A 434217-nucleotide genomic window follows, 5' to 3' on the forward strand; every position below is an offset into this window, starting at 1 on the left:
GCCAGCCAGCCAGCCAGCCAGCCAGCCAGCCAGCCAGCCAGAATGCAAGAAAGGGGGCCGTCAGCGAGTCAGCCAGCCAGTCAGCCTTATTTTTGGTTCTGCCAGAGGGCGTGGCATGCCAGCCTTTTATGTACACACACACACACCCACACACACGTATGTACACATAATCATTAACAGTGTCACATGCGACATAATGAGACAGGGCGCACTGCACAGCGTGCACAGCCCTCAAGGCGGTTCCGGCTGCCAGACAGGAGCATACACATACTCTAACTCCAAAAAATTGTAAATGTCTGAGTTGGAGTCTGTAATGCTGATGCTTGCCACTGCTGCTGTTGCTGCTGCTGCTGCTCTGCCTGCTGCTGCTGCTGTTGCTGTTGCTGCTTCCACATGTTGCAGTCTAAAGTCTCGGGCTGCTGCCGCTTAAGTAGTTTACATTTTATATGCAGCCCATAAAAGGAAAACATTCGCTCCATTAATGGAACATAATTTTTCGTTTTCTGTTCGTCGACGTCGGTCGCTGGGATTTTTGTCAAGTTTATGAAGATTGAAATGGTAAAGCAGCAGCAGCGGCAGCAACGGCAGCAGCGGCAGCTCCCACAGCTGCGGAGGGCTCAGGGCGGCCAGCATCATAAAAGAAGAGTGCATCAAATGGGAATTTAAGTTGTCGCATTTAACAGGCACCAGCAACAACACCAACAACAACAACAACAGCGCGCAGACTACAAATAGATCTATCAAAATTTCTGCTGCAGCTGGGCGCGGGGCAAATAGTTTCTGTTGAGGTTTTCATCATAAAGACTGTTCTTTTCTCTCGCTTTCTCTGTGTCCCTGTCTCTCTCTCTGTCTATCTATCTCACTCTCTGTATTTTTTAAGTCTTGCTGCCACATATGAGCTGCGTTTAGCATTTTGTCATAGTTTGTTTTGTAAACCTTTTATGTCATAGCTCATTAGTTGGCCTGTCGTCTGCTGCTGCCTCATCAGCGTTTATGGCTTCTAGATATTTTCCAAGCAGTTGCAGTCGCTGAAGCACTCGAATGGGTTGCTGACAGTGAGCGGATGTGCTTGCCGAAGCAGAGGAAATCTATTAAGGGCTTACCGACAAAATTTGAGAAATTAAAAACGATTTGAGGGCAGCTTGAATAAAGTGAGAGCTGCGATGTAAATAAGAAGGAAATATATATATATATATTTGTGTTGAGTTAAGTGTCTAACAGATGTAGTAAATATATATATATATGGATAAATATGTAAAAGGAGAATAAATAGATAAATTAATAAAACATAAATATAAAACAAATATATAAATACCAAATAAAACTACCAAATATTTACTTATATATATTTATATATTTTATTTATATTTTCCTACTAACTAAATCATAAAACTAAAAATAAATAAAATATAAATAAACAAGTAAATAAATAAAATAAATAAATTATCAGAATTAAATCTAATTAACAAATAAAAAATTAACATAAAATATATAGATAATGCAAAAATAAGTAAATAAAAATATATAAAACAAAAATACAAAATAGCTCAATAAACAAATAAATAAATAGAAAGAAAAATTCAAAATATATATATTTAAAATTAAAACACATAAATAATAAATAAGACATTCTAATAAATATAAATAAAATATAAATATATATAGAAAAATAAATTCAATAAAATAAAATACAAAAAGAAAAAAAAAATAATACAAAAAAAAAAAAAATAAAATAATATATAAAATTGGTACATAAAACATAAATCTATAGCTCCAATAATAGCTACAAATTCTGATCCTTTTTGAATCCACATCAAACACATTTTCATCTCAGGCGGCAGCTCTATGTAAATTGGCAGCTCTTTAAAAAAAAGACATTAATAAAAAGCTTATCTCTTTTGTAAGCCAATTTGTGAAGCGTATTTTCGGAAAAGCGGATGGGGCCAGGACTAACAAGCCTTAATGAAGAGCTCTTTGCCCATTTGATATACTGTTTGGCTCACACTGCGGACGGCGGCGGCGCTGTCAAAGGAAATTAAAAACGTCCCGAGCCATCGATGATGATGAATTTATGCGAGAATTTAATTATTCAACAATAAACAGAGCGAAAGGATGCACAGGCAGCAGAAAGGGCAAATAACCGCGGCAAACTGAATGCCAATTGGAGGCAAATGGCAATAAATCAACGCACAAACAAAGCCAAGCAGCGAGCAGAAGTGGTCAATGGGGGCGAAGGGGCGTGGGGACTGCCCACAGCATTTCATGAAAATGGAAAATGGAAAGCGGATAAATCGCGAATGGCGTCAAATGAAAAAAATTATTTAATGGCCAGCAGAGGCTAAGCGTTTTCAGCCAGCCCTCGTTGGCCAATTAGCTCAGATGGCAACAGCTCGCAGCTAGCAGCTCAGCTCATGTTGACAAGAATTAACAAATTGGATGGCTGATTAAGGCGCGGACAGCTACATAGATACATATTGATAGCAGAAGATGCTTTTCAAAAGTAATTCAATATGTTTTCCCATTGGCCACAGGCTGTCTGCCAGATCAAACGTGGGAGCAAACTGCTTGCCTGTCTGTTTGTCTGTCTGTTTGTTTGTTTATTTGTTTGATTGGCGCAGAAAGCGCGTGAATGGCTGACTCGGAGTCTGAGGCAGCATCGTTGCAGCTTGATACTCGAAACTCGTTATAAGAAAAGCATTCGCCAGGGTTTTTAATGTTTGAACTTTTTATTACACGCCAGCGGCAGCAGCAGCAGGCAGAAGAACTCTGATTGGCAAAAGGTGGTCCAAAGGCAATCCCAACAGCTAGAGCTGAGGTGGGGGCAGCAAGTGCTTGTCATATGACACCAATAAATCGCTTCAATTGCTCTCTGAGTGACGCCAGTTACCTGGCAGACGCGCCCAGCGTTCAATGTCAGAGACGACGACGACGACGACGACGACGACGACGGCGCCATACGGTAATGAAAAAATGCCAATACCAAAATGAATGTGCGACGACAAACTGAGCAGAGGGCAGCAGAGGGGAGCAGAGCTGAGCTGAGCTGCAGGTGGGGCGCTCAACGAGGTAAGCCCAACTGTGTATGGTGTGTGTGCGCTTCAATGATGCGTAAGTAATCCTTTCAATTTAAGCGACGCCAAAGTCAACGCAAGTGAATAATTGGCAACGATGCTTTGGAAATTACCGTAAAATTAGCTGACAAAAGCGACCGACGCACAAAACGAAATAATGCCAATAGGAACGAAGAGCGAGACCCCACGGCACGGGCCCTGACGAACTGCGATAATTCTCTGCACATTAAAGTGGGAAATTAGAGTGCCAAAGCAAAGGCAAGTGACAAGCGAATTTATTGTTTAATTAAAGTTGATTTATATGGAGTACGGTCGTATGACCAGGGCCAACTATTTTCAGTAGCTATATCTAAGCGAATTTTTAAATAAGGTTATGGTGACAATATAATGATAGCTATTAAAAATCAATTAAAAAAAAGAAAAAACAAGTAAGGTTTCGATAAATAGACGGAATAGCCTTATGAATGATTAAGAAAATGTGTTCAACTATTTCAGGCAATGTGACAAAAACAAAACTTGAAACTTGAGTTAAGACAGCTGCCTGACAAAAGCTGAATGCTACAAGACTCGATTTAAGGTACAGCAATGCCAAGGACTGAAGCTTGTGTTAATATTGATCCTCATTGCTGACGAAATAGAAAACATAATCATATGATTCACTGAAATATAAATGCTCTTAGTTTAGGTCTTCTACCGAATTTAAGGCAGAAGCTGAATGATATGACACTCGATGGTTGGTACACCTATGAAACTTGATCATATATGCTTGCTAAATAGAAGGAATAGCCTATGAATGATTAAGAAACTGTGCTCAACTATTTAAGTGAATTTGACAAAAACAAAACTTGAAGCTTGAGTTAGGACAGCTGCCTGACAAAAGCTGAATGCTACAAGACTCGATATAAGGTACATCAATGCCAAGGACTGAAGCTTGTGTGAATATTGATCCGCATTGCTGACGAAATAGAAAACATAATCATATGATTCACTGAAATATAAATGCTCTTAGTTTAGGTCTTCTATCGAATTTAGGCAGAAGCTAAATGCTCTGAGACTGCATGACAGAAGCTGAATGATATGACACTCGATGGATGGTACACCTATGAAACTTGTGGAAATATTGATCATATATGCTTGCTCAATAGAAGGAATTGCCTATGAATGATTAAGAGAAACTGTGCTCAACTATTTCAGGGAATGTGACAAAAACAAAACTTGAAACTTGAGTTAGGACAGCTTCCTGACAAAAGCTGAATGCTACAAGACTCGATATAAGGTACATCAATGCCAAGGACTGAAGCTTGTGTTAATATTGATCCTCATTGCTGACGAAATAGAAAACATAATCATATGATTCACTGCACTGAAATATAAATGCTCTTAGTTTAAGTCTTCTAGCGAGTTTAAGGCAGAGGCTAAATGCTCTGAGACTGCATGACAAAAGCTGAATGATATGACACTCGATGGTTGGTACACTTATGAAACTTGTGGAAATATTGATCATATATGCTTGCTAAATAGAAGGGATAGCCTTATGAATGATTAAGAAACAGTGGTCAGCCATTTCAGGGAATGTGACAAAATGAAAACTTGAAACTTGAGTTAGGAGAGCTGCATGACAAAAGCTGAATGCTACAAGACTCGATTTAAGGTACATCAATGCCAAGGACTGAAGCTTGTGTTTAATATTGATCCTCATTGCTGACGAAATAGAAAACATAATCATATGATTCACTGAAATATAAATGCTCTTAGTTTAGGTCTTCTATCGAATTTAAGGCAGAAGCTACATGATCTGAGACTGCATGACAGAAGCTGAATGATATGACACTCAATGGATGGTACATCTATGAAACTTGTGGAAATATTGATCATATATGCTTGCTAAATAGAAGGAATACTAATAAGGCTATTCGCCTTATGAATGATTAAGAAACAGTGGTCAGCTATTTCAGGGAATGTGATTAAATGAAAACTTGAAACTTGAGTTAGGACAGCTGCATGACAAAAGCTGAATGCTACAAGACTCGATATAAGGTACATCAATGCCAAGGACTGAAGCTTGTGTAAATATTGATCCTCATTGCTGACGAAATAGAAAACATAATCATATGATTCACTGAAATATAAATGCTCTTAGTTTAAGTCTTCTATCAAATTTAAGGCAGAGGCTAAATGCTCTGAGACTGCATGAAAGAAGCTAAATGCTATAACACTTGATTAAGGTGCATTAATGCCAAAGACTAAAACTTTTTGAAATATTCATCATAATTGCTCGCTACATAAATGCCGTAGCCTTATGAATGTCTGGAAAACTGTAGGCCAACTCTTCGAGTGAATGTGGCAAAAACTAGAGTGACGGCAGCTGCATGACAAAAGCTGAATGCTACGAGACTCGATGGAAGGCTTATTAATCAAATTTGTCGAAATAAACCTAATGTAATTTAAACAATAATTATATTTATTGACATTTAATGGACAGAAACTAAAATACTAAATATTAAATACCTTACAATTTTAAAAAATAGAAATCCTCTTAAATTAGGCAACAACAACTTTTATCAGCAGTGTTTGCCATCCAAAAACATCATTTACATATCATATGTATAATTGAATAAAATACTTGACGCTCTATTAGGAAACTTTTTCAGTATGCAACGAGTTAAAATCTTTAAGTGTCTGCTGTTCAGTTTAGTTCCTGCTGAGTAGGTTTCACAGTCAACTTGCTTACAGCACATGCACAGCAGCAGCAACAACAAAAACAACAAGAACAACAATGGCAACAAGAAGCCACTGCAAATCAGCACAGAAGCAACAGCTGCTGTGCCAGTTCGTGTCCTTGCTCTACGACACAGCTGACAACAGCAGCCAGGCCAACAAGAAGAGCAAAAGAGCAAAAACAAGAAGAAGAAGAAGATGTAGGAGCTGAAACTGAAGCAGAAGAAAGTTTGTCACCTGACGCGTGCACTTAACCAGGAGGCATCAAGCTAAGGCAGCCAGGAGCATTTCGTAGCCGAATTTCAAGAACAACAACAGCTGTCCGAGAGCTCCACACATGCGATTACCCAATGCCATGTGTTGCTCCATGTGCTGCGCATTCAAATGGAAGCTGTGAGGCTTGAGCTGATGCTGAGGCTGAGGCTAAAGCTGGGGCTGCTTCTGCTTGTCCATTCGCATTTAAACAAATGGCGCTTTTTGGCAACAACTCGTTCGGGTTTCATATATCATTACCAGGAGTGAAGCAAGAAAACAACAAGAAAACGAAAAGCAAGTGAGAGAAGGCAAGGCCAACAAAAAAGAAAGCGACCTGATGGGACAGAGGAGCGGAGGGGGGCAGCAGTTGAGGTGGAATTGTTTATGAGACGGCGACCGTTGAGCAGTGCAGGGCGAGCGCCTATGAGCGACGCTTGTATAAATTGGCTCATTATGAAGCTCATCCATAATCTATGAACGACAAGCCAATGGGGCCATAAACTATGCAACCCACATTCACTTCGATTACCGAGCGAGCGCGCCCAAGTGTATGCTATTCCTCTGGATGTGGCTGGCACATGCAATAGGACCCAATTCGGGCAACTGGTTCTGGTTCTCAAAAAGGGAAACACACAGCCATTTTCGACACGTGTTTAACTCGTTTTTCAAAGACTACGCCCTGCTCGAGCTGCGTCCGCTTGGCCATAAAACAATTCACTTTATGTGCACGAATTTAGCCATTTGCCAACATTTGAAGCGTTGGCCAAACTCGCCGGACACTCGGAGCAGAAAGCCAAACCTCAAGGCTTAAAGGTTCTGACAAAGGCACACACCAGCTGTGTGTGTGTACAGCGAACAGCTAAGTAGACATATATACAATGTATATATACATATATAAATAGTATATATACTTTATTTTGGCAGCAAATGAAATCACTTGAATTTATAAATTTTAAGCAGTTCCACTTAAGCAGCGCTGTGTGGGCTCCGGGTGTGAATGATAGTGGCCGTGGATGGAAAGCTGCCAGTCCAGTTGGGGCATTATTTAATAAATTAAATGTGCATTCAATGAATTTTAAGAACCTGCTTCCCAGAAGGCCATCAAAATGGATAAAACCATTTGCTGCTCCTGCTGGAAACTAAGGCAAGCTAACTGAACTAATATATATGAAGACCAATATACAAGAAAATAGTATTGGACTACATTTTAAATCAAAAATTTAGTGATAGATAAATTTTAAAGATAATTTAAAAGAGCCTTAGCCTTAAAGTCTAGCCAAACATTTAAACTAGAAAAGCTTTTAAGTCCGAATTCTTTGGACACTTGATTGATTGCTCTTAGTGTGAGTCTTTGTGAATTGAGCTTTGGCGTTGAATATGTTTATCTTACTCAACTGAGACCCGAAAACTTTTTGGCATGGGCATGCAGCTGCTCATCGGAGTCAAATCTTGTCACATACACACAACTTGACTACATTTCCCGCAACCTCACTCTCAAGCTGATGGATGAGTTGCTCACAGATAATGCCACAATTGAGGTGAAATGCAGAAAGAAAAAAAAAATTGAAAAGTAAAGACCAGCAGAAATTATAAGACTATCAGTAACTAAAAATTATATATAAATATTTAGCTGCTAGCTATTTGCACTTCATGCTTGACATGCCACACGTCAGCAACAACAACCACTGCAGCAACAACCACAGCAACAGCAACAACAACACCAAAGACAATAATAACCACAACAAAAGTCCAGCAATTTGGGTTTAAAATATGTTAATACCATTTGCCATTGTTGTTGTTGTTCTTGTTGTTGCTGTTGTTGTTGCTGTTGTTGTTGTTGTTGGTGCTGTTGTTGGGCGCTCGGCTTGAATGTCTCGTATAGGTAGGGGATTTGCCATCTAAAATACCTCAACAAAATATTTTAACGTTCAGTTTCTGGATTTTGTTGTTAAATACCCTGTGCTTGTCCCAGCAGCAGGTGGGCATGCTGAGTATATAGATTTTGGGGTTGAAATGAAATGTATTGGTCCGTATTCCTACCTGTATTATTTGTTAGCAGAAATTTTAAATTCCAATTAAGTGTACATATAAAATAGTAACATATAAAATGGTGAATATATAAAAAATAGAAATTAATACAGATCTACTTAAATATATATTTTAAAATACTGAAAAATATATGAAATTATTTAAAACTAAAAAAAAATATTTAGAATATTTAAAAATTATTTAGCAAATAAAAGCAAAAAATAATATTTATATAAAAATTAAAAAAATTTAAAATGTAAAGATATACATTAAAAATAAAAAATAAATTAAATACAACTTTAAAAAATTATTTAAATATAAAAAAATAAATAATTTATGAAAAATTACAAATATTTAAATAATATATATTCAAAATAAAAATTAACACATACTTTACTTACTAAATGTATAAAAATTATTGAAAATATATTTAAATATTTAAAAACTTATAAATGTTTCCAAAAAGATTATTATTTTATGCTGCAATTTCATAGGATATCTTGCAGCGTTATAATTGATAAGTTCTCGCAATGCTTTGTTTTCTTTTTTGCGGAAAATAGTTTAGTCCGGTTAGAAAAGCTTGCGTTGTATTTTTGGTCGAGCGCCTGTCAAAGAGCCAAAATTGTTTTTATAAAATAAATCAAATTGCTTATCAAAGAGATGATTTAGTGGCCAGCAGTTTGGGGAAGCTGAAGCTTGAGCTGAAGCTGAAGCTAAAGCTGTAGCTGAAGGAAAAGCAGCTCAGCTCAACTTTAATAATTGCGCAAGTTGTGGCCTCTTATGGCTCATAAGTCAATAATGAAAGCTGAGTGGCTCTGGCAACGCGGCGAGTCGAGTGGGCTGAGTGGGCGGAGTGGGCGGAGAGCAAACAACAAAGTTTTGAGGCAGGTATGCCACTAAAAATGCGTAACCTGAACGCATATTATTATTATCTCTTGTGAGAATTTACGAGATCAAAAATTAAAATGCCCTTAAGCATGAGAGTTAAGAGTGGGCGGACGAGTGAGCAAGAGAGAGCGACAGAGAGAGAGAGAGAGAGAGCGAACGAAAGTAACTGGGGCTAAGAAATTGTTGCAAAATAATTTTATGGCTAGCCAAGGGTTAGGGCCAGGCCAATCTATAACCACATCAGCAGGGAAAGCTCGAGGGGCTGGGCTGGACGGCAATAAGGATAAGCAATAGAAGAGCGTTTCGCCCACATCCTTGCGGCCATTTTCGGACGAAGCGCCACGCTTCAACTACCAAATTGTCCATTTATTATGCGGCAACGCCTTTTTCACTTTTGCCCCGGCCAAGCGAAATGAAGTGCCCCGAAAAGAGTGCCCTCAATCTCCCTGCATAAGTGAGAGAGGGCATTAAGAAAAGCTGTGCTCCACTCAGAGTAGGAGTGGCCTGCACTTAAGGTGCAGCAGCATCGGCTACATTAGCCGCACACTTTGCCACGGAAGTTGCACAATTAGAAGAGCCAGTCAAAGTTTTTGCTTCGTTGGCCTGACCTGCTTTGTATCTCTGCCACCTACCCGTCACCTTCTGCACTCCCTCACCCGCTCGCCCACTCTTTGTCGACTTCAGTCCAAGTTGCATATTAAAAAATAGTTTTGCGCTTGCAATTTTTCAATTTTCTTTCAACAGCTGTCTGCGGAATATCAAGCAAGCGCCTGTCGATATGCATAAAATGCTGTGGGCCTGCCATAAGATTAGATATTAGTTCAGACACCGCCACAGCTTCTGACCCCCCACCCAAAAAAGCGAGCGAAAAAACAAAGCAGAGGTGCAAATCCTTCGGCCAGACGTTGAAAAATTAGAAATGTTTCGCCAGTGCAAACTCTGGATAACAAGCTTGGTTGGCTGCCTTCCTGCTTGGTTGCCTGCTTATTTGGTTGGTTGGCTGGCTGGCTGGCCTGGTTGGTTCAGCTGCTTTGCATTAACTCAGGGTTAAGCAAAGCAATTTTAAGCGTGCGGATTTGCGTTCAACATCTGTTTGCCGACAAATACTTATGTAAGCAGCATTCAAACTGGGTCACTTGGAAGCGCATTAAAATGCATGCATTAACAACCTAAACGAATCAGGTCTGCCAGGTAGAAAGTGCAGAGAAATGGTAAAGAAACGTTAACTAAGAGATCGACTAAATAGGGGAAACGATATCCTGAATACATTTCTGATTCTGGCAGATCGTTGTGGGTTCTTGAATTTGCATCTTTATGTATATTGAATTTTATTTTGCATGACTTACCTGTAGTCTTGCCTTCGCTCTTACTTGCCTAATTCTCCTAATTTCTGCATTTTCTAACAATTATAACTGTAAACGAGCCTTAATCACTATTAACTTTATTCATTATTAAAACAGCATAGCTTACAGCCTGATTTAATTACGATTTTCAATTTCCTGACACTCTATCAAACGCTGCGTAATCTAATAAACCCTCTGATCGTTAAATTTACGCTGCACAGCCAACAAATTGGCCATCAAAGTTTCCGAGAAAGGCCCAAAGCGAGCAGCTGCCAAGGTTCCTGCAATTGAAATACCAAAATTTAAGCAGACAAAGAAAAAACCACCAATCATTTAGCTACCAGGCAAGTGTGTGTGTGGGTATGCCGACGACAGATACCCTGTAGAAAATAGAAAAGAAACTAGAAATTAATATTCCAAATTAAATTAATAATCTAAGAGCTGCTTATTTAGTTTCATTCTAATACCTAAATGAATAAAATAAATTTTAAATATTCATTTTCATTGAATTGCTTATTATAATTTCATCAGGCTCTCTCTGAATACAGGCTATGTCTGCCGTCTCATATGCATATATTCTTATAGCAAACAATAAAAGGGGGCATAGCCGAGCTAAATAATTGAATAAAAAGCTCGACACAAAGTGATGTCGAAGTCTTTGAGAGACTTTATCCCAAGTTTGGGCACAGCTGCTAGACTAGAGAGAAAATGGGGCAAACAGCATCAAAAGCCCGCACAAAATGCCGGAGAGCCAGCAAATAATTTGTACGCAAATTAAAAACAAAAGAAAAGAAAAGAAAAAATGAAACGAAACCCCAATGAAAATTAAATGAAAGAGGCGTACGCCAAAGTGTGATTAAAACTTTTTCGGCAGTTTTCCTCAACATGTGCAAAATACGCGTAATTGGTAATTCTTTTTCATTGTCATCGTGGCTGCTAATCGAGGTGTTGCTTGCCTGCGAGACTTGAAAATCCACGCACAATTGCCATAATGCTATAATAAGCGACATTTCCAGGGGGTTGACACACACACACACACACACACATATACACAGGTAAAGCCTCTGCCCTGGGGGGAGGTTGCACTTGCCACGCTTGCAACGTGGCTCACTTGGCTGTCGCTGCTGGGCTTACAAAGGATTAGCAGCAGCAGCAATTTGAATAGGTGGCACAATTGGGAAATTGTTTCAAGCGATTGCCCAGCCAAATAACAGCAAGTGACACCAACCACCCAAAAAAAAGAAGACAGAGACAATCAGAGTGATAGAGAGTGGGAGAGTGGGAGAGAGAGGGCGACTGTCAGACAGGGTTGATAGCCAGTCTGAGCCCGGTTACGTCGGCTGCTGCCATTCCCATCATGCGTAATTCTATTTGTCATTTTGATTATGACATTGTAATGCTTTAATTGATGCCACAGCGACACGGCCAACATGGCAGGCGCGATGCTGCACTGACTGCGGGCCAAAAAGGCAATCAACCCTCGGCCTGGACTAGACTAGATGACAATGATGCGACAAAATATGCGCTGCTCTCTCCTTTATTTCTGCAGTGTTCCGATTGTGTGTTACGTGTCGCCTCTGACAAATCCTATAAACAGCCCGGGGCAAGGGGGTGCGCTCGAAACTTCAATGAATTTTAAATTGATACTCGACACACAGTGCAGGTCGCCCAAATAGAGCAAGCTGGATTTTTGAGTACGACTGACAGATCGAAATGACTGAAAAAAACGCCCTTTGGCAGTTGACTTGAAATCGAAGCTAGTCAAAAATAAAACACTGAAAGCGCTTCCATTGAAATGCCCCGCACTGTGTGAGATTGCGGGCGTCGGCCATGCAAGCACTTGGACATTGTCACAAACATGAATTTCAAAGTTCAGCGATACGTTTTGCTCGGTGTCTCCATCGCCGTTATTGTAGCTGCCGTTATTATCACGATTGTGGTCGTGGCCACGTCGAAGGGGCGGCAGATAGCGCAACGGCTACTTTGTTGCATGCGAAGCAAGGATACAGCCCAGCCCGACGAGCAGACACGCAACTAAAATTACAAAGGACATGTGCACAAATTTGCAACCAAAAAGCCGAAGGAGCGAGCCGATGCAGACGACTGTCAACGACTGCACAATACTCGCTCATGATGCAAATGTGAATTCAACCAGCTGGCAAGCAATGTATATTTAAGAAATATGTAAAGAAAGAAATCTCAGAGCTGCCTCAAATGGAAATTTTTAATTTATACTTAGAGCTAAAAGTGGACTAACTGGAAAAGTCGAATAAATATTAATAATAATATAATAATATTAAATTAAAAAAAATAATGGAACATTATAATTATTTGATTATTTATTATTATTATTTTTTATTTTTATATTATTATTTTTTATATTAGTACTTTTTTATTTATATTTTTATTTTATTATTATCATTAATTATTAGTTCGTACTGTGTATTATTATTCATTATTATTTATTGCTATTATTATTATTTATTAAAATTATCATCAATTATTATTTCTTACTATTATCCATTACTCTTATCAACAATTATTATTTGTTACTATTTTCCGTCATTATTAGTATGCTGAAAAATAGCTAAATAGAATTAGTAATTAGTTTAATGAAAATCTATTAATGTAAAAGTACATAAAGTTGTCAGTAAAAGAAACAAAAACTTCTCTGTTAAAAAAAAAAAAAATAATAATAATAATAATAAGAAATTAATTTAAAAAGTAATACAAAATATTTTCTTTTAAATCTTTCGCGGCTTTTTTAATTACTTTTTAATTACTGCTAAAAACCTGTGATCAAACATATATTCCATTTAATAAATACGAGCCTACTCTTTCAACTCGCTGAGCGAGTATGATAATTGTAAAACCTACAAGTAAAGAGGCGGCCGGAGCCGCAAGCCAAATTGCGGCAAAGCGAAAGAAAATGTTGCACGCCGTCATCGTCTGCGTCAGCGTCAGCGTCGACGTCGTCGTCGTTCCACCTGAGCGACGCTTCTTGGGGCGATTGCGTGCGCTGCCAGCAGGGCGCGAGTTAGGGGCAGCGACAGCAGCAGCGACGGAGACGGAGACGGAGACGCAATCAGCAGCTGTTGTCGTTTTCTAATGCAACGCACAGTGGGCATGAAATATTGTTGACAGGTGAAAATGCTACAGGCAGGCAAGCAAGCAGCCAGACAGAGTGACAGGCGGACATTCGGATGCGGACACGCGCGAGTTAACGACGCCGAGGCACGATACAGCTACGCCTAAGTCGGGCAGGCTTAGCTCCGTCTTCGCAGGAGCACAGGAGCAGGAGCCGCCTCAGAGTGAGCGAGTGAAACTTGAGTGAATAGCTCCAGCTGATCACACATAAATCGTTCTCTCTCTCACTCTCTCGCTCTCTCTCGCCTGGGCGTGTGAAAAGGTGGTGGCTCGGGCAGGTTCGAGCTGAAGTTGGAGGAGTTGGAGGCAGCAGCACGACTTATGTGGGCTTCACGTGCTGCACTGCCATTTGGGTTGCCTCCCCAGAGGAAAGGACCTGGTAATAAGTGAAAGTGTGCATGTGTGAGAGAGTGAGAGTGTGAGTGTGTGTGTGTGTGTGGGTGTGCTGCTTAAATGGGAGCACAAATGTGCCAAGTGCCTGGGCAAAAGGGTGAGCCGGTCGCCCCAAGTGGGCACGGCTGCAGCCATAGGGATTTAGTGTTAGTTTCCAACCCTCATGAATAACTGATTAGCAGCACAATAAATTAAAATATTTGTCACTTACATGCGAATGAATTGTTGTCTAAGCTATTCCAAAATTACAAACATTTAAATAGAATTCTAAGGATTTTTCCGAGTAATTAAGAACTTTCTAGGGATTTTTGATTCCACTCTTAAGTAGGGGATTTAATTGCAGCTCTGAATAACTGTGTAGTAAAATAAACTTTTATTTTTATAGTAGAAAAAAATGTAATAAAAAATTTACTAACCGAATTTTTTCTCTAATTTATCTCTCATTTGCCTAGAAATATTTTGTAGTGAAATTTTACTTTTGTTTGTCTGTGTTTTCTGTTTAATAAATGCAAGCTTTGCAGATGTCTTAGTTCTATATTATATACAATATTCTGCCTGCATTTCTTTACTTGTAATCAAGTTGCCTTAGGCGCAATTATACCTTGTTTTGAGCCAAGTTTAAAGGCCGATCAGCAGCCTGATAATAGCATTGGCAAAAACTTTTGCTAGTCTCTGGTAGAACTCGCGGCATTGTAATTTGGGCAAAAATGCGTTTTGCCTTTGTGCTTGCCACACAAGCACGTAGCGCAATTCGCAACTTTGGATCTAATGTTGCTGAAAATTGAATTTCTTATTAGAATATTTGTGTATATTTTTTCCTGTTAGACTTTGCCGGCAAATGCAACGGCTAACGCAAGAAATTGGCTGCAAGCAGATGGAATAATCGATGCCCTGTAGAAGGAGTTGAGCTAAGACTGAATTTTACAAATTATATAGGGTATTTACTCCTCCTGCTTGACTTTGACTATCTGCTTCAATTTATAGCAGGAGCTAGATATAAACCTGCTAAAGGGTCTCTCTTTAGTATTCCCCCAACTCTTGCTCGTTCAACTTTACGTACCTCTCCCAACTTTACAGAGTATAAAGACATTATATGCAATTGCAGCAACAACTGCGTAAGGCTGCGTTACGTCGTTACGTGCTTACGTAAAACGACGGCGCCTCGAGACAAATTTGTTGCTGTCCTGTCTACGGCACAGGCAAAGGAGAGAAAAGAACTGCGCCGCGTGCTTTCCATTTATTTATTTGATTATTTTAGTTTGTTGTGTGCGACGCACAAAATTAAATGAAATGTTTATTCAAACGTTTAAATTGCTTTAAAAAAAAAACACACACAAACAAAGAAAGGAAAATGGAGAGTTGGGAGCGTCTAAGGCGCCTTCATAAAAGGGAACAAAATGTGATGCCAAAGAGGCTGCCAAGTTGTCGCCAAGTTTGTTGTTGCCTTTGTCGCTTTGTCTGCTTTGTCTGCTTTATCTCGCACTACTTTTGGCTGACTTTGCCTGGTCTCGCATAGCCTAGCTATCGTTATCGTTTATCGTTAAAGTGAATCATGTCAACCGCATAAAAGGCGGACGGTTGAGGCGTGCGGGGGCGGTACGAACTTCGGGCTACATCTTGGATTACCATAAAGGATTTCCCGTTTGCCCATTTGGCCATCTCTGCATGAAAGCGAGGCGGCGTTCATTTTTCATATATCCTGATCCGGCCCCATGTGAACCCCAAATTTCCAAAATGCCAGCAACAAGGGCAAGGCAACAGCCGCATGCAGAGCTGATTGACTAGCCAATACTCTGTAAATTCTTGCTGAAAGGGGAAGGGAGTTGAAGTAGGTTGTATATATATCGTATATATATTTATATATCTTTAATATAGAGTATATATAGCTTAACATGTCAATAAATAGGGCTTAGCAACATCTGATGGACTAGCTAATACTCTATAAATATTTTGCTGTGGACATTATATTAAAATTAAACTTAACTTTTAGCTCAAAAAGTTTAGTTCAGGAAATGTACTCATTATATACAAGGACGTTTTTATTTAATTTTATGCTTTCTATTAATATAAAATTTAAAATGAAAATCTGACATCAAATGTAGCAGAAAACTTATTTAAAATTTTTAATAAATTTGTTGTAAATTTTTAATTTTTATAAATATGTATATACATATATTATATTCTACAACTACCACTCCTGTTTTTCTTTGATCTACCTTAATTGAGCTATTTTTCAGCTTCTTCTGCTGTTCGTGCTACCCGTGGCTTCAGTGCTTGATGTACAGATGATATAACAACTAAAACGATTTTATAAATGAGCTGCCGCCGCAAGCAGGAAACAAGCAAATCGTTCAAAATGAATCCTTGCCAAAAGGATGCCACCAGCACACACACACACAACACACATCGCACACACACACACTCTGTTGGAGAGAAAATCTCGATGGTCAAAGCCAAAGTGCAATGTCCGTGATGACTTGGCAGCAAAAAGGACTTCAGCTTGAGCCAGGCGACAACATAGCCACTCCCTAAATTTTAGTTTCGCAAGCTAAGTTTTTGTTTCTATATATTGAGTGGCATGCCCCGCAGCGCAATCCCTTTGCCGCCCCCTCTGCGAGCTCCACAATACAGCAGCAATCAATCATGCGGTTTAAATTGGGGTATTTGTTTAAGACGGTAAATTCTCTCTCTGATAAGGATGTGTGTTAAGTTCCAGTTGCCTGTCACTTGACCAGAACCTTCGCCTTTCTTTTTTTAGGTGTTGAAGCATCGTGGCAAAAGTTGAAAGGGCATATTTCCTGATTGTTGAGCATGTCTTGAAAACAGATTTATTCGTGCCGCCAAATGAAGTGAGCTGAAAATATCCATGAAATGTAATTTGCTACTCTGAATTCTGAGATTCCACTCACTCTCAGTCTCTCTCTTTTATTTCAGGGTATTCAAAAGTTGCTCTGGGCAACAACCTGTCAAATTACAATCTAGCTAAGGTTGCCGCTGGTCAATGGCAAAAGTTTGAGTTCAGTTTCAGCTTATGCAGAACTTTGGAATGGTTTGCCGCTTATTGGATGGTTAATAAGGTGGAGGCCACCTTATGGCAGGCTCGTATTAATCATGCGCCTGTCACCTAGCGTAAATATTGTAAAATGAGTGGAAAATGTAGCAAAGGACGCTGCTACTCCTGCTGCTCCTGCTACTCCTGCTGCTACTCCTGCTGCTGCTGTTGTGACATTGTTGTAATAAACTTGCTAGCAAAAGTTTCTCCAGCAGCAGCAAAGTTTATCGCACAGGCAGCTAATGAAGTGGCAAGGGCCAAGGCTCGAGATGTGTGAATTTAAGATGGCGAAGATTGTTGCCTTAGCGATAATTGTCAACTGTACTTTGGACATGACCAGATAGCTGTTGATTGATAGCTCAAGCAGCTTAACAATTTGCCAAATAATTGCATTTCAAAATGCCCCAGCCACAATATGCATGTGTGCGTGTGTGTGTGTGTGTGCAGCTCTCACCTTGGCCAAGTGCAAATATATTACAAAGTGATTTCTAACTCAATATTGGCCAAGCTTAATGCTCGTGTTTGCCTGGTCTTGTGTAATTCCCCACAGTCTAATAACATTAAGGTGTGTGCGAATATTATGAAAATTACCACAAAATTCAGCATCGAACAGGACACGATGCGGTGCTTTACGCCATTAAAGCCACAAGTGTGTGCACACACACAAACACACACACACTATGTGTTTTCTTATTGATCGAATATACAATTCAAGTATATATATGTCTGTGTGTGTGTGAATCTGTGGCATATATGTATTTATGTATTTGAGAATTGTTAGGCTGTTTGTGGACAAGGCATTTGTGCATTTAATGTTCTGTTAAATTGAAAATTTGCATAAAATATTTGTTGTTGTTTATTTATTGGCAGTACATATATAGATAAGCCCACACACACATAGGCCCGCATACACCTGAGTATTTGTGCAACCAGCTGGCAACTAAATATTTGATGCAATTTGCGTTTGTGTGGCAATTTAATGGTTTAGTTATCCATATAAATTTCTATGCAAGAGTCTGCAATAACGGCATTTTCTCCTATAAGTGGAGAGGTCATAATGGAGCTATAAGAATTTGTGTAAGACAACTGCTTCAAAGTTCAAAGTTCAATAATAAGTACAGAATTGAATAATATAATATGCAAAGCGTAAGTAGCGAATAATCTAGGCACAAAGTGAGACTATTTATATCAATTGGGAATTGCTATAGCTTAAGCAAATTATCAACTAAATTAGCTACTTAGAAGCGACTCAATTGAAGATCATAAAACCAACACTGTTCTTAGTGAAACAGTAAAGGCAAAATATACTGGAAAATTAATATCAATATAATTTATTTTAAATTAATTTCTAATTATTTATTACTGTATTTATTTCTTTATTTTATTTCTATAATTTATTTAATGTATTTTATTTATTTAATTTATTTTAATATTTTTATTTATTTTATTTATGTTATCGATTTTATTTGTTTTATTTCTTTTATTTATTTTATACAATTTATTTTATTATTTTTAATTTCTTTGTCCAAGTATTTATCTAGTTATTTTTTATTTACTTGTTTATTTATTAAATTATTTAAAAATTTATTTATTTCTTCATTTATGGATTTCTTTATAATTTTATTTATTTATATTTATATATTTATTTATTTATTGTTTTTTTTTTTTTTTAAATATATTTAAGTTTAATTAATTTATTTATTTTTCTTTTATATACATATATGGATAATTATATACCTAAACTCAACTCTGCTAAAAGCATGTAACACCTCTCTGTCTCTGTGCAGCTGTGAAGCGCTTTCATAAGTTAAATAATGGAAAAACTAATTTCCCAGCAATTGCGCTAATCTCAATTTCAACTTTTATTTTATTTAAATTTGATACTTTGTTTCCAAATGATAAACAGGAAAAAAGAAAAAGAAGGAAAACACAGAGACACACACACCAAGCTCCAGTTCCCAGGCGGAACTTTATGTGTTGCCGCGAAATCTCAAAACAATCAAAGTACGAGAGTGCAACAAAAAAAAAAAAGAACAACAAAATGGGGGCCAACTCAAATAATATGCGAGGGCTGTCGTGGGCGTTGATGTTTGCTCAACGAAAATACATAACAACAACAACAACAACAATAGCAGCAGCAGCAGCAGCGAGTGGAACCCAAAGCCAACTTCAACTTTAGTGCGAAAACTTTTGCCACTTAACTTTTGTGAATGCAGGCGAGCAGGGCAGGGAGCGGGGGAAGCCCGGGGAGCAAGCGAAGCTGCAGATGTTGGGGATCCGTATCCCGTATTCCGTATTCCGTATCCCAATCCCTGGGCCAGTTGGCGTCGGGACTGCCTCAAATGCCAAAGCAATTAAAATTATTGCTGGCAAAAAAGTAATATTTTTCAAGTGCTAAATAAACACACTATAAAAGCCGCGAACGCGAACGGCGAGCCGCCAGCCGACAACCGAAGTCAATATGCTGCTGCTGCTGCTCGCCGCTAGATGGCGCTGCTCACGCACACACACACACACACGCGAACACAGAGACAGAGCGAGAGTGAGAAGACGTTCACAAAAGTTGATTCAATGATGTTCTCAAGAGTTATTTACATATGCAACGCGCACAGAGAAAACTTCAGCGAACGCCAAGGAAAACTCTTCGTACGCTTTCCACCCAGCAAATATTTGGCCTCCGCCTTTTTAGCTATGCCAAATCGCTGGACCGACTTCTTCAGCTACTTGTTGGGCTAGGCGGCTGGGGGAGCGGGTGAAACCCTCTTGAAAAGTTGCTGGCGCCTGATGGGCCGCTTGATTGCCTGCTCGGTTTGTGATATGCGCCAGAGGAGAAGACAAGCAGAAGCAGTTAGAAGATGGACTTCCTATGTGAATGCTGGCTAAGAAGGCAATTATGATAATGCTCATGTTGTTCATGCTGTTGCTACCTGCAAACAAAAGTTGTCCTTGAAGCCCATAAATTTATAATATTAATATGTGGACAAATTTTACTTGTAGTTTGTAATAAATTTATAGTTAGTTTCAGTTTGCGTGCAAACTTTTTTCTATGAATGTTTTATAAATGCATTTTAAATATACATACCAATTTCTTTTTCCACTTAAATTATACCTTTCCTTTATATACATAAAGTATATTTCCATTATTGTATTATATTTTATTTATTTAAAAAATATTATTCAAATTTTTTATTTATTTTTTCATTTTTTTTTTTTTTTTTGTTTTGTTTTGTTTTTTGTTATTTCAAGAATTATTTACAAAAATTTTGATAAATAAAATGTCAATACATTTCACGAATTATATTATATTTTCATCATAAAAAATATATATTTATTTATTTATTAAAAAATAATTAAAATTATTAAGTATTATGTATTAAGTACTTTTTTACTTTTGATCTAGAGCTTTAAATTACTAAAATTACATTACATTAAATTTTTTTTTTTTAATTTTAAAGCAGTTTATAAATTATAATTTATTTATTTATTAGTGTTCCAATTATATTATAGTATTCCATAGCATATCTTCACTATATGTATGTATATATTTTTAAAAACTATTCAATTATTTTTGTAATTTTATTTTTTAAATTTTTATTAGTCATCCTTCATTTTGTCTGTCTCTCCCTCTCTCTCTCTCTCTCTCTCTCTCTCTTCCTATTTTTATGACTCCCTACCACTCAAATCAATCGAAGCCCATCGAAAATCTATTATCTTCAATAAAAAAATCCAAGTAGAGTCGAGAGTAAACATAAATGATTTTCCAATTTATTGCTGCGTTCCCTTATTTGTTTGGCATGGCAACATTTTCGTTAGTTTTATGGGTTTCGCAACAATTGGCTAGAGCGAAAATTTTTGAACCCGAAACAGTTGGCGAACCCTTCATATACAGCGGCTCACTTAACCATATGAACTTCTTGTTTTTATAGCACACCGCAGGCGCTGCGCGCAAAAGTTTCTCGTCAGTTTCTAATAGCCGCTCCATTACTTAATACTAAAGCCTGGCGCTACCCGAGAGCAATGCCGATAAAAGGAAAGACGCAAAAAGTTGCAACATTTGCTGAAAATCTCCGTAGCGCACACACTTTCACCCAAAAGTTGACAGCACTGGAGTGGGAGGGGAGGGAGGGTCGCAGCGAATTGCAGGCGACTTAACCTAAGAAAAGAAAGCAGCAAAGTGTGACAAAGTACATGGCAGGAGGCGGGCCGAGCGGGAGAGGAGTATAAATGTGTAAATGTCTATTCGAGTGTAGAATTTGATTGCACTTGGAAATGTCTTTATGCGCGAGTGTTGGGCCAAAGTCATCGATGATGCTTTGTCGATTGTCTTTTATGGCTTGGAAAATAAACTTTTGCCCCGCTGGCCGTACGCTTCGTTGCACCGTCGAGCTGCAGCAGCGGAGTTAAAGAGATTCGAGCGTAAATTCACCTAAATTATGCGTGTAACTCAAACTTGGCTCCAGCTGGCTTTGTCTCTCCCGCTCACTCTCTCTCTCTTTCGCTCTTTCACACAGTTTTCTGTGTTGTGGAATTTGAAATAATTTGCTGACTCACACACACTCACACACACTCTCACACACCCATGACCCACATTTATATGCTCGAATTGATTTTCTATGCTGGCAATCAGCACAGGACACAATATACAATATATACGCGGCGTATACGCAATGTCCTGCGACCCCAACAACAACAACGACAGAGTTAAAGCTGCTGCCACAGCCCCTGTCAGCTATTTTTATTTGCTGTAAATCTGTAACGAAGGCACGCACTATTTTCGGGCTGCTGCTCGGACTAGCCCGTTCAGTCTTTGTGCCGATTCTGCAACAATCCGCATGGTCCCAGTGCCAGACTTAACCCCAACTCCTGCTGGGGCTTCCTGTTTTTTATAATTTAATGCCTGTTTGAGCAGCGGCGGCGGCATATCCTTTGGCTATGATGTGTGCGTGTGCGTGTGTGTGTGCGTTTGAGTGTTCTCGACACATAAACTACAACATTTAATTGGTTCGCCAGCCTTGGCCCATTACTTGGAAGCTAACGCCTATGCCGGCACGTCTTTGGAATGCATGAGAAATTTGTTTGCATATTTAATGCAATTACCAAAAGGTTCTCCCATCGGAAAAAAAGAGGTTAAACTCCACGCAAACTAAAATTGATTTAGCTGACAGCTCGGCATTAGAGGATCCTGTGTCATGGCACCTGGAAAAAGGATTCCTCATGACATGGGCGCAAAGAGGTAAATTTTATTGATATTCCAGGCGCATAAGCGAACCTAGGCCATATATGTATGTAAGTGTGTGTGTGTTCAGGCATAAATATATATGGATTGAAGTCTCCTCTAACAAGCCAGAGCATTGCTCACTCTCAGTGCTGTAAGTGGCCAGCCAGGCTGAACTATCGTATCGTCCGTCTAACTAACTGCAGCTTGGCTGTAATCATTTCTGAAAGTTTTGCCTGCTTTGCTCTTCTTGCATATATTACCTGCACTCAAAGGCCAATTTCGTTAGCCCAAACGCAAGTTATTTGCTCATTAAAAGGCTGAGGCCAAGCAAGAACAATAATAACAGCAGAAACTACAACAACAACAACGGCAACGTTAACAACTGCCAGCTGAAGTCCCTTTGCGTGTCCTCGACTTCATGGCCGAGTCTTTTGGCCAATTTGGCCCACGGGCGAGGAGTCGTTTGCTCCAGTTGATGCTGCGCTGCCGGCGATATTTCACTTGAGGCGCAGATCGATCCACACTGGCCGGCCTGGGCCGGGCCTTATCATGCGCATCTGTCAGATAAACTTTGCATACGTGCACATACATAACTGGCACAGCAGAAGGCGGTCAGCCACCCCGCCTCCTGCCGCTCGATGGCAACTCACGTTCCGTTTCTGTTGGCCCAACGTGGCTTGCAATTAAATGTTTGCTGTTGCTATTGCTATTGCCATTGCTGTTGCCATTGCCATTGCTGTTGCCATTGCCATTGCTGTTGCCATTGCCGTTGCCGTTGCAGTTGTGTCCGCTTTTGTTGCATGTTGTACATGGCTGGCGTACAACCTGCTACTGAGCAGAGTCCAACTTTCATTGCAGTTGCAGTTGCAGCAACAATCGTGATCTTATCATTTTGCTGCTTTGTTCATGTTCGATTTTGTGAATTTGTTTTACTCGCTGGCTTGCTGGCTTGCTGCTATCTATCCATACGGCGCTCGATATTTGGCCGATACGCTTTAGCCATGACATTTCCCGACCGCATTTGCAAACAGACCGCGTCCAGCTCACAGATCTCACTGCCTCTCTCTATCACTGCATCTCGCTCACTCACACACACACACACTCTCTCTCTCTCTTTGAGTCTCTGTTAATATATTTTCCATTTATATAATTTACAAGTAAAAATCTCTGTGCATTGTTCCGATCGTGATAAGCTTTGACTCTGCGATGAGCCCGTTTTTTCTTTGCATTGTCTTGCATGCGAGGCAAAAAAATAAATAAATAAAAGAATATATATGTATATAAATAAAATGTATTTAATTTATTGTGTCCTGCTGCAGATTTATGGTCAAGCATCTGCGCTTATTGGGCATTAATGTCAACAGCTATAAAGAGACAGGCAGGGAGGGAGAGCAAATGAAATATTCCATTTTCAGCATGTGAAAAGAAAAATATGAAGCTTCTGCCTCTCAGCTAGTATGATATATATTTGATATTTTTATAAGCCATAAACCCAAAACTAACATAATCAACTATTCGATTTCCAGCGCATTTGCATAGCTCTGGCAAATGCTCAATCAAATTAAACCGACTGTGGCAGACGGCTGAAGCCGAAGATGCAATGCAAATGCGAAACACAAATCGAATAAAAATTCTTTGCATACTAAATTCGTTAGCTCTGCTCTGGCCGAGGATGACGACGATGATGATGAGGATGTGCTAAAAACCCCTTCAATAATTAAATATAAAATATAAATATCGAGAAAAAAAAAAAAGAGAAAAAATGTTGCGCTTGGCAAACAAATTCCAATTTAGATTTAGCCAAAACCTAACGAAACGTAACTGTAACTATCTACGAATATGTATATATGTGTGAAGGTTTCTTCTACTTCTTTTTTTTATTATTATTTTTTAAATTGGTTTTGCAATTTGGTTGTAGTACGCTGGAACGTTGTTATTGGTGTCGCCGCAGCACCATCGAGATACTCATACTTGAAGATACACAGCACGCGATATGCAAAAGATACAGCACACGGACACAGACACAGACCCTGAGAGCTCCCAGCAGGGCAGAGCAAATAACGGTAGGTAGATGAAGCCAGGCGAATTGGTAGCTGGCTGCCATCGTCTCATCGCCTCATGGTCTCCCATTACCCGCCGCCCATCTGCCCCAGTCGTCCGTCAGGTCGTAGATGTTAATCGCTGCGGCACTTTGGAGTAAGTGGCATTTTGCAGCGTCCACAACTACAACGACCATCGGCAGCGGCAGCGTCAGCGGCAGCGGCAGCAGCGCTGGCTTGCTGCATTACTCGACTCTTGATATGGCCAACCCACTGCCAGTTCTACTGCCACTGCCACTGCCACTCCCACTCCAACTGTCCCTTAGCCAGTCAAAATGGGCGTGGCCCCTTGTCAGGCTAAGTCCAACGTTCGTGGCAAATGTTTGCGGATTTGAATTTAAATTGAAATAGGATGTTGTATATTCAAATGAATTTTAACTTAAGGGTAAATGGCTGGTCGCATCAACCACCCACCCGCTCACTCACCCACCCGCACACACACTCGCACAGCAGTGCAGCGGTCCAAAATGCGGGCTCAGATTAACATCATCAGTTCTGGCATTGATTGGTCCTAGATAGCACACGAAAGCGCCGCCGGCAGTCACATGTAACCGCAGCCGAAAAAAGAACTGCAAGTGCATGAGAAAGCAAACCGAAGAGCTGATGCTCTTAAAAGAGATGAGAGAGAGAGAGAAAAAGAGAGAGAGAGAGAGAGAAAGTGTGAGACATTGGTACAAATATAATTTATATTTTACAATATATCATCTTTATTTTTAACACATTTTCTGCTGGTATGTAATCAAAAATAATCCATGATTAATAAAATTTAATGTGATATAAAATCAAAAAAATTAATATTGTCATTAAATTAAGTATGAAAATTATTAGACAAAGAAAAAGAATATATTAATGAAGAAAATATTTATTATATTTAATATTTCTTTACTTATTCAGCTGGGCTTAGTATAAAATCTCATGAAAGTTTGTCTGTGAATTTTAAATCTATGTACTATTTTATTTATTCTTAAATAGTAACAGAATATTCATTCAGATTTAGAACAATAATATCATAAGAAAAAATTATATTATATTTAATTATTGATCTGCAATATGTATAATCTAATTAGTTTTTAAAAATTATTAGAATGAAAGCAAAATTATATTTATTACTTTGATCATTATTAAATTCTTCTTCAGAATAAAAATAATAATATAGTTTTTCAATTCATATACATATTTTAAAATTTAATAAATATAGCATAAATCATTTTTCAAATTTATTAATAATACATTTAGACTTAATTTTATAACAATATATGTACATAAATATTTATATATATTAAATTTGATTAATATTTGATTCAATTGAAAGTTCACAAATAATAAAGATTTTCAGCTATGTCATTCAAATTTAACCTACTCATCCCATGCATTTCGCCCAACTCAATTCATATTCCTTATATCAATAAAGTGGAATATTTTATTCAATCGACAATATGCATAAGCATTACCTCTGCAACTCCTCAGCATAGACAGCTTTATTCCAAATATGCTATTCCGTCTTACATCTCTACAGTCTCATTTCATATTCAATATACCCTATGAAATATTAAAGCAAACAGGAGAAAGAACTGAGAGCACAGCTTGTGTTCGGCGTTTGCTCGCTCACGGATAAAAAGAGAGCAAAATATCTAATGGGTTTTGTAATAAGTTTTAGTTTTCATGTTTATATTAGCATGCTAATGGTGGCAATTGCTCCAGGTGCTGGCCCTGTGGCCGAGGCTATTGAAATTGTGTGGCGAATATTTAGCTCAGCCTCAATATTGGCTTTGGTGGACAAGCAGTCATGCAGTCAGGCCAATCATTGCCCGCCCCCTCCAGCCCTTCACTTGTTATCTAGGGTTACCTTCGTGGGAACTACAATAGTAAGTGGAAAGAACTTCAGAACTTTGTTTGTCTGGCCGTGGACGTGTCTATTGACGCCCCCTCCGCTAAATGAAAGAGCTGATAAGCTGCCAAAGCTGGCTACAAATTATATCGGAGAATATGCTGCACCCCCAGCAAACAGGCCATAAACGATAATTAATAGAGAGATAATCTAAGCGCTGGATTGGCTTTGACAAATCTCATGGCATTGCAATCGAAATGAATTATTTTCCCAACCGAGCGACCGGGCCCCTACACCAAATTTCCACGGAAATGCCCCCAACCCCAACTTAACAATGCTGACAGCGACTGAGAAGACAACAACAACAACAACAAGGAGAGCATGTAACCATAAATCTTGTAGTTTTTCCTCCATTTCCCTCGATTTCGAGAACGAGAACTAGAGCTCTTCTAGCCCCGATCCAGGCCCAGGCCAAAGTGACATTTGTTATTGGAGGCAGGCAGCAGACTTCGTCTTCATTTGCAGCCCAGTTTCGTTTTATTAAAAACGTTTAAGCGAACACGAACTGGCTGACAAACCCAAGTTTGGCGCGGGGGACAGATCCAGGCACGATTTTTCGTAACGAAACAGGACACTTTAGAATGCAATCGAACGGAGCCACAAAGAGAGAGAGAGAGAGAGACACAGAGGAGATAGGTAGAGAGAGCAGGCGACAGGCGTGCCACAAGCTACAGGTGGTTAATCACCAATTAAGCGCTACATCATACAAATTTGTAGCCACAAGAAGAGTTCAAATTGAACCCTTTCTTTATTCTTTTTTGTTTTTTGTTTTTTTCTTTATTATGTCATACGATTTGTCACCTGTCGCTGGGCGCCAAATCCGACCCGAGTTCTCATGGCGCGCGGCAAAAATTGAATTGATTAATAAATGTGCCCGAGCTTATGAAGCTCTTTCTGTTCAGATCTTTTTTACATGTTTTCCTTTGTTGTTATGAAAGAACTTTTTCTTTATTCATTGTTTCTCTCTCTCTTTCTCTCTCTCTCTGTATTTTTTGGTTACGTCGAGGCATAAATCTCAACTAATTTTGTGTAATTAGTTTGCATAATCTGTCACGGTTGGTTTTTCTTAATTTTCATTCATTTCATTTCTGGTTTCTTTATTATTCCAGCTTCTTGCATGCCTGATGTGATTATTTTAATAAATGATTTTCGATGGATTCTGAATGGCTGTGGCAGCAACCGCGGCATTTTGTCAAGGTATGATAGAAATTAAGCAGAGTTTGGAAGCTTCTCTGGAAGTTGAGCTATTAATTTACAGCCAGATCAAAGAGTTGCCAAGCGCAGATAAGAATCGAGTCAGGCTTGAGACTTGACTAATGAAACAGCAATTACGGTAGCTCAAAGAAGTTGAGAGGAGGCAGATGAGAGCTGCAAATAAATATAAACTGCTGGCACAGATATATTGACTTAACTTTTCGAAATACATTCTGTCAGAAATAATTTCAAATCATTTTCCATGCAGCTCAAACAATGAATGCCTGTAAGCTAATTTGGTGCTATAATTTAATGATATTTACTGAGGCAACACAGCGAACAGCTCAATCGAAAAACTAAACTCAATTTGACGATGTCAAGCGCTGCCAAACAAAATATCAAATTTATAGAATTTCATGGTCCATTTTCATTTTGGCCAAAAGCCGTGGCAAATCAAAGGCCTCGACATATGGGCAAACATGCCAAATAAACAACGCATAGTTAGGGGAGAGAATGTGCGACTAAAGTATACCCTGCAGGTAGATGAAGATATTTGAATATCGATTGCCTAGCCTTATATAGAGATATATCAATTGGAAATGATTATGATAAATTATTAATCAATTTTACAGGGTATTTTTGCCATTTGACAACTGTCTAAGCACAACTTTGTAAACAGTTGAATATATTTGAATACCAATTGGGCATACATATGTGTATTATATTGAGAAAGATCATAGCAACTCGAATTAATTATTACAATTTTTTTAAATAATTTTACAGGGTATCTTTGCCATTCGACAACTCTCTAAGCACACACACCTTTCATCTAAATTCAAATCGACAACAGCGTTTAATAACTAGTTTAAAAACTCATCAGAACAGTCAAACAATAGCAAATGGGATTGCCACGCCGTCCGATTGATGCATAGAGATAGTGCATATTCGATGGAACCATTCAGCAATGGTCGCTCCGCATCCCCTGCCATTGCCCCTGCCCCTGCCACTGCCCCCTCAGAATGTTGCACTTTGATGACCAAATAACAACGGGACTAACGCAGCATTTTATGTGGCGCTACAAATGCATTCGTCAATCAACTGAACCCCAGCTGCAGCAGCAGGTGAGGCTAGACAGACTATGTGCGCATCCACTCATAATTGAATTTCGTCCCAGTTGGAGTTGCAGTTGGGCAAGTGTTTTGTATTATTGGAAATTCTCTTTGATGTGCACACAAATGCGCTGCGAGAAACTTGCTAAATAATGTGCTCGCATTGGCAATTGACAACGAAAATAATGCGCTCAGCTCAAATTTATAATACTCTTTCTAATCAGAAGGCGAGAAGTGCTGGGCAGCAGGCGTTGATGTTTCTAATTGGAGTCTGTGAAATATTGTGAAGGCGCTGTTAAGTTGAGATGTGTTGCAACTGATGAACTAGAAATGAGCTATATATACAATATATACATACAGTGAGTAGCAAAAGTATTTCACATTATATATCATCAAAATAATTTCTTAATAAATATAAAAAAAATAAATAAATGAAAACAGAAATATATATAATCAAATAAAAAATTAAAAAAAAATAACATAAAAATTAAAAAAATAAATAAAATAATAATAATAATATTAATAATATATAAAAAAAATTAATAATAATAAAAATATAAAAAATAAACATAAGTAATGAATAAATACATTAAAAATAGTTTTAAAATAATTATAAAAATATTTATATATATATATATAAAAAAAAGAAATTATATACATATTTTTATTATACATAATATATATAATACAATAATGTTTTTTTTTTCTAAAAACATATACTGTAGCATTATTATTATTTTTTATTTTATTTTATTATTATTATTTTTTTTTTTTTCAATTTCATCGGCAAATTTATTATAGAATTTAAACATATAATATTTATTGAAATTCAAAAAGCTTTAATGGTAAGTTATAGATTTAATTAAAATAGAATATTATAATTAAATATAATTTAATAATTAAATAAATAAATAAAATAAATATTATTTATGATATATGTATAAATGTATATAAGTACTACAGATTATTTACTGCCGCCACTCAAGCTTCGCAGAACAGGCAATAGATGGGACACGACATGAAGACATCAAAACTCCAATTAGAGCTTCATATTTAGAGATCTCATTAGGTACTTAAGATAGCATGATAGCCATTTCATTTAATGCTCCAGTATGAATAAGGGCATACAGAAATAGCAGAAAATGTTGAAAAACTCGAATTAACCCCATTAGACATTCAATATTAATAAAACTTTGGCCAAACATGTTCCAGTACGCGCATAGCTGGCTTCTAGGTCTGTCTGCCCTGTTGCCCTGCTATTAACAAAATGTATTACCGCATTGCGATACCCTCACGCAGGACATCAAACGTGGCTTTCATGAGGGTGCGGACGGCGTCAAGGAACGGGGGGAGGTGGGCGGAACAGGTTGCAAATGTTTTTGGCTGCTGCCGCTGCTGCTGTTGCTGCTGCTGATAATGCCTCAATGAATACTGTTTAAAATTCATTTCGTTTATCATCAAGTTGGTTATGCCGAAAGGGGTGGGGGTGTGCGGGAGAGGGTGCGGGCGGAGAGGAAGTTTTTCGGGTTTTTCGCTGCCTGATGAGTTTTGCTGGCGATGAAACTTTTTAAATGGAATTTACGCTGCAAAATCGCGTTTTCAACGAAATGAGTTTTAATTGCAAGTTTTCCTAATGCAGGCAACGCACGCAGTTGTCGGCATTGCGTGTATTTCACTTTGTTGTCATCATCAGTTGTTGTTGTTGTTGTAGTTGTTGTAAATTCGTTAAAATTTCTGCACACGTTTCCCCTTAAATAGCACAAAATTATGTTCTTTATGATAATTTGTGTATATTTGCGTGCGTGCGTGTGTATGTGTGTGTCTGGCCCCCCTTTGACGTTAACTCGTTAGCTTTTGCAGTCGAACATGTTCAATGTTGCCAAGCAGCCAGTGTTGCCAAGCAGCCAGTGTTGCCAACCATATAGGCCACATAGAAATACAACAACAATTGGCATTGGCAAGCGGATGTAGGCAGAGCCAGGCCACAATTAATATTAATATGTAGCCAGTGCTCAGCTGCTTGTAAAATGCCGAAAATATTCTGAAAATTCGAATTGGATTGGCGATTGGGATGGAAAGGTGAAAAGCAGAGCAGAGCTCATATTGCATTTAATTTACCTAATAATGGACCTAAGTTTATCCAATTTTAGTTGCACTTTGTTGCAGTACATTTAATAAATTCAGACATTATATAATTGTAGATTTGTAGATGTTCGTAGTTTAATTAAAGTCTTTGTTCAATTAACTATATCGTACTCTGTGTGTGCTCTAAAATGTTGCAAACTCGCATTCGACCTGTGCAGTGTTCTGCATTTGCTCTGTTGCCAAATGAACTTTATTGTGCAACTCAATTAAAAAGTTGTGAAGCTCTCAACATTTTTATATTCTGTTTACTTTTTTTTTTTTTTGGACCGACGAAAATGTTGCCAACAACTGCATCGGACTCTTGGCCAGTGCCAGGCTTCAAAAATATACAAAACATTATCTACCATAATTCGTTGTTGTTGTTGTTGCTGTTGTTGTTTGTTCTCTTTTATACTGGAAATAAACTTCGTGTTCGCCTATCTTTATTTTTGCATTATTATTTTATTTCATGTATTTTATTGCGTATGCAACAACAGCGGCAACAACAACTGCAGCCTGCAGCTGCAGTTGAGTCCTGCTTGAATATTGGCATAAGGGGCTATCCGGCTATCAGAGTCTGCTCTGCTCTGCTCTGGCATGCGGTGCAGTGCGCGTATTTGTTTTTAATTAAAATAAATATTACCGTAACCTACAAAATAATTGAAAAGCAATTTAACATTATTACCAACAAACCGACTGCCCTAGACGTGCATTATCCTTGCGGGCCCGCTGCGAGGGCCGCTTTGCACCTGACGCTTGCAAGACTATTAAGGCTCATATATCGATATGTATGTATGTATATCAATATGTATATAAATATATGTATGTATATTTGAAGCAGCTTAACATGCTTTTAGTAAGCTATTGCCCTATAAATGAAGTGTGAGTATCTTGAATATTGCGTGTTTTATAAATTTTATATTTTGTAAAGAAAATAAAGTAATTTTTCCAATTAATTGGATAAATCCGCTTGTTATTATTATTTGTTTTTTCATTTTTGGTTTTTTTTTTAATACATATAAATATGTAGAATTCTTAAAAATTTATTTAATATATTTTTTTTTTTAATATTTTATTCAAAACCATTTTTTCCCCAACATTTTTCTGATATTTTTAGTGAGCCCTAAAAATTAATTGAAACATATTAAATCAAGAATTTATTTTTATTTACACTTTTATTCTTTTATTTACACTTTTATACATTTTTATGAACAATTTCTTTTATAAATCTTATTTATTTTCCCATTACCTAAACCCAACTAATACAAATTTCCAATTAGACTTTTGTCATCGGCTCGCGTTGCCAACTTCAACTGCAATATTTTTGCATGTTTATTGAAATGGAAATGAATACACAGTTACAGTATTATTCCTATTCGAGAAAAAATACTGCAAATCCAATTAAACTAGTCCAATAAAACTGGAACATATATTTTCAATTAAAATTGAATTTCTTTTGACATTTTAACTTGTTTTCGAGTTTAATTTTGATTGAGAGACAACTTTAATTACATTTCATATACTAATTAATCACATCATATTAAGCGCATAGTAAGGGTATTCCCACTCACTGCCATTGCCAAAGCGCTTTCATTTTTTGTATAGCTTGAAATATTTTTTATACACACACACACACATACACACATACGCATATGCACACTGCGCTTACACTTTTTGGCATAATTATATTTTTAACACTTATATGCATTGCTTTATGGCAAAATATCTCGTGCTCTCGTGCGAAAAATTAAATGAAAAATCTTCTTTAACTGCAACAACAACTTTAATTATTTAATTAAAAATGTTCGCTGTTCTTGTTGTCTGCAGCGCTGCGAAAAATAATTCTTTGTGAAGTGTGTGCTCTATATGTATATGTATGTATGTATTTATGTGTATAAAAAAGTAGCAGAAACTTAAGTAGGGTGCAGCAAATGGTATTATGGGTCAAAAGGTCATGCAGCCAAAGTTCACGCGACTTTAAACAGGAATGTTGGTCAAAGTAATTTTATAAAATATTAAAAAAATATGCACATATAATTATAGGATATATATAATCTATAAATTACTATAAACTGCTAAATTTGCAATACAAATTATCTTACCTGATGAAGAGTTTGCATCCGCTACCTTTTGCCCGCCAAAAGAAAATATAATTTTATGCCTCATAAACTAAAGAATTAAAAACAATTGCGCACAATTGAAAGCTGATATTGATTGCCTTGGGAAAAATCATGCAACATCGCACAAAAGGCAGCAGGAAAATCGTATAAAAATCTGCTCGAACAATCAGATGACCATAATGAGACGAGTTTAGGTAGGCTCACGCCTTGTAGTTAAGTAAACCCTAGGCAAAAACTAACTGTTATTGTTGCTATGTACATGAGTAAATGTGTGTGTGTGTGTGTGCGTGTGTGTGAGGTGCAACCCAATACATCGTAAATAGCATTTGTATGGCCATAGCATAAAAATTCGCATTAAACTCACAAAACAGTTGCAATTGTCGTGGACGTGGCCGTCGCTGTTGTTGGCTGTCTGTCCGTTTGGTATCTCCGCTTACCTTTTAATCTTCTATAACGTTTCCATTAATACGCAGTGGTAGTTACCCTGTTTTTGGCCAGGCCTCACTGCCAATGCCAATGCCAATGCCAATGCCAATGATGAGAAATTAATGTGCGTACACAATTTCACATCTCACAGAGCGAGATACCCAGAGAGACTGGGCTCAGGGCAAGGGCCCGGCCAAAGCCTACTCGGTCCGCTCACAGCACAGCATGAGGCATGAGGCAAGAGGCAAGAGCAAGAGGCAAGAGCGTCACGGTCTCTACGCTCAGCGGGACAGAGTGCTAACCATTGTTGGGAAATTTCATGGCGCTCCGCACGGGGTCCGCAGCATTGCTTGCGAGATCATTGTAAGGTGTAACAAAAAACCCAATAGATAGAAATTTTGTCAAATGGAAATTGTCGTTTGAGCGAACAGTTTATGGGCTGTTGCGGCTCTTGCTGTTGCGGCTGTTGCTGTTGCTATTACGGTTGCCGTTGCTATTGCTGCTGCTGCTGCTGCTGCTGCTGCATGTTGTCAAGCCCATCTACGTAGCTGTTGCGGCTTAGCGTTTCACGCCCCTGAATTTACCTGCAACTAGCTGCGAGATGAGGCTGAAGAAGCAGTTGAAATGTCAAGTAAGTTAACTGCTGATGGAGTCTCTGGGCTAGGGAATTTATCATCTTTAACACGCCATAAACTGAATTGATATTCAATTAAATAGAATGGACTAAGTAATATTTGACTATCTTATAAAGCCTCTAAATATTAATAAAGCAAAATTTTTTATTCAATAAAAATAGAATACAATAAAATATAATAAAATGTAAATGTTGTCTTATTAAATGTTTTATACATTTAAAAATCAAATAAAAAAATATAATAACAAAATAAAGAACAAAAGTTTTACTTCTTGATTAAGAATTATATATTATTTTTAATCAAGAAGTAAAACTTGTTTGTTATTAGAATTTGAAATGAATCAAACATTTATTAAAACTGTATACATAAGCTAAATTAGAATTGATTAATAATATTTAATTGATCAAGGAATGGAATAAATATTAATATAATACTTAAGCAATTTATTTAAATAGAATTGATAATGAAGTACAATTTTAAATATATATTTTATCTACAACTGCGCAGCAAAATAATAAATTTAAAACGGCAATTGTTTAATGCAAAAAAAATATATTAAAAAGTTATTATTAAATTTAAAAAAAAAAATAAAATAGAATATTTAATTAAAATATACATAAATATATTTTTAAAATGTTTTAAATGAAAATATTTTTAAATTTACTTGATTAATGGAAAGTATAAAGTGAAAAATAATAAGTAAAATTAATAAGCCATAATATATGAAAATTAAACTATGTATTTACTAAATATGAAAAAAAAAAAATTATTATGTTTTTTTTTTATTCTTATATTATTATTTATATTTATACATCCAAAACTCTCACATACTTAGAAACTACAATGCATTGCCTGCTCTCAAACAACTCTCACTTACATTCTTTCACTCTCAACTTAGTTGGGCCCAACTCTTGGCTGTAGCTTTCAAATGAAAATAGACTTTAAATACTTTCAGCACCCGTGTCAAGACGCCCCCAAAAACGGTTTCAAAGAAAATCCAAAATTCAAAATTCAAAATCCAAAAACTATATGAAACTTGGCCCAAATCACGGCGCGCTCAACTTAATTGCCCCGAAAAGCTTTTGTGTAACTTCTGAGCGGCCAATAGATAACAACAGCTGATAAATAGCGCGTCAAATCGAACGAGCCCCGCTGGAGAATGGAGGCGCGTTAACCTGCCCCGTAAACGCAATTGTGAAATGCTATAATTTCTGAAGTACCTTTAATGAGCATTTTCAACATGGTCATCATACAATCAGCAACAGCAGCAGCAGCAGCAGCCGCCACAGCCGCCACAGCCGAGCCGTGTTTCATGCAGAGCGTATTACAATGGCTCCAATATTTGGACCATGGCTCGTCATAATTACTGCCCAGAGCATAGTTTTTATTTGGGCCCCATATTCTGACTGGCTTTTCGTTTGCCTGCCTGCCCGACTGTTGGCCTGGTTCAGAACTGGCCCGAAAAGCCAAAGCCTCAAACAATCTGTAGATGGATCGGCTACATATCTGAGCATCAGGCGTTGTTGTCTGCGCATTGGGGAATTAATGATTACGTCCGTATGGACGTAGGGCTATTTGAAGTGCTGTGGCCGGTTTTGCGGCTTGATCCAGTAACCCTTTAATGCAAACACTGGCCAAGCACAAAAATTGAACAGTAACTGAAACTTGCTCAGTAGCTCGTTCACTCGACTGTTCCGACTCGCCGCCGCACTCGACTCACATGAAAGGAAATTGTAATGATCGAAATCAAAATGTTTTCGTTACTTTAGCTCCTAATGAAGCTTGAATAGTGCGAATGACTCTACACAGTTGCTCGCTGACCCGCTGGCTGCTGTCTGTGGCTCTGACTCTGACTCTGGCTCTGGCTGTTGGCTCTTTTGGCTGCCAACTGGTGTTGGCTGTTGGCCGTTGGCCCCTCGGGGGCAACACAATCGCACCACGCGCCTTTTAATCGAAATTTGATGATGAATTCCCAACTCAGCTCAACTTAACTCGATTCAATTCAAAACTCAAGTCTCGAGTCCGTTCATCGTCTCTGACATCGTCTCGCCTCTCCGAATGCTACTTTAAGCACCGCAGCTCGAGCACTTTTATTGTTGGCCATTTGGGGCTTTTGGCCTGCCGCTATTTACCTTTGTTATTTATTTATTGTTATTATAGTACATGCCTCTACTTGTGTTCTGGTTTCTCTATCTCCACTTTTTAATTGTATAAATAGGCTGGGGCTTTTCGGCTATTTGTATCGAGCATTAACCGCCACATGATTTGCTTGAAATTGTCAGAAGATTACCAAAGGGGAGAGGAAAAATAACAGATTTTCTAGCTTGGCTTGGCCTGGCTTTTCTTTTGTTCACATTTAACACAGTTGCATTTGCCGTGACTTTGGCTTAATGTAACCAAAATCGGCTTTAAGTAGAACGAGTTTTGTAACATGCAACAAAAACCTTGTCTAAATTTTAGTTGTGAAAGGCTTGAACAGTATTTTGTTGGAAATTAGGATTCTGTGTAAAAAGCAGATAATCGTTGTCAAATTCAAATAAATAGTAATGAAATAAAAATATAATTTTATAAAATATAAGTAAACAATATAATCTAATAATCTCATAAAATAAAATTAAAAATTTTAATTTCATTTTTTTGAAGAGTGAATAAAATATATACAGATTAAGATACATATTAATTTAATAATTCATATATTATAAATTTTAAATGGAATATGTGGGTCAATTATTGCAAATTAAATCAAAATATATATTAGATTAATAGTTGACTAAATAATATAAATATTCTTTCAAAATAAATTTCTAATATTCATAAATTAAATAAAAACTAAATATTTAAATTTTTAAAATTTAATAATATAATAAAAATAAAAATATTAATATAAAAAAAATATTTTTAAATAATGTAGGACTTCAAGAATTAACTCAAAAAAAATAAATAAAAATAATAATAATATACTTTATTGCCAGACTCTAAACTTTTTACTGTAGCAAAAAAATTTTCGAAGTTTTTCAGCAAAAAAACAGGAACCGAGCTATGCCGAGAATAAACAATGTCAAATATATATAAATTAATGTAAAATAATTAAAACCTTCATATAGACGAATATAAATCAAAGCCAAGCCATTGGCATACACACACACACAAGCACACATTCATAATTCGGTCTTGACAATTTCAACTTTGACGATTTCTACGGCCTTTTTCCATTTCTTGCCAAGACTCGATTTTACTTTCAGCCTCTGCATAAATATTTTTCGTTCCATTTTCTCGCATTTGCAGACTGTGGAACGAGAAAAAAAATTGTACGCACTTTGCAGCTCTTAACTTTCAATTTAATTAAAATTGAGTGAAGTAAAGTAAAATTAATGCACTATTATGCAAAAGGAAACAAGCTACAAAACTTTGACGGCGAGAGCTCTGTGACGTCAAGCGTGGCGCTAGAGTATCTCTAGCCAGATGCCTAGGCTAAAGAGTGAAATGTCAATGTAGCCAAGAGGGCGAGTGAGAGAGAGAGGTAGAGCAAGAGTGAGAGAGAGAGCAGGTGAGTAAGAGTGGAAGTCTATGCCTATAAGTGCGTGCATAATATTCAATTTAATGCGTTGCACTACATAAAAAAAAAAATATATATATATATGTACCTATATATCTCTATATAGTCCCACCCCTTTTCGCTTCCACCTGCTGCCCAGCAAAAGTTGCAAGCTCATCGTTGGAGAAAATAAATGAAATGAATTGTGAGTTTTTTTCAGTTTTCAGTTGTTGCATATATTTTTTACGATATTTGCTTAAATTTGCATAAATTGTTTCACTAACTAATAAATACATAGTCATGGCTTACAAATACGCTTTTCTTGTGTTTCTTTTTTTAACAATCGATTTTCGTTTGAAATAATTTAAATTAAACTTACAAGTGACTCTCAGTGCTTTGTTGATTTCTTTTCAATGTTTTCTTAGTCTAATATTTTGTTTAAGTTAATTTACAAACTAGGCTGCTTACGTGCTAAATAAATACAATTTGCTTTTTTCTGTTTTGCTGTAATGGAAAAATAGTAGTAGAAAGACAGTAAGTAGTCAAAGTGCATAGAGATCGCATTGAGTTTTTTGTTTCGTGCTTATATACAGAATAATAGAGTTTGATCAAGTTTCTTGAATTATGTTCGTTTAACTTATGTCTCAAGCGGCGTTTACACGTGGTCGGCTCGTGAGTATTTTAGGCAAATACTCTACAAAAATAGAAGAGAAAACCTTGTTAATTTTAGACTGTCAAGATAATGCACTATATAATTTATATGTATATAGTTTCAGTTGATCTCGATTGCGACACGTGTAAACGCTGCCCGTTAGTATCTTATGTGCTCTACTACTAAAATTTCTTCAGATTACGCTTAAGTGCTTGTTGCTGTTGTTGTTGTTGTGGTTATGGGAGAGGGGAGCAATCGGGGAGGGCGGTAGGGCGGGTGGAGTTTTGGCATCACAGTTGACAACGGCACGACACGACTAAGCATAGATGCTCAGCTGCCTGCGACGATAGTGCTCCGAGGATCAGTGCGTGAACTGGCGCATGGTGCTCGCATTGCTGCTGTTGTTGTTGTTGTGCGCGGACTTGTGCTGGAAGGAGCGGCGCCCGGTGGTGGCGCACAGCCCGTTGCGCAGCGGCAGCGCTGGCGGCAGCGGCGGCGGCGTCGGCGTCTTGCTGCGGCCCATCTGCTCCAGGGGCAGCGAGTAGTGCGCATTGCTGTAGATGTAATTGGGATCCATCATTTCGCCGCTGGCATCCGCATCGCAGGCGAAGTCGCGGGGCTCGCGCTCGCGCTGCTTGAAGTGCTCGTGGGTGACGCGCAGCGTTTGCGGGGCATGCACCATGGGCACATCCGCGTACGAGTAGCAGGAGTCGCCAACGGTCGCCGTGGCGGCCAGAAACTGCGGCTTCGTATAGTGATTGAGCTTGGATTGCTGTGGGTGCGATTGCTGCTGTTGCGCCTGCGCCTGCTGCTGCTGCAGCTGCTGCTGCGGATCGCGTCCCATCGTGGCCGTCTTCATGTGCAGCACGAAGCTGGCGCTGTCGTCGACGGTGCCCGCCAGGCTCTTGTTGTTGTTCAGCTTCTTCTCGTGCATCAGCGTCGCCGACATCGGCACCTGCAGCTGCTGGAACTTGTGCTGGCCATCGACGGCATTCAGATCGTTGATGGGCATCGGGCACATGCCGTAGTGGTGATGCGGTCCGGCGGTGGCCTGATGCGGTGCCGTGTAGGTGTTGGGGAAGGTGGAGTGGATGCCCAGGGAGCAGGGATGATGCTGCAGCCGCGACATGTAGTCCTCGTCGCAGAAAGTCTTCTGGTACTCGCGCTCCTTGCGGCCCAGCGCCGAGTTGCCCCAGACGCCGCCCTTGAGGTACTCGCGAATCTTGTGCCGGCAGCGATACAGAACCAGCGCCAGGGCGGTGATCGTGGCAGCGGAGCCCACCAGCAGGGCGCCGATCAGCGCCTGCTTGCGCGGATCCGAGTGGGTGCAGCCCATGAGCGTGGGATTCAGATGCTTCAGGGCCTCGCCGCGCAGACGCTCGGGGAACTCGCAGAGCAGCTCAGTCATCTGGTCCTCCTGGCTGGCATTCTTGGCCACCAGTAAGTTGCGCAGCCACATGACGCGGCAGTCGCAGGACAGCGGATTCTCGGACAGATCCAGGGTGGTCAGATCCTTCCACGGGAACAGGCCCTCGGCCAGCGAGGTCAAGGCATTGGCCTTCAGCACAACATGACGCAGATGGGGCAGGCCGCTGAGTGCGCCCTCTTGCACCTCCACGAGCATTTTATTGGACGACAAGTTCAGATACTCCAGGTTTCCATTGGCCGCAAAGGCGCCCGTCATCACGCGCTTCAGCTTGAGGGCTCCATTGATGTCCAGGCGCTTCAGCTGCTTCAGACCCACGAAGGCGCCTTCGCTGATCAGCTCGAAATCGTTTTGGCCCAGCGACAGCTGCTCCAAGCGCACCAGGTGGCTGAGGCCCACCGAGGGAATGCGTGGCAGTCGATTGTCGGAGAGATCCAGGACGCGCAGCTCCTCCAGGCCCAGGAAGCTGTCGTGCGAGATGTTCCGCAGGCTGGCGCCCTTCAGCTCCAGCCGGGTCAGGCCCTTCAGATCCTTGAAAGCGCCCGACTGGATGGTCAGCAGCGAGTTCATGCCGAGGAAGAGCTCAGCCAGGCTGGGCATGGCCTGGAACAGCACGGGATCTGGCACAGTGGTCAGCGCATTGTCATCCAAGTACAAAATGCGCAGCTGCTTCAGACCATCGAATGCCTTGGGGTCGATGAAGCCAATGCGATTCTCGCCCAGATTCAGCTCCTCGATTTTCAGCAGCGGCGAGAAGGTGCCCTGATGCAGCTCCGAGATCAGATTGCCACGCAAATTGAGCACCGTCACGGCGGACAGGCCAATGAAGGTCTTGTTGCTGATCTGGCCGATCTTGTTGTGATTGAGATGCACCTCCTGCAGCTTCTTCTGGTAGGCGAATGTGCGCTGTGGTATGGTCATCAGATGATTCTGCGACAGATCCAGGAACGTCAGCTCCGCGTAGAACTGAATGGACGAGTCGATGGTCTTGATCTTGTTGCTCTTGATCACCAAGCGCTGAATCGAGGGATTCAGTGCAATGGGCAGCACGTCCAGCTGGCCCTCGCCGCACTGCACCACCAGGGTGTTGTCGTCGCACTGGCAGCCGGGCGGGCAGTTGGCCAATGCCATCGTTTGGCTCACACAGATGCTGACCAAGATGCAGCTGCAGATGCAGATCAACTTTTGTAGCTGTTGCATTTTGTTTTTGTTGCTTTTGTTGCTGTTGTTGTTGTTGTTGTTGTTATTGTGGTTAACGCCTTCCGGCGTCGATTTGCTTTTTGCGGTTAATTTCGCCTTCGATGTGTGTATGTGTGTGGGTTTTCCTCAGTGCTATTTTGTTTTAGTTGTCCATAATGCTGCGAGAGAGAAAAGAAATTGCAAAGCAAAAGAAAAGTCGGTTAGCTGAGTTTTCTTGCAATGGAGCTATTTTTATGGGGTTTTCATAGATATCCCATGGCTGGAGAAACATAAATTATGTTGTCTTTTATATATAGATTTTAAATTTAGCTCAATTTGAATTTTTTGAATAAGAAATTTGTCGCTCATTCATATTCAGTTTAAGGGAGTTGTGGAAAATTTTAAATAAAACGTTTCTCTATTTTTATGATACATATTAACTAGTTGATAAGAAAAGTAAATTGTTATTACTTTAATAATTTTTTAATATTTTATATACTTTATTTTATATGTTCATTTGATATATTTTTTCTGTAATACATTTTTTTAATCTTTAAAACATTAATTTGTTATCATACTAATTTTTTTTACAAATGAAATATACTATTATATAGATATGTGTTTATAATTCCAATAAACCAAATAAACATATTTTTTATATTTTTAAGCATTTATATATATTTTGCGTATTTCATTATATAAATATTTTTGTATTTTTTGTATTTTTTTTTTTTTAATATATTTCTTTACAGCTTTTATTATATGTTATATATAAATATTTGTATAAATTTCTCAATATATAAATATTTATATTTTAACAGAAATTTTACGATAACTTTTATTTAGAATTTTTGTATTTCTTTTTTAAATATTTTTATTTCTCTAGCACTTTTTCTAAATTTTTCTTATGCCGCACTCAACTTACCTTTTCGAATTTGTATGGCGCACAGCAACAATTTTCGTTAAAGTCTGCAGTTGTTTTGTTTTTTGTTTGAATATTTGTAAATTATATAAAAACAAAATAATATATATTTGTTGTTTTTGTTTTTGTTGAAATTGTGTTGACCAATTTGTTGTTGAGTTTCACTTGAACTGAACTTAAAATTTCACATGCAGCTAATAAAATGTATTTTATTTAGCCAATTCATAACTTTCGTATATATCGTATTTTATTTTTTGAAAATAAAAATGATGTTTCGTTTTGGTTTTGATGTGTGTGTGTTTCAATTTCGTATTTTATTTGTGTGGGTTTTTTTGAAAATCGTGCGCGATAATCCAGTGGCTCGCTTTGCTGCACGCTTCAAGTTGTTGTCACACGGTTTACGTTCTTTTAAGTCGTGGCAAACTGTTGGCCAGAATGTGAGACACAGTCGGTGCTGGGTGCTAGTGGACAACCGAACACGACGAGGCAACGAACTACACTGATTTAGCTGAGCAGGCAGCGCATTGACGATACCTCGGTCCGAGTGTTTTCCGCTACGGCTACGCCAGCTGCAGGCGAGGCGTAAATAATCCACGACGCAGCCTTGCAACGAGAGCCGCCCGAACGCCAGGCGTAGAGTGAGAGAGGGAGAGTGAACGCGAGAGCGCGAGAGAGTAAGCATACCAAGTGGTGAGTGCTCAGATAAAGCAGCTGCCGAGACGGAGAGACAGAGAGAGCGAGAGAGCGTCAGACCGAGAGCAAAACAGGTTTTCAAGCAAAACTCACTCAAAGCCAATTCACTCACAATTTATCTGAGGCCAGAACTCCGAGAGGCTCGGCCGACTCCGGAGTCCGGACTCTGTTGCAGCTGCAGCACGACGCACAGTTGAGGCCTGGCCGCCCATCAACATCAACACACACGAAATGCTTCGAGTCTTGTGGCCAGAATGATTTGACGTACTTTAGACTTTTACCTTAGCCAAATGAAATATTGCGGCCAAGTCGGGCACTCGGCACTTGGCATAATTAAGCCGAAGAAAATCAACTTGGGCACTGTCAAATGTCAAGTGGACATCAATTGCTCTGGTTTACTCAAATCCAACACTTAAGGCGAAAACGTTGCTCTTGAAACTGATATGGTCGTACCTCACGGATGCGTATCCCATAAAGGACACTCATTACACTCCCGCTGCAGTGGAAATCAACGTCGTCGAGCTGGTAAAGTGTTGCGGCGGTAGAAACCTTTTCTTTCCACACCACACAAATGCAACTCAACACATGCCCCAAAAACCACGCAGCGAATTGTTATTTATAGTGTCATTTGATACTTGGGACATGCTTGTCTATTGCTCTCAGCACAGCATTGCGATGCATTTTTGAGTTATGGCCCCGAGCACAGATAGCTCTGTGTATATACATACATATATAACGAAATATGCAGACTGTTCAACTATTTACAAACACACACACACACACGCACGCACAACAACTGTGACAACAAGAAAATCAACTATAAATGGCCATAACTTTGTGCCAACATGCTGAACGAGTTAGAAGCGCTGGGGGTTTTTCGGGGTTCTGCTGGCATTTGCCGGTTGCATAACTTGCATATTTTTACCATCTCAAAATTCTCGTAAAAGTATGCAAAATACTATTTGCCTATGTCTACACATATGAAAATCTGTACGGCTTATTTTCAGAGACAGAGACAGAGAGTGCGAGAGAGAGGGAGATAGAGTGTGTGCACTCTTGCATATTGACAACTGTTTGTAGTAAATCAACATTTGGCAGGCACTGTAACCCATAATTATTTTCATTTTCCATATACGAATTTAGTTGTTGATTTGCATCTGACATCAATGTCAGCTCTCTGAGTGCAAACAGTCGAAAAAATACAGTGAATCGGCAATAAATGCAATAAATATGCCAAAAAGCAACTAAAAGCTGCAAATAAAACTACAATCTCTTTATGGAATATTATGGAATATTGCGGAATTATTCATGCAATAAAAAACGTAAATCTATGTTCTGTAAATCGGTTGGATTATTTCATCAGACAGCCAAAAAAAAAAACCAAAAAAGGAAAATATTGTACTTATTTAACAAGAACTAAAGTAGTTTCCGTCATTAAAAGGGAGTGAGGGAAGGGAAAGGGTAAATATTGATATAAATGAAATATGTTTTAAAATAAACATATTTGAGTTGTTAACTTGAATAACACAAATATAGCATGAAAAAGTTCTTTCCCAGAGCGAGTTTATGCGGAAGTGAAAGAAAATTAAATGAATTTCAATAATTTAACAGATAAATATAAAATATTCAGAATGAAAACTTTTATATAAAATATGAAAACAAAAATAAATAAACAGAAAAGTTATATATTTTGTAAATATTATAAATATAAAATTTCCATGTTTCTGTTTTATTTATATTTGCTACTCAGAATATATATTTAAAAAAAAAAACAAAAATTTTTTTAAAAATAAATAACAGATTGTAGATGTAAAATGTCAATTAAGATTTAAAATGTGAACATTTTAATTCAGTTTGACAGCTTGAATAGCTACAATATGAGATAATTATTTATAATTATTAGAAAGTTTCTGATTTCCAAATATCGAAAAAGTGTGCCGCAACAGATTGGTAAAAAGGCTTGCAGCAATTATGTTTTGATGGCGACAGCAGGTTGCCTCTCGCCTTTGCCTCATGCCACTTGCCACATGGGCGGCCATAACTAATTATAGAAAAGAAACTTCATATACTAAACCAACTCTTCCAGCTGTACTTGATCTACATCTAGGCCCAGAAATAGTTGCAGCAGGTGTACAGAAAGTTTATGTTCTGCTTCTTTTTTTTCGACTCTCACGTTACACTTAATAGCAGCTGAGGCAACGCCACTCTGAAGGGGCCTCTCAATTTGCGACGATGTGTGAGAATTGCTTGGCAATAAATTTTAACAACATTTGACGGCATTCAGGTGAGCGGGCAACGGCAGAGGTAATCACATCTAAACAATAACTGGAAATATGTTTGTTTACGCTACGCATATGAAAATTGTTTAGTCGAATGCTAAAAAGCACTTAAACAATTAGACAGATTTGGGGAGCGATGTGTAATTAGGTAAAACACTGCAACTACCGTTGCATTCGACAAAGCATAAATGCAAATAATGCATGGCAAAGCCAGCCAAGCCAAGCCAAGCCAAGTCGAGCTGGCTAAAACGGACTAAAAATACAGTCAGCAAACAACAGCGACGCACTTTGGGCAAACAAAAAACAAAAAGCGAAGGGCGAGGTAACTTATGGGAACGCTTAGAGTGACCAGCCATCCAACCGAAACCAGAGTTGAGCAGGGTGAGCTGTGCTAGCAGATGCCCTGCATAAATGAGAAAAATATTTGAAAAGCCAGAAATTGTATTACAGAAGGAAGTCAGGATGAGACGAAAAATAATAGCAAACAGAACAAAATAATAATAAAATAAATAATAGTAATAAATAAAATTAAAATAAATTAAAAAATTATATTTATATTCTTAAAAATAAAAAAATAAAAAATGTTTGTGTAATATATTTAAGAATATAATAATTTCTTTATATATATTATAATTATTTATTTTCAATTTTTAATCATTAATAAATTATTTTTTAACTAAGCATATAAAATATTTTTAAGCTATATAATATATTTTTAAGCCTATATAAGTCCACCTTCACTAACTTTTACATGAATTACTGAGCGCATATAGTACATTTCTACCCAGCAAATATACTCCTCTTCAAGTCTCCTCTATAGGGTATGTAACACAACGCAGCTGGCTGCGCATGCGCTGTGAGCCGTTGCCGTCGCCGTCGCTGTCGCATTTGCTTGTTGTTGCTTTATTAGAGCCGTTGTCTTAACAAGAAACTTGTTAGTTGCAACGGGTTAAGGCTAACAAATGTATATATAAAAAGTATACGAAAAACAACAACAGCAATAGGAAGACATTGTTTGCCCGGCGCGACGTTGTCATTCGTCCGTCAGTCGGTTAACTACTTTGAACATACTTTTCAGCTGCCGACCGCCGATTGCCTATTGCCCGTTGCCGACATTTCCAGGCCCATTTGTCAGCATTTAGGCAAACATCTTTAGACAAGCCCAGTTCGAGTCCAATCCCAGCTAAAGACAGTTCCGGGGCCCGTTTGGACCATGCTAAATGCGACTTCCGCAATCTCAGTGTTCCGTTTCCTTAGCGCGTATTGTCTTCGATCCAATAAAATATCAATTGACTCGCAATTAATCATATTCCAAATGTGCAAAGGCCAGTTAGTGAACAGAATAGTTACCAACGCCTGGGCAACCGGAAAGAAGTCCCATTGTCCCATTGTTCGGGATTGTACTTGCTTTTGATTTTCCTACCTATTTTCGCTTCACACTTTTTTTTTGTCCCGCTCCGATTTAAAGTCGCCTCCTGGTGCTACTCGTTTTTCTCTCTCTCCCTCTCAGGTTCTTTTAGAGAAATCACAATAAATAATGAATCAAAAAATGAGCGTTAAATGCAACGAGACGACCAGAAGGAAGGCTGACAACAACAACAACAGCAACAGCAGAAGCAGCAGCAATAGCAGAAAGCAACGGAAGTGAGACACAATGGATCTCAAAGAACTGGGCACAATGGAGTCTCCGAGACTGCGTACTGCCTACCCCATGGCAAAGGTTAAGTTTAAATCGATGCCATGAAAAGTAAGTAAATGCCCAGACACACACACGCACACACATATATACATATATATATTTATATATATACATACATCACACACATTTCTCAGTTTGATTGTTCAAAGGTAGAGCTAAGCATTTGCTGACTTGTATTATTTCTCTCTGGCTTCTTTTATTTTATTCTTTTTTGTCTGTCCATTCAAGCTCAGTGCTGTTTGCTGTGTTTGGAGCTTTGCTAATGCATCTCTGTGCTGGGAACTAAAAACGTCATCAAGTGTTTGGTATTTAAGAGACTTCAGCAGCTATTAAAGGTAATTCGACTTTCAGACTCTGCGCAATGTAAGCTGCTCATGCCTAAGACCCTGATATCAAAAGCAACCGAAATGTATGGGAATTGGAGTGTCATACTGTAAAGCCAGAGCAAGAGCCGAATGACTTGAATAAGTAGAGCAAGCAGAGTGCATATAAGTATGAGACTAAATTGAAATTCAAAGTCAACCCTAAAACATATTTATTAGAAATTAAGTAACACCTTCTAGCAGGCATTTCTATTTATAGTTTGTAACTAAATCCAACACTTGAGCACCTAAACTCTGGCTTTCCCATGAACTCGGGTCCATCACGGCAACTCTTTTCTCGTGCGAGTCTGTAATCGATACAAGTGAAAACCCAGTTTAATGGAAACTACTTAGCATATTCTAGCCTGGGCGATCTAGATACTTAACTCATCTTTGGCAGCTCGCAGCAAACACTTTCTTTATGGAATTCCGCCCATATCGAATCACACACGTCCTGCCCACACTTTTGATTTCCACGGAACTCTGACTCACAGCTCGAATAGCGAGAGATACAGACTCTTGAGCAGCTTGGCCTACACCTGATGCTTGAACCGATAATTTCAGTGTGAAATGGGAGAGACTCTCTCTCTCTCTTTCTCTCTCTCACTCTCTCTCTATCTCCATCTCCCTTGTAGAAACTTAGATTTCGAAACGATTAGGCCGCACAACATGCGTTTTACCACATGGTAAAACTGGAAATTAAGTTCAAGTCTAGGTTAATTTCCAGTGAAATGGAAAACCCAGGCGCCACTTGAAAATGTTTTCCATCGAAACACATATAATTACCAAATCCAGACCTCCAGGTAGAGGTGGGGTCCCCAGACAGAGAGAGAGAGAGAGGGAGGGAGAGAGGGGGAGACTGACCGAAAGCTGGAGAATGTCTTTGGGGCATATTAACATTGGATTCAATTAATAAATGACGTTAACGTGCTGTCAAAATATGAAATTGTTGATGATGCAGTGCCATGTGAGGCCGGCCAGCCAGCATGAGGCACGGCTACGGAAACAGAAACGAAAACGAAATACTTTGAATGTATCTGTGAGATACATTTACGCATCCACATCCACAGCAACAGCGACAGGGCCAGGGCCAGGGCGAGCACGCATAGTGCAAGACGATATCGTAGACTTCATAAATTATAATTTGCTCGAGCCTGGGTCATAAATAGCCAGCAGCAGCAGTCGCCTCAGCCAGCCTGGACACTTGACTACCGATTATAATCAATCTTAGAGATAGATTTGCCATATACCAGGCCACAGACAGTCAAATGATGGGCCTAAGCCGGAGAGCGATCACGCAACGCAATGCCATCTGACTCTTCTATCTGGCCACGTTAGCTGTGAACACTGGGATGTTACATGTGTCCATGTCCAGAGATTCGCTGCCTGGCTACGCCACGAGCAATGATCCTCGATCGGCATGCAAAAAAGAAGAAGACGAAGAAGAGGAGGAATACTTTATGCAAACATGTGTCTCCGCATTGTCTGTGCCTGTGACGGCGACACGCATTTATCAGCCGGCATTTATCACGACGACGACGACGACGACGATGACGATGACCAAGACCAAGACTGGCATATCAAGTTGCAGTTGCAGTTGCCCACCTCCTGCTGCCTGCTGCCTGCTGCCTGACACATGATTTGTTTTTGCTCTGCTGTTCAGATAACTCAAACGCGATATGCGTATCTCATAGATTATATTTGCCGCATGTCACTTTATTTTTATTTTTGCTTGGCTATTTTTGGCTTGCAGCTAAAGTTGTGCCTGCTCGTCTGGCAGTCCCAATGCTCAATGCATAAACAAATCTTCGGCTTTTCCTGTTTCAGCCAAACACGTTCCGCTAAACCGGCGTCAGTGTTGCTGCCTGGCTCATTGTCCAAACAAATCTCATTGATAGTTGCGCATAAATTATGCGTGCGAAACTGAAATCAGCTAAGCAATTACAACAGAGCGGATATGGGGGGCATTCCAGGAGCAGTCGACGATATCCTATATAAATACGACACACACACACACACATGCACATCTGTTTGAGATTTGCATATCCGCCAAGAGCCATGCAGTTGATCAATTGGCAGTGATCACTGTGAGTGATAGAGAAAGAACTGGAAATTCATTAAGGAGAGATGGCTGAACAAATCTCTAAAGATTAAGTACTGCTGCTTCAGCAAATTGCGTATTTGAATTATTGATGTTTACATTGATATGAGTGGACAGTTAAATTATATAAATAGCTAAGCTCAGCAGTTGAAAAATTTTTTAAAAGACCCGAAACTAAATTGTCTGGGAATAATGTATGATAAATCCAATGTGGCCTAGGCATTCAGATATACTTTGAAAACGTAAATTAAATAATACATATGATTATAGAAATATATAGAATGAACATGTCTTCAAAAAAATTGTTTATCTTACATATTATTGTCAAAGAGGTTTTTTCTATTGATATTACAATAATTATTTATTATTTAATTTTCTTTGACTATACCTACATATATATCTAGACTGTCTGCATCATAAATGAACTTTGTCAAAGATTTTTGAAAATAGCTTGAGAAACAAATATTATATTATTACATAACTATAGTATAGTATAATAATTTAGAGAATTTTTGCCTGCAATAAAATTTTTTCCTACTTTATCATATTTGTCAGCTGTAGTAAATATTAAAAAAAGTTTAAAGACCATAAAGCCTGAATATTTAAATAAATAATTGCAGATCAATAATAATACAATATAATTTAGCATATTCAATATAGAGTCGCTATAAATATTACAGTAAATTTAATGACATTTCATATACAATCTACAATACTTCCACTACTATAATACTCACCTGCGCTTTCCATTTCAAAATGAAATATGAGACTCTGCACTTCTGGCACTTCAATGAAGATCTCGAATTGGACTTAATTGACTTTGATCAAATCAACGACATAGCCCACAGACTTAAGACCTTAAGACAAGTTGATGTTGGCTTTAAGCTGAACTCTGCTGTGCGCCAGATCATAATAGGTGTCAAGTGGCATTAGCTAAGTCAAGCGTAGTTCGCTCTGGCCAACGCGGCTAACCCGTTGCAAAAGAGCGACAGCAATGCAGGGTAGCGTAAAAAGAGGGCTGACTAAAACAGCAAAAGGCAAAAAGCAGCGGCAACGCAAGAGTCAGAGTCAGAGCCGGAGATGGAGATGGAAATACACATCCTCTCGATGGCAGCGATGCGTGTGCAAACAGAGCCCAAAGGCAGGCCGCACACAAAACGTAACTTAAAGATACAGATACAGGTCGAGTGTCTGACTGACTGAGAGTGTGTGTGTGTGTGCGACTAGGCAGGTGTGTTTCTCACGCAGGGCCAACAGCCAAAAGAAGCCAACAGCCAGGCTTCAGTTGCAAAGTGTGGCAACGTGTGGTAATATATTTTTTTTTATTCTCCCTCTCATTTCTGACCGGCGGCTAGCAGCCGCAGCGCCACACATACGCCTGGCTGAGTTCTACACAGCCAAACACACCACCACACACACACGCATGGGCACGGATAGAGATACTTGTGCAGTCTTGGAATTCGCAGCGCAGGCTATGGACATCGGGCAGCAGCTCATTTGGCCAGTGATTCGGAAATGTGTCGGCTCTGGTTTGGCAATATTTCTGTTTGTACTGCCTCCCCTGCCTCCACCTCTACCTCTACCTCTACCTCTACCTCTACCTCTACCTCTACCTCTACCTCTACCTCTACCTCTACCTCTACCTCTACCTCTACCTCTACCTCTACCTCTAGCTCTACCTCCAACCCTATCAACCCGTTTTGATAGCATAAATCAAATGGGAAAATAATTACGGCTGCTGGCGCAAAATTTGCACGTGTATTAATTTCTAGCCACTGCTGCGCACTGCTTTAAATCGTAGCAAAACGCCAGCAACTCGCAATTATAGCTCTTGCCTGATTGTTGAGGCGCGTGTTGGTGTTGGTCTCTCTCTGGCTGCAGCTTTATCATTTAATACGCATCTCCAGCTTTTTCGCACACAATTTGCAAAAGTAGAGGTAGAGGCAACAAAGCAAAAAACAGAGAAGAATACCCAAGATATATTTGAGAAGGTTCGACTTTAATTGTAGCCTACGCTATCAGAGCAGCCGCAACAGGATACAGTGAGGCCTCAAATGCAACTGACTATGATTATGGGCTTTGTAGCCGCATAAAGCATATCTTTGGGTTAATATTTCTTTTATGGTAGGCAGTGCCAGCTCGAAAATTGTTTCTGTTTGTTTGCTTTGCGCAAGACAAACGATATTTTAGTTCAACAAATCCGAGCCTCGGGCCTGGGAAATTGCATTTTCCACTGTTGCAACTTTCAATCAACATAGTAAGATTTTAGCAAATGGACAATCCAAATGCCGCTTTAATCATAGATAAATATCTTTATCAATTAACTTGCCTATGGAGAAACGGGCCGTCATGTGAAATTGAAATCGAATTAATACTCCACTTGGGGCGCGTAATCAATGCGATCCACATTATTACAGCTCATTTGTGCCATAATTAAATAATAATAAATAAATAGCCATGGACAGAGAACGAACGAACGAACGTTCAACAATAAATAAATCATTCGCCAGAGTTTTGTGACTCGCATACAAATTGATTGAGGGAATTTTACGATTATTTGAATACAAATTTCTGGTTGGCCATCAAAACGATATGCGCTAGATGCTCAGATATCAAAATTATTACGATTTATCTAACTGTAGTCTATACGACTGATTTTTCCATGGAAAATCTGTCCCCAGACTCCAGCCACAGTCCCAGTCCCAGTCCCCGTCTCCGTCCCCGTCCCAGTAGGTTGCAGTCGGCCTGTCGCCAATGGACGACAACTTATTTTGATTTTTTATTATAATCAAAACAAAGCAAAGAAACGCTGACAATGCACATAAAAGACTGAAGCAGGAATCAAAAGGTGCAACGCAGTGGGTTTCCTTTCAGATCATTCGGGCAAGTGAATAGTCCGAGGGTTCAGACTACATTTATCTTTCGTTAGAAACTTGGAATCTACGTGTGGCAGCCAATCAATGACCACAATCTTTTGGGTTTGGTTCTTTGTGACCCATAAAACAGAAAGACGAAAGAACTGAAAGAAGAAGCAGCAGAAGAAGACGAAGAAGAAGTCAGTTTATGTGTTTCTATGAAAAATACTTTAGATTTGTGAACATGTCCTGAGATTGTTCTCTAAACGCTGCGACATGAACTAGTTTGAGTCGCATCCTTGCTGCTGTAGGTCCATTTAGTGATTCCATTATAAATTAAACTGTTATCGCAACAACTTAATCGAGCCATAAAGCTGCCTGCCACACAGCAACAGCAGCAGCAGCAGCAGCAGCAACTTGATTCCTTCTTATCTCAATTTCAAATTTGTTAATTGCCGCGCACTTCAAGTACTTAGTGTATCTCGTTTTCTTTTTTTCGGGTCTGCATTTGCTTTATATTTCTTTTGGTGGCTTTTTTAATGCTTGTTCTAAATGACTTTTAAATGCTTTTAAGTGTAATAAAGTCGTTTTCCTGCCATTGCGTAATGAGTTAGTTGAGCGCGTGTGTCTTCGTGCCACATTTGGTAATCTGCGCCTTGGCATCGTTTTATAGTGCGACGGACAGCGAAAGATAGAGAGAGGGGGGGAGAGAGATAGAGAGGGAGAGAGAGACATTTTAATTAATTCACTCGGTTTTTTGGGTGTCGCAGGCTAATTGCCAACAGAGTTGCAAGTTCATCTAGGTGCCTGCCTTGATGACGCCTCTCAGAAGTGATGCTGCTGCTAGGTGAACCGAGTGCCAAAGGGTCATTGTCTGCCCATTTGCCTCGATGAGGCTAGAAATTCATTTTTATTAGCAAATTGCGCTCACAAAACAAATTTAAAATTTGATGTACTCTCTAGAAAATTGCTAAAGGTATAAAAGTTTATAGTTCATAAAGTTTATATGTAAAGTTATGTTCTGTGGAAGATCGACTCTGGAAAAAAAACATTCAAAATAAAAATAATTAGATTTTTTAAAATATTGATATATATTATTGACTTATATTATTGGAATTACGGGAAAACGGATGGTTAAAATGTATATAAATAATTAGAATGAATATGTAAATAAATTGGAAGTGCTTAAAAATCATCATTCCCATTTCTCTATGGATCCCGTGCTTAAATATATATTTAAATTATTACTTTATGGAATTATATTTTTAATTCATTTTATCCAAAATTATATTTGACTTTAATCAAATATATAATAAACTAAACTAAAAAATTTAAGAGGGGAAAATTTGTTTTAATACTCACATAACCTCTAATAGAAACTTTAAACTAGTCAATGAAACTAAAATTATTCAATCAATTAAAATTATTTAAAAAAAAATAAATAAAATAATTATAATAATAATAAAATAATATTACTAAAAAATTTGTATCGTTAAGATATATAATTAAAAAAATAAATAATAATTGTAATATATAAGAAATCATTTAAAATTAAAAAATACTAAATTTTAATTATAATCATAAACAAAAATTTAATATAAAAGTGAAGTGAAGTGATTATCAAAAATATATGTATATTATAAATTAAAAACATTGTGTATTACTTTTGGAAAATATATTATATCCATAAATTATTTTATTTTTCCATAAGTATATCTTTCTGTTTGATTTCACTTGGCATCCTCACAAATCTTGCCTATTTCCAGGTCCTTCCACAGTTGGAAGCTTTGCTTATTGAATGCAGCTAAATAACATGTTAAATGGGCGCAACGAATGCAACAACAACATGCAGTGCCAAATGGGCCATAATAAATCATAGCTTTATGATATTAAAAGTAGATGAGGACGAGTACTAAGGCTACGCACCGGCTGCCAGCGGAAAGGCTGTTGGCAGTTCAAAAGAAATCGACAATCAGAGCAGTCGCAATGCCAAAAGCCAATATTATTATTATTATTATTACACAGAGGACGTGCATACATAGAAATGTATGTATATGTATATATAGGTATAGGTATGCCTGATATGGCAGCTCGGGCGGCGTGCACAAAGCTGCCCAAGGATGAGGGTAAAAATCGAAGATGATGTCGAATACGCGCACTAAATTATGACTAGACAGAGGCGCTGACAATTCAATGCGAGGCGAGCCCATAAGGAAATGCTCGTAATACGTTCGTTTGCCATGAAAATTTATGCCGCATGGCCGTGCAGCGTGGTATGGGGCACATGCAGAGAGACAGACATACATATATACATACATATGTATATGTATATGAAAAGGAAAGGCAAAAGCAAAAGTCCTCAAATCGACAGGCGCATGTGTGTGCAGCGAGTGCATTCATTGGCCGTTTGGTAATCCGTAAAAAATGATGTCATAATAAATTGTAATTTATGAGCGCAATGCACTCCAATCGCAGCCAGTTGTGGGGGCCTTTTGCCTATCCACTGTCTACTGGTAGCTCTCCGTCTACTCTCTGCTGTCTGCCAGCAATCCGGCTAGCGACAAGTTAGGCCGCCTCGCTGACAGATGACGGTTCGTTTCAGTGGAGTCTGATGAAGCCATTATGATGACTTAAGCTCGGACGCTCGGCTACACGATTAATTATATCCGAATGCAGGGCGAGAGAGGGGGAGGGCGAGGTAAAGAGGAAGCGCCGTGCTACTGCATTTGGGCATACATGTTATAAAAATACCTGACGATCTGTCTGTCAGCTAGTCGTAGAAGACATTGTTTCCTGTGCGCCAGTTTGATTCTAAACAAATGTCAAGTTTTATGCTCGAATGGCCTGGGAAATGCCTAGATGGCCAAGGGCTCAAGATCATGGCTCTCTCTCTCCCTCTCTCCCTCTCCATCTCTCTCGCAGTCTTAACACAGCTGACAAATAGATAAAGTGCATTCAAGTTTTATTTCAGAAGTAGTAGCTCGTTCCCCACTTGATGTATCGGCTGTTTGTTTTGATCTGACACTGGGCCATTTAGTATGCAAATGTATGATTATGTTCAACAAAGTGACAGCAAGAAGAAGAACTTCGAATGGAGGCAGACCAAAGGCGGGCATTAATATTCATGCATTAAAGATAAGTACAGTTGAGGCTCTTTTGAACTTGATTTGACTTTTATCTAGCTGCATTTTTACCGTTTTAATTAAAGAGTTTTGTTCTAACTGTTCATACGGTATACTGTCGTCTATAGATATAAACTTATTATAAGAGTTTCTTAAATTCCATTTCAGACCCCGCCCAGCAGGAAATTGCATAATTTCACGCCTTATGCCACATTTAAACGTCTATTGATGGAAATAATTAACATAAATTGGCTTTAATTAAAAATTACAATTTAATTCAATGAGCTTCTAAAACATTTCCACTCCCTCAGCCCTCCCCCCTCACAGCACAAACGGAAGCAAATATAAACAATTCTGAAATATTTCTCGGTAACTGCGCCTGCATTCAAGCAGAACAAACATTTTAATCATTGCATGGCATTGCAGGGCTTGCTTGCAGCCCGAAAGTATCTGTCAGCTACTAGAGACGAGGAACCACGCGAATGCTGCAGCTCATTGGCGCCTGACGGTAGCGACGAAGCGCAACGAGGCTGAGGGGAAATGCGCCGGAAATCAATTTCTCTACCACCCCCCAAATTGGAGTTTTTCAAATAAAGTTGTCAAATACCTATACAAAGGCAGCTTAAGAGAAATTATGAGGTTTTTGAACGAGTGCAGTGGATGTAGAGTGAAGAGTGAGTATTGGTTGTAGGGTACACTGTTAATATATATTTAGTATATATTATATAAGAATTGAATGATCAAAAAGTAAAGTAGAGTATATAGTTTATTATTTTATTTTTTATTTTTTTTTTATTTTTTTTTTTTATTTATTAATTTTATTTTATTTTTTTTTACTTGCTTGACTTGAAATATTTTATATATTTTATTATTTATTATAATTGTTTTTGTCTATTAATATTTTATAATTTATTCATTCGACAGCTTTAAGGAATATTAAATTGATCAAAACATATAAAACTAACTATGTATAGAACTTCTTTATAGTTAGACTATATAAATATCTCAGTAAACATCCCAGTAAGTGGGAATGTCCATTAAGACTCAATCCCGCTTAGTTAAGAATATATAATAAATACACCAAAACATGCTAAAATTCTAGCTATAAATAAGTATTCAATATACTAAGCTACATTTTCTCAATATAAGCTAAGCTTTTATTAGAAATAAATACTTTATCTTTTATATATTTAATAATCATATAAACCTTATGCTACAAATTTATTTTTTAACAGAGGTTAGCTCTGGCTCTTCAGTTGGAATATTTATAGATTAGCTAGTTAAAAACTTATAGAAATAAATACCGATTTTATTGACTTTTCTAGACTATGCCAGTAGCGAGTATTAGTCAGTCAATTATTCACAGCTAAAAAATTATAGTTTCTTGACCTCTCTAACGATTGCTTAATCACTATCGAAAACGTAACGCCTTCACGCCTGCGCAGTGAAGCAAGCCGTCCCCTCTCTGCACCCCCCCAATTGGAGCCTAACAAATTATTTAACAGCTGCTCGTCAACATGGGCAATTCGTTGACGACTTGAGCGACTTTCAAATTGAATTGTTATGCATTTAAAATTAAAGATGAAAAGCTCGTGAAAATTGTACAAAAATGTTGAAAGTGATCAAATTAAATAAAAGTCAATTTATGGTCGAGCAAACAGGCAGAGCGAAGTCTTCATGTTGTTTCAAGTCCTTCCATTTGAGGCCAAAGGACCACCAGGATAATGCGCTCAAAAGGCAGATAAGATGAAGGCACTTAAATTTAGTTGTTCTCTTTGTTGTTTGTTGCGGGGGCAGCAGCATTCCAGCCAATGTATTTGTTATTTTTTTTCTATCTCTCTAGATTTTGTTTCTCCCTCACTCAGTGTTTTTTATTGTTAGCGCGCGCTGCGAACAAAAGCTAAAATTGAAAATTGTTAAAATATACGCCACATTCACACAGCTACTTTCCTTTCTATGTGTGTGGGTGTGTGTGTGTGAGTGTGTCTTATTCTTGGCCTTTTTGCCTGGTTTACTTTCCCTCAACCGTCGGCCTGCCCGCAGGATTTTTCTTCCTTTTTTTTGGCAGCGCAAACAATGTGCAAGACTCCAATAAATAAGCACAGAGAGTCTTGGACATTGGACAGCGGCTAGCAGGTCGGGAAATGCTGCTGTTTGTTTGCTTGAAAATGGTTTTAATTGTTGTTGAATTTGGTGTGTTTTTTTCTCTCTCTCTCTCTCTCTCTCTCTGTATTGTTGTTGTGTGTAGCTCCCATATTGGGTCTCGCACATTGTTGACCAAATATAATAAGATAGCTGAATGGCTGACTGCCTGGATGGCTCGCTGGCTGGCAGCATCATTTGGTGTGTTTGTTTTGGTTTTTGGCTAAAAGTAAATTAAGTGCCAATGTTAATGGCAGTTATGGCCGGCATCTGGATCAGGATCTGGGTAGACAACAAAGCATTTGGCCATTTGGGTGTCTTAATGCTGCAGTAATAATAGCTAAAAGTGTGTATAGAGCCGTAGATAGTAGCACAAGATTTATTAGCTACTTCTGTGTGGCACGGAGGCCTGGGTTGGTGCCACCGATGTACATTTATAGAGAGCTGCAGTGATATTTGTTATTTAAAACACATTACGAGCTATAGCGCATATGGGGAAATTAATTGATTGGCTGATTTGCAATGCAATCATAAACATGGCTGAGCAACCAGCTCAAAAGAACACTGCAAAGCGGCTATAATTGGCCAGGCATCCCCAGACAATTCGATTAAAGTTAAGCTGCGCTACAAGCCAGTCGACTGAGTGGCTTGCGGTTCCCATGTTTCCCAAGCCCAGTCAACCAGCCAGCCAGCCAGCCACAAATAATATAACAATTTAAATAACAAGCATGGAGCAGGCAAACACCAAACGCGTTAGTTAGATAGATTGATCTACATGTACACGACAACAACGTGGCCAAGTGGCTTTGGCTCTGGCTCTGGCCCTGACTCCAGGCTCTAGGCTCCTTGTTGCCAGCTTGCACAGTGTTGTGTACTCTGCGCCCAGTCCATGCCAGACAGACAGAGAGACAGACAGCGCTGCTGGGCTGCCTGGCTGCTGGTTGGGTTAGCAGAAGGCTGCCAAGGCAGGCCAAGAGCATGTCAAAACAAAATAACATCTTTAGCGCGCAAACATGACAAAACATCAGAATTCCAGCAGATTAACGTCAATTTTAATTGCATTCACTTAGCCAAGGCAGACGAGGCTCCGTTGTCTATGAGAGCCTTAGAATAGAGCCACACAGCTCTCGCCAGACAGCAGAAAATATGCATACCTACAAAGGAAAAACAGACAAAAACAACAAAGGTAGCCCAAACCAAAAGGTGGAAAATTCTATGACAATATTTACATACTTTTCACACTCTACACTGAGTTGAAAATGATTTACTATAAAAAATATGCTAATGATGAAATTTTTAAATCAAAAAATTATAGAAGTAAATTAATTATTATAATAAAGAATAAATTTTTGAATATGTTTTAATATCCATATTATTTTTATGCATTTTTTATCGTTTAATAACATGTGAATAATATTAAAATATATATTTTATCATAAAATATATGCCAATTTATATTTTGTCATAGTCTTGTATATTTAACATGTGGAAAAAAGTTTGAATCATCAAAGCATATCATTTCAATTGAAATTGAGTTGTTTCATTTTAAAAATATATAAATAAATTTGTATATATTTAAAGAAAAATAAAATTGAATTAAATACGTAAAAAACAAAAAAATATATATATATATAAAAAATTAAAAAAAAAATTAAAATATATAAAATAAAATAAATAAATGTATATAATCTCATCAATGGGAATATATTATAATTAAGCTATGTAACTATAACAAAAATAAAAATTTTTTAAATAAAAAAATTTTCTTTACGAAAATATCACACTTTAATTTAAATTTGCATCTGTATATTTAGTTTAATGCCTAGAAAAAGTAATACTGAATATTTTAGTTATCTACTGATATCAAGTTGGAAAAAAAATTCATAAAAATATTTATGCAATGAAAAAATTCATCTCAACTTTAATATGCACACAGCTCGCTTTATCGTTGCCAATTGCGCAGGTGTTATTCTAAGCAAGTCAGGCTTAACCACAAAGTGATTATACCTCTTGCTAGTGCATTAAAAATAAAAAGAGATACAAAATCCATACAACAAAAGGGCTTAAAGTCTGTCTGGCACCAAGCTGCTTAGCCAGCAGCAGCAGCAGCAGCAACTGCAGCAACAGCAGCAAGGCAAACAGAGAGTTCCACAAGGTTGTGATTAACATGCGATAAAAAATGAGGCAGGCAGCGTTCTAGCTGGCAACTGGCAACTGGCACCATACCAGGCCAGACAGAGTCCGACTGGACCCGAACATGAAACTGGACGCTGTCTGCCCGCTGTTCACTGTTCACTGTTCACTGTTCACTCTTTGGCTGTTTGGCTGCTGGGTCGGGAGCTTGAGCTGCTTGGTCAGTTGGCTTACGTGTTTGCATTAGCAGAAGTGCAACTGCAAGTGCGGGACCCTCGACTCGACTCGACTCGACTCGACTCGACAGCAGCGCACAAAAGTTAAGTGTCTGGCTGTCACATGCGATTTGCACCTGCCGGATGAGCAATGGGCCAGTCGCGAGCTGCGAGCTGGCCGGGCTCACGGCTCACGGCTCTTTTGCGTGGATTATTTATCATCAGCGCCACATCAGAGCGAGAGCGAGAGGCTAAGTTACGTTTAAGTTAAGCAGACTAACAACAGTGCATGCAAAGGCTCAGATGCACGCTTGCCAGATTCCTTTCGTGGACTATAATCAGGGCCAGGGAATGCGCACAAACATTTGCACAGCCTCAGCCAGAGAGTCAGCCTCAGCCACAGCCTCAAATTTTATGTTCATAAATTTTAATATTTTAATTTTGAGGCAGGCCAATGAACACATAAAACGAGCCATTAACTGACCGGAATGGGCATTCCTAGTGAGACTTTGTAAACATAAAGCCAAATGCAATTTCTTGCTAAACTCTGTTCCAGTTTTAGTTCTTGTTCCTGCACACCATGGAATTGACTGGCTGCTGTTGTTATGGTTGTTGTTGTTGTTGTTGCTGTTGTTGTTGCTGTTTTAGCTGCTGCAACGGGTCTTACATTTCCTGTGAATTCTGTGCTTTGATTTTAGGAAAATTAACAACAGCTCAAACAACCAACCAACCAAGCAACCAGTCGAGTCAACATTACGGCCCAAACGAATCAGCGTCATCATCATCAACAGCAGCAGTAATCCAAACAGCGATAACTTGGGAATTAAATGGGATTTGAAGGAATATTAAATGCGCTGCGTAAGGAAATTTAAGAAATGAAAATAAATAAAACAAGAGTTTTGATAGAAATTAAATTTTATTAATTTATTTTGTATTTTAGTATATTAAAAGTAAATACGAGAGCTTCTACTAAAATATTGAATAGAAACAAGTAAGAAGACTCTAGTCGAGACTGCTCGACTAGGAGATACCCTGAACCCTCTAAGCATATATTCTAATCATTCTGCACTTCTTTTATGCACACATACATACACATGCACTTATAAGCACGCGCTCTGCTAACTGCGCAGTAAGCAGCGACTGCGCTTGGGCTGCGCTGCAGTGTGGGCAATATTATGAGAATTTATTTGTCGAATAATTTCTTTTCTAAACATATGATCTTAATGAAACTTTCAGAGTGTAATCATATGGTAAATATGTGTGTACATTCTAAAGCACAAGTCTCTAGTACTTGAAATGCGTTTTTTACAAATTGGGGGCGAAGGGGGCGTGGTATCCAAAATCTGTAAATTACAAAATCTTTGTATCTATTAACTTTATATACAACACAAATTTGAAGACTCCAGGTCTAAAAATGCTCAAATTAGGCTAAAAAAACAAAATCAATTTTTCGATTATTCTCGATAAAAAAGTTATCGGACGATTTATCGAAAAAATAAAGCAAACTCGTACTGCGTATGGTACACACGAGTATGCATGCCAAATTTCAGCTCTCTAGCTCTTATAACTTCTGAGATCGACGCACTCATACGGACGGACGGACGGACGGACGGACGGACGGACGGACGGACGGACGGACGGACGGACGGACGGACGGACGGACGGACGGACAGACGGACAGGGCTATATCGACTCAGCTCGTCACGCTGATCAAGAATATATATACTTTGTGGGGTCTGCCACGCCTCCTTCTGCCCGTTACATACTTTTTCACAAAACCATTATACCCTGATTTCCCATTTTCAATGGGTTCAGGGTATAAAAATATGCTGAAAGACTGCGCTAAAGAATATATGAAGATTAAATGTGATATAGTTTATATTGAAAATGGGGAAGAAAACTTTAAAGATTATTTTAATTATATAAAAAAAAATCAATGCAATAAAAACTGGCATGAAACAAAAATAGAAAGATATAAAAAAAAATTAAAAATAAAATTAAAATTAAAATATATATTTAAGATATAAAAAAATAAAATAAAAAATAAAATTAAAATTAAAATATTTAAAAAAGTATTAATTTCTGCATAATTGCTCAATTTTTTATAAATCGAAATTCATAACTGAACTACATATATAGTAAAAAAAGAATAAATTAAATTAAAAAAAAAATAATAATAATAATAATAATAATAAATATAGAAATTAACTAGTTTACTAATCATATCTATTCGATTCCCATTAATAATAATAATATACTATTTTCTATTAGAATATACATCATTCTCCAATACGAACAACTTTTGCACTAGTCGTTGCTACCCTTCCATTCGGTTGTTAGGGCATTTGGAGCGGCGTGCAGTCATTCGTATTGCAGCATGGCATGTTGTTTGCTTGGCTGGTTCCATTTGCCCCTCGGCTTCTTCAGCTGCTTGGCTCTGGCTGTGCCCCTGACTTGACAACGAGACCCCAATGATGCCACTGCCATGGTACGCTGGCTTGACTTGGCTCTCTGGCTCTGGCTCTGGCTCTGGCTTTGGCTCTGGCTACGCTTGTTTGGTTTAGCTTGGCCGCAACGGCTAAACAGGTTAAAATGTCGTTCAAAATGTCAAGTCAACACTTTGATGTTGTCCGTGTCGTCCCGTCCGTGTGCGCTGCAGTCGAGCGAGCAGCTAAAAACCGCTGCCAAACGTCGCTCTGCAACTTCAAATTGCAATGCCCAAGAGTTGCTACTGTTGTTGTTGTTGTTGTTGTTGTTGCAGCTGAAGCCACTGTTTGCGTGTGATCTGCGCTTTATTTATGCAACATTCAGCACACGACGAAACATGCAACATTGCCGAAATTGTTAAGTGCAGACGTCGTGCTGTCTATGTAGATGTCCATGTCGATGTCGACGTCAATGTTGGATGCTCGATGTTGGCTGTTGGATGTGGATGTGAATGTGGATGTGAATGGGAGTGTGTGTGGATGTGGATGTGTTGGCACTGTCATTGTCCAAGCGCTGTCGGGTCGGTAATTGCGCAAATGCAACAGTAGCGACACATGTGAAAATGAGGCCGACAATTAGAAAGGGTTGCCGATTGCTGGGAAAACAAGGATTGCAGGAAGTTCTGCAATCTGCTTACAGATGGAAAAGAAAGTATTAAACTAACTAAATGCAATGGAATGAAAAAAGAATATTTTTAGTTTATGAACATCTGAGTAATTGAAATATCTAAAAGAAAATATATTTTAAAAAAATGAAAAATATAATAAAAAAAACTTTGAGCTTTTAAAAATATATTTAAAAAAAAAAAAAATAAATAAATAAAATAAAATAAAATAATAAATATGAAAAATGAAATCAACTAAATAAATACATTTTGTTTGCTAAATTGTTTTATAAAGCAGAGAGTTTTTAGTCCATGTACAAACAATAAAAATATATTTCTGCATAAAATGTTATGCAATTTTTCTACTTAAATTTCAACAGTTACTCTTATAAATAGAAAACTCAATAACTTTTCAGACCGAGTAATAAAATAACAAAAATATATTTTAGTATAAAATTTGTTTACATTATTATGATTATTATTATATTTTCTTTTTTTAAGCTTTCTCATATATTTTTCTCGAAAAATATACAAACGAGTCCTAAATTTAAAAGATCGACTCAACACTGTCCTTACTTGACTATTTGCTAGCTGCACAAACAAATCGAACGCAATGAATGAAGGTTGTTTTTCTCTCTCAGTTGAGGCTAATAGTTTCGGTTCTTGCCCGTGGCAGTCATGTGCTCGGCGCCGACCATGTTGCGTACCGCATATGTGGGGCGCAGAATGATAAAGCTAACAATGAGATCGTCATTGACAACCATCACGGCGCCGGCGTTGTCGAACATGCCGCAATAGTTCGGCGCGGAGAAGATGGTGACCAGTTGGCGGCGTGCGAAGAACTCGTAGCCATCCTCGACAACCTGATGGGCGCGACAGATGACATCGACGCCCATGCGAAAGCAGAAGTTGCGTACCACATCGGCGCCGAAGGTGACGCTGACGCCGCGATCGTTGCCGCCCCAGCCCATCACCTTCTCGTCGGGATCGCTCCACAGCAGATCACAGACCAGACCCTGTTCGGGTATGTCGCAGGGTCGCTTGATGGCCAGTATGTCCTCGAAGCTCTTCAGGCTGGGACTGAGGCCGCCGTGCACGCAAAAGATGCGGCCGCCCACCAATGCAGCCAGCGGCATGCAGTCGTAGGTGTCCACAAAGTAGCGCCAGAGCTTTATCGAATACCGACGCTTGCACTCGTCGTAGAACCCGTAGATGCGATTGATGCTGGCGCACTCGTGGTTGCCGCGCAGCAGCCACATCACGTGTGGATAGCGCACCTTGTAGGCCAGCAGCAGTGTGAACGTCTCAATGGACAGCTTGCCGCGGTCCACGTAATCGCCCAGAAACAGATATCGGGAGGCCGGCGGATAGCCGCCCGAGTGCAAAATCCGCAGTAGATCCACAAACTGGCCGTGCACATCGCCGCAGATCTTCACTGGCGGCCTAATCTCCAAGAGCGATCGTTCCCTCAGAAATATGGGCCGGGCCTCCATGCACACGAAACGTATCTGATTCTCCGTCAGATTAGCGCCCTGTGCAGGGTTATCACAGTTGACAATATCCCTGATTATCCGATTAATATCCAGCGATTGCGCTGTCGGCGGGATATTCTGACTAACTCTCATATTCGTATGCCGGTGCGAGGAAAAGGAGTCATTGGTTCGTTTTGCCATTTTGTAGAACAAATTCAGAATTTAGTTTCGACAAAAAATACATTTACTACTGATTTTATTTAAAACAAAAAACCAATTATATATATGCAAAAATATTATTTGTAATAATTATTTGGGATTAAAAATGAGTATGAAAATATATTTAAATAATATTTTTTTTTTTATTCTAGCAAACAAAAAACTAAACTAATTATGTATATTCAAAATTATTTATTATTTGTAATAATTATTTGGGAATAAAAATTAGTTTAAAAATATATATTTAAATAATATTTTTTATCCTATCTAAAATCTATATAAATTTAAATATTTTTTTATGATAAATATCAAATATATTTACATATTACTTAGCAATACAGTATATTTGTATTTTAAAATAAAAATAAATAAATAAAATAAAAATTGGTCTTAAAAAAATATAGCTATTATGAAAAACATAGATATTTGTTTAAACTATTTATTTATTTATTTTTTTTTTTTTAATGTATATTATAATTTTATGAATTGTTCAAAAAAATATTGTATACAATTATAAAAATGTATATAAATAAATTTTGAAATTGATCTGAATACTAATTTCAATCTATTTTTTTTAACAATTGCCAATATAGTAAATAAATATTTTAAGCTTTAGTAAATTAATGTTAAAGCAATTAATAATTAAATAGTTCAGCTATTTATATACTAGGTACTTATTTATATATTATTATTTATATTATTTAGTCTAGGTATTTAATTTTACCACCCCATTTCGGGTGTCAAATATTAAAACACACCTACTCATATTTTATATAATTTTCAAAGCCCCAATTTGGGCGCCTAATATGCAGACGCGCCTGCTGCCGCCTCTCTAGGCTGTCAAAATGTTGCCCAAAAGGCTAAAGCTGAGGCTGACTCCGAAGCTGAGGCTGAACTAAAGTTGTTGCAATTCTGAGAATATTTTACGCTTGTTGAAGTTGACGACAACGTGGAAGCCACCGCCAACGATGTTGATGTCGATGCTGGCTCCTCGGCAGCAAGCCTGAAGCTTGTTGAGGTGTGAAAGAGAAGGAGAGCGAGAGAGTGAAGAGGAGGAGGGAGAGGCAGCGGTCGCAGTGCTATGGATTCGTGTTTTGTTTTCTTTGCACTTCAGTTGTATCACATCAATGGCCATTGTGTACGTCAACTTTGATGTTTCGGCAAAAGTTGTGAAGTGTGAGGTTTTAGACGTTCTTATTGCACTTTGCCGCAACCAGCTGCTAGCGAGCCGGCGGTCAGAGCTGGCTATCGCTGCTCGGACTCGAAGAGTCCGAAACTACCGACTTGACAGGTGAAGAATGCCAAAAAGAAAAGAAAGAAAAAACGATTCAAGTGGCTCTGTTGCCCGGCTTGGTATGGTCCGACCTGCCGTGTTGGCCACTTCAAAATCAACTCAAGCCTTTTAGACGGAAAGCGCAACCAACAGCAACAACAGCAACAACAACTGATGGCTGGAAAAATCGACACAAGGCAGGAGTCAAAGTCGAGTCGAGTCGAGTCAAGTCGAGTCTGTTGCTTGATTTCGTATTTATTTTGTTTACACGTTTCCTTTGAATTTTCTGTTCTAATTGAGTGAGAAGTGCGATGAGCTTGCAGTTTTCCATCACACATCCAGAGAGCTCCATCATCATCATCATAATCATCATCGCCTTCATCATTATCGGCATTATTATCAACATCATCTGTTGGAACGTTTTTACGCGGTTTTAATTGGATTTTCATACCTGTCCCGCGATGTTTGATTGGTGTTTGTATAATGATCTTGCAATATTCTCCAACCATGCCCATGCCCATGCCCAAGCCCAGCCCCGATCCAGATCCAGATCGCTGTCGAACAGCTGCTCTTGTTATTGTTATTGTTCGACTCGTAGAGCCCGTGAAATTTAACACACATCATCGTGTTCGCTCCTCAAACGTCAAACAGCTCTGCTCTGCTCTCCTCTATCTCTCTCTCTCTCTCTCTGTCTCTCCCTTCTCTCTCTGCGCTCCTTTCTCCATCGCAACACTAAGAAAATAAAAGTTCTTCAGCGCGCGTATTATTGGTTGATTGTACGTGACTTTGTTTATTTAATTTATGTTATTATTGCCTGATTAAGTATGGCCAGGGCCACAAAAAAAAAAAAAAAGGGTTTCTGTTATTTCATTAAAAATTGATTAGTGTTAAGGTACACAAACTTGCTGAGCTAAATAACAATGTAATTACGCAGAGCTCGGGCGTGGACCAACAAAAGAAATTGGAGCTTGAAAGGAGCTGCTGACTGGCTATTACAGGGTATTGTTGTGCCAGCAGCAGGAAATATGAGTGGACAGAAATAAAATGTGTGAAACAGGCAGCAGGAAATGTAATTTGTGAGCATTCTGAAAGTTAGAAACGAATCAATTGATGATTTTATAAAGGTATTGCACATGCTTTCTTGTTTATTATTTATTATTTTAATTTTATTGACTTATTTTTTATTTTCTATAAATTATAAAATTTTATATTAACAAATTGCACTTATATATACAAAGTTATATAATATAAAAATTTAATTATAATTATATATTGTATTATATATATATTATTTATTTAATTTTTATACATTATTTATTCTGTAATATACATATAAGAATCAATCGATATTATTTTTTATTTATATTTATATTTGTTATATATATTCTTATTAAATTATTATTTAATTTTTAATTTTATGTATTATTTATTCATTGTATTATTGTTCATTACTTATTTGTTATACTTATAATCAATTATAATGTGGCTTAGGCTGTGCTAAACAAGAGCAAGCCACAATGATTGCCGTGCTGTGCTCTACTAAATGTACGTCTATGAAGGTGTATATCGTATTTATACTATTTTGGAGAGCTGTCGACACCCGAGCATCCACTCTCATCGAACGAAAGTACGAGCGCCGACTTAACACGATCAAGTCGGCCGATGCGCTCTGAGAATAAATACACACAACGAATGGAGAGTTTTACGGTCCGTATAATATCTCTACCTAGGATTAGCTATAAAAACAAATGCCAATCAAGAGTTCTACATAAATGTTTATATATTTTTTAATCTTTTGTTATTTGTTGTTAATATATAACCAATAATAATATAAATTGTTATATTTTATTTAATCAATATTATATTCTATTAAGACAGGGTATCAAACATAAAATAAATATATTAAAAGCAGAACGTATTGCTGAAATATATATAAATTCCTGAACTGAATTAAGAGTAAAGTCGATCTCTTTTGTTCGACCTTCAAGCGAAATACCTGAAGTATGTGTTTATGTGTGTAAATTCAGATATAAGTTCAAGTAAATGAAGCTCGACTCGCGGCTCCCTTGTTCAGCCCCTGCCAACTAGAGCTCAATTACTTATTTTAAATCAGATTTTGGCTACCAAAAAAAGAACCGCAAAGAAAAAGTTGTAAAACACATTTTACGTCTAATTAACAAGTCAGCAAAAGTTGTGGGATGCCAACAATACAGAAGCACAAATACATACAGACATACACATATAGACAGTAACACATACACATACGAGCAGCTCCTGCTCTTCTGCGCAATCTAATTGCAATAAAAAATAGTTAAACAAAATACACATATACAAAGTAATAAACACGCCCGCCTCTCGGCCATTTTTATGGGCTGGAAAGTAAAGCAAACAGAATGAAAATTCATCATATCTGGAGCATGGAGCACTCCTAATGAGCAGCTCGGCCAAGGAACTGCAGTGCGCTTTTTAATGGGCCCATAAAAATGTGCCAAGTGGGTAGGCAGCGGCGCTGTTTATGATCAAAACAACAACAACAACAACAAAAATAAATGAAGAAGCCAACCGAAAGACGACAGAAAGTAAAAAATGGTAAATTAAATGGCTGCAATAATTAAAACACCTGTTTTAATTAGATAGAAATGCATGTACAAGGTTTTCATTCAGAGAAATAGAGAGAGAGGGGGGGCAAGACGATGGATTTACCATGTGAACTCGAGCAGCGAGCATGCGAAGAAAAATATGTTGAAAGTTCCTTTGGGTGTTAAACTGCAGACACAATTAATGGATTGTCGGCGGCATCAAAGTTCCGGGCAGAACAGCTCTATCATAACTGGATGGCAGTAGTCGACTTCGTCGCTTCTCGCTTCTCGCTGCTTTCTCGCTTCTCTGCTGTCGGCGTGGCAGCTGCAACCTCGCTGAGCTGTTTAGCTGGAAAAGTTGGCAAAGCGTTTAACGATTTACCGCTAGTTGGGCTCATGCTACGTTTTTCCTCGGCATTGTGGGCTGCACCCTTTGACTGCGACCACAAATATGCCAAAACATGATCATCAGCATTTGTCATTTGAATGTCTTGAGAAGCAAGCCCTAATCCTTTGGGCTTGACTCGAACTGTGGCTCGCCGCCTCCTGCTTACCTGTCAAACTCTAACAATGAGCATAGCATTCCAATTCAGGTTTTATATTTTTTCTTTGCTGCTGCTGCTTCTGCTTCTACTTCTACTTCAAATGAAGTGCATTCATCCGGTGGCAATCCTTTTTTTTTCACTTGAATTTCCGTTGACATCCTGCAGACGAATTGTGCTCGTCCTCTGTCTGTTGTTGTCTATATATATAAATATATGTATATAAAGAGCGTCGCTGACATATCCTTTAAGCATGATTAAAAACGTTGAGTAAATGAAAATTGTTTTGTGCTTACGCCTCTTAGCACACCTTGAAAACAACAACAAAGGATCTCCTTTCCATGCAACTGCACTGAACTTGAGCTGGAAATGAAAGAGAAAGAGAGAGAAAGAGAAAGAGAATAGAATAGAATAGAGAAGTCTGTACAAGAGTTGCTGGAACAATAGACAACGGCCTTCCTGTAGGCTCTCTGCCAGCTTCCATATGCACTTAAAATTCTACAGATTTTCCCACTTAGTGATAAAGTTGCCGTTGAATGGCCCGACAGTTGCCTATTGTCTAGGACACCGACTTCCAGTTGGCCCCGCCTACCAAATAAGCCTGGGACGGTGGGCGGCGAACAGGGCAGTGCAGTCAGGTAGGGGCGAGCGCCTTGCGATTTCATGCTTAAATGGAGTCGTTAAATTATTTTCTGAAATTGAGCCGAGTCAAGTCGAGTCGAGCCGCTGCTCTGTGTGCCATGTGTGTGTGGCATTGGCATTGGCATTGGCATTGGCATTGGAGCTCCACTTTACTTAGAAGCCGGCACGTCGAGCTGTAAACGGAAGTACTTACATCCCACTCCCAGGGCACAAAGTCACTCGCAGGCATTAAATTAAAATATCTTGCGTACATTTTCTTGTTTCTGTTTTTTTTTTTTTTTTTTCGTTTTTTTCTCCTCCTGTTCTTTAATTAAAACCGAAATGTTATTGTCTGCATTTGGAATTTGTTGTGCGTGTGGCACGAGGCCCTTAAATGCATTTTGTATGTGATTTCACGGTTTTATAGCAGACACTCTCTGTGCTGGAGCTAATGGCCCACATGAAGTACATGAGAATGGAACTTGACATTGACTACGACTACGAATTCGTGGTGGTCTTTGCTTTGATATTGGAAACTGCTTTGAAGTGCTGTGGCCATAGCAAAATGTAATATTTATTTCATTTTAAATTAACTTTCAGTTATAAAACAATTCACACTTGTAAGATCTGCCCCAATCGAACTTGGAGTAAATAGAAAAATATTAAATAAATATAAATATTAAATTTCACATTTATTTTCTTACTCTCTGCATAAATATCATAATTTTCATTTTACATTTACTTTCATACTCTCTGTCCCAATCGAATCTTTGAAAAAATACTTACTTTAAAATCAATATAAATATTTAAATATCCATTTATTCGCATATTTATTTAAATAAGTTCTGTTGCCTCTTCGCTCGTAGCTCAAGCTCAACTCCCAATCCTTTACACGATACTTCAATTTTCCTTACAACGCTTTCAACTTTAAGCTCCACACACTCACAGGAATAAAAAAAAATGTATGTGGAACAAGGTCAGCTGTTAGCCAGGCGAAAGAGCAGAAGCAGCAGAACGGACCCAAGCCCCAATATGGCCAATATATCACATGACGCCTACAATTTAAGCTGCCAGCAAAAAATGAAATGCAAACAGGGCGAACGAAGAGAAATGACAAACATTTATATAAATAACACCATCGACTCCAATTAAAGCAGCTTTTGTGGATCTCTCGTAGCCCGCTCGGTGGTTGCGCTGCTCCGTTTGCTGGTGTCTGATAAAAACCGCAAAGCGAAATGTTTGTGTGCGTTTCTGTGTGTGAGTGTGTGTGTGCTTGAGTAATAAAAATGCAAAACAAAAACGGCCAAAATATGTATTTTGTGGCCCGCGTGGGCGTGGCAGCTGTAGCGGCCAAAAGACATGCAGAAACCAGAACGAAATCGACGTCGACGTCGAGCAGCAGCAGCAGCAGCAGCAGGAGCAGCGACAACCGAACCACTTCCAACTGTCATTCGCATGGAAAAACGATGACGTACCGATGTACTGGACACCAACAACAGCAGCAACAAGAATAAGTCAGAAAAAATAAGAGAACTGAGCAAGTACAAAGACTTGAAAATACCCTAACACAGCTGCGGAGTAAAGGGAAATGGAAGAGCTTTGGGTATAATTGCTGGAGAATACCATGGGTAATTAAAACAGGAGTCTGAAAAAAGAATTAAGAAAATAGTTTTTTTTGGGGGTGCTATATGTTTAACTATGATTAGCATAATTTTTATAACTTATAATATATTTCATTTTATATATGCAAAGTAAATTAAATAAAATTTTAAAAAATATATATAAAATAAAATATATGTAAATATACAATAAATAAAATTAAAATAAAAAATCATCAAATTAATAAAATTAATTGATAATAATTGATTACTTACCATAAAGAGAACTTTTGGTGGATTTCTTTACAACTCTCAAATATTTTATATTATTAAATCCGATCTTCTTATCCAACTGTTGAATTTCTGTTGTCTGTCAGCCTAGACTCTCCTGACTTAATTCTGCTTAAAATTGAAGCCTCGTATCGCCTCTCTGAGCATTCTATTTAAACTTTAATCAAACCTAACTAAATGCTATGCACAGGAATATATTTTGTATAAAATTCCTCACTCGCATCGCTCAATAATCTTCAGAGTTAATTAAGTAGCTAAGTTACCTCTGTCAGAGTCAGTTAAAAATATTGCAGCAACATTTGGCAGCAAGTGGCGAACGACGAGAACAATAATAATTTATGCATGCGTTGCGGTAAGGCGAAAAGCAAGCGAATGGTAAGAGTGCACTGTGATAGAGAGAGAGAGAGGGGGGGGGGCGGGGCTAAGCGGGCTGAAAAATGGTTTGCGGGGTATAACCGCAAAATGTTCACTTTGCATTTGTTGTTGCTGCCGTTGTTGTTGCTGTTGTTGCTTCTCTTGTTGCTGTTATTGTTGTTGCTGTTTACAGGGTAACGCAGTCGAAGAGCAATATGCAAAAAGTGAATCTGAGCTGCAGCCGGAAAACGGAAATTGTGGCAAATGCAGCCCTCGGCTGAATGGTCCGTTACCCCAGACCGCACCTCCTGCTGCCCCCGCCGCTTTGCTCCAATGCTCCTCATCAGACTGTCCCCAGCTGAAAAACCACATGACTTGCGAGAGCGCTGCACTCAAGGATTTATGCTCTGCCACCGTTTAAGTCAGGCCAATCTGTTGGCTTCGCAGCTTCCTCGGCTGCGAACGCGCACGCGGTTTTTGTCGCGCTTAAACCCATTTCTGGCTTTGGCTTTCAATTTGCAATTGCAATTGGCTACAAAATGTGTGCGAATAACATGCAGAGGGACACACACTTGCGTCTCTGCGTGGAGCTTAGACAAAGTCGCATTGTTTGGCATCGGGGACTCGTTCGACTTTGAGTTACGACTGCACCACCAATGCCACCAGCTGCCGAATCTGCCTTTTAATAAAACCATGCCACAGCGAATGCCACACATAAACTTGATTAATCGCAAGGCGCGCATTTAGTCAGGGCTTTTTGGGATCTTAAAGAGAGTTTATGATGCATAAACAAGTTGAGTTGATTGAGAGAGAAATAAAAAATGAATAATGAAATGTTGAGCATGTTTAGTCATTCGTCAGACAAAGAGCATTTCTCTTTTATTATATATGTTGTATTAGAATTAAAGAGGTAGAATGATATAATCAAAATAAATATATCAAATGTTAGATTAGGTTCAGCCTAACATCGACTGGAACTCTGAGAAGAAAGACAAACTTTTTTCTATCATAAATACCAACATAAATATATATATCAAGAAGATGTGAGTTTAAATAGAAGACTCAAGAGAATAATATATTACTAGTCAAGAAATAAATATATATTTTTTTTAAATAAATAAATGAAAATAATAAAACCCTGTCCTTTACGCCTGAAAGCATATATATCTACATATATATAAATCCTTACATAAAAAACATTTTCATTTAATGCATATATGTGTCTCACTTAATGTATAGCATAAATTAATGCCTGATTCTCACATAATCCGCTATCACTAGCAGCTTATCAGCTACCCCAACAACAGGTCATTGAACAAGGCCCATAAAAACCAAGTGTGTGCCGCCATCATGCCGCTGCTGCAGCTCTGCAACACAATCAAATATCAAATACGAAAAAAGAAATGTAGAAATATCAACCCAAAAAATTACAGAAAAATTGCGCAAATGCGACATATGAATTTAATTGCCTAAATAAGCCTAATCAAGGCGCGGAAAACGGAAATCGGAAAGCGAGGCAAACAAATGTTGACAAAGCCAATGGCAATGCGAAACGAGCCGAACGCTGATTGCGTTTAATAAAAATATAATGCATCCGCACTCGAAAGCCATCAGAAAATCGCCAAAAATCGAAATCGAAACGACAATGAAAACGAAAACGTAAATGAAAACGAAAATGAAATCGAAATGAATGCGAAACGCGCCGGCTGAGCACAATGACAACTTAATTTCTGCCATAGAAAGTGCCCGCAAAGGAGCAGCTAAAATTGACATATTGACAGCCAGACAAAAGGCAGCGGCACACGAGCCATTCTATGGGGTGGATTCAAGGCGAGGACATGGACATGGACATGGACCACGACAACAACCACGACCACGACCCCACCCAACCGAACTAAGCCAAAACCGCAATCGCAGTGCAGTTGTCAGGCTCGGCGTCAAAAATAACAAACATTGCGACAGCAATAAAATATAGCAAAAATAAAAAAAGAAATAATCAAATAGCAACGACGACGTTTTGATGCCCTGTGAAATATATCTTACATATAACAAAATTAAATATTTATTTACACATTTAAAGGAAAAATTTGAAAATTTTTTATTTACCTTTTTAATGTGATATTATTTGCTTGTATTTAAAAACAAGGCAAAAAAATAAATAATAATAAAAAAATAAGAATTCGTAATAAAAAAAAATAATAATAATAATAAAATAAAAATATGAATTTACAGATTAAAAAAAAAATAATAATATAAGCCTATTAAAAAATTTCGTTTTACAATTTTTTTATATTATTTTCGTAATACCAAAAAAAAAAAAAAAAATAAATAAAATAATAAAGCGAAATATTTATATATATAATTTTAAAAATTTAGCTAAAAACTATGTAAGATAAACTTGTCAAATAAATATTTTTTAAAATGAATTGATTGGTGTACGATTTATGCTATTATTAAATTTATTTCAATCAATTTTATTGTTTAGTTTAAATAAAACTTAATTTAATTAAAAGCAAAAATCGTGCACCAATCAATTGGCTGATTAAACCTACTCGGGGATTGAGTTAAAATCTCTACACAGCATTGGCTCATGTAAGTGCTGTGAGACAAAAGAGTTCATCATACTGCAATGTCATAAATGCGAGAGGGTTAAGTCAGTTTACCCAATGAATTTACCCAATTTAGTCAGTCAATAAAATAGTCATACCATATGAGTGTGTAACACAAGCGATATCCAAGTCAAGGTACACAAAGTTAGTGTATAAACATAACATGGTAGCTCTGTATAGGCCAATGCTTAATTGAAGCTGCAATAGCAACACAAAAATCCAATCAAAACGCAATGAAAACCTAGAGCCGAGCCGTGAGACAGCTGTGACTCAACTCGACAACTAACTGCGCCTCACTCTCGCACTCGAAAGGCCTCTCTTTCTGCACACACACACACACACACACACACACACACACGCACGAAGTGACACACTCTGGTTGTGGCCTGGCTGTTGATGTTATTCTGGCAAATAATCACAACAAGGCAAGGCACAACAAGGACCTTGTCAAACGCACGTAAGCGATATAGATATAGATATCGATGTAGAGATACAGATACAGATACAGCTACAGATAGTTGGCTCTATAGATATTGAGATATAGATACAGCCGCAGATAAAGCCTGACTGCAAACAAACACAGGCAGACAGACAGACAGACGGACAGACGGATATGAAGGCTGCATTGCCCAGTGGAGCGTGTATAAGCGCCTTGCAGCCCGCAGTCAACGTAACTCGACCAAATTGCAGTCGCCCTCCCTTGATTTCCTCGAGGCGCCCAAACAAGCAAATCCAATTTGAGCCACAATACACAAATCCTGTTTTTGTTCTGCTCAGACTCCGAATTCGGGAGTCAGAGTCCAGGTCCTTGTGGCTCTGGTCACATTAATAAATCCTTTGCCCAGCAGCATGCTAAACAATAAATATATAGAAAACTTTGCTTTGTTTTGTCTTGGGCAAATAGTTTTCCCTGCCCCAGCCTAATGGTTTTTCGCTCAAGATTAGCCACATTCCAGACACCTCTCCCAGCCTCTCAACAGTCGAGTCTGTCTCTTCAGTCTCGGTCGGTCTGTTTGTTATGATTATGGCTCGACAGAAATATTCAGTGTTAAGGTTGAAGGTGCTTAAGAGTCGCAGCTGCCTTTGTTTGAAATTGTTTTGGGTTTTTGCTTATTGTGGTGCAATAATGAAGTGAGGAGTTGATGAGAGAGGTTGCTGTTCAAGGAGAAACTCTATAAGAGGCCTACAGCATACAGCTGTGAGATTAGAGTGGGGAATACAGTTATATATCAATTGAGATATAGTCTGTCTGACTAAACTAGCTTAGTTTAGACTTGCAGCTTAAAGACGAAAATTAAACTAAAATTTTCAATTAATTGGGGCTACGCAGATAATTGCGCCCATCTGTCCGGCTGCACTTAAGGAAATAGACATAAACTTGTAATGCTCCACATGGCGCATTAAGCTGGCCAAAGCCCTTAAGCTATTAATAAGCACATCTGTAGCCGCAGCCGCAGCCGCAGCCGCTAGGCTGCTCCAGAGCAGACGACTAATTTTATGGCCATCACATCAGGCAAACAGCAAATGCCAGCAAACAACTACCAGGCCAATCAAATACGCACACAGACAGACACCTCCCAGGGCCCATAAAAAACGCCCACATGACAAATAAGACAAAGCACACATAAACCACGCCTCCCCCTTCCGCCGCCCGTCAAATGGCCAAAATCTCATTCCAGCCAACGTCAAATATCAGCGAGAAAATAACAACAAGAACTGAATTTGTTAGCTGTGTTATGTAAATTGCACACGAGAGTGTCGCAGGGCCGGGCCGAACAGGCCCTGGTGAGCCTATATACCCCATACATACGCATACACATGCATGCGTATAAATATATATTATGTAAATAAAAGAAATAATAAGCTACGCCGAGCTAAACAAAATCCGAGCAGCGAAAAAAAACAACAACAAGAAATGAGAGGCAAACCAGGCAAAATTATTTTCATGATGCGTTGATGATGTTTATATTTACGATACGACAAATATGCAGTAGGTTGACAGGAGCGGGGGGCCGGGGCCACTGAAATCATTTTGTAATATAATTTGTGTTGTTGTTGCTGGGGATACACTTTTATGGGCGCCCGGGCATAATCAACATTATCCGAAAACCGCAAACCGCCTACAAAATGCTGAGGAGCAGCGGCCTCCTGCGGCGGCGGCAGAGCTCGGCCGCATTATCATCTCATTGCACAGGACTTAATCCTGCGGCAAGTTATTAAAGCGTAACGCAACGTTCCTTGCCTCATTGCCATTGCCATCGTCGTCATCGTTGTCGCTGGAGTCCTTGGCGTCCGTGGAGTCCTTGGTGTTCTCGTCCTGCTTGTCGTCGCCCCACTGGTTTTATTGTTCGCGCTGCGCTTAACTTGTTTCGCATTGTGTGGAACGTGCCAGGAGGCGCTGCCTTAATACTAAATGATCCAATATCCTGTTTCCTGCATTTGCAGCAGCAGGAGCAGGAGCAGCCTATCTTAAAGGGTCCTTTGTGGCAGCGCCTTAACTCTACTGCTTTCTGTCCATTATTTACCCGCTCTCTGTGCGAACTTCAAGTCGCCTCCTCCTGGCAGCCTGCTGCACAGCTATTTGTCCAGGCAACGATGGAAAACTATGTGAAGCGCGCACACAAAAGAAATGAAAATGATGTTGTATCTGATTCTTTGCACACGGCAACTTAAATAGCAAAATGTAAACTTTTAATTATGCAACTCGTCGTCGTCATCGTCGTCGTCTTCGTTGTCGTCTTCTTTTAATTTCATCTACCAAAGACGCGATGCCCAAAAGTTAAAATACACATAATTAGCAGTAGTTTTTGTCTCCTCCATTTTTTACCGCCCGATTCTGTCATTCATTCTACGCTGCGGCTGTGTGTATCTTTGGGATATGAGGCCCCAGCCCAGCTGACTGCCAGCCTAGCTGACTGAATGCCCAAAAAACTAGGCCATCAACTCCCATAAGTACTCGCTGTTTTAGTTTTAGCGCAAAGCTGTTGACAGGCCGAACAAAGTCCTGGCTAATTAAATGAAAATATTCGTTAGCCCAGCGTACATCAAACGGGCATTGCAATCACTTTGCTAAGCTGTCCAAAAAAAAAGGAGTGAATATTATATATAATTAGCTAATTAATGGCAGTAGCTAAAAAACAAGTTGCACTTAAAATATTTGAATATATCAATGTTTAGCTGTCGAGCTTTTGTAGTAGACTGAAAAAAAAATGTTTAGAAAATTTAATTGAAATAAAATATATACTAATATATTATTTATATTTTATGAATATGTATATAACAAAAAAAATTGATTTAATTTAATTTTTTATATTGTATATATTTTTTAAATATTATTTTATAACATAATTTTAATATTTGTATAGGTTTTTAATATTATAAATCGAAATATTAAATTTTTAAATATTTTGTAAATTAAATAATTTTAAAAGAATATTTTATAAAATATTTTTAAATGTAATTAAAAAAATTTAAATTTAAATAGATAGTAAATGAATAAAATTATACCAAAATTATTATTTATATAAATGAATTTAAAAAATATTTAAAATTTCATAAAGAGGAAATTCAATTACAGAATATAAAGAATTCAATAAATATAATAAATTTATATGCCTTAATATATGTTTAGTTTACATATACTCTAAGCATTCAGACTGCTGATTACACGATTGTAATATAATTGTTAGTATATATACTTATTAGTATATATACTTATTTTCTAATTTCTGATAGAAATTATTCATTATTTATTTTAATTGCTGAATGCTCAAATCAGGCTAAATTCTTCTATATATCTAAGACATTTCTATTATAGATCTTTTTCTGTTTTGGTGTAGTATAATATTATTGCTCTTGTTTGTGCCCAAACAAAAAAGTTAGTCGTAACTACATTGGAGGGAAATAACTTTAAGCATAAATTTAATTTAAGTTCAATTTGAAGTATCATGTTTTCTTTGTCACATTTATGAACGCAATGTTTTCACACAAAGGCCCCAGGCAATTCACTTTAGTGACGCCTTCAAGTAGGCTTTAAAAAAACACAACGCCAACACCAACAACAACAACTACAACAACAGCCACAAAAAGCAACAACAAAAAGTTTTACACTCGTCCAGCCACTTTTAACGCCGTTGCCTTTTGTGTCGATGTTTTTTAGGCAGCAAGTGTGACAAAACTTTGGATTGGGTGAGGGGATTAGCCGCAGGCAAGGCATGCGCATAGCTGTAACATGTCGTAATATTCACAAATAACAACAAGAGAAACAAGTAACACCAAAAACATGCCACAAAACATGGCATTGAAAGTCGCTGCCAAAAAAAAAGAAAGAAAACAAAAAAAAAAACAGAATGAAAAACAAAATTTTTTGCGCCTAGCGCAACATAATCTTGTTAACAATTTGTGTGAGTGCGTATGCTTGTGGATATGACACATGTGACAACCAGAACAACAACAACAACAACAACAGCAACGATAACAAAATGGAAAAGAAAAAGAATTCTTCAAGTCAATGGCAAAACACGCAGCATTTGTTTTGTTCAACATAATCCTGTAGGTGTGACATTTATATATATACATTTCGGCTTTGATCCTTTAAGGATAACTCCCAGCAGCATAAATATACATACGTGGATATGTAACAAGCAAAATGTATAAAAGAAAAGAAATCATTTCCTCATGTTCATGGTTTCTCTCCCCCTCTCTCTTTGTGTGTGTGTGTGTGTGCAACACTTGAGGCATTTGCCACACTCCTCACCCACCTTCGGCCTGGCCAGGCACCTCTTGCACAGCCAACTTAAGTTGTCAAAATCAGCAAGGATTTTCCTTTTGCTTGTCACAGGCCTCATCAGGGTATTTTCCTTTCAGATTCAGGCACTGTGTGCGCTCCTCTTTGCATACTTCCACTTCTATATTTCCACGCTCTTTGCTCCGATTCTTTGCTTCGTAGGTGTTGTGACATTTGACCGCGCGCCCGACATCAAACAAAATTCTTTTGGCAAATTGCCCTGGAGGCGCATCCGGTAAACTCACTTACAAGCCGGACTTATTGTCGAAATTTGAGCATTAGCATAAGATATTACACAAAAGTTAAGTAAAAATAATTTCAAAAGGGAAATAGCTGACTGGAGTTAAATAATATATATCGAATCGAGCTGGTCACGAATTTGATCAAGTTTAATTATTTTTAGCATGTGTCAAGCAATATAGTAGCTTAGCTATTTCATTTACATTTAAAATATTTATTATTTAAAATGTCTGACTTGCTAAAGTGTTTTTATATTTAGAATTTTAGACTAATTTATGAGCTCTCCAGCTGGCAAAGAATGCCGTGCCCATTAGCCATGTCCACTTTTGTAGCATTTGCAATTATTTTTATTTTCAATATACGTGAAATATATTCGAGCACTTGAGCATGGGTTTCCAATACCCAAATGGGGGTTACTTGTTCGTGTCCAGCTGTTTAGAGTGAGGGTCAGTTGTATAATGATTGGGTCGATTTGTCTAACATTTCCTGTATCGATATTGCTTTTTCTTTTATCCTGAATTGACATTATGTAGTTTATAGATTCCAATAATGCCTGAAATATCTTTTAATTTATTAGTAAATAGACGTCTGCATAATAATGCATATAAGGAAATGCTATAATAGATGAGTAAACTGTAATTTAATTATATATTAATAAAAAAAATATATATAATAATAATAATAAAAATAATAATAATAATAATATATATTATTAATTATATTCAGTTTACTTTTTTTTTTATTTTCTTTTTATACCCTGAACCCATTGAAAATGGGAAATCAGGGTATAATGGTTTTGTGAAAAGTATGTAACAGGCAGAAGGAATCATCGCAGACCCCATAAAGTATATATATTCTTGATCAGGACGACGAGCTGAGTCGATATAGCCCTGTCCGTCTGTCCGTCCGTCCGTCCGTCCGTCCGTCCGTCCGTCCGTCCGTCCGTCCGTCCGTCCGTCCGTATGAGCAAAAGGATCTCAGAAGATATAAGAGCTAGAGAGCTGAAATTTGGCAAGCATACTCGTGTATACCATAGGCAGTACAAGTTTGCTTTATTTTTTCGATAACTCATCCGATAACTTTTTTATCGAGAATAATCGAAAAATCGACAATGTTTTTTCAGCTTATTTTGAACACTTTTAGACCTGGAGACTTCAAATTTGCGTTGTATATAAAGTTAATGGATACAAAGATTTTGTAATTTACAGATTTTGGATACCACGCCCCCTTCGCCCCCAATTTGTAAAAAACGCATTTCAAGTACTAGAGACTTGTGCTTTGAAATGTACACACATTTAAGCCATATGATTACGCTCTAAAAGTTTCATTAAGATCGTATGTCTACAAAAGAAATTATTCAACAAATAAATTCTCGTTATATTGCCCACACTGCAGTGCAGCCCAAGCGCAGCCGCTGCTAGCTGCGCAGTTTGCAAAGCGCGTGCTTATACGTGCATGTGTATGTATGTGTGCATAAAAGAAGTCCAGAATGATTAGAATATCAGTTTGGAGGGTTCAGGGTATCTCCTAGTCGAGCAGTCTCGACTGGAGCCTTCTTACTTGTTTTTTTTTTTTTTTTTATAACAATACCTTTGACTTTGATAACAATAGCAAAACTAGCCACAAATACCACAAACTCATCTCCCATTTACCTTGGCTATGAGTCTTAGCTCATCCAAGCGCCATCTGCCACTTCCATTATATATCAAACTCAAGCTCAAATTACAAATCAGAAAAAGCTTTGGGGATTATTTTTAATAGATCTTCACAGAACGACCACAAAATCATTTTTAATTCGCTACAAGCAGCGATTAAATGTGAATGCTCAACACCTTTTTATGCGCGCTGACTTCCAAATTATTTCTGTTTTTTTGTCGAGCAACAGCAACTCTTCTTCTTCGCCGGGGCGGGAGCGAGACTATCAACAAAGGCTAAAAACTACTAAGACCTAAGCTTACTTAATGTGCCCACTTTGAGCGGTGTCAACACCGAGTTGGCTGGCCAGAGCCGGAGCCGGAGCCGGAGCCGGAGCCGGAGCCAGAGTCAGAGCCAGAGCCAGAGCCAGAGGCAGAGCTAGACCCGGGCCCGGGCAAATGTTGCTACTTAGTTGGCTGCCGTGGCTGGGGGCAGACTACCTCGTAATCGGCTTAGAGCAATAAATTGTCCATGGCACGGCCGTGGACGGGCGGCATGGCTCGTCGAGTTGACAAAATGACCAACAAAATGCAGCATTTGCCGGCAAATGGAACCGCTGCAGTAGCCACGCCAGGCCAGCCCCTATTTCGAGCTCTTCCTCTTCCTTTTTTTTACAATTTTTCTTTCAATTCTGTTTTCCTATTTTTTATGTTAGGGGTTTTCAATTTACCGCAATGATTAATCACCGATTGCCCTTGCACAGAACGCGCCCATATTTATTTTTTTTTTGTTTCTAACACATTTCCGGGGTGAGGTTTGCTTTGCCTTTTTTTTAGATATTTGTCATAGTTCATAATTTAGATATTTCTGCCCTCGGCGCAGGCAACAGCAATTTGCCACACGTTGCAAAAAAAAATAAATAAAATAAGAGAAAGGGAATCGAGAAACTATATAAAATGCGAACTGCATATGTTACGGGCAGTTCAAGTGCATTTATTTTGGGGGTTGTGTTTGTTTGTGTTTGTCATGTAGAATTTGTTGTTTTTTGTCGGGGATTTCGTGTTGCTCCTGTTTATTTGCTTAGAGCATGTTATTGCTGGGACTGAGCTCTATTTGATTTGGGGTAGCTGGCGTTAGTCCCAGCTGCGCAACATACTTAAATAAGAGTGCCAGGGTAGGTCAGTTTAGTAGGTGTTGATGTGGTTTTGATTCCGTTGAGGGTGCTAACCAGAAAAAAGAAAAAGGGTTTGCCCAACAGCGGGAGGAATACCGAGGCGAAAATGTATATAATAATGGTATTGGCTGTGTGTGGAGAGAGTTTGATAATAGATTTTTGGTGAAATATAAATTGACTTGGATAAAGCATAAAGCATATAGAAATATTAATAATAGAAGATTAATTGGAATAGAGGCAGAGAATAGTACTTTTTAAAAAGAGCATAGCAAAAACATACTACTTCCTATCGTAAGTTTAGGTAAAAAGAGTAACAGTATATTCTCCTTTCTTCCATTCGAACTTCTTCTTTAAAAAAATAAATTCTAGACTCCAAAGAAACTAAACGACATACATAATGTCAAATAAGAAAGAAAGGAAAAAGGCAATAATCATTCAGGAAATGTTAAGCAAATCGACCCAATTGTTATGCAACTGACCCTCACTCCTAACAGCTGGACACGAACAAGTAACCCCCATTTGGGTATTGGAAACTCATGCTCAAGTGCTCGAATATATTTCACGTATATTGAAAATAAAAATAATTGCAAATGCTACAAAAGTGGATATGGCTAATGGACACGGCATTCGCTGCAAATTGTTGCCAGCCGGAGAGCTCATAAATTTGCAGTGAGTGCAGTTGGGAGTGAAAAACAAAAGCGGAATTGACCGATATCGATAAGGGCTTCCATGCGGGACACATAAAATGTGAGCTGAGCTGACATTTGGAGTACTTTTCTATGCGCAATTGGAAAAGTGCGCAATGAAAAGTGAAAAGTTATGATGAAAGCGCGATTTCGAGGCATGCGCCGTTCGCGCTACAACAACTGCGCAGTGGCAGCTGCCAGCGTTGCGGCGCACCCTAAAGAGGTGGTGGGAGAAAGAGAGGCAGAGGGCGAGGCAGAAAACTACCCCAGAAGATCTACAGTTAACTATCAGGCAGACTGTGGCACAGCATCATTATCCCTTTTAGGCGCAGTCGCTTATCGATCTGCCACTTTATCTGCCACTCGACTTCAGGCTCTGAGCATTTGCGTGCCACATGGCGAGTCCCTTTGGTGGCCCCTTGCCTCATGCATTTGTAATTTATGCCAGTCGAGCTGTGCTCGCATCCATTATGAAAACATCAACACACGTTGTGCAAATCAAGTAATTATCATTAGAGACGTTCTACATAATTATCGGTGGGATATATACATAACATATACATATACGTATATGTTTGCATGAAAATGGGGTGGGGCCTACCTTTTCGGGTGGGTCTTTATGGCTCTGTCAGCATGTTGAAATATTTTGATTTATGGGTAGCTAGGGAAATGCCACTAACAGCCTTTTCTACGCCTATATATGTGGTAGTTAAGCTGTGTGAGAAATTCGAGATTTTAATTTCGAAATAAATTCGATAAGAATAGGAAATGCAGATCTATTAAATTTTGTGAAGCTAAACAAGGCACGCTTCTATGGCAGAGTTGTCAAAAACTATTAGAGGTGAGCTGTTTAGCCTATTAGAAATGTAAATAATAGTTGAGGTCTTTGATAAATTCTTAATAAAGGTCAATGACTTTTTGTCAAGAGTTTTGACTGAGAGATATTTTTACGAAGCAATACTCTTTCTGTTTCCCTTTATTTGCATTTATTTTACTATTTTTTATATATGTATAATTTATATACAAAATATATTTTTTCTCCTTCTGCTTCTCTTTATTTAAATTTATATTATCTATATATTTTGATTTATTTGTAAGTATATAGAAAACTCTTATAATTGTATATATCTAACTTTTCTTTTCTTTTCATATTCATATTTATATATATATTTCTTATTATTATATATATATTTCTTATTATTTATTAAATATTATTTTTATACCCTGAACCCATTTTCAATGGGAAATCAGGGTATAATGGTTTTGTTAAAAGTATGTAACAGGCAGAAGGAGGCGTGGCAGACCCCACAAAGTATATATATTCTTGATCAGGGCGACGAGCTGAGTTGATTTGGCCCTGTCCGTCTGTCTGTCCGTCCGTCCGTCCGTCCGTCCGTCCGTCCGTCCGTCCGTCCGTCCGTATGTATGAACGCGTCGATTTCAGAAGATATAAGAGCTAGAGACTTCAAATTTTTTTTAAAATGTCCGTAATTACAGCGCGCATATCAAGTTTATCATTAAAAATCGATAACTCATCCCGATCTTTTTTTATCGATAAAAAACCTTATCGAAAACCAGTTATAAAATTATATCTTCTACACCCTTATTGCTAGAGTCTCCAAATTTTTAATGTATGCTTATATGCAATTTATACAATTTCGGTTTTTGTTAAAATTTACCCCCCACCCTTAAATTCACCCCCTCACCCTCACTTTTGTAAAAAGCGTATTTCAAATACTAGAGACTTGGGCTTTGGAATATACACACATATTCACCATATGATTACGCTCTAAAAGTTTCATTAAGATCGTATGTCTACAAAAGAAATTATTTAACAAATAAATTCTCATAATATTGCCCACACTGCAGCGCAGCCCAAGCGCAGTCGCTGCTTACTGCGCAGTTAGCAGAGCGCAGGCTTATGCGTGCGTGTGGATGCATGTGTATGTATGTGTGCATAAAAGAAGTGCAGAATGATTAGAATATCAGCTTGTAGGGTTCAGGGTATCTCCTAGTCGAGCAGTCTCGACTGGAGCTTTCTTACTTGTTATTTATATATTTATTTATATTATTTTTCTATTTTTTATATCAATATAATGTTATTTCATATATTTATTTATTTATATTTATATAAAAACTCTTTTAATTTTATACAAACTTCAATAGCATTGTAGAATCTTCTCTCTCCAATTTCAACAAATAACAAACCAATATAAGCAACTGATATACCCTTTTCACACCATGAGCAAGCATAAGCAGCAACTCTCTGTCTACTCTCGAGTTTTCAGAGAAAACTTTGCTCAATATTTTCTCAATGACTTTTCACAGTTCGGCAATCCAATATAAGACTGCTCAGAGTAAGCCTCAGACTCTTGCCCCTTCTCACACACGTCATAAACTTTATATATGCCATATAAATTGGGAAAAGAAAAAAACCGATTTGCAAAATGTTTTACATTCAAATTTCGCACACTGTACAGAATCTACAGCAACCTTGAACAGAGTTGCTCAATGAATCATTTGCAGCAGATAAATTTAAAGTGCAGAGATTCCAGGGAACTCCACGGGCTGCTTTTCAATGGCTAACAACTCTATTTAGTTTCACAATGCATTAAGATATCAGCTGCCATAACTTTCAAGGATCTGCAGCTTGACCTTGGCGAATGTCATTAAATAACCTGAATTCCAAATTCCGAGCTATCAGCACACGCCCAGCGTTCGCCTCGTCCGTTGGCAAGGTCGACGCATGCGCGACGCGTGTTAAGAGCAGCGGACAAGTCAAGCGGCGCAGGGCAACGACGCGACGCAGGATGTTTTCTTCGATGATGTTGGTGCAACAAGGCTGCAATTAGGCCTTGACTCGCATTGAGGCAATTTGTGGCAAGGACACATGGCCTGTTGTTTGGTCTTCGTCTAACCCATTTTTGGGCTAATTATGCGCTGGCACTGTTTATCCTTGGGTCACTGCTGGCAGTCGCGTGTAGTCGTGTGTGTCCTGGCAGTGGCCATTGTTCGGCATTAATTGCACTTTTACAGCTGAGTGCGTGTCCTTGCGCAGCTACTTGCTCAGCTGGGATAAGTCAAATTAATGCTCGACTGGACCAGGGCACCAAGGACATGCCAATTGGTGTGAAAAGTGACAATGTGTGTTCCCCTATATGAGTGTGTGTGTGTGTGAGTGTGTGTGCACATACACGCTTCCAGGAAGGTCCTTTATCGACTTGCAAAAAAGAAGCAGAAGAAAAATAACACAAGGACTGTTGCCTGCTGCGCGTTTATATTAGATAAAAATTTAATTTTGTTTTTGTTTTTTTTTCTTTTTGTCGTTTCTTTGTTTATTTTATTCTTCTTTGACTGGGGATTTATGTGCGTCCTTGGTGTGAACTGCCAATAAAGAAAAATCGTGCCTTGGATACCCTTGGCTGTTGTAAAAATGCAATTATGATTGTATTATGGTCGCCTTTGTGTTCAGTTTAAACATTTTGCCCTTTGTTTACGTTTACCCTACAGCCCGCATGCCAACAGAACTCACAGCTCATGGCTCACAGCTCCCAGCCATGTCCTTATCCACAAACATGCTCAGCTGCAGTTGTCAATCGCGTTTGGCCATCACTGGATGCTGGTCGATGGCTAATAAATTACCCATGTATGTACTTCTATGTGTGGCACAATATGTTTTCTAAATTTCTCTAAAGTCATCATCTTCGAGTCGATGCTTGTAGCTCTTGAGTCAGCCGAGAGCCAGGTGAAATTTCGACTATATATGTGTATGTGTGTGGCATTGGATTATGACATGCGAATGCTATTATCAGATATTGCAAATGTATATGTTATATTATTATTATATGCCAAATATTTTGTAGTAGTAGTATTGGTATAGTATATTAATAAACCAAATTTAGAATATAGTAACAGGCTGCAGTATTCGATAGGTTAGGATAGATTTTTGAGTCCACTTAAGGATTAGCTGAATGATTATGTTATATGAGTATATAGTGTACTAAATATCAACTTTGTATATTAAATAATTTTCTTATGAATTTCACTGTATTAAATATCTACAAAATGTATATACTATATTATGTCTTATGAATTTATATCTCTCTCTGAATTTCTCGCTCTCGCTCTTGCTCTCTCTCTCTCTCTCTCTCTCTCTCTCTCTCTCTCCTTCTATATTTCTACTTATCAATATCTCTGAACCAACTGTTCTTCGAGGTGCAGACTCGATTAACTTAAGAGTATTTAGTATAGAGGTATATCCATATTTAATTCCAATATATTATATAGTTCATTACTATATAGGTTACACATATACCATGATTTGAGCTAAAGAGTTTATCATATTGCAATATTACTTTCACTTAGCTCAAGAGCCATTGATATTGATCTAGATATAAATAAAATATATAGATATTCTAGTATATTATACGCCATATATACTATATAGTATAAGAGTATATTAAAGCATGAGTTACATAAAAAATGTGCTCTTATCAGCTTATCAGCTTTTAGTATTTACTATCCTAAATCTAGACTCAAACTTCAGCAGTGTTTGGCTTCATATTATACTAATGCATATGATTACATAATACATCGAATCAGTCTATTTATATAACTTTTACTATGCCTCAGCAATGGCTCACAGAATATTTAGATCCATCAACTTACAATCTCTACTCATGTCTTATCGAAGAATTTGACCACCTGCGTGTTGCACACCATTTTAGGATTAGAATACAAATGCATTGCACAGCAGCTTCTGCATGAAGTGTATTTAAATTCCAATCGATTATCCCCCAGCTTGTATGCATCAAGAACCGTTCCATTAGGGCCCCAACTGCTTAAGCCTAACTAGGGTCATGGCAAGTCCCACTACGCATCACCTGTTGGGCTACCGTCTTAAAGCTTCGTCTAATACCCTCATAATTTATATTTAATGATGCACTTTTCCTGCCTTTAATTGACATTTAAATTGTCTGCGCACAGGTCAAATGATATGATAAGTCTGATTGACGTGCCCAAATGCATGTCAGATGCTGCCTCTGCTTAGTTCTGAGTGCGGAGTTTATTTTTTATTAATTGATGATTGCCAGTCGTCTAGACGAATGATGACAACATTTGCTGCAGGTCAAGAAATAAAACAGAAACAAAACAACAACAAAACGAAAAAAGTGCCCAAACTGAAGAAAAACTCCTGCTAAACCTGGAATGCTTTTAATTTGTGCGCTCAGCCGTTGAAATCATAAATCAAAATGTGAGCCGAGTGTGGCCAAGGCAAGTGCCGTCGAGTGTCTGCTGCTGCTCTGGCTCCTCCTGCTCAGATAATCAGCATTTTGTATCAGACGGATCGCGCGGCTAATCGAACATATCACTGAGAGCTCGAATCGAATCGAGTCGCGTCGAGTCGAGCTGCATAAATTACACAAATTGCATTTCCATGTCTAGAGCTCTGATGGATCATCGCCCGCGTCGTCGTCGAGGCAGTCGTTCTCAATGCTCAACTGCTCAACTGCTCAACTGCTCGATGCTCGATGCTGAATGCTCATCAGCATAATCGTTAAAATAACAGCGCAATGCACTTCGATTTTGTTGACGACGGCGAGCGGCTACCGTTGCTGATGACGGTACCCCCAGGCCAGGACCCGGGCCCAGGCACAACTTTGTTGGCGGTGTCAGTCGTCTATGGCCCGCAGCAGCCCCAAAGTGAAAACCAGTAAGCATATTTCGAGCGCATGTCAATGACTGCTCCATACTCGTTCAGTGCACGCCAAGTGAACTGAACTGAAGGGAATATTTAAGGGGTTTTCTATCAAGTTAATGTTAATATATAGAATTCCAATTAGACATTGACATTAGAATTTAGTATGGAAAGACATTAGGAATGTTACTGAAGAAAGCTATATATTCAAAGAAGATGCTGTAGAAAAGGCTCTGCAGAGAATGTTCTATATAGAAGGTTCTCTGTATAGAGTAGGCTCCATTTGTTGAGCAGACTTTAGAGGAGGTCATAAAGAAAGTCCTGTAAAGAGGGCTCAATATGTAGAGGAAGACAATTTAAATGCTCTGCAGAGAATGCTCTATATAGAAGGTTCTAGGTATACTTTATAAATATTCTATACTCTTGGTATAGGTAATATATTATAATAAAAAATTCTAGGTATACAGCCTTTAAAGATTATTTGCTCTTGGTATAGATAATATTATATAAATAATAAATAAATAAATATAAATTTAAATGTAAAAGTCCAGAAATCATATGGGAGACAAAACGTTCATATGATTGTTGCCAGAAGTTCATCTTTAATCTTTATTAAATCTCACCTTATACGAAAATATTTATTATTTTGAGTTTTCTTCAAACCATATATACTCTATTCACATTTCCCGAGCGAGCATAAAAACGAAACGTAATGGCACTGGGCGCCTCCGTTTGGGCCAATGCGTTGGCCGTTGTTTATTGTGTCGGTAAATTCGGAGGCATGTTTAAACAGCGAAATGAACTTGTGGATAAACACCATTATGGTTATTTGGCATCCACTTTGGTTGCCACTACGCGTATTTGTTTGCCCACCAGCTGCACTGGGCCGCACAAACATTTTGATTCCATTCGCCCAGCCCAGCCCAGTCCAGCCACTGGGACATCTTTCCACTAGATCTCTGTGTATGTGTGTGTGTGTGTGTGTGTCTGTGGGCGTCTTTGTTTGAGCTTGATTTAGTTATTTAATGCAAAATTGACATGCGTACTCGCATGTTGCCTGCCAAGCTGTGACTGCGCCTCTCAAGTGCAGCCACAGCCAAAGTCTGAAGCACTTGTCGCACTTTCGAGCTCTGCTGTTGCTCTTGAGGCCCTTTTGTAAATTCGTTTCAAGTCTTGCCTTGGCAATCGGCAAGTGGCTCTCGCCTGCTGTTGTGGCTTTTACAGCAGTGAAATGCATTGCGCAATATCATTTGAAAAGCCAATGCTCTGGAGTAGTTGCTCTGACTCCTCTATATAAGCAGAGCTTATGTACATTTCCATGGCCAAACATGTATGCGGCAATTAATCAAAGCACAACTTAAAGTAATTGCAAGCACTTCCGACCTTTGCGCTAACTACGATTGATTTTTGCCAGTCGAAGATTTAGTTCCCACACTCGCATCCTTGCACAGGAGCAGCAGCAGCAGCAGCAGCAGCAGCAGGAGCAGGAGCAGCAGTGCAGCACCAGCTGCTGCGCGTTAGTCTGTGAAAAGTTTGCCAACAAGCAAATACCAATGGCATAAAAAGGATGACGTTAGTGGACATGATTGAACGACTAAGAGATACCCAGTCTTTTTTGTGAACTTCTGTTCAATCTAATTCCAACTTTTCTATGCTTAGGTTTATGCTTTAAATTATTGAATAATATAATTTTAAAAGAGCCAATCTATAAGTGGAATTCTTATGATCTTTATATATTAGTCCCTAGTTAAATTCAAAATTATTTTTTTTTTTTAAGTATTAGCCTCTTAGCAAAAAAATTAAATTATTTGCTAACTAACTTTTTGTCATATATATTTATTTATCAAAAAATTATTTTTGAATTTATCAAGAGGTTAATATATAGTTCATAGGATATATAAACGTTAAGTTATATATGTTCTGCTCTAGTATAAAATGTTCCAACAAATGCTTGAAAAATAATTGCGAAATCAAATTTAGTGATTTATATTAGTAATATACTTTCTCATATCTCTGATGTTCCTGAAATAAAAAATTATACTCCTTAACGTGTTACACACCATCTCATATACCTATATACCCACTCGAAACTTTTTCAATTCACACAAAAAAAAAAAAAGACTGGACAAACAAAAAGAGAAAAGCAAGCGAGCCAAAGCAAAAAGGGTGCGACGCTGCAGTAAACTTCCGGCTGACCAAAAATGCAACAGGACCTGGGTCCATGAAGCTGGACCATCCTCTGCGACTGCAGGACATGCAGTTTTTTTTTCCTCTGCCTCTGCCGCTGCCGCTGCTGTTGTTTCGTTTGTTTATTGCCACGCCATGGCAATGCCATACAATGTCCTTCCGGTCATTTATTAACGTCAATGAAATGGCCCCAGCTATGAGACGCTCTGATTTCTCTACTATTTCCCTTTTCTCTCTTTTTTTTTTTTTTTTTGAGAGAGTTTTTAGTACTGACCATGTTTGCTGTGGGTTGACGCTCGAGTTAGCAACGATTTGTCGCCGAGTCAACACGAATTTCACTCACAGCGCTTCGAACGTTTCGAGTGATAAAACAAAACAAAAATGCCAACATATACTATATTTTAGAGGAAGTCAAAAAATACCGCTAGATCTACTGTATGGGGGCCATAAAGTGTTGTCAAAACTGTGTTTGCTTTAGAGACAAAAGTGAAGCAAATCGTGCAATGGGTGAGGGGTGAGAACTGTGAATTTATAGAGTATTATATTTTGGGGTGTCAGGATCTAAAAATAAATGGCAGATGGACTGGATATATGAATATGGAATATATAAAGGGATTTAGGTATGTAAAGATTCTTGTTTATATAGGAATTACTATAGGTATATATATTAGATATTATATATTATATATAAATTGATTTTTATTCAAGTTTAACACTTTTTCAATTGATCGATTTTACTTTGCTTTAGCTTTGCTTTGTAGATTTTACTATGTCAGCTGATTGAAGAACTTCATTTTCCTTTAAAATCCTGCAACTATTCGTCTCTAAAGTCTCTAATGAATTCGTAATAAGAAGTATTTAAGATCCTCGTTACTATTTATTGGAATTTTTTACAGATTCGCTTATAGTAAATTGGTAATGATTCGAATTGACTTTCAGCTTCAACTTGTGCTTCTTAGTAACTTATTTTTAATATATTCTCCACGTTTCAACTATATATCAACACAGCTTCTGTCTGGCAGGGTTCTTTTGCTATGGCATACAAGGCTTACAAATTCTATCCTTTCATATTTTCACAGCTAAAAACTTTCTATTTTATTGCCCAATTTTCTCACAAATTCTCTTCTAGAATTGCTTCCCGCATCATTAGTTAAGCTTAACACGATTCGAGCTACAATTCCACTTGTTTCCTGGCCACTTCCTTACAGATGTCCTCAGCACTTCCTGCTCGCTCTACACAAAAGTCTTCCGCAAGACATTAGATACACCTATTAGGCAACTGTGGGCTACCTGTGGCTGCAAAGGTGGCAACATCTAGCCGAGAATCTGCCACAAATGCATTCTCAATGGCCAGCCGTAGCAATTGCAATCTCATGACAATGCACTCGTCCATTGTGAGCCAATTTCATGACAATTTCTCAACAGCCGATCGACAGGAGCCGTTGGCTATGGGAAATTCCCCATGGAACAACTAAGAAAACAAGCAAAGTCACAGTGTACATTTGTTTCATATTTACTTAGAGCCAAAGAAATGCCGAAACAGCTGCGCAATTGGATTTGTAGCTGCCTCGAATGCTGCCCCGACTTCTGCTGCTGCTGATGCTGCTGCTGCTGCTGCTGCTGCTGCTGCTGCTGCTGCTGCTGCTGCTGCTGCTGCTGTCAGCCATCAATGTCATGCATACAATTGTGAATGACACATAAATATTGGCACAAAGGCCAAGACGAAACATGGCAAGGATTACAAATACACACACACACACACAAATAGCCGTCTGAGTTTCCTTTATTGGCCTGGCCAATCTTGCGGCATTTCCGTTTCCTTGTTTTGTTGGCCATTGTGCAATATTTGTCTTCGAGTGAGTGACACTTTTAGCCCGGCCGAGAGGAGTCCAGGCAGCACAGCGACGCAGAGGACAAAGCCAAAAACGCCCAGCTAATCCTCATGTTTACGGGGCTATTTACAGCATGCCCCTGACAATTTTAACAATAACCAAAAATTGACAACGAATACGTATTCGTTTACGTATGCCCAAAATGCCATTAGAACGTCTTTCCCTTCTCCTCCACTGTTTGCTTATCTTTTGGCGAGCACCAAAGAAAAACTACTTTGCCAAATTGCTTTAGAATAAAATTTAATTGAGGATTACGACAACACGACGCGCTAACACTCGGTAGAGGTGCAACTGTCTGCATGTATGTGAATGCGTGTGTTTGTGTGTGTGTGCCTGTGTCACATATAATGCCTGTTATCCAGCCTTAAGGCTACTTAGGGGCCTGTCTCACATATTACACATATTACATTAGTCGCTGCTCTGCCCTGGTCTCGCCTGCTAGAATAGCTACAGCTCCTACTCGCTCTCGCTCTCCCTCTCTCTCTCTCTCTCTTTCTCACTCATACACACAGGCTGTGTGGCTTGCTTTGCTGCCTGTACTACCAGCTGCCTTTATAACATGTGTAATCATCGTACGTGTCGGCAATTGACAATTATTATTATGTAGTTTGTTGCCATTAGCAGGAAGTGCTGCCCATTTTACCAGCAGCTGCTGAAATGCCAACTGCAATGCCGAGCTTACCAACTGGCTGGAGTCTGGCTATAATATAATTGAAAATTTCTTAGTTTATTCGTTATAGACGCTGAACGTTGAACAAGATTATAAATTTACATATAAATAACTTGGCTTCACAGAAATTTCATATCCTAATGGAAATTGTTTCCTAGTTGTAATCGTGCTTCATGCAATTTTAAAGTTATTTTTGCTTAGCTTACATACCATATAATAAGTCAAAATATTATTATTATTTATTCTTATTTTTTATTTATTTATTTTTATTTTTATTTTTATTTATTTATTTGTTTTTTTTTATTATTATTTTTTTTTTTTTTAGTAGTAATGCAGATATAATTTTATAAAATATAAATTTACAATTTTAACATATTGTGTTAATATAATTTTTTTGTAACATATATAATATTTTAAAAATATATAAAATAATAATACTAGTAATATTATACTAAATATATATTTTAAAAGCCTATAAAATAATAATAATATTATATTATATATCATATATATAATATACAAAATTTAATATTGTCAAGCAATAAATATAGAAAAATAAAGAAAAGAAAATTAGACTTTATAAAAGTTCTACTACGAAATTTTATACAAAACAATAAACTTTTTATTATAATATATAATATTTCAACTTGCTAATAAACTTTATCCTAAGCTCTTTACAGGACAAAAAGTACTTGAAGCCCATCAAGAAATCAAATAACAAATTTAAAGCAATTTTTCTCAGTTTACGCCAAGCTGAACTAGAAAAAGAATAAAACATACGTATATTTACAAGTAGAAGTGCCGTTAGCAATGCCAGCAATATACGTTTCAAATAGTTAATCACAGTACTTGAGCAGGCGAAACAAAGTCAAATTATATTTAAATGCCATGAAATGCTATTTGATTTCTTTTCGTAAAGGCCATAATTACAAACAATTGTCAGTTCAGTTCGGTTGGGTTACGGTGCGGTTAGTTGTGTGTACTTCTCACCGGCGATTAGAACGGCCCCCAAAAAGAGCTGCGTGCTGGCAAATTATAGGTTGGGCCAATCGAATAGCATTTGAAATGCTCTGGCATTCGAAGGCATCCAAATTCAAATGACATTTGTCACGCGAGGCTTTCGTTTTCAAATGCAGACGCCTATTAAATTTGATTTCTTATTGAACTTCTTCAGAATTATTTGCCTGCCGCTTAATTATAGCTGGGCGCTTTTCAGAAAGGTTCCGACAACGGTTCGTTGATTTTAATAACTTTCGACAGGGACGCAAAAAAATAACGAGCAAGAGGAGGAAAATAAAGTGAAGCAATGAAAAGAAACGAAAAGTTGGCGATTTCCATTTTTTTTTTTAACTTTTTTCGCGCTGCGTTGAGTTTTATGCGCTCAAGGTAAAGTTTCTTTAGCGGTCTTAGCTCATTAATCACACGGCACAAAGGCCCAGCTCGAAGTGCGGACGGAGTGACAGTCTTAGAATCCGCCAAATATAACGGGCCCTGCATTCAAGTCTAACAAATCAACGTGCAATTTGCTCATTGAACTATGATCGCTTCCCAAAAATTAAAGTCGAAAAGTCTTTGCTTGGGCCCCGAAACTTGATGACATAAAACTTCTGCTGCCTTGCAGACGCTGTTCACGAAAAAACTTTGCGTGATTTATAACGCATGCGAAAGACTCCAAAATCTGACAGAGGGAGAGAGAGATGAAGACTATGAGAGAGAGAGAGAGGGAGGGGAGCGGGTATTTGGCTACTGGGGTAATGGAAACACGTATTCAATAAACTTTTTGCCGAGACATATTCATATTTTATGCATAAATTCACGCAAATGGCATTAAAAATGCGCGTCAAAAGCTGCAATTGAAATATGAAGTGAGTTTGCGAAAGCTTTTAGTGTTGTGCAATTCCCAAATTTGTGTTGGCAAACTAGCTGTATATATCAAATATATAACTGTCAAAGTCACCAGCCAAGCCGGAAGTGTGTGTGTGTGTGAGCAAAAGTATAAGAAAGTTTTTGCATACTCAAAATTTGGTATTGATGAGTATGAGCCAGTGTTGTGCAGCGCTGCATTATGCATAAGTATCTTAGTATTAGAGAGAGGGTGTTTAAAAAAGCTGTGCATTGAGGCAGCTGATAGAATACAATAATAGAATGCGAGCTGTTGCTTCTGCTTTAGTGTTGTGAAATGAAAGAATGAGAGTAAAGTAACAGTGTTGGTAAGTTTAGCAGTTAGTCAGTTGCTAAAGAAACTTTATATATGGACGGACTTAGACAACTCGATATGTATAAATATAAAGTAACTGATCATATGTCAAGTCTTCTTCCAAGTTTCATTCCTTTATCTTCTATATATAGAAATTGATAAACTGAAGAGAACTGTCTATAGCATATCATAGTAGTAGTAGTGTTCAGAAATCTGTCAAAACGGGTCTATAGATCTACATATATAGCCGATCATCACAGTGCTAAATCCTCGCTGATCAAGTTCTTGCCCTGGCGCTCGCACGCCTCTCGCACGACTCCAAGAAACCGAAGACCCTTTCCCTTTGTTTCCTTTTGTTTCTTGAAAAAATCAGTTTCCACCTGCATCCTTTCAAGCGAAGCATTGCTCGAACGACCCGCAACTGTATCTCTTGCGGCCCGCCCCTACCTTCGCTCATATGCAGGTATAAAACGCGTGCCCGTGTGCCGGAGGTATGTAGCTGCTCGTACGATTAGCATTTGAAATCATTAGCTGGGCTCGGACTCTGTAGACTGGTTCTGGTGGTTATGGGCTGCAAGGTGCATTCTGGAACCGCATTCGTGGTCGACCAACATCATCATCGCATCATCATCATCATCATTTTATCTGGCAATGTGCATCTTTCTCTGCTCGTTGTTGTTGTTGTTGGTGTTTTAGCCTGGCCTGTTTTGCTTTTGAAAGCCATCGGCGTCAAATTTGTAAATGCACCTGGATTTTGTTCGTTTGTTCTGTATCTTTGTCTGTCTTTCTTCTGTCGGACAAGGCAGGCCGATATTTGTTTTCTTTCTTTTTTTTTATTTTTTTTTTTTTGTTGCTGTTATATATGGGCATTACTCTACGTCTTGTTGGGTTATCCTTTGACATTGGGAGACGTGCAGCCGTTCGGGTATCATCATCCATCAAAAATGATTGCCGAAAGATGTTTCATGTGATTTGAAATTCAAATACGAGTATTCAATTAGTTTAATTGCAGTTATTCTTGTGCGCTCGGCAGGTGCAACTATATGTGTTTCTCCTTTTTTTTTTTTTTTTTTGCAAAGAGAGTAATAGATTTTAGGCATTTGCTAGCCGTTGCGTGTGGGCGTTAACGCTTCGTGCTGTTTGCTATAATTGAGTGAAATTTTAGAAGAAATTCTTTGCGATGGAATCTTTGTTTTGTTATATTTTCTGTTTCGCTTTCAGCCCAAATGATCAATCTGATTAGTAGAAACGAAAATAACAATCAAGTTGCCGCCCAAACATAAATTTAATATGGAAAGCTCATGTTTGGCCGCTGATAGAGGAGCACAACCTGTTCCTGCTATCAAAAATCACATTATTAATGTCGCTCGCACTGAACAGACTCGGGGCATAGCACAGACATTATACGGTCGTATTTCAATGATAACATAACGTATATTAAGCATATGCCTCCAGCCCCCAAAAATGTCAGAATCAGAGCTCCAAAATGTCGATATTGTCAACAGCGCGGCACCGGCGCGTATCTAGTCGTGCTTATCTAAACTGAAGTTTCTTTTAATTAAAAGCCACGGCCAGGCAAAGAAGCAAATCCACGTGAGCGCGAGAGCAAACGAGCGACTGTGCCAATGACCCGCATCTGGGGCCGTCTCAGGTCTCAGGTCTCGATTCTCTGGTTGGCTGGCAGGCAGCCGAGCTCTGTGTAGCTAAGACAAATGCAATAATGCACCGGCACATTATTCATGCCGTTATCAGCTGAATGGTATCCACGCACACACACACACACACACACACACACATGGCTGCATTTAACTTGGCCAACAAATGCGTGCCACGTACGTTCGTACGTTCGACGGCAGCTCTGTTAAGCTGCCTCCAATTTCTATTCGATTTTTCGAATTTTTCCCAATTGGCCAGCAGCCAAAATGCTTTGCAGCAGCCACTACCAAATGACCCTCATGCACTTTACTATCAATTCGAGCGGTGGGCGTGGCGCGAGCGATAAGCGCTGCCCGCGCGCACGAAACGTGCCCGAGTTGAGCAAACATTGGACTAGTTAATTGCAAAAGCTGGGGCGAAAAACACTTTCCCATTCGTTTGGCATTGCACCTGCTTGGGATTGAGACCGGGCTAGGGATCGGGCTCGGGATCTGGAAATGCCTTCACGCATTATCCTGGCTGCTGTGCACAAGGACTGCAGTGTCGCCCCCCTCCCTTCGCGTGGACCCTATAATTTGTGCCAGCGCTTGAGTGTGCATTACAACCTGTATTTAATAACGGTCAGACAGTTTTTTCCTTTTTCTTTTATTTATAGGCGTAGCATCCTTGAGAGAGTTGAACTACCTGTCGGCTAGCCATAAAAAATGATTCGACGTTCGTTGTCGCTGCAAAGAAAGAAATGTATTAATTAAAGCAGGTTTGCTGCTTGGCCCAGGCCCCAGTCAAGGGACAGGTGATTTTTTTTTCCTTTTAATTTCATGTTGAAGAAAAAATTGTGCTGTTAATTGCAGTGATTCCAGAGTCATTGCTACAATTTGAACCACTGATGATGCGTAGCTGTCAGTGGGTGTCTTGAAATAATTGTCCACTTGTTAAGTGAATGGCATTTAGCAAAGATTAAGTCGGGTGTTTGCAACTGCAAAACAAATATATGTATAGGTGAGTTATAGAAAATATTTCTAGAAGAACGAAATTGGAAATTAAAAAAAAAAAAAAAAAAAAACATTTAAGAGTATTATAGAGACTCCCTATGGAGTAAATCAAGTTAGAAAATATTAAATGATTCAGAAATAAAATTGCCAATATTTATAAAACAGTCAAGATTAAACAATAAAAAATTAAAAATTATATAAATTATACATGTATAAATACACACTTCTTTTTAAAAATATATACACTTTTTTCAATATATAAATTTTTTTTAAATAAATTTCTACAGAATGCGTCAGGTTATGAAAATAAAAGCATATTAAGAAATCTGAAAGTTGAAAAAGAAATATAGAAAATAAATTAAAAATAAATAAAAATTAGTATATATAAGTAAATATGTTAATAAATAATAAACTTCATATCATAAATACATAAATATTTCAAAGACATGCAAAATTCTGAGAGAAGTAAAAGAGAAATATATAAAAGAATTAAAAATATAAAAATTAAAATAAATAAGTTAATAAATGAATAAATAATATAATTCATATCATAAATCCATAAATATTTCAAGGACAGCCAAAATTCTATGAAAAGTGGAAGAAAAATATATAAATAAATTTAAAATATAAAAAAAAATAAATAAGTAAATAAATGAATAAATAATAAAATAAAATCAAGAATTAAACTCAAAGAACGCAAGAGTTTAAAAAATAATAATAATATATAAAATAATAAAATAAAAACTATATTGTAACGAACCTTCGGTTTATCCCGAGTCTAAGCTGGGCTAGTTTCAGCTGACTGTGGATTCTGTAATGGTTGCGAATCTCTAAGATTGCAAATTGCAGCGCATATCGTTTGCGACAACATTGTCGCCTGCGCTGCAATGCAATGCACGAGAGAGACAGAGAGCGGAGCTTTAGCGATCGAGCTTTCGCTAAGCTTACGCTAAGCTTACGCTGTGCTCGCTCGTCGGAGACAGTGGGAGAAATACGCTCACTAGCATCCCGCTGTCCGAAGCTTCGCTGAGAGCGAAACGCCGAAACTAAGAACACTGGAATGTGGGCGTATAAAAAGCGGCCACATTGCCAGCTCCATCTTTTTCCGGCCCACATTTTCAAGAAGATACCCTCAGCGTGGAGTTCTATCCAGCTAAAATTTTTGTTAATAATTATATATATATCTATCTTTATATATATATTTAACAAAAAGAAACATACACAAAAGATTATTTCCCTCCATAAAACATTGAAATTTTCTGAATTTGGCCCACCGTGACCAGCTGAGCTGGTCAGTCATTGACTTTGGTGCGCGCAGCCGCACGCATTTTTATTCGTGGGAAACAACAAGTGTGCAAGCAGGCAAAAAAAGGTATTTCGATCAAAATTAATATAAATTAAAACTTAGTTTACAGAAACTAAGTCGGTTTTTTTATATTTTGCAGCCTATATTATAACCCTAACCTCTCGGCCAGCAGAAGGCCACATGCACATATGCGCTGTGCAGAGGTTAGGGCTATATATTAAAGTAGCCCCCGAAAAAAAAAAAAAAGATTAGCCACCGAAGAAAAAAAGAGCCCCCGAAAAATAGCACCCGAAATAAAATGTATAGCAGATCGCAGAACGGCGAGGGATTATTGACGACATATTAGTGAAAAAAAAAAAATATATATATATATATAAACTAAAAATTACAAATAATTATCTGTGCGGTTTAAAAAGAAACAAAAATTAGAGAAAGATATGTATATATATTTGCACGTGTGCGCAATGTGTATGTGAAGAAAAAAAACATAAAAAAAAAAAAAGCTTCAAAGACAAATTTGATCAAAGTGAACGTGCTGCATAAAACTGCAAGTACACGAAAAAGAAAAGAACTTTAAATGCTTAGTGGTTAAATAAATTCTTGATTTAATAGACAATAATGAATATTATACATATATAGAATTATATATATATATATAATATATATAAAAAAAAAAGAAAAAAAAAAAAAAAAAAAAAAAAAAAAACGAAAAGCATGATACTATTAATAATAATTCATTAAAATAATACACAATAGTACACACATCCTCCATATAGCAGCAGCAGCAGTCACCAAAAGAAAGGCCTTTCAGCGGTGGACATACAACAAAAAGAACTGTGAGTGCTAAATTAACCCTTGTCTTCCCCTCCCTATCATGTCCCCAAAATGTATAACGAAATAAAACTAAATAAATAAATAAAGAAAAAAAATAGAAAAAAAAAGGAAAAAAAATTTTGAATAAAGAATGAAATACAAACTATGAAATAAAAACTATGAAATAAAAGCTATGAATTAAAACTAAATTTTTAAATTAATATGTACTAACGAATACTCCCAAATGTCTAAAATATGATTTAAACATTTTTTAATATTTTATTGTAATATTATATTATTATATTATTATGTTATTATTACTATATTGTTAACCTTTTTATTCATTTGTAATTTTTTCATATTATGTAGTTTTTTTTATTTTATTATACACTCAAACTACATACCAAACACATGCACATACATATATATAAATTAAAGAACATGAAGCGACAGTAATTAAGAGTAAATGAAAATGTAATAGTCTAGTTAGAGTAATTTAAAGAATAAATGTATCTTTTAGAATTTTTTTTGAGTTTCCTTGATGGATTAATATGGTAGGCTAGGAGCATAGCGTTGGCCTAGAAGAGAGAGAGAGTCGAGGCAATCTTTATTAGGGGATCTTCATAAACAAGTTAAAGCTGAAGATCATGGTTGGGTTTGGGTAAAGACAGCGAGCAGCCAACACCACCTCGGCTTCCGCGTCTTTCTAACTGTCCGTGTTTGTTTCGTTTTTTCTTGTTGTCCGAATGTTTGTGTTGCATAGGAATCCTAAAAATTTTAAAGTTTGTGTGTATTGGTGACGGTTTGGCAAGACCCACCCCACCGCCGACAGAGCTAAGGGAACCAGAGGATTCCGCCCGCCATTACCCGATCCACGTCTTGTGTATGTTGATGTATGTTGATGTATGTATGTATGTATGTATGTATACATGTATGTGAATAGCTATATGTGTATATATGTATATATGTATATATGTAAACATGCGAATGCACGAAGATCGCTTTCATATTCGAGTACGCTCGTTGCATAAATTTTATGGCGCCCAACGGGGGGCCTGAAATTCGAAGAGAGAAGTTAACGCCCGCTGCATTCATACATAAGAACGATACATTACATAAATTTTATGGCGCCCAACGTGGGGCACTGTGAGTTGTTACGCTTTCAGTGAACCGAATATACGTGGGGCACTGTGAGTTGATACGCTTTCAGTGAACCGAATTTTTGTGAGGCACTGTGAGTTGATACGCTTTCAGTGAACCGAAATTGTTTGTGAGGCACTGTGAGTTGATACACTTTCAGTGAACCAAAATTTTCTTGTATGACCACTTCCTCTATATGGAGTAGTAGTTATACAAAACACCCCTTTTGTGAGAATATTAGTTGTCTCAGTAGCCTGTATTGCTGAAATAGACTTAGACTTGGTTGGTCTAGCTATCGCAACAGTGACTGCTGAGAGGAAGAGATTTGTTTTCATAGGTACTACGAAGCTGCTGGATTCAAGCCTGGATCGCAGCCCGAGACACCTTGAAGAATCTTTCAACTTTAAATGAATTAAAGCATCGCTGCTTTGGAAAAGAACATCTTCCCTCACAATTGTAGCTCGTTTTTGTTTGCTGTGGATGAAGCCACAATTCAATCTAGTTCTAGAAAAACTTCTCTAAATAATTCCAGAATATTGTGTATTCGGCTAGGATACCAATACTGATTATCCCTGGAGGGTATTCTTTACTTAAATGAAGAATGGTAGAAGCCTTAAGCAATGCTAGTTGTGTGTTGATAAGTTGTTGTCGTTGCGTCTTTAAGTGTACTATTGTCTGGAACTCGGAGATATGCTGCCTGTGCATTCCCTTGCCGAATAGTATAGTTTTTGATGGTAGCGATAATAAATTTGTAAATACCTGCTAGATTTAGTTTCAATAGCCCAAAAGAAATAATTCGGAACAGTTAGAACTAATAAGAATGCCTCGATTTTCTCTCTCTATGCCATTTATAGTCAAGCTTAACAACACTTTTTAGTAATTATGCCAGTTATAAATACACCGCCGCACGTCGCATCTGTAGGTAGTACAGAAAATAAATGCGCACTATGTGCGACAGAAATGGATGATACATATCCTTGCTATTTGTTAGCGTGTCAGCACATTTTTCATAAAAACTGCGTAGAAGCGTGGTTAACAGAAAATACCGTCTGTTATACTTGCCAGACACCAATAGATAAGCAGCAAATGAAGCTAGTAGTAGGCAATTGCTCACCCTCTCGGAGGCACGAGACAGCTCCGCCACCAGCTCCAGTAACTCGTCGAGTTACAACCAGAAATCTTGCCAGAACTTTAGCACTAGCAGAGGCCAACAATACAGCTAATGTACAAGAAGCTGCTTTGTTGAATGCTAGTGGCGCACAGTCATCAGCTTTAGATGCGAGTCAAAGCCCGAGTCAGGCTGAAGCTGCGCGACCCAGAACTACTAGGGGACGACCCAGAGCAACTCGACCATTCCGTGGTGCGAATCCTCAAAGATCGCAGCAACCGGACTACAATGTTATACAGAACATGATTGAAGAAACAGTCACTAGGGTCATGTCCTCGTTGTCCATAAACAATCGCCCTTCGCCAACCGAACCACTGCCGGTAGCGAACAGTCGTGAGTCCCCATCAATAGGCGCTTGCTCCTTGAATAGTCGAAGGATCGTTGACATTATGCAAAAGTGGGGAGTTCAATTTGATGGTTCATCAGATGGATTAGGGGTTAATGAATTTATCTATCGCGTTAAATCGTTAACAGATGAGACCTTAGATAGTGATTTCACAGGCATGTGCAAGAATATGCATGTGTTATTTACTGGAAAGGCTCGATCATGGTATTGGAGATACCACAAACAAGTTGATCATATTATTTGGTCTGACCTCTGTGCATCCCTTCGTCAACAGTACGATGATTATCGGTCAAGCTTTATGAAGATGGAGATGATCAGAGCTCGAAAGCAAAAACCAGGAGAGTCGTTTTCAACTTTTTATGAATCTGTAGCCTCTCTTATAGATAAATCTTCACTCAAGGTAGCAGAAGAAGAATTAATGGAAATTTTAAAGAATAACTTACTCCCTGAAATACGCGAGAAGCTATTATATCAGCCAGTTCACTCGGTAGGACACTTACGCCGTTTAGTTCAAATGAGCGAAAACTTAGCGTATGAGACTAGCTGTCGTTTTAATCAGGCAAAGCCAGTAGTACAGCGCAGACAAGTTTATGCTGTCGAAGAAATAGCTGATGATGTAGAAGGCGATTCACTAGATGCAGAGCTTGCAGCTATACGCGCCTCTCATCAAAAACTTCGTTGCTGGAATTGCGAAGAAATAGGCCATATCTGGGAAAACTGTCTATCTGAACGTCGCATTTTCTGCTACGGTTGTGGACAGCCCAATGTATATAAGCCTCAGTGCAAAGTCTGCCTACAGAGACAGTCGGAAAACCGGCAGAAGGCATCCGTCAACAGCAGGATGCCCACGAAAATGTAGAACCCAAAAGCACAGATACAGATACACCCGAGTTGCAAAACTTGCACTCGAATACGTCTGCAATTCGTTTTCGTCCCTACGAAGAACGCTTACAAAATTATGTAGAAGTTCGAAATCGAATATTTCAAGATAACCCGCCTGCTATTAGCAAGCGAACTCAAAGATTAAAGACATATTATACAGAGGTAAAGAAAAACCGGAATTTGCAAATATCTACGATTTTCAATAATGGAACCGACCTTCGTAGCTATGCTGAAGTTTCGTTCTTAAATTATACAGAACTTGGTCTGTTAGATACGGGAGCAAATATTAGTTGTATAGGTTCGAAATTAGCAACACAAGATTTTTCGAAGTTGTCAGAGTTTAAGCCTATAAAATCGAAAGCAAAAACAGCCGGAGGAGAAAGTCAAACCATTATTGGATATTTAGACGTAGAACTGACATATAACTCTGTCACCAAGCCAATGACATTATATATTATTCCCAGCATAAAGCAGAATCTCATTTTAGGACATGATTTCTGGAAATGCTTTCGCCTTGCACCAAACATTATTAACGCTATAGAGATAGCTGATACAAGCAAGCATGATTCCCACGAACAATCATATCCTTTAACGAAGACAGAGATTCAACAACTAGAGCTAGTGAAAGGATTATTTCCAAATGCGTCACATAGTTTGGGGCGTACAACACTTATAGAGCACCACATAGATATTGGAGACGCAAAGCCAGCTGTAGAAAAGCTGTTATATCAAGAAATTGATCGAATGCTTCAGTTGGATGTGATTGAACCTTCTGTTAGCCCTTGGAGTTCACCTATGCGCCTCGTAGTAAAACCTAATAAAGTTCGCTTATGTTTAGATGCTCGCAGACTCAATGATGCTACTAAAAAGGACGCGTACCCCTTGCCCAGCATTGATGGAATATTTTCGCGATTACCTAAAGCTAATCTTATTTCGAAATTAGATTTGAAGGATGCTTTTTGACAAATTAAACTCACTGAGGAGTCTAAGCATTTGACTGCATTCACAGTCCCAGGCCGCCCTTTATACCAGTTTAAAGTTATGCCCTTTGGTTTATGCAATGCCCCCTCCACAATGTGTCGTTTAATGGACCAGCTTATTCCACCAGACCTGAGGCATTGTGTGTTTGGATACCTGGATGACCTTTGTGTCGTCTCAGAAGATTTTCCATCTCATTTATCAATTTTAGTCCGTCTAGCAGATCAATTTCGAAAAGCGAATCTAACTCTGAACATAGATAAAAGTCACTTTTGCGTTACAAGCATTAATTATTTAGGCTATGTAATTGGAAGTGGAGGTATTAGCCCAGATCAATCCAAAGTATCTTGTATAATTAATTGGCCACCGCCCAAGAACTTAAAGCAAGTTCGTGGATTTCTAGGAGTGTGTGGGTGGTACAGACGATTTATACATAACTTCGCAGATCTTACTTGCCCAATTACTGACGTACTCTCAAGAAAGTCAAAATTTGTCTGGCCTCCCGAAGCACAAATGGCTATGGATAAGTTAAAGAAAGTATTGACTACTGCTCCCATTTTAACAAATCCAGATTTTAGAAAAAAATTTTATTTACATTGCGATGCCAGCGATTTTGGTATTGGTGCCGTGCTTGTGCAACTCTCAGATACAAATGACGAAAAGCCAATCGCATTTATGTCGAAGAAATTAAATCGCTCCCAACGCAATTATAGTGTTACCGAGCGCGAGTGTCTCGCAGTGATACTCGCAATTGAGAAGTTTCGATGCTATTTAGAACTGCAAGAATTCGAAGTGGTTACCGATCATTCTAGCTTGCTTTGGCTTATGCGGCAGCAGAATATCTCTGGTAGACTAGCTCGCTGGATTTTTCGTTTACAGCAGTTTAAATTTACTTTTAGTCATCGAAAAGGTAAAGACCATGTAGTCCCAGATGCATTATCTCGATTAAGCGAAAATGAAATATTAGAACTTGATATGAACCCGATTATAGACCTCACATCAAATGCTTTTTCAGAAGATTCTTATTTAGAGCTCATAAAGAAATATTCCGAGCAAAAGTCTCGATTTCCCGATCTGAAATTGGTTGGAAACTTTTTATATGTTCGCACCGAACATGCAAATGGTCAGCAAGAACAAGAAAAACTATCTTGGAAGCTATGGGTCCCCGAGAGCCTTCGAGCAAGTGCCCTTAAACAAGCCCATAATAGTTGTACTTCAGCCCATGCCGGAATGCAAAAGACCATAGAAAAGCTACGTAGGCATCTCTTTTGGCCAGGTCTAGCAAAAGATGTGAGAGACTATATTCGTTCATGCGATACTTGTAAAGAAAGCAAAGCCCCTAATTATACATTGAAACCCCCAATGGGTGATCATATCCCTTCATATAGGCCGTTTCAAAAACTTTACATTGACCTTCTTGGACCATATCCTCGTAGTAAACAAGGTCATATAGGGTTGCTTATAGTTTTGGACCATTTTAGCAAGTACCATTGGCTATGTCCATTAAAGAAGTTCACGTCTGCAAAGATTCAAGAGTATCTGCTAAAGCACATATTTCATAGTTTTGGGGTCCCTGAAACTATCGTTAGTGATAATGGCACTCAGTTCAAGTCAAAAGAATTTAACGCCTTTTTGACGGAATTAGGCATCAAACACGTATACACCGCTCTTTACTCACCACAGAGTAATGCGGCCGAACGTGTAAACCGATCATTGCTAGCAGCGATTCGTTCATACTTGCAGAACGATCAAACTGAATGGGATGTTCATCTCACGAGCATTTCATGTGCGTTACGCTCAGGACTGCATCAATCGCTAAACTGTTCGCCATACCGAGCACTTTTTGGACTCGATATGATAACACACGGAGCGGACTATAAATTATTAAAAGATTTGCATTTGCTCCAAGAGCCAATAATCCCGATCTCTAGATTCGACAATCTGGCTCTATTGAGACACGATATTCAGATCAATATCCGTCGAGCCCATGAACGAAACGCAGGCCAATATAATCTCAGAGCTAAATCGGTTACTTTCAAAGAAGGACAAGAAGTCTTTAGAAGAAATTTTGCTTTGAGTAAATTTTCGCAAAATATTAATGCCAAACTAGGACCACAATTTCTAAAATGCCGAGTTAAGAAAAAGTTAGGAAATTGTTACTATCTGCTTGAGAACCTGCAAGGCCAAGAAGTAGGTACTTACCATGCTAAAGATATTAGAAGCTGATTCCCGCTAATATACTGTCTAACGTTGTATATTATCGGGTGGTGTAATGGTTGCGAATCTCTAAGATTGCAAATTGCAGCGCATATCGTTTGCGACAACATTGTCGCCTGCGCTGCAATGCAATGCACGAGAGAGACAGAGAGCGGAGCTTTAGCGATCGAGCTTTCGCTAAGCTTACGCTAAGCTTACGCTGTGCTCGCTCGTCGGAGACAGTGGGAGAAATACGCTCACTAGCATCCCGCTGTCCGAAGCTTCGCTGAGAGCGAAACGCCGAAACTAAGAACACTGGAATGTGGGCGTATAAAAAGCGGCCACATTGCCAGCTCCATCTTTTTCCGGCCCACATTTTCAAGAAGATACCCTCAGCGTGGAGTTCTATCCAGCTAAAATTTTTGTTAATAATTATATATATATCTATCTTTATATATATATTTAACAAAAAGAAACATACACAAAAGATTATTTCCCTCCATAAAACATTGAAATTTTCTGAATTTGGCCCACCGTGACCAGCTGAGCTGGTCAGTCATTGACTTTGGTGCGCGCAGCCGCACGCATTTTTATTCGTGGGAAACAACAAGTGTGCAAGCAGGCAAAAAAAGGTATTTCGATCAAAATTAATATAAATTAAAACTTAGTTTACAGAAACTAAGTCGGTTTTTTTATATTTTGCAGCCTATATTATAACCCTAACCTCTCGGCCAGCAGAAGGCCACATGCACATATGCGCTGTGCAGAGGTTAGGGCTATATATTAAAGTAGCCCCCGAAAAAAAAAAAAAAGATTAGCCACCGAAGAAAAAAAGAGCCCCCGAAAAATAGCACCCGAAATAAAATGTATAGCAGATCGCAGAACGGCGAGGGATTATTGACGACATATTAGTGAAAAAAAAAAAATATATATATATATATATAAACTAAAAATTACAAATAATTATCTGTGCGGTTTAAAAAGAAACAAAAATTAGAGAAAGATATGTATATATATTTGCACGTGTGCGCAATGTGTATGTGAAGAAAAAAAACATAAAAAAAAAAAAGCTTCAAAGACAAATTTGATCAAAGTGAACGTGCTGCATAAAACTGCAAGTACACGAAAAAGAAAAGAACTTTAAATGCTTAGTGGTTAAATAAATTCTTGATTTAATAGACAATAATGAATATTATACATATATAGAATTATATATATATATATAATATATATAAAAAAAAAAGAAAAAAAAAAAAAAAAAAAAAAAAAAAAACGAAAAGCACTATTAATAATAATTCATTAAAATAATACACAATAGTACACACATCCTCCATATAGCAGCAGCAGCAGTCACCAAAAGAAAGGCCTTTCAGCGGTGGACATACAACAAAAAGAACTGTGAGTGCTAAATTAACCCTTGTCTTCCCCTCCCTATCATGTCCCCAAAATGTATAACGAAATAAAACTAAATAAATAAATAAAGAAAAAAAATAGAAAAAAAAAGGAAAAAAAATTTTGAATAAAGAATGAAATACAAACTATGAAATAAAAACTATGAAATAAAAGCTATGAATTAAAACTAAATTTTTAAATTAATATGTACTAACGAATACTCCCAAATGTCTAAAATATGATTTAAACATTTTTTAATATTTTATTGTAATATTATATTATTATATTATTATGTTATTATTACTATATTGTTAACCTTTTTATTCATTTGTAATTTTTTCATATTATGTAGTTTTTTTTATTTTATTATACACTCAAACTACATACCAAACACATGCACATACATATATATAAATTAAAGAACATGAAGCGACAGTAATTAAGAGTAAATGAAAATGTAATAGTCTAGTTAGAGTAATTTAAAGAATAAATGTATCTTTTAGAATTTTTTTTGAGTTTCCTTGATGGATTAATATGGTAGGCTAGGAGCATAGCGTTGGCCTAGAAGAGAGAGAGAGTCGAGGCAATCTTTATTAGGGGATCTTCATAAACAAGTTAAAGCTGAAGATCATGGTTGGGTTTGGGTAAAGACAGCGAGCAGCCAACACCACCTCGGCTTCCGCGTCTTTCTAACTGTCCGTGTTTGTTTCGTTTTTTCTTGTTGTCCGAATGTTTGTGTTGCATAGGAATCCTAAAAATTTTAAAGTTTGTGTGTATTGGTGACGGTTTGGCAAGACCCACCCCACCGCCGACAGAGCTAAGGGAACCAGAGGATTCCGCCCGCCATTACCCGATCCACGTCTTGTGTATGTTGATGTATGTTGATGTATGTATGTATGTATGTATGTATACATGTATGTGAATAGCTATATGTGTATATATGTATATATGTATATATGTAAACATGCGAATGCACGAAGATCGCTTTCATATTCGAGTACGCTCGTTGCATAAATTTTATGGCGCCCAACGGGGGGCCTGAAATTCGAAGAGAGAAGTTAACGCCCGCTGCATTCATACATAAGAACGATACATTACAATTCGTTGCCAACAAATTTATTTGTTGAAGCCCCTGCGATAATTAATTAGTCTTGTGGTTTAGGTTTGATAGCGTAATGGTATATTTTCTTAAATAGATATGAATTGTACAAGTCACTTATGCAAATGTATGTGGCTCGCTGGTTCGCTTAGCGACGCACACCTACTGAGCGCTCGTTCAACGCACTCCGGCTGGGAGAGTGTTGTGCTAAACACGCTAGCTCACCGTAAGGATTTGAGAAACGCCAGGATCTGGATCTGTAAACTCTGGCGGTTCGCCAGCTATGCAGATCTCTCCTACTAACTCGCTCACTCACAGCACGACACTAGCTTCGTTCACTCACAAGCACTTCTCTTACGCACGGCTACGTGAACTCACCCAGGTGTGCAGGCCTCGCTTAAGTTGCTGATATGCACCGATGTCCTGATCGGCGCCTGCTGCTGATCTGCAAGGATTCCCACTGGATGTCCTTGCTGTTCCCTCGATGTCCTTGCTGTTCCCTCGATGTCCTGGGAGTCCCGATTTACCACTCGCGTTGACTTTTACTTGACTTTCTTCACGCACTTTCACTATATAGCTTCTCACCGGTATATTCTCGATTTCTCTTTTGAACCCCGTATGGAGCTGCTGGTGGCCTTTTATACCCCAGCCACAGGCCCTGCTTCGTGTGGTAACGGGGCCTGTTCGGCTCTGGAGCGGGGCCTTCCTGCTGCTCGTGCCCATAAAACGGTAAAGTGGCGTGATCTGGGTGACGCCACTTTCCCGCCAAATTGCGTGGCAGCCTCCCAATGGCCAAAGTACCGTTGTTGCCATGCGAGTGAAAACGTCCACTGCTCTCACCCGGCCCGAACGGCACCTCGGCTAACGGTCATCGATGATCGTCATGTGTGCGACGCGAACCCATTGCTGAATCTGTAGGAGCGAAAGAGCCCGCCTCTAACAGGACTTTGACCCCCTTTCCAGTGCGAGGGTCGCTCCTACAGTATTCGCGTCGCTGTGTGGAGCAACATGTATATGCACGTATATGCATATAAACGCACAGCAAATACATACGTTTATATACATTAATACGTGCATACCTATATTGCTCCTCACAATATATATATATATTATTGTCTTCTATTAAAAATCTAAGCTATATTGAATAAATTTATGCTAAATCTAAAAGTAAATTTTAATAATAAACTGCCTTGGCTATTAGCAACATAATAATACCTGAATAATTCTCACTTCTGAAAAGCAAATAGCGTGGTATATTTCCACCAAGAACAACAGAATATAAAAGCCTCTTTATTCAAGTAGAAGAGAACATTTTATAGCGTGTTCTTCGCGAGCTGTTAAGCTGCTAAAAATTTGTAAAAACAATTTATAGACTTAAGAACTGTGTTAATATTCATAAAGACAGTGTTGGGACTACTGTTCCGCCAGGTCGTTCGAGGGCTACGTTTTTATGGCCCCGGCCTAAGCCAAATGGAAATCGTTGTCTATGAGGCACGAAATCAATAACAATTTTTCACAACTTTCAAGAAAAACTTCTTCACACCCAACTACAACAACAACAACAACACGAATATCAACCATGAACAAGCGACTGCCTTTTATAATGTCACACAAAGGAGTCTTAAATGATATTTATGCTGGCATTTATGTGGAAACCACAAAAAATGCCATGAAGCTAGAGAATCAGAAGAAAGCCGATAGGCTCAACATGCGTGTAAATAAATGCGAATACACTATGGAGTCTCCCTGGGCTAAGCCTTTCGAGTGACGCGTAAATTAAATAATTTCTTTGTCCGCTGCAAATTTACAAATTTACATAAGATACAAAAATTCTGAGCTCCGTCTCGTCAGCGGGAAGCCTTTAGCTGCGCCCTTTGATTACCATATAGAAAGAGAAATAGCAGGAACCGCAGACTGTGTGACGCGACCTATTGAACTGACGTTCAGCTCAGCTCCGCTCGGCTCAGCTGCAGCTCGAAGGTAATTTAAATTTCATTGGACTCCACTTGGGCTGGCCCGAGGTCCCGAAAATACTTAAGTGAATGCTAATGGCAATCGCAGCCCAAGCCAAATGGCACCTGCCCCTGGGCAAATGCAGGACAATGCATGTGCATTTCAAATGGGTTCGCTTTTTCGGCTCCTGCACTCACTTTGATTTCCAATTAAATGTTAATGCCAAGTCCAGGCGCAACTCTTTGGGGTCTGGGTGTTTACCTTAAGTCTCTGGTTGTTCAGACAATAAGACGACGCTCTGAACCGGAGCGGAAATGTGACGACCATTTAAATGCTAAGCAGCGCCCTCTAGTGTTCGCTCGCATAAATTAAACTTAAATGTGCACTAGACGATTTCCGGCGCCCATATAGATAACACACTCTCTTGTCTCGTGTGTCGGTCACTCAAATAGATTTGATTTTCTCCCATTTTCTATTTCGGATCTTAAGTCAAATGCTGTGTTTTCTATATTGAAATGTTTTGTTTGTTTATTTTTATGACAAAATATTTGTTAAGCTGAATTTCTATTTTCGAGTTGATGTGATTTTCTGATGCATAATATATTGAAAAATAATAATTGCATTTTGATTATTATATATTTTAATTTCTTAGTATAGTCAAATATAATATAAATGTTTCTTTTTTTTAAATATTTTTTTATAAGAATAAATTAGGTATTTACTTACATTTTTTTATATAGAAAAAAAAATAATAAAAAAATAAAAACAAATAATAATAGTAATAGCTATAAGAGCTAGTACTGCTCTGACTTGGCCAACAGTAAATCGCATCTCGTATTCCGTTCTCTCAGCCAAGCTTCCCTGCCCATCTCCATAATTGTTCTATGCAAACAGCATTAAAGCTGGCTTGGCTTGATGAGCAGCTATTTGGATATGCGTAATGTGCTGCTCGCATATCCATTGCCGGCTCAACTCCACAGCCTGAAGCCTGTTGATTTTCCAGAGAATGGTTGACATTTATCGAGAAGACCCAGCTGCTTGGACTCTCATAGCGAGAGTACAGAGGAGAATGCAAACAACTCGGTAGTTCCAAAACAAAAGTTGGCTTAAATTAATGCCCAGAGCCGGGCTATCAGCTGCCTGTCGCCGTGTGACACATCAAAATAATCCCGACAGCTTAATTATGTACGGTTTAATGTGCGGCTCATTGCCAGGAACAAACAATGGCCAAACGGCTGGCACATCCTTTGCTACACTTTGTGTTTTGTACATGAGAGACACTTATTCCCTCTCCCTCTCTCTGTGCGTGTGTGTGTGTGAAAGGATTTATGCAAAAATATAAGGCTGCCACCCGCACCGCACCGCACTCGGGATAACCGGGCAGAGCATCCAAAATATGCAGGCGACGCGGTTTTTATGAATTTTTTCCATAACGCCTCGCTGAGTGGTTTAAGCGGCGGTCCGTCGGCATGTGAATTTCGAGGTAATTATTTGCAAACAAACCAAAAAAAAAAAAAGAGGAAACGAAAAAATTGTAGAGAAAATACAGAAAAAAGCCGTCAGCACATGGCAATAATTTTCCGGCTGGACTTCAACTTTTTAATGAGAAAAAATATGAGAGAGTGAGGGTGAAATGAAATAACATGGAATAAAAAAACCCAGAGAGATATGCTGAAGAGAAATGTAAATAATTCTTATCACTTAAATGAAAGGCAACTGTCAAATATCACACCCCAGTTGGAACCGCAGCGAAACGGGTGTGGAAACTAACACCTCGGGCGTTTGTGCAAACGTCTCTTATCTGTTGCTGTTGCCCAGCCCAGGATCCAGCCCTGTTCCAGCATCATCAATCAGTGTGTGTAGGAGCAGGATGTTGCTTATCATATAATATATATATATATATTCGAGTTTAAATATTTAAATATATATCATCAAGACGCACCGCAGCCTTGAAAGCGAAAGCGCGACGCGCGACATGGGTTTAGAACCGTCTGTTGTTTTCCTGTCTGCCCACTCGTTGTAGGTGTTGTACAAATGTTTGTCGGAGATTTTCGTTTCTTCTCTTGTCTTCCACTGTTTTGGTTAGTTGAGCTATGACAAACATTACAAGTTTTCCACTGCAGCGATTCGGGCTAATCCCAGGCGATAATTTTCCCGCGAGACGCGAGTGAAATAATAATAGCCTGACATTGACATTGCGCAGCCAGCGATAAGTTTCAAGTAACACATGCCGGTAATGATTCCGCCTGATGCTGATGAATGTGCGGAGTGAGCAACTTTAACAGGCACGCGTGATATATACATATGTATGTGTGTATGTAGATGCCCCTGAAATTGTGGGTTAGCAGTAAGTGAGCCCCAGAGGGTGTGGCTGCAGCTTCAGCTAGTATCATATCAGATAAGCATATTACATCACTGGGGATTGTGGGTGTTTCCGACATGGAATCAGGCTTAAGAGTCAGCTGAATGCTTGAGGTGCAGCGAGCAGCGATGTGCCATGTAAGACACTAATGAAAAGTCAATGAGAAGTAAGAGATAATCATTTAAAAAGAAAAACAATTCAACAATAACCATTGAAAGTATTAAAAATAAAATAAATAAAAGTAAATAAATAAATTAAAATTAAAAAAAAAAGGTATTCAACAATGCCAATATACCTATTGAAAGTATTAAAAAATTAATAAATAGATTTAAATAAAAAAAAAAAATGATAAAGTAAATATATCCATTGAAATTATTAATAAATAAATTTAAAAAAAAAATTAGCTAATAATAATAATTTAATTAAATTAAAAGAAAAATAATTTAACAATAAAAATATTTATATATTTGAAAGTATTTCAAAATAAATACTTAAAATACTTTTAAAAATATAATAAAAAGATAATATTATATTTTATATATATTTATATATATATATGCATTAATGGAATCTATGACACCAACAGCTATTGGAATATATTTAGTATATTTATATATACTTTTTTATATATTTTATTAAAACTTCTTTACTTCTGTAAATTTTTATGATTTTACTTTGTAATATATTTTAGATAGATTGTATTATTTTGTATAATTTTTTTGTTTTATAAGATTTTAATTACCATGCAACATGCATGCTAGCTTATTTTCAGCTGCCGTCCAGCTTTCTTCCAGCTAACTACTGTCGTCCTCTAGTCTCTTTTCCATTTGTTTCTAGCTTTTAGGCTACTTCTAGCCAACTTATTGTAAACACATTTGATGCTTATTTTTAATTCCTGTTCGTAAGCTCAAAATCTTATGTATTTATCATTTATTTTTTCTTATTTGCACTATATAAATTCCGTTTCCAGAACTTACCATAGGAGGTCCCATTCTCTAAACAAATTTTCATCTAACTTCATTCCATGCAATCATTTTTTATTAAAACATCTTTGACAGGCTCGACAATGTGTTCCCATCGTTCCACCCTTAACACATTTCTTATAAATAGATGTCGTTGTTTTTATATCCGTCTACACCCTCGACATTAATATGAACATAATTTATAAGAAATCTGTTAAAGTCTTATTAACGCGATGCTCTCGCTGCAACTGTAGCGCCGCCATCTGGCATCAGCTGCTTAACAAATTGAGATCTCTCGCCGCTCCTCTGCAGTGGTAGTGGTAGTAGTTCTAGCTGTTGGGCTGCATATGCTTGCAGATGAGTTGGCACCTTCTCGTAAACCGCATCGCGACAGGAACATAAATAAACTAAATGAAAAGCGCAGCGAATGTGGCGCAGCTGTGGCCATTGGCGAGGGCAGTCGAGCAATTTGCAATGCCCAGGGCTACGCCCCCTTCTAGACTCGCTGTTGAATTTTATTGCACAATCAGGGAGCAAGTGTTGCACTGCCGGCGCCTCAAATATGAAGGGCACACTGTCAATGCCACTCCCACTTCTCACACACACACGAATGGATGTCTATAAGCCCGCACCACAAATCGAATTGGAATCGGTATGATCGCCCACCTTTTCCCAAAAATGTGCGGCACTTCACACCCGGTCCACAAATAGTCAAGAGTTTGCTCAAAGATCAGACGAATCAAGGGAATGACTGTGCCTAATGCGCCAGCACTTGAGCCCTGTTTGCTCAAGTTCCAGCTGATGATGACTCTACGCTCTACGCTCTGCGCCTTGCCCTTCCTTGTCTGGCTGCTCGCAACAGATATAAATTAAGAATTTTAATGCGGAGAAAAAACAAAGGGACCTGAAACTTCATGCTTAATCAAAATGTGTTGTAGGCTCGTCGCGGCGATCCTTTTGAACTGCCGGCAGCCACTGTAATATTTAAACCAGATCAGTTCCATGCCGCCGCCGACGTCGTCGTAGCTGGGAAATAGCCATTGAATGAGGCCTGGAACCAGTTTGTTCTAGGGAAATATACCACAGCTTTGCTAATGAAAGGCAAACGAATGAAATTTTAACGAGCCCACATAAGCCAGAGGATTTAGGCATGCATTCGTCTACCTCTCTTTGACTTGCCTGCGCCGAGGATCTCAGGATCTAAGAACCTAAGCACCGCAGCACCCAGGACCTCCTGGGTTGTTTGTCCCTAAAAGGTGATAACGCCGCCGTTTTGTATGCCCATCCTTTCTTTTTTCTTTTCTTTCAGCATATACCGAATTTACAATTTATGTCGATTATTAACATCCTTTTAGCGAATGCCTCTGAGAGTCTTCTTTACGCTTCAACTCTGTTCACGCCTTATAGAATGGGTTTGCAATTTCCAAAGAGTGCAGCGACAGTAGCTGACAGTAGTTGAGCAAATCCTCTTAGAAAGTGCGTGAAAGCCCATGTGAAACCCATTTCCGGCTTTACTAACTGGGAATTTTATAGACTTTAATCTTTATAGTAAAAAAAAAAATTGAGATTTGCTGCTTGCTCAATTGGAAGGAAACTGCATAGCTATGGGCAGTTGCTACGTATTATATTTATGTATTATATATTGTATGGTATATTATTATTAATGTATTTGCGCTATAAAGAATTTTTCGACTAAAAAATATACAAAAAAATTAAAATAAAATAAAATTAAATAAATAAATAAAAATGAAAAAATTAAAAAATAAAATATAATAATAATATTAATAATATTAATATGAATAATAAATAAATAAAATCATAATACCATTAATACTAACAATATAGCAACCAATAATTGGAATATTCCCTCAAACAAACTGTATAATATAGATTAAGAGCTATAATATATAAGAACTATATATCATTCCATAATAAATCATTCAAAATATGTAAATTATGCAAAGCTAGCCCCAGAGAATCTTTAAAACCCCAAAGACCTTCCAGCAAATAAAAAGTTCTGAAAAATTAAAAACCTAAAAAGACATATTCAAGCTGAGTGAATGTGAAAAGTCAAAGCAATAAGTTGAATATATATATGTATGTTTGTATGTGTGTGTGCGTATGTGTGTGTGTGCTAGTCAAATAGAGATGAATATGAATGAAGAGCGAGGGCAGCCAAAGAAAGGCGTAGACAAATGTTTGCGTGTGCTTAGAAAATGCGCTGAAGTATGCGCAGCCAGGTAACTGAATGCCAATGACAAATTTATGTATAAACTTTAGCGCTAAAGTGCCACTAACTAACCCATGCAAACACACACACACATACATACACACACACGTACACACACATACAATGTCGAGTGCAATGGCACGACGAAGCGCCTGGGCGTGTGCTTTATGAATAGAGCATACAAAGTGCAATTCTATGAATAGAGAGGATGCCCCCAGAGAGTGTGTGAGAGAGAGGGAGAATGAGAGATAGAGAGAGAGAGAGAGAGAGACGAGATGTGTTGAGCTTGCCTCAGGCTCGCCTGAGCACTTACAATAAGCACTCCCGCGTTGATTATTATTAAAGGCGTCCATTTCAAAAGAGCGGAGGCGCCTCCGACGACAATGTCAATGTGCTGGGGCTCTGCTATGCTCCGCTCTGCTCGGCTCTGCTCTGCTCGGCTGTGGCGCGCAGCTTTTAATGATTTATTTGAGAAAATTTACACGTGAGCGCCAGCTCAAAAACAAACAGAAGATGAATGGAACCCGTACACACACACACACACACACACACACACACACACACACACACACACACACATGTGTGTAGGTATTCATGAATATGGAGCTGAGGCACGGGCTGAGATGGGAGCATTTTTCGGATAGAAGAGATACAGTGAGCTACAAAAGCGGCTGCCTGTATTAAGTTGCCAGACCATGAAATTCTTTGGCACGTACGTAGCGCCAATTTTGCATAGCTTTTTTGCATAAACAAAAGAACAGGTGAGAAGCATGTGAGACGCATACACACACACACACAGCTGCCCACATATACATATATGTATATATATATATATCCATGTCTGCGTATTATTTCAGTTACAATTCGCGCTTTCTCATATTCTTTTAACGATTTATCATGCGAAAATTGTCTGCTCGCCACTTTGCATATAGATGTATGTATGTATGTGTGTATATATGTATGCATGCGCAACGTGGGCTATTATTATTTAACTGCTCGCCTTTCTTTCTGGCACTTCCTATTGTTATTTTCGGTGGCTCCGGGCACTACGTAAATTTAGTCACGTTGTTTAAATACGGTAATAATAAAGTGCAGCACAAAATTATGCAAAAATATCATCAGATTTCGCGGCCCTATGATGACAATGGGCATACGTCAGGTGAGTGTTGAGGAGGGGAGGGGATGGGGAGCGGCAGGTGTTTCCCACTGATGCGCTGCACTGATACAACTTAATCAGCGAGACGTTAAGTGTGCATATGTATGTGTATATTATACGCAATTAATTATGCCATATCGGCAAGTGAACATCTTTGAATTCGAATTAGCATGAAAACAAACATCTCGATAAGCTGCGTAATTTAATGACTGCAATCAAAAGTTCCAATGGGAAAATGAGTTTGATGAACCGTTAAAGATAAAGATCTATAAATGCTGCAGTAAAACAAAACACAAACACAAGTAGGCACAGGTTGAATATATATACATCCGTGCGATATTTTATGGCTTAATGTTAATTATAAAGTTCTGAACATATTTCCAGATATTTCCTACGATAGCTAATGACTTAATCAAGATTAATGCAAGGCGAAGCATCAGCTCTAAAGTTATTCATGAAATATGCTCAGTTTCACATTAATTTGTAATGAAACCTTAAGACTTGGCCTCATTTGATTGTCGGCCTGGCCGCATAATTAGTACATGAGCAGAGAGTCGGAGAAGCCATAACTAACGTGTCGAGTGCATAAACTAGTGCAGATAATTTGTATGTAGAACGAATGGATGGCTGGCAGTACTGCCTCGTCTCAAGACCCGACCTCGACCTACAGCTATTTGTTACATTTTCAGCTCTGGCCCACAAAAATTATTGCCAAAAGAGCAAACAAAAGCCCAGCAACTGGCAGCCGGCAACTGGCAACGAGACGGGCACCTACTTTCGCCAGCAGGCAAATAAAAGGTGTTACCAAAAATAGCCATGCACCCATATAAAGCAGGCACTGAGCAGACAGCAAAAAGTTCCACTTGGTCCCCCTCAGGAAAAACTCGCATATAAGGTCATAAAATAGTTGTCGCAACCTGGCGGGATAAGCATCTGACTGTGCCACAGACTCTATTCCTGTGGCAGAGCCACTCACACACACACACACACACACACACACACTGATTACTTCGTTAAGTTGCATGCTGCTACAAATTGTTTCCAAAGAAAGGCAATGGAAATAAAAATTATTGCCCCAAAACAAACTGGCAAGGGTTAAAGGTAATCACAACAACATGAAACTTGTGAAAGGTGCTTGGATTGTGGAAACTATTAAGCTACACTAAATAAATAAAAAATACAAAAGTGGGAGAGATGAAGAACAAAAACAAGCAGAGCAACAAAATCTGGCTGTGATTATCTCCAGAGTAGTTTCTAGTTTATGGCGGATCCTACGAACCGTCAACTGCAGCCACATTCATTGGCCTGGGCTGGGGCATGGCGCATGGAGTGGGAGCAGGGCCGACTCCTGTCAAATATGCAGCTCTTATCATATGTTGTCATCATTCGAAATGATGCACAAGTGTACCACAGAAACTAACAAATTAAAAGCCACTCGCTGGGAACTTCATTAGAGAAAGTCACAGACGATGACCCGCAGATCCCAAGACCCCAAAGCCAGAGGCAGCCCAAGACTCTCAATGCCAGCCTCACTCAGTGTCTTTGTCTACTAATTTCTTTAGACTCTCTCGCTCTCTCTCTCTCTCTCTTTCTCTCTCTCTCTCTCTCTCTTGTCTTTTCTTTAGTAGCTCTGTTGTTTTCTGTGTTTTGTCAAAGCTAATTAGTTCGTAGCAGACAACAATGCAACGCAGTGACGAATATATGATTGCCCTTCGAGCCACTCACTGGCCCAACATCGACTGCATTTCAAGTGTGAAAAGCATATTTTGGTCTTTGGTAGGCAAAGTTTTCTATAGAGTTTTTTCGGGCCAAGTCATTATGGCATTGGCATTAGCATAATGTGCGTATTATGCGTATTAATTACGGCGCCGACATTTGCATTTAAACGCCTATTTGCTGCAGAGAAGCTAAGCAACAATCGGCCGGACAATCGGCCGGTGGTGGGTCTTAAGACCCAGTAGCTAATGCCAGGCCGTGAGCCCAGCTATAATTATTAAATTAATAGACAATGCGTTTGCCCCGCTGCAAGATGCGTACATTGTGATAGGTGGAAAAGCGACCACCCGAGCGTAGAGCGTAGAGAAAGAGCTGCAGATCTAGCTGCCAGATGGATATGGAGTCGACATAAAACCATAAATAGAAAACAAAAAGAGTTATTATGTACGAATTTGCATAAATTTCACGCTTGACACTGAACTCAGGCAGGCAGAGGGGCAGACGGGCAGGCGAGCAGAGGGACAGACGGCAGGAAGAAATTGTTAGAATGCTACGAATCTTGTTTTCTCAGGCATCTTTTGATGTCTTGTAAATATTAAAAGTCTCAAGTACTAATTTCTTAATCACTGTTAGCCCTTCAATGTGGGTGTCCCAAAGAGGGAAGTCTTTCGTCTTGGATACTATTAAGAATCTGAATTGGTATACACAAGAATGTTAAATAATTTATTCTAGAAATCTGTATAATGATTTTTAATGCTTAAATAATTTAGGGTACAAAATGTTTTACGAAGTTTGTTATTACTTTTTCTCAGTCAATAATTAATTAAGGAATCTAAATTAAAAAAAAAAAAAAAAAAACAAAACAAAAATTATATTGCTTATAAATTAGATTTTCGAACCGGAAAAAAATATTAATACATATATTTCCTGCAATTTATTTTTATTAAGTTAAGTCAATTAATTGCTATGATTAATAATATGTTAAATTGTGTAATTCTTTATTAATATGGTTTTCTATCCGTCAAAATTTAAAAAATAAATAAATACTTCATTAATTTAATAAATAAATAAATAAATAAATAAATTAATAAATTAATAATGAAATGAGTAAATAAATAAATAAATTAAAAAATAAATAAATATATATAAAAAAATAAATAAAAAATAAATAAATACACAATTTAACACATTATCAATCACAGCAATTAATTGATATATTGCAAGTTTATAAAAAATTAAGCAAGCTTACTAAGCTTATCTACTTTAATAGCTTAACATTGTAAAATTAACATGATTTACATATATTTACTACAAAAATACAATCTCAATCATTTCTCAATATATACATACATATACTTATTAAATATAAATTTTCCACAGTATTCAGCCCAACATCTTCAGAAATTCACTGCCCAAATGATGCACATCCGAGAAGTGTGCCAATAGGGACTTTGCACAATTAGCATAGACTTGATCACAATTGGCGCCCGCATGTCCGAAACGCTCCGCCTGTAGATAATCGTTATCTGTATGCTCCGACAGCGCATCCATTGAGCTGGAAGGACTTCAAACACACAGAGTTAATCAAAGCAGAGCCAAACCTCATTCGCTTCTCCCTCTCTATCTCTCTCTCTCACTCTCTGTCTACTTACGTTAGCAATATGTGCAGCAGCTCGCCCAGCAGCCCGTTGCGCTCATCAAACGGCGCGGCAGAGCTCTCACAGATGCTCTTCAAGACGCACTGCCGTCCATTGAGATTCATGCGTATTGCCATAGTCTCGAAACTTTTGTAGATGGCCCAGCGATAGCCGCTCAGAGCATGTGAGGTCTCCTCCATGAGGTTTGGGGGTATGCCCAGCTCCTGGTCGGTTTTCTGCATCGTCTGCTGGAAGAGGGTGGCATTATCCGAGAGCTGTCGCTCGGTTATGCCGTGCACATCCTTCACGCGCAATTGCTTGGCTCGATTGGGCAAATAATACTGCGCCTTGAACACATATCCCGTGGTAATTGACTCAATATTCAGATCATCCACTGGTATGCCAAAGCCCGCTATGAACTGCCGAGTAAATTGATTAGCAATCTGATGACTCGGCTCAACTGCTGCTTACCGACCTTAAGTCTGGCTGGATGGGAGCTGGGATAGATGAGGGGCAGCCAGCGCGCCTTGCGCACCAGCAAATCGCTTTCATCGTGCAGCTCAGAGGAGAAGTTCTGATTGTAAGCAGCAGCCACAGTCAAACAAAACAATATCAAATGCAAAAGGATCATTATTATCTATAAAGATAGCCCCAGAAATTCAGTCCGCACAGTTTCAGCTTTGACACTCGACTAGAATCAATGGAAAAGAAAGTAACTTACTTTCTATTCCATCGAAAACAAGTGACGAAAAGGAAAACGAAAGTGCCAAATGATAGTGGAAAGAAATTGCCACAAAAACAAATCAAGTTTCGTTGAAGCTTTGCAACACTAGACACAATATTTTGGACACCAGTGTGTGCTCATTTCAGTTACATATATAAGTATATGAATGTGTGAGTTTTCCTATCTATCGTGTTCTATTAATTAGCGCCTAAACAGACTCAAAAGATTTCATAAAGTACACTGAGCGAAAATACTGGGTTCTGTAATATGTGAAGCCTTCTTTTTTTTTTGTCTAGAATTTGTAATGAATTTCTTAGGAAGTCTATTAGTCTATTTTAGACTGCTAAGCTATAAATACAAAATTATGTTAATTGAATTAATACTCATATATGATATAGCATATCATATATGATATATCATATATGTCTTATGATCTATGCAAATGTGAACGTCCCTTGCTCTCACTTTAATGGTTTTATTGTCTAAAATATGAAACTATCTAGATTATCACGCAGCTCGCTAAAGTGTTGCAACAAGCTGCGTTGGCACTCCTTAAAGACTCGATCGCATCCAGCGCCCGACTGGCCCACCTTCTCGGCGTAGTAATACTCATTATCCGCATGCTCTGACAACTTATCCACCGAGGCCGAGGGCCTGTAAATAAACGGAGGCGTGAGCCCATATCACAGACCACATCAATCCAAAGCTCTCTCTACTTACGTTAGCAATATGTGGAGCAGCTCTGCTAGAAGTCCATTGCTGAAGTGAAATGGCTCCTCGGCCACCTCGCAAATGCTTTTCAGCACGCAAATCCGTCCCTGGTAGCCCAGCTTTTTGGCCAGTCCTTCCAGGCCCTTATATACCGTCCAGCGATAACTGCTGAGCACTTTGTTAGTTCTGGAGAAGAGCTTCTTGGTGCTCTTGCCCAGGTCATCGACGCCGGCCAGAAAGTTCTCTAGCATGGGTCGATGTCGACGTGCGCCCACCGAGCCCAGCGTGGGCACCTGATTAATGGGCAAGGCGGTGGGCGTACGCAGCGCATCCGGCGTTTCGGGCAGCCAGTACTCCGCCTTCAGCACATAGCCCGTTGTAACGGCCTCATATTCGAGATCCTCCAGCGGTATACCGATGCCGCCAATGAACTAATGGCAAATGGGCTCCATTTAATTGCACCTTCATCACGTTTTCAGCTCTCAACTCACCTGAATACGCGTGGGCGATGTTGCTGGGAAAATCAGCCACGGTATGGGCGATCTTTTACTACGCTCGTTGCTCGATAAACTGCCATTAGTGGCAGTCTCACCTGAGCAGAAATTACTCAGTATAAACACACACAAACAAGTGCCCACGTTCAGCAATACTCTCGTTTTCATTATGCTTTATTTTATTTATATATCTATATATGTTTATATTTTAATTAAAAATCTTCAGGCAAGACGCACGTTGTTAATGCTTTGCCTAGCAGCGCGTTACTGATTCCCACAGCTTATCAAAAATAAATAAATAAAAGAACAAAGATATTAAAATTCTAGCTAAGGCATTTATTAATGATACAAACCTAATAGAAGTGACTGACTTGGAGATGCCCTATAAAAGCATTGAAATGCGAAACAACTTACATATATGAAAAGTAAATTCTTAACTTGAAATGAATTTTATAAAGAAATATTTATAGATTTTTTATTTAAAAAAATTGTATTCATTATGAACTCCGACTAAAAAAAATATCAAAATATATTTGGCACTTCTACAAGGTATTTCAGTCGACATACTATATATGCAAAGAATAAGTTCTACTTTCTTGCTGCAACTTTATGGGCAAAGAGAAATGCTACAAATTCTATTAATTAGCGCCAACCAATTGACGCTTTTCACTCTGCTGGGACTGGGCTGCTGCTGCTGCATGGCCAAGTTATTCGGCCAACTCAGGCAGAAGCTGTGAAAACTTGCATATTCCAGTTAGAGCTGAGTTCTTTGCATTTCTTGCCTGACTATTGAGTTATACCGAAAATTCATTCATAATTTAAAGACTAGACAGCGAATTTTGAGTGAGAATTTCATGAATTAAACTGGCGTATTTGAGTGGATTTTTTTTTTAATGCTAAATGAGATTTTTCTAAAAAACGAATGTTAGTAGAACACACTTTTTAATTGCTAAAAATTTTAGATTAATATTAATCCCATTTATATAATTTAAACATTTTTTAATATTGAATTTATTTCAGATAAACTGAATGTTTCGTATTAATTTTCATAATAAAAATTGTTGTTTTTTATATATATATTTAATTATTCTATTTATTTATTCTATTTTTTATTATTTATTAAATATTTTATATATATATATATATTTTTTTTTTTAATTTTAAATTTTAGTATACCGATTTTATGTTGATTATGATATATATATATAGGTATTTTACTTATATTTTTATAAAAATATAGCTGCTGAAGTATACATTATAAAAATAAAAAATAAATAAAAATTTTATATTTTAATAATTTGATTTAAAAATTGTTTTACATAAATAAATATTTTTATATATTTTATATTTTTACTTTACTGTTTTCTTTTTTTTTTATGTAGCTTAAAAATTAGTTATTTATTATTTAAATATTTATAAAAGTTCCGTTAATGGTATTTTTTTAATATTCATATAAATTTCATTCAATTGAATTTTACTCATTTTTACAATTTTTGAGAATAATTATTCCAGTCAGCTTTCTCGCTTTTTCTTAAAATAAAATTTAAAAACTATACCCTATAATTTTCTGTTGCCATATCTAACCCATTTAAGCTGTTCTTTAGAACATTTTTGCAACATCTATGCCAGCTGCAACTGGAAACTGCAAACAGTTCACTTAGCGCATTCAACGAGATGAGTTCTAAGCTTCGCAACCTCCCAGTGGGAATCATTCTAATTTTGCTGTCTATTCGGCAAGTTCAAGCACTGTTTTTCTTTCCACGCGGTGCCTCCATAGGTGTAAGCAAAGTTGAATTCAATAGGGAAAAAAAAGCCAAAACCTAATTACAAAATAAAAACTTCATTCATCATTCAGTTATTAGCTGCTGTGGCAATTCCATTGGATCTGACGTATCGCAATGTTTATATGGCCTTCAATTTTGAGTCGAACTACGGCCTGCCGTCGAATAATTCGTACAATGAGTGGATCGATAGGGTAAGTGAGCAGTGCTTGAATTCCCGCTGGGCTGCCATAATGCTTTTTAACTTAAAGTGGGATCTGGACGAGGGTTTCCTCGGCATCGGCAGCGATGTAACGCCCATAGATGGACGCACTGGCGATAACCTGGAGAAACGTTCGATTGCGGCACCGCCCCGGTTTACACGTCACGACTTCTACAGAGCGATTGTTAACTATTTGGGTCAGTATGGCTACAATGGCAGCGCCTGTTTGCTGCGCACCATCTGCGAGGTGAGCGCCGCGCCGCTGGATGCCCACAACGGCCTATTGGGCAGCATATTCAAAATTCTATTCATGTAAGTTTTGGAGGGGGGAACTACTATGGAGTGACCCCAGCCATCGCTCGGACACAATTCCAGATCTAATTAGTGGCCTCACGCCTTTCACAGGCCAACAACTAGCGCCGCCGAGCAGCGACTCCAGCACGTGGACAGCCTCTATGCGGCCTCAGAGCACGGCACGCGCAATCTAAACTGTGCTGATTACGTGGCTGGCTGTGCACACAGTATGCTGGACATGATAAGCGTTATGCTCTAAATCTGTAGAGTGTGTTCCCATATGCACTCAGAGAATGCAAAAATTGCCAAACTGCACTGAATTTGGTTGACTTAGTGACAATATATTTAAGCAGAGTGGCTTAAGAGATGTTTTTATGCAAAAATAAAATATTTATCCCGCAACCAGTTATTGGCTACAAAATAAAAACATTTGTTAAGATATTAAATTGAATAATAAATAAAAATTAATTTATATATGTAAACTATGCTACTATTGATTTATAAATTATAGCTGTAAAAAAATATTATATTACAAAAATAAAATGAGCTAAAAAATATGAATTAAAAAAAATATATATATAATATTATATAATCAAATAAAAACATTTTAATTAAATATATATTTTCTATAATTAATTTACTAAATAATACATATACACTTGTACAATATATCCATATTGATAGCGTATATATAATTATTCCTTATAATTATAAAATTGAAATATTTATATTATATTATAAATATTTTTGTAATAAATTAAATAAGTTTGTAAGGAATAAAATAAATAATATAATATAATAATATAAATAATAAATAGATATAGATGCTTAGTAATTTTTTTGCTCACATTTATTTCTTAAATTGTATTTTTTTTAATTTGGTAATTATTTAAATAAAATTATTAGAAATTTTGTTTTATTAATTTTTTTAAATTATTGTTAAATTATATTATATTTTATATATATTTTATAAAAAATAATCTTATAATCATTACTCAATTATACACTAAGCTTAGTTACAGCCAATCTCTGAGCAATAGCTGCAAAAATTCAATTTTCACTGCAAACAATTAAATAAACTATAACAATACTATATTGTATGTAAAGTCCGTTTTCATGTTTTACTTTTCACATTTCGCATTTGCAAAATTTTGCACAGTGTATTTTACTGAAATAAATGCGAAAATCTGTGGCAATGTTTGCATAACAAACAAGCAGCCAACAAATGTCGCTCGCCTGCTGCGTGAAATGTTTTAATTTCGCTTAAAGCGCTTAAGACACCGCATCGTCCTGGCAACAAAAGCAGATGATGGTGATGAGTAGGGTCTTAAGCTGGCCGCAAACGGAATCCGCAAAACACACACATACACACATACACATACACAGTTCTTTACAGAGAGTGAGTACTGTGCGTTGATATGTGCTGATGCCTCGCGTTTTGTTCAAGAACAAGTTTTTATTTATATTTTTTGTTTTTGCTCTTCTTCTTCTTACTTCTTTGGCAGCTCAGCGCCTCTTTGATCGCTTTTTCCGCTCCCTTTGTGAAGAGAAGAAGTGAACTCCTTTTGTTTGTGGTCTGAGCCCTGTCAACAATGCCGTACATATGTTCCTACACATACACGTATTTTACTCTCGTACTCCTTTTCTCTCTTTATTTATTATTATTATTATTTGGGCTGTTTGTTATTTCTTTGATTTGATTTGCCGCCTTAAGGGGACCTTGGCATTGTTTTTTAAGACTCTCAGCGCTCTTCGCTCTTTGACGGACGGGTGAGAGGCGAATTACGCCTTCTTTGATTTTGCCAAAAAAGTAAACCTATTGAAATCATAATTAGAAGACAAATGCTTTCAGTTCTCTGCGGCACAATGGACAGGCACTGAAGCTGAAGTACTACGTATTTGCGTCGTAATGCGAAGAAACGGATTTCTAAGACCTACATAAGTGCTAATAAAGCCACCAAAATTCCACTCGGCTGAAAGCAGAGGAAGCTATTTTGAGAGCGATGAGCATTGAAGTTTATCTTACATAATAAATTTATTTTATATACTTATTTACTAACCATGTATAATAGAATACCACCAAGTATAGAAAATTACTGTTTAAAAAAATAATTTTTAAAGAATTTTTTAATATTATAAAATACTTAAAGTATTTATTTTGTAATATTTATTTATTTTTATATTTATTTATTATATATTTTAATTATTTTAATTTAACCTTGATATTGATTAACTTAGATATGTTGATCTAATGAACCAGAAGATAAAACTAAGATATGATCGAGCTGATTTTTGCATATATTTATTATTATTTCTGTATATTATTATTTCTATATATATTATTATTATTTATTTATTTATTATTTTTATTTCTGTATCTCAGGCCATAGGAGAACTTACACTTTGAAATATTTATATTGTAGCTTGTATGACGGTATTTAAATAGAAGGAAGGAGAAGGGAAAGTTTGTCTAGTTTCCATTTGATCAGAATGCAGAAAAAAGTTTATCGATCTAGCTTATAATTTTTAAAAGCTACTCACAATATTGCTTTAAAAAATTCTGAATAGTTTTAATATATAGTAATAAAAGTTTAAAAAGTATTTATTTCAATTTGATTATCTTCAATATCTTATCAAATCTAAAAAATGTTGGATATTCTCTTTATAATTCTCATACTCTTACAAACTGCTATGACAGAGGAACTTTCAGAATTAAATTCTAAATAGGAATGAGTACGTCTCCATTTACATATGGCTTGACAACCCCTGCAGAAGTAATTTCTAGCTAATCAGGTGCCACAGCAATGGTCAAATGAGCACCCTACGGAGCTGCACCTTACGCAGTCCTCCCTCACAACAAAGTCATACAAAGTTGCAAGCAAATCACTCTTCACACAAAGCTCGCCAGGTGTGAGACGATAACGTCTCGTCTATAAAAATTGCACTTCCCAAGGGCGCTGCCTTAATACCTCTCCCTCTCTTTATCTCTCTCTCTCTCTCTCTCTGTCTCTCTCTCTCTCTCTCTCTCTCTCTCTCTCTCTCTCTCTCTCTCTCTCTCTCTCTCTCTCTCTCTCTCTCTCATTAAATGAGTTTTTTAGTTTGCAGCACATCAAAGTCGCTTCGCTGATTTATGAGGCCTAGTTTTCATTAGCTGCTCTTCATTATGCGTGAGGTTCATAGCAGACCATATATACACTAACATTTAATAGAGTTGTCAAAAAGGCAAACCACATAAAACGGCAGGTGGCTGTGGCTGTGGCTGTGGCTTTTGCTGTGGCTGGCTGCCGCACTCATTTCCTGTGGGGAATTGGTTTGCCTTGCTTTGGTTTGCATTTGGGGCTGCTACAAATTGATTTGTAATTAGTTGCAGTTGCAGTCAACAGTATGATTAACTTGGCATTTGGCGTGGCCGACAGGAACAGCCCACTGCAGCATGTATGTGAGGCAGGAGCCGAGAGAGTGGGGCAGCGATCGACGTCTAGGGTTACACAGCCACAGCTGTGCGCAGGCATGGACGTGTCTCTAGGAATTATATGAATCCACTTGAGCGGCAACTGGCATAAATTACACATAAAAGAATGCATTATCCTGGGCATTAGCCTAGGCAATTGACAGCTCCTTTAAGTAGTTGGCTCCCAGCTGACATGTGTGGGCAATCCGCCTCCTTCTGCTGCCGCTGCTGCTCCTGCTGCTGATGTGGCTTACCAGACATGTGTCAACAAATGTTGAAAGTATCTTGAAAGTATCCATAACAACATCATATGTCGAGCTCTACCCAAAAATCCTGTTGCTGTTGACAATCCACAATTGTCGTAAATCAGTGCAGCATGAAGTGCATTAGCTGTTGCATTTGTTGTGGCTAGGGCTGTGGCTGGGGCTGTGGCTGCTTTCATTCATTTCAACAATTGCACTAGTCAGTTATTAAATTAGAGCATAATCCACTTTGACACGCGCATATAAACATTAATTGAATTCACAAATGAGCAGTTTATATGAAATTATAAATTAACTAATTAGCATGTCGGTTATTATTATTATTTTTATTGTTATTATTTAAACTGATATGGTGGACGTTTGTTTTTTTTTTCTGTTTTATTTTTTGCGGCACTTTTTTACACGCCCCAACAATTGGATTAAGTGCATCAAATGAAATGGTATTTTAACTGCCGCTTTTAATATTAAAACACACTCGCACGGCATACCAATAAAATCCATTTAAATGTTTGCGGGTTATCCTGCTTAATTTTAATTTAGTTAATGAAATGTTTTTGTTCGTGATATTAAACACAAAGGAATGAGGACAACACGCTGCAAATACAAATAAATTATAATTTTTATTATTGAACTAACATTTATTATTTAAGAGCGACAGATAAACGACAAATTAAACAAAGAATGGCGATGGCATAAAGTTGCTCTAATACACGGAGGGTTTATCCTTCGATATTTAGCATATTATTTGCTTAACATAATTATTTATATTCTTATGTTATCATAATTCAATTATTATTAAATAGCTACTTAACAACAATTTTTATCTTCAAGTATTGCATGTGCAATTAATTTATAATATATAATATTTATAAAATATTAATATTAAATAAACAATAAATAAAAAAATAATAATATTAGATTGTATATAATATATGAAAATGTATATTTAATATATTCAATTAAAAATTAAAAAGAAACTCAGTTTTGCAGCAAAAAAATCTACATTTAATTAATTAAATAAATATAAACATAAATTTTATACATTTAAAAAAATCAAAAAATTTAAAAATATTTCAAAAATAATTCTTTAAATACTTATAAACTATAATTATCAAAGCAAAGTCTCGTCACAATATTAGGGTATTTAGTAGTCTTTTACTATCGCACTGCACCTTGCCTGAAAATCTAATTAACATTCTTAGACAATTTCCATTCATCAAAAACGTTGCTCATAAACATTTCTCCCATACATCTTTCGATTAGTTTCATTTGACTGAGCTGCTTCGACTCTCTTATCCAAGAATCTTAACCATTCTATGAGCAGCAGCAGCAGCAGAAGCAGCATATCGAATCGCTGAGCAATGCAACAGTCTAATCATTAGCTGTTGTCACTATGTTCCCACAAAAGACCTGCGCTCCCTCACCTTATCGCCAACATCAACAGCCATCAAAATTCATCGTTTTCATTGCATAATAATGCAAGAGAAAAGGTCATCATCATTCATATTCATAGGGTATACATATATTTATATTGCTGCTGCTGCTGCCTCTGCAGAAATTCGAGCTTCTCTACCCCAGAGCAGCACTGCATTCATAATTTGATCGATTGCAGCGCTTCCAAACTACTTTGACATTAATTGACTCCAAATATGCACAAGCGCATGAAATTATGAAAATCATATTAAAGTCAACCCAGCCAGGCGTACGCTGAATGAGCCTTTTGTTGCCCAAAAGACCGAGTAAGCGAGAAAAAAATTTTGTGTATAAAAAAGAAATAAAAATTTACCGAGCTAACTTCATAAATGCTAATGTGCCTGGGTTGCCTTGACGGGCGGCTAAGAAATGATTGATGGGCCTGGCCAAGGCAAGGAACAAACGAAAAAAAAAAATAGAAAACTGCGTTGAGGTTTCTATTTACTATTGAGTGCAAAATTATGCGGTGCACAGCTAGTAGGAGTAGCAAAAACGGATCAGAGTAGCAGAAGAAACGCCCCGAGCCCATGGAGGAAAATCTCATCGTGCGCCCTTAGGGCACATTTTCGGCAACTCCTTGATTCAATTTAATCCCACGGCTTAGCCACAACGAGCTGGACCTAAGCGTCTTAACGCATGTTGCAACATGTTTACCAGGCCCAGGCGAAGATTTAGTTGTTATGCCCGAGGGCAACAGTGCAAATATTTGCAAGTATGAATGGAATTTCGGTTTCACAGTGATCGACAGGCTCTTTGTCAAAAGAGAGTTCTCAAGAAAGAGCGGAAATGTTTGTAGGTGGACTTCCATAATAACAACTCTATTTGCTGAAACGCCTTTGTCATTTACATAATCTAGTTGGATTTAAAATTGAAGATTACTCAGAACAAATCTCTTATCGTCTTCATAAACTTTTACCATTAACGTTTCGATAACTAGTTTAATGTTTTGCATTTACAGCTCTGTCTTGGCCAGGTTTAGATCTAGTAAACAAACCAATTTGCTGAGCAACCACAACATGCTCGACTACCGACAGTCGCCTGCCGTCCAAGTCCAACAAGAACAAATGTATTCTCAGCTATATTGTATATTATCAGACGTTTTCTGTGCTCTCATCCTGTGCGTGCGTGGCGCCCTAAAAAGCATTTTGTGTAAATGCGGCGCAAACAAGCTCGAGACTAATTACGTCCAAAGATAACACCAGAAAGCAAACCGCACCAGGATAATAATCTAAGCAAATTTATCAACAGTCGCACACACACACACACACAGTCGCCAAGTAGAGAGAAAAAAGGCCACATAAAATTATAAAAAGCCCCAAAGCTTTGCATGTGTGCAGCACCAAGGAAGACATACACAAAAGGATACAAGTGAAAAATTATGCGATGGAAACTAGAGCCACAGACAAAACGCAAACAGCCAACCCATACATAACCCATAGGCCAAAGGGCAGCCTTAGCATTCAGTACAGTTGTTTGTTAAGTGTGAACTTGAAGCAGAAAACATGCCACGTGCCGCAGGCCAAAGCTGAAAAGGACCCACACAGAGCAAACTCAACTAGGATATGCCAAGGCAAACAAAAACTGGAAAAAAAGAAACATAACGAAACGTTGATGCACTTTAAATAATTGTTAGTTAATTATGACGAGCATTTATTTATGTTGTACACAGTCGTTAGTCTAAAAAGGATGAAAATGCGAGTGAAAAATTATTTTAAAAAAAAATGTATATATATTTATATATATTTATATTTATATATATATATATATATATATATATATATATATATATATATATATATATATATATATATATATATATATATATAGGTTATACATACCGTTATTACTATAAGGATAAAACGATAAAAGTTTTGGAATACTTTATTAGTTTACTTGAGATGAATGAATGTGTAAAGCTCTATAATTCAAAATGATTTTTGTTTTAATGTTAATTTTTTTTTTTATTTTTTATTTTTAGTTTGAAACAAATAAATAGAAATCCTATTCATATTAATATAATGTGTTATATTATTAGAAGACAGTAATATTGGTAGCTAGTGTTAATTTTAATTATTATAATTATTAAAAAAAAAAAAAAAAAAAGTACATCCTATTATGATAATATATTGCACAATTTATTTATTATCGTATATTCTCATAATAGTATATATTTTTCTGTATAAAATAACAATGTGCAAAACTGGAGCTAATAATATAACACAGAGACATATAAATATGCAGAAAAAACGAATTGAATTATTATTTAATGCCTCACGAAAAAGGCAAAAACATTAAGTAGAAAAAACCAATTCCCAATTTTAATTTGTTTTCATTATTATTATTACTTTTTTTTTTCAACAACTTAACTAAAATCCTAAATCATACAGCCAATTTCCATTGGCATGCTGAGATATTTGCAAGCCAAAATGAATCTCAATCAAATATACTAAAAGGTTTATTAAGCTGTAATGCCACCAATTCCCATTGGTAATATACTATTAATGGCCCACATCGAAATAAGCCTTTGAAGTCACAGTCATGTTCATATAGTAATTATACCCTTAGCCGCAAAACGGAAACTGTGTGAAAATTGCATGTTGCTTGAGTAGAATAACAGAAATTTGTTTTTCACACAAATAACCAAAAGGCAAAAGGCCTCCAAAATGTCTGATATACATATAACACCCACGTGCTCCACCCACAGATATGCCTCCCTTCCATCACCCAAGTGGAGGTAACAGCTTTTTAACATAAATTTCCAGTTACACGGCAGGAAGTCTTCGCCGTCGTCGTCGCCGTCGTCGTCGTCGTGCGTCAGTTGCTTGCCACACAATTTCCATTAGCAGCAAGCGCCGGCACATGTGACGTTCCCGCTGGCGGACGGAGGGGGACGGAAGGCACGGCCATTTGACATTTTAAGGAGCGCCAAGAGCACAAGTGGCGCACAGGTAGGTCACAGGGCAGCACTGCCCCGCCCAGCTCAGCTCAGCCCAGCCCTGACATGTCAACTGCTGAGCGGCACGCACAATTTGAGCAGAAATTCTCAAAGGCAATATAAAATCCATATATAAAGCGATGGACTAACGTTAAATACACATAAGTGAATAGCGTGGCCAAATGCAAAGAGAAACCTGCAGCTATGTTTGTCCCAAGTCCCAGTCTCCCACAGTTCAGTTCCAGCGCGTATTCCCCCAGTTAGGAGCGCTGCACACCTGTGGTAAGCTCTCAAATTTCAATGCAATGCTCAAATAGAAATTAAATGCCAGACCGCATTTTAGACTAATGCCAAAATTGCGCGCTCGTATCAGCTTACATCAGCAGCAGGAGTCGAGGCAGCGCAGCAGCAGCATCCCTAAACTCCCACTCCCAAAAGGACAGGTATACCACATATACACATACACATATACATATATATATATATTTATATGGCAGGCAGCCTGAATCAACCACAACATCTACACCTACTTCCTCTGCACAGCAGCTATGTCATATGAGACGCTTTGCCAAAATAAATACAAACTGAACAAGATGAAGAAGAAGAAGAAGTAGAAAAAAGCGATATCGAATACATGGCTGGGCCAACCACAATGCCAAGGAAGTGGAAGTGGTGGCTCGCAGCAGCACAGGAACAACCCAACACTTAGTCTCGGAAATGGCTCATAGCCGAGCCGCCCAGCTGCCTGACTGCCGATAGATGGCCCATAGATAGCGGTTGGCCCTAATAGTCGGTGGTCTGGGCCCAGTTAAGTGTTTTGCATTTGCAATGCATAAAGCAATCTCTCTTCGTCTATCTCGCTCTCCCTCTTTCACTCACTCTCTTTTTTGACATGTGCAAATTTTAGATGGATTCCCGATAAGTTTATGCGAAGCAAAAACCGATTATAAACGAACGATTCGTCCATATTGTCAAAGGCCAAAAAAAAGGTAGATTGAGTGCATGCAGGCGAACGAGCCTAAGCCCTGAAATCGTTGCCAACGTTAATAGATGACAAAGGTAGAGTCAGCAAGAGTAAGACACGGAGGACGGAGACGGACTTTTTGATGAAAGTGCGAGACGTGGATATATTCTGTAGAAAACTATTAAATGCAGACATATAGAAATGTGTTGGAAGAAAGAATATATTGACATAAATCTTAGAACTTTATACGATATAGCTGAACATATACATGTGATATAAGAGACAGGGAAATTTAAATAATTCATATATGTACAGAAACTAATTTGGGGAGCCAGTTAAATTAAATCAGTCAAACAAGTAATTCAGAAAATATAGCAAATATATGCTCTTGTTATTTATATAAATATAAGCAAAGTCCACCGTGGTCGGCGGGGTTGGATCATGGTGTTAACCTGTATATATAATTTAGACTCTACTATCCTTAGGAACTCAGCTCAATATTATAATATTTATAAATATTAAATATTATTAAAAATGGTCTCAAATACATATATAAGTATATGCAAAATAAATAATCATTTATAATGTTCAAAGAAATTTCATCAAATTATATATGATCAATTATATGATATATTATAGATTATAGTTTAATTTAATTTATATTTATTTATTTTTCATATATTCATTTTATATTTTATGCTCTACATTTTATATTGACTTTAATACTTTAGGTTCTATATTTTATATATTAAATTATATATTTTATTTTTTTAATAAATATATTTCATTTATATGTATTTTTTATTTATATTTAAAAAAGAAAAAAAAATTTTCAATTTATATTTCTGTTTTATTTTATACTTTAATATAAAAATATTTCAATATTTTATTTTTATATTTTTGTTTTTTTTTTTATATTTATTTTATTGTTTTATTTTATACTTTAATATAAATATATTTCAATTTTTTATATTTTTATTTTTTGTTTTTTCTTTTTTATATTTAATATTTTAAAATCAATATATTAAGCTTGAATTACATTTCAAATTAATTTTAATATATACTTTAATTCTTTTAATATTAGAATATTCCTGCCTTTGCTTACCTGACGGGCCAAGAATATATCTCACGCTCTCCCTCTCTTCAGTTTCCACGAATTTCCAGCTGTCAAATTATTGCGATTCGTACAAATCAAGCGGCACAGTAGTTGCAGCCTCGTTTTTGGCCAATGCAGCGACCAGATCGACCAACATTAATAACGCTTCAGTAGCGCCGCACAAATGACAATAGCCAAGAGCCGCAGTCGGACCAGGCACAGGGCCAGGGCCAGGGATTTGGGAATAAAACTGCTCAATAGCAATAGACGAGGCTTTTCAATAAAAGTTCCGACAAAGGCAGCGCCCAAACAATTGGGCAACGGCGACGAACAAAGCAGGCACAAAATTACAGCGCACGTTGGCTGAGTCGCTGCATTTGATTACGAGGAACCCAGTGCGAAACTATGTCCAGCTCAATGCAGAGTGGCAGAGCCACAGAGAGAGAGAGAGAGAGGGAGGTAGAGAGCGAGAGAGCGAGAGGTATGTGTGCTCTGGCATTTGGCAAGTTGAACCGAGTCGAACAATTAGTCCACGCCCTTGAGCATTTTTACACCTGGTAATTGCTCCACAAAACGTCGTGTAATTTTTCTTTAACGCAACTCAAATGACTTTTGGCCTCGACCCTCAACGCTGGACGCTGGACGCTGGACGCTCGAGCGACCATTGTTTCCCAATCTTGACCGCAAGCAGTTTACAGATGCTGGATAGAGGCAAGGATATATGTGCCGTATTTGAGTTTCAGCTGCAGGCCATAAAACATTCGCATTCGCTTGCTTTATTAAAGCCTCGGAGACAATTGTGACCATGGTCGCATATATATACGAAAATATATATGTATATATGTACACACATATATCTGGGTTATTCCAGCTACATGATTAATGTGTTACAGTGCCTGGCTTTGTATGCAACTGTTTTCTATTGAGGCATTGTGCATCTGTAGGCGTTCGTTGAGGATTCTTTGGCTTCTTTGTCGGCATTCTCACCTTGGCTGGCACCTTTCCGAGTTAATACGTTTACGATGAGCGCTGACTTTTGTATTATTATTATTATTATTGTTGTTCCAGGGAATTGCGCCCTTTAAATTGTTTGGCCAGCTGAAAAAAAGGAAGAAATGGGTCACATAAAATGAGTCGCATTATATATTATAATAAACGCTGTGCAAACTTTTACCCATTCGATTTTGATGAGTTTTCAATAAGCCAAATCGCTGGGTCATCAGGCACCAGGCAGCCCAATTAGAGAGAGTGAAGTGATCTTAAATTCAATTTAAAATGCATCAGCATGTTTACCGTAATAATATCAACACATTTATTGATGAACAGCCTTTGCCCGGACGTTTTATCTTATAATATGGTCCGTAATATCGCCCCCGAGCTCCATTTCCAAGCAGGCGCAGATGCAGATGCAGACGCAGACTCGGACGCATCCAGGACCAGTTTTCAGTTTCAATTTCAGCTCAAGATGCACCAGGTGCAATACCTTAATGAGCTTTTCTTGTTGTTGTTGTTGTCGAACTAAACGAGTGCGCCGGCGGCTGCTGCCTTTTTTTTTTTTTTTTTTTGCTTTTGTCTTACGCATAAGTTGGTGTGGCTTAAATAAATTTTAACTTGGCACTTTTTTTGCGAGCAACGGGCGGGATTTTTTTTTTTTTTGCATTTTTTGCTTTTTTGGCAGCAGCACAGCTGTTGATGACCTGTTGAAGGCAGACTTGAGAGGGGTATGCTATGTTGGCTATTTTTCTTTTATATATATATTTGAGATTATTATTATAGTTTTTACAGTATAATGTTGACATTATAATAAATTTTTAAATAAATATATATTAAATATAGTAAAAATATTAAAATACATTTTAAAATGTATTAAATATAATTACAAATTTCTTAAAATAAAAAAAAAACTATATAATAATTAGTTTGTAATATAGAAAATCTATTTTTTTTTTTTTTTTATAATATAATAAAATTGTTAAATAATTATTTTGTAACAGGAAAATTTTAATAAAATTTAATAATTTATATTTTAGAACATATTAAAATTTTAAAATTTCTTGCAATGATTTAGTGAAAGTCGCTATTAATTATTTATAATATAAAAAACTAGTTTAAACTATAAAAAATTATTAACAATTTTTCATTTTATAAAGTTATATTATATTACAATGAGCCTTTTAATTATTTCTTCTTCAGTTCTCATAATACACTGTACTAAACTACAGGGTATTGCAATAGTCAATCATACTGGATAACCCACGCATTCTGCTAAATGCGTGCTTAAATGTTTTTCTGTTGCTCATTCGCGTCGCACTGTTTATGCAGTTAACTGATATTTTGCATGCCAGATAAAAATGCTGTATGCTATGTGCCGTACCTGTGCGCCGTGCGCATCTGTTATCCTGGCGACAGGCAGGTGAGAGGCAAGCCCAGCGCGTCCTGCCGCTGCTCGCACGCTGGGGAGGTAATCGATCTCATGCGGTTTATTTACATCCGTTATTGAAATTCGCTTTTTGCCTTTGGTTGTTCTTGTTGTTGGCGGTCGCCTTTGTTTTTATGAATTGGCTTTGTAGTCCTTGCTGCTGTCAGTGCTGTTGTTGTTGCTGTTATTGTTGTCGTATTGATGACAATTGCATTTTGGCATGCAGCTGGGCTCCATTTACATCCGGTGCGCGCTTTTTCCAGCAGATTTTTTTTCATTTTTTTTACTTTTTGTTTCCGATTTTAGTTTTATATGTGCAGCCGGCGGAAGTAGGCAACGCATCTTCGCTCCTTAACATATATATCATGACTAACTAGTTTCCTGATTTTAACAAGTCGAAATCAAAAATTATCTGATTGAAAGCTAAATAAAAATTTTCGAATTGAGAAACTAACTCTTGGTATGAAATGATGAAAAAGGGGAAGACCAAAGGTTGATTATGCTTATAAATCATATTATGTATGGAGCGGAAAAATGGCTCATCTTCCTATCAATAGCGATCAAAATGGAATAATATTTATACAAAATATGTTGTAGTCAGTATGAGAATATTTTTATATATTATTATTTCTTTAACCTTAACCAAAAATATTATTTTTTAAATGATTATTTCCATTTTTTTAATATATAAAATTTTTTAAATATATATATATATTATTATATACAAACTCCATATTTTTATCTGTATGATTTTATAATTTTTATTTTTTTAATATTCATACATTTTTAAAAATAAAAAATATATATTTGTATTTAGAGTAAGAGTATCAATTTTTTTTCTTTATTAATTAATTGCATCAAGAATTTCATATTAAGCCTAGCATGACTGTTCTTAAAAAACTATAAACTTAATTATGAATCGCTTGGTACAGAAAGCAGATAATATCTGACCCAGTTTATTAACCACTTGCCTCTGCAAGTTCGGTTCTCTAACCAAACATGTTTAGTCAACTCTAAATATTTCGCTTGCATTTCAAAACATAAATTAACCAAGATCTCCCATTCTTATAATTATCAAAAATTGTATAAATGTAATGCCAAGAATATTTTCTTATTATGTTTCCCACATTCCCGCATCAAAGAATTCCCAGGTGTAATTTCCATTGAGCTTGCCTCACCTGTCCTTAAAATTATCATCTCCATACATAATCAACAATTTCACTGGCCGGTACGAAATTATATATTTGTAGCAAGACTAAACCAGATATAAGTAAGACGAAGAAACAAAATACAAAACAAAATTCACCTGTCCACACGGATTTCTAACTTTTAATACATAAATTAATGCTTTAAGCAAAACACAAAGCAATCCACGACATTAAAAAGATAGAGACCTGCACAGAGAGAGAGAGAGGGAGGGAGGAGAGAGAGATATAAAGGCATATAGAGATTCCACCTGCAGTTGAACATTCAAGAACAACATATAATAATCCCATCAACATTTTTGGATACGCTTTGCAAATGAATTGCTCGGCCCGACCGGCCGGTTCAATAAGTGAGAACAGGAGTGGGAACGGGAACGGGAACGGGAACGGCAAAGAGAACGGGAATGAGAGCGAGCCGAGCCGGACCAAAGCGTGGATAATAATAATGTGGAACCGAAACTGTGTGAGCTGGGAGCCGCTGCCCAGGACTGACGTCGACTAGCTGGCGTCTGTCTCGACTGCCTCGACTGTCTCGACTGTCTCGAACTGTCTCGCCGAACTGTTCTGCATTTGCACCTGCAACGGTTGCTCCAGCCAGCAAATTTGATGAGCCGTGTGCGTGGCTTATAATTAAATTGAAGTTGTAGATACAATTTGATATCAACGCCGTTGCGCTACATAAAACATATAAGTATTAAAAAAATGTTATAAAGGCTACGCTTAGCATTTAAATACCTTTCACAAAAAGGTACAATGTTCGGGGATATTAAAATGGAATAAGCGTAAATTTTCAGCTCAACCAAAAAGTCATAAAAATTAATGTGCATAGGTATCTGATAAGTGAGAAGTGATAAGTAAAACACAGCTGAGCAGTTCTTAATAATGTAAATAAAATATATAAAAAGTTAATACGACTAAGGTGGGACAGATGAGCGAGTCTAAATTAACCAGACAGAGCTAGACTGAACACAATATATATATTAATATATAGAATATTGTATAAAATTACTCAACTCCATTCAACAATATGTTGAAATGTTTGTAAGCCTCTTTTCTACATTTTCAATTCTAAATTTTTCTATTACATGCGTCTCTTTTAAATTCCATTCCATTTAAGCCGTTCCGTTTCTAGCCAACTCTTTATTTTATATACGACTATTCCAGAAACTGGACTTAAGAAAGAGCAATAAATCGTAAGCAACAAAAGGTAATTAAATGATTAATATATACCAAATATTTTATATAAATCTTGGACAACAAAATTTAATTAAATAATTCATTTTAAGCAGAAACCAATTTGAAAATTGCCATTTAAAAAATATTTAATATAACAGATTATATGTTTTTTTTTTACAAATATATTTAAAATTAAATCGCTATATATATTATTATTTATTAAATTGCTATCAAATTAAAAAGAAATCCTCAATTTTTTTATTTTTGTAACATTCTAGAGTTTGCTTCACAATAGGAGCAATTGTAACCTGGTGCCTAGCTTTATTATGTAGTATGAATAATGTTTCGATTATTTTGTTATGTATGGAGTACATTTTTTGAGCAGCTTTAGCAGCAACACAATAGTATACATAGTATATATATAAATAAATAAATAAAAATATATATATTGCTATTATTATTATTTTTGTTTTTTTTTTTTTTTTTTTTTTTTTTTTAAGAGTAACCTCATTAATCTATAAATACATAATCTCAATCAGTTGATAGCGACAGCTCTTCACATAACTCCAATCAAAAATTGTTCAACAGACGCTCTACAACTACAATCCTCTCCAAGCAGCGAATTTGGTCTGCTTTTGCCTTGATTATGGCCAACAGCTGACAGCTTATTTAGCCTGTCGAACATTCGCAAAAGTAAAAGCTGCCTCAAAAATTTTAAATAAAATACAAAAAAATCTGCATATAAATGTCTTTTGTTTGCATAAATCAAAATTCACACACAGAAACGATTGTATGCAAAAAAAGAAAAGTTTATATATATATATATATATATGTATAAAATATATGTATATATAATAATAATAAATGCCGCAGGTGGCCGCAAGCCGTGTCCATTTGTCCTTTGCGCGTTTTCAAGTGTTTGTCTTTGCCATCCAGTTGGACAAATTTACATGCGCGCCTCGCACACAATGAGGCGGCTGCAGGTAGGCCCGACTGGACATTCCAATCCAGAGTGGACAATGGCCACACGTCGATATTCAAATAGTTTTTTTTTTTTCTCTTCCATTCTTTACATTTATTTTATTTTTCTCTTTTTTCCATTTCATTTCATTTGTTTGCTGCTGCTCCAGGCACACACACACACACACACATATAAGCCCGGCGGGTCAAATATGTTTTAAATGAATATACTACTTATAAAGGTTGTTTGCTCGTCTGATTTCCGCCTTTGTAATGCACATTATCCTTTGTCTGGATGTGTGACAAACGCTACTTCGCAGCTGTGTGGGTGTCCTTTTATATTCCACTGCTAGCCTTAAGCCTGGTGGGAGACAACCCACAGCAGCAGCACCAGCAACAAATCAATCAAACACCGTCTAGCGACACATTAATCCTTTTTGCAATTTTAAAAACATTTTTGACAGGACAAAAATTTCAGAACAATAACAGAATTCCTAGCTGAGATTTATTTAAATATATATAATATTATAGAAAAATTAAAAATATATCAAGTTTAAACTTGATTCGTAATTTCTAATATTATTATAATATATGTATATGTGCATATAAACTTTAGATAATCTTTTTTTTTTTATATTCATTTTATTTATTTAATTGTTGCAAAGAATTAATTAACTTTTTTTTGTCTAAGTATATATTATAGCATAAACTTTATATATGTATTAGGAACACTCTTAGGGTACAAGTGTGTGAATGTGTGTGTGTTTGTATAGAAAAGCATTAAATGCGCTTCCAGACTATAATGCCAGCTATAATTGATAGTACTATCAAAGCAATAAATAGTAGTATGAATATTCGACGACGGGAGGTGTTGCGTCTAACTACCGCTATTTCAAGCGCAACACGGCCCGGCTCCACATTAACGGCTGATTCATCGACAAGTTCTTCCACTTTATCTGCAATGCGAAATGTTTATCTTTACGAATACTACGAATAAGATATACTATATGCTATAATCATGTATATATGAATGGACTGCATTGATACAATATGATACTCGTATTTCCCAAGAATTATACACAATTTATTAAGGAATTATTTTGGAATTAGACAATAAATGTCAATTTGTTAATGAAATAATAATAATAATAATAATAATAGTAATAATAATAATAATAATAATTATTATTATAATAGTAATAATAATAATAATCATAATAATAATAATAATAATAATAATAATAATAATAATAATAATAATAATCATAATAATAATAAGCAAATCCACTATTTTCTATAGGGATTTCGAATATAAGAAGCTACTCACCCACCACGTCGCCCTGTTCGCCTATCAATCTGCTCAGCTCTTTCATAATGATATTCACATCGACTACGTCCGCCTCCAGCTGTTCTACTTGCCGCTGGCGCTCGACGAGCAGGTTGTGCTCCCTCTCCAGTTCCGCTTGTTCCTGTCGCTGCTGCTGCAGCAGCTCCGTTTCGGCCGAGCTGGCAGTCTTTCGCTGAGAGGCAATGGCCGCATTGTAGCTCTGTCGCGAGGCCTTCGAGTTGCGCCTCTGCTGCGCGGAGTATTTCTCGAGCACATGCTGAAAGTCATTTCTGATCCGCTCCAGCTGCAGCTTTTGCTGGCGATCGCCGTGACGTAACACCACCTGCAGCCGCTTCACATCCCGACTGGTGTTCTCTATCCGCTCATTGGCTTCGCTATTGATGTTGTGGATCTGCTCTTGCAGCGCACGCAAATCCTTTGCCTTGCCAGTTAGTTTCCACAGCTTCTCCAGCTGCTTGCTGCTGGTGTTGATCGCTGTGATATTCTGACCAATAGCATCGCAGAGGGACGTGAATTCCGAGCGACTGAAGCCGGAAACGCTGGAGCTGGAGCCGGCTGAACTGTAAATGGCAGCAAAGCCACCTTGCCTGCTGCCCGCTGGATTGCCAAATGTCTGCGCCATAATTCGTTCTATATATATTAGTGTACTCGATGTCTTTGCTCTCTTGCTAGCTCACCTACCCAACTACCTATCGAATGCACTTCGCGTTGCAAAATGACGAAAGGTGTAGCCAAACAAACAGTGCAAGCCGGCAAAATTTAATTGTTTACATATGACCAATAGACATATAAACATATGCGAGGTCTGTTCAAAAGGTAAGCAACAGAAATTATATACAAAAATATATAAATTAAAGGAAACTGAAAGAAGTTGCAATATCCCCTAAACAGTCCTCGTATTAATGTTTATATAAATGTATGTTTGTATGTTTAAGTATATACAATCATACGCATATACATTTCATATGATTGTATTCCAATTAATGGTATTATTCACATAGTCTTAATATAATATTTATTTTAAAATTTTATGACTTATAATTAGAGTTATAAAAATGTTTATTTGTGTAGAGCAAAACTTGCTCCAGCAAACAATAATAGTTTATATACAAGAACTTAATCTATAAGTGATAAGGTGCGACGATCCGAATGGCATCGGTATAGATAGGCGGTCCAGCTGTAAGAAAGAGAAGGAAAAATTAGAGAATATTAGCAAATCTTGCACATCAGATCATCATCAAAGTGCTATCGACACATCTTATTGATGCCTTCACATAGACGACCTCCAATCAGACTTGACTCAATTCAGATTAAAGCCGGAAAGAAGGGCTCGTCTATAGCCCAGGGCACATGCCAAAAACTCATGGCACTCGGAACACGGACAACTTTGGCATTTGGATAATTTATGGGCCGCAGGCGGCAGCAGAAGGAATGTTTCACAAATTGCCAAGTCATTTTTGCTACTTATCGCAATTAGTTTGTGTTTGTTTAATTATAAAAATAGTTTGGCCAACAAAGTTTTGCTGTGCGCTGACATTTATTGGGCGTGTTGCTGCCGCCCTCCTCGGACTCGTCAAAAAATAAGAAAGTAAAGTTTGGCATGAACAAAGCGAGGGAGGCGGGGCAAGAGAGAAACGAGGAAAGTGAAAAGTAAAAATGTCAAATGGAAAATGCGAAATGCGAAATGTGAAATTGGCAACTGAAAAATGTGAAAACTAAAAATTTTTATTTAATTTTTTGCAACGTTCCGTTTCGTTTGCTATGCAAATTTCGGCGCTTTTGATGCGCTTTTAATTAGCCCGCTCCCCGCATGGCAGAATAACGCGAAAAATCCGCTGTCAATTGCTTGTTGCCTTTGTTTTTCTATGCTGATTCGTATTGCACTTTGATTCTGTTGCCTCCACGCACCCACACGCCCACACCCGCTTCCGCACCCCACATCTACACAAATCGCATGCAAATGAGCGTTCGCTAGCCTCGCCTCGCCTGCGATAGACGGCCAGGTGTTAACCCACCTGGCGGTGCGATGTTTGGATACACGGTTGGGTGCTTTTTTTCGAAGCGTTTTACGTTTTTAGTTTTATGCTGCGAGAATTGAAGTGTCCTTTGCATATTCAACAGCATGCAAATGAACTGCACTCAGCCTGCAATTACAACAGCACTCGGCGCTGCCAATGCTGTTCGGATGATGCATCCATTTTTTTTTTTTTTTTTTCATATTTGATATCCATTTAGAATTATTAAAAAAGAGAATTGTGCTTATAGAGCATGAAGTCTTTAAATGTCATATATGGCTAATATATGGCTGGAAAGGTCCAAGAAGTCGAATATAATCTCTTAAGTACATAGAGCACCGTGCTCATTTGATATGCCTTAAGAGCATTCCAACATAATCATAAATAAGCGAGCGGCCTGGAGATGAGGCGAGCAAACATAATAGAGCCTTTTATATAGCTTTGAAATGCTTCGAACTTCAATCACGTATTAAGGACATTGAACATCAAACACATTTTATACGTGTGAGCCCAGACATTCCAACATGATCTATCAGACGCAGAGAACATCATCGAGTTGTACATTCCACAACATTACCAACATGGTCTGATCAATTAGTATACTCAATATGCAACTAGATGCGCTTTAACAATATTTAGTAGAGGAGCCGATTGGAGTTACGAACATCATGGAGACCTTTATACACTTTTTAGCAATAAAAATATTTTCAACATTTAGTATTACATTAAAGGACAAAAGTGAAACATACCCAATATCATTTACATGTACTATTCGTCCGTGCTAGCAGCAGCCGCTGCAGCGGCTTGCGTCGCATGATGTTTGGCAACCGCTTCCTGGGCTTTGCTGAGCTGAATGTAGCCTTCATGTGCACGCAAACGCAGTTCACTTTCGACACTCTTGTTAACTGATTTGGAAATAACAGCCTTGATTTTCTGCGTCTCATTGAATTTGCCCTTCTTTGGTTGTATGGGAGCATCTATAAGCAATAACGAGGAATTGAGTCTCAAAAGCAATTTAGCCTGTTGCCAAAATCAATTACTCACTTGATCTGCGTGTGAAAGCTGCCTGTTTCTGCTGCTTTTTCTTGTTCTGTATAGCTGCAGGCAACTTTGCCTTTTTAAATTTACCTTGTGGCATTTTAATATTATTAAATTCAATGTAAACTAAAAAATGAATTCACAAACTAAACACGTGGATTGATAAGCCGTTCACAGCTGATGGTCGATAGTTTGTGGCGGTGCAACGATAATTATCGTTTATGTGAACGCAAAATTGAGTAACTGATTTCTTATGTTATTTAACATTACTCTAGCACTTGCCAGCTGTTACGGAATTTAAAATAAAACTGCTCCACACTTAGATTTATTTTATTTAATTTTCCCATTTTTTATTTATATTCGGACAACAACGAGTTAATTAGCTTTGGTTAATTGAATGTGTACATAAAATCAAATCAGATTATATAAATTGATCGTTTAATATCTTAAGCATATAGACCGAAAAGCAATTAACCGAGTTTACTCAACATATATTATTTGCTTAACTTGCTTAACTACGAGGAAACAAATTCAAAACGCAAATTATTGTTTTGATATTTTTGTTATGGTTTCATTTTTGTTTTTTGCTTTTGTTTAACAGGAAATAATTTAACATTTAAAAGCGTTGAATATTTTGTAATTTGTTATTGTGTTATCATTAAATTTTAAATGGTTTCTTTCACATATATATTTATATATTTTTTAAATTATAATTTTCTTTCATTTTTGTTTGTTTCATACACATAACTACGATCTATAACGCGTTTCGGATTTAAACTCGTATTTTTATTGAATTTGCTTTGCGGTTTTGTATTTGTTTTGTCTTTGCCCGCTTGGCGCGCGCCTTTTACTCACTTTGTGATTAATGCCTTATTTTTTATAAAAATAGTTTTACAAAACTTTTTAATTAATTTATGTGTATGTATGTAGAAGGGTATGTGTGTGTGTGTGTAAGTGTGAGTGTATACATGTATATAAAACAATTAACTCAATTTACTGACTATAATGCCAGTTACAATTAATCCTATTATCACAGCAATCACTAAAAGTATCAATATCTTACGGCGGTAGCTATTACGACTAGCTGCTGCCTTTTGAAGCTCAGTACGGCCCTCCTCCACGTTAGCGGCAGTACGATCCATGAGCTGTTCCAACGTATCTGTATTATGAAAAGGTTATCTTTATTAATATTTCTGTATGAAAGGAAATCAGTTTTTATATAAATTATTAGTTTCGTTTACTTTATGGTATGATGAGGGTAAAACGATCACTTAACATACTTTTAATTTGAATTGGTGCAAATTTAAATTTCGGCAATCGATACCTGAATTTGTTATCGAAACTATTAAAAATTTTGGCAATCGATATGCTGGTTTGTTTTCCCCTTATCAATAGCGTGATATCAATAAATTCATTGTTTTGACCAGGGATTTTTAATTTGGACAATTACTCACCCACTGCATCTCCTTGCTCTGCTACGTAGGTGCTCAGCTTGTTCATAATAACATTCACATCGAGTATATCCGACTCGATTTGTTCCACTTGGCGCTGACGCTCGACGAGCATATCGTGCTGCCTCTCCAGGCCGGCTTGCTCCTGTCGCTGCTGCTGCAAAAGCTCCGTTCTGGCGGTCATGTCAGCCTCTCGTTCGGCCTGAGCGGCCACTTGATAGCTCCGTCGCGTGGTCTCCGAGATGCACTTCTGCTGGTTGGAATATTTCATGAGCACATCCTGAAATTCGTCTGTTAGCTTCTCCAGCTGCAGCTTTTGCTGACGATCGCCATGACGTAGTACCGCCTGTAGCCGTTCCAAATCCTGACTGGTCGTCTGTACCCGGGCATTGGTCTTGGTATTAATGCTGTGGATCTTCTCTAGCAGCGCAGACAAATCCTTGGAGGTGGCAATCAGCTTCAGCTGCTTCTCCAGCTGCTTGGTGCTCGTATTGATTGATGTGATATTGTGGCCAATATCCTCACTGAGCGACACAAACTCGGTTGGACTAAAGCCGGCATTACCCGAATTGGAGCCAGCGGCAAAGCTGACCTCGGGCGTGGCACTGGATATGGCACCATAATCACGATGCGTGCTGCTCGATGGATTGTTCAATGGCTGCGCCATAGTAATTCGGCTCTGCTCACTGCTTTACTATGTATGTGTGTGTGTGCGAGTATCGATGTTCGATGTGTGTGTGAGAGTGTGTGATGGCTTCAAGGGTCGGTCAAAAATCTGTCTTTGGTGTTCCGCTCTTGTTTTCTTTTTTTTTTTTAATATAATTTGTGGGTGGTGCGTGCTCGTTGGGTTCTATGACGCGACTGTCTGCGAATGTAGAGTGTTCGAGTTTAGCTACCGCAACTATCTACAAACTAATGCGCTTCGCATTACACAAACAAACAAACTAGAGCTGGAGCCAAACAAATGATTCACTTCAGCAGAGTTTATCAGACATGCTAACATATGACCAACAGGCTTACAAACATACATATCCCCATATATATGAGGGCATGTACATATGTTTCTCAATGCGTGTTGCTATGTAGATGTGTGTGTAAGCACATACAATCACAAACATCTACACGCACACACACCGACAGCTTAGTGCTTGTTTTTGCCTGTGGACAACAGCAGCAGCTATATGGCTTCCAATTATTAGTATAAATTACCTATGATTTACTTCAGTGGGCGAGTTGATTTCCAGTTTCTTTTTAACTAATTTTTGCCCAGTGCGCAAGCCTTTCACTGCATTACACACAAAGACAAAAACTTGCTATCGATAATCCGATAGTGATTAGTCATTTATCGATACTTTGCAGCCCTATAAACACGTTGAGCATTTGACAGCACTGAACTTTGATAGCCGCAGGAAACCAGCGCGCGAAATTTACCATCTCTTTAAAATTATGGGCATTCCTTAAAATATTCTCAATCCCTTCTAATGCATTCCTGTGGAGACTGGGAAAACGTTTGTTATGGCCCATCTTATTTTTGACTCCAGCTCAACAAACAACACATATCGATAACAATAGCTTATACCTCTCATGAGAAACTTCGGAGTTGGCGGCTTGTTTCAATTTGTTAATGTTATATGTTTAATGTACATTGTGATCTTTTCATACATGTTCCAATGCATCATTAAAAAGACAACAAATACTTTTTCTTTACGTTGTTTTTGTAATTCCGTAGCTTTAACGTACAGAGTTATGCTAAAAAGTAAAAATCCTATTTACTCTTCTCCCCAAATCCGCTGCTGCTGCTCTGTCCAGCTGGCATTTAATGGTTTTTAGTGGGTCTTGGCGGCCAAACGCTTGTCGCGCTCCTCCGAGATGCTCAGCTTAACACCCTTGCCCTTTGGCAGCGAGATGTAAGGCTTGTTGCCCTTGCCAATGATGAAGACGTTGGTCAAACGAGTGGCAAACACATGGCCCTGCGAATCCTTAATGTGCACGATATCGAAGGAGCCGGGATGACGCTCACGGTTAACCACAGAGCCGACACGTCCCAAATTCCTACCTCCAGTGATCATGCAAAGGTTGCCTGCGAAGAAGATGTATATTATTGTCTATCGATGATAAAAAATAGTTTAAAGAACTTTGTAATTGCACGTAAAAGTTACTGAAATGGCTGGAGAATGCTCAAGATCAGAGACCGTCGTATCAAAAATTGCTTTTGGCTTTGTATTTGAACCACGCAACTTGTTGGAAAGCGTTTTGTGGTCTTCGAACCAGCCAAGACAAGGAAGTAACATTTCATGACCAGAACATACCCGAATCGAACTTGATGTAGTCGGTGATCTTGCCGGTGGCAATGTCAACCTGCACGGTATCGTTGGCATGTATCAGAGGATCGGGATAGCGGATGGTGCGGCCATCGTGTGTAACCAGGAAAGGCACACCCTTGGCGCCCAATTGTGTCTTGCGCACCTTGCACAGCTTGTACTGCAGAAAGAGAGATGAATATTGCATTAACATAGAATTACAGTTAAATACACATAAATTCATTCATTCATTCATTTTCTGTTTAGTTAATTTGTAATTGCACGTAAAAGTTACTGAAACGGCTGGAGAATGCTCAAGATCAGAGACCGTCGTATCAAAAATTGCTTTGGGCTTCATTTTGAACCAATTGGCGTACGGAGAAACACTAAATGGTCTTCGATGTAGCCCATCGAACGATTATCCTAATTGAATGTTAACTCACCTTTGCCTCCTCGGCGGAGATGCGATGGATGGTGAAACGGCCCTTCACATCGTAGACCAGACGGAAGAACTCACCAGTCTTCTCGATGGTGATGACATCTAAGCGATAAACAAACATTATTCCACTTTACATTGAAACTGAATATGTATTACAACTTACCCATGAAGCCGGCGGGGTAGGTGGGATCAGTGCGCACCTTGCCGTCAACCTTGATCAGACGCTGCATGACAATTTTGGTCACCTCAGCGCCGTTCAGAGCGTACTTGAGACGGTTTCTCAGGAAGATCAACAGAGGCAGCGACTCGCGCAGCTTGTGTGGACCGGTCGATGGACGTGGGGCGAAAACACCGCCCAATTTGTCCAACATCCATGCCTTGGGTGCGGCTAAACGCTTCAAATGTTTCTTAGGTCCACGAGCCTAGAGAAACAAATGTCAGACAATTACCAATTAATTATCATTTAGCATTACTCCCAAGCAAACGACTGCAACAACAAACAAAAACGCATAGTTTTTCTTATTGAAAATCACGCACTTGCACACAAATGCTCACATATTCAACAATTGTACAGTTTATAGCGTAATTTATTTTATATTTCACGGCATTTTTGTTTGTATTACGCGTCGATGGCAGTGTATTTAAATTGCATTTATATTTTTAGCCTTACCATCTCGTACGATACGTAAAAAAGGAAAGGAAGTTGACGCGCTGTCAGTGCATTTGACAGCTGCGTGAAGCGTTGCCAGATTAAGTACTTTGAGTGTGACCATAGTAGCGTAAAAGAGTAGTGTCAAATAATAGTATCTTAAGGGTTGCACAGAGCGCGCCAAGTATTTTGGAATTTAAAATGCCGAAACGTATCTTTTACATGTGTTTATGTTTCCTTTTTTTTTTTATATATTTATTACTTTAATAATGCTCTCAAACGCACGCAAGTTTCGTTTTATGTATCATTAATTATAATCTGTAAAACCTACTTAGACATTAAACGGTAGTGTTCTAAGCAAACATTATTGCCAACTGTAGCAACATGCCTAACCAAACTTTATTCTGAAGTTCGATTCATGAATTTTTATAGGGATTTTTTTTTTTTTTTTTTTTGAGTAAAGCACAATGGCCTTTTATTTGTTATTAAAGTTTCTTTTTATATGGTTTGTGTTGAGAAATTTCTTGCATTTTTGTACATAATACAAATTGTATTTAGCATGCACGAATTCGGATTTTTGTTGTATTAGGTTCGACGCGCAATGTGACTTAAAAGTATGAAATAAGTTGTTAGAAATATTAATGTATGGTAAATATGAATGTTACGTTAGTGTTTAAATGGCTACGCATCTGTTCGTCCAAAAGTCTGTGTGTCGCTTGTCGCATTTAACTGCAATGAGGGAGCGCAATTTGTTAGAGCTTCATTCCTTTTCTCAATTATATTATATATTTAATCAATTGCTTTCTGCTTCCTCTTCAGCTATTTCGTAGCCGTTTGTTGCTGTTGATGATGATGTAGGTGTTGCCGTTGCTCAGTCCAACTTTTTCATTGATTTGAGCGCACGCTCGCGCAGCTGCTTCTCCAGATCCTCATTGATGCCAGGGCCGCCAGTTATCATCAACGGAAGTTTACCGTTCCGTTTGCCTGCACCCCTCATCGTAGCATGCGCTTGCTCATCATCCTCGTCGCCGCTGCTCTGCGAGCTGCTCTCCTGCCTATGCTTGGCACTGCTGCTGCTCTTTCGCTTATGCTTCTTATGCTTCTTGCTCTTCTTGCTGTGCTTCTTATGTTTCTTATGTTTACGCTTCTTCGACGTCGACTCGTCCTCAGAGGCCGAATCGCTGTCGCTGCTATCGGCCGCTTTCTTTGACTTCTTGCGTTTCTTTTTAGGCAAACGTTCGTATTCCGAGTCGCTGCCGGCGCTGCCATCTCTTCGGGATTTCTTATGACTTCGCTTGCGACTTCTGTCCAAGCTTCGCTGCTTCTCTGTCGGCACTCTCTCCTCGCTGGACGCGCTGCGCCGTACTTTCTTGTCGCCGCTGCGACGCTTCTCTTTCTCCTTATCCTTCTCCCTCTCCCTCTCCCGTTCACTTCGGCTAGCAGTCGTTTCCTCTCTGCGCTTCAGCTGCAACTTCTTGTGGCGCTCATCGCTGCTGTCGTCATCGTCGTCGTCGCTGCGCTCGCTGCTGCTGCTGCTGCCCGAGCTGCGCGACTTGGCCTTGGCCTTGCTGCTAGAGCTTTTACTCGGCTCGGCCGCCGAAGCTTTTGCTGCCTTTGAGCTGCTTTTGCCGCTATGGGTCGAACGACGCGACCGTTGGCGCTGCTGCTGCTTCTTCGTCGTCCGCCGCTCATCCTCGCTGTCGTCGCTATCATCGGCGCTGCTGTCCGAGCTGCTGCTCTGGCTGTTGTCGCGTGCCTTCTTTGGTGCTGCGGCAGCGTTGCGCTCGTGCGACTTAAGGAACGGCGATGGTGTGCGCGAGAGGCTGGCTAAGCTGCGCCGCGCTGACTGCGACCGCGCGGCCGGTGGCTGGAGCTGCGCTGGCTGCTGTGACTCGAATTTGCGCTGCGGCGGCTGCTGTTCTAGATGCTGCTCCAGAGGCTGCGGCGGCTCTTCACGACAGAGATCAATGGTGTTGACAGTCGGCCCGGTAAACTCAACGGAACGACGCGCTGCTGCTGCGGGACTGGGACGACGTCGCTGCTGAGGTCGCGAGTTGGAGCGACTGCGGCTGCGACTGCGCTTCGAGGGTCGGCCGCTGGAGCGACTGCGGCTACGACTACGATTCCTGGCCAATGGACTGACGCTGCGCTGCGGCTGGCGGCGTGCAGCAACGGGACTGGCGCTGCCCGAGCTGGAGCGACGCATGCGCTGCGGCTGCTGCTGTTGACTGCGCATGGCCTGGCGCTGATCGGGATGATTCTGATCCCAGCGATTGTAGTTGCCCTGCGGCGAGCCACGCCGATCGAAGCGACGTCCAGGCGAGAACTGCTTACGGAACTGTTGTCCCTGCTGCTGCTGTGGACCGCCCGGTCCGGGTGACTGGCGGCGATCCCGCGAATAACGACGCTGACCACCACCACCCGGCGGCGACTGACGCCGATCGAAGCGCCGCCCGCCATTGGGACTATTGTGCCTGGCCTGCCAGTGGATCCGTCCACCGCCGCCGCCCCGCTGATTGGGACTGCCGCCACGGTATTGCTGCTGCCACATATTTCGGTGGTTGCCGCCGCCACCTCTGCCACCACCTCCACCGCCGCCACCACGACCACCACCGCCTCCTCCTCCTCCACCGCCTCCGCCACCGCGGAAATGCATCGGCGGCGAACGTCGGCGATTATTAAATCTGTTGTAACGATGATGCGAAAAAAATGGCATTTAGTCAACTTTACTCTCAATATAAATCGAGAAGAGTCTAGATAGATATGACAGCAACTAAGAGACAGCTAGCATCGATTACATCGACTGCAAAGTATCGATGTCTGCAGACAATTGAGACAACTGACAACTGACAGGAGACAGACGAGTGACAAGTCCAGTTATACCAGCCTATGCTAACTGTAATACATGAAATGTCATCTATAATTCCTAAACTAATTAATTGATTGAAGAACGCTTGTATAAATTATATATAAAATGGTAAAGCAAACGTTTAAATAATAAATAAATAAAACAATAGTTGAAAAGAATTAGAGCAATCCTAAAAGCATTTTGGGACAATTAAGACTATAATATCCCTATGATTTAGATTTATGCTATCATCTTCTCTTCCTCTATCAGAGGAAGTATAAAATGGTAAAAATATATACATACACATTCTTTTATATGCTCGTAAATCTTTGATTTAAATATGGAATTTTATCCAATGGTTCTTTTTTTTTACGGCTAAAATTATTTGGGTTTCAGTCAATAGTTCCTATTAAATTTAGTAATTAACAGAACTCAGACCTATGTATACTTAGACATACATAAAATATCATCTATAGGCTAAACATATTAAAATAACAGAAGTAATCTCTTAATCCTGAACGATATTATCTACTATCTCGTTACTATCAAACAAACATTTATTAACACATATTTATTAAAATATATTCTTACCGCCTGGGTGATCTGGAGTAGCGCATCGGCGATCTGGATAACATGCGGGAGCGCGAACGACGACGCGAATTGGAGCGCTGAAAACGTCTATCACCGCCATTATCCTGGCGCATGGGACTGCGTCCGCGCGGCGAGAAGCGTCTGCCATGTGGCGGCGGTCGTCTGCCACCCCCACCTCTGTCACCGCCACCGAATTGCCTGGCACGTCCATCGCCTCGCTCAATGGAGCTGGCGGAATCATCACGATTGCTGCGATATTGTCGCTTATTCTGCACGCTGTTCTTGTTGCGTCGATGCTCAAACTGTTGATCCTGTTGGCGTTCCGGCGACAGCGAAATGCTGCTGGCACGCGAACGCGAGCTGCGACGACGCCGATTGCTGCGCGCCGAGGAGCGCGAGGAGCTGCGCGAACGAGAACGTGCCTTTGGCGAGCCTTTGCCTCCGCTTCGGGATCTGTAAAGGAATTAAGTAAATATAAATATATGTAGCTTCAAGGAAGATGATTTTAGATTTTGATATAAAGGTGTAAAGCTATTATAATTATCGTATCAAATACTTAGACATTGCCGAGATGTTGATATACTAAAACGTCTTGAGAGCTCTCTGAATATTATTTATCTGAGATAATATAGGGTTACTGATAACAAATGAAGAAATCAAGGAATCAATGTCTTATCATCATTGTTTCAAAAAAGTACAAATTGTGATGATGTTAATACACGAAAATCACGGTTAGATCCCGTGCATCTATATGGTTTTACTAAGCATTTTATCCAACATAATTCATGGTTTAGAATTATTAATTGTCAAGACAATATTTAGATCTAGTTGTTGATTGACATAGGTTCTATATATACAATTGCTCATTCTATATACAAATGCTCATTTAGATCTTGAGAACTAAGTCTAGCGATGATGACAATTGCATAGGTGGAAAACATTTTCTTATTAAGGAACGACTATATTACATATAAATATTTATAAACATGTGTTCTGTACTGGAAACAATCTATTACTCCAGAACTCCCACTTCCTATGTCTATCAACACCTCTCATCTGGCCTTCATTGAGCTTATCTACCTGGAGCGACTGCGCGTTGAACGCGAGCGTGAACGTGAGCGCGATTTGGCCTTTGTTTTGGATTTGGATGCAAGGGCTGGCGATGATTTCTGGACCGAGTGGCGTCCATTTAAAGTCTTGACAGCAGCGCCTCCAGCGTCTGTGGAGGCTGCTCGTTGCGGCGAGCGGTTGGAACGAGAGCGGGAATGTGAGCGCCGGCGACTACCACGACGTTCTCGCGATGTAGCACGTCCACCGCTGCCACCTGTCGCTGAGCCTGCTGCAGCTCCTGCTGTCCCACCGCCGCCGCTTCCGCCTCCCGTTGCACTGGGTGAGCCGCCGCCTCCTCCAGCACCACCACCACCGCGTTTGCGTAGGCGAGCAGCTGCATTTGCGGCCGCCTCGCGGGCAGCACTGTTGATGGGCACCGCAGGAATGCCGCCGTTATTGGAGGCTGCTGCCATTTTGGAGTTCGAACGACTGCGGGAGCGCGATTTGGATCTGTCGTGGCGTCGCGGCTTATCCCGTGAGCGCGATGGGGATCTGGAGCGTGAACGAGAGCGTGAGAGATCACGCTGACGCTGCTGTTGCTGGCGCTGCTTTTGCTGTTGCTGCTGCTCCTCCTCACGCTTGAGTATCTCATCCTTCTTCTGCTGTATAAACTCTGCAGGAATTCCGCTGTCACTCTCCTGAGCGGAGAGCAGAAGCGCCCACAGCTCGCCCATAAATTGGCGGGCATTTCGGCCGTTGAGGAAGCCGGTCATGTTGATTTGCATTTTTTTGGGACACGGATATTTCTCCTCCTCCAGCTGATTGTAAACAAACTCAACAACGACATCATCCTCAATGTGCAGAATGTCAGTGATTTTTTTACTTATCCAAGGGCGCAGCACATCGAGCTTAACTTTCGACATGTCAACACGCTTATTGAGGCAATCACCGAATTTCATTTGCTTCATCAGCTTCTTTTCCTTGTCGCTGAAGCGCGTGTCCTGCTGCTGATTGGTGCCCTGAAAATAACAATAAAAAAACCCAAAACAAAAACAAAAATGAAAATAAATAAAATACAAAATATATATTTTATTTGAGTGCAATTTTCAATAAATGCCATATTATGTTCGCATTTATTTCGCATATTCCAATGAATTCCACACTTAATGATAAATTAATTCTTGCGAATAAAAGAGACAAATAAAGAAGAGCGTAAGCATTGTTTGCTAAAGCTCAGCATAAAGCATTGCTGATCATGAAAATATGTAGGTACTCTCTCAATTTATCTTTGCTCTCTTTTTCTCTTGTGGCTTGCAGTTTTGCAGCGCCGTTTATCGATTGTTTGTTGGGCAGCGCAATTGAAGCACCCCTTGGAATAAACGAACATAAGGCGTAACAACAACGTACCGTGAACATCATTTTGAGGCTGAAATCAGTTGCACACACGCTAGCGTTAAATGATTTTAACTGTGCCGGCTAAATGGCGTTGTTTTTATTTCATGCCACAGTTATATGCGCGCGCTCGCAAATCAACAAAAATTCTGTAATATTTAACTGTAACCCGGCACCACGCAACAAAATTGTCACCTATACACACACATGCACATGTACACACGGGCACACACACACACACACACAAAACACTCAGCGCGTGTGTGTTAGTGCGAGTGCGGGGCGATTAAGTATGCGGCGCTAAATGCACGAAAATAACTATGCAATCAGTGTAATTACACAATGTAATTGTTAAACTGTATGCCAATTTACACTCGCTGCACTTTTTTTAGCTTCTGTTTGCTCGTTTTCTAAATTTTCGCTAAAAATTTATGCGTGTAGCTAGTGCTGAGACGAAGCAAAACGATACACGGCAGGCAGAGTGATGAGCGATAGTTGTAGCGGCAGCGCATGCACTTTGCGCTACATCGTATCGATAGTGGTGACTTTGATGCGCAAGCGATACTTCACCGCAGAAACTCACCTTGTATAGGATAAATGTATCGCACTCGATTTGCCATTAAATTGCAGTTCAAAAAGTAGACCGTTAAAGATATTTGACTGCGCTTATCGAATGATATCAAATCTATTTCAATTAAATTGTTTATTTAAATAATTTATTTAATTTAAAATTAGTACATACACATAAATGTTAACAAAACGTTAAAAAGGCTTGTTATAATTAATTTATTATATGTAATTATGAACTAAATCTGTTTATGCCGTTTAAACTACGTGTTTTGCATCATTTGTCTCTTATTATCTTTTCTTTTTAGCACAAATAAAATAAATTAATCTGCCGAGGAAGTTTCTTCATTGTAATTTTAAATAATTTATTCGAATTATTTTAATTTAAAACTTAATTTAAGTATTATTTTTCGAGCAAAAGCCTATTTCATTCTAACAGCATTATGTGTATGAAGAGAGACAAACGAAAAGCATATAAAAACCATTGAAAATACGATTTTGCTACAAAAAATAATTCCAAATTTAAGTAAATTTAGCTGCTCCATCCCCATAAACTCGCTCAGTTCTTTTGGTTGCTGTTGTATACCAGTGTCAAGTACACTCTCCATCCCACTTACGGTATCATGTTCGGCTCTTGAGCAGCGCCCGTCGAATATTTCGGTTTGCACACACAACCGCTCTCAACGAGCACATAATCCTGGCCAGTGAGCGTCACTGGTCCAAGGGGTATGACCAGGAATAAATAAGGCACATACGTTTGCGTGCATTCGCCACGCACCACATCGCATTCAGAGGATCTGCAGAAAAATGAAGCAATATTAATCTTATTTCTTAATGTAATTTAGCTTTATATATATATATATATATATATATATGCAAAAATACGAAAAATTCCAAAAGTTTCATTGTTCATTTATCATAATAAATTTCAGCTTTTAAATGTTAATTAGTTTGTGCAAAAATTTAAACTGTCATTTCAGCAAATTAGCTTGACGTTAATTTGAATAAATAAAGCTCATTAGTCTGGCAACGCTACATATGCAAATATTTCACCTTAGACGCTAAGGGCTTTCCCAAAAGCTGGTTTAATTAATTTATTGTGATAAATGCAATTAAATACAAATCAACAGTCTGGCAGCGCTTGACATATACTTTGATTTAATGGAGCGCCAAAATACGGCTTTAAAAAGTAAATATTTGCAATTTTAATACTCACTCGCACACCTCGAAGACCACCTGTTGCAGAAGATCGGGAAATTTTTGTACAATTGTCACGGGCTGACCAGAGGTCAAGCTAACGCCATACATGGGTGCAGTTGTGTTGTAGCGCGTCTTGCAGAGTCGCGCTGGCGTGTCGCTCTTGCACTGTTGTGCCGGCGATGCGTTCTTTAGCGAGCGACCTGCAGCAAAAGAGAGTCAAACAATCAATCAATCAGCCAGTCAGTCATTCAATCAATGGCGGCCACACAACCATTAGCATTAGCTGATTTGCGGCTGACCGACTTACCATAACGACTGCTTCCGATAGCCTCATTGTTTACCTCATCGTAGGCCCTCAACAGTGCACTCGTGGTTATTGCTGGATCCAATGTGCTGGGCAATTTACTTTGACGTCCACGTCGCGAATTTCCGTTCCAATTGGAGAATGTACGCGCAACGGCCGCGCTGCAATCGATAGACGAAGCAAAGCGATAGGCAGAGGCGTTAGAAAAGAAAGTTTTGCATTGTGACCGAAGCGTAATGAGTTGTCAATGAATGACACACTCAACTCACACACACACACACACACACTTTTTGTTGTATATACATATGTATGTATATGTGTAAATACCTTGGATATGGCGCATTATTGGGACCCAGGCAGTCTAGTGAATCTGTCAACGCATCACCAGATAAATATTTCAGACCACGCGCGCCGACGCATTTACTGGGCGGCGCATCGTCCGCTTTGCTGCTGCTGCTGCCGCTGCTAAAGCTGGGCCACAGCGCCGCATTGGCGCAGGTGAGTGCAATGCTGATGACGCAGAGTGCCGTTAGATGCTGTCAAGAGATAGAGCGAGAGAGTAGAAAAATACATATGAATGCATATTTAATATGTTATCGATATGGTTAAGAGACTAGCCTGTACTTATAACGGTTACAGCGATCTAGCCAACAAGCGACAGGCAAAAAATTGCTGTGTCATGAGGAATTAGAGCAATTAAAATCGGGTGATCAACCTCGAAATACCCTGTACAGCATATATTAATATAATATAATATTAATAATTTAATCGAGTATTTTAAGATTATCTTAAACTCTTTAAAAACTTTGTAGGTTGATATTTTATAAAGACAATATACAAAAAATCAATTTAAAAGTCATCAATTATGGTTGGTATATTTATTTAGTATTTACATATTATAATGGCTAATTTAGTATTTCTATTAGCAATACAAAAACTCGCTGTGTTTTTGCATTTTTATGATGTATTTAGTACTTGTATTATTCTAATGTATTTAGGTTTATATCTTATAGACAAAATAAAATAAAATAAAAATAAAAAGACAACTCAAATGTCCAGCGATTTAAATCAAAAAGTTTTCTAACTGGCATTCCTCAAGCCGCAATAAAAAAAAAAAAAAAAAAAAAAAAAAAAAAATTTCTTTTCTCTCTCTCAAAAACGAAGTCAGGCAATGGCAGTCTTGACCCGCTTCAACTTATGTAGCCGCGCTCGCTAGGCAAATTAGTAGAATTCATAAATAATCATGGTAACCGCAATCGCCCCCATATCCATACGTGAAAGTAAAAACAAAAGAAGAAATTCCAATTGGCGCGGCCGACAGCACACACAGAGCAAGGCAGACCACAACAACAACAACCACAGCAGCAACAGCAACAACAACGTGAAAAATGTTAATACATTTTTCAACAACATGCAAAGTTGGCTTCTAATACGGTCTGAACTTTTTATTACCACTTCTCGTAGCTTTTATGTATCGTTGGCTTGTTTTGATTTTTTTTTTTTACTTTTTTTTTTTTTTTTTTTTGGTATTTTCTTTCACTTTCTCTGTGCAGATTTTGTTGATCAAGTGTTGGCCTGACCAAAAAAAAAAAAAATAAAAGCCAAGAGGCCACTGCCGAAAAACCAGTTTCCATTGAATCAAATTGCAGCAGTACATAATTTGCTTTTAACTAAAAAAAAAAAAAAATGAAATGAGCTGCCTGCTGAGAAATCATTTCACGTATGTTACGCTGGAAAAAAGAAGATAATAAGCTCAAGCCGACAATCGAACATCGGCAATCGACTATCGCCGTTGTAACGTGCATTGTCCTCGGCTACAATTGATGTTTATTTTTATATGCGAATAATTGCAATGTCAATGCGAAGGTATTTTTAAATTGATTTAAAACATGGCTTTTATGATATGTGATCGTCGGCTTGCTTTGGATTTCTATTGCGTGCGAAAGCACACATACCAAAAAAAAAATAATAATAATAATAAAATTACAAAGAAAAACAAAATAAAACTAAACTTTCTTTTCAATTGCACATTTGACGAAATGCTTTTGGCTTGATTCATTATAAAGCCCATTGCGTGTGTCTCTTCGCGTGGTGGGAAGTAAACGAAAGCGAAATTCTATTATTTAATTCTTTTCACATTCATTACAAGAAATTAATGAAGTCGTCGCATCTATTGTTGTTGTTCCCGTTGCTGTTGCACAGGTTTTACAGCACTCTCACCTGAACTCTGGGTCTCTGGCCCTTTTGTCAAATTCTGTCATTAAAGGCGCCATTGTCAATGCCGGTTTTAAACTTTCTGTTTTTCGAGCGAAGAGTGGACAGACGGACGACGGTCCCCTAACAATTTCGTTTAATAATCATAATAAACACATACCTAGTCCCGCCTCTAAATTAAACTAATTTCACATTTAGGCAATCGCATGGGCATTTCATTCGATGGCCATCGCGTTGCCAGCTTTGGGAAAAGAAAGGAGCTCCGATGAGTGGCAGCTCTTATTTAGTTTTTATTTTTCTTGTTTCTTTTTTTGTAACTGTCATATTTGGAGTTCATTGAAATTGTCGCGCCAATGACTGGACAAAAAAAAAAAATGAGAGGAGACGAGAGGAGAAAAAAAACATGCAAATAATTATAATAATTATGATAAGCTGCTTTTTTCAGTCCATCTCGCTTCAGCTATAATTGGGTTAGAAATTGTAAAATCATGCATTAATCAAAAACCCATTGAAGGCGCTCACGGCGACAATTTCAACATTTCGGACTAATGCGCAGTCATTAGCGACGGTTACATAACAACAGCAAAAACTACAATAATATTTTCAAAGTAGCAGCGGCAACGCACTAAATGTTTTGCTATTGTTGTTGTTGGTGACTTAACGCATAATAACAAATAAAAAGCAAAGACAAGGCGAGCAGGCTGGCAGGCTAGAAAGAATAAGAATTAAAACTACAGCAAAAGAAACAGCAAAAACTATCAAGAGCACACACATGCAAACACACATACACACACACACACACGTGCATACACATACAAACATCCTATACGTATGAGAGCTCTTACATACGTACATATAAGGTGCCGTTATATTGAGGTTAACGACCTACATTCATCTGTCTCTCTCTCTCGCTCTTCTCTCTGTATGGCTCAATCACTCACTCACATGTCGCACGCTTGGGATCTTCGCCTATTAGCTGCAAGCTTTTGGAAAAGCATAAACATTTAATAAATAATATTTATTTCTAACACAAAGCACAAATTGCCCCAGACAAGAATATGAGGCGCTCTGCTCTGGCTCTAAGCTTCATAGCGCTGTAGTGAAAATTGGCTCTTGAAAGCATAGCATAGCCAGAGCAATGGGGCGACGACAGATTACTGACAGCAAACAAATAGCAAACAACTTGAAACTGGTTTATTGATAAGCGCTGCCAGCAGCTGCTCCATTCCATGTTCTCAATGGAAGTCTCTTTAAAATGAAATAAATTGCTATTTGTTTGTTTTGTCTAGCATGGCACAGTTTTCAAGGCCTTTGTTGTTTTCTGACCAAAACAACTCGTGCAGGATCGATGAATTACTAACACAGATTCCATCAAACAGGCTGCCCAACACTTTAATCGATTACAGAGACGATAAATCAAATGCAGTGCTCGCAACTTGGGCAGTTCTCAGCCTTTCTATGCATTTTTTAACCGTTTGCCCATTAGGCTGGGTTGTTGTTGTTGTTTTTGTAGTTTACCTGCAGCTGGCAAGACAAAAACACGAGATTCTACGCTTTGACGTGATAACCCCAAGCGACAAAACTTTCAATGCGGTTTTTTTTTTCGCTCGCCAGGCATGCAAAGCACGTTTTCTCAGACTCAGCAACCACAACAACAACAGCTGCGTAGCTGTAAGCACAGTTAGAAGCAGCTAGCAATTGGTGTGACAGGGAAAGACAGAGACAAGTGCAATGGCAGCGGCTTGCTGTTTGCTGTTTCTCTCTCTTTCTCTCTCCCTATCTCACTCCTTCTGCTGCCTCCCACACGATGACAACAACAGCTTTCATTTTGGGCTACTTCGCATGCAGTGTGCGTATCTTAGCCATTGTCCAGCTAAAGAAGAAGAAGAAGCAGCCGCAGCTATCCGCTGTCGGCTGTCGGCTGTTAGCGATCGCGCGTGGAAACGAGGTTAAGAGCAAATAAAACAAAAATTTCGCCGTGCCCAAGTAGAACCGAAATAATAATGATAACAATAACAATAATAATAATTAGCTACAGTCGCTGACACTTTTACTCATTACGCTTTATTTTACTATACATTATTATTACAATTTTGTTTTGTTCAGGAATTTGGATTTCACTACGTCAAAGAGAAAGAAGCAGAAGCTGTTTATGTGTAGCTATGCTTGAGGCAAACACGTCTCATCAATTAAGGGGCAAGCTAGAAGTACTGTTAGTTCTTGGCGCTACATTAAATATGCCAATTAACACACATTTCTGGAAATACTGGGAATTTTCACAAATATTCTGTATTTATCCTATCTGACTGGAACTATATACACATAGATTTGCACACAGAATGAACACAATGACAGCATTGTGACCCAGAAACAGAATTATCTTCTTTGTTTTACAGTTTTTTCTTTTAATTCTTCACCGTTTTGCAAATATTCAAATCGTTTTTTAAGGTTGGGTTCATCTTCGTCACACTCAAGGTAGAAGAACAAGAACAACAAAGATCAGAGGCACGCATGAATGAGATTTTCACGCTCCGAAGGGCATATATGTATACATACATATGTATGTGTGTGTACGTGTGTATGAAAAGACCGGCCCGAAGCACAGCCATCCAAAGAGAAGAAGAAGAAGATGAAAAAAAACAATCACGGGACTCCATAAAAATCAAAGTATGAATATGTTTAGCCTACTTTTCAAAAAAACGAAACGAATGAAAAGAACAACAACAACAACAACAAACTTTGTATTTTGCTTTGGGCCAACTGCTAGCGGCTCATTGAATCAGTCTGGGAATTTATTTTGAATCATCTTCAGCACGGCTTCTAACCGAGCACGTTTTAAGTCCAAACAAATGGGATTGGCAAATGATATGCGATGCGATATGGGTAAAGTGGGTATTAGGCACGAGTATGTACATATATTGAGGTAAATTGTTTATTTTGCTAGAGGTAAAGTCTATTCACTTAATTTGTGAATGAAGCAAAGTAATAAATAAAGTTTATCCATTTAAATGAATGAAGTGGTGTAGAGCATATTTTTAACACAAATTATAATTATACTCATTCACGAAAGTGAATCAGTATATTGGTTTTGTGCAATGTCCGTCTTGCTGTCCGTCCGTCTGTCCGTCTGTCCGTCTGTCCGTCTGTCCGTCTGTCCGTCTGTCCGTCTGTCCGTATGAACGCAATCTATTTCGGCGCTATTGAAGCTAGAGACTTGAAATTTGGAACACATACTCGTGTATATCTCCGATTTATAAAGTGTTAAAATTTTCCCGATCCGCCCACTAGGGGCGTGGCAAATCGGAAAATGCATTTTCCGATATACCAGAAATCATGTTTGTTGAAGAGCTAGAAAGCTGAAACTTGGTATGTAGGTCCGCGTTGACCACCCAAGATCACGAGCTATGGCGGATATATCTACGCCCATTGGGGGCGTGGCAAATCGGATAAAACTGTATCTCCTAAAGTTGTAAACCTAGAATGCTGAAATTTTGCACGTCAGCTAATGGTATGATTCTATAAAGTCTGAAGATAAATTATAAGTCTACGCCCGTTGGGGGCGTGGCAAATCGGACCTGAAGATATAGTGATTTTTTAAATTCTCCTATATTTTGGACACTATTGATGGCAGAGACCTCAAATTTTGTATATATACTCGGACTGATCACCCAAGACCAAAAAGTTTTGTCGGATATATGTCCGCCCACAGGGGGCGTGGCAAACCGCAAAAGTTTATATCTCCTAAAGTATAATAGCTAGAAGCTTCAAATTTGGATAGTTGAGTTACTGGTAGCCTCCTCTATCGATTCCCCAAAAATAATTTTTACGCCTCTTTAGGGGCGTGGCATATCGAAAAATACCCTGTAATTTTCACATTTTTTTAGGGTAAGCATTCAAACTTTGCAGTTAGGGTAACGTTATCTCTTTCTAAAAACTGACCAAAAATGAGGTGTCTACGCCCAGTTGGGGCGTGGCAAATCGGAAAAACCTGTATATTCTACAGTATTAGAACGAAACTTAACTACTAAATTGTTGATGGGATGTGAATGAGTATTCCGCAGTCGGTAACGCCCGACTGCAACGTTCTTACTTGTTTTCTATTGTTGTCTTTTATCTTTATATCAAGTTTGAACATTTCCCCTTGGCTAAAAATAGTCCAATAGAGATTAAAAATCAATTTAAATCAAATTATTTATATGCATATTAAAAACTAATTTTATCGTATCATTTATTGTTAAATTCTTCTTTATATCTCATCTTTTCATAAAAACTCTCTAATTTAAATGTATCTATATTATATATATATATATATATATATATATATATATATTTTTTTTTTTTTTTCGACCATGTCTTTTGTTAAGCCCATAAATTTTCCTTACATAGTACTAGGTCACAATTTGAGCAAAAGATCCAAAAACTCTGCTTAGCCTTAGCTTCAGCTCTTTTGAATCGCTTCCGCATTTGGCAATTGTGGTAAAATCTATTCATGGAATGGCCATAAATGCACGTTGTGAACGTGACACGAGTTACAAAACGTACAAAAAAATGCAAAAAGAAGAAGAAACAAAAAATAATACAGGCAGCTAGTAAAAGTTATATTCAAGCAAGGCAAATTCATTAAAAATTCGTTAAGACCGCGAACAGCGCGAAGCAGCAAAAAGAAAGTCAAAGAAAGGTGATAATTTTAGCAAGTGATTGGCTGGCCACAGAAATAGGTCGTGTGTGTGGCTTTGGCTATTCTGCTCCAGCTGCAAATTCCTGCCCGAGTCCGGGCCACAGACTAGACGACTGCAGCCAAGCCCACAAAAACAAAAAATTCACTTAATCTTTATTGGACCACCAAGGCGTTGGTTGGGCGACTCTCTGCAGTCAGTTGGGTTGGGCAGCACACACACACACATACAGAGGAGTGCACTTAAATATATATACATGTATGTGCGCTCGTATGTCTAGATATATGTACATATATATAAGTGCAGAGTTTAATGGCATACTGGTTTGCAGCGTCATAAGGAATACAGACACGACGACGACAGCGCCAACTGAACTGAGAACAATGCCAAGTTCAATGCAAAGAGTCAGTGCCGAAGCCAGAGCCAGAGCCAGAGAGACAACAGCAGCAGCAGCTGGAGAGCTTCAGCTTAGCTGAGACGAAGCTTCCTTGTGGGCGCTTCATTGGCTGGTGTCGCTCTTTATACCCTGTACTCTGTTAAGCAACCAAATGGTATGGACAAAGCTAATTAACAAGTTGGAGCAGCTCATCAAACACGCTGAGAGTGAAAAGCTAATTTAATAATGCATGTAAATAAATAGAGTATATATATTATATACACTAATTTAAGAGATCGTATGTAAACGCGTGTTAAAGTAGAGAAAATGTAAAAGGCTTGAACAGAATATTATTTAAGTGAATATTACAGTAGCTAGAGATTCCGAACAAAGATCTGCTCACAGAATATACTCTAGTAGAGCAGTAAAATCCACAGAAATCTTAATTTGTATTCTTCTCAAAATAAATATTGACAGAGTACAGTTTATTAGTTCTTAAACGATTAAAAACAAATTGCTTGGATAATTTAGGAATTCAGGAATTTATTCTCTTAGTAACAATGTGCAGATATTATTTTTGTTCTCTTAACACCAAACTCTATTTAAATTTTCTTTTATCCAGATTTACAAACATATAATCATTTCATTTGCTCATTAGACATACCATTTATTTAAAACTCTCTATAAAATCTATAGACAACTTACATAACAAAAATTTTCTCAAGCTAAGATCGATCAATGTGAGCCTCTCCATAAATATCTTAACAACAAATTTCAGAGCACTTTTCTCTATTTTAGCGTATCTTAAGATCCATCAGCGTAAGCCTAAAGGACTTTTCATTAATTTCCGTTGAATATGAATTGCTTTTGTTTCACATATTTATAATGATTATATTTCTTTCTAAAATGACATCTATATAAGCAGAAGAGCATACTCATCTCTTAACTACAAATTCCGAGCACTTTTTTCTAAAGGCGCATCCTTAAGTCAAGCTGTCTAAATTCAAAGGATTTTGTATGCAATATAATATTCTTATACCTCACAAATTAATTGGGTTTGTTTATCTCATATTTTATAGCTCATATCTCAAATATATATTTTTTGTTGCCTACATCACAATTGATCTGAGCTAACTGCAGAGCATCTTCAGGTCGAGCATTAAGGCTAAGATAAATCTTGGTGTGATTTTTTTGTTGGTTGGTTGGCTTATTGGGGTCACTTACTTTGACAGAACTTCTACTTAAGCACCGGTATTCCATTTTTAAACTGTGTGTTTGGTTGTTTGTTTGTGTGTTTGTTGGCCTGCTGTACTTGGCAGCAGCGATGATTCTTGTTAACGTTTTTTTTCTCCTTTTGTTGGTGTTTTTTTTTTTTATGTTTTCTTTATTATTTTTTTTAACTTTTTTTGAGTATACAAATTTTATTTGCTTTCTGCACCGCACTTGATCGAAACACGTAACAGAGCGAGCGCACACGATTCAGGGCCAGGGAACACAAAAGAATTTCAATTTCAAGCTCAGCCGTCTTTGGTCTTTCAGTGAGGAGGAGTGGAACAACGCGGCAATATATCTCTATATCTCTCTATATATATGTATATATACATACACATATATATGTGTGTTTCTGTGTGTGTATTTGAGTGCGTGTAGCCAAGCCAAAAGAAACCAAACCGAACAGCACGAGCGCTCACCTTGGACTGAGGTGCACAGGTAACGTTTACCATTCCTTAAGCACTTGGCTGTCGCTCGGCTGCTCTGCCGCTGCCGCTGCCGCTGTTGCTGTCACTGCGACGACGCGACCGCGCCGCAACGCCGGCGCATTGCTCGTAACCTGTTGCCAACTCTGGAATCGGGGATGGGTCTTAACATTGGCCACGCTCTGGCCTCGGCTCATGTGTGCGCGCTGCGGCGTCGGCGTCGGCGGAAAACTGCAGCAGCAAATGCGAATGACAAACACCTCGAATGCCATCAATGGGGTTCGACTGGGGGCTGCCAGAAAGTGCGTATATACTTATGTATATGTATAATATCTATATGTAATTATATTATCAAGTGAATTTTTAAGTTTGTAGAAATTTGTGAGCTAACAGCCTTCAAATCTCATCAACTTATCCGAAGCTCATAAATTGTATTATATTAATTATTAAATTTTATTATATAAGCTACAGTTTAATTTCCATAAAACTGTAATTTATATAAACAAATGTCGCTAAAAATATTAATAAATTATAGAAAATATTTATTGGAAGCCGAATTGTAAAATATCTACATGCATGTTCGCTTAAATTTTTTAGATTTTAGAAAAATATATACCTATATAAATATTTTATTGTAGTTATAACATGCTTTACTTATTTCATTTTATTAAATTGTTTTATTATTGAATTTATTATATATATTTGAAATTCCAACTCGAAATTATTTTAAGTTTTATAAAGTTTTGTAGGCGAATCTCTCAAGGTAGCATTAAAAATGATTGATAATTAATTAACATTATAAAATGTATCTTCCACAGCTGTCTCATAATAATTAAATATTCAGACTCTTTTTTAACAAAGTGTGCAATGCCTCAATAATCGAAAATTATATTAAATTTTTTTTTGGAATCAATAGTTCGGTTTTTGGATAACTTTTTAGGCATACAAAATTATTGGAATACATTTTGGAATCAAATTGAATAGACCGAATTGGGCGCATTTTGGTTAGCTTCATGGGCGCAATTTCGGCTTCATGAAGAGTCAGGCCAATAGGAATCGATGGCGGTAAAGAAGAAGTCATGGAATATTATATATGCCGTGATTGGGGTTTTCGTACTACTCATATTTCTATGTTGCTGTTGTGTGATATTGATATTGTGTTGTCCATGTCTGGCTTGCTTGGGCTGCTGTCTGGTCTGCTGTAAGAACCGAAATCAAGAGGATGAGGAGGAAGGAGAAAATCCGCAACAGCCAAAGAAAAACCAACAACAGACCACAAACAAAAAAGGCTGAAAGGATGCGGTCGGGGATGAGATAAGATCGTGATCGTCTAACTCAATTAATTTCCAATTCGAAAATTTTTCGTTACAAGCTTTTATTTCGATTATAAATTTTTTAGTTATCTGAAAAAATAAAAATTCCAAATATGTTTTTAATGGCTTCTTGCTCTTTGATGAAATATGGGTATTCCAGAGAGTCATGTTGAAAATTAACAAAACGTGCTTTTACTTTACAGTTACACGTTGAATACATTTCAAAATTGTCTTACTCAAATTAAAAACTAAAAAAATGGATTCTCGTAATTTAAAACTTTTGCTAATAGGTCTCATCATTTTGGGATTTTTTTTATGCGGCTGTTGCTTGATTTTCATCTGCTGTGCACCCCTCATCGCCTTCAGCACCTGCTGGAGAATGAATCGAGATTGTGATTGTGAATATGAGGATTGGGGATAGGTTCTACGAAACAAGTAAGAAATCACAAATTAAGTTAGTTTGATATATATTAGATTTTGTATACAAATATAGTATATTTATTATAAATTTTTATTAATATTTACTTATATATATTTTGTATACTCATAAGATAATGAGTATATTGACTTTGTGTAATGTCCGTCCGTCTGTGCAAGCCATTTTGCCCCTATTGAAGCTAGATAGTTAAAAATCAACAAAAGATGCTTTTGAGGGCGTGGCAAAATAGGAAAAAAATAGGAAATTAAATGTATATTCTTGTTGTCGAAGTTCTACTGATATGCACAAAAATAATATATATACCATTTGAGGGCGTGGTGGATCTTAAATGGGTCTCGTAGTGCTTTGACCGTAAATGCGTATTCAGCAATGTTCTTATTAGTTTTATATTTTCATTAAAAGAAAAGAAAATTATAAAGTAATTTAGTAAAGTTTGTTAGTTAGTTAGTTCATTATCTTAGTGCCTAGAAATTGATATCAACCGAGTTTTCACCTGCATCAATGAAAATCGAAAGCATTGCGAAATGGCTGAGCCAGCAATTGCATTTAATTGAATTACAATTAATATTATTACATAATCGCATATTCTGTAAGCACTTGTCGCCCCACAGAGACTGAGTGCGACAGTGCGAGATGCGCGTTTATACTAAAGGCGCTTTTCATTTTGGGAAAGTTGTCGTTGCTGGCGTTGGCATTGCCAAAGCTATATTAGTTTCAATTTGTGATGGTTATTATCAAGAGATGGAGTAAAAGACATATATATATATATTTCTTGACAGTTACAAAACTTTCAAAGTTGTGACTGTGTTAGCATTTCTCTTTGGTAAGTGCAAGAAATTTAAAGTCAATTGTCGTCGCAGTCGCCCGTTTGACCAGGCGCACGATCGTATTATAAATAAAATAAAATTTATAGTAACAATTGAAACAATGAAAACATTGTCCAACTGAAACATGAGTGGTCGTTACATGTTACTCGTCTGCCTCTCTGTCTGCCTTTCTGCCTGTCTGCCTGTCTATTTGCCTATCTGTCCATACGCAGGTGACAACGACATCTATCATGATCAAACAGTGGAACCGAATGAATGCAGCTCTTACGCATTTATAGCAAATAGTAAATTATTTACATTCCACATAAAAATATATATCATACATTTTTACATTTTTACTCATTATCATTTATAATATATTTTTACATGTTTACTCATTATCATTTAATTAAATTTACATTAATGCATATTCAATTACTTTCTGAAATATATCAGGGTTTTCTATTGATTGCCCCACTGTGCCGCAGCTCCGTTGTTTGGTCACAATTTTCAGCGAAAGTAACTGAACGAGTTCCAATGCCAATTGTGCGTTACTTTTATTTTGTTTTTCATATGTGCTTTAACAAGTTTAAATATTAACTGTCGTAATAGTTTGCCAAAAAGAGAAAAAACAAAAAACAAAAAGAAATGAAATGGAAACTTTAAAGTTGCGTATAGAATTTGTGATACAGGTACATGGGGAGAAAGTCGTTTTAGCCTCAGTCGACAACAACAATTTGTGTACTATGCACAAAGTTTGCCTTGAAGTTTGATAATAACTAAATTCTTTAGTCTAAAAATGTTTTGAAATTCACGTAGAGCATAAAATTTTGTTGCAGTTTTTGAATACGTCTGGTTGATGTTCGTTTTACGCGCGCCCAATGCATGTTGCTTTAGCGTTATCGATTACAACACAATACAACCGTGCGTACACAAACAACTGTTGACCAACACTGCAGCCAGTGACCGTGTGTGTGTGTGTGAGAGATTGAAGACAATGGCTGCGGCTGTGGACGGTGTGGTTCCTACCCTTGCAAGTAAATATACAAAGCAAATAATATAAATTAAATGCAATAACATTTGCTAGCCAAACACCTGCGCCATGCACTGCCATAATTCGCCTTAGTCGGGGCTGCCTTTCGAGCATATGTGAGGCGCTTTCGTATGACGGCGACCCTAACCGCGTGTATATGCGTGTATATGTATGTGTTTGTGTGTGTGTCTGTTGGTAACTAATTCGTGTTTCTTTTCTTTTGCCTTTCTTTCGCCGAATCTCCTTCCAGTTCGCTCTAGCGTGGCTGTTGAGCTGTGGTCGTCAGCTGGTGCAAAGCAGCCATACGAACACAAGCCCAATTTGCCGCGAGAGGAGACGAAAAGTTCGCGTTCGATCTGCTTCAGTCCGGATGGTCGGTATTTTGCATACTCGAATGGTGCCGAGGTGAAGGTGCTACGCGTGCCAATTTCCAACACTGGCGGCGACGCTGATTGCTGGCCGGTACAATGCACGTTGCCGCGTCCAAAGGCCTTCTATCTCAAGTTCTCACCACGCGGCAATTATCTGTGCACGTGGGAGCATTATGCCATCACAAAAGATCGTCCCGAGGGTGCTGCGAATTTGCTTGTTTACGAGATTGCCACTGGCAAGGAGGTCTTTGCCATTGTACAAAAGAATCAAACGGATTGGCAGCCATCGTGGTCATCTGATGAATCGATCTTTGCGCTGGTCGTCGGCGGTGAAGCACTTTTCTATGATTTGGCAAATGGCCCGACTGAAGGATTTGCCAGTGCATCACGCAAAATTGGCGGCAGTCGCGGCGGTATGCTATCCCTCGGTCCGGGCAATAGTCCGCCATACTTGGCATTCTATACACCCGGCGCCAAGGGTGCACCATCCATGTGTAAGCTCTACAAGTATCCAGCTTTGGGCCAGAACCAAACGGTTGCCTGTAAGAGTTTCTTTCAAGCGGATCGCGTCGAGATGCTATGGAATAAGCGAGGCAGCGGCCTGCTGCTTCTAACGAGCACGGAGGTGGACAAGAGTGGTGCCTCGTACTATGGCAATCAAGCGGTACATTTTATGGCCACCAAGGGCGATACATGCTCTGTGCCATTATCGAAGGAGGGCCCCGTCCACTGTGTGAAATGGAGTCCCAAAGCCAATGAATTTGTTGTCGTCTATGGCTTTATGCCATCCAAGGCAGCACTCTATAATCTAAAGTGTGACGTTATCTTTGACTTTGGAGAGGGACCACGCAACTGCGCCTACTTCAATCCATTTGGCAATCTGATTGTGCTCGCCGGCTTTGGCAATCTACCCGGCGCCGTGGAAGTGTGGGATGTTACCAAGAAGGAGAGGATCGCCAATATAAAGTGTGCGGACACCACACACTTTGAATGGCATCCGAATGGCGAATGGTTTGTCACGGCAACAACTGCGCCCCGACTGCGCATTAGCAACGGGTGAGTGACTGACAGAGGGCATCATAATATTAATTCAAGAGATAATTTTCATATTTACTCATTGTATTCAGATTCAAGGTATATCACTATTCGGGCGCATTGCTGCATGAGACACTGTGGCCGCAGGGTCAGGAGTTGCTTGGCATCGAGTGGCAGCAGTATGCGGATAACACATTTGCCGAGCCAAAAATCACGAAGGCCAAACATGAGGGCATCAAGTCCAGTCAGCCGGAGGCCAGCAAGAAGGCCTACACACCGCCCCATTTGCGTTTGCTCAAGGAGGGGAAAAATCCGGAAAAATATTTGCCGCAGCCTCAGACGGTGCCGGGACTAACAGCAACAGCACCAGGTAATAGCAGCCGGAAAATTTGGCATAGACAATATGACTTGGATAATCCGATAATGCGGCGATGCCAGGGCTCCGGCGAGCAACAACAGGGCCAGGGCCAGATGGTAACGAGCATGGTCAACAACGGCCATAGCAGCTCAAGTGCCAGCTCGACGCGACCCAATCGACGCTACCGACCCTACCAACATAAGCGCTACTAAAAATTCTAAAGATTCATCATTCCATTCCACTCATACCAAAATAAAAACCAAAATGCATTGTGTGTGTAGGATATTAGAGAACGTGGCTGTAAGTAAAAAACGTACATTGCCTACCAAAACATTTTCAATGGTTATATTTCGATCCCAAAACTATAAATTCTGCACCGATATAACATAATTTTGGGTCAGCTATACTTTACTATACTGTCCGATAATAGCCAATTCAGATATAGAATTAACCCAACTAATATCGACTATTTAGCATTATAATTTTCAAGATCTCAATACTTGGAAAGCTTTGAAATTTTCCTCTCGTTGTTTCACTTGTTTCATTATCATTTTCTATCGAGGTGAGCTTGAGTCTTTCGCTTAAAATTAAGAAAGTTTTCGATTTTTATCTGCATTAAAGAAGAAAATAAAAACTTCAATAATTGTATTATTTCTCGACATCTGATGTATAAACCTTTGATGATGATGAATATTTATCATAAATGATTTGGCGTCAGTCATTTTTTGTTTGTTCTTTTTTTGTTTTTTGTTTTGTAGAACATTTAAAGTGATATTATGATTGGCAAATGTTCTTCAATATTCTAATTTTATTTTGTTTCACATCCTTTGCAGGTGTTGGCAAAAATAAGAAGAGAAATACCAACGGCAGCAAAGCAAAGGGCAATAATAACATCAACAACAAGCGTGAAGCTGGCGATGCCACACCACTAGATGCAGCTGCCACTGCAGCGGCTCCCGTTGAGGGTCTGGACCAGCAGCAGCAACAGCAAGATCAGGAGATTGCAACTGGCTCAGCTGTAAATGTTGGTGAATCGCCGCGCAAACCAGCGCAGCAGCAGAAGCAGCGTCCGCAGCCCAGGCAGCATCAGCAATACCAACCACAGCAGCAGCAGCAGCATCCACAACAACAGCAGCAGCAGCATCAACAGCAGGAGCAGCAAAACACGGTTGAGCTGGGCACACCACGTCATTATCAGGCCAATGGCAATGTTCCGCCGAACAATAATGCCAACAACAATAACAATAATAGCGACAAGGATCGCAAGATACGTAATGTGGCCAAAAAATTATCGGACATTAAAAAGCTCAAGTCGCGACAAAGTCAAGGCGAAACTCTGGAATTGAATCAGTTAAACAAAATTAAAATGGAGGCAAGGTATTTGGAGGAACTCAAGGCGCTCAAATTGTCCGTTTAGTAATGATTACATGCCATCAACTGTTAAATGTGTGATACAACAATAGCAACAACAACAACAACAGCAACAATAGCAACTACAACAAATTACAATGCAAACAAGCAATTGAAGGAGTTAACCGCACCACAACAGCAATAAGCAAAACAGCTGCCAAACAGTAAAAAGTTTTGGTTTTTCTGGGCCGTATCCCCCATATTATGTACTTTTGAGCTTCCTGTATTTGATTTAATAATGAAATGTTAGTGCTGTTTTCTTTACGTGCGCAAATTTTTCAAAGTTTAAACAAAAAAAAAAAAAAAAAAAAAAAAAAAAAAAAAATCTATAAAAAAAAAACATTTTTCTACTATTGTGATTTTTTGAATATATATTTCGGCAACCACTACTACAATAGCAATAAACTCATGTATGTACGAAATTGTGCTACACAGTTAATAAATAGTTTCCAGACAACAACAAAAAAGAAAACAATTTTTATGTTTCCCAATTGGATCTTTTTTTAACAAACTCTTCTCGTCCATCTTCCTTAACAGCCACATAGTAGCCAAGATTTTCGTACTTGTGCCGCATATACGCAATATAGCCAAATACACCTGCTATTGCAGTCAATCCGATGCCCATGATAATTTTATTCTGCAAAATAAAACGGAAAATATTGTTTCAGTGTTCAGGATACATAGAATCATGTGCATACCGGTTTCGTATAAAGTTCAAAGTTGATTAGCCTGAAAACGCCAGTGCTACGAATGGAGCGTATTCCCTCGCCGGGCGCTTTTGTTTCTTTCTCACTCATTGTTCTAATTTACAGATCTGCTGTAATTTCCACAATTTTGGAGCACATTGCACAATTCTAGTAAACAAGAGAATAATTATATGATGACTATCGATAGACGCAATTCAGCTGCAGCACATACGATTAATATTGAATTATCGGAAATGTGGTGAGTTACTATTTGAATGGGAACTGAACTATTATCGATATATTTTAAATATTTATGGCTAAATAGATATATGTATTAGAGATAATGAATATATAGCTATACCTTCAATCTATCTGAACCAAAATTGAAATACCCAGTATTTCTTAAATTATCTTATTTATAGTCTATAGTCATCTAATGTGGGGATATTAAAGGGTAACCTTAATTTTGATGAATATAATTTTACATTGAACAGCAAATTATTTTTCCCAATTGGATGTTTTCTTTATGAACTCGGTTTGGCCATCCTCTTTCAGAGCTAGATAATAACCGAGCTGCTCGTATTTGTGGCGCACATAAGTTGTATAACCGATAATGCCAACAGCTGTGGCAAGCCCCAGGCCCAACAAAACTTTGTTCTGAAAGACAGAATTCTTTAATTATGATTTAGGGACAAATCATTATTTTTCGCTTACTTGTGGGGTATTTAGCTCAGCGTTTATAAATTTTAAGACACTGGCGGTGTTCGAGGAACCTATGTTCCTAGGCGGACTTTTAATTTGATTTTCGCGCATGTTAATTTAAACTTGATAATTTCAGTAAAAACAACAACTGGCATAGAAATATTTGAAGTATTGTGAAAAGCCAAATTTATATTTCAATCAGAGCTGCATGTGTGTACCTATCGATAGGCATAACAATCATAATTGACAATTTTGAATTCGCGAAATCAACATAGTTATCAATTTTGTGTGAGGAAAATATCTACTATAGATGTTAATTGGGTCAACTGCTGATTTATAGTTTTATTGCAATAGAATAAAAAAAATATTAATAGTAAAAAAAAAAAATAATAATACAACGCAGAAATATCAATGTTTGCACTCAAGTGAACGTCTATGCATTGTACATATATATTTATGTACATATAATTAATAAGGTGCCCTGCAATTGATTTGTTGTTAGTCCGTCGGTCACTTAACACAAAAGACCATAAATTTACATTAAATATATGTCACAAGTCTAGAGAATTTACAATAAACCGATGAGTTGTTTGTTATGTACAAGATCAAATTGTATTCCCCAATATTTTAATCAAAATCAAATTGATAGCCGCGATCCACGAAACTCAAGCCACGTTCGGAGCTAACGGGAAAAGCATCCATAAACAAAATGTAGTCCTTGTACTCGGGTGAGCGTTTGAGATCCTGCAAAGAAATTGATTTCTGAATAAATGTGAATTGCTATTTTAAAAAAGTTCCCACCTTGACATCAACATAGTCCTCAAAGCCACAGAGCACGAAATATATATGCAGAGGTTGTGTGCGCGAATATTTATTATTTTGTTTGTTTGGCTCGCGCTTCTTCAGAATATTGAGCGCTCGTTGTAGAAAATTGGGCGTCAGCTCTCGGCAATAGGACACATCCAGATGATGCAGCTTTGGACACATCTCAATGAATTTCAGCAGAACATCATCGCACAAATAGGTCCAATTGCGCAGGCACAGCAACTGCAGATTTTTCATGCAGGTGTAACGCTCCAAAAAATCTACGGCATGAGTCCAGCTACAAATCGCCAGGCGCTGGAGCTTTTGATGTGACCAAATGGACAGATCCGCATCCCAGCCGGGCTCCAAAGGCATGTAATAACCGTCAACGGCAAAACCTATAATATCCGGCGCTTTGCGCTCTATTATCTCATAGAATTCGTGCACTTCTCGTATCTTGTGGTCGTAGGTATCCACACTCGCCGACACCGGTATACAAAACTCTGTGTCGAGCAGCACAATCAACTGCTTGAGCGCCGGCAGCTTTAGCACCTCGGCGAGGACTGTCTTCAATGTGGCCAAATTGAGCTTCAAGATGGTGAGATTGTTGAGGTAGGCGACGCAATTGTTGAGCCGCAGTTTGCTTATAACATCGTACATTCGAATGTCCAGCACTTGCAAATTGGGCAATTGACTGCATAAATCAAATAAATAATAATTTGTATTGATATTTACGTCTATCTCACTTTCACTTACCTGCAGACCTCGTCGAGGTATTCCTGCTGCAGTTCGTATGCCTTATGCTGGTCCTCGTACAAATGTAGCTCCTGCAGATGGCGAAAATTGGAGAGATAACGACCTTGTATTGGCGTTGTTAGACGCAGTCGCAACAGATTCGGCATCATTTTGGCCATTTTGCATATGCTACGATCTGATGGATAACAATCCACATCTTCCGGATCATAATAGAAACTGGTCACATTGGGCAGCACGTAAATCTGCATTTCCTCTAGGTCTTTCAGCAAAGTGCACAAACAGCTCGACACTGTCATGTGGCGTATGAAGGGACGCATTTGTTTTATGAAATAGCACAGATCATCATAATTTGGCAGTAATTCACGCCACTTCTCCATATCGAGCTGGTCGTAGATGTGCGAGCTTCGCCAGCGATTCAGACATACCCATTGAAAGCGCTGGCAAACTCTGGCGAAGGCTACCTCGCTGCGTAGATCTTGCAGACGCTCGAATATACATTCCAGACAATCATTGTTCAATTTAAATATATCCGGCGTTTGTTCGCTTGTCGTTGCGGGGGGTGTGGTATGTGCAATTAACGGCTCATCGGCCATGACTGTAAATTTTGAATTTAGTACACTTTGGATATTATTGAAGTATTAACATATACCCTAAAAAGCTTTTCGCTTTAACAGCTTGCTATTTTGAATTAATGCGTTCTATTGTCTACACGTTCGAATTACAGTAAATCAAAGTTTATAAAAATTCGCTTCATAACAAACAAAATGAACAACAGCTGTTTTCAGGCAGTGTTGAAAAATAGAGATGTGAAGATTTATTCGGAGCGACTTTAATCGAACTGGTAGTGAACTATAAACAAACAGAGATCAACGTCTCTATTATATGAATATAATTATAATATGTATAAATCCTATGCAAATTTGCAAATTATTTACCAAATCAATTTTAGTCATAGGCCATGCGCTTAGTAAATGAACTGCATTGTGAATTTTTCGAGACAAGGTGGCATACACAATACTAGTTCGAAATGGTACTTTTCCCCGTAATATTTTGCTAGTGCTGTACAACTGTAGGTCTCATGGCAATATATTTATCGAGTGTGTAAAATTTATCGAAACAACACGTGTGTGTGCGTTGATAGAATTTATGTCTTTTTTGTGACTGCAACGAGTAAGTCGTTGCTTGATTTTTGTGAGAAATAAAGAAAATATTTGCGAAGGAAAAAATGACTGAACTAATTAAAGTAGCAGATGCTATTGTCAATGAGTACCTTAAAACTAAGGACAGAAACCTAGCAAAAGTGTTTGAGCAGAAAGTAAAAGCGGTAAGTTCTTCCGGCTTTTTATTTGTGTGTGCCTTTTTAATATTTTCATTCTCAATTAAATTTGTATTGTATTTGCGCTCAAGGCCTCGAGATTGGCAATTAAATTGATAAATATAAACCCCCAGTATTCTCCTGTATAGGCCGTATTTTAATAAGTTTTGGGAGCACGCCATGCCGAAAGCACGTGTTTCCCTAACCCAACATGTTTTGTTAATCAATTATCTTGTGCATTTATAGCAAGCTGTGCCCAAGAGTACACCCAGGCTGATAGATATCTTAGCTTTCTACCAAAGCAAAACACGAAAGATTCCACTTGCACCAAACCGAAACTCGGACAGTGACAGTGACAGCGATGTGAAAAAGCAAAATGTGAAGCCGATAGTGAATATCCCCACAAATGGGAAAAACGATGATTCTTCGTCGAGTGAAGATGATTCGGAAGATGAGGAGCCGAATGCAGAAGCTGTAAAGCCAGCAGTAAAGGCATCTCCAGCGAAGAAGGCAGCTGAATCCTCCAGCGACGACAGCTCCGATGAAGAGCCAGCAAAGCAACCAGCTAAGCAGCCAGCTGCGGCGGCTGTTGCGGCGAAGCCTTCATATACTAGCAGTGATGATGAAGAAGAGAAGCCAACTACGGCTGTCGGCGCTGGAAAAGGAAAAACCACTCCTACCGCCAAAAAAGCTGCGTCTTCAAGCAGCGATGACTCGTCCGATGAGGAGCCAGCTAAGACCGCAAAGCCAGCCGCAAAGCCATCCCCAAAGCCAGCCGCAGCTTCCAAAAAGGCAGCCGAATCTAGCAGCGATGATAGCTCAAGTGAGGAAGAACCTCCGAAAAAGGCACAAGCAGCAGCTAAGCCGGCAGCTAAAAAGGCTGATTCCAGTAGCGATGACAGCAGCGATTCAGAGGAGGAGCAAAAGAAAGAAGCTGCCAAGCCAGCGGCAAAGGCAACCCCTGCCAAGAAGGCCGACAGCAGCGACGATTCCTCTGATGAGGAGGCACCGGCCAAAAAAGCACCACCCACTAAGGCAGCGCCGGCCCAAAAAGCTGCAGCTTCCTCTAGTTCTGATTCCTCATCTGAAGATGAAAAACCGGCCCAGAAATCAGCGGTGAAACCAGCAGTTACACCTGCTAAGAAGCCAGCAGCCAAGTCTGAATCTGAGGACTCGTCCGAGGACAGCAGCTCCGAGGATGAAAGCGCTGCAGTCAAACCAGCTGTCAAAAAGGTCGCTGCACCAGCCAAGAAGGAAGAATCCTCATCTGAGGAAGATTCCGATGAAGAGGAGGAGGCCAAACCTGCAGCCAAGCCTGCAGCCAAGCCAGCGGCTAAAAAGGATGACAGCTCTGACAGCTCCTCGTCCGATGAAGATGAGCCGCCAGCAAAGAAGAAACCTGTGCCGGCCAAAAAGGAGAGCAGCGATAGCGACAGCGACAGCAGCGAAGAGTCTGGCGAAGTGAAGCCCAAGAAACAAGAACAAGCTGTGACCAATGGGGCCGCTGGCAAGAAACGCAAGTTCAGCGGCGGCGATGCAGACGAGGCAACACCTAACAAGAAATACAACAATTTCGTCAAGTCAGGTGAACAGCAGGTGAGTTGGTCACGGATTTAATATATGAATAAATTAGGCAGTCAATGAGCCGAGGGAATAGTTAAATGATAAATAATGAATATTAGTCAAATAAATTATATAGAAAATAAATAAATAGAACATAAATGAATATAAAATAAATAAATAAGAAATCAATGAATATAGAATAAATAAATTAAAAACAAAAATAATAATGAAAATAGAAAATATAATAATCGAGAAATATCAAACATAACTAAACCAATTATAGGCAGGTTTCATTGATAGTTATGCTGTATAGAATATTGACAATTTAAGTCAAGAAGAAATCCATAAATTGAAAATTTGTTAGAGTATGAGCAATTGATTAAAATCAGTCTATATATCTCAGAATGGGCTCGAAACTCGACGGTGTTAAGTTTTGATTTGTTTAGTTTTTTTTTTATTTATTTATTTAATTTTTTACACCTGTACATGATATTCGATAGTAAAGGCGGGACAGTTTGAATGACGCAGGGCGATTTCGCTTATCGAATATTTACAAAAGTTTATAATTTGTCGTCCGCATTAATAGGCACGTATAACTCAGTTTCAGGGCATCTCTTAGAAATTTCTCTCCTATATATATATGCATGGTTAAAATCGAAACACCAGCAGCAGTTGTCCTTTTTATCAAACAGAATCCGCTTTCGAAATTCCACTTTTTTTTTTTAATAAACTCCTTTGACAAATATACAGTATCAGCGGCAGCAGCAGCAGCAGCAGCAGCAGAAGTATAATGGCTTCACCTCCACGCCCAACAATACAAATAACAACAAGAACAATCCGTTTAACAACAGCAGCGGGGGCAAACGTCGCTCATCGCCTTTCCGGCGTGTCCGCACCGAAGAGGTGATCATAGATTCGCGCGTGCAGGACATGTCCTTTGAGGCGAAGGTGAGTGCCACAAATGGATTTGAGTGTGGCGCGCTGTATGTGTGTGTTGCAGTGTGTGGGTCCGGGTTGGGGACAGACAAACTTGACTGACGATAGACTTACGATTGATTGGGGTTGTGCATAAAGCAGCGACAGAGGGGTTACTCACAAATTAGCTAAAGCGCCTTTCAAACTCAAATCTCAAATCATTTGTGGCATTCGCCGGCTCCTTTACTGAAAATATGTTTTTGTCATTTTCCAACCAGCTTGGCTAATTTGTGTTTAACCATTTTGTGTTGCTTTATTCTAGAATGACGGTGGCTTCAAGAAGTTCAATAGTGGACAACGTGGACGTGGCGGCTCTGGTTTTGCCGGCCGTCCGGATCGTAGCAAGTGGGAGAGCAACAATCAAAATGGAGACGAAGACGGAGAAGGCGGTGGTCATCGTAAGAGCTTTGGAGGCTTTGAGCGCAAGTCCTTTGATGGACAGCGCGGTGGTAACCGTGGCGGTGGCTTCAATCGCAGCGGTGGAGGCGATCGCGGTGGTCGTGGCGGCTTCAAACGTGGCGGCGGCGGCGGCGATCGTGGCGGACGCGGTGGCTTCGGCCGCGGCGGCGGTGGTGGCGGCGGTTTCAACCGTGGCGGCGGCGGCGATCGTGGTGGACGCGGTGGATTCGGTCGTGGTGGTGGGGGACGTGGCGGCGGTGGCGGGTTTGGCAACAAGTCCTTCGATTCGGGGACAAAACAAAATAAGAAAATAACCTTCGATAATTAACATAGTAATGTAGTTTAGTCATTTATGCCACCGACCGACACGAGGGGATCAAGCCCCAAATGAAATAACTTTATATAGATGGACCGAACAAGTGTGGAAAATTTTTCCACAATTCCGGGACAATTCAATAAAAATCAGAGTATTTCTTTTTAATGAAATAGACACACACATACATGCAAATACACACATACAGACAAGCACATGCCGAACATAATATATGTATATTGTATACAATATATTGTAATAAACATTTTTATGTAAAATACATATTTATATATGTACAAATAATTATAGAAAAACGCTGCCGGCTCTTGGGGAGAGCGCGCCAACAAGGATCTAAAATTCACACGTGGCAAATCCTTCAAGCACGAGAAGACCAAGAAGAAGCGCGGCAGCTATCGGGGCGGTCAGATTGACACGGGCGTTAATTCAATAAAATTCGACTAGTTTTATGTTACCACATAACATATATACATATAAATATTTTAATACATTTATATATACATTATATAATACCTTAAACATTAGTCTGTAAAAAAAACCAAACCAACCCATCAAACAGAACTTCAATTATAGTTATATCGTCAAGTTTTAAATATGTTTACCTACTTTAATATATGCACTTGACTTATGTTCTATGAACCTACGTTCAGTAAACCAATAGGAAATTTGTTTCATATAATCCCCCCATTGAATTTGTAAAGCAAAATCATTGTTTTACTTTGTAAATTTGATAAAAAAGAAAACAATTTCCTTTGGTTTACTGATCGTATTCGTGCATAGAGAAACCACACACATTGAACTTAAATTAAAGCTAAGTTAAAAGGTTTGATGCTTCGAAGTCTCTATTTGTAACAACTTAAGTCACACCAATTAATCAACACACAATTTAGCTGTTATGACCGACCAAGTGAGTTCTTTGTAATAAATGTATGAAACACACTATGTTTGAATATCTGCAAGCCAGCTGAAAAAGCCCGTAAATAATGTAAAACCCATTAGCACATACAGATATGAGCAAATTTTCGATCTGGGTTCTTGTATGAATACACGAACGGGATGCAACTCAGCCGTCTCCACTTGGTTGAAATCTTTATCTGTCGACATATATAAATCGAACTGTAATAGAAATGAAAAAAAGAATAAATTTATCAGTTGAAAATTTGAGATTTTCTAGTTTGATTTACGCTTTCATTTATAAATTTGAGATCTTCGTCACTTGTTTCCCGATTATCACTGCAATACATCATCTCAAATAAGTCGCGTAAGTTCTCTGTCTGGGATCCGACAACTTTGCTGCGTACTCGAGTCAAAGGACGTGGACTACGAGGACTACTGGGACCACGCGGAGAAGCCATATTACAAAATTACAAAATAATTATACTATATATATACTTATAAAATGTAATATATGTTTAAAAAAAAAATACAAAAAAAAATTAAGTTTCCTAAGGTGTGTACGATGTACGATAGTTGTAGTGATACTAAAGAAAATTCGGTTTAGTCTAGCATGGCCGTAAATGAGCTTGATTAGAGTTGGCGTCGAGTTTTATGTCGATCAATTTGAAACTCAAGAGGTTTTCATATTACATCCTGGTTAAAATTAAATTATTACCAATTGCTTTTACGAGTAGTAGAGTAATACTTACCCTAATGCTTTGCAATCAAAGAGAATCAATTTTGATTTCATATTTTTATTTAACTGAATTTCAATTTTGAGTTTATATAACTTCACTCCGTCTTTTCATATATTCATAATTTTCACATTCAGTATTTAAATGGTATTGTCAAATAGTTTGTGTGTATAGTGTACGCATACCATCATATACATATATATACAATAATTAGTATACATATCTATGTGTGTATGCATATGTATATATTGTATACTGTTAGCTTTAGTAACTACATTTAACTTTATTGCATTGCATTGACTGTGACAACAAAGCTGAGTAAAATCAATTGAGGCGAAATTATAGTTATAATTAATAAATAATCACAATCGGTTTTAAAAATTTACTTTATAATTTAAAACATAGTTTATAATTCGAGTTACATTATAGAAGTATGTTTGTGTATGGGTGAGATTTTATTATGGTATCAGCATATCAATTTACAACATCTTTCGGCATTTGGTTGGTTGTTTGTTTGAGGCGATTAAAATACAGCAGAGATTCGATATAACATTTAACTACATACAAATGTAGCGGTTAACTAGGAAGGTGCGTATGTTAAAAATAGTTCAACAAAATACATATACATTCCCCTTTTCTTTTATATATGCATATACATATATATATTTATATAAATATATACATATATATGAGTTAGTGTTTTAAATGAGATTCCTGTCGTTTTCTAATTTGCTTCCGTCTTATCCCTTATTCGCACATGTAGGGATAGTTTATGTCGCGCAGCGGCACAAACGTCTCCTTGATAGATTGCGGGGACGTCCAGCGTAGTATATAATGTGGTCCGCCAGCTTTGTCATTGGTACCCGACATGCGGCCACCGCCAAATGGCTGTTGACCCACCACGGAGCCAGTGGACTTGTCATTGATATAGAAATTGCCAGCAGCCATTTTGAATTCCTCCAAAGCACAGTTGATAAAGCTTCTGCAAAAGTAAAATTTGAGTTGTATTATTAATGAGGAAGAGCTTCAATCGTTCAGCTTAGGCTTAGCACTTACTCATCCTGTCCGAAAACGGCGCCAGTGAGCGCAAACTGCGTTGTGGTGTGCACCAGATTCATGGCCTCCATCAAATCAGCATTCTTATATACATAAATGGTGATAACGGGTCCAAAGATCTCCTCAGTCATAATCCGATCCTTGGGATCTTTGGTTTGTACTATTGTTGGATCGATAAAGTAACCCTTGCTATCACTATAATTGCCGCCGGCAAGGATCTCTAGATTCGAGCTCTTTTTGGCGTGCTCAATGTAGCCTGTAATGCGTTTAAATGCTTTGTCATCGATGACAGCCGATGTGAACGTGGCCATGTCCTGAACGTCACCGATTTTCAGTTGCTTTATCTCGCGCAAGAGTCCTTCCTTGATCTGTGGATTTATTGAAAATAATATACCACACCCAGCAATTGGAGAGGCCATATAGCCTATATGATATGCTTACCTGCGGCCATAAGGACTCGGGCACATACATGCGCGAGCAGGCTGAACACTTTTGGCCACTGTACTCGAAGGCCGAGCGTATTGTGGATGTCACAACTGTCTCAATATCCGCCGACTCGTGCACAAAGTGGAAATTTTTGCCACCACATTCGCCAATGAGGCGCGGAAAATTAATATATTTGGGGAGATTGTCGCCCACCTGTTTCCATAGTCGTTGGAATGTACTGAAGCGGAAACAATTATGAAAATCGATAATACACAAAATAAAATAAATAAAAAACCAAATTGAATTGAACTTACGGCACCGAGCCGGTGAAATTGATGCCCGACAAATGGGGTGAGGCGGTAATCGTGTCCCCGAACACGGGCCCATCAGCCGGCACAAAGTTGACAACCCCATCGGGCACGCCAGCCTCGCGCATTATGTTGAAAATACGCCAATTGGACAGCAGGGCCGTGTCCGAGGGTTTCCACAGCACAGCGTTGCCCTACGGCAAAATAAAAATAGATTAGGCTTAGACATGAGACACGAGACGTCAAAACTATAATTTAAGTCTTTACCATCAATGCAGGCGTGTAGGCCAAATTACCGCCAATGGCAGTAAAGTTGAATGGACTGACTGCGGCGATGAAGCCATCGATGCCGCGATAACGCAAAGAGTTCTTCGTGACCTTCAGGTTCTCGCTGATGGGCTCATACTTGACGCACTCCTTAAGGAAGTAGGCGTGAATGCTAGGGATTAAAAATGAGTTCAAATTAAATGCTTATATAACATATACCCTACGTGCTTACCGTATAAAATCAATCAGCTCTGCTGCCGCATCGATTTCGGCTTGGATGACCGTCTTGGCCTGGCCCAACATGGTGGCCGCATTCAGCTCCTGGCGATATTTGCCCGCCATCAGGTCGGCGGCCCGTTCCCAAATGGCCAAGCGATCGGCCAACGGCACACGATCCCATTTGGTCTGCGTCTCCACAGCCGTTTTGATGGCCAACTCCAACAGTTTCTTATCGGCATAGTAGAAGGCAGCCAGCTTGTGGGCGTGGTCGTGCGGCATCACTTGATACACCACCTTGTCCGTCTTGTACTCCTTGCCGCCAATAACAATGGGCACCTCAGTGCATGTTGCCGCCGTGGTCTTCAGAGCCTCCTTCAAAGCCGCGCGCTCCTGCGAACCCTTCCTATAGGCCAATATGGGCTCGTTGCTGATGCTGAAATCTTTCAGCTTTGGCTGCATGACCACGCTGCCAATTTCACGGACATGGCTGTGACGAAATTTGAATTATGAGTATGTTGAGTAAGCTAATTGGTATTACTTTGGCGATTACCTTTTAACGGAGCTGACAACCGGATTACGCATTAATCGCAACATCTCGAAGCTGGGAATGGTTCAGGTGAGTATGATGGGGGCCAATCTCGTTTTATGACTTGTTATGTAAATGTTCTTTTTTTTTTTTTGTTTTTGTTTTTTGTCTAATTTCGTTGCCCTGTGAGATAACGAGAAAATAACGCATACAAACACAGATTTTATTAATGCCATTTATAGAACACAGCACATCGCTGTTTATCAGCAACCTTGGCCGTTCGTTCATTGGGGGTCTAGCATTAGCGGCAGCCGGCAAAACGTAACGTGAATTGATTTGATAAGCAGCCAAACGCGAGACACACCCTCTTCAAATGTTAACAGATAATAAGAACACAGAAAAAAATAAAATAAACTACAATTTTATGTATATTTACGATTACAGGTCTCGTGCCAAGCAAATGCCAACTGGGCAAGTGAGTTGTGTAAAATGTTCGAGAGTATCTATCGAAGCTCTTTTAATGCGCACAAACATAACCACACACACACGAACACTCTCTCATGCTCATACGATACATCACGCACACACAACACACACACCTTAAACGAAGCGGCAATTTTTGACAAACATCAGCTGTTTTTCAGTTCTTCGGCTGTGGAAATTTCCGATTGCCAAAATTTGTGAACGAGAGGAGGGTTAGTGAAAGAAATGCGTCAATAGTTTTTGTTGTTGGCTCTTGGTCTAATATGCCGAGGATAAAACGAGCGTGCATGAAAAGAAAAGAGGTGGAGAGGGAGAGCAAGAGCGCGAGGCAGAGGCAGAGAGCTTATAAAAGTCACCCTGGTATTGTCTATTAAAATATGAAGCAGCACTTTTTAATACTTTCATATGCATGAGTATGTATGTGTGTATGTGCATAAGCTCTTAATATTTTGGAGGCTAATTGATTTTTACCAAGGAACTGGCGGCAACTCAAGTACATGCATCTACTTACATACAAATATGCACATAGATATGTATGTATGTATGTATTTATGTATGTTAGTACTGTCACAATTGGTCACGAGTTTTTGAGGCCAAGTCAAACCTGCGCACAACTATAACGATACTCAGATGCAAGCTAGATATAATACATACAGTCACATATACACGCTCTCGCACACCCACACTCACACATGCGCGTTAATACTACAATAATTTAAATGCATTTGTTTTGTTGTATGTGGGTCCATTACGCAATGTTATGTTTTTGCACATTCACTTTTTTTTGCGACTGAATTCATAAATATTTGGTAATTAGATTTTATTTTTTCTATTATTTTATATATTATTTGTTTATTTTAGTTTGCAAATTTAGACAATCAATTATAGCTTACTTTGTGGGCTTTCGCGAACGTAATGAACAAAAGGCACGCGAAGTCTTTGTATTTGTTTGGCCTTTATTGGTCTACCTATGTATCCATCCGTTAGAACAGTGCGTATGTATGTATGTGTTTTTTAAATTTTAATATCTTGCACAGCTGATATTTATCGATAGTTCAGTAATAACATATTTGAGAGAATTTATTAAATGTTATTATAATTTATAGATATTCTAGCTGTGGGAGCTTTAAAAATAGTTTTCCGGCAACACTAATTAATTAAATGAAATAAATAGAAAGCTACCGATAAATCGGCGCTTGCTCGAATAACGATAGTCGAACATTGTGCAGCACTAACATTTGTTATCGTTTTTTTCTCTTGGCGGGAATAAGTGGTTAGTTTAAATGGCTAAATGAATTTTTCATTGTTTCTTCTTTTTTATAAAAATCATGAATTTAATACTATAACACAATCCACTAAAGTACAATACTTATTCAATATGTACACATTGTGACTAATTATTAGCTTAAATATTTGTTCAGTGCTTTTGTCTTAGCCGTAAAAGCCACCTCCGCTCCCAACACTTGCGCTGGCGAATCCTCCACTGCTACTTGCAAAAGCCGTGTCTATAATAAAAAACAAGTCCAAAACACTAATACATTTATAATACTGCATACGCTGATTCACTTAGATAAGCTATACTTACTCGTGCCTGCATAAGGATAACCACCATAGTTATAGGTCGGATAACCATAAGTTGGATAACCATATGCACCGCCTCCGCCTAGGGATCCACCTCCATAGCCGTAGCCAGGGTATGTGTATCCATAGCCGGGATACGAATAGTACGGCGGATAGCCATATCCATATCCGTAGCCATTGCCAAACATGCCATAAGCCGAGCCAGCCGATGCGCTTCCTCCTATTCCATAGTACGGATATCCACTGTATTGAGAGCAAACCAGTTTGCACTGTAACAGCGCCGCTACCAAAGCCACGTATAGCCAAAAACTGCGACTGACGGTTATTTGTTGATGCGACATATTTTCTAAAATATTATTCGTGCTTAATCCCTCTGAAATTCTCGTGAATACTGTTTGCGAAAATTCACAGCGTTGGCTCTTTTATATATGCACCATGCCATTGGACTGTATAATAAACATAATTAAGAGTACAAAACGATTTTAAATGTCGTCTAATCGTTCACCATTACGCATCAATTGCTCATCATCATCGTTGTGGTTTTGCTTTGCATATTGTTTGTTCATTGGAGCGTGGCTACCATTGCGTATGCGTAATTTTTACACATGTAAACACCTTCATTACATTTCCACCAGACTATTTTAATTTAGCAGACCAAGCAAGCAAACAAAGCCTAAAAAAAAATAATAATCAAAACAAAATTAAAAATGAATAACTGGAAATTTTTTAGAATAATGGTTGATGAATAAGAGATGCCCTGCTTCAAATATATGTAAATAGTAAATTAATGGTTTAGTCTCGACATATTTATGAAATTTTATAATAGAGTTATATATTTAAAAAAGAAAATATATGATATATATGTATAATTCATATTGTATATTAAACCTTTTATATTTGTAGTATATTACGTTTTTATAGGGTATAGCCAATACTTTTGTTTACCTATTAGCCTAAAGTCAAACTACCCTATATACTATGTTTTACAAGGTGTTTTACTTGAAATAGGCATATCTGACGATATGAGTCAGAATTGTTTTGTTTATTATATGGATTAAAAAACCTTTTTTTCAGGGATTCACCCAAGTCGACGTCTGTTTCCATAAACACAGTCATTAACCTTAGATTTTAATGTGATTGCGTTAAAAACTAAATTCAGGTGATTTGTAGTTAGTATTTGGATTTTCAGCTCTTTGAGGTTCAATGGTCAATGCTCATCAACGCCCTTCAAATGAGGTCAGCTGTGGGCAATTATTGCTTTACTACACTACGATCAGATCTATAATTATCCAAATCTTTTTTGGGGGGCTTTCAATGAAAACCGAGTTCATTGTGAAGGACTTTGGGTTTGAAATTGGAGTTCGATTGCCTCACAAATATTTATTGTTGACTCGCCAGCTTAATTAAGATTGGGCTGGAGTCATCAAATTAATTACATATTTTTCATAATGAAAACATAATTATAGACGAGGAGTTAGTCTTTCCTATTATTGCTTTCACTTAGGGAATTACAATAAAATTTAGAAATAAAATGAAGAGGTAAATCGAAATTATTGGTCAACTATATTTCAGTAAATTCTCAATTGGCTTATTGTATATTCATATTAGAATTTTACAAAATTCCATAGAATTAACTGCTGGAGCTATTGTTCAGTAATTGAATATGGCTGGCCTTGTTATTACCCAACTATTACAGTGGCAATTTGTACCGCGAGTTAGCCTAAATTGCCCACAGTTTATCGGGCTTCCATTTGTTGTGGAAATTCATTTTAGCAGCAATTACTATTTTCATGAACTAACTAAATGTCACTACTTTTACTTTCTCAAATCCTGAAGTGGAAAAAAATTAAGAAATATATTAATAATATAAACTGTACTAATTAATAATAATACATTAATACTATTTGTATTTTATAAATATTGTGCGCAGTAAAACTACTATTTTTATAGAAATGTTAAGTAAAATAGTAGTGTAGGAATTACTTATAGAGGCTACTACTATTTTATGAATTTTTTATAAACTTTTTCGGTCTCAAACAAAAATTATTAAATTAATAAATAATTTATGAATGTTAATATTTGTTTTAAATTCTATAACAGCTTCTATGCTAATGTGCCATTAAAATAGTAGTGTAAAAATTTTTAAAAGTGGAAAGGACTATTTAAATTTAATTTGGAAACCTTTTCTATGTCAAAAAAAAAAATAATAATAATAATAATAATAATATTAATAAAAAAAGAATAAATTATCAAATAATTTGTTATTTAACTTAATATTTCTTTTAAATTCTACTACTATAGTAGTAAAATTCTACTACCATAAACGTAAACTCTACTACTGAATTTGTTTTAAATTCTACTGCTCTAGTAATAGTAGTAGAATTTAAAATAAATAATACCACTTTGACTACTACTAGTACTACTATTAGTTTAATGAGCGCAGATTTTTAAATGTCGCATCTAAATAGTAGTTCGACTGTAACTCAAAATTTTCCTATAAAAATTGTATTATAGTTGTGTCATACATAATATGTGCTTATTAAAATATCTCCGCTGTATTTAAATAGGCCCACTGACTAACGCTATTTATAATCCTCGTATAATCCCACTAATATTTATATTTTTAAGCGCAATTTAAATCCTTGAATTCTGGTTAAAAATAACAGTATAAGCTCGTAATTAGCAAATGGCAGCTAGGAAAATAATAAATTTTTAAAACGCAGCTCGTAGGAGTGTGTTGTTACACTAGCCAACAATGGCCGCAAATGTCATAGCTCCAATTTTGTGCCCTGTACCTTTAGCTATTTTTTGTTGCTGTTGCTGTTGCTGTTTCTGTTCGTTAGCATTTGGTCCAATGCCATTTTGTGCCTTGGGTTGTATTGTGTGCAGCTGACGTTTGTTTTTCTTCTTCTATTTTCCCCCTTTCGCCCCTTTGCTGGCTGCCTGGCTGCCTGTCTGCGATTGCATTGCCTGGCTTCAGGTGTTTTTTATTGCATGTTGTGAGTTTTGAGTGAGTTGCCTTTTGAGTTGCTTTGAGTTTGTGTCGCTTTGCGCATGTCTCAACACGAATGTTGTTGTTTCCACTGGCGAGGCACCCTGTATTGTCTAATATTTTATTTACTGCATTTTAGTTATAGCCAGGTTCTTTTGGTGTTTAGTTTTAATGTTTGTCAAATCCCTCTTTATTGGCTCTAAGCAAATTTAATGGAAAATGTGACAGAAATATAAAGAGAAATTCAAATTTATTAAATATGTATAATTAAAGCATATATAGAAGCAATGTAGATCGTTGATTTGTAGCTTCACCTAAATCTGTCATTATTAAATATTTTAAAACGGAGGAAAGTTAGATAGACACAGGACTTTCATTTGCTTCTCTTTTAATTTGGCAAGCGATAGAGAGAGAGAACATTTGAATACGAGGGAAAGAGAGAGAGAGGGAGAGAAAATATAGACAGATAAAGTCAAAGAAAGCAAAAGAGAGAAATGGGGAGATCAATATACAGAAAGGTAGGAATGTGAGAGAGAATGGGGGAGAGGCCAAGATAGAGAGTCAAGAAAGAGAGAGAACTAGAGAGAAAATAAGTAGTCAGACAGAGAGAAAATTATAAAATAAAGTCGGTTCAAATTGAGAGAAAGAAAGAGAGAGAGAGAGAGCAAGATAGAGGGAGAGAGAAAAATACTTTAAAAGGCAGAGAGAGAGAGAGAGAGAGAGAGAGAGAGGGCGGAAAAGTTAGAAGTTAGAACACCATAGAGGAAACGAGGAAAGAGATCCGAAAAGGAGCAGATCAAGTTATAATGCGCAAAATAGAAATTAAGTGATACAGAAGCAGACCAAAACAGATCCAAAGGGTCTGATAGGAAGTGTCTGAAAGAGATAATAAGAATCTGAGAAAAAGCCAATGTTTTGGCGTGCTTAAAGAGAGGGAGGTAGTTAGTAGTATTCTATCACAATATTGTCCAATTAATAAATGCTTGCGGGTTACCACAGAGACACTTCTTCAGTAAAAGTCAGACAACTAGAATGGTTGCCACTATAGAAACTCCAGATGTCTGTAGCCAGACGATAAATTAAAAAGTTAAATAATGGAAATGTCAATGCTTTAAATGTGAATACTTGTGGCAGACACTTGTGCTGCTTGACAATTTTGCTTTATGTTTGGAGTGACTCGAAAACAGTCTACAGGAAACTGCCAAAAAGCTGACACAGATTTCCATCTATTTGAATGGAAATTTGAGTTTAAATGGCTGTTTACTCACTCCAACTTGTTCGGCTGGGCTAGAGCCTTTCGAGCAAACGCATACCCCTTGGTAGAAAACACTTTACATATTAAAAACTTTTTTCATGAGAGAGAGAGAGTGAGAGGGAGTGGGAGAGGAGGAGTATGAAGCCAGCCGCATCCTTCAGAAACTTCATTATACGTTTTTTAACTAGCATAAAATGCTAATTGTTTGACCAGCTCGCCACTCAAGCGTGGCCAACTCATTTTTGGTTTGGATTTTTGCATGTAATTAATTAAAAATTTGTTGCCACACTTAGTTGATTCGCTGCTTCTTCTGCTCTGTTCTTCTCTGTTGTTGAAATTGAAAATAAAAAGGGTAATTAAAACTTGAAAAATATGAAACGGCCAGCATTAATTGACCCAGAACGGGCGCTGCTTAAGAGATCGCAGCTGAATGGGGAAAACTCACTCAAGCCAAGAGGAAAACTCACTCAAAGTAAGGTGCGTGCGAAGTGCAACTGTAAATGTTACGCATACGCCGCGTGCAACAAACGAGCAAGGCAAGCCACACGCAGAGATTACGCTTGCGCTCTCGCTCGCACTCGCTAGCGAAAGTGCATGCGAAAAAAAAATCAATTAAAATGCACTCGAGTGCATTTGCTGCTGTAAGAAATTGCTGCTGCTGTTGCTGCCGAAAATAAGCTATAGGCTAAATTGTTGCCGTAGAGCCCCTAAAAGCAGAGACCTAGCCAGCCCCCTCCCCACCTCCCACCTGCTGTCGCCCACACAGATGCGATGCGCTCTGCTCGACGATTTGCCCTTACACAGTGCGCTCGGTGCGACGAAATTTCAATTCAGTTATTTGTGCAGTTTCGCTCAGTCAAGTTGTGCATGTCCTGTGTGCGCTTCACCTTAACGACAAATCGACGAAATTCAGCCGACAAGCCGACAAGCCGACAGCCGAAAGTTCATATCTGGCACGCACACAAACGTAGTTCAATAATAATCAGTGCATTGGGAGCGTAGTTTATAACTCTAGCAATCTAATAAACGTGGCCAAACAAACAAACTGCATTAACTACCTGCCCAGAGGACAGTGGACATACGACAGACGCCGTAGTGCCGCAACAAACGTCATAATAAACACATTGAGATCCGCTGAGAGAGCGAGCGCAACAGAACAGCACATACATGCATATATAGAGAACGACAGTGAGTGAGAGTGAACGAGAGAGAGACAGAGAGAGAGAGAGAGTGAGCGCATCAGTCTGACCATATGTGCATATGTGTCCGTGTGTTTGTGTGTGTCTGAGTGCTTTCTGACTGTACTTTGGCGCCCAAAATTATCAAACGGTATAATAACGAAACCAATTAACGCAAAACCAAAAACCAATCAATGAACTAAACCAAAGAATTTACAATTACAGCCCAAAGCTCGTTCATTCGATTAGGGCTCGAATTTTACGTTGCAAAAAGGCCCCAAAAATCAAATTAAATATATCCAAACCAACAATTGCGACAGGTGAGTGCGGATAGTGCCCAATTTCAGTATACTTAATTCAATGTATTTGGCTATAATTGAACTTTGTCAATTTTGTGGTCGATAGACATACGATAACCGATAACAATTACTAGAGATTGCATTAAGAGTTGCAATAAGTTTGTAAAGTAGTTGTACGATAATTGTTAATATGAAATATGATGAAAATTACAATAATTAAGGAAAATGTGCAATATTTTATAAAATATTTTTTGTTTTTATTTTTATAATTATTTATTACCAAAAAAGAACAGTATAAATATAGATTATTTATTTACGCCTTAACAAAATAATAAATGATCTTAATAATCTATACACTCTTGAACTAGTGAGAACTTGGCAAGAGGCGAAAATTTTGATTATATCATTTTTATTTGCCTTGTCAAGAGGTGAAAATATATTTTGTTTATAAGCACGATTTGTATTCTGTTTACAATATCATAAGCTTTCATGGTCGAAGCAAATGATCTTTTGTCAATGTAATAAATGCTCGAACTCTTTATTTACATTTAAATTTACTTCTATGAGACTTTGATAGCAATACAAATAAACAGATTGTGGGAAAGTGTAGTAGCGTATAATAAAAGCCAGAAGATTGGAATTCAATAGGTGATTGAAATTCATAGCAGGATAATACGTTATCGTATAAATAAATAAGCTACTGAGTTATCGTATAGCTAACATAATAATGATATTGATTATCGTATAAATGATATTGATATTGATACAATGATAATAAAATCCACAGAATTCTCATTGTTCTTTAGAATTTTAATTACAATATAATCAAATTTTTCCCTATTAATGTTTTATTATGTATGAGTAGCGAAATGGAATTCGAAAGAATGGCAATTGCTTTAATATTTCATTTAGATTTCATATATAATGAGTATAATATCCACTCAGGGTACTTTCTAGTCGAGCACTCCTGATTGAAGCATTTTTAGTCGTTATTGAAACTGTTTCTCGATTTCTATTCATACATTTTCCTTTATTGTTTTTCTTCTCCAGCTTTTCCATTCGTTGTCAAACAATGCCAGTTGACAGGCAAGTTTGATTGATTCGTTTGCCCAATATCATTTTAATTAACAGCTCAATTCTAAGCAGTATCTCGCTCTTCAGCTGCTCAGCAATGCGAGCAGCTGTCATTTCCTCTTATGCTTTCTACTTTCAACTTTCTTCTTTTTTGTTGCTGTTGTTGTTGTTGCTGCGCAGCTATAAAGGCTCTGGGGCAATGTAATTTAAAACAATTTGGTGGGTAAATCCCATTAAATGTTCAACAACTTTTGAACTGGCTTCACTGAGCGTCGCAAGCGCTTTGTTCTCTTCAGCGGGCACAATGGGCTCGCACACAAGGACAACGCGCAGCAAGGACGACTAATTAGAGCCGCGCTAGACGCTAGACACTAGAAAATATGGAAATGAGGATATAACGAACTTAGCGTCACGGCGCTAAGTAAATAAACTAAGCCACGATTTCACGACCCAAAGTACCATAAAATATAAAAAAGGAAAATTGGAAATATATAGAGAAGTAAAGTTTACTTAATAACACGGAATGCTTGCCACCAAAGCGAGAGGCGGGCACAAAGCAACATGCTGTACATTTGCCCAGGGAAAATATCAAAAGTAAAATATGAAAAAAAAAAAACAAAAACAACAAAATAGAGAAATGAAACTACAGAATGCAGAACAGAATATATATGTATATATTTGTGTGTGTGTGTGCGTCTGTATGTATGTATGTAAATATATTTTTACGTGCACAGTAATGAAAGGCCTCGGGCATAAGTTTTAAATAAATATTTGACTGTGTATATGTGCATGTAATTTAACAAAAAAATAAGATGTATATATATATGTAAAAAAAATTATATATATATAGAAATGTGTATGTATATACATATAGAAAACAAGCGCAAAAGAAACGGACAAGAGTTATGCCCGGCTGGGAGGCAAGGGATTGCCTGGTCCAACTGCTGCATATGAAAATTATGATGAATGATATATATGTATATACATATATAACTGAACAAGTACGAAAACATAATGCTCTAAAGGCTAGACAAATAAATATTCTTTATTTTGATTTTTTTTTTTTCGAGTGGGGGCAATCTTCAGTATTTCATTGAAGCCTATGTTTTGTACTTTATAAAAAAAAAAATGTAACAAAAATGTATAAGACTTGTTGTACATTATTATCATTGCCAATATAAAAAAATTAACAAAAAATAAATAAAGAAAAAATTTAATAAAAAAATAATTTATTCGAGTTTTATAATTTAATGATATTTTTATAATAATAAAATATTTTTTTTATTTTTATGTACAAAATAAATAAAAATAAAATATCATATAACCATAAAAATAATAAATAAAATTTTAAATATTAAATAAATATAAATTAAATTTAATGATATTTTTATAATACTAAAATATTGTTTTTATTTTTATATAAAAAATAAATAAAAATAAGAAATCATATAACAATAAAAAAAAAAATAAAATTGTAAATATTAAATAAATATAAATTAAAAATGAAATAAATGAAATAAAAAAAATTAAATAGTCAAATTTTTATTATAATTTAATAATGCATAGATCTAGGCATTCTTTATTAGCCTTTTTTCATAAGTGACAAACGTCATGATATAGCTATTATACTCTCTTGTTCTCATGGTACACTTATGTATATACTATACGCTGCAGATGATGTGGACGCTGAAGAGCCGGGCTAGGTAAATATGCACAACAACAGCAACAACAACAACAGCAACAACAACAACAGCAGCAACAAGACTGCCTGACTGACGGCCTCACTGTTGACTTGCAGCACGTTTCGGTAGGCGTGGCAAATGGGGTTACAAGGTGGGGGGCGGGTACGTGCGCTGGCTCGCTGTGTGGGTAGTTCTTAACAACGACGGCGACAACGCAGTCTGGCCCCGAAAGTAGGTTGAGGTAGCCGCCAAGCGCTGCCATGTTTAGAATATGCACACAAAGCGTAAGGCCAACAAAGGCAGCAAGAAGGGTTACTAGATGAAGCGGCGGCAGCCGAGCGATGTATGTGTGCGTATGCGTGTCTGCGTGTGTGTGTGTGTATCTTGTTTAAAGGAGGCGCAGCCTTGTTGCTGTAGACAGTGTAACAAAAGATTTGCTTAGCTTTCATGTAAAGCGTAAAATACAAACAATTATGCAGCTTGTTGGTAGGATACAAGGTACCAAGTTCCCTTAGCTATTCCCCCACACCCTCCGGTATCCCTCCCCCCCCCCGCTCGCCAGCTAGCCATGCGCCAACGAGCCCGCATTTCCTATTTAGTAGGCCGTCACAGGCCACTTGAGCCCGAGACTTTGCTACTTGAACATATATATTTTCCTCTTTTTTTGACAAAGGCAGCGCGACGCAGTGGCAGATGACGCCGCATGGAAAAGGGGTGAGCGGGGCGGCGCGTCCACAAAATGTGACAAATTACAAAATAATTGTGCGCACAGTCAAAATATGCTCTGCTGTTCTGCGCTGTGCCGTTCTCTTCTGTTCATGGTGTTTGTGTTGTCGCTGCTGGCTCCTGCTCCTGCTCCTGCTCGTGCTCCTACTCCTGCTACAGCTCCTGCTCCTGCTGTTGCTGTTGTCGCCCGTCCACCTTGCAATATTAATGAACTCTTTTACATCGTCTGTCATTGCCATGACGTTCGTGCGGGGCAACGCAACCGCAATATTGCGAGGCAGCCCCCCATTGCCAATACCAATCCAAGCTCCTGCTTTGGCCCGATTGGCAAACAGTCTGCGCCTAACTATTTGCATTACAGTCGCACGGCCGTCGACTACGGCAGTAGGCGTAGATGGAGCTCTGCTGGCAGACAGCACGATTTGACTTAAGGCCATCAGCTAGTTGCTACGTTTATGCGTTACGAGTTTTGCTCTTAAAGTATCGTGAATACATCTATTTATATGGGTTGAATTTATTTATACTGAATATCCTTGTAATTTCTATAGCTTGTGAAACTCTTGTATCGAATTGTGAAAGCACTTTAAATAATCTATTTTGTGATCTTTTTGTATATGATGTAGTAGTTCTTTTACAACCCTTTTCATTTTCAGGAGGAAGTGAAAATCTTTAGAGTATGGGTAAAAATATTTAATATAAATTCTTTTCTCTGATTTTGTGTTGAATAGGGAAAATTTCGCAACTCCAGAATTGAGTCTTTATAAAAACAATCGCGAATATTTATTGAACAGCTCTCGTATAGAAGTTAGTCAAGTGAAAAAGTATGAATGAGATGTACATGAAAAAAGTGCGTATAATTTACATTAAATTATGAAAACATCTAGGTGATTTTTTTAAAGACTATAACTAAAAATATTTGAGAGTTTGATAACGAAAGTATGAGGTATATTTATTTTATATAGCACCGTCGCCGTAGATCAGTTTTAATCACTTCGTTTCGCTTTATTTCACTGAAATGTTTCTTGGCAAATCAATATGAAATATATATTATAAATTGATTAAATATTATTTACTAATATTATATTATTATTTAAAATACTCAAAATAATTTTATGAGAAAGAGTTTTAGTGTTTTTTAATCTATATATAATATGTAATATTTAATATGTATATTTAATATGTAAATCAACTCTGATCAGAATGATGTGAGGGGCATAATGCTCGATCATTTTGTACGTTGATCACAGTCGTAAGTGACCCCGTGCTCTGTCATAGTTACCTTGAAACTAAGAACATCCATATTGTATAAAAAGAGATCCTATATTACAACTTGAAGACTCTCTCTCTCTCTCTCTCTCTCTCTCTCTCTCTCTCTCTCTCTCTCTCTCTGCTGTAAATTCATAAATCTCCTCTTTGCCATGCACATGGTACATATATCTGTTTATGGTATCATGTCTATATGCAAATATAATATATAGATATATAACTCATCATCAACGATAAATTCCGGCTAAAATTTTTCAGCGGCAACCCGCTTATCACAATTTGCCGCATAAACATACGCCAATAGAGCCGCCCCTTGCACAGAGGCCATGCCTGTGACAATACTGCAACTATATATGCATATACATATATATATGGGTGTATATGTGTATTTGCCGGCAGCTATAGGAAAAGTCTGCACCTGCCACGCTGTTTTACAGCGAGTGGGGAACGACATCCAGCCATTTGGTTACCAAATAAACGCGTTCGCTCTGCGCCAAGTTAGTTACTCGAATGCATTTTATATGGCCCGTTGGCCGTTACAGTTCTGTTTGCATAGCCTCGCGGGCATTCATTAAAGCCCGAGTGCATGCATCGATGCTTTAAGCTGACATTTGCCAAGTGCCATTGAGCTAGAATGAAACTTCAATAATAACAAAAAAAAAAAGAAGGGAGAAATGAGTAAAGGGGAAGCAATTTTTGTGACAAGCTGGTTGGCGCTGAAACTAAAAAGGAAATTAAAGGAAAATGTGCGTCGCTAGGCGAGTGTTTGAGTAATGGAACTTTGCCGGGGCCTGACAAACTTGCCTGGATAGATAGTTGGCAGGCCGTCAGGCAGACAGGCTGGAATGCCTGTTGGACTTGGCTTATTACATGCCACGACACCGAAACACAGGGTGACTAAATGTGCGTGTATATGTGTGTTTCTGTGTGTGTGTGGTGTTGGCCAAAAACTTATTAGACAGACGGAAATTGAATATTGTTCCAGCAAAATTTGTTAAATGCTTTTTCGCTCTGAGCGAATCGTGCCCCGTCTAGCTGCTCTTGACGTGTCCTTTTCAGTTTACTTTTTATCATCTTGATTTTTGTATTTTATCTAGCACAGACTGGGGTGACAAGTGTGTGGTTTGCACCCTTTGTGTAACTTTTAAATTGTTTGTTACGTATACGACATGTAATTAGCAAAATGTTAACATATCATGGATAGTTTGTAGTGAACTTGTTGAATGAAAAATATGAAAATTTTTAATGAAACTCTTCTTATATTGAACAAGTTTTTGCTTGAAGTGAAAGCGAGCATATTTTAAAGACAATTACAACGACCTGTTCTCATTTATTCCAGCTAACATTTCTTGCACAACATTTCGTTTACTAACACTGAATTGTTCCAGCTGTAATTCCATACAATCCCATTGATTTCTGATAATCGGATATAATATCAGAATGAAGAAACTTGCCAAATTCATTGCTCAATTTGCATTTAAATTTATTAACATGTTTTTTACGTATATGACATGTTATTAAAAAAAAAAGTTAACATACCATGTAAAGTTTATAGTTTAAAGTTAATAGAGAAAAAAATTAAATGAAATATAAAATGAAAATTTTAAAATATTAAAAAATAACTTTACTTAAAGGAAAAATAGTTTAGTCTCAATTTATAGCATTTATATCTTAAAGCATATCTCAAATCTCAATTCGAAGACTTTCTCTCATTTATTCAAGTTAACATTTCTTGCATAACATTTCGTTTGACAACTATGAATCGTTCAGGCTATGCTTTGCCTTTGATACCTTACAGCTTTCTTAGTTTCTGATAATCGGATATGGCATAAGAAAAGAGAAACTTGCCGCATTCAATGCTCAATTTGCATTTGAAATATCTCGCATTACGCATACGACCCGTTGTTGCCATAGTGCATAAAACCCAGCCAGGCAGCTAGGCAGCCAGCCAGCCAGTCAGCCAGCCAAGCAAAGCTGCCAAGCATCTGACATGAAATGTGCTTGAGCGTAGTGTTGTCATCATTAGTTACATTTTGTGGCGCACGATAAGCGTATTAGCCAAATGTAAGCGACAATGTTAGTTAAGTGGCATTACGTATACGGCCCCGTGTGCGGCGCAACTTTAATAAAATGCCTTTAAATTGCGCATCAGCTAATGGGACTTGCACCTGTTTAAGCAGACGCTGCCTCAGCTTTGCCAGCAGCAGCAGCAGCAGCAGCAGCTGCTTTGAGGCGTTAAACTCTTTTTAGCGTCTGCCATTCCACGTCTGCATCTTTGTCTTACTCTCTCCCTCTCTCTCTCTCTCTCTCTGTCTCTCCCTCTTAATGCCAGTTGAGTGCATCGCTTGGCTGGGCTTAAACTCTTTTTGCCGCAGCTCAGCTGAAGCAGATCCCGTGGCACTTTGTATGCTCCCACACAAGTTTGAATCGAAGTTCAATCCGCTTCTTTTATTCCTGGCTTGAAAACACAAACGCATGTAAATTGGCCAATTTTGTGCTGTCCCTGCCACTTGCGCCAAACCTCTCGAAATGCTAACAAAAAAAATTGCATATCGTTTCTTCGCCAAATCCCTTTTCTTTTCATTTCTCTGCAAATTTTTTTTTTCATTTTACTCTTCGCTCACTCCCGCAACAGAGACCGAGGGCTGTCTCTGGCTCTGTCCCTGCTCCTGCTCCTGCTCCTGCTCCCTTCGACCATGCACATCTTTTGATTTGCAGCTTGCGCACTTTGTTGATTTCGTTTCCTACATTTTTTTCACTCTACGTCTCTCTCTCTCTCTCTCTATCTTTCATTTTATTTGTTGTTTCTTTGACAGCCAGCGCCGACCTTTCGCAATTGCACAAAGATGGTGCATCTATCTCAAAAAAAATAAATAAAAGTTGGCTCTGTCGTTGCCATGCCAAAACGCTGGAAAATTAAAATTGAAGCTAATGGCCAAGCAAAGTAATATAAAATGTATATAGATGAATTCACACACAGATATCTATATATATATATATAGATAGAGAGAGAGGAGAGAGAGTGAGACAAGGCCACTTTAAATGGAAATAGATGTTATCATAAATATACAATGAGCAAAGGAGTGTAAATTAATGACCCTTGGAAGCTCATTAATTTTTAAATAGTCTCTCCTTAGACTCTCCTTCATTCTGAATCTCTCCTGACATCTGGTGACGCGCTCTCTCTCCCTCTCTCTCTCTCTCTCTCTCTCTCTCTCTGATTGTCCCACGACTGACTTCTGGTAACCGATCCAGGGTAATGTCAAATGCTGTACCATATTTCATATCACACAAATCCCTGTGACAAACACATTTTTATTTATTTTTTTATTTTTTTTATTTAGCTTGAAACGAAAACTTTTATCGCTGAGCTGCAGATAACTCTCGCATAATATATCTAATGGCCATGTAAAGAGCATGTAAGCTATACTAGCTCCAAAGTACACGTTTCTCTCTCTTTCCATTTTGTGTCTTTACTTTTCTTTTTTTTGGCTGCTCTTCTGGTTATTTTAGCCGTAGCTCCTCCACCTCCGGGTCCCCCTCGCCCGTCTGTCGAGCTGTTCATGTCACATCAATCACGTGCCGTCTTTCGTGCATGTGCAGCAGAAAAGTATGCTACATTTTCTGCACTTAAGTAGCTTGTTCTCTGCTGCGTGCGTTTTAGTTGCCTCTGTGGAATTTATTGTGGCTGCCGCCTGCCACACAAGTTGGCAATATATTGTGGCATACGATTTGTTAGCGCAACCACAGCAGCAGCAGCATCAGTAGATGCTTGAAAACCCATTTTGACTTCTGTCGCCCGCTCATTAAAATTTAAAATAAATATTCAGCTCAACGCTCAAGAGCGTCAAATAATTAATGACAAGTAATATAGAAGACGTTGACTTCGACAGGCTTTCGGCTGACCGCAAAGCCAGCTCGCTGATAATATATCCGCTCATAGCTCACACATAACTACGAGCAAGGTGTGTGCCTGCTGGGGAATTCTAATTTGATTAGCGTCGAACTGTACCCAACGCAACTCAACTCAACTCAGCTCAAACCAAATACCACATGGAGCACTGTGCTCCTTCACTTGGCATTTCAGATTGATGTCTGGCAATCGTTTCCAGGCGAGCTTCATTAAAACTTTCGTAGCTAGCGATTGGCTGTGGTCTCTACAGCTACAGCACCGGCTTGAGGTGAGCTAACCGCAACATTTCATTAAAACTGAGGTCGACAACTTGCATTGGGCACAAGAGCAGGAGCAGGAGCAGGAGCAGCAACAGGAACAGGAACAGCAGAGATAGTAAGAGCTTAAGAATGCAAGTCATGAGTTCTTGAATAATTGGCCAAGTTCATAGATGTATCAATGCATATCAAGTTGATCGTTGGGAAGTGGCTGCCAGATATTATGGGTGGCCAATAATATGCTGTGTAAGCGTTAAGATAATATATATTGAGTGGCTCGTAATGAGTTAGAGGTCTGTATATCTAACTGTATATATTGCAAGGTGTGTAAAGGAATTAGGGCAATGAGTTGTAATAAGTCTAAGCTATGGAATAGAGTACTTACCTTTGATAACTAATTGATAGGCTGCTTAAGCAGGTTTCGCCGTGGTATATGATTTGGTATGGAGTATTTATTTTTGATGACTACATAATATACTAAACTCTCCGGTTATTGAGCTGAAATTGTAAAAATAGGCAAGAATAGAAATTCTGTTTACCTAAATTAATTATAACTTAATAATATTAACATAATTGTTGAGTAAAGCCTGAAGAAAACAACACAAAAACAACAAAAACTGCACTCTAATAATATTTTTGATCAATTTATGAATTATTTTATATTAATTCTTAAGTGGAAGTTTTAACAAATCAATTAAACTAAAAAAAAAATTAAATAAAAAATAATCTATCATATACATGACTTTAGAACTTTTTAACTAAAATATTTAAATGAAATAAAATAAATTATTTTTATTTTAAAGTGCAAAGAGATTCACAAACTTTAATTTATCATTGATTATTATTATATTATTTATTATTTTATTATTTTTGATTAAATTAAATAAAATCAAAGTAAAGCCTTCAAAAGCTGTAGAAAATTTCTGCAATAATTATAATTTAAAAAAATTTTTATTCACATATTTGTTTTTCTTTTTGATTAAACTAAGACATTCATTCTTATTTAGTACCTATAAAAATATCAAAAAAGAATACCTCCACTTTATATTTAAATTTTTGATAATCAGTAGGAGTAAATAAATATTTTACAAGTATCCATAAATTATTTATTCACATGCCTTAAATTCGTTTCGATTAAACTAAATCCCTTCAATCCCCCGGACAGTTTTAATTGAAATTTGTGAATTTTCAACTCCCTGAGACAATTTGCACATCGGCTGCTTAGTCAGAGATTGCATATTTAATTGAATATGTTTAAATTGCAATTAGATTGCATGCTAAGCAAATGACATAATTGGCTAGATCTGTTGTCAGGAATGCTCCAATAGCCAATTAGCTCATTGCATATTCAAGTGCTTGAGACATGATTCGACATCGAGCATGCTATCACAAACAAACATGTCCCTGTGCAATTAAATTAACAATCTTTTATGCATTTCTAAATGCATTTACAAAATCAAATATAATTACAGCAAATATTTTGTCGGCGCTGTTGTTGCTGTTGTTGTTGTTGTTGTTGCTGTTGAGATTTTACAAATTTTTGCGTAGCATTGTAAGCGGTGCAGCAACTGCAACAGAATAGAGGCAAAAAGTGCAGCTAAATATAGACGACTCGAGTTGGCACTGGGTAAGTGCCTCCTCATCGGCTGGCCGAGCCACTCGCCTCGCCCCGCCTCGCCTCGCCCCGTCACTCCTCGGCCAACGGATTCTCATCGCATTGCCAAATGCAGTGGACGACGCGATGCCGACGGCAAGGGCATCTTCTTACTCGCGCACTCAAGTTGTCACAGGGCTGGCGATGCGAAGAAAAAAAAGAGAGAGAAATAAGAAGAAGAAGAGGATGAAAATATATAACTTGGAGAGCCCGCACTTTGGCTGAAATGTTGATGCAGTCCAATAAGTGGTTGTTGATAGCAGCGGCAGCAATGAATCGCATCGAGTGACAATCTAACAAAAGAAAATCATTTAAATATATTCAATATCCATCCGGAGACAGCTTCATTAGTCTACAAAATATCAATGCCAACGGAATGATTTTTTTTTGTATTATTTTTGAATTCATTTCTTTTATTTTATTGATCTAATAGGGGTTTTATTTATTTATTTTATTTTATTTTTTTGTTTTATCAGTTTAAACTTTGAATGTCAATAACTTCTTACAGACCCAGAAAATTGGAAGAATTAAAATTTCAAGTTCATATTTAATTTAAAAAACTTAGATGAAACATAATACAAACACGTACTAGGAATAATATTAGTAAAAATTAATTAAAAAATACAACCAAATCATACAAAATATTTGTTTGACTATAAGAAGTTAAAAAGTTATAGGAGAACAAATATTTTGTATAATTTGTTTGCATTTTTTAATTTTTATTATTATAGCTTCTTATAGTTTTTGTTAAGAATTTTAATTTTCATAAAATTTAATACCAACTAATTAAATATATTAATTTTAAAAATAATTACATTGGACCTTTTTTTAAAAAATAAAATATTTTAAGCATTATATAAAAGTGAATATATATTATTCTTTATATTTAATATAATAATACAAAAGTAATGTATATTTTGTCTGTATTTTTGGATTATCATTATTATAATTATTCTTGCATTTATTTTCATTTAAGATATTTAATCTTCATAAAATTTAATATTAACTATGTAAATAAATTAATTTTAAAAATAATTAAACACTAAAAAAACAAATATTTTAAGCAAAATATAAAAGTTAATATATATGTTATTTTTATGTTATACTTATATATGTATATTCGTTTCCTTGTACTTGCGTTATAATTATACAATATTATTACTGTTTATTGGGTAATTTAATTTAATTTTTTATTTATTTCTTTAAATACTTTATTGATTTCATATTCATTTTGACTATGTTTGGCATTGACATTAATATTCTCATTATTTTTGCTACCAAAATAAAATCTTTGTTATTTTCTCGTTCTCTTAAATATTTTCATATACTTCTACATTTTCTTATAATAAAGCCTTATGCTTTGCCTTGCTCCAACTATGATTTAGTGCAACCCTGTCTGGTATAGCATCAGTGTCTATTAGGCTGTGCGTTGTCTATATATTGTTGTCTATATATTATGTACTAAATCTGTCGTTTTCCTTCAATATGTCAACCGTGTTGGCCGTTGACGCCGTAGCAGGTCTCTATTTTTTGGGATCTGCTCTCGGCTGTGCTGGGCTGTGCTGGGCTGGGTTGGACTGGGCTGTCTGTGTGTTCGTGGTTGTCGCTAAAATTTAATTAATGTGAAAATTTGCACAGACTGAGGCTATTTATAAGTTGTTATAAGTGCTCGCAATTGCACTACCTCTTCCCATAGACAAGTTCTCCTCTCACTCTCTCTCTCTCTCTCTCTCTCTCTCTCTCTCTCTCTCTCTCTCTCTCTCGTGTGAGTGTACGGCGTAAATGCAATTTGTGCCGTAAGCAGCACAGAATTTGATTGGAAAACCTTAACCGAGCTGCATAGGAAGCTAATTTTCGTTGTATCTACACATGTATGTATGTATTATCGATATATATATATAGTTATATGTATGTGTGTGTGTGTGTGCATGGTCAAAATGAACTCTCTTTAAAATGCAAATGTGACATGATGGTGATTTGCTTGTTTGCATATCAAACAAATTGACGAGCTGCGAATGCTACAGTTTATCAAGCGGGGCAGAGGGAGGCGAACGGGGCGTAACCAGGTGCCAGAGAGCCGTGCCCCAGCTACCGTACAACAGCATCCAGTTGACGACCACAGCAAACAAAAGCACTCCAAAAGCTGAACACTCTGAACAACTGTAAACTCTGAACTCAATGTCAGAGAGCGGCTGGTCGAACACTCGACACGCTTTTTGTTACACGTCCTCAAAAACTAAGCTCGCTATGGAAATGACAATGTTACAGAGTGCATATAGTTGTTGTTGTTGTTTAATAGTTGTTGTCAGCAAGATTAAGGGATTATTATTATTGTATTTCCTTTGGCATGTTTGTAGCTTACGCATTCAATATTGATTGCAATTATTATGAACAAAAAAATGAATATATTTTGCTTTTTTATGCGCAACCTTCAATTAATGCAATTTAATACATATATAATATATTTTCATATGACTTTAATTAAAATGCAGTTTATAATGAATATTTGATGAGAGTCTATTTCTTTTTCATATATTATTGAGGGAGTAGGAGTGTATCTCTGAGTCGTCTTTTTGCAATTATATTCGGCTCTGCCTGCCTGCCTGCCTGCTGTTGATTTTCACTATCACAAACAGGTGAAAAGGCTCATGCTGGTGCGCTCACGCAGCGGGCGGACGTGCCCGCTCAAGTCTTAAGAGCATCAGTGAAAAGTGTAATTGAATTTTGATTTAAAGTCCTTTGATATCCGACACAAGACACCGTACACACTTGGCTCGCCACATGGTTAGGCGAGCACTTCAGCTTGCCCCTTGCCCCTTGCCCCAACTTGCCCCGCCTTGCCCACGTTTCTGGCACCATTTTGTGCCCAGCTATTGTCAATTTATCGGTAAAGTAAATCAATATACTGCTGTCCTTGTATGCTATGCATGCGTGTGAGTGTCTGTGTGTGTGTGCGGGCTTGTGAAAAGCCAACATGACCAGACTTCTGGCCAAATAGCATTGCCAAACTAAAGCGACCAATAAAAATAGTTGCAAACACAATGGAAAAGTTCTTGCAAATTGATTTGTTGCAGATGTTTTGGGGCTTTCGCAGCTTTTGTCAGACGATGCCAGGCATGTGGTCGTATTTGGTCTTATACTTTAATTACTTAGATTAATTGAAAAGTTTGCGGCAGACAGGGGGGAGGGGGGGGGGAATGTGGGAATAGTTCTACTCTTTTAGCCAGCAACTGCAATGTACAGATTGCAATTGCAATGGTATTTAAAGCACAAACAATTGATTTTTATGAAAAGACCTCAAATTCCTCGAATGTCGATCAAGCAAAGTAAATATGTATATTTTATATTTTTCAGAAATTAAATAGAAACTAAACTGCAAGAATATTTCATATTTTATTGATTTATTTTTTTTATTTTTAGTTTTAGTACTGAGAAAGGTTTAAATTTTGCAACTGTGTGACAGAGGTAGACAAGGGAAACATTTTCAGTTTATATTTCCGTTGAATGACGATTAATAATAGAGAGAGAGTGAGAGACAAAAGGAGACATAGTGAGGTTGGCAGAGATTGAGCTGCTTTCAATACTTGTTCGCTTGGATTGCTCTTTAAATTTTACTTAAAGTCTCTCATAAATGATAAATTTAGCCTTTACCTATATCATTGCCCGTTCTTTTGGATAATGAGCTCTTAATCCTTACACCACCTTATTGGACCGCACTCATTAGAGTCTCATTAAAGCTCAGCTGGCTATATTATATATATCAGTATGTTTTCTTCCATATTTAGGCATAGCCCTTTTCCAATTGCCGCATATCGTCGCTGAAAGCAACTCTAATGGAAAATATTTTGTAAAAAAAAACAAACAAACCATAGCCAACACACACACACACACACACCTTTGCGGTGGCTGCATGCAATGTTGTCCGCTAATAGATCCCAAAGCTAAAGCCCAGTGTGTCCCAAGCCCACGCCTGAGAGTGTGCGAGTGTGCGAGTGTGTGTGTGTGTGGGTGTGGCTGTGTGGGCGGGTGGCGGATGCTGGGAAATGAGTAATGCCGCGTTTAGGTTTCGCTGTTTGGGGCCACCGGCGGCAGCTACAACAGCTACAACAAGTTGGCCAAAAATGTGTTTTCAAAACGGACTAAAAACCAAAAGCTCTGCACAGTTATTTTAATTAGAAACGAAGCAATTTGCATATTAACAGCGCTCCCAGCAGAAAAGAGGCGTGAAAGAGACGAAGCCAGAGACAGAGAAGGAGAGCGGCGACAAAGAGCGAGAAAGCGGGCGAGAGTCATGTTAAATTTAAACTTTATTTCAATTTAGTCGAGGACGTTTTCCTAACCTGTGAGCAGCTGACAAACAGCTTAAATAGATAATGGGCAAGTTTTTAGTAACTAATTAGAGAAATGTTTTGGAAACAATTCAACAGAAACATAAATAATATATATTGTAGATGTAGATTTTGCTGCATAAGTTCTGCACATGTGAGGAATATGTTTCATAGAAGGGATAATATATGAGCAAAAAATAATTTACAATAGCTTAGTCCAATTTAGCTTATCGGTTTTAGTTATCCTAGTCTTTCTGTCTTTCGCTACAAGGCTAAGGATTTTTATAAAAAAAAATTCAGTCAATTTAGTCTTCACATCAGCTAAATATATCAATTCCATTAGAGTACAATATAAAATAAATTAAATATATGTTATTACTGTTGATATTTTGACTCCATTCAACGTATTTTATCTATTAAACAAATTATAATTATTTTATTTCGTGTTATTTTCATTTTAATTGATTTAAATTTACACAAATAAATAATGTAAATTAATTTGGAAAATTTGCTGATAAATAAATGAAACAAAATTTATATATATTTTTGTTAAAAACGTTTGACAGCTTCAGTTAACTGCGCTACGACGTGCAGGATTTTTAGTTGATTTTCTATAATTGAATATTTAATTTTAATTATGTACAGAAATTTGTATGCAACACTCAATGATTTACCCGTTGGCTTTCCCTTTCCCTACAATTTGCATGATCTGATCAATTACAAGCTTCCGTCGACTCGAATATGCTGAAGCGTTTATATCAACTGGATTATGGCCAGTTGGCATGGATAATGAGCTCGTAATCCTCGCATCACAATTACAGAGACTGCCACCCTATTGGGCCGAAGTCATTAGAGCCTCATTAAAGCGCAATTGGGCATAGAAATCTCAATTTGATGGCTGTTTGATCTAGAAGGATCTGAATCAGCTTTGAGCAAGGCGGGAATTTGATTGAATTGTATTGTATTTTATTGAATTTTATGTTTAACCTAAAATTTATTGTTTAAACAAATTGTAGAAATGCTACACTGTCATTTTATTAAAGTTTACGAAAAATGGGCTGCATTTACCTTCTGAAAATGTTCCACGCCATAAGCTAAAGACTGACTGCTCTCAATTTAACAGGCAGTTAGAGAGAGTGAGAAGGAATGAAAAAGCGAGACAAACAATCAGTGAATCAATGGGCAACTAACCGAGTTAGTTGGTCTGTCAATTAAATGTTGAAAATCAGAAATCTTAAGCAACATCAATTGATACGAATCGAATCGCTGTTCCTAAACGACTTTTGAGTGTTCTCTTGATTTGTTTGTTTATTTTGTTTTCGTTTTTTCCTTTTTCATTCTTTTGTATTTACTTATTTCTCGAGTAGAAGAAAAAAAAAAAAGGACTTCAAAGTGTCGTCCTTGTCGGTCCTGGCATACCAACCCAAATTCAATTTCTTTTTTGTTATGCGCCAAAGGACGTGCAAACTAAACTGATTTGAAATGCAGCCAGCGGTGCCCAACGCCCGGGGCCACAACATTTGGACATTCTGACTCCGGCCATGGCGTCGTCCGCCCAACCAAAGACGTGATGCCATGTAAACAGATTCCAGTGCGAACAAATTCTGAGACGTAGGTAAATGGACATTGAGACTGAGATGCCGATGGAAGGGCAGAGGGAGACTGAAACGAAGACTGAGACGGCGACTGCGACGGCGACTGAGACTGAAGGCACAGACTGAACCATTTTTGAAGTGACAGCGAATGTCAGCTGCTGTCAACGCGTAGGAAATTTGAATAGGCAAATCGTAAAGTCAAGATGACAGAGTACGATATTCCACTATTAGTGTACAAGCAGCTAACGAGGGTTGCTCATTGAATAATGCGCGATTACAGCAAAATGCCTTGCAAATTCCCCTTAGATATACAATTTATACATGCCCCAAAGGTCAAGTGGCTCCGATTTAGGGAGACGTCAAGTGTGCTGAATATAAGTATGTCGCTATTGTGTGATGTGTCGGAAATTTGGTATATAAATGTGTTTATGTATGTATATTATATGAAGCAACAATAATAACTAGTTATAATATAATCTGCAGTTATAATAAGTATTTATTTAGTGAGTTATCATTCAAGTTATCAAATGTAAAGCTAAAGCCTCAATGACTGCACTATTTTTGCTAAAGGGTCCTTAATTTGCATATACAGATGAGACAAAACATTACTACATTAGACTTACTTGGAAAGACTCCCTCTGATTTGGCACAGAAAAACAATTAACGTCCGATCGTCTTGAGTTCCTATCCAACACTGACTTAATTCTTCTCGGGCCCAACTGCTTTAAGCGCTTATAAAGGAAACAAAGGGGAACGAGCGAAAGGGAATGAGCATAGGGGAACGAGCAAAACGGAACGAGCACAGGGAGCGAGTATAGTAGAATGAGCACGGAAGAACGAGCACAGCGGAACGATAGGAGTGAAACGAGCTCAGAGCTCATATACTATATTTTTTTCTGTATGCAACTTTGACAACTAAAGAGAAATTAGAGAAGCAGTAAAAAAAAGTGCAAAGCCATGAATTTCTCTGTCATGGCTCAAACTTATTATTTTAAAACTTAATAATCAATATGATCAATATAATAAATAAATAAACATATATATATACAAGACATTATGTATATTCTGCAGAAAGCTCTGCACGATTCTAATTATATGAGAAATTTTTGATATATTTAATAATTAAAAATTGGAATTTTTTATTATAACTACTATAATCAACTCAAAAAAAATATAAAAATATAAATAATTAATAGTGAAAAATATAAAATTAAAATATAATATTAAAATATAAATGATTAATTGGGATAAATGTATAATCTAAAATATTTATAAAATAAAGAAAAATATGAAAATATAAATCATAAATATTGCAATCAATTGTGAATTAAATATTAAAACACTATCTTTTTTTAAAGAAATTAATCTATAACATTTTTAAAAATATTTTAAAATATCAATTCAATATTTAAAAAAAATTGTTTTAACATATTATAAAATGTTAATTGACAGATTAAATTGATTCAAGCATAATTCTTTAAAAAAAAACATAAATTTGAATATTTAATATTGTATAATATACAATTGGAATTCAAATATATTTATTCAAAATATTATGAATATTAAAAAACAATTTAATATTAAATAATTACAAATAAATACTTTTTTACATAAACAATTTCAGCAGAAATCTAAGCATTATTTAAGAAACCCCAATAGACCGACTCTATATTTATCAGTTCCGCCAATACTCCTTAATCCAATACCTATTATGGCCCACACTGCCCTTGCATCACGTAAATTTAAATACAGTTTAACCAATTTCAATGGCCAGCAAATGAAACTTCACTTGACGGCTTCTCACTGTGTCCTGGAATTCACACTCTGCCCCTGCTATTGGCATTCTGTCACTCTGGATGGTCATAAAAAATCGCGAGCAGTAAATCTGGGCCATTGGCTAATTCGTATTCATGGCCACATAAACGAGCAAACATCTTGAAGGCTCCAGGACCTTCATAAAATTTGACGATTTTTAATTGCCTACTTTGAGAGGGCGTAAGCCAGCAATGTCAGGCACAAACTATGCTCCAAAAAAAAAAAAGAAAATTGCCACGTTGCTGGCAAAGACAACAACAACATGGGGAGAAGAAAACAACCTATGAAATTTGCACATCATCATTATCAAGCACAACAGTGAAAATTATCTGCTCAAGTGAAGCTGGGGCACGGCTGCCTGTCCAAAAGTGCTAACAATGCCGCAGCCACAGACTGTGCCGCCTCCCCTACTCTCCCTCTCTCCTTCTGTCTCTCTCCCTTTCTGTGGCAGTCCCACCTCACCTGAGCGCCGTAAAAGCTGCGACGGCGACGCGTCAAATACCTTACGGCAACTTCAACTTTGTTGCTGTTGTAACACGGCAAATAAAAATTGAAAGCAAATGAGACAGCGGAGACATGGGACAAGGTGGAGGCGGATCTGGATGCGGACGCGGATGCGGATAAGGATGCGGCTTGCAGAGACGGGTACGTGCGGATGTCGCTCTGCTGTCCCGGTCCAGGAGCCAAAACCTAGACCAATCCCACTCGCTGCCTCACCCACTCCCGCTGTCACTGCCACTCCCATGCCCCCCTTCCTGTCTATGCGTTGCCAACACTGACAGCTAACGCTAAAAACGCCGAGAGTCGAGTGTCGGGCTCGGTCTCGGTCTCGGCTTGGCTTTTTGAGTGGTTGGTAATGCGTGACGAGCCCAGACCAGAGCAGGAGCAGCAGCACCAGCTTTCGTCTCTTCCCTCTCACTCTCTCCTCTACAATGTTTCTGAATTCAAATTTGATGGCGGCTGTGTGGGCAACAACAGCGCACGTCCTGCCACCAGTTCCACTTTTCCCCATTTTCCTGCCCGGATGCGAGCCGACAGCGGCGTTTGTCTATGTCGTGTCGCCCCTCTCATGCTGTCTACCCCCCCCCCCCCCCCCCTTTAACACTCTGCGCCAGCACGAAAGTTTAAGCGAATTAAATTATTTGCTTTTTAGATTTCAATATTTCCGCAGTGGAGATTTTTAGTCGATATCAGTAAAGTGGTTTGTGTGTGCGCAGGTGGAGAAGACGGGGCAGGTGGGGGGCAGGCGACGCTCTAAATTGAGTTTGATGATGCGCTGTAATCATAAAGTGCTTTAGGGCTGGCAAAATATTTGGGTCTGGGTTAGCTCAGGTAACACACAACAGATATAGCTACACATACAAACACATACACATGCACATATATATTTGTATATAGATTTATGGCTAAAGCGTGTGGCTTGCAATAGCCAAATAGGGTTAAAGAACATAAGGCTGTCATTCAAATGAAATTGGGTTAGTTTCAGATTTATGATTTTATAATTATGTGAGAAATATTTTGCAATAAATTAGGAATATAATATATAAATCATAACGGAGGGGAACTTTTTTTAGGAATTATATGGCCATTTGAATTTATATATATTTACAAAAAGATGTTGCATTAAAGATCTTTGAACTTTTCTATGAATTTTGCATGGCTTAAATCTTATAAATTAATTGCCTTAGATTTTTATTGAGAAAATTAAATTTATTATATTTTTCTTGTATATTTATTGATTTATATTTAATTGAAGATTTTATAATGTTGATATTCTTTTAAATTTTATTTTTTTTTTAATTTAATTTAATTTTATTTTATTTTTATTTTTATTTTTTATTTGCAATCTGTCGTATACTAACCAATAGGGAAATGTATGAAAAATATATTACATATAGCCTTTAAAGTTTATAAAACATTTTAATTTTATTATTCTATAACTATAATATTTTTTATAGATATACAATGATTTTGTAAAATATAAAAAATATATGAACTTTTCTGTAATTTATGTGAGCTTACAAATGATATATAGTTTTTATATATATTTTTATATATTTAGTTTTTATTATTCAATGAAATTATATAATTAATTTTTTACTGATCAGTGAATTCTAAAAGGTTAATAATTAATTTTCATTTTTATAAATATTTTATATATAGAAATTACTATGAATAATATGGCCTAAATAAATCCTTTGATGTCTCATTTAGTGCATTTAAAACAGAATTTTTTCTGAATATCTCTCTATCTATTGACTGAACTGGTTATATTAATTATATACTTAAGTTTTTCCAATTGGATATACATATGTATTTTCATATATCTTCCTTGATTCCTATCTATTTTCCGCTATTTCATTCATTCTCTCAATCCCTATGATTTGTATTTGGCATATTTTGCTCTGCTATTCTCAGTGTCCTTCAGACCCAACTGAAGAGTATTCATTAGTCAAGACGCTTTGCTCTCCAGCTCTATGTTTGTTTTACTGCAGCCACTTTAAGCTCGAGCAACGTTTGAAATCATTAAAACATAAAAATTGTACTTATGCAAAAACAAGGCACACAGAAAAAAAAAGAAAACTGTAAAAGGAAAAGGAAAATCCGCCCAGAGTTTTCTTTTCTATTTAAATTCCAACTCTAATTCAATTTCCCGCTGAATTTGCCTTTTTACGGATCGTCTAGGCGGCCAAATTACCTAGGCAGCTAAGTATAACTACGTACACACTTATATATTCATATATATGTACATATATATAGATATATATACATATATGGGAAAATTGTTGTGAAGGAAATGCAAGCATGATTATTATAACGCTGCTGAAAATTTTTATTCGATTTTTTTCTGCCGGCTTACAGGCATAAATATTGAGCTTGGCAGCGTCAGAGTGAGACAGAGCGCAGGCAAGCAAGCGAGACAGCGAGAGGGGGAGAGAGAGAGACAGAGCGCAATCGGTTTGAGTTTTGAGTTTACTTTACATACCCGAAAGTTTGCTGAGCTGAAGACCAGGCTGACTGCCTGGCTGGCTAGCTGGCTGACTGACGATGCGGTCGGTGGGTTGGCCAGAAAGAGAGAGAGAGAGACAGGGAGAGTGAGAGAGAGAGAGCGAGAAGGTAACGAAAACTATTGAAGCGCACACACAGCGCGAAGCGCATTCATTTACTTCGTGTGGGCGGATATGGGTGAGAGTGCCCCGCCCCCCAACTACTGTTGGCCGGAGTGAGCAAGTCCATTGCATGCCTGAATGGTCGCGCAAAACATGCCATCATCATCATCAAAGGGAAATTAACCTAAACGGCCATGAAGCTGTTTGCTGGGCGTTACTGCCACTGAGGCTTTGCTTCATGTTTGTTGTTGCTGTTCTTGTTGTTGTTGCTGCTGTTGCTGTAATTTTGGCTCTGCGGCCAGGGCAGCGTAACTGTGAACTGTTGAACTGAAACTCTGTAAATGTGACTGGCTTGCAGCTCCTGCTGAGTGTGCGCCCACATTATTGCTGATTATGAGGTTGAGCAAACTGCAAAATGTTTTAACCTCCGGTTTGGTCGCTCCATTTTGATTGCTACGGCTGCTATGGCTGCTACATCTGCTGCTGCTAATCCCAACAGTCGTTGCTTATCCACTGGGAATCTCTCTTCGACTCGCTGGCCTTAAGTGAGACATTCTCATTCTTTCTCACTCTGTCTCTTTCTCTCTCTCTCTCTCTCTTTCTCTCTGTGTGCGCACCGAAAACAGCATCCAGCTCGTCTTTCTTTATGTGGTGCTAATTGTGGCTGCTTTTGCTGGTTAACTGCGCTAATTGAAGCTCTCGTTGAGTCAGTTTGTGGATTTATCGATACGTTTGCGGCCAACTCTCAATGGAGCCCTTCAAAGGGCAGCTGGCACGTTGATTAACATTCTCCAGCTGAATGGGGCTCCGTGTACGGTGCACATGCCATGCAAAAGGCTCGCGGAATATGGGTCTCTGATAACATCTATTCAATAACTGAATGCTGTAGTAAATAGAATTTAAATGGGTTTAAGGTTATTGAAATGAGCTCTTAAATTAAATCGTATTTCTCAAGAAAGGAAGACAGAAGAAGAAGACTTCGAGAATACTGATTATGAGTAGAGTAAACATATTCATTGATGACTTAAGTTCTCACTCATCTGCAGTAAGTATAGTAAGTTAGGTGCAAGGGTAGCTACGTCTTGGGCTTTACTATCTATACTATCCATATTATCTATACCATCTGTACCATCTATACTATCTACACTATCTATACTATCCATACTATCTATACCATCTGTACCATCTATACTATCTACACTATCTATACTACCTATACTACATATATTTAGTATCTACACTATCTATATTATCCAAATTATATATACTATTATATTATCGATACTATTTATACTATCTATATTTTAAATATCATCTATATTATCTATTCTTAGCCTCAAAGTAAACTACTCAAAAGATTAATATCTCATATGCCCATTTAGCTGCCCATTCTTAAGCCTTTTGAACACTTTTTATCATGGAAGTTTATTCAACAATTTGTGGGAAAAGTGATTTAAAGTAATTGCTCAAACTTCAATGAAAGGTACAAGGTACAGCTACAACCTACAGCTACAAGATACAAGATTTAACTAACAAGATAAGAATTACAAGCTGATTGGCTTAAGATAAAGTTCTTCATATCATGTGAAACACTTTGTGACAATCTGTTGTTGTTGGGCTTTAATGGATTCGCCGTAGATTTCTTTGCAAAGTGGAGAGAAAAAAGCCGTTTTACAGCGCAATCCCATCAGGCAATGCCACAGATCCTGTCACCCCTTTAGCGATTTCGACAGCACTTTTCATAATTACCCCCGCCGTGTCGCAAGTCCTTTGTACGTTCGGAAATTTGCGGCAGCTTTGGCCAAAGGACTCTGCCAGCTGTTGTGGTCTACACTTTTAGCGTGTGACAAATGAGAATACATAACACTTTGTTGTAGTTCCAGTTGCTGTTGCTAATGTTGTTGTTGTTGTTGTTGTTGCTGCTGTTGTACTAAATGAAGCAAGTGCACAAAAAGGCTGAGCATGCTTATCCTTATTAGAGGACTTTGCTGCCAGGTAATCCATATTTATAAAAATAGTCATTAAAAGGGTTGCTCACATGTCCTCCGCTCTGCCCACCACCCACCGCCCCTCTGTCCGCTTTATAAATACATTTTAATTTAGCTTTGTGCATTGAAACATATTTAAATTAAAGAGCAGCGGCTCGTAAAATGCGCTCGCTCAGCTCAGTTCAGCGCAGCTCAGCTCAGTTCAGCTCAGTTCTCTGGTCAGGTCTGCTGGTCGTGTCCTTTGCCATTTTTAATACAGTTTATCAATGTCCAATGGACAAAAGGAGTCCGTGTCCCTCCCCTGCTGCCCTCCCCGCCTCTGCCGCACTGAACCCAACTTGTTTGTGCTGCGAAGCATGCTCAATTGTGAGGAACCGCTGACGACTAGTCATGTGTCCCGTGTCCTGTGCTCAGTGTTGCTCATATTTCAGGGCAGCGTTAAGCGGCTGCTATATGAAAATGCGATCAATACTTAAAAGGGAAATTTATTTGATTGTTGCGTAAGAGAATGCGGCTTCAATGCTTACTCCTATAATATTTCTATCATCAGCTTCTCATTTACTATAAAAAACAGTAGCTAGATTTATCGCTGCCAACACTGTTGCAGCTGATTTTTTTCTTGTCCTTATTGCTGTTGTCCTGTTGCCTGTCATACGTTCGATAAAATGAAAACGTCTGCTCATGTGCAAAACCTCAGACCAGGACACAGATCAGAGTCACAGCGTAGAGCTGACCAGACCAAACCAGACTCGACCTGACCCCATCAGACCAGGCCAGAGTGGAGTGGAGTGGACTAGCCTAACGCAGTCCAGACCAAGTTTACGCCTTTGTTTATCAACTTGGCCATGTTCACATGTTCTCTAACTTACTCTGTCAGAGTCATACATTTTTTTTATCTTATCAAGCAACACAATTAACGCTTTCATGTCAACTAGAAGTTAATAAACCTTAACCAAGATTGTTACAATTTTTAATCAGCCTCATGGAAAACTGGAAAAGTTGCAATTTCTAGTTAAATATTATGTAGGTAAAATTCCAATTTGTTTTTTATTTGTTTTTATTTATTATTTATTTATTTATTTATTATTTTTTTTTTTTTTTTTTTTTTTTTTAGAAGAGAAGATTTCATAGCAAATATTTTAATTATTTGTTATATGTCAAATTATAGATTTTTAAGAAAAACGGTAATTTGATATTTTCTAGAATAAAATTATAAGTCTCTTGCTAGGAAAAAAATAATATAATTTTTTTTTAGAACAAAAAATAATTAAAATCATTTTTTATTTGATTACATATTTTTTGTTTGTTTATTTTATATATAATTATAGATTTCTTCTAAAAACAAGAGTTTTTATCAAAATAAAATATATTAAATAATATATTATTATTATTTATATAAAAACTATATTTTTTCTGGATTTATATTGCCTACTTTATTTATATGAAAAATATTATTAATATCAATTTGTTTTTTAAATATTATTATATTCCAACTTAAAACACTGTTATCAGTTTACATATATTTTATAAATATGTATTAATTAAATAATCTCATAAATATAGCGTTAAATATTTTCGAGCGAAATTTTTTTTTTTCAATTTTTAATTTGCCGGTGCATTTAATTTGATGGGTGTTATGTGTCGGGAAAAAGTTAAAAAGAAGATAATGTTAATTAAAGCTGTACGACTAGGAGATACCCTGTACTTTAAGCCGAATTAATATTAGCATTATTGAGTAATTCTGTGCTGCATACCTGGCTAGATCATCTCAGCTCGTCATCCCAGTCAAGAATATAAATAATTTAGTGTGTGCATGAATAATTCGCCTGTCTGTTACATATCTATTCTTATAACTCTTATACCCGATCATCCCATTTTCAATGTGTTCCATGGGGACAATGCACATTTTGCCAACTCTTTAGTTTACTTATTTATCGATAATTGGAAAAGCAGACCTGTGCTTTATCTTTCACACACACATATGCATATAGTCATTGTCTAGTTGCTATTCTTGACCATATTATGGAAAGAGCTGCCACGGGTGGCATCATGGATACATTGATTCATTAGCTTGACAATGCAACTGAATTCCATTAAAGAGAGAGAGAGAGAGGGAGAGAGAGAGAGAGAGCTTTACTCACTGCATAGCAAATGTCTGGCTAAAAAGAATCAAGGTACCTAGTTTTGCTCTGCTCTGCGCTGCTCATCATATATGACTTTATGCCCAGCGCCTGCAATTTTGTGATAAGCGTCAATTGCCGTGTCCCATTAGCAGCCCCGCAGCACTCCGGCTGCTGCTTTACCACTTGATCCCACTGACTGTAGCCGTGCATTGTCTCGCATTGGCTGACTGGCTAATGAGCTGCTAATTAGAAGTCTGTGTGTATGTGAGTGTGCGCGTGTGTGTGGGTGCGGCCAATGGAAACTTTAAATGACAATGTGTTGCAGCAATTTGTTGCCAACGATTTGTTAGAATTTCAACTTTAACTTTTAACAAAGGACTTTGAGTTAGACATTTAAATGGGATTTGAATTCATTCTAGAACTATTTTAATCAAATCCTAACCAACTGCTTTGGCAGGCAGCCCACGCAGCAGCACAGGCTGCCTAAACTCATTTGTAAATGTGCTTAGACACACATTACTCATACGCCCTGTTTAACATGCAATTGCTTAAAGCTCATGTGCATGGCTCTTGAAGGTTTTTCTCTCTTCTATTTCCATTTCCATTTCCATTTCTATATTTCAAGTGCTACACTTTGCTTGGCAGCAATCTAAAATCTGCGCTCAAACTGTCTCAGCTGCACTTGAAGCTCATTTCAGATTGAAAATCAACTGAATTTCGTCTTGGCTTTGCAGCAATCGCTTCAATGCCATTCAGCGCTTTTCACAACAAATTTCGGTTGAGTGAATTTTCATTTTTTTTGGTTCGTATTTCTCTCATTTTGTTTTTTTTTTTTTTTTTGTCTTGGGCTGCAGCAAAGATTTGCGCGCACCATTGGCCAGAGAAGAGGAGCTCGGCTTTGGCAACGTGTAATTAAAATATGCGCAATTAAAATGGAGCAAAGCAAGCGTACAATGCGTCTAATTCGAGTATGAAAAATGCAGAAGCGACACTTCATAATCATAATTTACATATGTATGTGACACACAGATACAGAGAGACATACATTTGCTAAGGGAAAGCCAGCGTACATAAATTGAAATTTCATTAAGAAAATTCTCACAGCGGCGACAGAGAGAGCGGATGACGCTCATGGACTCTCATTGTTTGTGTGTGTGTGTGTGTGTGTGTGTGTGTGTGTGTGCATGTGTCTCTCATGTCACTTCAAAATTGAAATGTATAATGGCTTTCGTATGTATATGTGAAGGTGTATGTGTGGGTGTCTCTCTATCTGTGTGTGAATGTGTGTGTGTATAGGCGCACTTGAGCGACTTAATTGTGTCGTGTTAACGTCAAACACATGCAACAAACATGTGCAAACAAATGTTGTGAGAATATGTATGTGTGCATGTGCATGTGTGCGTGTGTGTGTGGGGCGGGACTGTTCGGCACGTTTATGTCAGCGTCGTGTTGACAGATTCAACCACCCAGTAAAAAACCCGTTACCAGCCTACCTTCCGCTCACACACACACACACACACACATGCATACGCGCACACACAGATGCATAAGGCCACTCTTTTATTTTATAAAAACACATATACAAACATTCACTCAAGCGGCAAAACATATCCGTACACATCCGTTATACCGCCAACGACCCCCAAAGAACACCAGCGAGCCTTACAAGTCCTCCTGCTACTGCTCCTGCTCCTGCCCCAGCTGCTACACCTGCCGAGTGCCTGCCAGGCAGCCATTGCCACCTGTCATAAATTTCCATATGCGCGAAAGGTTGAGCGATTTTTTTTTTATATCAAGCAAACGGCAGCTCGAAGGAAATTAAATACTCTATCTTTGTTGGAGCTAAAAAATTCAGATATAGCATTAGTATTGACTATATATTTATTTAAAAAAATTTTAATTTAAAAAAATTTTTTTTTAATATCAGCTTTATATATTGGTATGAAATTAATTTTAACATTATTTATCTATCTATAATATAATATAATATATTAATATTATTATTATTATAATTAATGTATTAAAATAGATTTTATTATATATTTAATACACATAAAATGCAAATATTATATAAAAATAAATATATTAGTTAGAAAAATTAAATTAAAAAATTAAATAAATATAATCGAAATAAATTTTAATAAAATAATGTATTTGTTGCAAAAAAAAAAAAAAAATATTTTTGAAAAAAATATATAAATATATATACATAAATAAATATATAAACTTATAGGATAACTTTAGAGTTTCTTAGGATTTATTATCTTTTATAACACCTACTACACTAAACACGTATATTATATTTTTTATGTTATGTAACAATATTTTATATATTATTTTATAGTGCAATATATTTCAAAACTCAATTTAATTTAATTCAATTTTTTTATATTCACTAATTCTCTGTTGAATTTAAAGTAGGTATTAAATAAAAGCTGCTGCAATTATCTTTAAAATCTCTAATTTCAATTTAATGTAATACGGAGAAGCTCTCTATTTATATAAACATTTAAACACATTAAACAAAACGATGGCAAAGATAATTGATTTAAAATTGTTTTTAAAGACAACTGCCCTTATGACTCGTGAAATCCGAGACACACATTATAAATATATCTATATATACATATATATATTTTGTAAAGCAAATTAATTAACTTTGTCTAGTCACCAACTAGTCTCATGCTTCGCAATTGAATTCGACTCTGAAGATAAATATTTATTTTTTTATTTTCTCGTATTTTTTGTGCTGCTTCATCTGGTCTCAAATTTCAGTGGAGTCTCGGCTTTCGGTTAGGGCATGATGCGAACTTTTTGGCTGAGTAGTACAGCATAAAAGCAGCTGTTCCGTTATGACTGCCAGTGGCTGGGGGTAGCTGGCGGCTTATGCATAATAGACACACACACATATGCATATGTATGTGTATATATGTGTGTGTGTGCATGGCAGGGAAAACCCATTTCCATAACTGACTCAACGATTCTGCGTTCATATTTTCGATTATGACAATGCTAAAAATACCGCGAGTTAAATTCAAATGCATTTTCTGTTTTTCATGCCATTTTTTTCCTCCTCTTTCTTTTTGTTTTTGTTTTTTTTTTCCAATCAGCCCATTTGGCTGACCAGGCCGACGATGCTTTTCAGTCAATTTTTCTGCCCCCATTGTTTGCGCAAATTGAATTTCCCAGTTTGACAATGACTGTCGTCGCTCTGCGGCCATCCATATGTATGCATGTGTGTGCATTTGGACCAAAACTGGCAATGGCCAGATAAGTTTTAAGCCTTGAGTGCTAATCAAATGCTGGAATGGCCAATCAATTTGGTGTCGACGTCTTTTAATGAACGTTTTTCCAATGATGCAATGCAACCGCCTGTTGCCTGTTGCTGGCGCCATCGTCGCATGTTGTGAAAAGTGAAAAGCGAAAGGCAAAAGCGAGCGAGCGACCGCTTCGTCCCGCCCCTTTTCCGGTGCCCCTGGGGGCTGTATTGTGGCCAGTTGACAGTTTCATTAGTTGGTTTACATGCAGGAGGTGCCAGTCTCTGTTCCCTGTTTGTTTGCATTGTATTGCCATGTTGTGCAGGATATTGGCTGGCTTGTCCTGTTCACTTCTGTATGTGTATGTGTATGTGTGTGTGTGTGTGTGTGCGTGTCTCTGTCTGTCTTTCTGTTTGGTGTGGTTGGGTGCTCTGCCTTGTTGTGGCATTCACCGGAAGTTGCTTGATAAGTTTACGTTGACATGTTGCCGCACTCTACCTCACTACGATTTCTTACTTTATGCACTTGTGTGTGCTCGTGTATATGTATATGTATATATATAGGTATATGTGCATTCCCAGCTGAAAGCTTTCATAAGTTGATTTAAATCTTAACTTTTGACCATGCTATTTTGACAGCCACTTTGAGCGCTAACTTAATTGTGATTTTGCCTTCGTAGTTTGTTTGCATTTTTGGCTCGAATCGAGCCTGCACCTTAAATTTATGGGTATTAGGGTTAGGTTAATAGCAATATAAGTGATTTACCGAATGTTATATTGAATGAACAACAAGTAAAATATTCTTTAGTGCCACGTTTCCATCAGAGCATTGGCAATGTACATATGTAAACGTCATAAAGTATGCATCATCTTAATGTGGATATGAAGTCGAGTTTATTTGGGCACGTCCGTCTGTTCTCAGCTCTCTCTGCTGTCTCCTGTATTTTTGCCGTCTCTGAATGCTTTTCCGTTTACCTGTTCGTATATCTGAATCTCTCTCTCTCTCTCTCTCTCTCTCTGTCTCTCTCTATATATATACCTGTCTACATGTGTTTCCGTCTCTTTGTCAATTTGTCTATCTGTCTGTACGTTCGTCAGTCTGTCATCTCTGTATATTTAATCGACTCTTTGTCTTTTTTATGTCTCTTTATGTCCCTTTCGTGTGTCTGTAAAGCTGTTTATCTATTTCGTTCTCTGCCTGTCTGCTCGTCCTTCTTTCTGTCTAGCATCCGACAGTCCATCCGTCAGTGCGTCCATCCGACGTTCTCTCTGCCTTCATATCTGATCGTCTTTCTGTATATCAGATATCTCTCTCTCCCCCTCTCTCTCTCTCTCTCTCTCTCTCTCTCTAACTATCATTCGCTCTTTCTCAGTCTCTGTCTCATTCTCACTCTCGTTCTCTCTTTTTCTCTGTCACCCCTCTAACGCTCTCTCCCTCTATATCGCTCTCTCTTTATTACCGATCGATATCAGCATTTATATATACATATATATAATATTCTATTCCTTTACCTCCCACTATTTACCCACAACTTATTTTCCTAAGTCCATATCTCATACTCTGAAAATTGCGATTCTTGGGACACTTATTTTAAATAATTAATACATTAAAAAAATTAAGTTAAGCTGCAAATATTTTCATATTTTTCTTCACTACAAAATCCTAATTTCAATAATTAAAATCAGAATCTAGAAAATTTTCTTTTTTTTTTTGTTCAACTCTAATCGAGAGCTCTTGACTGCATGTCCTATGTAAATGTCATTTGTTGTTGTTGAGCACACGGAGAAGAGCTCTCAAATGCTTTTTCAAAGTAAATGTCAATTATGGTTAAAAAAAAAAAAAAGAAAAAGATAAAACTTCTCCATCCACAGCTGGCATATTGAACGGAATTTGCCAATCAAGTTCCATTTCTAATTGGAAAAACTATTTAAATCCAAACAGCCTTAGATAATACCAACACGTATACACCTTTCAGACATGTCAGCCACACCTCGACTCTTGGTCTTCCCCACTCCACTCCCCACCCCCAGGAGGCCTGGAAAATCGAATACGCACACAAACATTTGCATTTTTCGTTTTGTGCCGTTGACCCATAAAAACAAAAGAGGATGAAAAACAAAAAACAACAACAACAACAACAAAATGGAAAACGAAAACACAGGAGCTTCAGCTGACGAACAGCAAAGTGCGCAGGACGATGTGAGGATGATGCCATTCCAATGCAAAATTGAACAAACTGTCAGTTGCAGCAGAAGCAGCAGCAGCAGTCGGGCAGATCAGGAGGCCTATAACACACATAACACATAACACTACACTACACAGCACAACACAACACAGGCCAAACACAACACTACACGTCAGCAGCAAGCTTTGTGCTTTGTACCCAGCCAGCTTGTGGGTATAACACGATATCTATCTCCCTCTCCCTTTCTCTCTCTCTCTCTCTCGCTCTTTTTGGCTGTGCATAGCGATTGTGACTCGCTGCTGACCACATACACTGTGCGAAAATCTGTTTGGCTCATTGCTTTGATGTGCATGTAGAAGTTCAGACTGAAGGTTTTATGGAGCTGGTATTATCTAGTTCGAGCTGAATATGTGATGGAACTAGTATTAAGTAGTTCGACCTAAAGGTTTGATTTTTTTAATTTGTATTAAATAGTTCTCATCAGTTCCATTAGAGCTTCATATGAATGATGATTCGGCTGTTCAGTTACGGGAAACTAATTTTAGTGTGAGCTCTGCTGTGCAGCACTTATGGGAACTCTTATTGAACTCTTACTTGAACGCATACTAAAACTCTTACTAGAATGTTTACTGGAGCTCTTCTTAGTGTTTATTTATTCAATTGGTTGAAATTCAAGCATATGTTTTATTTAAAAATTTTCATGTTTATGAAGGTCTGGTTCCTCTGAACTGGGCTGATTGTTCGTGAACTGCTTAATTCATTTATTATATTATTCACTAAATTCAAAAAGCGTTTGCCAATTATAATATAGACGTTTCAGTTACTAGGAATTGATAAGTATATGCAAAAACATCAAATTAAAAGCCTTGTATACACATATGTACATATATGTATATCAACCTAAAAGCATTGGCTATGGTTTAGTCGATCCTTTGTAATTCTACTCTGAACTATGAGCTATCCCGCTAGAGTTTTAGTTGTAGCTATAGTCTGAATAATATATATACAAATGTATATGTATGAAATATGTACAAGTAGTTTGTTAATTGAGAGAAATCCAAAAGACATGACATCGATATTCATATATATAATATCACTGAAGCTAAGGCATTAAGATCCAACATTTACAATATACCTTTCACTAAGAGTTATTGGATAATTCTTCTAATCTTCTATTAAGAATCTGAACTACATCTAGCAAATTGCATAACTGTAATATTTTACATATATCCTAAACTAAGACATGGGAATCAACATTTGCAATTCTAATAATATTCTACTACTTCTACTTAAAATATTTTATCCCAATTTCAAGATTCCAAAGCATACCCAATATTTTGCCCAGTGTAGCTGAGTTGGTGTAGTAACTTTGTTAGCCAACACTCTGTTAGCAGCAGAAGGACACATCGAGAGCTGCTGCTGCTGTGGCTCCTGCTGTTGCTGCTGCATGATAATAGGCCATTGGACGTGGTCTCTAAACGTGGACATCGATTCACGGACATCATGGACTTTTCGGCATATGAGCGTGTGTGTGTGGGAGTGTATCTAGAGTGTTTTTTTTTTTATTCTTGTGGAGCGTGCCTATAAAAGTGAACGGAAGTTAATACGTTTACCTGGCTGTATTGTTTTTTGTTGCCATTGCCCGCACACAGGTGGCGCCACCTACATTGTTTGATGGGCTTTGTATGCCTGTCGTTGTTGTTGTTGTTGCTGTTGTTGCGGCTGCTGTCAGCCTTATTGTTTTTGTTGCTACGTAAACAGAGTAAATTGAATTGCGTTAATGCGCTTATGGCTTATTCGAGTGTTGTTGGCTCCATTGCTGCAATAAATGGCCAAAATAAAAATGCATATGAAAATCTACATACTATCATAAAAATAGCCAACAAATTGGGTTTAAGTACAAATGACACACAGAATACATACCAGCACACACACACACACGTACGCACACACACACATGCCCGCTGAACACGTACAAAGTCAGCTCTGCTGTGGTTTGGGATTTATAAATATGGCATAACATTTATGTTGGCTTAAATGTAATTCTGAAATGGAAGTGAGGGAATTACGACTGCCAGCACTTAATGAAGCCACATAAACACATACACACGCACACATGTATACAAACACAAGCACATGTTCATATTTACACTGTGTGACAGTTGTGATAATCATTATTTTGGTTTAGCCCAACATTAAATTGAAACATTCAGCTCTGCCTAGTCTAAATATAAATGGGTTATGTGAGCTTATGTAATAAGCAGAGCTTAAGAGCCCATCAACCATATGAAGTTCAGCTAAACTGTTTTTATCTACCTCATGTGCTTGAACGTAGCAGTGATTAGCAGCAGATATTACATCTGGCTATCATATGAAGCTGGAAGTTATGGCAACAAAAGGTCAGAGATACATTTAATTATGTATGCATACCTATATATTTTTATAGCAAACAAAAAATATCTATGGACAGATATATGGTCATAGGTGAGCCTGCTCTGAATCGAGGAATCACTTTGTGCTGAGGTAAATACATGGCTAAAATATTTATAAAAAGTAAAATTGAAAAGCCCATTTTAAATCAATAATCTCAAAATCATCATCTATCAACATATGCCAACGTTTATGACTTATGAAGAATTAAAATTAGTAATTACTAATATCATAATGGAGAGCAGTGTAGAGATAATGAAAGATGAAAATGTTGTATGTCGTATATAAGTTATAAACAATTAAATTAGTAAGACAGAGAAAGTCTTTCCATAGGCAGAGTATGATTGACTAATTAGATAGACTTGTCTACATAGCGTCTTTTCAGTCCTTTCAGTTTTTATGGATGGTTTGTTAATGTCATAACAGAGTTCTTGGGATGGGAAAAAGATTTTTTTTTTTTTTTAAATATTGAATTAAAATCAAGAGTAGTCTAAATTGTTTACAAATCTGACTTTGCGAGTCTTATCAAGTTAAGTAAGCCATGCTAAATATTAGGTTTTTATGAATATATATATGTATTCATGTATATATACATGTATATATATAAATATATACGTATATCTATATCCAGGTAATTTATTAAGAACTCATCTCTTTACCATACATCAAACTCTACTCAATCTCTCATTCTCCCACTCTCTTTCTATCTGCCTCTCCTTTTTCCAATTTTAACTTAATTTTGCTCCACTTTAAACCTTTTTAATTCCTTCTATTTTCAGTGATGCGTTCGTGTGGGAGTCAGATCTGCTCTCTCCTTCATTAGCTGGCAATATAAAAAGCTTCAGTGCTCTGTGAATTCTCGGGTAAGTACATATTAATGAATATTCTGTCTTTTGCCATTAAGATATACAATTTGTTCTGCCTTTTGCCGTTTGTTATAAATATGGGCAGCCATAAATATAGCAAGCAGCGACTCACACTTCAGTCGTAAATTCCCATCCCTAAGCCCTTGAGTCTTGAATAACAATTTATTTTTAAATGCAGTTATGGTCTTTGCTCTGTCCATAATCGCATTCTATTCTTTATCTGCCATTGACTTAGTGCCTGATCCTGTTGCTGTCCATTGCATAAGCCAAATGAATTCCTGCTGCTTCTTGTTGCAGTTGCCGTTGCCGTTATCGTTGTCCTGGCAAAATTGCATTATTTTGTATTAGCAGCGGGTGAGAGTGCCACCTGCCTGCCCGCCTATCTGCCTGCCCCCTCCCAGTAAGTAGCTGCAACTCTCCATATTTCTCAGTATCTTCCTCCTCCCCTTCGGCGTCTTCTGCTTTGGCGTTTTAACATTTTCCTAATACACTAAAAGCCAACGTCATAGTTCAAAGTCGTCGGCACTTAGCTAACGGCAAATGCAATCGCCTTTAGTTGCGCATTTTATACTCGCTCAAAGTTGATGAGCGGGTATATTGGCACTTGGAAAGTGTATGTAACAGCGAACAGGATAACAGAATATATATTTTGAGTAGAGCGAGTGTGAGTTTATGTAGATATATGTATATGGATGTCGAGAGGTGAGTTGAACAGAAAGTCATACCCAACTCTTCGCCTCTACTCTACTGTGTTCCATTCTGCAGTACTCTTCTCTACTCTACTCCACTCAGCTCTATTCTGTTCCACTCTACTCTGTTTCAGTCTGCCCTTCTCTACTTTACTCTAAGCGGTTCCGCTCTACTTTGTTCCGTTTTACTCTGATCCACTCTACTTGGTTCCACTCTACTCTGTTCCACTCCACTCTGTTCCACTCTACTCTGTTTCACTCTACTCTGTTTCACTCTACTCTGCTCTGCTTTGTTTCACTGTATTGCGTTTTACTATACTCCGTTCTACTCTACTCTGTTCCACTCTATTCTCTTCTACTCCTCTCTGATCTACACAACTTTACTCTGTTTCACTTTACTCTACTCAGCTCTACTCTTCTCTATTCTACTCTTCTCTTTTCTACTCTTCTCTATTCTACTCTCTTCTCTATTCCACTCTACTCTGCCTCACTATACTCTATTCCAGTCTACTCTACTCTGCTGTACTTTACCTCTGCTGTCTACTCCCCTTTTTATGTCATAAATTAACTGAGAATTTAACTAATTTGCTTAGATTCCTTTTAAGCAACTCTAATTAGAAGAAAGTTTAAGCTGTTCCTCTTCAACATGATCATTAATAGTCAAGCAGTTATGCTGCCATTTAGCTGCTCGTTAGGGTATCCTTCAGTCGAATACTCCCACAAATACTACTTTAGCTTGTCTTATTTATTTTTATAATATTTTCACTTTGATTCAATTTCTTTATACCTTTAAGTTAACATCCGCTTTGCCGGTTGCGTTCAGCTTTCACTTCCGTTTTGCCAATGCGCTCGCGCTCTCTCTCCCTCTCTCTCACTCGCTCACTCCGCCTCTAGCTGTGTGTGTGTGCGTGAAAGGTATAGAGAGTCTTCCGCTGCAAGCACTGGCATTATCCCCGCAATCAGCGTAACTGTAAATCGCACACACTCACGCACATGCTTACACATACTAAGCTATTAGAATAGTTGACACAGGCAGAGACTAAAAATGGCGTAGGAAATGATGCTGTGATGGCTGCCAAGTCTCGTATGCTTTTGTATTATGAATGTAACTGTAACACGCAAGCAAACATCGCACACGCAGCACATCACAGACAGATAGACAGACAGCCAGAGAGAGAGAGAGAGAGAGAGAGAGACAGACAGACAGAGAGAGATGGAGATAGAATGGGGGCTGTTGGACCAAGCGAAACAGGACAGTTGTGCAGCAGCGGCAGGACATTTTTCTAAACTGAACTCGACTCACGGAACTTTCGGTGTCCCGTGGCCGGACGGGCGCTTCGTTCGCATCGTCGCCAAACTGACGGATATTCCGGTGCTTCTGTCAAACGCTTGTCATTTTATTTACTATCCACACAGGCACACACACACCCACACACACACATACACACATACACGCACACTCTCTCTCTGGCACAATGAAGCACCACTCACTCACAGCATCCGAACGTCCTGTTTCGCCTTTTATCGGCTTAAAATGCGAAAACTGCAAATAAATACGAGAAGAGCCCGAGCAGAGCTCGAGCAGAGCTGAGCTCTAGAGTTTCATTCGCTTCAAGTGCCTCGCCTGCGCTGGCCCACTAAATTATTTACTTAGTTTTTATTTAGCGTTAAACGCTTGTACTACTCTGGCTGGCCAAGTTGTAGTGGCTTCTTGTATCTGTTGGATACTTTCGATCGTTAGCCGCCAGTTGAGTGTAAAATGGCTTCAACTGTCTGCCGCCTGCCCAATTGTTGCGCCAGTTCCATGTTCCGTCCATGTTCATTTCGTGTGCGTTTCGAGTGCTGCTCAAATATGGCCCACACACAATCACACACACAATCACACACGCACACGCACACAGTGCGTTTTATTGGATGATTGGATTCTACTAAGTGAAGAGTGGTAATTGGATGCCTGACTGGCTGGCTGACTGGCTGGCTGTTCCTCTCTGTCTATCTGTCTCACTCTCTCTCCCTCTTTCTGTGTGTGACTCCACTTACCAGAGGTCGAAGCCTAAAATGAATATATGACAATCGCCTGGCAACAGCTCTATTTAATTTCTTATTTCAGCTTTATCCAGTATTAGTATTAGAATTTAAGTTTTCTGACTCGATATAAGCGCAATCAATAAATAATTGCTTGGTTGATATTTGTTGCACTTTATTTAAGTCTTGTTCGCTTGACTACTATTTATTATTAATATATATAAGAATTTCTTCTATTGCTGAAATCAACTTTTATTATGGTTTTGTTCTTTTGACTACTTTTTTATTGTAAATATATTTTAAGAATTTATTCTTTTTCTTGAATACAATTTTATTATATTTTATGAAACTTCGCTATCTCGAAAAGTCTTTGCTCTTTTAAGTAAATTTCATGAGTGAAACGAAAGCGTTTGAGATTATAAAATCTATAATATTTGTTGCCTTTTCATGTGATTTTCATATTATAGAGAAAAGTGAAATTTTGTGGAAATATTTAAAAAATCTCATTTTGCCTTTTCCTTTAACTCTCTGTTATCCTTTAGCCTTGCACTTTTTTTTTTTTTAATAACAGTACAAGAGTTTTCATATTATGCAAATTCTATAGCAAATATTTGTAATATTTCCTATTTATTTCTCTAAGCTATTTTCATTAAGTTAAATTAAATTAATTTTCAGCTCCTCAGAAAATGTTAAAGTTTTTCTATTAAATTTAATCATTTAATTTATTGTGTTTATCGCTGTAAGGCTCAATTCTTTATAAGTTTTTCATATATAGAAACATTTCTTGCTAATCTTGAATATCTTGACATTCGTTTCTCACTCTTTTAGTAAAGTATATGATATATTAAATTATTTTCACCTAAACTTAATTAAATGCTTAAGCACTTGCTGCACATTCCTGAAATATATTTCCTATGTTTGTTCCATCATAATCGTTTTCTCATTTAACGCCCACCCATGAAGAACAATTATTGCCCATGTTTAGCTGGCAAATCCATAGCAGTTTAGGCTTACCTGCCCAACACTATAAATAACCCGAACAGAAATGTGCCCAACAGAAAAACAAGAAAACGAAAAACAAAAACAATTTGGCAATTTTCCACTTTTATGCAATTAATCAAAGGCAAACAGAAACCTTAGAGCCGAAGGAGAACTGTCCCAGCATCTCATGAATATATATTTTGCACTGTGATGTGCTGTGATGTGCTGTGATGTGTGTGGGGGGGGGGGCAGCGGCTTTATAGATATGGCAAATCGTCTATCAGTCTCGGGTCCGTTGTCTGCTGCTGGCCGGCAACTGGAAAGCAAATTCAATTAACCCTACGGACCGTAGAGAGCGTAATCAAATACACTCAGCCAATACAAATAAATGTGGATGGTGATGGACTAAACTAAGCCCGGACACGGAATATGGACGACGGGCAACGGAGAGCGGAGAGCGGAGAGCGGACAGTGGACTACAGACTATGGATTGCTTTGGAGCGAGACACGCGCCACTTTGAAGCTACATCCACTACAAATCAGGCAGCGAGACCCAGACGGTTGAAGGGGACCGGCGAGGGCTGGGGAAGGTAGCGGCGGAATGTGTTGGAACCACAACGACACAAAGTAACTAATTATCTCGCCTTATCCCCCACGGACTGGGACTTTGTGTTTACTCAAGTCCAGAGCACTCCAGAGCGCCGGCACTCAACGAGGCAAAATTTTTAATATGTGCGCGCCGAGAGTTGTTCGAAAACGTCTGGCTAACCCTTTCAACACACGTCCACATTCACATCCTGACCCGCATCCCCGTCCAGCACACGTGGCCAGCGAGCGAGCAACAAGAAATCGAATGCAAGCTCGATATGTCTGTTTGGTCAGTGTGCTTGCGTTTAAATGGCCAATAGATCAGGACCTTCAAGCAGCAGTTGGCCAAAAAGAGAAAAAAAAAATGAATTTGAAAAACTCCAAGTGATATGTGTCAAATATGCTCGACACATGCTGCGCTCCACCGCCTGTTCTCCCCCCCAGCAACAACAACAAATCGCACAGCTCAGCGACTATTCGCAGTTTTGCATGTTCTCTGATGACCTTTGGGCTAGCCTTGAAAAGGGGTGTTTGAGTTTCAAGAGGCGGCATGTAACGTGTGTAGCTAGGTGGAAAATGTAGAGAAGGAGAATATGTTTTTTCATGAATAACTCAGCTTCTTTGGCAACGTCTATTATTTTTCATTTGTTGTTCATATTAACATAACATAGTATATATTGCATATTTAATAACTTCTTTTATGAAAAATATGTTGTTTTAAAATATTTACATATTTTAATTGAATATATTTACATATATTTTTTTTTTACACAATATTTACTAGAGGCAACTACATACCTCCTGTTTAACTCCAATGTGAATATAATATTTTTCTTCTTTTTAACATGTGTGGTTTAAATTTAACAATTTGAATTTTTGTATAATTTTATATTCATATTTTTTATATAAATCATAAACTAAAATTATGGAAAAATTAAAGGTTTTATATTTCAGCTTATAAAAGTAATCTTATGACTATTATTTTCATTAAATATTTAAATTTTTATATATATTTTAATATATATATATGCAAAAAAAAAAAAAAAAAAAACTAGCTAGCCTTATAAAATAAGAGACTTCAAATTCAAGTAACAATTTTAATATTTAAACAATTGTTGGTGGAAGGTATTTGAATTTTTTATATTTAAACGAATTTTCAATTTTAAAAATAGTTTTTAATAAAACAAGGAAATAATAAATCAAATATAAAATAAATTAATTTTTATTAAAAAAATATTGTTTAATAAGACAAAGCTATTTTTAAAATAAAAATCAATTAAATAAATTTAAAAAAATATATATTGTTTAATAAGACAAAGCTATTTTTAAAATAAAAATCAATTAAATAAATTTAAAAAAAAAAAAAAAAAACGAAAGGAAAAACTGGTTTAAAATAAGAAAAGTAATATATGAATATTTTTTCAAATTAATTATTTTATAAATACAAATATATATGGCAACGTTCTATACTTTATCGAAATATATATATTTGAATATACAACAAAATATATAAACATAGAACTATTGACTAAAACTATATAATTATATCCTTAATTCTAGTATCTCTAGAGAACCAGGGTATTTCATCTTCGATCTCTCTTTTAACATTCGCAATATGAAACAGCTTTTGTGTGAAGTTGCATTGGACATTTTGTTTGTTAGGGCTTGGGTAGGATTTGCCATGTTCAGTTATGGCAGTTCGAAACGCAACTTCGTGCATTCATTCGATTATTGGGGGTGTTTATCCCGCCTTTCCATTTTTTGAGATTTTTTTTAGTTTGCTGCTGGATGTTTGGACACGGCTCACGTATCATGTTTTTATTTTATTTTTCGTTTTATTGTTTGTCTGGAATTCGGCATTGGCAGCTGACAGTGAGGCGAATATCCTTTACATTATTGGATTTGAGCTCGGTGTACAACAACATTGCTAAGTAGATCAAACCACCAATTAGACGATATGCTTCCTATACTCCTTTTGTCATAATCGATGTTAATGAAAATGTTTATTAATTGGAACTGGAAAATTGAGGACTACTTGATTATGAATTGTTGAACATGATTGTATATTAATTGTTCAACTAGCTTAAACTGTTTCAAGAGCGCTTTGTGCATCGAAATCAAGTGCTTCTCTGCGATTCTCATCAATTCTAGTAGGTCGCAAACAGTTTACCGCTTTGGCATTAAGTGTTCTAGTAGTGCATGTCTACAACTTTATAATAGACTCTGTCCTATTTTCTCCCTCTTCCTCCCAGTACTTCTCTAGTCTGTCAACACATTTCCCTCTTTCTTTTCCAGAGTTCTTTAAGTACAGTTTAATACACTTGCTAAAGCGTTTACTTCTACTAACATTTTTACCTAGAATCGATTAACGCTTTATTTTATAAATATACCTGCAACCTCTACCTCATTTTCACCTGTTCGCAAAATGAAGTAGTTGGTTAAATAAATCTGAAATTTAAAAAATGTTGCTCAACTCTCAACTTGGTTAATGTATTGTAGTTTCGTTGCAATCTCTCTCTCTCTCTCTCTCTCTCCCTCCCTCTCTCTCTCTCTCTCTCTCTCTCTCTCTCTCTCTCTCTGTGTCCCACATAGTTGGGGAATGTTTTTGGTTAATTGAAGTAGAGCTATTAGCTTGTGCGTGGGCTCTTCTTCCTGCCCTGAGCCCCCCCCAAACAGGAAGTCGCAGCAGCTGCAAGTGCAACATTGGTGTTGCCATTTCGCTTTTGGCTGTTTGGCTTGCATTACGGAGTCGAAAAAGTTTTTAATACGCTTTTACAGCATTTTTCAACTTTTTTTCTCGTTTTTTTTTTTTTTTTTTTTTTTTTTGGCTGGCGTTTGCCGCGCAAGTTTCTTCTTCTTCTCTTTTTTGCACCGTGTGTGCATGAAATACAATTTTGTGGCAAATTAAATACACAAACGAAGCGTGCACTACCACGCATACAAACACGTATATATATTATATATATATATACTATATGCTATATACTCACTCACACACACACACACACCCACAGAGCATGCAGCGAAAATTTGTCTAAAGCGTCGCTCAGTCGTGTGCGTGAAAACATTTGCCAGCTAAACTGAATAGTTAGTCCTGGCATACGTGACGTTATATATGTGTATTTATATGTATATATATGTGTGTATATGTCAAACGTAGTTGCTAAATATTGCTACACGACTCTAAGTATATCTCAGTATATACTACATATTATCCATTGGTTTTTTTTTCAAGTTTCTCTTTCTGCTCTTATTAAAGTCGAAATGTTTCTTATGGAATCTCTGCAAATTATGTGATTGCATTGCTCTTCTCTGCGCTTCTCAGGTATTCCAATAAGCTCTTTGTCTTGTTTTCTGTTTCATATTTGATAGTTTTCGTGACAATTGTGTTGGTACCTCCTGAGCCTTTGCGAATCGCAGAGAAGAGACATTTTTTATTGTGATTTTCATCTGTCTAGTTGTCATATTTGTGATATTGCTATGCCTCTATGGAAAGCCTCTGCGTAGTCAAGTATTTGGCATGTGCATATTGCATTTCATCTTGTCTTTTTCGCTTTCACTGCTTTCCTCTTGCAGCGCCCTTCTGTGCAATTCTCAAAGCTTCAATTTGTAAACTTGTCTGCCTGTCTGTCATATTTTTAGCTACCATATATGTGCATATAGTTCTTATTTTTTTTTTACTTTTATATTTTTGATGGTATCTCTATTGCTTTCCCTCTTTCACCTTTTGACCTGAGCTCTTCTCTGTGCAAACATTTTTCCTTTCCTTTCCTTTCTTTTATTAAATGTGCTGTATTTCTGTGGTAAATCTATTAGTGCATCCCTCTTCCCTGTAATTATCAAATTAACAGCGCTCTTCCATGTGATTCTAGTAGATCCAGCGCTCTTCTGTGTATTTCTCAGCAGTTCTATGTAATTATCAAATTATTATTTCTCTGGAGTTCCAATGAAACCTTTATTCTGTTTAGCTCTGATATTTAATACTAAATTTCTATCTTTCTTTTTTCAAATGTTAATTACTGTTCTCTGCAATTCTCAAAATTGATAACTAGATACTTGATTATATTTAATAAATTTGTTTGCAATTTTCTCTGTATTCTTTGTCTCACTTTTTATCTGTTTATTTTAATTTCATACCTCATAAGTCGTTTAAGTTCCCTAAAGTTCTCTAGTTTTTAATTTTCTTATTTTATTATGCTATATTGATATATAAATTGATCAGTAAATAAAGTTCTTCTGATTTTAAAAATTCTTCCTCGTCAAGGAGATCAGAAAAGGTTTATAGAAAATAAATCATATAATAAGGAGCTACTAAACTCAATCATTGAAAATATCAAGAACAGAACAAAGTGAAATAAATGAATGAGTGAACTCTATGGTTGCTCAAAAGACACACAAATATATAGTATGTCTGAAATCCATATGAAAGCAACTCTCTTAATTAAAAAGCAACTTCAACTCGACTTAAAATCAGATTGCGTTGTATTCTAACGTGTGCAACAGCTGTCTATGGTACATTTGCTGGTACTTCTGTAACCACACAGTCAATTTGCTCCTGCAGCTGTCTCCCTCTTTCCCCCGTGTCTCTCGCTCACATTCACTTGTCATTTTCTGTCTCTTTTATCTCACAGTTTTTGCTCAGCTTACAAATGTTTGAGCTGCTCGCACGTCTGTTAGGCAGATAAAACTTTAGCTTTCAATTTACCTAATTAGCAGACCAACCCCCTCCCCTGGACCCTTATCTATTTATAGTTGTGTCTGTATATGTGTGCATTTACTCGAGGATAGTTGCGTAGACACATGCTTGCCGGAAGTCGATTCCCCAAATGCGTAACTGCTTATCACATTATCTGGTATTGTGCGTACTCAACTTTGGCAAAGTTTTTTATACCCATTCACGAGAGTCAAATGAGTATATTGGCTTTGTGGTAATTATCTATTGCCGTCCTCCTTGCTGTCCTTTCGTCTTTTCGTAGGAATGTAAACCTTTTGTATAACCTCTTCTGCTAGAACGTCAAAGTTTTCCTAATTTACGCCCCTTGAGGGCGTGGCAAATCGTCAGGTCGATCTGCGAGCATTTTGGGCCGTGAATGAGTATTCTGCAGTCGTTAACGGCCGACTACTCACTAAGTTTTTTTTTCTTTTATCGTTTTTTGACATTGTTCAGCCACGCCCCCATCCGTGTTGCAGTCCCTATAAACCTTTTGCTTTGTTCAATGTGCAGCTGCAGAAGGGAAAACTTAAATAACTTTTCAAGTTGAAGCTGAAGTTTTTGCATTCGCAGACTTCTCTTAAATCCTATCGCTTATTATATAATGTATATATTATAATATATATATTTCAGAGCCTGGCAGCTCGACTCTGTTCACATTTTAAGAGATAGGCAAAACATTAAGCGGATTAGTTTTGCTTAGTTCACCAACAGCCAGGTGAGCCATTAGTTCTGTCTCGTCCTTCGTCTGGCTCTGGCTCTAGCTCTGGCTCTGGGCAAAGTCCATTTCCTTGGGCTTGGTCCACTTCAGCTAGTTATAAATTGTTGGCTATTAGTTTAATGAACTTGTAGATTCTTTGGCTGCCAGCGTCTGAGGCGGGCATCTCCGTTTGCTTGACTGGCCAAGGTTAAGGAAATAAGTCGAAACGAGACCCCAATTTCCCCCCAACCACCCACCGAACCCAGCTTTAGCTGAGGGTCAAATGGTTTTCACAATTGGCTTAGCAATTGGACTTGGCATATTTTGTGGGAATTATTTCAATTTAGTTAAATTTGGAGCACATGTTATTAATGGGTGAGCCGCAAATGAGGTGGGAAATCGGTCTAACTGTACTTGGTTTATTATAGAAAACTATTTTAAATTAGTTTAGATTTAGGCAGAGTTGAGTGAATGAGAAATTTTTTTTTTAAATTTAAAATTAAGATTACTTGCTAACCCATATTATTATATGTATGGATATTAATTATAGTATTTTGTTTTTAATTTATATTATATTTATAAATATTTATATTATTTGTAGTTATTATAGATTATTGTTTTTTTTTTTTTTTTTTTAATTTTTCATTTAAAATTAAGATTACTTGCTAGCCCATATTATTATATTAATGGATAATAATTATAGTATTTTTTTTTTTTTTTAATTTATATCATATATTATTATTTGTAGTTATTAGAGATTATTGTTTTTTTATTTATCTTTTTTTTTAATTTAAAATTAAGATTACTTGCTAGCCCATATTATTATATTTACGGATAATAATTTTAGTATATATTATTATTTTTTTTTAATTTATATTATATTTATATTATATTTGTAATTATTATAAATTATTGTTTCTATTCCGAATTCACAGTTTCTTTGGTAGATAATGTCTACTAGTAAATAATATGTGTGTATTTATTATATATTTTAAAAGCTCTATCAAATCATTTTTTATCAGCTCATTTAAAGGATATCTGCAAGTCCATCAACTACTACTATACAAAAAATCAGCCTACTATCTAGAATATTTTTGCACGTGTTTAATTTTATTTTAAATATAATTTTACTTTAATTGTATTTGATTTTGAATATATTTTATAAACAAATATATATCAATTTTATATTTTTTTTAGTTTATTAATAGGTAAAAATTATTTGGCTAAATAATCAGGCAAAAGCCAACGGCATTTAATTTAAAATAAATTATGCTTTATGACTTATACTTATACTTATAATAAAATAGCATAGCATATCGATAGGTTTAATACCTCTTGCAAACATATGTATATATATATATATATATATATATATATATCGGAAATAGCATCCTTCCTGTTTGATCAATCTGCCAATGTGCCGAAATGATTCAGTTGATATAAATATATATACAAATATATACATTCTTATTTGATAAGTATTTGTAAACATTTAAAAGTCTATATATATTTTTATACCCTGAACCCATTGAAAATGGGAAATCAGGGTATAATGGTTTTGTTGAAATGTATGTAACAGGCAGAAGGAGGCGTGGCAGACCCCACAAAGTATATATATTCTTGATCAGGGTGACGAGCTGAGTTGATTTGGCCCTGTCCGTCTGTCTGTCTGTCCGTCTGTCCGTCTGTCCGTCTGTCCGTCTGTCCGTCTGTCCGTCTGTCCGTCTGTCCGTATGTTTGAACGCGTCGATTTCCGAAGATATAAGAGCTAGAGACTTCAAATTTTTTGTAAAATGTTCGTAATTACAGCGCGGATATCGAGTTTATCATTAAAATTCGTTAACTCATCCCGATCTTTTTTTATCGATGAAAAACCTTATCGAAAACCAGTTATAAAATTATATCTTCTACACCTTTATTGCTAGAGTCTCCAAATTTTTAATGTATGCTTATATGCAATTTATACAATTTCGGTTTTTGTTAAAATTTACCCCCCACCTCTAAATTCACCCCCTCACCCTCACTTTTGTAAAACGCGTATTTCAAATACTAGAGACTTGTGCTTTGGCAATTACATGCATATTCATGTTATAATCATAATCTGAAAGTTTCATGAAGATCGTACGTCCACAAAAAAAGTTATTAAACAATTAAGTTCTCATAGTAAGCGCACACTGCAGCCCATGCGTGTTTATGCGTGGGTGCTTGTATGTATATGTGTTTGTGTATGTGTGTGTGTTTCTTGTGTAAGCTGAAAGACGCGAAAAATTATTGAAATAGCTAGCACTCCAAGGGTTCAGGGGATCTCGTAGTCGAGCAGTCTCGACTAGAGCTTTCTTACTTGTTTATATATATAATACATATATATGTATGTGTATATAATTCTATATTAATCCCCATATTGATTTTTGTATGAAAAAAAAAAACTGCCATGACAATTAGAGTTGATTCCAAATTCAACACGACCTAATTTTCGAAAAATTGTTGGCTGTCAAATGTTCGATGTGTGTGTGTATGTGTCTGCGTGTGGGTGTGTGAAGCACTGCCAAAACCTGTCTCACTTACACAGATAAAGGGAGGCAGCAGAAGAAGCAGCAGCTGCTCTGCCTCAGCTGGCAGCGCAAAATACAAACGCTTGCATTGAACTCACACACACACACACACACACACACACAAGCAGAGACAGAGTTAAGCTCAGCGAATTTATATATTGCCTACTTATGTGTATTGGTATGTGTGCTTGTGTATGTGCATACTCTGGCTCTGTGTGTATGTGTGTGTGTGTGTGTCAGCCGCCTATTGCCCACACAGAAAATGTGATTAAAATTTCATGCCCTTGTAAATGCAGATGAGCAAAAAGTGTAAATTAGCTTGTGTGTGAGAGAGTGTAGGAGTGTATGCATGTGTATGTGTGTTACCAGCGCACACACTCAAATCAGATTAATAATAATTTAATTAAATTCGCGTAGCTTAATGCACTTCGCTTGTAACATTCCTTTCTTCGTATTCTTCAATTCTCTCTCAGCCACTTTATCACTCACTCTCTCTCTCTCTCCCTCTGTCCCCATCTCTTTCCTGCTGCTTCCCTCACTCTTACTACTTGTGTTTTATTTTATTTTGTTTGTTAAAAATTTAATTAAGTTTTACACTTATCGCTGGACCAGGTTCAAAAGTTGCGCCTACGCAAATCAATTTATCCACCTTCCACTCTCCATCTCTCTCTAGCACACAGAGTGGCGCTGAATGCATTTTTATAGTACTCTCGCCCTCTTCTCCTCACCATCGCACTATGCCGCTCTTCCCGCTCTCCTTTGGCCATTCCCTTCTCCATCGGCCCTTCTCACTCTCTCACACACTCTGTCGCTCTATCTCTCTCCCACTCTCCCAGACTTTGTATAAATTGTTGCGTGTGACATTTAAATTTGTGCCACGCCCACAACGTGCGCCCAATTAACCCGCAGCTAACCAATAATATTTTTGCAGCATTTTTTTTGTAAATATTTTTTTTCCTATTTTTTTTTTTTTCATTTGTATATTTAACATTGAAAAAACAAAAACAGAAAGTAAAATGTATTTTTATTCAATTAATTGACTTTTGTGCTTATGTTTGTGCTCATCCTGATACACACACACACACACACACACACACATAGAGAGAGAGAGAGAGAGAGTTATACAAACACAGGTGAGGCTGTGCGGCGCGCAGGTGTTCACATAGCATTTAGCACTTGTACAATATTTTAATCTGATTTACGTGAAGCATATGAAATTATAATCCATTTGGGACTTCCTTTTTTTTGCGTTTCGTCTAAAAATGTGAATATGTATGCGTGTGCGTGTGCGAGTGATTGATGTACCTATAAATACCTCGTAAACAGTTAAAGAGTTTATCGCTTTTTTTTATTGCTTTCGATGGTTTCAATTCCAATTGGAATGGACATCAAATCCCAAGTTTACTTTTATTTATTTTATTTATAATATTATATTATTTATTATTATTTATTCTATATTATCTATTATCACAACTTTTATTATATGCCAACCTTGACTAAGTTTGCTTATTTTTCCAGGGTATCACAAAATATAGAAAAAATTGAAATTTTATTACAGTTCCTAACTAACTATTAAATTAAATACAAAAAAAAAAAAAAAAAAAAAAAAAAAAAAAAAAAAAATGCATATATTTCTTTACAATAAATATGCAGAAAAATTCCAAATAAATAATTCTATAAAGAGCTGAGAGGATTTTATCGAAACAAACATGTTTTTAATTTTTAGCGAATTAGAAAACTTTAAGCTCTGGCCCACGGCGGCATGAGCTGTACGGCTTTCTTTATTTTATTTTTTATTTTTGTTACATACATATATAATTTTAAAATATAAATTCCCAAAAATAGAGTCTTATGATTTACGAGAAATGTAAGCAAACACAAAAGCACGTATAAATTATTAAATAATTGTAGTTGTAATTATTCAATAGTTATTTGTGTCATCTGAGTTAAATACAAAAGTATTGTTGCCACGTGTCAATAATGCAATACAAGTTTAATGCAATGCAATATGTATATATGTATGTGTATACTAATTATACATACATACATACATACATATGCAATGTTGTAGATGATGTTGAATCTCGCGCATTTGATAAGCTCAAAACTTGGCAGCACTGTTTCTTTCCACAAATGCGACACTCAACACACATTGTCGAGTATTCACTCATAACGCTAGCTCACTCGGTGAAATGTGCTCAAACTATCTTAAAGCAGGACACCAACAAGCGTAAGCGAGATAACCATAGTGCCGTACAGCATATAAAAGAGCGCATAGACAATACGAAATATACTCAACTCTCCCTAACAGTCAGCTGTTAAGCTGCTCGGTTAACATTCGAGTGCATCCCCAAGCGTATGCAATGCAATTCGGTTAGCCCGTTTGCGCACTGTACACTGTACACACCACTCATTGTGCTCTCTATTTTAGCGGCGAGTTAACAGTTAGAGTGCCATGTTAGCCTAACAGCACTGCGGGTGGCGTACGCGCTCTCCTAACAGAGCGAAAGAGAGCGAGAGAAACGGAGAGCGCAATGTGCCAGCCCGTTTAGCTTGTTTGTTCTTATAAGAAAAACTGAGCGCGAAACTGAGTCATTTATAAAAATTTAATGGTGGTGTACGGTTCGTTCAGCTCGCAACGCGTCGCAACGTTTCGATTTGTTGGTCAGTGAAAAATTTCAGCAAATAAGGAAATTGTATTGTGCATAGCCTATTGTCGCCGCGCGTCGTGAATTACACTGTAACAAGTAAAAATACAAGCAATATACAACAAATTTTCAAAAAAAAACCAACAACAAACAAAAATAAAACCAAATAAAAGCGCGTCGCGTCTAAAATTGCAAATTGCGAATTGCAATACAAAGTCTGAAACGTGAAGCCGAAAAGCGGAGAAGAGAGCAGTGTACAAAAAAAAACAGCTATTCAAAGAAGCGGCAGAAACGCAAAACATACATAAAATACAACAAAAGCAACAATAATAGCAGAAACAACTACAACAACAACACTCAACAGCAACTACAGCTACAATTGAGAAAAAACGTGAGCGCAATTTTTTGTTTTACACTGAATTTGACTGCTGAACAAAAAATTTTTGAAGCAGCTTTTGTTGTCTTTGGTTTTGCTCTCTCATCGTTTATTTCACTATCTGCAAGTGTTGTGCAAAAAACTTAAAAAATACATATACGAGACTTTACAACTGTTTAATAAGTTTATTGTTTGTCAGTTTGATTAACAACAAATTAAGCATAATTAAGCGTTCTTTCTCTGTACCTTCTGTTCGCTCTCATCTTTGTAGGCAGCCGGCAAAGCCGTCGCGTGTTGCGTGCCTGTTTCAATGTGTATATGTGTGTGTGTGTGCGTTTCTATGTGAGTGCGTTTGTGGTGTATACAGTTTTTATGCGCTCGCTGGAGATGAGCATATAAATTGTAAATGTCTTTGGTAACGCATCCAAAAATATATTGAATTTAAAAATCAGTGCATATTTAGCAAAAATAAAAATGTTTTCATACTTCAAATGTATTTCATTCAGACTCAGATCTGGAAAAACAGGTCTTAAATAATTTGCATTGTTATTTCTATATGTATGAAATATACAAGTTATGACGCTCAAAATAAATTCGCATACTAATTTCATATTATATAAGAAATTTATATTATAAAAATATTTAATTTTGCCATGTGCCCGTGTTAAATTCATAAAACATCAATTTGAAAGGGAATTAGAAATTCGTTACACTCTTTGCGCTGCTCCTTTTTTTGAGTGCAAAACCAAAGACAGCATCCATATACACGTTCACTCACACACACATATCACATTCGCATTTAACATATTCGTCCCCACGCCGCTTGAAATTGATTTTTGTATGGCGGCGGCGGCGGCGGCGTCGCATTATTTTCTTATTTGCTTCTCACGTTTTGCTTTGCCTTAGCGCTCTTTGTTTTCTTCTTTTTGTTGTTATTTGCCTCCTTTTGTGCCTTGCATTCTTGGAACAGTCGCCGTTTACGCGCGCCTTTGAGTTTGCTGCTTGCTCTCTTGCGCAAGCCGCTCTCCGCTCTTTGCTCTCAAATGCTGTATAGCCGTTGCGTGCATGTGTGTGTGCGAGTCGCCTGTTTTTACATTGTACAACACTGGTTGGTTTACCAGTTGGGATTTATGTACATTTTCTAATTGGCGTGGGCAGCAATGCGCTCGATTTATTTATTTAAAAAATTTTTTTTGGCAACCCTTTCTCAGCCTTAATCATTTACGCTTGGTAACGCTTTATTCTTATCAGCCTACCATACAACAAACTGCAGAAACTTTTCTATGGGCTGCTGTCGTTGTTGCTGCATCTTCGCAGTCGCCTATAAAATTCAATTGTGATTACTTTTAAGGCGACGCAGCCGTCGCTGTCGCCGTCGTCGTTGTTGTTGTCGTCGCTTCGCTGCACTTGAAAAGAGACAGATTTGAATTTGAATTTACACCCGTCTCGACTCTCTGCCTGCTCATTCACTCACTCTCTCGCGCTCAGTCTTTCTTTCATTCCACCTTTCATATTCCGTTGACTTGGTTCGGGGCTTTGCACAAAGCTCAAGCTCAGGCGTTTGCTTTGTTGTTTAGATTTTTGTTGCTGCTGCTGCTGATTCCTAGTCATATACAAATCATTTACACTTGGCACGCTCACCAAACTTGAGCTGGTAACAACAAAAACACACACATGCATACATGCACACACGCACACTCTGGTAGGCAAACCAGAAATCTCCGAGAATCCAATTCGATTTATTTTAAGAACATTGTATGTTGAGTACCAGAAATTACTGACCAAACAGAATAACAGACAGAAAACAAAACTAGTTCTGATGAAAGCTTTAGCTGGGATTTATAACTGTAGTTGTATGGTGATTTACTGGGCATTGGAAAATACTTCTATTCAATTTGGATGATTGCTTTTATTTTCAATATGAATTATTATGCAAGATAAATAATTTACTTATACTTAAAAGTTTTATTTATTTATTTTTGTAATTTTTATTTTTGATTATTTATGTGTTTTAAAATTAAGTTGACTATTTATTTTTATTACTTTGAATTTATTTATTTTTTGTTTTTTAATTTTTTATGACTAGATAATTTATTTATTTAGCGTTCATATTTAAGCTAAATATATTTATTTAAACAGTATTATTTTATTTTCTAATCAAGCCACAATTAATAACTTTTTCCCATGAATTTTAAGCTCACACATACACACACACACATACAAGTGTCTTTTCTTCGTTTTTGTATAGGCTTTTATCAGTTATTTGTTTTGCGTACATGATATTCAGCTGCTTGTGCCGCCCATTTACCGCCCGAATTGCTGCTGGTGTGCTCTGCTTCTGTTTGTGCTGCTTCTTCTTCTTTTTTTGCTTTGCAGTTGCAATTGCTTTGACGTGTTCGCTTTATGTTGCATTTTCTACTTTGCGTTTTGCTGCTGCTGCGCTGCGGCTGCACTGCTGCTGCTGCTGCTGCTGCTGCTGCTTTTGCTCTCTTTTGCATTCCTTCGTTCGCACTGTGCCTATTTGGAGCTTTTTTTTTTATAAGTTTTTATTTTTGATGCACACACGCCGCTTTGTCGCCTGCTTTTCTTTTTTGTCTGGTATTTCGCATGTCTGTGTGTGAGTGTGTGTGCGCGAGCATTTTCTTTGCTATTTATACTCTGTTCGAACAGGCATATGAGTTTGATGTATTGTAATTACCATTTGTTTAAAGAGTATCAAAAGGGGTTTGCATTTATTTATATATATTCTATATAATTGTAGCATTAATCAAAATATATATTAAACAAGTTAAGATTAAGTTAAATTAATGTCTTAAAAGGAACACAAAATTATTTCAATAAAATAGTCCGATATTTTCGAGACCGCCCAATTCACAGACATTATAAATATACAGCACATATTGCACTATGATAAGATAAAAAGTGTTAAAGGAAACTTAAACTAAGTTATGAATAAGCTTTAGAGTAGTTATCATCTAAATAATGTTTTATAAAAAGCGAAAATGAATAATGTCAGGAAAATATTAGTAAATGCAGCGAAAAAGAATAAGAAATAATGAGAGCGAACGAGAGATAAGCAATGTGGAGTATTTGCTGGACCATGCAATTTATTATATAAAATATATGTATGTATATGTTTATATATGTATGTATTTATATATGCAGAATTTATATCAGAATTTTAGATTAATTTTGCTTCATAGTCAAATCGGCTGCTATTTTGCATATGTAGGGTATTGCGCAGTCAGTCTTCTTGGCTGCTGTTACTCATTTACTTTACGCTGTCGCTTCGCTCGTTCTGCTGCGTTGAATTTCAACCTGCCAAACGAACATAAAACGTACGAGCGCGGGGGAGGAGGCGGCGGAGTAGGTAGCTGTAAGTGACGATGCATGTGTGTGTGCGTCTCTCTCTCTCTCTCTGTGTGTGCGTGTGTGCACTCGCTATCAGATTGGTAGCTGTACTTTGTTGCATTTTTGCTGTTGCAATTTCTAACTGGTTGGGCATGGGCTTTGGCTTAGTCTCGTCTTAGTCTCGTCCCACCTCCCTTCTCTCGCTGTCTCTGTCTCGCACAATTTCTCTCTATTTGATTCTTATTCTTTGTTTTCTACTCATTGCCGTCGTCTGTAGGCCGTTGACGTTGCTGAATTGCATTGAGTGGCGTTCCTCTTTGTCTGGCCACCCGCTTCCCCTCCCCGTTTTATCAGACACGCCCCCGTCCCCAACGCTCGCGCGCCCCCTTTTATTGTTGACCCTGCGCGCCACTTATTGCAGTTTCCTCTTGCTTTCTGCATTTCTTTTGCTTCGAAGCCCCACAGCGCAAAGTACTCAACCCGTTTATTTCCATTTTTTCTTTCTTGTTCTCCACAGCTCAGAGCTAAAGTGGGGTGTACCTCCCACTCCCAATCCCAGTCTCGCCCTCTCCCTGTCTCTCGCACTCTCCCCCGCCCTGTTTAGATGTGGGCGTAGGCTGTATTATTGCTGCCTCTGAGCACTTAACCGCGTTCCGTCTTTTGTGTGTGTGCGTGAGCTTTTTTGTATGTTTTGCTGGCTGCATTTTTCACACCAGCCAACAGCAGCGTCAGCACCACAGCACCACCAGCACCACCGTAACCAGCAAACCACCTGACCGGCCAAGAATTGACGTTGCGCCTTCTCCTTTTCCGGTCGCGCCGTCGTCGTCGTCGTCGTCGTCGTAGGCTCGCAAATGTCATTTAGACGATGGGCAGCAGCAGCAACAACAACAACAGCAGCAGCGGCGACGGCGGCTACAAATCTTGCCCCCAGTCTAGTGAAATATGCAACGCAAATGTAATCATTATTGATTTTGTGGCCAGCCTGCTTACCCATGCAAAAAGCCCTTCACTCCGCTGCTGCTACTTACACTGAGCGAAATGAGTGCACTCTAGTAACTAGCATTAAAATTATAAATTGGAATGCAAAATTGCTGTTAGACGAAGCTTATATTGATGGGTATATAGACAAGTTCATAAGTTCAGCCTTTGGGCTTACTCAGTGATTCAGCTAATTAATAGAATTTATTTATTATTTCTGAAAATTATTCCAGAACTTTGCACAAAAACTAAATTTTTATTTAAAATTTTTATTATAAATAATTTTTATTGATTAGTTGTTAAACATTTCCATTTTAAACGGTAATAATTTAGTTAAATTTATATTAGTAATTCATTTATAATAGTTATTTCGAATTTATAGAACCTGACAAATTTTAAAGAGATTTTCATTCCAAGCTTAAATTGAAAATTCTAAAATTTGAAAAACAAAAGTATAAAATTCCTTTATAATTTTTATGTTATTTGTATTTGTATTTTATTTTATTTCTTTGATTTTTTTTTTTATTTTTATTTTCTTTAAGTTATTTATTTTTATTTAATTATTTATATTTTTTATTCAATCAACAAAGTCCTTTTAAGGCATTAGATAATATGGTTCATCCAATGTTAGATTTGAAGTCTTTAAAGTCTAGTTTAGTACATTCATTTCTCTCAGTGTCGTCCATATCTTTTTCTATTGATTTACAAAGCATTTGTACTTTATAAATAAGTAAACCGTTTTCAAGTAAACTTGCTAATGAAATTACATAACATTAGCATTTGGAAACACACGCACACACTCATTAATTTCTCGCTGTGCATTCGCAATCGCAATCGCATTTAAAGTTGAAGTCAAAGTCTCTCCCTCTCCCTCACACCTCACACTCGCAATGGGGCTGCGCTCACATTAGTATGGCAGATTATCCAGGGCTGTCAGGTCGCTTGCTGTTGGCCGTTGGCTGGTGGTCGTTGGCTGTTGGCTGCTTAAATATGCAAAACGTTGCTGCTCGTTGGCTATTTGCGGCCGGAAAAGCAACAACTTTAAGGGTCGTTGGCGGGAGGGGCGCCCCGAGTCGAGAGACGTGAGGCAAACGCTATGTTTGGCTGAAATAACTGCGGGTCTCGCTGACTGACTGCCTGCCTAGCTGACTGGCTGACTGGCTGACTGTCTAACTGCCTGGCCGACGGGCTGTCCCTGTGCGAGGTTGCACGGACGCGGGACACTCTCTTGACTCACACACATTAGAAATTTAACAGGTTAATGTCCAGAGTCGTAAACGAAACCATTTATTTATGCCATTTGCACGACGGCATTTTCGGCAGGACTTGAACTTGCGGAATGTATCCTCTGCTCGTAATTTACATAATATATATGTATATACGTACATATATATATGTACATTATACGTAGATATATCTGCGCCTGCTACTCTAACTCACACAAGCTTATGCTGTAAAAGAATCATTCGCGCAAGCGAGACAGAGCGAGACAGCAAGACAGCAAGACAGCTTGCAAGAGCTTTGATAATAACTGCGGCCACCCCGTTCGTTTATCAAAGCAAAGCTCGTCTTCTCACTCCCATTTAATACTCAGCTCTTGTTACGAGCATATGATGCGTGCCATAAGCTATGCTCATATATGTATATATGCACACATGTATAGAGCGAGCGCCCCATAGCTGTCAGATTTGTCAGTCATAACTGTCTGGGAGCATAAGGCACACACACATATACACACACACACACACATAGGAAGTTACATGCGATCCATGGGTGCTTACAAGCACAACCAGAACATGAGTAGCGCCCAGCAGCTCGTTTCAAGTTACTCGAGATCTACAAATGATTAGAGTAATATAATTAGTGTACAGTAATTTATGTTTAGATTTTAACTAAATCGATCAAATTTAATTTCTTTGAACTATTTGAAAGTCTCTACATAGAAATGTTAAATGAATCTATGTTAAGATGTATATGTTAATAATGAATGTTAGCTTTCAAAAGGGGAAGCAATGTGCTCTTGGTCGTTATTCACTGTCCAATACTCAAGTTTCAGGATTACCTTTCTCTAGCATCATCATTAATAGTATATAATATAATAATAATATTATATGCTAGTATATAATAAATACTAAATATATATAATAATATATATAACTACAATGTAATTCAATAATATAATAGATAAATAATTCAAGTAATATAGAGTATATTCAAAATAAACTTTAGCCAATTTATATTCCAGATTTCAACTCTGCTGAGTAGATTAGTAAAAGTTTTCATGTCTGGCGAATATTATCCAACAAACAAATATACTCTTATTCACTAACTGAACGCGCATAAAAATCTATAATTAAAACTAAATTCGCAAATTTGATATTGTTTCCCTAATAGTCGTTTTATTTAGTTCAATCTGTTTTTTATGGCTCATTTATTCGTCTACAGTAGATATGCAATATGTGTGTTTATTGCTATACACACACATGCAGTCTTTCTCTCTCTCTCTCTCGCTCTCTCTCTCTCTCTCTCTCTTTCGTTCTCTCTCTATTTTTCACACAACTATAACAATCGTTTGTCCGAATCCCTTGGAAAGTGCAAAGCTGAATTGAAGCACATTTGGACATTGGCTTATCGTAAACGCATCTGCACACACGCAATCAGCCATAAATGGATTTTGATGACTTACGGCTGCAGTTGGAAATTCCATAAAAAATTTCCATTAATTCTTTGGATCTATTTTTACATTATTAGTGCAAGGCATAAACAGAATTCAGCATCCATCATCGGCAGACGGCAGCATCCAACTGCAATCAGTTGAGCATTCAGGCATTATCTGACTCTTAACCAGTTACGAATAGCTTGACTATTTCTAGGAATCTCTGTTGCTGTTGCTAACTGCACTGACAGCAGCAGCAGCAGCAGCAGCAAAGCCAAACCAAGATCCATTGATTTTTCCCTTAGCTGTCAGCTTTTCCATTTTTGTCAACGCCTGCATCTGCAAACAACCTTATTTGGCCAAGTTAAAAATATATAGAAATAAGTAATAACGTTGCAGTCGGGCATTACCGATTACAGAATAGTCATTCACGGCTCAAGTGCTCACAGATTCGATTTCGATTTGCCACTATACATTATTTACAAAACCAATATACTCATTTTACTTACGTAAATCCGCTTAGTAAATGGAAAAACTTTAAATATTTTTTATTTTTTATTTTCCTCCAAAGCTAAATCCAATTTGTCTACACAATGACAATGTCTATTTTTTCTTGCTTGTCTGTCAGCAATTGAAATCGAAAACGAATAAAAAAAAAAATCAATTTGGTATTTTATTTGTATTATTTTTTTTTAAGCTAAATGCAAATGTCAACGTATCAATTTCTGTGTCGCCTTTTTTGTGTGTCCAACCTGTTCATATTTATGAGCATTTATTTTTGCTTATTATAATATTATATACACCGACAAGGCGGCGATCTCGTTTGTGTATTAACTACAATAAGTTGATCGAAATTCCCCCAAGCAACAGAAAAAAAGAAGCCGAAAACCAAATACACACAAAAAATATAAATTATAAAAATGTAGAGTGGGCATATCAAAGTGAGCCATAGTATGTGACAAGTGAGAGAGAAATATGGTTTAAAGTAATTTTTAGTGGTTAATAATTAGTTGAATTTGGGTTAAGCTGGCGATTGTTAAGTTAACTTAATATATAAAAATCAGCTTTTATTTCATGTTCATATATTACAGCTTTAACTGCAGGGTATTTTCGTCTCTATCCACTTTGTTTATCTCTCGCTTTAAAGTCTGTTCATTATTAGCTCATTTATAAATTGCTCGAAAATGGGGCGTATCGATTTGCTAAAGTTGCTTGCCTGATTGAGTTGATTAGCTGATAAATGAACTCGGAACATTTTTAAGAGATTTGTGTGAGAAGCAAAAATTAAAAATATAAACGAATGAGCAACAAAAAATGAAATGAAAGATTAAAAATTCAATGAATAAGTAATAAATAATAAATACATAAATTGAATATTCATTTAGAATTAATAAAATAAATATTAATTTGTTTTCAATATAATCAAATTTCACTCAAAAGTTATTTAATTTTAGTATAAAATAATTTGAATTAATAACAAAAACTATTTATTTATGATATACTGAACTTCTGCTCAAATAGAATTATTTATAAGGTTTATTTTTATTCATGATCATATGATAGTTAAAGTATGTATTTAGCTAAAAATATTTGAATATTTAAATACCAATTTAAATTACTTGTTTTTTCTTTTCAATTTCTCATTTATTAATTATTGAACCCCCAGTTGCGTTTTGTTTCCCCGTTTTGCTATTCGAGTAACTAAACAAATATTTATTTTCCCACTTTATACATTGTGCTTTTTATGATCAATACATTTTCTGTTTATTTATTTATTTATTATTGTTTCTGCTCGTTTTTTGATTTATTAAAACATTTGTCTTGTTATTAATTAGCTGAAATGCAAGTATCTGACGCATCGAAATATCATTTAAACGATCTGCCCACATGCTTTGCCTCTTTCTCGCTCTGTCTTGCACTCACTCACCCGCTCTCTCTCCCTCTCTCCGTCTCTCTCTGCTGTGCTGTGCTGTTGCTAATCTCATTAGATGTTATTGTACTCAAATGGGTTTCCAGCATTTGTTTTTGCTCCATGCGCGCTCTCTCTCCCTCCCTCGCTCTCTCTGTTGATATAGGTTCTAGTGAGATGTTTGACTGCATATACATATTTGTGTGTACGTGTGTGTGTGTTTGTATGTCTGTATATTTGCTTTATTTTGTTTTTATTAACCGAATTTCGCCTTAGTGTTTATGTAGTTGCTCTGGGGCTAAAGCGCTTTGGCCGCGGTGTAGGCATTTTCATTCATTCAACCAAATGTTGTTGTTGTTGCTGGTATTGTTGTTGTTTTTGGTATTGTGTACATAGTATGTGTTATGTTATTATCATTAGCTTGTCGTGCTGGTGTTGCTGTTTGCTCGTTCGCACTCTCTGGTTCCTCTCATCAACAGCAGCAGCCTCTGTCGCTGCTTCTGCCTCTGCCTCTGGCTCTGAGCATCATCTGGCCAACAAGTTCATTAACTTTTGTTTGCCGCTGCCGCAGCGGGCGAAATAATTTGTCAAATATTTTGTCGGACATGCGATTTATAAATTATGCTTTTGATTTGATTTTTCTTTCTTGTTTTTTCGATTTGGCAAAGATTTTGATTCATTGGATTTCATTTTTCTTTTCCATTATACTATAGCCATCTCGTCTGGGTTTTATTGACCTATATGGCAGTGGATCTGTTATTTCTATTTTGCGCTCGTCCGGTTATTTAGCCAGATTTGCCACATTTACTATATTTGCTACATTTTGCTGGTTAACTCTTGTCTTGTTTTTGATTAGCACTCGATATGTCTGTACGTCTGTCGATCTGTCCGTCTGTCGTCGCCGCTTCTGATATAGACGGACGCCTGACTTACTTGACTACCTGTTGTGCCGGTTTACTTATTTTTGGGGCTACCAGTTCCGTTTCAGCATCGTTTAGCGCCTGACGTCGAAATCAAATAAAAAAAAAATGTATCTCAAAAAACGAAACAAAAATGTGATGAAAATATATAAAGTAGCGGTTCAATATCATCATCGTTGCCTAGAGACTCAATTCGAAACTATTCGTTTCCTTTTGCTTGTCTTTTGGACACTGTAATTTTCTCATTTCCTGCACAAACAAGTGAAGATTTTCCATGCTATTAAAAACCAGTTTTCTCTAAATGCAAACAAATTGCTGGAAAATGGGAAGAAAATTTTGCATAAATTGTTTGACCGTTGAGCTTTGAGCAACAAATACAAACACAGTGGAATATATATTTAAATTATAAAAATATATCGAATTAAAAAATATTTACAAAATATATTTTAAATATATTTTGTTGTATTATTTTTATATTTTTTGTTTTTTATTGGATATGCAATAATTAATAATCAATAATTTTATTCTTTAAATATATATAGACAGCTATTTTTCATAACCTTTTGGTACAATTTTGTATCTTTATAAAAAATTATAAGTTTTTTAAACCTTTTATTTAAATAATAATAATAGTAATAAAATTTGTTTGATGCATTTATTTATTATTCATTATTCATGTTGGTTATGCATACAAAAAAAAAAAAAAAAAAAAAAAAAAAATATGCATAACAAAAATAAAGTTAGTTCTTCAAATATTTTTGAATATTTATACAACATATGTATATATATTTTTTTAATTTTATATTTTTTTCGTTGCATTTGGCTTTAATATGTATTTATTCATTGAAGTACAACTTTTGCACACAAAAACAAGCGCAAACGTTTTATGCAAAATAGCTGAAATGCTTCCGCTTTAGTTTATTTATTTTGGGGCTTGGCTTTTAGAGGCAAACATTAAAAAAATAAAAATAAACAAAATTAAAAAAAAAAAAAAAGACAAATATGAATGAATAACTGAATTTTAAACTAATTTTTGCTTTTTGTTTTTTTGTTGTCTTCCGCAGGTATGTTTTCTATGCATTGATCTTTGTTTCCTGAAGAAGCTAACAACAATTAGTGATGTGTGTAAGTTTTAACACATTTGAATATGAATGTGCCTATCCCATTAATACAACAGCTAGCTGAGCTTTATAGCCCGGGTGGGCGAATCGATTTTCAGGTAGCCATATATTAATTAACCCGGGCGGGCTGTCGAACAGATGTTTTTTGTTCGTGTTAGTTTAAAGATTCATCAATTTACTCAGCTCCAACCGTAGCTAAATGACGGACTGACTGACTGATTGACGGACGTGCAATAGGTTAATAAGCTTTGACTGACCTGGCGGCGGGAATTCTTTAGCAAATCGTTGAGCTCTGATCGAATAAATCACAACTAAAAGAGAAATCGACCCAAATGTTGTTGCTAATGATGTTGCTTAGTTCGTTTTTTTGGTTTTTTGGCGCCATAATTGGGCAAACTTAATAGAAAATTAAGAAAATGTTAGATACTAAATATAAAGCGACTATTTATAGTACATGAACTTATGCACAGATTTCTGTTGTACATCTAAATGTGCCTTAAGAGGAATTTAGTTTAGTTTTGCAGACGTTTACTTTGCGTTTATGTACAGTATATATATACACATATTGTGTATATATTTATAAGAAGATAAATATATCTCAAGATTTCGACTAGAGACTACAGTTTTGCGCAAGTGACTGAAAAGAATTACTTCCTATTTTCGCAATTGATATACTGTTGGCAAATAAATAATTTTGAAAATAAAAAAAAAAAAAAAAATGTTTTCAAAGGGTTAAATATCTAATTTCATATAGTGTTCTGATTGCTTTGATGAGACTTATATTTATACATAACTATTAGTACAATTTTTTAGTCTTAAAAGTACAAAAAATAGTGTACAATTTTATACATTAGAAATAAAAATCAATTTCACTTTCTATTTATTTTATCAGTTATTTTCCCCACCAACTGTCATATCAATATTTCAGTTCATTGATCTCGCTTAACTTTGCTTCTCACTTGCATCTATGTTTCTCTCAATCTCTCGCATTGCCCTTATTTATGACCTCTAGATTTCTGTCTTTTAAAATCTTAGCTCTTTGTAGTTTTTTTACACCAATTTTCCATCAAGTTTCTCTGGCAAATTAACTTCGTTCAATTAAATTCAATAACAGCCAAAAAAAAAAAAAAAAAGAGAAGAAAATTATAACTAGTTTCTCTGTTGCTGCTAACAATTTCCGTTAAACGCTGCACTTAAGAAAATGTTGCCGTCAAGGAAGTTGATTATTTTCCGCCAGTTATCTTTGTTCTCTCTCTCTCGCGCTGTATCTCTGTCTCTTTTGCACAATCAATGCCCTGAGCTGCGGTTTGTTCTTTATTTCTTGTTAAAGCATATACATTTTATTTCTAGCAAATAAATATCATAAGACCGTTGACAGCCTTCGAACAGCGAAAATTCATCTCCGGCTTTGGTTGGCTTTCTTTTCAGCCACAGCCAGAGCCAGAGCCAAAGCCAGAGCAGCAAGAAAAACTAGTTTTTTCTTTCTTTCTTTCTTTCGTTGGCTAACGTTTTCGGTATTTTCTTTTTGCTATTTTTCCAATAGTTGGTAAAACTCTCATTACACACTACATACTTGGGCTAAAAACTTTTCTGCGGTTGCACTGCGCCACCAGCAGCAGCAGCAACAGCAGCAACACATCAACCAGCATCAGTTGCTGTGGTAGCAAACTCTCGTATCATGTCAGTCAGTCTCTGGTCCATTCGTTTTGGATCTGTCGTGTCTAAAAGTTTTCCATCATAATCTACTTAACTTTTGCTGCAATCAATTGCAGTCTTGTGATGTTGCTATTGTTGTTGTTGTTGTTGTTGTAGCTGTTGTTGTATGTGTCGCCTCATTGCATTTGAATTGCAGAGCCTCTACAAACTCTGCTACAGCTCTGCGCTCACCCATACACATATATATGTATATACATATACATATATCTCCTTTGTATAGATACAATAGACCAAGAAGAGCCTCGAGCGATGTCTGCCTATATTTCCCAGTATTGCGTTAATAGAAAAGTTGTTGGAAGTTTTTGCCGATGCTGCTGCGGATGCTGCGTATGAAAACGGACGTGTTCTTATCTTTTAGTAGCACAGAGGTGCAAGAAGTGAGGTGGAATGGCGTGGCTGTAACATTTTACAGAATGGCCTGCCAACCTGTCCCACTGTCAATCAGCAACAGCAGCCACAGCTGCAGACTTTGCTACAAGTTTTGCTCTAACAGGCACACGAATACAGAGAACGTTATAGATACAATATCTTAAAGATGCATTGAAGCGTAATTGCACTTACCTATCAAAGCAATAGCAAGCTCTCACTCTCCCCGCTTCCTTCTCCCTTACTCTCTCTCTCTCCCTCTCTCTCTCTCTCTCTCCCTCTCTCTCTCTCTCTCCCTCTCTCTCTGCCTCTCTCAATCTGTCGTTCGTTCGCCCTATCTGAGTTGCTTTATCTGTGATTTTTGCTCACAACAACCTCATTTCGTATTGCATCGAAAATGCATTTTACTAACAATTGAAGCTTTTGTGTGCACAGTGTGCGCACAGTGGCACGAATGGAATGCTTAGTAAAGAATTTTTTATGTGTATTCGACTCCCACTGAAAAATATGTAGTTATATAATTTAAATTAATTTAATTTATATTTTGTTAAAGAATTATAATTCAAAATTAATTTACAGAATTTTCAATTTAAAATTTAAAAATACGTTAAATAATAAATTAGCTGCATATAATTATATAAAATATATTTAATATAACAAATTTTTAAATATTTTCTTTAAATTTTAATATTAAATTTTGTTGAATAGGATATATAAAATATTTATATACTGAAAATTTAACTAAAAATAAAAAAAGGTATTTTGCAAAAAAAATTAACTTTAATTTAAAATATTGAGAAAAATTAGAATTAAATAATAAATATTTTCGAATTAAGATTACATAAAAAAATAATTGCGGTTATTATTATTATTGGCTTGTTTATTATATAACTTTCAATAAATGCTAATTTATTTTTGCAAAATATTTATGCGATGTCAAATATTATTATATACATTAATTAATTTATTTACATTTACTTTTTCTTTTAGACATAGTATTTACATGTTTTTAAGAACTCCTCTCACTGCTGTTCGCTTCTGCTATTTTGTATATAAAGTTTTACTTAGAAGCAAACATTTTGCATTTTTATTGTTGCAAATGCCAATGCATTGTGCATTGTTCATTGTGCAACGTTTTATAAGCTAGTTAATTTTTGAAGTGCATTTACGAAATTGTGTTTCTGTCGGACTGGGGACTGAAAAACTGGGTCTGTGACTGGGGCTGGGCTTGGGTCAAGTTGTGTGTGTGTGTGTGACGAGGTGTGGGACGAACAGGCCCGCTTTGTACTTAGCTGCGGGCTCACCTAGATGTAACTGCAATTCTCTCTGAGCGTGTGTGCACATCTAGTTTTTTTTTTCCGTATAGGCGCATGCCTTCTCGCTCTAACACTCCATATACTACAATGTGCTGTACTCTCAGCTTGTGCACAATTCAAGATTTAGTTTTCGTTTTAAGACTCGCAATGAATATTTGTTTAGCTGCAGCAGTTAATTGTTTTGAATAGTCATCGGAAGCTGCTGAGCGAGTGCGAATACAAGCGTCTCGTTTGTGCACATAATTGTAATTGATAGTTTGACTTTTATACAGACACAAACACACACACACACACGCCCATTTGCAGTACAATGTGCATAAGCTAAGGGCCTGTTTACGTCTCGTTGTTATTGATGCTGTTTGTTGCAGCTGTAATTGGATACTTAAAATGGGCCAAGCAAAGCCAAGCCAAGGTCTTTATGCAGTCGTGTAATAAAATACTATATGCGCACTCGTGTGTGTGTGTTTATGTGTTTGTGTGCTTTGAACTCTGATATTTTCGGTTATGTAGCAAAGCTTAAAGTGCAAGCGCACAGAGCCAATGCTGCGCATACGTAATATCCGTTATATATACACATATACATACACATGTACATATATATATGTATGTATTACTCATACGCCAATTGCTACAAAGCAGTGCAACAAGCAGAGTGAGAGAGGCAGCAAGCAAGCAAGCGAGCGAGCGAGCGAGATAGCTGCTCGAAATTATGCGCATCTCAACTGTAAAGTATCTAACAGCACGTTGAAAGTTCATTGTGCGTTGTTGTCGACGCGTTTCTATCGTTAACTCAATCAAATGCGTTTAACTTTTCTTTTCTTTTCTTGCAATTTATTTCATTTTATTTATTTATGTGTTTTACACATTTTTGTTGTTGTTGTTGTTGCTGTTGTTTCTTCTTTTTCATTTTCGCGCTGCAGCGTCGCAGTCGTCAGCTGCGTTGGCAAATTGCGTGTGCTTTTCGTTTCGTTGGCTGCCTTTCGTGTTGTTGTTGTTGTTTCTTTTTGCTTATATCAAGCGTTCAATGCCCGCTGCGTGTGTGTGTATCTCTCTCTCTCTCACTCTGTCTCTCTCTGTGATTTTTTTTGTTTTTTGCTGCTGCATTTTTGTTTTATTTTTAACGCATAGAATTTGTTTGTAATCTCTTTTGCTGCGATTCGCTTGGCATTTGTTTATGCTAAATGATTTGTCCGTTATACGCGAGAGCTGACTGTATGTTTGGGTGGGGTGGCGGTTGGCCAGCGACAGTTGCACTGTGAACTCTGTGCGGCGAACGTTTGCTCGCGCTCTCTCTCTCTCTGTCTCTCTGTCACTCGCTCTCTCTCTATCTCTCTCTGCTCTTACTCAAGGTCAATAAAATAACCTTTTGAGTGATTTATGTTTTGTTGTGATTCGCTTACGCTTCCCTTTTGCGGTTTTCTCCCTTCGTGTGTGTTTTTTTTTGTTGTTACTGTTAAATAAATTGTTGTTATTTATCTAAGCACGTGTTTGGTGAAATTCTCTCCACATGATATAGTATACACACTTATTCACTTATTCGCTGTAGATAAGAGTGGGAATTTGGTTAGCTTGTTCTAGATCTTGTATCGATATGATTATATGTTGTTAGGCTTATCGAAAGTGAATGTGTTAACACAATGATAAGGTAAATAGCTATGACTTGTACACATGTACACTCATGATGAAAATAATAAGTACACCCAAAAATTTTTGAAGATTCTGTCATAACTAATTAATTTTTGATATTTTTGAAAAAAAATCGATGGTAACTTTAAGAGAGCAATCTGGCAATATGATGCATGCCAAAAAAAAAAATTATATTTCCCCCTAAATTCATAGTAGTCTCATTAAACTGAAATGGGCCTGCTGAAAATAATAGGTACTCTCCATTACTTCAGCCCGAAAAAAAAAGTGTAGAATAAGAATGATTTCTTTTATTGTTGTAAAATAGTAGGTAACCTTCCTACAGATGTTTGATGTAAAAAAAATTATCAATATCATATGTAGATGGGTCGAAATATTAATTGTTCGAGTCAGGAACGCAGAATTGCTAAAACCTTCGAAGGAATGGCAAATCTTTGCGTGAAATTGCGAAACTGATGAACAGATCTCTTAACGTTGTGCAAAATGCTTTAAAGATGCACAACAAAAAGAGAACACGTGGAAGTCCATCGAAAACCACACTAGAACTGGACCGACGCATTATAAGGATTGCAACTTTTCCGACCCTTTCAAATCTTCAAAGGTCATTGCTTCCGTAATAGATAATATTATTAATGCTTCTTCAATTAGGAGATGACTACTTATGGCTAAACTATCAGGTCGTATCGAAAAAATGGTTGAAATCGATGCGCACCAAAAATTTTATGATGATGCAAAATTTTGCTAAAGACCACATCACCTGGGAGGGATCTGAAAGTCAAAAAAAAGTGGCGTATTATCCTATTTAACGACGAAACCAAAATTTGCCATTATAGAAATGACTATTCCATGCATGTAAGACTCCTTACAGGTAAAGAATTCGATCCTCGCTACACAAAAAAAATAGCGAACCATGTCGGTGGAAACATTATGGTGTGGGGCTGCTTCTGTATCGTCTGATTTTCCTAATATCTGACGTTATGAAAGTAGCAGACTACAGAGATATTTTCGAAAATATAATGTTAGCATATGCTGAGGATAACATGCCTCTGCGCTAGGTTTGACAACAAGATAACGGCGCGAGACACTCGTCTACAATAGAATAAGCTTGGCTCGAGGTTAGTAAGGTGGACACTCTCGCTTGGCCCAGTCATTCTCCTGATCTGAATCCAACCGAAAACGTGTGTAGTGCATTGATAAAGCAGATGGTAAAGAAAAAGTGTGACATTAAACGCCAAATAATGGACTGTGTCCAAGAAACCTGGAGGAAGATTACGAATGGGACCTGCCAAGCTTTAAATAGGAGTATGACCAATCAGATAAAAAATTTGCATGAAAATAAAAGAGGGTATACAGGATATTGATCCAAAAATATAATAGCAAAAGATTTTGAATGATTTGAAAATCAAAAAAATAAATACATCTTACGAAAGTAAAGTGTACCTATTATTTTTGTCAAGCGCAAAAAGCTCCATTTTTGTTTATTTGTTTGTAACTTTTAAAAAAATAATATTTTTTTTTTCAAATTTATGTATTTTTATTAATATATACCTAATATACAAATGTGCATTTAAATTTTCATGCTAAGGGCAGTAGAAAAAATGTTTTGCTAAACTAAACTCAAAAAAGTTTAATTTTAAGGGGTGTACCTATTATTTTCATCATGAGTGTATATATGTATATGTGTATATATATATAGCTATTCATTTCCTGAGGCACATCAATTTGAACGCATGCTAATCAAATAAATAATTCCTATAAATTCTTATCTATGACTAATCAATTTAGCAATCGCATTAATCACTTGCATCTGTTATTATTCTATGATCGATCCGCAGACTGCCAACAATTGTACTAGCATTTAACGTAACTACTTACTAGCCGGCTAGTTCACCCATCAACAGTAACTAAAACCAATTGTTGTTAATCTTGTTGGAGTGAATTGCTTATCAATTTATGGAGCTCGTCGTCGTCATTTGCTGCTAGGCCGCGTCGCACAGTGCATGCCGTGCACTTAATCAGTTTATAAAGAGCTATATATGTACATATGTGTGTATATGTTTGTATATATCTGCTGTTTGTGTATATATGGCTTGTGTGTATAGGGCTCTGGCTAAATGGCCAGTGCTTATATAGCGTAAATACTTACATATGCGCGCATACTTACACAGACGGACTGTAAACCACACGTCTCAGGGCTGCGTTTAAGCAGCTTTAATTTCATTTCAACTGGCCCACTACAACAATATTGACAACAACAACAGCAACTAGAAAAAGCTGTTTTTGCGCTATTTTTATTTACTTGTGCCATGCGTTTTGCCTTTGCCTTTTGCTCAATGCTTTTGTTTTTATTTTTATTTCATTTTATTTTATTTTCGCCGCTGTCTTTGCGGGCTTTTTGCATTTTTACTTTGGCCTGCAAAACTATTTTTGTTTACTATTTACTTTTGTGCCGCCGGCAGCAACAGCAGCAGCAGCGTCAGCCAGGGAGAGGGAGCGGGGGCATCCACAGTGTCGCTGCTTAGTGCGTTGATTTCCCGACCTAGCCGGCGACAATATTTGTTGTGCACTCAACACTCACACACACACACACATACACACACAGCAGCAGTAACAACAACGCATTGAAGTCTGTGAGAGAAGGAGAAGGAGCTGAAGCCACAGCAGGCACAAGAGCACGAGAGACAAAGGCCAATGGAAAGGCGTGGTTAGCCATTCGCTCTCTCCTGCTCCCTCTCTCCCTTTCCCTGTCCCTGTTCCTCTTCTCCTCACTCTCTTCCTGCCTGCTTCCACAAAAGTCACTGTGACCAGCGCCAAGGCACAGACATACAGCCTAGGCATTTTGTGCGCTTCGACTGCACAGTGGTGCGGACTGTGGCAAATAAATTAAAGAATATAGAAATTACTGCGAAATTATAAATAGATGTAAATAGTTTTAATTATGTGTGGAATGTAGACGAGCTGGAATATAAAATTCAGCTGAGAATTGTACTAGAGAAATATAAACAGATTTGCCTTAATTGACTTCGTTATGAGCGGAACTTTGGTAATTATCTTGCCTGCCTGAAAGTTCTTTTTATTTAAAAAAATATATTGCTCCCCATTGAAAACTCAAGCATAATTCCAATGATAGCCTAATTAATAAATTATAATTTGATAATAAAAAAAAAATACTTATATATATTATATATATTTTCTATTTATGTATAAAATATATAAAATTATATTTTTATTAAATTTTATAAACAAAAAAAATTGAAATTATAAAAAAAGGAATATATAATAATAAATATATTAAATTATTATTATTCCTTTTCAATACGCAGTTTTATAATAATTAACCCAAAATTCAAATTCATTCAATTTCACTTGTTGATGGTTTCTTCCCATAGTCCTTTGATCAAAGAATATTTTCTATAGCCAATTAAAATTATGCATGTTTTAGCTTACTTAACATATTTATTTTTTTGCTATGCTAGTATCTTTATGGTCAGCATTATCATTGCATTTATCTGTTTTTTATAACCTAACCTATTTTATTGCATAGCCGTTTCTCTAGCTGAATCCAAATAGTCCCGAGTCCTGCTCTTCAAATTGTTGGCAGGCCGTAAACAACATTTTTCCTTTGCCATGAACGACGCCTTTTCTCTTTCGAGTGCTTAACATATTTGATTTTATGTTCATTTCTTTTAGTTTTTCCATAACAGCGTTTCCCACGCTGTCTCTTTGTTTATCTGTGTGTATGTTCGTTACTCCAATGACACCACTGTGCCATGTTTCGCTAGCTTTTGCTGCGCCGCTCTTTGCTCCACACGCTCTGCGTGCACTGCACTGGCACATAAGTTGCTTCTCGTTGTTGTTGTTGTAGTTGTTTTTGTTGTCGTTGCATGCCACTCGCAATGGCGCAAAAGTTCCTAGACCACTCCAAAAAAAAAAAGAAAAGCATAAAAAAGAACACAAAATTTATATGCGCCGTCGCGCATGCAGTCGCCGCTGACGCCGACAGCGCAGCCAGCGTCGAATGTTGACACGTACAGCGCAGCGTCGCGCCTTGTATGGCTTTCAATGGCAGCAGATTATTAATATTGCAAATGTATGTGCAGCTAAAGAAAGAGCGAGAGAGGAGGGAGACCAATAGACAGAGAGAGAGAGAGAGAGAGAGAGAGGGAGCCAGATCTATGCGACGACGAGCCTATAAATATGTTTTGGCATTAGGCCTAGGCCCGGGCTTTAGTTTATCTGCAGCAAATGTATTTTAATGCTGTCGCCAAGTGCGTTCTGTTTTTGGTTATAACTTGGCTTATGGTATGGGTAGAAGACATTGCATGTATATACACAAATATATTTATTTATATATGTATATACAACATCTTGCTAGCTTGCAAGAATTTAGAGTATTTGAAAAATAAAATATCTATATATGTATGTAATTCATAAAAATTAAATTTGATATAAAGTATAACAATATATGTTTATCTAAAAGTGTATGAAAAAAAAAAAACAAATAAATTATTAATAAGTATATACAAATATAATTCAATAAGTATTCAAAAAATATAAATTAAAAAAATATTAATAAATAAACTAAATAGAAATTATATGCAAATTAAAATGTGATACACATAAATTTTAAAACATATATGAATAAATAAACTATATATCATAAATTATAAAAATATAAATATTTGTTTATAAATCGAAAATCAATAAAAATTTTAATAAATAAACTAAATAAAATTCATACAAAAATATGAATTAATATTTCAATAATTATTAAAATTTCTTATTGCTTAACATTTTTTCATGCCGAATGATCAATTAAAAACTTTCCCGATTATTTTTTTTTAATCAGAAATTTTTGTTTCCGTAAAAAATTTGTTTCGCAGAGGCTTTCACAGTTCACATAATTTTTGTTTGTATTTTTTTTCTTTCGGTTTTTCTCGAATTTTTTTGGTGTGTGTGTGTGGAAAATCTGTGCTGCCGTTGACTACTTCAAATAATTGCGAAAAACCAGGCGCAGCAGCGGCAGCGGCAGCGGCTGGCTAGCAACCTGTCTGGCAGCCGTAGGGCAACATCATTATCAAACTTGATTATCATTGGTCTGTGAGCGAACACAACGCACATTGCACTCGGTTTGGAGTGTAACTTCATCATCAGCATGCACAACATCATTATCGGCATGGTCGACGGCGGCGGCTGCTGCTGCTGCTGCTGCTGCTCGACATGCGCTTTGTCTGTTCACTTCCACTGTATGTGGATGCGACCATATCGTGCTTATATGTATATATATATATATATATATACATACTTTACTTGCGCCTGTGTGTGTATGTGCATATATAAATATATATGTATGCAGTCTGCGCTGACTGCGCTTCAGAGAGCTGTGTATAGCAATTGAATATTTGCAAGAGATTTCCGTTCATTAAACCCGACAGCGAAAAGCAGAAAAGCACCAGAGCAACGACTGTAGGCGGCCTTTGAGTGTCAGCCTCCCGCTCTCCGTCTGTCTATCGCTCGCTCTCTCTCTCTCTCTATCGCTCGCTCTTGCTCTGTCTCTATCTCTATCTGTGCTGCGTTCCCTGGTCTACCAGTTGCGGAACTTTACGGCCCTATGTTGTGACCGACCCGGCTAGCTTCTGGCTGCACAGCTCATGATTTGTACTACGTAGTGCTTCGCATTTAATTTTAATTTTTTTTTTACTCTCTCTTTCTCTCTCTCTCTCCCTGTCATTCTCTCACTGGTTTTTTTTTATGCAGCTCTGCGATTTTTTTTCTTCTGTTTTGCTTGGAAGCTTTGCTATAATTAAATTCCTCTTTAAAGCTGCGCGGCATCGCCCTATCGTATTATTATTATTTTCATTTGTTGTTGTTGCTATTGCTTTGTTTCTTACAAACGTTGGTGCAAAATTTAATTAATGTGGAGGCAGCGCAGAGTCTTCACGACCTACGCGATGCAAAACTCTATAGTTTTGAAAGTTTTGGCTTATGAGCGGGCGAGCGCGCATAAAGTTTGTCTAGGCGAAGAGCACTTAGAAAAGTTGATGTGGGTCGTAGAAGTCAATTTGAAAGTGTTTTGCAGGATCCATAAACTTGAAGCGAGGTGAACTCAAAATAAAATAAAAAATTAGAAGGAATGATTTTTATGTTCAATTAAAAGTTGATAATTACTTAATTGATATTTACGCCTATTAAGTTTCTCGTCCAAATGAAACCCAAAATGACACAGTAAAAAATCTTTTAGAGCAGCGGCTATGAAGAAATATGTTAACGTAATCAAATAAAAAATTTAATTAAATAAATAAACAAAAAGTAAAAAATGAAAAATAAATGAACCAAAAATAAATAAAATAAAAAGAAATAAAATATAAAAACAAACTAAAAATAAATTAAACAATAATAAATAATATATAAATAAATAAAATAAAAATATATAAAAAATAATAATTAAAAAATAAATTACAAATAATAATAATAAAATAAATAAAATATAAATAAATAAATCAAATAAAAAATAAATTTAAAACAAATAAATAATATATAAATAAATAAAATAAAAATATATGAAAAATAATAATAATTAAAAACGAGTTGAGAATTATATGAAATGTTAATGGAGAGTAAGTTGTCTAAACTTTTATCTTATATATGAAAAGTAAATGAAATGGTTTTTCCTAGGTGAAAAAAATATACAAGTAATATTATTTGTGCCCATTGAAAAATAAATTTAAAGAAAAACTAGATTCGAATTAAATTAAATATGCATAGAAGGAAATTACTTTAAGATTTTTCAACTTTTATTAATTGTTATAAAACATAAACTTTGCTTGTTAAAAACTCAACAAGTGTTGAGAATAATATTAATTATGCATACAGAGTACTTGGCTTAACTTATTTAAACTTTTATTGAAGTTCTCTTTTGTCTTAAATGTTTGTGGTTCTTCGCTGTAAAAAAAAAAACAGATTTGTAAGAAATTAAGTATTAAGAAAAAGAGTTGATATGAATATGCATGCAGAAGCAAATACTTTAAGTTCTTTATGCATCTTACTTATTTATTTTAGAATTGAAACTTTGCCTTTTGAAGACTTTTTGTTTAAGGAAAAAACCTCTTTCTTTTGTCTGAAATGTTTGTGGTTCTTCAGTGTATTATTTTTGGCTGAGTTGCTCAACATTTTGTATAGCATTTCATTAGAACTTCAGTTGAAGCCGCAACTTAAAGTCCACCTACAGACTTTTGTATAAGAGCTAAGCTGGGGCATGTGCCTGAGAGTGTGTGGTTGTGTGTGTGTGTGTGCCTGATTGTATATCTGTGTATGTGTGTGTGTGTGCTTTTGGGGAGCGGCTAATGCAACTACTATTCTATGTGCGCTGTTCTGGTGGAAATACCTGTCTCATTCTCTTTCTTCCCCTCTCTCGCTCTCTCTCTCTCTCTCTCTCTCTTCCACTCTTTGTGAGCTTTTCCTCTGTAGAGACCTGTGGCAAACTCTTGCTGTTTCTAATTGCCGTGTTATTGTGTGTACATGTACATGCTCTAAGGGGCATGTGCTTCATGTTGCACGTAAGTAACTTGGCTTGCCTTTTAGTTTGCTTTGCTTGCAGCAGTAGCAGCAGCAGCAGCAGCAGCAGCAACAACAGCAACAACAGCAGCAGCAGCAGCTCTTGTTCTGCATCTGGTTCTGGTTGTGGCTCTGGCGTAGAGTTTATCATAATACCTTTTAACGCAACTGCGGCAAACGAACGAACGAAGTAACCCACCAACCAAACGACCAACCAGCCAACTTCTAAGCCAAGTTGAAGAATTGACTGACTGTCGGCCGGGCTAGCTGCTAGGCAGCCTCTCTATTTGGTTGGCTGGGCGAGTGAAAGACATGCGGTCCATGTGGCGGATGTATCTTCGTTTTTGGCTTGGTCTCATTTTTGTATTTGGTTGTTGGCAAGGTAAAATTGCGCTGCTGGAAAAACATGTTTCTTTTCCGTCGTGTCTGCCGCCACGCCACGCTACGCCACACCATTCCACTCGCAATCTGGCAGTGAAAAACTGAAAAACTGCATACAGCTGTGGATAATGATAATAACCATGGCGATGATGATAATGATGATGACAAACAAGCACGCCAACAACTGCCAGCTCCTGCTTCGGCTTCTACTCTCTCTCTCTCACTCCCTCTCTCTCTCTCCCTGTCTCTCTCTTTCTCTGTTCATCAACTCTGCCTGTTTGGTCGTTATTCGTAGAACATAGCGAACTTGTTTGGCTATTTTCTTTGGCCTCATCTCGTCTGGCGACGGCCTGTTTGGCCATTTTTCTTTCTTTCGCTGTTGTCTTGGCCTTTTCTTTTTTCTTTCCTTTTGCAACAGCAGCAGCAACAGCAGCAGCAGCAGCAGCAGCAGCAGCAGCAGCAGCAGCAGCAACAACATGCATTGATGCATTTTTCCTGCTAACAACCAGATGAGACAGCTCAGGCGAGAGGCGTGGGGCTCGTTTGCTTGTTGGTGGCCGGTTTTTGGGCTGGTTTTAAAACTTAGCTGTTTGTACTAAATACCTATGCTCTAAATGCTGTTTGTTTCGCTTAGGCTACTCTGCAATGTGCCCATTGTTGTTGTTGTTATATATGCCGAATGCTCTCTAGCTAAAAGGCAGCCACTTAGCTATCAAATTATTCGAGCACTTTAACATTGCACTAAGCAATCATGATCCCAAATACAGATGTTGAGAGTTTAGTTGAGCAATACATTTTGGGCTGCATGTCGAAAAATAATTGAGATTGTCTATGCATTGCAATTTCAAGTCAATTTTTGTCCAAATTAGTTTCACATTGCGGCTCAAATGAAATGCAACAGCTCTAAGCAAATCTCATTACAAATTATTCTGGAATTTAGCAAATATTTTAATGAAATTTAAGTATAGATTTCATGTTATATATAGATTTTTTTCTATAAATAAAAAAGATAATAAATAATAGATATAGATCGAATATAGTTTTAAGTTAAGTTTTTGCTAAAATTTATATAATATAGAAAGAAGAGTATATAAAATAGAGAGAACAAGAATAAATATCTAAATGGACTAAAATAAAATATGTACTATGAAAGCATGCGATACAGTTATATGATTCTTCTACGTGCAGCGCCGCTCTCGGCGATTTTCATTAATGTTAATGAGATTTAGAACGCACTACAGAGTAACATTTCGCATTTGCAGAGAGCATTGCTTAAGTGTTTCCTGGCATTGTGGCCGTCGGACTATTATTCTGGATTATGCGTAAAGTCCATTAAAGAGGTCATCGTAACGGCTTTTAGCATGTTCCACTTCTACATGGAGCAGTGCTCTAGCTACACGTGTGTGCGTCTGCGTGTGCGTGCGTTGTCTTTCCCATTTCATTTCATTTGATTTCACTTTGTTCTTTGCCATTTTTCAAGCGAATCATCAATCACACATCCAAGCTGAAAATGTTAACGAGATGTATCACAGCCCAAGTCCGTAGGCAAGCAAGCCCAAAAGAAAACTGAAATCAGACAGAGAATTTATCTATCTATATATACATACATATATATATATATAGAATGCTTTCTGCTCGTTACGAATAAAAGCATTTGGAGCATTTCCTTAAGCACTCGCTCAAGTTTCATTAAGCAACAGCAAACTGTTAACTGGCCTGGTCCAAAAGGAAAAAAGGCTAAAATAGAAAAGTAAAATAAAAAAAAATAAAAAAATGCGCAGGAAAAGAAAACTCTATTCCGGCAACGGCTGCAAGCCGAACAAAAGGTGGCCCAAAAGGCTTGTCCACCCGTGCACCCGTGCGGCTTTTCATTATGATGAGTCGGTGCCCCAGGAGGCAGGAGGCTGGAGGCGGCGGGTGGGAGGCGTGCGCCAAAATGTACGCTTTATTAAAATCTAATTTCTTATTTATGCAGCCAATTTTCAGCGCTGTGCTGCAAGCGCAGAGAGAGCATTTTAATTAAATTTTTAAAAATTTATTTCCAGCCGCAAATGTTGAAAGAATCACAAATAGCACAAAACGCACCTAATTCAATTTGATGCTTAAGGTTGTTATTTTTCATTAATATTAGTAAATACATATACACACATATATACAAATATGTATAGAGAGAGAGGGCTAGCTTTTGATATATTCATATTGTTGTTGCCAATTTTAATTGGAATTTCTTCTTCTTATTCTTTAGCTTGGCCTTTTCCTAATTGTATGCCTTTTTCTTATACCAGCAGCAGCAGTAAACAAATCCAATAAGCATTATGACTTGGCTTGTTGTTTGTTTAGCCAGACTTTTGTCCCATACGGCATCTTAGCCAAAAAATGAAGTCAGTCCCTATGTGTGTGTGTGTGTATATATAGGCCAAAAATAGCACTCGCTGCCTTCCCTTAGGGTTTATGGCCCCAACAACTGTCGCGCTAAATATGCCCGTTCTCGGCGTATACCCAGCGCGCCCTCGAGTCTCGTTTGCCTGCCGCCTCGATAGGCAAAAATTTGCCGCTTTATTGAATTAAAAATTGAAACTCTGCCCAGGCCCAGGCTCAGGCAGCGACAAGCAGCATCAGACGGAGCTCAAGGCGACTCTATAGCTGCCTTTTCGGAGCGCACATTAAATTAATAAATTAAAATGGAAAGCACTTTGTTTTAGCACTCAGAGCTGCGCCGCCTCTCCCTCTCTCTCCTTCTCTCTGTCTCTGTTCTATGCATTCAGTAATTCGCTAAAATTATTAATTTATGTCATTTAAGAATGTCATTTACTTTGCTTATGAACATTTTTAAATTAGCCGCTCGCACACTCGATAGAAAATGAAGTAAAGGCCACGGCAAAGGAAAAGCGATTTCCAGCGCCGTCTCTCATAATTGAAGCGGCGCGCAGTCACAGTCGAGAAACTCTTAAATCCAGTTGACGGGAGCTTAGGTTTTGCGTCATTTGCAATTTGCACAATGGGCAAACTTTGGCCACGGAATGGTCGATTTATTGATTGAATAAATACAGTATTTATATGCGCAATGAAATTGGCTTGAACTTTGGTAATAATATTAAATTTATTTATATTTTATCTAAGCATAATTTGATGTATACAAATATTTATAAAAATGTTTGAATTGATTTGAATGCAGAGTATGCATGAACATATAGGATAGAATTATAGAGAAATTAAATAAAAAAGTTTGATGAGTCAGTTAGTTAGTAAACTGAAAATATTTTAATTCATATAAATTAAAATAATGAAAATAATTTATAATAAATATATAATAAAACTTACAAATATAATATAAAATAATATATAATATAATATAATATATAACATAAAATATATAATTTTATTTAAATTAAAAATATTTATATTAATATTTATTAGCCAGTAAAAATAAATTTTTTAAATTCCTGAATAAATAAATATCATAATAATTAACAAAAGTGCTTTCAAATAATATAATGAATAAATGAATAAAAATAATTAATATAAATTTATGTATATGAATAATAAATGAGTAGAGATAAAGTAATAAAACAAAAATAATATGACTTATTTCATATATATTTTAATATTTAAAAAAAAATTATTATACAAATTATTCCAATAAACAGACTTTTGTAAAAATTATTAAAAACATATATTTATTCCTAATAATTTCAACTCATGCCCAATGTGCACGCAGCCAAGTCCTTCGGGCAACGTTTTTCGCTTTCTTCGCTGGCTGCTGCTGCCGCCTTTGCTTCCTAATAGATTTTGTATTTTGATTGATTGCCTCGCTTATTCAATTGTTGTCCCCACCCAGCGCCCCAGCGTCCCCAACATTTGAAGCTGCCAGCGTTGCTGCCTCCTCCAGCTGCTCACACAGAGAGCGAGAAAGAGAGAGAGAGAACGAGAGAGGGAGAGAATACGAGTCGCGTCTGCGCTGGGATATGAACCGTGTGATTGTTTTACTTAGATGGGCGACCCACGCTCAGCTGTTCCGACTGGATTTAACTGCATTATTAGTTAAATCTGTAGCATAAATTTCAATATCGATGCGGCTCATGGTTCGTTTGGCGCTTGGCTGGCTGGCTGGCTGTTGGCCCCAGGCTGTTTCCGAGGCGACAACCTAAATGAATTTTAATGCCATTTAAAGCGACTTTCATATGCTGCCTGTCACCTAATTCTCCTACTGTTGTTGCTGTTGTCGGTGTTGTTTTTGTTGTTGTTGGTGAAACCTTAGCAGTGTGTGCACACTGTGTGCAGTGGTCGAATACGTTTGATGCGCACTGTTGCATAAAAGCCGATCCATGTGCCCTACTATGAAAAGGCAAAGCTCTCGCCGTCTGTCCCACACACTCTTTCTCTCTATTCCCCCTCTCTCACTCGCTCTGTCCATCTTAACAGCACGAGAGTTGCCAACTAGTCGCCATGTAAGCTAATGCAAGCAAAGCTTAAACGCATGCCACGCCCATATATACGCAAAGGCCCAGCCAATATAGTCCAATGGCATTTGACCGAATCGCCGTCGTCGATGCCAGATACTTCATGTCACGCAAAGCTCTTTGTCCGGTTGTAGATACTCCCAAAGGTAGTTAGCTACCTCATGAGTGGTGCATGGATTTTGCAAAGCTTAGCCTCAGGTGTTGCCTTTGACATTGGCAGGTGCATCGAATTGAACTTGCAGCAGACCAATTAACGGCAACTTTATAATTTATGTGCGTTTCGGCTTCATGGCCAAGTTAATTAGCAAATTAATAGCGGCCTAAAACCCCAGAGCGACTAAAATGTCAGATTCTCAACAGAGTCGGAGGAGAATATTTAATTGTTAGTTGCATTGCATTACTAATGCATTGCTCTAAGAGGATGTGCACTAATGAATGATTAAGTGGCGATACAGGGAAGCTAGAATACGAACTAGGTAGACAAATTAAATGCAGTAAATAGACGAATTAGGGTATATAAAACATTAGAAATATTATATAAAATATTGAAAGATTATTCTTTAATTGTAATTGTTTTAATTAATTTTAAATTGAATCCAAATTTTATCTCAAATAATGTCCATTTTTTTTCATTGTTAAATATCGTTATATATATAATTATTTATATATAGAAAATTTATGAAAATTATTATATTATAAGGAAATTTAAAATATTTCTATACCATTTTTTTCCTATTTATTTTATTTATTTTTTTTGCAAAGCATTTGTCCACTTAAAAATAAAATATTAATACAAATATTACAAATTAATTTTCAAGGAAATTTTTTAATATTTTATAAAACATAAATTGAGCTTAGCAATATTTTGTACAAAGACCACAAATTTTATTATATTTGTATAGCTTTTTTATATACCTATAAATATATATAATAAATATAATTCAAACTGTTTTTCCTTTCTTATATGCCAACACCTTCTTCTCCTTTATTCCTTTACACGTATTCAATATTCTGGACCCCCTACACAATCTAGATTTGATATAGTTAGTAAATATGTATATATATGCTGATGTATGTTAACAACTCGTTTGTGAGATTAACACGCAGCGAGGGCTTAAGCAAGAACAAACACTTTACTATGCATATAATGTTGAGGTGCTAAGGGGCGGGGCATTACGGGGCGTGTCCGCCTTTGATGATGTTGATGATGATGATGGCAATGCCTCGGTAAATCGCATTTCATGCTCCGGCTTCATTGCTGGGTGCTAAAAAGGCGAATGCCCCCAACTAAAGAAACGAATAGGCATTAGGCAAAGGTGAGAAGGAGAGAGAGAGAGAGATGGGAGTGTGGGAGAGGGAGGGAGCTGTTGTTGGCTGCTGGCCGTAATTTATGCGGTTGCAACGGTGACTGCCGCTAGTGCAACAACAACAACAACAGCAACAACAACAAATAATAACAAACTAACATATCCGACCATATTTTCACTCAGTGTGCATTTTTTAATAAGATTTCTTCAAGCAGACGACGTCTCAAGACAGCTGTGTACGTGTCTCTGCATATGTGTGTTTGTGTGTGTATCTTCATCTTTTGCTTGGCAACATTTGTAATGTTTCGTTGCATTTTGCAACGCGTCGTTGACGTCGGTGTTAATAAAGATTCACCCAGCTAACCATGCGGGGGGCCTTTAGGCAACCCACTGGGCTGCAGTTGCACCTGTGCTGTGCGGGGGTGTGGGGGGATGTGGAAAAGTGGGCTGAGATGGTGTCTGCCTGGTGCTTGGTGCTTGCTGCTTGGTGCCTGCATCGGGTCCGTCTATGGGTGGCCTACTTAATTTATGAGACGCGAGAATTTGCTGCGCTGGCAAACAACGCAGCAGCAAAGGCGAAGAAGCAGCAAAAAAGCAGCCAAAGCATAGCGCAATTTGTAATTAGTGTAGGTACATGGCACAAAATCTGTTGCTAAAGAAAATGCATCCAACAGATACTTAACGCTCTAAGACGGCAATGACGTCGTCGACAACAGCAGCAGCAGCAACAGCAACAACAACGATGACAGAAGCAACAACAGCGACGACAACAGTTGCAATAATTATGGGCTGCAAGGCGACATCATGTGATTGACCGCATTAGAGAACAGACGAAAGCAGTTGTCGACGGCAATAGAGATGGACAGTTGGAGATGTTGAATAATAAAACGAAATGTAGGCAAGAGAAGGCAGCGCCGAGAGCATAAGGTATTTAGATTTTAGATGGGAATGAATGAGTAAGTCTATTAAGGTTAAATAAATGAATAATAATAAATGAATAATATAAATATAAATGATTTAAAAAAAAACAAAGTAAATAAATAAAAAAATAAAATAAAATAAAAAATAAAGTAAATAAAATAAATAAAAAATAAGTAATAAAAAATAAATAAATAAAAAAAAAATATAAATAAAAAAAATAAATGAAAAAAATTAATACAAAAAATAAAATAAAATAATCAAATAATAAAATAAAATAATCAAATAATAAATAAATAAAATAAAAAAAGAAACATATATAAATCAAATAAAAATATAATAAAAATAAAAATAAATAAACATTTTAAAAAGGTTTAAGAAATGAATAATAATTAATAAATGAAGAATATTAAAAGGAAAAAAAAAAAATATTAATTTACTCATTAATAATTTCAATAAAATTGAACTGAGAATCACACACATCTTCATCTGGCATAAAAAATTGAAAAATTAAAAAATACCATAAATAAAAAATGCTTAAAATAAATAATACGAAGCAATTAAATTCCGTAAAAAAATAAAAATAAAATATACAAAAATAAATAACACAAATATAAATCTTATAATTATATAAAACTGTCGCTTAAACATATATAAAAACATAATATAAAGTTACAAAAAAGGTATTAAACAATATATCAAATTATTATATACATATAATATGTTGATTTCATAAAAAAGCCTAGACAAAAGTAAAATATCACAAATTACAAACAGACTACGGTTTAACTTATTTATGTAACCCTAAAAGTAAAGCTAGGCCATATTGGAAATGTATTAGAATATTAAATAGAAGCCCGGCATAAAGCTCTGGAAATCAGGTATGCAAGGAATTAGAATAGCATGTGCTTAATAGCTAAATTTGTGGATTAATAAATAAAGTTTTGTGTGTATGCAAATTAAATGAGAGGCAACCACAGGCACACGCACACACACACATGCATGTGTATTTATGAAGTCAAGCCAAATGAAGGCAAAAGTTGAGTTGAGCAATTGAGTTGAATCTCTCAAGGGCTTTCGATGAAACATAAATCAAGCGAAGCACACTTGGCTGGCGTTAAAATTTAATTTGTTAAGCTTCGCACAAAATACACACATAAATTTGTTTGTATGTAGTATGTGCGTGCGTATATAAAAACCCAGCCAAAAGCTAGCTTAAGTTGATTGAATACGTTTTTCTTTTTGTCTGCTGCCTTTTGAGGGATTTTCTAATTAAATGTCACTTCATGTTTTGTGACATTTGAGCATCAAAATATTTTGCATAGTTTGCCCCGCTGGCTATGCCATTGTTAGCCGCATCCTTTAACGCAGAGATGTAGAAGTAGATAGAGAGACAGAGCTAGAGAGAAAGAGAGAGAGAGAGAGAAGCAGAGAGATAGTGAGATAGTCTATTCAGGGCAGTATATGTCCACGTCATCATATGATATGACATAGATGTTGCGCATAAAGGCTGAAGAAGAAGAATGGGAATGTGAATGGGAATGGGCATGGGCGTGGCTCAAACCTGTGCCAACATTTTGTCACTTTTTTGCCAGTTTTTGTCATCTGCTGTTCATTGTATTGTCTATGCCATTTGTGACTTGTTTATTGTGTGTGCTCTCTTTCTCTATGCCTCTGCTGCTGCTGCTGCTGCTGCTGCTGCGGCTGCTGCTGTAATCCGTAATCCTTCTGCTTTATTGTGCATTTACATATCAGTCTGACTCGTTTGTTTGGCATCGGACGACAGTTGTTGCTGCTGTTCTGTTTTCTGTTAGATAGCAGTTCATGGAGGTTATCGCTTTTGTCCAAACAAAAAAGTATAAAAAAGGACTTTGTAATAGATACAGATGGGTTTCGTTGTAAATAATGTGAAAACTCTAAAAATTTCAGCAGCACTGTGACCTAAGAAAACAAAAATAAATGTTGAATGTATTTAAAGTTTGATTAGAATTCAATTGAAATAAAAATGTGTATAAATATATACAGGAATGAGAATGAACATATATACAAATATATAAATATGTAATGACAAAAATAGGCTTTCACATTTTTACTAAACTAAACTAACTTATTTCTTGGACTTTGCGGAAGTGATCAAAGAAACCAAAATAAATATTATAAGTATATCAAAGTCAGATTGGCTAAAATTCAATTGAAGTAGTAAAGTGTATAAATATGTGCATAATAAAAATGAAAAATAAGATAAATAAAATATTCAATCAACAAAAGTTTATTTCTTCAAGTTATTTTTGCAATTATGTTCTAAAAGTATTTTCGTTCGACTTTCTCTTGATGTACTTTCCTAAGCTTCATCAATTTTATATGTATTTATTTATTTTCTAACGTTTATTTACAAATATTAATTTTTATATAAATACATATATATTTTTCTACTCAGCTTCAACTTATATCAACAATTATTTTCTCATAGTATTTTCGTTAGACTTTCTTTCAAGAACTTCATCAATTCGAAATAGTATATCATTTATTTTCTCACAGTCTAGTTATTAGAAATGTATTAGAACTAAGCTCCTCTTGACTGGTACGCCCAAACAGCTCGCATAATTGCTGCATCATCTTCGAAAGTTGTTTTTGCCCATAAACCTGCCACGCCCAGCCCAATCAATGATGTGAAGAGGCAGCCGCCAGTTAGCTTTATGCTCTGGCCAAAAGTAACTTTCAATTTATTTTGCTTCAGCAATTCCATGTGCACTTCAGACACACACACACACATACATACATATATAACATATATGAAATAGGCAATTTTGGCCAAACAAGAAAAAAGAAAAAGTTATATATATCCATTCGGTTATTACTCACACAAAAGGCTGCCTATAATTCTGAGTTGTCAGCGTCTGTGGCAAGTTTTTTGGATGGAGGCGTTATAGTTTATGCTATTGTTGCCATTGTCGCGCATAGCGAACATAATTTTAATAGGTCATCATATTAAGGGATTTTGTGCAATTTGTTCCCACACACACACACACACACACACACACAAACACATATACTAGAGTTTCCTTGTTGTATATATATGATTTGAGTGAAGGCTCTGGCTGCTATTTGTATTGATTGTGTGGAGGCTGCTCTAGCTGCAGCCCTCTCTAGCTCTGTCCTGCTCTGGCACAGCCTTTTGGGCCTCTCACTCTAATTATGGCTCTGTCTGGTTATTGGCCATTTGCCACGAGCTGACATGTGCGTTTAATTGCGTTTCACTTATTTGACACAAAATTAATACGGCACTCGGCAATGGTTGGCTTGCTGTGTGTGTGTGTGTGTGCGGATGTGGCTGTCTCTGTATGTGTTATGTAAGCATCGTGTGTGTGTGTGTGTGTGTGTGCATTGAGGTGTTTCTAGAGAGCAACAACAACAACAACAACAATAGGCACAAAAGTTTTAGCTCTACCCTTTCCGTTTCAGGGCTCGCCCACATAAGTATGCTATAATTTCGGGCATATGTCCATTGTTTTAGCAGGAGCAATTATTAAGGGCTGTCCCCTTTAATCCTCGCATTGTGCTGCTGTGTATGTGTGTGGATAATTAAATATTTCTGCAACATTTGCGTTTTGTTTGTGGAATTGCTGTTGCTGTTACAGTTGTTAGTTGTGCTTTGTGCTGGATTTTGTTGATTGCCCCAAAAGTTTTCATTCTATTTATATAACAATTTAAGACTCTATGACAGCTGCAAGTCAACATTTATAATTAAGGAGATTAAAAGTTAAATTTAGACGTATCTATATATAAATTGTTGTTTGATAGATTGTTTTAATGGCTGTAATTGAGAGCTAAGCTATATATTACAGTCAAGCTAATGGCTGAGTAATTTATATACGTTTAGCTTGAGTTCCTTTAAGCCCGCTGACAGCTTGACAAAGTCTTGCCTTAATTTTTTTTCACGTTAATCTTGCCTGTTCGAAAGTGATTTCAAGCGCAACAACAAATGTCACTAAGAGAAAAAAAAAAACGAAAAAAAGGAAAAAAAAAACCTTTTTAAAGTGCACAAGAAAATCGTTGCCTTTGGGGGCCAGTTGGTAAACATAAATCAAATTATGTGCCCGGCTAACGCCCGGCTATAAAATCTGCCCAAATGTTATTAAGTGCGGCCCAGGGACATTCATCAGTAGTCCCGAGGACCGAACAGGAGCGCTTGTTGACCATTTGGGTTTGAGGCTTTTGTAGTCCAGTATTTTATGTTATTAATATTAATATTATTATGTGCACAAAGTTGTTGTTGTTGTGCCTTCCGAGAGACAGTGGTGTGTGTGTGTGTGTGCTTGTAATTACGCACTTTAATGAGTTTTCCCTTTGACCGCCCCCCAGGGCAACAACAGCCTGTGCGTTCGTAACGCTACAGCTGGAAATGTGTCAGGTGTCGGCCGGTTGGGCTTATAAAAATACAGACACACACTCACACACACACTGTTACAGTGCTCTGACAGGCATTTTGCCAGCGGGATAGCAGCAGCAGACAGCTGCGTGTATTGCACATGTGCATAATTAATTTTAAAAATTAATTTCCATCGTATAACTTTCGCTCAGAACTTTTCTTTCAACTGTTTGTGAATGGGTTATAGTAAATGAGAAAATAACTGGATATGCATAGTTAAGGATTAAATTGCCCACCTTTAATATTCATTTTGAATGCTAAACTCGTCGTGCATTCACTTCTAAATTACTCACAAGTTTCTCAAAAGTTCGTCTCAACTTGCGTCACTGCAACTTGAGTGAGTTTTGAGAACTAATTGCAAAGTGATTTTCTCTCTTTCTCTGGCAATTAAAATGTGTTAATGAGCATTGCGCGCACACATGTTGCTAGGCTGGCCTGGGGGTGTGGGTGGGTTAAGTAAGTAAACTTAAAACTCTGACTGATTGGATTTCTGTTGAAGAGTAACAGCTCACACAGCCCCTCACAGTGGGGCTAAATTGCAAAAACCGCATGAGTGAACCATGAATGAGCTGTGCTGGAAAATTGGGGGAGATACGAAGTCTAAATACACTTGCTGAAATAACTTTTCAACTTTGATAAGTCAAATTAAGTTTATGACTAAAGTCAAAGATTTGTGGGGATCTCAAAAAATACTCGCCAAAAACGAGCTCAACTGCAAAGTAATTGAATTTGCATATTATTTAGTATTTATTTGAAGTAATAGTTTTAGTTTATACAATTTTTAATAATTATGATGTCAATAAATGTGATGCTGAAGGAACGAAATAAGGAAATTGGGAGAGATATAATAAATAAATGCACTTGCAAAAAAAAAAAAAAATAAAATAAATAAATAAATAAAATAAAACACTTTTCATTAACTAAACTTTAGCTATTAACCTGTTTATATAAATATATAAATTTATATATATGTGCTAGTGTTTGGTAAAAACGAGGTCGAGCTGAATATTTTATTTTATTTATTTATTTTTTTTTTTAATTTTAAAATACAAAGTTTTACTATATATAGACACCCTCCTCAGTGGGGAGCTATAAAATGACAAAATATATAAAATATAATAAATTTTGATAACTAAAGTTAAAATTATGTTAAATATTAATATGTTTAATAATAAATTTACTAGAATTAAAAAAAAAAACTTTTATTTATTTTATCTATTTTATATAGCATAATTCAGAACTTTAAGTTCTTTTCTGTTTAGCTATAAAAAAAATTTCAAAAAATTATGCGCCGTGTCGTCCATAATAACGATAATTTGAGAATTCCTTTTTTTTTTTTTTTTTTTAAATTTTAATAAATTTCTAAACACCTTCAGTGAGTGTATTAAAATAAAATTATGCGCTGTGGGTGGCCGTAATGATGATGATGGTGATGAAAGTAATAATGATGATGCTGACGAAACTGTTTCCACAGCGAAAACACCTGCCTCTGGATTTGGAGTTTGGCTGGCGGTCTCTTTGGTGGTGTTGGCGGTGTTGGTGATGCTGGTGGTGCTGGTGGTGGCGGCGGCTGATGTTTGCAGACGACAACTTGACGTGAGAGTGTTGTGCTGCTGACTAGAGAATGGCATTTTAGGCGGAGTGAAAGCCAGGCAACCACCCAGTCAGTCAGCGAGTCAGCGCGTCAGCAATGTTTCTCGACTTGGCAGTCGTCTGCACTTGATGTTTGTTTTTCCTGCTGCCTGCCGTAAACGGGAAAGCACAAAAAAAAAAAACAAAAAAGGAAAGAAATAAAAAAAAATAAAACTCCTCACGTCTTCGTCTCGTATGACTACGATGAAAATTGACGTATAAAGTCAACGCGACCGTCAACAAAAGTCTCTCAACGCATGACAGCATTTTTAAGGCCGAGATGTCAGCTATTCTCTCTCTCACTCGCACTCGCACACTCTATCTGTCTCTTAGCAAACCATACAATTCGTACTTCCATCCATCCATTACAGTCCATACCATGCCATACAGCATCATCATCATCATCATATGACCCCCGTGTGTGTGTCACGTACAGCATTTAGCATTTATTGTGCCGCTTCATGAGTTTCTTTTTTTTTTCTTTTCTGTTTTTGCTTTGTGAGACACAAAAAATTCAATTGGTTTTTCTTTTATTTTCTCTTTGTTTTTTTTTTTTTTTTTTTGCTCTATTTGGGCAAGACAATATATATATAGGTGTAATATCAAAAGGCAACGACTGTTGGCAGCATAGAAATTATTATTGTTATTATTATTATGATGAGACCACAAATGTCTGTGCGCTGCAAAGCAGGCAACAGTTTTTTTTTTTTTTTTTGGCTTAGCATAACTTGATTAGAGAGCATAACGGATTTAGTTGACTTAAAGGTGTTGAACTCAGCTCAAGGGAAGACACCTTTGTTCAATATAGATTGCAAATGTTAAATGTCTTTAAAGAATCTATTTCCTTTTATAGCTGCATTATTTTGTTGGAAAATTCCTTTTAATTGCCAGCAAAATACTTTGCCTTGGCCCGCATATTAAGTTTTTGTTGTTGTTGCTATCGTTCGCTGGAAATCTTATAAATTTCTACACAGAATGCACATTTAGTTGGAAAAAAAAGAGAACATCGCATATGCAATTCATTTGCCAGCATGCTGAAAGCAAGACAGAGAGAGGGAGGGGAGTGAGTGAGGGAGAGAGTATGAAAGAAATATAAAGCTCTTACTTTATATCTTGATGATTTGTGGTGCTGTTTTTCTCATTGCCAGGAAATTAGAGAATTGGCACACACACACACGGACATGCAAACACTTGAAAGTGTGTGTGTGTGTGTGAGTGTGGAAAGCTAAAAGAAATTAGAAAGCAAACCGGTTGCCCGAGTGCCAGTGTGCTGGCATTTATATGCAAGTTAATTAAAACCAAACTAGTTACGATGCTGCGTTGCCTTTTTGAAGTATTTTTTTTTTTTTTTTTTTGCGTTTGTCTGAAGAAAAAGTCATTAAAAGCTGATGCCAAGTGCGCGCATACAGTGCGTATGATTGATAATGAGTTTTGCAGCCAGACGGAGTTCGAGACGTCGTCGTTGTTGTTGTTGTTGGCTGAAGTTGGTGTCGAGTCGAGTCGAGTTGACTTCAGTCGAGTCGAGCCAGTGCCAATACGTTGTCTACTGACTGCTCAGATGGATGTCTTCATCTGTGGGCTCTGGGCGCTGTGGCATGCAATGCTAAGAATTTACAATGCTTGTAACGGAACTTATTATTTCATTGCCCCCTACAGCTGCTCGTTGCCTGAAGGCAGCAATAGCAGGCTGCTGCTGCTACTGGCTGCTGTCTGTCCGTGTCTGGCAGTTCACAGCATGCGGCAGTCCGCCCGACCGCCCGACAGACAGCCCTGAACAGTCGTCTTTAGCGTATTCTGGTCATGTGTTGTGTTGTGTGCAACCTCCGGTTCACACTCCCATAGAGCCATGAGCATGACAGCGTCGTTGGTGTGTGTGTGTGTTTGTGTGCCCTGTCTGAGCAGGAATCAAATCGTGGCTTATATATAGAGTTCTCTCTACCTTTTTATTGCACAGTTGTCATACCTGCACCGCAATTTGTATGGCAACATTGAAAGCTGAAAGCTGAAAGCTTGGCATTCAAGCAGTTATGTTAGTTCAAATGTGAAATATGCATGCAATTGGTTTAGTTGAACATTTCTAATTTTTGGTGTGCCATTTGTGAGTGTGTTGCTGTTATGTTTGGCATTCGCAATTCCATCTGATGAATTCATGAAACTCTTGCGACACACTGCCAAAAACTTTTGCGTACTTTTTGCCTTCGTTTGATAGATGAAATTTTTCGTATATATGCTGCTGAATATATAATGTACAGATGGTTTTGGGCAAAGGGAGGTGGCTGGACGTAGTAGGTGAAACATGAAAACTTAATGCATTAGTCGGACACAACTGTCGAAAGTTTATTGTAAGGCTCTGCACACATGTCCGGAAAGTCAATGCTTAAAGTTGAGAGGAATGGATTCGTATGCTAAGATAACTTGGCCATGGCTGTGAGTTGGGATATATGCGAACAAAGGTTAGCTCGGACAGGGACAGCAGCAGCAATGTGAGGCTGATTACAAAGGTTCTGCATTAGTTTGCATTTGTAGAACAAACAAAGTTTCTTTGTAAAGGAACAGAATTGTCAATCGTAAAGATGTTCGGCTAGAAATGGAAATGAATTTAGTTTTCAAATTATTTCATAACTTTCCGTTTGAAAATTGAATTTTTATATATATCTAGCCATAAATTGTAATTTCAAATTTAATATTGTTTAGGTTTTAATATACTTTATTTTTATTATATTTATAGTATATTTAATAAGCACTAAATATTTTAAGCAAATTTACTATAAATTTTATATATATAAAAAAATATTCAAAAATTTAGCAGGCCTCTACCTAAAAAAAAAATTTGCAATTCCAATGAATTTCAATCGGTATAAAATATAATATTAACTATTGATACCTTTTCATTTAAGGACAATTTTTATTCTTTGTATTTTTACTATTTTTATTCACAATTTCTAGGAACGCGCGATTTTCAGTTTAGTTCCCAAAATCCATCAAAAACAAAATTTATTCAGTGATTTTTCGAAATTCCTTTCATTGCATTCAATTCTAAACAAAATTTGGGAATTATTTTGTTTTTCAACGGAAAAAGTACAATTTCATTTGATTACATTTTTTCTAGTGCAACGCTTCTATTTTCATGAACTCAAATATATACACCATATAAACATCGCGTTAATAGAGAAATAAATTATTATGCTACTAAAGTCATGTAGTTCAGAATTTTAAGGTTTTTGTTGAAATGAAGCCCGAAATAATAAGTTAATGTCCCATATTATTATATATAAAAAACTTATTTAATTTAATACAAAATATATATTACAAATATTGATTCATTCATTTCTTCAATGGGATTATAAAAATAGAGAAACACCTGAAAAAATTCTCTAATAAGATTTCCATAATATTTTCTAATATTTTGCGGTATTTTCTAAATGTAAAATATAAATAAATGTATCCCTATATGAATTCTCTAAAAATGCTTGTATATGCTTTTTCTCTCCTTGATTCTTTATCCACACCAACAAAACTTTATTTTACTTTCTCATATATTTCCATAGCAAAAATATCAAACAAAGCAACATTTCATAAAATAAACTCCGCAATAAGTTTTCGACATAAACTTTAGTTGTTAAAATCAACTTTAAATATTTGCAAAGCAGTCTGGTCCCTTTTATATTTATAGCAGTCGGCGGGCGTCTTTCATTCATTTTTGAAGGCGACTGCTACAAGCTGTTGCAGTAGTTGGATTGTCACACCTGGACAGCGCAATAGATTTGCATATTTACAAACAAAACATGGAAAATATGCATGCAAATAATTGGGCGTGGCAGCCAAGGGGGCCGGCTGGAGCATTGGAGGACTGGCTATCAGTGAGGCTCTTGTTGCTGTTGCTGTTGCTGTTGTTGTTGTTGTTGTGCCGAGTATCATGTCAATGTAAAGTGCACGCGGGCAGCCAAATTATGCGCATTTATTTAGTCGTTAATGCTTTTTACATTTTGCGAGCGACCCGCATAAGACAAAGTCAGGCAACACATAGACAGATAGAGAGAGGGAGAGAGAGCGAGAGAGAGATAGAGATAGGTAGATAGACGGACGCTATGCTATCTCTAGGCAGAGTTGCCGTTACATGGGGAATTAGTGCGCATAATTTCATAAACAGCAACAGCAACAACTGCTGGAGCAGTTGTTGGCAGCCATCGCGTTGGCCTGTACAAATATTTTGGAGCCCTGCACACTCCGACTGCAGCTCCTTGGGGAAATGTTGTTTGCTGCTGCTGCTGCTGGCAAAAACCATTCAGAATCACATGCGAAGTCTGCATATAAAGCTATGCTGGGAATTTGCTCTGCTCTCTTACACGAAAAAGTAAGCGAATGAATAAAAAAATATTTAAAAAATAAAAAGCGAAGCAGCAGCAGAAGCAGAAGAAGCGACGCAGTGTATGCTGTATATCTGTACTAAATTGCACATGAAGTGATTTCGAGCGTAAGAAATGCCTTGGGTTGAGTGAGGGGGAGTGGGAGAGGGGCTGGGACAGGGGCTGAGGCTGATGCTGAGTCGGGGGGCGCAGCCATCGATAATATATATGTGAACACTCGGTTATATGTCCCAAACGAACGGTGGAATATGCATATAAAAACTTGGCGCAGTTTCAAAGCTGTATGTATGTGTACATGTTTATGAATATGTATAAAAACACATTTCATATCAAAATTACAACAACGCACACGATAGTAGCCTCATGATGAACGAGGCATGCTGAGAGTTCTCTTGCTGTTGTTGCTGTTGTTGTTGTTGAACAAAATGCCGGAAGTCGGGAAAAATGCCACAAAAGTTGAGTCAAGTCGAGTTGACTGAAGAGCAATTTGATTAAATACATTGCGCAAATTTTACAAAATAAATTAGCTAATATTTATGAAAAGTATTTCAAGTGCGTACATATATTAATTGTTTATCTTTCTCTCTGTTTCTTTGCAGTGCGAAAACTAAATACAAACGCTAAGCAACAGTATTTTTGCTCAACATTAACGTAAACAAATACTAAGCATAATATACTAGAAATTCTATGCAAAATCGTATCTAGCAGTGATTATTTGTTGCATTTTTTAATCGAAGGAAAACCTCAAAAAAGAGAAAAGAAAAACAGCAAAAGGAAAGCAGAAAGCCACAAGAGAGACGAGGATTAATAGAACGCAGCGAGCTTAAGCCAACAAAACAAAAATATATAAAAGTAAAAATATAAACGTAGTACGATTAGTAAAAGACACCACCAATTTAATTTTCAAAAGAAACTAAAAAAAGGGAAATAAAAATAATAAATTAAACAAAACCAGATTAGCCAAAATTCAAATAGATGTCGGTGTGCATTATATTTTGATCATATATGAACAATATACTGTACATATAGCAAGTATATATATCAAATATATATATATATTTACAACTTTAGCCATAAATCGCAGCTAAAAGACAAACAGTTCAAGGATAACACGAAGCGAGAAAAGATCTAGTAACGACCGTCAATCGGTCAACACTTTGAAGATAATTAACAATATAAAAGACAGAGCAGAGAGCACAGAGCACATCATATAAACAATATTATAAATATAAAGCAACAACAACAAAAACAAAACAAATAATAATGGAGGACAATAACACAAGCAGCAGTGCGAGCGGTGCGCCCATCAAACTGGAGGATCCATCGGTGACACTCACAATAAGGCTGATTATGCAAGGAAAGGTGAGTGGAATAACTGAAGATTTTATTGTATTAATAATTAACATATATATGAGCAACATTTATATTAAGCTATATGAATTAAGTGCTTGTGAAATAAGTATATTTAAAGCAAGGACAGGTTGAGAGAAAATGTTAAAGGGTTTACAACTTGAATTTGAAGCAGTCCAGATTTCAAAAGGTGAAAGCTTTAATATAATTTGAAAGCTTTGATGTGGCTTCGAAGTGGAATTGTGTTTGGCAGTCTAATAATTTATGCCATATGCTAAAGGGCTTCAGAGATTTGAGGATAAACAAACCTGAAAAGTTGAGCTTTGGTATAATTTTCAGACTTTGATATGGGCTATTAAGCAGAATTATGTGATACCACGTTATAAATAATTTAAGGCGGGATAGCTTTTAAAGGGCTTGATAATAAGAGATTTAACATATTCTTACAGCTTTTGACTTGATATAAGTCTTACAGATTTTAAAAGAATTTTAGCTAAAACCAGACTTGAACAGTTTAACTTTGATGTAATCCTCAAATTATAATGTATAGAACTTTAATTTGACTCAATTCTAACAGTTAGTTGGCAAACAACTATTTCTATAAACTTAAAGTTGAACTAAAAACTTATTAACAATGACTACTTTAATTCAGTTGATTAACTAATTTGCTAGAGTGTGAGCTGTATACATGGAAAATTGTTAAACCAGACTAAAAGGCTATAGAAAGTAAATAAATTTGCAACTGATTCTTTATATAGTGTGAACTATACTAAACGTAACTTAGGTAAATACTTCTAAGCTTATCGGTCGATGAATATTCTAAAGCCCATGAATTTATTGTAGAAGCTAATAGCATGGAGTTATATATGCTTAACTGGGATTTTAAAGCTAACTGAATAAATGGCTTAAAACAGAAATTCCAAAAATATATTGTAGATTGTAAAAATGTTTTTATTTTTACATCTGTCATGAGGTATTCCATTCAGCATTTGTTTTGTCAGTCCTTGAACAAAGCTGACACCGTTGAAAAGCTCTTGTCAATCAGTTCACGTGCCGAGAAGTTGCGCAACATAAAAAGGGATATTATTATTTATGTGGCCTTTCGTGGGTTTTGCAACTTTTTAAATGGGGATTCTAAGAGCAGGTGTAAGCGTTAAAGCGTTCCATTGAATTATGTCGTTGTTAAATATTTATAGAAATACGCAGCAAGCTCTCAAAGCTAATCCAGTGTTGTACAAATACAGAGAGAGAGAAAAAGGTGGATGAAAAGAGAGTGCGAGAGAGAGAGAGAGATTGTGAATGCAAATACAATCAGAAACGGTGGCAATTTAAATGGAAAGTAATTAAAATTATAAATTGATGCGTAAATTTTGTATGCAAATTCGAATTAAATACGCCACACTTCACGCATTATTACAAATCAAAGAAGAAGGACAAAAAACCATATATAACCATATATATATATATAAATGTCTAATATATGTATATGCAAATACGAGAAATATTATTCACAGTCATAAAATGCGAAGCAAGCATCGGCTATTAAATAATCATTACAGCACACAAATATTGTGAGTAATAAAAATATGTAATGAAGCAGAAAAGAAAAAAAAAAAAAAAAACAAAAAACCAGAAAGAAACACATCAATAAATGTCATAAAAATAAAAGGCAGAAATGCAGCTGAGCAGGTGGACAGTGTGCTTGATACTTATATAAAAATATTTATCTATATACATATATACAATATATCAACCAGGCTCATCATAAAAGAATATATCAAGCATATATGTATTTTATTTAAAAATAATCGTATATTATACATAATTAAGCATTTGTTTATATAAGGCAAAGGACAACTGCGAACGGCGGCAGCGGCAATGCAAATAATGTAAAATAATATTGGAGCGCAGTAATTAGGCACGCGTTGATAAATGCAGCTCATTAAAATATATATGTAGATTAAATAAAACATTGAGAATTTAAAGGGAAATAAAAATGAGAGCAGTAGTTATACTCTTATGCTCATTAATATATTAAACTGATTAATGAGTTCATTGGGATTGTATAATGTGAAGCAGCATTCACTCAAATACTCTCGACTAAAGTAGTTTTATTTGTTTACTAAAAAGGTTAACTTAAAAGAAGTTTCTATGTAAAAAAAATTAATTGCTATTAAAATTATTCAAAAAGAATAATTTATTAAAAAAAAATAAAATGAATAAATAAAAAATAAATAAAATAAAAAAAAATAAAATAAATAAAAAAAAAAAAATAAATAAAATAAAAATAAATAAATTAAAAAATAAATCAAATAAAAAAAAATAGTTTCCATATTAATCTATTGTCAATTTCATAAGATAAAAAATCTAAATAACTTGTTAAAAAAGAAAGCAAAACTTATATTTGCTTTAAGAGAATGATTTCCAAGCATTAATTATAATTTTTATAGTTGTGTGAAATATAATAAAAATAATTATATTTAATATTAGTTTCATAGCAAAAAGACCTTACTTAATTCAAATAAGAAGAATAAGAAAAAAAAAAAAACTTTTATCGTCGAGTTGAAAGACCTCCAACTGTTTCTCTCTCGCTCTGCTATTTGTCAGACAGACACAAAGCAATTCTGTTCATTTAAAGCGGCCTATCAAAAAGTTTTATTTTTTTTTTCTTTCGATATTTGTCAAAAATCAAATACCACATAAGAGAGCTGATAGAGCTCAGTCACAGATAATTATCATTTGCGTAAAAGCCGTTGTCAAGCCCGACTATCATTACAATCTACTACAGCTAAGCTTCAATGTGAAGCTTAAGCCACGCTAAAAGAGTGTAAATATCAGCTTATTTATTTGATAACAGTCAACAAACTTCAGAAACAATTATGCAGTGACATTAGCTAGAGTCCATGTGGGGGGCTAGGTGAGGAAGCTGTTGAAAAGCTGTTTGTGTGCCACTTCAAATTCAAATGTGGCGACAGCACGTGCTGGCTGAGCCGTCAAAAGCTTTTTGGCCAAAGCTGTCGTTAAACTCGCGTTGATCATTATTTAAAAGCCGATTTGCAAGTGTTTGATTTATGTAAATACACATTTATATATACATATGTACATATATACACTGTCCCGTTGTTGTTGCCAAGTTATGTGAGTGCAACGAATTGCAGCGACAGGTGCAGCAACAGCAACAGCAACAAGAGCAGCCACAGCCACAGCAGATAAGGCGACAGAGCGACGCACTGCCAGCCGCAGGGTGCATCAAGGGAGCTGCTCTACACATTGCATGATGTGTAGCTAAAAATTGGCAACTTGGCAAAAATATCTGCAGACAATTTATAATAAAAATAGAACAACAACAACAACAACAAATGACAAGTGAAAAGGAGAACCTACGAAGAGGAAGGGGGGCAGAGCGGTAGAAGTTGGGGTGCCTCGATCAACGGGCCATGGTATTCACATATATGTATGTAATTGCGCACTCTTCAGTGCTCAAGCTAAACTAAAATTAAGTATTCGCATATGTAAATGTACAAATCTTGTTTTGCTCTTTTCTTATTTTTGGCCAGTTTTTCGCAATGTGTTCGATTCGTAAGTATTTGATACGCCGCTGCTCAAGGATTCAGGCAATAAATTCTCAAGACACTTTGAACAGCGCCGAATAGCTGCGCTAGCCATCTCTCGCTCGCACTCTCTCCCGCTATCTCTCTCTCTCTCTCTCTCTCTCTTTGTGTGTGTTGGTCTTTTGATCGATAGTTATAGATTAGCGTGATTTATGAGCGGCGTCGTTGTCGCCGCTGCTGCTGCTGGCTGAGTTGACAAATCCGCACACACACAAACGCACACACACACATGTCGGAATATGCAAATACATTTTAAGCGCAATGCAAATCAAGTGGCAAATAACAAAAAGAGAGAAGAAGAAAAAGCGCTTTGAATGTACACAAACAACATCCGTGTTGACTTGTTTAATTGAGCATGAAATGAAGGGATTTCTATGCGATGTACCCTGTACAGATTGAGCAGCTGCAGAAGGGGTATAATGGAGCTGCTTAGAAGTAATGCATTATATAATAGAATAAATATCTATATATTAATAAATCAAGGGTATTTGCCAGTCGTTAATACCCAGATAAACACATTTATATGCAGATTAAACGGATTTGCGGTGAGTGTGCATAGTTGACCTAATGTATTCTATAATAACAAAAGTTGGGGTAGGTCACAAGCTTCCAAGTTAGCTGGAATAATTACCATGCCATATTCATGAATGCTTTTAGCATTAGTGTTAGAATCTTTCAAGCTTGAGCTGCGACTAATGAAGTAGGTATATGAATATATATATATATATATATATATATAATTAACGATGACTCACGTATATTCATTTCTGCAGTAATAATTTGCACTATAATTTAATAAATATGTGTATAAATAAATTAAAAACAGGTTTTATTTAATTTATATGGAACTATATCCCAAGTTAATTAATCATTGAAGCTTTTCTTCTATTTTTCTCTCCCTACAGTTGTTTTATAAATTTCTGTCCTCAATTTTGATCATTTCTGTTACATTAGCATTATTATGTAAAGACATTTTGGTTAGAGTGCATAGATAAATCGGTTAATTATAATTAGACAAGAGACTGTAAAATATTGCGCATTGAACACAACCAAAATTCACGACAAGATGCTGCATTCTTCTATGCAATTTCACTAATTAAAAATGCATGATTCAAAAATAACAACTACTAAAATAACAACAACAACAACAACAAGGGGAGCAACGGCAGCAGCTGCTGTAGAAAATACGTATACGTAGCGTATGCATATATGTATATGTATATAATGTATATGTGTCTGGCTGACAATTGCAAAATACTCGATAATTCTGGGCGAGAGAGTGCAACCCACTTTTAGCTTTGGTTTCTATGCAATTTGCGGCTGACTGCCAAAAAGCAACAACAACAACAACAACAACGGCAAAAACAAGCTAAGGAAAAAGCAAGCCAAATACCAGAACCTTAAACAACACAAAAAGTGCAGTCGATATTTTGTCTGCTCACTTTTTAGTTTTTATTTTCGTTTTTAATGCTCGTTTAGGTAATTAAATAGAGTATATTAGGCTTGTCCAATGCATGTCTATTTTTTATTATAAAATTAACTTAATTATTAACTTAATAAATTGGTAATCTTTTCTGATTTTGTATGCATTTCTAATGAGGGCGTGACAAATGTATTAGAATAGACCTCACAACATAGATTCTTTAATTTATGGCCTTATTTAAAGTAGATATTTAGAATAGAAAATCGATTATCTTTTAGAATCAATAAATTCATTAGACTGGGAATACGAAATATAATACGAATAAGAAATAAATATTTTTAAAGGGCAGACTTGGCAGTTTGAATCATTGATTCATCTAAATAATCGACATTTACTGATTGCCTCCTCTTCTATCTATTAATTAGAGAAAAAAGAATAAGCTAGTTTATCTGCAATATTAATTCCTCAGGGATGTAGTAAAAGCTAAGCTCTTCTACATATATAAGTTATCAGCAAATTGGGTAATTGGATCCCAGTTGATCTCTACAGATCTATATAAACTAACAAAGCTTGCACAAACCCGAACAATATTTCATTCCAATTCAATTGCCGTTAGACTCTGATCATCGACTTTAGACCCTGATCACGCATTGGGCAGTCATTTCTAGCCAACTATAATGGTCTCCTACTCGTTTTCTATAATTTTCACATTGTCGCTTCACTGAGTTTTCTTTTTGTGTTGGTTGTTTGTTTTGTTTTTTGTGTCATAAATTAATTAGCTGCATCACGACTTTGCCTTCATCTCTGGTTTGACTCATTCGACATCTGTTGCTGGCTTTCACACAAAACTGCCAACAATTGCAATTGAATGAATAACAAAAGCAAAACAAAAATTAATAAGGCCCAGTTAATTAAAGATGCAAAATACTGCAGCTGAATTGTGGCCTTGATCCAGTCATAAATCTTGTGCACTCGCATAAATCCGAGTATTGACAATTGCCTTTCATTATGGGCCCTCTTGCAGTGTTTCTAAACTCAATTATAAAGGGCATTGTTTTACGTTGTTGTTTTTTGTTTAATTTGAAAGACATTCTAAATGCCAACTTCAAAGACCTTTTGCCTGGAACTCTGAAAACAATTTATGGACCGAATTTTTGTTAATTGTTGATTGCTTCAAATTTGATAAAAATTTGTAAAAGAAACAAAGTCAATTTAAAATAAATTTCTGTGATTTTAGATTTTTTTTTAAAATTATTATTTATTTCTTTTTTAATTTATTTATTTTATAATTTATTTATTTTTTAATTTATTTACTTTTTTATTAATTTATTTTTAAATTTATTTATTTTTGTATTTTTTAGCTAATTATTTTTTTAAATCAATTAATTTATTATTATTTTTTTTATTTTTTAATTTATTTATTTTCTCAATTTATTTTTTGTTTTTTTTTTTATATGTGTATACATTTTTTTTATATTCATTTTATTTTATTTTATTATTTTATTTATTTTGTTTATTATTTTTTATAAATAACAAAAATTTATTACTCTAAGTTCTCGAAACTTTAAGCCAAATTAAAGATAACATTTTAAATTATCTCTATTCTTCAAGTATGGAAAGTTTTAAATAAATTATATATATTTATATTTGTTTATTTATTCTACTGACCAAGTCCAAAACGAATTAAGTTTAAAGAAACTTCTTTTGCACCGATTGCAACAAATTTCTTCGTTTTTGTTTTTGCTTCTTCGCTTTAACGACCTAACTGTGCTATTTAGCTTGGCTAAACATTTCGCAACAGCAACAAACAAACAGCTTTGTTCACCTTCCAGCGACAATTACAGTGCCTAATTATTACCCACCTATTATTAAGCTGGAGGCCAGACAAACTAACAAAACTTGAACAGAACAGAACAGATTGTCTAATATTCTCAAGGGAGCGCAACATTTTGATAGCCCATTTATCACACGACCAGCCAGCTGCCTGCTTGGCTGGTTGGCTGGCTAGCTGGTAAAGCATGTGGCCAAAACCACGTAGAAGAAGAGACTTTAATAACACTGAACAAGAAGAAGAATCAGCAACAACAACAACCACAACAACAACTACAACAGCCACTAGAATGAAACGCATTAAGTCTAAAGAATGGACGGTGCTAATTGTGCCGCAACAAAAGAAACAAAGAACGCCAAGCCACCACATACAATTTTGATGTTAGTAGAGCAGTAGAAAGAACAAGTAGAAGAAGAGAAGAAGGAAGAAGCAGACGAAGTACAGACAGCTTAGACACAAAGCAAAACAATATATAGAAATGTACAGATATATATATGTACATATATGTATATGTATACATAGATATAGCTGTAGTTATCTGGCAATCATGCTGAGCGTGCAAAATTTCTGCTGCTGCGTTGGTGGCAGCTTAAAAAATTTGTCTCTATGCTGAAAATTGTTTAAAATATTTACCAAAATAAACGAAAAAAAAAAAAAAAAAAAAAATACTTTAATAAATGCATTGCATGTTGTAGTAAAGTAAAAAAAAAAAATAAAAACAATTGCCCAACCGTGAGAACCATTTATGGAGACCGTTCAAGAAAAATTGCAAGACAAAAAATACAAAAAAAAAAAAAAAAAAAAAGAAAACACTGTGCAACAAAATGTTGGAAAATGCAATGTGACAACTGCTGGCAGGGGCCGAGGCGCAAATGTACTGGCAACATATGTGTATGTGTGTATGTGTGCGTGTGTGCACAGCTTGTTGCACGAAAAACTACTGCTGCTGCTGGTGCACACATGTGTGTGCAACGCGTTGGTCCCCACCTCTCTTGCCCCTTTCTGATATATACATATATATATATATATAAAATTTTTTCTTTTGCTGTTTTAATAAATCATGCTGCGCATTTGTCGCCCTGCTGCTTGTTTCAGCGACTGCTCCTGGCACTTGAAATGAAAACAGAAAAGTGCAAACTGTACAATTAAATAATTTACAATTTGCAAGGGCAATGCAACAACAACAGCTGCAACAGCTATTACAATTTTACACAAGTCGCAGTAGGTTGCATTTTTAATTTGATTAAAATAACAGTAACAGCAACAACAGTTGCATTTCGTCTCTTTCCAAGCATTACTAATTGCATGAAAACAAATGTCGAAATACATTTAGAAGAACTGATAGACTTCTCAATATCACAAATAGTAAATGGAAATATTTTATATGGATATAAAATTAAAAACTGCCACGACTTCCATAATATTCAAAGCGAATTCATTTCATATATTTAAAATGCAATTCAATAGTCTCCTATACAACTGCTTGGAAAACCATTTTCTTTTCTTGTTAATTTCAATGGAAATTCCAATACACAATATACCATAGCCAAAGTGCATTAAAGTCATTTTAAGTAATTAAAAACTAAATTCAAATGATATACATTTGCAGTTCGGTCTACCATTTGTTTTTCTATATATTTCCAACTGAATGAATTTCAGCTCAAAATATTTGCTAGCAATCGATAATCATAAACAAAAATCTGCATCTTTTGTTCGAAGCTGGCGAAGCTGATGTCCAAGTGTATGAGTGCGTGTGTGTGAATGCATATAGTGGACCACAGTAATGTGCACAATGTTTCGTTTTTAGCTACTTCTTCCATGCATATTTTATAGCACACACACACACATACAGATACGGACACACACACATATATGACGACAACAAAAACATGAAATGACATGCAAAATTTTGAATTCACAACCGCAAAAGTGAATTTTTGCATACAAATCGATGCATGGGTTGCTTGCAAAAGTTGGAAGTGCAAAATTTTAGCATTTAATTGCTGCCATGCAAAATGTGTGGTGCTGACGGTGGTGGTGCTGTTGCTGCTGTCTGTGTGGTGCGGTGTACTTTGTGGAGAAATTTGTCGGGCATTTAGCAAAAGGAGCAGCAGTTGCAAAATGCAATCAAGTGAAAGTGCAGAGATTTCATCTGTATGCATGTATGCATGTGTGTGTGTGAGTGTGTATGTGTGAGTGTGTATGTGTGAGTGTGTATGTGTATTATATAGGAATATGAAATGTCTAAAGCTGATCATTTGACCCATACAGATTTATGCAAATTGCGTAAGCTTCTAAGCCGCAAATGGCAATTGATATGCAGGAGACTGAGACAGAAGGAAAAAGCTGACAGTGTGGGCGGAGGGGCGGAAGCGGTTGGTGAAGGGGGAGGTGAACGTGGAGGTAATGGCCGCATTTTGACCAGAGCGCATTAATGATGATGAGCATCCGTCGCTAATGAGCAGCACATCAAACTTAATAGCCATTGGCTTAGGCTACTTCAAATATGAGAAATACACTTTGTGTCTGTGCCTCTGTGTGTGTTTGTGTGTGTGTGAGCTTGAATGCCTATTGCTAGAGAAGGCCCCCCATAAATTATCGAGCGCCGTCAAAATTTGTCTTGAGTGCAGACAAGCATAAGAACGCAATAAACGCATAGACCCATAATCATGCTAATAATTATGGCAATTTCTTCTGACATTTGTGTCTAATAAATATTTCGGCCATTTAGCCTAGCACCATGGGCATAAATATTATATATGAATGTGCACAAGTAGCTGGCAAAAATGCCAAATGCAAAATGGCCCACAAAAGCAAACCAAAGCCATCAGCGACAAAAGCCAAGACAAGTATAATTTTTGCATAGATTCAGTTGAGTTGGCTGAGGTGGCAGGGATGTGAAGGGAAGTGGGAGGGGGCGACAATATCATACTTTTATTGCTTTTGCTTCTGCATTTTGTGACAGACTGGCAAAATGCCCAAAATACTTATACCTTGCATTGTCTAAGCACATGTGTGTGTGTGTGTGTGTATGTGGAGATGTACCTGTGTGTGTGTGCGTGGCCATGGATAGGCTTTTAGATATTGAGATAAACTTTGCGACAGCCGCATAAACTGCGCTGTTTGAAGGTTACTAAATCCTTAAAGTGCGAAAAAAAACGTGGCTTAAATATTATTTTGCTAAAGAAAATATATTTTATATTTATAATATATGTATATGCGCAAATGATACAATAGCTGACCGAACCTAAGTTGCAGAGTCCTGAAACAATACAAGATGGTAAATGTGTAATATTTATTTATTTTTAAATCATAAAATTCTATAGAAACCAAAACTATACGTAGTTTGAGCGAGTGACTTGAAATCTGGAGTTATAGGAGCAGTTAGTTTTATGAGCAGCATTTGGAAATGCACTTGTTAGACTGGGAGTGTCGCTCCCCTTGGCTTCATACTCCTTATGCTCATTTTAACTCATTTTAACCTCTGAGTATACGAAGATTAAATTGACATAAAATGCGAGTTTTGTGTAGGTAGGTGGTTTTGCAAGCCGAGAGGCCGAATGCTGTTAATAAAATTTTTATTAATTTTGAATTATTAAATTTAATTACTTTGGATCTTAGCACAAGAAATATAATTAAAGAGTGAATTAATTAAAAATAATTTAGTTTATGCTTATACCATTTTTTATATTTTAATATAATTTATTTTATTATAATTATAATATCTCAAATTTAATTTAAAATATATATATAATTTTATTATAATTATAAATCCTTAAGTTATATTTAAAAAAATATTTATATATTTTTTTAATATAAAAAAGAATAATAAGCTATATTTAAAAATTTATCTATTCTGTCTAGTATATGCTTTGCTATACAAAAGAAATATAATGTATAAAAAATATTACATAAAATAAATGAATACCACTGTAATTGATATTTCATAATTTTCATTGATTAGTTATTTTACTAGATTTACATTATAATTAATGCATTCCCGTAAGCTCTTGTCATAATTTTCCTAAATTTGCAATGCTCTACTCTCAAGCCTACATTCGCAATGCCCAGAAAACCTGATTAGACATAATCAATATGCCTTACCATTAGCATTTGCCTTAATCGAATATTTGCCTAATGCTAATCGGTTGCAATTCACGTCAGTTATTTCGATCTCTCAATGTATTGACGTTTAATTTGTAAGATTAATGGCATTCGATATTAATTAGTAAACTATCATAGAACAGCCTAAAATTATTTTAATTGGCCTAAATCGGTTGTTGGCTGAGCCGTGATGCCTCGCATCGAATTGAATTGTGACTGCAGTTTTAATTGATATTTAAAATTGAGTATGATATAAATGTCAATCAAGCGCATTCTGGCTTAAATTCCAATTAAAATGCATTTTTTAATAAATGCCGTTAAACAAAACGCAATTTTCAATAAACGCAAAACGAGATAAAGAAAAAATAAAATAGGAAAATTTTCGGCAAAGTTGAAAATTTCCAACACGTTTCCATAGATACACGAGTGGAGTTGACAGCTGCTGTGTAATTAATGTGATTTATTTCTCGATATTCTGTTATTTTTCTTGTTGTTTGGTTATTTCGTTTTCTATAAGTATGTATGTATGTATTTATATATATATTTTTGCAGTTATTGATTGCTTGTTCAAGTTTCAGTGAGTAGCAAAATTGTTTCAATACTTTTGCAGGACGGCCAATTGGACCAGAGTGAAGTGCTGCTCCATAGATGCAGATACATATAGATATACAGATATATATGAGTGTGTGTGTGTGTGTGTACACCCTTGCGGCTATGCCATATATTTACAATCAATTAAAACGCGTAAAACGCGTTGCCCGCAAATTTCATTACGAGCGTCAATTTCTGTACGTGTGTGGATGCGGGGGGTGACGAGGGGCCACGATTGGAGCTCTGGTTTTGGTTTGCATGTGAATCGCTTTCGGTGTCACTTAAATATGCAAAAGTAGTTACACACACAGAGAGAGATAGAGTGGGAGAGAGAGGTATACACGCATACATTTACACATGCTATAATATCACTTAATATTTAATCGAATTTGCACATCGCTGAAGCAGTTGCTGGCAAAATAAAATAGAAAATGAAATAAACTGAAAAACATATGTGAACTGAACCAAGTCATGGAGAGTCTTGTGTAGCATTTTAGATGAGCATATTTTATACAGTAGAGATAATAAATAATAAAATAAATGAGTAATAATAAAATATAGTAATAAAAAAATCAAAATAATATTTTTTTTAAATAATACAGAAGTAAATAATAATTATTGCAGGAAATAGATTGATTTTAAATACACTAAGGAAAACTGATCTTATGTAAGATATAAAGAAATTTATTTATTTATTCTTTAAAACTAGATTTTAATTTTTATTAAATAACAACGACTCTTACGAATTATATATAAACTTGAATATACAATTTTAAAGGATCGTAAGGCTATTGTAATATCTAATAATAATAATAATAATAATATAAATAATATATAACATAATAAATTATTTAATAATGCTATGAATATTTAATCTATTGGCATATATGGTATAAGTATTTGTTTTTATAGATCATATATAAATTTGTCGATCTAGAAGCTCTTAAAATATATTACATATTTAAAAATGTCTATTTCTCATACTAATACAATATCTTTTCTCTCTCTCTCTCTCTCTCTCTCTTTACAGGAAGTTGGTAGTATTATTGGTAAAAAGGGTGAAATTGTCAACAGATTTCGCGAAGAGGTAAGCATAGACAAAAAAAAGAAACAACTCACTTTACATTTATCTAACCGCCTATAAATCTTTACAGTCTGGTGCCAAAATTAACATTTCGGATGGCTCATGCCCGGAACGCATTGTAACGGTATCTGGCACAACAAATGCAATCTTCTCGGCATTTACGCTAATTACAAAGAAATTTGAAGAGGTATGTGTGCGCTAGATTGAAACGGCTGCCCAGCCACACAGTCGATTGCATAAGACTGAAAAACACACACAATAATTGATACAACAAACACGATATATGTATATAAAGTATATAGTATATATGAGAGTACTGCCAAACAATCGCAGTTTGGCTAGAGAAAGTCTTTGGCAGAATGGTGTTTGTTGTACTCAATTCTTGAAATAAGCTCACGCTTCACATTACTAACTTGAAACCCGTTTCAGTGGTGCTCGCAGTTCAATGATGTTGGCAAAGTTGGTAAAACTCAAATACCCATTCGATTGATTGTGCCCGCCAGTCAATGTGGATCGTTAATTGGTGTGTATGGACACATAAATTAAATATGTATAAAGAATCGAAATGTGAAATTGTTCCCTCTTTCCCTCGCTCTCTATTATGTTTATGCGCTACGACATGTAGGAAAGAGTGGCTCAAAGATTAAGGAAATACGCCAAACCACAGGCTGCTCCATACAGGTGGCCAGCGAAATGTTGCCAAACTCCACGGAGCGTGCGGTTACTTTGAGTGGCAGCGCTGAGCAGATAACCCAATGCATCTATCAGATATGTCTTGTCATGTTGGAGGTAAGTTGGTCAAAGCTAAAGTGAATTTAGTGACAGGTGGCGCCATCTATGGGCGGGTAGCGCTATAATTCGATTGCTATACCTTGAAATAATTGAATATGAATTGAAATGGGTAATTCTTGTAATCTAGTGATGAAATTAATCACATTGCCATTTTATTGTGAGCACAGAGCAAGTTGTGGCGCCATCTATGGCCAGATATTATATATGAATTAGTTTGTAGTTATTCTCAACATGCAACTTCACAAACTAATATATTTTCTCCTTCCCCCTAAACAGTCCCCGCCACGCGGTGCTACCATACCGTATCGACCAAAGCCTCAAGTAACTGGACCCGTTATCCTGGCCAACGGACAGGCCTTTACCATACAGGGCAATTATGCGGTGCCCACACAAGAGGTATGTTAAACAGTGCCTAGAATTATGTATTTATGTCTAGTCTAAGCCGTCTTGTAAGATCTACTCGAAGAGATCAAATATAACGCCGCATTCTATAGCTAGTTACTGCCGAATCTTTCTATATATCTATCTTAATTTCTACATACTTTAACTGTTTCCAAATACATCGTAATCCAATATTCATTTACTTTTATATTGCCATTCTTTTCATAAGCTAAATAACATTTTTGTTGTCTATATTATCTATAAATAATTTCTTTCTTTTTGGCTATTATAACTACTTTGGTTTACCTACCACTATGCGCGTCAAGAAACAAAACCGTTTGCCTCAACTCTTAACTCAATTGATTTTATGTACATTTCTCTCTATATGCCTATCTTTGTGTATAAAACAAGAGTCTTTAGTTTGTTCATCCACTCTAATTATAATTATATCCAATGCTCGTTTAGAATACCTTTTTATTATTTGCACCTCTCTCTTTCTATCTCTCTATCTTTGTTATCCACAAACTTTTATCAAACAATCCCTTGAACCTTGGCAGCTGTCTAGAGCCGAACCGACTTGTAACCCACTCTCATCGCAGTTCTCTGAAATGTCCCGCAGAGCCCTCAGTTGGATTCTGTCCGACTGTGGGTGCTCTTTGTCCACTTATTACACCCAGTCGATTACCGTTTCTTTGCGCTCATATTCACATATTTATATCTCTTGTATTGTTGAACCCAGTCAATTTTCAAATGTCCAAAAGGTGGCCCCCTCCGAAAATCAAAGAACTAATTTCAATCATTTACAGCAGCAACTAAAAGAAAATATTGATTAATAAATATATCTAATAATATTTTTAAATAAATTTTTACATAATTTTTTTTGTGTTCTTTTTTTAGTTTCTTTCGCACTCTCTTCTCTCAGGTTAAGAGCTTGTAATGAGAGTGTCAGCTCTCTCTCTGGCTCGATTTCGTCAAGTGCGTCGTGTCTGCCCTTTTTTTTGGAAAAGGGGGCGGCCGCACTTTTGGAATCATTGGTTTTAGGGTTCTACAACCGAGTGAGTTTTTGTGCGGGGGCTTCACTAGTCTCACAACCACACACAAAACTAAAAGAATGGGTTTCTCATCTATCTCAGTCACTCTCTCTACTCTCTCTGTATCTCTGTGTGTGTTGTAATCGAATCGAGGGCTCGCGTGCAGCGTGTGGAGAAGTATGTTCAAACTACACTATCTCTATAATATATTAAACAAAAAATAATAATAATAATACACATATATATAAATATACCCCATAAACAAGAAGCACAACAAACCTTTTGAGTGATAAACAATTACTAAAAGTATTTCAACTGAAAAACCCAAAAAAATTTAAAACAAATATATCAAATTTTGCTCTATTTATCCTTCGTTTATTTTCGGTATAATATATTTTTAATATATATACAAAACTTAATACTCTTAATTTTTGTGTAGTAAATACTTACATACAGATATATTAAAATGTTAAGTTCATTTGCCAAAACAACAAAATCCCATTTGCGCAACAATTTTAATCACAAAAAACAACAACAACAAGAACAACAACGGCAGCAGCTAGAATAATTTATGTGTCGGCCCATAAAATGCTGATACCTTAGAGGTGTTATAAATATGCATATGCATATATATATGTTTGCATATATGTATGTATGTATGTATATGTATTCGTATATTATACAACATTTAACATAATACAGCAACAACAACAATAATAATAATACAATTAGCAACTGCAACAACATACTATTCAAATATCGTCCTGCCCGAGCCCTCACATCACTCAACTCTACTCTCGTCCGTATATACAAAATATATATAGTATATATCTATATCGTATATATCTCTTTGGTTTCCCCGTCCAAAATTTGCAGCAACAGCAACAACAGTCCCTCTAAGCCCTCGCCAGCCACTTTGTGCCAAACAAATATAGTTTGAAAACTAAACAAAAAGTTTTTGTTGTCACTTCAAATTCAATTAATGTCCGCAAACAAAAACAATAATTCAAACAAAATAGTTATACCATCTCTCGCTCTCGCTCTCTCTCTTTCTCTCTCTATTTACCCGCCCTTGGTTATTGTCGGTGTTGGTTTTTAGCTTAATGCGGCGTGTAGTGTTGAATGAATAATCCCAGTCAATAGTCGCGGTCCAGCGGTTGTCAATTAGGTACACAAAGAGCATAAGTTAGTATGGCACCTGGGTGTGCACCTGTGCCTTAAATAATTTATGATTATATTTGGGCACTAAATTGGCAGCTAACTGCGACTAACTTATTGACCTTCGCTCATCAAGTACTTTTAGTATCCATTCACGGTTTGCTAACCCGATCTGGCAACAGTATTCAGACCCAAAATCGTTTGCCCACTCCTCTGTTAGTTTGTTCTCTTAGTTGTGTTTATCATTTGTATTATAATTATTATTTTTTCTGCAATAAATTACCAAAACTCAAAACTTATGTCATATATTAAAATTCATGAACTGCCTTCGTTTACACCAAAACTCTGCACACTCTACTTTTTTGTTCACTCTCTCTCTCCGACCTACAAAAGCTTTTTCTCCGTCCCAATGAACGAGAATCTATGCAAGCTTCCAACTAAAATACTTTAGCGAAATATATATTCACATATATATATTTTATAAGCTTTCTATTTGAATTATATATAAATATAAAAAAAAAAAATAAATAAAAATAAACAACAGATATTTGAGCTCAAAATTTATGTTTGGTAAATCAACTTTTGTTCTTCTACTTTTTTCTTCTTTGAAAATTTTTGCAAAACAACAACAACAACAAATAAAAAATACCTTCAAATTCCACGAACACAATATCGTAAAAAAAAAAAAACGAATTAAAAAAAATGTAATACTATTAGACCTGTCCAGTATTTCCACTTGCTTTGGCTACCGGTGGTCTACATGCTGGTATTTCAGGCTTAGCGGATCCTTTGTTAAAGGGGGCACATTTACCAGGAGCGGTACCAGCACACCACCATCACCTACAGCAAATGCCCGATGTGAGTTTTGATTGATCCGAAAATACAACAACAAATACCAAATACCAACAACAACAATTCCAAATAAATCGGCAAAAAATAATACAAAGCAAATCAAAATCAAAATCAAAATCAAAATGAAACATACATATCCTGAAAAAAAAAGTCGAAGCTTGCGAGCCAGGACAGCATTTGATTCTTTTTTGGCATGTGTTGCTGTATTTGAACTATGTACCCTCTAGCTGTACATCAACCTGTACGAACCAAACCCCGCCCCTGACAGCTCCTGCCCCCCTCTGTTATACCGTTGTATTTGTGCATTGCTGTTTGTTGTTACTCCGTGTATCGTATGTATGCTCCTGCTCCTCTGTACATCTCCCCCCACACACACACACACAGTCTGTAGTTGTGTTACCCCCCTCTAGTACCCTCCCACCCAGCAGCTAGCCAGCCTCTCTCTCTATATATGTAGTTTGTGTTGCTGTAGTTGTACCTTTACTACCTCTGCCATTTCTTTTACGATGCCCGTGTTGCAGCAACTGTGTGGTCAGGACACATTTCAATAACATTAACGTTATGTGTGTCCCCATGTGTCCCCATATGCGCCTCATCCCCAAGCAACTGTTGGATCACAAAGTTGTTGTGGGTTACTTACTATATTCTTTTTTTGTTTGTTTGTTTGTTTATTTTTGCTTTTGCTCCCATTTTGTTTCCCTTTTAGTTGAGCCACACTAAAAATCCCGCCACTCGGGAGAGTGCTCCGAACAACCCATCAAATGCATTTTTATGATGACACAAAACTTGGTTGCAGTATCATTTGTGAATTGTTTCCATTTGTTTCCTTTTCTTTTTATTTTATTTTATTTTTTTTGCTACAACAAGATATGTTTATTTAATATGCCAAACGCTACTTTCTATGACGACCGACCACGCCCCTGCACCCGCCCCCGTCTCCGTCTCTCAGCCAAATTCCCTCTTGTTATTGAGTTGCAAGTTCATTTCCATTTGTAAAAATGCAAAAGCAAAAAATATTGCTGTTTTTTTATTCTTCATACAGTGAAGCATTGAGCATGTTACATTTGTTTGTGCGTTAGATAAATATTTGATTTAAAACACACACACTCACACAAAGTTTTTACATACTAAATATATTATATACATATATGTAGATTTCAGAGACACACAGCTTTACACACAAACATTTCATTTCAATATTTGATGAATTTTCTACCCTTCAGTTTTTTTTTTCGGTTTATATTTTCCCCTAGTTGCATTTGTATATATATATATATGTATTTATATAGATATATATATGTAGTTATATCTGTGCAACTTTTATTCATTCATTATTTATAAAAGTTTGCATTTGATTTGATTAATTTACAAAGCGCGTGTCTAACCCAACCCTGCTCATATATACATAAAAAAATATATATGTATAGACGTATATGTTGTATATATATAATGCATATATGTACATGCACATGCTGCATATATATGTGCGTGTGTGTCTTATTTGCTGTAGGTGTTGTGGATGCAAATCTCTCGATACCTATGAATATGCAAGTTTTTGAAAAGTTGAAGTTGAGCAAAAGAGAACAAGAAAAACTATTTGTTTTAGCCCAGAATTTTAGGTTTCTTATGCCCTAGATGCTATGAATGGAATGGGGTTAAGGGTTCGGAATTGTAATTTCATGCAGGATGCAGGAAAATTGTATATAAGGAAACAGCACTGACTGCATATAGGTCATTCAAATAGGCCAGAGTGAAAAGAAATTATTATACTTCTGTAATTATAATTTTAGCAAATATTTAGGGTATTATTTGGTAACTTAAATATTTAGCTATGAGGTCAATTTCATGTTCTTACTGCTTTTACTCTTTATATACTGATTAGTTTTGCAGTATATTGCTCTTATAGTATATTTATGTGTTCATGAAAATCGTAGTCTTGAATAAAATGAAGAGGAAAATTCAATAACTTTCAGTTAATTAAAAATATGAAATATTTAATATTTATAATTCATTTTGTTAAGTACCTACGATTATCTAATTAATCTTCCTACACTGATAACTATTTCTATAGAAGTTTGCTTTTTCATGCATCTCTTTAAGTCATCTCTGTAAACAAATGAAATATGAGCAAAGATATAGAAATTTAAATAGAAATCGCTACTCTAAACAAAAAGTGGGCAATTTTTTATTTTCCATTGGAAAATTTACTTTAAAATTCAATCGATTCCTATTTTGTGTAGTGCAGCAAATCTATTTTCATGAACACATTTGTATATATACTACTCTATTAATATATTTAAAAACTCAAAACTGTATATTAGATATATTATAAAAATAACTCTTTTTTCATACTCTCTGTCTCTCTATCTGTATTTTGCGTAGAGCTTTTAAAGATTAGAATTTGCCACAAAATATACCTCTCATATACTTTCACAAACAAATTAAATTCAAACAAACACTCATTTACATACACACACACACAGACACTCATTCACACTCACTCGAACATAAATTTAACATGTTTTTCTAACCTGTATAAAAATGTTAATAATATTTATCTAATAATGTAAACAAAATTTTTTTTCTGTTTGGTTTTGCTTTTGATGCATTTATTTTCTATATAAAATATAAATATTCTATGTATACTAATTTACAGTTTTTGTATTTTTATTGTTTGAGTTGGTTTTATTTAAGTTGTATATTTGTATTTATTTTATGATTTTTTTTGCTGTACGCGCGTTGTGTTGTGTTACCCCAGCCAAGTTAATACTCTACTATACCAAATGAAAATGTTGTGTAATAAAACCAAACCAAAACATGAGACTAATTCTGTGCCCATATCTCTCTCAATATACTTATATAATATATATACTACTTCCTCTATCAAGAACATAATCATAATAATAACAAACTGAAGCAGATAAACAGTATGTGAATATTGATTTTAATGTCGGGTTGCCTTCCCAACAGGTTGCCAAGAATCCTTTGGCCAGTTTGGCTGCCTTGGGCCTGGCCGGCATGACGCCCGCCAGCACCGGTGGCATAAATCACACAGGTAAGTCCATGATATACTACAATGGGAAAATGCCGAATTAATGTATGCAAATTGTTTTTACTTTCTTCTTCTCTTATTTATTATTGTTAATTGCTTTAGCTCTGGCTGCCTTGGCTGGCTCGCAGCTGCGTACGGCCAATGCGAATCGGGCACAGCAGCAGCAGCACGAGATGACAGTCTCGAATGATTTGATTGGCTGCATCATTGGCAAGGGCGGCACCAAAATTGCCGAAATACGTCAGATCTCCGGCGCAATGATACGCATCTCCAACTGTGAGGAGCGCGAGGGCGGCAATACCGATCGCACCATCACCATAAGCGGTAATCCGGATTCTGTGGCATTGGCCCAATACTTAATCAACATGAGGTGAGTTTGAAATGCAAAAAAAAAAAAAAAAAAAAAAAAAAAAAAAAAAAAAAAATTATCTATGCATATTAAATCAAAATTTGTGTATGATTGTCTCTATGTATGTGTGTATGTATGTTTGTTGTCTAAATGATAATTTTGTCGAATTGATTTGCAAATTGACAAAGTGAGAAAACAAGGTCTAAGGAGGTCGTCGGTCGTATCGGTTGTATCGGTCGTCTCGGTCTCTCAGTCATCTCTTTTTGATAGAGTCTTAAACTATGCAGAGCAGTTTTGGGGCAGCGCGTTCAAACTCTTGTTAACTTAAGCTTAAGCTCAGTACTCAATTGAACTCTCTACTCTACTCTACTCTCTATAAGTATAAGTCGTAAGCCCGCATTCAGCACCTAACTGCTTATGTCTCATCTATGTAGCTCCAAAATCTACTGAAATGTAATGCACAATTTCATACATAGACAATATAATAAAACAAGCAATAATCCAAATCAATTCAGCACCAGCTAAACTCTAAACTCTAGTTTTACAGACAAATCTATTAAAAACAAAACTAAAAAATAAATAAACAAAAAAACAAACCAATACAAAAACAAACGTTAATTCTATATAAAAATAATATATAACCTAGCATCTAGTATACCAATGTATATGATATAAACTCAGCTCAGCAGTCGATTTGGAGGAGGAGGAGCAGGAGCTAAATGGACAGCATCTCAACTAAAACAACGTCACGCGTCGCACTCTCTCGCACACACATGCAAAATCTAAACGCAACTGGAACTGAAAACAAATTGGTACTTCAAAATACTAAAAAAAATAATAAAAAAAATAAAATAAAAAATATGAAGAAGCCGCAGTTCAACCCATCAACCTAAATATATATTTTACCAAAAAATATAAAAACTATGCTCCTCTCTCCCCAACCCGCAACAAACTAAACTTAACCAAAATTCCCACCAAAAATCAAGTTTTTTATAATCCTGCAAACTTTTAAATACTGTTTTTTCGGTCCAAGCCCAAACAACAACAACTACAACAAGTCAAATAAACAAGTTTTCTACTCCTAACATCCATTTTTTTGAACGCCGCTCCCAAACCATCAACAAACCAAAACATAGCGCCCAAAAAAAGCTCTCTTTAGAGCTTTGCTATCTATCCGTTAACTCCGTACCGTTCCTCCACACAAAAACCTCCTTAACCTTTTTTGCATAACAAAACACTAAAGCAATTCAAAAAAAAATTTTAAGAAATGACCAACTCAATTCCACAAAATCACAAAAAAAAAAATTGTTTTGAGCAAAAGAAAAAAAAAAAAAACAAAAATATCCCATAAGTTCCTTTCTCTTTCTTTCTCTCTCTATCTATCTCTCTGTGTACCTCATCCACAGCGTTGAACTGCAGAAGGCCAATCTTCAGGATCAGGCAGCACAGAATGGCACTGCTGGGCTGGCGGCAGCTGTTGGTGGTGTTGCCGCTGCTGGTGCTGCTGGCGCAGCTACAACAGCAACGACAACAACAACAACAGCAGCGGCGGCGGCAGCAGCAGCAGCCGCAGCAGCAGCAGTCGTTGCTGGCGGTGTCAATGGCAACAGTTGCTTGTCGCTCAATAACAACAACAGCAGCAACAATAGCAGCAACAGCAGCAGCAATGTGAGCGTCAACGGCAGCAACAGCGCCAGCAGCAACAATAGCAACAGCTCGGCCAGCAGCAATGGCAGCAGCAGCGCCGCCAATTATGTCACAAATGGCACACAGAACAGCACCAACAACAACAACAACAATATCAGCAGCAACAACAACAACGGCAACAGCAACGCCGTAACTTTGGGCATAAATACAACAACAGCAGCAGCTGCTGCTGCTTTGGGCGGCAGTCCATTAGCCTCCGCCTTGCAGCTGCTGACCAAACCGGGCGCACTCACCGCCCTATCCAACCTAAGCGCCTTGGATCTGCTCAGCCTGACCTCGCTGGGCAGCAATGGCAATAGCACGCCCGGCGGTCCGCCGGTCCAGACCACGGGCGTGAACCGTGCCAAGGGTCACTATGCGACCTCGCGCTTCCGGCAGCATCAGGCCGAGGCAGGCGTCGAGTCGGAAAAGGCGCGCAACAAGTTCAATCCCTACTAGGGGTAGGCTAAATAGTCGCGCAGCCCAAAAAGTAGACAAAGAAAAAAAAAAAAAGAAAAACAAAAACAAAAATAAGTAATGCGTAATAATTTGCTAATTTAGTGCGAGTTTTAGTAGTAGCTTCGTCTAGTTCTTAATACGTTTATTATAGCGTTGCGACAGCTTTAGAGTTTACAAATTCTCGAAGAATTTTACTCTAGTAATACAGATTTCAAACTAATGTATAAAAAAAAAAAGATTGTAAAACTATTTGCAATTTGAAGACAATTTTGATATAAGTTAGATGAAAGCCCAATTGCAACAGTATCCAAATTAGTTTGTAGTTCAGGCAATATATAAATTGTCATATACATATATATATATTTATCAATGTTTTTTGAAAACAAATATTACGCAAAATATATATTATATATACACCATATTGGATTGGATCAAGCTCTTGAACAAATTTGTGTATCGAATATAGTCAAGGAAATGAAACAAGCAACAAATCATGAAACTAGCCCCAAGTAATGTAATCAAAACGTTGACCAAGTGAAATGCGTAATGCAGCGTGAGGACCCTTTCTTCTATTAGATGTTATATAGTTCTTTTGGCGCCCTATTCCCATTTTATATGTAGTAGCTACATCGGACATACGAACATACATAATAGAATTTGCCAAATTAGACATCGGATACAGAGCAGCCGAGTGAAAATCGCTGACTATCGAATATCGATAACACAGGTTTAGCATTAAACAAGCATATACATATATTATCCTTCGACCCTTTTCCTCTTAATTAACATTCACTGTAACATATATCAAATCGATGTCATCTAATCCCCATAAACCTTTATACATACATTCTCCAATATATCTACGATTAACTATTATTATTATTATTCATATTTTCTCTAATTATCCAATTAGTAACTAAGCTCTAAATGTATTTTACGCTCTAGCTCTTAAGTATAAAGCTCCCCATCCTCAGCCATGTGTCGAGAGAAACAGAGAAAACTTCTTTAAGAAGTTGTACGAAAATTTAAATTAGAAAAAAAAAAAATTGTATGTGAAAAATGGAAATTAAAAACTAATTTAAAAATTAAATTAAAGAAAAAAAAAATTCCAATGCATTGTGCTCAAAAGAATTTGGCACGACGACTTTTATGGACCAATTCGCTCTAATTGACGCAATCCACGCAAACGAGCGTACAAAAGCTTAAAAATACTAAAAAGAAAAAAAAAAAAAACTTTTTGAATAGAAATCACACTTAAAAAATAATCTAGAAGCCAACTGTAGGCAGCGAGAAAAGTATATGAACTCGTAAATGTTAAGCGTGAACTTTGTAAAAAGAGTAAGAGAGAGAGAAAACAATGAGAGAACGAGACGGCAAACGTTATTATTATGTATTGGACTTGAAGTCACATCAAATTGTTTTTAAGTCATAATTTTATATTTTCTAAATTATTGTATTGTATTTAATATACGATCGCACATTTGTTATTACTCTTATTATTATTATTATTATAATCATATAATTATGATTTTTTTTTGTATTGTATTGTGAACCAAAATATTTTTTAATTGGTGAAAATTAAGTGAAAAGATTGTTGAATGAAAAAAAGTATTTGGAAATTGAAATTTCTCTCCTCTTTACACAAAACATATACATGCATATACGATATAAGGATTTTTTTATTATTTACTAAGTGAAAATGACACAAAATGTAATAGATTTATTTTAAGCTAAGCGGGCTTACGATTTTATAACCAAATCATGTACACGCATACGAAACATAACATACAAACATATATTTAAATATATATATACATACACCTAAAATACATACTCGTATATACGACATTTATACAAAGTAGTTGGAGTCGAAAAACAAAAAGAAATAAAAGCCAATAAATTGCGATAAAAATTCTTCTATTGAATGTACTTCTAGACTAAACTTCTCATTGCATAGTTACATTAAAAGAAGAATGAAAATGAAAATGAAAACAGAAAAAAATACACACACATTTACCAATTTTTAAAAGCAAATCGCTTTTTACCCTTAGTCGCGATTCTTAGCAAAAAAGAAAAACAAAACAAAACAAGCAAAACATATTTATATGCAATCAACAAAAATTATAATGAAAAACTGCGTTTGTAATAAAATGAAGATATACTAAAACGAAAACATTTTCATTATATTTTAGAAATGTTTTAATGAAATTTAAGCAAAAGCTGAATTGGAATGGGTAAAAGATAGAAATTTTGTAGGTATTTCAGGCATAACATTTAACATTTAAATATAATATTATACAATGCATTGATTTAAACCTAAATGACAATATTGAACTAATGTCTATTTCCTAACTTGCAGAATATCAATGGAGACCGCTGGACTGCCCATACCTGGCTATCATTATATTGCGCCCAGTGCAATTGTTAAAACGCCTATACACTAAGTGCAGCAAAAACAACAACTACAACAACAAAACATAAAAAATACAAATATAAACAAAACAAGAAAAAAAAAACAACAAAAACATTAAAATAATATAAACACAATAATAAAATGCAACAAAAAAGAAATCGAATGGAGCCGCAGCAAACGTAGCCAACATCGGAATGCGGCATATTGGGAACGAATGTCAAATGTTATATTATAAGCAATAAGAAAAACAAAAACAAAAGAAAAACATAAAGTAAATCATATGACAGGGTCAAATCACAAGAATAAGCATTAAAACAATCATCCATCGTCATATAAACACATTACACACACACACACACACACACACACACACACACACACACACACACACATACACTCATACACACACAAACACGCAGACGTGTAAGCATACATAAACGTTATATTTATTCATTGATTCTTATTAATTATGATATTTTTTATTAAGTTTAAATGCAAAAATTAAAGATGATGAAGATGAAATACAAATGAACATTATGTTTAAACCGTTTTTGGGGCGCTGCGCCCTCATAGTAAGAACAGAACAGCAATTAATTCTAAGCTTAGTCAAAATGAAGACAAAATGCAACAAAGCAGAAAAAAAATAAATAAATAAAGATAATAATTAATTAACCAACAAAATGCAGCAAAAAATTAAAGCAAATTTCTAAATGCAGTTAAATTTTAAGCCAACTAATTGTGCATGCGCATAACCAAAAAATAAAACAAAAAAAAAAAAAAAATAAATAAATACATAAATACAATTACATCAAAATAAGGCAAAACAAAAATAAACATAAATAAATACATACATTATGAATGCAAGCCAAGCCAAGGCCAAACAGCAAAAGCAAAATTAAAAAAAAAAAGAAAAAAAGCAAGACAAAACAAGAAATGAAAAGAACAGTTAATTTCCACAGAAAATTTCTTATGTTTGTTGTTTAGATATTTACATGGTAAAAAAAAAAAATAACAAAAACAAAATAATGAAAACAACATTAAAATATGGCGATTAGCATTACATTATACATACATATATATTAATTGATATAATAATTATTAATTTTATTATTTTTATTATTGTAATTGTTATCGAAATTGTATTTGTGATTTTTGAATATGTTTAGACTGAAGGACAAAATTAATTCTGTTTATTGATTAAACTACATATTATAAAGAAAAGAGAAAAACAAAATGAAACTATTATCTAATTAAATTAAATTAAACTTAAATTTTTAAAAGCCTTTTCGAAATTAGTTATAATTTGTTGATTGAGAACGAAAACAAGAAAGAAAACTGATCGTAACATTTGAAGCCAAATTTATATATTCGTTAGATAACATATTGCAATGTGTGTAATTTGTTTACATTATTATTATTTTTTTTTTTTTTCGGATTTTCTATAAAAATTAAGTGACCAAATTTTAAATTTATAATCATATAATGCTTAAGCACATTTGCGGCGATTAAAAAGACTTCTGCTACATGGAAAATGAGAAAAATGGATTTAATTCTTATTAATATTGCAATTAAAGTATAATTTTATTATTATTAGCTGTTAAATTTATACGCAAAACGACAAAACATCAAAAAATAAACTGATTTTCAATGTTAAACTTACTTTAATTATTATTATTTTTCTAATTATTATTTTTTTTTTAGATTTAGTTAACTTTTAGGCTGGGCAGCAAGAAGCAAAAAAATAGAATGAGTTGAAGCTGTGGCTTGTTAAACAAATTACGATAAAAAACAGAATTTAGTTACAAAGCACACACACACATACCAACACACACACACACACGACATACACATATGCATAATAATTAAATACAAATTAAAATGTGTGTTAGGTTTAGACTGTAGCCGAGAACTCAAACCGTAAACTAGCTAAAAAAAAAAAAAAAAAGAACACAAAAACAAATATTAAACATTTGTCGCAAAATATTTGTGACAAACAAAAATGTGTCAAATTTTGATTATACAAATTAATTATACATAAAAAGGAAAGAAAAACAACATACATACACACATAAACAAAAATGGAAAAAAGTTAAGAGGAATATATTAATAACACCCATACATATCCACAGCATAAAATAAACCACTTTAAATGCAAAATTAATGTAATCATCAGAAAAGATTAAATTATTCAAACTACAAAAACATATAAAGGCAAAACATATCCCAGAGCTACATACATACATTATTTGAACAATTATTTAGGGTGGAATGGAAAATGGAATTGAAATTAAAACAAACAACATAGAAAAAACATTTCGAGCATTCAATTATTTTTGTGAGAAGAAATACATTGATCAGCAGCCGTATTTCTCATATATTCCCAACAATATATTCTTGCATTATAATAATACTAATAAAAAAAAAAACACTTATGAAGCATAACTTGATTACAGGAAAAATTGTTATTAGCATAAAAACTAAAAACAAAAAAAAAAAACAATTATAATAATGAACAATTCATTATTAACTAAGACACATACACTCTCTACTTTTAATTAACTAAAACTGCAAGAAAGGGAAAAGAAAAGAGAAAAACAAATTGAGGATCAAGCAAAATGTGCAAACACAGGCTAAAGAGAAAAAATATCAAGCGAAACTATTTCGTGATTTTAGAGACAAATATTTCGCTGATGACAATTTGAAGCAATCATTTTTGAAACAACAACAAATAAATAAATAACAAAGAACAAAGAATGAACGTTAAATGAAAGCAAACCCGTATATCTATATATAAATAAATTATATATATATATATCTATATATAAATATACATACATATATATTAAATTAATTATTATGTACACTTGTATTTAATTGTATTTGAAATATTTAGTAAATTTTTTGCGCAAGTTACAACAAATTAATAAAACTAAAAACAAAATACAAAAAAAAAAAAAAAAAAATAAATAAAAAAATACTAAAACTCAATATACCCACTTCACTGTCGTGAATGAGTATAAAGAATGAGGAGAACGCACGTTGACGGGTTAACAGCGGATAGAAAATGGGACTATTTGTAACATAAGGGATAAATTAATTATGTGCATGTGTGTGTATAAAAATAGCTCAAAACAACAACATTAACAACAATTTCAAAAGAATTTTTACTAATTAATGTGTATGTGTATGTAAAAAAATTATTAATGACAATTTGTTGAAAACTTGTAAATTTGCAAAAGGAAAAATACGTGTAAGAAAAGCAATTTTAATGGTGCCTTAAAAACCAAACCAAGCAAATTTTCTTCTTGCCCCAAACAGAACTCGATTGAGAACCGATAACATGCAAACAGTGAGTGGCCTGCGTATTATTCTTATTATTATTATGATGATATACATGGCATGAGAGTTTTCATTCCTTCGACACTTCCACAGAGTTTCTCTCTATCTCTCTCTCTCAGAATTTTCCCTGCTTCGGCATTGTTAAGAGCTTGCCCCACAAAGAGCCGGGCAATGTGATTTGTTTGTATGTATATGAATATATTTTAGTTAAATATACTACTTGTGTGAGATGATGCATATTAGCCTTTCGACATAAAGAACTTATCCCTTTTAGAGACATTTGACCCACAATTGCTCAAAGCTATTCGAGTTTCAACAACCAAAAGAAGAAGACAAAATCCAGAACAAGATCAACATCCAATGTGTGTAGAGTTGCCCGTTATAGTACTTGAGAAAAATAATAAACAAAATAATAATAATAAGGAACGGAAAATATATTATGTATTTACATGGTAAATTTATGTAATAAATTTAGCTGCAAGTAGTATTTGAATAAAAAGAAAAACATTAAAACACCGAAAACCGAAATATTATCCGGAATAAGCAATTAGCCAGCAAAAACACATATAAATGTTTCTCTCAGTGTAATTACAAATCACTTGAATGTATTTGCTCACAATTTTACAATATGTGTCAAAAAAAAAATTAAAAAAATAAATAAATAAATAAAAAAAAAAAAAAAATTCAAGCAGAAGCAAGAAAGTGAAGAAAATTCTACATTTGTAGAAGAAAAAGCATTTAAGGCACTTGGGAACGGAACGGATATATAAATTAATTGTTAAAAGGCAAATATAGGAAAAGATGAAAAATGAAAGAAAAACAAAAACATATTTATATACATATACATATAAAAAGAAGATTGAATGGAAGCTTATTATTAAGGTATTTTAGATATTCTTATTTAATATCCAAAATGAAAGAAAAGTGAACAGATAAAAGACAAAAACAAAAACCGTTATACGAGAAGAATTTTTAATTTAGACAACATATGAAACGGCAACGTGTTAGGAACCACAGCGGTATAATCGGGTTGAAGTAAGAAATACGCAAATTTATTAACTAAATATTGGTGTTAGAAAAAGTTAGGAAAAAAATACAAAAAAAAAAAAAAGAATACTATAACTGAAAAATATAACTCATGTGTAACAGAAATCATACGCAATGACATTAGCTGAAAATGGCTTCAAAAAAGTTATATTTAAACTTATCAAAAAGAAATTGGCGAGAGCCTAATTTTGAAAATATATTACTTTTGTTACTATTATTATTTAAATACTTAAACTAAACTTCGAATTGGTTTCTTCCCATTTTCCAGCTAGTGTCATTGTCCATATGCTTAGCCTTTAAACGTGACTAGATGATAGGGATATCATATGAGCAAAGTTTTGTGTTTTTCAAATGAATATATATATATATGTATGTACATACATATTAATGTGTGGAAGTAAACGGATTTGTCTATACAGAATATTGGTGAATCGAGCATTTTCTCGATTCCCAGATGTCAGTTTCTACATGTTTATATGTATCTATATCTATGTATGTATATTATTATTCGTATACCGTTTTGTTGCAGCATTATATTGAATGGTTCAATGCCAGATAGAAAAAGTAACTACGTGTATTCCAATTCATCAAAGCAATTGAAAAAGGAAAATAGAGGGCGATTTCCGTATTGCCAGTAAATACATACATATACGAAACAGCTAAGGTTTCTCTGAAATTAAATAATAATAAAAATGAAAACCAAAAAGAACATTTAACCAATAAATTATATAGAACAAACGATTAACTACATACATACTTTACATACATATATACAAATATATATACACACACAGACACATACATAAACAAAGTTGAAATACATAGAATGCACTCTCCAACATGATCATTGGACAGACAATATCTCTAGAGAATTGGAATTGGAATTGTAATTGGCGAAAACAAGACAACAAAAACCGAAAGAAAATAGTTAATGCACTTTGCACATATATTCGACTTACAAACTGTTTATTATTGTACTTGTATATGTGTAAAAATTATTAAAAATAAATAATAGCAATTCACTATATAAAGACAATTGCATTTCCAATGAAACAATTTGAAGTATTCGTAAAAAAAAATAAAATAAAATAAATAGAAAATGGGATAATTAGTTCATAAGTCTCTCTCAATCTGTCTTTTATTTGAAAAAGAATGAAAATGCAGAGTAAAAATTGATAAAACTGAACAATTGGGATCAACTTATATTTAAAATATAAGATTAAATTATAATAAAATAAAAAACAAAAACAAAAAACTAAACAAAAAGAAACAAAATACAAATACCAGCGTTAGTTGTTGCTATCTATATCTTAACTAGTTGCTGACAACCATTAAAGTACTACTTATGTATTGCATAATTGTGCCAAAAGACGACAACAACTAAAACAACAACAACAAACACAAAAACAACAACTCTTCAACCACTAATAAGATAACAGACAACTGGCCAAAATGTTTTTCTTTAAGCAACAACAACAACCAGAAAAAGAACAAGAAAACAATGTGAAATTTTTGCTTATTTTTGGGGGAACAACACAAAGGAATTATACGAATTTCAACAAAACGCAAATTTATGTGAATTCATTTGAAAGCCAATAACATTGACAGCTATTTAAACGTTCATATTGCGCTAAAAGGAGCTTATTTAAAAAAAAAAATTAAATACAAAAACAAACAGCAACAACAACAACACAAACATGCAACTAATATAACAAAATACTATGTATAAAATAAAAACATTTTGAAAAATACAATCAGAGAGAAGCTAAAAAAAATATGAAAACTGGCTTCAGTTTTTAATAATATATACGATGTGGCTGTACTTTTAGTTAAACTATTTATTCATTTCGAAATGCGTGCCAAACTTCATTCTTAAGCAATTGAGAATGTTGCAGTCGAGCGTAGCTGACTGCGTAATGCTCGTTCACAGTTTACACAATGTACTAAATTGATGTGCATTCGATACTTTAATGTTTTTTTGTGCTCCCTTGGTAAGATCACTTAGCATGTATTCCCCATTTCAAGCTTTGAGCGAACTATATTCGCTATGTGAACGAGTTAACGAATTCTAGTTAATTTTAATAGTTTTACTTTTGATTTGGTATATTAAAAAAATACTAATTGTTGCATACTTTTGAGGCAAATATTTAAATAAAAATTACATTATCTCTTTTTTTTCATTGCAAATATGTTGTTTTCTATTTTAATTCTCTTAATATACAGTCCTATAATACTAAAGTGAGAAAATATTTGAACAAATATATGTAATTAAATGAAAACTAAAAATTACCATATTTACAAGTTGTAGAAAACTGCAAGGCAATCATAAAACTAGAGCTTCAATAATAAATAAACAAAATATGAACAAATGACATAATATGAGATTGGAAACAATTTTCAAATATTTGTATGTACGGCTAGAGGAAAAGCAAAATACAAATAAATAGTTGAATGTTTTTGGACAAATATATATGGAAATATTTGCGTTATTATTGTGGTGAAATATATAACAAAAGCAAAACCAGTAAAAAGACAAAAACTAAACTAAAAGTTAGTGCCAATTTGTAGTGCAAATTTTTGTTTGCCGACTTTGGGTTGAGACGATTTTTTACGTTTTTGTTTGGAACTGTATTCGAAAAGTACACACACGAAAACAAAAACAAAAAAACAGTTGGTTTCAGAACCACCAATTTTTGGGAATTTTTCAAAAGTATTTTGAAACATTAATAGATAATAAAAAAAATACAAGGAAAGTAAAAGAAACTATTTAGAGAACAGCACCGCTTCGTTTTTTTATGTGTATAGAAAAGAAAACCAAAACGCAATGAGAATTTAATTCAATTGGGGAAAAATACTGAAAAAATACTAGCCCACAAAAAGTAGTTACAGAGTTGATAGAGCTCAAATCAATGTTTTTTTCTGATTATTGCACAGACAAACACACAGAAAAGAGTAAAAGAATACAAAGTAACTCTGTATAGACCCACTCTTCTTTTTGTATGTGGCAAACAGGGACAGAGACAGAAAACTGGATATGAAATGATCGTAGAATCTGTAGAATAAATTGAAATATTTGAGAGCAGCACTGATACATTTTTAGACTACGATAATGAATGAAAGATTGTAAACGGTAATGATATTCGAGAGAATGATTATTGAATTAAAACTTGTTTATCTGTGTACAACAATAATATTTAAAAATACTTCTTAAATGTGTACTATCAGTCTATACAAAAGTAAAATCAGATAAAACCAAAAACAAAACAAAAAGCATTGCATAGATACAGGACTAGATTGAGCCAATCTGTGGGCTCAGCATGCTGATAGAAAGCTGTTAAATGTAGTTATAATCAGTTGTGAATTGATTAAGTCGGCAAAGTGTTAATGAAAGCTGCTGCGGAGCTGCCCATAGAAGAGGGCTCACACACACACAAACACACTCACATACAAGAATACTTACAAACATATTTGTTAAGCACTAAACATACCAAAAACCAAAAACAAAAACATAATCACAACAAAGTTTAAACAACCATTTAAATAAATAATAATAATAAAAAAAAAACTACATACAATAAGCAACGGTAAAAAAGCGATATTAATAAAAGAAAAATCATTGCGAAATGTACAACAAAATGGTAAAAAAAAAAGAAACCAAACAAAAAAATGAAAATAATACAAAAAAGCAAACATTATTTACAATATATTTACAATTCTATAAAAAATTATATTTAAAAATATTTACATATAACGTATATACATATATACTATATATGTATATGGACAAATACAAATCATGAAGCATACACACATACACACATTAACATCGTTTAACACACCCACACAAACACACACTCATACACACATTCACACTTACATACATGTGCAATAAAAAGCGAGACACAAAGTTAAGTGCATTATAATTGAATTTATAGATTTAAAGAAGAATTTAAACCGATTATTATTATTATTATAATGAGTAATCTAACACAGTGCATATGTATTTATTCACTAATCATATAAACATCATAATATATATAAAAGGAAAATATATATACTGCAAGTTTATTTCGTTGAGATTCAACTACGTATCAGTCAGTTACACTGCATATACCATCATATCATCATCTATATACACCCCCACTCACACACTCTCAAACTCTTATACACACACACATACACGTATATTGCAAATTTAGCCAAGTCAGAATGAAAATTTTAAAGAAAACCAAATACAAAGCTAAATGTATTGCGTTCTCGAACTAAATGTGTTTTGAGTCAAATTTTTACTTCAAATACAAGAAAAAATCAACAAAAACAAAAAACAAAAAAAAAAATATAAAATAAAAAAAGCAGTAAATAGCAAAACAAAAAGAAACACTGAAAATATTTGGGGATACTTTCTATATATGTATTGGGTGTGAAACAACATGGAAACATGAAAACAAAACAAAAAGTAAAACAGAATTAAACACAATTTTTGAATTCATTAAATAAAGGTATGTGTTTAGATATATTCAAAACAAAATGCAAACAGATGTTTTATTTATGAAAGTGGATCAGCATCGGCAAGGCAAGTGCCAAAGTCTTTGAGACCTACAATACCCTATACCCAGATGCCATTGGAAATTATGGAAATTATTGAAGCAATTATGGTTTAGCTTAGGGGTAAGTAATAAATAGCAGAAGGCGTGACAGACCTTGTTTTTCTCTATCGAAGTTATTGTAGATCAAACTAAAATATTTAAAACCAGGCGAACAGCTCAATTGATATAAAATCTCTAATCTATTATAGGTCTTTGAGTCCTTAACACTTTAATATTAAATATGGAATATTTATCAAGCTAAGATAAAGACAATTAATAATAGGTCCTACATTTGATTTGATTATTCATTAATAATCAGTAGCAGCACGCGACGGGGTATCCGCTAGTCGATGCACGTTTTGCAATCAACCTCATTCTTAAGAACTCGTATATGCACTCTGCTGAATTTTCCGTTTTGAGCTGTCGTTGACATTTTGCAATTTCAGTTCATTAGAATTCCAATAGAATTTTTTTTACTGCAGCAACTGTATTCAAATTGAAATGAAACCAGTTTTTGTAAAACTTTAATACTGCGCCATGGTATAAATACTTTTTATGCCAATTTGATAATTGAATTGGCACTTGACGTGGTTAATAGAGTATGTTAAGCCATTTAATTGCCCTATAACTATGACCATTTCAAACGCTAGGCCTTGACAATATTTTTGAAAATAAAAAAAAAATCTAACATATTTTCTATTCATATTTCAAGTTCATATTTTTTTTTGGTCATGAACCATTCATAAAATAACAACAATAAATATAAAATGTGACAAAAAAAGAAGCTTTGTTTCATTCATAAACAAAACGTTAAGAGAATGAATAGAGGAAGAGAGAGAGAGAAAATTGGGAGAGAGCTGTCAAGGTAGACAGACCAGTGTTGTCAGCTTAGCCCATTTCAGGCTAGATCTAGCCTATAGCTTTTGTCTGTGCCGTCTAATAAATATATGTTATAGTGTACCTGAGATATGAAGTATATCAACATTTAGCTTTATCAGGCAAACATATATATATCAACCAATATAATGCTTCTATGTCCTCTGTCCACCTCACAGAATGTCTGTCTCTTTGGCTGTCTGCCTAACTAAGCAGGGGCCGAAGAAGAACTACCGAAGCTCATTCATTTCGTGTTTCTATTTAAGTAAAACGAAGCTAGAAGCAGAGGGTGTTCCGATTGGTCACTTAAAGTTCGTCGGGAGCGACCCCTACCTGGCGTCGGGCTCAACATTTGAGAGCGAATTAGTGTTTGAGTGGAAGTCGCCCTATATAAAGGGCAGCAGCTGCAGCATTTCTTCAGTCGCCCAGGCCTGGGCAGTGCAGTAAAGTGAAGTGAAGTGAAGTGAAGTGAAGTGAAGTGAAGTGTGTGATCGTTCAGCTAAGCATTAAAGACTTAGAGGAAATACTTATAGGAAATACTTTGAAAAAATACTTAGAGGAAATACTAGGAGGAACAACTTAGAGGAAATACTTTGATTATCTACTTAGAAGAAATACTAAATAGAAATAGCCTGCAAGTTGTAATTCATAAAAAGGTAAGTAAATATCCAAAGCTTTATTTATTATTATATATATTATTTATTTTTTTTGGAATATATTTGCTATATCGTATGCTATTCGTATGATTCTTCTATTATTCACCTAGCCCGTAATTTTAGCATTTTTTATGCTACATTTTAGCCTTTTTTTTATCCACAATCTAACTTACTTCGCAGCTGGCATCACTGAGGTAGGCACACATAGAGAGTGAGACAGAAAGAGAGGCAGAGAGGGAGCATTGTTTGCATTTATAAACAGTTTGCACTACTATAACATTTGATAATGTACTATTAGCATTTTTGATTGAAATAGGTGATAGTCGTTGGGGTCTGCGATTTGTTAACACAGCTGATTGCGTCGATAAGGCTGGCGGCGAGCATGACTATCGTACACTATGCCAAAAGCACGTGTCGAGCCACAATGTGAAGCGCAAACGATTCGGGAGAAGGCTAAAAACCCCAAGCTGCGGCTCCCCATGAGGAAAATCCAATTTCCATCGCATTGTTATTCTAATGACTTGTCAGATATGAAAGTGATTAAATATATATCCGGCTCCAAACCGGTTCCGTATAACTATCTCTGGGAAGTGTCAGTGCAATTAGCAATTAGTTGGAGCTCATAAAATGCTTAAATGTTGCAATGCTCAGATAGTTTATATATATTTCTCTTAAAAGCTTGATAAAAATAGATCACATTTCTGTTTTGGAAACAACACGCGGATAACACGTGAACAGAATATAAAATATGTTTCACATGAAAGGAAAAAATGTCAATCTGAGCAGCGAAACACATAAATATTATTGAAATGCTGTAAATGATTTCACTGCGATTGATATAGAATTATATATTAAATATATATTTATTTATGTATTTACTAAAATTCTAATTATAAACCATAATTTTCACATTAGCTACAAATTTATATATTATTTTAATGTAGTAAAATATGTACTCATTTACATAACAAATAAATTGTAGTACCTCATAACTTGGCAGTTACTATAAATTAAAAAAATATTAATTTAAAACAAACTTTGCGCTTACATTTATTTTTAATTTGCAAATTTTTTATAAAAAAAAAAATGTCTAATTAAAGAACAAACAATTACACAAAATATTTAAGTGCACTAAAATACCTGTTAATTAATTCTGCACATAAACAGAGAAATGAATTTTAAAAGATTTATTTATTCATTTATATTACTTCATAATAAAAATTTACTTTTACCTTAAAGTTTACAGCTCAGCAAAATATAAAAAAAAAATAAATAAATAAAAAATAAAAAAACAAAAATAGAACAAATATTTTATATATTATACATATACATTTTTTGATGTATATATATTTTTTATATTAAAAATTGACTGAACATATTAAAATATTTTTATTTATTGACAGAAACATTTAAAAATATGATCAAATCGAAAATTTGTCTTTCAAAATACTTAAAAAAGAAAGCATAATAAATACTTTATACGACTGATAGTAGAGTATTTTCAGAATTGATTAATTAATTTAGTAGATTACGTCATTAATTACACATTTCAGCTTATCAAGCGTGTGTACATGAAAAGAAATCAGACGTTTATCTTTGATTGCAATCTGAATAGGCTTAACATCTATATAAAATTGAGCAATCTAATCAACGCAGAGAATGCCAATGTCTAGATTCGCGTAGTTAATCTGTCAGGACAGGGCCTAATGAGAGCCAACTTAAGCAATTGGCCCGACGCGGCTCTCTGCCGAGATCATGAGAGAGGAACAGACAGAGCGAGAGAGGGCGAAACACCATAGATTGACTCAACAGTTGGGCGATCGCCCTGTAGTTGCGATCCGACGCTCGCAGTGTGTCTCGTGTTTTCGTGCCGTGAACAACGTAAGAGTTGTTCGCAGTTAAAAATAAACTTGGCAAAAATAAGAAGAAAGCGAAATCATTCAAAACACACGCGTATAAATAAACACGGAATAGTTCATTAATTGTGCACAAATTTGTGAAGAGAACTTGGGATCAATGCCGGCCACCGAGGAGTCGCCACCTGCGACCATTCCCCAAATGGAGGTGGCCACCCAAGCAAATGGCCCCGATCCCGAGGACATAACCCTCGATGCCATACTGAAGCACATTGGGCAGTTCGGTCGCTTTCAGCTGTTCATCTTCCTGCTGATCTGCTTGCCGATGATGTTCCATGCCATGTTCTCGGTGACTTACGTCTTCACGGCCGGAACTGTGATGCACAGGTGAACTATAGTTGAGCTTAGTCAGTTGGTCGGTGAGACGAGTCTCAAACGAAACTCTTCAAATCAACAGATGTAACATTACAGAGTGCGACGGGCCGAACAGCCGCTACGTGGAGCCCTGGACAGAGTATAGCATACCAAAGAATGGCAAGGATTTGGACAGGTGCCGTCGCTATGAGAACAAACAGCTGTCCAGCTGGAATCAGACTGCGGACATTTGCGTGGCGAGTAATTACAACAGGGATAACGCCGAGCGATGCGCCGACAATGATTTCGTATTCCGCGATCAAGAATTAACCATTTCCAATGACGTGAGTATCAAAGTTCTGCTGTGCGATTAACCACGTCAGCGAGACGACGATGTTGGGGGCCCCGACAGTTATCAGGCCAGGGCCCACAATAAACACCAGACTCTCGCCAGGCATGGACTTTGATAATAAGTCATCCGATTTTCTGCACATGTCAGTGATCCAAGCAAGACTTGAGTCAGGCTGGCTAGTTTTCTGGCAACTATTTGGCCACCTTATCACAAGTTCAATGACTAGCCCGGCCTCTCTATATGCTTGCTGTCACCTTTGATCGCATGCCCTGGCAGAGGGGCCTACAAAACTGTATACTTGTAAATTTTCATTGCCGATAAGCATGGGCCAGACGGCTAGCTGTAAGCCTTTCACTGCTCATTAAACACTTGTTCAAATATAATCAAGTTCGTATAGTCTGAATGGCCCTATCACTATCTATTTTAGCTCTACAAGTTAAAGTTGCTTCTGCTTGAGAACTATTTGTTGATATTACAAATCTGAGTTGCTCTCTTCACATTTTCCTATGCCACCAAAGCAAGTCTTCTCAATATTTCATATGTCTGGTTTTTAATTAACTTTCATTTTTTTATAAGCATGACAAGAACTGAACAGAACAGATTTCTATCATAATTGAGGCGCCTAAAATGAGTTAAAATCACAATTGATTCCTCATAAAACAGTTATTGGCATGAAAACTCATAAGATTTAATTAAATAATTATTAAATTACATAGATAAATTTCCACAAAATATTATTTAACAAGTAATTAATAATTTATTTATCAAAATAAACAATTTTATTTTTTATTATTTTTAATTTTTTAAATAAATATTTTATAGCCTATAAATATATTTAAATATATTATTCTATATATTTAAATATATAAATTATTTTTGTCTTTTTTTTTAATCGTTTAACAAGTAATTACTTTTTACTACTTTTAACTACATTTTATAATTTAGGCTTGAAATTAGTTTTGTTGCTTAATATTTATATTATTTATTTTCTAAGCATTTTTCTTCATTTTGCCAAAATAAAATCATTTAGGTATTATAATATATATTTTTAGATTTTTAAGTAAAAATAGCTGAAGCACAGTTCGATACCGCATGAAGCTTACATTGAATCATTTCTAGACACGTTCGTAAATTTAAAATATATTCCCGTACATACCCTAATGCGATTTAACACTATTTGTTGAACGTTATATTAATATTTATGGTGCTATTAAAACTAGAGGAATATGAAATATGTATATGCTCATATCTATTATAGCCACGCTGAGTGGGGCATGATAGGGTCGAAATTGCTTGAAAGCTACTCTATAGATTCTAGGAAATGCGAGGAATCGTAATAGTATTATATCTGCCATAGTTGTAGAGCTGGCAACAGAAATAAATAATTATATGCATTTATTATGGAGATAGTTTATAAGGAATATATGAATCAGTTAAAGACCCAATATACCTTTTTTTTTTTTTTTTTGAGACTGGGCATTAGGAAGGGAACATAGGCCTATTAATTTCTTCTTTAATTGTAAGCACTTAATAATATTATTGTGAAGGTAGTACCTAATGTTGTTTACCAGGAATAATTGTGATAAGCTCAAAGTTTTATCACTCGACTGATTGGCCTTGACAAATGCAAGATAAATGTGCCCCAAGCCGCCGAGGGAGACGCGTCTGGGCAAAGCAGAAGCTCGGATTTTCAGGGGCAATTTTAATGGCAATTTGCAGCATATATATGTAAATAACGAGTCTAGATTAGATATGCAAATGGAGGCAAATCACATAAAGAGCTGATAAACAGATGAACAAACGACTCAAGTGAATAACGACCTGCGAAATGGAACCATTGTAGTGCCAATTTATTATTATAAACGATTGCAACTTTTTCATTAAGAATTCCTCGAGATGGATCAGAGAGAGAGCATTAAGTTATTCTAAATGATCTTTTGTAGTTTGGAATTTACTGCGACGATGAGTGGAAATTATCGCTGGTCGGCACCATCAATAATCTGGGGCAATTCTTTGGCATACCTCTGGGAGGCGTTGTGGCTGATCGGTGAGAATGAAAACCACTAAATCAGGAAATTTTCCATGAACATTCGATTAATTTGTTTAATTTGCAGCTATGGCCGCAGCTTTTCCATTGCGCTGGGCGGCATTTTTGGGGCGGTGCTGGGCATTGTGCGCTCGTATTCGCCCAATTATGTTTGGTTTCTGATCTTTGAGTTCTTGGACAATCTGACCAGCAGCACGCTGTACTCTACGTGCTTCATCATCGGCATCGAGCTGGTCGGACCGAAGCGGCGCGTGCTCGCCTGCAGTGTGATCACCGTTTTCTATGCCGTGGGCGAGGTGGCGCTGGCCATGTTCGCCAAGGGCTTCCAGAACTGGCGCAATCTGCTGCGCATCACCTACGGGCCGTCGCTGATCCTGCTGGCCTACTTCTGGATACTGCCCGAGAGCGTGCGCTGGCTGCTCAGCGTCGGCAAGGAGGAGCGTGCGCGCGCCATCTTGCGTCGCGCGGCCAAGGTGAACAAGCGCAAGCTGTCGGAGAGTGTGCTGGACAAGCTGGTGATAGCCAACAAGGACAAGCTGCAGCAGTCGGAGGAGAGCAAGTTTCCCATTCGCGAGGCTTTCCGCAACTTCAAATGGCGCATCGCCAACTGCTCGCTCTGCTGGATTGTCAATGTGCTGGTCTACTATGGGCTGAGCCTGAATGTTGTGCTCCTGGATGGCGATAAGTATAATAACTTTGCGTACATTGCGCTTGTGGAGATTCCGGGCTTCTTCATGCCGCTGCTCATCATGGATCGCTTTGGCAGACGCTACTCGCTGTGCGGCCTAATGATCTTCAGTGGCATCTGCTGCATCGGCACCATTTTCGCTGGAGGCGATCAGCAGACACTGCAGTTGGTGCTGTTCCTGGTGGGCAAGCTGACCATCACGGCCAGCTTCCAGGTGCTCTACTTCTTTGCCTCTGAGATCTTTCCCACCAACCTGAGGAACAGCCTGCTCAGCTTCTGCTCCATGATGGGCAGATTTGGCTCCATGCTGGCCCCGCAGACGCCGCTGCTGGTATGTCAAGGCAGAGCTCACATTTCTCAAATTCAATTTCAACTCAATTTCTGTTTTGTGATTTAGGCCAAGTATTATGCAAACGCTCCCGCCATTCTCTTTGCCTGCGCCGCCATCTTCAGTGGCTGCCTCACGCTCTTCTTCCCCGAGACCACGAACCTTGTGCTGCCCACCACGGTCAAGGAGGCGCACGCCATCGGTGTCAAGAAACCGCCAAAGGATCAGAACATCAACCAGCCCGCATAACAGCCCTACTCTAGTCTATAAGCACTTCATAGTTCTAAGCCAACCACGAGACAGTTCAAAGACAACTTTGCATTATATATCATATGTACCTATATATACTTATTGACAATATATATCTATATCTCTACTTTAGCATCCATTTTCAGATTGGAAAGTTATGTTTAAATATATGTATATAGTGGAACACTTACTTCAAAATATTTTGATTTGTTTACCATTTACGTAAAAAAAAAAATTATTATGATTTTAATATGCAATGCAAGTATTTTATAAAAATATTATTGAAACATATAGTCTTGTATATTTCAAATATATTTTGTACTAAACAATTTTCAACACATAAATGCAAAAGAGAATATTAATTCAATTTCATTAAATAAAGTTTTAATGAAACTTTATTTATTTGAACTATATATTTATATATTCAACTTATAACTAAAAAAAAAAAAAATGCTTATTATAACTGGTAGGATAACTGGTTCATAATGGCACACAGATCGGAATGATATATACGGCAGTTCTCAATGTGACTTTAATAGTCAACTAGAACATTTCAAGTTTCCACTGTGAGTTAGCCTAGCTGACTTAGCTGTGCAAATAAATAATATTAGAATAATACTTTAATGACGGAGGAACTGACTGCTTGCAAGCATAATTTGAAATTGTGTTTAAGTATTGTATTTCTTAGTTGCTCTGCGTAAAGAACTTGGTAATCGAATGATTAGCCGAGGTAGAGTTTAAGGTACTATTTAGCTTCTTGTTGGCAGGCGGCGGCGTTGACTTTTTGTTCGTTGCGGTGATTATCGTGCGCACCTCCAGTTGATTGAGTTCGCGTTGTAGCTTTTTGGCCATATGGAAATCCAAATGTTCCGGCATATCCACGGATTTGACATATGTTTTGCATTCAGCACAGAGCTCCATGGGCGCATTGCTGCAGCTGGGAGGTGGCTCCAGTGGTTGCTTGGGTGCCAAGAACTTCGTAATGCTATTGACAGGCTTAGGAGTTGTTGTTGGTGCTGCTGTTGCTCCGCTAGCCTTTTTAGCTTTCTTTGCAGGCACAGGCTTTGCTGGGGGTGAGGCAGCTGTTGTCTTTGTGGCATTCAATCGACTACGCTGCGCTTCCTCGCGCTGCTCCGAGCGCAGCTGTCGATTCAGCTGCTGGGCAAAGTGATGATCGCGATGGGTTTGCAGTGCTTTCACATCGTCGGGTATTTGGGCGCCACACTCCTCGCACTTGACAAAGCTGATCAGACCTGGGCGCAGCTCGGGCCGTGCGTACTCCACGTACGTGTTCGTAAAGTCTGTTAAAGTCGCTGTTTCACTGGCATTTTGCTGCTCCAATTTACGTTTTGATGTGGAGGGCTGTTCAGGTGACGGCAGAGCCACAACTTCTTGTTGTGGATTATAATTGTTTGACTGCTCTGGTGGCACAGATTCATATGTTTGCTGTGGCTCATTATTGGTTGATTCAATGTCATCCAGTTCTGCAGCCAAGTCTTGCATTTCAGACGAATTGTCGGCCTTAGACGTGTTCTCATTTGATTGCTCCGCATCTTTCTTGACTTCTCTTTGCTGCTTCAGATACTTGACAAAAAAGCTCTCTCGAAATTCAGGAGGCGTCGAAGTAGGCGTTGCCTTGTCGTCGCTGGAATCCTTTGGAACAGACTCATCCATCATTTTCTTTTTAAATGACTCAAAAAAACTCTTCTTTCGTGCTTCTGATGCATTGAGAGGCGTGGCTGTCTCCTCTGCCAGCTTATCGCTTTTAGTTTCCTCTTTCGGCAATCCCTCTTCCGAGGGCATTTTATCCACTTTATCCGTTCCATTATGTTCCTCTTTGCGCGCTTGCAAGTAATTCGCAAAGAAGCTTTTCATTTTACCCCCCTCGGTTTGCTTCGGCTTCGTTTGCTCCACAACTACAACTGGCTTTTCCACGCCCTCCTCCACACTGATGCGACGTTTCTTGGCAGCCTGATTGGCAAACATAGTCTGCAGGCTGTTCTGCGCACTGGATGCCGATTCGAACTTGCCCACACTGATGCCCAGAAATTTGATGGCATTGTTGAGGGCAGCTTCGCTGCCAGGACGCAAAAACGTCTTTGTATTGGTCTTGATCAGCTCCAGAGACTGCTTGACGAGCGTCTCCTGATCGCATTGATTGAGTGGCATGGAACGGGAACTGGCCACCTCTTGGCCATCGATGTCCTGCACATACTGCACAACCATTTGCTTTGCCTTGCGGTTGTTTTCTATGAAATCCTTCTCCAGGCGATCGTTTATTTCGCTCGCTAGCTCCCCCAGCCAGTGCTGCAGTGTCTTCAGGCCAGTTATATTATTGCGACCAGGGAATTTTTTGCAGCAGCCAATGCTTTTGGAGTAAAAACGTGGCGTCACTGCCTCCAGATCAATACCACGGGCTATGTTATGCAACCAGGTGCTGTGGGGAATGGAAAGTTAGTTAATCAAGAGGAATGTAGATAGGGGAGTTTTTCCTCAGCTCACCCACTCTTCTCGTCCAACTTGCGCTGCAAGTCCTTCTCGCTGTATTTGAGCACCTGGCCCAAGAACTTAACGCCGAGTGTTTCGCACACTGTTTCTCCGAATTTGCCGCCCATTCCCTTGATTTTACCTACCGGCAGCTGGTCGAAGAGCGGCGGTATCTGCGCCAGCGGCAGTATTGTCTGTTTATTCGGCTTGTTCATGCCCGCCGCCAGCTTCGCAAGTATTTTATTATGCGCAATGCCTGCCGAGCATTCGTAGCCCGTTTCTGCCTTGACTGCGGCACGCACTTCACCCGCAATGCAGGCGCCAATCAATAGACGCAAATCGCTTTGACGCACTGCCGGAAGGTCGTTGGGATCATAGGCAAGCACATAGCGTTCATCATCCACATAGGGATTGGCAAAGCGATTGGTGATCTTATTCACATATTCGCCAATATTATCATAACCAACGGCATGGCAATTGACCAGCTCTTCGGGCTTCAGTGCAAAGGAGCCCTGCAAAGATATTCCATGAGATTAAAATAAATATTTACTACATCCAATTCTCACCGTTTGCAGCTGCTCAACACGTTGATTAACTGTCTCTGTTATGTCCAGGTAGGCCTCATCGACAGATGCGCGCTCCAGCAGCTGGGTGAAGCGTTGCAGCACATTTGCCACCTCTTTGCCGGCATCTCGATATTTACTCGTATCTGCCTTTTCCCTTATGTTGGGCACCTTGCACAGGATGATGTCGTGACACAGCTCCTTGGCCTCATCGCCTCGCATATGCCGTGTCACACCCTTTGCACGCGCCGCATAGTTTACAGCTATGATGCCGCCTCCGCGCCAAGGATTGTATTGCACCACAGCTAGCGGCTTGCCTTGATACTCGGGATGCTGTTTCTCCTCTACTTGGCAGAAAAAGCAGTCCATGTCCACCAACAAGACCACACGGTCATATTTGTTTTGCATGCCCACAAAGGCACGCGTGGAGTTACTCATAATCTATAGTCTTCAATATTTTCTTTCCATCACTTTTGTGAAATTGCGACTTTGATTTTGAAAGCAACAAGCGGTCGGCATCAGCTGAGCGGGCGTGCGAGCGGGACAAGCATATAGCACCGTAGCGTGCTTCAGTGCTGCCATCTGGCGCGTTCATCCGAACAGCTGTCTTCTTAGCATTCACTTCAGCTGCCCAAGTGGCAACGCTATCGAAAAATGTAAACAGGCGAATTAGTTTTATCCAATTATGTTTTGCCAATGAAAACTTTAAGTAAACAAATAAAAATGTGTAATAGTGCAATGAAAATGGTTTAAAATGTTTCTAAATTCAGTATAAATCAACTGAATAAAGAGGCATAAGGCGTGTAGCCAATCGACGCTATTCCGCTACTTTTTGAATGTACGAGCTCAATTGTTTGAATAATTAATGAAGTGGAATAAGTATTAAAATTAAAGTGTGTTTAAATTTTGTTGCTGTTAATAAGACTATTATTTGATTCTTAAATATTTATGGGTGAATATTTTTAGCTCCGGCTTATTATATAAAATTTTTGGCAAACCGCAGAGCTATTGATTTTTTTCGAAATACCGCTTGCCAAATGCAGCGCATATACAATACACACACATATACACGCCCACTCCTATACACACACACTCACACGCATGTACAGATTTACTCATTTAGCTTAATGCAAACGCATTGGAGATAATTATCAGAGCAATTATTGATCGGCATTTGACCTGCGAGAGCCCGGCACTGCGTGTGGTCAAAAATAGAATATTTCGTGTCGTGTTTGAATCTATTTCCGGTGTATATTTCGAGTCATGGGTGCGTCATATTCGAAAGTTTCGTTCCTTGTCTTCCCCTTGATTTACCTCTGGTTATAATATATATATTTTGATATATGTGTGTCCAACTATGGCTTAATTAGGTAAGCGCACGTAGAAACTACCCTGCCTCAGTCAAGTGGCATTTATATTTATTGCTTGACCAAATACTGTGACTTGGCTCGATGGGTGGGTTGGCTAGTGGGTCGGGTATGCGTGGCCAGGTATTGTGTGTGTATAATTGTGACCTAATTTCGCATTATTAATGGATAAAGAGAAGGAATGTTAAAAGGAAGTGGCAGGTGCAGCACTGACCTGTTGTAATATCTCATGTCGTGCCCATCAAAAATCACTTATGAATTCGTGTCAGTTGTTAACTGTTGTTTAAGGGAGCAGCAAGTTCTATTTATAAATAGTATGGTATTCAGAACTAGGACATTGATAGAAACTGAAAACATAGAAGAATAAAGTTGAAATAATAGTTTAATAATTTAATAGATTTAATAGATGCAAAAACGCTTATTTTAGGGACTTAAGGACTTTAAATTTCTGTTTCAATGGCAAATATTTTAGTCTTTAAAATAATTACAAACTTTTTGTAAATTAAATTAATTTGAGGAAATACTCTAAATACTTCATCACTTAAAATTATATAAATAAAAATAAAATATTAAAATTAAATTATAAAATAATTTCCATAATAAAATAATATTTATACATATTAAATTCAATTCTAAGCTTAATCAAATGAATTTTAATGTTTTTTATCAGTAATTAAAGAAATGTTTACTTGTTAAAATTAATGTACATATGTACATTTTGTTTATATATTATTATTTTTTAGACCATCTTTATACACTTTTTGCAAAGCTATGCTGTAAATAATTTTTGTAAAATTACTTTATAATTATTCTAAATAGTTAAATGAAAGCCCAATTATCTTAAATAGTAATTATGACTACATAAATATGTATATGAGAGATAGAGAAAGAGAGAGTGTGTGAATAATTCGACTATTAATATCAGACGTATTATTAAAATTAATTTAAATTAAACTGTGGTAATCCAAGATGACAAACCCTCTACGGCGTACGCACAAACATATACAAATAGAGCTGCTAGAATTACGCTACACCTCTGCGCTCTGCCTGTCCGCATAAACGCGCAATTATGCTAATGGCTGCTGCCCACGAGAACGATAACAACTACTCGAGCGAGCCCCCTGCTAATAGAGAGTAGCCAGTGGCAGAGTCAACCCACTCAGACTCAGACTCAGACACTCAGCCGGTCGACATCATCAGCGTCACTTTTTAGGGGGCTTCGAGCTGCGAGGCAGCGAAGCAGCACTCTCTGTTGGACGGCGGACGATGAAGTCATTGGGGCGTTATATCGCATTGCAGTGCTCCATTTGATTTGATTGCTTTTAAGTGGTTCGTTTACTTTTGTGCCGCTTGCAGTGAGGACAGCGTCGCCATGGTGAAGATTTTGCAGGCCTACAACTTTGCCAAGCAGCAGACATATGCTCTAAACGGCGACATTCTGGCAGCCACCTTAATTGGCAACAATCGCATAGCCATCAGCAGTGCCGAGCAGTTTATCGAGATCTATGACATTGGTGGTAAGCAGCAGCCGCAGCAGCAGCAGCAGCCACAGCAGCAGTCAGAGCAGCAGGAATATGGCACGCAGGAGGATCAAACAGCAGTGGGAGATGCAACTTCGCCCACGCCAGCGATTGATGAACGTATGCCATTTCGGTATACCTTGGCCACAGTTGGCGAGGTGGTGCAGCTCATCTATTGCGAGGCTGGTGAGTGAGGCCTTTACATAATATATATCATCCATTTATATCACATATTCCCTTCCATTCTAGGCAAGTACCTGCTCACCCTGGAGAAGGAGCAAGCTGGCAGTCCTGTGCACTCAAATAGCACCAGCATAAGCTGCACTTCGAGCAGCAATAGCAACACGGTTTGCTCTGAGGACGATACGAAAATGTTTGTGCGCATCTATGCGAACTTCTGGAAGTTCCCAGACGCCAAGCTGAATGAGCTGCCCATCACAATACGCATTGCCTCGATGACAACGCCCAAGACGCCGCTGATCGAGAGTATCGATGTGATTGAGCTGCCGCTGCGCAGTCCGCCAGATTTGGTGCAGAGCTGTCAGACGTCCGGCAACATAATCGTGAGCAGCAAGGATCGCATCTATCTGTACGAGTATACGCAGTGCGTGCACGAGAATACCCAGCCGAGGTTCTCGTTCATCGATTTTCTGCCCTTCAAGTTCTTCGTACAGCTGAACTTTGTGCCGTTGCGCCTGTGCCTGGCCGAGAATGTCATCGCCTGTCTGAATCATCGCTATTGCGTGGCCTTCAAGGTGGTCGATGCACTGGCCAACAAGGCGTCCACAGCTGCTGGCGCTGCTGGCGCTGCTGGGCATGAGCACAGCTGCCTGGACAATGATTATGCGGGCGACGAGCCCCTGTCCGAGTCGCTCAGCTTGGGCAGCAAGGCGAGCGCAGCGGCGGTCAGCAGCACGCACAGCCAGCAGAGCTGCGAGAGTGATTCCCTGCAATCGTCCAGCAGCGCCAAGCCAGTGCTGATAAGCGGACCGGGCTTGGTTGGACGCACGCCTCTCGATTTCAATGTGGCGCGACTGGTAAACACGGCCTATGGACGCGAATTCGAGCCTGAGCTGCGCTCCCAGTGGGATCAGTGCGAGAATGGCAACAATCGCTGCGGCGGCACGGAAGATAACTCGCAAGAGATAACCATAACGCCACAGCGCGCCTCGGACATTAAAATCAAGCTTATCAACGAGGCGAAGGCCATGAATGTGAGAGGCATCGGCGCGGGCGGCAACAGTGTGACGGAGGACGTGTCGGTGCAGTATGATATACGGAAACTGCTGCAGATATGCATGAGGACATCGGATCCGCAGTCACGCGTCTTGGATATACTGAGATGCATGGACCTGAAGGCCATCTATCAGCGCAACAACGAACAGCAGCCGGATGAGGACGACGAATACGACATGGGCAACCAGCAGGTGCCCAGTGCCGTGACCACATTCAAGCATGCCAATCGCCGGACTCTGAAGTCCTCGCAGCACCAGCGCTGTGTGGGCCATGCGCTGCTCGTGGCCAGCAGCGTGGACGGCTATCTGTATCAGTTCTGTGCGCAGGGCAAGTGGTACAGCGAGAACGAGAAGCCGGTGGCCAGCTACAGCTTTACGGCGCCTGTGCTGCAGGTGCACGTGAACGACTATGTTATCTTTGCCGTCACCTCGGAGTCTGTGGAAACGCATACTTCGCGCATCGGCCACAAGCTCTTCCACAATCGTTTCGAGTATCCGAGCATCGGAGGACTTTTTCCCGAGGAGTCCTCGCCGGACGTAAGCTCACCCATTGCTGTTATCGGCCTGGCCGCCTTTATGCATGTGCAATTCGTGTGCGTCAATCGGGAGCAGTTGGTGCTGATCACAAATACTGCGCTGGAGCAGCACAAGCGTCGCAGCACCGGCGAGGTTGTCCCGGTGGCTGTCAAACGGAACATTGCAGCTAGATTCCTGGCAGAGGCCAAGGCCAAGCACAACAGCTTGCTGAGGAGCAGCAGCACCGCCGCCCAGTCCTCGGTGGTGAACGAGTGGACGCTCTACAATCTGGAGGTGCCCAAGGTGGAGCACATTATAGAGGATCTCGAGGGCATAGCCGAGTCGTATCGCAGCGCAAGCAGCTCGAATTTCTACGATCTAATGGAAGAGGCGCATATTATGCTCCGATTGAGCTTGACCCTGCAGGGCGAGCGCTTGAGTGTGGAGAGGGAACAGGAGCTGCGTAAGATGTTCGTGGCTAATTGTAGAAAGTTGGCTGACTTTTCCATACGGTAATATAGAATTGCATATATATAGAGCCATATTAATGTTTCCTTAATTCACAACTGCAGCTCCAATAAGCAGGAAGTCTACTTGCAAGCCACGGGCTTCTACAAGATGTGTCAACTGCAATTGGTGGATATCTACAACAACTACATAGCCGAGTTCATGGACAACGAGCAGGCGGTGGAGACATCGCAGCTGGCTGGCCTCATCTATACCGTAAAACTGTTTCTGCTCAGCCTGGGCACGGATCGGCTGAGGTCTTCGTTTCTGCATCAAACTGTATCGCCATATTTCACGCCTGCTCGCGTGCTGCAGCAGGGCTACAAACAAGTTCCCCTCTCCTTGGAATTTCTCAATATGTTCATCAAACATGCGCCCGCTGATATACCGGCGATAATGCTCAGCTCCCCAGTGGTGGCCGATGCCATGAGCGGCGAGCTGATCAATTATCTCAAGTACTTGACGACGCTGTAAGTGGGCATATGCACAAGTAATTAAAGTTGGAATATAATTGAATCGAATTTGCAGCACACCCGACGAGAATCTGCTGCTGGCTGTCACAGCTTGTCGCATGTCGAACTATCTGCTCGCCCAGGAAGTGATTGCCAAGTCCACGCGTCGCACGCTAGCTGTGGCGCTGATCAAGCATAAGAATGTGCTCTTTGATGACAGCACTGTGCTTTATCAGCGTCGGCAGCAGCCGGAGCCCCAGTCGCAGTCGCTGTCGCTGAATGCCGCTCGTCAGCGCTCTCGTCGGGGCGCAACAACGAAGGGCAAGTCTTCGGGTGGCTGCGCATCGACGCCGACGCCCAGTGCCATAATTTCCTTTTCGGATTTCTGTGAGACCATTCTGCTGGCGACCGAGCAGCCCGCTCTGATTGAGGCCATTAGCGATGCCTTCATACATGCTCTGTGCATGGAGCACAGCCTAACGCTGGACGTGGTGCTGCAGCTGTTTCTCAACTACATCGCCTCGCACATTGGCCAGAAGGGCTATCAGACGTCGCAGAAGGTGTTCGTGAACATCTTGCAAGTGTATTACTATGATCATTACGACGTGAGCTCGTCGCTCCAGCCGCACGAAGTGCGCTCGCAGACGCCGCCTCAGCTGGACGACGACTACGATGATGAGTGCAGCAGCTCGAGAGCGCTCTCTCTGCACAGCGAGGCCGATGTGCAATCGCTGTCCAGTTCGTGTGCCAGCTCGGCGCCCGATGAGCGCTCGATCAGCGGCCGACAGCAGCGCATTGTATACGATCAGCTGCAGGATCAGCAGGGCGGCTCCCCATTTCAAAAGCGCAGCTCAAATGCTTCGTTGTCTCAGCTGCAGCCAGACGGCGATGCGGCTGCCACTAATCTGAAAGGTCTCAAAATACTCTTTCGCATGTTCATGGGCCGCTTGAAGGCTCTGAGTGATCTCATTACTGACCTGCAGTCTGCTGATGTGGAGCAGCAGAGCAGCCGCGAGGATTTCTTAAATCTGCGCATGGAGTGCATTGCATACATGGTCGGCATGGCTCCGAACTATTGCAGCAAGCCAAGCGTACGGCCAGCCAATGATCCACTATCGAACAAGCTGATATTTGTGCCCTATATACCCGATTACAAGCTGCCGGAGGGCGAGGAGTTCGAGCAGCACATCAAATCCTACATTCGACCCATTCCGTGCTTGTTGGAGCGTCCGCAGTACTTGAATCGCTTGCCGCCCTTTGAGCGCAGCGACTTTAGCTACCCCAAGAAGGACGAGGGCGAGTTCGAGGTGCGCTTTACGGGCTGGCACAATGAGCTCCTGACTCTGACTCTCAAGATTCAGAGTCTGCTGGCCTCCAGCAAGGTGGATCGGGAAATCATATCCGAGTTCTTGGCATTCATACAGAAATCGCCGAATCTGATAGGCATCGATAGCTTCTTGGTTATAATATTGCCGAAGAATCTGGCTATCAATTATATGCTGAGCTTCTGCCCCGCCTACTTGTGGCAATATGGCAAGGTAAGAAATGTGCAAAAGTATATAAAAATTGTAGTCAATTGTTAATTTGTTGTTTCGCCCACAGTCGTGTGGATTTACGCCTAAGCATTGGGAGTCGCTGCTGCGCAAGATTCTTAGTAAACAAGAATCGCTGCCCAATTGGAAATCACATATTGCAGGTATTTGTTGCCTTATTATTGTATAAATTGAATTACTAATATATTTGACTTGATCCACAGAAATACTAAATAACCTCGTAGCAGAGCTGAGCTTTGAGGAGCTACTGCAATGCTTTCCCAGCGAGGTCATCAAGAGCCGGAATACTGCACAATACTTTGCCAAGGAATTTGCTGAAACTTGCGTTTTGTACGAGCACGAGCAATTGGTATTTCAGAGGCCTGAGAAGCCGGCGGACAGCAGAGATCACTTGCCCATGGATAACATCGATGAGGATAATGTGTTCGAGCTGACGCTGCGCAAAGCCGTGGCCAAGCAACGCAGCATCGCGTTGCGCTCGATGATTGAGTCGACGGGCACTCAGCTGTTCGATGCTACTAGTAATCCTATGTATAATCTATAAACTGTCTAGATTTAGTCTGGATGTGTCGGAGCATTCCCCTTTTAACTAGTTGGAAAATTATCATACTTGCAAATTTATAAGATTGATTGATATATAACTAGGAACATAGAGAAGCAAACAATAACATATAACATAGCACATATAACATATACACATATGAGAATAGTTTTTGTAGAGTCTCTCTATTATAATTAGTTCACATTTTGTTTGACACAAATGCAACATTTCGGACGGTATTTAAATCTGTGGATATAAGAATTGATTTACGACTAACTTTTGTAGGTTGTATATTGAAAGTAGGCACTCTTATGCAGTATTCGCTAGTGGCACGCCATATAAAACCAGTTAAAAGCCTGTTAAGTGCTTAGAAAAAATAAAATTAATATAAATTTATTTAAGCTGTTATTGAGAAGAAACTCTTGAGTTGATTGTTTGTTTTCCGGCACTTGCTTTATATACACTCTAAAATCTCAATTTGAGTACGCTTTAGTAATCTTAAATATGATATTTGTATTCTTAGCTAAACGGTCTCTCTATCTCATATATAAGACACACACACACATACAATACAAACAAACACACTCCAACATCAAGTGATATTTTTTAAATTCTTGCATAAAGTTTAACAATAAATATGAATTGTAAAATGAAAGAGCTTTTGCATTATTCTACTTTTATAACGCTGGCAAGTATATTGCATCAGTATTAAGCAGGAGTGTCTGAAATTAATTAAAAATAATAGTAAAAGCCATTAACTGTCAGCTATCAGTTATGAGATGCCCACCTCCAGGCCGGCTCAAATATTGGGCTGAGATGCTCAGCGAGGCGCTGAACGATTCAGTTGACTGAAGTCGCTTGCGAGCGAAGCATGGATAACTCGGCATATGAGGCGGAAGTTGGCGAAATCAAGGAAGATGCAACTGCTACACAGGACAGCCAACTGGAAGCAATAATCGTTAGGATTGGAGACTTTGGACGCTTTCAGATGCGCAACTATGTGCTGCTCTGCCTGCCCATCATTTGCAGCACCTTCCACTCATTGTCCTTTGTATTTACAGCCAGTACCGCGAGTTACAGGTATGTAGAGCGTGGCCAATTGAGATGAAATTAACGTGGAATCCGCTGCAGATGCTTCATTGGCGACTGCGACACTGAAAATAGTAGCTTCATAGAGCCTTGGCTAAATTTTACGATACCTAGGAGCGACGACGACTGGGATCAGTGCAATCAATATCAATCGATTGGAGTTGGCTGTGATGCGGATACTTTTAATAGCAGTCAAATAGTCAGCTGCGAATCGGGCTACAAATTGATGGATGATGATGGGAGCATAGCCACAGAGGTGAGTAGGTCGATAGGTCGAAATAAAAATCATTTAATAAAATAATAATAAACAATTTAAATTAAAATATACAAAACTTTGAAATTCAAACCATTTAATAAAATAATATATATTTATTAGTGTGAATTAATAAAAATGTGACTTATGCACAATTTTAGTTTTTAAACACTTTCACCCACAGTTTGGCATTTACTGCTCCAATCAATGGCAGCTTTCGATGGTGGGAACAGTCAGCTTTATTGCACATATCGTAGGCATGCCCATGGGCGGCTATTTTTCAGATCGGTAGGTTTCATCAATGCAATGTGAAAAGTACCTGCACTTAAGTTCCTTAATAGAATGCACAATAAATAAATAAAAAATCTAAAAAAAAAAAAATATAAAAAAATAAAAAAAATAATAATAAAATGAAAGAAATAAAACGAAATATAAAAAATAAAAAATAAATAAGTAAATCAAAATAAAATAATAAATAAATAAATTAGATTTAAAAAAAAATATATATATATATAAAATAAAAACAAAAAATAAATATATATATTGTATATATTTTATTTAAAAAGTTTTCAAAATAATTTGTAATTATCTAAAGTTGATCTCTTATCAAATATGATCTTCTACCTGCAGCTACGGACGCAAGGCAACGCTCGTGGTGGCAGGTGTTTTGAGCGCAATTACTGGACTGGCTCGCTCGCATACCGTTGGCTACTATAGCTTTCTGCTGCTTGAGTTTCTGTCGATGTTTGTGGGCAGCCCGCTCTTTTACATTGCCCTGCTGCTGGCTGTTGAGCTGGTGGGCTGTAAGCAGCGTGTGTTGTTTGGCATGATCATCTCGCTGACCTACGCCGTAGCCGAGGTGGCACTGGGCTATTTGGCCAGTCTAATACGGAACTGGCGCGTGCTGCTGCGCGTCATCTACACGCCGGCGCTGCTGCATCTGCTTTTCATCTGCTATATGTCCGAGAGTGTGCGCTGGCTGTTGAGCCAGTCTAGGGAGCTGGAGGCGGTCGATATTCTACGCGACGTGGCAATCGTAAATCAGCGGCAGGTGAACGAAAGGGAGCTCAGCGATATGGTGCGCCACAACCGCAAGGTGATATCCCAGACGCGTGCAGCTGGGGGTCATTACACCGCCCGTCAGATCTACAATGCACTCGGCCATCGCACGGCCACGTGCTGCGGGCTTTGGCTGATCATTGTATTTATATCCATGGGTCTGACCCTGAACTCCATGGAATTGTATGGCGATAAGTATCGTAACTTCGGCTTGTCGGGTCTAGTGAAGCTTCCCGGCGTAGTGTTTGCCATGCTGCTAATGAATCGCCTTGGCCGCCGCTGGACGTTGAATCTGTGCATGGGCACTTGCTCCATATCGCTTTTATTAATGGTGGCACTGATCAATGGTGAGAGCTGCGATGATCAATCTATTATTATAGTATTCTAAATCCCTTACCACGTTTCTCTTAGAGTATCCAACAGTGTCGTGGCATCTCTTCTTTCTGGCTCAAATGGCCAACATTGGCAGCCACATGGTACTCATTTTCTTTACGGCCGAATTGTTTCCCACCAGCTGCCGCAGCAGCCTTCTTGCCCTCTGTTACATGATCGGTAGGATCGGAGCAATGTTAGCGCCCAGTGCTCAACTCTTGGTAGGCTCATACCGTTGCTAGATTGCCGCCTTATTAACTGGATCTATTTTAGATATCCTATTACAAATATACGCCCCACTTGCTGTTCGCTGCCCTCGGCATACCCAGCTCGGTGCTAAGCATGCTCTTGCCTGAAACATCTAACGAGACCCTGCCGACGACCATGGAGCAGGCCTGCGCCCTGGACCTTCATTCATCGAGGAAATCATCTGTTTCACACAGTACTGGTTAATCAGTTAGTGAGGCAATGCTAGGCTATGTTTGGTCTCAATAAATATTTGTTTTATATATTTATAACGTTTCAGAGAATGACGAGTTGAAATTTTTATTTTTATTTTTATTTTAGTTAAATTTTGTAACAAGTTATTTCTTGGTAAATGGCGCCATGAAAAAAATGTTTATTGCTCCGCATTAGCTGGTGCATTCTTCTCTTAACTGGTTAGCGAATTTTTCTTTTGTAATACATCTATTATGAATTTTTTCTGTTGGAAAAAGACTAAATTTAGAGATGTCTAATTTAAGATATAATTATAGGAATATATGGGTACATATATTTGAGAGTAGACTCTCTAAACACAGAAATACGATAGTTTGTATCTTGTTAATTAGAAATAGTTTGTTTGACACTAATCAGGCATGGCAGGCCGTATAGAACTAGTCGAAAACTTGTTAAGTGGCTCAAACGGGAAAATCCCTTGAGTTATTAACGAGCACTGAACGTGTATTTTTAATTTTTTAATTGCCCTATGGTATTCCATTTATATTTTTAGTCAGACAATTCCTCCATCTAGAATAAATGTACACTTACCAAATACACACTCAATTACTAGCTAATCTTATCATTTGATATTCGTAAATAAAAATCATTTAATATAGAAACTGTAAGCGAAGTTTACTGTTTCCCCAATCAAACCAGATTTGTATATCAATAAACTGATTTATCATACATGCATATATTATTTAATATTAAAAAAAAAATCGAAATACATAATCTGCTGATAATCATATACTATAATATATATACACAATATGAGAATTGTAAATTATTTTTGGTTGATTAATTGTGGTGACTTTGTTCATATCTTCATATCTAAAATCTGAAAGCAGTAATAGAATTGTTAATGTTATTGATGGTAGCACATGCAAAAATAGCAATTTAATTACATATCACGGCAGGCGCCGCGTTGCGTAGCAGACATTTTGGCGGGGCGGCAACACATTGCCAATTGTACAATTGTAATTTGACGATGTATAGACGCTATCAATCAAGTGGTGCTGAAGCCATTTATGAGTCTTTGATTCATATAACCCAAAAAGAACAACAATCAACTATATAATCGGCCAGACGAGCTGATAACGTTATGATAAGAGCAGCCCATTGAAGCAGTGCATGTAGTAAAAGTGACGGAGAGCGGGTGCCGAATATCGTATCTGTAGCAAGCATGCCGTAAAGTTTCGTAATCAGGCAGAAGCGAAACAAAACAGAGCACACAACTAGCGATGGATGGCGAGAGACAGAGAGATAGAGTGAGAGACTGAGAGCGAAAGAGCAAAGGACAAGACCGAAAGAAAAATACTTTTTGGAACGATTTTTCGTATGGTTAACAATAATGTTTAATTTATATGAATTTTCTTTTATTTTATTTTTTTTTGTAAATATTGGTATTTATATATTTATATCTGCATATATTGTGGTATATATTTATTTTGATATATGCCAGAATGATATAATCGAATAATAAAATAATCTAAGTACTTGTGGTTTATTTTTGACAAATAAAAATAGGTTTTAAGAAATTAAAAAATCCGGTTTTAAGTAGTAGCATATACTAAATTATACTATTCTATTATTTTAATAAACAATTTTAATTTTTATTATGATAATATTAATAGAAAATAAAAAATTCAAGCCCAAATTTGTGAAAATATTATATATATAATAAAAAAAAAAAAATTATATAATAAAAAAGTATTATATTATATAATTTTTAAAATGGTATATTGTATTAAAATGATTTTCTTTTTAACACTTTTTTTTTTAAATGTATTATGTAGTACCTATATATATTAGATTATCTACAAAGACAAAATTGATAAAAATTATATTGTGTCACATATCACATGCAACAAGCGCTCAACTCTCAGGGTAGTGCATAATGAGTTTTGCCTAAAATAAAAACTGGTTGATGTGGTGGTCGCACGCCATCAGATCAGTCATTGATCGGCAATGCTCAGCGTCGGACACTCCAGGCGACGAGACGCGTGTGCCCATCGAATACATAAGTGTAGGAGCTCTCATTCGAACTTTGGGCTATAAAAAGCTGACGTTCCTCTTCAGGGTATATTAATAAAACGTTAGCAATCTTCGAGTAGATGAAAGGTGCATTCAACCACGTAGATCGGAAGTAGTCTGAGTGAACGTCTTATTCATGTTAGATTATAATAACGGAATTCAAGTGGAGTATCGCTATCGTGCACATGTCGGACGAAAAGCAGAGTATAAATGGCGCGGCCTCAGCTGTCGTCGAGAATGAGTGCCCGACGACGTCCAATGGCCATCTCTTTGGACCGGAAACGGAGGCTGGGAGAGTGGAGGCGTCCGCCGAGGAAGATAACTCACTGGATGCCATTCTGGTGCGAATTGGGCAATTCGGGCGCTTTCAGTTGATAAATTATGCTTTACTGTGTGTGCCCATGGTGTTCAACGCTTTCTTCTCGATCTCTTACGTCTTCACCGCCAGCACTGTGGTGCAGAGGTAAAGCAATGCTCTCCGACCACATGTTGTTCTCACTCACGCACGTCCTCTCTCTCTCTCTCTGTCTCTCTTGCTCTGTCTACACCCGTTTTATATATTTAGGTGTAATATCACACAATGTGATAGTCCGGACAGTTTATATGAGGCGCCGTGGCTGAACTTTACGGTGCCGTATAAGAACTCCGCTTGGGATTCATGTAGTCGTTATGTGAGCGTACCGGAGACACAGTCCCTGTCCTCTAGCTTGCCCTCAACCGAGTTCTGCTCAGAGGAATATTTTGGCAACAAGACAGAGAGTTGCGGCACAGATTTCAAATTCCGTGATGAAGAGAAAACCATATCCACAGAGGTAAAGCATTTAAGTATAATAATTATAAAATATGTTATAGTCAAATAGATATCAAATCTCTTTAAATATTTTTTATTGAAAATATATGTAAAATATGTATATACCTATATTTTCCGTGTTGTCTGTGTGAAAGAGTGAAAATAATTTGTTAGTTGTTTTTATTTTAAATTGAATTTCATTGAATTGGTATTTGTTAATTTATATACATATCGCTGCCTTAAGAGCACAGCACGACGAATTTGCGTACCTGACTTTAGAAGCAAATTCCCTAAAATTTAAATTTGTAATCACTTGCGCATATATCAACCTTTATTTTCCCTTTTAAAACTATTTGTTCGTATTCAAAACGTGCTTTGTGCCTTGTTTCCTTCTACTATATGTGAATTGTAATTGAAAGCAAATGTCAAACAATTTTTTGCTCGTAACTGTATCTAATCATATTTGGGTGTTTATAGAATAGATTATGTGTTAATCTTGTGCTGTGAATCAGGGATTTCGCTGCGACTTGAGCTATGTAGTTCACTTGCTTATTCGTGATTAAAAATTGAAAGTATTTTTAGCTCTTCTTTCAAAGCTTATTTATCACTGATATTTTTGTTTATTGCTTATTAATTTGATGTATTTAAATAAACCAAACAAATATATTTGTCTTTATTTTTCTGTTAAGTAAATGAGAAGGCCTAATATATAACGTTCTAAAATTAATAGATTATTCATAATAGAAGTAGTATTATGATTTTTGTTTTATTAATTAAGAAGTTCTATTCTTTGGTTATCTTTTATTTTTAAATATACTATTTATTATTATTTTTAATAAATAGAATATTCTTATTAATTTATTATTTGTTTTATTTATTTTTTTTTATTTATTTTTTATTTTTTTAAGTTATTAATTTACATATATCCATTATTTTCTTTTCATTGTTTTATTAATTAAAAAGTTCTATTATTTGGTTATCTTTAGTTTTTAAATATGCTATTTATTATTATTTTATAATAAACAGAATATTCTTGTTCTTTTATTATTTTTATTTATTTATTTATTTTTAATTATTATTATTATTATTATTATTTTTTTTAAGTTATTAATTTACATATTTCGATTATTTTCTTTTCATTATTGATCTACACAGTTCAACATCTTTTGCCAAGACGAGTGGAAGCTCTCCCTGGTGGGCACCATAAATAATGTGGGTCAATTTGTGGGCATACCTCTGGGTGGCTATTTCGCAGATCGGTAAGTAGAGTATATAATATGATAATAATTCTAATCCATGCAAATAAATAATATATTTTGCACATTCGCAGCTATGGTCGTCGCACAATGCTGGCCATTGCTGGAAGTCTGAGCGCGCTAATGGGCATCATACGGTCATTGTCTACGAACTATTCCATGTTTCTGTGCTTCGAGTTCCTGGACATGGCTGTGGGCAGCACGCTGTTTCCCACAGCCTTTTTGCTGGCCATCGAACTGGTCGGACCGAAGCGTCGCGTCGCCGCAGCAACGATCATCACAATTTTCTACTCCATCGGCGAGGCGATGCTGGGCGTCTTGGCGGCCCACGTGCAGGATTGGCGTTGGCTGCTGCGAGTGCTCTATGCGCCAGCCATCTTGCATGTGCTCATGCTCTGGATCCTGCCGGAGAGCGTGCGCTGGCTGCTCTGCCAGGGCGAGGAGAAACGCGCTGCGGCAGTGCTAAAGCGGGCGGCCGAAATCAATAAACGGCCGCTGCCCGAGGCGCAGGTGGATCAGCTGCTCAACAGCAACCGGCAAAAGCTGCAGCAGGCCAACGAGAGTCAGTATCCCATTAGCCAGGCTGCTCGCCTCTTCGCCTGGCGCATCGCCAACTGCTGCTTCTGCTGGTTCACCCACACGCTGATTGCGCTCGGATTGAGCCTGAACTCGGTGAATCTGGGCGGCAACAAGTACAATAACTTCATGTTCAACGGCTTCGTGCAGATTCCCGGTCTGATTCTGCCTCTGGTCATCATGGACCGCATTGGCCGCAGGTATTCGCTGTGCATCTCCATGCTGATCTGCGCCATCTGCATGGCCGCCTCCGCTGCAGTCGGACCGGGTTAGTTTATCAATATATCTATATGATAAATACTTACTAAATACTTACTTACCTTTGGCTCTTACAGATGACTACGCGGGCTCCTTGACGCTGTTCCTCATCGGGAAGCTGGCGATTACGTGCAGCTTTCAGATCTTGTACTTCTTTACCTCGGAAATGTTTCCCACAAATGTGCGCAACAGCCTGCTCTCGTTTTGCTCTATGATTGGACGCATTGGCTCTATGCTGGCGCCGCAAACTCCTTTGCTGGTAAGGCTAATGCTCGCTTTCGAGGTGGAATATATTCAGCTAACTGACTAACTCTTTGCTTTAGGCCAAATACTATAAGCATGCGCCGTCTATACTCTTTGCCACCTTCGCCCTGGTCAGCGGCTTTCTGACCCTTGGCTTTCCCGAGACGGCCGACAAGGTGCTGCCCACCACAATGGAGGATGCGCGGGACTTGGATGCACCGCGTCAGCACTCGGATTTCCCGGAGGACAGCGAGGAGCAGGTGGCGCCCAGTAAAATGTGTTGATCAAAGACTTTACATGTTTTGTCCATGCGATTTGCATTTCTTGTTGAATTTTTAATATGTTTGTACTGTCTGTAGTATTAAGTGAAAGTGTCGACTATTATTGTGTAGTATTTTGTTTCTTTTTTAATTTTGTATAAAGCACAAACTAAATCAAAACGTTAAAGTAAATTAATTAGCTTAAGTATAAGTATAAGTAGAATTTCTGTTACTTTGAGTCAGTTTAAGTAAATATGGTTTCTATGATTTTTGTGAATTTATAATGTAATTAATATATAAATTGTTAGTTTTAAATAGTCTGATTTTTATTGGAATTTTTATTGTATTTAAAATATGTTTATTTTTATGTTAGAATTATTATTAAGTAATTAAATAAGCTGGCACTGATTTCGATCTGGTTTGTTTTTAATTAAGCTTGGGTTTATAAATTTATTTTATATATTTATTTAAGAGCTAACTTATTAATAAATAAATTATAGGCTAGCTTAGTACTATGTCTATGGCGGCAGGGGCCTTCAGCTCTAGAGTTGAATTTTCTGCTAAAAGTGTGAACACAGTGCAGCGCCATCTATTGGCTAGTGAGGTAGTTGAGTTGGATTAGCCGGTTTACAAACCATTTTGCAACGGCCAAAAGTATGCTATAGTTTTTTATCGATTAAAAAAATTCATTCAAAAAATAATTATTAAATTAATTCAGTTTGAGTGCTGCTAGAACTTGGCTAAATATATGAGAACCGTAATAATTTTAAAATTAAGTATAGTAATATTAAATTAATTTAGATTAATCTGCCTACAAAATAGTAGGACACCAAATTGTGAAAATTTATCGTTTTAAATTTAAATAAAATAAAAATAAAAATACATATAATAATATATATCTACTTATAAATAAAAACCACAAACCAAACTTCAATTGTTTTTGGTTGTTATTGCCAAAATTGCCAATAATGTTGCATTGCCTCAATCTGCGCTTCGAGAAATGGGTCAATGTTAATTAACTCAATGTATTTTCATTGTTAATAATTAGTGAAGCTTCTAGTAAATCGATTGCCTATAGTATATAGATACACTCTTAACTGTCTAATCATTAGATTGATTTGACTACACTTGTAATTTTCTATTAGCGAATTGATTTCATAGATAACTCTCAAGTAGAAGTCAGCTACTTCCGCTGAGCACTGTTATCATTGATAGAGCTGGAGCTGCGGCCTTTACGAAATTTGCACAAGGTGCGTCAATTGAATTATCGAAGATCATAAACTAGATGAAGTAACCTTGGCGGAACACACCTCAAATGTCGGCTGGGGCTTTACAAGTTTGCAGGTATTTGCAGAGTTCATAGAATGCCATTTAATGGGCGAATTCGATGAGAACGTGGCAGAGGCAGCCAGAGGTCTTCGTGCCAATGGGCCTTATCGGACGCGGCTTGTTGACATGCTGTCAACTTACGCACATCGATGATATCGACGACTTGTAACCTGTTCAGGTTGCGCTTGCGAGTCAGTTGGAGAACGTGAACGATCGCTGGCGGACATGAGTGCGGACTACGAGAGCAACTACTTTATGCGCAGTCGGTTCGTTGCAATTCGGGCAAAAGAGACAAACAGAAAAGCAAAAACAAAAGTGAGGCAATTAATACGATAATTGCTAATAAAATCGACTTTTATTCGCAGCAAAGTGCGCGATAAGCCACCGTTGTGGGATTCATTCCAAGATCCGCCAGCGAAGCGCACAAGCGGCTCCGATGCCTACTGGAAGAAGTTGCAGTTCTTCCTCAAGCTCTTCAAGCTCTTCGTCTATCTGCTGGTGTTTGCCGTGATCCTGGCCTCCTGTGTGACGGCCAATCTGATTTATCTCTACATGGCCGGCAATACGAATGGCGATACAGTGGTGCGAGTGTGCACGAAATACCGTAAGTAAAGGCTAGAGGAAGCTCTATGTAATAAGCCCTTTATCTCTGTCTCTGTGCCTCTGCATGCAGTTCTGCTCGATGGCCAGGTGATGGCTGTGCGCAGCAAGCTGGAACAAATTGCTTGGGTCTGGGCCCTGATCTTTGCCTTTGCTGCCCCCGAGCTGTTCACCTTTCTGCGTGCTCTGCGCATCTCCATGTTCAAGCGTGAGAAGCGACCCAGCGGCCTGGAAGTGGCGCTCGTGAGTAATCTATTCTAGTCTAAACACTGACAAGCTTAAAGTAAGTGCTGCAATTGTTGCTGTTGTTGTTGTTGTTGTTGTTGCCGCTAATCAGGTCACACTGTTTGAACTGCTGCACGTCATCGGCCTGGCCCTGTTCACCTTTACCGTGCTGCCGCACCTGGATGTGACGCGTGGAGCGATGCTCGGCTGCTGTGTGTGCTTCATACCGGCGCTGCTCAGTGAGTGCTAACACATCTAATGACTACCATCTCCCATCTAGCATCTTCCATCTCGCACCTAGCATCTTATCTGATTGCCTGACAGCAATTAAATTGATTGCCATTCGTGCTTTGCTTAACATTTTGTCTCAGACCTGTTGACGGGCACACGTTTGCAATGGAAATCTGCGGATATGCTTGTCTACGGCGCCTCCATATTGGCCATTGTGGCCCTGGGCAGCGCCTTCCTCATCTGGCCGGCCATGTCCACTCAGCTGGAGGTCCAGCTGCTGGCCATTCCACTGCTATTGGTTTCGTTCCGCTGGTGGGAGAACTTTGCCAATACACACGAGGCGATAGGTGAGTGAACTCGCTGACTGAGTCAGCGCACAGTGGGGCAAGATATGAGGGAAGTGCTTGCGATTGATATATTTTTTATATATATGTTTAATAGATCAATTATATTATTACTTTTACAAAATTAATTTTAAATTAGCGCTGTGTTTTAATTTATTATATATTACTTAATTATTTTTATTTATTAATTTTTAGGCAATTTAGGCATTTTATTTATGCAATTATATACACTTTTAGAAACTACATTTTAACTATATTTATATACATTTTTAAATATGTATTATATATATTATATATAATATTTTGATTAATTTTCTATTTTTGTTGCGCTTAAGTTTATTGTATGATAATATTTTGTAATTTTATTATATTTTTTGTAATGGTCGCAAGCCAAACAAAAAAAAAAATAGGGTAAAAAAAAATAAATAGCAAAAGAATATGTTCAAAAAGTACGCGCGCTTGCAAAAGCTTTGGAAAGGTACACTGAACCCTTTCATTGCATGCAGAGCTGCATTGAGAGCTTTCGGTGGGGGCCGAAAAAGTTGTCGCGCACGCGCAACAGCTGATCGTGTCGCGCTGTGCGAATTCTGGAGCGACAAATATTAGTGCAGCCAACTTTAGGAGCAATAAAACCTTTAAGCTTTTATCTGCCCAAAGCTATATAAGCCGAAAAAGTAAAAAAGTCAGCCCTTTTTTCTAGAACTCCACGTTGCGACTTTACAATAAGTCCATATATATATATAATATATATACATATATGGCGAGGAACACGTGCGCTACAATAATTTAAAAAAAGGTACGAAGATTGGCATATTGTGGCATATTAGCTAAATAAAACAATCATTTTCTCTAGCGCAGCCAAACAAAATTTTCTTGACGCCCGTGTCAAATTTGGGCACGGCAATATAGCAAAGCCTGCCCTAGACACGGGCTCTGTTTTAAATTTTTTCTGCCACATCAAGATCGATCGGAGCAACTTTATCGAAAGGCTGGAGGAACTTTAATAGCAGGCGGGGGAAACACAAAATTAAATAGTGGCCCAGAAATCGAATAGTGGCATAGTGACATATAAACATATAAAACTTTTAACCCCAAAAACTCTAAAAATCTAAAAGTGAAAAAAAAAAAAAAACTTTACACAGCCGAGAACAAAAACTCTAGTTCTACCAGAATCAACTAAACGAAAAAAAAAAAAAAAAAAAAAAAAGAACAAAAAACCACACCTCAATTACATATGTGACGTACACTGTAAAAATTTTGTTACTAGCAACTAAAATAGTTCACCCAAATTAAAAAGTAAAATGTAAAATTAAAACTAGCATGAAAATAGAAAAAAATAATATGACGACATAAAAAAAAAAAAAAAAATCCAATTACATAATAATGAAATAATAAAATTTATCATATATATGCATATATATATATATGGATGCATATATACACATAACAAAGTATAAAATACTAAAAGCAAAAAGAAAAAAAAAACATGAAGTAAAAGAAATAGTAAAAGAAATTATATATAAACGTATAACCAAAAATAAAAGAAAAAAAAAATATTTTTTGTTAAAAAAAAAAAAAATCGAAAAAGTAAGAAAGAAAAAAATAATAATTTGAATAGCTATAAATATAAAAAGAAGTATAAAAATGTAGAGGTAAAAGAAAAAAAAAAAACAACAACAAAAACTGTGTGTTTGTCCGCCCCTATATTCTTTTTGTAACCTCCACGCCACGCTACAGCTACCACGAGGAAAGGCCTTTCATCGCTGGAGTGAAAAAATCTAAAGATCATGTAAGTGCTGGAAGATACCCTGTACTCCCACTCCCCCAATCCAAACCATTATATTTTCTTTTAATTAATGAATTATTAAAAAGGAATATATATAAAAAAAAAAAAAAAAAAAAAAAAAAAAAAAAAAAAAAAAAAAAAAAAAACAAGAGATAAGAAAAAATTTCATAATAAAATGTTTGAAGATAAGTGCATGCAATAATGAAAGAAAGCATACATATTTTTTTTAAATTAAAATAATTTTTTCCGTAACCCCATTTTTTTTAAATAAAGATATTAAGATTTTATATTTTATATTTATATTTATATCTATTCGATTTCAAATTTAATTAAACTAAATGTTGATTCCACCTAAATTGTAAAATACAGAAAAAAAAAACCAATGAGGTAAAATAAACAAAGAAATAAATAAGTAAAATAAACCAAATTCAATAAGTTACATATAAATTATAAATTATAAATATATAAATATATATATAAATAAAACAAAAAAAAAATTAAGTAAAATGAACAATTTAATAAATTAATGAAATAAATAAAACAAACTTAGCATGAAGTAAATAACAAAAAAAAAATATGAAAAGATAAATAGGAAATAAATAAATAAAGAAATAAATAGGATTTAATAGCAAGAAAGATTTACGATAGAAAATAGAACAATTTAAAGAATAGCATAAAAAAATAAAAAAAAAGCTGATAATAATGTAAAATAAAAATGTAAAATAATAACAACATTGTTAGCTTAAGAAAGATAATAGATGGTAATTTTAGTATTCCAATGTCTGTTATTGAAATGAATGAAAAATGAATAATATGATCAAGCGAACTGAATCAAAGAATAAGATGAGTCGTTAATCTGGAAGAAGGGTGAAATAATGGGGTAGGCTAGTTAGTGTTGGAGCTTTTTGGGGTTTTTCTGTTAAAATTATTTGAGAAAAACTATGGTTGGGTGGGTAAAGAGCGCGTGTGCCGAATGCCATCTATGGCCACGCTGAGTTGTGTCGGTGTTCTTGCTGTAAATTTGTGCCAGTCCTTCCCCTACTTCCCCAATATAATTTGTTTTTTTTTTTTTCGTGGAGTATAGCTCCACCTCGAGTTTAAGGGATCTTAAAAATTAAAATTTATGAACTCTGATCGCAAGGCAGAAAAGAACCCCCCCACACTCCCGACGAGCGACGGTACTAGAAGGTCCCGCTTATCTGCCTTGCGACCGAAAAACAAAGCCCAGCCAGTGCTTTGTTTAATCTCATCCGAGAGAGTCTCGCGGCATGAAGGAGTATGTTTACATAAATTTTTGGCGCCCAACGTGGGGCATGAAAGTATGCAGCTTTATAGGCATGAAAGTATGCAGCTTTATAGGCATCACGCTTTCAGAGTCCCATTTTTAATGTTCAAATAGTCAATACTGTCTGCTCTCTCTTCGCAGAGAAAGAGTTGGCTGTTTGAAACACCCATTTTGGTGATGGTTGAAAAACTCAGTGTCCAGAGTGCTGAAATAGATTGGACTTGCTTGGTCGGCCTATCGCAACTGGGACTGATGAGTCAAATCAATTCTTAATAGGGGCTACGAAGCTGAAAGATTCGAGCTGAATCTCAGACCGAGAAACCCGGAATAGATAAATTCAACTTATAATAACACCTGAATCACCATGTTTGCTCGTTTGTTTTCGTATAGTTGTTATTTCATCTAGATATTATTTTAATTGTGTTTTGTAAAATTATCAGATACGATTCCAGAATATTGTATATTGGGCTCAGCTCGGATATCAATACTGATTGTTCTCTGGTAGTTGTTGCAGAGCCAAATGAGATAAATCTGGGTGCAATATAAACTCATACCCGTCTGGCCAGTAGATGTTGTTATAACAGAAGTTGCTTATGTGGATAGTGTTGTCTGGAACTTGTGTATACGCTGCATTGGCGTATCCTTGCCGAACACTCACACTTTAGTTAGCTTTTGCATAGCAATACTCTATAACCAGCTTTAGTAGCAATAGCCCAAAATCCATTGTTTCCCCTAATTGTATAATATAGCAAGAACAGCACACAACGGCACAAAACCTAGCTACCTTCCCCATTATATCAACCCAAACTTGTCGCATTTATTAGCAAATCATAAAATATTTCGATACAAAATGCCTATTTCAAGAAGTCCTCAAGATATGCGCACGGTAGAGAAAACTGTTAGTTTGTGTAGTCTTTGCAGCCAAGGGATGAGCAATACCCAGCAATGTTATTGTACCCCTTGTAAGCACAATTTTCACAAGTTATGTCTAGAACAGTGGCTAGAAAATAAGCAAGAATGTCCGGAATGTCAGTCCACATTGGACCCAAGGTCAATTAAGTTGGTTATTGGCAACTGTTCACCTGATCCGAAACCAGCTTCCACATCAGCAATTCCAGGTAGTTCGCGTATGGTAACGCGTAATTTAGCTAAAGCATTAGGTGAAGTTCCGCCTGAGTCTCTAGAGCATCCCCAAGAGCGATCGCTCGAAGGCAGTGAGGTAATTATATCCGGTTTAGATGCAAGCCATAATTCGGAGCGAAACGTAGTTCCTCCTCCAAGAGGCATTAGTACCCGTCGACGAGGCCGACCCAATCGAGCCGGCCATACTCGTCAAGAATCTGCAGGCGTTGATTATAATATAATTCAACAAATGATCGAGCAGTCAGTCACTCGTGTGATGTCGGCGCTCCGTATTGATTCACGGCCCAGCTCAAGCGAGCAGCTGCCGTCTATTCCGACTCCTATGGCATACTCGCCCGGAAGCTCGTCTGTCCAAAGCAGAAGAACAGCTGACATTATGCAGAAATGGAATCTCCATTTTGATGGGTCATCTGAAGGATTAGGCGTGGAAGAATTTATTTATCGTGTGAGAGTCCTTACGGACGAAACTCTCGATAGTGATTTTATGGGGCTTTGCAAACATTTGCACATTCTTTTCTCTGGGAAAGCTAGAGATTGGTTCTGGAGGCACCATAAACAAGTAGATAGAATCGTATGGAATGATTTTTGTGCAGCACTTCGACAGCAATATAAAGATTATCGCTCAGAATTTATGAGTAAAGAGTTAGTGAGAGCTAGAAAGCAAAAGGTCGGTGAATCTTTTGTCGCTTTTCATGATTCGGTGGCAGCATTAATTGATAAATTTGGCCTCAAAATCGGCGAAGAAGAATTATTAGAAATTTTGCAAAATAACCTGTTGCCTGAGATGCGGCACAAGTTACTGTACCAATCTATCAGTTCAGTTGGCCATTTGCGTAGGTTAGTGCAAATGAGCGAAAATTTAACAAATGACCTTATAAGTCAATCAGACAATTTCTCTCGACCAAAAACTGCTGCGTTTCGTCGTCAAATTAATGAAATCGAGAATACTGGTCTCGGAATTGAGGTTGAAGAAGAGACAGATTCAGCAGAGTTAGAAATTGCAGCGATGCAAAAAGCACATTCCAACTTGACATGCTGGAACTGTGAAGAAAAGGGGCATGTCTGGGAAAATTGCCTGAGGGATCGTAGAGTCTTTTGTTATGGTTGTGGCACACCACAAGTATACAAGCCACAATGTAAAATTTGTATCCGTAGATTGGCGGAAAACCAGCAGAAGGGGACATCCCCCAAAAATCGGATGCCCCCGAATTAATAGACCCAATCAGCAACAATCTCGCGCCATCATTACAATCTTCAAATGAAATTGATGCACGGGTGCTTGACCTCCGTTTTCTTCCATACAAGGACAAGCTATCTAAATATCTTGAAATACGAAGAAGAATTTTTAATGAACCAAATTCGGTTATAAGTAAGCGTAGTGCCAGGTTGAGAAAATACTATAGAGGAATAAAAAGTAGTCGTAGATTAGTAATCTCAAACATATTTAGCAATCAAAAAGATATGCGCAGTTATGCGAAAGTATCTTTTTTGGATTTTCAAGAATCAGGCTTACTAGATACTGGCGCAAATATCAGTTGCATTGGCGCTACTCTAGCGAAAAATGACTTTTCAAAAAGTCCTTGTTTCAAGTCGCTCAAATCTTTTGTAAAAACTGCAGGTGGTGAAAATCAATCAGTCATAGGAGTTTTGAGTGTTGTCATGCAATATAAAACAATATCAAAGCCCATGAAACTGTACGTTATCCCAAGCATTAAACAGAATTTAATTCTCGGCCATGACTTTTGGAAAATATTTGCCCTTGCTCCAGATATTATCAGTGCTGTAGAAGCAGACCTCGATGTTGTTGACGAAGATGTTGAAGATAAATATCCACTAACAAGCCTTCAGTTACAACAGCTCAATGCAGTTAAGCAGTTGTTTCCCAATGCTGCAGAAAAATTAGGTCGCACTTCTCTTATCAAACATCACATTGACGTGGGAGAAGCAATGCCAGTAAAGCAACGCTTTTATCCTGTTAGTCCTGCAGTCGAGCAGTTGCTATATAAAGAAATCGATCGGATGATTAGCCTAGGTGTGATAGAGCCCTCAACCAGTGCATGGAGTTCTCCTATGAGATTAGTAGTAAAACCAAACAAAGTTCGTCTTTGCTTAGATGCCCGAAAGCTTAACGCGGTGACCAAAAAGGACGCATATCCATTGCCTAGTATAGATGGAATCTTTTCGAGATTGCCAAAAGCTAACATTATCTCCAAACTTGATTTAAAAGACGCCTATTGGCAAATAGAACTGACGGACGACTCAAAGCCACTGACAGCTTTCACAGTACCAGGTAGACCCCTATATCAATTCAAGGTCATGCCGTTTGGTCTGTGCAATGCGCCATCAACGATGTGTAGGCTAATAGACGAAATCATTCCCCCTGATTTACGTAATTGTGTCTTTGGATATTTAGATGATTTATGCATTGTTTCTGAAGATTTCAATTCTCACATCTCCGTGCTAGTACGAATTGCAGAGCAATTCCGGAAAGCCAATGTCACCTTAAATATTATGAAAAGTCATTTTGCAGTCACAAAAGTTAACTATCTTGGTTACGTGATTGACAAGACAGGCATATGCACAGACCCTGATAAAATCTCTTGCATACAAAACTGGCCACCTCCGAAAAATTTAAAGCAAGTGAGAGGCTTTTTAGGTGTATGTGGGTGGTATCGCCGTTTTATAAAAAACTTTTCAGACTTAGCCTGTCCCATAACTGAAGTCTTATCTTCTAAAAAGAAGTTTAACTGGACTCCAGAAGCCCAAACTGCTATGGAAAAACTAAAAGCTGTGTTAACTACGTCTCCAGTTTTGCAAAATCCAAAGTTTGATCAGAAATTCTTTTTGCATTGTGACGCTAGTGATTTTGGAATTGGGGCAGTGTTAGTACAACTTTCTGAAGATAATGAAGAAAAACCAGTAGCATTCATGTCTAAGAAACTCAGTCGATCTCAGCGTAACTATAGTGTTACCGAGCGTGAATGTCTTGCAGTTATTCTAGCTATAGAAAAATTTCGTTGCTATTTAGAGCTTCAAGAATTCGAAGTCATTACTGACCACTCCAGTCTCTTGTGGCTGATGAGACAACAAAATGTTTCTGGACGATTAGCTAGATGGATTTTTCGTTTGCCACAGTATAAGTTCACTATGTCGCACCGTAAGGGCAAAGATCACATTGTGCCCGACGCTTTATCGCGATTGCACGATTGCAATGAAATCGCTTCGTTAGACATGAGTCCCATCATAAATTTAGAATCAGACGCATTTCAGTCGGACGATTACAATCAATTAAAGTCGAATATAGAGCAAAATAGTTCACGTTTTCCAGATATCAAAATTGTGGATCATAAAATCTATATCCGAACTGAACACTCCACCGGAGATGAAGTTCAAGATAAGTTTTTGTGGAAACTATGGGTGCCAGAGCCACTTAAAGGCGAGGTATTAAAGCAAGCCCATGATAGTGTCACGTCAGCACATTCAGGTATACAAAAAACAATCGAGAAATTGCGAAGAAATCTTTTTTGGCCTGGGTTAGCAAAAGATGTTCGCGATTATATTAAAAATTGTTCAGTATGCAAACAATCCAAAGCCCCGAATTATACTCTCCGTCCTCCAATGGGAGCTCAAAGTCCGACTTATCGACCTTTTCAGAGGTTGTATATAGATCTATTAGGGCCATATCCCAGGAGCAAAAGTGGACATGTAGGTCTTTTAATAGTATTAGATCATTTCAGTAAATTTCATTGGCTTTGGCCTTTAAAAAAATTGACGTCATCTGTTATTCAAGAGTTTCTATTAAAACATATATTCCACAGTTTTGGCGTTCCAGAGACAATAGTAAGCGATAATGGAAAGCAGTTCAAATCTAATGAGTTTAATGCTTTTTTAACGGAACTGGGAATACGTCATATATATACAGCTTTATACTCCCCTCAGAGCAATGCTGCTGAGCGAGTTAATCGCTCTTTGTTAGCTGCTATTCGGTCGTACCTCGAAAGTGACCAGACTTATTGGGATCAACATATTTCTAGTATCTCATGCGCCTTACGATCAGCTTTGCATCAATCCATAGGATGCTCCCCTTATAGAGCTTTATTTGGGTTAGATATGATCACTCATGGTTCAGACTACAAGTTGATAAAGCAATTAACATTGCTTGAAGAACCATTAGTACCATTATCTCGATCAGATAACTTATCCCTAATTCGTAAAGATATACAGGCCAACATAAAACGAGCTTATGAACGAAATGTTAAACAGTATAATTTGCGTTCTAAGCCTGTTACATTTAGGGAAGGGCAAGAAGTGTATCGCCGAAATTTTGCACTTAGCAAATTCGCTCACAATTATAATGCGAAATTGGCACCCCAATTTTTGAAATGTAGAGTGAAAAAGAAACTGGGAAATTGCTTTTATCTTTTAGAGAATCTGCAAGGTCAAGAGATAGGTACCTTTCATGCCAAAGACATTAAGCAATAGACATCCGAACATATTCCCGCTAATATTCCGTCTAACGGTGGTATATTATCGGGTGGTGTAATGGTCGCAAGCCAAACAAAAAAAAAAAATAGGGTAAAAAAAAATAAATAGCAAAAGAATATGTTCAAAAAGTACGCGCGCTTGCAAAAGCTTTGGAAAGGTACACTGAACCCTTTCATTGCATGCAGAGCTGCATTGAGAGCTTTCGGTGGGGGCCGAAAAAGTTGTCGCGCACGCGCAACAGCTGATCGTGTCGCGCTGTGCGAATTCTGGAGCGACAAATATTAGTGCAGCCAACTTTAGGAGCAATAAAACCTTTAAGCTTTTATCTGCCCAAAGCTATATAAGCCGAAAAAGTAAAAAAGTCAGCCCTTTTTTCTAGAACTCCACGTTGCGACTTTACAATAAGTCCATATATATATATAATATATATACATATATGGCGAGGAACACGTGCGCTACAATAATTTAAAAAAAGGTACGAAGATTGGCATATTGTGGCATATTAGCTAAATAAAACAATCATTTTCTCTAGCGCAGCCAAACAAAATTTTCTTGACGCCCGTGTCAAATTTGGGCACGGCAATATAGCAAAGCCTGCCCTAGACACGGGCTCTGTTTTAAATTTTTTCTGCCACATCAAGATCGATCGGAGCAACTTTATCGAAAGGCTGGAGGAACTTTAATAGCAGGCGGGGGAAACACAAAATTAAATAGTGGCCCAGAAATCGAATAGTGGCATAGTGACATATAAACATATAAAACTTTTAACCCCAAAAACTCTAAAAATCTAAAAGTGAAAAAAAAAAAAAAACTTTACACAGCCGAGAACAAAAACTCTAGTTCTACCAGAATCAACTAAACGAAAAAAAAAAAAAAAAAAAAAAAAGAACAAAAAACCACACCTCAATTACATTTTATTATAAATATTTTGCATATGAATTATTTGAATACCTTAATATTATATAATACGTATTACGTTTACGAATACGTATACGTATATTATTTTGTATATTGTCAAAAAATATATATTTAATGCATATCATATTACTATTTATTTATATAATTTATCTAATATTCATTTCATAACTGTACTAATAATTTTGTAAATCAATTTTCTTTTATCTTTTTTTATATTCTTTAGGGGAGTAAAGTTAATGTACATATATAATTATATTATTTATTTAGAAAATATGTTTATTATAATATATTTATAATAATGAAATTTATACCCATTGAACTTAAATTATTATTATTATTTATTTTTATTTTTTTCTACTTACACATATATAAAAAATCGCATTAATGTTTAATATATTTGTATAAAGTAATTATTTTATATTTTTTATATTTATGTATTTTACTCGACCTACTAATTCATTATTTATATTATTTTCTAGCCTACATCATTCGGAACATACGCTGCACTCGCTCGCGCTATCACACCTACCTCTATTTGGCACCACTGAAAATTGTGGTTTTCGGGCTGATGGGTTTTCTATTGCACGGCGAGAGCTTTGTCGAGTACTTCACGCTGTTCCTCGAGGCGTGGCAGCCGCATTCCATAACCGTAACGGTAGGTGCAGCTCATTAGGCAGCAGATACGCTGGCGTTCAGCTAGAGTGTGACTCCTTGCCCCTTGTTGACATTCCATTCCAGTACACGGATGGCTTGCTGGATACGGTACATTTGGCCAACGGCAGCACATCCATCACGCCCACGCGACTCGCCCAGTACAAGCTGCAGTCGAATAGCCGAGCCGTGCTCTATGCATTGCTGCTGCAGGTGGCCGCCGCCTATTTGTGCCACATTTTCGGGAAGTTCGCCTGCAAGATTAAGATTCAGCAGTTCAGCTATGCGCTGCCGCTCAACCTGGCTGCCCCGATGACCGTCGGTGCGGCCACCTGGCTGGCCCAGATGCGCGCCAGCGATTTGTGTTCGCTGCACGGCCTGATACCGGATTACCTGACGCTGCAGCCACTCGGCCCGGAGCTGGGCCAGCTGGGTGCACTGTGCCTCGAGTATGCCCTCTGGCTGTGGCCCCTCTGGTGGCTGGCGCAAATCTGGACATGTCTGCACATCTGGCAGCCCAGAAATGACAAGAACGCGCCCACCGAGAAGCTGTACGTGTGCCCCTGGTACTGCGGCCTCCTGGTGGATCAGTGCTCCATGATGAATCGCCGCATACTCGACTGGAGCGACGAGTATCTGGCCATACGGGTAGGTGGCTGCTACACTTACACTCGCTTAACATATAATCACATGCAGCATAATTGATGAGCTTTTGGGTATTTATATATAGAATAAGAATAATAATAATATTCCAGCTAATTGAGCTTAACGCATTCAAATGTGATTTGCATTTTTGTGCTAATGAATTCTTTTAATCAGGCGCGAGCATCAATCACTTAGTCGAGCCGTAGGCGTTGACAGGCTTGCTTGAGTTGTACCTCTGGCCCTTGCCAACTTGCATGTATATACATAAATATTTATATATGTATATACATATGTGTACTATGTGTATTTTTGTATGTAGCAGGACTTTTTGACTGTGTCGTGTTTGCGCTTCAACTGTTAGGCAATGTAATTAAGTTAAATGACGGGGAAACTGTAAAGTTCTGTGTGTATGTCTGCATATGTCTGTGTGTGTGTCTACCCTTTCACAACACACACGACACATACACACATACATTCACGCACATGTAAACATATGCATTTGTAGTAAAAATTTTCGTAGTTGTAAACTTAATTAAATGTGCTACAAATTTTGGTCTGGCGTGCGGTGCCCCAAAAAGCATAACAGAAATACGCAAAACTAATTAAAAGCCAAAGCGTAGATGTTGATTTTCAAGATTATAATTTCGACAGCCAGCTAAATTGGAAGTCGGCAAATGCGTTAAGTCAACTTCTCTCTGGCAGCCCTATAAATATGCTCATACATGTTCCCATTGCAGAGCGATTTGACAACGCCCAGAGATCCAATTGTGGCATTGGCTGCCGACATCAATGCCAGCCGCGATATACAGGAGCAGGACAAAATACCGCAACTGATTGTCTGCGCCACAATGTGGCACGAGACCGAGGAAGAGATGATGGAATTCCTGAAATCAATTGTACGCTTGGATGAGGATCAATGCGCCAGGCGAATGGCGAAAACGCATCTAAACGGCGGCAAAGCGGATGACGAATACTATGAATTGGAAAGTATGTAAATGCGTCAAGTGTCAAGTGCAGCGCGCTCAACTCTTACCAAAAACAAGCAAGAGCATGACAGTTGGGTGATACCGACTGCTGAATACTCATTCACTATGATTGATATATTTATATATAATTGCATTCGCCTTGCTCACAGTGGAGATCTACTATATTTTAAAGGTCTTTCAAATTGATAATTTCTCTACTATTAATGGTAACAGGTTAATAGAATCTGTGCAGAGCATTAAAGAGCATTAAGATTGGCAATGCTCCTTATGGGCTTAGATATATTATTGTTAACCGGTTCGTAGAAGGAATCTGTAATAACTTAATCGTATAATTGTTTAGCTTAAGCGGCAAAATTACGTACATTACAGGGTATTTTACAATTTGCCGCACCGCCTCATTTATAAAGGGGGTCAACACTAAATTAACTGAATAATCCAATTTTTCTCAACAATAGTTCTTAGGCATTAGAAGATATAAGGTTTTATTGTGGTCTTTCATTTCCATAAATTTTTCCAAAATATTTTTGATCTAGATTATCTAGTGAATATCAACTTTTAGAGCTTTAAATAATGGGGTAGTGTCTGATGTACTGGAAAATGCATTTTTCGATTTACCATAGTACCAGTAGGCGTATCAAAAATATTATCAAATCTTAACAGACCAGGATACCCCTAATATATATATTTAGTATATATATATATTTTAAATGGCAAGTCTCTACCACAGAGACTGACGAATGGGCAGCAAGACGAAAACCAATATACTTCACTCACTTGCATGGCAGGGTATAAAAAGAAACAATTTATTTGCATAAGTAAAACGAATCAGCAGCGGGAGTGCTCGACTGTCGCTGGCAGGCTGGCTGACAGTGCTGTCGTGCATTGATATGCATACGGCGAATCTATTTGCATTGGCTTTGCCCGTCAAAATTTGAGCTTGCAGCAAGTCAAATACAGCTGGAACGGCAGCGGCAGGCGGCAGGCGGCAGCTGTGCATATTTCTTGATATTTATAGCATTTGGCGACTTCATTTCCGACTACGCCAGCCAAAATGGCGCCCAGCCAAGAGGGGATATAGCAGTGTAGTATATGCCCGGATATAAATTCGGTTGACTTACGGCTATTAACACGCTCTAACTCTCGCCGGTAGCCAATATTTTCTTCGATGACGCCTTCGTGCTGGACGATAAGCAATGCCAGAACAAGCGGAACCCGCCACTGAATGAGTACGTGAAGACTCTGATGCGCACCATCGACAAGGCGGCCTTCGAGATCTACGGCGTGAACATCAGAATCAAGCCGCCGCTGAAGATCGAGACGCCGTACGGCGGACGTCTGGTGTGGACACTGCCCGGCCGCACCAAGATGGTGGCGCACCTGAAGAACAAGGACAAGATAAGGCACAAGAAGCGCTGGTCGCAGGTCATGTACATGTACTACCTGCTGGGCTTTCGCATCATGGAAACGGAGAAGCTGTCGGCGCGACGCAAGGCCGTCATAGCGGAGAACACGTTCCTGCTGGCGCTGGACGGCGATATCGATTTTCAGCCACGGGCCGTGCAGCTGCTCATTGACCGTATGAAGGCAATCGACGAGCTGGGCGCCGCCTGCGGACGCATTCATCCGGTGGGCCGGGGTCCGATGGTGTGGTATCAGAAATTCGAGTACGCCATCGGACACTGGCTGCAGAAGGCCACCGAGCATGTAATTGGCTGTGTGCTGTGCAGTCCGGGCTGCTTCAGCCTGTTTCGGGCGAGCGCCCTAATGGAGAACAGTGTGATGAAGCGCTATACGCTGGTTAGCTCGGAGCCCATGAAGATGGTGCAATACGATCAGGGCGAGGACCGCTGGCTCTGCACTCTGCTGCTGAAGCAGGGCTCACGCGTCGAGTACTGCGCCGCCTCCGATGCGTTCACCCACTCGCCGGAGTACTTCAACGAGTTCTACAATCAGCGCCGGCGCTGGGTGCCCTCGACCATAGCCAATATCTTCGATATACTCGCCGATGCCAGCACGGTGGTCAAGAAGAACAACTCCATATCGACGCTGTACATCATGTACCAGGCCATGCTCATGATTGGCACTGTTCTCGGTCCCGGCACCATATTCCTGATGATGGTCGGCGCCCTGGTTGCTGTCTTCACCATCAACATCTGGACGGCCTTCCTGTGGAACTTCTTTCCCATACTGATCTTTGTGCTGAGCTGCGTCTACTTGAAGCAGAAGTTCCAGCTGCTCATTGCATTCGTGATTAGCTCCATCTACTGCCTGGTCATGATGGCCGTGCTCATTGGCATCATCGTGCAAATGCTGGAGGACGGTCCACTGGCGCCAGCGTCGCTCTTCTTCCTTCTCGTTGCTGTACAAATTACCATTGCAGGTATGTAACAGGCAGAGGGAGGCGTGGCAGCCTCGACTTGCCTTTTCCTTACTCAAAGCTCGTCTCTTCCCTCGGCAGGCCTCATGCATCCGCAGGAGTTCTGGGCGCTGCTGTGTGGCGTCATCTACTACATCACAATACCCTCGATGTACATGCTGCTCATGATCTACTCGGTGTTCAATATGAACGATGTTAGCTGGGGCACTCGAGAGGCGCCTGTGCTGCGGGACGACGACGACAGCTCGCCCGATGATCCGGACAATTGCCTGCCTGGTTGGTTGAATGATCCGCTGCTGATTGACTCGGAGCTGGGTGAGGTGTCGCTGCTGGAGCAGCGCTTCTGGAAGGATGTGATCAGGCAATACCTGAAGCCGCTGGAGCTGAGCAAGGAGCAGAAGCAGGCCATGGCCGATGACCTGAAGGAGCTGCGCAACATGATCGCCTTCGCCTTTGTCATGGTCAATGCGATTTTCGTGCTGATCGTGTTTCTGCTGCAGCTAAAGAAGGACTATCTGCACCTGAAGTGGCCCATTGATCCGACAGACTACGTCTCCTTCGACCGGGACAACCACCAGGTGGGCATCTATCGCCAGTACAAGGAACTGGACCCCATTGGCCTGTGCTTCGTCATCTTCTTCGGCTTCATTTTGGTCATTCAGTTCATAGCCATGTTCTTCCATCGCTTTGCCACCATGTCGCAGCTGCTGGCGACGACGCAGCTCGACTGGTTCCGCTCCAATGGCCAGCTGAGCGACGAGGATGTTGCCCTCGAGCTGAACGGCAGCGCCGTGCACATTGCGCGCAGGCTGCAGCGCCCCAAGCGGCTCGACGATGACGACGACGTGGATGCGCATCACTACGATGAGCTGGAGCTGGGCCAGGACGACGGCCATCGCGAGAGCTTCGCACGTCGCCAGACTATCTTCAGGCTGCACGAGTCGCGCAACAAGCAGCACAGCGACTACAGCGATTTGGTGCGCAACTTCGAGAAACGCTTCTTCGGCGAGGATGAGCTAAACATGAAGAATCTGCCACTGAGTCGCAAGTCCATTAAGCTCTTCCAGGAGCGGCGCTCCGTGGCCAAGGTGAATGCAGCTGCCACGCCCGGGGGCACGCCCACGCCGAAAACGGGCAAGCGACCGCCGCTGGTGGTGAATGCGAAAAAGGTGAGCTTCAGCAATGCGAGCATGCAGGTCTATGACAATGCCGCGCTCGAGCACACCGAGTTCTGAATACCCCAAGTATTACCAAAACTGAATCTGCAAACCATATAAACCATTTACCAGTATATATATATATATGTATATCTATCTATATGTAGCCTAAAAAGAAAAGTCCTTGCGGCGATAAAAGAAAAAATATAATTAATTGCATTTAATCCGAGTGGCAGTCAGCGAAGCTTACTTCCAGAACGTCTTGCGACTCATTAGCATAATTACAAGACTAGATGGGCGGTGGGTGGTGGGTGGCTCTGGTTTGGTTGGGTGGCTGGCGTCATTCATCAATGTCGCGGCGATGCTTAGAGTTAAGTGCTCCATGGCTGCGCTTTCTGTTCAGTTCGCCCCTCTGGCTGTAAAATGCAAATCAAAGTGTGATTAGCTCGGATTTGATGAAGTTTCTGCTGCAATGCGCAACTTTTTACTACCTTCTGCATATGCGAGAGAGTTTGAGTGTATGTGTGTGTGTGGGTGTTGCATTTAGGTGTTGGCCTAAGTGTTTTATAAGTGAATATTCTACCTTTTTCTATGCGCGCAAAAGGAAAAGAAAGTTTGATTCTACTTTACCAAAGAGGAGATTGGATTGTGGCAGAGGCAAAGTAGTTGTGCAGGTTACTTGAAAGTCGATGAGAGATTGAAAAGGAAATGCTGCTGATAAAATTGCATAACTTGACCGAATAAGGGAGTGGAACGGATTAGGCTGAAGAGACGATGATAAGATGACAGTTGAAAGCTGACTGAGCTAGGGATACCCTTCAAGCGGTAAATGGTTAGTGATATAAGGAGCATTGAATATTTAAAAGAAAAGAATAGATAAATAAATAAATAAATAAATAATGGGAGAAGTAAAATATTAAATAAAACAATAATTAATGGTATATGATAATGTATATAAATAAAAAATTTAAGAAAAAAAATAAATACAAATATATATGCCTTAGTTGGCCTAAAAAATATATACATATAAATAAAAAACAAAATCATTAATATTTTGAAAAAAAATTAATAAAAAAAAAAATAAATAAATAAAATAAAAATAAAAAGCAGAAGTAAAAAAAAAAAATGTAAATATATTTAGTCTATATATCATCCTTAAAAAATCATAGCTAAAGCAAAAACTCTAGAGACTCTGCGCCAAACTGTTCAGAGGAATTTTTCATGCTCTCCGCTGGACTTGAGAGAGTCTTAAGCACTTTCTGCTAAAGTAATTAAAACTCTAACTGAGAAACAATAACAAGAGAGATTCGAATGCAATTAAAAACAATTTCCAACAGTATAAATTTGTGCAATAAACTAAATGAAGAAATAAATCTGACGCTTACCAAAAGTTTTTAGCACGAGCAAAAAATATGAGAATATCGAATCGAATTGGATCGCTGCGCCTGCGAGCAGCTACGAATCTGGCAATATATGCAGAAAACATGGAATATTGATGAGCCTTGGGCTGAACCAATTACCTGGCCTGCCGTAAAGTCCACACAAAGTCCAGTCAGTTGCAGTTAGGCTAGCATTTGGCATTCATAAAATGCAAACAATTTCAAACTTCGATGAGTTTTTGCCCTTGTCGAGCGGACACGAAATGAGCGCAATTGTTGTAAAGAATCGTCAAATGTGAATTATTGGCCGGATGCCAAAAAACGTTTCGACTCTTGGCCACTGTTTACTGGCAAAGAAAAGCCCAAAGAGTTGGCTTTTACTTGTGGCTTGGTCCACACGGCGTATGCTTAATATTGGTTTCTATAGCCACTGGCATATAAATCCATGTTTTTCACCAGATTTATGTAGCCCACTTTCTGGTGCAGAAAAAAACGTGAACATAAAACAAAGTAGCACGGAAATGGCATCGGGCCGTAAAATATAAAATTCGATACAAAAAACTTTGCTTTCTATTATTTTGCTGGCGGTGCTGCTACAGTAGAGCTAGCAACTATGCAACCGGCAGGCGGCTACATAATTTTGCACTTATCTGACCTCAGGCAGTCACCCCGGCTCGGCTCTGGTTGGGCTGTTGGTGTTGTTATTGTATTTTATGGGTTTCCTATGCATTTGCAATTGCCAACAAGGAAACGACAACGACAGCAACAGCAACTGCAACAAGAACAAGAACAAAATAATCCTCATACTATATATTTTATATTTTAAATGTCATTTAATTATGAACATAATAACTCAGAGTTGGCAATTGTTGCTGGCCAGCAGCGTCTGCTCCAACTTTTGTTGTTTGCAAAAATAATTAAATGAAAGCTGCAGGATATTTGTGCACAATGTGTCCTGATTATCCACGGTGTCCTGTTGTCCAAGCAATTGCTCGTCTTTTTGTTGCCCCGTTATTCTGTTGTGCTGCATTGCATATCTGACCGCCCTCCTCACGCCTCCCTCTCACTGTGAATAAACAACTCTCGCATTTTTTGTGACTTAATTAAGCTTTCGTTTTTCACTGACAAAAAACAAACACAAAATTGGGCGCTTCTCTTGTTGATGTCGCTTAAATTTCACAATTTATTATTTATAATATAGTAAACTTTATATTTTATTTTACAATTAAAGTTTTTCGGCCTTTTTTCTCCATGTGAAACTGAAAGGGTATTTTTTATTTGTGCATAAATCTGTTTATGTAGGAATACATTAAAGTATCTTATGCATATAGCAGCAGCGAGGCATTAAATCTGTTCTTTGGATAGAATTCTTTACTGTTTGTGTGTGATATAACTAGTAAATAAAATAAATAAAATTCTTTGGAATGCCGAGACATGTAGTTTTCATAGCATTCGTTTGTTCCTAATCACGTATCAAGTTCACGCACTGAAGAGAGAGGGAGAGAAAAAGAGATAGAGGGAGATATGTTATAGCTCGTCTGTCCGTATGTCAGTCCTAAGCATTGAGACTTGCAATTTGGCAAATGCTTTCTCGTTCGTCTTGTGGAATACAATTTCTGTACATTTCTTTGCTTCGCTCAGAGACTAACTGGAAAATTGAGAATTACTTAAGCTCTTACATATAACTGCCATAATTTATGGTAATATTTGATGCTAGAGACTTGAAATCAGTATTATGTAAAGTAAGGAGCTATTGCTTTTAATAAAAAGCCTTTAAGGTCTTTTTGATCAGTCAACCGAACCTTTTTATGTTCAAACTAAATTCATGAAATGGTAAAGTTTAAACTCTAAGCATATCTGAGCCTGACACTCGCTGTCTTTTAACCGCTTTGCAATTGTTAATATCTGCAATGAAAGCCGGAATAATGGCCAGCCAATTTAGTTTATCCTGAATTATAGTATTTAATTATTGGAAAATTAAAATTAATTTGGTTTTTAATTGCTTTACAGATTCCATTATATATATTAATAATAAATATTTATAAATAAATAAATTGATAGATAATAAAAAATGAGTACTGGACTACGTTTCAAGAGTTTTCGTGTGCTATGATGAGCTCTTCTGAACTCTTAATTATCGTAAGGAAACATTCCTACAAATTAATAGTCCTTTTCTTAAAAAATAAATAATACATATTTATTTTCATTGTCTCCCATTCCGCCTTTCATTTATGTTGTCCATCATCAGAATAAAAGTTTTCGACTTACTAATTGAATTTCATTTTATTAATACACACATACATATTTGGTATATCAGCTAATAAGGTCACTTTGGGTGGAGTGCGCACATTAATTTGTTAATATTCATTTAATCAAAATTTATGAAGTGATTTAATATTAAATTCTGATTATAGAGATAAGCATGCCTCGAATATGCAAACAAATCTGCTGTAAAAGCATTCATATAGTTTTAAGCCTTTCTAAATCTCTAACAAAATCAAATACTTTCAGCTAGCTATCTACATATTCTATCCGAACTAATCTGCTTAAATAAACATTAAGTATCTTATAATATGTTTATCTGCCACACACAACATTCCAGCAGCCGAGTTGGCAACTATTTGGCAGTGGCCCTGCTGCTGCTCGTATTTCTCGCCTAATTGAAACATAATTTGCTGGCTTCAATTATTCAACATTATGCAGCACACACGCATGCAATAAGGCAGCAACAACAACTGCTCTAGGCAAACACTAAATGCTCTGATAAGTGGCCAGTTCGCCTCCCATGTAGCATATGATAAGCTGACGACGAGCTGCTCCGTGTGTTCAAAGTGTAAATGTTTGCCATAATCTAAAACTGAGCAGAGTGCGAGTGTGTGTGTGAGTGTATTGATGTGTTGTTGTGCCTGTGATTGATAACATTTCTAATTGAATCACAACAAGAGCTACAAGAGGCTTAACGCACAAAGAGAGAGGACGAACGAGAGAGAGAGAGAGAGAGAGATGGGATGGCACGGTGGAGAGCGGGCCCAGGGGCTGGCCCCAACCAATTTTAATCGCAATCGCAATGAACACTTACAATTACATATGTTTGCGCTTCATTATCAGCAAAGCCGCCAGAGCCGTAGCCGGAGCAGTCCGTCACTAGGCCGGGGCGTGCACGGTGCCAAAACAATTCAGAATCAGTAGAAATCGTTGGGTTTTGCGGTACTGTTGGCTACGCCTAGCTCCACGTTAGCAGCGCGTTCTTCCTTCACTTCGTTTCCATTCTGTGATATTTCGATCCTGTCCAGGATCACATGTAACCAAATAGTTATCGCGTGTTCGTTAAAGTCCATTATCATTAACAAATTAATTAATTTTTAGTAATACCTACATACATATATAAACTGACAAAATGCTGCGTAATAGCTGCAAGGCACTGCGCAACAGCTTTTCAAGCAACACCTGGAGAGCGGCCAGCACCCACGGACCCAGGCAGCCAGTGAGTGCATGAAACCTAAGTGGACAGAAAAGCAAATCTATTTGCAATAATAAATAAAAAAAAAAATAATAATAATAAAATAAAAAATAAATAATCATTAGCTGTGAAGTGTTTGGTCCACATATAAATATAAGATATTGCATAAATATATACTAAACTGCAGTTATTGATAGATCATCTATTACATATACATATATATATATATAAAGTTATATTATATATATATTTTTGAACTGCTGTTTACATGCATTCAGGCTGTTTATGTTTTGATTTTCCCATAATCTGATTGCCTCATGGCCTGATTTTCATTCGAGTTTCTGTTCTAATGACCGGATGAGCTACTTATGAACTCACTGAGCCTATTAGACTGTGAACTGAGAATGGCGCAGCTCTACAAGCTTGACGAGAAAGCTCTTTTGTCTTATGCTATGGTCTAACAAATTTGTTTGCTTGCCTCATAATACTGGACTTGGGCAGTCAAGAGCCTATACAGGGTGACCTGATAAGAGGAGATTAAATAGAATTTGTAGTAAACAAATGTGAAAATAAATACATATAAATATAAATATATATATACAGACAGACATACATATTTAGATTTTTATAGATTTATATATTTATTTCAAGGAATTTATCTGTAAATATATTCATATATCTGTTGAGTATGCAGGGTGAGCTGATAAGACTGATTAGAGTAAAAAGATTTTCTAAATACAGATATAAGCAGGTATATAGATATACATATAGTTATTTTTTAGCATTCTTTGTGAAATGGCAATTCGTCTGGAATATCCTAAAGTCTTGCTGTTATCGATAACTCTAGCAACTGCTGACATAGAGCTGTCGAAAATCACTCCACTCTTATTTAGTCAGCTAATAATCGACTCATCAGCCATCAATAGCCTTTGCTCAGCCTCTGGGCAGTTGTCTTTCATTTGCTCTTATCAAGTGCAGCTCAGCAATAAATTGGACTTTGATTTCCACTGGCGAACCTAATGCAAAGGCCCATCAAAACTGTACAGAAATAGATCAGAATAACGACGCAACGTAGGTCAGTTGCCTACTGCCCCAGACGTGAGCAATATCTACAAGAAAGAATGAAAGAAAAAATAAACACTTTAAACAGTTAGCGGCTGTCATATTTTAATTATGATTAAAATGAATTGCTGATAAGCTCCAAAAAACGTAATAAAATTCGATTTAAATAGGAGGGAAAATTACTGGGATCATTGAAGCTGATGACAGAATGCCTGCGTGAATGATCAATGGAGCCTTGAGTGGCCTCTCTGCCCCTTTGGAGCAGCGAGTTGATTGAGGAATATGCCGCACACACTTTCAGATTAGGCGTAAAATTTTCCTTGGCACTAAAATTTAATCAGCACTCAATCAGCGCCATAAAAGCGTCAGCAACAATAACAATCGGAGTGAAAATGTAGTTGAGAGGATTTCAGCTTGATGTTTTTTCTCTCTTCTTTATGACTAATCGAAGTGGCAACAGCTTGGCATTGGCAATAAGGATGCTTGGGGTTGCGTTGGGTTGGGCTAATTGAAAGGACAGCTAAAATCGATTTATGTTTTTGGGTTAGTGGCGAATGCTGTAAATCATTTGCAGTTTTGGGTACGGATTGACGGACATGCAAAACATACAAATGCCAAAAATGGTTGAGGGAGTCCAAACACAACAACAACAACAACGAGAACAGGAACATATTGTGTGCATGACAAACTGATAAAATGTCACAAAAAGCATTGACACAGCACGACAGCTGCTGGTACAGTGCGGCGTATACGTGTTAAAATAAATTGTAAAGTGTAAATATTGTATTTCAAGACTGACGCACGTACTCTCCGGATGGGAAGGAGAGAGACGGAGGGAGTGGGAGAGCTGGCAGGCGGTTTTCGTTTGGCCTGTGGAAATTCAATGCCATTTGCCGTTCGTCTTTTGCAATAAACTTAAAACCCTTTTAAATATGCATCGACCAGCCCTGGCCAACGGGCAAGGGTCGACAGCTGCATTTGCATATGTCTAAAGTCCGCAGTCCCCCGTCCCCCGTCCTCCGTCTCCAATCCGTAGTCCACTATCCACAGAGTCCAGCGTTGCCTTTGACACTCAAAACGATTTGGCTAGGTCAGGGTCGTCGCTTCGTCACCTCCCTTGATGCCTAGCCTCGACTGGAGCACGCCGGCGTCATCGTCGCCCCACTTTGACACGTGTTGGCAGTTATGGGGCAGCTAGTTGGCTATGTGTCTGCATGTGTGTGTGTGTGTGCGGTACATCATAAAAATGCGACACAGTGGGGTGAATGAAAACATGGCGTAGCGTAACAAGCGTAAAACGTCGCAAAAAAAAAAAAAAAAAAACAAAGAAAAAAAAATGAAATGAGAATAAAAATAAATATAAGAAGCGTCCAAGCAGCGTAGAAAATTGTGTAGAGCACGAGAATCAAACAGCTGTTGTTATTTCCTTTTTTTCTGTTTTCCGTTTCTGTGTATTGAAGCCGCTGGGAAACGCTCTCTAATAGAACTTTAACATTCCATAATAGTTGCCGCATGAGCTCGCTAAACGATGACCCTTCAAGCAAATATGGGACATCTGAATGGATTTTTTATAGTTTTTTCCATGACATTGCATGGAGCTGTGCTAAAAATATAAAATGGATTAAAATTGGCTTCTATATTATTTTACGAAAAACATGTTGTAGAGATAGTCTTTATAGTTGCAGATAAATAAATAAACTTTAGAGCAAGGCTCTTAAGTTTTCAAAGAGTTTTCAGCCACAATTTTATTTATATAATTTAATATTTATTTTATTAAATATTAACAGATTAGTATCCAGCTACCTTTTATGCACATTAATCTAAAGTATACTTGAAATATATTTTTCATATTTATATATTTTTAAAAAATATTTAAATGTTTCATTCAATTTAAAATTATATTTATTAAGGCTATGATTTTAAATAGACATATTTTATTATATTTTATAGACGTATTTTATGTTGGTTCATTAAGTTCTAAATATAATGATTGTCTCCTAGCTCTTCAGATTTTTTTTTTTTTTAAACCTAAACTGCTTATTTGGTTGAGTATCAAGTTATTGGAGGCTTTTTTTTCCATCTCTGGGCTTTAGTCGCCCATTTTTGGCATTCTGAGATCAATAATATTTTTTTAAAAATAGTTCATAAAAGTTCCGTAACTTTTTTATATTTTTAATCCTGATTCTCTCCACAATTCCACAGTAGATTTGTACATTTTATTGCTCGTTAAACTATGCGACACACAATTTTCGCCATTCGCATGCATTGGCCATAACCGTGCTTCTCCTCCTCCCATTTTTATAGCCCGTTTTATGGGCTTCGTCTACGCAGGGTTATAAATTATTCGAGCAAAGCCAACTTTTTGGGCAGTCAACAATTTAATTACTTGATAATTAGATTTGTGAGAGCAGCAAGCGGCAAGACTCTCTTCGTCTGGCCTAGCTGGAGCAACTGTTATCAAATGCGAAAGCAAAACATGCCATGCTCAACACTTTGATAACAAACAATTAACAAATTGCTGACCAAACAATGGCTCAAGGTTAGCTCTGTTTCGATATGGCAGCGTGCTTTATTTAACAATTGTTTTCATTTTGGCTCTTATCAAATTGAAAGAGCCGAAACCCTAGTGCGTGAAAGATTGTTAGTATAAAAACAATTGAGTTTCTTTGAATATGAGACAAATCGATTCTAGCCAGTCAATTGATTGCCTGAGCTTTTATTGCTGCCATTTATCGCTTCAGAGACTAAATATAATGATAAGAAAATAAAATGAGCAAATGATTAGAAGCAGACCAAATGGCAACAGCCAAGTAAATGCAGAAGTAACAAGCAGAAGAAGAATCATAAATAGGCAAACAAAAATGACACCTTTTGATCGCCTCAACATTTTTTACGAACTGTATTTACAGCGTAGCCCGCTGAGAGCTTTATAATGCTGACAGTTCGATGTAAGAAAATAAAAATATTTACGCCCCAATTTAATTTACAGTTCAATTGTACAATAATTGGCATTGAATACGCCTTCGCCTTCGTCTTTGGCTCTGGCTTTTGCCTTTGAAAGTGCCGTAGCTGTTGCCATTGCCATTGCCTTTGATTTCGTTATAAAATATGTGAACATAAATAATTTGCGGCGCGTTTCGCTTTTTTATTGCGCCTGAGCCAATAGCCAAAGCCAATCAATATGGACACCCCAACAAAATATTGTTGAATCACTGAAGTGTGCCCAGGCCAATGGGGCGGATGATTGATGTGCTGAAAACCTGCAAATCTAGAGCAAATGGCCGTCCCCTCCTAGGCTTAAGTAAATAGAAAGCACTTAGGACTAGATGAGTCAAGATGTTGTTTACGTCTTTCAATTGCCTCAAGATGTGGAGAAAAGTAACAAATGAATTGGGTGAAAAATTCTGAGAGTATTATAAAATTCTAAACCTGATTGTAGAATGGATTTCTATGGAAATATGAATACATTAAGTAATGACGATGCATTTTAGTTAAAGTACTTATATAGTAATTATTGTCCATTGGCATTGTTTTCCCAAGACGTAGAGTGTGAGCATAGGACAACTAATATAATAACATACCTATACATACATACCTATTGCTGAAATTAATTTAAATATTTTCTTTGGCCTGTTTATCTGTTGGTCTATCTCTTATATTATATAGATAAATCATATTATGTTAAAATTTATTATTATTCAGGTAGCCTCAAGAGCTGAGCTGCATTTTGGTATGCTGCTTCCACTATTCGAGTCAAGCCTCTTGATCCGCTTAATCAGCTGTTGGTTTAAAAAATTGATTTTATTTTATTTACTAAAATTGATAAGAATTACAAAAAAAAAAAAAAATAATACATTTATTAATTATATAATTTATATTTTTATTCTAAGTTATATTATTTATATAAATTGATTTATATTATTAGTATAAGTTATATTTATTATATAAAGTATTTATTTATTTCTGCTAACAAATAATTGATATTCAAAATATTTATATTTTAATCATTATTTATAATATAGGATATTTTATTGAATTACTCTAAAATTTAATAAAAATTAAATTGATGCTAATTACTTAGTCCATACCATATATTAGTTCAGAATATAATATTACATGTTATATTATATATATGACTTTTTATTAAATTATATATACATACATATGTATTAACTTATTATATTTTATTTCATATATTATATATATTAATTTCATACCTACATGCATTTCCTAGTGCTATGCCTCCAACCGTGCACTTTGTCATTTGTTTACAATTTTCACTTCAATATATTTTTTATCAATTTAGCCAAGGCTCAAATATATAAATAAATATATTCGATTGCCGCACCAATTCCGGCTATACGTTTATTCCAATCCATATATATATAAACATGTATATATATTTCTGTCAGTGTTTTGTTTTTGATCCGAGGTGTCTATGTGATTGTTGACGGAAGCATCTGCTCGGCTGAAATTTCCGTTTGCCAGACAGCAGTCGGTCTCCGGCTCTGGCTTTTATTACCCGGAAGGCAGCACATCAAATTGTATATATGTTGCAATCTATCATATTTTATTGGAATAGAATTTAGCCTGTTCAAGCATTTCATTGCATCACATCTGAACAAAATTCGATTGAGCTTAATTTAGTTAATGCAATTTTCAGTCGAGAGACTCGAATTGATTATCGCATTTGGTGCCCAATTATTAGCTGTTTTAGTTGTTGCCAACTGTTTATTATGCACACAGCCATATTTACAGCTCTGGCTTAACGGCAATTTAGTAATTATGATTAGGGCCACACGCACGCACAGAACTCTGATTAAGTCGATGATTGGTGATTAGAGTGTGGCATAATTAATTGGATTGCCATTTGGACTACTCTCAGTTGATTTTATTTTCAAGCTCTTTGCTCTCCCAATTTACGACCTCATTATGTGTTTGCCGATTGTAACTGATAAGGCACTCACCCACACACACACCCACACACAGAGACTCACAGTCTGTGTTTCATTGCTCTTCCTCTCTCTCTCACTCTCACACTGTGTCTGTTTATGACTTGTGCTAATATTTGTTTAATGTCTTGATTCGCCGTAGCTGCCGTCCATAGAGAAGCGCCTGGAGAAGGCCCATCCACAGTTCACGGAACGAAGCCAGCTCAAATATGCCCGTCGCCTGGTCGTTAAACTGGGCAGTGCTGTCATCACGCGCGAGGATAATCATGGCCTGGCTCTGGGTCGTCTGGCCTCCATTGTGGAGCAGGTGATTAAATTGAAATCGCAAATGAATTTTAAATATCATATTTAATTCACTTGCTTACTATTTGCCCATATGTAGGTCGCCGAGTGCCATTTGGAGGGTCGAGAGGTCATCATGGTGACCAGCGGAGCTGTGGCCTTTGGCAAGCAGAAACTGGCCCAGGAGCTGCTCATGTCGCTGTCGATGCGTGAGACGCTGAATCCAAAGGACACCAAAGAGGTGATACACACATACATACACACAAGATAACTGCTATTTAGAGTTTAGCACTAAGGTTGTGGCTATTCAATAGTTCGATGGCGCCACACTGGAGCCACGTGCAGCTGCTGCGGTGGGTCAGTCGGGTCTTATGTCACTCTACGATGCGATGTTTGCCCAGTACGGCGTCAAGATTGCACAGGTCGGTTAAGCGCACTGTAGAGCGTTCATCACTACTGCTACTAACTGTGTGTGTGTGTGTGTCTGCTATATTGATTTAGGTGCTGGTTACCAAGCCGGACTTCTACAACGAGGAAACACGCAACAATCTCTTCTCCACGCTCTCCGAATTAATTAGCCTAAATATCGTGCCAATCATCAACACGAACGATGCCGTCTCTCCGCCGATGTTTATACGTGACGACGAGCCGGCTGGCGGTGCAAGAAAGGTGGGTACTCGAACGCACCACAAAGTCACGTGGCTAAACAGCACTCTCTCTCTCACTCTCTCACTCTCTCTCTCTCTCTCTCTCTCTCTCTCTGTCTATCTCTGTTGTCTTCTACAGGGCATACCCATTAAGGACAACGACAGCTTGTCGGCCATGCTAGCCGCTGAGGTGCAGGCTGATCTGCTAATCCTCATGTCCGACGTCGATGGCATTTATAATAAGCCACCCTGGGAGGATGGCGCCAAGCTGATGCACACCTACACCAGCGACGACATCAACAGCATTGAGTTCGGCAAGAAGTCCAAGGTAAGTGCAGAGGCTGCAGGTTGTCTATTTTAAGACTAACTTCGCCTGATACTTCAGACTTATTTAACTAGCTTAGACTCTATAAAATATTAATTTAACGTTTCTGTTCGCCATTTAAAATGTAAAAGAAATTCTATGCAAATTGACAAACTTTGCCTTCTATAAAATATTTATTGACTTTTTATGTCTGATATTTCAATTTTAAAAATATTCTTTAAACATTCAACTAGCTTGGCCTTTAAACAATTTATTGATTTTTTCTGTTAGACATTTAATTTGTGACAGACATTCTTAAAAAATTGCCCACTTATTAAATTAGTTTCATGTTTAATTAACAATTATTATTTTTGTCATATATTCATAATTCCCAATATCTTGGCAGCAAATTAAAAAAAAATTTCAGTCTAAGGACCATGAATGAAAGTCATTCAATTAACACAGACTTTCTGACTAATTCCATAAATATTTTGTATTTGTATTACCTGAAAAAATGATATAAAATATTTATAATTTTTCAAGCTTATCAAATTACCAGTAAATTACATTGAAGAGAAATTCAATTTGCAGAAGGCGTTCGAATTCTTAGCAATTTAAACAGCGCAAAATTAAAGTGAGCTGCAATGCAAAGAATTTAATGATAAATTCTGAAAATTTTATGAAACAAACTAAATTTGCTTGATAAAACACAAAATTAAGCTGAAGAATATTTAATTTCATATAATCCAAAAACTTTTACTTTTTAAGTTTGGGCTGCAAACTCCGAATTTTTAGATTGAATTAAAAGTCATTCATAAATTATAAAAGATATTTGGTGAAAGCCTTAGATATTATTTGTTTTATATTTTTGACTGCTTCCAGGCAAACGTCTGGCCATTTGTAGATAAATAAAGCTAAAGAAAAATTGTAAAGAAATTTTTAAATAAGCTTAAAATATTTTAAGTTGTCTGCATCTATGCATTTAAAAAAATATTTTTTATGCTGCTTAAGTATTGTAAATTTCAAAAATATTTACCGAGAAAAATAAATATTTTTCCCAGCATTTTTCGGGTTAAGAACTGTTAACACACGTGTGCATTTTCACATATGTTCCCATTAATTCTTTTTTATGATATTCTAGGAAAAATAAATTCTTGATAAATTTTAAGAGTACTTAACTTCATTTATTTTAAACGTGCTTCAAGTTGGAAAGATTTTTTTATTTTATCTTGTTTAATTTAATTAGAATTGATATTCACAGGAAAGGCTTAGTAATAAATTAAAATGTTATTTCCAAGATGCTTGAGTCGAGAGGTCTTAGCACACGTGTGAATAATTTTCTCTGCATGAATAAAATTTTTAGGCCTTTCGGGGGAAAATTAAATAAATTCTTGAAAAATTGTGTCTTAGAATATTTAATAAAATATTTAAAAAACTGATATCATTTAATGGAATGTGAACTAAAATTATTAAAAGAAAAACTTAAGAATTTTTAGTAAATTAATTTCAAGCAGTTTAAGTTCCTTTCTCTATATTTTGTCGCATTTCAAGAAAATGCCAAAACATAATTCTTTAAGAGGGAAGTCTAACAATATTTAGTTAATAGTCTAGCTCTATTTTCAAAACAGTTTGCAGTGTGCGCGAATAGTACGTAGACAGTCACTAATATAAGTATGTGTATTTCTGTTCTGTCGACCATTCCATTTGTTATTTATGGGCACTGTCTGGCGAGTTGTCTGTTTTGCAAGGTGCTTGCATTAGCGCGAATCTCGTTAAATATTTAAAAGGCAAAACGCGTTGACACCGTGCAGAAACTTTTGCTGTTCCTGCGCAATAATTTCTTGGCTACTTGACAAGGTGCTAGGAGGGGTGGGGGAGGTGTCGAGAGTAGGTGGAAGTGGAAAGCCATTACAGCTGCAGTTGTCCCGCATTGCAAGTTAATGGCGTTTATTATGGGAGTTTGTTTATTGCATGCTTCACACTTTGGCTAACTATTTATAATACTTTCACGAATACTTGCAGGTGGGCACCGGCGGCATGGACTCGAAGGTGAAGGCAGCTACCTGGGCTCTAGACCGCGGCGTCAGCGTTGTTATATGCAACGGCATGCAGGAGAAGGCCATCAAGACAATTGTGGGCGGCAGAAAAGTTGGCACATTCTTCACCGAAGCCACCGAGAGCGCCAACACCATACCCGTCGAGGTGATGGCCGAGAACGGTAAGTGTTGCAGCCAACAAAGGAGATTCACTTCACAGGAATCACAGAGAACAATGCAATGCGGGAATGTTTGCCAAGAGTTTGTAATAAGTGAATAAAGCAGGATACTTGCTCAGACTTTGGCTACATTGTCTGCCATTGTTAAAGACAAATTAGAATACACACAAATAGCTAATGCTAAGTAGTTGTATGAAGATTTGGGCAAGATTCTCGAGTGTGGGTGTCTTGTGGACACTTGACGAGCATTTGCTTGGCCAACTCTCAACTATGTAGCTGGGTTAGCTAAGTGTTAAGTGGTCTAGAGAGTGGGGAGGGTAGGGGTGGTAGGAGTAGCCGCCGTGGGCAACACTTGGCAAGTGCCTGACTGACACAGTGGCCATTTAGTGAGGGCGGAGAAACGAGGTCACAATGGCTGCCAGTTGAGGTTTACCTTCGTCGTTCTGCTGCGCTCTGCTTAGTAGCTCCAAGTGGCAGTCGTTGGCCCCAACGGCGCCTTGGCGCTCGTTGCTCGTTATCCAAGTCCGGCTCTGACATCTGGCATGTTGTGCTGCAATTTTTAGTTGGCGAGTTTAATTTAATTGTAGTTATTTGGGACAGCTGAAATGCGGCGCGGCGCGGGCAAAGAGCTTGAGAAGTGCTTCTTAATTAGCCAGTTGCAACTTGTTGAATCGTATTTTGGGACAGCTGTAAATGGTTATTGTGCCAGCACTAGCTAATTGTATCACTCTTGATCTGTTTACTGCAAAATAAGAAGAGAGAGATCGAGATAGAGATAGAGATAGAGGCGGAGATAGAGATAGCGCAAACTAAAGTGAAAACCTTTTAACAGCTTTACAAACTGCTCGCAGCGGAATACTAGCTGATGAAAAGCAGCTTTCGCTATATTTATTCAAGTGGCCAGCAATTAGTTGGCAGCTTATCAGCTCAAACTCTAATTCGAACTCCAACTGCAACTTTTTCGACAGCTCGAACTGGCAGTCGTCAGATGCAGGCGCTGTCCCCGGCCGAGCGCGCGTTGGCCGTCAACAACTTGGCTGATCTGCTGGTGAGCCGCGAGAAGTTCATATTGGAGGCGAATGCCAAGGACCTGGAGGAGGCCCAGAAGAGCGGCCTGGCCAAGCCGCTGCTGTCGCGCCTATCACTCAACTCGGCCAAGTTGAAGAACCTGTCGATTGGCCTCAGGCAAATCGCCGATGACAGTCACAAGGTGAGTGTGGAACAGCAGCGCAGTTGATTGGCCGAGAGGTCGACGGCAGAAACAGCGCGACAACAGAGTGCAAGAAATCTGGGCAAAAAGTTTACACAAATTGCATTAGTTTTGGCTGTTGTTGCAAACTGTTGAAAAGTGTTGAAAAGCGTTCAAAATGCTGTTGACTGCTACAAAAAATCGAGTTAGCCCGGGCCACTCTCTCGGGCCGGCTAAGTGGTCATTCTGTGACCCACAACAATGGCCCCAGCTGTGCGTCTGTGCAGCTACAGTTTTCATGCTTTAACAATATTATGAAATCTCCAAGCAATTTTACACTTCAACAAAAATTGACACCCAAATGGAGCTGAAGGTCGGGCTGAGGACCTAAGCAAGTGGAAGATAAAAGACAGCTTAGCTGCTGCATCTAGTGTGTGTGTCTGTGTGTGTGTATGTGTGCGAGTTAATGTCACAGCCAAGACAAACACACACACACTCACACACACATACACACTCATGTGTAGCGGCCACAGTTGATGGGGCATTGAGAGAGTGAGCGCTGCTGCTATCCTTTCGCAGCCAGGCATTTTATTGGATGTGATTGTGCGGAAGCGCAGAACTTTTTCCCGCTTGCCGGCAAGAAAACTTTTTTCCGGCCACATACACTCACTTACATGTGTGGCAAAACCAAAAATCATAAAATAGGGCGAGAGAAAAACCGCATAACTGGCTGAGAATGGGAGGGGGAAAAGGTATTCGCAGGCGACAAACAAATGCCGCGCACTTTGCTTTTTGTCTTCGCACTGCCTGAGGCAATCAGCAAAATGATGTGAATAAAGATCTGATGGTTTTTTCTTTTCCTGTTTGCTCTTTGTGATGTTTCGCTTAGCGGAACTTTGAATTGCACTTAAGCAAGTGGCGGAGCTGTTGCAACAAGTCATATCAAGATTTAATGACTCGACGAAAATGTTAATATAAATTTGGGAATCGAATCAGGGCTCCACTCGAAACTCTTGACAGGCAACAAAGTTATTATACGCTTCACATGAAGGGTGCATAATAAGGGCATTTTGTGGAAATTGACTTCGTCTCCAGCTAGCCATGACTTATCCAATTGTCCTCTGCAAATATAATTTAAAGTTTCGCCCTGCCAGGCCAGAGTCAATAGTAATGACCATATAACCAAATTTACGCAGCGCACAAGTGCGACGGGTGGACGGCGGGGGCCGGCAGCTGCTGCGAGGCGTGGCGCAGCAATATTTCCAGCCAATTTCCAGCAGAGGCACGAGGTACTCCGTGTGGGGCAGAGCATTAAAAATAAATAAAGATTACGATGAGCTGAGTGCTTTGATTTATGTAAAACTGAGCCATGGCAACGCCTCAAAATGGACGCCTGGGATTAGAATCGGCCCTACATAAATAGTCGATTATTTCTCTTATATGGGCTCGCTTCCGTTGGGGCGCACCACATGGCGTATGTGTAATGTATTAGCTGCTGAGTTGCCAAATGGCGTTTTATTTCCTTGCAGAATGTGGGTCGCGTGCTGCGCCGCACCCGCCTGGCCGACGGACTCGAGCTGAAGCAGGTGACCGTGCCCATTGGCGTGCTGCTCGTTATCTTCGAGTCGCGCCCGGACTCGCTGCCCCAAGTGGCCGCCCTGGCCATGGCGTCCGCCAACGGGCTGCTGCTCAAGGGCGGCAAGGAGGCGGCGCACAGCAACAAGGCGTTGATGGAGCTGGTCAAGGAGGCGCTCGGCAGCGTGGGCGCCGAGCATGCAGTTTCCCTAGTGAGCCACGACAGTCAACTAGCGGTTGAGAGATGCCTTTGGCTTGAGTTTGAGTCTGAGTTTTTGTTTATTTCAACAGGTTTCCACACGCGAGGAGATCAGCGATTTGCTGGCCATGGAGAATCACATTGACCTGATCATACCACGCGGCAGCTCGGAGCTGGTGCGCAACATCCAGGAGCAATCGCTGCACATCCCAGTGCTGGGCCATGCCGAAGGCGTGTGCCACGTCTACGTGGACAAGGATGCCGACTTGAGCAAGGCCTTGCACATTGCTCGCGATGCCAAGTGCGATTATCCAGCAGGTAAAGCATTGCATTGATTGACTGAAACTTGATCTATATATTCTAGATCTAGATTTTGAGCAGCTTCAAGCTGACTCATGTACGACCGTTTCTATGTTCATTAAGCACCTCTCCTGAATCGTTCATAACCATGGCCTACCTTTCCTTAAGTCTAAGGTAGATGCATATACATATTTTCATTCCTGACAAACAGGATGTATTCTAGTCGGTCACTCCTCATCTAATGTATTCTTATGACTCGATTGTGCTAACATTCATTCCTAAGATCAATAACTCTACCTTGTGGCTAAGGCAGAGGCATATCTTTATAATAAAGACAGGATATCTTCTAGTCGGTCAGTCTTTGTTTTATGTTCTATATTTTTATATTATATATCTTCCATAAGATATATTGAAATACAGTCATGCCTCTAAGTTTTATTAGATTTAAATTATCATGCGGACTTCTAAGGCATAAGCCTAAGGTAGAGGCATATATTGGGTAGTCTAAAAAGTTTTTTCGTATTTTGCCAATAGATGTCGTTGGCGTCATATATCTCCAGTGCTACAAATCACATGATGTACACATTATGGTGTTCGATTGGTAGCACTTTAAGCTTCGATTGCCAAAAAAAAAAATGTAATTCAAAGAATTTGAAAAAAGTTACAGCTGTTCAAAAATGAGTGAAAATAAAGATTAAATTCGCTATATTTTGAAATTTTTGTATAAAAAAGGGAAGAATGCCACGCAAGCCACTAATGAAATTTGTGATGTTTACGGTGACGATGCTCTATCAGTTCGTGTAGCACAACAATGGTTCGCTCGCTTCCGTTTTGAAAATTTCGATGTGAAAGATGCACCTCGCTCTGGTCGACCAATCTTTGAAAAAGTCGATGAAATTATGCAAAGGATTGACCAGGACCGTCACATAAGCAGCCATGACATCGCAAATGAACTAAACAATCGTCATCAAACGGTTCTGAACCATTTAGAAAAGGCTGGCTACAAAAAGAAGCTTGATGTATGGATACCACATGAATTGTCTGTGAAAAACTTATAGGACAGAATTAACATTTGCGATTCTTTGCTGAAACGAAATGAAATCGAACCATTTCTGAAGGGAATGGTAACAGGAGACGAAAAATGGATCAAATACGACAATAATGTGCGAAAAAGATCATGGTGCAAGAGTGGTGAAGCTCAACAAGTGGTCGCAAAGTCAGGATTGACGGCTCGAAAGGTAATGCTGTGTGTTTGGTGGGATTGGAAAGGAATAATCCACTATGAGCTGCTTCAGCCTGGTCAAACGATTGATTCGACACTTTACTGTGAGCAACTGATGAGATAGAAGCAAGCAATCGAAAAAAAAAACAGCCAGAACTGATCAACAGAAAGGGCATCGTATTCCATCAGGACAACGCCAGACCGTACACATCTTTGATGACCCGGCAAAAACTGAGAGAGCTTGGCTGGGAAGTTTTGATGTATCCACCATATAGCCCTGATCTTGCACCTTCGGACTACAATTTATTTCGGTCAATGCAGAACTCCCTTAATGGAGTAAAGTTGGCTTCAAGAGAAGCCTGTGAAAATTACTTGGAGCAGTTTTTCAAAGAGAAACCACGAATGTTTTACACGAATGGAATTATGTCTCTAGTGGAAAAATGGTAAAAGGTGGCCGACCAAAATGGTGCATATTTGATTTAATAAAGTTTATTATAAATATTAAAAAATATGATTTGAAGTTTCACTACAAATACGAAAAGACTTTTTAGACTACCCAATATTTTCAATATTTATAGACGGCATATCTTGTAGCCTGTCACTCCTTGTCAAATGTACTCTATTTATGTATGATATATTTTGCATAACATACAATATATACATATACAATCATGCTTATCCTTAGCTCAGTTATATTAGACGTATAAAATTAAGACCCCATCATACTAAGGCTTAAGCCTATGGTAGAGGCCTATATTTTCGCTCTTGACAGACAGGATATCTTCTAGTAGAGCAGTACTCGCCTTGCGTACATTTTTACCTTAAAGTTTTCATAGTTTCCATCAGCCACAAGAGCTTGGCTCACAGCATAATGCGCTGCTCATTATACCCAGTTTTAATTATAAAATCTTCCACACCGTCACGCTTTGTTTTGGGACAAATTAATTGCATTTTTGTTTCGCTTCGCTTTAGCCTGCAATGCAATGGAAACGCTGCTCATACACGAGGATCTAATGAGTGGACAGATTTTCAACGATGTCTGCAACATGCTGAAACGTGAGGGCGTCAAAATCTATGCGGGACCGCGTCTGAATCAGCAACTGACATTCGGCCCGCCCGCTGCGAAGAGTCTGCGTCACGAATACGGTGCCCTGGAGTGCTGCATTGAGATTGTGCCCAGTCTGGAGGAAGCCATTAATCACATACATACATACGGCAGCGGTCACACGGATGTCATTGTTACCGAAAATGGTATGAAAATTGAAAATTAATTTTCAATTGCTCGCAATCGAAGCTGAAAAATGATTTTAGCAGTGAAACCGGGTAGGGGCAGGGGGCAGGGGGCAGGGACCAACGGGTCCTAAATACCTATAGCTAATGACAATTCAATGTGCGGGCTATAAATTAGTTTTGCCAGTGCTTTGTGTTGCCCACTATGCGATATATGGTGGGTTTATGCCATGGGCAGCAACAACTCTGGCTAGATTTATAGATGTGTAGTGGGCAGGCATTCGGGACAGTAATGGATAGATATGGCTAGATAAAAGTATTTGCAACGCCAACGTGTAACAGTTGAAATGGATGCAAATGCTTATTTGAATATGTGATAGATGTAGAGACAATCGATAAACAGAGCTGAATGAAGAATATATAGATGGATGATCTATTGTAATTGGGCAATTATTTATTTACAATACCTACATTTGTCTCTTAGGCTATTTATATTTTTATTTGCAGCCCATATATTTGTCTATTAAGTTTCTAGTATTTTTATTTATTTATCAGCAAAATTAAAAAAAAAAAAATCCTTAAAGAATGTTGCTAAAGTTTATAATATATTATTCTGATAGATACCTTGAAAGTGTAGGTGCTAGATCATATTTCTTATACATATTATATATAGAAAGATCAAATGATTAATAGATATCTTATATTGTATAGCTTGGGTAGATTGTGTATGTTGTCAAGACAAATCAATACAGTTGATGATCTTAAAATGCCAAGCTAATATTCATTTATTATTTATTTTTACCGAAACTTTCTGAAGTGCTGTTCCTGAAGCTAAAAAAAAAATAAATAAAATAAATAAATAAATAGACTTTAATAAGTTCTCAAGATATATAAACTTAAAAGAACAAACAAACAAGTTTATTGAGTACAATCGCCCACGGTGCTATCAGAAGGTGCTAAAAGAAATATAGATAGAAGCAGCGGGTAGATTAGATAGATTGTATGGGTTGGTAACACCAGCCTACAAAACAATTTATATTTTACTTACCAAGAATTAAATGTGGGACTAGAAAAAGGTTTATAAAATATTTTTAGAGTATATATATATTTTTTTAGAGCTCTAGCTTAATTGCCTTGCCTAAAAATGGCTTTACTTATGCATATTATAAATTTTACATTCTAATATATTTTATATGTATACTTTCCTTATTTATTCATTTTAATATTTTTGATTATTTTTTATACAATCCAACAAGACTTAAATTAAAGAAGATTGAATTTCGCTTGATGCATTCAACTCATTTGCTGCCATCCACTGGGCATTTGCAGTTGGATTCGTATCAACTTTCGACTATTCGAGCTCAACTCAGCCATGTTGTTCGCTGAGCTGTGAGCTAATTGAATTAAATGGAAAAACCCAATGTCATGGCAAGTGCAGTGCAGCGCAGTCGTCATATGTCGAGTCGTTAGTTGCATGCATTTGGCATATGTGACAGGACCTTGCCAAAGGTTCAGGGATCAGGTTTTAGTTTTAGTTTTGGCTTTGGTTTTTTTTGGTTTGCTCGCTGCCAAAACAAATTTAAATCATTTGGGAAATTAATTTTATTCAGCATTCAGCATGCACGCAGCACACGTGCACATTGCATATTAGAGTTTGCGTGTGCGAATGTGAGTGTGTGTGTGCATGTTTTTTTGTTCTCAATTTTCTCTCAGTTTTCTATTTTGCTTTCAATTTAACATTTTCCATTTTCCATTTCGTGCAGATGCCACGGCACAGCGTTTCCTCAACACCGTGGACAGCGCCTGTGTGTTCCACAATGCGAGCTCGCGTTTCGCGGACGGCTTCCGCTTCGGCCTCGGCGCCGAGGTGGGCATCTCCACGGCCCGGATTCACGCACGCGGCCCGGTGGGCGTCGAGGGTCTGCTGACCACCAAATGGATACTCAACGGCCAGGATCATGCGGCTGCTGACTTTGTCGAGGGCGGCACACGCACCTGGCTGCACCAGCAGCTGCCCATCGATTAGTTTCCTAAGTGACTTAAGATGACTTCTGATATGATCTATGTAAATTCCCTGTAAATATTCGATGAGTAAATATTTCTGTTTCCATTTTCTACTGGCAAACGACTGCAGCATGTTATGGCGTTACATCGTAACGGATGGGTAATTACGGCTGCATGGCCCGTTGACAGCTGCCAGTCTCCGGCCACATGGGAGAAATTAATTCAAGTGGAAATTATTTGAGCGGGCAACTTGTTTAATTAATAAAATGTGTAGAGCCAAAGGGAAAACTGTCAGAGCGTGTGTCTTCGGCGCAAACTTTGTGTGCAAAGTGGCCATGGCCACGCCCACCACAGTTGCACGCCAACGCTGCTGTGGCTGCAACTGAAGCAGAGGCTGCTGCAGCAGCACCACCAACAGCAACATTGTTGACAGTGAAAATTAAATTAAAATGACTCAAGCAGCAAGCGCAAGCGCTGATTAAACTTGCAATTTTTCATAAATACAGCAAACACATAAAAAAGGAAAGAAAATGTAGAAAACAAAATCATAAATTAGCCATAAAACGTGAACAATTTTCTGAGCGAGAGAGAGAGTGAGTGGGCGGGAGGATTAGAGTGAGAGGGAGTCGCTTGGTATGCACGCGTCGTCGGGTATTTTAATTTTTATGTGCATTGAAGCAAGTTTTCAGCGCTAAGTTTTCAGTTTTCAGTTTTCAGTGTTCAGCTCTCAGTTTTCGCTGTCTGAAGCCTGGGCCAAGTTTATTTTAGTGCCGCACGCCGCATTGCGTGCCAAAGGGCCAACGTGGCCCCAACAGCCGGAACGCGATTTAACGTGCGCTCCGTGTGCTGTGCCCTGTCAACGCATCACGACTCCGGACTCTAGCTGGCACTCCACCAACATTTTGGAAGTTGCGAGCTGGGTCAGTTTGCGCCCATTTCAGCCATTTGTAGTACCAAAAGTCTCGGGTAGCGCCATTTTCATTCACAGTAGCAAATAATTGCCGGGGCTAGGCGAAGAGTTTGCGCCTGGAGATTAGGCTAATAAATGTGGAGTGATGGAATGTAGAAGAGATTATATCATACTCCTATAAAGCTGAGTGATCTAGAGATTGATTTCACATACTTCTACTTCTCTCTTTTGTACTTCTCTTTATATACAAAATAACTAAAAATTATATAAAACTCATAGCAAAGCTCTTCTTCGCCAAAGCTGATCAAATTTTGTATATAAATAAATTAAATTATCCAAAGATATAAATAATAAAATGAAAAATCATATTAAGCAAGCATTTGCAGACCTATAACTTTTCTTCATCATAACTTAATAATTTTATTATACAACAAAAGAACTTTTTTTCACTCAAATCTAAATCAAAAGTTGCAATTTTAAATATTTCTTTATGTATATGACAAGCTCTCTATACAAAATAAATAAAAATCATATTAAATATATTTTCGCAGACCTAAAGCTTTTCTGCATTAAAACTAATTAGTTAATTAGTTTTTTTTTTAAATTAAATTCAAATCGGAGTTTTTGTTGAAGAGATCTTTAAACTAAATAGATAAAATTCATATTAAGTAAACATTTTTTGCCTGAAACTTCATTATAATTTAATTTAGTTAATTAAATTCATGAAAAATAATAAAATCTCTATAATTTTGTTGTATTTGTATAAATAAAGTACCCTCACTTCTTTATGAATATAAACTATAATTATTCTCTTCGCATCACTAAGACTATTTAAATTATATTCTACCCATACACAGTCTAATATATTGTCCTCTATATGAGATTCAAACTCTTAAGAAGTTTATGCTGCAGCCAAAAATATGTCTAGGTTTTAGAGTTGACAATAGTTGACAAATATTTCGATTCCTTAACCAACACTAACTTTAACTGCAACTTTTCTCGTGCTCAGCATTTATTCCAGAGCATATTTCTATTCAATGCAAAATACTCGCCGTCAAAACGCAAATAGCAGAGAACGCAAATTCGTATTAAAAAGTGCAAAACGTGTTGAAAACTTTTCAATTGACCCATAATCCCTCCCAGTTTCTAGGCGCTCTCGTGTCTAGATAACAGGCTAGATATATCAACTGGCGTTCAACTCAAAGGCAACGAGCAAGCAGACAATGATACCTATATACACATACATACATATATACATATATATGTATATAGTGGCTGTACCTGCCGTTAGCAATAGTCACGTAGTTTTCAGATAGTTTTACCAAGCACTTGAGAAACTTCCCAACTGTCTGTGTGTGTGTGTATCTGTGTGTATGTGTGTGTGGATGGGTAGTGCGAACAGCAGTTATAACGACTGCAGTGGGGCGCTGCATAGCAGTTATCCAACTTGCAAAAATATAGAGAAAAATAAAAGGAAAGACATTCAGAAACTCTAGAATATCTGTGGCATGTTTTGTCTAATAATTCACTGCCAGCTAGAATTTTACGCTACACTCAATTAAAATAATAAACAGCACGCATATAAATCTCGTAGCTAATATTACGTTAAGATCGAGCGATATGCGAGTGCACTGCCAACCGAGAAATTGTCTGCACACTCACAATGTTAGAAAGTGCAATTTATATATATATTTAAATTATTTAGTTTTTTTTTTTTTTTTTTTGGTTTTAAATGTATTTCATTTTTCTTTTTGTGTCGTTTGGGGCATCTTGGGCCGCACCATCTATGGACCGAGCGAGTGCAGGCAGTCAAATCATTTTGTCACATCATTGGCACAAATCTTCGTGATACACAGAGAAGCAGAAGAAGAAGAAGACGAAGAAGAAGAAGAAGAAGGCTGCTCGCGCCGCACGCTGGGGCCAAAGTATGTGGTGCAAGCATGCATTGTTCAGTGCAACGCATTTATTTATATAAAAACTTAAAAATATAACAACAACGTACGTACGTACCGCATATGCCTATACAAGTCCTGGCGCATCTCATCTCCCTCATGCAACGTAGCTGGCAACCACTGCCAGGCAGTGGCACACACAGGCATAATTTGATGAACATGAAATGATACAAGTTGAAAATTGGCAATCGACTATTTCATAATCTCGGAGATACCCTAACTGAGTATCTGTTTCCAAGTGGCATGTGAATGGGTGGCTGGGAAATTAGATGGATAGAGCAGAAAGTAAATATGAAATATATTTGACATGTAATGTATATAATAAAAATTCTTAGATTTTTATAGACTACAAAGAAATTAGTGAAAATAAATTTATTGAATTAATATTAATGAAAACAAATTAATGAAAAGAAAATATAAAAAAATGATGTTAATGATTAAGAACAGATTTTTATGAATTGAAAATCGATTAATGAAAATAAAATACATTATTATATTATTAATAAAAGAGCTTACACTTTTGGTAGCAGTTTCGAAAAATTAATAATAAATGAATAGCAAAAAAAAAATTTAATTATAAAATATAAAAATTTAGTATTTAAAATTCCCAATAGATTTTCTTATATATAATCATGATATCATAATCAAAAAAATTGTTTAATGCATACTAGTCTTTTATATTTAAATATATATACATATATTTATTTATATAAATATATATACATAAATTTATTTATATACATAAACAGATTTTTTAAAACAAATATAACATTTTATTATTTTTTTTATGAGGCTAAATTTTAAATTTATGCTTGATTTAATAAAGTTTTCTTTGTAAACTTTCTAAACCATTTTATTCGTATTTTTAAGTAATTAAATATTATCTATAAATATTTTGGGTCTCTGTCAAAGCAACTCGTGGCGCTCCCACTTTTACAGCCCCAAATTCAATTGTTGCTCTAATAAATGTGATTTCTCGTTCTCCTTATAAGCACCTTCTTTCTGAAGAGCTTATGAAATTGAAGTTCAAGGACTAGAAAAGCTTTGCCAGATGCATATTAGAATTAAAGTTGAATTAATAAAAAAAAAATAAATAAATAAATAAGAAATTCATATATAAATGTACATATAAATCAAAATGTTCACATACAAATATACATACATACAAATATACATATATACTTACATACATATATATAAATATAAATAGATGAATATTAATTCATCAATATGTAATAAAATTTCCAGTTGAATTCCCTCCATTCAACTTTAGGCAAACTAATTTCCATTCATGATTTCAACACACTCACCATAGTTAATGTACCCCATTGTTGCATAGACTGCCAAAATAAAATCTGTGTTGTCACATTCCTCGGCTCCTGCCCCGCTGCGCCCCCTGCCCATGCCCGCGCTCTTAGCATGCAGAACTCAGAATTCATCAACATGTTACTAGGGTGCAAAAGAAAAGAAAAAAGAAAAAAGAAAAGAAAACCAAAACAAATATCCATTGTTCTGGCAAGATGACGGACAGAACTTATTTAAATGCAGATGTCGGCCATATAGCGAATCACTCTGATTGCTGTCGCTGTGCTACATACACGTCGTGAGTGGCGCCTGTGCCATCGCTAATCGCTGATCGTAAGGATCTAACGTCTGGCTGTCTCTTTGTAGCTTTCAACTTAATCTTCTGCCAAAATGTGTGACGAGGAGGCATCAGCTCTGGTCGTGGACAATGGATCCGGCATGTGCAAGGCTGGCTTCGCCGGCGACGATGCGCCACGCGCTGTCTTCCCATCGATTGTGGGTCGTCCTCGCCATCAGGGCGTGATGGTGGGCATGGGTCAGAAGGATTGCTATGTGGGCGATGAGGCGCAGAGCAAGCGCGGTATTCTCTCGCTCAAGTATCCCATCGAGCATGGCATCATCACCAACTGGGACGACATGGAGAAGGTCTGGCATCACACCTTCTACAATGAGCTGCGCGTGGCTCCCGAGGAGCATCCCGTCCTGCTCACCGAGGCCCCACTCAATCCCAAGGCCAATCGCGAGAAGATGACACAGATCATGTTCGAGACCTTCAACTCCCCAGCCATGTACGTGGCCATCCAGGCGGTGCTCTCGCTCTATGCCTCCGGCCGTACCACTGGCATTGTCCTCGATTCCGGCGACGGTGTCTCCCACACTGTGCCCATCTATGAGGGCTACGCCCTGCCACATGCCATCCTCCGTCTGGATCTGGCCGGTCGCGACTTGACCGACTACCTGATGAAGATCCTCACCGAGCGCGGCTACTCGTTCACCACCACCGCTGAGCGTGAAATCGTGCGCGACATCAAGGAGAAGCTGTGCTACGTGGCTCTCGACTTTGAGCAGGAAATGGCCACAGCCGCCGCCTCCACCTCGCTGGAGAAGTCCTACGAGCTGCCCGATGGCCAGGTCATCACCATTGGCAACGAGCGCTTCCGCACACCCGAGGCTCTCTTCCAGCCCTCATTCCTGGGCATGGAGTCGTGCGGCATTCACGAAACCGTCTACCAGTCGATCATGAAGTGCGACGTGGACATCCGCAAGGACTTGTATGCCAACAATGTGCTGTCCGGCGGCACCACCATGTATCCTGGTAGGGGAACGACTTTTTGGAAATATCTCATTCATACCTAAGCTAAAACTCTAAATCATTTCAGGTATCGCTGATCGCATGCAAAAGGAAATCACCGCCCTCGCTCCGTCCACCATTAAGATCAAGATCATTGCACCACCTGAGCGCAAATACTCTGTGTGGATCGGTGGCTCCATTCTGGCCTCTCTGTCCACCTTCCAGCAGATGTGGATCTCCAAGCAGGAGTACGATGAGTCTGGTCCCGGCATTGTGCATCGCAAGTGCTTCTAAGCAGCGAATGCATTACAACAACAACAACAGCAGCAACCAACAACAACATCAAACAGCAAGAAAAACAACAACAACTAGAGACACCAACAACAACACCAACAACAACAAGAACAAGTGGCGTTTATATATAGCCTATATGAGAAGATCTGACACGCATATCTTATATCTGACATTGGGTATATGTTTAGCTATGGCCAGGCTAGCTGCATCTGGGCGCCCAAGCGGCGCTGCATGCACAAAACAACAACAACAACAACTACAAAAACAAAAAGTATCTTTAAAATTACATTTAGTTGAAAAGAGGCGGAGGAAGTAGAAGAAGCAAACATAGAGGACAAGAGACACCCCCACATGAAAAGAGAAAAGAGAACAAACAGTAAAGACAAGCAAAAATCGAGTAGGTAGAGCATATTTTATATTTAGTTACGATTTGGATTTTTTTTTTCTGATTTGTTTCCAAATTACGGAGCTGACCAAAAAAAAAAGAGCACAAAAGAACTCAATAAAGAAAAGACAATCGGATGTACAATGAAACAAGGTATAAATGTGTATATATTATGTGTATATATGTGATATGTCTGCTCACACATCAAGAAAACTTTGAAATGCCATCAAACAGTTGCCTACTCAGTTCGCTGTCTGTTCGATGGGCTGGGCAAACTTTTTTAATTACGCTAACCCAGGGGCAGCCGGGCGATCCTATCACAAAACGTCAATCAGCAATTTGTGAAACTTTTCAACTGTCCGTTGCTGTAGCTGTAGATGTATCTGTATCTTTAGCTAGCTGTATCTGTATCTATAACTTTTGTATCTGCAAGTTGTTCACGCAGTTTGCTTGGCTGTCAAAAATCGTACGGCCCAGCTCCGTCGCATCTCGCACGGAAGTTGCTCAACTTAGACGGATGGCTGTGTGCGTGTGTGTGTCGGTGTCTTGTGCTTGTATTGTTAGTCTTGATTTATGCTCCAACTGAGTGACTATATGACCGTGTACATATGTCTTCTGCTGTGTCATGTGTCTCAGCTGCGCAGTGCAACTTAATGCTCGTTATGCTGCCGCTGCTGTCTTCTATCAATATACTGCATAGATATATAAACTTTGGTATGTGTATGTAGTTAGCTGCGTGCTCGTGTGATATATTTGCAAGTTGTCCAAAGTGCAAGTAAACTTTGCACTCACTTTGAAACAACAACAGCCAAAGACAGTCCTGGCCAGCACCACATCAAGCTGGTCAGAAACGTGCCGTAGAGCTGTCACTCTTGGCCACACGCAAACTTTTATGGCTGCCAGCTGAACATTTGGCCAGGTGCAAAAATCACTTGCACAACTTTTTACTAGTGTAATTTTTAATAGCCACAGCATTAGAGTGCTTTGGCCAAATACTAAAAAAAAAAACTAGAGAAAAGAAAACCGAACAAGAAACTAAGTTTATTAGCTAATTGCTGTGTTATGGCACCGTCTCTCTGTTTGGTAGTTCGTGACTTGGAACTTGATGCAGAGCAGGAGCCGGCAGCTCTAATTATATAAACATTGCTTATGAGAGTATTGTATGCATTCATAATAATGCATGACTAATAATTTAATAATATTAGGGCATGATTTAATTTAATATTTATTTCAAATTTTCCAATCGAATAAGCATAATTTAAATGAAATAAAAATGTACTTATTTAATATGAATAAATTAAATTAAATATTTTGAACTGCTTGTTATATTAGAGAATATTCTCGTGGTTACCATAGAGAATTACAATTATATGAATATATATGTAAATTAAAATTATATATCAATTCTCAGAACTGTTTTCGTCTTTCATTCTATTACAGGATATATGTATGGTCAATGAATTTTCTTGTTTTCATACATTATTAATAATATTATTCATATAGAAATAAATTGTATTAAAGGCAGGGACCGTAACGATTTTAATAGTAAAAATAAAAAAAAAAAAAATGTTAAAAAATTATTTTTTGACTAATTGAAAAAAAAAAAGATTTTTAATTACTATAAATAATTTATTTGATAAAAATAAAAAATAATTATTACAGATCAATTTTTATATACAAATTTAATTTAAAGGACTTAAATTATATTAAATTGTATTAAATAAAAAATGCAACTTTGAGCATAAATAAATAAATAAAAATTAAATTTAAATTTTAAATTAAACAAGTAAGTAAGCTCCAGTCGAGACTGCTCGACTAGGAGATACCCTGAACCCTCTAAGCTGATATTCCAATCATTCTGCACTTCTTTTATGCACACATACATACAGATGCATCCACACGCACGCATATGCCTGCGCTCTGCTAACTGCGCAGTAAGCAGCGACTGCGCTTGGGCTGCGCTGCAATGTGGGCAATATTATGAGAATTTATTTGTTGAATAACTTCTTTTGTAGACATACGATCTTAATGAAACTTTTAGAGTGTTATCATATGGTATATATGTGTGTACTTTCCAAAGCACAAGTCTCTAGTATTTGAAATGAGTTTTTTACAAATTGGGGGAGAAGGGGGCGTGGTATCCAAAATCTGTAAATTACAAAATCTTTGTATCGATTAACTTTATATACAACGAAAATATGAAGACTCCAGGTCTAAAAATGTTCAAATTAGGCTAAAAAAACAAAATCAATTTTTCGATTATTCTCGATAAAAAAGTTATCGGACGATTTATCGAAAAAATAAAGCAAACTCGTACTGCGTATGGTACTCACGAGTATTCATGCCAAATTTCAGCTCTCTAGCTCTTATAACTTCTGAGATCGACGCACTCATACGGACGGACGGACGGACGGACGGACGGACAGACGGACAGGGCTATATCGACTCAGCTCGTCACGCTGATCAAGAATATATATACTTTGTGGGGTCTGCCACGCCTCCTTCTGCCCGTTACATACTTTTTCACAAAACCATTATACCCTGATTTCCCATTTTCAATGGGTTCAGGGTATAAAAAAAAATTAATTAAAATAAAAAAATAATCATTTGTAGACGAGCATATATATGCGACTTATTTTATCTAAGCACATACCACTCTTCTTTGGCCTGATAAAGCTATTTATTTTTATAAAGATTAGTAAATTTTCAAAAACTAAAAGTGAGCATCAAAGTTGATTTTAAATTCACTTGCAGTTGATGCTCTCATATATGTCGCACTGGTTCGCCTGCTTAAGTCTTGGCAGTCAGAAAAGATCATATCCAAGTGAGACTCATAAATCCACATTTATTGCAGCCATGCCAAAACTCTGACTTTTGCGCAGACGATAATAAACTTCGAACAAATGTGTTGCCGTTATCCGACTGCAGCAGTTGGCGGATACAAAAACATTCCGCTCAATCAAAAGTGAATGGATATATTCTAACAAATTTAGCTCTCGGAACTTCAACATGAATGCCAGAGGGGCAGAGGGGCAGAGGGGCAGCAGCAGCAGCAGCGGGAAGACAGCTGAAATGTCAGCTGAATGCACAATTTGTATAGATATCAAATGACGCATACGCAGCGTGTGCCCAGAGAGTTGGCATATGACTGTCAGTCATTTGCTGCGTGTGTGGTTGTGTGTTTGATTATTGTCATTCGTGTGTGTCACTGTGGTCAACTCGAGCTCGAATGGCCCCACAGTTGTGGTGGTATTTAGCCAGTGCGGTATCACTGAAATTAAGGCCAACAATTGGGTCATATTGAGAGGCTTTCGGCCTCTGCCGGTCACTGGCCTCGCTCAATCAAACAGTGCTGAGGGCGGCGCGTGCGGGAGGGGGCGTGGCACATCCAACATTTTAGACTATCAACAAAATGTCAGGCGTTTGCATATGAAATTTGTTTTGCATTGTGTGCCGCATTTAATAAAATCGCACACAGCTCGCGGCTAAGCAGACAGTCGCTTTGCATTTGTCTGTTTGTTGTTCGTTGGCCTTTGGCTGTTTACTGGCCCTTCGCCCACGCCCACGCCCACGCCCACACGGCCTCTAGTTGGCCCTAAATGTTGTGCATTGCTATGCCCTATGCATAAAATTAATTGAAAGTGGGGTATGCCATAGCTGAAGGCATTCATCTAGCAACTGGAATGATGGCGAGGATTCTTTTGAGTCGGCTATGAAGGCCAACATCAGGATAGCATGCAGCCTTGGGTATTGGAATGATCCGAATGTGTTGGTCGTGGGAAAGAGGTGTGAGGAGAGAGAGTGAGAGAGGGAGAGGGAGGGAGAGATTGTGTGTGTGTGTGCCCAAGCATATCTCTTGTAGTTGACTTCTCTGGCTCCGATTTCTAATCACTGACACCACGAGTAGAATATGAACGATCGCCTTGACTTTGCAAAGTTTTGATTTCTATCTCCCTCTCTCTCTCTCTCTCTCTCTCTCTTTCCCTCTTTGGCAAATACGACCAAGCGTACTTAGCTTCAGCCCCGAGGTGTTTCAACTCTGTTTGTTCACTTATCACATAAATGTAGAGCTTGATAAGAGTGAAGAGAGTGCTAATATGCTCGGTCAAGTTCATCATTCACTCAAATACAAATGCTGCTCTCGTTGATCTTATTGATAAGGTACTAAACTATCGTTACAGAGAAGAGAACGGGGAGGGTGTTCAAATTTGTTAGCACTTTTTCTGGAATATCCATTAATTAAATATTAAATTAAATATTAAATTAAATATTAAATATTTAATGAAAATGGAAACGCTCTGACTATTCTGACATTATTTATGGAGTAGCTTCAGCAGTTCCAATCTAACCACAAATATTACATATTTTCAAATTAAATAACTCTTTTGTATATTTATATTTGTATCTGCATAAAAATTCTGTGGCTCAATCTGTTCACCAGCTTACCATAGTAGGAGACTAGTTTTTTTTGTTTTTTTTTTTTTTTTCTTGTTTTACAAATAGTTTCTTACTATTTCAAACTATCGTATTTATATGTAAAGAGACTGAGCCACAATATTTTTATATGGACTTTTGATTTCTTGATATACGAACCTTACAGAAAAAGAATTTCTAAGCAAACGAAAAATAAAAATATTAATAGTCTAAAAAAGTTATTTTAATTTAATTAGAGAATCAAAATTTATGGAATTTTTGTAAAGAAATATATATATATTTTTTTGACATATGACAGCAATTCCTAAAAAGTATTAAAAATAATAATTATATTGGGGGACAAATTATACCGACTGTAGTTTAAGCAGCTCATTGTCAAGGAGTCCACAGCATACTTATCCTTAATTTATGAGTGGATCTGTAGGTCTGCATATTTTATATAATTTAGATGTATAACTCTCAATTTTGTATGAATTTCTATTATACAAGTTCTTTAGTGAAACTTCTATTTGGCATAAAATTACATAAAACAAAAATTGAATACTTGGTCTTTAAAAATCTATATCTCTACCTCTATTTATCTCTCTCTCTCTCTCTCTCTCTCTCTCTCTCTCTCTCTCTCTCTCTCTCTCTCTTTCTTTCTGCTAGACTTATTCATTTCATAAAATTTCTCGTTCTAGCGTTTCCAGGATATCTGCCTAGTCTGACCACATTCTCAGCTCGCACGCGTACGTGTTGTTGTTTAACACTTTTGTATGGACATTAAATTGAATTTAATTGCAGCTGTCGTCCGGCTCGAGACTCGTGGCTGGCTTTGTCCTGCCGTGCGGTGATGTTTGTTCTGCTTGTTTGCCATGCTCATTTTGCGAGAATTGTTTTGTATTTTGCAACTGTTATGGAAGCGGGTGGCAATTTAGTTTGCAGCCTTGTTGATTTTATGCTAATTTAATGCACTTGCTCAATTGGAGCAGCAAAATCTGCTGCTGCTGCTGCTGCTGCTGCTCGCCCCCTGCTCGTGATATCAATATAATTTGCAGCTAATGCGAAGAGCAAACGCATAGCAATATTTGCCATTCTCATTATGTAAATTTTGCATTGGCCGGGCCAGGCGGGGCCAGGGCAAGCGCACAAATATTGACATTAAAGCCAAGTTAACGAGTTGCCGGCACAGGAAGTATCGAAACTGAGGCGGAACCGGCCACTGACTCGGACATGGACGGGGAGACCGGCCGCAATTGTGGAGCGTGGGCACGAGTTGAGCTCTGCTCAGCTGTCGTTGCTTCTGACAAGCTAACAAATTGTTTTTCCGGCTTGAGGTGCACCACATGCAAACAGGAAATTAATAAATAAAAGGGCCACAGCTACACGAGCGACAGCGACTCCAGCGACTGCCCCGACTCCTGCTCCAACTCATCCACTGAGCTGACCATAACAGACTTTCACTTTGACATCATCTCGATGCCATCAGCGTCGCCGTCATCAACATCATTTCCATATAATTTTCATTTAAATTTATTTACCCAAATAGCAGCCACACGCAGCTGAAACTAAATTCCTATATATAAATATATATGGTATATATGTATATGTATTTAAATTTATGCCTGCTTAGCTTAAGCAGCGCCTGCCTTTGCCTTTTGGCCTAGATCTAGCTAAGCTCTGTAAACCATTTATTATGCAATTGTCATATGAACTTAGCACATTATCATTACCATTATCATCATCAGAATCATATTCATCATCATCAGCATCATGCCCATCATTGAATCAGCCGCATTAGCGTTAAGCCTTTTCCATCTCAGCCAACAACACATTCAGCTCGATTTGAGCATTTCACTGTGTGTGTGTGGGTGTTTATATCCCTCTCTGTGTGGATGTGTGTGTATGTGCTTTTCTGTGTGGGTTTGTCTCTATGTGTGTGTGTGTGTCTGTAGGGAATTTTGCTTAGCTTTTCAAGCTCTTCAATTTATTGTGCATTTTCTTCTTTCAATAATCACTGCACTCATTAATGGAATTAAAAATGCACACAGCAAAGAGAAAGTCAGAGAGAGATAGAAAGAGAGAGAGAGAGAGAGCTAACTAAACGTGAAAGGCGAAATACCGTTAATGTTGTCAACCTACTCCCACAGCTCGTCGAACGCATATTGCCTGGGATATAGCAGCGTTTCAGTGGGCCGCTAAGGCGGAAACTTTATGAAGCCAACACACAAACACACACACACATACACAAGCAAGCATACACCCACACACAGCTGCAGCCGCTACGTTTTACCTTAATAAATAAGATAGTAGCAGGTGAAAGAGAAACAGAGGGAGGACTACAGACAGATAAAGAGAGAGAGAGAGAGAGAGAGACTGCATGGCTGGGCAGCCAGTTGGGCTTGCCGTTCGGGATTTTTGTTGGGTTGTTGTTTGCCGTGGCTCGTTACACTTCACTGGCTGCGCCAACATTGACAGAGATGCGATAATCGCTTCATTCAAGCCATAAGCCTTAAAGCAGGCAATGCAGCCGCTGTGTGTGTATGGGTGTGTGTGTGTGTGTGTAAAGGCAGCTCGCAACTCGATGCGTGCTGAAAAATGTTAGCGAATTTCTGCACATTAGAGCTTATCCACGAGTGAAGTTGTAAAAACTGTTGCCCCCAAATCTCCCATTCAGCTGCTTAGGTATTTCACTCATTCATTCACTCATTCACTCGTTCATTCGTTCATCTATTATAGCTCGCATTGCCGCCACGCTTGACTGCAGAAGCTCTGCCACACTTCATTCGGCTTTGGTTTTGTTTTGAATCTTTTCCTGTTTATTTATGTATTTATTTTTATTCCTTATCCCACACACCTGTTATCGTTTGTCTGCTCGCTCTTTGATTAGGTTTTTATAAAGACCTTCAGCATATAGGGGAAGTCCTCTTTCAAATGAACTCGAAGCCCAATGAAGACGTGTTACAATGCTTAGTCATCTATTAGTAGAGTATATTTAGCTATCATTACAATATATATGGAAATTACATTCCATTTGCCTTTGAATTGAAATCAATAAATTCTACTTGAATTTCGCATTTCTTGTGCAACATTTGTTGGGCCATTTGACATTTTTCTTTGCCTCGACTTTTAATTAACATATTTAATTTTGAGTTTGCTGAAGTTTATGCAAACACCGGCTGACGTATAAAAATAAAGTGTCGCATCAGTCAATACAGCTACGAGCCCTAAGTCGAGGCCGGATTAAATCGCCAGACAGGCTGTTGAATGTGCGCAGCTGGCGCTTAAAGCCACCTCGATTTACATAAGACGTCGTGGCCGTGGCAACAGAAACGCAACAAGGTAGAGGATGGAAACACATACACACACACACACACAGTAGCAGCAGCAGCAGCAGCTTAAACTCTTCCGCGCTTGCCCCACTCGCATATCGATGTGAATTTGCTTTAGACAGACGCCATTTATGTGATTGCAATATTCGCAAGCTGAAGAGACAAAAACACACACTGAGAAAGCGACGGAGAAAGAGACAGAGATAGAGATAGAGAGGCAGATGGAGAGGCAGATAGAGAGCGAGCGAGATATCAACTCGACTACAGGATGTTGCGGGTGCCGCTGCATCTAATACAATAAAAGCCTTTCCATTCAAAGAGGGTGTATTGAAAAGTACTCTAAGCATGAATAAATAAACCATAAGAGCATGAGGCATCTTTAGACAAAGTAGCGATTCTTTTGAGCAGATGCAAACAGAAGCAGAAGGAGAAGAATAATGTGAGTCAGCTTGAGCCATTGCAAGGCTAAGGCACACGGCGAATTTTGTTTTGATAATGTAAGGTAAGTGGGGATTCCCAGGGATAAACGTGAATAGAAATGCAAATTAATTTATAAGGCATTAAACGCAATTGAAATATTGCATCTATTCTCTTCGCTTTCACTCTTGAGACTGTCGTAGCGCTCTCGTTGAATCAAGGTGCATTTTTCATTCTATCGAATTGTCTTACATAGTTGCTGTCCCAATTTATAGTTATTAAATAGTTATTAATTAATATATCATCTATCGGCGGTTCTCCATCTCTTATTGCTATTGGCTTATACAATTGCGACTTTTATTTTATTTTTAATTTTTTTGCTTTGTGGAAAGAGCAATAGGCATAGACAGAGGACAAATGATGAATTGTCAAGCCAAGCTTCATATCTTATCATAATATGAATTTCCAGAAAAATTTCCGGGTTACTGAATGCTTTTTTTTTTATTTTATTATATTATTTAAACAGGTTTTTTTTTTTTATATTATTTGAACAGGCTTTTTACTACCTAATTGGCAGCTTAAGAAGTTGAACATATACTGAATGCTTGGATAGATAAAGTAAGCCTAATATTTCAATTTATTTATAATTATTCTAATTTTTTGTACTATCATTTGTTTAAAAATATTTTATAATAATTTTATAATATTTAATTTTAATTATTTTTTTATTATACAGTACCTTACAAACCGACTAATATAGACTTTAAATACAAACATATATTTATAGTAAACAAATTTAATTTATCAGTTATTTTATATTTCTTTACTTATTTCCATCTTTACTTGGTATTTTATAACCTCGATTTTTAATACATTGACTAACAGTTTGTCACTTGGGCAATTGTTTATTCAACATGTGCTTATTTAATTAATAACCCTAACAGAAAATTCATTTCAAAGTCCACTTGCAGTTAGCTTTATAAAATAAAATATTTGCATTATATCTGCGCATATAAAATCTCCGTAAAATCTTCCTTGGGAAATCAAATGTTGCCTTTCGCAGGCGCTTTGTTTATTTCTGCATTCATTTTCTTAGGTTTTCGTATCACATTTAAAGCTCCCCCTATCACAGCTGCTCTAAAACTGATTCCGTTTATTTGCTTCGACTTTAAGCTCAGTTTTCGAATTGCATTTAAAGCTCTTCTATTTGGCATCCATCTTAAGTCCGCGCCGACACAAATATTGCAAGTAAACTATTCTAGCCCGACTCGTGCGACGCAACGGTCTTTGCCGGCTTTGCTGGCCACTTGAAAATTGACTGGCATTGGCTCCTGGCCAGGCTAAGAGTGGGCGTGTTCCCACTCTACGGCCCGCTTATGTTGCTCAATTTGGCTTTGCAGCTCCTCGACGTCGTGGCACAGACTCGCCCGCACAGTTGTTGCATATATAATTTGGTATGTTTGTTGTACCCTTCTGCCTGGCTGTTGGCTGCTGGCTGTTGGCTGGTGGCTTGCCTTTTTCTTCACTCATGCATTTCCTTCGGCACTGTCATATTGCTATATGAAGTGGAAAAATGGCAAACTTTTGGGACTTAGAATGCACTGGCTGGCTGGCTTCGACTGTCGAATGCCTTTAATTTGGCTTGCACAACATGCCGCACAACATTTGCAGTGGGTATTGCTATTGCTCTGGGCGAAACTATTTTCATTTGCAAGTCGAACAAAGCCACAGCCGCAGCCGCAGCCGCAAACTAGTCGAGTATTTTTTGTTTGGGGGGTCAAGTCGATGCGTGCAATGCCCAATAAAAACTTTCGAGCTGTTGAGACTAAAGCCGCAGAAAAGTTGAAAACTTTCTCGGTGATTCCCTGCATATTGACCAATATAACTAAATTCAATTGAATCCAATTGAAGGCGCAAAGAGCTGCACGAACTATTTAAAAACAATTTTCGACAAAACTGTGTTCAAAATGAAAATCAAAATAAAAAAAAAAAAAATCGACATAAAATAAAAGCGAATATCGAATTGCATTTTGACGGGGTTTCGCTTTGATTTCATTGCGGTTGCCTTTTCAAAATTTAATTGCGAAAACAATTTCTTTTATTTGTCGAGTGGAAAGTGTTTACGTAACGGTTCTTCACAGTTTTCCCGGTTACATTTAATTGCGCGGCGTAAAGGAAACAGGCAAGAAGCAGAAAATCTTTTTTATTGTTGGCCAAATCCAATCAGGCAAATAACCAGAGAATGCGTGGGTTGAAAGCCCTTTGTTATATTCGTTGAACATTTCTGAGCTGCTGCGTTTCAACTTATTTTTAATATATTTGCATTAGGTTTTGTTGGCATTTAATACAATTTTTGCAGCGCGGTTTTAATAATATTCCTAAATATAATATTCAATATATTCAAATTACATAAATTCCATGCAAAGTCTCTTTCTCTCTCTCTCTCTCTGTCTTCAGTTTGTGCCTTTGGTTTTCTCATAATATTTAACAATATTCACAACTCGGGCACGTGGCAAACGGGCGCTCGGCAAGGGCCGATGGGGGCGTGGCATGCGGCAACAGTTATTGTGCTCTGGCCTCAGCTTAGCCAGGCTAAGCGAGTTGGTAATGCGTGCGCTGCGGTCGTGATTTATGTTCGCCAAAGCAAATTACGAATGAACAATAAGAGCTTGCAAAGGAAAAAAGCCAAGCAGCTGGGTAAACTCATCAAGGAGTCAAATAAAAAGCGGCTAAAGCAACTGCAACAAACAGAGCCACAGAGAATTAATGCGATTTCAAATATCAGCGAAAGCTGAGACTCTTTAAGCATTCCCCTGTATGCTTAGGGCCGTTGGAGATAAGATTCAGAATCCAACTCATTTAATTTTTAATCGAATTGTAATGCAACACTTAATTGCAGAATAATTGCAAGCAAAAAGAGTGAAAAGCAAGATATCAAACATTAAAGGAAAGAGTGGGAGAGGGAGAGAGAGAGAGACTGTGAAATTAACCAGGATTAAATGGATGACATTAATCTGTTTTTAAGTCTTTGTCTTGGTTCCTCTCTCTTCTTTTTTGTTATTTACTGAGAGTTTTACAAGTTTCTCTCTTGACACCTTCTGTGCGATTGAAATTAATTTCAATTTTATTTACTTTATTTGTTTAGGATTCAGAGGGATTTTATTTAATGAACCTATTACTTAGGGGTGGCTGGATATATATAGATATATACAAGAAAGGAGCTGTAGAAATTCAGAGATAAAGCCATGAATATGAAGCATAAATAAATAAATGTATAATTATATATATATATATAATCTTTCTTGCGCATATATTCAGCCACCCCTAAGTAATATTACATGAATTTATTTATTTATATATCCTGCATATTTATGGCATTGTCTTTGTCTCCATTTTCTCTCTTGTTTTGTTGTTGCTGTAAAAAATATTTTATTTAAGAATAATAAAACTTTTTACGTAAATAATAAAAAATAAAAATATTATTAAAAAAAAAAAATAATAATAATAATAAATAAATAAATCAAATGGTAGATTGCATATTCAGATTTGAACTTATAAAAAAAAATTAAAAAAAATTGATAAAACTATTGCTTTTGAATTGTAAACGCAGACACAGATATAAGGAATATATAGTCGGATAATCCATTTCAATTTTCAGATACAACTATAGAAAACTGAAAATGCTGAAACAGTAACTCGAAACAGAGCTCATGTTATATTCTGATATTTTTCACTAGAGATCTATAAATGCATACATATATTCTCTCGAATTTCTTCTATATATATTAAATCTTAAATTATTTCTTTAAGGTTTTTTGCAATTCAATTTCTTATTTTAGAAATGATATACATGAAGATGATAAGCTAAAGTATATATTGATAATAAAATATCAGATAATTTGCTAATCACTTTCTACAGATAAATTTCTTCTCTACCAATGCTTCCTCACAGTTCTGAAACTTCTTCCGCTCTTCAGTAAGCGAATTGCATCCTGACGTGGACAAGTTAATCAAGCCTGAATACATTTATCAATGCTGTAATCAACCTGCCGTCGCACAAATGGCATTAAATTTTAATTAGTGACGCCCCCTTAAGCAAAGCAGCCAATTAAATGTGGAACAATTGCACAGTGGATTGCACACGATTGCGAGTGGCCCTCAAGAGTTGCGAGTTGATTAACCACCGAGTGGCATATAATATCGGAAATCCGTTTCATACTGGCGATGTTTACCATTTATTTCACTCTACTTTTATTTATTTATTTATTATTATTTTTTATACTCATTCACGAAAGTGAATCAGTATATTGGTTTTGTGCAATGTCCGTCTTGCTGTCCGTCCGTCTGTCCGTCTGTCCGTCTGTCCGTCTGTCCGTCCGTCCGTCTGTCCGTCTGTCCGTCTGTCCGTATGAACGCAATCTATTTCGGCGCTATTGAAGCTAGAGACTTGAAATTTGGAACACATACTCGTGTATATCTCCGATTTATAAAGTGTTAAAATTTTCCCGATCCGCCCACTAGGGGCGTGGCAAATCGGAAAATGCATTTTCCGATATACCAGAAATCATGTTTGTTGAAGAGCTAGAAAGCTGAAACTTGGTATGTAGGTCCGCGTTGACCACCCAAGATCACGAGCTATGGCGGATATATCTACGCCCATTGGGGGCGTGGCAAATCGGATAAAACTGTATCTCCTAAAGTTGTAAACCTAGAATGCTGAAATTTTGCACGTCAGCTAATGGTATGATTCTATAAAGTCTGAAGATAAATTATAAGTCTACGCCCGTTGGGGGCGTGGCAAATCGGACCTGAAGATATAGTGATTTTTTAAATTCTCTTATATTTTGGACACTATTGATGGCAGAGACCTCAAATTTTGTATATATACTCGGACTGATCACCCAAGACCAAAAAGTTTTGTCGGATATATGTCCGCCCACAGAGGGCGTGGCAAACCGCAAAAGTTTATATCTCCTAAAGTATAATAGCTAGAAGCTTCAAATTTGGATAGTTAAGTTACTGGTAGCCTCCTCTATCGATTCCCCAAAAATAATTTTTACGCCTCTTTAGGGGCGTGGCATATCGAAAAATACCCTGTAATTTTCACATTTTTTTAGGGTAAGCATTCAAACTTTGCAGTTAGGGTAACGTTATCTCTTTCTAAAAACTGACCAAAAATGAGGTGTCTACGCCCAGTTGGGGCGTGGCAAATCGGAAAAACCTGTATATTCTACAGTATTAGAACGAAACTTAACTACTAAATTGTTGATGGGATGTGAATGAGTATTCCGCAGTCGGTAACGCCCGACTGCAACGTTCTTACTTGTTTTTTGTTGCAAACACTAATTGGAATGTCATGGAGTTTTAGCTGGTTACGCAGCGGAAATAAATGCACATGAAACGCAATTAATTTGTTGCGAAAAATTTGATTAATAATTTTTGTGGACTGCGGGCCTTGGCCCAAACACTGTTTGGCCATAAATTGTGCAATTTCAAAATGCATTTGGTCCCTGCGGCTGTGTGTGGGTGAGTGCATATGTGTGAGTGCCTGTGTGTGTGTGTGGATGTGTGGCCAACGTAACAGACGTAAACACTGGCCGCACTTGTCGGAAACAGAAGCATTCAACACATCCACACATATACACACACTCACACACACACTTGCACACAGAACGGCGGGCAAAGTAAATAAAAAATAAAAAATCAAAAACCCAAAAACCAATTTTTAGCGTTTCTCTTCTTTAATTCAATTGTGGTTTATTTTCTCTTCTCGTTCGTTTATTTTGTGGCCATCAAATCAGGTGAAACGTAATGGCCATCCATTTGATACTCGCTTTGAGCATTCTTTGCACGTTTTTAATATGGCACTACCAGATGGGATGTACAGTAATATTTGATGGCTATCGAAGTGGCAGCGCGTCGATTGCAATTTACAGTTTTGAGTGCGCTCCAATGTCAACGTGGCCCATAATTAAATGCAAACACTATTTGTAAATGGCAACTAGTTAGAAATGCGATGGCTTTTAATGTAAATGCACAGATTTAATCGAAATTGATATTTCGTCAAGTGGCTGGGCAAATGAACCGCAAATCGGAAAACGAATTTTAAAATAAATCGCTTTATTGCCAAATAAATTTAAGCTCAAAATGTCAATTAGCCAGTTGATATGATTTTAATACGATTACAATAATAATTGCTCAATGAATTTTAATTGCAATTGGACTTGGAGACTTGACTGCATTTCATTAGTTATTTACGAGCAGAAATAACATTAAATTGTTTTTAATTAAATTTGAGGCGTGGCTTCTATTTGCAGCTGCTTGACCATCTCCATTTGCCTCATTAATGCTCCGTTTGCGTAAAGGTAAGCAGCTTTACTCCACCCCCAACTATATTTGGGGAGAGCTCGAGCTGGGAGTTGGACGTTGCACGTGCTGCGGCCAGGCGACATGCAAATGGCATGCCATTATGCTCACTACGACAGCAACAGCAGCCGCTGTGGGGGACATTAACAGGAATATATCCAATGGTAGCAGCTACAACAAAAGTTTTCGCTGCAAAGATGACGCTGAGATGCGAGCGCTTGCCACGACTTTTTGTTAGCCCTAATGGCTTTTAATTGTTTTATGAAATTGCGAAAAATGTCGCTAGGCCCCACTCCCCTCCCCCACACACCAATAACAATCAGAGCAGCAACGGCAGCGGACAAGCATAAAAATGTAAAGGGCCAGCGTGGCGTGGCGTGGCGTATGCGCAATATAACGCATACGCCCCGTTGCACGCCGAGTGCAATGCACCCAGCTCCGGGAGTGGGCTGGGACGGGGGGTATGCCCACGACTGCGGCCGCTGCTGCTGCTGCTGCTGCATACATTTTATAAACCAGCTGCGTTGACATTTATTGCCACATTTGCACACTGGCCGGCCGAAAAACTGCTAACAAATTTACCTTTTGGCCCCGGCAGCGACGCCTTGCGCCAAGCAATTAATTCCAGGTGTTTATGGGAGGCCAGCCAAGCGGATTATTGTGTTTGCAAAACAAACTTGCAGCAGTAGGTCAAGTGGCAGCAGCAACAGCAACAGCAGCACCTGCACCACCTAAGTAGCCCTCAAGTTTACCGCAAGTCGCAAGTTTAATTGGTGTTTTTGTGCTGTTGCGGCTTTTTGCGGCACTCAAACTAAGTATTTTTAGTGTTGTTTCGCTGTTGCCTTGTTGTTTTTTTTCTCTCTATTTCTTGGTTTTTGAGATTTCTTAGAAAGAATAATTATAATCAGCATTCATAAGCAAATCAAACTTTGTAACTGCCTGAATGAAAGTTTCTCTTAAATTTCACGCTTGCACTGCTTTATCGACTCCACTGAAATTCAACGAACGCTCTTTAGCTAAGTTGTGCGTCTCTCTTACTCTCACCATCTGCCTCACTCTCTGTGTCTCCCTCTCTCTCTGTCTCACTATTTCTCTGTTTCATGTATTTCCTACTAAAACAAAGCAACGATATCATTTGTTGAGTAGGTCAAGATACTAACTCAATTGAGTTCTAGGAAAATCTTAGGCGAATTTTTCTAGTTGTAATCAACATCAAGCATCTGAGCTAATGACTCTAGTCAATCAAGATATTTCAGATGCTCGAGGGCATACAAATAGAAGGAAATAGTTTAAATATAAGCGATAATAAAATTTGTCGTTGTTTTGATTTGTATATAAGCAAGTACATGGAATTGGAAGGTAGCCAGAGAGGGAGAGAGAGAGACAGAGAGATACTAAGGCAGAATCAGATCTGGGCTATTAAAACTATTGATGGCAACATCGATAGTATTTGTTCAGGCATGCACATGCAAATATACAAAGAATTTAAACACGTTCTATACGGCATGTGTGAGCTCGTAAAATAGACGAGCTCGGTGCCTTACAAATTTTGCTAGATAGATTAACAATATTGAAGAATATGTAGCAGAGCTGTACCAGGTATAAGTGCTTAAATTATTTATCAGTCTGGGTATAAATTTTATACAAAACTGAATAATGCTAAGAGCCAGAGACAAGTGTATTTATTATCAATAGGTATTAATTTCCATCTCAAATCGTTGTCGATTCACTGATCCACCAGAGTAGTGAACAGTTAAATATATTTTTATGATAAATTGTTTACATTTATTTATTTAATTTTTTTCTTTTATTTATTATTTTAGGTTTATCTTGTTATAATGTTGGAAAACAAATTTTATTTTTAATTGTATCTTAATATTGGCGTAAAATTAAATATATATTTATAACAATTTTATTTAATATAATAAAAAATTTTTTTGAATAATTGATGGTATTACATTTATTTATTGAAATTTTTTGTTTGTTCATCAAATTTTTATTATTCATCTAACATTATCCTTATATATTTTTTTATTTTTATTTTTATTTTTTTTAACTTTTATTTGCAATTTGTATTGTATAAAACAATTAGCAAGTCTTTAAACTATAACTATGAATAACCGGATGGCTTGAGCTCCAACGAGATCAAATATATTAAATTTAAAAATATTTTTAAAGCTATTAATTAAATGAAAAATCATTATATTCATTTATTAATTTTTGCAAAACTTAAAAATAGTTTTCTTTTTTTTTTTTTCTTTTTAAAAAGTCTTAGAATAATTGATAGAATCACTCATTAAAACCATTGATGGTAGCAAACACTATCGATAGCCAGCAATATAGACAAACATTCCATCTACTTTATGTGAAGAGTTGCTGCTGCTGCTGCCAGCTCTGCTCCCTTGCTCCACGCCCATTCAGATTGAGTCAAGCGCATGGAAAGAATGTTTATTTAAATTGGGAAAATGCGGCCATTAATTCTGCTGTGTGTTGTCTGTTCCCTCGACCTCTCACTCCACTGCGGGCTGTTTGGGAAATGATTTCCATTTGCCGGCAGTCGGCGCTGTCCGCGCTGAGGTTGTCAATTGATGGGCAACTACTCAATGCTAATTGCAGTATTTTCGGTGTCCATCAGGCACAATGCGGACTGTTTGTCACATAATGAAGCGCATTTGGGTATCGATTGCGGGACAACTCAGCGCAATGGCGCAGAGTCGGGCTTAGCGGGCTCTAATTGCTGGCATTAGGATTTAATATATGCGAGCTGCACTTTGTTGCTGTTGCTATTGTTACATTTGACAGACAGTTGGACAGAAAGTCAGAGTCGGACAGACAGACAGGCAGCTGCCTGGCTGGTTGACTGACATTGAGTGCTTTTTTTTGTTCTTTTTATTATTATTATTCTTTTTTTGTTATTCTGGCTCGCTGTCAAACGGGCGCGAAACAAGGAAACGGACAGATAGCAAAACATCGTGAAAAAAGTATCTCTGTTATTATGATTGTTTAGTGCTGTCGCCGGAAATTTCATTCAAGTAGAATGCAGTCAAGGCAACAAAAGAGAAACAAAAAATAAAAAAATAAAAGTGAAAATAAAAAGCAAAACTACAAGCGAACGGCAACTGCAGGCGACAAAAGTGAAGCGTTTACCCAAGCAAAGCGCAGCTCTGACAATAATAACTTATGCTTGAATCCAGAAAGAGCCCCAAATAGAAGCAGACGAAGCAGAGCCAAACAAAAATAGGAAATCTTCAGAAAATTCTCAAAACAAATGCACTGCACAGCCAGATGAACAGAGCTATGCATCTGAATATCTGAATAACTGAACAAGTGAATGTGAATACGAATGTGAATGTGAATGGATTGCTGCTGTTGCTGCTGCTGCTGCTGCTGCTGCTGCTGGTTCATCGTCAAGCAGCTGCCATGAAATGTGGCTTTGCATATTTCATGGCCCTCGTTTTTGTGCAATTGCCAGAAATACAACATTAACTCATACAACATGCAGCAGATCTGAGCAGGGAATCGCTGCAGCTCAACAACTTACTCCTCAGCCACATGCTCATGTGAGCCGACTCCTGCTCACTCGCTCAGCAGAGTGCGCACTTCGTCAGTGTCTTTTGGCGTAATTTTGTTTGCTGTAACAGTTTAATCATTGGCATTATACGCACAAGCATCAATCAGCGTTTCATTTGTTTTTTCTCTTCTGTTCTTCGGTTGCCAAGGGATGATAAGGCAAAGGAATGCACTGGCAGCACCCTCGCACCTCAAGTACAGGGCAGAATTATATTCATGTTTACATGCAGAAAGCAGCTAGGGGCAAATTGACAATTGTGAAAGAAAACAAAAAAATAAATAACAAAGATTTTGATATTTTCGTATGCATTATTTATATGGAAAACAAAGAAAGGTTTTGCTTGTTAACTGAACTTATATATACTGATATAAATATATGGTATATAATAAATATTTGAATAAAAAGTACAAGTTTTATTTGTATATACATAAACATAAACATAACGTGTAAAAAATAAATAAATAAATAAATAAAGAACAAAGATTTTTATATTTTTGTGTACATTATTTATGTATGAAAAACATAAAAAAGGCATTGCTTTTTATCTGATTTTATATAAGTATATAGTATATATTATATATTTGAATAAAAAACACTAATGTAATTTTACATAAAAGTATATATATCTATATAATAAATAAATAAAATGTAGTGTGTAACAATTAATATTGTATGTAATCATAATTTCTAAATATATTTAGTATATATAGAAATTCTTAATTTATCACACATGCCAAACATTAAAAAATATATTTAGATTATTTATTTTTAAAATATAAACATTGGGTTTTTTCACACATGTGAAATATTGAAATAAATAAAAATGATTTGGTTACATTTCTTTATAATTTATACATAAAAATAGACTTGAATATTTTGTAGCTCGCATCCCAAAACCCACCGAATTTACAATATTTTTTAAAATGTTCTTAATGTCTTAAACACTTCAAAAAATTTTTAATTTGTTTCACTTCGCAGAACTTTTGACAGCACACAAACTCCCTGTAAATAAAAGTTACTCTTAGCTAATTATATATGACTTTATTTGCACATATCATATACATTATATTTATATCTATATCAAGAGCAATCTGTGTTATAATTTTATATTTTTAGAAATTTGCCCAACCCCTTAAGTCGCTTGAAAACTCCATTAATTCGTTTCACTTCACGCAACTTTTCCAGGCGTCAAACACAAACTTCTGTGGCAACGCTCGCCAATTGCGCGGCAAGTGAAACAATGTATGAATAAAAGTATTAATTATGTATACCGTTAAAATACGTGCAAATTAATGTCTGTGTATATTTCATGCATATACGTTATGGCAAAAGGAAATACGAATACAAATACGAATTTGCCGCAGCTCAACCGGCAGTGGCAGTGGCAGCAACAGTGGCAACAGCAGCAGCAGAGGCATTGGCAGAGGCAGGAAAATATGTATGCGAAGTATGCGAAGAGCTCTCTTCACTGAATTCATTGTATTTAAGCAGGAGCAGCCGTGCCTGGAGTCGAAGACAAATATTTAATGCAGCTCAACTGGAATGTGACAGGGTATTAATTAAAGTGCTGCTCATTAACACAGCTAACAATGAGGTGAGTGCGGGCAGGGAGAGGGGGGGATGCAGGTGACTTTTGTTGCCTTTTGTTTGCCCTGCAGTTGATCTGAGCTCGTCGCTCTGTCAAACTTGATTTATTCCGAAGGTTCTTTCTCCCTCTCTCTCACACTGTTTCCCTCTCTGTCGCTCAGCTTTCTTATTTTTCAGTTCAGTTGATTTTACATAATATTATGCACTGTTGCCCACATGTGCATATTCAGCTGTTCAGCTGCTCAGTTGCTCGCCTTCTGTGGCTTGTAATCTCTTTTAATGAAATGCCAACGCGGCGTATGCGCAACACAAAGATTAAAGGCACAGTGCAAACAAAGCCGGACGACAGCAGCTGCAGGAGAGCTTTAAAAGGCAGATATGTAATATAACTAATATAGAGGAGTTTTTGGCTAGTCTAAGTCTAAGTTCAAGAGAACTTAAAAGAAATTAAGGTTCAGTCAGGCATTTTTGGTATTAGGCGAAGTTTGAAAAACTTATTCGTTCTCAAGGCAACGGCAACTCAATTGGAATTTTTACTATACTTCTATAATACATATATATACTGGAATACAAAGAGGAGCTTATTAACTTAAATAAATGTATACAAAATTCCAATATATGATTTAATACATGTATATTCTATTTTAATAATATATTCTAATTTAAATTTTTTTAATATTTTCAGCATTTGAGTTAAATTAATAAATTCTGATATAGTCCCAAATATTTATATGCTAACAGAAACAAATATTTTTTTTTTTTTCATTAAGATATATATATTTATATTTTTATTATAATATTTAAAATATTTCTTCATATACAATATTTCCACAGAAGCATTAAAATAAATTGATCTGAAATATGTATACATATTTATATGTATGTGTAATATGTGTTTATAATAAATAAAATTACTATATGTAAAATATGCATATATCAAAATAAAAATGTTTTCTTACTTACATTTATGATAAATATTTGAAATATTAAATATATAATTACGTAACCACATAGTCATACAAATGTATTTATCTGGATAATAGCTTATATGTGAAAAAATTCTTATTGAAATTCATTCAATATTTGCAGATAATCATAAAAAATTTATTTTAATTAAATGTATTTGTCGGAGAATGACTGTAGATATCGATTGGTAATATCGATAGTTATAAGCTGTGAGTGGCAATCAGGATTACTAAACTTCCCGATTGCTGAGTGTAGTCCGTGTCACGTAGTGTTATGAGGTGGCAACGAGCAGTACTGCCAGATTGTTAAGAGACGACTCGGGGCAGATGACTTGCACTTTTGAAAGGATGAACACACGTACACGGAATTCACGTAGCTCTAGCGTTAAGAGAAATATGTCGACAAGAGCTGATAGAAAAGTGACGACTATTCCATCCGATGAAGAAATAGTTAACTACGAACATGATAACGAAGACCCGACATATTTATAATAAATTACATTATCCTATTTTAAGAATATTTCGCTTTGAGTCTTTACATTATTTCTATTTAAAAAAAAAAAAGAAAAAAAAAACATTTAATTTTATAATAAAGTACATTATCATATTTAAAATTGACATTATCTGCCATTAGCCAATTAAATTGATTACCAAAAGACTTCTGAAAATTTCATTGCGCTCACATTAAAAGCCACAAAGCTTACTTTAGGCTTAAGCCCCAAAAAAAACGTAAACTTTTTAAAGTCATATTGGCGAAAAGCATCTCAAGCTGCCAATTTGAAATGCTAAAGCAAAAATAACAAACGCAGCCAAAGCCAAACAAACGACTTGTTGTTGGCCATAAGGCAAAACCTTCGTCTTATGTTGTCGTTGTTATTGTTGTTGTTGCTGAAGTCCATTTGGTTTGCTTGGCCGTTTTGGCCATGCTGAGGAGCGCAGTACATTTTCACATCTGCCCATCTGGCAGCAGGGCGCCCGGCTCATTAATCGTGTCCTGTGCGTTGTCATTACCATTTCGTTTTAGAAAAAGGCGCACGCCCTTGAGCCCAAAGAGACATTTGTCTTGCCTGGCGCTGGGGCAGCAACAATTTTTATATTTCGAAATGAAATAAATTGTGGAAATTCAAGTGTCGTTCTCTAGCTCTCACACACTCGCGCCTATTTATTGCCTGTGCGTGTCTCTTCATTTCGCTTGCAAATGACTTCGTATCCATTTGTTTATTGGTGCGCCCCAATCGGAAAGTCATTTGTTACTTAATGCGAGCAGTCGTTCAATTTTAAAGCATTAACGGCGCTTGGGCACGTCTTCGACGTGGACAGGCCACGCCTCTGGCCAGCAGCACTTGATGTGCTTAATATAAACTTAATTGGTGTCGCTTGCAACACATGTGGGCGCCATTAAAATCAAAGCCACGCTTAAGGCAAATGTCGCTGACGCTGCTCCCCCTGGAATTCCCCTGGAATAACTGCTGTTTATATTGATGTGGCTATAACGCCCATCTGCTCTGCCCCTCTGCCACTCTCGCCCTCCCTCACACCCTCTCTGACAACGCATATGTCATATGCAAAATGTATGGCCACTCAGACGTCTGTGATGGCTCTGTCACATATTTGTTGGCTATTGGATGGCCTGTTGTGGTCAGCTCTTTGACTTTGTCACCTGACACCGATTGTGTGGCAGCACAACAAAGAAAAAACAGAAAAAAAAAACAAAAAAAAACGGCATTTAACAGCAGAAAATCACAGGTGTAGACGATGGACGAAATGCGATATACATATATATATATACCCATATATATACATATATATATTTGTTTGTGGTTGACGGCATTTTATTGCTTTAAGAGGCTTGCGAGCTCTGAACAAGCTTTGAATTTATATCAATTTAAGGTTCTAAAGAAGTGATAAAAAGAATTTAAAAAGAATTATTTAATAATGATAAGCAGAATAATTTTTAATTAATTAATTTGTTTATTTTATTTATTAATTTTTTTTTTTTTTTTTTTTTTTTTTTTTTGTGAAGGCGAATTAAGACGTTATTGATTAGTTTAATTAATACAAATAATATATTTTTTTTGTAATACACATATGTAAATATTAATTTTCTCAAAAATATTAAATAGAAGAAATTGTAAATCATAAATTATACATACATGGAATTTATGTTAAGTTCGTGCAGCGCGACTCAGGCTCTTATAGACACCTCTCAAACAAAGGCAATGTTTCAGCAATATTCTGCTTCATTTTTCACACATTTATATTTATTCTCTCTTTCACTTTTGCTCTCTACTCTCTATTGGAGACTAAAATAGACTACTAGAGACCATTTCCTTATAACTATAAGTCTTTTGCATCAACTGCTGCTCTAAATTTAAAACCATATTCAAAGAGCTGGAGTCAATAAAAGTTTGAGGGAGAAATTAGATCTATGCGAAGAGTAAGCAATGTACAGCCATCTATGGTGACTAAGCCTGTGTGTATGAGTTACTATACTTTACGCTGAGCTATTCCCATTCTCTAAGTGTGTTTCCAGTGCTGCCAGAGCACCACGAAGTAGTAGATGAATGAGCTGAAACAAGACTAAGGTTTTAAGAGAAAATAATAAAAAATCTTATGAGAAATCTCATGTCCGCTGCCATGGACTCTAATGGCGTGTGATTTGAGCACGTCGATCGATTTGACATTGAAGCGAGTCGTAAGTGCCTCAAGGCTCTACCGCAGACCCATTGACGGCGTCAGCAGGGGGTTGTCTATATCAAGCTTAGTTAAGTCAAGTCCAGAGGAACATATGTGCATAACATGCTAATATATATTTAATATAATACACAAAGTCAAGCGACATATTGCTGTTAACTCTGCATGACTTATGGGCCAACTAAACACTTTGATGGAATTAAAGTTGCTCCCCATTAAAGAGACTAACGTGTGTTATATACACACATAACAATGTGACACGCAATTTGCTAACGAAATTGTCATAACATGGCCATAACAGCTTAGCTTAGCCATGTGACAGCCGCAAAAAGTTGGACGCGCAGCATAACTTGCAAATTGTTGGGGGCAAGAAAAGTTTTGTGTTCACTTTTTGGGCGTAATTTGGCCAATTGAATTTGTATTGGCTGCGTTCAAGTTAATATGTTTGGCCCGAATGCCTTTCTCTTTGCCAGCGCTTCACATTTCCTATCACTTTGTCTGCCTTTGTGTGTGTGTATATGTGTGTGTGTGTGCTTCGTGCGTGTTTGTGGTTTAACACCAGAGCCATTCAATAGCCACCCAAGAGCCTTGGGGGCCCACGCCCTTTGTGGCAGCTCTGGCCGCGGCATGCCTCAACATGTCAAAGCAATGGGGCGCGCACAAAGCAGAGCAGGAGTCGGGCCAACTGCCTTAACTACTTTTATTGGTTGCGGCTGTTGGTTCGGCTACTGGCGACTGTCAGTTATTTACTCAAAGCATTTCATTTACCAATTTTCTCCCAGCTTAAATCAGCGTTGCATGAAAATGACAACAACAGGCTGCGGGCAGCAAGAGAGGGGAAGCAGGAGGCGGGCAGCAAACGCCAAGCAACGCTCGTTGTAAAATGGCAGCAGCAAGATAAAATCCAATTAAAATAGCGTAGAAGTTATACAAAAAAGCGAAGAGGTAGCAGGAGCATCTAAATATGAGACTAGCAAATGCTCTGCGAAAGGTAGTTAGAATTAGATAAAAGCAGCGACTAAAGAGAAGGAACATGTGAATGAAAAGCATATATCATACTTGGGTTATTCAAGTATAACTTGTATGATGTATTAAATCAAAACAAAATCGTATAAAAAGTCATGAATGAAGAGAATTGCTGAGCAGGTGTAAAGTCGCCAAGCGTCTGTCTCGCTCATCAATGTTTAATCGCTCCCTAGCGCCAAGCCAAGCAAGCCCACACCTCTTCTCAACTCCCTCACCTCGCATACCCTATCGCTGCCCTGTTAAGGACATAAAAAAAGGTGCAGGACCAGAGCAATTGCAATGCGGTTGAAAGTAAAACAAAGCATAAAATCTATTTGCAGCTGGCGGCTGGCTGAGGTAGACAACAAAAGTTTATGCCATGTAAATAACGACATCATAAATTTGGTTACGTGGGTATATATACTATATAGCTCGCGCATATCTCACCTCCCACACACACACACACACATATACACACATATGCACCTAAAGCTAGTTCCGTTTTTAGTAAACAATTTTTTCGTGCTTATTCCATTGGGTTGAGCGGACCTTCTCGAGTTGTTACCATTTTCATGGCTCTCGATTCGCGTTGTGCTTTTCTCTATTTGAATTTTGGTTTTATTATTGTTTTTTTTTTTCGGCCTGCCTTTTGTCATAAAAAATCCGACAACAATGGCATCAGCATCAGCAGCGGCAGCAGCAGCAGGAGGAGGCTACGTTTTTTTCTTCTAGCCACTCGTCAGGGGAAATAAAAGTTACGTTGACACGGACACGGACACGGATACGGACACACCCACCAAGTGCCAAGCACTTTGCTCCCTTTCCTCATTTAAGCAGCCTGCCCAAGAGCCAACACAATCTCAGCTCCTGCACAGCTGTTGTTGTTGTTGCTCCGATGTTATCTGATTGTGCTGTGTGGATTTTTAAAGGTTGCTGCAGCACTTCAACTTTGCTCCTGCAATGCTGCTCAACCTGCTCTCTCTGTTTGTCTCTCTCTCTGTCTTTTCCTCTGTAAAATGAGTTGCGTGTAAAACGTGTAAGAAATTAAAACCATTTGCAGCTGAATCAAGTCAAGTCCCGAGGCCAAAAAACTGGCACGAAATGCTGAGCAAACGCAGAGCTCGAAATGTAATAGGAGCTGCAACAATTTCTGCCGGGAGTTGTTTTCAGAGAACACTTCTTGAGGCTATTTTACAAAGAAGCAGTTCTTCATGTCTAGATGCTTCGGGTGCTTAAAATAGTAAATTGTTCAGCTAATTTTTAGATAATAAATAATCACATTGAATATAGAAATAATAGGAAAAATTCGTGTGGCTTCTGTTGATTGTGATTAAATTAAATTTATCAAATTAAATTAAAAATGTTAAATAAAAATAAAAATATTAAATAAAAAATAAAAATATTAAATAAAAATAAAAATAAAAAAAAATTAAATATTTTAAATAAGAATAAATATAAATAAAATAATAAATACAAATTTTAGCAAAAAACAAAAAAAATGTAATAAAAATAAAATTTTAAATAGAAATTAATTAATTTAAATCATAATCATCATTATAATTTTGAAAATTCTATTGAATATTTAACATACTTCCAAATAAAATTTATTGTATAACAAAACACACATATGTATGTAAATATAAAATTAAAGAAATAATAGGAAAACAGATGAAATGAAAATATAATATAATTTAAGCAATTCAGTTATCGACCAACAAATGACTAACAAATAAAAGAAAGAGTAGAAACCTTCCGTTAAATATAAAATATTTCAAAAATACCTTTATCAACTCCTATTCAAGCAGCATATTCTGAAGTGTGCCAGTAAATGATTTAAGTATTTCACTTTATCTACATGGTAAATAGAAGGGCTAGTTATTTATTGACTGACTGTTTGTGAAGTGCAACATTTTCAATATGTATGCAAAGCATATCGAAATGTTTTGTTTATTAGCAGTTGAGGACTTGTCTTGGCTCATTTACATTTCAGCTCCCTGTGCCGTCCCGTCTCGGACATCGTGTGCATGCCAGCCAGGGCAGATTCCAGAGCCAATAGAAACCACTTGAAAAATAGATTTAATTGAGATTTACAATGCAGGCTGAAATGCCAGCCACAGTCCGGAAATTTACTTGGAGCTTGAGCATTAGACCGCCCAGCCACAGGCAGAGCTCATAAATTTTAGCTGGTAAATCTTTTTCCAGCTCGACATGGGCGGGCCGCATGAGCCCAGTGCAAATCTGTTTTGGGTCGTGGACGATGTTTATTTGCTTTGGCTTAGTCGCCCTTGTATTAAAGTTAAATTGCCTTTAAGTAGCTGACTTTTATGGCTCCGACTGTATAATATATACATGGCATACATATATAAATATAAACGTATATATATATGATCGCATAAAATCGTATTCAACAGTTGTTGTCTGCCCTCATGAGTATTTGCAAATTTAGCGCATGTTGGCAAGGCCAAAAAGTGAATTGGATGGCAAAAATAGCCAGGCAACAATGTTGGCCTGGCCCCAACCGCTTTACTCACAGCTAACGAGCTGAAGAGCGGCAAATGGCTGCAGACTCAAGAGTGCGTCTCTCTCTGTGTGTGTGTTTGTGTGTGTGTGTGTCTGCTGTTGGGGCTGTTGTTGAAATGATAAGCATGTGTGCAATTAAAATGAAAGCGTGCCTCCAGTGTTGTTCTCTCTATCTCTCTCTCTCTCTCTCTCTCTTTCTATCTGTCACTGTGAATATAACAGGGGCAGCCAGCGGCAGAGCAACATTGTCCGGGGCAGAAGTGAAACAACAGCAACAACAGCAGCAGCAACAGCAACAGCAACAGCCATGCCGCAACCCATGACAATAAAACAAATGTCGCCTATTTTACATAAACGTTGTCCTTGTTATTGTTGTAGCGCTTTTATGCGACCAAAAAAAAGTACAACAAAATGCGCAGGAAACGCGAGGGCAGCCCTCGACGGGCGACGAGAACAGAGGCGTTGATTAAAAGGAGATTAAACAAATGAAATATGACAGCAAATATATAAGGACAAATATAGAGCAAAAAGGCAAACGATGCAACTACTAAACAGATCGATATATGTACATACATGTACATATACATATAAGAGTATACAGCTGTGATCACTAAAATACATAGTAGTGCGAGTGGGGGATAAATTTAATATATTGAAAACCATTTGAAACTAATATTAAGGACAAGAAATATTATTATTAATTTAGCTGGTGATATTGAGTTTATCGTTAAGATTTTAAAGCAATATTTAATGCTCAATCGCATATATATTTTTACATGTTAAATATATGTATGTAGCATGAAATCTCTCTTATGCATCATAGATTGATCTCACGTTTCCGCAGACTTTTGCTTATGTTATTAACATTGATACTAACATTTTCAATTCTGTTAATGAGTTGTTTTAATTTCATTTACTTTCTATTTCATCTACTGCCAGATCAATCTATATATATATTTATATACCACGCCGATCTCTTCTGCTTCATATTATGCCCACGTTATTAACATTATTACTAACATTTTGTTAATTTCTCCCTTATTGCGATCCCTTTTGCTACGCTGCTCTGTCCCACATAGTTGCGACCTGAACATTAAGTGCTTTATAGCTGCAGCACGGAGTCAGCGATTTTGGCCCCTTTTTTGCGCCTTTCGAGTCATAAAACCATAAAAAGGAGCTGCAAATTAAAAACACATTAAATTTAGTTGCTGGCTACTCAAAGAGGCGCTCACGCGTGGCCATTTGATAGCGTCCGAGCAGCATAAATTTTGCAATTCCTGATGCCAATAATTAGTGCACGGGCTAGGAGCTGAGGCTTTAAGCTGCTCTGATTCCAGGCGGCACTCACTCGAAAAATAAACAGTGCCCAAACGAGGGTCCGACTGTGGCCAGGCAGTCGGATTTTGAGTTGGAGCTGGAGCTGAAGCTGAAGCTCTAGCTGTAGCTGTAAATGAGCAATTAGTCGTAATAAAAACATCAGAGCGCCGGCAGCAACTAACACTCAATGGCCCGGCACATGGCTGAGGACCAAGCGGACGGCCAGCCCCCAACCATGCCCACAATGAAACGACGTGCACTTAATTCAAATTGCAAAAACTTAACCTCAACATGTGCGCAGCCCAAGCACACGCATGGACATGTAGCGACTGCCCTTCTAGGGGCTGCCTCTGTCCCTCTCACTCTCCCTCTCGCAGTCTCTGCCTCTCAGTCAGTAACACATTACACTTCCTCTGGCAGAGGCGTAAAATTAACACACAGTTATTCGAGACAGGCCCAGTAGCTGACAGCAGTAACGCAGCAGGAGCAGCAGCAGCAGCAGGAGCAGGAGCAGCAGAAAAACCTTAGCTATGCAGCAAATGGCCGAGAAATGAGTGAAACGCAAAACGGAAATGTTCCGAAAGTAGATTTTCACAAATTTATGTTTGAAAACAAATGAAATATTTATAAATTAAAATAGATATGTATGAATTGAAATATATTCAAAAAATCAAAAATATATGTATATTACTTTTAAAATATTTTATTCATTTTTATAAATTTATAAACTTAATAATTTTCTATTTTATTTTATTTTCTGTTTATTTTTTTAATAAAATTATATTATACAATTAATTAACTTTTATAAAAATTAGTTTTATTAATTTTTATTATAAAATTTCTCTCATTGAAATAATATAAAAAAATTTTATTAAAAAAAATCTATGTATAAAAAAATATTTTTTTTTACATCTGTATTTAAATATTCATTTATTCAAATATTCATTATTTTAATAAAAAATTTTAATATATATAAAATGAATAATTATTAAAATAAATGTTTTTTGTTTAATTATTATACAATTTGTTATAGTACGTAAAAATTATATTTTTACATTTTAGGGGTTTGATAATTTATTTATTTATTTACTTATTTTTTTCAAAATTAAATAAAATAACAATGTATTCCTCTGGCGACTAACAAAACAAAATATATATAATAAATAAATTAATAATGTAATAAGGTTAAATAAATTCATTAAGTGAAAAAATTGGAAAAATGTGAACATATTTATAAAATTAATTATAATTATTAAAATTTTATTTAAAATTTATAAATTTTCTTGTATTACACTTTTTAAAATATTTTTTATTAAATTTAAATAGCTAACTTTATAGCTCTTGCTGCGAATTGGTTCTATGTTATATAAATACTTATAAAATCCCAAATAATTTGTATTAATAATTTTTACTGATTCAAATACCGCTTAAATTATATTGACTGCCTGCCACTTTAGCGAAATAGCCGAGCAATTGTTTGTTGGAATGCATAGGGCGGAAAAACTAGAGGCAAATGCAGCCTACGAGCAACGCGTTGCCTTCACTGTCAGCGGTCTGGCTGATGTACTGCCGGCAGAGCAGCGACTGGCTGACAGACTGCCTGACAGACTACAAACCAACAAACCAACTAAAGGACCAACAGACAACGCCAGCAACAACAACAACAACAACGACAAGAACGAACCAGACAACAGCAGCAACAGCAACAACAACATCTAACGGGCTGTATGCAACTTCGTTTAGGCAGATTGCGAACTTTTTGCCGTTGCCTACTTTTGGGCGGCGCTTGCTTTAAGCTCGTTTCATGTTATTCTTTGTTGCTGTTGTTTAGCGTGGATTTCCGCTACGCTTTTTAGATGCCACCTGCTGCCATTTGTCAGTCAGTTTTGCCACACACAGCTGGGGCTTGTTATTATTTTGGCTGCATATAAAAATATAAAAAAACAAACAAATAACAGGGGGAGCCCAGCAGGTTTATGAACTGTTTTTCATAGCTCAACTGCCTGGTTGGCATGCGCGTGGATATGTGTGTGTGTGAGACTACGTTCCATTTCCGCTTACGCCCTGACACATTTGGCACTGTCACGTCGTGCTATTTGCATAAATAAATAACACTGAGCAAGCAGCGGCTGGGCATATAAACTTCGGATAAATATAATACAAAGACGACTTGACATTTACGTATGAAGACACAGATACACTGCACAGCTCAAGCCATACAGTGTATTCAAAATAACTTGTTAATAATTGTTTGATTTGCAGAAATCATAGCGGCAAAAAAAAAAAAAAAGGAAAAAGAAGTCAACATCCCACGCAAGTATCTCGTGTTATGCTTAACATAAAGCACACTTTGACGTCGCCAACGGCATACGAAAGTTATCATTGTCGCCCGAAGGACTTCTTGCTGCGTGAAGTCCTGCGCCGCGTGGCTTGTCACTCGTTTGTTTGTTTGCTTGCGTAGCGATGGAACGGAAGTACCTTGTTTGCCGGCGCTTTTACGTTTGCGGCCTTTAAGTGTTTACGTGGCGTATTAGTAATAAATGTAATGTGCATAAAAGTGTCGCAGACGGCCTGGCACGTGGACTCACTCCCCCACTACCTCTCACTGCCTCTCTCGCGTATAAACAAATGTTTACAATGTGCTGCTGCGCCGTGTAGGATCGGCTGGCAGGCTCGCAGCGTAAAGTGCAGATTTTTTACAACTTGATTAAGGGCCGAGCCAAGGTCCCAGCGCACTAAACAAGCCACGTCAACTGGGGCGTCAAATGCAGGCACTTAATCAATCAAAGCTGCGAACGAGCAGCGACCAAGAGAGCGAGACAGAGAGAGAGAGTGAGCTCCATAGTGTCCTCATTAGACATCGGCTACTACTACTTGGGGTTAGTGCTCTGTAGCCCCTGCTTTTGGCAGCAACAAATTATGGCTCGCCTGTCCGCTCAAGCAACGCTGCGCGCCATTTCAAGGACTTTGCCTTGATGGACTGATTGGGTCCCATGTTGGCCCTGCTCTCAGTATGTCACGTTTCATGTGAGTGTGTGTGTGTTTGTGTGTGTTCGTGTATTTATATTTGTATTCGGCTTGCAGGCAACAATATGCCGCTTGCCAAATCCTTCTTTAATGCAGGCCAGACCTCAGAGTCGTCGCCTCATTGCCCAGCTACTTAGTTGCTTTTATTGATAAGTCCCGGGCTTATGCTGCATTTCAGCATCGTCAGGTTGGGCTTAAGTGGTGTAAGCAACCATTTAATGCTCTATGATTAGAGCTCACAGACTCGGCATAAACTATATTTAGAGCATCATTTTAATTAAATAGAATTTGTGCTGAGCTTAGGCTGGGTTAGACTGATTCGGGGCATCGTTCGCCCACTATTAATTCATTGTTATCCGCTTCTGAGTGTTATTTGAGTTTCACCTTTTCGGCTTAACAACGATTATTAACAGCAGCCAATTAATAAGCCACAAATTTTGGCCCAGCTAATATTCCCATTCTCTCTTATTACTATTTGCCTTTGCACTCATTTTGCCCCTTTTCCTACCATTCTCTGGGGCATTTTTTCGCCGTTTTTTCTTTCATTTTGCTCTACACCTCGCACAATTCACAATTTTTCGGGCACTCTTAAAGTTTTGCATAAATTCGGTAAAAATATTTTGGCGCTTGGGCAACAGAAAATAAAAAAGGGTTGCCCTCTTGGCAATTTTTAGTTAATGCAAATATTTTCGGCTGCCAAAAATAACGTTAGACGCGCATAAATCATGCATTAAATTTGCGCACTGAAAATAAAATAAATGCGGCCTTAAACTGCCAGCGCGTAGGCCCAACTTTAATGCCGGCTGGCGTTTAAATTTTTGCTGCTGCTCGCTTTCGGCTTATTGGCCAGCCAATTAAGCCACAAGACAAGTTGGCTAAAGTTTTAAATAAGAGAATATGCAAAAGCTGCCACGATGATGCCCACAATGAACAAGACAACTGCAGCTGAGCAGTGCGAGCGAGCAGGCGCTCAAGTCAAGTCCGTTGAGTCAAGAGGACGTTGGTAATTCGAGGTGCTGCTTGAATTATGGCCTCCAGTTGCCATTTTTGTTGCTGCGAATTGTGTGTGGCTTATTTATAGGAAGCAGAGCAGAGCGAACTGAGCTGCTCATAAATTCTGCAATAAACACAGGCAGACTTATGCAGGCAGAGCTGCCGTTGAGCACGCACGCACACGGGGCGTATGCGCAATGCACGCCGTCAGCTTTCACGCTTGTGTTTGGCAAACATTTATCGTTTTCCTCTTACGATCATAAAAAGCCAATAGGGAGTTCGGTTAGCCAGCCAGCTGAGTCGATGATAGGTTCGACCTGCTTCCGTGCAATGGGGCGTATGTGTGATACGTTGTGCATTGCCTGCTTTACCTCTATTTGTAGCATTTTTTGGCGTTGGGCTCGTCAGCTCTGCCGGCAATTAATAAATGACACTGGCAGTCGCCGACAAAGTTCATTAGCTTGTGCACACGTGGCTCTGTGGCACGTGGCAGCAGCTTCAGCAAACCGAGCCGAGTCGCGTCTAGTCGAGCCATAGGCGAGGCGTCTTCCATATTTACTCGTAAATGGCTCATAATTCATCGCCTGCACAATCAATCTTTCGACTCTTTCATTCGTTGGCATGCCGCTGTCGTCTCCAGCGTCGCTGCCGTCGCCCATTTGTATTGGTCAGGGAAGACAGTGGCAATGCGAATAGCAAATCCGCAGCAATTTGTAAACAGTGCGTCCAAAATGTTTGCGCGCTGCATAAATATTTATTAATATTTATTTACATATTTAGAAATATTTATTTACATATATGTAATCATTTTTGGCCACGTTCCTTCCAATTTATTTCTCATATATTTATTTATAGACTCGAAAATATTTGGTTTTTATATAAAATTTTTTGTTTGCTTCCTTCTTCCTCTTGCAATTTGCATATATATCACGAGTCGGGACAAATTGGTGCGGCACGTTCAACAATTATACGAAAGCCAGCTGAATGGAGGCTCATCAGAGTAAACGTGACTTTTATTCATAGTTTTCCATTTATATGTGTATCTAAGCAGCTCTTGATTTATTTTATTTTTATCTGCGCTGCCAGTGCTTAAATATGTTGAAAAGTTCAGCTCATAAACTGCAAGCTCTGACATTTATTTTTGATTTATTTATTTTTTTAATCTCTTTTCCGGTTTTCATTTATACACTAAACTATATTGAAAATGGAAAATGAGGGCGTACTGGGTTTGTTAAGATATATGTTACAGGCAGAGGCAGGGGTAGTAGATGAAGTTTAATGAATACATACAATAATGAATAATGAATAATGAATATTTATATGAGCATTTATTCAATCTGAAATCAAAAGCTATTAAACAAATATTTATATATTTGTGCATACTTAAAGCAAGAATCAAATAATGGTTGATCGTTTGATTCTTTACAGAAAAACAGAGTAATCGAATATATATATTTGTTCATACTTCAAAGAAGAATCAAATAATGGTTGGTCGTTTGATTCTTTATAGAAAAACAGAGCAATCGAAGATATCATATCTACCCGGTCTCGCTCTGAGCAATCTTCGATTCTATTCGGGTTTGTTTGCGATTGAATGCTCTCGAGTGCTCGATTGAATGTTGAGTCATTCGTCTGCCGCTCTTTTCACGAACATAATCTGCAAAGCCATACGAATGAGACTAAGTTAGCTCTAAGAGTCACTGCACACGATCTTCACATTCACCCATACATACACACACTCAATTTACGTACGAACTCGCTGAAGATCCGAGGCAATCACAGGCTCTCTGACCTTTTCTCAGAGTGGGAGTGAACGACATTTATTTGCAAGAGTTGAGAAACGAGCTATGCCATATACACATAAACATACAAACATTCATGTACAATTTCATGCATACATACATGCGCATGCATAACAATTTTGATTAAATTGTCATTTAAATTGTCAGCAGCCAATTTAGTTTAGATTTTCTATTTAATTTGTCAATTTAATTCGGAAAGTGTGTGTCGGCAAATGAAATTAGTTTTGTGGGAAGGAGTATCTCCTAGTCGAACATTCTTTAATTGCTATCCGCATTTGTTTAGCATTTTTACATGTTTGTTTTTTATTAAATTGTCTCACCTTTTTATTTATTTGAAATATGTTTTGATATGTTGACACATTTTATTTGCATAGTTTGTTCGTTTTTTACGACTCTTCATTTTTTTTTTTTTTACTTCCACTTAAATAAACATTAAAAATATTGTAAATTTGAAAATCCATTTGCACTTTTCATAATTGTTTTTATCAATGCAATGCTCAGACCAATGCACACTCACAGTCATATCTATGTATGTGTGTGTGTATAGATAGTTGTTTTCTAATTGGTTAACTGCAATATTTATGAGCATTGTACGAGTATGACTGTATCTCACTCCCTTTCTCTGTCTATCTCTCCCTCTCTCACCTCTCTTCATTCATTTCATTGTCTGTATTTGTAATTTATGCGAATCGCGTGTTAATTTTTATTGCTGTGGCCGCATTGTCGCGCGCGCGGTTATTTGTTTATTTATGATTGAACGGAATGGATGTTCCATGATTTCCATATGCAGTTAGACGTATGCGTCAGTGGTGGTGCGGTGCTGCGGTGGTTTGCTTTTGGCTTGGATTTTGGTTTCGGTTTGATGTGGTTGCTGTCTAAAAATACATATACACATATACACACATATATTTATATACATATATATGCTTTTAAGTGGCTGTCTGGTTGCCAAATGATTTAGCTTTCAGCGCCAAACGGTTTCTGTTTTTCCAGCTGCCTTTTGAATTCAATATTTATTTTGATTATCTCAACTGTGAGCAGCCTTTGGCTTGCCAGCACGCCTTCCCTTCCTCTCTTTCTCTCTTCCACTCTGTGCCTCGTGTCCGCAGAGGTGTGTCAGCTTTAATGAACATTCCTTAAGGTGTGTGCTGGTCGAACTGCCTCGAGCTCGTGCCACGTGACGTATGTGTAATCCTCTTTGTATTCTTCGGACTCTGTTGAAAGACATTCAAAGGCGCCCTTCCTCAAGGTTGTTGCGGTTGCATGTATACCAGCAATTAGGAGAATGGCAGAAAACTTAAAGCATTGTCGACTTTATGAAGAAGTTGATTAAGTCTATGAAAATGTTTATTTGACTAGGGAAATTCTGCAAATTAACATATGTGAAATTTGTTTACAAAGTTCTTCAACATTTTCATACAAATTATAGAAAATTTAAAGACTATATGAAGCAGAATAATTTATTATAAATTAAATATAGCATTTATTCCACTATAAAAAATAGCGAACAATTTATTGAAATGTATAAAAATTTTGAAAAATATATAATATGGATAAATAGTTTTCTTTTAAATTATCTTTGAAAATAAAAAAAAAAAAATTAAATAAAATAAAATATATACAAATCTATATTTTTATAAAAAGTGCTCTAAAATCATTTAAAGATTCAAACAAGTTTTACAAGAATTAATAATTATTTAAAATTGAATTTTGTAATTGTTTATAATTTAAGGGCATTCGAAGCTCGCCTTTAATCTATTTTTGGACAATTTTCAATGGCTTTAGGTAAATCAATTAATAAATTTTGCTGCAACTGCAAACATTCGATGTGATACTGAGCTGGAAGAATAAATAATTTTAATGAACTAAGTTAATTAAGAAGGCATACAATTCGCTATCAAATATTATTTATTGTACATTTATGGGTAAATACATACATACACAGAGCTCTTTTGCGAAAGTCGAAAGTAAACAAACAATATAAAATAATTGTTAATTTATTCATAAATTGTGTTTAATTTGTGGGCAGAGCAAACGTTGAGCGCCTTAAAACTCTCCAATTGGTTTATTATATGGAATAATTTCAATTCGTATAGTAATTATAGAAATTAAGCGATTGCGTGTTAACATATTCAAATTATATTAAATTATTATGATTCGTATTTAACAACTTTTGGTCAGCTTAATTTGAATAGATTCGGCTTTAGTGTCGTATGAAAGATTAATTTGCCATTAGCTGCCATCAGAATGTCCTTTGACGGCGATTCGCTTAATGTTCGAAGGACTTTCATCATATTTGGCAAGTACACAAAGCTGACCTTTAACTCGTGGCTACGTGGGTCATTAACTTTATTAGGCGCCCCCACGCTCGATAACCTCTGAGACGAGGACGAGGACGAAGGCGACGAGTGCTTGCCCAATGAGCCGCACAATAAACAATTAATTAAGGTGCTAAGCACTCATAAACAAATAAGGACGACGAACCTCAATGGGACAGAAAGAACTGCGAACGGAGAGTCGAGCTCTGCGTTCGACAGTTGCCCAGAATTCGGTTTATCGAGCCGGGCAACAGGCGAAATGGGGGACAAAAAAGGAGTGAAAAGCAGTTTTTGCCTTTGGCCACTCCGAGTGTCATTGACTGATGCGAGCTTGAATAGAAATTAATTATAAAGCACCTTTTGTCCATAATTTGGCAACTGTTTTTTGTGCCCCACTCTAGCGGCAGCTGCTGCTGCCCTTTGTGGCTGTCGAACGCGGCGGTTGCCTTATTAATAAACATTTTCGTGGGCGCCACAAGGTGCCTTATTAACGGTACCTGCTGGAGTTGAAGTCGCGCCGAACGCTTCGCTGCGCTGTCAACAATTGCCGTTTAGTGTTGCCAAGTCTCCAATTATGTGCGCCGTTAGTCAAGGCAGCTGTGCTCCACCCACAAGGTTGCCAGGCTTCGGGCTTCCCTCGGCTGGCGGGGCGTGAGTCTTGCCTGAGCTCAACCCACCGGCGGAAACATTTTGCAATTTTCAGTTTAACAATAGAAAGCAATTACAAAACAAACTCAGCGCTCAATGAGAGAGTGTGGCAACAAGCAGGCAAACAAAGTGTGATGATGAGGCGGTCGCATAGGCGAGGGGGCGGTGCCGGAGGTGGGGCACCACTGCGGAGGCGTGAGCGTGTGCGTGCGCGTGTGTGGGTGTGTGTGCGTGTGTATAATGATGATATACACACATGACTGGGCTGTTGTCAGGCGTGGGCGATGTGTTGATTGGATACGCTCGAGCAGATTTTTTTTTTTTTTTTTTGGCTGACAGAAGTGCAGCGTCGAGAATATGTCAAAACCAACATGACAAATTGAATTTGACTGTATTTAATATGTCACTTAGACTAGAAATGCAACTGAGACAGATGAAATTGCTCAGGCAATGCCAACTTTAAGGTAGTAAATAGATATGTAAAGGAATCTGGGAAAAAACTCCCAGAAATGTTCAAGTTACTCGCGCTTCTATTATGAATTTATTTAATATGTCACTTAGGCCAGAAATGCAACTGAGACTTGGATGAAATAGCTGAAGCTATGAGAATTTTAGGATAATTCATACATATGCAAAGGAATCTGAAGCTCTCTACTTTCGCTTCCATCATTAGAATAGCTTGCTTTTTGCTGTCCAACAGCCAAACTTAATGAATAGTTGTAAATTTTAAATTATAAATAATATATGAATATGAAATTATAGTTAAAAGAAGTCTAAATATTATTAACACACACATATAAATAATACATACTTTTCTTGCTTCGTGAGTTCATAAATTCAGAATCATAATGAAGGAAATTTGTATAATATTATGTATTACTATACATCTTAATTTTTTTTTTATTTATTTATTTTTATTTCTATTTTTATTTTTTTAATAATATAATTATAATTTTTATTTTATTTTAATTATTTATTTATTTTTTTTTTTTAAATATATTTTTTTATTTTGCTATAAAAAACTTAAGAAAATAAGGAAAAGACAGTAGAAGGAATCTAAGTGAATAACATTAATTGATAGCAATGAAATTAGAAAAATAAAATAAAAATAAAAATAAAAATATGTAAATATTTTAAGTAATGATTTACAACGATATTGTTTCTTTTCTTTACTTATATATTTATATTATATACATACCAATACCTTTATTTTTAATGTTTTGGATACATGTTTTTTACATATATGTATATATTATATTTTATATATTTATATATACTGCAGTCAACAGGAACATCTAATCAAATCTTTCATACAGATATAGCTAATTGCATTATATACACTCTCAACTTCCTAGCCTCGGCCTGCCACGACTTTAAGCCTTGGCCACATACATATTTTATACTTAAGAAGCGCATTCGGCCATGGAGGCAGCTAATGGGGCCATTGCGCATACGCCGCGTCTAACGGCGACTGCTAATTGCAAGGGCAGCCGTGGCGCGAGGTTTAACTAACACGGCAGTTGCACTAAATGCTGCCCAGGTGTACTGAGCCACGGTGCAGTCAAATTAAAGTCACAAACTAACAAAATGCGCAATAAAATGCGCCGCCAACGGATGTCAGCGTCGTGAAAACTTTGCGCCGTTTATTGTCGACTCGACTCGACGCGGCCCCATTTCCGGCATCCGGACTGAGACTTGCTGCCTGACTCCTGCTTCCTTCTGCTGGCTGCTGCTGCCTGCTGCCTCCTGCTGGCTGCCTGGCAACTGGCAACTTGCAACTTGTAGCTGCAACCTGCAGACAATGTTTGTTTTTCCACGACGCAGCGAATTCAACTAATTTGCGAGCATTTCGGCCATTAAATTGCGAGCTCTATATATTTTTTGTGTTGACTAACAAGTTGATGAAGTCCGTTGCCGTTGTTTAGCCTCTTTGCATGCAATTAGCCTGGCCAACGATGCCAGTTAGTTAGCTGAAACTTGTCTCTCTCTCTCTCCCTCTCTCTCTCCCTGCATTAGAGCAAGATGTAAACTAGTTCTAGCAGTGCCATCAATCACTTAATTCAAATCCACAGATGCAAAGTTCTTTGCTGTACAAACATTAGATGAAACATTTCACAAGTTATTTGTTAAATTATTAAAGCAAATCAATCATTTAGTTAGACAAATCATTGACCCGCACATCACTCAAAGAGAGAGGGGGAGAGAGAGAGAGGGAGAGAGCGATCCATCATTTTCAGTTTAATAAATACTCAAAGATAACATCAGGTCATATAATCATTGCTGTAATACATTTTCTACATACATTTATTTGGGATCCAAATCGAAATATGAAGCAAAAAGAATTGTGAAATTACATCAAAATCGCTGACGGATTCCTTATTGGGGGGGGGGCGGGAGCAAACTTTTTTAATAATCTTTGCGCTTTTGCGCTGTCTGGCGGCGGCAAAGAGGGAACTGAAATTAAATTTATATAAATTCGCGAGACATGAACTCAATTCAATTAAGTGCTGTGCTTGCTTATTCGTAACCTCGACATTCATAATCATCTCCATTTACAGTTCCACTGCTCGACCGCAAACGTCCTTCTTTCGTGGCGAAACACACACAAAAGGTACAACAAACAGCAAACAACAAACAACAACTGCAAATGACGTGCGCTGCTTGTTCGCAGACATCAAGGATAACAAGGATAATAACAGCGGCAGCGACAGCCACAGCCACAACAAAATCAATATCAAAATAAAAATAAAAATAAAATAAATATTTAAATAAAACAACATTCTCATTTAGATTGTCATGGAGCTGAAGCTCTAGCTGAATCCCAACGAGCAGACAATACCGTTTTAATAAACTCCTGTCAAAAAGTTGCATTTTGCAGTCTTTATATTTAGTTGGCATTTAAATGACATTTCTCTTACGCTTCACCAGGCTTTAAATTAATATTCATAATAAATGGGACCGAGTTCACTGATGAATAGATATCCGTAATACTAAATGTGAACAAACACAAATTTCTAGCTATTGTTGAAATTCAGCCTTGCTTTCTCTATGAGAGAATTGGTAAGGGAATGGAAATTAGAAAGGGAAAGGTTGACTTGGCAAGATATGGAAATTGAGTAGGATTTTAAGCACTCAATTAAAAGCTCAAAGTTTATAAATTATTTAAATTGTGCAATGCATATATTAAAAATGATGCAGTTGATTATATTTAATAATGAAGTGCAATTAAATTTCACAGACTAAATTATCAAACTGAAGTCGCTTTAGCTCTGCCAGTCTATCAGACATTGCACCCATTTTATACTTTCACTCTCTATCGAACTAGTTAGCCGAACTACATCGTGTCTACTCTCGCTGGCATTGCATCGTCAACTAAGGCCAGCCCTTACATATGTAGCTGCTCTATTTATACTCATCTCGGATATCTCTCAGAGCTGCCGACGCACGAGCTGCTGAAGTACGAGCGTCGGCTTAATACGATCGAGCCGATGTGCATAGAGAGTAAAACATCACGATGGAACGCAATCTCTTTGCAGTATATATGTAAGTCTCATACAAAATCTATTAAGCTAACTGCCGCTCTTGAATAAAAATGCTGACGTAGCGCCGTCTGTGAGACTCAATATAATTATATTCTCTAAAAGCCGCAGCCCTTAACAGCCAATGCTTAACGTTATCCTAATTTTAAATTTAAATAAAATCTAACTTATAGAAAAAAAATTAAAATAAATAAATATTATATGCTTTCATCTGTTTTTATACATACGCACACCATTATGATTTATGGATGATCATATTTCTGAATAGAGTCTCATGAAACAAATTGAACTTTAATTATTCAACTGAAGCTTATATTTTAATATTATTATTTTTTTTTAATATTCCAAATTTTTAATATATATAATAATTTAAATAATTTAATAATTAAAATTTTCAATCTTAAATCGCATTAATATTATATTATATATTATTATTAGTATTACAATTCCTTCCTCGCCCTCTCCCTTTATCTATCTCCCTCTCTCTATCTCTCACTCTCCCACTTTCAGTCTCCTGCCCTCCTCCTCTCTCCCAATGCAGCCTCTCCATAAAATATAGACTATCAAAAAATTTATGTACTTCCAATCTCTCGTTTGTATTCCGCCTATATTTTTTATGGCAACACAGAAAATAAATTCCCTCGCGTATATCAAAATTTTTTCATTAACTAAATATTTGTATATGCATAAAGCTATATATTATAGCTTATATATGTATTTGATGTCAATTACGATGTAGGTTCGATATAGCTGCTATCTATGCAATAAAATGTAATGGCTTGATAAAAGCGTGGTAAAATAGTTTGCCGTGCCAACACACACACACACACACTCACTCACACACATACATGCGAGCTCAATTAAAACACTTCATTAACACGTACAGCTACACAATGGAAAAGAGTGAAAACTTTTGCTCCCCAACGACTGTTAAGCACTATATTTCAGAGGTTTCCCTTATATTATTATTTTATTTTATTTTTATTTATTTAATTTCTTTTTTTTTTTTTTTTTTTTTTTTTTTTTTGTGCTCTGCCATCAAACTTCCGGAATTTCAATGGGTTGTGCATGTTGTGTGTTGTATGTGGTGTGTGCCTGAAAAGTTGCACAGAAATCACGCACAGCTGAGCTCATATCACGGCATTCATATTTCAACGATTCTATTTTGCGGCTGCACAAACATTGCTAAACTCATTTTTTTTTCCTGCGGCTCGAGCAAA

General features: G+C 37.4%; 25 protein-coding genes, 4 long non-coding RNA genes, 2 other non-coding genes and 1 pseudogene across 51 annotated transcripts; 12 read left to right on the plus strand and 20 right to left on the minus strand.

Moving 5' to 3' along the window:
- Window positions 1-37440: 37440 nt before the first annotated feature.
- trn (tartan) lies at window positions 37441-41963 on the minus strand. Its single transcript, XM_089466980.1, has 2 exons — window positions 41426-41963; window positions 37441-40679 (listed from the first exon to the last, which is right to left on the minus strand). The coding sequence occupies exon 2, from the start codon at window positions 40519-40521 to the stop codon at window positions 38257-38259; it is 2265 nt and encodes a 754-aa protein (XP_089323106.1). The 5' UTR covers window positions 40522-40679; window positions 41426-41963; the 3' UTR covers window positions 37441-38256.
- Window positions 41964-62523: 20560 nt separating this feature from the next.
- Window positions 62524-63864, minus strand: LOC108614138 (serine/threonine-protein phosphatase alpha-2 isoform pseudogene; annotated as a pseudogene).
- Window positions 63865-98281: 34417 nt separating this feature from the next.
- Window positions 98282-125583, plus strand: LOC108612368 (uncharacterized). Of its 2 annotated transcripts, none has more exons than XM_089466628.1 (7): window positions 98282-98857; window positions 98931-106946; window positions 107020-107712; window positions 124344-124529; window positions 124606-124725; window positions 124783-125045; window positions 125139-125583. In XM_089466628.1, exons 4-7 carry the CDS (start codon window positions 124425-124427, stop codon window positions 125284-125286), a joined length of 636 nt encoding a protein of 211 aa, XP_089322754.1. In that variant the 5' UTR covers window positions 98282-98857; window positions 98931-106946; window positions 107020-107712; window positions 124344-124424; the 3' UTR covers window positions 125287-125583. The 2 variants fall into 2 exon arrangements, with proteins under 2 accessions (XP_089322754.1, XP_089322753.1); XM_089466627.1 differs by having other exon boundaries at window positions 124355-124529.
- LOC108612366 (uncharacterized) lies at window positions 120410-121454 on the minus strand. Its single transcript, XM_018005244.2, has 3 exons — window positions 121297-121454; window positions 120837-121240; window positions 120410-120748 (listed from the first exon to the last, which is right to left on the minus strand). The coding sequence occupies exons 1-3, from the start codon at window positions 121450-121452 to the stop codon at window positions 120568-120570; spliced, it is 741 nt and encodes a 246-aa protein (XP_017860733.1). The 5' UTR covers window positions 121453-121454; the 3' UTR covers window positions 120410-120567.
- LOC108612367 (uncharacterized) lies at window positions 121998-123087 on the minus strand. Its single transcript, XM_018005245.2, has 3 exons — window positions 122748-123087; window positions 122266-122687; window positions 121998-122199 (listed from the first exon to the last, which is right to left on the minus strand). Exons 1-3 carry the CDS (start codon window positions 122916-122918, stop codon window positions 122028-122030), a joined length of 765 nt encoding a protein of 254 aa, XP_017860734.1. The 5' UTR covers window positions 122919-123087; the 3' UTR covers window positions 121998-122027.
- A 7422-nt stretch (window positions 125584-133005) lies between the features above and the next one.
- On the plus strand, window positions 133006-134646 carry LOC149269333 (uncharacterized). Its single transcript, XR_016269787.1, has 3 exons — window positions 133006-133431; window positions 133493-133592; window positions 133647-134646. It is a non-coding gene; the product is annotated as an uncharacterized LOC149269333 (long non-coding RNA).
- Window positions 134647-135940: 1294 nt separating this feature from the next.
- Window positions 135941-138255, minus strand: LOC149269334 (uncharacterized). Its single transcript, XR_016269943.1, has 2 exons — window positions 136384-138255; window positions 135941-136307 (listed from the first exon to the last, which is right to left on the minus strand). It is a non-coding gene; the product is annotated as an uncharacterized LOC149269334 (long non-coding RNA).
- A 2214-nt stretch (window positions 138256-140469) lies between these two features.
- On the minus strand, window positions 140470-143169 carry LOC108612369 (syntaxin-12-like). Its single transcript, XM_089469192.1, has 2 exons — window positions 142297-143169; window positions 140470-141925 (listed from the first exon to the last, which is right to left on the minus strand). The coding sequence occupies exons 1-2, from the start codon at window positions 142937-142939 to the stop codon at window positions 141750-141752; spliced, it is 819 nt and encodes a 272-aa protein (XP_089325318.1). The 5' UTR covers window positions 142940-143169; the 3' UTR covers window positions 140470-141749.
- A 189-nt stretch (window positions 143170-143358) lies between these two features.
- Window positions 143359-145572, minus strand: LOC108617221 (uncharacterized). The gene is made up of 3 exons (XM_089469193.1): window positions 145377-145572; window positions 145082-145309; window positions 143359-143494 (listed from the first exon to the last, which is right to left on the minus strand). The coding sequence occupies exons 1-2, from the start codon at window positions 145468-145470 to the stop codon at window positions 145101-145103; spliced, it is 303 nt and encodes a 100-aa protein (XP_089325319.1). The 5' UTR covers window positions 145471-145572; the 3' UTR covers window positions 143359-143494; window positions 145082-145100.
- Window positions 145573-145791: 219 nt separating this feature from the next.
- Syx13 (syntaxin 13) lies at window positions 145792-148190 on the minus strand. The gene is made up of 3 exons (XM_018012940.2): window positions 148031-148190; window positions 146825-147686; window positions 145792-146529 (listed from the first exon to the last, which is right to left on the minus strand). Exons 2-3 carry the CDS (start codon window positions 147486-147488, stop codon window positions 146354-146356), a joined length of 840 nt encoding a protein of 279 aa, XP_017868429.1. The 5' UTR covers window positions 147489-147686; window positions 148031-148190; the 3' UTR covers window positions 145792-146353.
- Window positions 148191-148515: 325 nt separating this feature from the next.
- Window positions 148516-150373, minus strand: RpS4 (ribosomal protein S4). The gene is made up of 5 exons (XM_018008319.2): window positions 150231-150373; window positions 149724-149982; window positions 149565-149662; window positions 149131-149302; window positions 148516-148901 (listed from the first exon to the last, which is right to left on the minus strand). Exons 1-5 carry the CDS (start codon window positions 150231-150233, stop codon window positions 148648-148650), a joined length of 786 nt encoding a protein of 261 aa, XP_017863808.1. The 5' UTR covers window positions 150234-150373; the 3' UTR covers window positions 148516-148647.
- LOC149269335 (small nucleolar RNA psi28S-3327) lies at window positions 148956-149099 on the minus strand. The gene has a single exon (XR_016270152.1). It is a non-coding gene; the product is annotated as a small nucleolar RNA psi28S-3327 (small nucleolar RNA).
- Window positions 149392-149534, minus strand: LOC149269336 (small nucleolar RNA psi28S-3327). The gene has a single exon (XR_016270151.1). It is a non-coding gene; the product is annotated as a small nucleolar RNA psi28S-3327 (small nucleolar RNA).
- Window positions 150374-150421: 48 nt separating the features above from the next.
- On the minus strand, window positions 150422-156597 carry Srrm1 (Serine-arginine repetitive matrix 1). Its single transcript, XM_018008316.2, has 4 exons — window positions 156106-156597; window positions 154729-155717; window positions 153649-154101; window positions 150422-152893 (listed from the first exon to the last, which is right to left on the minus strand). Exons 1-4 carry the CDS (start codon window positions 156115-156117, stop codon window positions 151081-151083), a joined length of 3267 nt encoding a protein of 1088 aa, XP_017863805.1. The 5' UTR covers window positions 156118-156597; the 3' UTR covers window positions 150422-151080.
- A 187-nt stretch (window positions 156598-156784) lies between these two features.
- Window positions 156785-167137, minus strand: LOC108613484 (uncharacterized). The gene is made up of 5 exons (XM_018006979.2): window positions 166652-167137; window positions 158489-158697; window positions 158165-158322; window positions 157874-158057; window positions 156785-157454 (listed from the first exon to the last, which is right to left on the minus strand). Exons 1-5 carry the CDS (start codon window positions 166685-166687, stop codon window positions 157271-157273), a joined length of 771 nt encoding a protein of 256 aa, XP_017862468.1. The 5' UTR covers window positions 166688-167137; the 3' UTR covers window positions 156785-157270.
- A 1569-nt stretch (window positions 167138-168706) lies between these two features.
- eIF2A (eukaryotic translation initiation factor 2A) lies at window positions 168707-174364 on the plus strand. 3 transcript variants are annotated; one of them, XM_089469038.1, is made up of 4 exons: window positions 168707-168872; window positions 170966-172142; window positions 172214-172491; window positions 173313-174364. In XM_089469038.1, the coding sequence occupies exons 1-4, from the start codon at window positions 168842-168844 to the stop codon at window positions 173894-173896; spliced, it is 2070 nt and encodes a 689-aa protein (XP_089325164.1). In that variant the 5' UTR covers window positions 168707-168841; the 3' UTR covers window positions 173897-174364. The 3 variants fall into 3 exon arrangements, 2 of the variants coding, with proteins under 2 accessions (XP_089325164.1, XP_017862453.1); XR_001915838.2 differs by lacking the exon at window positions 168707-168872 and adding an exon at window positions 170410-170719 and having other exon boundaries at window positions 172214-172779; window positions 173313-173454; XM_018006964.2 differs by lacking the exon at window positions 168707-168872 and adding an exon at window positions 170414-170719.
- Window positions 174145-175445, minus strand: LOC108613488 (small integral membrane protein 8). 2 transcript variants are annotated; one of them, XM_089469041.1, is made up of 4 exons: window positions 175290-175445; window positions 175061-175232; window positions 174588-174743; window positions 174145-174526 (listed from the first exon to the last, which is right to left on the minus strand). In XM_089469041.1, the coding sequence occupies exons 3-4, from the start codon at window positions 174684-174686 to the stop codon at window positions 174368-174370; spliced, it is 258 nt and encodes an 85-aa protein (XP_089325167.1). In that variant the 5' UTR covers window positions 174687-174743; window positions 175061-175232; window positions 175290-175445; the 3' UTR covers window positions 174145-174367. The 2 variants fall into 2 exon arrangements, with proteins under 2 accessions (XP_089325167.1, XP_017862472.1); XM_018006983.2 differs by having other exon boundaries at window positions 174937-175232.
- On the minus strand, window positions 175290-177674 carry LOC108613483 (uncharacterized). Of its 2 annotated transcripts, XM_018006978.2 has the most exons (4): window positions 177487-177674; window positions 176838-177432; window positions 176079-176775; window positions 175290-176021 (listed from the first exon to the last, which is right to left on the minus strand). In XM_018006978.2, exons 2-4 carry the CDS (start codon window positions 177428-177430, stop codon window positions 175905-175907), a joined length of 1407 nt encoding a protein of 468 aa, XP_017862467.1. In that variant the 5' UTR covers window positions 177431-177432; window positions 177487-177674; the 3' UTR covers window positions 175290-175904. The 2 variants fall into 2 exon arrangements, with proteins under 2 accessions (XP_017862467.1, XP_017862466.1); XM_018006977.2 differs by having other exon boundaries at window positions 176838-177674.
- A 239-nt stretch (window positions 177675-177913) lies between these two features.
- Window positions 177914-182359, plus strand: Nopp140 (nucleolar and coiled-body phosphoprotein 1). Of its 2 annotated transcripts, XM_089469039.1 has the most exons (4): window positions 177914-178161; window positions 178399-179748; window positions 180466-180663; window positions 181712-182359. In XM_089469039.1, exons 1-4 carry the CDS (start codon window positions 178063-178065, stop codon window positions 181862-181864), a joined length of 1800 nt encoding a protein of 599 aa, XP_089325165.1. In that variant the 5' UTR covers window positions 177914-178062; the 3' UTR covers window positions 181865-182359. The 2 variants fall into 2 exon arrangements, with proteins under 2 accessions (XP_089325165.1, XP_017862454.1); XM_018006965.2 differs by lacking the exons at window positions 180466-180663; window positions 181712-182359 and adding an exon at window positions 180953-181684 and having other exon boundaries at window positions 177915-178161.
- On the minus strand, window positions 182245-186021 carry P5CDh1 (delta-1-Pyrroline-5-carboxylate dehydrogenase 1). The gene is made up of 9 exons (XM_018006976.2): window positions 185878-186021; window positions 185341-185814; window positions 185109-185280; window positions 184848-185035; window positions 184549-184771; window positions 184108-184475; window positions 183067-184033; window positions 182605-183010; window positions 182245-182536 (listed from the first exon to the last, which is right to left on the minus strand). The coding sequence occupies exons 1-7, from the start codon at window positions 185919-185921 to the stop codon at window positions 183799-183801; spliced, it is 1704 nt and encodes a 567-aa protein (XP_017862465.1). The 5' UTR covers window positions 185922-186021; the 3' UTR covers window positions 182245-182536; window positions 182605-183010; window positions 183067-183798.
- LOC108613485 (uncharacterized) lies at window positions 185951-188623 on the minus strand. The gene is made up of 3 exons (XM_018006980.2): window positions 187922-188623; window positions 187230-187841; window positions 185951-186036 (listed from the first exon to the last, which is right to left on the minus strand). Exons 1-2 carry the CDS (start codon window positions 188256-188258, stop codon window positions 187768-187770), a joined length of 411 nt encoding a protein of 136 aa, XP_017862469.1. The 5' UTR covers window positions 188259-188623; the 3' UTR covers window positions 185951-186036; window positions 187230-187767.
- A 4355-nt stretch (window positions 188624-192978) lies between these two features.
- mub (poly(rC)-binding protein mub) lies at window positions 192979-313358 on the plus strand. Of its 10 annotated transcripts, XM_089467694.1 has the most exons (13): window positions 192979-193493; window positions 193568-193662; window positions 227824-227907; window positions 284808-285570; window positions 298149-298205; window positions 298273-298389; window positions 298632-298725; window positions 298828-298991; window positions 299271-299390; window positions 302282-302422; window positions 305387-305471; window positions 305571-305838; window positions 307224-310083. In XM_089467694.1, the coding sequence occupies exons 4-13, from the start codon at window positions 285472-285474 to the stop codon at window positions 307960-307962; spliced, it is 1884 nt and encodes a 627-aa protein (XP_089323820.1). In that variant the 5' UTR covers window positions 192979-193493; window positions 193568-193662; window positions 227824-227907; window positions 284808-285471; the 3' UTR covers window positions 307963-310083. The 10 variants fall into 10 exon arrangements, with proteins under 10 accessions (XP_089323820.1, XP_089323818.1, XP_089323819.1 ...); XM_089467692.1 differs by having other exon boundaries at window positions 192979-193662; XM_089467693.1 differs by lacking the exons at window positions 192979-193493; window positions 193568-193662; window positions 227824-227907 and adding exons at window positions 242736-243195; window positions 254062-254122.
- On the minus strand, window positions 244092-245020 carry LOC149269337 (uncharacterized). Its single transcript, XR_016269858.1, has 2 exons — window positions 244655-245020; window positions 244092-244581 (listed from the first exon to the last, which is right to left on the minus strand). It is a non-coding gene; the product is annotated as an uncharacterized LOC149269337 (long non-coding RNA).
- Window positions 313359-322317: 8959 nt separating the features above from the next.
- Window positions 322318-326943, plus strand: SLC22A (SLC22A family member). Its single transcript, XM_018008835.2, has 5 exons — window positions 322318-323122; window positions 323193-323433; window positions 325385-325488; window positions 325556-326507; window positions 326574-326943. Exons 1-5 carry the CDS (start codon window positions 322896-322898, stop codon window positions 326751-326753), a joined length of 1704 nt encoding a protein of 567 aa, XP_017864324.1. The 5' UTR covers window positions 322318-322895; the 3' UTR covers window positions 326754-326943.
- Window positions 326944-327115: 172 nt separating this feature from the next.
- PolH (DNA polymerase eta) lies at window positions 327116-330351 on the minus strand. The gene is made up of 3 exons (XM_018008498.2): window positions 329807-330351; window positions 329256-329752; window positions 327116-329190 (listed from the first exon to the last, which is right to left on the minus strand). Exons 1-3 carry the CDS (start codon window positions 330239-330241, stop codon window positions 327438-327440), a joined length of 2685 nt encoding a protein of 894 aa, XP_017863987.1. The 5' UTR covers window positions 330242-330351; the 3' UTR covers window positions 327116-327437.
- Window positions 330352-330415: 64 nt separating this feature from the next.
- LOC108614389 (uncharacterized) lies at window positions 330416-338149 on the plus strand. Of its 3 annotated transcripts, none has more exons than XM_089467691.1 (7): window positions 330416-330641; window positions 332140-332876; window positions 332940-334953; window positions 335014-335418; window positions 335477-336938; window positions 337003-337096; window positions 337157-338149. In XM_089467691.1, the coding sequence occupies exons 2-7, from the start codon at window positions 332543-332545 to the stop codon at window positions 337495-337497; spliced, it is 4650 nt and encodes a 1549-aa protein (XP_089323817.1). In that variant the 5' UTR covers window positions 330416-330641; window positions 332140-332542; the 3' UTR covers window positions 337498-338149. The 3 variants fall into 3 exon arrangements, with proteins under 3 accessions (XP_089323817.1, XP_017863985.1, XP_017863986.1); XM_018008496.2 differs by having other exon boundaries at window positions 332527-332876; XM_018008497.2 differs by lacking the exon at window positions 330416-330641 and adding an exon at window positions 330659-331173 and having other exon boundaries at window positions 332527-332876.
- Window positions 338150-338313: 164 nt separating this feature from the next.
- LOC108614391 (solute carrier family 22 member 7-like) lies at window positions 338314-340797 on the plus strand. Of its 2 annotated transcripts, none has more exons than XM_089467699.1 (6): window positions 338314-338574; window positions 338698-338839; window positions 339021-339124; window positions 339467-340242; window positions 340307-340488; window positions 340541-340797. In XM_089467699.1, the coding sequence occupies exons 1-6, from the start codon at window positions 338366-338368 to the stop codon at window positions 340718-340720; spliced, it is 1593 nt and encodes a 530-aa protein (XP_089323825.1). In that variant the 5' UTR covers window positions 338314-338365; the 3' UTR covers window positions 340721-340797. The 2 variants fall into 2 exon arrangements, with proteins under 2 accessions (XP_089323825.1, XP_017863988.1); XM_018008499.2 differs by having other exon boundaries at window positions 338315-338574; window positions 338626-338839.
- Window positions 340798-342682: 1885 nt separating this feature from the next.
- Window positions 342683-346572, plus strand: LOC108614117 (organic cation transporter protein-like). Its single transcript, XM_018008058.2, has 6 exons — window positions 342683-343244; window positions 343347-343593; window positions 344727-344830; window positions 344902-345671; window positions 345739-345920; window positions 345985-346572. Exons 1-6 carry the CDS (start codon window positions 342967-342969, stop codon window positions 346186-346188), a joined length of 1785 nt encoding a protein of 594 aa, XP_017863547.1. The 5' UTR covers window positions 342683-342966; the 3' UTR covers window positions 346189-346572.
- On the minus strand, window positions 342740-343961 carry LOC149269338 (uncharacterized). Its single transcript, XR_016269859.1, has 2 exons — window positions 343841-343961; window positions 342740-343715 (listed from the first exon to the last, which is right to left on the minus strand). It is a non-coding gene; the product is annotated as an uncharacterized LOC149269338 (long non-coding RNA).
- Window positions 346573-347671: 1099 nt separating the features above from the next.
- On the plus strand, window positions 347672-364550 carry Chs2 (Chitin synthase 2). The gene is made up of 10 exons (XM_018008055.2): window positions 347672-347759; window positions 347859-348097; window positions 348167-348336; window positions 348431-348557; window positions 348690-348896; window positions 358990-359165; window positions 359249-359809; window positions 360544-360793; window positions 361943-363172; window positions 363251-364550. The coding sequence occupies exons 1-10, from the start codon at window positions 347719-347721 to the stop codon at window positions 364402-364404; spliced, it is 4155 nt and encodes a 1384-aa protein (XP_017863544.1). The 5' UTR covers window positions 347672-347718; the 3' UTR covers window positions 364405-364550.
- A 4282-nt stretch (window positions 364551-368832) lies between these two features.
- Window positions 368833-386467, plus strand: P5CS (Delta[1]-pyrroline-5-carboxylate synthase). 3 transcript variants are annotated; one of them, XM_089468968.1, is made up of 13 exons: window positions 368833-369006; window positions 369072-369189; window positions 375322-375486; window positions 375562-375702; window positions 375776-375883; window positions 375963-376130; window positions 376248-376436; window positions 378435-378630; window positions 379596-379837; window positions 381346-381603; window positions 381683-381908; window positions 384085-384363; window positions 386106-386467. In XM_089468968.1, exons 2-13 carry the CDS (start codon window positions 369103-369105, stop codon window positions 386366-386368), a joined length of 2322 nt encoding a protein of 773 aa, XP_089325094.1. In that variant the 5' UTR covers window positions 368833-369006; window positions 369072-369102; the 3' UTR covers window positions 386369-386467. The 3 variants fall into 3 exon arrangements, with proteins under 3 accessions (XP_089325094.1, XP_017863545.1, XP_089325095.1); XM_089468969.1 differs by having other exon boundaries at window positions 368894-368912; XM_018008056.2 differs by having other exon boundaries at window positions 368833-369189.
- A 4198-nt stretch (window positions 386468-390665) lies between these two features.
- On the plus strand, window positions 390666-392635 carry Act79B (Actin 79B). Its single transcript, XM_018008059.2, has 3 exons — window positions 390666-390811; window positions 390880-391828; window positions 391893-392635. The coding sequence occupies exons 2-3, from the start codon at window positions 390904-390906 to the stop codon at window positions 392096-392098; spliced, it is 1131 nt and encodes a 376-aa protein (XP_017863548.1). The 5' UTR covers window positions 390666-390811; window positions 390880-390903; the 3' UTR covers window positions 392099-392635.
- The last annotated feature ends 41582 nt before the right edge of the window (window positions 392636-434217 follow it).

The sequence above is a fragment of the Drosophila arizonae genome, chromosome 4, assembly GCF_054131065.1.
Source record: "Drosophila arizonae isolate 15081-1271.41 chromosome 4, UAZ_ARI_1.0, whole genome shotgun sequence".
In the NCBI taxonomy this organism is placed as follows: domain Eukaryota; kingdom Metazoa; phylum Arthropoda; class Insecta; order Diptera; family Drosophilidae; genus Drosophila; species Drosophila arizonae.

Coding starts and splice junctions, on each gene's coding strand:
- trn (XM_089466980.1), bottom strand. CDS start 40,521: ATGCAACAGCTACAAAAGTTGATCTGCATCTGCAGCTGCATCTTGGTC.
- mub (XM_089467692.1), top strand. CDS start 285,472: ATGGAGGACAATAACACAAGCAGCAGTGCGAGCGGTGCGCCCATCAAA. Junction 298,726..298,827: donor TCAATGTGGATCGTTAATTG/GTGTGTATGGAC, acceptor TACGACATGTAG/GAAAGAGTGGCTCAAAGATT. Junction 298,992..299,270: donor TATGTCTTGTCATGTTGGAG/GTAAGTTGGTCA, acceptor CCCCCTAAACAG/TCCCCGCCACGCGGTGCTAC.
- RpS4 (XM_018008319.2), bottom strand. Junction 149,663..149,723: donor CTACCCCGCCGGCTTCATGG/GTAAGTTGTAAT, acceptor TTTATCGCTTAG/ATGTCATCACCATCGAGAAG. Junction 148,902..149,130: donor CTACATCAAGTTCGATTCGG/GTATGTTCTGGT, acceptor TCTTCTTCGCAG/GCAACCTTTGCATGATCACT.
- LOC108614391 (XM_018008499.2), top strand. CDS start 338,366: ATGGATAACTCGGCATATGAGGCGGAAGTTGGCGAAATCAAGGAAGAT. Junction 338,575..338,625: donor GCCAGTACCGCGAGTTACAG/GTATGTAGAGCG, acceptor AATCCGCTGCAG/ATGCTTCATTGGCGACTGCG. Junction 338,840..339,020: donor ATGGGAGCATAGCCACAGAG/GTGAGTAGGTCG, acceptor TTTCACCCACAG/TTTGGCATTTACTGCTCCAA.
- LOC108617221 (XM_089469193.1), bottom strand. CDS start 145,470: ATGCCACAAGGTAAATTTAAAAAGGCAAAGTTGCCTGCAGCTATACAG. Junction 145,310..145,376: donor AGCTTTCACACGCAGATCAA/GTGAGTAATTGA, acceptor TATTGCTTATAG/ATGCTCCCATACAACCAAAG.
- LOC108614389 (XM_089467691.1), top strand. CDS start 332,543: ATGGTGAAGATTTTGCAGGCCTACAACTTTGCCAAGCAGCAGACATAT. Junction 332,877..332,939: donor GCTCATCTATTGCGAGGCTG/GTGAGTGAGGCC, acceptor CTTCCATTCTAG/GCAAGTACCTGCTCACCCTG. Junction 335,419..335,476: donor CTCAAGTACTTGACGACGCT/GTAAGTGGGCAT, acceptor TCGAATTTGCAG/CACACCCGACGAGAATCTGC.
- Srrm1 (XM_018008316.2), bottom strand. Junction 154,102..154,728: donor TCAACGCGCAGTCGCTCCAG/GTAGATAAGCTC, acceptor ATTCCTTTACAG/ATCCCGAAGCGGAGGCAAAG. Junction 152,894..153,648: donor TACTCCAGATCACCCAGGCG/GTAAGAATATAT, acceptor TCGTTACAACAG/ATTTAATAATCGCCGACGTT.
- Syx13 (XM_018012940.2), bottom strand. CDS start 147,488: ATGGCGCAGCCATTGAACAATCCATCGAGCAGCACGCATCGTGATTAT. Junction 146,530..146,824: donor AGAGCAAGGAGATGCAGTGG/GTGAGTAATTGT, acceptor TTCATAATACAG/ATACGTTGGAACAGCTCATG.
- Chs2 (XM_018008055.2), top strand. CDS start 347,719: ATGAGTGCGGACTACGAGAGCAACTACTTTATGCGCAGTCG. Junction 347,760..347,858: donor AACTACTTTATGCGCAGTCG/GTTCGTTGCAAT, acceptor TTTTATTCGCAG/CAAAGTGCGCGATAAGCCAC. Junction 348,098..348,166: donor GCGAGTGTGCACGAAATACC/GTAAGTAAAGGC, acceptor CTCTGCATGCAG/TTCTGCTCGATGGCCAGGTG.
- LOC108613488 (XM_089469041.1), bottom strand. CDS start 174,686: ATGAGTGAGAAAGAAACAAAAGCGCCCGGCGAGGGAATACGCTCCATT. Junction 174,527..174,587: donor TTGAACTTTATACGAAACCG/GTATGCACATGA, acceptor TTTATTTTGCAG/AATAAAATTATCATGGGCAT.
- P5CS (XM_018008056.2), top strand. CDS start 369,103: ATGCTGCGTAATAGCTGCAAGGCACTGCGCAACAGCTTTTCAAGCAAC. Junction 376,131..376,247: donor CGGCTGGCGGTGCAAGAAAG/GTGGGTACTCGA, acceptor TGTCTTCTACAG/GGCATACCCATTAAGGACAA. Junction 381,909..384,084: donor CAAGTGCGATTATCCAGCAG/GTAAAGCATTGC, acceptor GCTTCGCTTTAG/CCTGCAATGCAATGGAAACG.
- Act79B (XM_018008059.2), top strand. CDS start 390,904: ATGTGTGACGAGGAGGCATCAGCTCTGGTCGTGGACAATGGATCCGGC. Junction 391,829..391,892: donor CGGCACCACCATGTATCCTG/GTAGGGGAACGA, acceptor AAATCATTTCAG/GTATCGCTGATCGCATGCAA.
- LOC108612367 (XM_018005245.2), bottom strand. CDS start 122,918: ATGAAAACGAGAGTATTGCTGAACGTGGGCACTTGTTTGTGTGTGTTT. Junction 122,688..122,747: donor CATCGCCCACGCGTATTCAG/GTGAGTTGAGAG, acceptor ATTTGCCATTAG/TTCATTGGCGGCATCGGTAT. Junction 122,200..122,265: donor CTGCTCCACATATTGCTAAC/GTAAGTAGAGAG, acceptor GTTTATTTACAG/GCCCTCGGCCTCGGTGGATA.
- LOC108613484 (XM_018006979.2), bottom strand. CDS start 166,687: ATGGAATACCGGTGCTTAAGTAGAAGTTCTGTCAAA. Junction 158,323..158,488: donor AATAATGCGCCATATCCAAG/GTATTTACACAT, acceptor TATCGATTGCAG/CGCGGCCGTTGCGCGTACAT. Junction 157,455..157,873: donor GTGGTCTTCGAGGTGTGCGA/GTGAGTATTAAA, acceptor ATTTTTCTGCAG/ATCCTCTGAATGCGATGTGG.
- LOC108612369 (XM_089469192.1), bottom strand. CDS start 142,939: ATGGCGCAGACATTTGGCAATCCAGCGGGCAGCAGGCAAGGTGGCTTT. Junction 141,926..142,296: donor CGAACAGGGCGACGTGGTGG/GTGAGTAGCTTC, acceptor TTCGCATTGCAG/ATAAAGTGGAAGAACTTGTC.
- LOC108612368 (XM_089466628.1), top strand. CDS start 124,425: ATGAGTTCTAAGCTTCGCAACCTCCCAGTGGGAATCATTCTAATTTTG. Junction 124,726..124,782: donor ACAATGAGTGGATCGATAGG/GTAAGTGAGCAG, acceptor TTTAACTTAAAG/TGGGATCTGGACGAGGGTTT. Junction 125,046..125,138: donor ATATTCAAAATTCTATTCAT/GTAAGTTTTGGA, acceptor CGCCTTTCACAG/GCCAACAACTAGCGCCGCCG.
- LOC108613485 (XM_018006980.2), bottom strand. CDS start 188,258: ATGTCGCATCAACAAATAACCGTCAGTCGCAGTTTTTGGCTATACGTG. Junction 187,842..187,921: donor TTATCCTTATGCAGGCACGA/GTAAGTATAGCT, acceptor TTTTTATTATAG/ACACGGCTTTTGCAAGTAGC.
- PolH (XM_018008498.2), bottom strand. CDS start 330,241: ATGAGTAACTCCACGCGTGCCTTTGTGGGCATGCAAAACAAATATGAC. Junction 329,753..329,806: donor GTGTTGAGCAGCTGCAAACG/GTGAGAATTGGA, acceptor ATATCTTTGCAG/GGCTCCTTTGCACTGAAGCC. Junction 329,191..329,255: donor AAGTTGGACGAGAAGAGTGG/GTGAGCTGAGGA, acceptor CATTCCCCACAG/CACCTGGTTGCATAACATAG.
- LOC108614117 (XM_018008058.2), top strand. CDS start 342,967: ATGTCGGACGAAAAGCAGAGTATAAATGGCGCGGCCTCAGCTGTCGTC. Junction 345,672..345,738: donor CTCCGCTGCAGTCGGACCGG/GTTAGTTTATCA, acceptor TGGCTCTTACAG/ATGACTACGCGGGCTCCTTG. Junction 345,921..345,984: donor CGCCGCAAACTCCTTTGCTG/GTAAGGCTAATG, acceptor TCTTTGCTTTAG/GCCAAATACTATAAGCATGC.
- LOC108612366 (XM_018005244.2), bottom strand. CDS start 121,452: ATGATCCTTTTGCATTTGATATTGTTTTGTTTGACTGTGGCTGCTGCT. Junction 121,241..121,296: donor CCCATCCAGCCAGACTTAAG/GTCGGTAAGCAG, acceptor TTTACTCGGCAG/TTCATAGCGGGCTTTGGCAT. Junction 120,749..120,836: donor CTGCTGCACATATTGCTAAC/GTAAGTAGACAG, acceptor GTGTGTTTGAAG/TCCTTCCAGCTCAATGGATG.
- LOC108613483 (XM_018006978.2), bottom strand. CDS start 177,430: ATGGCCGATGAGCCGTTAATTGCACATACCACACCCCCCGCAACGACA. Junction 176,776..176,837: donor TACCTCGACGAGGTCTGCAG/GTAAGTGAAAGT, acceptor TGATTTATGCAG/TCAATTGCCCAATTTGCAAG. Junction 176,022..176,078: donor AGGACTATGTTGATGTCAAG/GTGGGAACTTTT, acceptor ATTTCTTTGCAG/GATCTCAAACGCTCACCCGA.
- P5CDh1 (XM_018006976.2), bottom strand. CDS start 185,921: ATGTTGCGATTAATGCGTAATCCGGTTGTCAGCTCCGTTAAAAG. Junction 185,036..185,108: donor CCTACACGCCTGCATTGATG/GTAAAGACTTAA, acceptor ATTTTGCCGTAG/GGCAACGCTGTGCTGTGGAA. Junction 184,034..184,107: donor GCCGTTTTCGGACAGGATGA/GTAAGTGCTAAG, acceptor TTACTTTTGCAG/AAGCTTTATCAACTGTGCTT.
- eIF2A (XM_018006964.2), top strand. CDS start 170,542: ATGTTCGTTTTACGCGCGCCCAATGCATGTTGCTTTAGCGTTATCGAT. Junction 172,143..172,213: donor CGACTGCGCATTAGCAACGG/GTGAGTGACTGA, acceptor CATTGTATTCAG/ATTCAAGGTATATCACTATT. Junction 172,492..173,312: donor ACTAACAGCAACAGCACCAG/GTAATAGCAGCC, acceptor CATCCTTTGCAG/GTGTTGGCAAAAATAAGAAG.
- Nopp140 (XM_018006965.2), top strand. CDS start 178,063: ATGACTGAACTAATTAAAGTAGCAGATGCTATTGTCAATGAGTACCTT. Junction 178,162..178,398: donor TTGAGCAGAAAGTAAAAGCG/GTAAGTTCTTCC, acceptor GTGCATTTATAG/CAAGCTGTGCCCAAGAGTAC. Junction 179,749..180,952: donor TCAAGTCAGGTGAACAGCAG/GTGAGTTGGTCA, acceptor GCTTTATTCTAG/AATGACGGTGGCTTCAAGAA.
- SLC22A (XM_018008835.2), top strand. CDS start 322,896: ATGCCGGCCACCGAGGAGTCGCCACCTGCGACCATTCCCCAAATGGAG. Junction 323,123..323,192: donor GCCGGAACTGTGATGCACAG/GTGAACTATAGT, acceptor TCAAATCAACAG/ATGTAACATTACAGAGTGCG. Junction 326,508..326,573: donor CCCCGCAGACGCCGCTGCTG/GTATGTCAAGGC, acceptor TTTGTGATTTAG/GCCAAGTATTATGCAAACGC.